The 576716-nt window shown below is 43.4% G+C and overlaps 1 protein-coding gene across 1 annotated transcript; it reads right to left on the minus strand.

The window, feature by feature from the left end:
* Nucleotides 1–4473: 4473 nt before the first annotated feature.
* On the minus strand, nt 4474–378762 carry slc24a3 (solute carrier family 24 member 3). The gene is made up of 17 exons (XM_041182903.1): nt 378508–378762; nt 344514–344645; nt 183682–183758; nt 131295–131369; nt 111347–111431; nt 106015–106118; nt 54943–55017; nt 42697–42722; nt 41956–42009; nt 34391–34527; nt 32232–32392; nt 29118–29391; nt 19651–19817; nt 15345–15459; nt 11015–11127; nt 8749–8814; nt 4474–5854 (listed from the first exon to the last, which is right to left on the minus strand). Exons 1-17 carry the CDS (start codon nt 378662–378664, stop codon nt 5705–5707), a joined length of 1968 nt encoding a protein of 655 aa, XP_041038837.1. The 5' UTR covers nt 378665–378762; the 3' UTR covers nt 4474–5704.
* Nucleotides 378763–576716: the final 197954 nt, after the last annotated feature.

Raw genomic sequence — 576716 nt, forward strand, 5'->3', positions numbered from 1 at the left:
ACCAACTGTGAATTTAATAATTCAATGCCTGAATAATAGATTGTAATAATATTGCTCTTTCCATATAAATCTAGACCTACATCAGAAACTGCTGCAAGGCATACTAGGAGTCATGCTGTATTCAACTTAATTAAATTTCAGAAAGCAAGTGAAATTAGCCAAGAATGTCTACTATTAAAATAATTGGAGTTATTTCAGACTGTTATATTGTTAAATTGTTACAGTAATTTGTAAAAATGTAGGAACTAATTGTTATGCAGTACAGAACTTGAGTATTGCTGAAAAAATACATTTTGTTGAAGTTTTTTGTCTTGCACTCATCAGGACAATTGCAAGAATATCAATGTCAGGGGGAGCAATAACTTTATTCTGTATGTGAAGTGCTGATTGGTTGGCAAGTGGAGTCTGAACTTGAGAATTGCTGAACCAGAGTCCACTTGCCAAACAATCAGCACTCTCTTCTCATACAGTATAAAGTTGTTGCTTCCCCTGACATGGGTATTCTTGCGATTGTCCTGATGAGTGCAAGATGAAAAGCTTCAACAAAATGCTTCTTTTCAGCAATAATTGTTAAGTGATACCAGGGTGCCATATTTCACTGCCACCTTGGTGGCATGTGCCAAGTGGCAATGCATCGGTGTATTGTCCATCAGCCACATGGAGAGCAGCAAGAAATATACTCGATGAAGCTCCAGCATTTTGAGTCTAAAGTGTCATTATTTCTAAATTATGGAAACCAGAAGACACATCACAGACTACACTTGATCAAGTATTATATGAGAGAATATTGTGTGTTTGTTTTCTTTTAAAATGCATCTCCATTGTTTTTTCACTTTCATTTATTGTCTTTGGCCCTAGATCCATGTGTTTTTGCACAAAACAGAACTGAAAGTCCACCTTATCCTTTGTTAAGCTGAAGAAACAGAATCTGCATAGTAAGCATAAATCCTGTTAAAAGTTCTTCTTTTCATAAGCTGTAAAAAGCCTCAATGAATATACTATTCAAAAATCTCCTCTTGGGTTCTTACAAATTTTTGGAACAAACGTTCTACATTCCTCTAAGACACACTGCAAGTTTCCACTGAACATCTTCATTTACGCTAAGTGATTTTAACATAGTTCTTTCTACAAGTCAATGTGAAATCTTATACATCTATACATATGGGATATCTGAAAGGAATGTTCCTTTTGCAGATCTTCATGGCTTGATAAATTTATCCCATCTATCTATCAGCAGTTGTGTGGCAGAAATTGCTTTAACGTTGATGTAGAAATCAATTCCATCTATCATGAAGGAAAATTTGACAGAATGAACAGATTTTTAATGCAATATTGCGTTATCCACAGCATAACTAAAGCCAGATACAGAAGTAACGATAAAGGTGTTTAACTTGTATGTTTTGGCTTCAATATCATGATAACACAAATCTCTAGAACAGTTCTTACAGTGTCATGCCCCCCAGATGGTTAATGATGAGCCACCTCACCGCTGTTCTCTGGGAATCAGTAGCACAGGTCAAAGTTCAACACTCATCGGCAACATAGTCATAGCAGAACTCTTGGAACTCCCTCCTAACAGCACTGTGGGTGTACCTACACCATATGGACTGCACTGGTTTGAGAAGGCAGCTCACCACCGCCTTCTTGAGGGCAATTAGGGATGAGCAATAAATACTGGCCTAGCCAGCAACGCCCACATCCCATGAATGAATAAAAAAAAGAACAGGTGTCATCTGCTGTGCATGATTTATATACAAAGGATTTTATTGTGGAATTCAAGCCATATTACGTAAAGGACAACAGGGGTTACTGTGCATGTATTAAGAAAGAAATCATTTACTTGCCAGAATATCTGAAGCCATTAAGTAATTCCTTGTTGTGGTTTAATCTGGGTCCTAGTGACAGTGTGTTCAACTTTTTGTTAATGGGCGTGTCAAAGGATTGATCCAGAGTAGGTGTGAATAGCAGAATTAAGATCAGCACTGTCTGAAAACAAAAACATGAGAACAAGATACAGATTGGCACTCGGGACAAAAACTCAAACTGGAGGGCAGCATTCATGATCTGAAGTTGTACTGAACATCGAGTCCAGAAAACCATAAAGTGCTTAATGGGAAGTTGCGCTGTTGTTCCTCCGGCTTGCATTGGGCTTCACTGGAAGATCTGGGCTTCACTGGAACATTGTAGCAGGCCGAGGACAGAAATATAAGCATAGGAACAAGATGGTGAATTGAAATAGCAAGCAACCAGAAGGCTGGCGTCATGTTTGCAAATGGAGTGAAGATGTTCCACAAAGCAGAAAACATTTTCACTCAGGAGGGAAGCACTGAGCTCATCTTCTTTAAACTTTGAAGCCGACCAACTCATTTGCAAAAGTCATTGCTGAATGCAGCAACAATTCTAAACAGAAAGCAGCAAACATATCTTGCAAGCAAAACTGAACAATATTACACCAACGGGCAGCTACTGTAATATAAATTCCATTGGATTCGATCTATGACTATTACTGCTTGGCATTAGTTGATGTGGGTGCATTTTCGCAATTTGGTGTTTTACAATGTGACAGCAAAGCTTAAATTGCAATGCTGGCTTTTCCAAGTGTTAATCAATGATTTAACTACATATTTTACTTCTTTCGTTGTTGGTTCGTGTGTTGAGATGGATAAACCTGAAGTGCAGGAAAATGGGGTGGTACAATGAATTGCTGAGCCAATGGAGTAGGCCACGGAGTGGCAAGGCCTGGGTTTGTGGGCCGGATTTTTGCTACCGAGGTGGTTTGCTCAAGTTGGGAAATTTCTCAACTCAGCAGATCTGCCTGGGCTTGAAGGGCTCTGTTACACTCAATTTTCAGTCCGGGGCGGTGGGATCGAATCGGTCTTGCTGACCCTGGAAGCAGATCACAGGTGGCCGTGGGGTGGCGGGTGAGTGCTGAGGTGGGCTGGTTAGAAGGCCCATCTCGGTTCTACGGTACTTTGGCCCAGTTGTTTTAGAAGCTGTTAGGCCCTCTAGGCCTCACTCCCCACCCTGCCCCCCCACCCACTCCGTGACCCCTCCATGCCAACTCATGCCCTGTCTACTCCCCATGCCCCTCATTCCCCCATACATGTCACCTCACACCCCAAGCCACCTCCATAGCGATTCACCCACTATCCACCAAAGGCAGACCTCAGGGGTCATGTGGAGATGCAAAAAAACTAACAATTTAACATTTAAAATCTTTGAAAGGGCCCAAATTCCTTCAAGTCCTTTTCACAAAAAGAGATCACCTTGCTTAACTAGTTTACTGGTAGAATTGAATGTTTAGTCAACTCAACTCAATGTGACAGTAATGCTGGGCAAAACAAGAGTAAGCCTCCAAGTAAAAAAAAACACTGCTGTTTAAGTGTCATAGTCAGTCATCCAAACAGATTATACCACACTGTGTTGATGTATTTTGCAAAAAGGGCGCCACTAAATATTGTACTCCAGCCAAACATTCAGGGGTGAAATTCTGGTTTCAGTTAACTAGCAAAAGTTGACATGAATATAAAGCGGCAGATGTTATTCCCAAGGCAAGCCTCTTGGATTTGGAAAACAATCTACAGCAATGATTAGTAGACGACAACTGTTGATAGTTAAACAAATTGATAGAGGTATGGTGCATTTAGCCTCCTATAGCGCAAGCCATCATAAGCACAAGCCCCCATGTTCAACAGTTCTGTCATCTTAATCTCCTGGCAAGCTAGCAATACAGCTTCACTTTAGGCTTTCCTTTTCTAAAGAGATTCTACACTAGGAGCAGATTATGGTACGGGGGAGGGTGAAGGGTGAAACCCCAATCAAAAAAACAGGGAAAACTGGGAAATAAGAATACTGGCCTGAAGTGGTCTTGTATACTTTAAAGTGGAACACTAGTAAAAACTGGGAAATGAGAGTACTGGTCCGAACTGTTTTTTACCTTCTGGAAAGGATATGAAGCATTAACTTATTCTTCCAATTCTGGTTTGAGGATTTGATGATGGAGTGAGAAAGAAAGAGATGGAGAGAGAGAGAGAGAAATACAGACATTAACACTGTAAAGATATCTACTGAAATCACAACACAGGGAGAAATGGCCTGAGCAACAATGATAATGCAAGTCCATGTAGCTGGTGAGTAATCCACACATATTATTTAGACTCACTTATGGCAATCCAACCCTGAAGCTTAATGTCTATAAAAAGTTTGAAGTGCATTAAATTTCTCATGTATTGCATCCTCAGAGCAAAAAACAAATCACGTTCTTATTGAAAATATGATTTAACACTGTCCTGTAGTAGTTGGTGTTGGCTTGTAAACTTTGGTGAGGTGTGATACATTGTATAACAATTCACCCCTTTCAGATCATAACTTGGGCATTCAGTGGTATCATTATATCATCACTTAAATTACAAAGGAACCAGTTATATTTAGATGGAGACAACTAACTACAATCAGTTTGGTGGAGCCATTTTGTAGCAAAGTCATCTACAAATTTATTAACTACAGCAACAGTTAAAGACAACAGTCTTCTTCATCACGGTCATTTCTTCTCTGCAGGAAGTAGCAAACAAGCTGAAGAAGACATTACACTAAGACCAGGGGTGTCAAGCATGCAGGCGTGCACGGAGCTTTCAAATATTCCTGTAAAAATGTGCTGTGAAACTGCAAAGTGGCCTCCTGTGCTGTTTTTATAAATATATAAATTAAACATGCTTTATTCTTAAAACTACCTGTACAGACAAAAACTAGAGCAACTTTGCTTCTTCAGCTGCAGCATTTGTACCTTCATCAATATTTCCAAATCTAAAACCGTGCAGCTGGGTAAAACTGTGATAATAATAATAATATCTTATATACTCTACCTTTTCGAAAAGAAAAAAATTCCCAATATATACATTTTTATACCATCAATATACACACATGTACCATTGACTATGCAACTGTTCCAAACACAAAATAAAAGTTTCGTGCAAATATACCTCCCGGAAAAATCAGTCTCATCAGGAAGCAGTAGTATCTGGGTACAAACTGCAGTGCAGTGACTGTAGAGATTTCAAATTTCACATCACAGACTGCTTGAAGGCTGTGGCTCAAAGCTTCAATTCCACTTTCCTTTAAGCAGTAGGAACAGCTGGTGAGCATAAAGATAAGGTGACTCTTGTCGATATGTACATTCTTGGTATTCAAGCTCTCTGGGAGAAGGGCAGGGGAGATGGAGAATGGGGATGGAAAGGGGAGAAAGTGAGAGGTAAAAATCACAGGGCATTATAATCCCTTGCTTCCAGACACACCTTATTTTCTTCAATAGCAATTACCATTAAACCTCTATCATCCCACTCTTCTGTCTCAGGGCAAAATATTTTTTCTGATATAACTGAGAATATACAAACGTGGCAGGTACATCTTCCAGCCTTACGTTAATTAGCAGCCAACGAAATCAGATAGTTTCGAGTGTGTGTGTGTCTGTGTGTGTGTGTGTGTGTGTGTGTGTGTGTGTCTCTATCATGACTCCACATAAATACATTAAAAATACGTTCACATCAATACAGGTGTTTTTTTTCTCTCAAAAATATGTCTTGTACCAAGTTCTCAGTAAGAGCAGTTCCATGTTGCCAACAATAAGCCATGGGACTTCAACTCTTTGTATTGTTTTTGTATTGCACTGATACCAAGGTGCTTGCTCCCAGGTCATCTTCACTGTACATCAGTGTTCCCGGCACATGGGAAGGTTCACAAAAGTGAATACGTTGAACTCTGTCATGATGGAGAAACACAAGAAAACGGCGTAGAGGAAGAGGGACACACACCCAAGCTTCTTATCTAGTTTCCATTTGTTCAAATGAACGCCAACGACCTATGGAGGAAACAACAAAAGCACCAACAACAGGTTTTAGGGTTTCGTTAAAAGCCATCTTCAATATCTCACATTTCTCTCATGTGCATGATTGTTTAGTGTCTTTACAAGGGCTCACAAACACAAAGACAAACCAGGTGATAGCACAAAGGAACATTAGGAGCAGGAAGAGGCCATTCAGCCTCTTGATCCTGTTCTGCATTCAATGTGATCATGGCTGATCTGCATTGCAACTCCATCTTCCCACCTTCCTCTGGTACCCTTAACCTAACAAAAACCTATTGATCTCAGTCCCAAAAGCTCCAATTATCCTCCAACATCCACAACCTTTAGGGACAGAGAGTTCCAGACTTAAGAGCATCAGAAATAGGAGCAGGAGTTTGCCATGCGGCCCCTCAATCCTGCTCTGCCATTCAGTAAGATCGGGGATGATCTCTGACCTCATCTCCACTTCCCTGCCCGCTCCCCCTATGTAGGAAACTGTTCGAAATACTACCCTTTGTATGAAGAAGTACTTCTGATTTCATGTTGGAATGGCCTAGCCCAAATTTTAAGATTATGCCCCCTTGTTAAACCTGTGACAATAAAAATCACTTCAGGAGACAATAAATCCATGTCGTTTTCCTTACTTATTGAGCTTTGCAAGATCCAGTAATATAAATCTTGTTGCGGTTTGTGTGCGTTGAGAGTTCAGCACGATACTACATTTGTTTGAAATTCACCCCCCACCCACCCCATTTGCTCTGCTCCTCATCTGAAGATGCTGACTTTTACTGGGGTGTCTTCTAATAGAAGGATGCTACTCAGTGCAGCTTCATGTCATGCCTGCCCGCTGGCACTTGACTGAGGGGTGAGTCGAGGCGAAGAATGTCAGAGCTGAGCCTAACCCTAAGCACGGCATGTATATTTTCAAGGTCAAATCCCGGAACAACAGATCTAGTGAGGTGATCATCATTCTACTCAGCAGTAGCAGAATACAGCCTGAACTGGCTGTAGTCGTATGTCAGATAGTGAACAACTTAGTAAGCTGTAAGTATACATACACGTACCCATGATGATGCCAAATTATAAGTGAGTGTTGGTTGGTGAGAGATCATTAATGGCCTAAAATCAGACAGGCAGATTTTTACAGGAAGCATGAAGAAATAAGCTTGCAATCCTTTAATTTTGGAACGACAGATATTAAAATGAGGTACCCAAAAGCAAATTCGACCCTGCATAAATTATCGGTACTTTTCCGTAACAGTTTTTGGTAACACCCAGTGAGGTCATGTCCAACTGCTCAACTGAAGAACAATCTCAGGTTCAAGAACAGGAATATTAATTTGCATAAAAAAATCAGTCAATAATTTTAAGTTGTATAATGTTAATATTACTAAAATGTTACGTGATTTTAGTTTCAAGTTTCATACGTGAGGGCAAAGACGTTCACATTGGTTTAAATCTTCCAGTGTCGCTAAGCAACCACGGCCAGGAACTTACCTATGTTGGGCAGGAGCGGGCGCAGAGCCAATCGCTGCCTGAGATCGGCTGCACGTCGCCATTTTATGCACGTCGCTGCCTCGGGGAGATTAGGTTGGTAATGGAAATCTTGAATAAAGGGTCTGAAAAATTATTCGAACATGTCCCCATGTCACATGAGCTGGGACATGTTTTTACAGTTTGCAAATTTTATTTAATTATTTTATTAAACCTTCAGGAAACTTCATCCAGCCCGTGGATGAGGTTTCCTGAAAAATGCGAAGGCTGCCTGCGCTCCTAGCCTGCGTTGGTAACAACTTTAGTTGGTTTTTTAATGGCCTGAATAGGCTGTTGACAGTTCAGCGGGTACGCAGCTGCCTCTGGCACATGCCCGCTGAACGAAATATCTAAATGACAGTTCGGCGGGCACACAGCTGCCTCTGGTGCGCTCCCACCAAATGAAATATCTAAATGATGCACAATGACGTTGGGACACTCGCCCGATGTCATCGCGCGTCATTTTGCATGTCGGGCCCGCCCCCGCACTCCAACAACAATATTCTGGCCCAAGTTTTGGCAATGGTGCTTTCCCTAACAAAATATACTTGATGTGGACCCCCTTACAATTAGGTGTGGTGTGAGGCTACACTATGGTAGTGTTCTTCCGCTGAAAAGAAATCTCACTAAAACACTGTAGGAAGCACACCGACTTTGGGGCTTGATACTGTCAAATTCCTTCAGTGCATCTGGGTACCACAGCGCAAAATAGTGCTGGAGCCAGATAATCAACCATGACAAACAGTACAGAAAGGGGTTTTTTTTCCTGCCCTTGCTGGCGACTTAACATCGTACTTTCTAGTCCTTGAGACAGAATTATCTGCAATAAAATGTAAGCCTGCAGACTTCTCACACACCAGCAATTGGATGAGGAAGAGCTTCGAAAGTTAACTGGTTAATTAGAATTTCTGGAATGTATTTAGATGGATTTTTTCAAATTCATGATGAGAATTTTGACTCAAGTTGGACAGATTGGTTGAAATAGTATCTTGGTTTAGCTGAAGTTCAAGTGTGAGCATGCCTGTCTGAGAGAAGGGAAGAAAGCAGATTATGCGGAAGAGAGACATGTAAAAGAGTTGGTGCTGTAAGCAGGTAAAATTTGAAGAATTTATGAGTGCAGAAAAGCATGTAGAAAAACAAACAGGTCCTCAGGAGAGAAAGTTTTAGGAAATTCAGAATAAATCCTTTGAATTGCCTCTTACAGAAAAGCAACAAAACCAGATGTTATGACATCAGTAGCATACACCCATGGAGCGAGTTATGGCAACATCATTGCACAAGCAACAACTGCAGTTCACCACTGGCTCAGCAGTGATATCAATCTCATAACACACTGGCAATGAGCTGGTCCAAACATGATGGGAGTGAATACTTACTGTTACGAAGACAGAAGCTAGCAGCAGTCCCACTGAATATATAAGCCCCCGACTGTTCAACGCTAACTAAATAAAGAGAAAGGAAATATTTTATGTTTCTTGCAGAAAGTTTCACAGTGGTCATACTAGACTTCTTTCTGCTGATTAGAGTGCGGTGTGAGATGTAAAAATTACACTTTAGTCTCCAGCTCACTGGCTAAACTTATTTATTCAGTTTCTTTTCCCACTGCTTTTTCCCTTCAAGCCTTGAAGATAATACGGCAGCTATTCCAATTCCTTCTAAGCATGTTATCAGAAAATCGTAAGTGAAAGTCACCGTAATCCCGGAGGACCATAGGCTGCTCTCTCATCAGATAGAGAGATGACTGGTGGTGAGTTTAACCTGAAGGTCACCACACCTCAGGTGGGCAGCGAGGTTGAGAAGGCGGGGCCTTCATGGGTACGGGAATTGAACCTGCGCTGTTGGCATCACTCTGCATCGCAAACCAGCCGCCCAGCCAACCCAGCTAACCAACAAGCCAATCACCTGGAACCAATTGCCCATGATTTTTCAATGAGCCTCCTCAGTGTCCAAAGTTTTTTCCCATGTATGAGGACTTGGAAAATCCATGCCAGTGACTCTCAGTTACACAGGGCCTGGCAGTCCCTGGATATCTGGCTCGGATGCATATTCTCCAAGTGTCAGCTTTGGCAGCACCTTCAGCATATTACTTGATATGGATGTGGGGAGAGGTTACACAAAGCTTCATACTGTCTTGTCCTAAAGTCATTGGTAACGAGCAGTGCTGAATTGGAAGGGATAATCAACTTTGCTGCATCTCAATATAAGAGTCATCCGGACTCGAAATGTTAACTCTGTTTCTCTCACCACAGATGCTGCCAGATCGGCTGGGTTTTTCCAGCATTTTCTGTTTTCTTTCAGATTTCCAGCATCTGCAGTATTTCGCTTTTATTTTGCTGCATCTCTATCCTTACAAACCAGCTTCTGTAGATGGGGACACACCCAGGTTTGACACTATATAAACCCCTTTTTTGCTTTGTTGTATATTTGTGACTCTGATAATGAAAGAACAGGTACTCCATCCTGGACCACAACAGGCAATTGCTGGACATCCCATTTCTACAGGGACCACCTCAATATTGTAACATTCGCAATGTTGATCACCCTGCAGTAAGTATCATGCCCCTTTTTCCACTGCAGATGGATAAATTGCTAATGCCTGTGTTTGCCTGAGTTATATTTTGGTGGTTCTGAAGCCCTGGAAATACTGCAGGCCCTCTAGAGTTTGGTTCATAACTTTATAGTCCTGGCCAAAGACTTGCCCAGATATTGTGGGAAAGTGTGTGCAAGTGAATTGCTGGTCCACAACTCAGCTGGCACGGAGAGGAAATGAGCGTTGAGTGGCAAGCCCTGGTTTTAGTGGCTATTCATCTTGCCCAATCATTTGTGGAGTCATATTCTGTCTCTGGGGGCAGGGGGAATGTACACTATCTTCAAACATTGTCTCCAAATGCACCACTGTAACCTAAATCAAATATAAAAGCCTCTGAATGGACTTGTTTGGTGAAAGGGCCTGATTTCCCTCTTCACCCACCTTTAATCATTTTGGGTTGTTAAATATTCATCACCATTGCACAGCCCCAATTGTTAAAAGTGAAGGAAGAGCTAAATGATTGGGTGGGGGTTCACATGGTGGGATAGTGGAATTTTGGTAGCGTTCTGATGTTAAGTAGTTATGGAAGGCGGGGGTGGGGAGGGTGGAGATGAAAATATGACCAAAATAAAAACAAAAAAACTGCGGATGCTGGATGCTGCCAGACCTGCTGAGTTTTTCCAGGTAATTCTGTTTTTGTTATGAAAATATGACTGGCTGTTTATCAAAAGAAGACCATGTAGGTTTGTAATGGGCACAAAATGATGGATGAAGAGACATAGGAATTTCTTTTATTATATTCTCATGGGTTTTGAGGGGATCGCTGACAAAACCAGCATTCGCTGCCCGTCCCTAGTTGCCCTGAAAATTGACAGGTAGGGTTACGGGCCGGGAAGGGAGGAGGACGGTAGGTTCGGCGGTGAACTCCTCCAGCATCAGATAGTCGAAGAAAAAATTACCTTGTTTTGTGGTGGGCTCTGTACATCACCTTAAAAAGTTGCATGATAAATAAACTCAGGCTAAAGGGGTAAAGACTGTGGCCTGGCAGTTTGCAAAATATGTCAGTACTGTAATATTTTTATACTCAATAACTGCACAGGATGAATACTTACATATGATCCGTAATTAACCGCAATTGTTTTTATAGTCCAGGGTAGGCCAAGTCCCATTAAGATGTCAAAGACATTGCTTCCTATAGAATTAGATACTGCCATATCTCCCATGCCTGTGAATATCAGAAGAGGTCATTTGTTATCCAACATCTTACTCAATTTTTTTTACTACTACCTCATACTTCTTGGATATATTGAGCGGTGAGTCAGCAAACACTTCCAATGTTTTGTTCACTTTCCCTTTGCCAAGCTCTATCCCATGGACAGAGGACAAAAAACTTTGGTTTTTACCGACAGTGTGCATTTCTTTGTACTGAATATGATTTACCAATGAGTAACCCAGGATTGTGCTCTCTTTGTAAGATTCTGGCCACCTCCTATAAGTCCACATTCTCTCCTGGATTGATGTCTTGTTCAAACCTAGCTAGTAAACCTGCACTTCCAGATCACTATGTGCAGTGGAAACAACAGGCATCTCAGCACAGATTCCTAGGCATCTCATTCAGTGACATTCCCTCCCAGCGTAACCCAACATCCTTTATAATAACCCCCTGTCTTCTTCCCTTTATCCAGTTATTAAGGCCCTTTTCAACTCTGGACTGTCCCATATCATCTCCTCCCTATCTTCTGTACTAGGGTACAGCTCTCCCAATCATTGCCATGCTGAATTCCCATTGTGTCTATTTGTGGCTGCTGATTTAAACTCAAACCCACTACTTTTATCTTGCATTTTATTTTCTTCTCTTGACATCTCTTGAACCTGTCCCTCCTCCATCCGCTCCCATTGGGCATAACCAGTGGGTCAACAATCACCGCATCTCCCTCCAGAATACCCATTTACTCACAAATAGAATTGTTGCCGTCGACAAGATTTTTGTGGACCATTACAATGATGCTGTGGATTTAACAGGAACTTGCCCACTGCATTCCCTCTTTTTTTCTTGCCTACAAGGCCAAACCTCCCCCAAGATTCCTCCCCGCCCTAGCCAAGAACCCGTGCCTTCATCTCCTATTTTCCCTCATGCTCTCTCCAAGCTCATCTTGTCCCAGAGACCTACCTCTTGCTTCCTTGACCCTCTTTCCACGAACCTGCTGACTGCCTAACTTCCATTTCTGGCCCCTGCTTTAGCCAACATTGTGAATGGTTCCTTCTCCTCAGACACTGTCCCCTCCATTTCAAAACCATCATCATTCCTCTCTCTTACAGAAAACATTACTGATTCCTCTGTCATTACAAACTACTGCCCCATCTCCAATCTTGATTTCTTCGCCAAAATCCATGAACATTTTGTGTTGTTGCTCCCAAATCTGTGTCAATCTCTCCCCCAATTCCATATTTGAATTTCTCCAATCAGGCTTCTGCCTCAGCAAAGTGACTGACAGAATTCTTATCAAAGTCACAGATGATATCCTCGATAACTGTGACCTTGGTGTACCATCCTTTTCAACCTTTCTATAGCCGTTGACATAGTCAATCAGACCATGCACCACCAACACCTCTTCTCCGTTCTCCATTCCAGTGGGACTACCCTTGTTTCATTCTATTCTTACTTATAAACTTGCAGCCAGAACATCTCCAGCAATGGCTTCTCTTCCTACCTCTGCACCATTACCTCTGGAGTCCTCTGAAGGATCTATCCTTGACCCCTCTTGATTTTCATCTGATGCTGCCCTCACTGACATTATCCATGGATATAATGACCAAATCCTTTTCTGAGGTGGCAGAAAACCCGCTGAAAATGGGGGTGGGTGGCGACCCTGCTTCGGCAGGACCTGGGGCCTCATTTTGTCAGCAGCTGCCAACTAAGTGTCTGCCACCACTAGCAAGGCCATGGCTGAGGCTGCAGCGCAGATGAAGGTGCCTCAATGACTGGGTGCCCTCGTAGAGGGTGTGGCAGTGGGGGGTAGCTAGAGCTTGGAAGGCAAGCCCTGGTGATTGCGGGGTTGCTGAAGGTAGGTGGTGCCGTTGCCATTATGGGAGGGGCGCCCTCTGCAACTAAAGGGGGGTCACTCCCACCCCAAATCCATTGGGAGCCACCAGCTTTCACTGGCTTGTCTCTCCACAAGCTGAACTTTGACTGTATATCCTCTCCATCAAAAAGACTGCCTACTTACACCTCCATGATGTTGCCAGTCTCCATTCCTGGCTCAGCCTGTCTGCTGATGAGACTCTCATCCATACTTTTTGTCACCGCTACACTTGATTACTTCTGGCCGTCCTCCAGCTTCCATATACTTTGGCTCATCCACACTATTCCATAACCAAGTCCTGCTCATTCATCACCTTTATACTCACTGACTTACATTGGCTCCTGTTTCAAATTTAAAATTCTCATTCCCCTGTTTAAATTCCTTCCTGGCCTCACACCTCCGAAGGTCTGTAACCTTTGCCAGTGCTCCAGAATCTCTGTGACCCTCCAACTTTGGCCTCTTGTCCATTCCCACTCATTTCGTACCACCACTGGTGCCTGTGCCTTCAGCCAACTTGAGCCTAAGTTGTAGAATTCCCTACTTCTTCATTTCCTCTCTCCCTTTAAGACCCCCTTAAAACCCTCTTTGACCGAGCATTCAGTCAGCACCGCTCACATCATCTGCTCTGGACTGGTCTTTTTCACTCCTGTGTAGTGTCTTCTGGCCTTTTTTTAAGATATGTTAAAGGTGCTATAAAAATGCAAGTTATGTATTGTTGGGGTCTTTTCTGGTTAAAAATTTTGTGATAAGTATTTATTTAGCAAATTAATTACCTCCCGGTTACTCTCATAAAATGAAGTTAATATATCTGTAGCTTTTCGGTTAGCTTCTGTTGTGCTTCTTCCCTTCTGACTTGCTCAAAGTGCTTTGCAAATCTCCTGTAAAAGTTTACAAAATTTGCGGGGAAGGGAGAGAGTGCCGAGTTGGGATAAGGTTGCACAGAAAGGTGAAAAAAGTGATTGGGTTGCCAAGAAAAAGCGGAAGATGGATGGTATGAAGTTTGCTTCAGGATATCCAGTGAGATAAGGTGGGGGGAGGGTTTGCAGTACCTAATGGTACGGATGCCTTTTGAATCACACATTGATGAGGGCAAAGCATTAAGTATACCTGAACTCCAAGGGTTTCCTTGACAATCCTTCTGATGTAACGTTGAAGCAATCTGCTGCTGCAACCCCTTATTTACTCTTGGCAGCCCGTTATCTTTTTATTTAGCCCTTCTATCTCAGTGGACCATTTAGGGGTCCACTGTGGTCATCAGTGGTCATCTCTAAAGTTTAGGTCAATGTTTCCATTAATATGCATATAACCTGCATACAGGTTATCGGGGGTAGATGGGAATGTGGAAATTGAAACACAAAATCATCAGCCATGATCTTATTGAATGGCGGAGCAGGCTCGAGGGGCTGAATGTTCTATTCCTGCTTCTATTTCTTATGTTCTCATCCTGGCTTGTGGATACAGACAGGTCTCGGTGCTTCGAGTTATAATTATCCAGCAACATGGCTAGAGCTCCAAGATCTTCCCTGTTGATAAACTTCTGGGTACACAAAATTCAAGCAGGATGGAGCAATGAGTAACAAATATAAACACAAGTAGAATTTAGTGGGCCACATTGCCATGACTCTTGGCCGTGAGTCAATAATTCAGTGAAAATTCACAGGAGCGTAGCAGTAGGTTGTCTTCTGAGTGTGGGATTAATGGGTTTTGTTGAGATGGAAAAGAGGGAGTTTGAGTTTGCATCAGACCCTCAACCATACTGTGCCTAGCCTGAGAGAGCTTGGGGCTGGCTGTGGGTGTTAGAAGTGTTCCATTCTCCCTCCTTGACATGCCTTATTTTGACGATCGAGCACAAATAAATTAATGCAAAATAAATCTATTGCAATGCACAAAAAGAACTGTACCTTGGATATGTGGATGGAGAATATACTGTGCAAATTATATATAAGATAAGCAGACTTGCTGAACCACAAACTGACTTCAGGCCTAAGCATTTAAATCATATTCCAATTGGCAAGGCGGCTTTATACATTTCTCTCAGGTATATAAATAGACTTTTGGTCATACAGAGCTTGACTATTGCTGAAAAAAAGAGACATGGCAAAGCTTTTCATCTTGCACTCATCAGGACAGCTATGCAAGATAATCCAACAGTAAAGGGAGCAACAATTTATGTTCATGAGAAGATAGTGCTGATTGGTTGGCAAGTAGACTCTGATTGCTGGAGGCATTGCCATGGAAAATGCAGCAGAGAACAGTTAACTGCCAAGCTTTTGTTTCAAATTCAAACCAGGAAACAATACATTACTCTCTTTTCTCAGCAATACATTGCTCTCAGTGTTGATATTTATGTAATGCTTACCTTGCCGGGCAACTATAAGGCTGGCCATGCAATCTGGTACGCTTGTTCCAGCTGCCAGGAAGGTGATTCCCATTATAACATCAGGAATTCCTAGTGTGTACCCAATTATTGTGACCTAGACAACAGCACATTACTTTTAGTAACCGAGCACAGGATTCCAAAAGCGTTTATTTTATGGCTTTCACACTAAGATAACCACCGATGAGCCATCACTGCAGATTACTACTGCACTGACCACAGTTGGGCATGCACTTCTACCTGAATTTATTTCCAAATGCATTTATTTTGGTCATTCACATCATGTGCATTTTGAGCACCTCTGCATTCATGTCTCCCAGTCTCCCTTCCAAATGTCTGAGCTACCAGCATTAACCCTGCGATAAAGAGCTGCAGCATGGTTTCCACTGTGCCTTATTTACAATCTGAATCACAGCTCCCAACTGGCATGCACAAAACAATTAGGTATAGAGTGGATTAGCAGCGAGTCCCTTCACATCTGCAGCTGGGGGACGAATCCAGCCCAAAATGCTGGTAATGGACATTTTGTTATGTCAGTTGCAAGAGCATTAACCTTCCAGTCTCAACCCAAATCCAAATGGGGTGAGGGCCCCACAGCAAAAAACTACCGTAAACTGTTAACCTCACCCCGTAGGACAACTGGTGTGTACAACAGAAAATGATGCATTGTTGCACCAGGGAGTTCTCTTCTGAGCTTGTACTGGACTGCAGATAAGGTCCTTCTCTGGATCCAACCTGTACTAAGCCAAGCCTGGGAACCCTTGATACTGATATAGGAAGAGCTCCCCTGCACTAACATCTGAGTGAACACAACAAGCTAACAGCTCATAACACTGCAAAAGGTTGACAATTTCTTTGTAAGCTAAGGACCATCCCCAATTCCAATGATGTTCACGTTTTCAACCCAGTATTTATGAATGATAAAATATTTCAAGTGAATTCTTAATCTCCAGTTCAAAAACATCCCAGGATCTACAATCCCAACTTGAAAGGAAAGTCAGTCTTCTATTGAAGGAAGAGTAGCTGTAAAATCTTTGGTGGTATTTTGTGATCTGAGAAATGACTACACAGTTTATCCTGCGGCAGAGCACAACCACTCGCACAGCTTTTCCCAACAGGAGAAGGGAGAAGATGGAATGTGAGCCCACAGCTGTGTCCAGTTTGTGTCATTGGTTCTGACCTCACAGAGAGTGCTCTTGTAGCAAAGTTAAGTTATGGACCACCCTACCATCACTCAGTGCATCTGACTGGAGAGTTTTGGATCCCATCCTATACTCCTTCCCGGTTTTTGCTCTTGGCTTGCGTTGTTTCCTTGACTTCCAGGACACCTGGTTCTTCTAACAGCTGTTAACAGAATCTCTCTCCCTCTCTCAGACGCACACACCCATATCTGCTTCTCTTCAAACACCTATTTTTTGAACTTTGGGGAACTTTGCTTGAATTCATTTTCAGGGGACACAAAGAAAAAAACAGAAAGTAAAACATTAAAAGGTATGGTCTTGTGATCCTGATTTCTCCCACCATCAAGACCCTGCAAGTCCTGGACTGAAATTGGCTGCATCATGGAGCTCCCATACGGAATGTTTCACAGCTCACGGGATAGGTTAGCCTCACTTAATACTCGCATTTTTTGATTATTTTAATGGTCATCCTCTGCACTTTCCCTCCATGTTCCTACTTTCCCGTGGTCAATCCCCCAGGGCACGATTCCTTAGTCCATCCATTCTCTGGCTGGAAAATCTTCTAGCTTCCCTCCTGCCCTTATAGAAACATAGAGCCATAGAACACAGGAGCAGGTTTAGGTCATTTGGCTCTTCGAGCCTGCTCCGCTGTTCAATATAATCATGGTTGATCCTCTATCTCAATGCCACACTCCTGCTCTCTCTCTCCATACCCCTAAATGCCTCTAGAAATCTACCTATCTCCTTAAATATATTCAGTAACTTCACCTCCACAGTCTTCTGTGGTAGAGAATTCCAAAGATTCACCACCCTCTGAGTGAAGAAATTTCTCCTCATCTCAGTCCTAAATGGCTGACCCCATATCCTGGGACTGTGACCCCTTGTTCTAGACACCCCAGCCAGAAGAAATATCATCCCTGCATCCAGCCTGTCCAGCCCTGTCAGAATTTTCTACGTTTCAGTGAGATCCCCTCTCATTCTTCTAAACTCCAGTGAATACTTAATAGGCGACCCAATCTCTTCGCAAAAGACAATCCTGCCAAGCTGGAGTCAGTCTGATGATCCTTCGCTGCACTCCCTCTATGGCAAGTATATCCTTTCTTAGGTAAGGAGACCAAACTGCACACAATACTCCAGGTGTGGTCTCACCAAGGCTCTGGATGGCTGCAGTAAGACATCCTTGCTCTTGTACTCAAGTACTCTCACAATGAAAGCCAACATGCCATTTGCCTCAACTCAAAGTGTTCCTCTCCACAGATGCTGCCAGACCTGCTGAGTTTTTCCAGTAATTTTTGTCTTTGTTATGCCATTTGCCTTCTTAACTGCTTGCTGCACCTGCATGTTTGCTTTCAGTGACTGGTGTACAAGGACACCCAGGTCCCTTTGTACAGCAACATTTCCCAGTCTATCACCATTTAAATAATAGCCTGCCATTCTGTTTTCCTACTGAAGCAGATAACTTCACATTTATCCATGTTATACTGCATCTGCCATGTATTTGCCCACTCACTCAACTTATCTAAATTGTCTTGAAGCCTAGTAACGCTCTCCTCACTGCTCACATTCCACCAAGTTTTGTGTCATCAGCAAGCTTGGAAATATTACATTTGGTTCCCTCATCCAAATCATTGATCTATATTGTGAATAGCTGGGGCCCAAGCTCCAGCAAGTTTGTCAAACATGATTTCCCTTTCATAAATCCATGTTGACTTTGTCTAATCCCGTTGATATTTTCTAAGTGTCCTGTCATCACATCCTTTATAATAGATTCTAACATTTTCCCTACTACTGATGTTAGGCTAACCGTCTGTAATTAAATTTTTTCAACTCTCATTGTGTTACCATTGAGTCCTTGCAATAAGTTTTTGGGAGCAGATTATCCCAATCTTTTCACTGTATGTCATATGATGGCCCTCAGTAAAAAAAAATAAGCAATTATTAAAATAACCAATTACAAATTTGCCAATGAAAGATACTGTTCTATCACAGCAATAAACACAATAAATACTTGAAAATATTATGCTTCCATAAAACAGGTTAGTGTGTGCACACAGGAACGTAACTTTGCCAAATACAAGTCTACCCTCATGCATAATGTCAAGGGATTGCAAAGTCCTAACTCTACAGGACTTCACTGGATGCAAGTACCCAACAAGGCTGCATATATTAAACTGGCTGCAATCTGGGAAATGTAAGGGATTCCTGGGAGAATTAGGGAATGTATACAGGCAGACTCAGATGATTCACCAATTGGAAAACAAGAAATGTTAATCCGTGACGCGCAATGTACACATGAAATGGGGAGAGTGTTCTCACAGCGAGGCAGTAAATGATGAGGTTTGCACGATAACAACAGTTCACTACTGGCCTGTGGCTGTGGTAAGTCTGGCCAAACTTGCTTGGAACTGAGTGGGTTCAAACAAAGGTCACAAGGAGCATGTTTATCCTCTTGACTATCAAAGGAACGGGAAGGATGTTATATGTTCTGCTGATGTAATCGGCCGAATGCTGCATTCTGATCAACTGAGTGAGTTGGATGGTGTCCAAATGTGAATTTATGTACAAAACAAACTGGTATAAGGGCTTTCTAACAATGCAGCTTGGATCATTTTTCTCTCCTCCACTCCTGAAGGCATTGGTAGGTATAGTTTTAACAGTTATAGACTGCCCTCTGGTACCACTCCTAGTATCTATTCTCAATGTGTGCACCTAGACAGTGGACATCGGCAGACTAATTAACTCTGAGACACCAAGCCTGGTCCCATCCTCATCCCCTGTATGGCAGATGCCATAGCAAAGTGATCGGGAGTTGGAGCCATGGCTGATTATTTTGGGACTGCAGTTGGGAGACATGGAAGCAGACTGACAGAGCCCATGTTACCCGAGGACACACGGCTCAGCACAGACCAGGAATTGAACCGGGAACCTTCACAGGAAGCGCTGTCGTCCCCTGATCCATCAGGGCAGCTGACAATGAGTGTCCACCTTGACCCCTCCATGAACTCTTAAAAAGAAGCTAGAAAGGTTCATGAAAACAGGAGTTGGTGGGGTGAGGTGGGGGTAGGGGCAGCCTATTTCTTCTAAACCTCAGTGAAGCTTGTACTTACCATCCACACCATCATGTATGAGAAAATTGCAATCCACAAGGTAGCTGAGACGAATGTGAACATGAAGTACTTCTCCCAACGAGGCTTGGCACAGTTTGGAATGGTGAAGTACATCAGGAAGCACAGCGGCCATGCAATCACCCACTTTATCACATCCCACATTCCCACTGCAGAGACAAAGAAGAGGAGGGGTTCAATCTCAAAACATGTGGACAGCTTTCCCAATAGGCGGGCTGGGGGGTGGGGTGGAAACACAGAAATAAGTTGAGGTGCTAAGGCCGGCATCACAAGCTCCAGCTGCCAGTGGACAGCCTGGCATGGCAGGGTTTATGTTATGATTGTCAATGGATGACTATTAGCTGGGACTCACTGCTAGCAGCAAGTATTGGGAAATCAGCCCAATTGTACAGATCATCAATATCGATCCCTCCATCATTTTCACATGGTCCATCTCTGACACTTCCCTTCCTTTCCTTGACCTCTCTGTCTCCATTTCTGATGATAGACTGTCCACCAATATTCATTACAAGCCTATCGACTCCCACAGCTACCTCGACTACAGCTCCTCACAGCCCGCTTCCTGTAAGGACTCCATCCCATTCTCTCAGTTCCTTCGCCTCTGTTGCATCTGTTCTGATGATGCCACTTTCAAAAACTGTTCCTCTGACATGTCCTCCTTCTTCCTTAACCGAGGTTTTCCAGCCACGGTGGTTGACAGGGTCCTCAACTGTGTCCGGCCCATCTCCCACGCATCCGCCCTCACACATTCCTCTCCCTCCCAGAAACATGATAGGGTCCCCCTTGTCCTCACTCATCACCGTACCAGCCTCCGCATTCAAAGGATCATCCTCCACCATTTACACCAACTCCAGCATGATGCCACCACCAAACACATCTTCCCTTCATCCCCCCTGGCGGCATTCCGCAGGGATCGTTCCCTCCGGGACACCCTGGTCCACTCCTCCATCACCCCCCTGCACCTCAACCCCCTCCCACGGCACCTTCCCATGTAACTGCAGAAGGTGCAACACCTGCCCCTTTACTTCTGCTCTCCTCACCGTCCAAGGGCCCAAACACTCCTTTCAAGTGAAGCAGCATTTCACTTGCACTTCCCTCAATTTAGTCTACTGCATTCGTTGCTCCCAATGTGGTTTCCTGAACATTGGAGAGACCAAACGCAGACTGGGTGACCACATTGCAGAACACCTTAGGTCTGTCTGCAAGCATGACCCAGGCCTCCGTGCCGCTTGCCATTTCAACACTCCACCCTGCTCTCATGCCCACATGTCTGTCCTTGGCTTGCTGCATTGTTCCAGTGAAGCTCAATGCAAACTGGAGGAACAGCACCTCATCTTCCGACTAGGCACTTTACAGCCTTCCGGACTGAATATTGAGTTCAACAATTTTAGATCATGAGCTCTCTCTTCCATCCCCACCCCCTTTCTGATTCCCCCCCTTTTTTCCAATAACTTATATAGATTTTTCTTTTCCCACCTACTTCCATTATTTTTAAATGTATTTCCATCCATTGTTTTATCTCTACCTTTTAGCCTTTTTCGATTCCTTCACCCCTCCCCACCCCCACTAGGGGCTATCTGTACCTTGCTCGTCCTGCTTTCTACCCTTAATTAGCACATTCCTTAGATAATATCACCACCTTCAACACCTCTTTGTCCTTTTGTCTGTGACATCCTTTGGCAATCTCCACCTATCACTGGCCCTCTATCCAGCTCTAACCACCCCCCTCCCCAGCCAGCTTATATTTCACCTCTTTTCTATTTTTACTTAGTTCTGTTGAAGAGTCATACGGACTCGAAATGTTAACTGTATTCCTCTTCACAGATGCTGCCAGACCTGCTGAGTTTTTCCAGGTATTTTTGTTTTTGGTTTGGATTTCCAGCATCTGCAGTTTTTTGCTTCGATCAGACCAATACTGTTCCAATTAGATAATCATTCTGATCTTCTTGTCCTCTCCTCTCTCATTTAAACATTTAAAACTCTCTCCCTCATATTCTTATTATCTTCCATTTTAACCAATATTGCTCTGGTCCTTACAAAGCATGGCCATATGCTACTCTAAACTTTTGTTCCATGCTCCCTCTAACTTCTACAGACGTGGAATCACAGAGTTATAGAATGGTTACAGAACAGGAGGCCATTCAGCCTGTCGTGTCTGCGCTGATGCTCTGAAGGAGTAATTGACCTTGTGCCACTCTCCCACCTTTTCCCTGTAGTCTTGCAATTTTTTCCTTTCCTGATAATGATGCAGTTCCCTTTTGAAAGCCTCTTTGAAAACCCAGTATCCATCACACTCTCAGGCAATGCATTCCAGATCCTAACCACTTGCTGCCTGAAAAAGTTTCTCCTCACGTCTCTGTTCCTTCTTTTGCCAATCACCTTAAATCTATGGCCTCTGGTGCTCAATCCTGCCATCCTTAGGGACAGTTTCTCTTTATTTACTTGGTCCAAATTATCAAATTTCCTCTCAACCTTCTCTTCGCCAAGTCCCAACAGTCCCAACTTCTCCAATCTTTCTACATAAGTGAAGTTCTTCATCCTTGGAACCATTCTCATGAACCTCTTCTGCAGCCCCCTCTAATGCCTTTGCATCCTTCCTAAAGTGTGGTGCTCAAAACTGGGCACAGTTTTCCAGTTGAGGCCGAGCCAGTGTTTTATGCAGAATTAACATCCATAATTCAACTGCTTCCCCCTCCTTGCTAGGTGGAGATGGTGGTGTAATGGCATTGCCACTGGACTGATAATCTAGAGACACAGAGTAATGCTCTGCAGCCTGAATTCAAATCCCACCACAGCAGATGGTAGAATTAAAAGTTTAGTGACGACTATTGTTGATTGTCAGAATCAATCACTGTTGATTGTTATCCTCACTTGGTCTGGCCTACATGTGAGTCCAGACCCACAGCAATGTGACTGACTCTTAACTGCCCTCTGAAATAGCCTAGAAAGCCACTCAGTTGTATCAAACTGCTAAAAAGTCTACAAAGGAATGAATTGACCTAGCATTGGAAACGACAACAGCAAACTCAGCCCTGCAAAGTCCTCCTTACTAACGTCTGGGGGCTAGTGCCAAAATTGCTTGCTTTGGCATGCAAGTAGCACTGTATTGTAGCTTCAGCAGGTAGACACCTCATTTTTAGGTATGCCTGGTGCTGCTCCTGGCATGCCCTCCTACACTCCTCATTGAACCAGGGTTGAATTGGGAGAACTGTCTCACAGACTAGTCAAGCAACAGCCTGATATAGTCATACTCATGGAATCATACCTTACAGATAATGTCCCAGACACCACCATCACCATCCCTGTGTATGTCCTGTCCCACCCGTAGGACAGACCTAGCAGAGGTGGCGGCACAGTGGTATACCATTGGGAGGGAGTTGCCCTGGGAGTCCTCAGTATTGACTCCGGCCCCCATGACGTCTCAGGTCAAACAGGAAACCTCCTGCTGATTACCATGTACCAACCCCCTCAGCTGATGAATCAGTGCTCCTCCATATTGAAGAACACTTGGAAGAAGCACTGAGGGTGGCAAGGGTGGAGAACGTACACTGGGTAGGGGACTTCAATGTCCATTACCAAGAGTGGTCAGTAGCACCAGTGCAGAATGAGTTGGCCTAAAAGACATAGCTGCTAGACTGGGTCTGCGGCAGGTGGTGAAGGAACATTCTTGACCTGATCCTCACCAACCTGCCTGTCGCAGATGCATCTGTCCATGACAGTGTCGGTAGGTGTCGGTAGGTGAAGACTTTGTCTTCACATTGAGGGTACCCGCTATCGTATTATGTGGCACTACCATCGTGCTAAACGGGATAGATTTCGAAAAAATCTGGAACTCAAGACTGGGCAACCATGAGGCGCTGTGGGCCATCATCAGCAGCAGAATTGGACACAACCACGATCTGTAACCTCTGGTCTGGCATATCCCCCACTCTACCATTACCACCAAGCCAGGGGATCAATCCAGGTTCAATGAAGAGTGTAGGGGGCATGCCAGGAGCAGCACCAGGCATACCTAAAAATGAGGTGTCTTCCTGCTGAAACTACAATACAGGACTACCTGTGTGCCAAACAGCATAAGCAGCAAGTGAGCTGAGCTAAACAATTTCACAACCAACGGATCAGATCTAAGCTCTGCAGTCCTGCCACATCCAGTCGTGAATGGTGGCGGTCAATTAAACAACTCACTGGAGGAGGAGGCTCCATAAATACCTCCATCCTCAATGATGGAGGAGCCCAGCATATCAGTGCAAAAAATAAGGCTGAAGCATTTGCAAAAATCTGCAGCCAGAAGTGCCGAGTGGCTGATCCATCTTGACCTCCTCTGGAGGTCCCCAGCAAGACAGGTGCCAGTCTTCAGCCAATTCGATTCACTCCACATGATATCAAGAAACAGCTGAAGGCACTGGATACTGCAACTGCTACGGGCTCTGACAATATGCTGGCTCCAGAACTTGCTGTGCCCCTAGCCGAGCTGTTCTAGTACAGCTACAACACTGGAATCTACCCGGCAATGTGGAAAATTGCCCAGGTATGCCCTGTACACAAAAAGCAGGACAAATCTACCCCATCAGTCTACTCTCCACCATCAGTAAATTGATGGAAGGGGTCACCAACAATGCTATCAAGTAGCACTTGCTTAACAATAACCTGTTCACGGATGTTCAGTTTGGGCTCCAACAGGGTCACTAAGCTCCTGACCTCATTACAGCCTTGGTTCAAACATGGACAAAAGAGCTGAACTCCAGAGGTGAGGCAAGAGTGACTGCCCTTGACATCAAGGCCGCATTTGACCGAGTGTGGCATCAAGGAGCCCTAGCATAACTGGAGTCAATGAGAATCAGGGGGAAAACTCCCTGCTGTTTGGAGTCATACCTAGCACAAAGGAAAATGGTTGTGGTTGTTGGAGGTTAATCATCGCAGTGAGGATGCTTGCTGATGATTACACAATGTTCAGCACCATTCGTGACTCCTCAGATACTGAAGCATCCGTGTCCAAATGCAGCAAGACCTGGACAATATCCAGGCTGGGGCTGATAAGTGGCAAGTAACATTCATGCCACACAAATGCCAAGCAATGACCATCTCCAGCAAGAGAGAATCTAATCATCCCCTCTTGACATTCAATGGTATTACCATCACTGAATTCCCCCACTATCAACATTCTGGGAGTTACCATTGACCATAAACTGAACTGGACTAGCCATATAAATACTGTGGCTAAAACAGCAGGTCAGAGGCTAGGAATCCTGTGGCGAGTAATTCATCTCCTGACTCCCCAAAGCCTGTCCACCATCTACAAGTCACAAGCCAGGAGTGTGATGGAATACTCTCCACTTACCTGGATGAGTGCAGCTCCCACAACACTCAAGAAGCTTGAAACCATTCAGGACAAAGCAACCCACTTGATTGGCACCACATCCACAAACATTCACTCCCTTCACCATTGACAGTGGCAACAGTGGGTACCAACTACAAGATGCACTGCAGAAACTCACCAAGGCTCCTTAGACAGCACCTTCCAAACCCACGACCGCTACCATCTAGAAGGACAAGGGCAGCAGAGACATGGGAACACCACCACCTGGAAGTTCCCCTCCAAGCCACATATCATCCTGACTTGGAAATATATCCCCATAAATTAATTTTTTATAAAAACTGTATTGGAACTCAAGGCCTTGAAGCTCGGATGCATCTATTTGTGGACGCAGGGTTGTGGGGAGGGGAGGAGGCTGCAGGCTATGATCCCTGTGTCTGGATGGTTAGGCCTGAGGTGCCCTTAGAAATTGAAAGGGTGGAGATCTCCTGAGCTGCTAACGCTGCTGCCAGACAATTCTCAGACAAGCTGGGAGAGATGGTAACCCTAATGTTTGACTGATGACTCACTCATCCTACATCTTAATCAAATGTCAATCAGAGCCAGTAAGCAAATTATTGTGGAATGCATTAAATTTTATTGAGTCGCAGTCTTCATAAAAGATGTTTTGCAATCTTTTTAAATGAATAACTGGGATGAAGAGGGCCAGCGGAACCCAGCATCAGTGTCCCAATGGAAAACACGGGATGACTTATTGCATCCTCCCTTTGTAAACAAGGACTTTCTTACCGTCTCCTTATAAGACATTTTCTCAATGTGCCAAAATACTTATTTATGGCGATCAAGGAAGAGTTTAGAAATTCATTCTTGGGATATGCTTGTTGCTGGCAAGGACGGCACCATCGACTGTTGCCCTCGAGAACGTGGCAGTGGACCTTCTTGAACTGCTGCGGTCAACATGCGACTCATGTTGTCGGGTAAGGAGTTCCAGGATTTTGAGCCAGCGACAATGAGAGGAAGATGATAAACAGTCAAGTCAGCTAAGTGACCGGGATGGGAATCTGGAAGTGATAGTCTTCCCATGCACTGGTTGCCCTTATCCTTCTCCTGTGGACACAACACACTGCAGTTCAGGAGACCCAGCTAGTCTGTCAGATACAACTCGATTTGCCTTCCTTGAATCTAATTGTCCCATGAATGTTCAGGCACTGTTTGTACAGTGACACTGCTCTCTGAGTCATATTATTTTCCTTTGCCGTTTGTTTTTTTGTTAAGCTCTGACTTTACAATGCAAATTGAGAAAAATTATCTGTGCACGCCTCACCTTTGTCCAGTAGAAGAGTACAAACATCTTCCAGCCACGTAATGACCAGGCAGCAATTAAACAGAGGACACTTTGCACAGCCACAGCATAGAAAACACCAACCATCAACTGTCCAGAGTTGGGGAGGGAGGAAAGAGGTGCTTGCTGCCAATTTGCAGCCAACATTTGAAACATTAACGATTTCCAACAAAGTTATAACAATTTTCCTCTAGTTTGTGTGGCGTGCGTCACTGGTTTTCTTCAGTTTTGCATTTCTGATTTAGGGGAAGATGTTTAACTTCCTGGTCGCCATAAATGCATTTGAATATTAACCTAGGGAGAAGGTTAACTTATTGTGAAGAGTGTGTGCTGAGAGTCACAGCACATGGATGGATTAATACATTTGGACGCACGTATGTATATCCATTATTTTAAAAAAGGTGTTCAATTGTTTGTGGGATCCTGCTGTGTACTACCTAGTTCTTGCTTTTTCCATGTTAGAACAGTGACTGCACCTTGAAAAGTACATCACTGATGGTACAGTGCTTTGGGACAAGCTGTGGTATTTAAAGGGGTTTATAGAAATGCAGTGCTTTCCTTAATCAGCAGCTTAAAATTCCCCAAGTATTTTAATAAACTTGTAATTACAGGCAGTCCTCAGACTTTGCACACAATTGGTTCCTGAAAACCATGTCGTAAGTTGAAATGTCGTAGGTCGGAATTAGTTTTCCCATCGGAACAACATTATAAATGGGGGATTGGTTCGTGAACCTGATACCCTATTCACTAGTTACCCTTTACTCTTTTCCAACTTAGTTTCAAGAGTTTACGTTTGACATTTTGGTTAATGGTTTCACACTTTTTAACCTGTTTTCGGGATTTTTATAGGGTGATAAAGGGTCTTTTTGGGATTAATCGCCGAAAGTTTTTATGAACAGCAATCCGCGTCCCCGACTTTGGGGAACATTCGGTAAATTCTGACCTCTCCTGGACGGCTGCCCAAGATGTGGCTGACTTGGCTTTGGCAGCTTTGGACGACACCTGAGCTCGGCCAGGGCCAGTGGGTTGCACGGAACCGGTCGGGTGTGGCGTTCCGGGAGGATTGACATCAGACCGGAGGCGCCGGAATCCCATTGTAATCAATGGGAAAGCTGCCAGCAGGACAAGGTCGCATCTTCACTGGCAAGTCGCGATCTCATTTCCCGCTGTTTTCAGATGTTCGTTCCCATGCATTCGAACCCCTGCCCGAAGCCCACTTGCTTTTGGGGCCGTTCAACGTCGGCCAAGCCCAGCTAGCACCCTCTGGTGTGCGGGAGTATTTGGAGGGAGGTTCCCCGTTTACCCGGGCTTGTTCGGGGTCAGCGACCCAATATATAATAAAAATATAAAAGGGCGGCGCAGAATGCAGATGTGCATGTATGAACGTTTGAACTTGTTCACTGGCAATGGCATCGTAAAGTCGAAAATGACATTGTGGAGTCGAAACAGGGTGTCAATTTATAAACATCCTATGTGCTGTTCGTTGTAACTCGAACATCATAAAGTCAAGGACTGCCTGTATATAGTTCCTTTAATGTAATGAAACATCCCCAGGCACTTCACAGCGGAATTATAAAACAGAATATGACATCGAGCCACATAAGCCACATGACCAAAAGCTTGGTCAAAACAGGTAGGTTTTGAGGAGTGTCTTCAAGGAGGGAAGTGAGGTAGAGAGACGGGAAGGCGTAGGGAGGGAAATCCAGAGCTTGGGGTCCAGGCAACTGAAATGAGGGAGCAATCACAATCAGGAATGCACAAGAGGCCAGAATTAGAGAAGCACGGATACTTCTGAGGGTTTTGGGACTGGAGGGATTACAGAGATCGGGAGGGGGCAAGGCCTTGGAGGGACTTGAAAACACGTATGAATTCAGAATCATATCCATATCCAATTTGTTTACATGTTCCAAGGCCACTATTGCACAGCCTGATTTCAACCCACATGGTATTAGCAGGCGAAAATCCACAGCACGCAACATAAATCCCAAACACTATAGCTATGGAATATCATGGTAGGGGGGAGTTCTGGAGCAGACTGCAGTCACCTTATCATGCAATCTCCCAGCAGAGGGAACTCGAGAGCAGATTCTGCTGGCACATTCGATATACAACATACACAGCACAAGGAAAACTGTATACCATCTCTCACTCGCTGAATCAGGCAGCATTAAAACAAACCATACAGCTTGCACATGTAACAGTGGAGGGTGCTTTAGAATAGACTCACACAGGCCACCTGAATATCTCTCTAAACACTTTTCCAAAACCCACCAGGACTTAAATCTCTTCTTAAAAGCAGCCCCCAACTCAAAAAAAAGTATGACTTGTATTTGTATAGAGTCTTTCACAACATCAGGGCACCCCAAAGCACTTTACAGCCAATGAAATACTTTTGAGGTGTAGTCATTGTTGTAGTGTTGGAAGTGCAGCAGCCAATTTGCGCACAGCAAGCTCCCATAAACAGCAATGTGATAATGAACCAATAATCTGTTTTGTGATGTTGATTGAAGGGTAAATATTGGCCAGGGCACCAGGGATTGATTCCTTGCTCTTCTATAAATAGTGCCATGGGGTCTTTTATGTCCACTTGAGAGGGCAGACGAGACGTCGGTTTAATGTCTCATCCAAAAGACGGCACCTCCGATAATGGAGCATTCTCTCAGTACTGCACTGGAGTGTCAGCCTAGATTTTTTTGCTCAAGTCCTGGAGTTGGCCTTGAACCTACAACCTTTCACCACTGTTCAGAGGTGAGAGCGCTATGAACTAAGCCAAGGCCGACACAGACAACTCACCTGGTAGGTGGAATGGCACATAGGGCCCTTCGCCTTCATCCTCCTCCTCTTCCTCTTCATCATTTTCATTGTTCTGGTTGTCCTCATTCTCGTTCTCATTCTCCCTTTCATTGCCGGCCTCAGTCCTGTCCTCTTCCCTCCTCTGTCCATTGACATTCCTCTCGGTGGAGTTGCTCGGCCCTGTTCCATTCTCGATGTTGTGTTTTGCCGGCATTTTAATGGAAACCTCGGGTTCTCCGTTGGAAACAGTCTTGCTGCTGATCAGCCTTTGTCTCTGAAAATGCAGAAAACAACAAAATGGACTGTGTTAGCACCAGTTAAGGCCCATAGGCTGGCTGGGGGTTAAAGGGCTCAGGTCTATGTTTTCATGAGGAGCTGATATAACTTGTGGCTTCAGGAAAGAGAACAGAAATATCAAGAAAAGCAACCATAAATCCACAGGGGCAAAAGGCACCAGCTCAACTATCAGCCTTTTTGGCTTAAACAAGATCAGGTCAACACAGACTTTGGAGCCTTCAGCATTCAACTATTTTAATGACATAGAGCTACCTTCAAATTGAATGCTGTCACCTCCTTGTAACATGGGGTCGGAGTTTCTTTTCTGGTACAGTGCCCACCGCTTACAGGGTCTCCACTTACCAAAGGCTGATATTGAGCAAATGGCACTAACTATTTGCCATTACCATCAGGTTTAAACACAACACATTAAACACGCTGGCTATTTTGAGCTGTATGGGAGATGGAAGCTTTGCCACCTTAAGCTGCTGCCAGCCCACCTTAATGCTATTGAATTGATTTCCTCTGTAACAAAGACATGCATCCCTTATTCAATACTTCCATGAGCTGCAGTGGCAAGTTGAGTCTGTAGCGGACCCAGGAGCATTAGGGAGAATTACAATAATCCAGGGATGGAGACCCGGGGAAAGTCTGTGCAGCAATTTTACTATCCACTCATTAGAGTGGACAAGTCGTGTTAACACCAACGCACCCGCTTTAAGTGGTGAGGACTGTATATAATTCTCATGCTCCTTGTCTGCTCTATGAGTTACAGTAAGCCATTGCCTGTCTGATACATGGCTGTACTGTATGGCCTGGCCACGTTATCACACCCGTTCCCAGGATAGCTGGCTGCCTCTTCAGCAAAAAGCAATGGAGGAATGGTAACTGGAAATGAATGGGAGTCACGGGGCAGCACCAGAAAGGCACTGAGCTGAGCCAAGGGGGTTCCCTAAAGAGTTAAGACTCCATGGGATCTGATAGTTTCTACGCTGCTAGGACCATGGAAAGGTTACCTATGGGAACGTCAAAGAGGTATGACAATAAGATTCACATCCAGGAACTATACTCAAGGGACAGTCAGAGAAATTTCACTGGACTTCCCCTCAGTAGATTGAGCAGATTGTCTCCAAGGCAAGGTGAATTATAATTAGTATGTGAGTAGAGTGAGCTTGATGGCCTGAATGGCCTTTTCTTATTTGGTGGTACAGAACTTGAGTATTGCTGAAAAAAGGGACATACAATCAAAGCTTTTCATCTTGCACTTGTCAGGATGGCTCACAAGAATTTTCCAATAGTAACAGGGGAACAGCAATTTATACTGCATGAGAAGAGAGTGCTGATTAATTGGCAAGTGGACTCGGACTGATGGAGGTGTTGCCATGGAGAAAGCAGCATGGAACAGTTAACTGCCCAGCTTTGTTCAAATTCAAACCGGGCGGGTCAACTCTGATTGGCCAAGGCATGTTCTTATGTTCTTACTGGGTTAGTTACCCCAGTCTGCAGTTGTGTGGTCTCCTCGTAGCTGATCAAAAATAATCTCAGGATCAAGAGACTCTCTGAGTTTTGGAGTTAAGGTGACGCTTGGCGCAAATGAAACACCAACAAATAAAATATAAACCCTATGATTTTTTTTTCATAAAACAGTATTATTTTCCATTCTTCCCCATATTAGTGGCAGCTTTCCTACTCATTTTTAACTTACGGTTTGTTTGCGTAACATTTACTTTAATTATAAACTCACTCTACCCTCCCCCGCTCATATTTCCCTTCTTGGTCATCTATGCAAGAAGCACCTTCTAATGCTATCAGGAGCCATCTGCTGGGAGTTTCACAGACCGGGGTCCAGGGACAATATTCTCTCCTATCCTGCGGCTCCTGGTTGGTGTCTCTCTCCTTCTCTATATTCCATGGTAAGGCAGCTGGGGAAAGCAGCAGGGTGAGATGGTTGAGAATATAAGTGAGGTCTTGGTCCAATGTCGTAATCTTGAAAATCAGATTGCAACAAAGTCGTAGGCTTGAATTTTATTGCAGGTGTTGGGACCCTGACATCGCGACGAAAAGTGGCTCGTGGGCCCAATGCGTGGGATGGGGTGCAAACTCTAGATACTGCTGGTCCAATCATAGGGCTGGCAGCTCTGAAGCCTCAGCAGCACCACTGGGAGAGGCGGTGACCTCTGAGGTAGGCAGCAGACCCCAGGAGCTTGGCCAGGTAAGTCCAAAAGAAAGTTTGGTGGCTGAGGAGGAAACCCTTCTGGGGTTGGCGGGGGGGGGGGTTTGTTGGGGCCTCCAGGGCTGCCTTCACTGCCTGTGGCCTCCTATTCGGGCCATCCAGCCCTCTGATGGCCCCTTGGGCTTCTGCAGGGATGCCACCTCCATTAAGCTGGCAGCCTCCACGTGTGGCAGCCCCTGTGAAATGCCCTCAATTGGGCCTTCGATTATGCTAATCATAAGTCCCAATGGCGGGATTGAGTGAGGGAGTTGTCCTGGTACAGCTCCTGCTGTTTTAATAGCCCCCAACCCTGTCTCTGCTCCCACTACTTGAATGGCCGGTAAAATTCAAGCTTTATTTTCAGTAAAACAGAAGTGGCAGATTAAAGGGCACGCTTCTCTAAAGGGGCAGAGATCACTGCATTGTTGGTCTTAAAGACTCAAAATAAAAATTTTTATGGTTAGGCCAGGGTTCAAACTCAGTGTGTAGGGGACGTGAATACCTTGAATTTGGGTCATTACACTGCCAGACATCGACGTTACATTCCTTTGACCCTTCAACAGGTGGGAAGCTCACACCTGAACCTTCACCCCTGACACCTGCTGCAGTTGATGGGAGTAAAATACCTCATTGATGAGCATGCGACTGGCCATGCTGAGCCTGGTTTTGGGTCCAAAGTGACTGGTTATCATGATCCTTAAGCTGGCTTCAGAGAAAGAGAGCTGGTGTGGATAAGCCGAGAGCAACTCATCTACCATGAGCACTGAGGAGTTGCGGCAGAAGTTGGCTGTGAAAAAATGATAACAGGATTAAGCCTTGTGACTAAAAACTCTCACCAGCCGCAGTCTCCCCATTCGGACTGCAGCTTTTCTTTAATTCCCCCAAAGCTGTTGCTATTTCCCCAAACCTGTGAGGCTTCTTAACTTTACACACTCTCCACTACTTAGGAAGCTGGCCTTCCGAGGTTGTCCCGTTGTTCGCAGTCGCCTGTCACTCATTTTGTTTTCTTGTCCAGAAATTTATAAACACGAAACAACTATACCTTCTTCAAAAAAAAAGTCAATTTGTTCCCCATTTGTGTTTGTGAATTGCGATGTGGGAACATCTATTGTTCTGCTTTTCAATGAATTTTCATCAACAGAACATGTCAGAAGTTACACAAGCTATAATATTCCCTCTTCCCGCCCCTATCCTGTTATTTGTCCAGTTTGGAATTGGTAAGTGGTGGCATCTCGAGGTTGGAAGCCTACCTGGGGGTGAATTAGAGCTACATATCTAATCATCTTCCCTCTGCAAAGTGCTGCACAATGACGGGGCATTCAGATTAGCTCCTCAGCTGGGAGTCAACAAAACTTAGCACAACCAAGATGGCTGACAGAAATGAGCACACTATTCGATTATGAAGTACCAGGGGTGAGACGCTATGTAAGAGATTAGAGACGCTGGGGTTGTTCTCTTTAGAGAAAAGCAGGTTAAGAGGTGGGGTGTGGGGACGGGGGGCAGTGGAGTGGGGGGGGGGTGAGGGTGATTCATAGAGGGGTTCACAATTGTGGGGGACTTTGGTAGAGTGGACAGGGAGGATCAGTAACAAGAGCACACAATTTAAGATACTTGGTCAGAAATCCAGGGGTAGATGAGGAGAATTTGTTTTGCTTAGGGAGTTGTTATGAATGCACTGCCTGAGAGGCTAATGGAAGCAGGTTCAATAGGAACTTCCAAAAGGGGAGGTGGATACATACTTGAAAGAAAAAAAACTGCAAGGCCAAGGGGAAAGAATGGGGAAGTGGGACTATAAATGGATAGCTCTTTCAAAGAGCCAGCACAGAAAAATGGGCCAAATGGCTTCCTTCTGTGATGTCTGATTCTAAGTACCCATTGCACCAATGGCTGGCCAGGCCTTAGGCTTTTTCTAGGCCTTTGTTTCCAATGTGGCTTCATAAGCTGAAAGTTACCTGCCCGTGTTCTTCAGCTCTCTTGTTTGCCAAGAGGAAATGCCAAGTGTAATGAACATCTTCCAAATTGATGGCTCTGTTGACAGAGTTCTGAGTTCAGATTTTCTGAAACTAAACTACCTATGAACTCCTCCATGGAGGCAATGATTTTTCTTTAAAAACAGGAAGCTTTTCATTTCCCACCCTTTAGAGAGCTGTGCACTATGAGCCAATACCTTGTACAAAGATCCATTGAACCTTGACTGTTGCCGTTGAGGCTATTTGGCCAAAGGGTGGAATCTCAGGCAGGCCTAAGCTTGTCCTCGCTCAACATCTTATTTTGCGCAGCTTCAGTGGCGGGAGGTGGAGGTGGGGGGTACTGGGGGGAGCAGGAGGCAGTCAAGGTCCAGGAGTGGTGAGTGGTAACCCTTCTTAATCACTGGGCCTTGTGTGGTTGGAGGAGGGTGGGGGGGGGGGGGGGGGGGGGGGGGGGGGGGGGGGCGCTGTGCCAGGGCTTTGTAGCAGTTTTTCTTAAAATAATAGTCGATGATTATGGTGCACATTAAGATAAGGGATGTTAGTGCTGTTGGATGAAAGACTTTGCATTTCAGGCTTCAAATTATATTCCTAGTACAAGTATACATCTGCTATAAATATAGAATAAACATCCCTCTATATTCTACATCAACAGAACACCTCAGCATCAACCTCAGCCTCAACCTCCTCTGGGTTCCATCACTTCTATGTCTCTCCTTGTAAAATGTGCCCTTTGTGTGAGGTGCATTGTGTGAATACTAGATACTGATGGACATGACTTTTATAGAACTGTTACCCACATGGAGCCCAGCCCTTACCTTTCTTCAGTAAGACCACCGTGGCATCACAGTTGCTGTTGTCATCCATTTCTGTATTATTTGCATTCCCATTAGCCATGTTCACAGAAGTCTTCTTCCACTTGCTTTCAAAGAAAATTTGCATCGTGCTGTTGAACCTGAAAGCCACAAGGACAGGCATTAGCAAAAATCAGAATTATTCTTAAATATAATTCTTTAAAGTCAGAAACGCATATTACAACACCTTCTCAAGGGCAATTAGGGATGGGCAATAAATGCTGGCCCAGCCAGCGATGCCCACATCCCATGAATGAATAAAAAGAAATAAATGAATTCATCTTTTGCACAACATTTGTGAAGAAGTATAATGCATGATTCATTGTTGTGAAGCTTGTGGAAAGTTTCAGAGACACGCAATGAGACATTATATAAACACAAGTCTTTCTTCAGAGGAAGTGTGCAGGTGTTGTTTCCATCTCTTGCAGGGCAGGTCACTACGCAGCATGTTTCCAAATCTGTGCTGCAGTCATTGCTACCCTTGTTCGAGTCCCAAGCTGCAACCCTATCCCTCACTCTGACATCCCCAGTGACTCAACCCTGCGCCACATCCCAATCCCTCAGCAGATAATATCAAAGCTGTGGCCCATCCCCTTATTGTGGGCCTCAGCTAGGTACAAACCGTGGTCTTCACGCTCGCAAAATGCAACCTTTCCTGCTGGCAAAGTTTGGAACAGTAGTGGAAGTTGCGTTTTACTATTTACTCTTTCATGGGGTGTGGGCGTCGCTGGCAAGGCCAGAATTTGTTGCCCATCCCTAATTGCTCTTGAACTGAGTGGCTTGCGAGGCCATTTCAGAAAGCAGTCAATAGTCATCCACATCGCTGTGGATCTGGAGTCGCATGTAAGACCAGACCAGGTAAGGACGGCAGATTTCCTTCCCTAAAGGACATTAGTGAACCAGGTAGGTTTTTACGACAATTGATAATAGTTTCATGGTCACCATTACTGAGATGAGCTTTATATTCCAGATTTTATTAATTGGACCTAAATTCTACCATCTACCATGGTGAGATTTGAATCCATGTCCCCAGAGCATTCTCCTTGGCCTCTGGATTACAGGTCCAGTGATATTGCCCACAATCTCCACTGAAGAGTTGAGTACAGAGATAAGTTGAAAGAGCCCAATAATAAGATTGGCAAATTGCCAGGTCATTTTCCTACACTTTGTGTTTTTAGGTTTTAGCCACTTAGGTTTTCAGGAGCTTTTTGTGGTAATCAGGCTGCCGCCTACATTTGACCCACCCAGCACGTCAGTTTCAACAATGTCATAATCGTTCTTCCTGTATCTATGCTTTCTGGAAGTGGAGAAGTGGGGAATATTATGTAGGTTTTGCTTGGTCAGAGCCACTCTGCACCCATAGCAGAAGTGGCCACACCTGCATTTGTCAGAGGAGCAGTGCCTGCTTTGGTTGCAGGTTATACACGAAGCCCAGACCGAGTTATACCGTATACTCGAAGCAGACCTGCAGGCAAATTGCCTAGGCATGGCACTTTCAATAGCTGTAAAGGTCACAAATGCCCTTAACATTTGCGCTTCAGGATTATTTTAAATTAGCATTAGGAACATCAACAGAGTCACTTAACTGGCCATAGATGTATAAAGCACATCTTCAACATCCTGGGGGTTACCATTGACCAGAAACTGAATAGAACCAGTCATATAAATACTGTGGCTACAAGACCAGGTCAGAGGCTGGAAAACCTGCAGCGAGTAATTCATCTCCTGACTTTCCAAAGTCTGTCCACCATCTACAAGGCACAAGTCAGGAGTGTGATGAAATACTCCGCACTTGCCTGGATGAGTGCAGCTCCAAGAAAGCTCAAGAAGCTTGATACCATCCAGGACAAAGCAGCCCGTTGATTGACACCCCTTCCACCAACTTAAACATTCGCTCCCTCCACCACCGACACACAGTAGTAGCAGTGTGTACCATCTACAAGATGCACTGCAGCAACTCACCAAGGCTCCTTCAACTGCACCTTCCAAACCCATGAGCTCTACCACCTAGAAGGACAAGGGCAGCAGATAGATGGGAACACCATCACCTGGAAGATCCCCTCCAAGCCACTCACCATCCTGACTTGGAAATATATCACTGTTCCTTCACTGTCGCTGGGTCAAAATCCTGGAATTCCCTTCCCAACAGCTCAGTGGGTGTACCTACACCACATGGACTGCAGCGGTTCAAGAGGCGGTTCACCACGACCTTCTCAAGGGATTAGGGATGGGCAATAAATGCCGGCCTAGTCAGCGACGCCCAAATCCCATGAAAGAATAAACTTTTTTAAAAATAGTTAATGCCTGGTTTGCTCAAGCAAACCATTTCATCTTTTACTTGAAGGATGACTGACAGCTATAATGGGCAGGATTCTCAAAAAGCTCCATGGGCTTATCAGATGTATTTATGTAACCCTAAGTACTCTATTCACATGGTCCCAGCCTCTGTGAATAGGGAAAGACACACTCTCTTTCAATGTTCAGCAGCAAAATATACTGGTTTCCTCAGCAGCTGTTATAAATTCTTCATGTTAAGGCAGCTTCCCACCCAACCAATACTCCACTTTGCAGAGATATGCTGGTGTGACCTCTTACTGACATGGGGTATTCTTTGGAGCCATTGCTTATGATGAGGTTCCAGAGTCCCAACTGAATAACAAGATGCGGCTATCCATTAGTAGCTCAGAAGGTACATTGAGGCAGTGCTTCTGATGCCTGGATAGATCTGGGGGCGTCCTCAAATGCATCCTGTTTGCGGCAAGCTGCCTGACCTTTCCTTTCAGCAGCACGGTATCAACGAGCCCTTAACGGTGGATGGTCCACAGTCGCATCAAGGAGATGAAAGAGCTGCAGAACTGTCTGGTTCTGGGTGTGACAGCAATTTGGCAAGGTCATACAGGATTATCATTTCTCTTAGATAAAAGCAAAAAACTGCGGTTGCTGGAAATCCAAAACAAAAACAAAAATACCTGGAAAAACTCAGCAGGTCTGGCAACAGGACTCGTCCCCCCCCACGTCCCACCCTTAAACCAGCTTATATTTCACCTCTGTTCTATTTTCACTTAGTTCTGTTGAAAGGTCATACGGACTCGAAACGTTAACTGTGTTCCTCGCCGCAGATGCTGCCAGAGCTGCTGAGTTTTTCCAGGTATTTTTGTTTTTGTTTTATCATTTCTCTTAGCTTGCAATCGTGCACCCCTGTTGACACCCTCCCACGCCCATCACAAACATGTCTTCATCTGTAATTGCCTTAAATGTTCTAGAAACACCATGAGCATCACATCTGGCACACTGACCTCTACCTCGCGGAAGCTGAGCGTCAACTCGCAGACACTTCCTCCTACCTCTCCCTGGACCATGACCCCACCACTGAACATCAAGCCATTGTTTCCAGAGCTGTCACTGACCTCATCTCCTCTGGGGATCTCCCTCCCACAGCTTCCAACCTGATAGTCGCCCAACCTCGGACGGCCCGCTTCTATCTCCTACCCAAAATCCACAAACAGAACTGCCCCGGTAGACCGATCGTCTCAGCTTGCTCCTGCCCCACAGAACTCATTTCTCGTTATCTTGATTCCCTTCTCTCTCCCCTTGTCCAGTCCCTTCCCACCTACATCCGTGATTCCTCTGACACCTTACGTCACATCAACATTTTCCAGTTCCCTGGCCCCAACCGCTTCCTCTTCACCATGGACGTCCAATCCCTCTACACCTCCATCCCCCACCAGGATGGTCTGAGCTTCTTCCTCGAACAGAGGCCCGAACAATCCCCATCCACCACTACTCTCCTCCGTCTGGCTGAACTTGTTCTCACGCTGAACAATTTCTCCTTCAACTCCTCTCACTTCCTCCAAATAAAAGGTGTGGCTATGGGTACCCGCATGGGCCCCAGCTATGCCTGTCTCTTTATGGGGTATGTGGAACATTTTCCTTGTTGCAGTCCTACTCCGGCCCCCTTCCACAACTCTTTCTCCGGTACATCGATGATTACTTCGGTGCCGCTTCATGCTCTCGTCGGGACTTGGAAAAATTTATTAATTTTGCTTCCAATCTCCACCCCTCCATCATTTTCACGTGGTCCATCTCTGACACTTCCCTTCCCTTCCTTGACCTCTCTGTCTCAATCTCTGGTGATAGACTGTCCACCAATATCCATTACAACCCACCAACTCCCACAGCTATCTCGACTACAGCTCCTCACACCCCGCTTCCTGTAAGGACTCCATCCCATTCTCTCAGTTCCTTCGCCTCCGTCGCATCTGTTCCGATGATGCTACATTCAAAAACAGTTCCTCTGACATGTCCTCCTTCTTCCTTAACCGAGGTTTTCCACCCACGGTCGTTGACAGGGCCCTCAACCGTGTCCGGCCCATCTCCCGCGCATCCGCCCTCACGCCTTCTCCTCCCTCCCAGAAACATGATAGGGTCCCCCTTGTCCTCACTTATCACCCCACCAGCCTCCGCATTCAAAGGATCATCCTCTGCCATTTCCGCCAACTCCAGCATGATGCCACCACCCAACACATCTTCCCTTCACCCCCCTTATCGGCATTCCGTAGGGATCGCTCCCTCCGGGACACCCTGGTCCACTCCTCCATCACCCCCTACTCCTCAACCCCCTCCTATGGCACCACCCCATGCCCACGCAAAAGATGCAACACCTGCCCCTTCACTTCCTCTCTCCCCACCGTCCAAGGACCCAAACACTCCTTTCAAGTGAAGCAGCATTTCACTTGCATTTCCCCCAACTTAGTCTACTGCATTCGTTGCTCCCAATGTGGTCTCCCCTACATTGGAGAGACCAAACGTAAACTGGGCGACCGCTTTGCAGAACACCTGCGGTCTGTCCGCAAGAATGACCCAAACCTCCCTGTCGCTTGCCATTTTAACACTCCACCCTGCTCTCTTGCCCACATGTCTGTCCTTGGCTTGCTGCATTGTTCCAGTGAAGCCCAACGCAAACTGGAGGAACAACACCTCATCTTTCGACTAGGGACTTTACAGCCTTCTGGACTGAATATTGAGTTCAACAACTTTAGGTCGTGAGCTCCCTACCCCATCCCCACCCCCTTTCTGTTTCCCCCTTCCTTCTTTTTCCAATAAATTATAAAGATTTTCCTTTTCCCACCTATTTCCATTATTTAAAAAAAATAAAAAATAAAAAAAAACCCCCACTAGAGCTATACCTTGAGTGCCCTACCATCCATTCTTAATTAGCACATTCGTTTAGATAATATCACCAACTTTAACTTTAACACCTATGTGTTCTTTTGTTTTATTGTTGTTGACATCTTTTGATGATCTGCTTCTATCACTGCTTGTTTGTCCCTACAACCACACACCCCCCCCACCTCTCTCTCTCTCTCTATCTCTCCGCCCCCCCCACACACACACCTTAAACTAGCTTATATTTCAACTCTTTCTTGGACTCGAACTCAAGTTCTGTCGAAGGGTCATGAGGACTCGAAACGTCAACTCTTTTCTTCTCCGCCGATGCTGCCAGACCTGCTGAGTTTTTCCAGGTAATTCTGTTTTTGTTATGAGCATCACATTCCTGCTGCCTGAAATGTGCTTACAGGTCTTTGAAAGAATGCTTTCTGCACACAGCGTTAATGCTGTTTATTGACCACAATGTCGTGTGTGAGTGTTTCCTTCCACAGCGTGTCCCCTTCGTGACAGTGGGCAGTATCTGGTTTTCTAACGCCAGTCTCATGTTTCTTCAAGGGGCCATCCCAGTGGCAGGAGTACAAGAGGTGGCTGTTACTGTGTGTGCACATAAACCTTTGGGATTGAGGGGACAGCTATCTCCTACAATCGGCCACCTACAGGTCGCACTAATTCTCTCACTGCCTTGCCAACCTGGGCCTGCATTTCTGGCCTTTGTACAATCATCGGACAGCAATGGTGAGACGGTCTATGTGTGTGAGGGATGCAAGAGACACAACCATCATCATTCAGTCACAGCACGAGTACTGGGCACTGCCTCACCATAATCCCAATCAGCATGACAGCAGACATAATGAAAATCCAAATGGTAAACCGTTTTGCTTTTATGTCAATGCTGAAGGTGTCAAAAATAGAAAAAAACTGGAAATACTCATCAGGTCAGGCAACATCTGTGGAGAGAGAAAAACACAGCTAATGTTTCAGCTCTGACACAAGGCCATCAAGCCGAAACGTTAACTCTGCTTTTCTCTCTCCACAGATGCTGCCTGACCTGCCAAGTATTTCCAGCATTTTCTGTTTTTGTTTCCGATTTTCAGCATCTGCAGCATTTCGCTTTGATAAATGAGATGTGCCAATGGTAGTGTCATTGAACGTCAAGGGGAGGTGGTTAGATTCTCTCTTGTTGGAGATGGTCAGATTCTCTCTTGTTGGAGATGGTCATTGCCTGGCACTTGTGTGGCGCGAATGTTACTTGTTACTTGTCAGCCCAAGCCTGGTTATTGTCCTGGCCTTGCTACATTTGGACATGGATTGCTTCAGTACCTGAGGAGTTGTGAATGGTGCTGAACATTGTGCAATCATTATTGAACCTCCCCATCTTATCGTGGAAGGAAGGCCATCAATGAAGCAGCTGGAGATGTTTAGGCCTTAGGACACTACCCTGAGGAACTTCTACAGTGATGTCCTGGAACTGAGATGATTGACCTCCAACAACCACAACCATCTTACTTTGTGCTAGGTATGACTCCAATTAGCGGAGAATTTTCCATCCGATTCCCACTGACTCCAGTTTTGCTAGGGGTCCCTGATGCCACACTTGATCAAATGCTGCCTTGATGTCAAGGGCCATTGGAACTCACCAAGCACAGTGCCTGCCATTCATTCCTCATTGGTCTATGGAACAGCCCTAATGGACTCTCCAATGTTGGCTGGCCTTACCACACTGCTGCACAGACAGAGCTGATGAATTCCCCAGTTCTTATATAAAATGAATGGCCCCTGACAAAGGCATGGCATATTACAACCTGACTGATATTAAGTAGGTGGCTACCTGAAATGACCCTTTGCCATAAAAATTGAGTTTGGCTGCGAACTCCACAACCCCAGGGAGAAGACAGGGGCCAGATGATCATGGCTGCACATCCTCATTGGAGTTGCTGGCAGAGTCCATTTCTATTTGGTGCAGGGAACCCTCCTTCTAAATACCTCCTCACTGATGACCATATAGGATCTGTGCTCACTCTAGACTCTATGGGCTTGGGTAAAATCTGGTGGGGTCCACACATTCCTGTGATGCTGCTACCTTGCCTTTCCTCCTCCACCATGATATTGGGATTCAAGGAGATGCCCCGCTCTATACAAAAGCCTTCAAAGGATCAAATGCTCCTGGTGGTTGGGAGCAAGTCCAGGTATGTGTCGGCAAATTGTGAAAAGAAATTACCCCAAAAATTCATCCAACAAGATATGAGGCCAAATGGAGAGTTCTTGAGAGTTTAAATGACCATGAAGGTCTATTCACCAGCTACCATTCCCTCCCCATCAATAAGCATAGGAGCACAAGATATGAACAAATCTGTACTCACTTCATGATCAGGATGTAGACTGCATACATTGATATCAACACCAGAGACTCCCACCTGAAAAGGAAAATGATACGAGTTCTAGGGTTGATCTTTGAATTGCAAAGACAAATTGTTTGAATGCTGCATGTGGCAAACTTCCAGATAAAGGGAAATTTCTAAAGGTCATCGATCCAACAAAAATACAAATAACTGTCAGTGTGGAGTGTAGATGGAGAGTGAGTGAATCTTCAGTGAGTGTGGAGTGTAGATGGAGAGTGAATGAATCTTCATTGAGGGTGGAGTGTAGATGGAGAGTGAGTGAACCTTCAGTGAGGTGGAGTGTCGATGTAGAGTGAGTGAACCTTCAGTGAGGTGGAGTGTCGATGGAGAGTGAGTGAACTGTCAGTGAGTGTAAAGAGTAGATGGTGAGTGAGTGAACGGTCAGTGAGGGTGGAGAGTAGATGGAGAGTGAACTGTCACTGAGTGTGCAGTGTTGAAAGGTTTGCCTAATTTGATGAATATTGTATGTGTGGATCAGGTTGCATTTGGAAAAGTAAACAGTGCTGTATGAGCTCAGGAAGAGATAAGATGGAGGGATAAGTAAATTCAGATTTAAAATTGTTTCCAAAATTAGCAATTTTTTTCCATATTTTTCTAAAAATATGATTTTTCATCCTTTTATGATGAATCGCTGGCAAAGGTTACATTAATACGGAACATCTAACGTCTAAGAAAAGCACAGATTGAATAAAAGGCACTCACCAAGACACCTTTTCATCATAAATAATCTAGAGAGAAAAAGGAGATATGGTGTGTACAAACATTGTTCCATATCAGCATTGTTTTGACATAAAGTATAGAAATTAAACACTCAACCTTCCTGACTAAAATAAGCAAGAATATAGGAACGTAAGTTAGCAAATAACGAAAGAGAAGAAACACATTTCATCCAGGTGACAAAGCCTTTTCAGTTCACTATTGGCATTAGATAATGTACATTAATGCCCTGTGCTTATTTGCATAGACTATGTCGGCCACTTGCATTTTAAACCCACCCCACCATCATGTAATCCCAGACATCAGTTCCCATCATCTGTGTTGCTAGGCAACGAATGCAGGGACTCTTTTCAATGCTGCACTCCTGTTAGGACATTAGGGCAAGCACATTTTATAACTCCACCAGCTCAGCTGAGCAGTGAGGAATCAGTGGGGCAGATCTCGATGGGCCATCTGCTGGAGTTAATAAATCCTGGTCTGGTGCGTGAAGGCTTCATTCTCAGTTCGGAAAACACAGGTTCGTTTTGAGATCCACCAGTCAATCTCGAGGATCTTGCCAAATAAGTGCTAATTTGTCATGTAGCTAGTCTCCTTCTCATCTGATGTTCGTGTACACCATAGGTCATAGGCTAGCCATCAGGAGGTAGCATCCTTGGCTCAGTGAGGAGCACTCTCACCTCTTAAGTCAAGAAGTTGTGGGTTTGAGCCCCACTCCAGAAACTTCAGCACGAGGTCGAGGCAGAATATCTTAATGCATTCCTAAGGGAGTGCTACACAGTCAGGGGTGCCATCTTTTACACAAGACATTAAAATGAGGACCAATCTGCCCTCTCAGATGCTCATAAAGATCCCACGTCACTCTTTTAAAGAAGACAAGGACTGTTCTCCCATGTGTACTGGACAATCTTTACCGCTCACACAGAAACACTGAAACAGATTGTCTGGACACTATGTCACTGCTCTTTGTGAGATCTTGCTGTGTTTTCCAACATTGCAAACAGTGATGGCACTTCGTTGGTTGTTAAATACTTTGGGACGCCCTGAGGTTGCAAAAGTCGCTATATAAATGAAGTTCCTTCTTTTGATTTGAGGATCTTTGCCCTTTGCAGATCAGAGGTGCTAACGCCTACAATGGTCTCTCCACAATCAACTCAACCTCAGGTCCACTAACAACACGGATTGGGGTCAAGCCAATGATTGGTATTTATCAGCTCCATAACCGACAGGAATTGTTTTCTCCCTTATCGGGTTTCTTTCTCTTTGTTTTACCTTTGCAGTTCGAGATTTGAAAACGTTCTTAGATAATTTAGAATTATCACTGATGGTCCTTCATTTCCCTAATTATATGATGTTCACAAGTGAGTTGCTAGCAATGTGTACTAAAGTCTGAATTATCCAAAGTCAATGGAAAAAATGTATTTTGCAAATGGCAACTTTTACATGCAGTACCAGTTACCGCTGCAGGAGGCGATGCACATTCTAGAGAGTGGAATTTTTTGCTTCGACTTTTGCTACTGAACCAAGCAACGTGTATTTATGCTCCTTACACTGGACGATCTTTTGGCTTCACTGTGAGATTGCCAAATTGTGCGTCAATTGGCGCCAAGTTATGGTCAGTTTGGCTCTTTGGTTTCGCTTGCACTATGATAGCTCTGGTCCTCGAGAGGAAGAATATTCTGACCTTCGGTACTTCGAATGAAACAGCATTGTAGCTTTCTTTTAAATACTGATGTCCAGAGAGACTGTACACGTACAGTAAGTTAGCATGCAAGTAATTACAGAGGTCAAATGGCAGGTTGGCCTTTATTACGAGGGAGTACAAGGATAAGGAAGTCTTGTGACACTGTACAGGGCGTTGTTGTGACCAAACCTGGAGAACTGTGTACACTTGTGGTCTCCATATAAGGAAGGATATAGTTACATTGGAGATGGGACAGCAAAGGTTCATCGGACTGGTCCCTGGAATGAGGGGGTTGTCCCATGATGAGGAGGTTGAGTCAGTTGGGTCTATATTCTCTGGAGTTTAAAAGAATGAGAAGCGATCTCATTGAAACATACAAGATTCTGAAGGCGTTTGACAAGGTAGACACTGAGAGGCTATTTTTCTCTGGCTGGGGAATCCAGAACACTTGGTGCACAGACTTAGGATAAGGGGCTGATCATTTAGGACTGAGGTGAGGAGAAATTTCTTCGCTCAGAAGGGAATCTTTGGAATTCTCTGTCCCCAAGGGTTATGCTCCACCATTGTGTATACTTAAGACAGAGATCGATAGATTTTTGACGTCCCAGGGAATCAAAGACTTGGGAGATATAGGATTTAGGAGAAGGAGTAGGCCATTCAGCCCTTTGAGCCTGCTCTATCATTTGATAAGAGTGGGCAGAAAACTGGAGTTGAGGCAGATGATTGGCTTTGATCATATCAAATGGCAGAGCGGGTTAGAGGGGCCAAATGGCGGAGCAAGTTAGAGGGGCCGAATGGCAGAGCAAGTTAGAGGGGCCGAATGGTGGAGCAAGTTAGAGGGGCTATGTGGTCTATTCCTGCTCCTATTTCTTAAGTTCTTAGGGCTGCACTTTCTGGTCGGCGAGTGGGGTTGGAGATTTTCAGTTCGGTGGGCACACAGCTGAGTCAGCTGTACACCCGCCGAACTGTCAATGGCCACTTGAGGCCTTTAAAAAAGTAATTAACCTAATTAATGGACCTGCCTGTCCAACCTTAAGGTTTGCCCGGCAGGCGAAGAGCCCAGGCGGCCTTCAGAAAAAACATGAAGCCTCATCCATGGGCGGGATAAGGTTTCATGAGGGATTTAAAATGTGTATAAAATTTTTAAATAGAAGTAATTGACATGTCCCAGCTCATGTGACAGTGTCGCACGAGGGGACATATCAGGAATGTTTTTTCCTCCCTTGAATAAAGTTTTCAAACCTGAGCCCAGCTCCCGGAGGCAGCACTTTGCCTCGGGCAGACCTGTGCGCTCTTCCACTCCCGGCTCAGGGAATCCCCTCCCCCACCTGCCCGCACAGGGAGCGCATGGCGCTTCCTGGCGGATGTCGAGCTGGGCGGGCCTTAATTGGGCCCGCCCACGTAAAATGGCAGCGCGCCACCGACTGAGGGCACCAATCGGGGATGGGGGGGGGGGGTTGTGGAAATGGTGCCCTTAAGTACAGGCAGAAGAACTGAATGCCATGAATTTAGAAGCATCTGCACTGTTGAAAGTAAAAAATTGAAGAGGAACAATACCTGGGCTTAGAGAGTTAAATTGTGAGGACAGGTTGCAGAAACGTGGCTCGCATTTCCTCAATCACAGAACATTGAGGGTTGATCTCATTAAGAGGTTTAAAATGTTAAAAGGATTTGATAGGGATGGAAAAACAAATTACTTCCTCAGGTCAGTGGTGGTGGGCGGGGGGGGGGGGAATCAAGAAAAAAAAACGTTGTTTAGAGTGAGGCCCCTTCAGGGGAAGAATCAAGAAGCACATTTTTGAAACAAGGCAGTGTGGAAATTTGGAACGACATGGGTAGGAAGATGTGAAATAAGAGCAGGAGTAGGCTATTCGGCCCCTCGAGTCTGCTCTGTCATTTGATAGGATTAAAATTCCCTCCCACAATAGGCTTGAAATTCTGGGGGACAGTTGGAGATTCAAGACAGAGATCAATAGATTTTTAAGTAACAACGTCAAAGGATATGAGACAAAAGGAGAGTCCAAGGAATTGATGTACAGATCAGCCAAAATGTAATTGAATTGTGGAGCTGCCCAAAGGAACTAAACAGCCTCCTTCTATTCTTATTTACTTTTACATGGACCTCGATTTATTTTTATTTGAAGTTGTTTAAGTGCTTATGATTTTCATTGTGTCCATCACTGAAAACTGGACTTTTCCCCCCTGCCCCCATTGTTGAAGACATTAATTTCCTAATTTTTCTTTCATGTCAGTTAGCTGTACAGTTCCATCTTTCATGCTGAAGGGGTGATTAAATAGGGGCATGTTCACAGATGGACATCTGCTCGTTAACTGTCAGTCATTCCTGTGTGGAGACAGATCTACAATAGCGCCGTCATGATTGAAACCTGACACAATCAACAACTTCCAGGCCAGAATATTCCGGACTGCCGGGTTTCCATTCTCGCTGTCCGAAGAGTCGGCGGTGAAAACTGTCCCCCCTGCCGCAGCCATTTCCTGCCCCCTCGCTCCAGAGCAAGTCCCGTCTTACAGACAGGCAACAGGAGCTGCAGTGGGCAGAAGAGGAAATGCATGAAGCTGACAGAGCCGATGTCCTGGGCCTGGATGGAAAGGTCAGTTTTTGGGGTCCCAGGCTGGGGATGGTAGGGAAGGTCCAGGGAGGTGGTGGGGGGGGGTGTTGGGGGGCAGAAAGTGAGTGATTGGGGTGCTGGGGGAAAGGTTTGGTGGGGGAGACGAGGTCCAGCAGTCATTGGACCATAAGGGAGGAAGAGGGGGGCACCCGAGGTTAAAAGTGGAGGGGGGGGGGGTTCTGATGGAGGTGTTTCCTCCTCCCACCCTGCTTCCCGCCCGAGGCCTCATTGAGGCTGGGAGGCCAATATTTGGCCACTTAAGGGCCTCAACCGGACAAAGGCAGGCCGAGGCCTTGCCCATCCCAGCGTAAAATTGCTGCGAAGTCAGGGCAGTGGGAGCCCAGGGGGAAACCTGCTCCTTCAATTTCACGCACCCCTCTCCGCCTAAAAACATGCCAGCAGAGATGGGTGAAATTCAGGCCCCAGTTTCCAGCAACAACCAGCTGATTTAACAAATAACACAGAAATAAAGAATAATGAGAATTACCACTAGATGGCAGTCAAATCCCAAACATATCAGGTACAACTATAAAGTTGAGGCTCTTAATCTTCTCAGCTTCTGGTTTATGTAGAGCTTCAGATCGCTTTAGCAGAAATATGTAACTGTGTTCGGTCATGGAAAATAATGATCTTCTGTGATATAGGTGCTTGAGAGAATAAAGCCTCTGTGCTCCCTTTTCCTGTGCTGCCTTTATTTAGCTGATCCCCTGCTGAAACCCTTATCCACACCTTTGTTACTTGACTCCCAGTGTTGACCTGCGGCATCCTACTCTGAATTCGAGCTCACTGGAAACTCTGCTGTCCGCATTATAACTCTCACGCACTCCTGTTTGCACATCACTCCCGTGCTCGCTACATTGGCTTCCAGTCTGGCAGCACCTTGCTTTTAAAATTCTCACCCTTGATTTCAAATTCCCCTCTGGCCTCACTCATCCCTACCTCTGTAATCTCCTCCAGTCCTACAACCCCCACAGATCTGTGTACTCTTCCCATTCTGGCCTCGTGCACATCCCTCACTTTAACTTCTCCACCATTGGCAGTTGTGCCTTCAGCTGCCTCGGTCCTAATCTCTGGAAATCCTTCCCTAAACACGGTGTCTACCTTTCTCTCCTCATTTAAGACATTCCTTAAAATCTACTCCTTTGATCAAGCTTTAGTGTTGTAAAATTCTCTGCATAGGAACATAGGGAGTGGGTAGGTAGGTAGTTTGCCTACCAACATCTTTGTATTCGCATCATGTAATAATATAATAATGTACAAACAATCTCGATCAATTGGTTTACAAGAGACTCAGAAATGATGCCAGGAAGACTTTTGGAAATCATAGGTCCAAACTCACCATTTTCCTCCAAAACACGTCAGAAATTATATAAAGTGTAAAAAGCAGTGTCAATCCCTCCATTGCCTCCGTCTGATTCTCCGCAATTTTCTCCATCTCTCTGTCCATCCTGTTGAACGCTCCATTGAACTGACTCTTGCCTCCTGTGCATTCCATCCCTCCCATCCTCCCAACCCCTCCCTCGGTCAAGTCTTCTCAAGGTGTTACTCTCTGGTGCTCCCTTCCAAGTCCTTCCACTTGTCCAAACCTCTTTAAATCCATTCATTTGACCAAGCTTTGGTCATCACCCTTGATTTGTTGCTTTGCTTGTAATGTTTCCTTGAGTCTGCGTGTGAATCACCTCAGGATGATACAGGCACTATATAATTGCAAGTTGCTATTGTTCTAGCTGGTGCAGCTGGATGAGTGGAATTAAAAGCCATTTTAACCCCTAGGTTAAATTAAAATGTTAAGACCATCAGAATATAGCATTGAGTTTGAGTTAAATATATAGAAAGACTTCAAATTATATATTTAACTCAAAGCTCAATGCACTATTCTGATGGTCTTAGCATTTTAATTTAGCCTAGGGGTCAAAATGGCTTTGCATTATGACCTCTTTGGATTACTGTGCTAACGTTGGCAGCACTACCGGTACAGTGGTGTTTCAGGGGGCTGTATTATTCACTCAGCCCAAACAATTAGTTGCGCTGGTGGGGGAATCTCGAACTAGGGGCCATAGTTACAGAATGAGGGGACACTCATTTAAAACTGAGATGAGAAGGAATTTCTTCTCTCAGAGGGTAGTGAATGTCTGGAATTCTCAACCCCAGAGGGTTGTGGAGGCCAGATCACTGAAAGTATTTAAAGAGGAGGTAGACAGATTTTTGGAATATTGGGGAGTTGAGGGCCATGAGGAGCTGGCATGAAAGAGGAGTCAAGACCTGGGGCAGATCAGCCATGATCCTATTGAATGGCGGGACAGGTTTGAGGGGCCGAATGGCCACCTCCTGCTCCTATTTCTTATAATGATATAGCATTGTGCTGCAAGGCAAAGCAATAAAGTAGCTCTTGTGGCACCAGTGAGCAGTTATCCAGATGTAACCGGACTGCAGATGTGACAGGAGGGAACTGTAGCACTTTTAAAAATTCTCTCATAGGATGAGGGTGTTGCTGGCAAGGCCAACATTTGTTACCCATTCCCAAGTGCCCTGTTCATCTCAGAGAGCAGCTAAGAGTCAACCACATTGCTGTGGGTCTGGAGTCACATGAAGGCCTGACCAGGTAAGGATGGAAGATTTCCTTTCCCTCAAAGGGCATTCTTAAACCAGATGGGTTTTTACAACAATTGATAGCTTCATGGTCATCATTACTGAGACTAGCTTTCAACTCCCGATTTATTTGTTGAATTTAAATTCCACCAGCTGCCATGGTGGGATCTAAACCCTCTGTCTCCAGAACATTAGCCTGGGTCTTTGGATTACTGGTCTGGTGATGTTACCACTAAGCCTGCATCTTCTCTATAATGGTAATGTTACTGGATTAATGACCCAGAGGCCTGGACAAATACTGTGAACAGGAGCTCAAATCCCACCACAACAGCTGGAGCAATTCAAGTTCAACTGACGAATAAATCTTGAATTAAAAAAATGCGAGTCTCATTAATAACGATCATGAAATTATCATTTTGTCATAAACACCAATCTGGTTCACTAATGTCCTTCAGTGGAAGAAATCTGCAGTCCTCAGGCGGTCTGGCCTACATGTGACTCCGGAGCCACACGCCAATGAGGCTGTCCTCTAAAACAGCCTAGCAAACCTTTCAGCTGAAGGTGGCTCACCGCCACCTGCTCAAGAGCAATTAGGGAGGGGGCAATAAATGCTGGAAATTCGTCAGATGGGTTTGTTGAAGAAGGCAGCTCAGGTAACCAGTCCCTCCTGGGGCATCGCCACCGAAGGCGTGAGCTAAATGTGCACATTCCAATCTGCCTGACTTCTTCCTGACTGTACAAGTGTGCACAACGTTTAAATGGCTGCAATCTGGAAATTAGCACTGGTGCCACTCTATGCAGTTTCATGTTAGTGAACTAAACACTTTATTTAGATCTGAATCTGAATATTTGGAGTAACGAGCTCAATCTCAGTGAATAATCTTGGTAAATCATCAGAGCTTTAGGGATCTCCATCAAGTACATAGCAGAAAATTAATGCTACTTATCAAAAAGTCTCTTTCGCTATGCTCTGCCACCAGAAAAATAAATACTACTTACTATAATTATTATTACCAAATTGGTGTTTATGACAAAATGATAATTTCATGATAGTTATTAATGAGACTCGCATTTTCTTAATTCAAGATTTATTCGTCAATCGAACTTGAATTCCTCCAGCTGTTGTGGTGGGATTTGAGCTCATGTCCAGGCCTCTGGGTCATTAATCCAGTAACGTTACCAATAGAGGGAAGATGGTGGCTTAGTGGTAACATCACCGGACCAGTAATCCGAAGACCCAGGCTAATGTTCTGGAGTCATGGCTTCCTAATCCCATATGCCTGCCCTGTTCCAATATCCTTATATCCTACTTTCTGTCAAACACAGATCTAACCTATTGTTAACTGCTGACATGGTCTTTGGTTCAGTAGCCAACAGCCTCACTATCCTTGATGTAAATAGGTTTATCCACACCAGCCCTCATCTGTGAATCCTATATCTATGTCCCTCCTGTGTAGACCACTGGGGACAATTGGTTTCTGCGTTAGATCATTCCATAACCTCCTCTATTCAAAGGAGAACTCCCTGTTCTTCCAATCTGAGAATCGGGTTCCCATGCCACGGGAGCCGGGGTGGGGGGGAACAGTAACATTCCCCACCCCACTCCAGGTCCACTTGCCCAAGGACAGGTATACGCCAGCGGTATTTTCCTGGAATAATTCAGGTACACCCAAACTCAAATCATGCACAGAATTAAAATGAAGACATAATACTCCAGCTCTGAAGCACTCAGCTGGAATCCACAGACAGCAACTGCAGTAGACTCAGGTTCAGTCTACTAGCACGTCCACAAAAATGGCTCTCGCCCATTGCTGCTTTTGAATGAGGTTCAGTTGCTCAAAGAGAGCCAAAAGTAGAACCCAAGCGCTAATTCAATTTACAGCACTTGGAACTTCAAGTGTGTGGAGACACACTGTATGATAGACTGGCAAAGATCTAAACATAATCTGAGTACGTTTGCCAGAACTGCTTTGAGCTATGTGGCTGTGCGTTAGTAATCATCCTGTAAGATGGAGAAGAGCTTTCTTAATACAATTCAATACCCAGGTCCTGAACTGGATGGCACCAGGTAAGAGAATATCAAACTACAGAACAAGGGGACAAAATGAAGCCCATTTACAATTTTCCAGGCAGATCTAATGGGCATCGAAGGTAATTTTCTGGGATTTTTCACGTCTACTTTGCAAAAGAATGACAAAAAACTCTTGACAGCAATATTTCAGTGCAAGGAGCAGGGGCAGTAAAATGGTTGGAACTTCAGGGGAATTAGTAGAGGTTAACAATGGGGATCATTTCTCTAGAAAATGATTAAACTCAGGGTTCATTCAGCAGAGAGAGAGAGAGAGAGGAAGCTGACGAGATTGGTTGCATCACCAGGGTCATAAGTATTGACCATCATGACCAATAACAGGATCAGATCTTGTGGTCATAAAGTAGAAAGAGGGTAAATGGGCTATATGAACATGGATTCAGGACTGGCTAACTAACAGGAAACGGAGTGGGAATAAATTGGTCATTTTCAGGATGGCAACCCACAATTAATGGAGTGCCACAGTGCTGGGTCCTCAACTATTTACAATCTACACGAATGACCTGGACCAACTGTATTGTAGCCAAATTTGCTGACGATAAGAAGATAGGGAGGAAATCAAGTTGTGAGAAGGATACAAAGAGTCTGCAATAGGTTAAGTGAGTGGGCAAAAATTTGGCAGATGGAGTTTAATGTGGGAAATGTGAGGTTGTCCACTTCGGCAGGAAGAATAGGAAAGCAGAATATTATTTAAGTGGAGAGAGACTGCAGAATACTGCAGTACAGAGGGATGTGGGTGTCCTTGTACATGAATCACAATAAGTCAGCATGCAGGTGAAGCAAGGAATTAGGAAGGCAAACAGGAATGTTGGCCTTAATTGCAAGTTGGACAGGGTATAAAAGTAGGGAAGTCTTGCTACAACTCTACAGTGAGTTGGTGAGATGGTACCTGAAGCACTGTTTACAGTTTAGGTGACCCTAGCTAAGGGGGGACATACTTGCATTGGAAGCAGTTCAGAGAACAATTCCAAAGGACCACAGAAAAGTTACAGCACAGAAAGAGGCCTTTCCGCCCATCATGTCTGTGTTGGCCAAAAAGATAAAAAGAAACTAGCCGCTCATTTTGATCCCACTTTCCAGCACCTGGTCTGTAGCTTTGCAGGTTACAGCACTTCAAGTGCAGATCCAGGTACCTTTTAAATGAGTTGAGCATTTCAGCCTCAACCACCACTGCAGGCAATGAATTCCAGATGCCCGCTACCCTCCAAGTGAAAGAGTTTTTCCTCATGTCCCCTTTAATCCTTCTAACAATCACCTTAAATCAATGCCCCCTGGTAATTAACCCCTCAGCTAAGGGAAACAAGTCTTTCCTGTCTACCCTATCTAGGCTCCTCATAATTATGTACACCTCAATTAGGTCACCCCTCAGCCTCTTCTGTTCTAAGGGAAACAACCCTAGCCTATCTAATCTTTCCTCATAGCTGCAATTTTCAAGACCTGGCAACATTTTTGTAAACCTCCTCTGTACTCTCTCCAGAGCAATTATGTACTTCCTGTAATGTGGTGACTAGAACCATACACAAAATTCCAGTTGTGGTCTAACCAGCATTTTATACAGTTCCAGCATTGCATCCTTGCTTTTGTATTCAATACCTCATCCAATAAAGGAAACAATCTCTATGCCGTCTTTATCACCTTATCCACCTGTTCTGCCACCTTCAGGGACCTGTGGACATGCACTCCAAAGTGTCTAACTTCCTCAATCCCTCAATATCCTCCCACTTGTGGAATATTCCCTTGCTTTGGTTGCTCTCTCCAAATGCATAATCTCACACTTTTTTGGATTCATTAGGTTGATTCCTGGGATGAAGGGGTTGTCTTGTGATGAAAGGTTGAGCAGGTTGGGTCTATACTCATTGGAGTTTCGAAGAATGAGAGGTGATCTTATCGAAACATAAGATTCTGAGGGCGCCGGCAGGGTAGGCAGGAGGATGTTTCCTCTCATGAAGGAATCTAGAACTAGGGGGGCACAGTTTCAAAATAATAGGTCTCCCATTTAAGTTGGAGATGAGATGAGGAATTTCTTCTCTCGGGTGGTCATTAGTCTTTAGAATTCTCTTCCCAAGCGAAGTGGCGGCCGGGTCATTGAATATATTCAAGGCTGAATTAGATTTCTGATTGACAAAGGAGCTAAGGGTTATGGGTGACAGGCAGGAAAGTGGAGTTAAGCCCACAATTAGATGAGCAATGATCTTATTGACTGGCGGAGCAGACTCGAGGAGCCGAATAGCCTACTCCTGCTTCTATTCCTTATGTTCTTATACAGTAGGCTACCTCATCACTGCTTCCATTTACCAGGTGCTGGCAATGATTCCACTGTTGTCACTGACAACTCTTCTAGACTCATCTTCTGTGTCGTTATTGTGTCATTACCACCCCACTTGCCTTGCACCATCATCCCTCTTGTCATTCAATCACTCCTACCCTCCATCCTATCGCAGGTCTTCCCTTTTATTCTCTTCTTCTTCGGGTTTCCCCAACACCGTCCCTGCTTTTAATGGAAATTCTTCCAGCTCTGATGAAAAACCATCAACCTGAACCGTTTCTCTGTCCAGGGATACTGCCCGACCTGCTGAGCAGCAGCAGACGGCTCACTCAGCTTCGCCACAGTCTGGATACCGCACACTATCCTGTCAGCTTCATTGTGACACTGGCCTGGGGTGTCCCGGCACGTTGGCCCCAAACACAGGCCAACAGTTGGTGCTCAAGGAGACTCCGCAGCTTGAACCCCTGGCCTGCTTTCGCTAAAGGTGTTAGCACATGGTCAGGAAAAGGCTTCCCCCCTAATGGTTGAATGGACACTTGGTGTGGAACTGATCTGTGCAAGAGCAGGGGCAGTGTTGGGACAGCTGCAGAGGTCATCTGAGAAAACCTTCCATTTATTTTTGAAGTAAAATAACCTGATATTAATTCTGAACTATTTGCCAAGGTCAGTCTTAAATCTATTTTAAATCAAATATCACTTCTGAGGTGAATTAGTCTTTTTGTGAATTCTGGTGAAGTCACTGGAGAATGAACCCTTCAATGTTCTGATTTTTAACCTCCAAAATAAACTTTCTTTGATCATTAGAAAATGGGTGTAATCATTGTGCATGGGCCAGGGTAAGGAAGCCATACGCCATCTAGTTTTTGGATATGGGTTATATTCTACTTCCCTAATTCCAACTCCTAGAATTGGCTCCTGACACCCTTCCCAATCTTTTACACATTAGAATTCCATTAGAATTCGATAACATTCTTACCAAGATGAGGGCCATCACTGATAATGTGTAGTAAGTGGAATCTCTGATCAATGACCACCACGTCAATGGCACAACCTGTAAGCAGACAGAGCAAAGAGGACACATTACTTGCAGTTCAAACAATTGCCAAGTCCCAACAGAGTAAAGCAAGGGTTCCATGAAATGGATAACGCAGTTTGGTTTTTCACGTGCAACAGCATCCATGTCTGAATATAATAGAACTGCTTGTAAGGTTGTACATAACTCCTCAAAGGGAGGAAATCTAAACACTCCTCCTGCTCCATACATGAATTACTCCTAAAGACAGCATTAGACAAGTCAACGCTCCAACATGTTTCCTACATATGACAGGAAATATGACGCATGTGGCATCACACAAAGTTGAAGAGGGCAGTAACTCTGGTCTACAGGCTAAATAACATCAGTTATGGGCACTTAGAGGAGTGAATTTTATGGGGGAAAGATTATCCACGCCCCCTAGGCTGGAAAGTCCACCAGCACCCTGCCAACCAGAAATCCAGTTGCCCTGTTGCGATGGAGGCAGCCTTCACTGATTTAGAGTGGGACCTCCACCCCTCAGGGACAGGAAGTTCCTGGAGTAATATCTGATTGAGGGCCTCTCTGGAGCCCCAGCAGTTCCAGGATCGAGTAGTGGCCACTGCTGGGACTGCAGGCAGTCCCCGAAGACAAAGTGGCATGGATCCTGGAACTCAGGTAAGTTTGGGGATTTTGGACAGGCCTGCCTGGCAGATCCCTGTGAGGGGAGGTGACTCTGATGGGCACAGGGGGGGATTTGCCCAAAGATGGTACCCACCGCCCCACCCCCCCAACTCCTTCCTGCCTGCCGGCAGCCCATGCAATGAAAGCTACTGGGCTGCTCGCCATGCCCCCATCTTTCCCTGAAGACTGAAAATTGAAGTGGTAGCGAATTGGCCACTTAAGGGTTTCAATACGCCTAAAGCTGGGCTGGCTTCCTGATGCTTTACCCACCCCTCTGTAAGATGGGAGACAGGGCGGGGGCGGGTGTGAAGGTGTTGGGTTGGCCACCCACTTTAAATTTCATGACCCTCTGACTTTAATTAAGTCGGTGGGGGTGGTGGCATAAAATTCACCCCCAAATATTTCTCCCCAACCTTGGGATTCTTTTATTAATATGCTCTTTGTCGAGAAGCCCTGAAACTATCCTTTCACGATCCATATCAGTCCGGAAAGCTTGCAAAAGTTAACTAAAAAAAAAATCAACACATCCCAAACAAAACCATGTTCATAAAGAGCCTGGGGTATTTTTTTTAAGAGCTTATGGCACACGAAAAGAAGGAAACATTCTGAAAGTGCAGCGGGACATTGATTTGCCATAATTTAAACTGCAGACTGACAGTATTTTTTATTCTTTCATGAGAGGTGCGAGTCATCAGCAAGCCCAGTATTAGTTGCCCACCCCTAATTGCCACTGAATGATTTAACATTCATCACTTTTACTGCACATGGGCAGAAGTGGATTTTTCAGCAGTGATGGTTTTAGAATTTACTGACGGAGGTGCAGGGGGAGGGTGGGGGTAGGGGGTGGCGGGGGGAGGTGTGAGAAACAGCAGCAGTAGATTTAATTTGCTGTGAGGCTGTGTCCTAGCCCGAAGCGACTGATTTTTGGTATCTGATTTGATGCGATTTTTTTGAAGACGATTGCAGTTCTAAGTTGTAACTTTTCCCCAGGTCCTGTTTAATTTCTAATTCTCTGTAGTTCTGCGAGTAGTTAACAGGATAATGCACTTAGACCAGGGAACATTCTTCTGATCGAAAGCAGCAACCCATCTCAAAGAAAATAAATTGTCCACAGAAACACAATAGGCAAGCATGTTCCATAAGGTGCCTGTGAGGAACACAACTTTTTTTTCAAATCTGGAGTTGAGCAGCTTATTTGGGAGACAAACGCTAAATAAACTACCTTTCAAAAACCCAATAGCTTATTTAAAAATTTGCCACCGCTAGTTCATCAACAATTGACAGGAGTAAATGAAGTCTCCTTGATTGATTCCAATGTGAGCCTCAAATGTTCTAACAGTCTTTATTTCTGTTCTTCAGCTATCATCTGAATGATTCCTGGAGCCTCCCAGCTCCACTGAAAACAATCTCATTGATTAATAGTGACAGCCTCCGCCTCCAGTGAAACAAGCGGACACACAGATTGAAACATTAGCACGGCTTACTTCAGCAGCTTATGAAGTGGATGCACGGGGATGCCAATCCATTCCCTCCACAGGAAGGGATCGCGCTTTCCGGTCCCATAGAAGAGACTGGGTTTTGCAGCTCTTTGCTGACTCTCTGCTGAGGACTTTAGAGACCAAAGCCACTAGCTTACAATGACTGAATTGCAAGAAGAATTTGCATTGCTATTACTACAGCCGATGAAATGCCTCTTGACGTGGAGTCACTCTTGTGATATAGGAGACGCGGCAGCCAATTTGCACACAGCCAGCTCCCACAAACAGCAATTGTATCATGACCAGATAATCTGTTTCGGTGATGTTGATGGAGGGATAAATATTGGTCAGGAAACATTAGCTTTGTTTCTCTCTGTATTGATGCTGCCAAACTTGCTAGGTATTTCCGGCATTTTCTTCTTAAGTTTCAGATTTCCAGTATTTGCAGTAGCAGTATTTTGGTTTCTTTTTGGAGAATTGGGTTGACTTGCTTGATGTAAATATATTGATCCCAACCCTGCCTCCCAAACCTCTGACCCTTTCCACCCATTGTGCAGAGTGGGGGGCAGGGGATTAAAATTGAGAGCATAGGTTTTTGCCTCAACCATTAACCCTCGACATTCATTCTGCAACTCTGTTTCTTCTGTCCTTTGTTCTAATGTTTAATGTTTGTTCTTGACCATTCTGTCTACCCTGTACCATCCTTTCTTCATTTTAAACACTTCTATTGTGTTGCCTTGCAATTTGTGTTATTCTAAAAAATAATGCTCAATTTTTCAGGTCTGTTTTCATATTTGTATTTCCTCTTGCCAGGCAGCATCCTAGTCAATCTGCAAAGGACCTACTTGAAGGCCTCTATCGCCATTCTACAGAATAGAGCCCAATATTGCATACAATACTCTAACTGAGATCTGATTAATGTAGTATTAGGGAGTTCAGGGTTTAAAGGGTTAATGTGTGGGGCTGGAGAAACAATACCACCCACATGGTGATGTAAGGGAGACACATGACACAAGAGTCGAGAGAGGGAAAAAGCTGATGGTTTACACTGTGGTCTTGTATATCATAAAAAATTACGTTCATCCAATAAATCAGTATTGTTCAGATGTATCAATGTCTCTGCAATCGTTCCTTAGCCAGTCACAACCAGCATACAATGTGGTCTCCGAGGAAAGATCTTACAACAATTAAAATTTTACTAGGCTTATTCTCCTCTTGGCTTTCATGTTCTACATTTCTTGCGAAAAATCTAGAATCCCTCGGCTTCTTTTTAGAATCTGATCAACCTAAGGTACTGCCATGAATGTGAACCCCCCAAATCCTTCTGTTCTTCCACAATGCTGAACCCACTTCATTCAAACTATAATTACTGCTGTAAACACTTTTAAACCAACATGTTTTGTCTCACTCTACTGGCATGGAACTCTATCCGACACTCCCCTCATTCTTATTAATGTCCCTTTCCAGTTTCTTTTGATCTTCCAAGTAATTGACTGTACCTCCTGTTTTGGAAAATAATTATAAGCTAAGAAAGGTTTCATAACAGGTCAGTGTACTCATGCTCCAACACATGGACTCGCAAGTCAATCTAGAAGGTGGCGATAAAACCTTACAAGATTAGCTAAAAGAACAATTTGGGATTTAGGGTTGTATAGAATTGTTTTGCCGCCTGGAATTTCAATGTTGAGGGGGAAAGGTTTTTTATTTAATAGTGGATAGAAGTCCTCCTTTTCTGTCTTCAATTAATCTCGCATACAAAAATTTTAATCATGAATATAGAGGAAAATCACTGGCTGGATTGTTCAGGATCAACATCAAGTTGGCTGATTGCACATTCGGGTCTGTCGGCTCGACAGAACATCCATAGCTGACACAACGTGAATGATCCTTAGTCAACTCTCATGTTACCTCCTTTGCCCTTGCCAGCCCCGTCAAGGTAGACTTGAGATAGCAGAGCTCCGAGTTTCAGAGGCATCTGGGTGTCTGAATGCAGGAATCACAAAAGCTTAGTGTGCAGGTAGAGCAAGTAATTGGGAAAGCTAATAGGATGTTATCATTTATTGCGAGGAGAATTGAATACAAAAGTAGGGAGATTTTGTTTCAGGGCACAGGTGAGACCACATCTGGAGTGTTGTGTACAGTTTTGGTCTCCTTATTTAAGGAGAGATGTAAATGTATTAACAATTCAGAGAAGGTTTACTAGGCTAATAACAGGAATGGGCGGGTTGTCTTATGAGGAAAGGTTGGACAGGTTAGGCTTGTATCTACTGGAGTTTCAAAGAGTAAGAGGTGTCTTGATTGAAACCTTTAAGATCCTGAGGGGTCTTGACAAAGTGGATGTGGAGAGGATGTCTCCTCCTGTGGGAGAATCTAGAACTAGGGGTCACATTTAAAAATAAGGAGTCACTCATTTAATACAGAGATGAGGAGAATTTTTTTCTGTGAGGGTTGAGAGTCTTTGGAACTCTTCCTCAAAAGGCAAAGTCTTTGAATATTTTTAAGGCAGAGCTAGATAGATTCTTGATTAAAAAGGGGGTGACAGGTTTTCAAGGGGTAAGCGGCAGGTTACAGTTTGATCAGCCATGATCTTATTGAATGGCGGAGCAGGCTTGAAGGGCCGAGAGTCCCACTCCTGCTCCTAGTTTGTATGTTCATATGTGTGGCTCAGGAGCTCCACTCTGCCATGGCGCTCCCTGCCACATTTGTTGCAGAGGAAGACATTGGGCTGGCAAGGTGCATGATTTCCTGGCCTCTGTTTTCTCTGGGCCCTCTTTCTGAGCAGCTGAGCTTCTCGTTTCTGCTCGCCTCTTCCAATGCCCTTCCAAACAGTCAGCCTCCAGAGGTCACAGCCGTCAGTGACAGTCTCCCGCTTGTCAGTGTCAATGTCTGTCATCTTCATATCTCACTTGTAGGTGCCCTTGTAGAGGAGGTATGGACACCCAGGAAGTGGTGACCCAGTGGCCAGTTCACTGTAGAGAAGGTCTTTGGGGTATACAGCCATCATTCACTTGAGGAACATAGCTGAGCCAGTGCAGACATCATTGGCTTAGCACTGAGTTATGCTGATGGAATTTGCATTCTCCAGAACCTCTGAGTTGGTGACCTTGACCTGCCAAGAAATGCTGAGGATATACGTCTGACACAGCCAAGATGGAAACTGTTCAGCCTTTTCTCCTACCTAGCTTATGTTGTCCAGGTCCCACCACTGTAGAGGGGCACTTGGTGGACTCACAGTTTGGTGCTCTCAGTCAAGTTGCTGTTGTTCCACATTCTCTTATTCAGCTTGGACATTATAGCTGCAGCTTCTGTGTCTTGATTTCAGCATCAAGTGACAAGTTGCTGGTGATTGTGGAGCCCAGATATGTGAAGATATCAACTACCTCCAGCATCACATTGTTAATGCTGATAGATGGCCTAGACCATGACATTGGTCTTCCTGATGATGATGGTCAAACCAAGCTCTTTACAGGCATGAGAGCGTCTGTCCATTTGCCACTGAAGGTGTTCCTCTGTAGGGAATGTTAATGCAGTATCATCAGTATAAAGCAATTCGCTGATGGGGACTTGCTGCACCTTTGTCTTGGATCTCATGTCAGCAAGGCTGAACAGCTTTCTGTCAGCTCTGGTATGTAAGTAGACACCCTCTGTAGATTACCTGAAGGTCTATAACAGCAGCAAAGAGGAGAATACGTCAAAGAGCATCAATGCCAGAACCAGATACTGTTTGACACCACTGTGCATCTCTAAGTGTTCTGATGTTGCCCCATCAGAGCTGACCTTAGCCATCATGTTGCCAGGGAAAGAGGAGATCACATTGAGCACCAATGGCAGGCAGCCAACTTTCTGCAGGTGCTTAAATAGACTGCCTTGGCTCACAGGATTGAATACCTTGGCAAACTCAGCCCTGTAAACTCTGCAAAGTCCTCCTTACTAACATCTGGAGGCTTCTACCAAAATTGGGATGGCTGTCTCACAGACTAGTCAAGCAACGGCCTGACATAGACATACTCATGGAATCATACCTTACAGATAATGTCCCAGACACCACCATCACCAACCCTGGGTATGGTCAAACAGGCAGGACAGACCCAGCAGAGGTGGCGGCACCGCGGTATACAGTTGGAGGGAGTTGCCCTGGGAGTCCTTGACATTGACTCCGAACCCCATGAAGTCTCTTGGCACCAGGTCAAATATGGGTGAGGAAACTCCTGCTGATTACCATGATTGCCACTCCGCTCAGCTGATAAATCAGTATGCCTCCATGTTGAACATCACTTGGAGGAAGCGCTGAGGGTGGCAAGGACGCAGTGTGCTCTGGGAGTGGCTCGGTAGCACCACTACAGACCATGCTGGCCGAGTCCTAAATGACATAGCTGTTAGACTGGGTCTGTGGCACGTGGTGAGGGAACCAACAAGAGGGAAAAACATACTTGATCTCATCCTCACCAACCTGCCTGCCGCAGATTCATCTGTCCATGACAGTTTCAGTAGGAGTGACCACCGCACAGTCCTTGTGGGGACGAAGACCCATCTTCACTTTGAGGAGACCCTCCATCGTGTTGTGTGGCACTACCATCATGCTAAATGGGATAGATTTTGAAAAAATCTAGCGACTAAAAACTGGGCAAACATGAAGCACTGTGGGCCATCAGCAGCAGCAGAATTGTACTTGATCAACCTCATGGCCCAGCATCTCCTCACTCTACCATTACTACCAAGCCAGGGGATCAACTCTGGTTCAATGGAGAGTGCAGGAGGGCATGCCAGGAGCAGCACCAGGCATACCTAAAAATGAGGTGTCAACCTGGTGAAGCTACAACACAGCACTACTTGCATGCCGAACAGCATAAGCGATAGACAGAGCTAAGCGATTTCACAACCAACAGATCAGATCGTAGCTCTGCAGTCCTGCCACATCCATGGTGGATGACAATTAAACAACTCACTGGAGGAGGAGGCTCCACAAATATCTCCATCCTCAATGGCGGGGGAGCCCAGCACATCAGTGCGAAAGATAAGCTGAAGCATTCGCTACAATCTTCAGCCAGAAATGCTGACTGGCTGATCCGTCTTGGCCTCCTCTGGAGGTCCCCAGTATCACAGGTGCCAGTCTTCAGCCAATTCGATTCACTCCACATGATATCAAGAACCAGCTGAAGGCACTGGATACTGCAAGGGCTATATGCCCTGACAATGTTCTGGCAATAGTACTGAAGACTTGTGCTCCAGAACTTGCTGTGCCCCTTGCCAAGCTGTTCCAGTACAGCTACAGCACTGGCATCTCCCCGGCTATGTGGAAAATTGCCCAGGTATGCTCTGTACACAATAAGAAGGACAAATCCAATCCAGCCAATTACCGCCCCGTCAGTCTACTCTTCATTAGTAAAGTAATGGAAGGGGTCATCAACAGTGCTATCAAGTGGCACCTGCTTAGCAATAACCTGCTTACTGGTGCCCAGTTTGGGTTCCGCCAGGGTCACTCCGCTCCTGACCTCTTTACAGCCTTGATTCAAGCATAGACAAAAGAGTTGAACTCCAGAGGTGAGGTGAGAGTGACTTCCTTTGACATTAAGGCAGCATTTGACTGAGTGTGGCATTAGGTAGCCCTAGCAAAATTGGAATCAATAGGAATCAGGGGAAAAACGCTCCATTGGTTGAAGTCATACCTAGCACTAAGGATGATGGTTGTGGTTGGCGGAGGTCAATCATCTCAGTTCCAGGACATCACTGCAGGAGTTCCTCAGGGTAGTGTCCTAGGCCCAGCCATCTTCAGCTGCTCCATCAATGACCTTCCTTCCCTTATAAGGTCAGAAGTGGGGATGTTCACACAATAGATAAAAACAAAAAAACTGCGGATGCTGGAAATCCAAAACAAAAACAAAAACAGAATTACCTGGAAAATTCGACAGAACTCTGTCGAAGGGTCATGAGGACTCGAAACGTCAACTCTTTTCTTCTCCGCCGATGCTGCCAGACCTGCTGAGTTTTTCCAGGTAATTCTGTTTTTGTTGATGTTCACACAATGTTCAGCACCATTCATGACTCTTCCAATTCTAAAGCAGTGCATGTCCAAATGCAACAAGACCTGGACAATATCCAGGCTTGGGCTGAGAAGTGGCAAGTACCATTTAAACCACACAAGTGCCAGGCATGACTATTTCCAACAAGAGAGAATCTAACATGCCCCATGACATTCAATGGCATTACCATTGCTGAATCCCCCACTATCAACATCCTGGGGTTACCACTGACCAGAAACTGAACTGGACTAGCCATATAAATATTGTGGCTACAAGAGGACGTCAGAGGCTGGGAATCCTGTGGTAACTCTCCTCCTGACTCCCCAAAGCCTGTTCGCCATCTACAAGGCACAGGTCAGCAGTGTGTTGAAATACTCTCCACTTGCCTGGATGAGTGCAGCTCCCATAACACTCAAGAAGCTTGATACCATCGAGGACAAAGCAGTCTGTTGATTGGCACTCCATCCACAAACATTCACACCCTCCACCACTGACAGTGGCAGCAGTGTGTACTATCTACAAGATGCACTGCAAGAACTCACCAAGGCTCCTTAGACAGACCTTCCAAACCTATGACCACTACCATCTAGGAAGGCCAAGGGCATCAGATAGATGGGAACACCAACACCTGGAAGTTCTCATTCAAGTCATTCACCATCCTGACTTGGGAATATATCGTCACTCCTTCACTGTTGCTGGATCAAAATCCTGGAACTCCCTCCCTAGCAGCACTGTGGGTGTACCTGGACCGCATGGCAGCTCACCCCACCTTCTCAAGGGCAACTACGGATAGGCAACAAATGTTGGCCTAGACAGTGATGTTCAGATCCCAGATCCCATGGACAAATAAAAGGCTTGAGGGCCCAAGTGGCCTACTGCTGCTCCTAATTCATAATGTTGGTATGTACTCCTCCACAGCCTGACTTTTGTGGTCCTCACCAAAAGATTCAGTACCGAGACGAAAACAACAGTGTGAACTTGCAGTACTTGCCCACTAGTTCTGCACTAAAACGGCAGACAAAGTTAATGCTGGTGAATTCAGGAGTGAGTTTGTAACAACATCTTACGTGATGATTATTGCTGAACAACCTCTCTGGTCCTGAAAAATTAATTTTACAAGTTTGGAATCTTATTCCATCAGAAAAAAATTAGTGTTGAAGATTTAATTTTTAAAAACTTTTTCTGCCTGATTCTCTCCTAATTGTCTCTTTATTTCCCAACCTTTGGGTAGTATTTAATGCAGGCAATGGGAGGCTTGCCAGCCATATGGAGGTCTGGTGAGTGCCCTGCATCACTTCTCTTGGGGATTTCCAGTTGGTATTAAGTACTTCTCTGGCCCTTAAGTGGCCAGCGATAGGTCTTACCCTGCATCAAGGACCCCCAGGGGCGGAAATCCCAACCTGAGTGCAGTTGGCCCCTGTAAGAGGCAGGCAGTGTCCATTGCAAACAGTGCCAGAGGGAGCAGTGCCAGTTTCTGGGACAGGCCTAAGATCACCGAGGGACACAGACACAAGTGAATCAAGGCAGGATAAGGGTAATGAGAAAAGGGTTTGGGAGGTTGGAGGCAAGGCAGGGGAGTGGCTCTCAGCAGGCCCCTCCTTCCCGATGCCGTGTCTTTCGATGAGGTGCCAAGTGCCTTTGAACGGGAGACCAGCCACTCCACAGGAAGCCTGCAAACAATCCCCACATGGTTTTGCTTTTCAGGTTCCATACATGGCGAGTCCCCTGTCCACTACTTAATGAGGCCCTGAAGTGGGCATTAATTGTTAAGTTAAGGACCTCAATTGCTGGCGGGGCGGGTAGGTCATCCACGAAACCTCCCACCCCGGACTTAATGGCAGAGGCAGGAACGCAGCGGGGTCCCCGCCTGGCACAGTCCCACCCCATTAAATGCCCCCCTCCCCTTCTCTAAACTCACCTTGGGGGTGGACATTAAATTCTGACCTTTATTTTGATTTCATGCATACCATTAAAGTCTCACTTACATTTCTTGCAAGCGTTCAGCTACAGTTTTCTTAATACATGCAGATATCTTGTCAGTATACCAGCCATTTCTGGAATTGCAGCTATGGTTCTCGCACACGTTATGGTCGCGAAAGTCAGCAAAATCTATACAAGAATCCGCTCAGGTGTTTAACCGACTGGGAACAGAATGCTTCTTCGTGGATAGCAGCCAGAATACCACTTCCACATTAAGAGCATAATCAGCATCAAGCAAGTTTAAAACTAAGAATTGAATGTTTTGTGTGATGTGCAGTGTAACAACGGAATGGAAAGCATTTAAAATTAGCCTAAGTGAAAAGAAACTTAAAAGTTGCGGTATAATATCCCTTTTAAGTTGAGATTTTGTAATTATTCACATGTGAACCAAAAATATACTTGTAATATTCAGTATTTTACTCTCTAGAAGTTCAATACAGGTTTAGTCATTTGTGATGATTGCTGAAACCTTTATTTGGCAATTGAGAAACAATCTATTTATTTCAAATATAAATGAACAAGCGATTATATATTGAAAAAGAGAACTTAACTGCAGGGTTGCAGGGTGACAGCAGGGGAATAGGACCATTCGGTTAGCTGTTTCAAATAGATGGCACACACACAATGGACCGAATGGCCTCCTTCTCTGCTGTCTGATGTTATGATTCTATTTTCTGAAGGAGGACATCTGGATGGATGAGGAACACTAAGCCTCAAGGTTATATACAGCCTGTGAGAGTCGACAAAATGGAATAACATTTCTTGGAAATGGTTGAACTGTGCTCCTGTGATCCCCCATGGGAGGTTTGTCTTATCTAGCTTCAACACTGCCTCATGCATTTTCCAAAAAGCTTCAAAGGCAGCTGAAATCGATAGAAAAGCTATTCCGGAAGCTGCTGCTTCATTCTCTGTCCCCAGTGGAACACATCACAGTCCTGGTTCCCTCCCCTCGACAAATTTTATTTTCAGCTTGCTATTCTCAGTCCTGAAACCCTTGGCCCTTTCCTGCATGTGAAAGTGGGCCGATGTTTTTGCTTCTGAATCTTACCTGCCAGCATCCTGAATTAAAATGCTTTGGGAATTTCCCTTCTCCCGCTCCCTAAAATCAGCTAGCCGTGCATGATCTTACCTGATCTTAAAGAAGTCAGGTAGTTCCTTCATAATGCCAAGAGACATGGGAAGGAGTAGAACACCATTAAAGCAGACAGTACAAAAGGACTCGAGAAGCAGTTGGGTGCAGATCCAGTTAAAGGATTGAGGATATGTGAGAGGTCACCTGAATGGGACTGTTGGAAAGTAACAAATTAATGTTGATTTGTAAAAGAAAGGCAGGATTACATTTATATAGCGTCTTTCACAACCACCCGGATGTCTCAAAGTGCCTTACAGCCAATAAAATCCTCTAAGTGTAGTCACTGTGGTAACGAAGGAAACACAGCAGCCAATATGTGCACAGCAAACTCCCTCAAACAGCAAGGTGATAATAACCAAACAATTCGCCTATCGTGACGTTGATTGAGGGATAAATATTGGCCTCCACACTGGGGTAACTCCCCTGCTTTTCTTCGAAATAGAGCCATGGGATCCTTTATATCTACCCAAACAGGCAGATGGCCTCTCACCTGAAAAATGATGACAGTACAGTTCCCCTTCAGTATTGCACTGGAGTTTCAGCCTTGATTTCTGTACTCAAGCCCTGAGCCTGAACTTGAACTCAGAAGCGAGAGTGCTAGCAACTAAGGCATGGCTGACACTGTAAAAGGTTACCTAATTGGAGCCGGAATCCAACCAGCCACTAAACTACTTATGCTCTTATTTTATGGGGGTCTCCGGGCATTGGGTGCGAGGTCACAGGAGATACTGTTTCACTGAGAACATTCTAGATGTCAATCTAAGAAACAGAGAACCAAACAGAAAAGAAAACAAAATTGATCATTAATATTTCTTGAAAACCTTAGAGAGACCTCTTCTCAACAGAGGGATCCTGCACCTCCAAACCAACAAACCAAGTTAGCTGCTAAAAAAGAAAGGTTGTTCAAGGAATAAAATGGTGAAAGAAATTTTCTTCTAAAATGACGAAAGTAATTCTAGGGGCACACCATGAATATTGAGTACTTTCTATTATCAACCCTGACTTGGTGTCAGGCAGACAAAGTCCATTTACATTAGCTGAGGTGACACTGCAGGATGATTTCCTGATCCCCCCTCGCTGGTGTTGGTGGGTTTCATTCATATTAAGGTGATCTTCAATATGTATTTCTTATCTCCAGGTGCTACTGGGTTTTTGCTATGAGGATCAGTAGAGGGGCCTGGAATCCTGACGTTCTAAGTTTTTTTTTAAAATGTAATTTATCTTAATCACTTTACATTCCACCTAAATGCTTTCCATGTGATTTCCAGAAATAATCACCTTCATGTTCTCATAGCAGAAAGCTATCATTCTCTGGTCTCCCATAATCAAGATTTTTAATAAAAGCTTTCTCCCCCCTGGGGTGACTTCCTGGCAAGATTCTCTGGACAGCATCCAAAATGGCTGAAATTAGCACGGAACCAAGGATACAATGGTGGATTGGTAATGTCATTGCATCAGTAATCTAGAGACCCAGGCTACTGCTCTGGGGACAGGGGTCCAAATCCCACCAAGACAGCTCATGGAATTTAAATTAAACTAATAAATCTGGAATTGAAAACTAGTCTCTGTACTGGTGATCATGAAACTATCATTGATTGTTGTAAAAACCCATCTGGTTCACTACTGACCTTTAAGAAAGGAAATCTGCCGTCCTTACCTGGTCTGGTCTAGATGTGACTCCAGACAAACAGCAGTGTGGTTGACTCTCAACTGCCCTCTGAAATGGCCCAGAAAGCCACTCAGTTCAAGGGCAATTAGGGATGGGCAACAAATGCTGGCCTTACCAGTGACACCTACATCCCATGAAAGAATAAAGGAAAAAGAAACCTCAAAAAGATTTTTGAGAAATTTGTGGCAGTTTCCTAAAATATTGATTAACTTTCTTTGAAACTTACAGCACAGGACACCATTCAGCCCATCGTGCCTGTGATGGGTCTTTGGAGGGGCAGTCGTGCCTAGTCCCCCATCACTGCTTTTTGCCCGTAACCCATGGAAATTCCTGATCCTCCAACTCTTTGTTAAAATTACTTCAGGAATCAGCTTCCACTAGCTTTTTAGATAGAACATTCCAGATCCCAACAGCTCGCTTAGTGGAAACATTCTCTTCATGTCTCTTCTACATATTTTGCTAATGATTTTTAATCAATGACCTCTAGCTATTGATCCATTTACCAAAGGGAATAACATTTCTCTCTCTACTCTGTCAAACCTTTCATCATCTTGAAAACCTCTATTAAATCACCTCTTCACCTTCAAAAGTTACATGTTCCATCTCAGAAACTGGAACACAAGTATCCCTATATAGGCTTCAATTGGTTGATCTTTCAATAAACCATACACACTCAGGTCAGGTCAGATTTCCTGAATCTTGACAATGGGTTATATATCTGTAGATATGAAATCTGCATACACCCATATTATGGTTCATGTTGCTTCAATGTGGATGCCCACTACCTGGCAGTTTTTAACCAACCCACCCACCACCCTTTGCCCTTAGACTTGCCATGGCAACTCACCCAGTATCCACCATGGGCAAACCTCAAAGGCCATGTTGAGATGAAATAAAATAGAGTTCCAAATACCTATTACAGTCTTCAATACAGTAAAAAAAAAAGCCTCCCATTCATGAAAGCCCATTCAAAACATTTAAACCCCCTCAAACACTTAAGCCCTTATAAAAACAAAGGCTTATATTTATAACCCTACATTAAAGACAACTAATCCTTTAATAATTTCTTTGAGCTGTCAGTCAAACTGTTAATTTAGGGTCCCCTACTAAGATAATGATAGGTTGTGGAAAGCAGCCAAGCATTAATCAGGACATAATGACAGATCATAGGGTAATGTCAACAAACAGATGTTGTATCTGTTACAACAGATTTTCTTTTCAAGTCTCACTGACACTTTAAGGCCCTTGCTACAGTGAAAATAGGGTATACTTGTACTCAGCACGGAGTTCAAATGGCCCTGCTGAGTTGGGTTTTCCTCATGTCTGAGTCATCCTCTTTCCTCTCTCAGCAAAAACAGGATCTTTTGGAAATGGGGCAGGACCTCCGGATCTGGGTCCCATCCACCTTTCTGGAGTCCAGAGTCGGCATGACTCTGTGAAAATCCAGGCCTCATCCTCACCTGCACAAAGTGATGTACTCAAATCATCCAGATCCTTGTCAAGCTCCATTGGTTTCTTGAACCCTAACATCCTTCTGCTTATATGTAAAGTCCTCCATAGCCTCAACTTATCCTATCTTTCCAAAGTCCCCCTAGTTATAAATTTCCTTCAGCACACTTTGTTCATCTAACTTTGGATGACTCATTTTACACTTCATTGGCTCAGTAAGAGGGCTATTCCTTTAATTGCTGTGTCTTTGTCATCTGGAAGTCCCTTCACACCACTACCTCCTGGACTTCAAATGTAAAACCTGAAGAAACAATTTTTAGTTGTGCTTGCATATCCAATCCTTATACTCTTAATTTTATCTCTCTATTTGGTCTTCACCTTCTTGGTCAGAGGTGCTGTGTGAGAAGTGCAATAAGATGCCAAGAAGTGTAAAGGAACAGAGGATGTTAACCGCATCAATTGAGGTTAAGTATATACAGGTCATGAGCATTAATTGGATGGTTTGAGCACAGATAGACACTTACTGACATTGGGTATGGGTTGAGTTAGGAGATATATATCTGTAACAAAACAAAAATACCTGGAAAAACTCAGCAGGTCTGACAGCATCTGCGGAGAGGAACACAGTTAACGTTTTGAGTCCTAATGACTCTTCGTCAGAACTAAGAAAAAATAGAAAAGAGCTGGAATATAAGCCGGTTTAAGTGGGGGGGTGGGGGGCAGGTAGAGCTGGATAGAGGATCAGTGATAGGTGGAGATTGCCAAAAGATGTCATAGACAAAAGGACAAAGAGATGTTGACGGTAGAGGTATATATCTGTAGTGTTTCACTCTGTGAGTAAATCTATTCCAAATAAAGACTGACTTTGGTTTCTTCCTTCATTGACTGGCTATCAGGATTATAACAGTGAGATCTTGGAGTGCACGTCCATAATTCCCCGAGGGCAGCTGGAAAGGTAAATGGTCAAGAAGGCTGATGGGAGACCTAACTGCAGTGTATAAAATTTACAAGAAGGGTCAAGATAGAGTGGATAGGAACGTCCTATTCCCTTTTGTTGAGAGGCCCAAAAACAGGGGACATAGGTTTTGGGTAAGTAGGAGAAGGTTGAGAAGGGATTTGAAGGGAAATAATTTCAACCAGAGGGTGGTGGGGATTTGGGACTCACTGCCTGAAAGGGCAGCAGAGGCAGAAACCCTCATATAATTTAAAAGGCACTCAGATATAAGTGCCTTAACCTACAGGGCTACAGGCCAAGAGCTGCAAAGCAGGATTAGGCTGCATGGCGATTTGTTGGCCGACACAGATGTGATTAGTCAAATGGCCTCCTTCTATTCTGTAAATTTCTATAATTCTATGAAGCGCTGCAGAAATGTGAAAAGTTAATGCTCTTGGATTTAAAAAAAATGAATAGCTTTAAATCTATAGAGCAGTCAGCTGTTTTAAAATGGATTGCAGCAGAAAAAGTCACGTTTGGCTTTTTACCATAATGCTTAGCCTCACTGCAGCCATCTCCTCTTCAGGGTGAAAGTAATTCCCCCTCTCCCCTTATAATAGTGAATACATGGAACAGATTGCCAACAAGATGAATGGAGGCTCATTTAATTCAATCCATCAAATGGAGCTGGCAAAGCCCTGGCCGGAATAGGAGGTGGTATGGACCGAGACAATCAAATGCGCCACTGGACAGACCAGGTCCTGTGTTGGTGAGAGAGGTGATCTAGCCTGTGGTGTTGTTGCGCAGGGATAGATATTCCGGCACTTTTGCCCTTTATCCTTGGAAATCAGGGTGCATTTGTATGGAACGTTTATTCAGGAGATAATAATAAGTGAGGTCGTATCCACAATAGGGTAGACTGTACGTGTAATGGTGTGTGCATGATAGGCTGAATGGTCATTTCTCATTCCATTCCCTTTTGAACCTTCACCTGAGAAAATCATTTACCTGTACAATTCCTGATCCGAGTGTGGAGATGGATATTACCTTTTTAAATATTTTTTGGAATACGGTAGTATTCTGTTAAAAGGCTGTATGTGTGTGTTTGTGTCCATGTGTAATTAAACTGGGGGAATGTTCAAAGAGACAGCTTGTCTATGGGAACTGAGAGGTGAAAGGTGAAGATGCTAGATGCATGCATTTGTAATACGAGGCGGAGGTGAAGTTGGAGATACAAGTATATAAGCTGGTTTTTAAAATTTGTAATAGATGATAGGTAAGGACTTGACTTTCAGCTGTTAAATTTTAAAGGTAGTTTAGAAATGACAAAGGACTTTTACAACTTACAAAGGTTTCGTAAGTAAACAAGGGGAGGTTATTAAATTTTATTTGACCCAAAAGTGGAGGCATTAGGAAGACATGAAAGATTTGTTATATTTTGGAAAAGTTGAATTCAAAGAGGAGGACAATGGAGTCTAAGATGAAAGGGAAAAAAAGATATCTAAGCAAAGTTGTTTAGCGGTGCAGTTCCCTTTAAGAAGGCTCTGAGATTGCAGAGTGTTACACTCACCAGGAAATAGGAAATATGACTAATTGTCTCCTGCAATTTTATTGTGTCTAAGATAGTAAGATCATTACTACAGGCAACAATAAGTCTGTTCTGATTTCCAAATTGAGCATGGACATATGTTTACTTCATATGTTTATGGGTAGATTTAAAAAGTCTTAAATTAAATATGTTAATTTTCTTTTTGAAGATGCAGCTGGAATGCCTCATTTCCTCTGCTGACATTTGGAAGGAACATGCATTACACTTGGCTTGCTATCTTTGCGATAGCAAAAGCCTTTACTGTTGAGAGTGAATTAATAATATTGGATGCTCTCTGCAGGATTGTTACACAGTACACAGCTGGATACAGTGCTTCATTTAACCTGCATGTAAACTGTAATTTCTACATTGTTTTAGTCTGAGAAAAACCTCAGGATGCCTCAGCTGAGGCTAAAATTAGAAACATGGATAGGGATGACCAGAGGTCAACAGCACTCAACCATTTAAATCTTAAACTAAATGCATGCCTCCATTCCCATGACTTTACCAATTTTATTCATGTATTATCAACACATTCGAAATTCAGTTCAGAATATGCCAAACTCTCTGATGTCTGTCAAATTGAACAGTCCCATTGTCGCCTTACTTTGTACATGCCAGCTACTCAAGTGGAACAGCTTTGAAAGTGCTCCACTGTTTTGTTATTTTGCTCTTTATCATCTCTTTGCTTTGGAAGGAGGCGACACATACAATGGTCCCTGTTGAGAAGCAAAGGCAGATGGACATGTGAAGAGCAGTCACTTGAATGAGGTATCAGGGCAGTTGTACCTTTAACATAAATTGCCAATTTCAGTGGAGGGGTAAATAGCTATTGGAGGTGGTGGGGGCAAGGGGGTGGGGGGGGGGGAGCACGGAGTGGGAAGGAGAGGATATCTGGGCCTCTGGAAAACCGAGGTCAGATAGTCTTGAGGCCCACTGATCATTCAGGGACTTCCGGGGGAAAGCAAAAACACCTGAACTCTATCTCCTTTATGTGCTCCAAGAACCTACACAGACTCTGATCCAAGGATAGTGTGGGCACAATCACCCCTCCCAGATACCTCCGACTAACCCTTTGATTAGGTTCTCCAGACGTATAGGGGAAAGGAAAGTGAGAGCCCTCCCATCTTCTGGCCAGTGCCCACGGTGGGTACAGACAGAGTTATGGTACAAGCTCTGGGATCGCTGTGGTAGCTTTGTAAATGTGACAATCTGGGGCAACAGCATTATGCCACCAACAGCATTATGCCACCTGTTCCTCCTCAATGCAGCCAAGAATCGAACATTTCCCAGGAATCACCACACGATGATGTCTTCCCCCGGGCCTTGTGGTAACCGTTGTATATTTTATATATCTCAGAGCAATGGAGAGATGACAGGTTTCGAAGTGTGCAACAGGTTCATTTACAAGAGCTTTAAAATATCTCTGCAATCTCAAAATGTCTGCACTCATGTCATAGAGTTATGCTTATGGCTCAACTTCCAGTAGCTTCTGCGGTGTCTATTTACTTTAAATCCACACCCAGGCTCAAGCACCATGAGCATAGAGGAGTTACCAGACTCTCATAATCAGAGGATAATCGAAGTCTACAGTAACCTTTAATCTGCTTCAATTTAATGACTTCGAAAGTCTTGCTCATCTAGACAGCATTGCATCACAATGTCAGCGAATTTGCTGATCAGAGGCTCACTGAAGACGCTGTTGGTTCACTTGTTTGATGTGACCTTTATTGGTTGAACATTCCTTATGAACTGACTGGTCTTCAGCTTCAGTGCTGCCCTCTTCTCCTGTCCCATTATTTACCAATCATTCACTGGAGGGAAGTTCACTGGAATGCCGCAGAGAAAGAATTTGCAAAATATTTTCCATCAAGAAAAATTAACTCAGGACTACTCAATTACTCAAACAATCATCCATATAAAGTGCAACGCCTCGGCAAAGTCAAGGTAGGCTCGGAGAAACCGTTCCTGTTGGTGGAAGGATCGAGAACCAGGAGACACTGATTTACAGCGCAAAGACGACATGAGGAAAACCGTTTTTGCACAGCGCGTGGGACCGGAATGCCTGCCTGAGAACGTGGTGGAGGCAGATTCAACAGAGGCTTCCAAAAGAGATTTGGATAATTACCCGAAGAGAAAAAAAGAAATTACAGGGCCACAGGGAAAAGGCGAGGTCATTGTTTAAAAAGGAGTCCCTGTTTAAGACAGAGATAGGGAGAATTTTTTTCTCTGAGGGTGGTGAGTCTTTGGAACTCTCTTCCTCAAAAGGCAGTGGAAGCAGAGTCTTTGAATATTTTTAAGACAGAGGTAGATAGATTCTTGATAAGCACAGGGGTGAAATGTGATCAGGGGTAGGTGGAAATGTGGAGCTGAAGTTACAATCAGATCAGCCATGATTTTATTGAATGGCAGAGCAGGTTCAAAGGGCCAAGTGGCCTACTCCTGCTCTTAATTCATATGTCCGTATGAATACAACTAGCTGAGTTGCTCCTGCAGGGAGCTGGTATGGCCCTCATGGGCCAAATGGTCTTCTGTGCTGTAACCATTCAACTATGTTTAGGGCACATGTCTGCCTTCTGTGGATGAGACTCAGTATATACTGGGGAACAAGCCAAGGGCCTTAGTCTATCTTCTGTTTGGCAATGCAATTCCCAGGATATCCACTCCTCTTACCTTCTCAGAACAGTGGAAAGTTTTAATGCTTCATCTCTCCATTTCTCATCTCGTTCCCCTGGAGAAGTGAGGGATACAGTGAGGGCATTGTCTAACATGACAAATTCACAGCAGCAAAATAACTCAAGAATGCCATCTGAGGCTTGTAGCTGAACTAGATCTCAAGAGGGAATATCTTTCTCCTTTGAAGTTGGGCTCAACCTCATAATGGAAGCACAAATCAATTTTTATTAAAGTGAATTGAAGAGCAGAAATTAATAACCTGATGTTGGTTCCTTCCAGGAGCAGCTTCAGGCATGTCTTGAGATTCCCATAGACTGGGGGCAAAGAGGACACAGGAAAGGATTGTAATATACTGCCCACTTCAATTCCAAGACAGTGTCAGAATCAGTAGATTTGAGAGTGTTCAAATGGAACTTGAAGCATTTTATAAATCTGGGTTCTTTGTGCTGCTTTATCTTAGTTGCAATCTTTTTTTTGCTCAAGGCAGTGAAAAGAAAAAGACAATTATTTACTTCACAGGCAAGGTCTCTGAAAGATAAATTTGTGTCGACAGAATGTAACCAGGTAATAGCATGACCCAGTTAATTCATTGCTCTGACTTGTGTTTAAATCCGGCCCAATCTAATGAAATAAAAGTTTCCACTCTCTCTACTGGTTTTATGTCAAGAGTGTTTGGGCTGGCTAATGGTGATTCTCACTCACTGCCACATCTGCTGCACCAGACTATGTTGGTAGCTTAACAGTCACAGTCACCCTCGGAGACTATGAGGTTAGAAGGTATTGCAAATGGAAATATTACATTGAGTATTGCTGAAAAGACACATGCTGTCCAAGCTTTTTGTCTTGCACTCATCAGGACGAATGCCAAATTTCAAAGGGAGCAACAATTTATACTGCATGAGAAAAGAGTGCTAATTGGTGGCAAGTCAACTCTGATTGGTCATGGCGAACGCACCAGGGAATTTATTGTCCGCTGCACTTTTGTTTAATTCAAAAAGGCACAATGCCTGGACATCGTCTTTTTGCCAGCAGAGGACAGGCCCCTGCTGTCCTTATGTATTACATATATTCATAAAGCAAATATTACATTACTACAGTAGGGACAATGCTTCCCTGAATTAGCAGACAAGGCATATTGGTGAGGTAGCACCAGTACAGTGCCTCCAACAATGAATGGGAGAGGTTACCATGCCACGGGGCTCACGTAAATCCTGAGTTAATTTATCAAGTAGCTTTCGACCTTGCATTGGAAATTTACCTATCTGGATATTACCAGAGATGCAGGGCTTCAGTTACATGGAGGGACAGGAGAGTCTGGGGTTGTTCTCCTTAGAGCAGAGACTTACTAGAGATGTTCAAAATTATGAGGGGTTTCAACTGAGCAAATAAGGAGAGGCTGTGTTTCCCATGTGTTTTGTTGACCAGAATGGACATAGGATTCATGGCTTGACCAGAGCACTATGTAGGCTGAACATGTTCTACTTTCATTTGTATTCCACTGTGTAGTTCAACATTCTGTTAGATTTGTTGACTGCTACTCAGCACTGGCTGGACACCCCAGGCAACAAGTCTACTATATTTCTTGATCTTGTTCATCCATAGCTATACCAACGTCACTCACGCAGTATATCTGTGCTCTCCATTGCATTAAATTTCATGACGTTTTAAAGTCATAAACCAGTCCCTGGTCTTTGCTTTTATTTTCTTCCCAGATCATGTTCAATATTAATCATTCTGGGGTCAGGTTGCTCCCCAACTTCCACAGTTTTGTATGTTAACTGGACCATTGATGAATATCAGGAATGAGGGGAAGCACTTCTCATGGCATCTCTGATGCTTTAGGTTAAGAAGCACTCATTACATCAGCCAAAGCTGAAGCCACACCATTTTCCTAATTTATTTTAGGAGTGACCAAAGCATACCCCTCCTATACCCTCATACAATAAACTGTCTTCCCCGGCTGGAAGTCCATTGAACATCTCCAGCATTAGTTTGGATTTTTTTTTCATGTTGGGATGATCTAGAATAGTTCACTTTGTGGTTTCCTACCTCCCTCTGCAACAACTAAATTCCAAATGTCTCTGACATATATGGCTACATCACTTCCATTTCTGCCTGCTTTATCTTTTCTGGGTATTGCATGTTCCTGCATTTTATAACCATTCCCATCAACTGGAGATGGCCATGTTCCGGACACCAAATCAGAACAACCTGCTCTCATCAAGGCTCCCACGCACAGCTTCTAGCATTTAAACATACTTCATAATATAGTTTTGCCTCCTTTATTGTCCTTCTTTTCTGGTCTCTGGTTGATGCTTACATTTGATTTACTGGCCTGGAAATTTCAAGAAGATTGTACAGTTTGGGGGAGCAGCAAATAAATAAGAAACAGTCAGTTAATACCCAGCTGGCTTGAATGGCTTTCCACTAGCTCTAAAGCGACATAAAGACAATAGGCGGAGTTTAATTTGTGTGACAGGTGCCCTGCCTATCAATTGGAGCCCAGCGTCGCTTCCCTCGGGAGGCCCAATGCTATTTCAGGGCAATCAAGCACTTAACTGGGCAGCATGGGACTCCTACTTGATCTAGGCCCCATTAGGACAGAAATCCCACCCCAAGAGCTGTTACCTGCAGCGCCATTGGGAGTGGTGGCTGCAGTTGGTAATGTATCGAGGCCTTCAGCCAGGGACAGTCGCTGGATCCTCGCAGAGAGGTAACTGTGTGTGGGATTGGGGATGCGGGGAGTGGGTCACCAGCAAGAGGATGACACAAATTCACACAGTCCACTCGGCAAATTATTCTCATTGAAGCAGACCAATGAGAAATTATATGGTTGGCTTACTCAACCATACTGAGATTTTATGTTCAGAGCCTCAAACTGATGACAGACTCAATAATTTTTCTCCAAAGGGATCAAACATCAGTCCAATTTCTATCCCTATGTGTTTTTAAAGCCAGTACTTTGGTTGAATCTCTGTTTCTTGAATTATGCTGGTCATGTAGGGACAAAGAGGCCAATGTCACTGGTGTCAAAACAGGCTATGTTAAACAGAAGAGAAGACTTCAGTGGTAAGATGTGTTCTGATGGCCTCTTGTGGCAGTCGCTGAAGTCCTCTTAGTGAAAGACATGTTGATACGCTCCTCCATGTTCTACCTCTAAGACCACTACAGTCACCTCCCAGGGATGTCCAACTCCAGTCTTTTTGGTTTGTATTTTGAGATTATCTGCCCCATGTGGAATTGATATTGTTGTCAGTGGATTGCCACCATTGGGTGTCTTCAATATGGTGAGGCTTTGGAGGGATTGGAAAACAAGGATGAGAACTTCAAAATCGGTTTGAAAGCGCTGGTTGACTGGGAGGCAATGCAGTTAAGTGAGCATAGGGGTGATGAGTGAAGGTAATTTAGTGTGAGTAAGGACATAGTTCAGAACTAGAGATAGTTTAAGAAAGATATATTTATATTTGTTGGTGTTAGGTATGAGTTTTAGCTTTAAGTTTAATTTTAGTTTGTGTTTCTCTATTGGTGTGTTAAGAAAGGGGGGAAAGGACTTGAGTTTTAGTTTAACTTTAAAAGATATCTGCATTCTAATGAGGTTTTACGACTCTTGAAGGGATGTTAAAACAAACACAAGGTAGGAAAAAATTCTTGTTGCCTAGCAACAGGGGTCCAGAGAGAGGGACCCAGAGAGACAAAGGAAAACAGAAAAGTAGTTTCAGTTCTGTTGAAAGGAGTTGCCAGAAAAAGCACCAAGAAGACCTACCAATCAAAGGAAAAGAACAGGAATCTGGAAAAGGCCTTGTTCAGTGTAAGTGAAAACAAGGAGCAGAGAGGAAGGCTCCAAGCTTAAAGGGAGAAAGCTGCAGGACATAGACTTAAAGCAAAATAGGCTTGTGAGAAGCCAGAAAATCCAAGGAGACAGCCAAAGGTCTGTAACTCTTCATAATGGGCACATGAAGCAGTGGTGTTCTGTTGGCATGGCTGAATTGCTGAGATGGAGTGCATGGAAGGCGAAGCTTGAATGCACGTGGCGATGCAGGGGAGAGAAACATTGGAAGGAGAGTTCAAAACCCTGGAAGTGAACCCTTGTGGAAGGCATGTGAGAGAAAGCATAATTTGGGAGAAGATTCCTGAGCGGGTTCTTCCAGAGTGGAGATTGGAAACCCTCGTGTGAAAGACGGAGCTCAGTGAGACCGGTTGGCTCATGGTGTGACAAGCGTCTGGGAGGAGTTATGAGAGATTCATAGCATCTGTTTGGGGTGGCATCTGTCACTTGGTTTCAGAGTATGGTGTGTCTGACCACAGGCCGCCTGTTGATTTACATGGACTGTGCACTTACTGTGAACATTAGAGTATAAGATAAGCTTATGTAACTTGTGTTATCCTTACGAATCTGTATATATCTGTGAAGGTATTGTTGTGGGCGAAGGAGTATTGTAATATAGTTCATCTTTACTAGTTTAATAAATGTTTTATTCTTTAGTTAAAAGTTCATCAGCTGACTCCTGTCACTCTGTTCAGTAGCCACTCTCCACGTTTCTAAACAAAAAGTTAGGATCTATTGAGCCGGGTTCCATCCTGGGATCTGGCTTGTCCAGTAGTAACATCAGCTGGGATCATAACAACATGGGCAGCAAAGTTTTGGATGTCATCCTGTCTGCAGAGGGTGGATGTGGAAAGCCGGCCAGGATTGTATTGGAATGGTCAAGTCTGGAGGTAACAAAAGCATGAGTGAGTGTTCCAGCAGTAGATAAACTGAGACGGGGTGAGATCTGTCCATATTATGGAAGTGGAAGTAGGTGGCCTCAGTGGTAGTGCGGATGTGTAGTTGAAAACTGAACTCGGGGCAGATATGACACTAAGGTTGTGAACAGCCTGGCTCTACCTCAGTTGCCAGGGAGAAGGATGAAGTTGGTAGCTAGGGACTGGAGTTTGTAGCAGGGACCCAAGATAATGGTTTCGGCCTTCCCAATACTTAAATGGAAGAAATTTCTGCTTATCCAATGTTGAATGTCAGACAAGCAGTCTGACAATTTAGAGACAGTGGAGGGGTTAACAGTGACGATGGTGAGTAGAGCTGGGCACTGTCAGTGTACATGTGAAAACTAACTCTGTTTTCAGCTATGGTGTGGTGTTTAGAAAGCAATTGCCCACTGGCGGGAGACGAGAGAGTAACTAAGAAACAATTTTCATCCAATTTGAAGTTTACCTAGACATATCATGTCATTAGATGACCTGACCAGCACTGTTTACTGAAACAGCTGGTCATTTTTGGACATAGCTTGACATCAAACTATTTCAATTGAAGATATTTTCACTTCAGTGTGGGGAATGAAATAGTGAAATACAGACTGTCACGAGGTGTGAACATATTGAGAAAAAAAGTCCTATAATGAACAATACCCATTGGAAAAAAAAGTCCTGTCATGAAATGATAGTTACTAGCATAGACTGACATTTCCAAGCATACACATCTCCTTATTAGATGCTGTGTATCAGCATCATAATGGATCAGGAAAGTATTTGCTGATTTTACTGAACAGGCGAGGAACTGATCTTTTCCAAACTTGAGGAAGAATGCAATGAGAAAAACTGGTTTTTCTGCAGACTATATCAAAGTGACTCAATATTCATTGACAGAATCACATGTAACACCTTTAAGAAAATACAGCTCTAAAGTTTCACCCTGTAAACATATCCCTCCATTAAAGGTGGAGCTCAAAATTACAACATATAATTCAATTCTCTTCAGCTGCAGACGGCATCCCTAATATCACTCTATCCATGGCAATATTTGACTTTCTATAAGTAGCCTTACACCAATAATAATGCTCATTGCTATGTTGGCACTCCAGTGCAGTACCATGGGAGTGCTGCATTGTTGCAGGTGCCATCTTTTGAATGAGAGGTTAAGTCGAAATGTCATCTGCCCTCTCAGAACCCATGGCACTATTTTGAAGAACAGCAGGAGAATTATCCTGACCAATATTCATCCCTCAGCCAGCATATAAAAAAATCAGATGTGATTGTCAGACTGTTGTTTGTGGGAGCTTGCTGTGCACAAATTGGCTGCCATGGTTACCACATTATAACAGTGACTATATTTCAAAATTACTAGGTTGGCCGTAAAGCACTTTGGGATGTCCTGAGGTCATCAAAGGCAATATATGAATAAAAGTCTTTTGACATTTTTCTTACTCTCAACCAGTTACTTATTCTGCTCTTTTAAAAGAATGCACAACACTGCACTATTTGCCAGGAGTCTATACATCCATGTCCCATCAGACAAAGAATCTGTCACCTTCCTGTGTATTTAACTGAGCTTAAATATCTGTGGGTCTATAATACAGAACAATGAGAACTTAATGCTTCCAGGCTAGGTTCAGCTGGCTGAAAGTTCTGCCTCATGAATCTAACCATACAATGTAAACTCTTTCCAGAGTTACTGAGGCAAATTACATTTTAGATTTGGGACTAATTTCAGTTCTCACAAAGAAAGTGGGCACTACCTCTCAAAGAAGGAAACATGCCTTGTAACTAACTGGTGTATCCAGGTGGTGTGTAAAATAGCTACTGCCCAAAAGCCTTTATTCACATATCACGACTTCAGAGCTCACAATGCTACAATGGACTAAGGTATTTATCTAAACATCAGGTATCTCTTGCAGATGTGCCGGTTACATAAACTGGCAGCAGGAATGTCCCATTATTTGTTCATGAAGAAAGACAGACTAGGGTCTAGCTAAATCAACAAACAAATTGCATTTATATAGCACTTTTAACGTAGTAAAAATGTCCTAACACACTTCTCAAGAGAGATCACTCAACAAAATTTAACACTGAGCCACAAAAGGAGATATTAGGAGAGGGGATCAAAAGTTTGGTCCAAGAGGTAGGTTTTAAGGAGCATGTCAAAGGCAGAAAGGGAGGTAGAGAGACAGAGGGATTGGGGGAGAAAACTCCAGAACTTAAGGTCAAGGTGCCTGAATAAATGACTGTCACTGGGGGGGAGGTGGGGGGGGGGGTAGCGGTGTGTGTGCGGTGGAGGTTGGTGGGGGGGGCGTGGTCAGGGGGAAGGAAATAGGAGATACACAAGAGGCCAAAATTGGAGGAGCACATAGATCTGGGAGGGCATAGTAGTGCTGGTGGAGATTAGAGAGTTTGGGAGGGGCATGGAGGGATTTGAACATAAAGTTGAGAATTTTAGAATTGAAATGTTCCTGGACTGGGAGCCAATCTAGAGGCAAGCACAGGGATGATTAGTGAATAGGATTTGGTGCGATTAGAGTGTGGGCAGCAGAGTTTTAGATAGGCTTAAGTTTATGGAGGGTAGAAGATGGGAGACTGGCCAGGAGACCTTTGGAATAGTCAAACCTGGAGGTAACAAAAGCATGGATGAGAGTTTTAGCAGATGGGCTGAGACCGAGGTGGATACAGGCAATATTATGGTGGTCTTGGGGATGGAGAGCATATGGGGTCATAGATTCAGTCCAGGGTCAAATGGGGCCATGCCAATAAAAACTATCACAATCCCTCAGCTCAAATATAACCTGAACTAACGAGTGAGAATTATATCTGACCTGGCTGAAAATAATTCCACTTTTTTTTTTAGCAAAGCAATAATGTGCTAACAAATGTATACTTCAGCTGTGAGCTTGGTCATAAATCAATGTGCTTCTCTGTTTAGAAAAACTCAGCTGGTCAAAAGTTCGATGCCAATGCTGCGGCTCAAGTTCAGTGACTCTGGCGGGATTGCAAAATCCGACTGGCAGGAGGAGCCATAACATTCTGCCCATTGTCTCTCATCTATCAGGTCAGCCCATGTCATGCACTTTCCAACACCTGGGAGGACCAGACAGGCAATTTACTCGGCCCTTCCCTCCCCCAACCACTAATGGCAACAGGGGTCCCTCCAGGGCAATCTCCCATTTAAGCATTCTTTCCACTTTTCAGGCGGAGATGGCCAGCCTACATGGAGCAAACCTCTTGTCCTCCCCACTAGTTGCCCCCCCACCCCCAACCTTCCTGACCCCTTCACAGCAATGAATCAGGGACTCAACAGAATCGAGTGTGGATCACTGGACTGGCCATGCATTAGCTAGTCCAAGGTGCAGAACCACAAGCTCACCCTTTGGCACCAGGTGCTTCAAGCTATGCTGCATATAACAGAACTCTAAATAAACTGTAAAATGCCACATAAAACTTGTCTCACTAAACCACAAATACCAGTTTGATTTATGAGCCACATTTAACGTGTGAATTTTTATGGCATAGCTGCAGAAAACAATTCCAGCCGTAAAAGATGCCATGCTTAGGAATGTAGGACAAACAGTGAAGTTCATTGCTTGTGAAAATATGCAATGCTGACAGCTGAATTTACTCCCAGCGTCACACCCCATCAAGTTCAAACATTAGCGCTGTTTGAGGGCCTTTATTTTGCAGTCTACTGTCGAGATGAAATGATAATCACAAATGTAAGGTGGTGTTTAAGTTAAACAAAAAACTCAGAATGTGTCACAAGGGGAAAGAGCACAACAAGGTGGTACATGAGAGGGGATCTGGACAAACCAACACGAGAGACTTTTAAGTGAAATATAAGGGCAGAGAGAGGAAACAAGACAAAATGACTGAAAGATCAAAGAGAGCAGAAGGTCTGGAGAAGAAGCAGTAATGCGGACAGAATCAATGGGAAGCGAGGGATGTCCATCGGCAACATGTGACAGAAAGTTGCTTGGATATGATGAATCAAGCCCTGATTCATCAGTGGAGGAATATGAAGATAAAGCAGAGGTTCTCCACATTATCTTCCTGGAGCACAGGAAACCAGTGCAGCTAGGCAAGAATGGTAGCGAAGGGCACGTGGGGCTTGTGAGAATGTCCACTTAGGCTGCACAATTATAGACTAGATGAAGGCTGGGCACAGGGATGCCAGTGAGGAGAATGGAGAACCCAATTCACCAGGTGATGAAGGAGTAAGCAATGGCAGTGAGATGAAGTCTGACATATCAGAGATAGAATAATGCAGTCTTGGTGATAAATTGAATGCAACGTTAAGAAGTTCAGGGAAGATTTGCAGAGAACATGGAGTTTCTGCAGCAGCCCAAGTGTAAACGAAGATTAAGAAGCAATACGAAGCAATCAACTGAACTAACACTTTATTACTGTATAATAGACAATTACTGTTTAAGACCGTAAAATTTCTTTTAAAAGCTCTTATTGTTTGGAACACTCAATAAACTCTTCAGATCCACCAATTTGCTTTTTTTGCAACTGGCTGGAGGGATCTTACAAAGTGTCACTCTGACTGCAGCCCTTTAAGAAGCAGCAACTTTGCTTTCTCAGGTCTGCTTGGAGAGAACCTCCGCAGAATTCCGGTAGCAGTTTTTACTTTGTGTATCCGCATGTGCTCTGGTAGTCACCTATCTGATTTCTTCAACTGCATTTCAAAAATGCACACCAGACATGGAACGTCTGTCATTTCAAAATCACAAGTCCATCTTTTCCACTTACTTCAGTCCCTTGTGACATGAAAGCTTTTAGATTTATACAGACAATACATTTTCTTCACAAGCAAAGGAAACCTCAGAGCTGCCACCACAATTTTGGTTCTGCCCTGCTTATTGTCCAATTTTGGTTTCGGCATAGAGTGCTCCCCTTGAGGGGTGGGAAGGGGCTGGCAGGGGAAAAGGAGATGAAGTCAGATTTTGTATGTGGCAATGTGTGTCCTTTTTAGGGATGATAATCGATCATTTTGATCCACCAATCTGACAAATTTTGATATATGCCATTCTGACAAGCGAATACAGCTTTCTGCACTTCAACAGTTTTACAATCTGTGATAATCGTGCCAATCAGAAATGCCAATAACTTATGTTTATATTTCACCTTTAATGTAATAAAACTCCACCAGGTGCTTCACAGGAGAATTTAACACAAAATATGACACTGAGCCACATAAGGAGTGATTAGATTAAATGACCAAAGGCTTGATCAAAGAAATGGATTTCAAGGAATATCATAAAGGAGGAAAGCAAGGTAGGGAGGTGGAGAGTTGTAGGGCTTGGAGCCCAGGCAACTGAATCACCAATAGGGGAGTGATTAAAATGGAGGTGCTCAGGAGGCCTCAAGTAGAGGATATCTCAGAAGTTGTGGGGCTGGAGGAGATTACAGAGATAGGGCGGGGTGACATCTAACCTAATATTGGTTCAATATTATCCGCTTTAAATAAAGGCAGCGAACTTGGCTGCGCAAAAGACCGAGCTTGGAATGAGCACCCTCGAGGTTCTGAAATCGTTTGAATGGAATAAAGATTTTCAAGGAACATTCAACAGTCAGATAGCATTATGACTATAATAAACCAGTTACAGTGTTATAAACAGATCCATCTGTTCCACTAATGTGAGAGGTTGTATCAACAACTCACTGAGGTGTTAGGAACATCTCTTGGAATCACTGTTTACACACAAGGAAGATGAAATACTGGCAGGAAGTCGGATTCAATTTCTCCTTGGTTTCTGCTGATTTTAATTTTCTTTGCAAGAAGAATTCATTAGTTAGAATTCCTAGTTAGAATAGTTAACTAGGATTAGTTAGAATTGACCTCTAAATTGTACTTGTCAATGAGGGTTGAGGGCCAGGTTTTGGTTACCGAGGCAGGTAGCTGGATCTGCCTCTGTGAAAAGTACCCCGAGATGCACAATTTTCACTTGAGGGGGGGGCGGCACAGCTGGGGGATAGAGTTAGGACTTCACCTCCTGCCTCCACAAAGTCTGTTGACCATCTACAAGGCACAAGTCAGGATGGAATACTCTCCACTTGCCTGGATGAGTGCAGTTCCAACTTTGTCCCAGTTGTTTCACAAGATGTTAGGCCCTTTAGCCCTCACCCATCACCCCCCCACCCCCATCACCCCTCATGCCCCTCCATGCCAACTCACAATTTCAACTCATGCCCCCTCATATGCCCAAGCCACTTCCATACCCACTCAGGCAGTATCCACCATGGGAAGTGCCTTAGGAGCCATGTGAAGATGAAAAAATAAACATCTAACAATCCTTTATAATTCTCATTCATACATACTTGATAATGAAAAAAAATCCCATTCATAAAACCCATTCAAAGCTTTTAAATCTCAAGTATTAATCTCTTAAGAAAACAAGCACTTTTATTCAGACCCCACATCGAAGGCAACTAATCCTTTAATAGCCTTTTAAACTGTCAACCAAACTGTGAACTCAGAACATCCTACTGAGATAATTGGAGTTTTTGAACCTTAGCCCAGCATTCATAATAACAGCCCATGGGAAATCTCAATAAAGAGCTCCACTGAAACTGAACAACCAGATGCTCCTTTTTTTTTCTAACCTGCACCAGATGGCCTGCCAATCAAATCAGTCCAACAGAGTTTCTTTTTTAACACTTATTGATGGCTGGCTGCACCCTGTTTTTTAAGGATTAAAGAGCAAATATTTAAAAGCTTCATATCACGACAGTTATACAGAACTTAGCCATTCTTCCGTAGCATTTATGTCTACTCTATCAATTTGTGACTCCAAAAATGTAGGGTTAAGGCCCTTACGACAGCCAAAATGGGGTCCGTTTGAGATCAGCAGAGTTCAAATTCTGGAATTCCTTCCCCAACAGCACTGTGGATATGGATGCGCCAGATGTACTGCAGATGTGGTTTGAGAAGGTGGCTCACCACCACCATCTCAAGGGCAAATAAGGACGTACGACAAATGCTGATTTTGCCAGCGACACTCACATTCCATGAACGCATAAAATAAAATTGTTTTAAAAAAATAGGAAATATAGCTCCCACTTGCATCACTAGGTCCAATATTACATCCTGCAGTAAAATATAATTATTTCTTATGGTGCTTTTTCTCTCTGTCATTCTCTGGAAGAAGTTCCCTTCTGACTAGGGTCACATGGGCACCAGTCATTTACACAATCCTCACCCAACTTGACCATGCATTGTGTATGAGGCTGGGCAGAGCGTGTTGGTGTCCTATTTGACCATAGACAGTATCAAAACCTAACCATATCCAACAACCACATCCAACAACCACAAGCCAAAACTTCCAGCAGGGATTAATGGGCATTGATCAGAAGTGGGAACAATGGCTGAATTCCCCGTTCCCAGCCCAGGGACATGATGCCAATTATACTGTTAACCAAGATGGAGATCAAGGTGATTTGGCATAGCCTGGTAATTTGATCCTGAAATCATCAGGTCCGTATAATTCCTTTCCTGTTGCCTTTTTCTTTTTCGCTTCCAGTCTAGAAACTATAATTTCCTCTTGCTTTCCAATCTACAGTCTATTAGGCCCCTTAGATTTAAAACTTGGAAGAGCAAGACAGCAAAGAGGATATGTTGGGAGTCACCAGAGCAGTCTACACAACAGTGTCAGTTTACAATCGTCAGGTGGTAAGAACAATGCAATCTCATGTGCAAGTCCATAGGCCTCGCAAAATTGTCACTGGGTCCTGATGTTCCTTCATACGAAAGCCCAGCATCACTATTGGTTTTCCTGAAGGGGGCAGTGTTGTGCAGGGCAGTACGTCTAACTACACTGTCTCTTATTGATTTTGTTCTGAAATATTTAATGTACTTAAGTTTGTTGGGAGTCAGAGGAAATAAATGAAAGTCAGCTTTGCTCTACCTGCTTTTGCCTCAATAGCCCTAGAGTCCCCCAAGGTTTGATCCTCAGCTTCCTCATCTATCCCAACTTGGCAAGATAATCTAAAGACATGGGGTCCAGTTCCATATGTATGCTAGTGACACCCAGCTCTATCTCACCACCACCTTTCTCGACTCTTCCACTGAATTTGTTGTCAGACAGCTTGGCCAAAGTCCAGTTGCGGATAAGTTGAACTTTCCTCTAGTTAAATCTATAACAAACTTCATGCCCTAGCTACTGATTCCATCCCATTCCCTGGCCACTGACTCAGTATGAACCAAAAGGCTTGCAAACTCGGTGATCTATTTGACCTTTGGCTGAGTTTCTGAGACCACAACCTCTCCATCACCAAGACCCCCTCCTCCCACTTCAATACATTGCCTGTCTCCAGTCCTGCCTCAGCCTGTCACAGAAACCCTCACTTTCTGACTCAATTATTAAACTATTATCCTTGACAGTCTCCCATTCTCCACTGTCCATAAATTTCACCCATCTTAAACTCTGCTGCCTGGTCCACTCAGTCAGGCTAAAAGTAATAGCCACAATTTATTTACAAAACATTTTATTACACAGATATTATAGTACAGATAATTTACAATACAATGTTTGACTTACAGATTATTTTAAATTGTTTCCAAAATCAAATTAATAGTGTCTGAAATCTTAGTATCATTTTCAGAGTCTTTTAACTGATTCTTTGAAGATGGTAACATAAGTGCACTTCTGCACACAGAACTCTGGCTCGCTAATATCACATGGAAACAAATGAATGAGGTTGGGGAATTGTTAAAACTTCCATTTCTCTTACACTAATCTTAGGGTTAAGCTTCTTTCCCACTTGCAGGTGATTATGCCTTCACCAATTTTTAAATTTGAATTGAAAAGCGTGAAGAGCAGACCCCGCAACATTATTGTAGTTTTTTTTAAATACTTCTTTCAACACCTGACCTACATAACAAATAGATTAGCTCCAACAATCACAAGCATTTGGAAGTTCTGCATTCTGTTAACATTTCAAGGACCCAAGATACTCGTCCAAGCCAAGCTGATTTGACCAGATTTTAATTCAAACAGCTGTATTAACTGAAGCAGATCGACCCTCTTGAAACTAACAGCTATCTCCAGGCTATCTTTGTGTGTGTTTTCTTGTTTCCCCTAGACAAACACAGAAGAACTCTTTGCAGATACTCCCATTTTAAATTCACAAATTTATCTAAAACATCAGATGAAAAGGATGCAGTTGAGGCTTTGAAGCAAATTGAAGCTCTGCTTCCATCACAATGGGCTCATGTATTTACCAGAATATCTTACTATGATTAAGCAATTGGTGACCTGTTAATCTGGCATGCGGTGCTGGACTTTGATGTCAAAATCATCAAGGTAGCTAGCGTATCGCAGACAACAAAAAGCAGGTCATTTAGCCTCTAAATTATAAAGACCAAGAACACAGAAATGATGTAATTGATCTGAACTGACTTCCTGATTTCTAGTTCCATTCATGATACAAAAGAGATTCATGTCCAAATCTCCACTGCTGATTTCAGTCAATCTCACATGTGGAGGAGCCTAATAGGGAGAAGCATCTCACCTGCCAGGCCATTGCTACATGCCTTCTACAAAAGCAACTCACCAAGCCTCCTTGGACAGCACCTTCCAAACCCATGACCTCTACTACTTAGAAGGACAAAGGCAGTAGATGCATGGGAATTCCTGCAAGATCCCTTCCAAGCCACACTCCATTCTGACTTGGAACTATATCGCCATTCCTTCACTGTCGCTGGGCAACGAACATGGAACTCCCATCCAGCACTGTGGTTCCTACACCATATGGATTGCAGCAGTTGAGCAAGGTGGCTCACCAGCACCTTGTCAAGGGCAATTAGAGATGGGCAATAAATGCTGGCTTTGCCAGTGAGGCTCACATCTCATGAATGATTACTCTGGAAGCAGGTTCAGCCACAAAGAGCAGTCAGGGACCAACATTGGGAAAGAATGGGGCAAAATAGAGGGTTTATATTCTGACTGGAAGGTAATGCACTTCTTTCAGAGAGATCTCCTCACTGCATTGCCACATGATCTAGAACTCTTTGATGGTGGCATAGAGGCAAAAAGCAAAATTTATTAAGTTCACAGCCCTTGACAATCACAAACATGTGAAATAAGAGGCATTTGTATTTTTAAAATAGCCTCATAAACTTTCAGCTATGTCCATTTAATTTCAATAAGCTCTTAAAAGAATAGAAGAAATAGGTGCAGGAGTAGGCCATTTGGCCCCTTGAGCCTGGGTCTGCCATTCATTAGGATTATGGCTGATCTTCTACATGAATCTATCTATCTTCTATCTTCTACCCTGAACCAGGATGGCGCCAACACCCTTGCGAGGAGGTTTGCTAGTGCTGTTGGGGCGGGTTTAAACTAACTTGGCAGGGGTATGGGATCCTGAGAGGAGGTTCAGCAGGGGGAGACACAAAGCCAAAATTAGGAGAGAGAGTGGTAATTTGTGTGTGGAGCTGGAAGATGTAGGTAGGGTTCTAAATGAATACTTTGTCGGTGTTCACAAGTGAAAGGGACGATGTGGGTATGGAAATCAGGCAGAAGGGCTGTGATATAATTAAAGAAATTAGCATAGAAAGGGAGGAGGTTCTAAGTGGTCTGGCAGGCTTAAAATTAGATAAATCTCCAGGACTGGATGAAATATATACCAGGCTGTTGAGTGAGGCAAAGAAGGGGATAGCAGGGGCGCTGGCAATAATTTTCAATATCTCTCTGGCCACAGGAGAGATGCCAGAGGACTGGAGGACAGCAAATGTGGTACTGCTTTTCAAGAAGGGAGGAAGGGATAAACTAGGAAACTACAGAATCACACAGCATCACAGTGCAGATGAGGCCCTTCGGCACATCAGGTCTGCACCGACACGTGACAAACACCTGACCTACCTACTTAATCTCATTTTCCAGCACTTGGCCCATAGCCTTGAATGTTATGATGTGCCAAGTGCTCATCCAGGTACTTTTTAAAGGATGTGAGGCAACCCGCCTCCACCACCCTCCCAGGCAATGCATTCCAGACCGTCACCACCCTCTGGATAAAAAGGTTTTCCTCACATCCCCCCTAAACCTCCTGCCCCTCACTTTGAACTTATGCCCCCTTGTGACTGACCCTTCAACTAAGGGGAACTGCTGCTCCCTATCCACCCTGTCCATGCCCCTCATAATCTTGTACATCTTGATCAGGTCACCCCTCAGTCTTCTCTGTTCCAACGAAAACAACCCAAGTCTATCCGATCTCTCTTCATAACTTAAATGTTTCATCCCAGGCAACATCCTGGTGAATCTCCTCTGCACCCTCTCCAGTGCAATTTCTATCCTTCCTATAATGTGGCGACCAGAACTGCACACAGTACTCCAGCTGTAGCCTCACCAAGGTTCAATACAACTCCAACATGACCTCCCTACTTTTGTAACCTATGCCTTGATTGATAAAGGCAAGTGTCCCATATGCCTTTTTCATCACCCCACTCACATGTCCCTCCGCCTTCAGAGATCTATGGACACACACGCCAAAGTCCCTTTGTTCGTCAGAACTTCCTAGTGCCATGCCATTCATTGAATACTTCCTTGTCAAATTACTCCTTCCAAAGTGTATCACTTCACACTTTTCAGGGTTAAATTCCATCTGCCTCTTATCTGCCCATTTGACCATCCCGTCTATATCTTTCTGTAGCCCAAGACATTCAACCTCACTGTTAACCACCCGGCCAATCTTTGTGTCATCCGCAAACTTACTAATCCTATCCCCCACATAGTCATCTATGTCATTTATATAAATGATAAATAATAGGAGACCCAGCACAGATCCCTGTGATACGCCACTGGACACTAGCTTCCAGTCACTAAAGCAGCCTTCTGTCATCACCCTCTGCCTCCTACAACTAAGCCAATTTACAGGCCAGTAAGTCTAACCTCAGTGATGGGGAAACTGTTGGAACCAATTCTGAGGGACAGAATTAATCTACACTTGGAGAGGCAGGGATTAATCAAGGACAGTCAATATGGCTTTGTTAAGGGGAGATCATGTCTGACCAATCTGATTGAATTTTTCGAAGAGATGACCAGGTGTGTAAATGAGGGCAATGCAGGTGAAGTAGTCTACTTGGACTTCAGCAAGGTTTTTGATAAGGTCCCACATGGGAGACTGATAACGAAGGTAAGAGCCCATGGGATCGAAGGCAATTTGGCAAATGGGATCCAGAATTGGCTGAGTGGCAGGAAGCAGAAGGTGATGGTCGAGGGGTGTTTTTGTGACTGGATGCCTGTGTCCAGTGGGGTTCCACAGGGATCGGTTTTGGGTCCCTTGCTGTTTGTGATATACATAAGCGATTTAGACTTGAATGTAGGAGGGTTAATCAGTAAGTCCACAGATGACAAGAAAATTGGTGGGGTGGTAAATAGTGAGGATAGCATTAGATTACAGGAGGATATAGACAGGCTGGTCACATGGGCTGATCAGTGGCAAATGGAATTTAATTCGGATAAGTGTGAGGTGATTGCACTTGGGCAGGACAAACAAGGCACAGGAATACACGATGAATGGTGGAACCCTGGGAAGTACTGAGGGTCAGAGGGACCTTGGTGTACACGTCCACCAGTCCCTTAAGGTAGCAGGACAGGTAGATAAGGTGGTTAAGAAGGCATATGGGATACTTGCCTTTATTAGCCGAGGCATAGAATATAATAACAGGGAAGTTATGCTGGAACTGTATAAAACACTGGTTAGGCCACAGCTAGAGTATTGCGCGCAGTTCTGGAATCTGCATTATAGGAAGGATGTGATTGCACTAGAGAGAGTGCAGAGGAGATTTACCAGGATGTTGCCTGGGCTGGAGAGTTTTAGTTATAAGGAGAGATTGGATAGACTGGGGTTATTTTCCCTGAAGCAGAGGAGATTGAGGGGGGGCATGATTGAGGTGTATAAAATTATGGGGGGTATTGATAGGGTAGACAGGAAGGAACTTTTCCCCTTGATGGAGGGATCAATAACCAGGGGGTATAGATTTAAGGTAAGGGGAAGGAGGTTTAGAGGGGATGTGAGGAAGAAATTTTTCACTCAGAGGGTGGTGGGAATCTGGAACTCACTGCTTGAAAGGGTGGTAGAGGCAGAAACCCTCATAACATTTAATGTGCATTTGGAATGCCATGGCATACAAGGCTATGGGCCTAGTGCTGGAAAATGGGATTAGAATAGTTAGGTAATTGTTTGACCGGCGCAGACTCGATGGGCTGAAGGGCCTTTTTCTGTCCTGTAGACCTCTATGACTCTATAACTCTTAAGTACACTTTCCTGCACCATCCTTTGATTCCTTTAATGTCCAAAAATCTGTTGACCTCCGATTTAACTATACTCAATGACTGAACATCCCCAGCCCTACGGGACAGAACATTCTCAAATTCTCCTCATCTCAGTCCTAAACGGCCAATGCCTTCTTCAGAGCTCGTGCTTTCTAATCTCTCAGCCAGGGAAAACAATCCTCCCAATATCTACCCTTTCAAGCCCCTTGAGAATTTTATATCAACCTAGGTATTTAATCCAACATGTAATTTATTTGTGAAGGATCACTGAAATTCTACAAAGATTATCCCACTGGCTCATGTCCAAATGTTAAAGGTCAAATTGTTGGTGAGCTGATTCATTGCTTAAAGATAAAACAATTTTCACTGGTACTCTTGCAATATCTAGTGAGGGCTAGAGGTTAGAAAGATGACTCGCAGATAGGCTACCCTGTCCCCTGGTGAATAATTCAGTCTGTGAGCTAAAGCAACATTTTGTTAAAAATGGAAACGTAAACTGTATTGGGCAAGTCAAAACAGGACATGTATTTTTGTGGGGTTCTTTTTTTACACTCACAAAATTGGGACTGTTGCATTTTTAAAGCTATTGCAGAATCCTGATATATCATCAGGAAAAGAGGGGCTGGGATTTTCCTTTCTCATGTGGGCGGGACCGGGAAATCCCAGCCAGGGGGCTCTATCTGGCACAAAGATGCAACCTGGCACTTGTCGATGTTCCGGGATCAGGACAGCTTCCAATTTCTAGGTGAGCTCCCTTGGCCTCTGCAGGGACAACTGGGCAAAGGGATTGGGGAATGAAGGAAGGCATAAGAACTTAAGGTACTGATTATTTGAAACAGCCAATTTAATCAGTTTTGTGATGCTTCAACTTGTAAATTCCTCTGCTGCTGCCTTTGTCACTCTGTCACAACTGAGAGTAAGTATCTGGATGATGCATCAATTACATACCATTCTCTCATTTAGTCTCATAAGTTAATAGCAATGTCACCTCTGAGTCTGAACATTATGGGTTCAAGTCCCAATCCAGGACTTGGGCACAAAATCTGGGTTGACGCTCTGGTGCAGAGCTGAGGGAATGAGGGAACATTGGAGGTGCTGTCTGTTGGATGAGATATTAAACCAAGGCCCCATTTGCCCTCATAGGTGGTTGGAAAAGATTCAATGGCATTATTTTGAAAAAGAACGGGGAACTTATCCCTGCTGTCCTGGCCAATATTTATCTCTCAATCAAGATCATAAAAAAAAACATGATTTGGTCATTATTACATTGTTGTTTGTGGGAGTTTGCTGTGCGCAAATTGGCTGCCATCTTTTCTACATTACAACAAGACAGCACTTCAAAAGTGCTTCATAGGCTGTAAACCACTTTGGGATGTTGTGAAAGGTGCTATATAAATGCAGTCTCTCTTTTACTGTATGTCATCTGCCACTTCCAGTCAAGAGCAAGAAGCGATCTAATAGATTATCTTCTGTCTCATTCCATTATAACTTGAGTGGAAGATCCACTGTCAAGATCAAATAGTCCCCTCAAATTATGTGGTACATATAGGCCAGAACCTTCGGGTTGGTGAGCAGTCAGCGCAAAATGACACGCGGTGATGTCGGGTGTGCGTCCTGATGTCACTCAGATCCTCAGTTCGGCGGGCACGCACTGGAGTCAGCTGCGTACCCGCTGAACCATCAAAGGCCTATTAAGGCCATTTAAGAACCAATTAAAATAATTAACTGAGCTGCCCGTCCAACCTTAAGGTTGGTGGGCAGGCGGAGAGCCCAGGCGGCCTTTGCATTTATCATGAAACCTCATCCATGGGCGGGGTGAGGTTTCATGAAGGTTTTAAAAGTTTAATAAAAATTTTTAATAGAATTCATTGACATGTCCCAGCTCAAGTGACACAGACCAGGGATTGAACCTGGGAACCTTCCTGATCTGTATGGCTCAGCTCTCTATTGAATAATCTCTCTGAGCTACCGCAGCAGCTTTGCCAGACAGTGGCAGCTCAAGTTATCCCAAGCTTTTTGGCGGAGCTGCCTTAATGTAAACTTTAAAAGAAACGAATACAGGCAAGGTCAGTAACACATAACATCAGATGGGGTGGTGATGGTGGAATGGTATTGTCACTGGCCTAGTAATCCAGAGACCCAGGGTAATGCTCTGAGGACCTGGGTTCGATTCCTGCCATGGCAGATGGTGGATTTTGAATTCAATAAAAAAAATCTGGAATTAGAAGTCTAATAATGACCATTGTCAATTTTTAAAAACCCATCTGGTTCACTAATGTCCTTTAGTGAAGGAAATCTGCTGTCCTACATGTGACTCTTAAATGCTGGCCTAGCCAGCAGCGCCCACATCCAATGAATGGCTTCTGAGTTAGAAGCATGGGTTCAAGTCCCACTCCAGAGATAGGAACTCACAATCTAGATTAAGGTTACCAACTGTGACTGAATGCATTCATTATGGTTTCATTACAAGCCGTGCTCCATTAGTCAGCCAACACATCCATCCTTGTGACACACAGCCTTCTTAAAGACTCATTATCCAATTGGATGATGTTTAACTGTCAGATCTAACAGCCTCCCTGCCTGCCACCTCCCCCCCCCCCCCACCCCCATTTTCAATGTTTTTATATCTGGTACAAAGAAATGTTCAAAGGAAATGACAAAAAACCCCACAACCTTTTATTATTGTCCTGATGATTTTTCTCCAGGTTTGCACACAGCAATACCCTAGAGATTGATTTTCAATTCGTGGAGACTCCAGGCCAATCCTGGAAGGTTGGCAACCCTAATCTAGACTTACTTGCCAGTACAGTACTGAAGGAGATACCATCTTTCAGACGAGACGTTAAACCAACGCTCTGATGGCCCTTTCTGTTGGACAGAAAAAAATCCTACAACACTATTCCAAGAAGAGCAGGCGCATTGTCACAGTGACCTGGATAACATTTATCCCTCAGCCAACATCAATAAAATAGAGATTATCTGGCTGTTATCACATTGCTGCATGAGGATCCTTGCAGTGCACAAATTAACTGTTATGTTTCCTAACATTACAACCATGGCTACACTTCAAAAGTACATTATTGGCTGCAAAGAGAATTGGGAGATTTGTTGCAGTCATGATAGGGGAGACAGGGAAGACTTGTTTCCCCTCGTGGACAGTCAATTACCAGGGGGCACAGCTGATTGGTAGAAAGATTGGAGGGGGTATTAGGAAAAGCTTTTTCACCCAGAGGGTAGTAGATGTCTGGAGTTCGCTGCCCGGATTGGTGGTTGAGGAAGAAACCTCTAGCTCATTTAAAATGTACCTGGTTCTGCACCTGAAAGACTAGAAGGTGGGATTAGAATGGGCAGCTGGTTTTTCAGCTGGCACAGACACGATGGGCTGAATGGCTTCTTTCTGTGCCACAACTTTTCCATCGTTCTATGTAAATCCACGTCCTTTCTTTCAGTGAGCTATGTCGTAAACCTTTGTCTACAAGGTGCTAACAGCAGGTTATCTCCACCACTACCACCCAGTACCACCCCCCCCACCCCATACCAGGATGTCAATGCCCTTTAAGCTAAGACTAGTAGCCTCCAAAAGTTAGAGAAAGAAATAAAAAGTGCTGTGCCAGCAACAGAACAAAACACGTATTATTACTGGGAAGAAAAGTAAATGAGATAATAGAACATATGCTGACTAGCAATAAGAACATCACAGCGTAAAACTCTAAATCTACGTTTCCTACCAATTAATTGCAAACCCGATTAGCCTAATCTAGATAATTAGTGTTATTATTAAATCAGTCCCTCAGGCACAACTTTCTACAGCTACTTCTGTCGAGCATCATGAACTTGAGGTAATCTGCTTGACAATTTATTTCAGACACACAATTTAAAGGAAACACAAATACCTTCACTGGCTGTTCAAATTGTTTCAATACTTAAGATTAGTAACGCAGCATTTGAACCACTCGAGATCCCATTTATCTACCTGGAACACAACCATTCCACTTTGCTTTCTGCTTGACAACGCAAGTTAATTTGCACAGAAAATCAATGAGTCAAGCCTTCATTCCAGAAAGTGTCTTATCATGTATTGTGTCAGTTATCAGCCACATCCAAGTAGAAACTAATTAACACTCCACCTCCATTCACTTTAATCGCTTACTATGCCTATGTTCAGCTTCCCAAAGCCAGCAAATAGCAGCTGTTTGCAGGCCCTGTGCTCCGATGCAGCAGCAAGTTCAATAGATAGAAAGTGGCAGACCAAGAGTCGACCCCAATTTTTAAAATAGCAACATGAATGATAGTAAGTGTGAAGTGTCGGTGAACTCAAGTGGTTCACAGACCTCTTATCGTCAATAAATGTGCCAACAGCCAGGATCTGAACCCTATGTTTCTGTGCAATCCCCATTGAGTCAAAGAAAAATCTCCTGTAAATTGATAATGGCAAATTAAAATAAACACAGCGCTACGGTTTTGCCTGAATCCATGTTGGTTTGAGGTCACACTTCCTATTAATATTTTCTCTTTTGAATTGTTCTTAAGTTTCATTGGATCATCTTTGAGTATTAGAGAGTGTTTATACAGAATCTTCCTTCACGAGATGAAGTGGATGCAGTCAAAAATATGAAAGGGTGGAATGTGCGTGTGATAGAATGAGTATATTTTCTTGAATCATACTTTGTTATAAAGTATTCACACTTATAGAGCTGTGGGGAAAGAGCACTATACAGCACTATAGAGAGTGCAACACAAGAAGAGGTCACTAGGCTATTCATACCTGAAGTAGCTCTGGAGTTACCTTTTCTAGTCCCATATCCCTGCCCATTATACTATTATATTCTTCTTTTTCAAACATTCAGCCAATTCCCTTTAAGACATTGCTATTGTTAATGCCTTAACAATCATTTGTGGCAAATCATTTAGTGTTCCAGTAACTCTTGGTGTGAAAAGCTTTCTCCCATCTTCCCCTTTTGTTCTTCTAGTGTTAATCCTGACTTTGTATCCGCTTGTTATTCATTCACCAAGCAGCATCACCAATCACTGTTCGCCCTCGAAAAATGTTCGCAATTGTGTTGGTTTTCTTGCTGCTTGTGGTTTATCAATGTCTCTCACATCAATTCAACATCACTTCTTTGCTCATGCATTCCATATTGATACGTATCTAAAATGCAGAACTCCACTGGGCTGCTTCATGGACTTTTCTACACACATGCCCAATTTTATGAGATCTTTGGCGTATTCATCTTCAAATCTCCGACAGGCAGATAATCTTGGGTAGTGTGTAGGCTTTTTTTCAAATGCACTTTCAGTACATAAGTTTCCCATGAAGCCAAATATTTCATTTTACACATCTGCATCCCAAGACCTATGTCTTTATTTACTCTAAGACCGACTGTACAGGGTATATTTTATTTCACCTCCTTTGCCCCCCAAAATATGCTCCTTCACATTTTGCTGAATTGAGTGCAAGTGCCTCCTGTCCGCCCTTTGCGCTAACCCCCTCCTCCTGCAAATCTTTCTTCACAGTTTGCCATGATTTATTGGGAATATAGGGACAGGAAGAGACCATTTAGCCCCTTGAGGGGTATCTTCCCCACCCCCTTACTTTGATGGCTCGGCAGCTGCAGCCATTTTAGATTTTTTAAAGTTAATGAAAGGGAGCCTCAAGATAGATTTGCCCTCTCTCTCCCTTACCTTCAATGGCAGGCTGCAGCTCCTTCAGTGCTGGATGGCCTCCAATTAGCCTTCCATCTTCGAGAATCCATCCACTGACTTTAATTGGGTGGCAACTATGCCCTGGTCACTACTTGGTCAACCAAGGGAAAATCTCTACCAGATGACCATCCCCCACTCAGTGTGGGGTCGGGACCCCCCATTTGACCCGGGGGGCCGGGGTCCCAACCCAAAACGCAAAATCCTACTCCTAAATTCATTCCTGAAAGGTCTGGCTGTAATAGGTATCAGAAAACATCAAAATATTTCCTTTTATGCTGATTCCTAAATTGGAACACTAAAAGTAAAACAAAATGCTGTGCAGGTCATGAGGCATGCCACTATCTTGCTCTCACTGACCACATTTGCCTCATAATTTTCTTTCTGGCCCTTGATCATCTCACTATCCATACAGCTATGTTCCCATTAATATCAGAAAAAAAGAGTATTGTATAATATAGCCAACAGGTTCCTGTTCCCAATGGCTATCATATAGGTTCTGCATGTTAGATGAGGACAATTTTGGGCTTTGCTCTGACGACCTCATAACAAAACAGCCTAAGTAAATATGCACACCAAAGTTGATCACCATGCCCTAACATAAACTGGTATCTTCAGAAAAGCAGGGAAGCAAGAGTGGGGAGGGGTTTCACTGAAATTTTAATGGAATCAATTTAATGGAGTCAAGATTCGAAGCTGCTATCTCTCCTTCCCAAGATTCTTTAAATGGTTTCTTGACAATGTTAATTATTTTATTTTCATGACTTTTGCTGACAATCAGTTGGAAGTTACAGGCAAACTGAATTGCCTGGGATTTTTTTCCATCAGATTAAATTCAGGATCTGCGCTTTTAGAGTCCATTTTCTGGTCACTTGCACTGCACCATTCCTCGCTGATTATTTAATTAATATTTTTAATGACCTAAAGTATAAGTTATCAGGAAGAGAACCTTATGGCACGTTATTTTATGATGTCTTCATTTACATAATCCGAAGGATTTCAAAGCTTGAAAGCGAATGAAACTGGAAGCCATTTTTGCAAATTATTAACATTATCAATTTTATGGTTTGAGTGAATGCTGCGGAATAATTAAATGAACAATCCATACCATTTCCTGTACTTTTTAAATGCCTCAGTATTAAAATTGAGAATTCATGGTTTAGGTTAATTGATTGTCTTTTAAATAGGAACACTGCTATAAGGGGATACTTCAAATTCAGGTGATTTCTCTATTCAAATTTCTGCTGTAACTGCTGAGAACATTTCATGAATGGTGGCTGCACTCTCATGGAATGATTCAAGCTGGGAAAAGAAAGGAAGAAAAACTTACATTTATATAGTGCCTTTTGTGGCCTCGGGGCACAGCGAAATGCTTTCCAGCCATTGTTGTGTTTTTTGAAGTATAGTCACTGTTGTAATGTAGGAAATGCAGCTGCCAGTTTGCACACAGCACATTGCCACCATTGATCCACCTCAACGGCATATAATGGACCCCTGCCATAGACTTTGTCAGCGAATGCTTCCATTCAGGAAGCGGGAATTGGCATTTTTATGTGGCTTGTGGGTGCTGATCCCCAGCTGCCAATCAACTGCTTCTTCAGAAAGGTCATGTACCACTCCTTTGACTGTCTGCTCTGGGTGGTCTGGTCTCCATCCAGGTTCAGGGGTCAACTGTTCAAACAAAGGGGATGACAGCAGGTCACAGACGTTTTCACCATCTTACCTACAAACCTTGAAAGGGGTTATTACTTTCATTGAAGGTCAAACAAATGTTGGAGTGCAACTAAAGACATTTGACTCCGAGCTTTTATAATTTCACTATTAATAACTCGATTTAAGTAACGTGGGACTTTTTTTTAATGCCAGTCACACAGTGTCGCACCACAGTGCTATGTACATACTAGTCACTTCACCAGGATAACAAGGTCCCTTTTACAGTATCATGTGCTAGTGTGTGAATGGAAGGACGCACTTTGCACCAGTGTCATCCTCACCATTCTTAAAAAAAGGTCACTGCTATTCCTGTCACTGCAGGAGTGACAACGACTCCATGGTGCTTACACAGCTTAAAATATCCTTTCATTTTCCAATTAATAGGTGGAAGCAGAGGGTAAAATGGCTGCCCAACTTGTTAAATTATAATTGTTAATTGAATTGGCTTGCGTGAATTTAGCACCTTATTGTTAGATATGAATTTTGGATTAATAGCAGTCCCTAAATTTCCCAATTATATTTACAGTCCAGAACTTGCGCCTGTAGGAAAGATCCGAGCAGGGCTGGAAGATACTAGATAGCAGCTTTCATTACCTTGTGTGATGCAGTCATTGCATACCATTTCAAAAGTATCTACTCATTCAGCGTTTAAAAGAATTTGAGCAAAAATTTGGGATTGTTTGCATCTTTTTTTCTCAGTTCTACACGTGCTCTAAAATGTTGTCCATGGCACATGTACCCAATATGTGGGGCCAATTGCACCAGATGCCATATTGGTGAGGGCATTAGTGTGCCCACTGTCCATGTCTACTGGTTTGAAGACAGTGGCACCAGTTTGGAGCTCAGCTTTCCAGCATTTGCCCTCTCTTAACCGTGCAGAGTTGAACATACATCGAGAAGTAGGAAGGACCCCCAAACCAGTGCTGTTTCAAGGGAACAATTACTTACAGGTTTGTTGCTGGTTGATTTTTTTCTGGATGTAACTATGATTCTACAAGTGTTTGGCACTTTCTATAGATGCTTCAAGTTGCAGAAGTCTACAGGGTGTGGTGTGGCAAGGGCTGATGGAAATTTTTGCCAACTTCAAGGTTGTGCACAAACCAGTTGCTCCCAGAAATGGGTGCACTATTAGCTATTCCCCTTGGAAAAAGAACAGAGCATGACTTGGAGAAAGAACAGAGGTGACACAGAGCAGGACAAGCTGCAGGAAGAGGGGGAGGGGGAGGAGGAGATTGGGGTCTCAGCAGGAGGCCCAGCTGCCCAGGGTGTTCAGGGGGCAATTCCCTTATCTGAACCTCAGTGAAGAACAATGTGTGCAATGTCTGCAGTTCAGTAAGAAAGTCCTCACTGAAATTTTCCACTTGTTGCAGCCACAATTGCAACCTCGGAGCAGAGTAAAGATCGCAATGCCAGTGCAGTGTCCAAAATCTTTGAGCTCACTTTCCACTATTGTGACACCCGTTAATGTTTCACAAGTCAGGGTCACTTGCTGCATGACTGCAAGCAATCTCTCCGGCCACAGTGATTCCCCTCCCCTTTAAGAGACGCAGGTTAGCTTTAAGTGGTGCTAATCACTCACAACATTGGTCTCCTGCTGATGTCTCAGCCAATTAATGGCACGGTTAGCACTGACTGGATGCTGAAATCATTGAAATGAGCAGGCAGGGTAAAATTGGCATGCTGCCTGCATTGCAATCAATAGGTGCGGGCTAATCCCCATGCCCGCTCCTGGGGGCTACTGAATTGAGCCTCCTTAATTTGTAAATCCGCTTACCCATATAAATCCCTGCATGTTCTTGCTAGATTGCACTTGGTCTTGAAATGAAATGTGGCAACTTGCAACACTGTGTAATCTAAACCTTTCATCTGATGCTGGTGGGGGAAAGAAAAAACTAATCCAGTGCAATCTTGTGTTATCGCCAAGTAATTCACATTGTTACTGGTGTTCTTCGAAGGACAACTATAGGACAGTGAAGTTAACAGGCTCGCTGCCATAAGTTTCACTTTAAGGATGCAGGGTTATTTTCATTTATTTTAAATTGAAGAAGCAAGGAGAAAGGCCAGGGCTCACTGTGCAGGCCCCGCCAATGTTGGAAGACAGTCAGCAAGAAAATGCGATGAATAGTTTTGTTCTTTAATCTTTACTGGCTAGATGTTACATGTCACCCGGGCAGAGGAAAACCAAGCGGGGCAGTCAGCATGTACCTTACAGAGCCCGATAGGTTTACTTTCCATTATTTTCAATTGAAGGAAAGTCCGATGGCTCCTGTCAATGATGTTCCAAATGCTCTGCTGGGTTTTCCCTTTCATGTGCTTGTCAGGGTGATGCTTATTGTTCAGGCAGTGAAAAAAAATATCCCGGCGTATGGGGCAAAATTGATGCAGGGGGTTGTGCAGGAAGGCGAGTTGGCAGCTTGGAGCAACAAAGAGGCAAATCCAAAGGATCACTGGCTCTGGCGGGAACAGAATTTAAGGGAGGAAAGAAGGGCTTGCTTTTATCTTTTCTCCTCAGGCATTCCCTTGGGACGGAGGCTGACTTTTCTCCACTCCGGGGCTGTGGGTCCTGAGGTGACTAAAAAGTCCAATGCTGGATCCGCTCACCGTGCCACAGGTGGGGCAGGTAGCTTCTGATGAGGCAGGTGGGTGGGAAGCTCGGATTTTGGTGAGCTCTCTCCGCTGTTTGCGCCTGGCCTCCACCTGGGTCTGCCACAGGTGCTCAGAATGGTTGGCACCTTTGCAGGTGCTCCTTCTCCAGTTTGGACATCTCAAGAAGGGGTTCCCACAGATCGGTGGGGATGTTGCATTTTTTCAGGGGGGCTTTGAGGACGTCTCTGAAACCTTTCCTCTGCCCTCCTGGTAACCGCTTGCAGTAGCGAAGCTTGGGGTAGGGAGCTTGTTTTGGGGGTCTTGAGTCAGGCATGCAGACAGCATGGCCCGCCCAACGTAGCTGATTAACCATAACCAGTGCCTCGATAGTGGGGATGCTGGCCTGAGAGAGGACACTGATATTGGAGGGCCTATCCTGCTACTGAATTTGCAGGAGTTTGTGGAGGTGATATTTTTCCAGAATGTTAAGGTATGGTGCCTATCATGACCGCAAGGAATGCTTCAATAAAATACTTCTGAAGTGTCATCATTGCAGGTGAATACAGCAGTCAAAATGGCAGACAGCAAGTCCCACAGACAGCCTAAAGGACGAGAGAACCCATTTCTTGAAATGTTGACCGAGGGATAAATAGTCCAATGGGATCTTTTATGTGCACCTAGGAAGGGACTCATTTCATCCAAAAGACAGGATCTAAGACCCACTGCAGCATCCCCTCAGTGTACTGGAGTACCAACCTAGATTATGTGCTCAAGCTTCTGCAATGGAGCTTAAAAACCACCTATCTGACTCAGCGTGTGCTGAAGGCTACGAGCAGAATTATTCCCACTGTCTCATTCCCACATTCTTTTATATTATTCCTTTTGAAATCTTTACCAATTCCCCTTTAACTGACATTATAGTCTCTGCCTTATGGTACAGTGTTCCACATTACTTTTCCACATCACTTCACAGTTTGCCATATCTCCTAATTTGACAGCAGCTAAATATATCATTGCTTTTATGTCTGTGTCCAAATCATTTCTATTAATCAGAAAGCAAAATCTAAGCGGCAGCCACTACCTACATTTTTAAAAATTCTTCCATGGGGTGTGGTGTCACTGACAAGGCCAGCATTTGTTGCCCTCTCTAATTGCCCTTGAACTGCATGGTTTCTTCAGAGGGCAATTAAGAGTTAATCACATTGCTGTGGGTCTGGAGTCACATGTAGGCCAGGCCAGGTAAGGATGGTAGATTTTCTTCCCTAAAGGACATTAGTGAACCAGATGGGTTTTTACAATAATCAATGATAGTTTCATGGTCACCATTACTGAGACGAGCTTTATAATCCAGGTTTATTATTTGGATTTAAATTCCACCAGCTGCTATAGTGGGATTTGAACACATGTCCCCAGAGCATTAGGCTGGGCCTCTGGATTAGTAGTTCAGCAACATTGCCACTACACCACCATCTCCTCCACCACACCAAGCCATTCAGCATTGATTTCAGTTCACTCACCATCTTTCTATCCATGCAATCACTTTAACATCACTTGTCTTAATCTTCAAAGCAACCCTTATATGGTAGTACCTTATTAAAACACCTTCTGAAAATTTGTCCACACAACATTCACTGAATTCCCTTTATACCTCTTCAGAAAACATAATAAGTCAAGCTTTTGCCGGGTTTTTGGCTTCGTTATTGTCATCGAGCTTTGCACTTCTAGGATTCTGAGCTCCAATCCCAACTCGGCTTTGTCCTCACTTGCTCTCATGGTGGTGTTTCTGAAATGTTCAGGTTGGTGGTGGGGGGCGTGGGGGCAGTGGGGTAAGGGAGGGAAAGGCCAGAAATATCCCGCAGAGATGTCACGCCTACAGTCCAGCAGAGTCAGCTTTAAGCACTCATGAACTCACGACTGTGAGGGTGGCAACTAGTCCTGATGCTAATTCACAAACGACAGATTAAAAATCACTGTCAATAATGGTGCAAATCTGGTTGGGTTTCTGTAGGAATTTATAGAAATGAGGAAAAACTGAAAATGAGGAATGCAGTGGACAATATAACAGAATATCGCAATCTTCCTCTCCACTATTTTTATCACAATATATAATGCCAATATGAGTAACTTAACAGTCAAGCAAGCAAAATAAGTAACACTAGAGCAATAGCCTCAACACTTTTACAACTATCCTAAATTACCATCCCAACCACTGCACTGTTCTCCCTCATGACACTGTTCAGCCAAGACAACTTCCATTTGTGTCGAGGATCAGTGCAAGTATACGTGTGTTGACATTATGTATATTTGATCAGTTTATTTCTATGGGAAATGGTATTGTCATTTTCAAAATGTCCAAAGAAATCGCTGCCAAATCCAGTCACATTCTTCAGGCTCACATTTGGAAATCATGTACTTGTACTTGTGTACATTGGCACATAAGAACATAAGAAGTAGGAATGGGAGTACAGCGTTTGACCCTCGAGCCTGCTCCGCCTTTCAATACAATTGGGGCTGATCTTCTACCTCAACCTCACTTTCCTGCCCACTCCCCATATTCTTTGACTCTGTGAAATCAAACATCTAATGATCCCCTTCTTGAATATACTCCACAATGGAGTATCCACAACCATCTCGGTAGACAAATCCAAAGATTTTCAACCCTCTGAGTGAAGAAATTTCTGCTCACCTTTGTCTTAAGCAACTGACCCCTTACCTTGATATTGTCCCCCTCCCCTGTGTTCGAGCCTCTTCAGAGTCTGGACCTTAGATGAATTGTTGGGTGAAGAATATCCCAACTAAGCTCAGGGCAGGTAGGGTAGAAGAAGCAATCAGCCTTGCTGGGAACTTCCAAAAATCTAACAGCAGAATCTGCAGCCCAGCATAATGTGGGAGTCTCCAAATCACATGAAACTAACTAGCAATTGGAAATAAATGAACATAAAGAAACCACTTGTCCCATCTAACATGGCACAAGTCCTGTCTGGTATCTGTTAGCTAACTTAATTTTGAAACCATTGGAATCCAATCAATCTTTAGATAACAGCTTTGATCTAGAGACCAGATTGTTTAAACATAGCCTGAACTCAATTGGAGAAACTGTGGTAGACTTTCATACTGTCTATTATCTCACTCTCTGTAAAGCACAGGCCCATTATTGATATCTTGCTTCTTCATACTCTATAAAGAAAGAGGTAAAAAAGGCTCTTACCTGTTTTCAGATGTTAAACACCAAACAGAACAAACTCACTTCCGCAGATTCCTGCTGCTTACTCTTTTATAGTGCATGATGCCAGGGCATGACCACACAAGGAACTAACCAAGAGCTCGGCTACTTTGATGTCTCATATTGACTACAGTGCTAACACTTTGTAGATGGCCACTGAAGGTTTGCTTACCAATCCTGAGAAAAGTCCGCACACTCCAATAATGCAGAGAATGTTGAACACTGCCGAACCCACGATGGTTCCAACCCCTACATCACCCTTTGTGATGAACACCCCTGAGAAATAGAAAGGGAACTGTAAGCAGGGATATGGACTTTTAAGAGCTGTGGTATCAGCAGAGTACCACCTGCACACAGAGAAAAAGACATATCAGCAGAAACATTAAACACAACAGGATAGATATTCAAAACACACAACCGTGATGAGGTAGCTATCAGGTCGTGAGTGTATACTGGAGACCCCAAGTTTATGATGCACACTTTCAGTGTTGGGGGCACCTTGGCACAATCAAAACTCCTAAATTACTATAATTCACTCTAATGGGCCTTCCTTTAAGTAATAGCATAGCACCTTGTGTTAGGAACTAGAGATAGTTTTAATTAAGTTATATTTGTATTTGTGAGTGGTAGGAATGAGTTTTGGCTTTAAGTTTAATTTGTATGCCCTGTACTTGTCTGTTAAGAAAGGGAGGAATTTGAGTTTTAGTTTCACTTTAAAAGATGTCTGCATTATGCTGAGATTGTATGGCTCTTGAAGCGGAATTAAAACAAACACAAGGTAGAAAAAAACTGGGTCATTGCCTAGCAACAGGAGATCCACACAGGGACAGGTAAACCAAAAGCAGTTTGAGTTCAGTTGGTGAGTATGCTTTAAGGCTGGAAGCAGCTGCCAGGAGAAGCTGGATATAGGAGAGGGAACTGCAGGAAGCAGGTCCCCAAAACCAGGGAGCAGAATGGAAAGGTCCCAATAGGACAGTTAAGTCAATGTGAGGGAACAGGAATCTGGAAAAGATGCTGTTAAGTGAAGTTAAGAATGAGGAGAGAGAAAGGCTCCAAGCTTAAAGAGAGAAAGCTGCAGGATGCAGACTTAAGACAAAATATGCTTGCAAGAAGCCAGAAAATCCAAGGAAACAGTCAAGGGTCTGTAACTCTTTACTATGGGCATCTGAAGCAGTGGTGTTCTGTTGGCATGGCTGAGTAAATGAGAGAGAGTGCATGGAAGAAAGCTTGAATGCACTTGGTGATCCGGGGAGAGGAACATTGGAAGGAGAGTTCGAAACCCTGGAAGTGAACTCTTGTGGAAGGCAACTGAGAGAAAGCATCATTTGGGAGAAGATTCCAAAGCGAGTTCTTCAAAAGTGAAGATTGGAAACCCATGTGTGAAAGATGGAGTTCAGTAAGACCGGTTGGCTCATGGTGTTACAAATGTCAGGGGCGTAGTGGGAGAGTTGTTGAAATATCCATAGCATCCGCTTGGGGTGGCATCTGTCACTTGGTTTCAGGTCGCCTATTGGTTTACATGGACTGTGTACTTACCATGAACATTAGAGTATAAAACAGCTTTTGTAACTTGTGTTGGAGCAGGCTCAAGGGGCTGAATGGCCTACTCCTGCTCCTTGTCTGTATGTTTTGTGTTATCCTTATGAATCTGTGTATATCTGTAAAGGTATAGTTGTGGGTGAAGGAGTATTGTAATATAGTTCATCTTTCTTGATTAATAAATGTTTTATTCTTTTGTTAAAAGTTCATCAGCTGACTCCTGTGACACTGGAGTCAGTAGCTGCCCTCCATGTATCGAAACAAAAAATAAAAGTTGGGATCTACCAAGCCGGGGTCCGCCCTAAGATCTGGCTTGTCCAGTAGTAACATCAGCTGGGATCATAACATTTGGCTTAACTTCTCCAAGATGTTTCAGAAAGCATCCGAGTAACAGGGCTATTTGTAGACATACTGTTTAACTAAAGAATCAACTCCGAGTGCCCAATTTTTCAAATGGCATACATGTTGACAACTCTTCAACAATATTTTTCCATCAGCGTAAAATTCTGCTTGAAAAGCTGACTAACAGAGTATGTCAAAAGACTGAAAACGTTGAATAAAAACAACTCAATTCCCTGTGGCATTGTACATGGGGAGCCAAGGTAAATGTAGTCTTCAGAGAAAGAGCAGTTATTAGGAATTAAATAACTGGATTAGGCTACACAGATGTGAGGTTTTATTAACCAAGCTATAAATTTAATATAAAATATTGAGTTTCAATTTTAAATTTGATCCTCAATCATAATTAACACTGTCAAACCAAAGTCCAACATAAAAACACAGGCAGAAGGTGTGACTTTAAAATTAGCAACTGGAAAGTCAGAGTTTGGGGAGGAGGTCTTGTGGCACAGCGGGTAGTGTCCCTGCCTCTGAGCCAGTGGCTCCGGGCTTGAGTCCCACTCCAGGACGTGATGGTCATGGAAGGTGCATCCATAATGTGGTCAAAGAGATTGACCGTCAGCCTGTAAATCCTTCCAATATGCTTATGGCAAGCACCAAAAGTGGGACTGTCCCTTAGTCAGGCATGCTTGATCTGGAGTATAGCATCCCTCAAGCTGTAGCCTCTGGCTTAAGGGTAGCAACCTGTTCCAGGAAAGAACAAGCTATGGAAAACAGATGTAAGCATGTGATTGCCTGCTTTATCTGTCTCTAGACAGGAAGTCTTCTAAGTCCAGAGCAGATTTGGAGCTTTCTCTGCAGTAGGTTCTCAGTGGATGGGTATATTTTGGAGAAAATCAGTCTCCTGTACAGGTGCCAGCCCCAGGAGGAACACAGGGCCAAGATGGCAGAGTGAGTGGGGAGGCCTCGAAGAAAGGCAGAGTGCAAGGGAGGGAAGCAAGCAAGGGCATGGGGGAGGGGCGGGAAGCAGGAAGCAACAAGTATCTGGCAATTGAAAGGCTGTCAGCTAGGCCCAGGCCTGCTAAAGGCCTGGCATCTCTTGATCAACTCCTCCTGAAGTAGTGTCCAAATTTCGTTTGGGGGGGGGAGTAGGTGTGTGAGAGACAGAGAGCGTGTGTGTGTGCACGTGTGAAAAAGAGAGACAGAGACTCTGTGTGTGTGTGTGTGTGACTGACAGAACAGGTGAATTTGTGAGGGACCGAGAATCCTGAGATTTGGAGTGAGCCAGAGACACACACCATGCCTTCCTCATCCTCCCTCCCCAAAAACCTGTCCACAATTAAGATCAGGAGAGGAGGAAAACCCAGGCTGAAAGGCAACCTGCTTTCAACCCCTGCTTTTGTATGAAACCTGCCGAGGCCAGCATGGAGTGTGAGCCACTAGAGCCGAATGCAAGGTCAGTGTTAGTTAAACCCAGCTCCTTAGATAAGGCCTGGCCCCCAGCCCTTCACTGGTGACCAGGGTTTGGGGCCTAGTCTGCCTCTCTCTAGCTCTGTTTCTTAACTGAAAAGGCAAAAAAAAAAACGGTTTTATTGGTGAACTCTGCTGCTGGGCAATTTTAATGGGCATTTTTATTAATGACTCTTTTTTGAAATTTATTACTTTGACGTTGATATTTTTGAAATTCATGTTTAATGTTGTGTGAAACTTTATCTCACTGAATTTGATCAAATTTGAGTGAGGAAAAATTGAAATGTGGCCTCCCCACCCAAAAAGGTTGGACAAGCCTGTGTTAACTGGTTGCAGCCAGAGTGGTGGATGAGGCACTACAACTGGTCCCATTGCCCCTTGGCTGGGTTATTTTCTGGGTTCCTGCTCCTAATTATTAGCCAGAGATTCGGGGTGGGTAGCTGTCTGCATCTGAATGTCAGGATTAGGCTCAGTGCTGATACCCTGCCGAGCCTCATATAAAGAATGGTCACTAGATGGGGTATCAGAAGGCTACCAGTACCCAATATTGAACAAGGTCCCAGCAAGAGTCAGCAGGTTGGAGAAAAGAGGAGAACATTCTGCCTATTCCGCGTGCAAACACCTCACGGTTGAATACTGAAGGAGCACACAGAGCAACTTGGAGGATCCTGCAACTTTTTCCAATGATGAATTGTGTGGATCTCTTTTCAGAGCACTCAAGAACATTTTGGCAATCAGTCATTCATTTGAATTAATTCTTCGCACAAAATGACCTCCACAAGTAAAAAAAAACATTTTAGTGTGACAGGATCAAAATATATATAAGGCCATAACTGTTTCAATGATACAAAACTCAGTACCGGTTGTAGCTATCAACAAGGAAATCTGCACTAGAACACCTAGGATAGAGCAAAGTTAACTCCATGGAATAACAGTGGCAGTCTGGTTACAAAGTTGGGTCAGTGAGCGGAAAGAGCAAGTAGCAACGAACGGCTGTTTGCCAGACTGAAAGGATGTTTACAGTGAGGTTCCCCAGGGGTCAGTACTAAACCATCTACTTTGCTTGATCTACATTCATGATCTAGACTTGGGTGTGCAGGACACAATTTCAAAATTTGCTGATGGTACAAAACCTTAAAGTATAGTCAACCGTGAGGAGGATAGCGTGGACTTAACAAGGTCACAGACATACTGGTGGAATGGGCAGGCATGTGGCAGATGAAATTTAATGCAGAGAAGTGTGAAGTGATATATTTTGATAGGAAGAATGAGAAGAGGCAACATGAAGTAAAGGGTATAGTTATAAAGGGCGTGCAGGAGCAGAGGGACCAAGGGGTTCAATTGTTCAAAGTGGCAGGGCAAGTTGGGAAAGTGGTTAATAAGGTGTCTGGGATCCTGGGTTTTATAAAAAGAGGAAGTTATAGTGAACCTTTATAAAACACTGGTTCAGCCTCAACTGGAGTATACTGTGTCCAATTCTGAGCATCGCACTTTAGGAATGATATTAAGGCACTGGAAAGGCTGCAGACAAGACTAATGGCAATGGTTCCAGACAGAAGGGATTCACTGGTGTGGATAGACAGATTGGAGGGTCCGGGGTTGTTGTCCTGAGAGAAGAGAAAGTGGAGAGGGGATTTGATAGAGGTGTTCAAAATCTTGAGGGATATGGAGAGATTAGACAGGGAGAAACTGTTCCCATTGGTGGAAGGGTTTGAGAACCAGTGGGAACTGATTTAAGACAAATATAGCTGGTGACATGAGGAAAAATGTTTCTTTTTTACACGGCAAATTGTTAGTAGGAAACAGATTCAATTGTGGCTCTTGCCGAGAGCCAGCATAGCAAGAGACCAAAAACTTCCTGCGCTGTAACCACGCTATGATTCTATAGAAATGAGTGACTCTTGGGCTTAAGGGGAGTGCTTTAAGAAGAGATGTGCCTAATTCTAGACCTCCCCTTATGGAACACGGAGGGAGAATACATTTTGATTAATGCTTCTCTTTAAAGTGAAGCCTCTGAAGGTACAAAACAATACCCATGCAAAAACTGATGTCAGACAATTTACTGGAGAAGTGGCTGATTAACAAGCTGGGGATGAACAAGTCAGGGTTAACGAAGTGCAGCTTTGCTTTCCTCATACGTGACTTCAGTGAGTTACCTATGATTGAGGTGAAGAGCTCAGGGGCTGAGCTTCCAGCTGCCATGAAAGTAGCTCCAGCTACATCTTCACTGAGGTGTAGACGCTACGGAAGAGAAAGCAGAGCAAGAAAATGTCATCAGTAAGTCATCACCACGGTGATTACAATAGCGTTTACTCATCCTGAACAGATGCTCATTATTCTGCTTTCTGATCTGTGAGTCAGTCTTCCCTGTTCACTCTCCTTCCCCAACAACACGTCTGAAACGTAGGGCCCCACGTTAAAAACTAGCATCTGGGTATCTGCCTCTTTGGAGTTTCTTTTTTGAGCTAAATGTAAATTATGGCAGCGTCTGGTTTTTGCTGTCGACTTGCATTCATTAGAAACGTCAAAGAAAATGCTTAAACTCGCTTCATTCAGGTCGCTCAAGGGGACAATACCATAGAAGGAAAACGCATCTGCCAAACATTCAGGAAGAATTGAAGAGGGCAGAAAAGCTTATTTAATGTTTATTCAACGTTATTGTGACGATATCACGTGGGGTTGATACAACTTAAATTGTGTGTCCAAGACAAGTCTTATTCAAAAAGATGATGCTGTTTTGAATGCCTAGCAGAAAGATAAAGAAGATTATCCTGACTATCAGCTGGGGACGAACCAAGTCATTAGGGGCAACAGTGCAGCACCAAGCAACCCAATGGCTTAGTTACCAGACAAATCCGACATCTTTCCATAATAATTCATCCAAATGGATTCTGGGAGCAATCGCAAACCTTCAGAAGAACGTTCACTGTGCTTTTCATAATGCAAGGGAACCCAAACAATTTTCTTATTGCTCCAGGATTTTTCAAATATGCAGATCAAGCAACTCTGCTCAGCAGGGGCAGCAATACCAGATTATGGTTACAAACCGTCTTGTTACTCAAAGGGTCCATATATTATGCTTGCAGAATAACTTACTGACCAAAACCAATTTTCTTGAAAATAATGGATTTAAATGTTTCACTGCGGTTTCTGACATTTTCCCCTCCCATTTGGTGGACTGGTTAGGGAGTGCAAGTTCATAAGCCATTCTAGAATTACTGACTTATAACAGCATCCCTATCGCCTATCCTAATCAGATTAGTAAAACCTTCGGTGGGATTTTCTGCACCCACCCACCGCTGGGATCTTCCGGTCCTGCCGCAGGTCAATGGGCTTCTGCCTGGGGTGCCACCTCACCCCCGGAGGGTCACCCCTGCAATGGGGCCCGAAAATCCTAGCCCTTATTTCCATACATTTCTCAGTAGCCAAGAACCATGGTCAAAGGATGGTCGCTATAGCTCTTGCCCAACATAAGCAAAGACCATTGCCTAATTTTTTTCACCAATCATGAATTGTAGCTTAAAAAACCATTCCCACCGACCATCATCTGCCCTTCCTGATCTATGGGGCTGAATCTTCTCTTTGGGGGGGGGGGCGGGCGGGGAGCGGTGAGGGGGAGGAAACAGGAGGTGGGACTATTTCCAGACTCACCCCCACCCCACCCCGGGAAAAAGTCACTCAAAGTTCTGACTGGGGCACCCATTAGTTGGCACGGAGACAGGTTCCCCATCGGGCGGCAAGCAGGCTCTTGAAGCAGCAGGACCAATCAAAGGCCTTCCAGTTTAAGAGGAGCACCCTGCTGCAGTGAAGGGTAAGTAACCGAGAGTGTGATTCAACATGGAGGCACCCTCTGTTTAACTTTAAAAAAATATAATTAATTAAAACAACACAGCTAAAGCAGCTAGGCTGCCACTGGGGGAAGACTAGGGGAGGAAGGTTGGGGGCAGGTGTGGAATCCCTCTACAGGGTGGTCTTTGACTGCACCCACACCCAGGCAGGCAGGCAGGGCCTTTAGGTCTGCCTGGAGCAGTGGTCCTCCGGCCTACGCTAGATAGGCCATTGATCTGCCCAGTCATGTCGGGAAACTGGAGGCCGCCTGAAAAATCCCACTTAACCTCCTTAGTTTACCTTTAACAAGGCTCTTAATCTACCTAATTGGTTGCGTGCCTCACGGGGGCTGGGTGGCCCTGCCCCAAGATGGCCGGCATCGGGAAACCAGCACGCTAGCTGGCGTCAGTGCTTTCACGCTCCGTTTGCCTCCATTCCCCACCTTAGTGGGGGCCTAAAGTCCTGCCCATTGTGTAAGAAATCAAGTTTGTGATCAGTTCAACCATAATTTGACAGAATTCGAAAAGTATAATTTCATGCCTGGTCTTCAAACACGGCTTACATTGGAATATGCTCTGTGTCGTGACATGGTGCTCAAATATATTTCTGCGTAAGACAAGAGGGATGGTACTGAGGCTCAGCTTAGGGAGAGGCCTTCAGTTTCACCTTTCCCCTTCCTTCTCAGCGCCAAGAATGTATAAGGTGACCTCCTCAAAAGATGCCAGGAGGTCAGCAGCATTGGGTACCGTTTTCCTGTCTGCCCTTTTCACTGTCTGAGCTTTTTCTCGTCCTGCCAATAATGTAGCAGTGATGGAAGTTTCTAGAGCTTGTACAGTGATGCCCAAATGCCAATTCTACATTGTGTATGTGCATCATACAGTTCGGTTAAGTGAGAAAGTCCCTTTGCATGTGAACTACTTTTGAAATGCCAATGTGGCAAGAGTTCTGGGTATCAGTTTCGGGTGGGCACCGCTGCAGTTAGGGGCATGCAGGGTGAATAATAAGAGTTGTGAGGTTGCTTAACGTTGTGCAGCCTCCCTTTGTGCTTGCATGCTTCAGCCATCTATTTGGTAGTCCCATTGGATAACTTCACCATGGCAGCTTCCTTCACGTGTGCCATCATCTTCCACATTTGTTTCCAGATCCTGGGAATAATCACCCCTCTCAAAGAAGAGCAGCAGAAGTATCCCAGCTAATATTTATCCTTCAATCAACACTACTGAAACTTATTATACTGCTGTTTGTGGGAGCTTGCTGTGCACAACTTGGCTACCACAGTTCCGATGGTACAACCGTGCCTCCTCCTCCTTCAGGCACCGTGCCCTTGTTGGCAACCATGGGCTTCTATTGGATTGGCCCATGATAATGCTTGGCAAAGTACTGCAGTGGTTTGCCATTGCCTTCAGCAGTAGGGCTGACCAGGAAACTCTCCTGCTCTTGCCACCAGCCATCAGGCACATTGGAAGGATTTACAGACTGATAATCAACCATGTTACAAATGCACCTTCTGTGGCCATCAAGTCCTGAAGTGGGACTTGAAGGTGGAGCTTTTGGCCCAGAGGCACAGAAATTACCACTGCGCTACAAGACACAATGGTGAATACACTTCAAAAATACTTCATTGGCTGCAAAGCGCTTTGGGACATCCTATGGCTGTAAAAGGTGCTACATAAATGGAAAGTCTTTCCTTCTATGTTATACTCAGCTTCCTGTAGTTTCTGTTGGATAATAATTTTTAAAAATTACCAATGAAATAATAATTTCACATCCGAGCCTAAGATTTCAGTGCAGCCGGTTTAAGGGAACTAGATGTGTGCTGTGGACAAAGCTTTGCTCAGGGCCTGAAGAATTGGAGGACAGGAGTCCGAATTAATAAAGGTAGATCCAGACAAGCCAATAGAACAGCCTCCACCTAGCAATATGTCAACAGCTGGCAGATTTTAGAATCCTGAGTCATAATTCCACTGGGAAAATTAGGATCCCATTGTTTAAACTAAATATGTGAACCGTATTGCTCCAGGTAGATGTCTATCTCTGTATATTCTAACGTATTACCCATAGGCAGGTTTGGGTGGTCACCTCTGGTGGGGCATATCCTTGGAGTAAGGGCCATCACATGACCTCCTGTCTCAATCATCTCCACTATCCACAATCCCCCATTGGTTGTCTAACACATCCAACCTCATGACAAAATGCATTCCTAACCAATTGGAAAGTGAATAGACCTTTCATTACCTGATTGGATGATTCTTGGCTGTCAGTCAAACAGCTAGTACTTGCATCTCAAATACTTTTATAAGTAATAATCAGATATGTTCAAAGGAAATTTATAAAGACGCACAATTTGTTTTAATTGCCCCAGTGATTTTTTTTCCAGGTTTGCTCAGGGCAGTGTCCCAGGGATTAATCTTTGACTCTTGGTGACTCCAAGGCCAACTCTAAGGCAAAGTATGTTCAAACATCACAAAAATCAAAAAATGAGCTTGGAAATGATGATAACTGTGCATCTTCTATCAAAGACTCACAGGGGTGGACTTTACAGGGGGATGGATTACCCACCCGACGTGAAACCCTGCTGCCCCACAGCAATATTACATGGGGGCAGCCTTAATTTGTGCAGAGTTAGACTTCTGCCCTTCAGGGACAGAAAGCACCTCCCCTACCCCCCAGAGAGCTGCCGGTCAATCTGTTTGGAGAATAATGTAGGAAAATGTGAGATGGATTATAATGTGGAAAAATGTAAAATTCTCCATTTTGGCAGGAAGAATAAAAGAGAAGCATGTTATCGAAATGGTGAGAGATTGCAGAGCTCTGGGGTGCAGAGGGATCTGGGTGTCCTAGTGCATGAATCACAAAAGGCTAGTATGCAGGTACAGCAGGTAATTAGGAAAGCTAATAGAATGTTATAATTTATTGCGGGGGGAATCGAATACAAAAGTAGAGAGGTTATGCTTCAGTTGTACAGGGCACTAGTGAGACCACATTTGGAGTACTGTGCACAGTACTAGTCTCCTTTTTTAAGGAAGGATGTAAATGCATTGGAAACAGTTCAGAGAAGATTTACCAGACTAATATCTGGAATGGGTGGGGTTTCTTATGAAGAAAGTTGGACAGACCAGGCTTGTATCTGGAGTTTAGAAGAGTAAGAGGTGACTTGATTGACACATTTAAGATCCTGAGGGGTCTTGAAGATGTGAAGAGGATGTTTCCTCTCGTGGAAAAATCTAGAACTAGGGGTGACTGTTTAAAAATAAGCAGTCGCCCATTTAAAACAGAGATGAAGAGAAATTTTTTCACTCAGAGGGTAGTGAGTCTTTGGAACTCTCTTCCTGAAAAGATGGTGGAAGCAGAGTCTTTGAATATTTTTAAGGCAGTGGATAGATTCTTGGTAAGAAAGGGGGTGATAGGTTATCGGCGGTAGGTGAGATGCAGATTTCAGGTTACTATCAGATCAGCCATGATCTTATTAAATGGCGGAGCAAGCTCGAGGGGCTGAATGGCCTGCTCCTGCTCCTTGTTTGCACGTTTGTATTACCAGCAGCACCAGGAGACAGTAGTGGCCATGGCTGGGACTACAACCAATCCCCACGAAGTAGTGAAGGTGTTCCCCAGACTCCAGGTAAGCTTGGGGATTTGAGGTGAGCATGGCTTAGAGACCCCAGCTGGTGGAGGGGGAGAGGGTGGTGGGGGTGGAGGGTTGGGTTAGAGAGGCCAGGAGTGGGGGGGGGGGGGTGCACCTGCTAGGCACAGTGGAACCCCCAAAGGAGGTGCCCTACTTCGTGCCTGTAGGCAGCCTGCGCTGTCAAAGCTGCCAGGCTGGTTGCATTCCTTCCATCTTCGCCAGCAAGCTAAAAAATTGTGGCGGAGGGGGAATGAAGCCCTTAGGTGGCAGTTAAATATCCACTTCAGGGTCACAATAGGCCTAAGAGCGGGTGGGCTGCCTTACTTGCCCACCGTAATATGGAGGACAGGGCGGGAGTGGTGGGGTGGAGAAGGAGGCAGGCTGCCCACCAGCTTTATTTGACGGTGGGGGGGTGGCAGTAAAATTCATGCCAGGAAGCTGCGCAGGATGTTTGTTTCAGCAAAGGACAAGTTTAATTTATTGTACTGAGGGAATGCTGCCCTCACAACCCCATCTGTCCAGGTCAATGTTGTGGGAGGGATGAAACGTTGCAGTGGGTGAGCCAAAGATGCACAAGGTTAGTGACCCTCAGCAACAGTGGAAAAGACGACATGCAAGAATTGGGGACTTGGGGCTTGGGCTGGTAAAGTTGATTGTTTTTAACCATTGGCAGAAGATGTTTTCTTAGCAGCGCCATACAACAGGAATTACAGATTAGCAAGTGAACATCCATTGTGGGTTGCCGAAGATCCAGCAAGTACAATTTGAAATCAGAGATATTGGGTGGAATTTTACGGCCCCTCCCGCTCGCGGGATTTTCCTGTCCTGCCAAAGTCAATGGACTTTTGAACGGTTCGCTGCATTTTACGGCCCCGCCCCCACTGCATTGGGGTTGCAAAATTCCACCACTTATTATACCTGTGTCAGCTGTGGCTCAGTTGGTAGCACTCTAGCCTCTGAGCCACAAGGTTCTGGGTTCAAGTCCCACTCCAAGACTTGAGTACAAAAATCAAGGCTGCTGCTCCAGCACAATGCTGAGGGAGTGCTGCACAGTTGGAGGTGCTGTCCTTTGAATGAGACGTTAAGCTGAGGCTCTACCTGCCTACTCGGTTGGATGTAAAAGATCCCACGGAATTAAAGAGCAGGGGAACTCTCCCCAGTGTCCTGGCCAACATTTCCTCTCAAACAACATCACAAAAAACAGACTATCTGGTCTCTGCTGCTTGCAGGATCTTGCTCTGCTCAAATTGGCTGCCATGTTCCTACATTTCATGGGTGACTACACTTCAAAAATATGTTGCTGGCTATAAAATCCTTTTAGATATCTGATGGTCATGAAAAGCGCTATATAAATAGAGGCTTTTCTTTATTATTGTGGAATTGGCAGTATTTCCCCCTGGAAACCTCAGCACTTGGTTATCAGTGTGTTAAGTGCATCTTTATCATTCAGTGTTATATTGTTTCTCCACAACCTGTACAAAACAAGCAGATTACTTTTACTAGAAGAATTATAGGAACAAAATTCCAAAACAGAAAAAGTCAATGGGAGTTATTGATTCACCAGATGCTCAATTCACATCATCGCTCAATTTAGAAAACGTCCAGCAATACCTGTCTTGTTTTAAACTCAGCTCCGTTTCCTGCAGCACTTCTCCTTCCCGTGATACTTGCAGCCATTTAATTCACTCGGTTCCCAAATTACTTCCCTCCTTCAGTGATGGGGACACGTTACATGAAAAGGCCGAATTCAAGGACCCAGCAGGGATGCCCAACACCTCATAGAGCATCTGGTGGTAGCGTTTTAGTTTATTCCTTATTCACTTTCCTCCCATTGCTTTGCTGTGTATCGGGTTAGTCCAACTCGAGCTGAGCTCCTTTCAGATCCAGGACTTTCCTCAGCCCCAGTGGTCAGATTTTGCACAACTCGACAAACTTGGCATTTTGTTTGAAGATGTTGTTTCCATTTCCACTGCTAAAACCACAATCAAACCCCAGTTAGCCCAGACAGTGCAGCCGCTGTCTGAAACAATTCTAATTCAAATTTCCAGGTGGAATACAATAGCGCACCGAGTTGGACGGTCTCAGTCAATGGAACTGTCGAGACCCTATAATTGACCTCAGGACCCCTCATGGTGGGAGGGGGACAAGGAAGGTAAGGCTCATACTCCTGGATGCATCCCAATCAGAGCTTCAATCTGAGCATTGAAGCTTGCTGGGGGGAGAGAAGGTAATGCTTAGAACTGTGGCAGAGATGGCTGAATCAAGTGGAAGGCCAAAGTAGATAACAACATAACCCAATAGGCACTACATCCTCAATCCTGATAGGTAGCTGCCAAGCACATACTTTGAACTAATTAGAAGAATCAATTAGAGTTTAGTTTTAGAGATGTGAGATGGAACGCCATGTTTGAATCCGTCCAATCAAATTTCTGCCCCTGTTACAGTATCGAAATGGCTCTTATCAAAGTTGCAAATGACATCCTGTGTGACTATGACAAAGATAAACTACCCCTCCTCATTCTTCTTGACCAATCTGTAGCCTTTGAGATGGTTGATCACACCCATCACCCCCTTCCAATGCCTCTCCAGCTGGATGTGACGGCTCTCACCTTCCTTATCTATCTAATCATAGGCAGAGAACCACGTGGTTTCCCTTCTTGCTCTCGTACTGTTACCTCTGGTGTTCCCTAACAATCTGATGACACCAAGCTCTTCTTCACCACCACCTCTTTCGACCTCGCCACTGTTTCTGTCAGACTGCTTACCCGACATCCAGTACTGAATAGGCAGACTTTTTTTTCCAATTTCTTCCATTGTCTTTGGTTCCCCGGCACAATTTTCCCCTTTGCCACTGACGCCATCCTTTTCCCTGACAACTATTCGAGGCTGAAGCAGACTGTTTTCAACCTCAGTATCAGATCTGACTCCAAGATGAGCTTTTAACTTTATATTCGCATTGTCACTAAGACGCCCTATTTCCACCTTGGTAACTTTGCCTGATTTCACCCCTCCCTCAGCTCTCCTGCTGCCGAAACCCTCAACCATGCCTTTGTTACCTCTGGTCGTGACTATTCCAATGCAATCCTGGCTGCCTTCCAACATTCAACCCCCCCATAAACTTGAGGTCATTCAAAATTCTGCTGTCTGTGGCCTACCTGAAACCAAATGTTGTTTATCCATTGTCCCATGTGCTTGCTCACCTACACTGGCTCCTGGTTAAGCAATGCCTTGATTTTAAAACGCCCATCCTTGTTTTCAAATCCCTTCATGGCCTTACCTCTCCCTTTTTCTGTAATCTCCTCCAGCCCCTCAACCCTCCGAGATATCTGTGCTGCTCTGATTCTGGCATCTTGAGCATTTCCAATTTTATTTATTCCATCATTGGCAGCTGTCTGGGCCCCAAAGCTCTGGAATTCCCTCACTACATCTCTCCACCTCTTTTCCTTGCTCTCCTCTTAAGATGTTCCTTAAAAACTACCTCCCCGGCCAAACCTCTGGCCTTCTGACCTAATACCTCCTTAAGTAGCTCAGTGTCATATTTTATTTCATAATGCATCTGTGAAGCTCCTTGGGAGCTTTCATTATGTTAAAGGTGCTATATAAATGCAAGTTGCTCTTGTAATCCTTCTAGCAGCAGCTGCTCGTTTAGATATGGATATTTAGTATAAAAGTAGGATGCTTCAGGTTTAATTTACTTGCTTCTAAATTAGCTTGCTGTTGAAATTATTTTCCTATTTATCTGGAGAGTGCTAATACTATAAAGTGGGAGTCGTGAAGTTTTGAGAGATGGAGCGAGGTAGCACCACGATCACAATGTTCACATATTTTATTCATAAATCATAACTTGTTTGGGTTAATAAGCATTTGAGTCCTTCAATTAAGATTGCCTAGATAAATTCCACGTATATTTAGAGCTGCTACAGAGAGCAGAGTGTGCCAACCTTTCACCTCCTCAGCTAAAGCTGGACTAAAGCCCAGAGGTGAAAGGAATGTTCAAACCCTTGACGTCTTCAAGTTTCCAAGTTCATTAATGCACAGTTAAGGTTAAAACAAACAATACCTTTCACTGCCATCAGGTGTGTTTCACAGATTTTTGCAATAGCTTCTGTGAAATAATCTTCATTTAGTGAATGGATGACATCTAGTGCCAGGAGGTAGAAAATGCTAAATTTATTTACATAGCACCTTTCACATCTTCAGGATGGCCCAAAGGGTTTCAGAGCTAATTAATTACTTTTGACATGTAAACTCTGCTCTTATCTAGGCAAACAGGGCAGCCAATATGCAATAGTATGGTTCTCTAAACATTAAATTGTATTTATATATTGCCCTTAACATAATAAGAACAGTCCAAAGTCCTTCACAGGACTGTTAGCAAACAAAACATTTCACACCAAGCCACATGAGGTGATATTGAGACAGGTGAGAAAAAGCTTGGTTGAAAAGGTAGGTTTTAAAGAGCATCTTAAAGGAGGAGAGGGGCGGAGAGGTATAAGGAGGGAATGCCTGAGCTTAGGGACAAGGCATCTGAAGATATGGCCACCAATGATGGGGCGACTAAAATCAGGGATGCTCCAAGAAACCAGGTTTGGAGGAGCACAAACTCTCAGAAGGTTGTGAGGCTTGAAGATTTACAGAGATAGGTAGGGGCAAGGTCATGTCGGGATTTGAAAACAAGGGTGAGAATTTTTAAACTGTAATGTAGGTCAGCGAGCACTGGGGTGACGGGCGAATGGGACTTGTGAGTTAGAACATAGGCAGCAGAGTTTTGGATGAGCTCAGATTTACAGAAGGTGTATGCAGGCCAGGAGATCAGCCAAGAGAGCATTGGAATAGTTGAGCCTAGAAGTAATAACGGTACGGATGAGGGTTTTATCAGCAGATATGCTGTGGCAGGGATGTAGACAGGTGGTGCTATGGAGTATAAGTAGATATTTGTGGTGATGCAGAGGAGATGGGGGTCAAACGGTTTGTGAAGAGTCTAGTTCAGCCAGACAGTTCTCAGGAAGAGGACTGCAGTCTGTGGCTAGCGAATGGAGTTTTTGGTGAGGAGAGTGATGAACGAGACAGATAACCATTGGTTGAGGGATAAATCTTGGCCAGGTCTGAGAGAACCCTGCTGCTCCTCTTTGAACAGCACTATGGGGTCGTTTACACCCACCTGAAAGAGCAGATGGGGCCTTGGTTGAACATCTCATTTGACAGTGCAGCAGTCCTTCAGTGTTGCACTGAAGTGTCAGACTCTGCTATGTGCTCAAGACTCTTGAACACAAAACCTTCTAACTCAGAGACAAGAATGCTACCACTGAGCCAAGAACCATAATACAAATGTCTAGGTATCTCTTTTAATAGTAATGTAACTCTGTTAAGAAAGAAATGAATCCTTATGATTGTATAAATGAACAGAAATGGGATATGAAGGTTCAAGTTATAGGGAATAATTTGCAGGGAAATGGGAAAAGGCCTGGGGAGTGGAATAAAATAGTTAACTCTTTTTAAAAAAAATTATTCCTGCACAGAATGGGGCATCACAGGCAAGACCAGCATTTATTGCCCATCCCTAATTGCCCTTGAGACAATCTGCATTGGTGCAAGGGGCAAAACATCTTCCTTTTGTGCTGTGCAATTCCACAGTCCTATGTGGATTCCCACCCATTATTTTCCTTTCCCAATCCCAGCCCTGTTGTCAGAGAGTGGAGCATCTCCGTAGGTTTCGGGGTGGCGGGGGGTGGGGGGGACCAGAGTTATTACGGTCTTATAAATCTTCTGTATGACTTGGTTACTGACGGCACTGACTAAGACACATGAAAAGTCCTTGGGCTATTGTTTGGTGAGAAAATTAGGGGGTGGGGGGGGGGGGGGGCGGGGGGAAGAAAGTATAACATAAAAGTAACATTGATTCAGTCTAAGATGCTCAGGGTACCACAGTTTGATTTTGATTTATTTCTAATACATTAAAGGTAAATCTCTAACCTAATAGACAACATTCTGAATTGTGTTAACTAATGATTCTTGAATTAAATCTTGAAAATTTCAGAGTTGCTCCTTGCTTTGGGAAAAGTCCAGGTCATTTAGCACCACAAACCTGATCTGCCATTCAATTAGATCATGGCTGATCTGTAGCTTAACTCCACCTACCCTCCTTTGTGCCGTAAAACCTTAATACCTTTGCCTAACATAAACTATTAATCCCAATTCTTGAATTTCCAGTTGACCTAGCCTCACCAGGTTATGATGCCAGAAATGAAGCAGTTAACATGAGCAACAGGCCAAGGCCTCACCTCAGTGACATCATTAGTTGGACAAATATTCAAAACAAAGGGGAGCAAGATGAATTATGGGTTGAGTTTAGAACTTAACAGGGGTTTAGAGACAGCAATACAGATGTTAGCTGATGAGAGCAATACAGGTACTGGGCACAAATGGCACCACTTTCTGAGACATGTATAAGGATTCAATTCAAATTTACTGTCAAGTAACTGGCCACGTATGTGAAAATAGGCTGAAAGATCAAGGATATGTTGATAGGGCTTAATGAAGAAGTGTGGGAGGGGACCCGTGTGGAGCATAAGTACCAGCACAGCCCAGTTGGGCTGAATGGTCTGTTTCTGTGCTGTACGTTCTAGGTAATTTTATGTAATCCCTACTCACTGCTTCCAGGACAACCTCCAGATCAGACCAAGAATGTGAATTCTCCCAGTAGCTGGCAAAGGGAGAAAGTGCTAGACGTATCGCACAAAGGATTTACCATCAACAAAGTCAAAACACGTCTTTAAGTAGCAGAGCTGGTCAGGCAACTCTGTACCTTTTAACTGCTATTAAAGCACAGTGGCTCACATTGTCATTAATTTACAGAATTTTTACAGGGCAGGAGGCCATTCGGCCTATCATGTCTGTGCCAGCTCTCCAAATGAACAATTCCTTTGGTGCCAATCTCCTGCCTTCTCCCCTTAACCCTGCACATTCTTCCCCTTCAAATAACAGTCCTATCCTTTCTGAATGTCTTGATTTAACCTGCCTCTCCACACACACTCAGGCAGTGCGTTCCGGAACTTATCAGCAATTAACGCAGTATACCCTTGATAGATGGTTGCTAATACTCATTGTAATACTTCACATCTAATTAACTGTATCCTTCATCTTTCCAACTGATTTGGTCCTCTTCTATCAGAGTTTGTGAGCCTCTCATATTGGCGCTGCCTCTCTAAAAGCTCCGTCCTAGAGATCACACCTCATATGTTTCCACGTTCATGCCCACACTTCTTATTTGCTTTGCCCTGCTCATACTCTTTCTCATTTTTATTTTCACCCTTCATTAGGTGCTGGCTCTGGAATTTATTTTTTTTTGCATGTGACTTTTAAAAAAAATACATATGAACTGCAGTGAGTTTGGGGGGGGGGGGGGGGGGGTTGGTGGTGGTGGTGGGAGGGGCAACATGGCATGAAGGTGCAGAGCTAAGCCAAAGATTCCTGTGCCGGCCAGCTCGCTTGCCTCATCACACATTCAATCGTTCTGAAGCAAGCAACAGCTGTGGCTTAGGTCTGCGGACTTATTGCCACAAATTGAGACAACCTGGGCTGGCAAATCTTAGCCGGAATGCTCCAATCTGACTGGGTGCCATGTGTCTACTTAGCTGGCGCATGGTTGCCTTTCAAGTTCATGTTTGTGCTCTTTTACATCACTGAATATTTCAAATCAATTCTCTTAAAATGTTTACTCAATACCATCTGTTCCATGTGGTTGTTATTAATCGAACTCCGGCCAGCTGTGAAATACTGTTATTCTGCGGGTTTGAGTGAGAATTCCGCTTCCCTGTGGCCAGGTAGTGGAAAATAAAAATGACAAACATGTGTGGGCGGTCATTTTACGTGGGGTAATCGAGGAGCAAGAGGCTTGGTGTGTTTTTCTATTAAAAGCGATGCCCAAAAGGAATGAGGCACATGTTTTCACTCAGTATCGCTTGGGCTAAAGATCGTCCAACATGTCGGTGAGTTTTGGGCACTGACTTAATGCTGCTGGATTACCTCAGGGTAACATCCGTCTTGATTTTCTTCTTGCTGCAGTTTTAACAGAGGTGTTAACCCATTTATCTCAGGCTGCTTTGAAGTGTTTGTCTGCTAGTACGGCAGGGCATCCTTTCAGGGCCAAAATTATCATTAAAAAATCATGACAAGTCAGAAAGACCTGCTGACTTAACCATGATGGTGGAAGGGCAAATGTTGCCTCTCAGCAAAATGTAAAGTTGGCTGCCTAATGGTTAACCTTTCTTTTTCACCCCACGTGCACTTTTCAAAGATTTTATTCAATGTGCCAGTAAGTCTCGGCACGATGCACAGAATGTCAAAGGATGAGGGAGTTTTAATCAAAACGGGAACATTATGTCATTTAACATACAATGTTTTGCTTTTCTGGTAAAGTGTAGGTGCATGTCCCTTTAAGGCAACAAAATCTCACTGACGTTGAAAACAGTGTTTGAATCTCATTCAAAAGGTCAATTGATATTTAGGCTGGAGCTCAGGATACTGGCTTTGTTTCTGTGAAGGTCAATTCAAAGCCTGAAGGCACTGGAGTCTCCTCTACTCTCCAATTTCTGACTTTGTTTCTTTATGCTATTTTCAAGAATGTCAAAAAAAAACTTTGAATTAGCACTGGGGCACCTGAAATGTGATGACAGGAGGTGTTGTGCATCAATGCTATTTATACTTCATTCTAAGGTCTTCCTTAAAATTTCCTATGAAGAATCTGAGTTTGATGTACACACTTGCAGTACTGCTTGGCTGTGACACTGCTAAGTGGTGCTGTGACAGGAGTTTCAATGCTAAATGTTGAGTTCAGCCTGTCACATTACATGGTAAATAGTCAGTGTTATTACGCAGGATGTTTTATATCTGAAGTACAGTAGTATGATTTTGTATTCTTTATAATTAAAATTTCTCCAGGTTTCCTCTCCTTTTAATAGATTTATTAAAAACTGTTGTTTGATGGTATAGAACATGAGTATTTCTGCAAAAAGAGACATGATGGCGAAGCTTTCCATCTTGCACCAGAGTCCATTTGCCAACTAATTAGCCCTCTCTTCTCATGCGGTATAAATTGTTATTCGATAGCATGTCTCTTTTATCAGCAAGATTTATAAAAGTTCTCTCCACATCTCTCTGGTGCTGTAAGATTTTCTAATGATTCTCTTGGCCAGGAGTTTGCCACTGTGGCCAGAAGAACATTTAATAGTAAGGAGATATTTACACCAATTTTTATGTTCCATGCAGTATCGGTGCAATTGGTGTCAATCCTGCTTGCCCGAGTCCCATTCCCCCTTTGAATGCCAATAGCTTTGAGCCAACCAAAGTTCTGGGGGAAACAAAAGAGATTGAAACCACTGCCCTATCTCCTTTGGTCCTCAGGAATCTGAAGCTGAAGCACAGGCAGGTTAAAAAAATAAACCCATCTGCTTCATCCATGCTATTTCAGCCTTTAAATTTTTTTTCCCAATTGTGGCAGAATTGGCGGCTTCTGTCGCTTTACACCCCAGCCCCTCCTTTAAGCTTGAATATCAGAGTTTCTGGTGCCACTGGTTCTAGTTGCTTCAGCCCTCCTCCCCCTTGGTGCTCCAATTTCATTTTATGTGCATTCTCCATAGGAACCTACTGCATCATGTAAGTGAACACAAGCTGTAATTATGCTGCCTTATTGTGAAGCAGAAGTTTAAATTTGTCCAATGGTGTCCCGTCCAGGAACACAGGAAGAAAAGTATATATATATCTCCACATCAGCCTGGCTGCTTAATAAAATTACTTTTTCTGTTTTTCAAAATGCTGTAGCTGGTCACATGCTGGTTTCTGGAAGATTCTAAGCTGTCCCAATGGGCAAAGGCTACCTCATCATCCTGGAATGTGGCTTGTATTGTATAAACATTCCATCCAAGCCAACACAAAGGACTCGTAGATGTTAAGTCTATACCAGCCAGCTACAGACAAAGGTAGAGCTATTTGTGACTCCTAATCTCCAATGTTGTGCTAATGGCCCCACTGTTACCTGCTCCAAAACACAATGGGTTTCAACCAGGCACCTCATTAGCTGAATAGCTTGACCTGAAACTGCCCTGTTACATGAATGAGGCTGGAGCTGTTTAAATTCCTTTAATCCTACAGCTTTTAAGTTTTATTCTCATTCCCTGTTTGTCCTGAGAAGAGAAGCAGGACTCCAGGCAAACAGCCTGCCTTTGTCTACCATTTTACCATTCAACAGGTAGCAGCAGAAAAAGCTCTAACCAGGTCAATGACCTGGCACTCATCTGCACTGTGAGCTACTGGAACAGTAGAACATCTGTAACTGTGCCTTCAAGACTAATTAATCTCTACGTGCCACCTTCCATCATGGAAGTCCTCACTTCTGGTAAGTCAGATTGCCCTGCAATAGTTCAGCCTGCAAACTTCGGAAGGAATACACCATTGGACTTTTGATTCTGGACCCTGGACTTACATGAAACCATAACTCTTATTTTTATCGTGGTCTTGCCCTGTACCCCATTCTTTCCCTTTTCCCTCTTTTATTGTATGGGGTGGACATTGCGAAACCCCTTTCCCACATTTTGTGCACGTGCAAAATAAACCAATCCTCTTATATTACCTGATCTCGAGTTTGCTGGGAGGTTATTGGTAGATGGTTAGATAACTCCCAAACTGAAGGGTTGGGGGAAACACGCCACCAATTATAAAGGGGGAAATCAAAAATCAAAAACACTTTTCTGTTTATGGAAGGGTAGTGAGAGGAGAAATCAGGGCTGTTTAAATTAATGCCCCTCCAGTCTTTAGCAATGCTTTTTCAAAAATATAATAGGATGTGCTTCAGTTTTCAATGTCAGGTAGGCAGCTTCAGGTGGTGCCAAAAGGGCATCCTTTGAATTCAAACCTCTTCTGGAAAAGTTCATAAGAACATAAGAAATAGGTGTAGGAGCAGGCCACTGGGCCCATCGAGCCTGCTCTGCCATTCACTATGATGATGGCTGATCCAATGTGGCCTTAACTTCACTTTCCTGTCTGCCTCCATAGCCTTTGACTCCCTTGTCAATGAAAAATCTGTCTAACTCAGCCTCGAATATATTCAATGGCCCAGCCCCCACTGCTCGCTGGGGGAAGAGCGTTCCAAATACTAACGACCCTGAGAGAAGGAATTCTTCATTTCTGTTTTAAATGGAAGATCCTTTATTTTGAAACTGAGCCCCCTAGTTCTAGATTCTGCTATGAGGGAAGACAACCTCTCAGCATCTACCCTGTCAAGCCCCCTCAGAATCAATAAGATCACCTCTCATTCTTCTAAACTCCAATGAGTACAGGCCCAACTTGCTCAACCTTTCTTTCTAAGACAAATCCCTCCATCCCAGGAATCAACCTAGGGAATCTTCTCTGGACTGCCTCCTAAGCAAGTTTGTCCCTCCTTAAATAAGGTGATTAAATAGTCGTTTGGTAATACAGAACTTGAGTATTAGTGAAAAAAGGAATATGCTGTCAAAGTCGACCTGCCTGGTTTGAATTTGACAAAAGCTTGGCAGTTAACTGTTCTCTGATGCATTCTCCATGACAACGCCTCTACAAATCAGTGTCCACTTGCCAACCAATCAATACTCTCTTCTCATGCAGTATAAATTGTTGTTTCCTTTACTATTGGTACCCTTGCAAATTGTCCTAAGGTGACCAGTTTCCTGCTCAACACTATCCTTCCTTTAGCCGTGGGAAATGCCTCCAAAGGGAAAACCAGCCTGTTCATCCCTTGTTGCCCCATTTCAAGTGTCCAGATTCCAGCTCTTAACTGTTACAATGGTGTGGACCCATTGTCTTTTGCCAGCCCCATTCTTTCTCCTACTTCAGCCTTGGTCCATCCTCTACATTTCTTGATGCCATTGGCCGCATCTGTAAATCAACCTGGTAGCTCCACGTCCTGCATCCCTGGCTAAGGTTTTGAGATGTCCCTGGGGTCCCCAGCTGCTTACCTGAATGGCATTAGTTTTTAAATGGCCCACATTCATCTGGACCCCTCCTGAGCCTTAATAATATTTGAATGCTTCCTCCAGGCCTGCACCTGTACATTATTTGTACATTGTTGAAAGGGTGCGACAAAAATATTTTCAATGGTACTCGACCCAATGAGCAATGCACTAGTATGTAACATTTTTGTACTAATGCAGGAAGGTTCTCCCATGGGGTTGTTCACAGTGAGTCAGAATCTATGCTGTTTTCTGATGTGATGTAGTGGTGTGTTACAGTTCATTCAGGGATCCAAGCTGCTTTGGCAACATGCAATTCTACATGTATGTTGTAGCCTGGAGCTATGGATAGTGATGGCAGAGGCTGCAATGTTCTTTCCACCACATGGCTGAATCTCAGAATCTCTCCCATTCTTACCACCTGCCATTGGCATGTGTTGGGGGGATTTGCAGATTTATAATCAATATTCTTGGCTGTGTTATGAATGCACTTTCCTTGGGCCATCAAGTCCTGAGGCGGGACTCGAACCCCAAGATTCTGGCTCAGAAAGAGGCAGAGACATTATGCACTGCACCACAAGACCTCCAATATGTGGTGTACAGCCAGTCCAATGGCAGGATAGTGTAGTAAAATGCTGGTGACATTTTAAGGCAGAATATCCATCATTATTTGCATTTCTGGGTGAAAATTGTACATCAGCTGCCTTGATTACTACTGAACGTCCATTTAACTCTGTTTAAAGCCCAGAATACAGGGGAGGCTAGCCAAGAAGATATTGTGGGGTGGGAGGTGGTAGCTCACCATAAGAAGCAGCAGGAAGCTGCAGGGAGAAGGCAAAGAGCTGGCAAATCAGGACAACAGCAGCCAAAAGTGTTAGGCAGGAAACTGGGGGAGATGAAGGATCAATGCCCAGAGCTCCCTACAAGTGCAGCTGAGGTTTTCTCAGCAGTGACTTGGAAAAAATTGCTAGAATTTAAATCAGCAGTCTCAACTTCAAACTCGTTGGTTGTGGGTTCAAGCCCAGCTCCAGCGATTGAGCGCATAACCCAGGCCGACACATCAATGCAGGACAGAGGGAGGGCTGCATTGTTGGAAGTGCTTTTATCCCTCAAGCAACATCACAAAAAACAAATGATTTGGTCATTTTCAAATGAATGAACAAACAAAAATTTATATAGAGCCTTTCACAACCTCAGAACATACCAAAGCATTTTACAACCAATGAAGTACTTTTGAAGTGTAGTCAGTTTTCACACTTTACACACATGGCAAGGTCCCGCAACCAGCAACGAGAAAATGACTAGGTGATTGTTCAACTGAAAGATCAGACAGAGCCTTGGTTTAGCATCTCACCTGAAAAAAAGGGCATCTCTGACAGTGCAGTATTCCCTTAACACTACACTGAAGTCTCGGCTTAGGTTGTGACTCAGGCTCTAGAGTAGAACTTGAATCCATGACCCTTTGATTTAAAGGTGAGAGTGTTACCACTGAAAAAAAGCTAAATCATCATTTAATGCCCAGCCAAGGGTGGCATCCTGCCACAGCCAGTATTAACCCAGCAGCGGGGGGTGGGGTGGGAGTAGGGGGAAGCTCATCAAGTGGGTATCATGACTAGCAAACCAGCACGGGGTTGCTTGTGATGGGCTGTGGTGGAGGAGGGGGGCTCTCACTCAAAGACACTCAGTGCCTGATTGAGGGACCCGGCATTGGGAAGGGGAAGGCCTGCTGAGAGCCACTCCTCTGCCCTTGCTGTTGGCCCCTTCTATCCTGCAATTCCCCGCCCGCCATCTCTCACCTGTGATCCAGCAATGAGACTAGGCCTTGGATGGGTGTTGTGCCGACAGCTGCCACCGCCTCCCTAGCGGCACTGATATTCAGTAGAGCTGCCAGCCTTTGATTGTCCAGCAATTCCCATTGGGCAGGACTTCCACCCCCAGGGGTATTGATCCTGTGGAGGGCCCACTGCTGTCCAGTTAAATGCCTGAGTGGCACCTGCTGCAGCAGGCCTTCCCTTAAAGGACTACCATTGGCTCTCCAACCAGCAGGCAAGACCCATCGCCTCCATTAAATTCTGCCCATTGCGTCATCTGTAGTGCCTCTACTGGGAGAAGGGTGTAATTACAATGTAACATGTTTACATGGCCATTTCCATTGTTAACATGGATTTATAATGGAAAACATTGCCAGAAGTACATGCAAGTGCAAAACTCTTTTATATCTTGATAGATAGGAGTAGATTGATGGGTACATTGGGAGCATGTGCAAGAGATGCTGCAAAACATTTTTAAGAAATGTTCAATCTCACAAAGACACAGGAAGAACAATCATTCCTTTGGATAGGTATTCCTGATTTCCTCTGCTGTCCAAACAAATATGGTTTCTGATGTCCTCGATGCCCTAAAACATCAGCCTCGGCTGATGAACTATTTCTTTTGAGGCCTTTGCTCAGCAGTGTAACGTTTCAGTTTTGCACATTATGGAAACGATTAGGCAGTCAGAGCATAACCATAGTTTTGTGATTATCTATTATCCAATTATCAAATAAAAGTTCAAATCACAGTGAAAATATTGCAATAAGTTATTATATTAATATAGGTCTGACAATAACTGTAAACCGGCTATCCACAACATTGCAATGTAGAGAATCAATCTACATAACAGGCAGCACATACCTCACAGATCTTGTCTAATGAAGGAACAAAGTAGTCATCGCAGACAATTGCCAGAGCGTAGAACATGTACATAGTCTATGGGAAAAAGGGAGAGATTGAAAGAGTAAATATGGTTTGAACAATCCCTATCTTCTGCTGAAATGACATTGTACAGATAGTTGTAAAATATTGCGAGCGTGATTCCAAACTGAACCCCTTCTGAGCAGAACTATTTGCTCCTTGAATTATTCTAAGCCGCTAACGAATAGCTGCTGACAGGATGTTATTAATTACTGTGTTTCCATTCAGTGAAAATGGAAAATTTTACTTAGAAATGTAAGTGGCAGCTGCAATGACTTCACTAGTTTGTACTTAGTTCGTAGAGAATAGGCTGGGGGCAGCTCTGGGAGTATTTATATTTGCTACGCTTACAGATGCTGACACAATTAAATGGCCTTACCTTAAACCACACCTTGGTTCCATAACTGTTAGTATTCTTGCCTAACAAAAATCTATCAATCTCAGTTCAGAAGGTTCCAATTGACCTCTGGCCTTAACAGGTTTCTGGGGATGAGTTCCAGATTTCCACTGCCCTTTGTGTGAAGCAGTGCTTCCTGACATCAACCCTGAAAAATGTCGCTCCAAGATAAACCTCTATTGTCAAAGTTCAACTGCTCAAACTCCCTATTTGATAATTCAATTCCATAATAAAATCATAAGCTAAAACAGGCAAAGTTTAGATTAAATATAGACCTAAGTCTCAGTTCCTGATGCTTTAAGTAAGCCTGGATTTTGGGCTATTCCTTTAACATTTTAATCGCTAAAATACTGTTGCTGCTTCTACACTTTCAGGTGTTTACATTCATTTTGACAGCATTATTGAGCAAGAATTTCCTAGGGATATGGAGCACTGTAGTGGGACACCTAGGATACATAGCAGAGGTGGTCTTGTGGCAGGGTGGGTAACGTCCCTGCCTCTGAGCCAGAAGCTCCGGTTTCAAGTGTGACTACAGGATTTGATGGTGTGTCCATAACTTGACCAAACAGGTGGATTACCAACCTGTAAACCCTTCCAACACACCTACGGCATGAGTGGGAGGGTCTCGGAGAGTCTCCTGTTTGGCCAGAACCGTGTGGTAGATTCAGAGTAACAGCCTTCCCACGTTAAGACTCCCCCTGCAGATTCCCACCACGGACTGTACTCCATGGCAAGCATCCTTCTCGCTTTGAGGAGAGGAGGAGGAGACATTATATGGCCTGTTTTACAGCGCGAGAGGGGAAATTATGGCACAAGTGACTTCCACCGTGGCAAAATTTCCAATGACTTTTGTGCCGCTCCACTAATAACCTCATGGGAAGATTGAAAAAAATAATCATGGTTCCACCCTCATTAAAATCAATGGTGATTACAAAATAATCAATAATACTCTGATCACTGATGCCTCGTAGGCTGAAGAATAATGGTGCTGGTGGCCCTTGGCAATCGGTGGTGATGTAATTTATGGAGATATATTAAGAAATCAATTGCCACCTGCCTCTTTGTAGGAGGAAGAAAGCAGAATTTTTAAAAATCCAGTTTCTCAATTTTTCATCAGTACATAAATAAGATCAACAAGGAAAGACAAGAGGATTTTCTTCTAAATGCATTGATTAACAAAATAGCTCAACTAAGGATCATCAGCTTTGATAATTGGGGAGGTCTGAAGAACTCCAACACAATAAGCAGTGACCAAGACTCTTTAAGATGCCCAATGTAATGGTCCAGATAAAAATCCAGTTCAAGCCTTGTTTGCCATTTAATCTTGGACATCTCCACGTCACGTTATACCTCTTTCCATCTGGAATTCAGGAAATTAGTTAATCACAAGGTTCTGGTTCTGTAGCCAGTGAAATATAGGTCAGGTTTTTAAAACAGCATTCCTGTTTTACTGTGATAAACTCAAATCAGATTTTTTTTTTAGCCTTTTTATGAGTCTAACTAACCTTTGCTACTGGGGGGCAGCATCACTTTAATGCAGTCCTATCCTGAATGAGATTGTTGACATATCAACACCCCATTCATTTGACCAAACGCATCATATCAAGGCGACAATGTTCATAACTAGTTAACTGTAGCTGCATAAGGGTTGATGCTAACCTGAATTTCAGTGGTCCTCACGCTAATTGAAATGTTTACATGTATGAATATTCAATATTCCTTGGGCGTGCATCACATGCACTTACATTTGATCTTTAAAAAGCTTTTTCCAAGAAAATTAATTATTCCATATTGAAACATAAAGGTGTAGTTAGCCTCATACAATGAGCATTATTTGCCTGGGATCGCTTGGTAAACCTAGAAATCCGAGAGTTTTTTTTAAATTTTGAAATGTAGTGGTATCCTATTATTAACTCCTCATACCCACTCACTTTATCGAATTCAGGGTCACGGGGAGTCAGAGCCTATTCAGACAGGCAATGGGCATTAGATGGGGTACACCCAGGACGGGACATCAGTCTCCCACAGGGCACACACACACTAAGGGCCAATCCACGTAACCTGCACGTCTTTGGACAGAAACCGGAGCCACCTGGAGGAAACCTACACAGACATGGGGAGAATGTGCAAACTCCACACAGACAGACACCCAAGATCAGGATCAAACCCGGGTCCCTGGAGCTGTAAGGCATCAGCGCCAACCACTGCGTTACCCATTATTAACTCCTTTATCGTCCAAAACAGTGACTAATCGTCTTTTCTTTGCAATTAAGTCTCAGTTACTTCCTATGTTGAGCATACTGTCCTGGACTTTACTATATGTAACAAACATTGGCCACTGGCAGCAGCGTTCTCTAAGTTGATGCTACACTTGCTGTGCCATATTCCAATTACAAATCCAGGAATTTTTTCATTGTAACCACGCTTTCAGTGCTGAGAATGGGGAAATTCATGGCTTTAAGTCATCAGCTGTGTTGTTGTAGGAAATTCTGCAACATTGTTCTGGATTCCGGCTTTGCTGATGCTGGTTAGAGGAGGTGTTACACAGACCAAATACATAGTGAACCTCAGTCGACTATATCCCAAAGAATTGTGTTGATTTCAATTGAGGAGTAGAACTCCTAACTTTCCCAGTGTGGGACTTGCATGTTCCCCACTCAAATCATCTTTGGAAGCACAGACTGCGACTGCTCACTTCTGGTGGCTAGTGGACAGTTTGTGATGTGGATTCACGGGCTGGAGATTTTTGGCAGGGTGAGGGAGGTGGAATGGAAACCGGCTGGTCTTCTCATTCCCACCCCCGCCGTCACAGCTCGTCCAATCAAGCGCCAGATGGCAATTAGTGGCGCTCCGACAGGAAGGCAGCCAATCATAGGTGCAAAGGGAGGGCTCCGAGGAGCAGGATGCAAGGAGGTTTCAAGAGGACTTGGACAGGCAAAGCGGATGGGTTAGAACATGGCAGATGGAATATAATGTGAATGTGAAGTTATTCACTTTGGTAGAAAAAAGCTGAAAGGCAGAATATTTCTTAAATGGTGAGAGGCTGGGAAGTGGGGTGTCCAAAGAGACCTGGGTCTCCTTGTTTATGAGTCATGAAAAGCTAGCATGCAGGTGCAGCAAGCTATTAGGAAGGACAATGGTATATGTTGGCCTTCATTGTGAGGAGATTTGAGTACATGAGTAAGGGCAACATGCTGCAGTTATATAATGCCTTGGTGAGACCTCGGCTGGAGTATTGTGTACAATTTTGGTCCCCTTATATAAGGAAGGACTTGCCATAGAGGGAGTGCAAGAGAGGTTCACCAGATTAGTCCCTGGGATGGTGGAATTGTCTAATGAGGAGAGAATGAGGAGACTGGGTCTGTATTCTCTAGAGTTTCGAAGAATGAAGGGTAACCTCATTGAAACTTACAAAATTCTTACAGAGCGATACGGGCTGGATGTAGATAAGATGTTTCCCCTGGTTGGTGAGTCTAAGACCAGGGGACATAATCTCAGGATAAGGGGTAGGTCATTTAAGACTGAGATGAGGAGGAATTTCTTCACTCAGGGGGTGGTAAATCTTTCGAATTCTCTACCCCAGAGAGTTGTGGAGCTCAATCATTGAGCTTGTTCAGGAGAGAAATCGATAGATTTCTGAAGATGAATGACACCATGGGATATGGAGATAGTGTGGGAAAGTGCCTTTGAGGTAGTTGATCAGCCATGATCTAATTGAATGGTGGAGCAGGCTCAACGGGCCAAATGGCCAGCTCCTGTTCCTATGTTCTGTGCCCAATCGGGACTGTAGAACGGGGCATCAGCCGGCTGAGGGGTAATGCCACTAACAAAATGTCAGTCACAGCTACGAGTTTAAAGGGCCCCTACTCTGTGAATGTCTCTTTCTTTTTTACTGAAGGCTCAAAAAGCCTCAAAAATTAATTTTAAAAAAACATGCCAGCACTGCCACCTTCACAGGCAGGATCTGCTGCTACATTGAGCCACGGTCCCAGCGGCAGGCCTTTCCTTCTGCCCTTGTGCCACCTCAGAGTGGCCATAAAATGCTCTCAAACATTTTCACGGATGACGGGTGGAAAAAAATGAAAATGCAGCGGCCAGCAAAACATTTCCATCGCTAACGAGGTCAAAATCTCATCAATTAGTCATTTCAAAATGGCGGGCCCCTGAGTCCCACGCACGCTCACCTTCTGTCATTTGGGAGCGCGCGATGAACTCACATCGCCGATCCAACATCGTCACGCCCTGTTTTACAGTCACGCGGTGCGCAGTGGAGTCGCCCTATTTGCAGATGTAAAATCCAGCCCCATGGTAACACAAAACTATCCAAACTGTGGAGGCTTTTATCCCATTCAGCCTGGAGTTGTAGAATCGCAAAGCAGTGCACCAACTCCAAACTCATGCAGCACCTCAGCGACAGAATTCTTCACTGATTATAACGTTCATTGCTTGGTGTAGTCTTGTGTCCAACACAATGTATAGTATCCCAGGATTAACCATTACCGATTACTGTTACTATTACTGTGGTAAACTACCACATTGAGAATCGTGCATATGTTCATTGGAAAGCGCTGCAATGCTGAATGAGAAAAGCGTATGTGATTGGAAGAAAGGAAGAAGCTTATTGAGTTGGATAAGATTGGAATTGGAATTTAAGGTATAAATATGACCAGCTGATGAATACATGGATTCCTATCGTGCTGAACCATGGAAATTGTGTGTGTGAACAGTGCTAACAAGGCACCAATCATGCAAGAGTGTACACTTAGGTCGGCGATTTCCATCCTTTTTGCTGTTTGGGTTTCAGGTAGAAATTGAATAAGAATGGTATATTATATGTTAAAATAGTTTACAGTCTATAGAAGCAGTAAGCTTCCGAGTGAGTGAATGAGTGAGTGTGTGTGCTGGTGTTGTATGCATGTGTATTGGTGTGCGTGTGTGTGTATGTATGTACTGGTGTGTGTAGGTGTTGGGACGAGTGTGTGTTGCTGTGCGTGTGAGTATGTGTGTGTATGTGTTGGTGTGCATGCATGTGTTGGTGCGTATGCGACTGTTGATGCGTGTGTGTTTGTGTCAGTGTGTGTGTGCGTATGTGTTGGTGTGCGTATGTGTTGGTGTGCATATGTGTTGGTGTGTGCGCGTGTTGGTGTGTGCATGTGTTAATGTGCTGGTGTCAGTTTGTGTGTGTATGTGTTGGTGTGCATGCATGTTGGTGTGTGTTGGTGCATGCGCATTTGTTGGCGCATGCGTGTGTGTTGGCGCGTGCGCGCGTGTTGGCATGTCTGTGTGTTGGTGTGTCTGTTGGTGTGTGTGCATGCGGGCATGTGTTGGTGTGTGCGCGCGCAGGCATTTGTTGGTGTGTGTGTGTACGTGTGTGTTGGTGTGTACACGTGTTGGTGTGTGTCTGTGTGTTGGTGTGTTGGTGTGTCTGTGTGTTGGTGTCTGTTGGTGTGTGCGCATGTGGGCATGTGTTGGTATGTGCGCGCGCGGGCATGTGTTGATGTGTGTGCACGCGGGCATGTGTTGGTGTGTGTGCACGCGGGCATGTGTTGGTGTGTGCGCGCGCGGGCATGTGTTGGTGTGTGCGCGCGCGGGCATGTGTTGGTGTGTGCGCGCGCGGGCATGTGTTGGTGTGTGTGTGCGCGGGCATGTGTTGGTGTGTGTGCACGCGGGCATGTGTTGGTGTGTGCGTGCGCGGGCATGTGTTGGTGTGTGCGTGCGCGGGCATGTGTTGGTGTGTGTGCGTGCGGGCATGTGTTGGTGTGTGTGTGTTGGTGTGTGTGTGTGTGTTGGCATGTTGGTGTACGTCTGTGTATGTGCTGGTGTGTTTGTGTGAGTGCGTGTGTGTTTGTGTGTGCATGTGTGTGTTGGTGTGCCGCGTGCGTACAGACCTGAATGACTGGATGAGGGCTGAATGCTTGACGTTGCATTTTTATTATTTTTCCTTGGGGGTTAGTGGTTTATAAATTTGCTCTTTGACTCAAGAAAGTCTTGTTTGATTCGCTCCTTATTGCTCACGGTTTAAAAAGTAAAATACATTCTGATTCGGAAAAGGCTTATCCTTGTGAAAAAGAAACTTGAACCTTTGTTGTGACCAAACGAGGAGACTGGATAGAGCGGAGCCAGTTCACTCCTTCTCACCTGGTTTTGGATAAGTTTTAATGTGATCATAAGATAAAGGGCTGAATAGTCTTTGTGCTAAAGTGCGACTTGTCTATTGGTGTAAAATCCGGTATGTGTGCTCACCTCACGTACAAAGGCATATTGTTCGAATACAAGTCATTTGAATGCCTTACACATTAGAGATACTGTAAGTTTGTCACCAAGGTAGCCATAGAGGTCTACTACCTATAGCCATATAGGTCTACTACCTATACATTTTGTGGCTGGACTGTTTTCTGAGTAGACAGCTTCATTTCAGTAAAATATTGCTCTTTGTAGAATGTTGTTATTTGTGTGGCCTCTGCATGGCATTGCAATATGATACAAAACTCAATCAATTTGTATAATCCAACAGCAGGAACAACACTCGAGGAGCTGGACAACTTCCAGGATAAATCGATCTACTCAGCCTGCCACTAAATTGAATATTCACCCCGCCTCTGCCTCCATTGTGACTGCAGGGTGCACCATCTACAGCAGGGGTTGTCCAAGATATGGCGCAAGGGCCACACTCCGGCCTGCCATGCTACTCTATCCGGCCCGCGGACTCGCTGTTCAAAGTACAAGTGGGAGTGATGGATCTGCAAGGAGCTGCTCCTCCAATCACAGGCCATTTCTCTTATCAGCGGCAAGTGCAGGTGAGAAACAGCCTGTGATTGGAGGATCAGCGAACAGTGTGATGGCTCACGTGCAGCCTCCTAAAGGAACACAGTGGTCAAGATGGTGGAATGGGCTTGGGGGGCGGGGGTGCACTAGGAACAGCAGTCACAGCAGCAGCACCCACCTGCCCTCTCCCAGGGCAGTTGGAGTCTCAGACAGGCGGTGTGAGGAAGCACGATTTGGCATCTTCACAGCAATCTCGAATTCTTCCCTGATGGTAAAATGTTCAAATCTCCCAGGCCCAGGTGGGTAGTGAGAATGAGTGAGTGAGAGTGAGTCGAGGCATAGATTACAAAAGTATGAAGGTCATGTTGGAGTTGTATAGAACCTTGGTGAGGCCACAGCTGGAGTAGTGTGTGCAGTTCTGGTTGCCACATTATAGGAAGGATGTGATTGCACTGGAGGGGGTGCAGAGGAGATTCACCAGGATGTTGCCTGGGATGAAACATTTAAGTTATGAAGAGAGGTTGGATAGACTTGAGTTGTTTTCACTGGAGCAGAGAAGACTGAGGGATGACCTGATCGAGCTGTACCAGATTATGAGGGGCATGGACAGGGTGGATAGGGAGCAGCTGTTCCCCTTAGTTGAAACGTCAGTCACAAGGGGGCATAAGTTCAAGGTGAGGGGCAGGAGGTTTAGGGGGGATGTGAAGAAAACAGTCTGGAATGCGCTGCCTGGGAGGGCAGTGGAGGCGGGTTGCCTCACATCCATTAAAAAGTACCTGGCTGAGCACTTGGTATGTCATAACATTCAAGGCTATGGGCCAAGTGCTGGTAAATGGGATTAGGTAAGTAGGTCAGGTGTTTCTCGTGTCGGTGCAGACTTGATGGGCCGAAGGGCCTCTTCTGCACTGTGTGATTCTGCAATTTGTGTGTGGGTGAGAGTGAGTTTGTGAGTGGGTGAGAGTGAGTCTGTGTGAGTGGGAGTAAGTCTGTGTGAGTAGAGTGAGTCTGTGTGTGTGAGTGGATGAGAGTGAGTGTTTGTGAGTGAATGTGTGTGTGAGTGAAAGTGTGTGAGTGAATGAGTCTGTGTAAGTCTGTGATGACTGAATGAGTGAATCTGTGTCTGTGTGAGTGAGAAAATGAGTTAGTCCGTGCATGAGTGAGTCTGTATGTGTGAGCAAGTGATTGAGTCTGTGTAAGTGAGAGTGATTGAGTCTGTGAGTGAGAGTGAGTCTGTGTGAGCGAGTGAGAGAGAGTGTGTGAGTTAGTGAGTCTGTGATGACTTAGTGTGAGAATCTGTGTCTGTGTGTGAGAGTAAATGAGTGAGTCTGTGTGTGTGTGAGCGAGTGATTGAGTTTGTGTAAATGAGTGAGTGATTGAGTCTGTGTGAGTGAAAGTCTCTATGAGTGAATGAGTGAGTCTGTGTGAATGTATGTGAATGAGTGAGTCTGTGTAAGTGTGTGTATCTATGTGAGTGAGAGTCTGATTGAGTAAGTGTGTACGTGTGAGTCTGTGTGTAGGAGTGAGTTTGCATGAGAGTGTGTGTGAGTGAGTCTGCATGAGTGTGTATGAGTCTGAGTGAGTGAGTGGATGTGTGTGAGTGTGTGTCTGAGTGAGTGAATCTGTGTGAGTGAGTGAATGAGCTTGTGTGTGTGTGTGTGTGAGTCTGCCTGAGTGTGTAAGAGTTTGCATGAGTGTTTTGTGTGCATTAATGTGAGTCTGTGAGAGTGGGTGAGTGAGTGTGTTTGAGTGAATGAGCCTGTGAGAGTTTGTGGTGAGTTAATGTGAGTGTGTGTGTGAGTGTGAGAGTCTGTGTGAGTAAATCTGTGAGCAAGTGATTCTATGGGCAGGATATTGAGGTCAGCGAGTGGGGGGGGGCGGGGCCCACTCGCCGAGCCCCCCCCTCGCCGATGTGTAAAATGATGCGGGATGACATCGGGCGGAACTCCTGACATCAGCCCGCGTCATTTCAATTTTCAGGCCGGTGGAGGCACAGCCGAATCAGCTGTGCACCTGCCAACCTGTCAACGGCCTACTGAGGCCATTTAAAAATAATTAGACTAGTTAATGGACCTGCCCGTCCAGCGTTAAGGTTGGTGGGCAGGCTGGGAGCCCTGGCCGGCTTCAGAAAAAGCATGAAACCTCATCCACGGGCGGGATGAGGTTTCATGTAGGTTTTTAAAAATTTAATAAAAGTTTACTTAAAAGTGATGGACATGTCCCAACTCATGTGACAGTGTCACATAAGGGGACATGTCAGGGAAATTTCATTTCTCATGTACCATTTTTAAATTTAGTGCCGATCTCCCCTGCAGCACTTAGCCCCAGGGAGATCTGTGCACTCTTTAGTGCTCATGTGTGAAAGAGCACACTCCCAAATTAGCGCTTCCTGGTAGATATCATGCTGGGGAGGCCTTAATTGGTGCCAATCGGAGGTGCGCCCGCACGTGCCTGCTCCTGAACACCCCCCGCCCCAATCAATGGGGGGAAAATTCTTCCCTATGTGTCTGTGAGAGTGAGTCAGTGTGCGTGAGAGAGAGAGTCAGTGTGAGAATCCTGAGGCTGGGAGTGACCTAGACTGCAAACACCCTTCCCCTCCTCTTCCTCCCTCCCCAAAGACCTATCCACAAAGCTGACCAGATGAGGAGGACAACCCAGGCTGAAAGGTATCTTGCTTCCGACCCCCACTTTTGCATGAGTTCTACAGAGGCCAGCTCTGAGTGTGTGACATCTGGGGTGAATGCAAGGTCAGTGTTAATTAAACCCAACAGCTTAGCTCAGCGCTGGTCACCACCCCTTCCCCGGTGACCAGGACTTGGGGCCTAGTCTGTCTCTTTCTAGCTCTACTTCCTCAGCAAAAAGGCAAAAAAAGGTTTTATTGGTTAGCTCTGCTGCTTGGCACTTTTTACTGGTCGTTTTTATTAATTACTCTTTTTTTAACTATCACTTTATCACTTTGACATTGATTATGTTAAATTCATGTTTAATGTGCCAAACCTTTCTGCAATTTGCTCATTGGCCCCTTCAGTGAGAAAAAACACGAAGAGGTTGGACACCCCTGGTCACCAGGATGCACAGAAGCAACTCACTGTGATGAATTCCAAACCCATGACCTCTACAACCTGGAAGGACAAGGGCAGCAGATAGATGGGAACACCACCATCTGCAAGTTCCCTCCAAGTCACTCACCATCCTGACTTGGAAATATATTGCCATTCCTTCACTGTTGCTGCGTCAAAATCCTGGAACTCCCTCCCTAACAGAATTGTGGGTGTACCGACACCACATGGACTGCAGCGGTTCAAGAAGGCAGCTCACCACCACCTTCTCAAGGGCAATTAAGGATGGGCAATTAATACTGGCCTAGCCGACGATGCCCACCACCCATTAAAAAGACTTAAAAAACTTCAACAACATCTCTCAGCTCAGCTACCTCTCTCACTGAGAAGGAAAGAGCAGCTAGTTTATGGGAACACCTTAACTCATAGGATAACACAGCAGGTCAGAGGCTGAGTATTCTACAGTGAGTAACTAACCTCCCAGCTCCCCAAAGCCTGTCCGCCATCTACAAGGCACAGATAAGGAGTGTGATGGAATATCCTCCACTTGCCTAGATGAGTGCAGCTTCAACAACATTCAAGAAACTCAACACAAAGCAGCCTGGTTGACCAGCATCCCATCCACCAATGCACTGTGTCAGACCATATGCAAGATGCATTACAGCACCTCACCAAGGTTCCTCTGACAGTACCTTCTTGGCAGGGTTTGCCTGGTAAAGCTCCTTTGACAGCCTGGCTTAAACCCGCAACCCTCACCGCTGAGAAGGACAAAGGCAGCTGACGCACAGGAACACCACCATCTGCAAGTTTCCACACGCCTGACATGAAACTATATATAAAAACAAAAAACTGCGGATGCTGGAAATCCAAAACAAAAACAGAATTACCTGGAAAAACTCAGCAGGTCTGGCAGCATCACCTGGAAAAACTCAGCAGATCTGGCACATCAGTTCTGTTGAAGGGTCATGAGGACTCGAAACGTCAACTCTTTTCTTCTCCGCCGATGCTGCCAGACCTGCTGAGTTTTTCCAGCTAATTCTGTTTTTGTTATGAAACTATATAGTCCATTTCTTCACTGCCGCTGGGTCAAAATCCTGGAGCTCCCTCCCTAACAGCACTGTGGGTGCACCTACACTGGACAGACTGCAGCGGTTCAGGAACATGGCTCACCACCACCTTCTCAAGGGCAATTAGGGATGGGCAATAAAGGCTGGCCTAGCCAGTGATGCCCACATCCCAGGAACAACTAAAATCAAAGCACAGAAGGAAACCTCTCAGCCCATCACGTCTACATCTGTTACTGGAAAGAACTATCCAATTATCCCCATTTCCATGCTCTTTCCACACAGCCCTGCAAATTTCTCCTTGTCAAGAATATATACAATTTCCTTTCAAAAGTACTGATTGAGTATGCCTCCACCACGCTTTCTGGCACCGCATTCAGGGTTATAACAACTCACTATGTAAAACTCTTCTCAATTCCTTCTCCCTCCACCCCCTCCCCCCCCCAACCCCCACCCCCGTCACACCCCATCATTCTTTTTGCCACTTATCTTAAATATTGGTCTTCTGCTTAATGAACCCCATGCCCGTGGAAGCCATTTTTCCCTGTCTACTCTGTCAAAACCTTTCAAAATTTGGACTACCTCTATAATTCTCTCCCTAACCTTGTTTTCTCTTAAGAGAGCCATCCCAACTTCTCCTCCAAGCTCCCTTGGTCATGCATTGCAATTCCATCAATGGGCCAAAAATCCTGGGGCAGAATTTTTCGTCCCACGGGTGGATGGGTGCGCCCTTGGCCCGATTGGGAGTACAATAGTGCGCAATCAAGTAGAACCTTTCGCTGCTCATCCGACCTTACAAGTTAGTGGGCAGGCAAACAGGCCGGGTGGCCTTGTTGCATTTTTAATGAAACCTCATCCACGGGTGGGATGAGGCTTCCAACAGCAAATAAATAAAAAGAGTAAAAGTTTTGTCAAATTGTTTTTAACACGTCCCTCTTCATGTGACTGAGTCACACGTGGGGACGTGTTTCTACCACCTGTAGAATCTTTATTTTTCATTTTACAAATCTCCAGCTCCCTAAGGTAGCTCTGAGCCTTCAGGGAGCTCTCATCCAGCACAACTGCATACATGCGCAAACTTCAGAGCTCACGCTCCTCCCCCGCCCCCACACCCTGGCAGCGCTGAGGCTCTTAGCGCGCATTTCACGCTGCGGCCGTTAATTAGTCAGCCAGCGTGAAATGGCGGTCGAGGCCCGATCGTGGGCAGTGGGTTGTTTCGCGGCCACTCCCAGGCCCGCCTGACAAGGGGAAAATCCTGTTCCTGGGATTGTTGACCTAACGCTGTTATGGGGGCACCATGTCCTCCTTAAGGACTGCAGCTGCTCAAGGAGCAGATCCACTGCCATCTGGACAGCTTGGGCCCCCTGATCAAGGCTGCTTTCCAAGCAACACCTCCACTTCATAAGGAACAGGTTAAAACTAATCAAGTATGGCCTCAAGAATAAACTTAGTGTCGCTAACAAGGAGACCAGCAACCAGTTGTGACTATACAAATATGAGAAGAAGGGTTCAAATAAATGCTTTACGCTATAATGGGCCCTTGAGAACATATCCAAATTTATTGAAAAACAAATAAAATGTGGGTACAAATGATACAACAAAATATAATACGATGGTTGAATAATAGGGAGCCAGACACACTGTATCTAAATCTAAATAAAGACTTGGCAAAGACACAGCTCCAGAAGAGATTGCATTGAGATATACCAATTCAATGTTTGGGTCACATTGGATAATTCAAATATCCCACCTTAATATATTTTTAAAAAAGTCACTTCCTCATCTGTGCCTGGTATTACCTTAGCCCCGGAAGCTGGGAATAGGACAATGGTTTATGACCAATGTAGAGAAGGGGAGATGGTGGTGGAATGGTAATGCCACTGGTCTATTCATCCAAAAGCCCGGGCTAATGCTCTGGGGACAGATGGCTTCAAATCCTGCCAATGGCAGCTGGAATATTAAGTCTGGAATATAAAGCTAAGCTCAGTCATGGTGACCATGACAACCATCAATTGTTGTAAAAATCCATCTGGTTCACTAATCCCCTTTAGGAGAGGAATTATGACATCTTTATGCAGTCTGGCCTAGCTATGACTCCAGGCCCACATCACTCTTAACTGCCCTCTGAAATGGCCTAGCAAGTTACTCAGTTCAGGGGAAGTTAGGGATGGGCAACAAACCCTATTAAAAAAAAATGTATAAGACAGTTGTGCCTTACACATCAGGTTGGATGCTGACTGTGTTCATGCAGTCAGGAATTCAAAAACAAACTATTCTACCATCATTGAAAGGCTGTTTAATTTATGTTTCATCCCTAATAAATAAACTGTTTTTAAGCAAAATATTGTTTCATCCGTAATAAATAAACTTGTTTTTAAAGTTAAATATTGAGAAGAAATTCTTAAAAACGCCCATTTTATTGGCACCCTTACATTGACCGGGCTGTCGTTTTCAAATCAACAATAGTTCCCCCATACCCTTAAACATAACCCTGCCATAGTGTCAATTTCAAAATAAACATAACTGAGTCTCAATGAAAAAGAGAGCATCCTTCTGTTGTAGAAATGTTAATGGAATATTACAGGCAGCTCATTTTAATTTAGCAAGATCTAATTAGGCAAAAAGAAGTGTAGCATATGATTCCTTAATTATGAATAATCTGCCAAGACAAACTCCTTTTTGGCAAGAGTTACTCATTCTGCTTTACAAAGTCGAACTCTGCCTTTCCTGGGCCAGAGACTTGTTTTCACCCTGCGTCAGGGCCAAGAGTGGAGGTGGCCGGGCACTGAAACTAGCACTGCCGGCACGTGTGCCAGCTTCCCAGCTCCAGCCCGCTGCTGGGCCATTGTTGAGAAGGTGGGAAAGGGGTGGGTGGGGGCACCGTGGTGAGGGGTTTCAGGGCTACCTGAGCGGTGCATACATGGCTTCTCCCACTGATACTGTTGTTGTGCGCCTGCTTGCGCACTGCCCTTCCCCTGAGCCGCTGCCAACCCCTCCTTGCCAACCTGCTTCCATCTGCTTGCTGGCCCTCTCCAGAGCCCTCAGCGCCCCTCTTCCCGATCCTTCGCAGCCCTGTTTGCCACCCGCATGCTGCCTCCCCCTCAAAGCTCTCCCCCCAACCTCCTCCTGCCTCACTCAAGCACGAGGCAACGGGGGCTTGGGGGGGAGGGGCATAGAAGGAGGCAGCAACTGGAGGCAGACAATGGGCACACGGCAATGATATCAGTGGTGGGAGAAACTGCGCATATGTGGACGGATGGGGTGGCTGCTGCATGGGCATGCGCGACTGTTTCAGTTTGGCAGCAGGAGCCACAGCGTAAATTTAAACAGGTTGGAGAGAAGGTACCTCCAAGCGCTCTCTCTCTCACTTACCATCCATTACAGACTGCTGTTCCTTTCTAAGAGGAAGGCCTGTGATTGGCCCTCCAGCTTCGAGGTCCTGTCTGCTGTCCTTAGTTGGACGCCAGCCCACTTTCTGGCCATTAATTGGCTGTCCAGTGAAAAAACACAATGAGTGACTGTTTGCTACACATACGGGTTTCTGACCCCCTTTTAAGCCAGACAGCGGGATCTTGAGGGGAACCCACAGGGAAAACCCTGCCCCAGAAAACCCTCCACCTCAAACTGTGGCGCATACGGAGACAGGCAAATTAGAGCTGCGGTATGGGGTAATACACTTGGCTTTCACTGTCCCTGTACTGTGGAAGAGATAGAAAAATAAAGAATCAATGTTTTATTTCCTCACATTCAGCGACCACCTCATCGAAAGGAGACAGGTTTGGATACCAGTGCAAAGCACAGTCCAACTCAGCTTTAATATCCCCTCCACTTTGGACAGCTTTCGTACATTCTTTGTCCAGCTGACACTCAAAAAAAAAAATACACACTTGGGAGAGCTGCTGAAAGGCTGCCAGCCAGACCTGGTACAGCTCTATCCCAGTACAAGGAGCCAGGAACGAAGAGCAGAGGAGGAACAATGTAACCCATTTTGATTTACGCTACTGTTAAAAATAAATGCAGCCACACATATTCGAATAGATTTTACTGTGTCACTCCCTGCGACCATGCACCTTATAGCTGACATTGCCTCAAGGTTAACAGCTCTGTTAACAGTGTGTTGAGAAACGCACAAATGGAATAGGTTGAAATAAAGGTCATTCCTCCGTCAACCTGCTGGAAGCCCAGCTGAATTAATGAATATATTACCGTTGTTCACAGATATGGGAGTAAAATGTTGCAATTCAGTTGGGGATGCTTCTAACAGGAGTTAATCACTGACCACTTGACACTGGGCTAAAAATTACCTCCTTCGTATCAATAGGATCCTCAATGAATCTTGCTCCAAGACCTCTTTATAGTTATTTAAATTGAAGGGAAGTGTGAGCATGCAATATTAACCGGTGTCTTTGCTGGCAGAAGAAAGCACTCATTTAATAGAGTGCTGTCATTTTAATCTACAACAAAATGTACTTTAACTCCTGCTGCCTTCACCTCCTTCCATGTGTGCCCTGTCCTTCACCCAAGTCTCAGGAGATGCTTTTGGCTCCTGTTTATTTGTGAACCAGTGATCTAATTAGCAGTTCTGGGAGTTGATTTATTGATAAATGGCAAATAAACACTCACAGTAAATGGGAACCCATTGCTCTCATCTCAGAATGATGAGCGTTTACATAAACCTAACCTTTCAGGCCGAATTTTAGATGGTTGCATCAAATGGCACCACAATTCCAGGCTGATATTGGAGATGATTGTACAATTCCCCCGTCAATCACTTTGTCGCACCTATTTTGTATCCTGTTACTATCCCCACTGACCGCATTTCACCGCAGCAAACGCCCTGCTTTTATCGGGAGAAGTTGTAGTTGCAGTCATGAGTTCTGATTGCTGCTGCAGTTGGTAGGATGTTTCAGTACTCTAATGGATATCTGGGTTCTCAGCCAAGAATGCATAATATGGCTGAGAGCCCAGAAATCCATTAGCCTGTTGAAACAGCTGCACCCCAGGAAGAACATTGCTTAATTGATAACTCTGGTTCTCTGATAACTCTGGCTCTCTGATCTCATAAGAGGTTTCAAGTGCTTGCAATTTTAGCTATTGATACTTTAAAAGGTCTGGATTATTGACACTTTTATTGGCCTGTAGTAAAAAGGAGTTTTTTATTTAAAGAACATGGAAAGTTATCAATGAATGACTTTTTATTATTATTTTTACATGTACTGTTGTCACCATAAGGTTCATTAGTTCGACTAACTGTATATTGGGTGAATGGGAATGTTAGTGCTACACCTTAGCATGGGGGGGCATGGGAAGGACATTTTAAACTTACTTTTCAAAAGGTTCCCCTGTGCAGACTCTGGTTCACGACGCCTCTGCGGTGCCATGAGCCACGACGCTTTGAAAATTGCGGAGGACTAGGGCATGTCTATCCCAGCAATGAAATTGGACAGGTTGGGAGTGCATGGTGTGGGCTTGTGACCCAAACCAGCCCGCACCATTAAAAAGGCACTCCTGGTAATTGGAAAATCCCAGGACTGGGGCCAGGTATCCCAGAATCGGGTTCCTGGCTGCCACATTCACCCCTGCATGGTGTCACCCCAACTCTAGCCCAGTAGTGTCAGTATACACTCTGACTGAGGGGCACTTAGATTTGAGATACTTAGACCTGCCTTGCTGTTGATGTCGGCAGAGGACAAAGCCTGTGTCACATTCACAATCAAACATCACTCTTCCCCACTATTGCTAAGGGAAGTGACATTTGATTCCAGAACTACTCTAACTTCAATAGAAAATGTCCCCCCCAATCACTTTAGTGTTGAATAGTAGATGCCTACTGCAGACGGATGGATTTTTGGTTGAAAACATCTTCTTAGTAGCAAGAATTGTTGACTTCATACACTGCAGACTCTACTTGTCTACAGAACAGCAGTCACTGCACTTTAAACTCATGTGGTTTTGCAGCACAGAGGCGATTATTCAGTCCACTGGGCCATGCTGGCTCTTTAAGTGAGCTTTCAGATAGTTCCACTCCCCAACTCTATCCCCATAGCCTTGCAAATGTTTCCTTTTCAAGTGTATTAAATTCCCATTTGAAAGCTAGAATTGAATCTGCTGCCAGGTAGTGCATTCCAGATCATAATGACTCTCAGGGTTTGAAAAAAAAATCTCCTCCTCTCTCCTTCGGATTCGTTTGCCAAATCTTTCATTGAACATCGAGTTCTGAGGGAGAGGTCTCTAAGAGATGTGATGAGGTGTCATATGAATGCGAATCGCTCCTCTTGTTTGTATCAGCAGTATGATTAACATTAGGTGGAAATACCACTACCCACCTGGCTTGCATTATCCATTTAATCCCATGATTTTGAAGGGTCAGGAGTCTCTTCCAGATGCTCCACTGAACACATAGTGAATGGGGTGGTGAGCTTTCCTCTTCAAATGAGTTGCAAAAACAAGCCCAGTTTATCTTTTATGTAAAACGTGCACCAAATTTGTTCAAGAATGTCAAGGATATGGAAAGACCCTTGAACGGATTGAAATGAATTTGGTGGGAGTTGCTGAATTAGGAAGCATGGCTGCAGGCAGAAACTTCGGGTGGCCCAATTTTCCAGATGGTTACAAGATAGATCCGCCCGTGATTTCCCAGCGCTGGGCCATTTTTGAACATGCTGGCTCTGATTGGGGGCGATGGGTGGGGGAAGGAGGGAGGCCAAGTGCCTTCAAACGGCGAATTGCCATCAGGCATCCTTAAGGATCTATTAAGGAGCTTCTGCTGCCTGGACTTCTCTAGTTGGCGAGCAGGCACTCCCACCCACCCCTTCAGCCTCATGAACCACTGGGCCACAGTCTTGTGGAGGGGGCTGGGCCTGACAACTGTGGCCCCTTTGAATATTGAAGATTTTTTTAAAAAAAAGTCTTCAAAACGAGGCATCCCCTTTTTCACCTACCTACATCAGCAGCTCCATCATTTCATTCATTGCACCAGGATTTTTGGCTCAGGGCATCAAGTTTTCATTTTGTCTTACAGCACTATCATACACAACTGAAAAATTCATCTTTTACTTCAGCTCAGTGCGTCTGGAGAAATTCAAGGGCAGTCCTTTCATACCATAACTAACAACTATCACTGTTACAACTTTAGGATCTGCCTTAGGTACAACACTGGGGCACAACAGTGCTGGTCACTCCTAGGCCACAATTTTACTGCCCCGCTGTGGCGTGTCTCCCCTCCAACCCCACCCCACACCTGCCCACCCCGCCCCCCAACACAACCCCACCCCACCCCGCTCCCCTCCGGTAGATACGACGAGCCATTTAAATCACCATCCAGTTCGGCAGACCCGTAATACCCCGGCAGGTGAGAGGGGCCATAAAATCCTGGTCCTCAAGCTTTCTGAGTATCTTGTGTGTCTGGGTTCGCCCATACTGCCCAATATCTAACGATGCAATAGTGTAATCAAATGTTCTGACAATAGGGCCCCATTTGTAATCTGAACCTGATATGAGGGTTAACTGTCAACTTTATCATTTAGACAGTAGCCTGGGCCAAGTGGACCGCCTGACCTCTGTAGAAGTCAACTGAGTTATGTTCCACTGATTTCAACGGGAATGAGAACCAGTAGATATTGACCTGCTCCCCCAGGTTCCTGCCCAAGCGGAGGGGCTGAGACTGATCCCCACCATGTTTTTCCCTTGTGCCCCTCGCATGAGCTTCTCTGATTGTTTTGGTCAGACAGAGGAACAATTGTTAAGACGAGGCCAGATCCAAATCGTTAGAGTGTTCTATTTCAGACAGCAAGCAAATACACAGAGTAACAGTCAATGAAAATGCCCTTTTCTTAGCTCACTCTCACCTCTCTGAGCTCTGGAGGGTGGAGAGGAAGGAGGTGAAAGGGAAGTTTGTTGTGCGTCATTCCCAGTGTCCTGAGTCCTGAACATTCTTTCTGAGTGAAAAGTACTTATTTCAGTTTGGTATACAGTATTCCTTGCTCTCTTCTATGTCAGGAAGACTGGATGATTACTTTGCTGAACACCTTCATTTAGTCCACAAGCACGACTTGGAGCTTCTGTTTACTTGCCATTTTAATTCTCCATCCCACTTCCATTCTGACCTCCAAGTCCTCGGCCTCCTACATGGTTTCAACAAAACTCAAGCAGCAGCATCTCACATTTCTATTGGGTGCTTCACAGCCTTCTGATCACTAACATTGAGCTTAATGACTTTAACTATCACACCATTTTCTCTGGGACAGAAGGGGCTGGCAATTAGGGATGGGTACACCAGAGCCACTGGCAGTGAAGGAGTTGTGAGCTGGTGTTTGGGGTGGAACTCCCCTATCATTACAGGGCTAGCCTGGTGCTCTGTACCTCTGGTATCCACCTGGTTTTATCCAGTTACATCCCCAGGCAATGAAGCCATTTCCTCTTTGCTACATATTATATGTTCCTCTTCACTCTGTTGTTCCACTGTAGCCACTTACAACCCCTGTAGACCCATCCTTTGCTTCCTTACTTGTCCCATTACCGCCCTTTTTATTGCTTCACACTATCACTGCCCTTTGTCATTCAATGACTCCAGCTCTCCACCCTATCACAGACCTTGCCTTTGTTCCTTCTCCCCACTTTCTCCTGGCTCTGTACGTGCTTTCAAACTATTAAATCTTCTGAGTGGTCTAGTTCAGGTCATAGGTGACTGCAAACTCTTCATCGTTCAAGTATGTCCAAGGCGTAAGAGACTTCATCAACGTCTGTAGGTCCTCTCATGACTGAAGAGTCTGAGATCAGGCCAGCCTGGGCATCTAGGGAACCTGGCAGTTCACGTTGCCCTTTTTTGGTGCTTGGGGAACTCGCCAACTCTGGATTTCCTCTGGGTGTGTTGGACATTGCGGGTTTGGCGTAGATGGTCCTTGAAGCATGCTGAACCAAGTTTCAGTGCTCACCTCCAAGTGGGCCAGTCAGCTGCAGCATTTTCCCAAAAGAGGCAGCCTGCAATACCGTCGTTTGTAAGGCTCTTTATCTTATGGGGCTTTGTACTGACCACCTTGATGTCATTTGCCCTGAGACTGTTCCCAATAGGTCCGCTTGGGAATTCTGTAATCATCAACATGGGATACATGGCCTGCTAACTAAGTTGAATTTTCTGGAGGATGATGAGCCCAATACAATGAACGACCTCGTTGTTTGTGTTTTCATTTTGCCATCAACTTCTCATGATGGGCCTCAGGTGTCTTTGGTGGAAGCATTCCAGAGCTTTGATGTGATGCCGATAGCAGACCCAGATTCTGCGCCAGTCAGCAGGGAGGTAAGGACAATGGCCTGGTAGAGTTTGATTTTAATCTTCAGCTTCATGCCATACTGCTTATAGACAGGATCGTGGAGTTGGCCATAGGCACAGCTTGCTTTCTGGATGTGTGCACAGATACCTTCATCAATATTGACATGTCCAAAGAGCACACTACCAAAGTATGAGAAAGTTTTCTACAGCTTTGAGATGAGTGCTATCATTGCTTGAGTCTGGTACTTCATAAAATGTACCCGGCGCTGGCTGAAACATAAATCAGTGTCTCCAAGGCCCAAGTTAAGATCAAAGATTTTGGCAGCACTCCAGAATTTGTTTGCCACAGTCGGTGCGTCTACCTAGCCGTGGACAGGGCTCAGTCACCTGCATACAGAAGCTCTCCGGTCACTGCTGCTGTAACCTGGTAGAAGCGCGTAGTCTGCAGTCATTGAAGTGCTTCCCTAAATGGTCATAGACTTGACAAAATCTGGGCTGCATTTTACAGTGTGTCCTGGTCCTGACCACCCCCTGCCCCCACACCCAGCTAAAATCTGGGGGCTGAAGGTTGGGGATAATTTGGGCAGGGGTGTGGGGGAGACTGCCCACAATCTTGGCGGCTGTCCTGTGACCATTTAACGCTGGGAGCAGTGTTAAATGTTTTAAGGCGGGGATTTACGTCCCCTATCTCGGTAAGAAGTCACACCTTAGAGAGCTGCTGACCAGTCGGGTGGCCGGCAGCTCCCTCAGCCCTCAGTACCAAGCCAAGAGCACTGGCCACCACCGCTGGGACTAAGGCAGCCCCCACCGTGCTGAGGAGTCCAGGTAACTCCGGCATCACAGTCTCATCAGGTGGGTTGAGGGGCTGGGTTCAAGAGTAGGGAGGTTTAAACTGTGGGGTGGGGGAGGGGAGGTGACCTTTGTGGGGGTGCCTCCAATGGGTTAGTGGTCCCACGAAAGGGGGATTCTCCATCCCCCCCACCAAATATCAGCCCATACAGCTAAAGCTGCTGGGCGTTCCCCCACATTGGTAAAATATCAGCAGTGGTGGGAGGAGGCCCTTAAATGGCCATTAATTGACAACTTAAGGACCCTAACAGGCCCAAGGGTGGGTGGGGTGCCCAACACTACCCGCTATCTGTAAAATTTCAGACAGGTGGGCGTCTGGGCAGCTGGGTGGCAAGAAGACTGGATTTTATGTGCCCCCCGCCCACCTTCATACCCACTGGCAGGGGAGAATAAATCCAGCCTTCTATTTCTGTCCCCTCGAATGCTGCCTGACCTGCTGAGCATTTCCAACACTTTCTGCTTTTATTTTTAACTATCACTTCGTATCGTCTTTATTCAACACTGGTTCACTTTTGCAGCTTTCAAAACATTCCTCATTATGGTTCTGTATGCCTCAAATATTAACATCTTTACAAGCAGTATCTTAATCCTGGACCAGATCTACATAAAGACAAATAAACTTGACCAACAAAAATGGGGCGGTGGTGTGTGTGTGTGTAAAAACCAGCATTGTATTCGACATATATGTCAACAAAGCATTTTGACATAGTAAAACTCAACATGCTGACTTATTCCGGAATTTTACAATATCTTATTGCACACATACTCTGGCAACTGCAGTAGAATCTGCTGCCGTGAATTGTCAACACCTTGTCAACTCAAAAGAACCAGATCTTAGTCGAGTGGAAGAGTTCAAAGCTAGAGGCTGTGAGTGTAGGATAGGCACTAATAAATCCAATATAGCTTTCAGGGGAAACCTCTGGACTTAGAGAGTGATGAAAATGTGGAACTCACTACCCCACAAGTCGTTGAGGTGAATAATGCAGATGCATTTCAGATGAAACAAGGTAAACACGAGGGAAACAGGAGTGGAAGGGCATGCCGGTAAGCGGGAATGCTCCTCCACAGACTTCTCTGAGCCATTTCCATTTCCCTCCCTCCTCCTACCCCGGCACTTGCTTAAGTGCTGTTGCTGGTGAGGCAAGTTGCCTGAATTTGATCCCTTTGAAAGTGGGTGAGCTACTTCAGGAGTTGGCACCTTGGCCAATTTCAGGAGGGAGGCAGTGGTTCTGGGAGCCTTGACCTGGTTTAATACTCTTGAGCAGAACAAAACAAAACTAAATAACGAAATAAATAATTAATTAAAAATAACCAACCCTTAATAGGGGCACTGTAACAAAAACAAAACGTCAACAGAAACTTAACAAATCAAACAAAAATGTCATTGTGGGGTGAGATAACACACTCCAGCCCCCGTGGTGCCCACCCATCACGGAAGGCCTCAAGCCTACCAGCGGACACCACACGCTCCCTCTCCAGGGACAGACACCCAGGTGCAAATGTAGCCGCAGAAGAGAGAGAGGCAGGTAATCGGGTCTAACGACCCCTCCACGGCCCACTGCCTGGACCTGTTAATGGCCACCTTGGCCAGGCCCAGGAGCAGATGCAGAAGGAAGTCCTCCAATTTGCCCTCCCCTCTCTGCACCAGGTGGCTGAAGATCAGAGGTGTGGGCACCAAGTGCAGCCAAAAACGGAGCAGTGGCCCTTTCAAATAATGAAAGAGCTGCAACCTCGCACAACCTACGTGAAGGTGGACCACAGACTTCTCAAGGCAGCAGCAATTACTGACGGCCTAGGAGCTCGTGAAGCGACTTAACCTAAGATTGAAAGGTGCTACTGCGTGCAACACCAACCACGCCAAATCCCTGATAGTAAAGGGGAGGAACTCCCACATAGAGAGCCCTCCAGATGGCAGGAAGGAACGCCACAGCATGTCCAGGCGGGTGAGGAAGTGAAGGTTGTATGTGCATCAGGGCAATTAACTGCCTGCCATTGGAGCTCCCCTCCCCTTAAGGGGTGAGATCTCGCCTCTGCCTCCAAGAATTGCCTGCCAATCAGGGAGCTGGCAGCTCTTCAGTCCCACAGGTGCTGCTGGGAAGCAACGAAGGAGGCAGCCCTGGAACCCAGGTAAGTGGGGTAGGGTTCATTCCTGAGGTGGGTGGTGAGTGTTTCCAAAGAGGTGGCCATTGCTGCTGGGGGATGGAGGCCTCTTTGGTGGGCCCTCTCCGCCCCCAAGCCCACCAGGGTGTATCTGGCAGTTTTCCCATGCAGTGGAGGCAGAACGGCTACGGAAAGAGGGCCTGAATGGGCTACTTAGGGGCTTCAATTGGCCTAAGGATTGGCAGACTGCCATCTTCCCCACCGCTGCTAAAATGCCAGTGACGGCAGAAAGGTGATGAGCAGACCAGCCCTCGCCATGCCACCCGTTGTTTTAGCCCCCTCGCTTCCCAACACATTCTCTAAGGCCCTGTAAAATCCAGTCCGTGAAAATAGGCCATAGCCAAACACTGCCCCAAATAAGTCTCAGCTCAGTAATACCTTGGAAACGCTGCTTGGAGAGCAGAATATGCACGGCCTACTTTCCCGACGGCCAAGTAATCACACATCACAAACACTCCTTTATAAAAAAAAATTCTGTGTGAAATTCTTCAAAGTCTTCATTCTATAATGAAGTTGTTTTCTCTTGCAATCCATTGCCAAGGGTTTTGCAGTTCACATCCTCTGTGAAACATTTTAGGAAGCTCGTTAGATGTCATCTCTTTGAAGCGGTTATGTTTGTGTTATCTTTTAATCTCTATCTTGAATTCCATGAGACAGAGGTTGCTCCCTTTCCTGTTTTCAGATGCATATAGAAGTGCCACTATTTTTCTGCCTTGCATCAGTTTGTGTCACTGAGTATTTGCGTCTGAATGTTTTTCTGGTGGCTGATTGATGTATTTAAAGAAAAGGGGAACAACAGATTCTTTAGAGACCTCTTAGCCAATGTCATTGTCTCAACAATATATCCTCAGGGTACTTTAAGTCTTGTTTCAAAGATGAAATGGGGTAAACACATTAAAATTAAGGCTGTGTTTGCTGCCAGTGCCGCACATGTGCAGTTATATGCGAGGCCACCACCTTTATTACAGCGCTGCAGAATCAAGTTAACACTTTTAACAATTCCCTCCATACACGGCTCACCCCAAACCTCACAGACAGGGGCTGGAAAGAGCAAGTGGCAAATGGGGCCCATGCCGGCTGCCCATCCTCAACCTTAACCCCCCCGCCACCCCCATTAAAATGACACATCACATTGGTGTCTTTTTAGAAATTTATTAAAAGATGAAATATTGGAAGAGACGGCTGGGGAGAGAGAAAACAGGAGAGACAGATATAGAGAAATGGCCGTGCCTGTCGTTGGGCTCAGGAAACGTGGAATTGCTTCAAATTTTAGACCAGCCATTTAATTAGTTCAGAGGGATGGTCAGAACTTCGCTGTCACCAGCAGTTTTAAGATAGTATCAGGTCACTGAATTCTACTAAATACTCCCCGTGTGGAAGGAGGAGAAACAGGAATTTCTTTGTGACTTGCTCCTTCTAACAACATGGTGCTCCGCCTAATAGAAATCTGGACAATGTTGTGTTGGCTCATAGGAGCTGGAACAATGGCAAGACTGCAGTGCAAACTGTGGGCCGTAAGTCAAATACATAGCTTGGAGTGGTCAGCTGCTGGGCTAGTACTTTGAGCTGCTTATCCGTGTTGGGTTCATAGGTATGTATCACTGGACCTTGTGGGCCCATCCATTCATATTCCCACTGTATATATCTCAAGCTGTGAGCAGCATTTCGATGTTCTGTCTCAGAATTTGACCATCAATGTCACTAGGCCCTTGAAATTCATAAGCATTGGAGTTCCTGCATCACCCATATTGCCAAAGCCTATGGCCTAACTGATCCACAGACAACATTTTAAGAAGCCCTATTCTAGGCATTCTCCTTTCTATAACAACCTCTTGCATTTAATGTTGAATATCATCAAATAGAATCTGTATCAACAAAGCAGGCTGAACAGTTGGCTTCATTATGAATGCTTGGCTGGACTCCTAGAATGGCTAACCTACTTAGATTTCAGAAAGCAATATTTATTAAGCTGTAGAAGGGAGGGAAAGCTTTGTTTGATTAACATCATTATTACCTTGGAATAACCTGTTGTTTCTCTGAAGAGTTTTTTTTCCACTGTGTGTGTTTATTTACACAAGGTTAAGAGGTCTAAAGTGGAGGAAAGCTCCTGACATTGATAACATGTATGGCTGTGATTGACAGTTTTACGAGAAGGTAAGAGGGCCAATGTTTTTTCTTGGTTCATGACTCGGGGCTGGCATTCCTCTGTGGTTCATGCCTCCTCTGGGAGGCCATGAACCACGTCTACTTACAGAAGGTACCTGACTCCCTCAAAATAACAGGGAAGCGTTTGAACAGCACACCCCCTGCAATGGAGCTAGCAAGGGCAAGAGTGCTGCAAGCGCATGCAACCACCCACACCCATAACCCATGCTGGTAAAAATTGCCAGAAGCAGGAATGGAGGTGGGCATCCCAGAATCAGGCCCCATCTGCAATATTTAATGGCCTCCTGAGTTGGCCCAACTTGGTGAAAATCCAGGCCAATGAGTCTGTAAGCATGGATAATGCCCAATTTTATCCATACCTCACCATTCTATTTTATATCTGCGTCTTTTTAATTACTGTTATCTTGCTTATCCCCAATTCTAATTACTCCATCATTGGTGGCTGTGCCTTCAGTTGCTTGGTCCCAACTCAGGAACCTCCTCCCTAACATCTCTCCACATCCCTGTTCTCCTTTAAGGCACCCCTTAAACATACCACTTTAAGCAAGTTTTTGGTTATCTGACCTAATATCTGTTTATATCTGTTCAGTGTCATACTTTGTTTCATATATGCTCCTGTGAGCACCTATGTTAAAGGTGCTATATAAATTTAAGTTGTTGTTGTTGAGGCTCTTGCTCTGGATCTGCCCCCAATTGTGGGGCTCAGGAATTGGAGCACCTTGTGGGTGTAAGGACCTGTGTTAAACATGATTCACATTGAGGTACTTTTAATGAAGACGGGGTCCAGTTCTGGATTGTCAGGGTCTCTTCCCAGCCTCTCTTTCCAGTATGTGGGGTAAGGTCTAAAATTGAAACATTTCAGCTCACCCAGTATGAATGCAGTAGCGGGTTTAAGATCATTTGCTACTAGCAGCGAGGTCAAGTAGTTTAAGAATAAAAGAAATTTCCAGCCCACATTTGTGTGGATGGGGGAAATGATGTTCATCTTGGCCTGAATGAGAAAAAATAGTGAAGTACTGAGCGAGTATTTTGCATCTCATAGTATCATTGAGCACTGGAGGAGGCCATTCAGCCCATCATGTGTATGTCAACTCTTTAAATGAGCTGTCCCAATTTAGGTTGACACCCCAGCTTTTTCTCCCGTAATCCTGTAACTTAGTTCTTTTTAAATACATGTCCAATTGCCTACTGGAAGTTCCAATGGAACTTGATTCAACCAGCCCTTCAGATAGTCCGATGTAGATCATAACAACCTTCAGCGTGAAACAATGTCTCCTCGTTTCTCCTCTAGTTCTTATGCCAGTTATTTTTAATCTATGACATCTGGTTACTGACCCACTCACCAGGGAAAACAGTTCCTGTCTTTCCAAAATAACAGAATGCTGCCAATGTCACAGTCACGGATGTGAGAGAGAAATTAGATAGGACAAAAATAGATACTTAAAAGGCTCGAAGTGCTCAAAATAGAAAAGTAGCCCGGTCTGAATGGGATGCACCCCAGGCCATTGAGGGAAGCAAAGGTGGAAATTGCAGAGACACCGACCACAATCTTCCAATCCACCTTAGACATGGGAGGGGTGCAAGACAGACATTCAGTAAACAAACCTTCTGTACATCACGCGCAAAAGAATAAGCTACCAACAATAATGAATTCCTTCCGGCCGCAAAGAATTTTGCTCTGGAGCAGCCTTGTGCTGTCCCTGATGTCTCATGTTAACTTTTGGCCTCTCCTTTCATCCCAAATCCCCATAGTCCCGCTCAAGTGCCAAGATCCCCAAGGTGGAATTATTTTTAACAGGAAGACAGAGGATAATTAATAGCAGATGTCAGCGCAACTCTGAGTTCCCCTGCTTTTTGTCTGACAGCTGTATCTGTATGGGGGATATAATTCCATGCACACATGAATTCAAAAATCAGGGCCTGTTGGCCTGGAGAGATTGGGAAGATGACATGTTGCTATTTAAATGTCACAGTTTAGGTATTCAAAGCACAGTTTAGCTCTCAGGGCTGCTCACTGCACTGTGTAGGTGAAAGAGGCAGTGATCCCAAGAAGAATGCCAGCACTGAGTACAGCCAACTGGAGCAATGTCATTCAGATAAACCTAACACGACATATATTGCCTCTGATGCAGCAGGGCTGGTTTTAACTCATAGCCAGTAAGAGGCGCAGACACTAAAATTGGAGTTTTGCACTCACCATGCCACCCCCACATCTGATAGTATCGTACAGCACAGCAGGAGGCCACTTGGCCTATGTCAGCTCTTTGAATGAGCTGCCCCAATTTTAATCCAATGCTTAGCTTCTTCCCAGTAATTCTGCAATTTAGCTCTATTCCAATACACGTCCAAGCTCGCCGGCTGTCATTTTGCCCAGGGCTTTTACAATGGGCAGCCCAGGCGTCCTGCTGAAATAGGCAGTGGTCTTACTACCTTGCATAGATCGGTGTTCCTTTCATGCTCACAACCCGCAGCCACCCCCCCCACCACCCTCACAAAGCAAGTTCTAAGGAAGAATGGGCAGAGCCTGGCGCCCAGTTTTGCCAGGCACACAAAACAACTCAGGACACATTTTGTTGCATTTTACTAGGGCCCAAGGGAGAACAGTCTCACTCCTCCTAGGCCCAGAATGAAAATCCAGTCTACTGATAATCCGGTCCCTCCCATCCTCTGGGCCCCCCATCTCAGAGCAGGAGCCGGCTCATTTCCCAACTTCCCAGAACCGACAAACTATAGCGGGAGCACCTGGTTGATGGAATAGTCATGAGGACCAGGCCTCTCAATGGCTCAGGCCTCCCTCTAGCAGGAATGGCTGGTGTGTGGGAGTATTGGCTCATCTGTTCGTTTTTCACCAGTAGTTAAAATTAGCCCTAGCAAGTCTCAAGAATGATAGTGTGGCTGTTGACCTAATATGCTACTGAACAAGAGTAGTTCAGCATCTATTAACCCTTCTACTTTCTCCCACCCATACCTAGCCCAGCTTCTGTGTGCCTAGACACTGAGGCAATAAGACTTAAGACATTGAGCATTGCTGAAAAGAAGATACATTTTCTGTTTACCTCAGATTATCCTAGAAGGGTAAGGTATCTCAAACATTTGAACAACAGGTGAAGCTAGCTGTTTCACACTGCTATTTGTTAGGATTCCAGCTAATGTTACTGCTGGACAGGCCAAATCCCAAGGGGGAACCTGGCTTGATAGTTCCTAACTTTTATTTTTTTGTTTGGAAATCTAGAGGGCGGCTACTAAACAGAGTGACAGGAGTCAGCTGATGAATTTTTAACTAAAGAATAAAACATTTATTGACCAAGAAAGGATGAACTATATTACAATACTCCTTCACCCACAACTATACCTTTACAGATATACACAGATTTGAAAGGATAACATAAGTGACCAAAAGCTATCTTATACTCTCATGTTCACAATAAATACAAAGTCCATGTAAACCAATAGGCGACCTGTGGTCAGACACACCACATTCTGAAACCAAGTGACAGTTGCTATCTCAAACAGATGCTATGGATCTCTCCTCAATTCCCCCCAGATGCTTGTCACACCATGATTCAACAGGTCCCATTGAACTTTGTCTTTCACCTGAGGGTTTCCAATCTCCACTCTCAAGGAACCCGCTTTGGAATCCTCTCCCAAATGACGCGTCCTCTCGGACACCTTCCACAAGGGTTCCTCCAGGGTTTCAAACTCTCCTTCCGATGTTCCTTTTCCCTGGATTGCCAAGTGCATTCAAGCTTTCTTCTATGTACTCTCTTTCAGATACTCAGCCATGCATACAGAACGCCACTGCTTCATGTGCCCATAGTAAGAAGTCACCAACCTTGACTGTCTCATCAGATTTTCTAGCTTCTTGCAAGCCTATTTTGCTTTAAGTCTGCATCCTGCAACTTTTCCCCTTTAAGCTTGGAGCTTTTCTCTGTTCCTCACTCTTAACTTCACTTAACAGATTCCTGTTCTTTTCCTTTGACTAGCAGGACTTCCTGCGGCTGCCCTCTTTTCCCTTTAGGACCTGCTCCTTGCAGTTAAACTGCTTCTTTCACCTTAGAGCACAATGACTAACTGAACTGAAACGACTTTTCTATTTTTCTCTGTATCTGTGGGTCCCTCTCTCTGGACCCCTGTTGCTAGGCAACAGCACAGTTTTTCTACATTGTGTTTGTTTTAACTTCCCTTCAAGAGTCATAAAATTTAATTAGATTGCTGGTATCTTTTTAAAGTGATACCAAAACTAAAGTTCCCTGTTTTCTTAACACACCAATACAGAAATGCAAATCAAACTTAAAGCTAAAATTCATTCCTAACAACAAATACAAATATAACTCACTTAAACTATCTCTAGTTCCTAACATACTATGCAGTAGCAACATGAATACTATTTGCCATTAACAGGATGCTGCCCTCAAACCAAAAAGACATTCTGCCAATAACACAAATGAGTAATGTGGTGTATGAATTTCAGTGCCAGTGTGATGCTAGGTATGTAGGCCGTACATCCCAAAGACTGGTGGATTGTATCAAACATTTCCCTTCCGCTGTTCGCAACAGACAATATACAAATCATTTCCAACCAGATCGTGCTTGAAAAGCTCAAAACAGTGTCCACCATTAGACGTGATTCCACCATTCGACAACATTTGATAAATAATCCTCAGTGTGCTAAGAATTACGCTGACAACCAATTTAAGCTCATCAGTCAGGTTTGCAGTGTGGCGCATTTATGTGTACTGGAAGTTACATACATTAATACACAGGGCCCTGTTCTTTGCAGACAGAAAGAACATGCACACACATTGCGCCTCATTCAGCTAAACAAAATAAGTCACAGCCATTTGCTGGTTCATCTCCCAAGGCAATGTCTTGACCGATCAGAGTCAAGATGCCTGGTTTAAATTTCAAACAATGCTTGGCAGTTAACTGTCAGTCACTATCAACTGACGCATTCTTCATGGCAATGCCTCTGCAAATCAGAGTTCACTTGCCAACCAATCAGCACTCTCTTCTCATACAGCACAAATCTGTTGCTACTTCCCCTGACATTGGTATTCCCTTGCGAATTGCCCCAATGAGTGCAAGACGAAAAGCTTCAACAAAACACGTCTCTTTTTTTCAGCAATACTCAAGTTCTGCACTATCAAACGGCTACTTGAGACATTGAAAATTGGCATCAATGCCGCACTCTTTCTGGGTTTGTCTCCAACTCAAAATAAGGGGATTAACTCTTTTCTCAGTTGACATCTGTGAAATTCATTTGGGCATTCTTGACCCACGTTCAAGCGGGTGCAGGGCCACAGCACAAGACAGCCCCTGAATTGCTGCTTTTTCACTAGTCTTCTCCAGAGAAGATTCACTTATGGCGAGTGAAGGGAAACAGAAGCAAATTAACACTGATAGACACTGGAAAACTAGAAAGAGCTGACAGATTGGTACAAAAAAACCGTCTTGAAGGAACTAAGACAACACGTGGACACATCCCAGAAAATTTCTTTGAGCAAATTTCAAGGTTTTACGACCGACATTTTTGCAGTTTGTTTGCTGCATCAAATTTTTTTGGATGACAGACACTAAATCAGTATTTCCATAGCTGTCACTCTCCGAAATCATAGAACCACAGAATGGTTACAGCCAAGGCGGCCATTAAGCCCGCTGTGTCTGTGCCAGCTCTCTGCGAGGGCAACTCACCTAGTCCCACTCACCCGCATTTTCCCCACAGCCCTGCAAATTATTTCCTTTCCTGCGAATTATCCTATTCTCTTTAGGAGGCTTCGAATGAATCTTCCTCCACCACATTCTCAGCAGTGGCCTTCCAGATTACTCACTGCGTAAAAAAACTTTTTCCTCATGTCACCATTGCTTCTGAGAGCTCCTTTGTGAATTTTTCTGACTCAAGTTTGGGTGCAAAAATGGGTTAAAATCAAGCCAGATTGAGTGCTTCCAACCCTGCCCTCCATTGACCTGATAGTCTGCAATCTCCAATCCAACCTATCAGTCACAGCTTCTAAGTGATACGATTTGTTCTGCCAGCCTCATGCCTGATTGGTTGATGGTAGCAGCTTCCCTTTTTCGTAATGTTGAGAACCTTCAAGATGAAAGGGAGTCTCTACAAAAGATGCAATCTGCTGGCTAGAAATAAACGGAAACTGGTGACTCCATTTAAAATATTTAATTACTGTAAACAATTGCATACCACAGAACGAACCTTTTCATCAGCACAATCATCTGCTTAAAAGTTTCCCAGATTTGTACCCAAAGCGCTCACAGTCAAACTGGTCCCAACATCAGCTTCTGCAGGGGAACTACCTCAAGTGAGGAGGGTGCAGTATCACTGTTGTAAGGATTTCTTTTTAAAGAGGCATCCCTCTGCCCATGCTCAGGGTTACAAACCATGGCCAATAGCGGAATTAGTGAATTTTTGGTGGTGATGGCGGAAGAGCTGGAACCTTGAAGGACAATGGCTGCTTACATGCAGAGGATCTTTTGGGAAGATGGCTCGAATTTTCCTTAAGCACATTTGAGGAAGATAACATGAAACTACCTCGTGTACATTTTCCCTAGCCATATTGCGCACTGAATTTGAAAACGAGGGACTCCTATGAACAACTGAAGAGGAAAGCGCAAGACCGCAAGGTGTGGAGAAACGAGCAGAGGACTTCCCCTTGGGCAGATCGCTATCTCCGTTCTGGAACCCTTTTGAGCTAAGTTTCTGGAGCAAGTTTGTCCTGAAAACCCAAAGGAAATAGCAGCTGTCTGGCTGAGGCAAAATGTTCCTGTCAGGCTGGACAAGCACATTCTTGAGCCAGTCACTAGGGAGAATGTAAGAGCAGCTCAGAGATAACTCGACTTCTAACATTTACTCCCAACTCTGGGAAAGGAATCTCTACAAGATAATGACTGAAATTGGGAGATCCATCATATAAACCAATATCTCACCGTCCAGGGCAGTGTATCCTTCACCTGTAAATTTCTTACTCATAAATTGAATCACTCCATTTTAAAAAAGACTGCTTTGCAATGCCAAACGTGAATGTGTGTTCCTTTGAATTTAAACCAGAAGCAATATCATGAAATTTAAAAAGAAAATGCTGGTAAAACTCAGCAGGCCGGCAGCATCTGTGGAGAGAGAAACAGAGTTAATGTTTCGAGTCATTCATTGAAAAAGAGTCATGTCGACTCGAAACGTTAACTCTGTTTCTCTCTCCACAGATGCTGCCGGCCTGCTGAGTTTTACCAGCATTTTCCGTTTTACTTCAGATTTCCAGCATCCGCAGTATTTTGCTTTTATCTTAGCAACATCATGAAACTCCTTTAGCACCCCTTCAATCATTAAGTACGTACAGTTTTGCACTCCTTTCATCTTTAAGCACTTTGTGCAAGAATCCATTGTGATGTTAACTCTATACTGTGTCTAGTTACAATAAATATATCACCCTCATGAAACGGAGATACCTGAACACTTATCTGTTTCCCTCTATCACCTATCTTATGCTTTAAACCTGAATGAGGCAATTAGGGGTCAACATTTTCTGCAGAGTTCATCATGAAATTCTAGCACGCGATATCACAAATTATGGGTGGCGTTTTCATCATATCTATCATTATATTTGGCTAGTCATATATCCTTGTGTACAGCTGCTAGTTGGTGAGTGTCACACTTAATTTCCATCAAGGTTTTCTGTTAGCTTACCTATTTGTGTTGTCTGCCTTTCATGCAGTATTCCAAACTGAGCCTCCAAGGTAGGTGGTGCTGTAGCATACTTACCATGGAGGGTTTTTAGCTCTGCTGCCAAGGTGGGTGGTGCTATTGCCCACAAAGCTACCCACCTTGGGGCTAGCACATGGCCCAATGGTGCCTGCCTGTGGCTGCATCTCTCCTTGGCCTAGGTTATAAACAAAAGAAAAATAAAACAAACCCTCCCATCCCAAGCAACCGCACCAAATTCCTCAGTGTTGCCAGGATTTAGCTTAAACTCCTTTTATTCCTTTGAATTCAATATCCACCTGATGCTGGCAGGGGATGGTGGAAAGAGGGTTTGTCTTGAAATAAAGGTATCCTGTAACTAACCCCAAATTTTAAAATTCATGGCACAGAAGGATCTTTAACCCAGTTCCTCATAACTGCTAGGATAGCAACTTTAGTCACTTAATTCAACTAGAGGAAAGAAACTCAAGACTAGACATCAAAGTCCATTTATGGCATGGAGTATTTCTTGCAGACTGCCCCATGGGAAAATCCTTTTTTATTTATGACAAAAACTCAGCAGTATCTATCAAAAACAATACAATACAGTTTACAATTCCAGATAAAATGAAGGGAATTAATTTTCTCTCCTGCAGCTCTAAGTGCTGTGCAATCCTCCTTCCTGGATCTTTCCTATTGTTGTATGATGAGTTCTTTAGATGTCTCAATTATGAGATCTTGAAACTTGTATTTTAAACATGAACCATTTATTGTTAGTCTTTAACTATTTACAGATCCCCATGCATGGTGCTGCTTACAATGCAGGTAGGCTGCTTCTAGAGTGTTCTCTCTAGACTGTTCTCTCAGTCTGTCACCACATGACTCTATACATCATACCATAGATGGTGCTATTCTCCAACCCAACGTTAACCCTTGCTCTGCTAAACACCTTTACATTACAATGGCATGCAGGGACACACAACATCCTATATCTACTGCCCCTAATCACTTTCTGCACCCTCGACCTGATACCTTCTCTTTGCTACTTTTGCTGCCTCTAGTCCCTCCACACCAATCAGGCATGTCTCTGCCATCACTTCCACTGCCAACCCCAGTGCCAGCCCTCCACAATTGCTCCCCACTGCCATCTGCCCAGGAAAATATCTATTACGATGCAGGTACCAGCAGCTGTGGATGTTCAGATGTTGAGTATAATCAGGAATGAGACTGATAAATTGGACACAAAGGCAGTCAAGGGATATGGGGATCAGGCAGGAAAGTGGAAGCTGAGGTAGAAGATTGGCAACGGTCTTACCGAATGGCAAGACAGTCTCGAGGGACTGAATGACCTATTCCTGTTCCTCCCAGCATTTTCACCTGCAGCAACAGACCTCCTTAATGCTGCCAACATGATCTCTGTGCAGCCATCCCCCTAATCTACCCTGCTGTCAATGCTGCTCCCAATAACTGATCCCTTTGCTCGTACATTCGGGGACTCTCTCCCATCCACACCCCAATACCTCAACATCCATTCGTACTCATGGTTCAGCTTATTACCTCTTCCCAGGGTTTACAAACCTCTGGACAACATTCTCCAATGCTGCTATTTACAGTTCCTATAACCTACCTATCTCTGTATCCTGGGCTTTAAAAAGATGAGAGACAAGTAGCTTTTTCCTATTCTTTCATAGAATGTCGGCATCACTGGCAAGGCCAGCATTTGTTGCCCATCCTCAATTGCCCTCAAACTGAGTGGCTATAGAAAAGGACAAAGCATAATCCAGAATAAGAATAATTAATTGTGGGGAGTTCAATGGGATAAGAACGGACCCAGTCGAAAAAATGGGAGTCAAAGGTCGGCAGGGAAAAACAACAGCTGAACAATGGGCTGCCTTCAAAGAAGAGATAGTTCGGGCACAGTCAAGGTAAAGTCAAGGATCCTGAAAAGGGAAAAGTGGGGCAAAGAAATCCAGAGTTCCCTAGATGACAAAAGAGATAGAAATTAAGGTAAAGAAGAAAAAGTGTGCTTATGACAAATGTCCGGTAGAAAAGACAATTGAGAACTAGGCTGGATAAAGAAGGTTCACAGGGGAGCTGAAAAAGCAAGAGAAGCAAAGAGGGAGTACGAAAACAGACTGGCAGCTAACAGAAAAAGGAATCCCAAAATCTTTTACAAGCATCTAAATAGCAAAAGAGTGGTAAAAAGAGGAATGTGGTCAATTAGTGAACAAAAGGGAGATTTACCATAGGACCAGAGGGCATAACTGGGGTATTAAATGAATACTTTGCATCTTTGTTTACCGAGGAAGAAGGTGCTACCCAGGCTGTGGTGAATGAGGAGGTAATTCAGACACCAGAAGGATTTAAAATTGATAAGGTGGTGGTATTGGACAAGTTGTCTATATTTAAAGTACACATCCCTAAAACCCTCTCCCACTGCCTGCACTGAAACGTCACATTCCCACTGCTGCCAACCCATCATCCTCGTGCCTGTATACCGGGACCTTGCGATCATCCTTCCAATTCTTCAAAACACTGCCAGGCCTAACAATCCCTCTGCTCCTTCTACACAACGCCAACCCCCAAAACTCCAAGGATTCCCAGGCTCCAATAGTTTGAAATATAGTGCTGATGGTCCATGACTTTTTCTTTTGGAATGGGAAGAGGCGTTTGTAAACTTATTAAATCTATTGGGATTTTATTTCTGTTGATGAATCAAGCATTTATTAGAGAGTAATAGATTTAAATGGCATGGCTCATCATTGTTATTACAACTGTTTTTCCAGCTCTAATATAATCAATAACAGTACTGAAAGTCTCTTTGGCTAGCTTGCTATATAGTCCTCTCCCTGTCCTTGACCCTGCTGTGTGCTTTAGAAGCTCCCCCATCTCAGGAGGCTCAGCTTCTGATGCTGTCTTCACCTTAGGAATCTCAATATGGTTTTCCGAGCCACAAATTTCTAGAGGGCACAGCAGAACACAATAATTCATGAGGCATACTAGAGGGAGCTCCCAAAACTATCTGAGCCATCTAGACCTTGCCATCAGCATGTCAATTGGCTGTTCAACTTCAATTTGCATGCAATGAGTGTGTTACCATTGAACCAATTTGTGATTCTCAGTTGGTAGTACTCTTGCTGCTTGAATCAGAAGGTTGTGAGTTCAAGTCCCACTCCAGAGATTTGGGCACATAATCTGGGCTGGCATTTCAATGTCGTGCTAAGAGAGCACTGCACTCTCCTTTGAATGGGCTGTTAAATCCAAAGCCCTGTGGATATAAAAGAACCTACAGTATTCTTCTTTGAAGAGCAGGGAAGGTAAGGGAGCTATCCCCAATGCCTTATTGATCCTTCAGCCTATGTCATGACAAACAATTATCTGGTCATTCATCTCATTGTTTGTGGGACTTGGCTGCACACAAATTGGCTGCTGTATCTGCCTACAAGGCAGCAGTGCCTACACTTCAAAACTATTTAGGAATATAGGAAATAGAAGCAGGAGCAGGCCATTTGACCCCTCGAGCCTGCTTTGCCATTCAATTAGATCTTGGTTGATCTTCTACCTCAATGCCATTTTCCCGCACTATTCCTTGATGTTTTTACTATCTAGAAATCTATCGGTCTCTGTCTTGAACATACTCAAGGATGGAGCCTCCACAACCCTCTGGGGCAGATAATTCCAAAGATTTACCAGTGAAAAAATTCCTCCTTATCTCAGACCTAAATGGTTCTTCATTCACAGTGAAGCACTTTGGGACATCCAACATCATGAAAAGGGCAACATAAGTGGATATCTTCCTTCCACTCAACCCTCAATATAATGACACAGTGAGACCAGCAGTTCACATATATATGTCCAGCTAAATCTTCCTCAGCTGCGACTCTAGGATATCCCTATTTTACAGTGGTTTGTTTTACATGGGCAGTGCCTAGGGTGGAAACAAGGACATTTCGAATGGATGACATTGTCCAGTCTCAACCCAGCATTTGCACTGTTGAATTCATTAGACTGGTTGCACCTTTTTCCCACCCTTACTTCTCCCAGAATTTATAGTGTGTCTTAAGTATGACTGAAAACGAGACATGGTGTCGAAACTTTTCGTCTTGCACTCATTAGGGCAAACTCAAGAATGCCAACTTTCAGAGGGGAACAACAATTTATACTGCATGAGAAAAGGGTGCTGGTTACTTGGCAAGCAGACTCTGATTTGCCAAGGCTTTGCCATGGAGAATGCAGCATGAAGCTGCTGTCCCCATGCTTTTGTTTAATTCAAAATGGCACAATGCCTGGACATGTTCTTTTTTGCCTTCATATGAATATATGTAGCGTCTAACAAGCATAAGTGAGCCACATTGCGGGCCTGACTGATAATCTTAAATTGGTTGTTAGTGTAATTCTTAGCACACTCGGGATTGTTCAGTAAGTGCTGTCCAATCACAGAATCACATCTAATGTTAAACATTAAGCGTGACTTAAATTGATTGGGAATGCAGCAGAACCAGGCTGTGTCCCCTCTTCACCCTGTAATAGATATGCCAGGCTGCCATTCTCGCAAACCATGGTTTATGGTCACAAGTCTTACAACATTCTTTCCAATTCCTTTCACTGGCGAGATGCACTCCTTCCCATTGTCCTAGCAGCCCTGGGGAACATTGGAACCTGGATCAGTAAGCAATGCCATGGGAGATCTACGTGGTTTACAAAAATGTTTTGAAGTTAGATGTACTGTTGGTCAGAGCAGAGCACAGAGGAAGTTCTGTTATTGAAGAAATAAAATCAGCCATTCCATTCTTGAGTGCTCTCATGGGCTCAAACCATGTGCTTATATTCAAAGTACTAACACACAAGTGATGATAAGCCAAGCCTCATTTAATTTGAAGGCAATGTACGTACCAAGGATAAGTGTGCGTTTAAATTTCTTGAAAGTACATTTCTCTATGAGTTGAACATGAGTTATACAATTATATAGAATCGTAGAATGGTCAGAGCACAGAAGGAGGCCATTTGGCCTGTTACATCCATGCTGGCTCTCTGCAAGAGCAACACACCTAGTCCCGCTCCCCTGCCTTTTCCCCGTAACCCTCCGGCCTTTTTTTTTCTTTGGGTAATTATCCAATTCCCTTTTGCAAGCCTTGATTGAATGTGCCTCCACCACACTCTCAAGCACTGCATTCCGGATCCTAACCACTCCCTGCATTAAATACAAAAGCTTTCCCTTGTGCTGCCAATGCTTCTTTTGCCATCCACCTTAAATTGGTAACCTCTGGTTCAGCTTTCACCAATGGGTACACTTTCTCCCTGCTCTGTCTAGCCCCCTCATGATTTTGAACACATCTACCAAATCTCCTCTTTGTGTTCTCCTCTCCAAGGAGGACAGCCCCATCTTCTCCAATCTGCCCTCGTAACTGGAGCTCCTCGTCCCTGGAACCATTCTCGTGAATCTTTTCTGCACCCTCTCTAATGCTGTCACACCCTTCCTAAAAGCACCATTAGGTTATTTGAAAGATGGATTCTATATCTAGCTGTAGTGTGTCCACTGCTGGGCGCTCCACAACACATCAGCTCAACTGCGTAGCTGGTTGTAAAGGTTGTAAAAGTTATAGGATCTGACTAAAGATCAAAAACTCTCTGGGCCACAGTGATTACTGTTAGGGCGACAGGAGATGAAATCTCGCCTGTCGAGTGTGACAGGCCAGGGACTGAAGTGTGCACGTTGAGTATTCTGGGATTTTGACTTATAACTGTTTGGGGACAGGAACAGTTTGTACAGAATATTCCATCAGAACATCAACAGGGCAGAGTTGTACATGATCACTGGAAGAAACACGCTTGATGGATTGAGTGGCATTTTCTCATTTCCCACTTACCATATTTCAAACAGTTGTTTGGTAGTACAGGACTTGAGTATTGCTGAATAAAAGACACTTTGTCAAAGCTTTTCATCTTGCACTCCTCAGGACAATCGCAAGAATACCAGTCAGGCTCACAGTGTGGGGCATTTGCGTGTATTGGAAGCTACATATATTAATACTCAGGACCCTATTCTTTGTAGAGAGTAAGGACATGTATACACATTGCGCCTGTTTCAGCCAAACAAAATAAGTGACAGCCATTCGCTGACTCATTCCTCAGGGCAATGCCTTGACCAGAGTCCAGTTGCCTGCTTTAAATTTCAAACAATGTTTGGCAGCTAACTGTCATTCGCCATTAACTGGTACATTCTCCATGGCAATGCCTTGACCAATCAGAGTCCACATGCCAACCACTCAGCACTCTCTTCTCATGCAGTATCAGTCCTTGCTTCCCCTGAAATTGGTATTCTTGTGATTGTCCTGATGAGTGCAAGATGAAAAGCTTCAACAAAATGTTTTTTCGGCAATACTCAAGTTCCCACGTACACTGAGGGCCAGATTTATGCAGAATCTGGAAAATCCCAGAGACTTTTAAAAAATAGCGGGTGGGACCGAGATGTGACATCCCGCCCCCATTTCCAGCTGGTACCATTTTGGCTGGCAGGGAGTTGGGGTGGGGGGGGGTGGTGAATCACATCGGCACGAAACATGAACTTGCTGGGCCATTTGAAAATAGGTGAGACACAGTTGCAATTTTTGCTGCTTAACCAACGCAGTGTGGAAGTCACAAATTCGTGGTGGAGGCATAACAACTTCTGAAAGCTTTGTGAAATGTTTGCACCCCTTGTGTAGAGCTTACTTCAGAGACCACGGTGGGGGGCGCGTGGGCAGTGGAGGGGGGGGGTCGTGGGGGTGGGGGTGCGGGGATTGTGAAAAAGGAACAGCAGATTTATGTGGGCCCTCAGGATTAGTCCTTGTTTCCAGTAGTCAAGTGGGTGACAGGGCAGATGGCTAGGCCCACTGGGCGAAGAGTGCATGGTGAAGGAAGTTGAAAATAAATTGGTACGGCCCCTTCTCAGATACGGTCGATAGCGGAAGGGCAGAGGCAACGTGTGGCCAGTGCCAGGGGGCCAGGAGTTGGCAGAGCCACCATAGAGAGCAGCAGGGAGGAGGAGAGGGTGATGTTACCCTGAGCAGAGGGTGCATTGTCTGTGAAGAAGTTATCTCGATAAGAGTGAGAGGCAGTGCAGGTGAAGGCCCCAAATTTCAAAGGAAATGGTTAGAGATATCTGTGCCATGGTGAAGGAAGACCTTGCGCCACGATCAACCAATCCCCGTGCCCTGCCTCTTGCCCTCAATTTCTATGTGGCCGGCATCTCTCAATCAGCCATCCACCGGTGCATCAGCACCCTCACCGATTCACTCTCCGCTCGGGTGGGGGGACACAGCAGTTTCCCCACAGGTGTGGCGTCACAAGCACAGAGGACAACTAGCTGTGTCTTCATAGCCAGCTTCTCACAAATTCAAGGAACGGTGCATTTTACCCACTTCACTGTAAGGTCACCAATGAAGCAGCTGGTGACATTAGAATGGTTTTCCGTTCATGATTTGGTCAACATGCAGGTTGTGTGCAACCACAATAAGGCCTTCCTGTACATTTGTGTGCCTTCCTAGCGGCCACAGCTCAGTTATTCCGAGGCACACACACCTGCCATGGATTTTCCAGCCCAGACCCTAGGTCCATGGTTAACTTCTGGGGGACAAAGGATACCCATTAAGGAGGTAGCTGCTGACTCTCTTCAGGCAACCGGTGATGGGACCCCAATGTTCTACAACAATAACCACTTGCAGTTGAGGACTGTCGTCAAGCAGGCTATTGGCCTGTTCAAGATGTGGTTCAGGTGTCCTTGACTGCTTGAGGAGCACTCCAGTACTTGCAAGGGTGTCAAAGATAGTGGATGTTTGCTGCATGCTCCATAATATGAAAGAGTGGAGGAGCATTCACATCAAGCACCAGAGGCTGGCGAAAGATCTATATCATCAGCAGCACTGGAGGAGGAGGGGGGCAGGGAGGTCCCCATGGACTCCAATGGAGATGCCACTGAGGGGGAGAGCAATGGAAGACATCCTGAGGGGCAGGCCCAGGTAGCGATGCCATGGTCTGACAGGATGCCATTGTCACCAGGCACCTCTTAAAAGATAAGTGATTCACCTAAGCAACCTTATAGATCTCACTGTACTTCCAGCAGCATGTCCCTGGTGAGCCATTGCCACGTAAGTGCCCATTAACATCGATGCTGCATATCTTCCAGGAGATGCCAACCCCAACAATAGAGAATGCCAACAGCAACCCCCATTGACATTCAATGTCATCTGCGTGACTGAAACCCGCACCCATCACCACGCCATTGTCCAGATTGACCTTGAGATGCCCTCTAAAAGCTGGGCCTTCAGTTGTACGTTAGAGGCTGGCAACTAACTGCTTCAACTCGTGTCCAGACAAAGCCTGCCCACCATTTCAGAAAGATTAGAAGCAGTGCGAGTTGAGACACAGGACCTGCAGATATGAGTGCATGGGCCAACAAAAATGCAGCGATTGGGTGCTATGCAGGACAAGGCCACACGTGTGCCCGCCACACCATCTGCCACTCACCAGCAGTGCACAGTGGCATCTATAACATGCAGTGCCGCAACTCACTGAGGCTCCTTGTCAATCCACAGCCTTTTACCACTGGGAGGTCCAACACAAGCAAGCTTCGCTGAAGGTAACATAACATCCTGACCTTGGAGGGGGCGGGCACACGTGTGGCCTTGTCCTGCAAAGCACCCAATCGCTGCATTTTTGTTGGCCGATGCACTCATATCTGCAGGTCCTGTGTCTCAACTCGCACTGCTTCTAAATGTAAAGTGGTTGTAACAACAGGCCCCACCATATGTCCATCCTCTGCACTGAACGTTATGTGAAATGCCTTACAGTAGGATGGAGATTCAGTTGTCAGTGAGGGTGGAAAGTGGCGCTAGTTTCAATTTACCTGCTAGTTCATGGGTGAGAGGCATTAACCCAATCTTGATGCATGGAATAAGCACCTTCTCTCAATTAACTGAGGAGAGGCAACGGCGTATTGGCACTGTCGCTGGACTAGTAATCCAGGGTAATGTGCTGGGGACCTGGGTTCAAATCCTGCCACAGCAAACGGTAGAGTTTGAATTCAATAAAAATCTGAAATTAAAAGTCTAAAGGAGTCATAGGTGTCTACAGCACAGAAAAAGGTCCAATCTCTCCTCATAACTAAAACTCTCCAGCCCAGGCAACATCCTAGTAACTCTCCTCTGCAATCTCTCTCGTGCAATCACATCCTTCCTATAATGCAGATTCCAGAACTGTATGCAATACTCAAGCTGTGGCCTACCAGTATTTTATACAGTTCCAGCATAACCTCCCTGCTCTTATATTCTACACCTCGGCTAATAAAGGTAAGTATCCCATATGCCTTCTTAACAAACTTATCTACCTGTCCCGCTACCTTAAGGGACCGGTGGACATGCAGACCAAGGTCCCTCTGATCCTTGGTGCTTCCCAGGGTCCTACCATTCATTGTGTATTCCCATGCCCTGTTTGTCCTGCCTAAGTGCATCACCTCACACTTATCTGGATTAAATACCATTTGCCATTGATCAGCCTATCTGACCAGCCCGTCTATATCCTCCTGTAATCTAAGGCTATCCTCCTCACTATCTACCACCCCACCAATTTTTGTGTCATCTGTGAGCTTACTGATCAACCCTTCTACATTCAAGTATAAATTGTTTATATATACAGAAACAGCAAGGGACCCAACACCAATCCTTGTGGAACCCCACTGGACACAGGCATCCAGTCACAAAAACACCCCTCAACCATCACCCTCTACTTCCTGCCACTCAGCCAATTCTGGATCCAATTTGCCAAATTGCCTTGGATCCCATGGGCTCTTACCTTTGTTATCAGTCTCCCATGTGTGACCTTATCAAAAGCCTTGCAAAGTCCAATGTCAAATTTTTTGCCCTCATCTACAGACATGGTCACCTCTTTAAAAAATTCAATCAAATTGGTCAGACATGACCTCCCCTTAACAAAACCATGCTGAATGTCCTTGATTAATCCTTGCCTCTCCAAGTGTAGATTAATTCTGTCCCTCAGAATTGCTTCCAATAGTTTCCCCACCATTGAGGTTAGACTGACTGGCCTGTAGTTCCCTGTTTTATCCCTTCCTCCCTTCCTGAATAACGGTACCATATTGGCTGTCCTCCAGTCCTCTGGCATCTCTCCTGTGGCCAGGGAGGGATTGAAAATTATTGCCAGCGCACCTGCTATCTCCCCCCTTGCCTCACTCAACAGCCTAGGATACATTTCATCCAGGCCTGGAGATTTAGCTGCTTTTAAGCCTGCCAGACCACTTAGAACCTCCTCCCTTTCTATGCTAATTTCTTTCATTATATCACAGTCCTTCTGCCTGATTTCCATACCCACATCGTCCCTCTCATTTGTGAACACTGACCTAAAGTATTCATTTAGAACCCTACCAACATCTTCCGGCTCCACACACAAATTACCACCATGGTCCTCAATGGGCCCTACTCTTCCCCTAGTTATCCTCTTACTCTTAATGTACTTGCAAAATAACTTTGGATTTTCCTTTATTTTACCTGCCAATGTTTTTTCATGCCCCCTTTTTGCTCTCCTAATTTTCTTTTTAAGTTCCCTCCAACACATTCTATACTCCTCTAGGGCTTCTGCTGTTTTGAGCCTTCGGTATCTGCCATAAACCTCCCTTTTTCTCTTTATCCAACCCTGTATATCCCTCGACATCCAGGGTTCCCTGGATTTGTTGGTCCCACCCTTTGTCTTTACTGGAATATGTTGGCCCTGTAGTCATCTTATTTCCTTCTTGAATGAGTCCCACTGCTCTGACGCAGATTTATCTAAAAGTAGCTGCTCCCAGTCCACTCTGGCCAAATCATATCTGATCTTATTAAAATTGGCCTTCCCTCGATTTAGAACTCTAGTTTCTGGCCCATCCTTGTTCTTTTCCATAACAACCTTGAATCTAACAGAGTTATGATCACTGTCTGCAAAATGCTCCCCCACTGATACCTCTACCACTTGCCCGGCTTCATTCCCTAAAATTAAATCCAGAACCATCCTCTCTCTTGTAGGACCTTCTACGTACTGGCTTAAAAAGCTCTCCTGGATGCATTTTAAGAATTCCGCTCCCTCTAAACCTATCACACTATGACTAACCCAGTTAATGTTGGGGAAGTTGAAATCCCGCACTATTATTTTTACACTTCTCTGAAATTTGCCTACATATCTGCTCTTCTATTTCTCTCCGACTGTTTGGGGGCCTATAGTACACTCCCAACAATGTGATTGCTCCTTTTTTGTTTTTCAGTTCTACCTATATGGCTTCATTTGAGGAGTCTTCTAAGATGTCATCCCTCCTTACTGCTGTAATTGATTCCTTGATCAATATTGCGATACCCCCTCCTCTTTTACCTCCTTCCCTGTCTTGCCTGAAGACCCTATATCCTGGAATATTGAGCTGCCAATCCTGCCCCTCTCTCAACCACGTCTCTGTGACAGCAATGACATCATACTTCCATGTGTTAATCTGTGCCCTCAACTCATCTGCCTTATTTGTTAGACTCCTTGCATTAAAATAAATAGCATCCAACCTTGCCAAACTCCCTTATGCCTTAGCTAGCCGATAATTTCTATGCCTTCCAGATTCACTTGCTCTCTCTTCTAATTTTGGCTGTGCATCTCCCCCTGCTGAACCATCTCTCAGGATCCCACCCCCCTGTCAAGTTAGTTTAAACCCTCCCTAACAGCACTGGCAAACTTCCCCGCAAGGATGTTGGTTTCGTTCTGGTTCAGATGCAACTCATCTACCTTGTACAGGTCCCACCGCCCCCAGAAACGGTCCCAATGTCCTATAGGTCTAAAACCCACCCCCCTGCATTATCTCTCCAGCCACACATTCATCTGGATTAACCTCCTATCTCTATACTCACTAGCGCATGGCACCGGAAGTAATCCAGAGATTACTACCTTTGAGGTCCTGTTTTTTAATCTGTTTCCTAGCTCCCCAAATTCTGCTTGCAGGACCCCCTCCCTCTTTCTACCTATGTTGTTGGTACCAATATATACCACGATCTCTGTCTGTTTTCCCTCCCCCTTTAGAATGCCCTGCAGTCATTCAGTGACAGCCTTGACGCTGGCACAAGGGAGGCAACATGCCATCCTGGAGTCAGGTCTAAGTGACAAGTAACTTGCCACACAAGTATCAGGCAATGACCAGCTCCAACGAGAGAGAACCTAACCATCCTCCCCTTGACATTGAATGGCATTACCATCACTAAATCCCCCACTATCAACATCCTAAGGGTTACCATTGACCAGCAGCTGTATTGGACTAGCCATGTAAACACTGTGGCTACAAGAGCAGGTCACAGGCTCGGAATCATGCAACAGGTAACTCACCTCCTGACTCCCCAAAGCCTGTCAACCATCTACAAGGTACAAGTCAGGAGTGTGATGGAATACTCCCCACTTGCCTGGATGAATGCAACTCCAACAACATTCAAGAAGCTCGACACTGTTCAGGACAAAGCAGCATTCTCTATTCACTCCCTCCACCACCGACGCACAGTAGCAGCAGTGTGTACCATCTGCAAGATGCAATACAGGAATTCACCAAGGCTCCTTCAACAGCACCTTCCAAACCCACAACCATTAACATCTAGAAGGACAAGGACAGCAGATACATGGGAATATCACCACATGGAAGTTCCCCTCCAAGCCACTCACCATCCTGACTTGGAAATAAATCGTTGTTCCTTCACTGTCGCTGGGTCAAAATCCTGGAACTCCCTCCCTAACAGCACTGAGGGTGTACCTACATCACATGGACTGCTGCAGTTCAAGAAGGCAGCTCATCACCACCTTCCCAAGGGCAACTAGGGATGGGCAATAAATGCTGGCCCAGCCACTTCCCGTGAATGAATTAAATTAAAAAATTGCTCTTATTACCTGGGTGTATATATGCACGAATCACTGAAGTCGGCAGAACAGGTTTAGAGACAGGTTAATAAAGCATAGGAATCCTGGGCTTTATAAATCGGCGAATAGTGCACAAAAGCAAGGAAGTTATGTTAAACTTGCATAAAACCCTGGTTTGGCCTTCGGTGAAGTGCTGCATCCAGTTCTGCACGGCACCATACCAAAGTTGTGATGGCATTAGAGAGGGTTCAGAAAAGATTCACAAGAATGGTTCCAGATATGTGGAACTTCAGTTATGTAGATAAATTGGAGAAACTGGGGGCTGTTTTCCTTACAGAAGCAAAGGTTGAGAGGAGATTTCGTGGAGCTGTTCAAAATCATGAGGTGTGTGGACAGATTCGATAGGGAGAAACTGTACCCACTGGGGGCAGGATCAAGAACCAGAGGGCACAGATCTAAAGTGACCAGAAAGAGAAGCAATGGCGACGTGAGGAAAAGTCCTTTTTACACAGCGGGTGGTTAGGGTCTGGAATGTACTGCCTGAGTGTGGGGAGGAAGCTGAGCCAATTGTGGCTTTCAAAAGGGAATTGGATCATTACCTGAAGAGAAAAAAAAATGCAGGGCTATGGGGAAAGTGGCAGTGGAGTGGGACTAGCTGAGTTGCTCTTGCAGAGGGCCGGCACAGATAAGATGGGCCAAATGGCCTCCTGCTGTGCTCAAACCATTCCATGGTTAAAGATAACGTCTCAATTGGGATGAAGACTGGAAATTTTCCTGGTTGAGACTTGTGAGGATGGTTGGAAATAGAGAACGCCAAGAATGTCGGAACTGTAGCCTGTGGACCACATGTGAGCCTGAGGCCCTGGTAAATCAGTCCTACTTGCACTTATTTTTTATTTGCTGGTTTGCTATGTTTGTCATCTGTGGATTTGGATCTTTGGCAGAGGTTGTACTTCTAATCTCAGTGAGGATAAATCCAAAATCAAAAAGTCAACATTTATCAGCTTCAGCATATTAGATTTAAACATAAGAGAGTCAATTTTAACTGCCCTTGCCATTGTGGAAATGGGGTGGGGAAGGGAGGGGGCAGAGGGATATTAAAATGAAGCAGCGGGTCATATACTCACTCTATCCCTGCTCCAATCTAGCTGACTGTAATCTTAAATTTCAGGCTGCAAAGATGCCCATCAGAACCAGCGAGGTCCTTCTCTAAATATGTAAATCGGGCTCCGATTACATCATCAGGGCCTGACCACTGTTTTTATCCGAGGCCTGAGCAAGGTAGCAGGGGCAGCCCTCCTAGACCAGGGCAAACTAGGGCCATCAACAGCCAGACCCTGAGGGCTTCTGAACCCCTCTAGCAAATGTGGCCCAGAAGACCTCACTGTGTGGGAAAGTGTCACTCAGCTGTGATTTTCCATGAATTGACCAATCAGTGGCCAGAGGGCTGGCTCACCACATAGGCTCTTGGAGCTGAAAGACCGATAAAGAGGCCCTCCAACTTGGCAGCAGCAGCAGGATGCAATGGAGGGTAAGTAAGGGAGAGGGGGCTTCAAAATGGAGGTGTCCTCTCTCGGCCACCTTTTCAAATTTAAAGTAAAAACAGCCTTTGCATCTGGGCCACTGCTGGTGATGGGGGTGGGGGGGAAATCGAACAACTCCACAGGGCAACTGCTGTTCCAGCCAGGCAGGCAGAGTCAGTCTCTAAGTCTGCCTGGAATACTGGCCCCTAGTCAGCTGTCGGGAGGCCACACCCAGGCAACGAAAATGTTCCCGCCTCCTCTGGGCACTTGGAGGCCAATAGGAAAATCAGTCGGCCTCCATTAACAGGCCTCAATACGCTTCTCACTGGATCAGTTGGCTACCTCATGCTTGCAGGTAAGCCCTGCCGCCCCTATCACCCCCCCCACCCCACCATACACTCATGCCGTCTCCAGGGAACTGGTCCAGGGGAGTGATGGTGCTGGGGAATGGGGATGCAGGCTGGCAACGTGACATTTTGCACCTGCTCCCACCTCCGTTCCCGGCCCCATGCATGGGGGCTAAATATCCAGCCCCAGACACTCGGACACCCACCGCCCCCCCACTCTTCTGGAGTTAGAACAGAAATGCACAGTTCGAGATGCTTTGCCTTGTACCATGGCCCATGGTAACTCTGAGCTGGGAATGTTTAATGCTGACTGCAAAAATGAGTGCTTCAAAAATGTATCATTATCTTTCACTTAAATAGGAGCCAAAAATCAGCAATCATCACATTTCGCCAGGATGCATGCAGATGGGCTTCCTGCAGCTATACACAATGAGCCTTAATTGTTTAATTTTACGCCTGATTGTGATGAAGCAGTTTCAACTCGATGCCATTGAGCAGCGCAGTTTAATTATTTTGAGTTGTAAACGAGGCAAAGTCTCTACTTCAGGTGGGAACGTAGAACATTTATAAATTTTAATCAATGGGTAAACAAGTGCAATCAGCGTTAAATAGGGGATTACTGCGTGGTAAAAAATGCGGAGTGCAAGGCAGAATTCCGAACAAACGTGCACGGCTCAGCCTAGGGCACAGGCCCCGCCCACCTAGAATTTGGCCGGAATTAACCACAAGGGCAACTGTACAACACCCGGAGCTATAAGGAGATGTATCACCAATAACGAAATGCTCTGAATTCACTTCCTCGTGGTTTATAAGAGTGCAAAGCAGAACAACATCAATTAAGTCACCTCCTGCAAACTTACTGGGCCAGATTTTCCCCAACAGTGGGGAATATTGAGGTGTCCGCCTCTATCGTGCTTTAGGAGCCTGAGGAAGTCCTGACACCTGCATACGTGCTGTAATCGCCTGGAAAGTTTAAACTTCTGATGGGCTGATTTACACTGCCCTGGGCCCTCTGAGAATGTCTCGTACACTGATCTCAGTGTCGGAGGCTTGGGTTAGATACACGCCACCTGGATACATCTCCTAGAACTGTTACATTACTTTATCTCTGGTATAACTCGATGAGTAACAGGGTAACTTATCGCACCAACCCCCATGTGCTGCCTTCACGAGCCTTGGACGAGTCATTTGGACTCGAAACGTTAACCGTGTTCCTCTCCGCAGATGCTGTCAGAGCTGCTGAGTTTTTCCAGCTATTTTTGTTTTTGTTTTGGATTTCCAGCATCTGCAGTATTTTGCTTTTATCTTGGATGAGACAATTGACCTTCACTGTCCCGGTTTGAAGTGAACCGTGAGTGGTGGCTTAACAACAATCCAGTTCATGTGGTGTGAATACACATCCTCAGTGTCCAGAAGGGAAAAAACAATAGTAAGAACTGGGAAATAAGAGTCCTGGTCCGATCTGGTCTTGTATACCTTAAAATGGAAGGCCAGTTCGGACCAGTACTCTTATTTCCCAGTTTTAACTCTTTTTTAATGCCCAAATCCACTAGGATGGCTTCACTAAAGTGAACACAACACTTCAGTTTAACTCATTCCCAAATCTTTTCCAAGAAGATGCAGAAAAAGATCAAAAAATCCTGACGTGTGACAGTGGGCCTGGAAGCTCAGGTTATTGTATGAGAGACATAAAGAAAGATAGTCACACAAACGAGAGCTCCAAACACTTGAACCAGAACAGCTATTAACCAATGACCTCCATTGTTGTTGTGGAAGTGTCAGTCATTCCTGTCTCATGGTTTGATGGAGAACATGTTGAGAAGTTAAACATTTTATTAGAACTGTACCTCCCACAAGTTGATCGCACACTGGTACGAATCACAGCCAAAATTCAGCCACCAACCTTTTAACCCACACCCAAGCTCCAGTTGCCTAATCACTCCGGCTCCTCACAGATCTATACCAGTTGCTAGCCTCCCAACACAAATGAATTTAAAATCCTCTCTTCAACTCTGAATCCCTCCACAGCCTTATCCGACCTCTCCCACTCCCTTCCACCTAATCCTTTCCTAATTCAGGCCCTTTCTTCATTCCTCCCACCCGTCACTTCATGATCGATGGAGTAACCTTTAGCTGCCACAGCCCTACTCCCCAGAAACTCTTTCCAGAAACCCATCTGTCTCTCTGCATCTCATTTCTACCTTGAAACATTTTCTTAAAGCACAGCTTTTTGGCAGAGCTTCCAATCGCCCTTCCCAACCCTCTCACCAATCCTTTGATTTGTTTAGTGACTTTCCTCCTCCCTTACGACGGTAGGTATCCTGCATTAAAGACACTGTCCGGATACAAGTAGCTGTTGGTGGGTGCACTGAATCAGTCTCGACAACAGTGAAGGGACAAATTAACCACGGTTCTCACTCTCGATTAGTACTTCTACTGGGAACTGTGCGCGCTTGGACTTTAACTGAGCCTAGGGATAGAATGACTGTGATGCTACTGCCAATGCTGAAATTGCCTCCTTTCATCACTGTCTAAGTTCACACTTTGGAATTGCCAATTGGATTAGTTATCAGAAGGTCAACAGCATCTGGGCACCAACATGAATGACTGGCCTCAGGGGAAGACAGGAGGGTAAAATAAATCTGAAAATATATGATTAGCTTCGTTGTCATACAATTCATTAATTTTTCCTCATCTTCAGGCTTAGTCCCTCTTTCAATCTGGTTGCCCAAAGATCTTAATAGTCTGTACTTTGTAAGAGAACATAAATAGTTCAAAAAAAAATTTCACGGTTAATCATAATTCTGAGTAGCAATCTGATTTTTGAAGGGCTCATTTTAGCCAGACTCTTTCTTGAACAGCATTTTAAATGACTTCCTAAGCAAAGCGGTTATATGAGATTAGAAGAGGATTTCTGCAAACTGCAGACTAGATTGTGTTATGCTAAGACATTTTATTTTTCGGTCCCTGCTCCAAATTCCATTCCTTAGCTACTGACTCCATCCCTCTCCCTGTTTGCAGCCTTTGTGGTCACATTTGATGCCAAAGTGAGCTTCCAACTTCATATTTGCGCCATCACCAAGACCACCTATTTTGACCTCTGTAACATCGCCTGACCTCTCCCATGTTTCAGCTCAATGACTGCTGAAACCTTCATCCTTGCCTTTGTCACCTCTAGACCCAAAGTCCTCCCCGCTGGTCTCCAACATTCTACCCTCCATAATCCTGAGGTCATCCAAATTTCATGTTCACCAAGTCTTGTTCTCCCATCACCTCTGTGCTTGCCGTCCTGAATTGGCTCTTGGTCAAACAATGCCTTGACCGTAAAATTCGCATCCTGGTTTTCAAATCACTCCATGGCTTCGCCCCTCCCTCTCTCTGTAATCTCCTCCAACCCCATAACTTTCTGAAATATCATCTAATTCTGGCCTCTTGCGCACCCCCAATTTTAATCGCTCCACCATTGGTAGCCATGCCTTCAGTTGCTTAGACCATAAGCTCGGGAATACCCTCCCTATACCTCTGCTTCTCTACCTCGCTTTCCTTCCTTAAGGCAAACCTTACAATCTACCTTTTTGACCAAGCTTTTAGTGTCTGTCCTAATCTTTACTTATATGGCTCAGTGTCATGCTTTGTTTTATAATGCCCGTGAAGTGCTTTGTGACATTTTACTGTGCCATAGAAATACAAGTTGTTGCTGCTGCTGAAGACTCAGAATTTTCATCTTTTCACAAGCTGCAATATTTTTTTTACACTAATTCGGCAAGTCATTGAATTTGACTCAAAGTCATCTAAATAACATCAGCAAAGGTTCTATTTAAGTAACTGCTGCTAGGGACTATTACTGAGAGAGAGAGAGAGAAGACCTTCAATATTTAGTTATCGCACCCCATATCATTGGTTCTGAAAGTCGCAGGAAGTAGGTTCGCTCGCAACGTGTCCAGTTTGGTTCCACCAGATCAAGTTGCCCAAAACAGAATCTTTTATTTTTGGCCCTTAGATGTCAATCTGCAGCTGTCAGTGGTTTGCAAAGGTGCTCCCATGCAAGCAGAGGAACATATAACCTGTCAGTATACTCCCTAAATATTTGCATTGGGCAAACTTGGCTTTTCACATTGGGATTGTGGTGTCTAAAAGAAGCCATGACTTACACAGAGCAGATGGAGAGCGATAGCTCCTTGTTTTCTTTCCTTGTTCGTAAAGATGTCATTTGGGAATTCACGAAGAGCTGGAAGAGAAAATCAGCAGGTGAGTTCATTTTACCCAAACGCCATTAAAACAAAAACCCATTAATTCACTGATTAAGTGTGCACGGCTTGGAGAGGGATAGAAAGGGAATGCAGGTTAGAGTTTCAAGGCCAAAGCTGTAGCTCCCTGAGCCACATCTCTGCCCGCTAGGTAGCGCAGGATTGAAGTAACTAACTTTTTATCTCTCCCTTCCTGCCCAGCCCCTATTCTGTCAAATAGGCCCCCTGTTAATTCACTCATTTAGCTAGGAAGGAGGCTCAGTGTTCTGACACGCCACAAAACCCACTTTCCACCGACACAAAAGCACAACTCGGGCGTGAAGGCCCGAACTGGCTCCCAAGCGAAGCAGCGCGAGTAAAACAGTGACCAAGCAATGCGCCATAAAATACTCCATATGTCTTAGCACACGAGCGTGAAATTTTCCATCGAGGTATAGCCATTCCTTGCAGCTCTTTTCAAGTGAGATTGCCAATTGTTGAATCGTGAATAATTTTCTGCCAAATCCTTATAAGGTTGCACCACTTGATTTAAGATTATTCCCCCCGATATTTGACAGAGGACTTGTACGGAGCCCCCAAGGAGGACTGATTTCAGCCTACGGCCCTCGGGTGAAAGGTCAACACACCTGTACATCTGCCAGCCAGGCCCTAACATTCTCTATATACACAGCAACCTATCAGCTTCCAGCATTGGAATTTAACATTGAAAGGGACCAGAGAAGCTAATTATTGAATATTGACCTTTCAGTAAGCAGGAAAGCACTGACCATAAGAAGTAGAATGAAAATGTACCTCAAGAAAATGGGCTCCCACCAGATCTCTGTACGGTTCCTCTCATACTCTTGTTAATGGTTATGACTCATTTACAAACCCCTGAATGTGACAATCAGTTGCACGGCAAACTTGTTCCCAATGGCTTTTAACATGGAATGGATAAAGATCAAGATGGCCACATGGATGCCAGTCAGGATCTGGCAAGCAGGTGCCTCAGCGATCAGTAAGCAAGGTAAATAAACTAAGGTTGCAGTCCAAAGCAGAACTCAATGTGGTAGCAGTGCTGCTCAATTTCTTGCCGAGGGTCAAAGAGCAAATGGTAAACTGGAGAATAAGAGCAAATGTCCCCAATGGAAAATGTTAATCTAAAAATAGAAAAGGAACTTGCGTTATTGAGCCCCTGATGGCCTCAGGACATCCCAAAGCACTTTGCAGCCAATTGAGCACTTACATTATTTGTTGGATTTATCTCAGCAGCCTATTCGTTAGAATTTAAGAGCAGGAAGTAACGTTAATAGAAAGAAGTGGCAATGGGGGTGGGGGAGGGGTGGTGGGGAAGGCGTGGGCCAGGAGACAATCCAGTCAACTAAAGTCAACTTCTGCCTTCTGTGCCTCCGGAATGGATGAGAGGCTGAAGTCTGCAGAACTGATTTTTTTCATGGTAGTAAAGCAGATAAATTTAAATAATTATGGTAAGATAAAAAGGAATGATTTTGCAATTTTTCCATTTGCCTCTCATAATAGTCGTAGGATGACTGATATTGTGTCCACTATTTAATTATAATGGGGGCCTATCATCAATCTCAGCAGCAGATCCAGATAGAGTTGCCAACTTCCCAGGATTGCCCTAAAGTCTCCATTTCCAAGGCACTGCTTTGATCAAACCTGGGAGGAACAATCATCCGGACATTCGGAAATGGAGCTTTGAAAAAAAAAATCCTTTCGTGTTTGTTGACTAGTTATAAAAATATTTGACATGGGAAACAAAGGCTGTTTGACTGCCAGTCAAGAATCATTGAGCACCAGTGGCACCGTTGCCGTGAGGGCGGCCATTGCTGACGGGGAGCCACCCACCCCCATTCCCACCCCCACCCCCATCTCCGGAAACCTCTGGGAGACACCAGGTTGTCTCCCCACATAGAAGCCGGCCCTCCCAATGCACAGGAGGTGGCCCTCAAGTGACCACTTAAGTGGCCACCATCTTTCCCACTGCTCGCAATATGGCACAGCAGCAAAAGACGTCGGACTCCCCTCATGACGCCTTTAACTCCTATTTTACCAGCCTGCCGCCTCCCAGCCCATGGGCCAGGAAAATTCAGCCTGAAGAGTCTATTCATGTTCCGATTGGCAGGCAAAGCAGTACATTACGATGTTTGATGAGGTGGGCAACTAGTGGAGCAAGTATGGGGGAGGGTTGGTTGGAGGTAGGTGGTCACATGCCGAAACCTCCAGGGTTATATCCAATCAGATTTGTCGACTCTAGATCTGTACCAACAACATACACCAGCAACTTAATACAACCCACACGTTTCACTTTCCCTAACCACGGGTGTTATCCCTAGAGACTGTTCCAAGTCATTTCCACCGACATTGGGAGCACAGCCACCAACTAGAAAAGACTTTAATCAAGAATTGAGACCCCCTCTAAATCCTGAAAGAAGTGGTGTTGCCCTTTAAGTGATGAGTCCATTGCGTCAAATACTGGTTAGATATCTGTTACCATTTCATTCAAAAGAAATGGCAATAGAAACAAAATGGGAAAGGAAAGGGGGGGGGGGCAAACGAAGGTCACTAGAGGTAAAGAGACTTAAGTGGCAACTATGTAATGGGAGAAAATTCTGATAGAGTACAGATTGGTGTTAAAAGAGGTGATTCCTGTGTATAGTGTACTGGAGTCAATATGGGAGGGTACACGAATTTCAGTCAGTATTTCTCCAGTTCTAACCAACAAAAATTAAGCTGAACAAACCAGTTTACCCCTGTATAGGTGTCAGCAGTTCATTGCCAATAAAAATAAAAACAGCTTCACTGTCCTTTGATTTATCTTTGCTCAATGTCCTTCAGAGAAGAAAATCTGCCGTCCTTACCTGGTCCGGCCTACATGTGGCTCCAGACCTACAGCAATGTGGTCGCCTCTTGACTGACCTCTGAAATGGCCAAGCAAGCCGCTCAGTTGTAGGATGCTGACCATTACCTGCTCAAGGGGAGTAAGGGATAGGCAATAAATGCTGGGGCCGGTGCCAGCGAAGCTCACATCCCAAGAACGAATGAAGAAATGGTTTGCCAGTCCTCAGGATTGCCCTGGGGAAATTGAAGATCAATCTCAGGACAAAACTTTGCAGGGCATTGAAAAATATCGGGCTGATCTGATCATGTGTACAATCGGCCGGGTGTCCAGACGCCATTGCTCATGCGCAAGGCTCGGAAACGTGCCCGCCGACAATTAAGAGGGCAACTAAGCCCATTAATGGAGCAATCGTCTCCAATCTTTCGTGGCCCATCCCAGCCTTATGGTTAGCGGCCGGGGTGAATCAACCGGGCGGCCTTTACATTTGTCATCAAACCTCATCCCAAGGGCAGGATGGAATTTCCGTTATGTGAAACAAATTAAAAATAAATATCTGCGGACAGCATTTTATCAGCTTTATTTTCAGGCGATTGATTGTGATGGATGGACTTTTTTTTTTGCAGCTTTTTAAACTTTATTTCAGCTTTTGCAGGTCTGCAGCTCCCCGTCTGCTGTCTGCCTTTCTCGCTGTGTCATCGCCCGCCCTCTTCCCGCTCCCACCTTCGCCCCGGCAGCACGCGTTTCACGCTGGCTGGCCGTTAACTGGCCAGCCAGCCTATAATCGTGTCCGGGGGCCGATCGGGGTCAGGACCTGTCCAGTCGCGTGCGTCTGCCAAAGGTAAAATTCAGGCCATAGTGATTTCTCTCTCAATTTCTTTGAATAGTTTTGAATTTTAGTTAGGAGGAACACTAGAGATGGGTTTAAAACGCTGAGAGTTAGGAATCGTTTGGAGCGTGGCCGTGGTGTTTGGGAGGGGGGGCGGGGACGGACAGTTGGAGGCAGGGAGGTCATATTTCAAAACTGCCAGGCACATATCCAACCAGAATTGGCAACCATATCCTTGCCACAGCTCAGGTTTTTTTATTGCAAGGATTTTTCTTCAAGTCTTAGTTTTTTTTTTATTAAAATAGAGATAGAAGCAATAAATCTTTCCAGCTGGTCATGGGTGCTGAAAGTACAAATCACTGCGATATTACCCAATGTAGAATGAACTCAGCATGATTTATAAGCACTGTGAAGGGTAGTGGAAGACTTAGTCACAGCAACATGTTGCCTCCTTAACTTTATTTACTTGAATCACCAACCCCTTGGAGGCAAAGGCCATATAAGAAGAAAAAGATTATGTCTATTCCTGCCGATTGGCAGATTCGAAACACTGCTTGTGTATAGGCCAAAGGAAATAGCATCTGTTTCATTAAAACTGTAGTCCTTTTCCACATAATATTCCCACTGGCTGTAGCTATCACTTACTCTTCTCCATGTTTCCTAAGTTCTATTTCAGGACACCTCACTGACATAGAAGAAGCAGCGACAGACTTGATAAGGTCTGTCTGCTGTGGTAATGAGACATCCAAACCAGGAAGGTTTGATCTCTGGCCAGCTGATCTCATCTTCGAAGCTTGTTGCAGAGCTACATGTTTGGGCTAGGAAAGAGGGGTGAAGAGATAAATCTCTTTGTGTCCCGCATCCGATCACAATTCAGCAGTCTCAATCTGCTAATAATGGATGGAGGCCATTATAAACTTGAAGGTCAAAAAATCCCCCACAAACGCTAACTCATCTAGTGTCACATCTTAACCTTCAATAGGTCACTGCCTTCAGAAGAGGATGAAAAGAACATCGGGAGAAAGGGAAAAAAAGAAAGCAAGGGAAGATTAAAAATAAACGAGAAACAAATATTAAAAAATATACAGAAAAACATCTCGGCAAAGAGCTATTCTTAAATCTCACTCTGTCCTTCCAGAGCACAGTTAGTACATAGAATCAGAATGGTTACAGGGTAGAAGGACGCTGTCCGGCCCATCATGTCCATGCTGGCTCTCTGCAAACTGCAACTCAGCTGTTCCCATCCCCCGCCTTTTCTCTGTAACCCTGACAAATCTGGTCTCTCCATGTAATTCTCCAATGTCCTTTCGAAGGCCTCGATTGACTCTGCCTCCACCACACTGTCAGGCAGACCATTCCTGATCTCAACCACTTGCTGGGTGAAAAAGCTCTTCCTCATGTCACCTCTGGTTCTTGTGCCAATCATTGGAAATCCCTGTGCTCTGGTTTGAGACCCACACACCAATGGGAACCCAGTTCTTCCCCATAAACTCTATCCAGACCTTTCATGATGCTGACCACCTCTATCAAATCTCCTTTCAACCTTCTCCTCGCTAAGCTTCTAGAAGAGGAAGAATGGTTCATTTTTAGGCGTGATCTTCCATCAGAATCACATTTCAGTTTGTGTTTTGTGGTGGTGTGACTTTATCGTTAGGTTTTAACAGTGATTGAGGGGTCGTCCCTAAATGTAAACCTTTCTGGTGGATGATGCTCCCCTTATGCTTTGGAGGGATGGGGCAAGATCTCCACAGTCGATCACAAGCACTATGAAGCTCTGTATGGAAAATAGCATGTTCAGAAATAAGGACATAGACAGCTCGTACCTATAAACTGGGTGAATATGAACTGTACTATAAAAAGTTAGGCCTTAAACATGTTGCCATATTTCTTATGTTTCCTTCCTAAATGGAAGATCTTGAACAGGCACAACAAGCAACATGTTCGCACTATCTAATCATTCCCAGGAATTTTCATTAAACAAACATAATTGAAGAATGTGTACTGGTAACTCTTTATAAGAATGGCTGTCTTAACTACGCACGCCTGGCTGGTCTCCCATATTCTACCCACCACAAACTGGAGGTCATCTCAATTCCTGTGGTCGCAAACCTACAGTGGCTTCTGGTCAAGCAACATTTTGATTTTTCCTCAACCTGGTTTTCAAATCCCTCCATGGCCTCGCCCTTCCCTAACTTTGTAATCCCCATCCAGCCCCACAACCCTCCAAGATATCTGCGGTCAATTCTGGCCTCTTGACCATCCCCAATTTTAACTGCTCCACCATATGTAGCCTTATTGCCCCCAGTTTTCTAGGCTCTGAGCTCTGGGATACCCTCCGTAAACCTCTCTGTCTCTGTTTCTCGCCTTCCTCCTGTAAGATATGCCTTAAAACGTCTCCCATTGACCAAGCTTTTTGTCACCTGATAATATCTCCTTACGTGACTCAGTGTCATATTTTGTTTTATAATGACATATAATACTTAATATTTAACAAGTTACTATTGTTTTATAATTTGTTTTCTGTGAAGCACCTTAGGATGTTTTATCACGTTAAAGGCAATATATAAGTACAAGTTGTTGTTTTGTTGGAAACTTATGCTCTTTATTGTTCTCTAACCGAATGTTTTCTTGAACTGAATAGAGTCTATGACAGGACTGACCTTAGGGTTGCTTAGTTGGATTACATTGATTCAAATTTTCCAAACAGTGCTTCAACTGAAAATCTGACCTGTTCCCATTATAGCATGTCGCAGAGATTGGTTAAGATGCACAAGATAAAATTCTTATTCCTTAGTACAAAAAAAAAGAATCGATTGTAGCGCTGCCCAACAAAAAGGTGCCTGGATAAAAATAGTTTTTCTTCTGTGCATCATTTGTGACTTAAAGGAGACCTAATAGCAAAAAGACCAGGAATGATTTTGAACCTGTAATACTAACTGCCACCATAGAGTTTACAAATGCAAACATCTCAGTTAAAGGGACCATGGCAATGCCTACATCGAACATTTCTTAGATGCGGGGAGGGTCCAATTTGTTCCCGTACTAGTTTAGCGACTACAATTTAAAAGAAGCAATGTAATAGGGTTGCAGTATTGCTGTGCAAAATGAATGATAAGAGAGCATATACTCAGAAACTTCGTAACAAAATGGCCAATATGGCACCGTGAGTGACGTACCAGGCCATTTTTTTTTCTTGTATTCCTGTCATTATTTTCCTGTATTTTTTTCTTAACTGCATTTTCAAATCGGATTTTAATTCTGTCACGCTGCTCTTCAGACTGGAATATACATTGTTCAATCGTGCAGGAACACGTTTAAATTCAGTCGGTCCAACGACATAACGTTGTGGGTTTGTGGGGACTTGGTCTATTCGGGGGAATCGAAACTCCTGCATTAGGTCCCAGTTTTGACAACAAATTTAAAATGGCCAGGGATTGAAGATGCCACCCAGCTAAATATTGGGCTGTACATTTGATTTCACAGTGAAAACTTTTGAAATAAGGCCTTTTGTGAATAAAAAGCCACAATACTCCACGGTGAGGTATTTTCCACACCTTGGTATAAAGGGACAAAACGAGCATAAACTTGTATTGAATTGTTAAAAATAGACTGTGAACATAACCGTTGCTGAAGGAGAGGCTGAAATGACTTAAAGGGACAACTGAGCTTAATTCCCCTTTCCTCTTTGCCATACAGTACAAACCCTCAGAACAGAGGCTCTGGGGCCCCACCATCGCTTCAGCTAAATGTGCACAGTGACAGTCCTGAGACATGAGCTGCCAGCTTCACCCAGCACAGTATCATTGCCCACCAGCTAGCTGATACTGAGCAGGCAGCAGCTTGGCAAGTGAGTAGCCAACAATCTGACAGCTGAATGCCTCAGCTACACAACTGCGTGCGTCAACCAACTAGAAACCAAATGAGGTTGCATTTACCAAATAAACAGGGGATATGTGAAGATTACAGCCACCTTCTCAGTTCTGGTATATTCCTTTATTCCTTCATGGTACGTGGGTGTCACTGGCAAGGCCAACGTTTGTTGCCCATCCCTGATTGTTCTTGAACTGAGTGACTTGCTGGGCCATTTCATTTACAGTTAAGAGTCAACCATATTGCTGTGGGCTGGAGTCACAGGGTAGGCCAGACCAGATGAGGGCAGCAGAGTTTCTTCCCCATATGAAGGTCATTATGTTCCACAAGGACTTCTTAGGTCAACATGTAGAGGGTCCAACAAGGAACAGCGCAGTGCAGGACCTAATTCTGAGGAATGAAGCCGGACAGGTGGCTGAGGTGGTGGTGGTGATAGGGACCACAACGTGGTACAATTTAAGCTTGTTATGGGCAAAGAAATCGACAAGTTGCAAAAAAAATTTTGGATTTTAGTAAAATAAGGCAGGATCTGGCCAAGGTAGACTGGGAACAGCTACTTGTGGGGAAATCTACAGAAGAGCAGTGGGGGGTGTTCAAAAAGGAAAAGGGGAGGGTACAGGCTCAACATGTTCCCTCTAGGGAGATAGGAAGGAGTAACAAGCCCAGAGAACCATGGATGACCAGAGATATTCAGGTTATGATGAGAAGGAAAACGGAGGCTTTTAACAGGGACAAGGGCAGCAAATCAGCAGAGGCATTAGTGGAGTACAGACAGTGCAGGATGGAGCTTAAGAAAGCAATTAGGAGAGCAAAGAGGGGATATGAGAAAGCTCTGGTTAGTAAAAGTAGGGAAAATCCCAAGATATTCTATAAATATATCACTGGGAAGAGGATAACCAGGGAAAGAGTAGGGCCCATTAGGGACCAAGGGGGCACTCTATGGGTGGAGCCAGAGGACAGCGGTAGAGTGTTGAACGAATACTTTCACATCCGTCTTCACCCAAGAGAATGAGGATGAAGGCATCGAACTCTGGGAGAGAGTCTGCGAGGTTCTTGAGCAAATTGATACAGGGAGTGACAAGGTGTTGGAGGTGTTGGCAGGCTTAAAAGTGGACAAATCTCTGGGTCCAGATGATTTATGTCCCAGACTGCTGAGGGAGGCAAGGGAGGAGATTGCAGGAGCTCTGACCCAAATTTTTAATTCCTCCCTGGCCATGGAGAAGGTGCTAGGGAACTGGAGAACGGCTAATGTGGTTCTGCTATTTAAAAAGGGTTGTAGAGATAAGCCAGGAAACTACAGACCACTGAGTCTCACGTCAGCGGTAGGGAAACTATTGGAGAAAATTCTGAAGAAGAGTATCTATATACTTGGAGAGGCAAGGCTTGATCAGGGATAGTCAGCATGGCTTTGTCAGAGGGAGGTCATGCCTAACAAATTTGATTGAATTTTTTGAGGAGGTGATCAAGTCTGTAGATGAGGGTTGTGCAGTTGATGTAGTTTATATGGATTTCAGCAAAGCCTTTGACAAGGTCCCACATGGGAGACTTATAAAGAAGGCAAATACACATGGGATACAGGGTAAGTTGATAAGGTGGATTCAAAACTGGCTTAGTTATAGGAGAGAGAGGGTGATGACAGAAGGCTGCTTTAGTGACTGGAAGCCAGTGTCCAGTGGCATACCACAGGGATCTGTGCTCAGTCCCCTATTATTTGTCATTTATATAAACGATATAGATGACTATGTGGGGGAAGGATTAGTAAGTTTGTGGATGACACAAAGATTGGCCGGGTGGTTAACAGTGAGAAAACAAAAACAGAATTACCTGGAAAAACTCAGCAGGTCTGGCAGCATCGGTGGAGAAGAAGAGTTGACGTTTCAAGTCCTCATGACCCTTCCACAGAACTGAGCGAATATAAGGAGGGATGAAATATAAGCTGGTTTAAGGTTGGCGGGGGGGTGGGGGGGGGGGGGGGGGGGGGGGGGGGGGGGGGGGGGGGGGGGGGGGGGGGGGGGGGGGGGGGGGGGGGGGGGGGCGGTGGTGGTGTGGTTGTGTGGTTGTAGGGACAAGCAAGCAGTGATAGGAGCAGATAATCAAAAGATGTCACAGACAAAAGAACAAAAGAACACAGAGGTGTTGAAGGTAGTGATATTACCTAAACGAATGTGCTAATTAAGAATGGATGGTAGGGCACTCAAGGTACTGCTCTAGTGGGGTTGGGGTGGAAAGACTAGCTGGGCATAAAAGTTTTAAAAATAATGGAAATAGGTGAGAAAAGAGAAATCTATATAAATTATTGGAAAAAACAAAAGGAAGGGGGAAGAAACAGAAAGGGGGTGAGGATGGAGGAGGGAGTTCAAGATCTAAAGTTGTTGAATTCAATATTCAGTCCGGAAGGCTGTAAAGTGCTGAGTCGGAAGATGAGGTGCTGTTCCTCCGGTTTGCTTTGGGCTTCACTAGAACAATGCAGCAAGCCAAGGACAGACATGTGGACAAGAGAGCAGGGTGGAGTGTTAAAATGGCAAGCGACAGGGAGGTTTGGGTTATTCTTGCGGACAGACTGCAGGTGTTCTGCAAAGCAGTCGCCCAGTTTATGTTTGGTCTCTCCAATGTAGAGGAGACCACATTGGGAGCAACTAATATAGTAGACTAAGTTGGGGGAAATGCAAGTGAAATGCTGCTTCACTTGAAAGGAGTGTTTGGGCCCTTGGACGGTGAGGAGAGAGGAAGTGAAGGGGCAGGTGTTACATCTTTTGCGTGGGCATGGGGAGGTGCCATAGGTGGGGGTTGAGGAGTAGGGGGTGATGGAGGAGTGGACCAGGGTATCCCAGAGGGAACGATCCCTGTGGAATGCCGCCGGGGGGGGTGAAGGGAAGATGTGTTTGGTGGTGGCATCATGCTGGAGTTGGCCGAAATGGCGGAGGATGATCCTTTGAATGCGGAGGCTGGTGGGGTGATAAGTGAGGACAAGGGGGACCCTTTCATGTTTCTGGGAGGAAGGAGAAGGCGTGAGGGCGGATGTGCAGGAGATGGGCCAGACACGGTTGAGGGCCCTATCAACAACCATGGGTGGAAAACCTTGGTTAAGGAAGAAGGAGGACATGTCAGAGGAACTGTTTTTGAAGGTAGCATCATCAGAACAGATGCGACGGAGGCGAAGGAACTGAGAGAATGGGATGGAGTCCTTAAAGGAAGCGGGGTGTGAGGAGCTGTAGTCGAGGTAGCTGTGGGAGTCGGTAGGCTTGTAATGGATGTTGGTGGACAGTCTATCACCAGAGATTGAGACAGAGAGGTCAAGGAAGGGAAGGGATGTGAAGAGAGGGGAAGTGAAGGGGCAGGTGGTGCATCTTTTGCGTGGGCATGGGGAGGTGCCATAGGTGGGGGTTGAGGAGTAGGGGGTGATGGAGGAGTGGACAGGGTGTCCCGGAGGGAACGATCCCTACGGAATGCCGCCAGGGGGGGTGAAGGGAAGATGTGTTTGGTGGTGGCATCATGCTGGAGTTGGCGGAAATGGCGGAGGATGATCCTTTGAATGCGGAGGCTGGTGGGGTGATAAGTGAGGACAAGAGGGACCCTATCATGTTTCTGGGAGGGAGGAGAAGGCGTGAGGGCGGATGTGTGGGAGATGGGCCAGACACGGCTGAGGGCCCTGTCAACGACCGTGGGTGGAAAACCTCGGTTAAGGTGAGGTTGAGTGTCTTGGGCTCCAGGAAGATATAAACCGGACGGTCAAATGGGCAGATAAGTGGCAGATGGAATTTAGCCCTGAAAAGTGTGAGGTGATACACTTTGGAAGGAATAATTTGACAAGGAAGTATTCAATGAACGGCATGACACCAGGAAGTTCTGAGGAACAAAAGGACCTTGGTGTGTGTATCCATAGATCTCTGACAGCGGAGTGGTATGTTAGTGGAGTGGTGAAAAAGGCATGTGGGACACTTGCCTTTATCAATCGAGACATAATTACAAAAGGAGGGAGGTCATGTTGGAGTTGTATAGAACCTTGGTGAGGCCACAGCTGAAGTACTGTGTGCAGTTCTGGTTGCCACATTATAGGAAGATGTGATAGCACTGGACGGGGGTGCAGAGGAGATTCACCAGGATGTTGCCTGGGATGAAACGTTTAAGTTATGAAGAGAGGTTGGATAGACTTGCGTTGTTTGTTTTCGTTGGAGCAGAGAAGACTGAGGGGCGACCTGATCGAGGTGTACAAGATTATGAGGGGCGTGGATAGGGAGCAGCTGTTCAGGAGGGGACACAAGTTCAAGGTGAGGGGCAGGAGGTTTAGGGGGGATGTGAGGAAAAATTTTTTTACCCAGAGGGTGGTGGTAGTCTGGAATGCGCTGCCTGGGAGGGTGGTGGAGGCAGGTTGCCTCACATCCTTTAAAACATACCTGGATGAGCACTTGACACATTATAACATTCAAGGCTATGGTTGCTGGTAAATGGGATTAGGTAGGTCAGGTGTTTCTCGGTGTAGACTTGATGGGCCGAAAGGGCTCTTCTGCACTGTGAGATTCTGTGAATCTGTGACATTAATGAACCAGATGGGTTTTTATGACAATCGGTGATAGCCTCACTAATGGGGACCATGAAACTAACTGTCAGTTCCAGATTTTAACAACTGAATTTAAATTTCACCAGCTGCCATGTGGAATTTAAACCCATTAGCCTGGTCTTCTGGATAACAGTGACAGTACCACTGCGCCATAGTCTCCCCTTGACACTGTGACTCTGAGAAGATAGCTCCAGAACTGTGTGTGTTGGCTGTCAAGCCCAATGCTATTGAAATGGGCTTACAACATGAACCAACATCCTAATTGTACTGGGTGATGCAGTTGGTTGGGACACTCTGTTTTCACCTGTGGTCCTGGACTGACTGCCTACTTACACTTCAGAAACATTTTTAAAAACTTCATTCATGGGATGTGGGCATTGCTGGCTCAGCCAGTGTTTGTTGCCCATCCTAAATTGCACTCCAGAAGGTGGTGGTGAGCCGCCTTCTTGAACTGCTGTAGTCCATGTGGTATATATACACCCACAGTGCTATTAAGAAGGGAGTTCCAGGTTTTGACACAGCATCAGTGAAGGAATGATGATATATTTCCAAGTCAGGATGGTGAATGGCTTGGAGGGGGAACTTCCAGGTGGTAGTGTTCCCATGTGTCTGCTGCCCTTGTGCATCTAGGTAGTTGTGGGTTTGGAAGGTGCTGACAAAGGAGCCTTGGCGAATTGATGCAGTGCATCTTGTGGATGGTATATTGTCTATCCTCGCTCCTGCCTAATCTATCTGCTGCTGAATAAAACCCTCATCCACTTACTTCCGTCAGCCCCAGACTTACTTCTTCAGGATGGCCTCCTTTCCTCCACCTTCTACTGTCTAAAACTCTGCAATACATATGCTACCCTGCACAAAGTTATACTTATCTATCACCTCTATCCTCAATGACCTAGATTATAGTGCCAGTCACCCAACATTTCAAATTTAACCTTGCTATCCTCGTGTTTAAATCCCTTATGGCTTCACCACTTGAGATCTCTTGAAGCTTCCTCCAGCACTACAATGGTGGTTCAAGTCAACCAGTCCTCCAATATCCCATCATGCCAGAGGAATGTTGTATTGTGAGAGATGGCAGGGCAGACAACATTATAATATGGGCCACTGATTCTGGTAGCAAAATTTTTGCTGGATTTTGCTAATGCTTTGCTGTCTTCTTCCAAAATGCAACTGTAATTTACCGGTACCATAGTGTAGTGGTTACTCTATTGGACTAACAATCCAAAGAATGGGAGTTCAAATCCCACTAGGGTGACTGGAGAGTTTTAATTCATTCTTTCAAAGTAATTATTAGTAAAGGTGACAATGAAGCTAACAAATTGTAAAAACCCAACTGGTTCAATTCTGTCCTTTGGGGAAGGAAATCTGCCATCCTTACCTGGTCTGGCCTACATGACTCCAATCTCACACTGTATCGGTTGACTCTTAACCAACTCAATCAAACTAGGGATGAGCAATAAATGTTGGTCTTAATGTGACTCTCACACTGAGAGTGAAAAAAAAATAAAATTAAAAATAAGTAATTAGTATCATGGGCTTACTGTCAACTAGGTCAATTAAATTCAGATTTTATTCAAGAGGTTATGTTTTTTTAAAAGCAGCAACATTTGGTGAGTCACATTCAATCTGTTATTTTCTATGAAAACAGCGAAACAGGTGATCTTGAATATAACATGTTGACATTTTTTGAACTGCACAACAGCTACTTTATGCAGGTTTTTGCCACTGGATGTACACTGTGACCGACAGTGTCCTCCTTGTTTCAAGGGACTACCAGAGAAAGAGAGACGTTGGTGTGGGGCTGGTATCTCATATAGAATCAGACCAGGTAAAGACAGGAGGTTTCCTCCCCAAAAGGAACATCAGTGATCATGTTGGGTTTTTACCCCAATCCAACATCTTCATGGTCAATTTTACTAATCCCAGGTTTTTAAAAATTGCTGTACGGGGTGATGAACTGTCACATTCCACTAAATTAACTCATGCTAGGATTATTAGTCCTGTAATATAACCACTACACTGCCATACCCTGCTGTGATATCCTCCACTTGGCTCATATTTTGACAGCTGGGTTGTATGGAGACCGGTTGAGACTTAATAAGCAGCAAGAGAACATTGCTGCATAATTGTTACTCCTCCACAGCAAATGATATATGAAAATCCGTCATTCTCGAGACATCCCAAGCTTTGTCTCTTGTTACCATGGTCCTTTGAAAATAAGTGCTGACACACCAATTAGCTCAGATTTCTTGTAGCTTTGTCAGATGCAGGTATCAGTTATCAGCCTTTACACATGTGAATGGCAATTTAAACTTAATCAGGGGCCAGTCACAACACGATAGAATCCTATTCTGAAGCTAAGAACTGCTTACCGTGTGCTGAATTGCTAATTACAACTGGCTTAGGTCTAAATATCATTAAAAGAACAACAATGAAGGGGAATATTCAGGATCTCGTGAGACGAATGATTTTAAAAGGAGAACAGTGGATCTGAACTTATTCAGCACAATCACATTGGAAAATGACTTGGGATGATTTTTGGAATCTGATAGGTGTGACTGCAAAGCGCTCTCATTTCTGGCACTTAAAACGTTAAGCTCACTTAAATTAATGGCGGATAAAGAAAGTTCAAAGGTGGGTCTATATTAAGGTTTAGATTTTGCTCAAGGCACTAATCTGAAATAGGGTCACCAAATTCAACTTGTGCATTTTTTTTTTTAAAATACAGCCAGGAAAAACAGGCCCTCATTTTTAAAACCAGGATAGCGGGACAATGGAAATGGGTGCGATGGTGTGGGAGGCAGTGTAATAGCTAGCTATTAATATTGTTTTCCGTTTCTCAAATGTCAACCAATCTAAAAGTCAATCACTCGCTGGTCTTAACTATGTTTTATTTTGGGAAGCAGGTCCCTTTCAGTCCCGGCTGGGATCCTGATACAAAATTCAAAAGTCAGCTCTGTGCTTCAAAAGAATCCAGGGGTTAACAGCAAGAAAGATACGTCATTCCTAATGATCCAAGCCCCACATTCTATTCTCAATGTATCTCATTACCCTTGGGATAGTGAAGGGAGGGAGGGAAATCAGTCAGGATTTCTCTCCAGGTTGTTATACAATAGCCTCCACCCAGTACGCGACCGAGGGGGGTTGGGGTGGCGGTGAAGTGAGGACAGCTTGTGATGGCATGCATGTTGGGACAGGCTGTCAATGTTGATTGTCTAGGCTGACTCATGAAGAATGGTCGCTTGGTATCCGAGGGTTGGCAGTGCCCATACAACTGGACCTGGCATGCACCAGCACTTCCGGGAAAGCAGGAATTGCGTCGGCAAGCGAAGGCCCACACCTGGACTTTCACCGGAAATTTCCATGAAGGGGTGGGCGGGGGGGTGTCTGTGTGTGTGTGTGTGTGTGTGTGTGTGTGTGTGTGTGTGTGTGGAGAGAGGTGGCTCTCACAATCAGCCATTGAAATTACACCAGAAACCCTTGAGAAACCATGTTGACGAGGCTGAATTTCCATCCTGAGGTGGAGGTGAGTCTGTGGATGAGTGTGCTGGTAATTTCTTGGCACTGGCCACCATGCCAGCACATTTCCACCTCCGGCCTATTTCTAGGGAGATGCTCACCCCTGTGGCATGCCATGGGACTGGTGGGCCAGAGGCGCATCCTGCAAAGCAGCCCAGAATAGATCCACACTGGGCTATGAAGGGTCATTAGAAATAAAACCATTTTAGTTTAGTGCCCTGAGCAAAACCTAAGCCTTCATACTTCATATATACTCACCTTTGAACTTTCTTTATCCTCCATTAATCTCAGCAAGCTTTTACATTTTATTAGGTTCAAAATAAAAAGTGTCAGTAATGAGAGATGGGTTACCTCTAAGTTGATGGCTTGGCAGCTGTGGCCAAAATATATTTTGTTTCATTAACCATGTCTTCAGAGGGTGCCTCCATCTTGAGGAACCCTCTCAGCCTCCCAACTGAGGGAATTGCCAGCGTTTCTACCTGCACCGTATTTACACCATAATTAAAGACTGACGGAGATTCAAATTGATTGAGCTCTGTGACAGATTATCGAAACGTATGGTTGTGGTAGTGACTGTACCTCGTCCATAACTTCGCACTTTAATTCCTGCTGAAGGAATTTTCGAGAGTTTTCTGCAGAGAAATGGAAGTCATTTTACCTAAAGAGATGGGAGCTACCAAGACATCAGCTGAATTTAGGAAAGTCTGGCTCATGGTACCAAATCAAATAAAATCCTATTGTATTCGTAGATTTTATGCCAAGCTTGCAATATTAATTAAACACACTCTCCGCCGTCAACTCTTTTCTTCTCTGCCGATGCTGCCAGACCTGCTGAGTTTTTCCAGGTAATTCTGTTTTTGTTTTTGTTTTGCAATATTAATTGGCTACTTGATGATTAGTGGTTCAGCATGAAATGCAGAGTAGGCCATTCTTCACTCATTTTCTCTCAGTCCCAAGTATGAGAGAGGATGAACAGTGAGTGTCAACAGGCTATCTGATCATGAAGAATATCACAGCCAAAAATATACTTATCCTCATCCGGCCTTGATACACACGCACTTATTAGTTGGAAGTTAACATCAAGGGAAAGCATGCGAGCCGAATCTCATTCTTTCACAAATCCAGAGGTGCTGACCTAATATCCCTCCACAGACAGGTGCAATCTGATAGAGACTTGGGAAGCATTGCATTGTAATTTAGTGACTGCGATCCAATAGTGAGCACTCGCCAAGGGAAACTCAGAAATGGTATGGAGTCAGGGGAGCTCGTCAGCTGTGAAAAACTGTCTGCATGATTTATTACCCAATTATTCCTGTGAATGAGCGGAACTCCAGGCACTAATATGACATAATCCTACAAGACCACAGCTCCGTCTTCCTGTGAAAGTCATTTTCACACCACTGTAAATTATTTGAACGTTGCCAGAAGGCATTTTCTTCTCTTCTTTTTTAAAAAAAAGCACAAAATCAATACCATAAGATTCATTTCTCATTCTCGTGACTTGGATTGGCTGTAAAACACACGGATGTGCAAAACAGTGAACTCTAGTATTTATAATTCATCACCATTTCTCAGTCAGGTTATGATTCCACAACACAACGTTCCCAATTCACCACCAATTTCAGACACTTTAAGGCCTGGCCCTGAGAAAATTATTATATCTTCTGGTACAGAGTTTTGAACAGAAAATCTAAAATGGCCTGAAAACAGCATCAGGATATTAAGATGTGCCATTTATAGTCTGAATGACAAACCCATGACAAGTATCAGAACATGGGGAGGGTGACGGTGGTTACCGAGTTGAGATGGAGGAGGCATGGAGGATGAGAGAGGCCATAGAGTGAGGGTTGAGGAGGGTGGGGGTGGTGAGAGGTAAGAGCTAGAGGACATAACTGCTTCTGAAACAACTGGGATGAAGTGCTGGAGAACTGAGTTGACCCTGCCCTAGCACTCGTCCACCCCCGTGGCTGCCTATATGCTTACCCAGCTTCCAGCGCCTGCCCCTCCCCAACCCTCAAGGTGTAGTCTAACCAGATCTTTGTATTGCTAAAGCATGGCTTCTACCCCCTTGTATTCTAATCCTCTAGACTTAAAGGCTAGCACTCGATTAGCTATTTTGATTATTTACATTACAGCAACATTGCAATGCCATACCAGGCATAGAGCACTTGAAAACAGGAAGCCCACGTAAATCACCTGGTTTCGATCACCTTACTGTCCCTGAGCCTTTTTCTCTGGTTTTCAGCTTGACTGGGAGATCACCGGGCTGCATGTCTGTGGGGTGTTGGGTGGTCGGTAGCCACCAGTAATATTTAGTGAGGATGCACCTGCCACCTTGTGTGGGGCAGCTGGTCTGTCCCTGCCCATCAATTTTGCATGTCTGAGTGGCATAGGATAGGCGCCACGTGAGGGCTGCAAGGAATGGGGATACTTAACACAGGGAGACTTTCCATAGGGATAATGTGCACTTGATACCAAAGCGGTCCCAGTATGGGTAGGGCAAGTGGGTCGCCAAAATGTTCAATACAGAGGTAGCTCACTCAAATTGCTTCCACTTGCTCAATGATTTGCTGTCCTGATGCTACCATTTTACATAGAAAGTTCCAGAAACAGCCAAAATGCCAGTTTGTGAGGAGACCCAAGAGATGAATTTAGGCAATATAGCAAGTGACCTACTCAGAATCACTGAGCAGCAGATGGCAAGTAAGCGCATTGGAAACAGGAGTCACCACACTTGGAACAACACAGAGGACATAAGAACTGGACCTCTCTTAGCCAATTTCCCCACCAGTCCTTTTCTTTCCTGTCTTCCAGCAAAGAGTAAACAGGCTGGGGCTCTTCTCTAGAGAAAAAAAAGAGAAGGACGAGTGGGTGACCTGATAGACGTTTTTAAGATTATGAAAGATTTGATGGGGTAAACAGAGAAGATGTTTCCACTCGTGGGAAAGACCAAACTAGGGGGTCATAAATATATTAATAAATCCAATAATGGGAATTCAGGAGAAACCTCTTTACTCCAACATTGATGAGGATGTGGAACTCACTACCACAAGTGGGGTTGAGGTGAATAGCGTATATGTATTTGAGGGGAAGCTGGATAAACAAAGGAAAAAAGGAATAGAGGGATATGAGGATAGGGTGAATGAAAGTGTGGGCAGAAGCTTGTTTGGAGCACAAATGCTGACCGACATTGACTTTTTGGGCCAAATGGCCTGTTTCTGTGCTGTATATCTTACGTAATTTTTGAATGAGTGTTACATAAAACAAATTTACAAATGGAAAAATAAGAAAAACGGAAACAGAATTTCATAAAGACTCATCAGTTTACCTCGATTGGCAGACAGTTGCCTTCTACGGGTCATGGTATAGTGATCTGCAGCAGGAATCCTAGCTGATTTCCCCCTCCTTTACCCAGGAGCATCACCACACTCTTACCTCTGCTCTGGCTGAGGTCAACAACTGGTCGTGCGATCAGTGACCTCCCGGTTTTATATAGTTCAGCTTGCTAGATAACTCAAGGGAATGAAAGTGAAAGACTGTTGCTTTTGCAAAAGTTAAATTGAGAGCTTTATCATCTCAAATTTTCAAGAATAAGGTCAGGGCAGAGTCAGATGGTACTATTTCTTTGAATTCTAAGTTCCTCCCCTCTTTTCCTGAAGTGATGCAGATGCTCACACATATTAACAATTTGGCATTCCTTATGTTCATGTGAGTGTGCTGCAGTCAAGTGTTCTTTTGTTCTCACTGGGCGACATCAATCACTTTCTAACAGGGGTCACGGCAGGGTCATTAGAATGATTTGGGACAATGCAAGCATTTGTCTTCAATCGTTGCTTCATTTGACTCCAGCTAACTCTACACTGAATAAAAATTATACCAGGGACCATCTAGTCTCTAGGAGTTGCTGACGGTCACATGATGCCTTTATACATGAGGTTATTGGCACAATTGAAAGTTGGAGCTTTTCTTTGAAGAGATGGAAAAATACAATTCAGATTAAGCCACTTGGTTAACATTGTCACTCTGCTTTGGCTCAGTGGCAGCACTTTGGTCTCTCATGTTAAGTTTAAGCCCCAGTCCAAAAACTTGAGAACAAAATTCAGGCGGCCCTTCACTGCAGTCCTGCATGGTTGAAGGTGTCATCTTTCAAAGGAGATGTTCAACCAAAGCCCCCTCAGATGGACATAAAGGATCCCATGCAGGTGTCTGAACAAGAGCATGGACTCTCCAAGTTTCCAATATTGATCCTTCACCCAATATCCATTGAACAGACTATCTGGCCATTTATCTCATTTACTGATTAAGGACCATTGCTGTGTGCAAATATTGACCGTTGCACTTCCTTGCATTACGACAGCAGCTACACTTCAAAAATATGCCATTGGCTGAAAAGTGCTTTTGGACATCCTAAAGTCATGAAAGGTGCTATATAAATGCAAGTTCTTTGTTTCTTCTTTGTTTTTGACAGTTTGGGAAGCTTGAACTGAGCTCTGGAGAATTTCACATGCATGTGATTGGAGACCCACACACAGGACAGGGTGTTTGATCAGCGCTGGGGTGGGACAGCTTGAAGGAGAGGCTGACTAGAATTTTCCAGTCAGCAGTTGGGCCCTTCTGAGGAGGTCAAATCCTGGCCAATGCACAGAGGTGCCTTCCCAGGGCAGACCAGGGAGGCAGTGCTACAAATAATTTTTTTAACCTCCCCCTGCTGCATTTGTTAACTGGCTATAGCTGCAGCCAGAGGCTGCCAAAGAGGAGGGGATCCCCCTCCCTTGTAGGAGGCTGGTAGATGTGGGCAGCATAAATCTCATCTTTATCAAAATGTCTTCAGAGGGTGCCTCCATCTTGAAGCAGCCTCTCTCTCGCCTACCTCTCTGACGGTGCTGCCGCCAGTCTCTCAGGGCTGGAGGGCCTCCTATTGACCCCTCCAGCCTCACGAGCCTGCTTGAAGGTGGCGAACGCACACCCTGGCCACCCCTTAAGAAATCACATTGGTGCCTCTGGGTTGGGCCTGAAAATTCTCCTCACGTTGGGGGACCCAACCCCAAAACAAAATCTGCCCACAGGGTTCAAAAACCCCAGGGAAGGTGACTTTAAATATGCATTAGGGACATTAACATTTCACATAAATCTATCTTTCTGATTGAATCCTTTCATATTAGTCCATTCAATCTGGTAGCCAAAGGTCACCCTGTGCAAAGAGTTTCATCAATGTGTAAAAGAGGCAGGATTTTCCAGCCCTGCCTAATCCCACCAAAGCCAATGGACTTTTAGCTATCTCACTGCATCTGCTGGGGCCAGACCCACTGCGCCGGAGCTGGAAAATCCTGGCCAAGGAATTATAAGAGAGTCCTGCAGGCACCTTAAAGACAGGAGAATCTCATTTGCTGCATGTTGCAAGGTTGTGATCAACAAAAATTACAGGGGCAGCCAAAGCAATAATTGTCATCCTCAACGAACTTGGGGATATTAAATTGGACCCCACTATATCTTTGGAATGATACACCAGCCTGTGCAATTTTATATGAAGTTATTCAGCACCAAGCGATTTGAATTGCATGCTCAAATGTTATGTCACTGCATGGTATAGGGGAGTAGCATTTCAACAAGCACTACTTGCATTTAAGCAATGCCTTTGGCATGAAAACATATCCGAAAGCACTTCACAGAGACGCAATTAAATCAAACGGGCAGTGAGTCAGAGAAAGCGAGGCGAGGAGTCACCAAATGCTTGGTCAGAAATGGTGTATGAAGGAGGATGTTAAAGAGAAGGGGTTGGTCGAGCAACACACATAATAAAGCTTTAATACACTCGAGGTTCCAATCATGTGGCACATCCCAAGTACTAAGTTTATGGCTACATTACAAAACCTCAAAAGCCTTGGTTAGCTCTAAACTACGTTGAGACATGCTAAGTTTATGAATGGCGGTATATAAATGAATAGAAGCTTTTCCTTATTTTTCTAGCACACTACCCGGTGTGTCATAAGGCACCGATATAGTGAGGGATAAGATGACATCATATGTCAAAGCAGGGAAGGAGCTGTAGCCATTTCAGCTGTGAAACGTTGCTACCTGGGAATGGGCTCCAGAGGCCTCAGAGCCAGTGTGCAACAGTTGACAGGCTCCCCTGATTGAACTGCACCTTTTCACAAAGCAGCTATATCAGAATATAGCTTTCTGAAATTTCATAGCTTTGTACTGAATCATCCAACATTCTTGAGTTCATTCAAGAGCTGAAGGCGCCACCAAATCCATCTCTAAAAGCAAATATAAATTGAAAATTTTTATTTTGATAATTGCTGTTTGACCCATCATTGCTGGTTTATCCTCAGTTACTGATGTGACCTAATTTTCCACAATCTCCAGATGTTCCCTTCCAACAGCATGAAGCTGGAAAACCTGCCCTATAGTATTGGCAGTGGCTGTGTTACGAGGAGATAGTACATGGAGCCTTATCCAATGTTTTCATTTTAAACTATAACAGGGTAGAAGGTTTCTATACAATAACAAGAATTAGTATTATATATATCCCTGAGCAATAAAATGTACCAAGGCACATCATACGAGCAATATCAAACAAAATTTGACTCAGGGCGACAGAGGGAGATATCAGGGGCAAATGACCAAAAGCTTGGTCAAAGAGGTAGATTTTAAAAAGAGTGTCCTAAAGGCAGAAAGAGAGACAGGAGTTTAGGGAAAGTATTCTAGAGCTTATAGGGCCTTGGAAACTGGCCATCAGTGGCAGGGTGATTAAAATCAGGGACGCACAAGTGGCCAGAATTAGGAGTGCGCAGATATTTCAGAGGACCATGGAGTTGGAGGAGGTTAAAGAGTTAGGAAGGGATGAGGCCATGGAAGGATTTGAAAACAAGAATGAGAATTGTAAAATCATGGTGTCACTTAACCGTGCAAGCCAATGTAGTCAGCAAGCACAGGGGTGATAGGTGAACAGGACTTGGCACAAGTTAGGATACAGGCAGCAATGCCTTCAATGAGCTCAAATTTATGGAATGTGGACCATGAATACAGAAAATAATACTGTATGTGCTGGGGATTGATGCTCATGTTTATCATATTATGACATTTGCACCAGTCCAATAATGAGCTATTACTTTGATTTGAAAAAAAAATCAAGCAGATCTCTCTGAGTGTCTCAGCGAGTAAGGACACAGCTTGATGTGACCTGAACTATATGGACTAGAAAGGTCCCAGTTTCTCATCCTGAACTGTGCCCAGGTTGGTTAAACATAACGAGGGTGGTGGCAGGATATGACAACTGGCTTACATACCCATGGGCTGGGGGAGGGGAAGAATAATAGCCAGGTTACTCCAGACCCTGTCAGTGACTAATTAACACATTCAGATGTTAAGTAAAGGGTAGGAGCATGCTCAGCTGAACTGAATAACTGAATGACACTGTGGGACAGGTTTCCCTCTAGAATTATGCCAATTTTCCAAGAGAGTCCAACATGCCATTTCCGTTAGCTGCCTTTAGCCCAACACTTCTGGATTTTTCCAGAATTCAAATGTCTCTGGCAAATTAAGGGCAGGCATATTCAAATGACAGGACAGGGAGAGGTCATAGATATAATTCCCACCAGTTGTGCCCGAGCAACGTTGGAGGCTAGAAAGGCCAGGAAGGGATTCGAAAAGGAGTTTTTCAAAAATTGTCCTCAGCTGCCCTGAGGCAGTCAGTCAGCCACAGGTAACCCGAAATTCATGGATACACGTATCAGGAAAAGGTTGACAGGCTGGGTCTCTTTTCTCTAGAGGTGACCTGATAGGAGTCATTAAAATTATGAATGGTTTTGATAGACTGGATACAGAGAGAATGTTTCTTCTTGTGGGCAGGCAAGGCCATTAAATATAACAGATAATCACCAAGAATAAGGAATTCAGAAGAAACTTCTTCACCCAAAGAGTGGTGAGAATGTGGAACTCGCTACCACAAGGAGTGGTTGAAGGAAACAGCAGGGGTGCATTTAAGAGGCAATTAGACTAGCCTGTGAGGGGGAAAGGACAGGGTAATGATGATAGGTTTAGATGAGGAAAAACGTGAGGAGGCTCAAGTGAAGCATAAACACCAGCATGGAGAGGATGGGCCGAATGGTTTGCTTCTGTGCTGTGGATCCCATATGTAATCCTATGCAGCCAAGGTCAGGAGCAGTGATGCCCCATCAGCAGGATGGCTTCTCTTTAGAGTTGCCAATACCTCAGGATTGGCCTGGGGTTTCCAGGAATCGACAATTAACCTCCAAGACACTGTTGTGGGTAACAAGGGAGAAATCTCATTAGGGCATTAAAAAGAGATTACCGTTTTTATATATATATATATATATATTTGCTTTAAGCTCTTTAGTTTTGAAATATATTGGAGATGGGAGTGAAAAAGAACACTGTTTGAATGAGAATGAACATTCATCCAACTGGGTAACAAAGGGCTGGATTTTTAGGCCTCAATAGTAGCGGGCATGGAGGTGGGTGTGGAATTTCATGCTGCCATGTGGTGTACCAGGTCCTTGGCTCTGTTTCACCCATGGGCCATTTTCCCGGAGGTGGGATGAGGATTGGTGGGTGGGGGGTTGCCCGCATGCGGTAGGTAGCCAGAGTGACCTTGGTGATCATCTAGGAGACATCAGGAGACAGTAGAGCTGCCCAGTGGGGAACTCCTAGTAGCAGACCCGGGGGCCAGTGCCTCAAACAGGCTTAGAGACCCTCCCTGCCTGCAATCAGATGCAGACTGCCCTGTAGAGGGGTTCCTCTCCACAATGGTGGGACCACTTTTTTTTTTAAAAGCGTGAAGCCCACGGGAAAATCCTGCCAAAGATTCTCCAATTGGCCAGAGAAAGGCCGATAAGGACTGACATGTTGAGAAACCAATGGTGGGAGTGTGGAGACAGCATGGCTAGAGGCAGGTGTTCATGTGAAGAAGCATGCTGGATTTTGTCCGAGCAGAGTAGACATCCCTAGCTCTCTTACTGACAGCACCGCCGCCTACAGCACCCCACCCCCACTACCCCCAAATTATTTATGTAAGGCTGACTTAACCTTCTGTATCAGGCTCATACATAACAACATATACCTTCCTTCCTGAGGCTCCATGCTATGCCGGGTACTTCCTTCACCCATTGAGTTACTGGGGCATCACATGATTTATTTTGATTTTAAGATGGGGAGATGGTGGTAATGTCACTGGACTAGTGATCCAGAGGCCCAGGCTAATGCGCTGGGGACAGGGGTTCAAATCCCACCGTGGTAACTGGGGAAATTTAAATTCAATTAATAAAAAATTAGGAATAGAAAGCTAGGCTCAGTACAGGTGACCATGACAGCTATCATCGATTGTTGTAAAAACCTGTCTGATCCACTAATGCCCTTTAGGGAAGGAAATCTGCCATCCTTATCTGGTCTGGCTTACATGTGACTCCAGATCCACAGCAACATGGTTAACTCTTAACTGGCCTCTGAAATGGCCCTTGCAAGCCACTCAGTTCAAGGGCAATTAGGGATGGGCAACAAATGCTGGCCTTGCCAGTGATGCCCCCATCCCATGAAAGAATAAAAAAAGATATCTAGAGTATTTGTGCTGTCAGACTTGCTAGTTGGAATAAATACATCACTGTTTTAATATTTAAAATTCTCATCCTCATTTTCAAATCCCTCCATGCCCTCAGCCCTCTTTATCCCTGTAACCTCATCCAGCCCTACAACACTCCCATATCTGCACTCCTCCAATTCCGGCCTCTTGTTCATACCCGATTTTAATCGCCCCACATCGCTGTGCCAATAGCTGCCAAAACTCTTAGTTCTGGAATACCCTCCCTAAACCTCTCCATCTCTCTACCTCTCTTTTCTCTTTTAAGTTGCTCCTTAAAATCTACCTCTAGGCACAAGGAACTAGATAAATGCAAGTTATTGTTACTTCTATCAAAAACACGTTTGTCAGACGATCCTTTTATACCCGGGTCTAAAGTTCCAATATGTGCCAGATACCCCAGCTTTCTATCTTATTTATAGATGCCACCACATGGTACATGTGCTCCTCGCTGCCCTGTTGGAGGTCTTTCAGATGAGGTGTTAAACCAAGGTCCTGTCCACCTGTTCAGGTGGATGGTAAAGATCCCATGGCACTATTTCGAAGAGATGCAGGGGAGTTATCCCAATGTCCTGGCCAATATTTTTCCCTCAATCAAAAATCACAAAAGACAGATTATCTGATCATCGATGCATTGTTGTTTGTGGGAGTTTGCTGTGCACAAATTAGTTGCCACGTTTCATATATTCCAACAGTGACTGTACTTCAAAAAGTACTTAATTGGTTATAAAGTGCTTTGAGATGGCTATTGGTTGTGTGAGGTGCTATATAAATGCAAGTCTTTCATTTTTCTTTTCTCACACTCCATCATGTTGTAGAAAAGCAGAACAGATCAGAGACTAACAGCACCAGTAGCAAAAATACAAATAATAGGTAGGAGAGTGACAAAGGGAATAAAGCTGTGAGACCAAAAAAAAATCAATCAACGTTTTTACTTCACCTTGAGTTTACTCAACTCCAACATCTTTCATGTCACAAGGCAATCACACCACGTGTTCCTAACATTTTCCATCAATAATATATTCATCGAAAACTGCTGGCAAACATTTGTTCATTTATAAAGGCTTTTAATGAAACATATCACATGCCAGCTGTACATGGTATTATCAGGACAGGGCACATCTCTCTATTCTTTATTCCACACTAAAATTGCCTCAAAGAGTTTTATGAAGATACCATTTTCTCTTTAATTTACTCTCAAATAAAACACACAAAAATGAAAAGAAAATTTATTGGACTGTTTTTATCTGACGTGGACATTGATTAACTAAGCGCTCCAGCAGGACAAGTACTGCACTCAGTAGATTAAGGCAAGGGCTCCTATAGAAATTATTTTTGCAATAATCAAGAGTAAATCTGTGCTCAGTTCTCTGAGGGCATGTGTTAACATAAGAACATAAGCAAAGGAAGAGTAGGACATTCGGCCCCTCGAGCCTGCTCCACCATTTAATAAGGTCATGGCTGACCTGATTGTGACCTCAACTCCACTTTCCTGCTTATCCCCCATAACCGTTGATTCTCTTTTGATCAAAAATCTGTTTAACTCAGACTTGCATATATTTAATGACCCAGCCTCCACTGCTCTCTGTAAGAAAATTCCAAAGTCTAAGGACCCTCAGAGAAAATATTCCTCCTCCATCTTAAATGGAAGACCCCCTATTTTTAAACTGTGCCCCCTGATTCTAGAGAAGGGGAAACATCTTCCCGGTATCCCTCTATCAAATCCCCTCAGGATTTTTATGTTTCGATAAGATCATCTCTCATTCTTCTAAACTCCAATGGATACAGGCCTAACCTGCTCAACCTTTCCTCATGAGCTAACCCCTTCATCCCAGGAATCAGCCAAGTGAACCTTCTCTGGGCTATTCCCAATTTCCCAATATATATATCCTTCCTTAAGTAAGGAGGCCATAACTCTATTCCAGATGTGGTCTCACTAAGTCCTTGTACAGCTGTATCAGGACTTCCCTGCTTTTATACTCCAGCCCCTTTTCAATAAAGGCCAACATTCCATTTGCCTTATTAAGCACTTACTGTACCTCCACCAGGGCACCCAAATTCATCAGTGCCAAGACTTCTGCAGTCTCTCTCAATTTATATAATATTCTGATTGGGGCCGAGTCATGTCCAGTGATACCTCCATCTTTTGCCATTCTGAATTTGAAGATGAACAACTATCAACAAATTTCCATTCTTAACTCTTGCATCGTTAACTGTTCTTGCGGTGGCATTGGGAAGGAACTCATTAAACTGAAAAGACACAGTACATAGAGACGTTGGGCAGTGCAGTAGGTTAAAATATTTCTTCACAAGATGGGATGATGACTATGAGGCTTTTAAGTTAAATGGGTTTGGCAGTCTCCATCTGGTTCCAACTGGGTACTAATCTGCAGGCACAATTTTGCTCTTAATTTGCGTTTTAGCAAAAGATGACTGTTTACCATCTGCTAATGATTCAATTGTCAGCTACTGCTCAAACAACTACACAGTGGTGAGGGATACAGATTCCACCAATACTGAGCTGTTTGCACCTTCAGAAGACCCAATGGCCTCTCCAACTCAAAGTAATGAATGATTATATCAAACATTCATCAATTTACAATCAGCTAAAAACAATTCAATAAAGGAGCCAACTGGCAAGGCTGACCACCATCTCAGCATGTTTTAGCTCTTTTTCAACAAATATCAAACACAAATCTTGAATGCGTAGAAAGAACCACTTTAAAAAAAAAATTGTTCTTAGCATATGGATAACACTGGCAAGGGATGCATTGATCGCCCACCTTTGTAGCTCTACGAAGTTGGCAGCTTCCTTTCATTCTTTGCAGTGAAGCTGTCCATAAGATAGTGTTAGGTTCAGTACAAAGCAGAGCAACACTATGTCGGATGCCTATTTAAAGCGAATGACAGAAGAAACGGTGGTGACGTGAGGAAAAGCCTTTTTTAACGCAGCGAATTGTTAGGATGCAGAATGCACTGCCCGAGAGCATGGAGGAGGCAGATTCAATCATGGCTTTCAAAAGAGAATGGGATCATTATCCTAAGAGTGAGAAGTTGCAGGGCTATGGGGAGAAAGGCAGGCGAGTAGGGCTAGGTGAGCTGTTCTTGCAGAGAGCCAGCACGGATATGATGGGCTAAATAGCCCTCTTCTATGCTGTAGCCATGTTAATGATTTTATCAACAAAACACCACAACTGGCTCCAGTTGATGCTGCAGTTGTGAGCTGCAGCATTAACCAAAGCAGTGAGATCAGGTATGAAAAGAACAGAGAAATCTTATCTGTATCACCAAGCCCCAGTATGAAAGCACCTTGTGATCTGCAACCTAATTCCAGGTAGAGCTGTATGAGTGAATGACAAGAATGTTGCAGGTAGTCAAACATCAGGCCTAGACCCAACTGCTGCCTCATTCCCCTACCACCATCACCCTGCCCCCATTTCCATCTCCGTCGCTTTTCTTGGAAAGGATCAAATAGTGTGTCACAGACCAAGTCTATGGGCTTATTAAGGCACAGCAGGAGTGTTTTCCACAACCCGGGCACGCATGATGCTGACACAGGACACCCAAAGCGGAAAGGTGTTCCTTTCACAACCACTGACATCCGTCACCAAGGTGATCACTTCAATTCTCAAACGTTGCACCGTTGCTTTTGATCAATTGCACACTGGACATTACTGTACAAACAAATTGAATTCCTCAGGCAAAACATCGCTAATTCATCACAATATTCTGCTGCACCTTCATATGAACTCAGTCAAAATGTCACTAAACTTGATGCATTTGTTGTTGTTATTCTGCAGACACATTGCCTACGGGGGATGGAGACTTTTGTTTCACTGATGCGAGGAGAACTTCAGAGTCTGAGGTTTGCAAGCGCAGCAATGTTTAAAGTCAATTTACATGGAAAGCCGTATGTCAACAGCTGCATCTCAAAGAGTCAATGAAAAATTAGAAAACACCGACAAAGGCCCTGTGGCACAAGCTTGGGAAAAATGAAGGATGCTTCGGAAATGTCCTAATCATTGAAAAGGGCATTAACATCCACAAGTAATTGAAAATACTTTGGCTTTTGAAATTGAAACAATTATTTCACAACACAGCATCGCGAGAATTATTTCATCGTTAAACTTTACATTTCTACAACTCTTTTTCTATGCAAGCAAATGACTGGCATGTTGGCAGAACCTTTATTTATCTGGGTTAAGGGAGTGTTGGGGGGTGCCATGTGGTGGGGAGTGTAGGTCAGAAAGTCATGTGGAACCATGACTCGCAACAAGTCCCATTTCCCCATCACCCCTATGCTCGCTGACCTACATAGAAACAGAAACTAGGAGCAGGAGTAGGCCATTCAGCCCTTTGATTATGATTATGGCTGATCATCCAACTCAATAGCCTGTGCCTGCTTTCACCCCATATCCTTTGATCCCTTTCGCCCCAAGAGCTATATCCAACTCTTTCTTGAAAACATACAATGTTTTGACCTCAACTATTTTCTGTGGTAGCAAATTCCACAGGCTCACCACTCTCTGGGTGAAGAAATTTCTCCTCATCTCAGTCCTAAATGGTCTACCCCATATCCTCAGACTGTGACCCCTGGTTCTCGACTCCCCCACCATCGGGAACATCCTTCCTGCATCTACCCTGTCTAGTCCTGTTAGAATTTTATAGGTTTCTATGAGATCCCCCCTCAGTCATCTGAACTCCAGCGAATATAACCCTAACTGACTCAATCTCTCTTCATATGTCAGTCCCGCCATCCCAGGAATCAGTCTGGTAAACCTTTGCTGCACTCCCTCTATAGCAAGTACATCCTTCCTCAGATAAGGAGACCAAAACTGCACACAATATTCCAGGTGTGGTCTCACCAAGGCCCTGTATAATTGCAGCAAGACATCCCTGTTCCTGTACTCGAATCCTCTGGCTATGCAGACCAACATACAATTTGCCTTCTTTACCGCCTGCTGCACCTGCATGCTTACCTTCAGAGACTGGTGTATGAGGACACCCAGGTCTCGTTGCCCATTCCCCTCTCTCAATTTATTGCCATTCAGGTAATAATCTGCCTTCCTGTTTTTGCTACCAAAGTGGATAACCTCACATTTATTCACATTATACTGCATCTGCCATGCATTTGCCCACTCACTCAGCTTATCCAAATCACACTGAACCATCTCTGTATCCTCCTCACAGCTCATCCTCCCACAAAGCTTGTGTCATCTACAAAGTTGGAGATATTACATTTAGTTCCTTCGTCTAAATCATTAATATTTATTGTGAATAGCTGGGGTCCCAGCACCGATCCCTGTGATACCCCGCTAGTCACTGCCTGCCATTTGGAAAAAGACCTGTTTATTCCTACTCTTTGTTTCCTGTCTGCCAACCAGTTTTCTATCTATCTCAATACGCTACCCCCCATCCCATGCGCTTTAATTTTACACGCTAATCTCTTATGTGGGACTTTGTCGAAAGCCTTCTGAAAGTCCAAATAAACCACATCCACTGGCTCCCCCTCATCAACTCTACTAGTTACATCCTCGAAAGATTCCAGTAGCTTTGTCAAGCATGATTTCCCTTTCGTAAATCCATGCTGACTCTGTCTGATTCTGCCACTGTTTTCCAAATGCTCAGCTATTAAATCTTTTATAACGGACTCTAGAATTTTCCCCACTACCGACGTCAGGCTGACTGGTCTATAATTCCCTGTTTTCTCTCCACCTTTTTTAAATAGTGGGGTTACATTAGCTACCCTCCAATCTGTAGGAACTGCTCCAGAGTCACTACAATGGCTCCCGGTCAAGCAACATCCTGATTTTAAAACTCTCATCCTTGTTTTCAAATATACCCATGCCATCACCCCTCCCTATCTCTATATTACTCCACCAGCCCCACAACTCTCCAACGTATCTGCGCTCTTCTAATTCTGGCCTCTTGTGCATTCCAGATTTTAATCACTCCATCATTGGTGGCTGTGCTCTCAGTTGCCTAGGCCCCAAGCTCTTCAATTCCCTCCCTACACCTCTCTCCCTCACTTTCCTCCTTTAAAACACTCTTAAAAACGTCAAGCTTTTGGTCATCTGACCTAATATCTCCTTATGTGACTTGGTGTCACAGTTTGTTTTATAATGTCCCTGTGAAGCACTATGGGATGTTTCATTAGGTTACAGAAGGTATTTACCTTGTTTTATACTGTACAGGGAAGGCCTGCAACATAAATTGCAGGAGGTATTATGTTTTCATCCTTTGTTTTTTGTATTCCTACGCACACCTCCAGCAGTTGTTAAATAAACTACAGGAGTATTCCATAAACTGCTGCAGGATAATTCCATTAAGTCAGTCTTTAAATACTAAGCAGTTTTTTCCTGTGCTATGCTTGGTGATGTATGTACTGTTAGGAATCAAGGATGTTCATGTGCCTACATCAGTTTTCCGTAAAATGAATCTGCTCAAATGTGTTTACAGTTTACATCCTCCACACAATCTTTTAACATACTACCTTGTTGTCACAGACCAGGAACTGGGAATAGCTGGGCTATGTTGGGAGTACTGACAGAGTGCTGCGCTGTAGTAGGAGCTGGTTTTCAAATGAGACATTAATTTGAGACCTTCTCTGCTCTCTCAGTAGCACTATTCAAAAGAGCAAGGGATTTCTTCCTGATATCATGAAAAATATTTATTCATCAACGAGCCCCCTAAATCAGATTATCCTGGAGCTTTTAGTGCACTCACTTGTGGTGAATTCACTTCAAAAGGATTTCATTGGCTGTGAAGCACTTCGTGAGAATCCTGTGGCTGTGGAAGTTGCTATACAAATGCAAGTCTTTCTTTCTGAGCACGCCAGCTCCTTAGACAACATCTTTAAAACCCATGACCACTACCATCTAGAAGGACAAGGGCTGCAGATACATGGGAACACCACCACCTGGAAGTTCCCCTCCAAGCCATTCACCATCCTGAAACTCCCTCCCTAACAGCACTTTGGGTGTACCTACACCACATGCACTGCAGCAGTTCAATAAGGCAGCTCACCACCACCTTCTCAAGGGAAGTTTTAAATCCTCAAGCTTGACATTATGTAAACATTGCTTAGGTTCAAAGTATCACGTCTCCTCTCCTACTCCGTTCAACCTTAGTGATCAACCTTGCGTTTTAGTCACTTATGACATGCAATTTAAACCAAATGTTGGAGATATCTAAGTATAAAATGTCCAAAAGTATCCCTACTTTATGAGGACGGTAGGAATATCAGAGGTGGCTCATAATAGTGGAGTCAAACTTTCCAGTTCTGAGGTAACGAAACCATATTAGCCATTCCCAAAAGAGATGGTGCTTTGTTACGATAAATGATAAGAGTATTCTTAGAACACTGTATTACTTTAAACAGGACAGATCTAATGTTATTTCCATTGCTTATAATCAATTAGCAGCACAGAATGTAATGTCTACTTCACACTGTATTACTCATCAGGTTATTGAAGTGTTTTATCAATACGCATACTTAATGCAGTGACTGACCCACAGGAGCTCACTTGTAAAGAATGAACTGTGGACAGCACCAATCAATGGTGACTATTCATGAGTGGTAGACCTTGTAGTACCCATATTTTTCTAATTGAATTTTGAAATTATATCCACTCGATAACAAAGCCAGCACCTTTTCTTTCCTGAGAAAAAGAGAATCCCCCAAATCTGAAAACAATAATAGAGAATGCTGTAAATGCATAATTTAAAAAAAGCAATACATGCTATTGACAAAGCATGAAAGTGAGGAATTACCATTAGATTTATCTCAGCATCTACCCCATCCTAGCAGATAGAAACCTCGACGAATAAATGTAAATAGGATATTAATCAAAGAATTATTACAAATGGCTCCTTGTAAATCGATATAGGAGTCACCAATTTCATCCAACTACAAAGAAGAATCTGACCAAAGTGTTAACCATTCTCTCTTTCACACGCTGATTAAACGACTGCGTGACTCGAATGTTCCTTTTCATGCCAGATTTTAGATTTATTCCTGTCAATAACGGCAGCATTCAATCGGAATCTTCTTTTTATTTGACATACTTCCGTTAATTATTTGATATATTTTAGTGAAGAGTATTACTGCTCTGGAAGAGCAGAACATTTCCACTTGATTCCTCCGATCCCCCCACTACAGTCCCCATCACCTACACCGAGCAAAGCCAGCTAAGGTGTACCATAGCCAGATGCAGAACAAAGTTGCCACAACCCTGCACTGCTCCAGTCATGTCAGTGTGGCTCAGGAGGTACTTAGAAGGTTGTGGGTTCAAGCTGGCACTCCTAAGGCTTGTGCACAAAATCTAGGCTGATGCTCCAGGGCAGTGCTGATGAAGTGCTGCACTGTCAGAGGTTTAAACTGAGTCTTCCCTCTCAGGTGGACTTAAAAGAGTCCGTGGCACTATTTTGAAGAGGAGGAGCATCAGAGTTCTCTGGTGTCCTGGACAATATTAAACCCTCAGCCAACTTCACTGAAACAGATTATCTGGTCATTTTCTCATGGCTGTAAGTGATAAATTTGCTGTGCCTTTCTTGGCTACCGTGCTTCCTACAACAACATTTGAAATGTGCTTCATTGGCTGTAATGTGCTTTGGACATGCTGCCTACCCACCCTCCGCCGATAACATTTGCCTCCCTTGTTAGACAAGAATCTATCTACCTCTGCCTTAAAAAGATCTCTCCGGGGAAGAGTGCCACAGACTCAAAAGCCTCAGAGTGAAAAAATTTCTCCTCCTCTCCATCCTAACTGGGAGATGCCTCATTTTTAAACAGCGTCTCCTACTTCTGGTCTCCCAGAAGGGAAACATCCTCTCAATGTCCACTCTGTCGGGTCCCCTCAGGACTTCGTATGTTTCAGACTCCCAACATTGCAAGGAGAACAATGTTATGCTGCACCCAGGTCCTGTTATGTCATCAGCCCTCAGAGTCAAAATCTGTGCCATTGCCAGGGCCCTCATCTCATGCCTTTTTCCTTTGTGCTGCCTGCAGCTTTATAACTGCAAGTCACGCACTCCAAACTAGTCTGAGCAGTGCCACTGTCCTATAGAAAGTCTATTTTTACCCTCCCATCCATGGAGCTGCCATTTTTTATACTGCCCAATCTATGGTAAATACACGTTGCATTTTACCAAAGTCTCATCTGTAACAAAAATGTGGGATACACAGCTTGAGTACTGCAGAAGGCCTAGGTGGGAGGAAGTTAGCAGGAATCTGGTTTCTAAACCCCCACTTTCTTCCCGGAAGGTGTTTGTATGTCTCCTGTTGGAGGGGTGGGGTTGATGTTGAGGGAAGGTGCTTCTGCTTGCCTGAGGGTTTTGGGGGGCCTCCATGGGCCACAGAATGTCTGATCTGGAGGCCCTCCCACCTTCCCTACCAGCCCACAGAGAGAGCACCGGATTTTACCAGGCAGTTTCTGACACAGCACAGGACCCACCAGCCTTTGGCAAAATAGCAGCAGGGAGGAGGCCCTTAAGGGCCTCAGTTGACCCGAGTGCAGGAAGGTTGTCTCCACCTGCCCAGCCACTAATAAAATTCCATGGTGTCGGGAAGGTGACAGACATTTCACCTTTCCACCCTCCCAACAGCATTTTACAGGCCTCCATCCAACCAGCCTCTAGAGGGCTGGTAAAGTTCAGCCCAAGATGTACCTCAAATGGGTCCCTTTATAATCTTCAGCTGATTAGGTTTGCCCGCAACCCAGCACTTCACAGCTAATCATTGTTCAACTACAAGAGAATCACAGAATGTACAGCACTGAAACAGGCCATTCAGCCTAACTGGTCTATGCCAGTGTTTATGTGCCACACGGGCCTTGACCTAACCCTATCAGGTTAAACTTTTATTCCCCTCATGTTTATTGAGCTTCCCCTTAAATACATCAAAGGAATTCACCTCAAACAACCCTTAATCAGATCCACATTCTAAACCCTCTCTGAGTAAAGAGGTTGCTCCCGAATTTCTTATTGGGTTTACTCATGACTCTCTTACATCAATCAAACTAGGGGCCAGAAAAAGGAATGAGGCAGCAATAAGAAATTTTTTAAAAAATCATCGTCCACATCACCCCGTGAGGTCAGAAGCAGGGAAAGATGGAAAGGGGAAGAAGTTAACAACAGACGCCCCACCACTCCAAAAATGTGGAATGAAGAGGTCCAATTCTGCAAGATTATCATTCTTTTGGGTTAAGATCCTTGATATCCCATTAACCAAGCCTAATTCCTAATATTATCAAATTATTTTCACCCCCTTGCACCCAACCCCACGCAAACTGTCCCTACAGTGAGATAGGGCCTAACTCTTTGACTTGATTGTTTTTACAGTAGTCATGACATAAAACAGAAAATAATTAGCCCACCCTGCCGTCAAATCAGCGACAGGAAGGAAAGGAATTGAGGAGAAAACCTCTCCAGATTCGCTCAACAATGCACTTTCATAGATCTTTACTGAGGTGGCAGAGGGAGAAGATCATTGAATGTAGCTTCCTGCCTTGGATCCCAACACTGTTCTTCAGAGGGGAAAGAGCTGTGTCCAACTCAAGTGTTCGTCCACATTAGCAAGAGTTTACACAAACCGCAACAGGTACAGCCTTGAATCAGTTACTCTGATTCAAAGCGGGGGGTGGGGGGGTGTGAAAGCGCTTGATCTGTTCTGAACTCTGTGGGGAGGCTCAGTTCGATAACGGTTTGTTCTGTCGGGGTAATTATTCCCATTTGTCATTACAATTCTGCTGCTTGCTGACTAACATCATAGAAGTTTTAAAATCAATGCCTACGACTGGTGCTAAGAAATAACTCTCTTGCAAGTTGTATCATGTAAATGCCTCCTACTCATAAACAGGCAGGGAAGGAGAGGTCAGCTCTGGCATTGTCATTCCCCCCGAGGCACACGCATTAGTCATGATGGTGTCAGCAGATGGTATTCAGGAGTGTGAACTCTGCTCTTCTTCCGCCTAGCTCAGGGCATTAGAAGCGCCCCCAACTGTTGCCCGGTTGCCAGTGGCCAACTCAGAGGAGTACTCAAATCCCTCGTAATCTTGGTAGCACACCATGCCGTGCACTGAGTCACCACAAGACCCTAAATCATTTTCTTAGACCACACCAAAAGAAAATCAAACTAAAGATAAACAAAGCCATAAAAAATCTTCCCTGGAGCCAAAGCAATACAGAAATATTTTAAAGTTATCTTTTACCTCCCTTCAGAATAACAGTGCCTATATATAGGAGTTCCCGAGTGAAAAATTCATGAGATACCAGCAACAATTCATCAAAGTGCAGGATACTTGCATGAAATAGGCAGACATCAAACATCAATAAGACAAAAACCTAGCTTATTAACATGTTGTAGAGAAAATTGCATTGATTATTTATTATTAGAGGCAGCTGGTGGCAGTCAGCCAGGTTTTAAATCTTTCCAGAACATTATATGAAATGTTCTGCACTGACCAGTCTGGTTCTTTGGATACTTGGGGACAGAAGAGCGGGGTGAAATTTGTATCTTCAACAGATGTTGCTAGGAAATTAAGCACTAGTAAAGGGCATCGGTGTTCCATCACTAACAGATGTTTTTCATTAAGGTGCACATTCATAAGTAGCGTTCATCATTCAAATTTAGTCAACTTCCTCTTACCTATTTTAATGATCTGGTCAATGACAGTCTAATGCATGTCCTAGCCAAATGCTCCATTACCATTGGCAACTGAAGCCAATAACTGAGCATAAGTCATATCCAAATCGAAAGAAGAATGTCTAAAAGCTAAATACAACGGGCTTGAGAGTAGGCAACTAATTATCACTTTATTGCAGAAAAGAATATTTTTTCCATTAGGACCCAGTGGGACCACATGCCTAATATGGTACAGTTCACATGGAGATCTAACTGTGTGTTTTGTAGAAAACACCAGATGCTTAAGGGTTGAAGTCATGCTCTGTGCTATCAGCATTGCACTATGTAACACTAATATTGTTCTCATCAAATTCATCCATCCCTTAATTTAACAAATGCATTTATCATCCATAGAGAAGTGGATTAGACAACTCTATTTCTTTGGCCCCAAAAGTCATATTTTTTGCATATGCACAGCATGTAAGTCAACCCCTCTTTTCAGCCACGGCTGCTATACTCACATTGGTAAGCCTCAAATGGTACTACCATGCCTACTGGTACGTTAAAACTGGCTGTAAGGGTTCAAGTGTGTGATATGGGCTTTGTTGTAAAGATGTGTGAGAGTTTAAGACACGCCCACACAGAGCACACCCCACATGGCAAACGGCAAAGATGGTGACCACCCACTTTTATGGTTCACTTTTACATTCGCTGTATAAGTGGACACCCATTTTTTGATTTTTTGGAGGCTTCAAAGGTCGACTTAGATGCTGACATATATGATAATTTTTGAATGGGCAAAATCGAAAGTTTCATTAAAACGCTGACAGGAATTTCATCCAAATGCTACTAATATCGAACAGATTGTCAATCCCTTACCTTAAAGTATTTATCTATCTGGATGATATTCTTGTTCATTGTGAAAAAAACAGGACCTTATGGAAACAGGATTTGGCTATTTGGCTGATCCCATCATATCCTTTCATTGTCACATTCTCCAGTAATATATCTAGTTACTCCTTAAAACCATAAGTACTGTCTTAATAGCTTTCTCTGGTAAAATTTCCAGTAAAATAGTTCTCCCTAAATTCCCCATTTTCTGCTGACCTATTTTTTAACTGATGTTGCCTAATTTTTGAATCCTATGTGTAACTGTTTGGGTGAATTTCATGTGTTATTGGAAAAGTCTATTAAATATCCTGAAGGTTCTGCATTTTCCACCTCAAGTCCCCCTTGCTCCAGCTTAACTATTGACATCTTACATATTCAGACCTCACTGGTGGCAAGTTCGCTAATGTGGATCAGAAACTCAAGTAACATTCACACCACACAAGTACCAGGCAATGACCATCTCCAACAACAGAGAATCCAACCATCTCCCCTTGTCATTCAATGGCGTTACCATTGCTGAATCCCCCACTAACAACACCCCGGGTGTTAACATTGATCAGAAACTGAACTGGACTAGTCATATAAATACTGTGGCTACAACAGCAGGTCAGAGGCAGGGAACTCTGCAGAGAGTAACTCACCTCCTGACTCCTCAAAGTCTGTCCACCATCTACAAGACAAGTCAGGAGTGTGACAGAATACATTCCACTTGCCTGGATGAGTGCGGCTCCCAACAACATTCAAGAAGCTCAACACTAAACAGGACAAAGTAGTTCATTTGACTGGCACCCCACCCAGCACCTCCAACAGCCATTGCTCCCACAGTGGCAGCAGTGTATACCATCTACAAGATGCACTGCAGCAACTCACCAATGCTCCTTTGACAGCACCTTCTGAATCTGTGACCTCTGCCACCTAGAAGGACAAGGGTAGCAGCTACATGGGAACACCACCACCTGCAATTTCCAGTCCAAGTCACTCACCATCCAGACTCGGAAATATATCACCGTTCTTTCACTGCTGATGGGTCAAAATCCTGGAACTACCTCCCTAACAGCACTGTGGGTGTACCTACACTACATGGACTGCAGCGGTTCAAGAAGGTGGCTCACCACCACCTACTTGAGGGCAATTAGGGATAGGAAATAAAAATGCTGGCCTAACCAGTGACGCCCACATCCCGCAAATGAATAAAAAAGGGTGAAGTACAGAGTTTCTAGTATGTACTTGCTGTGGCAAGATAGCCCAACACAGGTGGAGAGTTGAAGGATTTATTGTGAGGTTTTATTCAGGTTGCTGTGCAAGATACCCATCCTCTTGAAGCAATAATAACATCCCTGTAGTACAACATGCAGTCTTCCAGAGAGAATGCAACCAATTCCTCCTACTGTAACCTCCCGTTGGCTTCCTATTCTGTCTGCTAACACAATCCAATATTTTGTTCTAATAAAAGGCCATTGACCTGAAACATTAACTCCCTTTCTGTCTTCACAAATGCTGCCTGGCCTGCTGAGTGCATCAAGTGTTTTCCAGTTCTGTTCCAATATCGCCGTCACTTTTTTCAGTGTATCCATAAGCTAGGATGATGATTTCTATCTGTTTCACCCTTGACCATGCAGTACTGAGAGAGTGCTGCACTGTCCTAGGTGTCATCTTCCAGATGAGGCCCAGTCTACCATCTCAGGGGAGCATAAAATAACCTATGGCATTCTTCGAAGAATAGGAGAGTTACCCCCAGTGCTCTGGCCAATATTTATTCATCAAACAATATTAAAATGGTTGGGGACATCTTGTGGCTCAGTATGTAGCGTCCCTGCCTCTGAGCTAAAAGCTTTGGGTTCAAGTCCCACTCCAGGGGCTGGATTATACGGGGCGCTGCGTTCCCCAGAAGCCCGTCCACAAAAAAGCTGGTTGCCCTGTGCTGTTTTATGCTCGGCGGGGCGATAATTAGATTAGGGTGAAACTTCCGCCCCGCTCTGTAGTCCCAGCAGCACCAGGTTCGAGTGGTGGCCACTGCTGAGACTACAGCCAGTCTCAGAAGAGGTGGTGGTTATGGACACCGAACTGAAGATAAGTCTGGGGTATTGGCAGGGCCTGGCTGGGAGGCCCTGGCAAGGGAGGTGAGGAGGTGGGGTGGCCATATTTAAGAGGCCGGGGCGGGGTTAAAGGAGGAAGTGTAACCATGGGGGTAGGGGTGGGGCGGGTGCCTCCAATGGGCACAGGGGACCCCTAAAGTGGTTGTAGCACCCCCAACCTTGCCCAATACCAGCCCACCCAATAAAAGTTGCCGGGGTTCCCAAATAGCATATACTTGCCATAGCTAAAATAGAGGCAGGTGTGGGAAGAGGCACTTAAGTGACCATTAATTGGCCACTTTAGGGTCTCAATGGGTCCAAGGGTGGCAGGCTACCAGACACCTCCACCATCCCTGGTAAAACGGGAGACAGGTCAGTGGGATGGCACACATGCTGCATTTTACGAGCTCCGCCTGTCTTCAAAGCCACCGGCCAGGTGGGTAAGATCTGACCCCAGGACTTGTTAGCCATGGAAGGAGCATTCACGATGTGGTTCAACAGATTGATAATCACCCTGTTAATTCTCCCAATACTTCCCCACTGTTCTGCAAAGAGGAAAAAGTGTATGTGAAGATATAAAGTAAATAAATGAAAGCAGATTATCTAGCCGTTTATCTTGAGGCTCTTTGTGTAACCTACTCTGTGCAAATTGGCTATTGCGTTTCCCTACAGTGCCACAGTATTATGACACAGCCGATGGTAAAGGCTGAGCTGCTCAAATCCCAGAGGGAAACTTGAAACAACTGTCATAGCACATTTTTGCCATTTGTATGTTTCGAGATGCAGGCTTTAAATTCAGTCGTAATAAGACCACCAAGTCTCAAGAGGTTTTTTATAAAACTAAATTAAACATTTATTAGTACAAGAAAGATTGTAAACACATACATAAGTCTACAAAATTACTACTATAATAACTACAAAATCCCCTAATTAATCTGACTTTCAGCTACATTAAACATTAAGGCAACAGTGAAGCTCATAAATTTTAAAAGACCCTAGGCAAAGCACATTTGACCTTATGAATTCAAAATGAGGTTCCTCATAGACATAGTTAAAGGCATACAGGCTGGTTAGATCTTAAAATGCCTCTGCCTTACACACACAAACTTCTTTCTGTTTATACCTAGTTTTTCCTTTGAATGGGAAATTTCTCATTGTATCACTAGGTTTTTAATTTACATCTCCTAACAATAATATCCTTTCATTCCACCAAGCAATAAACACATTGCTTGGCGTCTTCTAGCTAGGTGTGAGATTTCACCCATTCTTTTGAATGCTTCATTTAAAAATGCAAATTGCCCCTTTGATACTTATGTTTCTAAATTTCCCCATGTTTATCTAATTACCATTTCAACCCTATTTCTTTCTATACATCAAAGCACCCAGACTAGCTGGTTTAAATCCAATTAATACACACACACACAGACAGATACCACTAAGCTCTATTTAAAAAAAATTCCAATTACATTATAAACATTAATCTCTTCATGACAAAAGTGACTCCACTCCCAAAGCACTTCACTGGCTGTAATATGTTTTGGAACTTCCTGAGGTCATGAGGGGAACTATAGAGGTACAAGTCTCTTTCTTTAACACTGATGCTAGTTCCACCTTGTGCAAATCTCAACTTGACCATCGTCATACAGCCCCTGATAACTACTTTGGGGCTTTATGTTCAGATGTAATTCTTTGCCCAGTGGTCCTTAAAGAGCACTAGCACTGATACAGCATACTCAAAGCTCCTAGAGAAAACCAGACTGTACATCAGCAATCCCTCATTTTGCAGGGCTGTACTCAGAACATTGACTGACCACCTATTCATCTTGCTGTGCAATGCAGAATTTTCTTCCCCAGTCTACAACGCTTTCTATACTGGATTGTTATTTTAAAACAAACAAGTGAATTAGTTACCTTACTGAACAATTAATTGCTTTGTTTTATATCATTAGCATCCATTATAATAGGGTATCAATAATAATGTGGTTACGTTCTGTATCTCACCTGCTGAGTTGCGGCTTGTGGATTAAATAAATAAAGGGAGCATCAGGTTGTGAAACGATGGACAGAATCTTCCATTGATAGAATATTTTCAGACGTTGGGACCATTTCTGGGTCCCAACCCCATGCGGGTCTCCACTGTGTTTTCCAGCACAATCTTCCTGGAGGCGGCCTCCTAACTGGCTTGGCCTCCGCCATCCAATGAGGAATAGTGGGCGGGTACCTGAGGCTGCAGGCTGAATCAGAAAGCTTGTAGCTGGGAGACATGGGCACTACTCTGATAGAAAGGCAGGTAGGAGCAAGGACATCTTAAAATGGAGGCACCCTCGAAAGATTGAATAAAATTCCAAGAATAAAAAGAGACCAGGTTGGGGCCATTGGGGTGGAGGAGAAACCTTTATGGAAGGTTTGTTTGGACTATGGGTGAGGCCTTTCATCCCCACAACACTGCCACTGGTATATGGAGCCTCTGGCTCTCCAGCCTGCCACCAGGAGGCCGCGGGCTATGGAGCTCCTGGGCTCCATACTCAGCGGGGATCTGCTCCTATGTCAGTGATATCCCAGCCCAGTCCTCAATGTTCCCCCATGCCCCTGTTAGGCATCTAACTGATCACTGGCACTTCCAGGCTAGGAGCCCCTAACGATGTTCACCTACCTCCAACGAGATTATTGCTCCTGTTTCCACCTTCAAACCTGCCTTCGCAGGTCTGGAAAGATTCTGCTCAATAACTCGAGAGAACATACATGCCCTCGTGCTTAATTTCCTTGATGACTTCCTTAAGCTCATTCAGTTACATGAGCTCTGCCCAAAGGCAGCTCCTTAGCTTATTGTCTGTTAATACATCAACCTGGGTGGTTTTACTTGACAGTTTTTTTTGTCAGTGGTGGTTTGCCATTGTCTTCAACTCCCAGACAGGGTGAGGAGGCAGGTCCCAAGTCTACCTTAGCCAGAACAGGGCTGAACCCACGCTGTTGGTGTTGACTCTGAGCCACACGCTAGCCATCGACCCAACTGAGCTAACCAGTGCCCTACCTTCCCCCTCTACCCATTCCTCAGCCATCCCTTAAGCTACCAAGGACTAATTTGTTTGGCCCTTGCTGTTGCTTTGTTTCTGGTTAATTTTTAAACCATAAGATGTAGGAGCAGAAGTAGTCCATTCGGCCCATTGAGTCTGCTTCACCATTCAATGAGCTCATGGCTGATCTGATAATCCTCAACTCCATTTTCCTGCCTTTTGCCATAACCCTTGATTCCCTTACTGATTAAAAATCTGTCTATCTCAGCCTTGAATACACTTAATGACCCAGCCTCTAAAGCCCTCTGTGGTAAAGAATTCCACAGATTCACTACCCTCAGAGAAGAAATTCCACCTCATCTTTCTTTTAAATGGGTGCCCCCTTACTCTGAGATTATGCCCTCTGGTTCTAACTCTCCCACAAGGGAAACAGCATCTCAGCATCTACTCTGTCAAGCCACCAAAGAATCTCATATGTTTCAGTAAGGTTGCCTCTCATTCTTCTAAACTCCAATGAGAACAAGTCCAACCTACAAAAGAAAACTCCTCCATCCCCGGGATCAACCTAGTGAACCTTCTCTGAACTGCCTCCAATGCCAGTATATCTTTCCTTAGATAGGGGGACCAAAACTGTTCACTGTATTCTAGGTGTGGTCTAACGAGTGCCTTGTATAATTTTAACAAGGCATCCCTATTTTTAGTTGGTAGTTGAATTTTAAACCAAACTTGTCACATTGCCTTTATACTCGCTTTAAAGGGCTGTAACCATCTCAAGCATCACTTGAGCCTCATGACTTCTTTGAGTTTCAGGATATCTAGCAGCTACGTAGAGCACTGCAAGGATCCAAATCATTCACTGTTGCAACACTTCCATAGTAACCAATGTCAAAACTCCCTCAAACAGGCCAATGCAGTGGAGGCTGCATTTATTCACATCACCAAAGACTTTGTTTACTTGAACAAACTCAGCAGGAGATCCCTTGCACAGTAAATTCAGATCAAGTTTCAATCCCATGTCTAAAGAATCAGACAACTTTACCACTAGTCATTGTAAAGCCTCAGGTAACGTTCCTGGCCCAAGTCTTTAAGTGGTTCATGATTAAAGTGAAACTTGTTACATGTGCCCAACACTGTGTTTTCATGTTCAGCACTACTCAGGGGAACGCTTCTCTGAAAAGTGATGTGCAGTTAAGCTTAAAGCTGGTCTGGTTATATCAATAATGTGGCAACTTGAGCAGGGGTCACGAGGCAAAGGATGGCCATCCCACCCCTTGAACAATTGAAGCCCTAAATGGCTGATTAAGAGTCACCTAAAGGCCTCAAGCCATAACCTTGGTATTCTACCAGTAGCTGGAGTGGAGTGGCACATGCCACTTGCACAGGCTGCCCAGTAAAAGCTCACAGACTGCCCGAGGGCTCAAAGTGGCCGAGGGGGAGATGGGTTGGGGGGCGGGTGGGGGTGGGTTGGGTAGCAGGGCCCTTTGTTTGGGTACCCTGTGCTCCACAGAGGGCCCCATCAGAGGCAAGGGCTGCCCTCACAGGAAGCCACCTGCCACTGCCCTTCGCACCGGCCTCACCCTCCCTGCCATTGACTGGGCCTGCCTGACTGACCCCAGCGTCACCCTGAAGGCCCTGGGAACCCCAGTGACAGGCAGCTAAGTACCTGATAAATGATTTAAACCCATCTGGGGCTCTTGGAAGTGGCATCGGCATGGCTGTCACCAGCTCTCCGGCAAGCAGGTGGGGCCAATGCCGCGACCAATAAGTTCAGTCCACTCAACAGCACATCTTGGCGGCAGGGTGTATCATCTATGGGATGCATAGCAGCAACTCACCAAGCTTAATTCAACAGCACCTCTCAGCCCCACAACCTCTACCATCATGTAGGACAAGAGCAACAAATGTTGAGGACATAATTTCCCTCACATATGTGGACATATATAATCCTGTTCTTTCATCATCACTGGGTCAATATACTGGAATTTCTGCCCTAAAATCATTGTGGGAGCACCATCAAGGATCACAGTGCTTCAAGCAGAAGACCCACCACCATCTTCTCAGAGCAATGAGAGATAGGCATTAAATGCAGCCCGTATCCAGAGAACAAGGAAAAACAATTCCTCTTCCCACTTCCATGTTCTACATGGGAAATTGGATTAACATCTCTTGCTGATTTCAAAACCGGTTAGGGAAAGGATTGTTCTTTGATTTCTGATATTTTCTCAGCTGTTAACATTCACAGAAAGCCTTAATCTAATGCCTCCACATCCTGATACATGCAACTAGGTAAAAATAGGGACTTCCTATTTAACAGAAAGACAGCTGGTGCCCAGTTTATATTATATAAATGTCTGCTTAATCCACTGGGGGAAAAAAAAAGATCTAAAATTGAGCAAGTGCCAACCCTAACGCAGAAGTGTAAGCCAAGTGTACCATGAGGATCTTTATGGTCACCTCCACAGCTGTTGCTATGGTGATTCCTCAAGGTTGTACTATGGGTCTGCCACACAATCAGTTTCTATTCAAGAATTTTAATGAGGAACGAAACTGCATGCAATTCCCACAATTGAAATATGAAGAATGCTTTACAAACAAAAACCTACTGTGAGTGACATGACAAGTAGTATTTTCTTAACTCTACCAGCTTTAGGTAAAGGGAAAAGTGATGACAACCTTTCCCCCTGCCTTTCAGAAGTCATGAATGTTACCACAGCTGTACAGATAACAAGTGAAATAGGCAACTGGATGAGGTGAAACTGCAAATGGAGGAGGGATACATATGGGATGGGGGAGTGGGAGCGAGAGGATGAGAAAGAGAGAGTAAGAATGAGAGTGGGGCGAGATCGGGTGGTCTTTAATGGTCGTCTCTGGTGTCTCGCCCGTGGCTGGAGAGCTGGCAAGAACTGTGCACGCCTCCTTCCAGGAAGGTCTGCCACATTATGTGCCAATCAGGCACTTAACTGGACAGTGGTGGGCCTTCCCCAGGATCAAGGGCCCAGGTAGGTGGAAATCCCACCCACTCCCGGCATTGCATTGCTTGACAGAGGCACTGGGGTATGGTGGTAGCTGCCATTAATGTACCCACTGAGACCCAGGGTCGCCAAGGGACACAGGCCACAAATGAATGATGACAGGATGGGGGTCTCTGGGTAGTAGATGGAGGGGGAGGCAAGGGCACGGGTGTGGTTCTCATCGGGTCCCCACCTTCAATTGGGTACCGAGTGCCATTGAACAAAGGACACCCCCGCTCCACCTCAGAAGCCCGCAGGTAACACCAACAGGGTTTATTTTTTGGTCTTAGTGCAAGGCGACTCCCCCGCTCCCTGTTGGGTGAGCTGTAGCAGCAGTAGGGTGATGCTTTTAAGTGGGCATTAAGTGTCCACTTAAGGGTCTCAATCGGGGGCGGGGCAGGAAGGCTGACCACAAGCCTTCCCACCCCAGACTCAAATCGGGGCAGAGGTGACCACCCCCACAACCCTCCCGCCACCAAACTCACATCAGAGGAGAATATTAAATTCTGTCCATAGTGTGTGAGGGGAAAGAATGAGATCAGGATTTTCACATAGACAGAAAACCTCTCTGTCTTAGCGAAAATGGCGGAGAAGGCCCGAATCGCGAAGTTCCACCCCTGAAGCCAGCCTCTGCCATTTTTGCAGGGGGTGAATGGGGCTGGGTTCTAATGTGCACATCCATGGTACATGGAGGCAACTGCAGGTGCCTCAGTCAGATCTTATTTTGGCTACAGGGATGTTCACTTGTGTACTTTAGATCTGGTAGAAGGTCTAAATTTGCCAGAGCTCTTTGGAGAGGTAGGGATATGGTCATGGGACACCTTTGGGAGAGGGTAAGGTGCCCTCTGGGATTGTTAAAAAGTAGACATGAATGTGTGCATAAAGTGCATAAGCTCATTGGAACAGTCAAGATAACTGTTAAGCTGTTAAAGAATTTAAATATCTTGCCCTTTAAATATTAGAAAAAACTGTCTGCTGTGTAAAAAAAACTGATTGCTATTTCACTTTGTGCAGCTTCCCTTTGTGAACTGTTTTCTGAGGCTGCCCCCGAGCTACCAGTTCAACAATAAAGCGGGGGCAAGCCGCTTGAGGACTTGTGGGGTTCAGGATCCCAGGCATTCTGTATATCATTCCGACCTCTGGTATTCCTGTTCTGGAAGAATACTCTTACACCGATCAGAAGGTCTATGCTGCCAGTCTTATGATCATGTAGCATTTTTCTTTATAGAGCTTCTTTCCTGGTGCTCTTGGACACCAATCCGAACACCTGGTTTAGCCTCGCATGACGCTCAGCAATCCACTCATCAGCATGGCCATCTCCAAAAGAATGCTTGATAAGCCCAGGGAGATGTTCCACAGGAAGGGCTGGGTCTCTTCCAAATATGAAATAGTGTGCAGGATAGCCCAGGGAGGAACGTCGGGTACTCCTATAAGCAGAGTCCAACTCCGGAAGGTACTCAGGCCACCTTTACCAACATTCAGAAAGTAAAGTACACGATTTGTCATGCAGATTATGGTTGAATCGTTCACACTGTCCATTACTCGCTGGGTGTTAGGGGGTCATGTGGCACTGGTCATACACATTGCAGAGCTCCTGCAGGATCTTACTCTCAAAATTGCACCTTTGTTCGCTGTGGATCCAACATGGGACACCGAAATGGATGAACTGATCACATTCTAACACTCTGGCTATAGTTGAGGCCCTTTAGTCACAGGTGGGAATAGCCCGTGTAAACTTGGTGAAGATATCCGTAAGTATGAGAGTGTGCCCGGTCCCATTACTACTGGAGCTGAGGACCAAAAAATCCATTGCAAGGACCTCCAGAGGCCTAGTGGAAACTAGGGATCCCATGTTGGGTTGAGGCTGCTTCCCAGCTTTGGCCAAAATACACCTTTCACAATTCTGACAGTCGTGGTCAATATTGGCAGTAGTCCTGGGCTAATAGCCACACTCCCAGGTCAGCACAGTTGTCTTTTCCAATGCTTGGTGCCCAGCCTGATCTTGGCGCTCGAGACCAGCAGGTAGGAAGAGTGGCTACATCCCTTTCCCATTCAGGAACCAGCCGATAGAGACAGCCAATCTCCTCTCTGGTCCTCTTCCAGCACATTAGCAATTTCCATGCCTGTTTAGATTCCTTCATCAGAAGGCACCAGGCTGGAGGAGGTTGGGCTTTCCAGCAGCGAGGGAGACAATTGATGTCTGCATTGACCAGCTGAAGGTGCCCGAGGTCCTCTTTTGAGATCAATGGCAAAGGTGGAACTGTACGTGGTTCTACCCCTCTGGATCAGTGTGGATCTCCCTCACAAGTACATCGGTGACACTTGGACAAACCCCGGCCCGGATTCTATGGGGAGTTGCAGTGTGAATGCGGCCATTGGCTTAAGGCACGGATGTGGCATCAGCTGTAATCCTCTCTAAACTGGCAAAGGCGGGTTCCCTTCCACGTTCAGTCTTCAGGCTGAGGGCCTCAGCGTTTCCATTACCTTTGCCAGGCCTCTATCTTCTCTGACGAGGGAGGAGAAATGGAGTTGCGCTGGACAGGGTTGCCAAACCTGACGTCTGTAGTTGCTGAAGGCAGAGATTTGAAGTGTCCAGCTCAGTCACAACTCCAGAACCTCTTTGGGGTATCGCTCTGGCGTGCTCGGCTCTGAGGCTTGCTGTGTGCAAGCGTTTAATTAGTGCAAGCTGTGCAACACATGTCTTTTCAGCCTGGGGTCTACATCCCCAAACACATCGACAGTTACCTCCCTAATGGTGGCCTCTTTCCTGGTCTGAGGAGCCCAGTCTTTCCCCAAGATCCCGATGATGTGATCCCATGCATTGAAGGAGAACAATTTAGGTTAGTCACTATTAAGCCTCCTCAGCTCCATCTGGATGTTTCTATCCCTCACCACTTCAGCTGGGCGATCCTTCAATTGCATGTCCAAGGGGGCAATTTGAGGGAGGGATCCAGGAGGACAATGCAGTCAACAACTTCACCAGCTCCAGGGATAGGGAGGCCAGTTCCTCTCCTTCAGCTTGCTTGTACTCATAAAACCTCTGTTGCAGCTGCGGCAGGCTACTGCTTCCCCCAAAAACCCATGCCAGGGCCTCAATGATCCCCCATGGACGTCTTTGAACATCTGTACCTCTCCTCAGTAATTCCCAACAAGCTTTCTCGCACAGACGCTCCATCACGAACACCGCCTCCCTCTCGATGAGGCCGCTGGAGGCCATGACCAGCTGCGCGTTCTCCATCCAGACCTCGGCCACCAGGTCCTTGGATATCTCCAACCTTCCCCCAAATCTGTGCAGCTTCCTATCTGTCGGCAGGTAGGATATCCAGTCCATCCCTGCGATGTTAAAGGAGGGCACACCGGATACCTCTTCCTGCTGTTCCTTGTCACTACTTCAACACTCAGTTTCATCATGTGAAGCCTCAGCCTCGGCTGCAGCTGCTTTGGCCTCCCTCGCTGATGGGGCCAGTTCCAGTTCTTTTACCATTCAATCCATCTTAGATAGGCGCCTTTCCAATTTGACCACCATGACACGATGCCTGACACCAAGATGGAACGTGAGATTCAAGCTGCACACAGACTGCACAAAGGTTATAAAACAGAGATCTTCATTCCACCGGCATCAAATCTTTATAAACATTAATAGAAAAGCTTAACTCAGAGAAGCGAGCTATGTACAATGCACATTCACAGCCAATGCTCCAGATCCACTAGGATGGTGTCGAAAGCTTAACTCCTGATCTCTAATCAGCAGAGGTAGCAATGTTCAGTTGGCGGAGCTTCTGTTGTTAACTTCCCATGACCATGTGACCCAGATTATCTGGTCTCCCAGACATGAAGGGTATCTTCCTCTCCTCAAGGCTCTCAAACTCAGGGCTGCTAACCAGGTAGCCCGCCTACATCTCCAGCAGCTGTTTTCCCGCTCCACTTCCTGGTTCTCTAGTCACCGTCACAAGCTTCAGTCTGCCCCATTCATGGCCTTGGGTCCTCGATACTGGGACTCACCCGTCTTGAACTACTTATCCTGCTCCTTGCGACTGTCCTGCTCTCTCCACTCTCTCTCAATGAAGCTTCTGGCTTCCCCTCCTTCTCCAGCCTGTGCTCTAGGCTTCACACTCTGCCCCTCCTAGCCTGCTCAGGCCATCACTTTATGTCCCGAGTGGGCCTCAAAGGACCGACCGAGTTCCCTGCCCAGCATCCTCCTGGGCGGACAACTTCTGCTGTCAAGACACAGAGATCCCACTTGATCTCCTCCACCTACATAAACATGGATAGTGACATCCAGCAACTCTCACAAAAAAAAAGAATTTATTAAATTTGCTGCAATCGCCCAGGGGAATTCTCCAGCTACATTAATTAATGCCTCACACTTCTTGATGTCAGAAGTACATAAGCGTAAAGCCTTATCTAATTGTGAAATCATTACACAGATGAACACTGTGCAATTGCGCCGATGTTTAATGGGCACAATGGGTAAATTAGGCTATGATGTGGTTAAGAAACCAGTTCAAGTTTCAGCCCCTCTGTGATTATTAAACTGCACAGATGGGGAATGCAATCTGGATTAATGGGGCCTTGTCCTGAAAAGCCTTTTTTTTTAAAATCTTCCTTCAAAAACATAACACAACAGACTGACTTGTGGCAGACATGTAATCAACTAGCCAGATCCACAACCTGTAAAACAGGAAGCTCACTGTAATGGGTCATGTTGGGACATGCGTTCATCCCAGTCGACCAGGGGTTGCTGAGAAACATTCTTAAACTAGCAAGTAAGGTGCCTGGGCATAAGCGAGGTTCGCTAATAGGAAGGTTGGAAACAAAGGCAACCTTATGTCGGGATGTTTTCTAACCTACACACAACCTGGCAGTCAGGAATGCCAGGACATGTACACAACCTCCTCATAGAGATGCTGGGACACGTTTGAAATCTGATAATCAGGAACGCAGGAACTCAAATAGCTTGCCAAAGGAACTGCAGCCTGTGGACGTTATCTGTATTAGAGAGAGGGATTGAGGAAATGGTAGATTTTGATAGCATGTCGGGTGGAGATGCTGAGATGCAGAGTGAGAGAGAAGACACCGAGCAAGAGCGAGAGAGAGAATGAGGAGGAGGAGGAGGGAAAAGAGTGAGAATGAATCATAGAAATGTAAACACTTACAGCATGGAAAGAGGCCATTTGGCCCATCAGGACTGTGCTGGTTCTTAGTCCCAAGCCTCAAGTTTGCTCATCCTCAAGTGTCTGTCCCATTATGAAAGTATAATAATTTTCATAACATTTTTCTGATTTATCGTAAAGTAGGTTTATGGGTGAGAGTATAGTTGGGTCTCTCCGTGATTTAATTACATTTGGAATCAGGTGGACTGCAAATTTGGAACTATCAAAAGAAGCTAGGTGTAGAAATGCACTTGAAATACTAAAGAGTAAACATGGATGCTGTCTTAGCATGTAAGGTGTGAAAATAATTTTCATTTTTAGATAAATTAAGGGATTGTTTGGATTTCAAAGAGATGTTAGTCTGTTTACAATGAGCCAAATAAGCAAGGCTAAGGAGTGTGCTTGTTTTTCCCAAAGGCTACTGACAATATTGGCAACATGAAAGATTTTTATATTATGAGAATGATATAGTTTCAAAGAGATATAGAAAAATAGAATTTACATATTAAAGAGAAAGAAACAGATATAAAGGAGAATGAAAGGCTATGTGAGGAGAAAGCCATGTAAGATCTAACAGCAGTGTGAGAAACAGCCTTCAAGAAGCTTCCAACCATTGTGCATAAGTCTGCTCTGTCCAGAAACTGAAGTCAGGGAAAGCCGTTTGGAATTCCACTGTCAAGTGGGTACTGTGTTAACTTGCTGGCTTTGTTTTAAATTTAAAATTTATTTTGGACTGTTGCTCAAAGTGGGTGTGTAACTGGGAGTCAGGCTAATTAGGAATTTTAGCAGTTGGTATAATATTAAGTAATTGTAGTCTTACGTATATGCTTGAAATCTTTTATTTTGTTAATAAATATTTTAAATTAACTTATAAAAATCTCTGAGGGCCTTAGTGGACTCATTGCTTCTGAATTCAGTGCACACATCTTCTCGTAATAAATGCAAATTGCAAAACCATTGTGATAGCATGGCCAAGTTTCCCTTGTGGATTTGGTCCATCTGGCACACATCACCTGCCACATCATATCAATCCATTAAGCTTATTTATGGAATTAACCTCCACTACCTTTTCAGGTCGAGCGTTCAGATCCTGCCAATTCTCAGAATGAAAACATTTCTCCTCATCTCCCCCTCTGGATCATTTGCCAATGTTTTTAAATTTATGACCCTATGGTTATTAAGCTACTCAACAGAGGCACAGTATTTCACTATCAACTCTCTCAAAATCTCTGATTACCTGGAAAACGTTTAGTAAACCACCTTTTAACCTTCTCTGCTCCAAGAAGAAAAACCCTAACTTTTCCATCCTTTGAGAGAGAGAGAGAGAGAGAGAAAGAAAGAAAGAGACAGAGAGAGAGAAAGAGAAAAAGAGAAAGAATGAGGGAAAGTAAACACACGACTGAGAAAAGAAATGAGCATAGTGAAGCAGAAACATCAAGTCCTCAAGACAGGCTGTTCTAGGATGCTATCAACATTGCTCATAATCAACTCCCTGCATTCTGTCCATCCCTGTGACCTCCTACAAGCCTCTGAGGTAACTGCACTCCTCTAATTCTGGTCTCTTGAGCTCCCTTGATTTTAACTACTCCAACATTGGTGGCTGTGTCTTCAGTTGCTGAGGCCCTAAGCTTTGGAATTTTCTCCCTAAACCTCTCCCTCTCTCCATCCCCCTTTAAGACGCACCTTAAAAACCTACCTCTTTGGCCAAACATCAGTCCACGCAAATCCTTATGTGACTCGGTGTCAACATTTTGCTTTACAATTCACCCGTGAAGTTCCTTGGGATGTTTTATTCCATCACAATTAAGGTGCTATAAAAATACAAGTTGTTGTTGCTTCAACAAAGCTCCAGTTTAAACATCCATTTGTAAAACCATTAGCATGAACAGCCACTGGCCACCAGCAGTAAATGGTTGGTAAGTGCCATGCACAGTGCATTTATTGCTGGTTTGAAATAAGCTTCTTAAAAGTTGGCACAATGAGACATCCTCTGAACTGGAGCAGAGTGCATGGCTTATAACACCAAGTGTACCAACCAGTGTCAACACTTGCTCCTTTATTGCAATCTATCTACAACATAATGACTTGACAAAGTATTATTTGAGAGGGATATTTTTAGTCCACAGTACCAACCATCGGCTGTTTCCCTCAACTCGTCTTTTTTAAACAGGTGACTGTTTGTACTGTTATTAGCAGCTATTTTTCCCTGTGATACTCTTTTTTCATTGAATCACTTACCCCTTAAAACCAGTGATCTCTCGTCATTCAGATAAACACAAATACAGTTCACTGATTCAAGCACACTTCAACTAAGCATTAATCTAATTTCTCAGTTAATGACCAGGTTATTGACAATGCTCCTGCTCATCTAATCGATTACCTGGATGTGTACATTAACATCTCAAAGGTGTTTTGCTTCTCAGCAACACACCCACCCACCTTCTTCTGCTGCCAGAGTGGACAATCTCACATTTTCCCACGTTACACTCCATCTGCCAAATTTTCGCCCACTCACTTTTTAAAAAAATACTCTTTCATGGGATGTGGGCATTGCTGACTAGGCCAGCATTTGTTGCCCATCCCTCACTGCACTCGAGTAGGTGGAGGTGAGCTGCCTTCTAGAACTGCTGCAGTCCATATGGTGTAGGTACATCCACAGTGCTGTTAGTGAGGGAGTTCCAGGATTTTGACCCAGCGGCAGTGAAGGGACAGCGATATAGCTCCAAGTCAGGATGGTGTGTGGCTTGGAGGGGAACTTGCAGATGGTGGTGTTCCCATGTGTCTGCTGCCCTTGTCCTTTTAGATGGCACAGGTTGCAGGTTTGGGCGGTGCTGTTGAAGGACCCTGGTGAGTTGCTGCAGTACATCTTATGTAAGGTACACACTGCTGCCACTGTGCATCGGTGGTGGATGGGGTGCCAATCAAGTGAGCTGCTTTCTCCTGGATGGCGTCGAGCTTCTCGAACGTTGTGGGAACTGCATTCATCCAGGCGACTGGAGAGTATTCCACCACACTCTTGACTTGCCCCAGCAGATGGTGGACAGGCTTTGGGGAGTCAGGAAGTGAGTTACTCACCTCAAAATTCCCAGCCTCTGACCTGCTCTTGTAGCTACAGTATTTATATGGCTAGTCCAGTTCAGCTTCTGGTCAATGGTAACCCCCAGGATGTTGATAGTGGGAGATTCAGCAATGGTAATGCCATTGAATGTCAAGGGGAGATGGTTAGATTCTCTCTTGTTGGAGATGATCATTGTCTGGCACTTGTGTGGCCTGAATGTTAATGCCACTTATCAGCCCAAGCCTGGATATTGTCCAGGTCTTGCTGCAAATGGACATGGACTGCTTCAGTATCTGAGGAGTCATGAATTGTGCTGAACATTGTGAAAACATCAGCAAACATCCCCACTTCTGACCTTCTGATTTAGGGTATGTCATTGATGAGGCAGCTGAAGATGGTTGAGCCTAGGACACTACCCTGAGGAACCCCTGCAGCGATGTCCTGGGATTGAGATAATTGACCACCGACAACCACAACTATCTTCCTTTGTGATAGATATGACTCCAGCCAGTGGAGAGTTTTCCTCATTTTCCCCATTTACTCCAGTTTTGCTGGAGCTTCTTAATATCACACTTGGTCAAATACTACCTTGATGCCAAGGGCAGTCACTCTCACCTACCCTCTTGATTTCAGCTCTTCTGTCCATGTTTGGAGCAAGGCTGTAATGAGGTCAGGAGCTGAGTGGCCCTGGCAGAACCCAAGCTGAGTGTCAGCAAGCAAGTTATTGCTGCGTAAGTGCTGCTGTCAACAACATCTTCCATCACTTTGCTGATGATTGAGAGTAGATTGATGTGGCAGTAACTGACCAGATTCGTCGTGTTTTTTGTGTACAGGACATACCTGGGCAATTTTCCACACTGCCCGGTAGATGCCAGTGTTGGAGCTGCACTGGAACAGCTTGGTTAAGGGTGAGGCTAGTTCGGGAGCACAAATCTTCAACACTGTTGCCAGAATGTTGTCAGGACCCATATCATTAACCAGCTATATTCCTTTGCAGACTCTTTGCATCCTCCTCACAGCTTGCTTTCCTGTCTATCTTTGTATCATCAGCAAATTTGGCTACAATACAGTCAGTCCCTTCATCCGAGTCATTATTATAGATTGTAAATAGTTGAGGTCAAAGCACTGATCCCTTTAGCACTTCACTCATTATGGTTTTCCAACCTGAAAATGACCCATTTATCCTCATTCTCTGGTTCCTATTAGTTAACTAATCCTCTATCCCTGCTGATAGATCACCCCAACACCACAAGCTCTTATTTTGCGCAGTAACCTTTTATGTGGAACTTTATCGAATGCCTTCTGCAGATCCAAATACATTACATCTGCTAGTGCCCTTTATTACTGGTAGCTGCATTATTTCCCTGTTAACAGTGGACGGTTTTGTACTGTGTTTGGTCACTATGCAACACGAGAAACAGCAATCAAAAACTAATTGTTATAATTCAAAACCCAGAAAGATTAGTTTGTCCAGCCTAGACATGTGTAGGTTTGAAATGGGTATACACATGTGATCTCACTCGTAAAAGTAGGCTGGCCAGGGCTCATCAGGGCAGGGGCTGTGTTCTTAATGAACTGTTAGGAGCAGAATGTGAGAAGTTTGTTGCTGACGTCATTTCACTGAGGAACCGCCCTAATAGGCTCCTCACAAAAAACATCAACCTTTTGCAAGGACTTGGCAGATTTTAAGCACCCAATGGGTCTTTTATAAAGCAGCATTCACCATCCCTGTGCACCTGCTTTGGTTGGTTTATGCATCTGAGGCATTACCACGAATAATCCGTTTTGATTTGGATTGAGCAGTCAGCAATTCCCACTAAGCAAAATTTCTCACATGTGCTCCTCTAGATCTAGATAGGGTAAGGTAAATTAGCCATAGGCTATGAGGAGCCGTAGGCATCTCCCTCTATGAGAGAGAGACAAGTAGTTATATAATTTGAGGGACACTCCTCCACATCAAGGCAAGGAGACAGGCCTCCATGAGCTCCCACAGCTGGTATGGGGATTGAACCCACGCCTCTGGCATCATTCTCTAACCAACTGGAGAGCCCATCAGCATATCATCTCTGTTTTAGACTGGTATCTATCACTGGACCATTACAACTTACAAACATTTACCCAAGGGATTTGGGACTATCATCTAACTACAGAGTTTGGTTTTATAACAATCGGTGCATTGAAATATTGTGCTACAAACTCACTGGTGGGGTTAAGAAAGAAGTTTTATCAGCCCTTAGGGACAGGCTGGGTTGCAGAAGGGCTGGGAAAATAGTGCAGGAGGACGTTGGGGACATGCCTGAAGTCTCCCTGCTACCATGCCATGTTACCAGCAGTGGGCAAGATGGCATGGGTCGCCTGCCTGGAATCCAATCTAGCCACTTAAGTGATCAATTATGAGCCACCTCCTGCCTCCGCAGGCAGCTTGGCAATCAGTGTATAACAAGGTCCCACAAACAGCAATGAGATAAATGACCCAGATAATCTGTGGGTTATAGCAACTCATGACATATTGTGTCCCCCCCAAATCTGCATGAACAACACATTACAAATAAGCTTTAATGAAACAAGAATACAAATGAATTATCAACACCAACTCACTTCACACTCCAGTGAAATCCATCTCACCTCTAGGTCATATTTACTCTCAACTTTTCATGAGTTCTGAGTAAAAAACTTTCCTCTCTCTCTCTAGGTTTTTCATATTATTTCTTTTTCTGCTGTTCTCCCCAACTAACTTTGGGTTGATACACTGTCACGGGATAATTATTTTTCTTTTGTGTAGTGCAAGAACTATTCCTGTGTCAAATCCCTCGACAGTGTTACCATCTCCTCATGGTCTCACCCCTCCCTCCCTCCATACCCCCTCCAATCTTGCAACTACCCCACCTCCGCCATTAGCCAGCAGAAATTTGCTTTCCTCTGTGATTTCTTCCACATCCTCCCCTTGCTATCAGCCCAACATTGGCGACTAGGCCTTCAAGTGTCTAGGCCTGATGTTCTGGAACTCCCTCCTTAACCCTCACTCTTTTCCATTAAAGTCTTCTGTAAATGCTAAAGATACACCTTGATCCAAGCTTTTGGATCTCCTATAAATGTCTCCTTCAGCTGTTGCTTATCATCATGCTCCTGTGAAGCAACTTGATTTTTTTCATCAAAGGTGATATCTTAAGCGAACAGACAAAAATCCAGGTAACTGGCTCATCAATATCTTTGCTACGTGCCCCTCACTCAATTAAAATGGGAGACAAACCTGCCTTAATGAGGCGAAAGACAAAACCAGAAGTTTCTCGTGTTCTTGCTGAATAGGGAGCACGCAGGCCAGCCAGCTCCTCAGCAATTAAGGATCAGTGCTCCCATCCCGGTAGCTATAATGAAAGGTAATTTGTTGAGTGCTCTGGTCCTATTGTGCCTACAAAGGTTGTACATCTGTTGTACGGACTGGTGAAGGGGAAGCCATATTTGCTCTCGAGTCTGCTGTTCAAGCTTACCTTTCACATGCTGCTCATTAGAGGCACTTGAGAAGGAAGATGACTCACAAATGCTGCAGTAAGCGCTGACAGCTAAATCCTGTGTTTTGAAGGAAGGAAGGGTTTGAAGTGACAGGCCATCACTCAGATGACGGCCCCTTCCATTCCAATTATTTTAGCACCCTGTCGAGCGCCATAAAGGATCATGCGCTGCGAGTGACCTGTGGCCCCTGAGCAGTCTCAGGCTTCTGCTCGTACGTCCATAAACCCAGCGAATCACTGGGCCAGGGCGCCTTCTATTTTTATTCATTCTCAGGATACGGGCACTGCTGGCAAGGCAGGCATTTGTTGCCAATCCCTAGATGCCATTGAGAAGATGGTAGCGGTGGACCACGTTCAATGAAAATTTAACTCTCTCGTGTTAAAGAAAATGTGATTTGGAAAATACAGGGGGTTTGCTTGCTGGTTATTAATTGCAGAATTGAACTGGATAGATAGTCATAAATGAAGTCACCACACGATGCAATGCAAGTGTGTTAGCACTGGCTCCTAATTGGTGCACAGTTTTGAATGAAGGATTCCTTTACCTTTTCATGTAACAATCCAACCTGGGTCTGATGCTGAGAAAGAGGATCATTGTGTACCATGTGGGGGGGTGGGGCAATTTCTATAAGTTGCACGTTATATCTGTCCAATGCACTCCCATCTCTGAGTGAGCATACTCGAAGCAAGTTCTCATTAGCATGAGCTGCCTGGCAGTGGCAGGTAACCAATTAGTGCCCACTTGGGGTCAAGTTGGTGATGCTGCTGGGATCTTCCTGAAGGCAAGTGGGGCCCTCCACTGAGGCTCAGACCCACCAGAAGATGACTTCCTGGTGGCAGGCCGCGTTGAGGCCTGCAAAGCCTCCTCTAAGTTAGCCCCCAGTCTCCCTCTGCCTGGAGTCAAGGCCAAAAGAGGGCCACAGCTGCAGCTGCAAGTCATCGTGTGGAGAGATTCCCCCTTCCATAATGATGGCCTGGCAGCTGTGGTCACACTTAATTTTGAAATATTCTGAAGGCTTCAAAGGATGGAGGTGCCCTCATGGGCACCCACACGGGCAGTACTAAATTCCCCTGGTGGGACTGCTGGCCACCAACAGCCTCACATGCTCTGATTGGCTTCTTATCCTGCACTGGGTCCGCCCGCCTAATTGGATGGGGGCTCCTGGAGGAGGAGACCTGTTGATTGGTGACCTCCGGGAAGGTTTCACAGCCAGGCAGGACCCAAACACCCTCAGGGTCGAGGCCTGGAAATGGGTCTGGCCTGTGTTCAAAAACAATGTTGGTTCGAATCCGCCCGAACGTCTGTTTGCAGTGAGCCTCCTCACGAGCAAAATTATGCCACTTCATCTGCTCCTTGGTGACTATTTGGCAACTCGCGGGCAAATGATCACCCAATGTTGGAAAGAAATGCACCTTCTTTTGCAAAGTCTAAATGAGAGGAGAGACCTTGGCATATGAGATATGAGTAAACAAATCCTTAAAGGTGACCAAGCAAGTTGAGAAGGTGGTTAAAAGGCACATTGATCACCTGAGTTTATAAATAGGAACAGAACATGAAAGCAGAGATCATGCTAGAACTTTATCAAGTGTTACTTAGGCCTTAGCTGAAGTATTGTGGATAACTCTGTGCACCATGCTTCTGGAAAGATGCAAAGGCCCAAGAAGAGATTCAGAGGACGTTTATCAGGATGTTACTAGGGACGACGGACTTCAAAAATGGAGATACTGGAAAAGTTTGGGCTGCTCTCCTTGAAACAGAGAAGGTTAAGAGATTAACTAAGAGGATTTCAAGATGATGAGAGATTTTGATAAGAGTAAAGAGAGAAAAAACTATTCCCCCTGGTGAGGGGGTTATCGATTTAAAATCATTGGCCGAAAGATCTTGAGCCAAAATGAAGAGAATTTTTTTTCCACTGAGGGTTGTCAGGGTCTGGAACATTCTCCTTGAAAGGGTGGCAGAAGCTGATTCCATAAGTAATTTTAAAACGGTGACAGGTAAGTCATTGAGAATTAGGAATTTATATGGCCATGGACAAATAGAGGGGTTGTGGGACTATGAACCACCAGTCTTTCAAAGAGATAACACAAGCACAATGGACTGAATGGCCTCCTTCTATGCTATAATTTTTTTTAATGATCCACCACAAGTGAATATTCCCTTGAGACATGCAAACTCATATAAGCCCAATGAATCTATGAACGTGTTTGCTACACAACATTTCTGGTTGATTTAACAATAAAAAACATTCTCTGTGAGACATGAGTTTGTTGCCCAAATATTCCCTTTGGTCCCCGAATGCCATAGGCACAAAGGAAAGATTATGCGTCCATTAACCAGTCCCAAAAACCATTAACCTTTCAATCGTTCATTCCCTCGCTATACTGTTCTCTTTAATTTTTTTTTCACACATTATCTGACTCTCCAGGCAGTCTTTACCACACATTCGCCTCTGCGTAAGGGAATACACAATCTGCAGCTTAAGTCCATCCACCTGCCTTGGCTCCATATCCTTTTGCAGCCTTGGCTAGCAAAAGTATATTAAAAATAACTGAGCTAGCATCTCCTGCTTTTTGTGGGCATGAGCTCCACATTTCTACCTTTTAAGACATGCTTCCTAACTTCTCTCCTAAATAGCTTGGCTCTGATCTTATGATGTGTCCCCTTGTCTGAGTAAAGTAGTTAAATTTAAACTGTTCACCTTCCCTTTTTAAAACAGTGGTTCGTGCCCTGTAGATGTTTCATATATAATCAGGGCTCTATTTATCCATTCCCTTACAGGTCTTCAACACTAAAGTCATGTCCCCCCTGAGCATTTTCTTCGCCAGAATTAACAATCCCAGGCTCTTTGAGCTCTTTGATGGTTCAGCTGCCTTAAACTAAGCATCAATTTGCTTGTTCTTTTCTTCATTCCTTCAAACATCTGGATATTCTTGTGGTATCCTGGCTAAAACTGCGAAGAGTGTTCCAGGTGTGGCTGCACCGTTAATTTGTACAAACTCACTAACACCTCCTGGTACTTGTATAACCAGAAGGAGAGAGCAAATCTCAAGATCTGGTTAGTTTTCCTTAAACTGCCAGATACTGTACTGTTACTGTATTGAGTTACATACCATTGCTGCCACAACCCTCCCCTGTGTCCTGTAGCCTAGATGCATTTAGTTTATATTTTTACTGCTCATTTCCCATCTTTATTGCTTTCAGCCTGCCTTCCCAACCCCTCCAAATGCTTTGTACTTTTCTGCTGCTTCCTTGTCATTTTTTGTGCACCCCTCAATTTGATGTCGTAAAGCCATTTTAAACAGCGACGTGGAATATTTTAGATGTTGATTTTAAATAAAGCACTCTGTTTAGATTTCTAGAGATGGATGAGACTTATTGATCACAATATCCTCCGTCCCAAAGCGTAGAGATTTTAGAGCTACTATGTGTCGGATTGACTGACATGATGGCACCTGAGTCACAACCAATGAGTAGTTACGTGGAGCTTGCTCTTCTACTCAAGGCATAAGGGTAGCCACTTTTGCACTTTGATATTACGGGCTGGATTTTTGCTAATGCGGCAGGCAGCTTGAGTTGGGAAATTTTCCAACTCGGCAGGCCCATCTCCATATAAATTGCCTCACACGCACTATTTTCGCTCCGAAGAGGTGAGGCCGGGATAGAGTCTCGAAGCGCTTCAGATGCAGCCACGGAGGCGGGCGAGCGCAGAGGTGGGCCTTCTAACCAGCCCATCTGGCAACTGTATTAACAGAAACAGATGGCCAGGCATCTGTTTCTCCAGGTGACCTTATTATGAATGCTTGGCTAAGCTCCAATTCTCACAAATGGAATTAACTCAGCAGGACTCTGTTTACCCACGATGAAGAGGGGTGTTGGCTTTGATTAATTGACATCATTACAAGGTTATACAAAGTTTTCCTTCTTTGATCTGTTTTTTTTCAATATCTGTATGTTCATTTGGACAGGATTAAGAGGTATGTAGTGGGGTAAAGCTCCTGTTATTAAAACTATGAATGGCCCTGCCTGATTGACGCTTTTATAGAGGTGTAAGAGCAGCAATTTTATTCAAAGCAGATTTCTGAATGGGTGTTTTTTTTCATGAGCATTTCAAGACTTGCTATTGTTATTATATGACATATTGGTTCTGTATTGGGGTAAGTGGACATGGAGGATGCAAGGGGCATGGAAGGAGCATGGAGGTGGCATGGGTAAGAGCTTTTACACTTACCCTTCAAAAAGGTTCCCAAATCCAGACTATGGTTCATGACTCCTCTGAGGGGCCGTGAACTACGAGTCCTCAAGTAGCTGGCCCGACTCCCAAGGATTTTTTTTTTGGCGGTGGAGGGGTATGAGATCCAGGCTCATTGCCCACACCCTTATCCCAATCCAGCAAAAACTTCCAGCACCAGGAATAGGGGTGGGAATCCTGAAAACAGGACACACCCTCCATTTTTAAAGGCCTCCAGAGCTGGCCTGACTCGGCTAAAATCTGGACCTACATTGGCATATGTCAAGCTTGCTCATATTGAATAAAATATAACCACTATTACCAAAAGCAGTTCTCACCTCGAATCACTTCAAAACTTGAGCATAAGGGGTTGATTCTGATACCCCAAATTCCAACACAGTGTAACATCAAGTTATCACACCGCCACACACTTACACGTACAACCTACAAAAGGCTGCATTGCCCAATTCCTTCAATGAGAGGTGGAGTCTACCAAATATAATCCTTACACCATTTGCTTTTGCTGCTCTCTGACTCCAGAGGGTACGTGGTATTCATCGAGCACAATCCGCATCCTCAAATTAAAACAGGGGTTCCATCTCAGACACAAATTCATTGGGATCTATCATTTTCTTGCTTTATTACTGCCATTTTGAGAACATTGCACAACAAGGAATGGGGCTTAAGGTAGGAGAAGTAACATATTCTGAGAAAGCAGCCTCTGGTTCTGGAAGTGTGATAATTCTCCCTTAAGAAATGGGGATGGTTATGGCTGCTCATAAATAAGAGTTTAATAATAATAAGGTTGAATAGATTTGACTAATAAGATTGAATAATAATATTGTTTTGTCGTGTTCTTGTGAGAGAAGGGGGTCATTCAACTCTGTCCAATTGCTCCGTCAACTAAATACTGTTTGCGTACTGAATCTGACAGTTCTCAGTAATTTCCTTCACCAACTCATGCTTATGCATCAGGCAACCTCTTGCTGAAATAGGACTCAGTCCAGAAACGCCTTGGAAATTGGTCCAGTCTTTAATGCTCCAGGTGCAGCCTATTCTCAACTTCAACTACACATTAACTTATTACGTCAAGTTTGACTCATCGCTCCATATCTCAATCTCAAGCTGCCTTTCCCTCTAACGAGTTTAGATTTAAGGGGGCAATCATACAGCTGAGTAATGCCAGTGGGGCTGCTCCACATTGCATTCACAGCAATGGAAGGCAAAAGAACCTCCAGGACTGACGTCAGGAAGCACTTCTTCTGATGAGAGGGACTCAGACCCGGAAACGGCTACTGGCGAGTGGGTGGAGACAAAGGGCAGAATATTCCCAGTCCCGTGGAGACTTAGAAGGTAGGGAGGGGTCTAGGAAAATCACACAGAAAAAAAAAGCATTGGACTGGCAGCCCCCCCCCCCCGCCCCCCGCACCACCCCCACCCACCCCCCCCCCCACCCCCCGCACCACCCCCCCCCCCCCCCCCCCCTAAAATGCTCCCGTCTCCTCTTGTTTTTCCTGGAAATGGGCACACAGCGGCAACCCACCCGGCAGCAGCCGGAACGCAATTAAGAAGTCACCTAATAGCAATTATTGTAGCAGCACAGCAATTTTGCCAGCGATGCATGGGGCCCCATGCTGTGTCCACAGCCCAGCAAGTGAAAGGTGAGGGCTGCACAACAGGAGGTCAAGGCTGATGAAGGTCTAAATGCTTAGGGCAGAATATGGCAAGGCTGCTATCTTCCCGTGCCCAGCCTTGCCATTGAGTATGGAATTCCTGGAGATGGATGTCTCTGATCGTCTTGGGCCTTATGGCATCTAAGCTGCTCCTCTGGTGCTGTGGGTGGCTCCAATGCTTCCCTGCCTGCCCTTCCTGCCTCCCTGCCATTTCTGGTGCTTGGGCCTCCTACTCATCACACTGTGAGGGCTGCCAGTCTCCCTTGCCGTGGGTCGTCCTGTCTGCAGTTCCCGCCTCTGGAACCTGCCTGCTGTCCCTAATTGGTCAGTGAACGTGGTGGCAATCTACTAATTGGCTGCTTCCTGTAAAATTTATTCAGTAGGCGCGTTGCCACCTCAATTGGGTTCATGACACTGAAATGGCCGTGATGTTGTGTTCCCAGGCTCGTGGAAAAATTCAGCCCAAAATTTCTAGAATCCTTCCAACAACAATTTATATAGTGCATTTAATGTAATAAAACACTCCAAAGTGCTTCACAAAGCCTTATAAAACAAATTGTGACACCAGGGCACATAAGAAAGTGTTAGGTCAGATGACCTAAAGCTTGGTCAAAGAAGTAGGTTTAAAGGATGTTCTTAAAGGAGGAAAGTGAAGGAGAGAGGCGGAGAGAAGTAGGGAGGGCCCAGGCCACTGGAAACACAGCTACTAATGGTGATTAAAATCAGGAATGCTCAAGAGGCCAGAATTAGAGGGTTGCAAATATCTCAAAGGGTTTTGGGGCTGGTGGAGATTACAGAGATGGGGAGAGGCCGAGGCAATTCCAGAAGCCATTAGGTAATATAGTTTGTAGGGGGAATCATAGGGTAGTATGGGAGCATGAGCCAGATGGGCTCAGTGGCCTCCCTATCCTTATCTCACTCCATAGCTCCTTCTTTGTCTTCTTCCCATTGTTCTTATCCTGACCACTAAGACAGTGCATGTTGTCTCACTAATCATTTATGGAGTTTGAATGTCACGTCAGGAAGGATTTTGTCTTCACCACCAGGGCAGTAATCTTTATTGAACCTGCCTGAACTTTCTTCTATTGATTTTTGTGATACAGCATGAAACACGCTCCCTTTTGGTCACAAGAATCTACCCTGATAATCTATGGATCGACATACACCAATCATTCAGTTTGGCTTGCAACTCATTCCTTTTTAAGGTGGAAGAAGAATTCCATTCTTTACGTGAAGAATGGGTTTCCTGGGCCCTTGGTTTATGGCGTGAGGGGTTAACTGCCTGACTTAACCAATCTTTTTGAGGACCACTTATATGCTGTTCAGCTACATAATTCTTCTTTTTCCCCAGCTAAACTTGGGAGAAATTGCAGGCCTGGACTCTCATCTGCTCCCCCACCTCAGCCGTTAGATTGACCGGCTTCCCTTCCCCTGTAAGTGTTATGTATGCAGAGCAGGCTCCAGGAAGCAGTTCCCCTAATAATTGGGAACCTGTAACTAGAACCATAGGACGATCCATAACTGCAACTCCTGAAAAAGCAAGGTCCAATTAATGGAGCCACACCCCTTAAATTGAGGCTTGTTTACTGTTAAGGCCTCCGAGTCACCTTTGGGGTACACTTCCTCAAGGGAGGGTCAGATACTCTACAAAAAGGGGGTAACTGAGGGCTTCTGCCACTGTTTCAGGCATCATTGCAACCTCTCTCCTCATGATCCCTGGGGCAGTGGAAACAATGATGGAAGGCAGGAAAATGGGGTGGCTGCTGGACCTATTCCCCACTGTACTTTGCATGCAGCAGTGGGCAGGCTTGGGAGAGTCCATAGCCATTCCAGTGAAGCGGGGAGTGGGGTGAGAACTAATGCCGGTTGTGATGAAGAGGCCCATTTTCCTCATCAAATCCACCAATAATCTGCTCGATTGAGGGCAGGATCACTTTGCAAAGTCCAGGCCATATTGTAGGTGCTGTTAAGTGCAGTTACCTTTTCATATCAGTGCTGCAAAGAAGGGTCTAGACCCTAGAGACTAACTTTTCTTTCGACAGATGCTAAATGATCTATGTCTTTCTAGCATCCTTTTTTCTTTTCAGAGATCCAGCATTTACAGTTTTGTTCTTCTTTCTAGTGAAGTATCTGCAGATCAGTTAAGCACCAGGTTTCTTTCGTCAAATCTCAATAGTCTTGCATTGCAAAGTCGAGTGCTTCTCGAAAGTCTATAGAAGGCAATGGGAAAATTAGATTTTCAAACATTGCTAATCTTGCAACCTTGGAGGTCTTGTGGCTCAGTCAGTAGTGCCCCTGCCTCGGTGTCCAAAGCTCCAGGTTCGAGTCCCACTTCAGGACTTGTTGCCCTTGGAAGGACCCAACCATTAGTGTGGGCAAGCCAGCATCTATCAGTGCTGGTGCCCAGCCCTAATAAGTGGGGAGGGTTAGTGGCAGAACGGGCCTGTCAAATCCAAAAACTGATGGTTTATGTGAAGGTGATCGACCAGCATTGTGGCGACCCCATGTAACATGGGGAAAGAGAGAGATAGAGAGCTAAGGTTACAGCCTCTTCCTCGCTTAACTCTTCACGAGTTCAGGACAAGCCACATCCTCATCCTACCATGGTTAACTCAGGAGAGCTGCACTGAAATCTTCTACAGAGTAGAAAAAAAACCTCATTTGCCTCCGCGTGATCTCATTTTTAATAAAGGTCACCTCATTGGAATCCAAAATGAATGTTTCTCCAAGAATAACAAGGAGCTTCTGCACAGCAAATGCAATTGCCCTAAAACGGTTAACTATCTCGTGCTGTGCTGACGTACCCCACAGTCTCTATGCAGCTACAAATTCTGAGAGCACAAACCACAGGAGCAATCAGCAGCAGCATCCACTCATCTCACGGGCCACTGAGAGGGCTGGATGGCTCTTTATAAACACGGATGACTGACTAAATATCCCATGTGTCTTGAATGCCATTAAACAATGTGCACCTTTGGGAATTGCTGCTTCATCTCTTCCTGTGTCACTGATGAAGATCTAATTTGCAGCAATGGAACCGGTAGCTGCAGCTGACGCTCAGACCAAATGCTATTCTGACTGACAGTCACATGATCAGAAGAGACTTTATTCACCCTCTCTCCAGGACATAACTTTGTGATGCCGATTTGGGAAGATGAAAAATGGTGTTTTGGTGAGTGTCCTGCCATAGAGGGGGCTGTTTCTTCTTTACCTGCCTGCCTGCCTCCCTCTCTGCCATAGGGAGTGAGTAGTGCAAGTGAAGTTGTCCCAGCAAGATTCCAAAACTAGGGGTGGGACACTTCGTCTGCATCGGCTTCTCCATGGTCACAACAGTTAGCACACACACTACTTCAGAAGGCATATAGGTTCAGTATCTCAGACAAACCCAGTCCATTACATTTGATCAGCTCTCTCCCTGCCCACAAGCCCCACCACTCCCAACGGAACTTACTCTTCTATGAATTAAATAAATCGTGATCACACTCTTGTCCTACTGCACACCCCAAACTGTTCCTTCCCATCCCCTCCCCAAGGTGCCTGGGAGCCTACCACTGATCACCCATCCATTGTGTAAAACATCCCACGACAAGATGGCAACATAACTGGTACCAACCTGGTACTAATAAAAGACCACATAGGCTCTTTGAATATTTTGTTGCTGAATTTCCTTTTGCTATTTTCTCACCTCCAGTGACTCTGGCAGTGGAAAGTTGGTAGCCAGTGATTTCTACTGCCAGAACTGTAGCCTGATCCATTATGCTAGTCTTACTTTCACTGTTCTAAGGTCACAGTGGTTGGAGCAATGAATCCAACACTGATATCCAGTAAACAAGAGACCACATACAAACTTGATGAATCTAATCTTCATTCAACCCATTAAGTGCTATTGGTTGGGATTTCACAATAACCGGGTAAGCCTTGACGTTGGGATCAAATTGGGGTCCAGAGTCAGCACAAGCGTGTGGCAGGACCAATATTTTTTCTGGAGGCAGTGTCCTAATTGGCTGCCTCCAGGCCCATCATTTAATTAAGGACAGGGGAAGGGAGCACCATGCCCTTAGCCCAGGGAGCCAGCAGCTCAGATACCTCATCTGTGTCACCGATAGGTGGCCATTGCTGAGGCACTAAGGATAATGGGAGGGTGCCTCCATCTTGAGGTGCCCTCACATGATTGGGGGGGGGGGGGTAGAAAAGCTCATATTTTTTGCCGAGCCCAAGAGTGGAAGCCCTGGAGTTGGGAGGGAGAATCCACCATCAGTGGCTGTGTTGGGGCTATTGGGATGGCCAGAGCTGCTTACGGTGCCCTCCTTGATCCATGGGGCCTCTTTCCCAAATGGCTCTCCTGCATTTGACCTGCAAGCATTTCTCCTGTTTCCCAGCCTGCCACCTAACTCACAAAGGATCTCACAAGTAGAATGAGTGCAGAGAACACTGCGTGTACAAATGCTTGGGGTTTAAACAGACTTGTATGTACATCATGTCTCATCACACTTCCCAGACCTGTCCCAAAACACTGCGCAAACAAACATTTTAATTGACTGCTCCTTCTTCCATAGGTAAATATGAGAATTATTTTATGTATAGCGAGTTCTTATGAACAACAATGGGATGAAACGTCAATTAACCTGTTTCATTGGTGTTGATCAAGAACGAGGGTCAGGGTATTGGGCAAACTCTGCCTTTTGAATAGCACCTCAGGGTCTTTTACACCCATCAGGTACAGGTAAACAGGACCTTGAGTTAACATTTCATCCTCCAACAAAACAATCCCCCTTCCTTCAGGACTGCATTGGAATGCCAGCCTGGATTTGAGACTTGAACTTACTTCTTTCTGACCCTACTGAGTTAAAGGGATAATTCTGGAGAATGTAAAAAAAAAGACAGGCAGGGGATGTGCCCAATGTCCTGATATTTATATTTTATTCCCTCCTTTGCCCAAAGTACCACTTCATGATAGATATAGTTTGATTGCACTATGCCCTCTCAGGAACTCATTTCAATTGCATTCTTAATGCAAGGCAGTGAATTTTTGGCTGGCTCTCCGATCATCAGGGCATCACAATCAAACCAAACTTTCTACTCAATCCTTGCACAGATGCCACTGCCCCCACCCCTACCCCCACTACCTCCAGCAGTAGTCGCTGGTCTGTGGCTCAGTAGCAATCAGATAGCACTGGATGGGCCACTTTGATGATGTCACTGTTAGATTGCATAGTTTTGCTATGTCCATAAGACACAAAAAGAAATCCAAAAACTAGATCGGAATTTTATTTTTTTTTTGCTATTTTTAAAATGGACTTTCTGCTGAACCAAAAAGATGGCTGCTACAAGTAACATGACCACAGGATTGGTCCTTTGTTCTGGAAGCTACCAACAGGAGTTACAAAAACAAAAGAACCCTCCTCGCATCATCGTGGAATCTCACACCCAATTACAAGGACATTATATTCACGAAAGCAGGGGACTCACAGATCAAAATTCATTATGTCTGCAGAGTTGTTAACAGACTCATCTCGCACCTGAGACTATCCAGATCCATTTCAAAGTGGGAACAGTGAGGGCCCATTGGACATCATTTGCATTTTGGTCAGCCTACCGCTCTAGCAGAGTCACAGGGTCTGCCTAGACAATGGCTTCCCGACACAAGACCCTCAATATGGATGGTAACTCTTTCAAAAGCCAATGGCTGGGACATTATCAGTCCTGAAACCAAAGCCAGTTCCAGGCAATAGATAAACATCCCGTTTGACATCACCATAGAGGAAGAAGGTCAAATGGCTCAAGTGACCATTTTAAAATCTCTATTCCTTTGAGAACTGAGAAACCCTCAGACTGCTATTTTAACATCAACTGGAAAGGGCCCCAGCAGCCCGGCTGAGCAAACAGCCAGTTACCATCTCTCAACTGCTTGAAGCTGGTTTGATTTTAGAAGTCTCTGATCAATGCCTGCCAAGCAGTCTAAAGGACAGAAAGCCCAGCATGTTGCAGAGTCCTTCTTTTCAAGGATTTTGTGTGTTGCTGTCACCAACCAGGAAATCATCTGGACTGAACTCTGCCATAAAGGAAACACCCTCTGGACTTTGATTCCTCAGACTCTGGAAGTCACGTAAACTAATATTCATTTCTGTGGGGTTTCTTTCACTGTTATTGCCCATTGTTGTAAATTTTCCTCTTTTTTACTCCTTCTTACCCATTATATATGTGTGATTGCGAATGCTCCCCTACCCTGGGATTGAACGTGAATAAAGTAACCTTCTGAGTTAATCATAATGTGCATTTGTTGCAAGGTGTTACTAAATTGGACCACACAAACTGAGGGTTTGGGGAAACACGCCACAGCCTACTTTAAAAATAATTCAAAAAGGCCTCTGCTGACAGACAGATGGGGACAGGATAAAGGAGTTCAGTTTCTCTCTCTCTCTCTCCGGTCCGCAACAGTTTTCGATTCCATCTGAAGGTGGAGGGGATGGCCCTCAAGTTTTGTTTCGAAAATGAAGACGCAGAGCTTTGCTGCACTCTGTGACCTTGATTTACGCAGTAAAATTAATGTTGTTATGACAGCAGATTTATTGAGTAGTAACCCACAGTTTGCCACTGGGTAATAACAGTCAGTATATATTATGTGGCATTAAACAGTCAGAGTAAATAATGAGTCAGTTCTTGTTTGGAGCACAGACCCAATTAAGCAGAAGATAACATAATTTAAGCTGACAACTCAGCATAATTCTGTGCCTCGAATTGAGTTTTCATGATATAATATTGAATTTCCATGTGTTAAGAGGAGTTCAATGTAAACGCTCCAACTTAACTCCTACTGTCACAATGCAAAGTTGGCATGCTACTTAAGTGATCCCAAAAAAATGTACAAGGCATGTCAAAGTCAACAATACATATACATGCAAGGATCAGGAAGGTTTAATAATCCTGTGAGCCAATCACCCCATAGCAGACTACATAAATGTGTTGGTTTGTGTGGTATCTAGCCATCCTAACTGGGAATGTCCTAGTTTGTTGACCAGAGTTGGCTGAAGGAGGTATGAGATTGGGGAAAGTCTCAGCTTTGCTTCAGTGGTGGTACTCACATGTCTGAATTAGAACATTATGTGTTCAAGACCCAGTCTAGAGAATTGGGCACATAATTCCCAATGCAGTATTGAGGGATTTGGTAGGTAAGTGCTTTTCATAGCCACCAGACATCTCAAAGCACTTTACAGCCAATGAAGTGCTTTTTGAGGTGTAGTCACTGTTGTACAATTGGCAGGCAATTTTGCAGAGGTGGAAATAAACAACCTTAGTAAATGCATAGATTGTGGAGTTTGGAGTTCAGTTTAGAGCTGGAAATGGGATTGAGGCAGGAAATCATCTCTGGAGGCAGGCTTGAGACAGCAACACAGGCTGGTGGATGGCAAGGCTGGCAGGTTAGAAGGCCCACCTCCGTTTACTGGAAAATCAGCCCAGTTGTAACCATGAATGTCCTTCCCTCACCCACCCCCATGCCTCTCCTTATCTCTCATGCCACCACCACCCACCCCCCCCACCCCACCACCCACCCACACCATGGCCCCCTCTCCCAGTATCCATTATCTATAGAGCTAATGAACCACTGGTAAGTCTGACAAGTGTTTGAAGTTCTTCTGAAGCTGATAGTTAGCAGAGGCTTTGAAAGCCTACTGTGAAAGAGCTGCTCAGTTTACAATCTCGGAAATGTGTCAAACAACACTAATTCATAATGATAATGTCTGATCTCCAAGAATGACTAATGCACCTAGCTTGTAGCAGCAATGGGGACACCACTGCAGTGGGGAATGCAAGTTTTCTTTGGCTGACATCTTCATTACCTTGCATTAAGTTATTCTTTCTTTGAAGAGTTTTCTCAATTTCTGTGTGTTCATTTACATTAGGTTAGGAGGTATGAAGTGGATAATAGCTTTTTGTCATTGATGCTATGCATGGCTGTGGTTGATTGATAGATTTATGAGAAGGTAAAAGGGGAAATGTTGTTCAAAGCAAATGCTGAATGGCTGGTTTTTTTTAGTTCCCAACTTGGAACTATGGACTCCCCATGGTTTACGATTCCTCAAAGAAGTTGTGAACCACGTCTACTATGAGAACAAGCCGGACTCCATAAACACTCTGGGTGGGTTTGAGATGGGCACCCTCACAATGGAGCTGAGAAGGTCAGGACTGCTGCGCGTGGGCTCGCTACTTGCGCCCTTATCCCATGCTGACTAAAATTGCCAGAAATGGAGAATGGGGGCAGGAATGCTGGAATCAGGTCCTGATCATTTTTAAAGCCCTCCCACCTCGGCCTGACTCTACGAAAATCAGGGCCAATATCCTAATATACACAAACCATCAGCCTCCCAATTTTTCCTCCTCATCCTTCAATCCTCCATTTTATTTTTACAAAGCAAGAACTTCCACTGCTTAGGACAAGAACTGGTAATCATGCTAATTAGGGCTCCCTTACTGAAAATCTAAATGGATTTGTGCAGTTTGCTTCCCAAGATCCAAATTAAAAATAAAAACCCTTGCACGGATTTGATTGGGTTAAAGGAGAAAGATGGTAATTGTGTGTGGGCTGTGCCAATTCAAAGCTTCACTCGCAAATCATTGTGAAGGAATGCTTCTTAAAGCACGGGTTAATCAAAATAACTGAAATCAGGCGACTTGAATGAGAACCTGAAGAATAGGCCCACCAACATCTGAGCATGTGCGGATTTCTGAGCCTCTTTGTATTTTGCGCCGAGAATGGCTTTAGTGTCACTGGCTCCTTGGACATGGGCCTCATCTGACCAGCAGCAACAGGTCTACCTGGCAACAGGCCTCAGGTGAACCCAGCAACTGCACTCCAGAGCTGGCACCTTGGGTTGCCAAACCTCCAGGATTGCCCAGGAGACTCCAATAATTAGAGGTGAGTTTCTCAGACACTTCTACCAGGCCAGAAAAATATGGGCATTAATTTTCTTTTTCTCCAGTTTCTTTGAATGTTATGATTTAATTTGAGAGAAAAATATTGGACTTGGTGGGAGGGGGGGGGGTAAGAAATGTTGCTTCAGTTGGGAAGGGAGGGGACCAGTTGAAAACAGGAGGGGATGTGATAAACTCCAGGAATACATCTACTCGTAGTTGGCACCCCTAGTTACACATCAAGAATCCCAACACACGCCAGCAGCAACATGAAAGGAACTGAGCCATGGAGGGGTAGGGCTGGATTTTCAATCAAGTGTCAGGAACCTGACAGCAGACTCATCTCTGGGTCCCAATCCCTCGTCATGGCTTTTAAAGTTGAACACCCTAATTTGCCTGGAGCCAAGTTTGGCATCCAGCAAGTTACGCTGGGTGCGAGCTTAGAGACAGGTCTCCGTGACCGAGAGTGGCTTTAAAAAGCAAACGGCAGCCATGACTGAGCTTGCTGTTGCCTTGCAGGATGAAGCAGGTTGGAGGGGCCGATGGTCAGCAGCCTCACGGTCCAAATGGAGTGCCCGACTGCTCACTTTAAGGGGATGCCGTCGTGTAGTAGTGCCGTCACTGGACGAGCTATCCAGAGGCCCAGGCTCTGGGGACTCAGGTTCAAACTCCACATAGGCAGCTGGTGGAATTTAAATTCGATTAATAAAAGTGCAATTGAAAGCAAGTCTCAGTAATGGTGACCATGAAACTATGATCAGTTGTTATAAAAACCCATCTGGTTCACTAATGCCCTTTAGGGAAGGAAATCTGCCGTCCTTACCTGGCCTGGTGTACATGTAAGCCAAAACCCACAGCAATGTGTTGACTCTTAAATGCCCTCTGAACAAGAGCAATTAGGGATGGGCAATAATGCTGGCCTAGCCAGTGACACCCACATCCCATGAGCAAAGAAAAAAAAAATCTGAAAGGCATCAGAAGACTGACATGCCATCGGAGCGAGGGAGTTTCAATACATGCTCGCACCTGGCCTTGCGCCCTCATGGGTGATTGAAATACAGCCCATAGAATCATTATGGTACAGGAGGAGGCCATTCGGCCCAACGAGTGCACAACACTTCTCTGTAGAGCAATCCAAATCAGTCCCGTCTCCCTGCTCCAGCCCTGTAAGTTTATTTTGCCAAGTGCCCATCAATTCCTTTCGAAATCATTATTCACCTCTGCTGACAGGATGTACAGGCATAGGGCAGGACACCCATGAGGTGAGCTTCATAAAAGAAATCTTACACGACCGTAAAGCTGTCCTGAATTTAATGATAAGCTGGAACAATTACACAGGGCGCCTGCATGATGTCTTTTTTTCCCAAAATCACTCCTCTGCATCCTGCTAGATTCTTGTATTCCATGGATTATAGTGGTTGATGAGGAACCATTCAGCACACATTAGGCTGGCACAGTGCAATGGAAAATTCAGATGAAAAAATCCTGGAAGTTGAAACGTACACAGAGGGGCCTTTGTGCCAAGGCCTCCAGATCTCATAGTTGTAACCTTGCCTCAGATTAGGCCAAGAAAAGTGGTATTATTTCGAGATGGAAAATGTTAGCAAGACAAATTTCACAGAGTGATTTATTTATTTATTTCTGGTCCCAACAAAGGTCCCGATTCACACTTGCTCTTGCTGAGTCGCAAAAATATTTTTCTGCAATTGTTCGAGAGGAATGAGGTCACTCTTGCTTCAATGCAAAGCACCACGCTGTCAGCAGGAGAGCACTCCGGGAATATCCGGACAAAGTCAGCAATCTGGCTAGGGAACGGCAAAAAGCTGCAATCAGAACAAACCAAAACTAAATGTGCTGCAAGTGCTCAGAGCAACAAGGATTGCAGTTTAGAGACTTTTTGGTTATCAGTGTGGGGTCTGGGGTGAGACAAACCCGGAGCAGTGCAAAATCACTTATTATCTGTAAGGAATGGACAGCTTCCAATTATTGAAGATTAAACACATATACCACCTAAGAGTAAGAAACTTGCTCCTTAGTGACCACATGGTTTCATGGATAATTTGGCATCAACTCCCATATTCATTAAGATGGGGAAAAACTAAAACATAATGATAGAAGGGATAGAAAAGATGATATAAAGAAAGAAGTTGCATTTATATAGCACCGTTCATGCCAATTATCTCAAATTTGTGTCCTTCAGTTACTGAACATACTCCCAGTGGATGCAGGTTCTTCCTATCTGCCTCATTCAGGACCTTGCCCTTGTTGGGTGCCTGTGACTGTGTGTATGTTTCAGCAGCTGCATCTGAAGACGGCTGAAAAGCCAGAGTCCAACACACTGCACCAGCCATCAAACACAGAGCACTTTCACACAAAGACACTTAATGAGTCTCTGGTCTACACACTTGCGTCAGATATTTCAATTTCAATGGGCATCAGTATACTAAATGAACTCGTTTATTGATGTTGCATTAATATTCTCCTTAAAAGACAAACGGCAGATGAAGTGCCCAATTAAAAATGCTTCGTGGAAAAGCACTTTCCTCTTATACTCGAGAGGCTTCAATATGAAAAGAAATCAATAGAACAAATTTAAAATTATTGGAAGCAAGGAGGGAATGATGTGAGCTGGTGCCCAGCACAGGCATTGCAAGGAGGCCAGCGGGTTGGTAACTTGAGTGTCAGCTATAGCTCAGTTGGTAGCACAAGGCCCTGGGTTCAAGTCCCACTCCAGGGCTTCAGTACAAAAATTAAGGCTGACACTCTAAGTGCTGCACTGTTGGAGGTACAAACAGTTAAACTAAGGCACCATCTGCCTGTTTGGGTGGATGTGAAAGATCCCACGGTATTATTTCAAAGGAACCCAAGGGAGTCCTATCCAATATTTATCCCACAATCAACATACAAAATGCAGATTAGCTAGTCATTATCACATTGGGTTAATGGGATCTTCTGTTTGTAAATTGGCTGCTGCCTTTCCCACAATACAAAAGTGACTACACTTCAAAAGTACTTCATTGGCTGTAAAGTCTTTGAGGTGTCCAGTAGTCATGAAAAGCACTATATAAATGCAAGTCTGTTTTTATTTTTAGTATTTAATGATGAGCGTACTTGGAGTGTTGGTGCATTGAAGATTAGCTATGTGTATGTCTTCATTACACAATACAAACGATCAGTTTAAACACTTGTGCTTGCAAGTATTCATTTTAACTTAAGGGAGGGAGAGAGATTCTCCACTATCACATAGGAAATTTTCTTCTGGAAAGAGCAGGGGTTGGTTTGGAAGAGGAGGAACTCTTTTATCACAAAGCTGAATGCTTCACGTGCTCAAAAGTCACCAGCAATGCCACAGGAATTATTCCTGCCTAAGCCAGAAATGTTAACAGGCCCATGCACAGGAGACGTGATAACTATTTAGAGTGCAAGATGGGCAACTTAGAACACTGCCCCTTCATAGGATGTGGTTGGACATATCTGCTACCAAACTAGGATCTGCCTGATCTCCAGTTTATACTTTTTATGGTTCAGTGGGATTCATTTGTGGGTGTAAGCATGCACTGTAACAGGTGAGCATTCATGGAAACAACACATAAAATTCTATAATCACTCAATGAATATAGATATAAAATATCATACCAGGAAAATTCATCTCTTAACAATGGAATCCACAGTACTAAATTTAAATGCAACATTTCCAATTATTATAGTTGAAGATGTGAGGCTGAAATGAAGTTAGTCAGGGTTACCAAGCTTCTATCTGTAAGGTCCTTTCGGTCAGTGGAAATAAGTTTTCTCCTAACTAAACCTTTAGAGCAAGGAGCCATAAATAAGCTTTCCCTTATAACTTCTCCGCTACTAAACACAGCTCAACAACTCATCTCTCAAGTAATATTTCTTTGTTAATTCACCTTGAATGGCTCATTTTTTTTTAAAGTGAGAAGAACTGTTGATTTTCAGATTAATTAACCAAAAAGTGACGTGCACCCAAGTTTCTCAGATGAGTTAGTGTCATTGATAATGGAACAAGTAATAATATTGACAAGGTTTTTTTCAAAACAAAAAAATCAGTCCTTCCCTTGTTCAGCCATTCTGGTTTATATTCCTGTGTTACGAATTCCTAATTGGATAAGAAATTACATGTTTCTGAACAGTTGAGCTCTTTCAGCTCCTACATCTGCTAATCAAGCACAGGACTGCTTCGAGAGTTAGCTCAGTTAAAGTTGAGCTTGTGGGTGCACTGCTGCTGGTGCTGTGGGACTGGAAAATTTCTGCAGCTTTTCATGACCTCAACCAAGTAATGGCCCCCTCCCACCACCTCAAGTCATAGGCCACCAACTGCTTGACCCTAAGATCTGCATTATGTCTACAGAACCTGCCAGTGCATTTTAAAATCAGCTGGACAAACCAACTACCTCTCTTTGTGTACATTATTCTCATTTGGTATTACCTTTCAGTGGGGCAGAAAGCCACACAGATCAAAGAAAAGGCCTAGTTGGCTTATCAAGTTTATTTCTTCTACGGAAGAATCTGTGGTGCAATTGTCTAACTAAAATTACCTAAAAACAAGTTGCTGTTGCATTTCTTCCTAAACTCCTAAATAATCTAGTAATGTGCTGCTATATCAAACTAACACTACAATCTACCCTGAATATGTATTGCATAGATGCAGGTGCATGCCCCAACAGTAGAGGAGCTATCATTTTTTATTACTAAATATTGGATCATCTACTTTTTTAAAAAATTTATTCTCATAGTGTCGTTTCTATTCTTGATCTGTTATTAATCCAAGCTTGTTAACCGTACGTTAGGTGCTTTTGATGATTAGCTCTGAAGTGGTGCATTCCTTGCATATAACTTAATGATGGATGTGCTGCAGAGCAGGCTCTGTGCCTGCTGACACCAGCTTTAAATAAATCAACATTAAACCCAGTGCCAGTTATGGGCAATTACCCCAAATTGAATAACTACGGGGCTCCTGCACTTTACAGAGCAACCCGGTGGGACCATCATTGGAGGTTCCGCTGGAGCCCATTGAGATTCACCGCAGCTTCCGATTGTTGGCGCAATTGCAATCACTGGAAGCTGAGGCGCTGTGTTCCAAATCTTAATAGTGGTGGCATCTCGGCGTTCACTGCTACTGTGACTGTAAAGTTCGGGCCATTTTTTTTGTAGCACTGCTGTAGAGTTGGAAGACAGATTGTTGTTGTTAGTGGCTGGATCAGCACTTTGTCTTTTGGTTGTGCTGATTCTGATTCATATCCTCGTAGCTGTGCGTTCTGCGACCATACTAGAGTACGGTGTGCAGTTTTGGTCACCTTACTTAAGGAACAACATACCTGCATTGGAAGCAGTTCAGGGAAGATTAACGCAGCTGATTCCTGGGATGAGGTGTTTGTCTTATGAGGAAAGGTTGAGCAGGTTGGGCCTGTACTCATTGGAGTTTAGAAGAATGGGACGTGATCTTATTGAAACATAAAAGATTCTGAGGGGGCTTGGCAGGGTAGATGCTGAGAGGAAGTTTCCCATCGTGGGGGAATCTAGAACTAGGTGGTGGGGGGGGGGGGGGGGGGGGGGGGGGGGGGGGCGTGGGAACAGTTTCAAAATAAGAGGTCTTCCATTTAAGATTGAGATGATGAGTGGTTTCTCCTCCGAGGGTCGCTAGTGTTAGAATTCTCTTTTCTAATAAGCAGTGGACGTTGGGTCATTGAATATAGTCAAGGCTGAGTTAGATAGATTGGGATTGACAAGAGAGTTAAGGGTTATAGGGTGGGGGAACAGGCTGGAAAGTGGAGTTGAGGCCACATTCAGATCAGCCATGATCTTATTGACTGCTGGAACAGACTCGAGGGGTGGACTGGCCTCCTCCTGCTCCTTTTTCTTATGTTATTTTTGCAATTAGAAAGGTAGGAAAATATCAAGTGAGCAATCAAAGGCAACACTGGCTCACTCAGTCATGAAAATGTCCCATTTTGCCACTGCATGAAAATCTGAGCCAGTTACTGTGTTGCTTTCTGCATGTGGCTGCTTCCTCCCCGTCATAGCCGCCCTAATGTCACCCACCCTCTGTGTCCGAGAGGGGGGAGGAAAGGGTCACTGCCCGTGCTCCAGCAATAGCACTCTGCTAGCATGTGCAGTGCGAGGGCTAATCTCCTTCAGGCTGCTTCCCTTTTCCCCCTCCCCCATCCAATCTCCTAGTGGCTGGTTCACCGCTGGGTGACACCTCCTTTGTAGAGGTGTCGTTGCAACCAGGCAATCGCTATGCATTGTTTCATGGCATGACCCTCGTGTCTACGATGCACACTACACCATCACCATCAGCGCTAGCTTTAATTAGTTGTTCAGGCAGACATCGCTAAGTGGGGCCCCTGTGCTCTCTCCTATTTACTGACCTCTGGGATGTTCAGCTTGTACATCTGCTAATAAAGCACAGGGCTTTGTACCCTAAACAGCGGATCTGTATGTTGTTAGCTGTCACTGACATCTGTGTAGCAGATGCATGAGCTGAAGGTGTCAGAAAACGAGAGGTGTAATCTGGAGTTTGCTTTTTAAGCAGCTTGTCAGAGGCGGTGACAGCATTTCCATCTCCCAATGGCCCCTTTGCATAGGACTTTGATAGGCATTTCAGTTCTTGAACCGATGGAACTTTTGGAGGATTATAGTAAGGGGCAGCACAAAAGTCCCAGGCAAACAATGGGAGAGGCACAAGTCACTTACTCCATAATTCCCGATTTTCCTTTGCGCTGTTCAAGGGTTCCTACACTGAGAGACACTGTTCCAATGGTGCAAGTTCCCCAGGAAGATCGGAAACAAATGTCACTCACAGGAAGTCTGCCTTGCAAGAGGCCGCATGGCTCATGTGCCTTCTGGTAAATGTTTCAGAAGGCAGCTGTCCCTGGCTTGCAACGAGCCTCCGACTGAGAAGTTATCTCCCTTTTAGAAGCTAGCCTTAGAATAGAGCATTTTACGTACCAGCCATAACAATCTCCCAGCATGTAAACCATACGGAAACAGTCCTCCTCTGCGTGACTCATTAGCTGGCATTTTACCACACGATTACAAACTGCGTGAGGCCTGCCCATGGCAACATTTAACCATGTCTGCAAATACACTGTTGTCATGGTTTCCTAGTCCAGAAGCAAGCGGGAATGGTTGGATGGGAATTGCAGAGGATGACGAGCTGATCTCCAAATCAAAGGGAACACAATCCTTGCTGTTCTGGATATTAGAGGAAGGGTTTGTTTCCACGATTTACTCCTCAAAAGGTTTTTATACATTGAATAGCATGTATTTCTGATTTATTAAAATGCACAGCACATGTTATCCTACTTAAACATACAATTAACAGATAATACAGCCAGACTTAATGATGGCTAGTTGGGGATACAAATGTGTGACTGTTAAATATCTGAAGAGAGATTAGTCTGTCCTTTGTTCAGTACCATTTTGTATCAGTGAACCCTGGTGTTTTCCTTTGTAGAACTAACTGTTTTGCCTGCACTTGCTATCAACTGATTAAAGTGATCTGAAATATGAAGATCAGTATGCACTGGCGTGTCTTTTAATTAAGGGGTGACCAAACTGGTCATTGTTTTAGGGTCAGCCCTGGATCAATATCCCACTGGTACTTTATATTGGCTTAAACTTTGCTGCTTAACAGGCAAGGGCTGAAGGTTACTGTTGCTACAATGTAAACAATAACAGTGTAACATTAGCCAACTTCAGGACAGTCTGATTAACCCTTTCCTTACAATGACCTGCCAAGTAGACAAGAATATGAAATGACTAAAAGAAGCACACCCCTTTTTCAGCTTGGGCCAGGCCCTGTTAGTGTGTCAACATTAGTGGAACAGGTCACGAGGTGATGTGTTCAGCATCACCATTCTGGGGCAATATCCAACGCAGCACCCTCACAACAAATTCACAGTCCAGTACCTACTTTTCATGAGACTGTGGGATAATGGTACAGCACGATAGAACCATTCACAAGGGGCTTATGGCTGAAGTTGGCAGTGTCGTTCCCCACCACCCCCCCCCCCCCCGGGCCACTGTGGAACCATCGCCAGTGTCAGTCCCTCAAAACGAGGATGACATCTGCCAGGCTTCATGATCTGTGTCCCCTCAGGTGACTCAATCCCCTATGGAACTAACCCAGGATAACAAACATGTCACCTACAGAAAATGGATATAAGTCACCTCACAAGACTGGTTGGAAAGAGTTTGGAAATGTTGGAACAGGAGTAGGCCTATTCAGCTCCTCGGGCCTGTTCCACCATTCAACTAGATCATGGCTGATCTGAATCTTAAACTCTACTTACTTGTCTTGACTCTGTAACTCTTCACACCCATTACTAACGCTGTCCAACAAGAAGAGGAGAGCTTCCTCATTTCCATTACATCCCTGAATATAAAGGCACAATTACAGGATTTGACAGGATACATAAAGGCACAAAACAAAAACAGAAATACCTGGACAAACTCAGCAGGTCTGGCAGCATCGGTGGAGTAGAACAAAGTTGACGTTTCGAGTCCTCATGATCCTTCAACAGAACTAAGTAAAAATAGGAGATGGGTGAAATATAAGCTGGTTTAAGGTTGGGGGTGGAGGGGAGAAGTGGTGGGGTGGGGGGGGTGTTGTAGGGACAAGCAAGCAGAGATTGGAGCAGATAATCAAAAGATGTCACAGAAAAAAAGAACAAAGAGGTGTTGAAGGTGGTGATATCATCTAAACGAATGTGCTAATTAAGAACGGATAGCAGGACACGCAAGGTACAGATAGCTCCAGTGGAGGTGGGGTGAAATAAGACTAAAAGGGCATAAAAAGGTATAGATTTAAAAGTAAAGGAAGTAGGTGGGAAAAAAAATCTACGTAAATTATTGGAAAAAAACAAAAGGAAGGGGGAAGAAACGGAAAGGGGGTGGGGATGGAGGAGGGAGCTCAAGATCTAAAATTGTTGAACTCAATATTCAGTCCAGAAGGCTGTAAAGTGCCTAGTCGGAAGATGAGGTGCTGTTCCTCCAGTTTGCGTTGAGCTTCACTGGAACAATGTAGCAAGCTAAGGACAGACATGTGGGCAAGAGAGCAGGGTGGAGTGTTAAAATGGCAAGCGAGAGGGAGGTCTGGGTCATTCTTGCGGACAGACCGAAGGTGTTCTGCAAAGCGGTCGCCCAGTCTGCGTTTGGTCTCTCCAATGTAGAGGAGACTGTATTGGGAACAACGAATGCAATAGACTGAGTTGGGGGAAATGCAAGTGAAATGCTGCTTCACTTGCATGGAGTTTTTTTTAGGGAAGATGTGTTTGGTGGTGGAGTTGGCGGAAATGGCACAGGATGATCCTTTGAATGCGAAGGCTGGTGATAAGTGAGGACAATGGGGACCCTATCATGTTTCTGGGAGGGAGGAGAAGGCATGAGGGCGGATGCGCGGGACATAAAGATACAATATTGGCTTTGAAATTCTCAATTGACCCCCGAGCCTCAACAGCTTTTCGGTGGCAGAACAGCCTCTCTCTAATTTTAAAGTTATGCCCTCTTATTCTGGACTCTCTCGCTAAGCGAACTAACTTCTCTTTATGTGCCCTATCAAATCCTGTAATCGGCCTTTATATTCAGTGATGTAATGGAAATGAGGAAGCTCTCCTCTTCTTGTTGGGCAAGTTGGACATCCCTTAACATGTAGAGCCAGTAGGGGATAGGCTGAGGGGGCAGGAAGGCTAGCAAGATGGGGCAGAAAGGCAGGAGGTGGTGTATCCATCGTCTTTCCACTGCCACAACATCTTGCCAGAGGCAGGAAGGGTCACAGACAGCCTACCCAGAGCTCAACTGAGCCACCTAAGTGGCCAATTAAATGCCTCTTCCCATCTTTGCTGGCATTTTACCAGTGCTTTGGGGGCCCTCTGCCATGTGGGGGGGCAAGTGCCCTCTCTTTTGGGCACATTTTGGCCCATGAAGGGGCCCAATGGTGGCAATGGTTGCCCCCTGTGGCAATGGCACTGCCTGCCCTCACCAACACCCACCACTCCTCCCCAGCCCTGGATATGCTTGACTACACCCCAGACACCATCCCTGAACTGAAGTTCAGGTGGAGACAATTTTCTTCCTTTTAATTCAGTGATCCATTTCCCAGGAATTGATGGGATTCTACGGAGGTTCTTTCCAATGGACAGTCACTATCTCTTGGGTCGGATTTTTATACTGTAAATATAGGGCTTTTCTTAATTGCAAGAGAGAGAGGGAGAGGGACAGACAGAGGGACAGAGAGAGAGACACACAGAGACACAGAGAGAGAGAGAGAGAGAGAGACAGACAAGAGACAGAGACACAGACAGACAGACAGACAGAGAGACAGACAGAGAGACAGAGATTTTCTTTACTGCACCCTTCTGCAGTTTTTCCAGATGACTTCTGTATCTGGCCTGGCAAAACCAGTTCTTAAAAATCTCCTGTCTGTATAATCCCAAAAAAGAATCTGAATAACATATCTTGCAGTCATTGTTGTAGAACAAGTAATCATTTTTTGATCTTTCATCTCAGAAACGTTTGACACATTTCAGGACAGTAGAAACTAACAGGTGATGGGGTTATTTCATCCTCCACCGGCAGGGTGAGTGTCTGTTGGATGTTTCTGGCTGGTTAGTAGTTCCCATTGTCTTTATTGTTGATTAAAATTCAGCACTTCCCATTTTTAATCTCTTCTTTAGTTAGAGTGTTGGGTTTTTGATGGCTGTAGGTTTCCTTTGAAATGTCTCTCTTCACACTTCCTTACGGAGGGGGTTCCTGTTTGCTTTCCTCACTTTCAGCTTGGAAGGTGGCCTTGCATTTTAAAGTTAAAAACAAAAAACTGCGGATGCTGGAAATCCAAAACAAAAACAGAATTACCTGGAAAAACAGCAAGTCTGGCAGCATCGGTGGAGAAGAAAAGAGTTGACGTTTCGAGTCATCATAACCCTTCAGCAGAACTGAGTGAATATTAGCTACCTCGACTACAGCTCCTCACACCCCGCTTCCTGTAAGGACTCCATCCCATTCTCTCAGTTCCTTCGCCTCCGTCGCATCTGTTCTGATGATGCTACCTTCAAAAACAGTTCCTCTGACATGTCCTCCTTCTTCCTTAACCGAGGTTTTCCACCCACAGTCATTGACAGGGCCCTCAACCGTGTCTGGCCCATCTCCCGCGCATCCGCCCTCACGCCTTCTCCTCCCTCCCAGAAACATGAAAGGGTCCCCCTTGTCCTCACTTATCACCCCACCAGCCTCCGCATTCAAAGGATCATCCTCCGCCATTTCCGCCAACTCCAGCATGATGCCACCACCAAACACATCTTCCCTTCACCCCCGCTGGCGGCATTCCGTAGGGATCATTCCCTCTGGGACACCCTGGTCCACTCCTCCATCACCCCCTACTCAACCCCTACCTATGGCACCTCCCCATGCCCACGCAAAAGATGCAACACCTGCCCCTTCACTTCCTCTCTCCTCACCGTCCAAGGGCCCAAACACTCCTTTCAAGTGAAGCAGCATTTCATTTGCATTTCCCCCAACTTAGTCTACTGCATTCGTTGCTCCCAATGTGGTCTCCTCTATATTGGAGAGGCCAAACGTAAACTGGGCGACCGCTTTGCAGAACACCTGCGGTCTGTCCACAAGAAAGACCCAAACCTCCCTGTTGCTTGCCATTTTAACACTCCACCCTGCTCTCTTGCCCACATGTCTGTCCTTGGCTGGCTGCATTGTTCCAGTGAAGCCCAACGCAAACTGGAGGAACAGCACCTCATCTTCTGACTAGGCACTTTACAGCCTTCCCGACTGAATATTGAATTCAACAACTTTAGATCTTGAACTTCCTCCTCCATCCCCACCCCCTTTCTGTTTCTTCCCCCTTCCTTTTGTTTTTTCCAATAATTTATATAGATTTTTCTTTTCCCACCTATTTCCATTATTTTTAAATCTTTTATGCCCTGCTAGTCTTTCCACTCCACCCCCACTAGAGCTGTACCTTGAGTGCCCTATTATCCATTCTTAATTAGCACATTCATTTAGATAATATCACCACCTTCAACACCTCTTTGTTCCTTTGTCTGTGACATCTTTTGATTATCTGCTCCTATCACTGCTTGCTTGTCCCTACAACCACACCCCCCCCACTTCTCTCCCACTATCCCCCAATCCCCCCCCCCCCACCACCACCACCACCACCACCACCTTAAACCAGCTTATAGTTTACCCCTCTCCTAATATTTACTCAGTTCTGTTGAAGGGTCTTTTCTTCTCTGTCGATGCTGCCAGACCTGCTGAGTTTTTCCAGATAATTCTGTTTTTGTTTTGCATTTTAAAGTGGTTGTTGCTGTCTCAGCTTTTAAAGTACCAAATTTCCAGTCAGTTGAAAGCTTTTTTAAGAAAAGTAATTTTCCAAAAATAAAGAGCCACTTTTGTGACAAAAAACATGAATTTCCTCTCCACAATAATCAACATTGTACAGCTTAAATTTTGCATGGTCTAAAATGCAGTGATCAGGCACTAAAAGCAATCTAAAAAAGCTAATGGCTTCTATCTATATTTATATTAGAGGGAAAGAAAAAAAAGGGGGAGAAAGTTTTGTTATAGCTGTATGAAGCCCTGCTTGGGCCACATCAGGAGCATTGCGTACAGTAATGTGCACAACTGTGCACTCACCGTCCTGACTTGGAAATATATTGCCATTCCTTCACTGCCGCTGGGTCGAAACCCTGGAACTCCCTCCCTAACAGCACTGTGGGTGTACCTACACCACATGGACTGCAGTGGCTCAAGCAGGCAGCTCACCACCATCTTCTTAAGGGCATTTAGGGATGGGCAAGCTATACCCACATACCATAACTGAATGAAAAAAAATCCTTAGAAAGGATATAATGGCCTTGAAAGAGATGCAACATAGATTCACCAGAATATTACCAGACCCCCATGAGTTAGATTATGAGGAGAAATAACATTAACCTTATACGTTTCAAGGAATTCAGCCTAGTATAAGTGGTGAGTTGATTGAGGTTTTTTAGGGTTTTGATAGGGTAGATGGAGAAAAACTTATTCTGCTGGTGGGACTTGCGAGTCAAGGGGACATAATCTCAGAACCAAAGCCAGGCCATTCAACAGGGAAGTTAGGAAATACTTCAACATGCAAAGAATTGTAGAAGTGTGAAACTCTCTTCCACAAAAAGCAATAGATGATAGCTCAATTAATTTCAAATCTGTGACTGACAGATTTTTTTACTAGCCAAGTATATCAGGAAGTCAAAGCGGGTGATGGAGTTAGGATGGTCTCATTATTTCAGGAATAGGCCCAAGGGGCTGAAGGGCCTCCTCCTGTTCTGATATTTCAACTGAGAGGGTGAAATGTTATAAAGATGTTGCCATGGCCGCAGTGAGATTATTGCGGCAGCATTTAAGAGAAATTCAACTTGCAGGTTCACGGTACAGGTTACACTACGTAGAATTAAATCCTAATAGGCCTCAAGGTGGAAGGCAAGTCTGATGGTGAGGTATGAAAGTATTTATATGCAAAATATTCTCAGATTTTGTGGGAACAGTCTCACCAATAGGTTCCCTTTATTAAAACAAAGAAAAAAAAGAGCGATCTTGTCAACTTGGAGACCCATGAGTAAAGTTTCAGTTCAATCTAGGCCATTCTGATGATATTAATTACTGGGAGGATCCTGGTACATCCAAAAGTGGCTCCATCTAAAACTGTGGGAAGCTGAACTTTACAGTGGCCCGAACACTGCCCAATCCCAGGAAACCAAACTGAGCACTGCAAATTTCCAAGCTCACTGCATTCTGCTCCTGATCTCACATTTCTACAATTGCTCCCTTGAGCTACCTACCATGTGAAAGCCTCTATAATGAGAGTCACTGTAATTTTTATTTTTAAAAAACTTGTCCCTTACATGATTTGGGAGATATTGGTAGGCAGCCATCTTAAAGCAATGGGTTTAGGGTTGTTTCTTGTATTCCATCTTAAGTATTGCTGGAAATGAGAGAGACATTTTCTGTCAGTCACCATCAACTGCCGCACTCTCCATGGCAACGCTTCTACCAATCAGTCCACTTGTCAGCTAATCAACACTCTCTTCTCATGCGATATAAACTGTTGTTCCCTTCACATTTGATATTCTTGTGAATTGCCCTGATGAGTGCAACACCAAAGCTTCGACAAAAAACGTCTCTTTCTTCAGCAACACTCAAGTTCTGTACCACCAAACGACTATTTGCATTCCATCTTGTGATAGATGTGGAGCCTTGTGCACTGCGCAGTGTTGCTTATTGAGTCACGGATGCTTTTATCACTCTCATGAGAGGATACAACACTACCCCATTGATCAGGTAAATTCACTCACTTCAGATAGGTAGCTCCCTGTCCTTAAATAACTTGGCTAAGTGCTCGTTATCGTATTACATTCACCGTCAAGCCTCGTACTTAGAAAGTGGATCAATTAGCACCTTCAAGACCGAGAGTGACAGATTCTTATATTAAATAAAGGTTATCACAGAACAATGCATAAAAGGCAGGTGAATGGAGCTGAGGTGCAGAGCAACAGAACCAGCTAAAGGGACTGAATGGCCTCCTCCAGTTCCTGTAGCATCAGACACGAAAAGCAACATATACAAATTGCAAGCTTTCTTTTCTGTTCCAGAGATAATGATAATGGCGGGGTGATGCAGAGCATTTCATTCGTTTCTTCAATTTTAAATATTGCTTGCCTATTGTGTTGAAAATCCCATACAACCTGAACAAGCAAAACACTAAAGACAGTTCCCCATCTTCCGCTCCTGATTTATTTATTTAACTGTGGGTGAACAGATTTATTTTACAGCCTGCAGAAGGCAACAAGAAAGCCACTTCTTTTCCAGGAGCTAATCAAAACTCACTCGCTCCACTGTCTTTGAGCAGAACTCTTCCGAATTTCTTTCCAAACCCTTTCAGTGGAGAGGTGTGCCCCTCCCACTCTCATGCACCACTTTATAATCATTCCTGTGAAGCACCTTAGGATGTTTTGCTGTGTTAAAGGCACTGTATAAAGGCAGGTGGTTGTTGCTGTTGTTGTAGTAAACATAAACGCTCTAAAATCTGTCCGTCACACCCACCCCACGTGCAAGTGTAAGAACCTAGTAAAGTCAGTCAATTCTCATTATGCCTTCTGACTTGGAGCCCAAGATTTACATGCAGTCTCCAATCCGCAAACCTCCTTCACCAGCAGAAATTAATTGGCATTAGGAAGGGCCCATTTAAGTAATCATTGAAACAAGTTACACAGTGTCCATTTCAGGGGCAGAGTCATTATACAAAATAAATATACTGTGAGTTACATGAGCCAACACTCCTCTCATTGTAAAACAACACCAGGGCAGAGCTACACCGAGAAGATAATAAAATCTTGCAGGAAACTATGATGAACCCATCTTATTAAGAAGCTTATGAAGTTGGATTTCTAGCTGAATTGGATGAATACTTGACTCCTGATTCTTATTAACATGCGTTCAAGTCCCAGGGTCGCCCGACAGCAAGATGTTTCCCTGTCCCAACATGATCAGTTGAGTCAATTCTCAGGAAAGCTGTAAGTTGATGGGGTGGGTGATGATTTATCACACCATTAGTTTTCTCTGCTGTTCCTGACTCTTAAGTTATATTCTTGTGTTTTGCAAGCAATTGCATCACTAACATGTTTCAACTACGCCCCTGGAATGAATACACTCCTTTCATACGGCTTTAGGTCATTTATGCTTTTCATCTCCTGGCCTCCACTTCTTTCATCTTTCTTTTGTAAGTCCTTTCATTGTTTCTTTTCACCCATTTGCATCTTAGTTTTCCAACTCCTCAGCAGCACTGTTTGTTTATTCTTGCTCTGCAGCCCACATGACACCAAGCTAACATTTACACAATAGGTTTGCTTACAGTAATGAGTCGTTACATCAAGATGGCACTGCGAGAACGTTGCATTGAACAATCCTGTCCTATACTGGCACAGTTCTATTTACTTGTGTACCATGCTCAGTTCTCCTCTCAATCAATATGCACAGCCACACACACACATATACACACCATGGCAATCTGGATTCCTGAATTCTAGATCTGGTTCTCAATAGTGACCCTAGTGATGTACCAAACTTCTACGTGGAGAACAACTGGCCAGCAATTAGGTTTAATCGCACTGGCTAATCCAAGGCTGATCTAATGCTGGTTCTAGATTTTTAACAGGGCTAATGTTACAGAATAAAGGGCTGAGGATCCAGCAAAAGTTGACTGGAAAACCCTGCAAGATAGGCAGCCAAATATTTATTTTCCTTCATTCATGGGATTTGGGCATCGCTGGCAAGGCCAACGTTTATTGCCCATCCCTAATTGCCCTTGAGAAGGTGGTGGTGAGCTGCCTTCTTGAACCACTGCAGTCCCTGTGGTGTAGGTACACCCTCAGTGCTGTTAGAGAGGGTGTTCCAGGATTTTGATTCAGTGACAGTGAAGGAAGAGCGATATATTTCCAAGTCAGGATGGTGAGTGATTTGGAGGGGAATTCCCAGGTGGTGGTGTTCCCATCTATCTGCAGCCCTTGTCCTTCTAGGTGGTAGTGGCCGTAGGTTTGGAAGGTGCTGCCTAAGAAGCCTTGGTGAATTCCTGCAGTGCATCTTGTAGATGGTACGCACTGCTGCTACTGTGCATCGGTGGTGAAGGGAGTGAGGACAAATGGGCCAACTTAAAACTATTCACAAACAGAATGCGGCAGTGCAAGTCCCAATGGTTAAAAGCAAATCACGCAAACAAAACCAAGTGAGGTTGATGAATAACGTACAGAAGTAAATTCATTTGAAAAAGATGACATTCTGGGACCTTAAAAGACTTAACTCACATGAGCTAAGGGAAAGAATTACATCCAAGACAAAAAAAGAAAGATTTATATGTGCATTTATATAGCACTATTCATGACCACTGTATATCTCAAACTATTTTACACCCAAATGAAGTATTTTTGAAGTGTAGACACTGTTGTATGAAAGGCGGGAGCCAAAATGCGCACAGCAAGCTCCCACGAACAGCAATATGATAATAAACCGATAATCTGTTTTTAAGATGTCGATTGAGGGATAAGTATTGGCCAAGGCATCGGGGTGACTCCCCTGCTTTTCTTCGAAATATGGGATCTTCTACATCGACCCAAGCAGGCAGATGGGGCTTCAGTTTAATGTCTCATCCGAGAGATGGCAGCTCCATCTGTCATGTTTTTATAATGATATAAAGCTACCAATCACTCATAAGGGATTGTGTAAACACGTTGTGGGTTCATTTATCTAGACTAGGCACTAAGAACATACATACACGGATAGAAAACTTGAAGACAACAGCAGCAGAGCTGTGTGTGCCGTGCTCTGCTCACAGGCCAAAGTGAAACTGAGACTGGGTCATATGGCACACTTCCCTGCTTGTGATGGCATGCTGCCATCTCTTAAAGGTATATTACAATGCCAACAGCGCAGCGCTTCCTCCGTGTTGCACTGGAGTGTCAGCCTTGATTTTTGTGCTCAAGCCCTGGAGTGGGACTTGAACCCAAAACCTTATGGCTCAGAGGCGAGAGTGTTACCAACTCAGCTCCAGTTGACACCTATGGCCATAACATTAGTTAAGGGATCTTTGGAAAAGAAGATGGTGCATGCGATTCTTTCTGTGGGTGACTGGGAACCTCATATCTCTTTTCAAAAGTTATCTGTCTCTAAGGTGTTTGTAGTAGCATCAATTCAATAAGAACTCTCAAAAGGCATTTGGACATATACTTGAAGAGGATAAATTTGCCAGGTTATGGGAAAAATTGAGGCCTGGAACTAAATTGGACATCTCTTGCAATGAACTGGCACAGCCATGGGCCAACTGACTTCCTTCTGTGCTTTAATATTCCATGAGATGTGTGAGATAGAGTAAGAGAGGGGAGGGGGGGAAAGAGAGAAAGAGAGGGGAGGGGGGAAAAGAGAGAAAGAGAGGGGAGGGGGGAAAAGAGAGAAAGAGAGGGAAGGGGGGAAGAGAGAGAAAGAGAGGGGAGAGGGAAGAGAGAGAAAAAGAGAGGGGAGGAGGGAAAAGAGAGAAAGAGAGGGAAGGGGGGAAAAGAGAGAAAGAGAGGGAAGGGGGGAAAAGAGAGAAAGAGAGGGGAGGGGGGAAGAGAGAGAAAGAGAGGGGAGGGGGGAAGAGAGAGAAAGAGAGGGGAGGGGGGAAGAGAGAGAAAGAGAGAGCAGTGGGGAAAAGAGAGGGGGGAAAAGAGAGAAAGAGAAATCTCTCAGCGTCCACTCTATCAAACCCCTTCAGAAGTCTGTAGGTTTCAATGAGATTGCCTCTCACTCTTCTAAAGTCCATAGAATATAGGCCCAGTTTACTGAGCCACTCATCACAGGACAAACCTCTCACCCCAGGGGCCAATTTAGTGAACCTTTGCCGTACCACCTCCAATGCAAATATATCCTTTCTTAAATGTGGAGACCAAAACTGCACAAAGTACTCCAAATGTGATCTCACGAAAACCCTGTGTAACTGTGGCAAGACTTTTTTATTCTTGTACAATGAAATCCCCTTGCAATAAAAGCCAACATGCCATTTTCCTTCCTAATTGCTTTCTGCACATGCATGCTAACTTTCTCTGCTCCTTGTAGGGATGTATCAAGCTATAATTAATTAAACTCTTGCAGACCCTGTATGTAGGAAAGGGCTGGTACAGCCTACTCACCACATAAAAGTAACTGACTATATTAAACACTGACTGGACTGCAGCCCAGGCTGGACTTGCATATTCATGTAATACTGGAGACCGGGAGACTTTACAGTATAGCCATCTGACGGCAGCTGCTATGGCAACCATGACCGTAGAGATCTTATAGGGAGCATCGGGAGTCATGGTACATGCCCAAGTGAGTTAAACTATTTTTGGCACCTTAATGCCACTGAACACCACAATCATGTCAATCGCTGCGTCATGGAACTCTATAGCTCTCTCCCGCATTATCTCAGTCAAGTTTGACACAATCTCCTTCAGCCCTTTATGACAAAAATGGATATTGCACCTCAAGCACAGCCAGGACAAAAGACAAATATTGGATTCAGTAAACTCACTACTGACAAAAAAAACTGTAAAGCAACTAATTGCTAAATGAATAATAGCAACTGATTGAATCCACTTTGTGTCAGGAAAATAAAACTACCAGCACAAAGCACAATGTGAAGCAATCAGCACTTGTATTCATTAGATGGAAATCATCACCAACCAAATCACTGGGAAAAGAATTCACAATAAGTTGATCAGAAAGTTACTTTCTGATGTGCTGCATTTTATCCTCATCGTGGCTCAGTTAGTAGCATTCTCACCTTCGGGTCACAAGGTCCTGTGTCTAAGTCCCACTCTAGAACTTGAGCACAAAAATCAAGGCTGAGGGAGTGCTGCACTGTCAGAGATGCCATCTTTCAGATGAGACGTTAAACCAAGGCCCTGGCTGCCAGCTCAGGTAGATGTAAAAAAAAATCTCATGGCACTATTTCAAAGAACAGGGGAGTCCTGGCCAATAATTATCCCTCAGCTAACATCACAAGAAACAGATTATCTGGGCATCATTACATTGCTGATTGTGGGAACTTGCTGTGCACAAATTGGCTGTCAAGTGACTACATTTCAAAAATCTTTCATTGGCTGTAAAGCTTTGAGACATCGTGATCATGAAAAGTGCTATATAAATGCAAGACTTTTTTTCTTTTTGCAATAAATACTCTTTAAAAAAATCATATCCTTACCAATCAACTTGGCTCTGATAACTTTAGCCCCTTATTCCAGGAATACTGCAGCATATGTTGATCTCTGGGTAAATATCATCCTTCCCACTACTTCACCAACTCTACCCAGCCAGCTCATTCCTCTCGTTCAAAGACCCCATGGTAAGGAACCCAATTACAAAGCAAACAAGTTGAGAATCGGCATCAACCATCCCCCAGTATGGGAGACGATGGGCCAAATTTTCATTGTGGCTACCTGGGTATGAAGGGCTGCCTGAGCAGCACACAGAGAAAAACTCGGGAGGCGGGTCATATTCCGCTTACCTTCAATGAAATGGAAGGGAAGTCACACGGATTGCCATGCTCCCCAATGGGTTTCCCTCTCTGCCTTTTGCCCATGCAAAACTTAAACGGCCAGATGAAAATCTACTCTTTGTAATTGCCAGTTTAAATGGCATTGTCACCAATCAAAATAAATCAAGAAAATGTCCCTTTTAAAGAGGCACAAACAATAAACTCCAAATTATAATGAAACCAAAAGGAACGTGCTTTTTTCCTTTATTCCTTCATGGGATGTGGGTGTCACTTATTGCCCATCCCTAATTGCCCTTGAACTGAGTGGATCTGGAGTACATGGGCAGAAATTTGCCCTTGGATGGCGGGCGGGCCCCACCGGCTTGGTGGTGGGCAGACAGGCAGCAGTCACCCGCCACTGAAACGGGGCCCGCCGCCATTTGGAGTGGGCGGGCCAATTAAGGTCCACCCAGCGGCATCCCCGACAGGAAGTGCAATGCACTTCCTGTTCCAGGGGCTGGGAGGGAATCCCCATCCGTCAATGTGCGCTCTTTCGCGCACTTCTCCCTGAGGCAAAGTCCTTTCTCAGGGAGAATACTGACAGTGGAAAAAATATTAAAAATAGAAACATTAAAAAATTATTAATATGCCCCCCTCATGTGACAATGTCACACGAAATGGGACATGTTAATAAAAAACACAAACTTAATTAATTTTTTACAATACGAACATGAAACTTCATCCCGCCAGTGGATGAAGTTTCATCAATAATCTGGAGCCTGCTGGGGCTCCTGGCCTGCCCGCCAGCCTTAAGGTTGGACGGGCAGGTCTTTAATTGCTTTAATTAGCCTGTCAATGGTCTCAATTGGCCATTGACAGGTCAGCGGGCGGACAGCTGATTTCGCTGTCCACCCACTTTCCTAAAAATTTAAAGGGACCAGGATGATGTTGGGGATTCCTCCCGACATTATCCTGCATCATTTTCCCGTCGGCGAGAGGGCCCCACCCCCAAATCACTGAGGAGAAAATTCTGGCCCATATGTAGGCCAGACCAGGTAAGGATGGCAGATTTGCCTCCCTAAAAGGACACTAGTCAACCAAATAGGTTTTACAACAATCGATGGTAGTTTCATGGTCACCATTACTGACAATAGCTTTCAATTCCAGATTTTTAAAAATCTATTAATTGAATTTAAATTCCACCAGCTGCCATGGTGGGGTTTAAATCCATGTCCCCAGGACCTTAGCTTGGGTCTACTGGATTACTAGTCTAGTGACGTTATTATTATGCCACCATCTCCCAATTAAATTGGAATATTATTCCGTGTTGACTATGTACCTAAGCCCCTCTGGTACCCAACCAGCATGGAAAGCCTAAAGCGTCCTGACAAATAGTGACGCATTGACTCGCCTGCCCCCAGTAAAATCACTGGCAGGTTGGGGGCGAGTGTGCAGGCAGCGGGAAGGACACTCGCAGAATTTTATGGCTCCCACACCCCACCTGCAAGCCGGCAGGTGGAGGAGGCTAAAATTCTGCCCTACAATTCAGGGTCAGGGCGTATTAGGGCCAGGAATAAAAGCAAAATGCTGCAGTTGTTGGAAATCTGAAACAAGAAACGGAAAATGCTGACAAAACTCAGCGAGTCTTTTGGCGTCTGTGGAGATGGAAACAGAGTTAACATTTCGAGTCTGTGGAGAAGTGGTGTTGACTAAAGGCCTTCTTTGAAGGAGTCATATTGGACTCGAAAAATTAACTCTGTTGCTTGTTCCACAGATGCTGCCAGACCTTTTCCAACACTTTGTTTTCATATTAAGGTAAGGAAACCTGTTGATATCAAATTCCAATGGGGATGGAAGAAGATGTCACTGAGGTGGGGCAGCCTGATCTCACTGACCTACATTTGGATTCATTTAAAGTGCCCGATAAGCAGCATTAACTAAAGATTCTTCAATCTTAGTTCAAACAATCCAAGGTCCCAATGCTCTGCAACATTTTAACAAAAATGTTCAAACATTATACATATTATCACTAATGAACCAACTAAAATAACCAGAAGCTGGTCTGTGGGACTGATGCCAAATGTTGCTATGGGAACTCATTTATAATGCCGTGTGAGAGCTGAATTGATGAGAGAGAGGATTGAAATGATTGGAAGTCCCATTTGGCAACTATCAAACTGCAGAGGTAAGGCAAACAGCACGGTTTGAAACCTGCCTCGCCAGCGGCCTTTGAAAAGTTGGCATCAACAGATACTACACTGACTTTGCTTTTCAACCGCTCTAAAATAAGGCCGCGTGAAGGCGAAGTTGAGGTGACTTCAAAACAGGCAACTGCTTCAAATTCTTTTCCTGGCCAGCCTTTCTGCTAATGAGGCAGCTTCCACACAAAAACCAGCACTGGCACAATGGGCCGAGTGGTCTCTCTCATTGCCGTGTTGTTCTATGATTCGAACCTGAACTTTTTTTTAATTTTATTTTTTTAAAAGAAAGGAGCCTTGTTTCCTCCCAAAATTCTTTTGATTTTAAACTGTGCCTGGGCTTAAATGCCGTGAGATTGTATTTTAACTTTAATTTGCAGTATCTTAAAAGTGGTCCGTGTTTAAGTTAATACGCATACTGCAGCCAAGCGGCAGCTGGGCTACGTTAAAAGTATTTTGATGGTGAATGGAGATTGGCGTGGGCAAAGTCAGTCGAGGGGGTGGCGGCCATGTTTCCTGAGGCTGACGTGACCATCCTGCCTCCTCCTGGTGAAGCCGCCACTATTAACAGGGGATGGTTTTTGCCTGCAGAAGGGAGGGAGGAACTTTGACTACCAAGAAATTCTCAGAAAAACAAGGCTACCAGACTCTCCAAAGCACTGGAGCTCAGTTAGGGCTGGATTGTCATCCCAACTGAATTGAATTGAATTGACTCCATATTGCCAATCACAAAGCCTTTAGGAACATTTCCCAGCAGTTGCAGTAGAAGTTGAGTTTGCGTTTGGGCTGCAGCATTCTTCCCCAGTCACTATTGACAGGTTCTACTCTTTCCCTCATACCCAATGCATTTGGGCCAGAGGTGTGAATCAGTGGGCAAATTTCTCTCAATACACGGTAATGCCATACGAGGGCAGGATAATGGGGACTGGGTTCGGGGCAGGGGAGGGAAGCTGAGTCTGTGAGTACATTAAAAAAAAATCACTGAATCTTTTCAGAACATCAGGGAGGTTCACTGAAGAACATCACTGAAGAATCAGAACATCACTAAAGAATACTGCATGCAGCCCTAACTTCCATTAACTCATCTGCTACTCTGCCCCAATGCTCTGCACAAAGAGCTGGCACTGTTTGAGGATATTCAGTTTTCGGCGCGGCCCCTTAAGTAGGTCCGGTTATGAGCTCAGAATTTACAGTATTAAAACACACTTCAAGCAATCCCATTTCCTTTCAGCGTATATGCTGAATACAGGCAATCATCAATATCACTGCCTATGTCCCAACTACTTTTTTGTTGCAGGGGATAATTGAACTAGAGATTTTCTTCAACCACTTGCATCCCCATGCTAGCAATGACAATATATTTAAATCCACTTTCTGTCCCTTCCGTGCTGTTCCTTCTGCTACAATCCATACGAAACCATTGTTGATTGTTGTAAAAACCCATCTGGTTCACTAATGTCCTTTAGGGAAGGAAATCTGCCATCTTTAGCTGGTCTGGCCTACATGTGACTTCAGACCTGCAACAATGTGGTTGACTCTTAAATGCCCTCTGAATTGGTGTAGCAAGCCACTCAATTGTATCAAACCGCTAATGCGGTGGTTCAAGGCAGCAGCTCACCACCATCTTCTAAAGGGCAATTAGGGATGGGCAATAAATGCTGGCCTAGCCAGCAACACCCACATCCCATGAGTAAGTTTTTTAAAAAGCCACTCAGCATACCTGTCGAGTGCTGGGCCAACAGCAACATCTAATCGGCTGATTCACATTACCATACTGTCAAGTTGCTTATCTGTTATACACCAGATCTCCTTCCTTTCTCCAATGTCTCTTGCACATGCAGGTAGGAGACAGCAACTCTCCAGTGGTTCCTTCACCTTGCACTCATCAAGACTAGAGGTGTCATGCCAGGAGAGTGGAACATTTCAGATTATTGTGCAGTCACTGTCACATTTGCCTACACCAGGTATTGTTTATCCAAACAGACGAGTCTGAATCCCTGCCTCTGGGACTCTTACCATAACGGAGTGGTATCTCGATCTCCCACACTGACCATCCAAGAGAGCCATTGGCAATTTGGTGTCAATTACTCAGAAATTTCAAATATATTGCACACAAACATGAAATGTGTTGCGACCACCCAAAGCTCTTTCATTTTTTAGGACCCTTAAAACTGACAGAGGGAAGGGACTCACTTACAACCCATCAGTACGTGGGCTTGATGCTGGCAGGCTAGAAATTGGGAGGCTGCACTCCCAGGGCAGAACTCAGACTACAGGGCTACTACCGTGTGCCTATTGCATTCTTGTATCTAGGGATGCTCCTTGAACCAGCAGTTTCTGTCTTACCTGGCTGCCCCAGTTTCTGACCTAAATTTCCCTTTTTTCCAGGACTGTCAACAAGAATTTTTAAACCAACCAACAAGAACAGTGCAGTCTTTTGGCGATTCATTCTTTCAAATCCTGCCAAGTGTCCTCTTTCCTTCCCTACTCTCGAACTGAACAGCTCCCTTGCTCTCATCAATAGGTTGGCCAGCGTTGTTGAGCCATACAGGGTTGGAAAAGTGAGGCCAGGCCATAGTAACAAAGGTGACAAGTTATTCTCAGGATCAGACAGATTTCATCTTGTTCCAATCTGATTCAAGCCAGCCAAGCCTAGAGGGAGAATCAAACTGCTGACAGTCTTCAGGGAGTTCAACAAAAGACACTTGGCTCATCACTCGGATTTCAGTCAAAAAAAGCATAAGTGACACCATTTTGGAGAGTGAGGAGTCCAATTTGTGACTGCAGCAAGCTGGTTCTGGCCTACTTTGAAATTAACCCATGATATACATGGCTGATCTGAAGTTTTTCCATTTCTGAAAGATAAGATTCAGCCTCCAAGGACCAGCTTTTCTTGGGGTCTTCCAGATTCCATAGGCAGGGCCCGGATGCAGAAGTTCCGACCTCCCCCCACCACCATTTCTGACAGGTCCCATTTTTGCCGGTAGTGGGAAAGAGGTGGGGAGTGATTCACGCAGGAGGGAAGCCCGAACTCAGCGGGGCCATTGGAACTCAGTGCCGAGTTCGAACAGGCCCCACTTTTGGCTGGTGCTGCCCCCTGAATGTGGGAGTAATGAATTGGAGTAGACATAAACGCTTTGGAAGGGAAGATGAGGACTGGATAACTGTCACGATCTGAAGAGTTTTGAAAATGTCTGGCTCTTCGGACTTAAAAATAAAATAAAATGTGAGGAGCAGTTCCCGAATCGAGTTACCGGTCTCAACAATGAAAATCCAGCCGCAAAGTCCCAAGGAATCATTATGAAACAACAGTCACAACCAGGCTCTAGCCTTTCAGAGATGTACCTCACTGCAGCGGAGTGAAAACCAAAGAGTGGTTAGTAGTTAGCCCAGACTGGTGATAAGAGATCCTTTGTACACATTTTAGCCACATTTTTGTGGTGCCCGACTCCTGTCCCTCTCTCATTAATTGTAATGGTGGCTTCTCAATTTTGCTTTGTAGGTTGAAAACCATTGAAATTTGTTTTGGCCAGGGTAGCGCGACAGACAAGGGCGTAGTTATGCAAACCACTGGCATTCGGTAATCTGGGGCACACATCCTGTGCTGTGCACTGGCTGCACGTTTGTTGTAATGAAATGCAGAGGGGAGGGCAATGACCAGATCTGTCAAGTAGTTTAAAGTAATCTGCATGGAAACCCATGTACCATAACCTCCTGTGGGAACTAGTGACACAGAAACATTAGCAACTGGAGGCAGCCATTTTAGACCATGCCTGATTCGTACCTCAGTTCTCTTCATCCGCCTTTGCTCTATGTCCCTTCACCCAATAAAAATCTACCAAATCAGTATTAAAAGTCTTATTTCTATCCAGCATCCACAGCTTCATTGGGGACCTTCCTGCATCCTGTGAGAAATCAATGAAAGGTGACGCCATGGAAAATGGCGTTCGACGGGGCCAGAGGCTAGAAGGTTCAGTCAGTAAGAAGCCACCAACGTTTTGTGGTCAACAAGCCCTCATCTAATCCTCACCAGCAACCCAAGAGTTCAAAGGTGAATGTAATCACCAGCGGCAACAGGTAACCAAGATGCCAGCGCCCTCCCTCCACCACCCGGGTTTCCAAAGCGTGTTGAAGTAAAGCTTCTCACAGTACAGCCCTTATAAACAGCTTAGAGAAAACAAAATTAAAAGAAATCAGTCCATAAAGCACAATTGAGTTACCCCATGTGAATTCCAGCTCTAGCCAGGATATAATGAAACTAATTAACTAAAAATAGTGCAATGGCAACAGATGTCCAGATGCAATAAAATGGTAATGAAAGTGAATTAAGTCCATCAATCAAGAAACAAACTGAGAAGCCAGAATATTTCCTGGATACAATCATTTTCTCCGTAAATGAAGGATCAAGAGTCTTTCAAATGCAACGGAGGCAAAGTGGGGGGAGGGAGGGGGGTGCAGGGGCAGTGTGGTGGGGGAAGCGCCAACCTTGACTCTGCTGCTAGCTATGTAAGGAGCAGACCTGGGACTTGATAATATGAACCAATGGAGATGAGACTGTGCCAGAGGCCTGTTTTAATCAGGATACTGGCACCTTAAACTATCTAGTTGGTGGATTCATGATACACATAGGAGGATGGGTGGTGGAAAGGGCCTGCTTTCCATAGTGAGACATGGAGGCACCGTTAACATCTCCTCCAGGATGGTGACTTTAAACAGGCGACCACACAAGATGTATTTCTACTTCGGAGTTATAGAGCTGATTTTCCAGGCAACTTTTCTTGGTGGAAACATGGAATTTTATTTAGAAGACAGCAACAGCAGCTACATGTGTGCATCTAACTCTATATCTAAAGATGAACTCTCCCCCTAGAGGTTCCCCATGCTGCAAACTCACTGGTTTACACAGATCACGTGATCTTATGACACAGGATTATTCTTAAAGCTGCAACCCTATGTTTATCAGAGCTATAACTGCCTCATTCTTCCTCTTTTAACTTGTATGTACATTTTGTATTTACAAAGCTATTTCTCTCATGACATTACGATATTTTCACAGTTCATGAAATTACCAACAAAAGCAGAAAATGCTGGAAAAATTCAGCAGGTCTAGCAGCATCTGCGAGAAACAAAGTTAACATTTCCAGTCCTTGTGACCCTTCTTCAGAGCTGAACAGAAGTGGAAATGTGATTAAATTTATACTGTTTAAGAGGAGTGGGGCAGGTGGAGCTGGATAGAAGGCCAGCGATAGGTGGGGACAAAGGAGGGATTGACAAAGATGTCATGAACTAACGGAAAAGGGAGTGTTAATGGTAGTGGTTAATGCTAAAAAAAAAGGTGCTGATAGTGGCATAAAGGTAAGAAAGCAGAATGTGATAATAGTAGAACAAGGGTAGCATTGTGTGAAAGAACAACATGGAACAAGTAATAGATGGCCTGGGGTGGGGTGGGTGGAGAGAGCAGTGGTGGGGGGCAAAAAAAGGATAGAAAATGGGATAGAAGATGGGGGGGATAAAGGGGATAAAACCACAGATAAATGAATAAGAATAAATATGGATAGAAAATTTAAAAAGGGGTTGAAAAAAAATGGTGAGAATGGAGGTGAGAGTTCATGGTCTGAAGTTGTTGAACTCAATGTTATGTCCAGCAGGCTGTAAAGTGCCTAGTCGGAAGATGAGGTGTTGTTCCTCCAGTTTGTGTTGAGCTTCACTGGAACAATGCAGCAAACTAAGGACGGATATGTGGGCCTGACAGCAGGGTGGAGTGTTAAAATGGCAAGCGACAGGGAGGTCTGGGTAATGCTTGCGGACAGACCGAAAGGTGTTCCGCAAAGCGGTCACCCAGTCTGCGTTTGATCTCTCCAATGTAGAGGAGACCGCATTGGGAGCAACGAATGTAGTAGATCAAATTGAAGGAAGTGCAAGTGAAGCACTGCTTCATCCGAAAGGAGTATTTGAGCTCTTGGACAGTAAGGAGGGAGGAGGTAAAGGGGCAGGCGTTGCACCTTCTGTGATTGCATGGGAAGGTGCAATGGAAAGGTGTTGGGGTGATAGAGGAGTGGACCAGGGTGTCCCAGAGGGAATGGTCCCTACGGAATGCTGACAGAGTGGGGGGGGGGGTGGGGGTTGAGGGGAAGATGTGTTTGGTGGTGGCATCATGCTGGAGTTGGAAGAAATGGCGGAGGATGATCCTTTGAATGCGGAGGCTGGTGGGGTGAAAAGTGAGGACAAGGGTATTATGGTTCTGGGGGCGGGGGCGGGGAGTGTGAGGGCAGAGGCACAGGAGTTGAGTCGGACACAGCTGAGGACCCTGTTAACCATAGTCGGGGGGAAACCTCAGTTAAGGAAGAAGGAAGACATGTCAGAAGCGCCGTTTTGGAAATTGGCATCATCGGTACAGATTCAACGGAGGCGAAGGAATGAGAGAATGGGATGGAGTCCTTACAGGAAGCGGGGTGTGAGGAGCTGTAGTCGAGGTAGCTGTGGGAGTCGGTAGGCTTGTAAAGAATATTGGTGGACAGACTATCACCAGAAATGGAGACAGAGAGGTCAAGGAAGGGAAGGGAAGTGTCGGAGATGGACCATGTGAAGGTGATAGAGGGGTGGAAATTGGAAGCAAAATTGATACATTTTTCCAGGTCCTGACGAGAATATGAATCGGCACCGAAACAGTCATCGATGTACTGAAAAAGGAGGTGTGGGAGGGGACCTGAGTAGGACTGGAACAAGGAATGTTCTACATACCCCACAAAGAGACAGGCATAACTGGGGCCCATGTGGGCACCCATAGCCACACCTTTTATTTGGAAGAAGTGAGGCAAGTTTAAGGAGAAATTATTCAGGGAGAGAACAAGTTCAGCCAGGCGGAGAAGAGTGGTGGTGGATGGTGAAGTTTGGGCCTCTGTTAAGGAAGAAGCGGAGAGCCCTCAGACCGTCTTGGTGAGGTATTATTGATCCATTTTTATTTTTATTCATTTATCCTTTTATCCCCCCTTCTATCCCATTTTCTATCCATTTATTCCCCCCCACCACTGCTCCCTCCACCCACCCCGTCCCAGGCCATCTGTTACTTATTCCATGTTGTTCTTTCACACAATGCTACCCTTGTTCTGCTATTATCACATTCTGCTTTCTTACCTTTATGCCACTATGAGCACCTCTTTTTTAAGCACTAACCACTACCATTAACATTCCCTTTGTCTGTTAGTTTATGACATCTTTGTCAATCCTTCCTTTGTCCCCACCTACCACTGGCCTTCTATCCAGCTCCACCTGCCCCACCCCCTTTTAACAATATAAATTTCATCACATTTCCACTTCTGTTCAGCTCTGAAGAAGGGTCATATGGACTCGAAACGTTAACTTTGTTTCTCTCTCCACAGATGCTGTTAGACCTGCTCAATTTTTCCAGCATTTTCTGTTTTTGTTTCAGATTTCCAGCATCCACAGCATTTTGCTTTTATCACAAAATTACAAGTTCAGTCTTTCAAGTGGTTTCCTGGTCCATGTGGAATGTCATAGCTCCACGATTTATGATTCTTTTGCAGGAAGCACATTATCAGGTACCTCATTAGGCACAGACAGTTCAGTGTCTTCCACTCCGATAGAGACATCGGGCATGTCTGTCCCTTGCTTGAGCAACTTCAACAGGAACCACAGGTTCAGAAATGGTTGCGGGTGGAACATCATTTTGTTGGGGTACCTCCCTTCTTCTTAAACAATCCACATGCTTACTGGTGATCCGGCCCTCCACTTGCACATCGTACAACAACGGTCCAATCACAGAGCTTACTTTACTAGGTAACCACTTCGGTCGTCCACCGAAATTCTTTACATATACTGCTTCTCCAACAGTAAATTGTCGCTCGCGATTATGCAAATCATGAGTCACTTTTTGATTCCCTTGACTTTTCTCCACCTTCCCCTCCAAATTGGGAAGTATCAGGCTTAGTCTTATTCGAGAATGGTGCCTCATCAGTAATTCCACATCCTCTTCCTACATGTCATCTTCTTTTTACCAGAGTTTAGTCTCAGCCTTCTTTTTGACTTCACTGTCAGCCAGATTTCTCTCAGGTGAAATCTCAACTTGTCTTAGTTCAGTAATTGAGCTACCCATGACTTCATTATCGACTCACATCTTGGAAAGTTCTACAACTTTTTCTTTCAAAGCCTCTTTAGCTTCATTCAGCTGATTCTTCAGCTCTTCTGTCTCCTTCTTGTATCTGTTGGCTTCCTCCTGGAAATTTGAATATTGCTGCATCTTCTCTGCCAACTGGTTCTTCAGTTTGTTCAGAGTGACGTTAAATTCTTCCTGTTTCTCTTTGCAATTTTCCAGAGGTACAAACTTTGACCTGAGGGATCCGTGTAGTGTGTGAAGGTCTTTCAACGGGTTCTCCTTTTCTTTGCGGAGCTCACTCATTTCATCTTGAATGCTGTAGTTCAGCAGAGTCGCTTTGAGTTTCTTCTGTTGTTCTTCAATGTTGTTGCTTAAGACAATTTTCATTTTTTCAAGTTGCTGAATGCTTACACATTCCTTTTTCATCCAGTTGTGGTCCTTGGACTCTCCAGGCTCTTTCTGTAGGACTTTGCCTTCTTCCTTTTCCAACTCAGGAACTCTTCCTGCTTCCTTTTGAAATTTCACTGGCCAATCAAGATTAATTTTCCACAACCAATTTTGACCTAGAAGACTTGGTCCTCTACCTTCTACCACCATCACTGGTAGTTGTGCTGTTTGGTGTCTATAATGACCAGTTACTCTGGTGATACCTGTTACCTGTATTTCTTCACTGGTGTCTGTTTTCAACTTGGCAGAGGTTTGTTCCAAATTTAATTGTTGATCACCTTTATTTAAATATCTGAAAGTGTGTTCTCCTTATTACAGTGGTAGAAGCACCCGTGTCTACTTCCATTTTTAATGATTTACCATTCATTTGCAATGTGACAGTAATTGGCTGTGTCTTCTCACCTTTCATGTTGAAAAAGGAATAAATGTCAGAACTGGTTGTTTCTGGCTCTTCCACACAGTATACTTCATTTGTTGCTTGGAAGCCTGTTTTCATCTTGCTTTGCAATGTTTCAATATGTGCCCACTTTTGTGACAAAAATAACACTCCATTTCTTTAAATTGCCAATCGTTAGGAGCGTGATTGTTTCCATGTCAATAAAAATTGGTTTTCGAATTCGCTGCTAAGCTGTTTCCTCTAAATGTTTGGGTAGCGGGGGCTGTTTCCCGCTTTGTGGAGGAGTCCCAGCTTTTCACACCACTATCAGCTGACCATTTCCACCCAACTAGGAAAATTATGCCATTTTGCACACCTTGAATTGCTTGTGAATCCCTTACAGCGCTTTCCATTGCAAGCGCTATTTCTAACGCCTCCTTAAAATCAAGATGCACTTCAGCCAGCGATCTTCACTGAGTAGCATCATCTTGCACACCACAAACCAAACGATCCCTATGCAGGTCATTCAGGGCTTCATCGAAATCACAATATTCTGCTTGTTGTTTTAATTTTGCCACATAGGTAGCAATGGTTCTCGCCCCCCACCACCCCAGGCTCTATTCCATGAATTGAACCTGAACCTCTGCATTGTGACTGAGGGCTTGGGCTGGAAATGTTGGTTTACTAATGAGGTTTACTAATTCACTGAAGGTCTTCAAACCAGGGGCACCGGGGGCCATCAAGCTTCGAATTAAACTATAGGCCTTACTCCCACAAATACTCAGGAGAATCACTCTACTCTTATCTTCCCCCATGATTTCATTGACTCAAAAGTAGAATGCAAGACATTCTATTTATTGAGACCAATCGGCTGTGGCTGGTTCAAAGGGATCGATTCTGCCAAACTGTGGCATCTCAGATGAGTACATCTTCCTTTCTTTTTAATTATCTTAGACACTCACAAATGCTGGGTGAGCGACAGCACTGGAACTGATCCCATCCTCATTACCAGTTTGTTATAGAGTTGATTTTCCAGGCAACCTTTTGTGGTGGAAACATTTATTTACAAGATAGCAGCAACAGCTACATGTGTGCATCTAACTCTATATTTAAAGATGAACTCTTCCCCTAGAGGTTGCCCGTGCTGCTAACTCATTGGCTTATACAGATCATGTGATCTTACAACACAGGATTATTCTTAAAGCTACAGTCCTACTTTTATCAGAATATAATTACTACACTTAGAGTCGCCACTTCCAATATCACTGCGATGATAACAACACATTCCTCCCTCCTTCCGTTTTTAATTGCTCTTCCCCTGAAGGTCCTGGTTTATGCTGGGAAATTGGCATTTGAGCTCACCAGAGTTGAGGAGTTGGGAAGGGCAGACAATAGCTATTGTCACTGTGCTTGCCAAGTCTCTCTTGACCGAGGGTAGACGCTGCCCACTCCCATGGTTAAACCCTCTTCACATATTTTATTTCACTTGTTAAAAGCCAACTGCACACCCTCTGAACAGAAACATTCATTGTCCACTAGGGGGTATAGCATACCCAAATATCGCACATGGATAGCATGACCTGAACATGGCACATACACCATGCGTGTGGGGAGGGGTTAGCAACAACAGCAACAACTTGCATTTATCTAATGCCTTTTAACATAGTAAAAAGGCCCAAGGTGCTTCACAGGAGAGCCAGCAAACAGAAGCTGACAAGGCACCACAAATTAGGTCAGATGACCAAACACTTAGTCAAAGAGGTAGCTTTTAAGGAGTGTCTTAAAATGGAAAGAGAGGTGGAGAGGCAGAGGGGTTTAGGGAGGGAATTCCAGAGGTTAGAACCTTAGCAAATGAATGCATGGCCACCAATGGCAGAGCGATTAAAATCAAGGATGTGCAAGAGGCCAGAATTAGAGGAGTGCAGGGATCTCCAAGGGTTGCAAGGCTGGAGGAGGTTAAAGAGTCAGGGAGGGGAGAGGCCATGTAGGGATTTGACAGGAAGGGTGAGAATTTTAAAATTGAGGCATCGTTTAACCTGGAGACAATGCAGGTTAATGACCACAGGGACGATGTGTGAATGGGACTTGGTGCAAGTTAGGGTATGGTCAGGGTTTTAGATGACCTAAAGTTTATGGATGGGCTATGGGACATTTCCTAAATTTATTCTTAAGACACGGGCACCACTGGCAAGTATTTGTTTCCCATCCCCATATTGGGTGTCTATCCACTGTCAGCACCAAGACCAGCTTTGAGCCTATAACATTCTTTTGACCCTGTCATAACATATTTCCTTTCATCTATTAGAAACAAAAAAGCAAATCAACAGAATAAAACAAGAGTGGACAAATAAAGTGGCCTGTAGGAACAGTTCCGGAGAGCTAAAGTGCGCCATACTGGGGCAAACCAGGTTGACTGGTTACCTCCAATCTGCAGTTGTCCATTTTATTACATTCTTGTCAATCCACACATTTCCCCGTGGATGTTACCCACTGATCCTTATTTTCTTTCCCACAAGTACAGCGTTCAGTTTAGCTGACCAGCAACCCCCTTTATCTGAAAAGGGCAGCTACAACCAACCTTGAAGGAAAAAAATTTCTCGGCACGGGAAGATCTCTGGAGAGAAAATATGTTTTAAAAGGTCATTTTGCAGAAACTCTCCAGGGCCACGGGGCCGCACGGAAGCATCTGGAACTATTAGTCTCTGAAACCAGTCAGGCTCATCTTAAAACTCCCCTGCCTCAAACGCGGCCAGAAGCAAAAATGTAATGATTGATTGGTTGTGACAACCGAACATCGCACCCTTCAACCAATCTAATGGATTCCCTCCAGCACAGGTATAATGGACATCACTCGCCTCATTCTATGCTTGAATTTCCAGCTGAAGTCCCAGTGTCACCGTCCAATTGATCTGTTTAATTGACACAGACAACCTACAATCCTAGTGGGGAAAAAGCAGGTTTTTCTTATGAAATGCTAACAAGTGAACACAGAGTTGAAATGCTGATGTCAACTTGACATCAATGAATGGATACTTTGGCACAGCCTGACCTTCTGCTGTAGCAGACCTGAACACGCAAACATCATTTTGAATGTGGCCAATGGTCTAATAGCTGTGGTTGCACATTACTCAATAGTAATCAGCAGAATGACGGATGCTTCCCTGGAAAAATGTGCTCCATAGCTTCTGGCTTCAAAAAAAAGGACTTGATTACAGCACCTTGACCTAAAGCAGTCATTGAGAATAAAACACTTCACCAACCTTTCAACAGTTACTGTTGGAGAGCCTGATGCTGATGATCTGCTATGGCAAACTCATGCAAAATTAGTAAAGCAAACAATAGTTGTACAAAAAAAATGCTTCTGACTGGCCAATTAGATCTATTTTGACATCAAGTGTGCAAAGGTGCGGGCTAAGGTCGGTCTCTCCCGTGTGTTCTGGAAGACAACATTCTTCAAGAGAAGTGAAAAGTTGTCAAGACAGATTTGGAAACACCTAGGCTCAAGATAGAACCTCCCAAAATCCAGTGCTTTATTCCACTGTTAAGATGAACAATTGATTGCTGGCAGCGAGTCACTAAAGCAATCCAACTGAATGATTCTGACAATATAAATGGCGACAGCGGATGCTAAGTGGTGTATGAACGCTAGCAGAGGTTGGGAGATTGAATTAATGTACTGCCTTAAGCACGCTGCCAAATATCTGTGCCAACTTGGCTCAGTTGGTATCACTTTCATCTCTAGGTCAGAACATCATGAGACCAATTCCATACTAAAGTTAGCAGAAGCCATTTAGGTTGACAGTCCAGCGCAGTACTGAGGGACTGCTACATTTCTGCAATGAGTTGCTGCACCAAGGACCTACCTGGTAAAGACAAAGGGCAGAATCTTGTGATCTTTAAAAAAATATATGGTTGTTTGGGACCAATTCGGGGTCCTGACCCTGCTCTGGCTGTCTGCGTGCCTGTCTGTCTGGGAGATCTTCCCAGAGGCAGCCAATTAAGAGGCCGTTTCTGGATCTGCTGTCCAATTAAAGACAGTGGGCAGGTCCCTGAAGGTCCAGTCGGAGGGCCTGCATCCTTGGAAGGATGGCAGTCCCACTGTCAGAGGTGGGCGGTGCCCACTGTTGAAGGGGGATCTTGAGGCACCCTCTAAAATGAGAATTTAAAATAAATGGTGACGGAACTTGCAAGGCCACCCCCATGAAGGGAAACCCCTCCTCAGAATGGCCAGCGGCTGCAGCTGTGGCCTGCTGATGGCTGCAGCTCTGGTGGAGGTGGCGGGGGGGGGGGGGTTATTGTTGGAGACCTTGCAGCAACACCCACTTCCTCCCCAACACACACCTCCAGGTCAGCCACCTCCAAGTACCCACTGGGGTTTAGCTCTCAGTGGGAGGTGGAAAGGTGGGAGTGTGAGAGGTGGGGAGGAGGGGTAGGGGGTTGCCATCTGCTGAAATGGGCAATTCATTATACAGATTGGCTACTGGGCCAGGCAGCCTCTGCTGGTGACAATCTGCTTCCGGGAAGATCGCTGGAAGATGGGAACGTGTCAGCCAACTTCTGAAATTCCTCCCGGGCCTGCCTTAAAGGACCCCCCTAACCCCACCCCTGACAAAAGCCCTGGGCCACTGTGTTCGAGGGCAGATTCTGGCCTACACGTGAGCGGGCCATGTAACAACAGATTAAAACTAACGCAGGAACATATAAAGTTCTAAAAAGCTGAAAAGTAAAAGGGAGATGTCCACATTCTGGAGGGAGTGAAGAAAAGAGTTACGAGACTGATCCCTGGCATCTGAATCAGAGTTATGGGGAAAGGCTGGAGAGACCTAGGCCTTACAACCTCAAAAGGAGAAGTCCAAGAGGTGACCTGATGGATTTTGTAAGATAGCAAGGGGTGTAGAAAAGAATAACCCATAGCACTGATTTAAGTTAAACTGTAGGAGCAGTGCAAGGAGGCAGAGATTCAAAAGTAGTGAAAGGTAGCTTTATGATCAATCTGGAAATTCTTCAGAGAGAAAGTGATCAACACTCAGAACGGACTTTCAGGTAGATTTACGGAGCAAAAATCCTGGAATCATTTAAGCAAAACTGGATACATTAATGATGGATGTGTTACTTCGTGGATGTATTAACTTGGGCCAAATGTCCTTCCTCATCCATAAAGTATTTTGTAATCTGGTGGTGATTGAGATGGTTGTTAAAAATTTCTAGCACTACTTTTAGAATAAGATAGAATAGTGCTGGTTACCGTTTAGATTCTACCCCCAATCTATACCATGAAGATAACCAATTCACCTTATTGTGTAAAAATGACTGCAGTTGTAAAATTAATAGTCACTAATACTTCAAAGTAATGCATTGTGCTTCAAGACAAAGTGTTATATGGGTTTTTTTTAGTTGGTGGGTGATCTGCAAAAGGGGAAGTCCTCTGCTCATTTCTCATGTCTCGCGGTCTTGCGCTTTCCTCTACAGGTGCTCATCGGAGCCGTTCACTTTCAATCAGAAATGAACGGTATGACTAGGAAAAAAAGGTTACGCAAGGTGGTTTTCTGTTGTCTTCCTCATGAGCGCTTAAGGGAAACACAAGTCCTCTTCCTCAAGGATCCTCTGTCTGTAAGCGGACATTGTCCCTCAAGGCTCTAGCTGTTGGCCATCACCACCGAAAATTTGCCATGGCTCATTGTTACTCACAATAAGCACTTGTGGTGGAAGAATAAGTCCAAAGCTAGTCTTCTTCCACAAGTTGGTTTATTCTTGAGACAGCTCTTCAGTATGAGAGACTTCTTAGTATCTCCCACACCAGAACGTTTCAGCTGTATCTGTATATACTCTTTTGATGGATGAACCAATGCCCATCACCTGTTTTAACTAGCAATTGTCTTTAACAATGTAATTGCTATGCAATGTAATTACTGATACATTGACACTCACAACCCTGAGTATGGGCCTGGGGCAACTCGCAAAAGGACATGGGCAGCCACCCCAAGGTCTGAAATGATGCTGCAACCCTAGTATTTGTTTACCATTTTTTTAAAAAAAAGGCATAATATGAATAGATTGTCAATGCCATTTTCCTGGGTAATCCAGAATCTAGACCTGATCTGAGGTTCACTATGATTGTTCTGTAACCCTATCAACGACAGCAGTTCACTCATTGCTGTAATAACGAAGCTTAGTGAAGTAATATTTGACTGAAATGTGGACAACATATTTCTGATTCTAAAAGACTGGACTTATGATTTAACTTCCATTAAACTTTCTTCAGAAAGAAGTTCTTTTCTTCCTAACACTTCTTATTCCCCATATTTACATTGTATCTTCACTTCACCTCCAGCAGTGAATCTGTAATGCTTGCTTAACTTGGACGTGCTTTGTTTGCTTGCTCCTCAGTCCTTAAAATCTAATTCCCCAATAATTTACATGACTATATAAGATGTGTTTTTCCCATCTGGAATCTGGAGGCCACTCTTGTGGCTCCAGTTATCAGCACTTGAACGGATAGTCATTTGCTACAGTCTAGAGTTTAGAAGAGTAAAAGGTGAAACATATAAGATCCTGAGGGGTCTTGACAGGGTGGATGTGGGAAGGATGTTTCCTCTTGTGGGAGAATCTAGAATTATGGGTCACTGTTTGAAAATAAGGGGGAGCCCAGTTAGGACACAGATGAGGAGAAATGTTTTCTCTCAGAGGGCCAAGAATCTTTGGAATGTTCTTCCTCAAAAGGTGGTGGGAGCAGAGGCCTATTTTTTAATAAAAAAAAATTTTAAGAAGTGTTTTTAAGGCAGAGGTAAATAGATCCTTGATAAGCAGGAAAGTGAAAGGTTACTGGGGCTAAGTGGGATTGTGAATTTGAGAATACAGTCAGATCAGCCATGATCTTATTGAATGGCAGAGCAGGCTCGAGGGGCCGAGTGGCCTCCTCCTGCTCCTAATTAATATGGCTAGACTTTCTGGACCTGGCTGTTGCTGACCAAATCCTGGTGCACTCTCCGAGGTTACCCTCAGACATCACACATCGATCCTTTCATCAGCATTCTCCACTCAGGTCTTAGTTTTTCTTATTTTACCGTGTGAACTTTGTTTGACAGTATTTTTAAAAACTGGCTTTTCCACCAGTACTCACATCTCTCAGCTGTTATCTGTGTTGTTTCTGTTTGTTCATCTGAGTGCAATAACTTTAGCTCCAGAGTAATAGGGTAAATGATATGTGTCCATCTATCTGTCAATTCCAAGCTCTCAATCAGAAACCTCTGAGAAGCAGTTCTACCATTTAATAACTGTTATCAGTGATACCACTCTCTCTTCGGAGTCAGGATTTTGTGGGTTCTGTTGTAATATGCTTTTAAGGGATAAAAGCATGTCATCACTAGAAGGGAAGCATGTCATATGGTCCAGTCTCAGTTTCACTTTGGCCTGTGAGCAGAACACAGCACACACAGCTCTTCTATGCAGTCACCACACTGCAATTTCACCACTTTCCAATGCTACGGCTTCGTTGCGGTCTGACCAAAACTTTGAGGATTGTCTCGTCATGTAGCATGATCTAAGGCTGTTCACCATGTTGTACCTGTACTTAATCTTGCTGCCATGCGGTTTGACCACCTCTGAACACTATGATAATGATATAAAGGCACCAATCAGTCATAAGAACAAACTGTGGGTTCATTTATCTAGACTAGGCACACAAGAACATGGATATATACATGGAAAGAAAACTTGAAGACACCAACAGCAGAGCTGTGTATGCCATGTTCTGCTTACAGGCCAAGGTGAAACAGAGACTGGATGACATACTTCCTTCTAATTATGGCCTGCTGCTATCCCTTAAAGGCATATTACAACAAGTTTGAGTCCCACTCCATGCAAAATTTAGGCGGACACTCCAGTAGAGCACTGAGGAAATATCGCACTGACAAAGATCCCTTCCTCTCGATAAGGCGTTAAACTGTCTGCCCCCTCAGCTGGATGTAAAGATCATATCCCACTTCTTTGAAGAAGAGTGGCAGAGTTATCCCCAAGTATCCCGGTCAATATTGAACCCTCCAACACCACCACTGAATCAGATTATCTGCTCTTTATCAACCTGCTGTTTGTGGGAGCTTACTGTGTGCATATTTGACTGCTACATTTCCTCCATTACAAGTGACCACTGTTCAAAAAGTAGGTCATTGGCTGTAAAATACTTGGGACATCCTGGGGCCTTTAAAGGAGCTATGAAAATGTTTTTTTTCTTTCTAGAACAGTGCAATTCTGTATGTTTATCACATTAGATTATTTACAATTACATCCAATGCAAAAACTAAAATGGGAGCTGACAGCAGAAGATATTATTTGCACAATTTAATTGTTCAGTGTTGTGGTATTTGCTGTGACATGAAGAGTGGAAGATGACAGATGAGGAATTTGATTATTCACTTTGCTGTACATTCCTCATTTCCCATTTTGGCTACTTTTGGTTCATTCATCTTCATCTGATCAATTTGACATTTGACTGGGAACGCAAAAAGCAACTGGTTACTTGAACTAAGTGTCATTTTTTTTTTGCCCCAATGGATTTGTGGCATTTTTGAGAATGCAATACCCAATTAGTTAGGATAGCCTTCAAAAAGATCTGGCACTGCAGCTGCATTGTAAACACACACCCCAGTGACACAAGCAAAAATCAGAGCATTTTTCAATGCTTGGTGAGCAACTGGTGCACCTTGAATTATTGATCGCTGGTTTGAGGAGCACAGTTTATTAGGTCCCCTGCTCCTGTAGCCCCAGTGGCAAACCCAGCAGAAGCCCCATTTCACCACAATACACCCACAGACCCCTTTCCCCGGACAAAGTGCAAGAGGTCGCTTCCAAGGCCTTTTCCCAGCAAGCATGTCTGCTGCAGAAGCCCAAGCTGTCTAAAGTTAGACTTCACAATATCATAGAAATTTACAGTACAGATTGAGGCCATTCGGCCCATCTGGTTTATGCCGGCTGAAAAAGAGCCCTGTAGGTTAAGGCACTTCAAGCACATGTCCAGGTACTTTTTAAAACGCGATGAGGGTTTTGACACCAACCACCCTTTCAGACACTGCGTTCCAGACCCCAACACCCTCTGGGTGTAAAATTGCTCCTCCCTTCCGCTCTCGTCCTTCTAAAAATTACTTTACATCTATGGGCAGAATTTTTACCTCAGCGGGCGGGCACATTGACGTTGGGCGAGCACAACCGACCTCAACGCACAGTCGTGCGACATTCCAGTTGGTGGGCGCGTGCAGGAATCAGCAGCGCACCCTCTGACTATTAAAAGGCCTATTAAGGCCTTTGCAAAGGTAATTAAGTTAAATTTTTCCCTGCCCATCCAACCAGTAGCCTTTGCACTTTTTAGGAAACCTCATCCACGGGCAGGAAGGGGTTTCCAACAGCAAATAAAAATAAAAACAAAACATTTTACATTTCATTTATAACATTTAAAAAAGTTTTTTTTTGGAAAACTGCTCATCTTCCTGAGGCTGCTCTGCGCCTGGGAGATTTTTAAGTGTGCACTCACGCGCCTGCATGAAATTCACACTTGCCCCCCCGCCGCCCCCCACACATGGGCAGCGCTGCCGCTCATGTTTCACACTGGGTGGGCCTTAATTGGCCTGCCAGCGTGAAATTGCGGTCTAGCCCCGATCACCAACTGCCTCCACCGAGCCCGCCCAAGTGCAAGATTCTGCCCTGTGTCTCTTATTTATCCAAGTGCAGCTGAGGCACCCTTTAACTATCACTGATGCAGCTTGCTTGCTATCTGTCAATGTCCAGGAATGCATAAATCCAGCCATCCCACAAACCAATTCCGCCAGATTCCTTCCATTTATTTTGATTGCCTCAGTGACCCGTTCATTGAATTTTTATTTATTCACTCATGGAGTATGGGATCATCGGCTGGGCCAGCATTTATTGCCCATCCCTAATTGCCCTTGAGAAGGTGGTGGTGAGCTGCTTTCTTGAACCACTGCAGTCCATGTGGTGTAGGTACACCCACAGTGTTGTTAGGGAGGGAGTTCCAGGATTTTGAACCAGCAACAGTGAAGGAACGGTGATATATTTCCAAGTCAGGATGGTGAGTGACTTGGAGGGGAACTTCCAGGTAGTGGTGTTCCCATGTGTCTGCTGCCCTTGTCCTTCTAGATGATAGCGGTCGTGGTTTTGGAAGGTGCTATGTAAGGGGCCTTGAATGCCCAAGATGAATAAAAGTCGACGAGACCAATATGCCGACTGTCGAATGTCTGGCAATATTTGGACATGGGCTACAGGTGCCCAAAATTCATCCCCACTACACTCATATTGTGCACCTAGAGCTTTGACCCAGTGACATTATCGTGCGCATGCCTGTTTAAAAGCTTTCAAATCAAGATTTCTGGTCTTGACTCATGGATGGGGTCGGAGCACAGCTTAATCTATTGCTATCTTTTAATTATTGTTTAATATTGGACATTTTAAGTACATTTATTGTCAGTTCCTCATGGACTGTTGTTTAGATTGAGCTACTTGGTGATATCACTGCCTGGCAACCAGAACATTGCTGGCTGAGAGGTATCATTCACACATTGCAGCACCCACAGTGCCAACACTTAGGGAAACTTCCCTCTTTAGTAGTTTACAGAATAAATACAGGCCTTTGAAATTCCAATGTCAAACAGGCAGTTAACAACCTGCCATCAAGGCTTCCGTGCCTTCAAGGTGGACAACCTGCCTCCAAGAGTTGCTGGCCACCCCACCCAACCCAGTCTCAGGGACGGGGTAATTAAATTCCTCCCCAAGTGTGTGATTTACTTTGTCTTCACCATATGATGTGTATTTTCGGGTTGACTGTCACTCTTATCTGTGTTATTCAATCACCTACACTATTCACAGATAGCAAAGGATGAACAAAAAAATGGAAGCTTGAATCAAAATATAACGGGCCGTTGAACTCCTCAAATCTGTACAAGCAAACTTCTCATCGATCGATGTGGTCTAATCCCAACTACCCTATTCAACAAGGGAGAAATTCATTAGCAACCTTCTTAGTCAGCACTGGGAACATATGTCCTAATTGTTCAAACCTCTCTCTCTCTCTCTCTCTATTACTGGACTGCCCTATCCTTCCCCCAAACCTGCACAATATTTTAACAAATCAATGTTGTACCTATTACTTTTAGATCTTTACTATCATAGGATGCCCAAAACGTTACAGCATTTTCCAGTACAGCCTAGCAGAAAAGCTCCTTGCTTTTCTATTCTCTCTAGATACAGAACCAAACAATTCTGTTGCCTCTCATTAACTCCTGTCACCTTTAATAATCTCTGCATACCAACTTCCCAACGCTTTTCTCATCCACATAAAGTCTTAACCATTTGACAGCACAGTAACAAACATAACTCAGGAACAACGTAACAGTGGCAAGTCAATGCAAACTACTTGTTGAGCACTCCACAGAATAGGTGTTAACATAATGGATAAAAGGATATAACGCCAACAACAACTTGCATTTATATTGTGACTTTAACATAACTCATAAGAGTGTTACGGTTCAAAACTAGACACTGAACCACAGTTGGTGATATCAGGACCCATAATAAGAGTTAGGTCAAAGAAGTAGTCTTTCAGGAGGATTTTAAAGAGGGACAGATAATGGGCTGGATTTTCGTGGTGTAGGGGAGACTCCATGGATGGGTAGAAATGGCGGCTGGGGCCGGATTCCGAGATTCCCGACCCCATTCCCGGGGTTTCTGATTTTCAGGATTGCTTTTTTAAGGGTGTGGATTGGTTCAAGTGGCGAACCCGCAACCTGCATTCCCGGCCTGGCCGGCTCCAATGCGAGGATAGGCATGTCCTAGCCATCTGCAATTTTCATGGACTCAGGCATGTCAGGAAGTGTACCCCAGACCCACCCCCATGGCTCAGGTGTTTTAGTACTCTAATGGATGTCTGGGCTCTCAGCCAGGAATGCATAAGGAGGCTTGGCTGAGAGCCCAAAAATCCATTAGACAGTTGAAACAGCTGTGCCCCAGGGAAAACATTGCTTGATTGACAGCTCCAGCTGTCTGATCTCTTCTGTCAATTGCACAGTATTTATTTGCACGAGACAAAGAAGTTTCAAGTGTTTTCAGTTTCTGCTGCTGATACTTTAAGCTATCTAGATGATTGACACTTTCATTAGCCTGTAGTAAAAAGGGATTATTTTTAAGTAAGTGAGAAGTTATCAATGAATGACATTTTTAAAAGTTTTTTTTTGCACATCCTATTGTTACTATTGGATTCATTGATTCTATAAAGAGTATAGTGAGTGAATATGCATGGAAGTGCAATAGCTTGGCATGGGAGGGAAATGAGGTGGCATTGATGGGGCTTGTGAGTGTATGAGGGGTGAGGGGCCTTACTTTTTTCATTAAAACTGGGACAAAGTCCCACTGCACTGAGGCTGGTGTTTTAAAGAGCCCACCCCAACACACTGCAGCCCTCGTGGATGTCTTTGAACATTTGCCAAGTTGGCTGGCCTGACTGCAATCTGCACCTGCACCTCCACCAACAATCTGAACCTCAGAAATGAAAGTCCCATCTTTCAGAATCACAGAATGGTTATGGCGCAGAAGGGGGTCATCATTCAGCCCATTATGTCTACGCCGGCTCTCTAAATGAGCATTATTCTCCTGCCTTTCCCCTGCACCCTTGCACATTATTTGAAGAGAAACAATCATCCAATGCCCTTTTGAATACCTTGGTTGAACCTGCCTCCACCACATTTTCAGACAGTGCATTCCAGACCCAAACCACTCGCTGTGTGAAAAAACTTTTTCTCACATCACATTTGCTTCTTTTGCAAATCACTTTAAATTTGTGCCCTCTTGTTCTTGATCCTTTAAAGAGCAGGGATAGTTTCTCTCCATCTACTCTATCCAGCCCCTTCATGATTTTGAACACCTCTATCAATTCTCCTCTAAGCCTTCTGCTCTCCAAGGAGAACAGTTCCAACTTCTCCAATCTATCTTCATGACTGAAGTTTTTCATCCCTGGAACAATTCTTGTAATCCTCTTCTGCACTCTCTTCAATGTGTTCACATCCTTCCTATAGTGTGGCGCCCAGAACTGTACACAATACACCCACTGAGATCTAACTAGTGTCTTATAAAAGCTCAGCACAACCTCCTTGCTCTTGTACTCTATGCCCCTATTAATAAAGGCCAGGATACTCTGTGCTTTATTAACTGCTCTCTTCACCTGGCCTGCCACCTTCAATGATCTATGCACATATACACCCAGGTCCCTCTGCTCCTGCACCCCCTTAAGAATTGTATTCCTTATTTTATATTATACCTCCATGTTCTTCCCCTCCGAGGTGGGCGGGCCGAGCCGGGAATTTTCCTAACTCCCTTTACCTGCCTCAAGAATGAAAATCCGGCCGAATAGTGGAGAGGCAGAGGGATTTAAGGAGGGAATTCCAGGGCCTCGGTGCCTAGATAACTGAACTGACCCTGAAGAGGGGACACACGGGCTCAAAACGTTAACTCTGTTTCTCTCTCCACTGATGCTGCCAGACCTGCTGAGCTTTCCCAGCATTTTCTGTTTTTATTGCTTGAGCTTCTTGTGACTCTTCAAGCTTCACACTGACAGTGTGCAATGTCACAGATTCCCCATCACAGCTGTTGCCTTGTGGGTCAATGCTTGCCATTTATTATCAGGTTTATTAAAGGGATGATTTGTGATCTGAACATTTTAACCTAGTGTAATTTATTAGATGTTAATGAACACTCAGGGGGTACTATAAAATACTTGCTCGCAAACCATGGAGGAGAGCAGATACACCGGCATTCATTATGATAGCTGGGTCACTGATTTGTGGTCAAAAGACTTTTATAGTCACTGACTGTGAATCTGCCGGAGAGAGAACACATGTGCCGATGTGTGCCCCTGGCCTTACGTTAGTAATATGCTGAGGGAGCAGGCATTAAGCTCTGCTTGTGTTTATAAAGTACGCAGGAGTTCCAAGGGGCCTCTGAGCACTTTTTAATTAGCAAGTTTTAAACTCGGCTTGGCGCTGGCCTGGTGTTAACATCCATCCAGTGCCAAGTCAAGGTGGAAACCCTTTCACAGTTTAGCAGAAGTGGCAGCATTCGTACATCCTTAAGTGTACTGGGCTGGCAGCAGGCCATGTCAGAGTCACAGACGCAAAGCTACTAAGAGCACTACTAATGGAGGAAAAGTACCATTGCACAGCCTGTTTGTACACTCTGCCCATTCAGAAGATAAATCGGTTCCAAAGCAAGGAAAGACAGATTTGTTTTTCTATAACACTATTTAAATTCAATTAATTAACTGAAAGCTAGTCTCAGTAATGGTGCCATGAAACTATCATCGATTGTCATAAAAAAAACTCCATCTGGTTCACTGATGTCCTTTAGGGAAGGAAATCTGCCATCCTCACCTGGTCTGGCTCACATGTGACTCCAAACCCACAGCATTGTGGTTAACTCCTAACAGCTGTCGAGGGCAATTAGGGATGAGCAACAAATGCCACCCTTGCCAGTGATGCCCACATCTCATGAACAAATAAAAAAGAATTCACCATCACCTGACCTCTCAAAGTACCAATGAGATACTTTTGAAGTATAATCGCTGTCATAATGCAGGAAACACCAGTCAATTTACACACAGCAAGCTCCAACAAACAACAATGCAATAACGACCAGATAGTCAACATCACAAAAAAATAAACAAGTTGAGGAATAAAAATTGACCAGAATTCCGGCATTAACTCCCCTGCTCTTCTTCAAGATAGTTTCATGAAATCTTTTACATCCCCTGAGATGAGAGATGGGGCCTGGGTTTAACTTCTCATCCAAAAGATAACACCTCTGACAGTGTAATGCTCCCTCAGTACTGCACTAGAGTGTCAACCTTGATTTTTGTGCTCAAGTCCTGGAGTGGGAAAATTCCACACAGTATGTTTATTGAGGGTTTGTGCTATTTTGATCTATGCAGCGAGAGAAACTGAACCAAACTTCAGCGTACACTTACATATTGCCACCACTTCCCCTGGCGGGGCAGTTCTGAAGGATATTCAGAAACTATATAAACTAAGGGCCAATGCATCAAATGCATGGGCAGATGGTGGGTGTGATGGTAACCTCACTAGCCTAGTGATCCAGAGGCTCAGGCTAATGCCCGGGGGACATGCGTTCAAATCTCACCACGGCAGCTGGTGGAATTTAAATTCAACTAATAAAAGGTAGAATTGAAAGCTAGTCTTGGTAATGGAGACCAGGGCAGCTATTGATTGTTGTAAAAACCCATCTAGTTCACAAATGTCCTTTAGGGAAGGAAATCTGCCACTCTTACCCGGTCCGGCCTACATGTGACTCCAGATCCACAGCAAAGTGATAGACTCTTAACTGCCCTCTGAAATGGCCTAGCAAGCTGCTCAATTTGGGATGCACAAAAAAATGTTGGTCTTGCTAGCGACACACACACTCCATGAAAGAATAAAGGAAAAAAAATCTTTAACAACATCCCCAATTATGTTGAACACATCATAATTCTTCTTCTTCCCCTGTGTTTACCCAATGTAGGATGTACCCCTCCTCATGCTTTTCTCATGAGGGGTTTCTTGCTGTCTGCCATGGGTATATTGGAAGGATTATCAGATTGAACATGTTATGAACGTGTCCCCACAGTGGGACCTGAACCCAAAGCTTCTGGCTGGGAGGCAGGGAAGCTAACCACTGAGCTAACCTTACAATTAATATGTTTGTAATTTTAAAAACCAAAGTGACGTTACGATTTTCAACAGGTTTATTTACCGAAAGATTTCTCAACAGTCATTCTCACATGTTGCCCCTTCTGACCGCTCCACTTCCCAAAGCATCCTGCCCTGTCCAACCCAGTTCTGAGCGACACTGCACCCTGTTCAACTTCCTTCTTTTTCATGGGAATACTTATTGTTCTAACCCTCCTTGTTCGTGCTGGCATTTGCTGCTCTCCTTTTTCAATTCAGCCACTCCAACTTAGTTAAGATGGTACTCTTTTGCCAATGCCCTCATTCAAGCTGGTGCTTTACCCTCATTATAAAGTTCATGTGCTTTACCTTCACTGCAGAGTTCATACTGGCACTCTTCCTCACCACTCTCTCTCAGGTACTGCCACTGTCTTCCTCACCCAAGCTGCCAGCCCTAATTTCTCCTCTATATCCCACACCAAAGTATTGCTGCCAGAAGGTCGTCAATCAGCCCATCGACCCCTTTCTACCACCTTCTACTTTCACTTTCAATGCCATCCATTATCCACTTCTCTCTGCCATTTATTTATCTCCTCCTCAATGTTTGTCCTTTGACTGCCGTCGACTCACATCTCTTACACGAACACCTATTCATCTACTTCTTCCATTACCCCTCGACTCTGTCCACCCGTTCCCTCTTGCCAGTTATCTGGCCCCCTTCTCCTTCACTGAGATTCATTCAGAGCCATCCCTTTCTCTTGTCAGGCATAAAATGCTGCCCCTTGCATTGACTTGTGCTTTTCAGAATCTGTTGGCTACTGTACCAGACAAACTACACACCTTGCCTTTCTGCGTCATCACCACTAAACTGGCTAACACCTCAGTAAACTGGAGAAGGGACCTTCCGTTCCTGTCAAAGTTCCCAACTTCAGTAGGCATATGCGCCAATTGGGCCCAGTTGCACTGGGGGCAAGGAAAGAGTAGTGGGGCATGTCCCATCATTAAATACTTGATTTGGGTAGCAGCGCAATATGGTGAGGAGTGTGGGAGTGGAGGTGGAAGGTAGGGGGAGACCCAACTGCACAGGTATGTGCTGCCAAATGCCAACACAATGACTAGGCCAACGCTGACACTAATGTGTGTGGAAAGGGAAATGTTCTATCTACTGGAGTGGATTGTGACTAACCACATAATGGAAATAATTATGACTGAGTGATGGTGGAAAATGGGCAATACCAATTCGGTGACTTCAGCGGAGGCAAAAATAGAGATGCCAATGGCTGCATATAAGTCGACCTTGAAGCCCTGAAAAATACCTCCAAAAGCAGGATGGACTCGTGATGCCGAGTAGAAAAGTGCGGGTGTGGGCAGTCGGCAGCTTTGTCTTTCGCCCACATGTGGCCTGCTCTGTGTGGGTGTGTCTGAAAACCCCGCACGTCTTCACAACACCAGCATGTATCCTCGGCTTGATCCCTAATGTACCGGTGCATGAACCATCTGGAGTGGAAAATTGAGGCTGACTACTGGTGCGCGTTTGGCATGTTTTGGCAGAGAAGGGTGTGGTTGGGGGGTGGGTGACTTATGCGTCAAGAACACATTAAAAACAAGAATTTTGGGGGCTGAAGAAAATGGGTTGTCTTAAATGCTGGGGCGGCTTATACGCTGCAATCTACGGTAGTCACAGAACAATCTGACACAGCTCATCTTACACAAACACCTCAAGTCAAAATGACCTCCAAAAATGGCAGCCCTCCACCAGGGTTAAACAAAGAGAAGAGAGATGTGAAAAAATATATATATTTCTCTGGTTCAGTGAAAGGGTCAGATGTTCATTCCTGCTGTTCTTAGGCAAGGAGTGGAAACATTTCGATAAGATGTTGCTGGCATTCTGTTGGCAGGCATCAAACAGACTGAAACACATTGCTTTCGACTTGGTTGCAACTTCCCAGTGATTTACCGGGCTCCAGGGCAGGCACTACTGTTACTGAAAATGAAAAGATATACAGGCACATTCCACGGAAAGTTATAGCTGCTCTTTGTTTTGATAACGATAACTGCAAATATTACAAACCCCGCACAACATGATGAATATCCCAGCATTCAGGGAGGACATCGGGAGACTGCCAAGGCCAGGGGTGGGGGAATGTTTATTCAGGGCAGCAGGCCAGAGCTGAGCAGTGGTGCAAGGAGAGGTGAAGATTCTAGAGCCTAGATTCTATGGCCTCGAAACGTTAACTTTGCTCCTCTCTCCACAAAACGCTGAATTTTTCCAGCATTTTCTAATTTTATTCGAGAAGTCTTGTTCAGGGTTGGAGGAATAGGTTTACAGAAATTTCCTTCAGGGGCTTAAGTGGGTAGGTTCTGAAATTCAGCAGGCGTTAACCCAATTACCTGCTATAACTTTGATGGAAGATTGGGGAACATCTAGAGAAAAGGTGTAAACAGCTCACAGCAGTCGGCCAATGCTGTGGAAATTACAGTGGAACATTGGATAAACTCCCATAGAATGTCAAGGCTATTAAGGTCCTGCTGATTTTACTTAGGCTGCAGAAGGCACAGGCCCAAATGGCCTTTTCTCATCCCAAGTTTTCTGATGAATGAACTCATCAACATTCAAGCCCCTTCACAAGTAGTCTTGAAAGAAAGTAGCTCTTTCAGTGCATATTTCCCAATGGCTAGCAATGAATTGAAGCTTAGATTGAGAACAGTTTCAGGGATGGGGAACTTCAGTCATCACGATGGATTGGAGAAGCTTTCCTTGGAAGAGGGAAGGCTGAGACGAGATTTGACAGAGGTATTTAAAATCGTGAGGGGTCTTGGACAGAGTAGATAGGGAGACACTGTTCCCACTGGTGGAAGAATTGAGAAATAAGGCGGATAAAAGCAAAAAAAAAACTGCAGATGCTGGAAATACAAAACAAAAACTAAAATACCTGGAAAAACTCAGCAGGCCTGGCAGCATCTGCGGAGAGGAAAACAGTTAACGGTTCGAGTCTGTATGACTCTTCAACAGAACTAAGGAAAAATAGAAAAGAGGTGAAATATAAGTTGGTTTAAAAAGGCGGCACAGATTTAAGGTAACGGGCAAAAGAAGCAATGGAGACATGAGGAAAAATGTTTTCATGCAGTGAGTGGTTAAAATCCGGAAATGTGCTGCATGAGAGTGTGGTGGAGGCAGATTTAATTGGGGCATTCAAAAAGGAATTAGATTGCTATCTGAAGAGGAAGAATGTGCAGGATTATGGGGAGGAGGCGGTGGGGGTGGGGAACGGCACTAGGCCTTGCTCATTCAGACAGCCAGCACAGACACAATGGCCCGAATGGTCGCCTTCCGTGCTGTAACAGTTGTGTCATGTGCGGCTAATTTTCAGTCACTGATTTCTTTCGACCTTTTTCTCCGATTTCTAACTTTTTTTCCTCCTCACGTGGAGTTTTCAATATTTCAGAAACCAGAAGGAAATTTATTTTGATAACTCTTGGGAAGAACTTTTTTTTTAAAAAACACAGTGACCTGGAATTCGCTGCCTACAATGATGGTGGAAGCAGAGTTGATTAATGATTTCAAAAGGAATTGGGAGGTGTACTAGAGAAAAGGAAACTTGCAGGGCTACTGGGATGGAGTAGGTAGAATGGGACTGACTGGACTGCCCTATAGAGAGCTGGCATGGACTCAATGGGCTCCTTCTGTGCAGCAATAGCTCTATGGCCTGAACTTTCCCTATGTCGGACGGGATTGGCGGGAGCTGTCGCGGAGCAGGCCGCGATTGACTCCACGCCGCCAATTTACGCAAAGGCCCACGCAGTGTAATATGAGAGCAGTAGCTACCTGTGCAGGGCGGGAGGGAGGAGGGAGAGTTGGGGCCAGCGGTCTTTCACGGCGCTTCAATCACCCCGAGGCACGGAGCTGCCTCAGAGTGATTGAAGTGCTTTTGAAATAAGTAAATAAATGGAAATAAAATTTAATGTCACATGAGGTGGGACATGTCTTAATATTTCAGAAAAAGTTTTTATTCAATTTGTTAAAGCTTATGGATGAGGTTTCCGAACAAAAACGTAAAGGTCGCTTGGCTTGTTCGCCTGCCCGCCAACCCGTTAGGTAGGACGGGCAGCGTAAATTTGAAATTAATTAGTCCCTTAATAGGCCTTGTAATTATCGGCGGGCGCGCAGCTGACTCCGGTGTGTGCCGGCCGAACAAAACATCGTGAGACAGCGTGATGACATCGGGACGCCCGCCCAATGTCATCACATGTTATTTTACGCACCAGCGTGTTAGGAATGGCCCCACAGGCCGACTTGAAAATCCTGGCCTATGACTCTAAACACTCTAAAGATTCCTGAACCAAAGCAACAACAAAACATGAAGCACACCCACAATTTCTCCCTTCAATGTTTTGTAGCCAAATATGTACCTTCCTTTCTCATTGAGCTCTCTGACAATCTGAAGAACGACATTTTTAAAAATTCTTTGATGGGATGTGGGCGTTGCTGGCGAGACCAGCATTTGTTGTCTGTCCCGACATGCCCTTGAACTGAATGACTTGCTCGGTCATTTCAGAGGATGATTAAGAGTCAACCACATTGCTGTGGATCTGGAGTCACAGGTTAGGCCAACCAGGTAACAACAGAAGACTTCCCTCCCCAAAGGACATTGGTGAACAAGATAGGTTTTTTTTTACAACAATCGGTCATAGTTTAATGTCACCATTACTGAGACTAGCTTTATAATCCAGGTTTATTAACTGAATTTAAATTCCACTAGCTACCATGTTGGGATTTAAACCTATGACCCAGGGCATTAGCCTGGGCCTCTGGATTACTAGTCCAGTGACATTACCGCAATGCTACATCTCACCCTACATGGCCTGAAGCAGACTACATTTTTACAAAAAAGTAACAGAAGGATGAGATGTCGGAAAGAAAACTTGCTTACCGTGTGGTGGCAGGGAGGGGAAATAATTAAACCAAGACGCAAATACCAACAAATGTTTAAAAAAATAAAATCGAAAGCAAATAGTCAGTTACCCTAGTACAACCCCAGTTGTGTTACAAAGAGTAGAAAATTCCCCGTTGAATTCAAGACAGCTTTGCAAAGGGAATGAAAGAGATATGAAACGAAGTTAACATCAAAACAATTCTACCTGCAGCATTGTACAATTAACAAGAACATTTCCGACTCTTAATAAGTCTGAAGCACTAGGGGACGCAGGAATATTAGATACCGTTCCTACTACACATTAATTCCCTTCTACTCATTAAGGTCCCAACATCAAAAGCACCACCTCATGCTGTTTCCTTGGCACTGATTAAATAATACAATGATATTAAATATTTGATGAAAACCAATGTTAAATATTGTCATTTTATAAATTTCAGTCAGTCATGTAAGTAGACCTTGTGTCCCCTTGGGGTTTACCTGTACTGCTCAATATCTTGTCACGCAATAGCATTACCTGGGGTTTCCCACACTGTGTGCACTGGATATTATAATATTGCAAATAACCCCACATATATTTCTCTGATCATGTAGAAAGCAGACTGATGAGCACTCCAGTAGGACTAAGCCAATTGTAAAATTAACAGATTGCTTATGTTATACACGTAATATATGAACAGATTTAATTTAGTGTGTGAATTCCAATCTATTTTGCAGTAATCCCCATAAGATACAAAAATAACAAAGGCTCTTTACTATCCCTGCTCACAAGCCAAATGCATGTTTTGGTCTAGAAATTCTTGGGAAATAATGGTAATAAGCTTAAGAAAGGACTTCTCATCCTTAATATCTGACTTCCATTCCAGATTAGCTATCGCTCTCAGGTGTAGTGTTCCCTGGCAGCTATTCCTTATGGATCCACATGAGTGAAGCCACAAATGACAAATGAGCCTGCTTGATCAGCACACCACCGCCATCTTAAATGTTCAGTCCCTCCACCACTGATGCACAGTGGCAGCAGTGCGTACCATATACTGCAGCAACTCACTAGGCTTCCTTTGGCAGTACCTTCCAAACCCGCGATCTCTACCACCTGGAAGAACAAAGGCAGTAGACGCATGGGAACACCACCACCTGCCAGTTCCCTGTCAAGCCACACACCATCCTAACTCAGAACTACATCACTGTTGCTTCACTGTCGCTGGGTCAAAATCCTGGAACTCCCTTCCAAATAGCACTGTGGGTGTACCTATAAGGCAGCTCACCACCAGCTTCTCTAGGGCAATTAGGGATGGGCAACAAATGCTGGCCTTGCTAGCGAGACCCACATTCCATGAAAGAATTTTTTAAAAACTGCAATATCTTGATTGAGTGTCTATTGGAAGGTCCTAACAAATCCCCATTGCCTCAAACAAAGGTGCTATGGAGACTGCAGCACTTCTCCAGGCAGTTCATCAGCATCCAAAATGCATTTCCCAAAAGGCTGTGTTCTGCACATTTAGTACTTCAACTTATTAGCAGCACGTTGATAAAAATTACCCCATGTATTCCTGTCATACATCCCGAAATATGATGCCACAATTATCATAACGGCAGCAAGACCCTGAGAAAATGTTCACACAAATTAAATAAAGTACCTAGCAGCTGCATGTAACTGGATTTATATTCTCTGGATGGTCAATTGGCCATATTTTTCTACCTAGAATGCATTGCACGTGTATCCCATGACCACTGATGCTCCCATTATACCAGAGAGCGGTTCTAACCGAGTTATTATAGTCAGCACCAATCTCTTGGTATGAACAGCCCAGTGTCATTATCATCAAAGGCCTTTCACTTTCTGCCTCTAGCTGAAGTAAATTAGGACTATTTTGTATTTGTGTGGCTGAGCCCTACAATGCTAATGTAGGCCAGTTACAGGGAACGAGGTGGAGCTGAATGCTGGAGCAGTTCATGATAGCATGAACTGCAAGTTTTCCACATCCTTTCCATCTGACTTATTAAGGCATGAATTGCTCTGAGCACAACGGTATCCATTAAAATCTTTTTAAAAAGTGATGATGACAGGCTTGTGCACGAGCTGACACCATTGAGTGTTGCCACGCTCATGTGCAGTGCATGCTATCCAAATGGGATAGTTATGATGGAGTGAGCAGAGAAAACGGAGCAGCAAGCTGTTGCAGAATGGAGTGAAGACATAGTTTGATGCTGACTTGACAATTAAGCTGTAAAATGTAATGGCAATTGGCCAAATGCAAGGAAATTAGTGTGAGATTACTGACTGAGGAGAAGTTGTCACATGAAGCAAACTGGATGCAAAATCTGCAGTATGATATCAGTCAGTATTCGAAATACAATGGGAATCAAGCTAGACTGAAAGAAATTTAATGCAGGATACAGCTGGAAAACCAGAGCCACTCTACATCTCATAATGCAGGAGTTCATTTACCCTCCCACCTTCCATAAGAAGCTGCAGCCAAATGAGGAAAGGTTTTTTTTAAAAATGATGGAAAAAGTCATGACAGAATGCAGGCGACTGAACTGGGTTTTACCACAGAAATTTTCCATACTGCTAGCCAGGGTCAATTGCCCATATTTGGACTACCCAAGACTAGCAGAAACAAATTGACTAAATCTTGGTTTAGGACAATGTACATGTTATTGTACCATAAAAATAAAACAAAGACCAATCTGCCAAGCGGATAGAACATCTGTAACCAGCAGCTCAACATGCCAACCCAACTTTAAATCAATGGATATCCAATTTTGAGCAACAAACAGATTCTCATACAGGACATGACAAAACAAATACTCCTCAATACATGTTCTTAAGTTCCTGAAAAATCCCTGATGAGCAATCGCAAGGTCATCACCGAGGGGTTGTTTGAGTGTCTCGATAATAATGGATTTAATGACGCATACCAGAGGAACAATTTTGTTGTATGTCAATGATTTTGCAAGTGAAATGTTGGACAGGGCAGTAGGCGTTAGTCAGTGCTTTCAAGCTAACTGCCCAGACGGCGTAGGGAAGCACTGTCATAAATTAACAGATGGAGTTGCTAATGATCAAGTGAATAGTTTTGACCATTTGACATTTATGGATAGACTAAACAGCCTGTGCAGACATTCATAACACAACCAAAGGAGCCCCAAGAAGGTCTTGAAGATTTACTAAATAAAACTGGATGTATGTTAGGTGGGTTGCAAGTTCATGCAGGATAAGATGAGCTGGATGGAATAACTTTAAGGCACATCATGTGTTTTCTCCAGCTGCTGAGGAGGAGAGTGCATGAGCCAACTCTGAGCATTTGAAAATGATAGGCAGCATTTTTTAAAATTGTGCTCACTTGTCAGAATTTGTTGACAAAAATCGTTTTGATTGAAGCTTCCTGCGCTCACCCCAGAACATCTTAGAAAGGTCATCAAAGCAGGCAAATCCCATCCTACCTTGAGATTGAGGCACGTAGGTAAAGCAGAACAAATTCGGAAAGTGTTTCATGTTTCCAGCCCCAAAGAAATGGGAGTGGATTGTTTTCCATACGGTCTGGTTTCTGAACATTGCCAGGGGCCTCTTTCTTTTGACAGGCCCATTCAACCTCCTCTTCCCTTATCCAACAGCTCATAATGGAATTGGGGAACACGTTTGTAAAGCTCACAGGTTGCAATGTGGAAATCTTAGCATATTTATCCCACCCAATAATCAGCTTTAATGAATGTATGAGTCTTATTAGTCTATGATGGAGGTACCACTGCTGGAAGCAGGACTCCAGCAAAACGGCACCCCTCTGCTTAATCTTTGGCTGCACCTTGTAATGTAACCCAACACAAAGGAAAGAAACTCTAGTTGGTCTTGGGGGAGTTTTCTTGTAGTGTGCTAAAATTCTATTGAAGTCCTCCTCATGTTTGAGCCTTTGCAAGAACCCAAGATTTCTTCCCATTGCCGATTTTCTACACTCCACCAGTTGCGATTGTGCCTTGAACTGCTTAGACCCTAAACTTTGGAATTCCCTCCCTAAACCTCTTCACTTCTTTCTCTTCCTACCTCTTTGACTTTTGCTCACCTGTCCCAATGCCACCTATGTGGCTCAATGCAAAATTGTGTTTGATAATCACTTTGAACAAGTATGTTGGGATCTTTTGTTAATAGTTTTGACTTCACCAGCTGACATGGACCCTAAGACATAGACTCTTTCCTTTCTGAGAGAATTTTATCGACTTTGCTCAACATCAACACTCCTCACACACACCCAGTGTCCCAGCTATCCCTCATTTATACATGTTCAAATACTCATCACCTGTTTCCCTTAAAAATGCAATTGACATTAACAAACCGTAACACTGTAATTGATTAAAATAGTAAAAGATGTCAATGTCTAAAGGTGTTACCTAAATGCAAGTTGTTGTTGTATATGTCAAAACTTGCTAAGTGCATAATGTTATATTATTTCAATGATTTTGTTAAAAGCAAGGCTATAACCCATGCCTCACTCATCAATGAAGCATTTATGCATAATATGCTTATTTCATTATACACACAGTGTTACTTTTTGATGATACAATGTTGTAACTATTTTGTTTTAATAATATTTATCACTCAAGCAATTCACCAAAACAGATTAACTGGTCATTATCACATTGCTGTTTGTGGGAATTTGCTGTGTGCAAATTGGCTGCCATCTTTCCTACATTACAACGGTGACTTCACTTCAAAGGCATTTAACTGGCTGGAAAAAGCTTTGAGATGTCCGCTGGTGGTGAAAAGTGCTAAGTAAATATAATTATTCCTTTCTTTTCTATTTAAAGTGTCTGTAACACATCCAGGTAATCGTACTTTTCACTTTAATAGACAAAAAATACAATTGATCCCAAAATGAAGGAGAATGCATTAAAAAGTAGCAAATTCACAATGTCATAAAATGGAGCACTGGCCCCACACCCTCCTCACACTCTATGGAAATAACTTAGTTTTCCACTTCTCCTTAATGTCTAAAATATGCCAGTGCAAAATGTGCTGCTGTGTATTTTTTGTTTTCCCAATAAATCACATGTGACATGCCTGCAGCTTAAGTTATAGCAAGTTCCTGGTTTCAGTTCACTCTTGTGCAAACATTTATCACATGACTTAAGTTTTTGATTTTCACAGAAAAATGATAATGAATTGCAGTATGTGATCCCCAGAATACTGGAATCTAAGCTTGATGTATTCATTCACGACAAAGCTGCCCCTTTGTTTATTTTTGGGTTGTGGGCGTTTTTGAAGCTGCTCGTCCATTTTTACTGTTGTTCTAAATTTGCGGGTTCGAAATTGGGAAGGGGAAATTATCCACATACTCACAAAGTCAATTGCTCAAAAGATTATAATCTCTTTACAATACAATGAAATGTCATTACCCTGAAACATTAACTCAGTTTTTCCTCCCTCTGTGTGTAAGGTCCTTTATGAATTGTCTTTTTGAGCTACTCTACCTGGAATATTGCGTCATTGGGTGCAAGGCCGGCAAATGCAGGCCCGGGACCCCCAGTTGGTCCTGATTTAGGGTCCCAAAGCTTGTGGGAAACTCCAGCGCCAGCCTCAATCTCACAGGTCGGTGGGACACCAGAGCTGAAAAGGTATATCGCTGTGACCAGTGATTGCAGACTTCCTGTGTAAGCTCCTTTAAATTCAGCTGCTTTGACAATGCAATTTGCTCTGTGGACAGGGGCAAACCATTTTTCAAATCTGTACCCTCGTGCTCACTGACCTACACTGACTCCCAGTAAAGCAATCCCTTGATTTTAAAATTCTCGCCCTTGTTTTCAAATCTCTCCCCCCCTCCCTCTCTGTAATCCTCCCCAACTCTACGGCCCTCCAAGATATCTAATGTGCTCATCTAATTCTGGCCTCTCGAGCATCCCCAATTTTAACTGCTCCACCGTTGGTGACCGTGCCTTCAGTTACCTCAGCCCTAAGCTATAAAAATTCCCTCCCTTCACATCTCTGCCTCTCTCCCCCTTTAATACACTCCTTAAAACTTACCTCTTTGGTCAAGCTTTTGGTCATCATCCCTGATACCTGTTTATGTGGCTTGTTGTCTGATTTTGCTTTATAATGTTCCTGTGAAGCACCATGGGCTGTTTTAGGTGCTCCATAAGTTTTGTCGTTGTTGACTCCTTCGAACATTCAGAGGTTTGCACACAGCGCATGCCAATCTCTCATGCAGCTGCCAACAGAGGAACAATGCAGAGATGGAAAATTGCTCCAGGTAGATTCAGAGGCTCATACAGTAACTTGTAAACAAAACTGTACAATGTATTTTGTCATATTTATTTTCCGAGCTTCAAAACCAGGCATTTGGTTTGGAATGATTTCATTGCATGGCCCAGTGATCCAGATAATTTTCCCCTCAGTGGCAATGCATTCCTGCACTTCAAGCTTTTCCACTACACCCTGAGCCAGCGAATATGCTTTTTTGGAAACTTTCCAACAGTGGGCAGGATCTGTAGCCAGTTCCACAGAGCAGTTTATGTGTCTTTGCACTGACTATACATGTGCAAGACTTAAATGATTATTGTAAAGTCACATTCACAACTTTGGAGTCACTTGGCATATAGGAAACCCACTAATGTACAGATCACCCAGTGTATCCAACCCCACCCATGGTATAAACATGGTAAATTCAAAATGACAGAAACACGCAGAATATATCCATTGGTAGTGCCCGTGACATGAAGGCACGTTACTGTGTCATTGGGCATGCGAGAAGAGACTTCAGGGTGATATTACCGCTTTCAAGATAACAAAGGAGATTAAAGTAATTTGTTCATGCAAATATCAGAGGATGCTAAATAAAATTACGAACATAAGAAATAGGATCAGTAGGCCATTTGGCCCCTCGAGGCATTCAATCTCATCATGGCAGATCTTCTGCCTCAATTCCATTTTCTCATGCTCCCCACATCCTTTGATTCCCTGAGAGATCAACAAGCTGTCTCTCCCAGCCTTGAATATGCTCATGGCCTGAGCACCACAACCCTCTGGAGTAGCGAATTCCTCAGATTCACAACCTTCCGAATGAAGAAATTTCTCCTCATCTTAATCCTAAATGACCTGCCCCTTACTCTGAGATCAAGCCCCCCGTGTTCTAGATTTCTCCAGCTAGGGGAAACAAACTCTTCAATGCCTCCGCTATCAAGCCCCTTCAGAGTCTTGTACGTTTCAATGAGATCACCACTCGCTCTTCTGAGCTCCAGGGAATATAGGCCCAATTTACTCAGCCTCTCGTCATAGGACAACCCCCTCATCCAAGGGACCAATCTATTGAGCCTTTGCTGTACCGCCTCCAAGTGAAGTATATGTTCCCTTCGATATGGAGACCACACTGCACACAGTACTCCAGGTGTGGTTGAGGCAAGTTGAGGTAAGTAAGGCAGGAAGTTTTAAAGGACAACAGACTTCTGGAATAACTATTACAAAGGGTTATAAGTTTACAAGGCAACCATATATATTTTAGGGAAGAAAATTGACATAAACAGTGAGAAGGAGGATACAAAGGTTTCAGGTTAAATCAAAAAGGCATGGGCTTTTAACATTTCAAACATCTAATATAAAGAGCACAGCAAACCTAGAATCAGTTAAATATGGAAATTTATGTCCATAACCATTTGCCTTTTCAGTTTGTTGCTTAATCTTTCCAAACATTACTCTAGAAGGTATTTTGGTATATTATTCCATTACTGGGCACGTATGTACACCATAACTTTCTTTGCAAGCTTGAATATTGAGTTATCTATGAGATGAGGCAGATCCAGAAGTTTGTGTCTCATCAGTTTGTGGCTCATCCTTTGCCCAGAGCCAGTAACTTGCCTACTGACTACTAGCTCCGGATTATGGGACAGACATAATAGTGACATACTGGACACCTGACCCTCTATATACACAGGTCAACACAGCTCACAGGGAAGATCAACACACCTCAAATGTACCAAACAACATGCATTTATAAAAACGCCTTTAACAAACAAAAACATCCCAAGGCACTTCACACGAGTGTCATCAGAGAAAAAAAGACACCAAACCAAAAAAGGAGGCTTTGGTCAATGAGGAAGCTTTAAAGAAGCACCTTAAAGGAGGAGACAGACATGGAGAAGGCCTAAAGAGCCAATGCAGATCACTTCAAGTTTAGCATTAAATTCAGCAATGCCCTCAGATTAAAAGGTAAATCATTTTTTATTAATTGTTTTTGTCTTTGCTGAGGTGAATTTGCGTAACACAGACATTCCCTGCAATGAACAATGTCATCTCTGGAATGGAGACATCCCAGATGGAAGGGGTGGACACACTTAACAATTAAACAACAGCTCAACAGGTCTAGATCTTAAGAGGAATCTATGTGCCAATGTTATTCTAAACCAGCATGCCACCCATGTGATTATGATCACAACTCTGGTCCATGACTGTGCAGTTTTTGGTCACACATGTGCGAACTACAGGCCAATCTCAGTTGCGCCAAGCAGTTTGGGACACACATTATACCACACGCACACAAACCCCGGTGCATGCATTCACATAAGAAAATTGCACGACATTCTGCAATAACCTTGGAAGATTGTCCAAGAAGGACTGGAAATGTTGATCTGTCTGCAAACGCCAACACAGCTGCCACGTCTACACCAGGCTAACAACAGTTTTATTCCATGTAGCTAGGGTAAGTCAACAGAAATACATTTGATAGAATTCGAGAACTGCCATTGATGGGAACATATTGTATGGGGATGCTTCGGCAGATAACCAGAGATAATCTCTGAACATACAACAAATACAGATCTAGGACGTTGAGTATTGTAATAACCCACATTTGCTACTGCAGCTAATTAGAAATGCATTACCAGTCAAGCATCATGTTATGACTGAGTTCACAGGTCAAGGGAATCCCATCAAGACCATTTCCGGGTCACTGCTAACAGATGGCACATCCCTCTCACAGTAAATTTAATAGCCTTAGACCTTCATCCAGTTTCATACTACTTGGCTCACCGTCATATCTATGCCTTAGATTCAATTAAGGCCTTCACAGACATACCAGCCCTGAAAGCCAGTTAACAGATTAGGACTTGGTGAGTTTGTACTGGCTTAGGGCAATGCACAATGTGAATCTTTCAGACTTATGCAGAGACAACAGAGTACGTGTAATGTGATGCCAGCCCCTCATGTAGTATAAGGGAATCAGGCATAGCAAGGGTTAATGTGGGACCGGAAAACAATACTGCCCACAGTGTGCTGTAATGAGACACATGATCTGAGAATAGGGTCAGTTGTGGACTGGACAGAGACTTGTGTAGAAGCAAGCATGGAGTTAGCTCATAGCTTGGGTTATACTCTTTATATATGAACATAGTTATGTGTTATCAATAAACAGTTAATATTCAATCATACAAGACTCAGAACCTCTATGTGAGGCCTATGGCTGGGATTGCCAATTCTAGTTGGACGCACATCCCTGGAGATGTCGTCACATGATCTGCTGCCTCCAAGAACCCCAAGCCCAGCTCCCTAGCCACTGCTCGTCCAACATAGCCGTTCTGAGAATGCACCACCTTCCTTACTAACCCAGTGACTGGCAGACTGAACAGCATTCCACCTGCCGCTCCCCGTGCCCCCACCCCAACCAAGTCCCAACATCTTTATCACTAACTGCTAACAAAAAAAGTGTCCAAAGAAAATTAAAAAGCTCAAAATTGTTTTCCTGCCCCTCTGATTTTTCTCCTGGATTAATCTTTAATTCCTGAAGACTCCAGGGAAAATCCTGGAGGATTTACGGCCCCCACCTCCCACCCGTAGAAGTTCAGCATTGTGTGGGCCGCTGGGTTCTACAGACCATTTCCCACCTTCATAGCGATTGACAAGCAACCAAGAGTTCTTCAGCATGACATCAAGACTCAACTTTATCTCAATCCAATTCACCAGGTGGAATAGCTCAGTAAACCTGGGCTGGTTACAGGCCTGCTGCGAACGCCAGAGACACTGCAAGGACCGAACTGGGAGAAACAGACCCATAAAAACATCAGATCCTTTTCTTTGAAAAGAAAGTATATTTTTAGAAGCGCCAGCTCGGTGGAAGTAGACACACATGTGGAATGTGGAGTGTTTGTGTTAGATTACCTTGGCTGATTGACCCACAAAAAGCTATGGTTCTGTCGGTTGACTGCTGGCAGATTTTTATCACATGGAATATTTTCGGATGCAATTTCCTCAGAGGAAGTGGCGATTTACATCGAAAGCTGCAAATGGCCAGCGTAAATTCAAACAAACCGCACAGGGCCTTCCCTGGGTTTCGGGACCCTGTCGGAAGAAGTCCTGCCCCCGGAGAACTGTCAGCCAATCGGAGGCCAGCAGCTGCTCATTGTCATCAGTGCCACCGCGGGAGCAGTGGTAGCTGCTGGCCATCTGAAAGGGCAAGGGCAGCAGGTGCATGGGAACATGACCACCTGCAAGTTCCCACTCACCATCCTGACTTGGAACTATCTCGCCGTTCCTCCACTATCGCTGGGTCAAAATCCTGGAACTCTCTCTCTCTAACAGGACTGTGGGTGTACCTACACCACATGGACTGCAGCAGTTCAAGAAGGCAGATCACCACCATCTTCTCAAGGGCAATTAGGTATGGGCAATAAATGCTGGCCTAGCCAGTGACTCCCACATCCCATGAAAGAATAAATAGTCCAGGATTGCACACAGCAGTGTCTGATCTTCAATTCCTGGAGACTCCAGGCCAATCCTGGAGCATTGGCAACCCTGCCTGCAGATGGTTTCTAGTACAGTTTTAAGTTCCCACTTATGCCTCAATGCTAATCAGAGTCTCTACTGATTGATTTCCTTTACCTATAGCCTCTCTTGCTAAAGTTGTTATTTAATCAATAAGGTTACCCTTTCTCTTTCAGTTTCTCTATCCTTTCTAAAGGATGTATAACTTGGAATATTTAACTCTCAATTATGACTAGTTTGCAGTGGTTAATTACAGAAGTCCCTCCCCGCCAAATGTTTTCGTCAATGGAAAACGTGTGCATCCAAAAAAAAAATTCTGAATTGTTCCAAACCTTATAAATTTGATCATGCTCTGTGATTACATTGAAACAATGTGAAAAGTGTTCGAAATTCATGCACCACAGAGTTGCAAGTTCTTTATCTGCGTCTCTATGGGCTACAGTGTACACAGTAGAACCTGATGTGCTAGTCAAACAGAAACACATATGAACTGCAAGGAATCCCCAGAACAAATGTGCTTCATAAATCCTGTTAACGGAGACAAGGCCATTGGGTTTTACACGAAAGAGTTATATAGCTGCACACGTGCTTACATTTAGAAACTTCAAGTTGTGCTTTGTGTTTGTGTAAAGTTGGTCATTCGCCAAAGTAAACCACAGGAGGATATATTCCATTAGCGTCATCAGAAACACACATTATTTAAAGAGTAATCATAACAAGCCATCTTTCACATACAAAGTTATTTGAACATACAAGGAGAAAAGTGGCAATTGAAGATGTGAACTATTACGTCTGACAGAGAATTAAACATGAAAAATATGCACAAGTGTATGGGGAATAAAGGGATTACAAGTAGATAGCTCTGATATAGCAGCAGCATTGGCACAATGCCTCCCTCTATCCTGAAATTCCCAGGAACCTAAGAAAACACCAATTATCATCACAACCAAAGGCTTTCAGCCGTTTCTAACTCCTTTGAATCTTAAAGTAATACATAGATAGATCCAACAGATGGCCCAGTGGCAGTAATGCAGCTTGTGCCTGAGCTACCCAGCATTAGGGTACAGAGGTAATGACAGGCAAGATGCTAGGGTTCTTGTCTTCAGCTGTGCTATTGTGAGGAAGGCAAACTCTTCCACTTAGGAAGGTTAAATAAAAGTGGTTTCACTCCCAGAGTAACCCAAGCACAGATCTGGATCCTGCTCCCCAAGCCCCTTCTTGCCCAGGGATTCTATTTGTCGGGAACTAGGAATAGGAATCGATAACATGCTGTGAAACAATCGTTCTGCAAACAGTGATGGTGGTGAGCTAAATGGACTGAAACTTTTCCAGTTCGTTTTTACTTGTAATCCCATGGTGATGTTGAATGGCACCCACTCTGTTCATGCTGGCAATGGTCATGCACTTTTTGAAGACCATGGTTCTGAGGGAGGATATTCAGCCCCCGCCAGGGCCGGGAATGGAGGTGGACAGATGCTAATTAGCACCGCAAGCCTTCCCTGGCTCCATCGTGCTCCTTGGCCATTTTTCCCAGAGGCGGGATGGAGGCGTGGCAAGGCTACCTGCCCCCAAGTGGTGGGTATAGCCAATTGAAGTAATTAAGGGCCTACTGAAGAAGGCCGACTGGGTTTTCCAGCCAGCCTCCAGGTCCCCGCAGGCTGTGGTGAACTGTGCAGCTGCCTGGAGGCCGCCTCCCAGCGGCAGAACGCGTGGCCAGTGCTCCAGGTTGGCTTCGAGACCCTCCCTTCCTGGGTTTAAAAGCAGCAGCAGGCAGCCCTTTGAAAATGTTCCCCTGTCCCTGGCAACAATGGCTGCAAAGGCCATTTTTTTTTTTAAGTTTCAGAAAGTTGGAGGGAAGGTGCCTCCATTTTGCAGCGGCCTCTCTCTCTCACTCACTCACTGGCCATGGTATCCAGCTGCTGCTTCCAAGCTGGAGAGCTTCCTATTGGCCTTCCATGTTTGAAAGCCTGCCAACCATTCATAATTGGATGGCGAGCCCACCCTCTGGTCATTCATTGGCTAAGTCTGAGCCTGATGGCAGGGTTCAGAACCCTGTGCGGAAAATCCTGCCCCAGAAGTATAATGGCCTGGACTTTCATGTGAGCAGTGAAGGGACAATGTTCACTGTTTACCTCACTGACTCATACCCACAATGTTTTGACTGGCTTTAGAGCGGAGACTTTAGAGATGTCACAGGACATCTGCTCTATATGAAATGTCACCTCCAGGGGATCTCAGGTGTCGTAGACAGGGCAAGAAATAGCAACCAATGAGATTAAAAAATTCTCAGAGATGTGCAGAGTCCAAACCAAGTAGTAAGAAACAGGGAATATAAATTACACACTTAAGTCATGCACAGTACCAAAATAAGGATTGGGCAATACAGATAGGATTAAGGGAAAGAGATAAAAGAGACAAGGAAAAAAAAGATTTTTTAAAAATCTGCAACATTAATTTTCTCCTGAGGGAATAAGACTCTACACTTTTAAAATTAATTTTTCAGAGCCAGATAAGTTGATCTGTAATTATTATGACTTGTTAAACTCTTAAAAACATACTTAATCTTAAATGCAACAGCCCTAATTTTTTTAGCCACTTGTAATATGGAACGAGCTGGTAAATACCCCAGTTTCATACCAGTAGAGTGATTTTGGTATTGAGTCTGAGAGTAGAATTTAACCAATGCGACAGGGCTCTTGACTGCTGACTGGAGAGCTGGCGGAAGCCCCACATCAGCAGCTTTGGGGGATGCCCACCATATCAAGTGCCAATCAGGTACTTAACTGGACAATGATGGGCCTTTCCCAGGATCAAAGACCTCAGGGGTGAACGAGTGTTCCCATCAGATGCCCACAAACAAACGGACATGATGAGCCCTCCACCTGTTGCTGGTTGAATACCAATGGTGGTGGGTTGAGGTGGGGCCCTTAAGTGGGCCATACGCAAGCCTTCCCGCCCTGGAATTGATGGGGGCAGAGGCGAGAAGATGGCAGGGTCTCCACCTGGGATCCTCCCCGCCACCAAACCTCTCTGGGGAGGGGATTTAATTTTGCCCTATTAGTGGTGGCTGTAACAGCGAACCCTGTGGAACCGTGGGACATCTCCAACAAGAGCCTCCCGATTTCTACCTTTAACTGGTGCAGGCGCCAGAAGTTGCTGTCAGATTCAGTGCCTTGCCAATATTATTACAGCAAAAGCCTGGCTATTATGTTTTAACAGTGACAGCTTTAATAGACAGAATGCTTCTGCTGAGGCTACAAAAGCTGCTCTACCAATGAGGAATTTCTTCCACATTCTGGACATATCCGAAAATCCGAATGCATTGAGCTTCACTCGTCACTTTGCAAACACACCATTCGTCCCTCCAAATATTTCCAACTCCATTACCTCAGCTCTTCGGGTTACAAGTTTCATCTGAAATACCCTTTGAACTCAACAAGATGTCCCCTTGCCTATGACCAACATTCTGGGCCATATCCAGTCCTGACTCTTCATTCCTTTCTCAACCATTCTTCTTCCTCCTCTCTCAAAAACAAATCCCTGCTGAGCTCACCTTCCATTTCACTAAACACTGCTTCTACCAACCCATTCACTGCTACGTCAACAATTTAAACTTTTTCCCCCCTCCCATCTCTATTTTCCAGGTGTACCATTCACGCTGTTCAATCATCATTCACTTGTCAGTTCCTCCTCCGTGAGAGGTTCCCAAGGCACCGAACACCCTTTCGATATGGGACAGTAACCCACACGTACCTCATTCAATTCACCCGCACTGTTTTTCCAACTCAAGGTGCAGTTAAGAGCGAGGAACATCAATCAAATGAACACCCTGCAAACATCTGGGGACTGGACAAAGAAGATAGGGAGAAACTCCCCACTGGTCAAAATCCAGAGGACATCGATTTAAGGTGATTGGCAAAAGAGCTAGGGCTATGAGGAAATTTATTTTAGTTAGTATCTGGAATGCACTGCCTGAGAGTGCGGTGAAGGCAGATTCAGTCATGGTTTCCAAAATAGAATAGGATAATTACCCGAAAAGAAACAAATTTGTAGAGCTACAGGGGAAGGCAGGAGAGCAGGTCAAACGGGGTAGCTCTTAGAGAGAGGGCTGGCATGGATGCAATGGCTCAAGTGGCTTCCTGAACTGCAACCATGACCAAAATTCACTGTTCCTTACCTTCTTTCATGACATTCTCCTGCACTCTGAAAAAGGACTTCAGCAACTTCAGATATTACCCTGAGCTCCAGAGGGGAGTTGAGAGTGACTGCCCTTGACATCAAGGCAGCATTTGATGCAAGGAGCCCTAGCAAAACTGGAGTCAGTGGAAATCAGGGGAAAGCTCTCTGCTGGTTGGAGTCATACCTAGCACAAAGGAAGACGGTTGTTGGAGGTCAGTCATCTCAGCTTCAGGACATCACTGTAGGAGTTCCTCAGGGCCAACCATCTTCAGCTGCTTCATCAATGACCTTCCTATCATAAGCTCAGAAGTGGGGATGTTCGCTGATGATTCCACAATGTTCAGCACCATTCGCGACTCCACAGATACTGAAGCAGCCCTTGTCCAAATGCAGCAAGACCTGGACAATATCCAGGCTTGGGCTGACAGGTGGCAAGTAACATTCGTACCACACAAGTACCAGATAATGATCATCGCCAACAAGAGAGAATCTAGACATCTCCCCTTGACATTCAATGGCATTACCATTGCTGTATCCTCCACTGTCAACACCCTGGGGGTTACCATTGACCAGAAACTGTACTGGGCCAGCCATATAAATACTGTGGCTACAAGAGCAGGTCAGAGGCTGGGAATTCTGGGGCAAGTAACTCATCTCCTGACTCCCCAAAGTCTGTCCGCCATCGACAAGGAACAAATCAGGAATACGCTCCACCTGCCTGGATCACTGCAGCTTTAACAACAGTCAAGAGGCTCAACACCATCTAGGACAAAGCAGCCTACTTGATTAGCACAGCATCCGCCACCTTAAACATTCAGTCCCCCACCACCGACACACAGTAGCAGAAATGTGTACCATACACAAGATGCACTGCAGGAACTCACCAAGGGTCCTTTGACAGCATCTTCCAAACCCACAACCTGTACCATCAGGAAGGACAAGGGCAGCAGATGCATGGGAAGACCATGATCTGCAAGATCCACTCCAAGCCACACACCATCCTGACTTGGAACTATATCGCTGTTCTTTCATTGACGCTGGGTCAAAATCCTGGAACTCCCTCCCTAACAGCACTGTGGGTGTACCTACACCACATGGATTGCAGCGTGCTCATCGCCACCTTCTCAAAGGCAAATTAGGGATGGGGAACAAATACTGGCCTAGCCAATAAGGCTCGGATCCCATGAAATAAAGAAAGTCCTCAATTCTCCAATCCATATTCCATTTTTTACCTTTCTTTCCCCGTTTTCAAACTGGTTTTATCCCACACCCAAATTATCTTTGCAATGTCATGTGACTGTTTGCTTCAGTTAGTACATCATCAACACCCTTTCACCTCTGGCTTTTTACAACGCATTATGAAAAAAAAACTTTTTCAAGCGGGTCAGTGTTTCTTTGTATTGGGATTTAACATGCACAATTCATGACCTCTATCCAACCCTTATTTCCTTCCATCTTTGCTTTGTTCAGTCCTACAGAGGGACTTAGAGGAGGGCTTGTGGTGCAGAGGGAAGCAATCCTGCTTCTCAGCCAGAAGCTTCAGGTTCAAGTTCCACTCCAGGACTTGATGGCCAAGGAAGGTGCATTCATAACATTGCCAAAAAGATTGAGAATGAACTCGTAAATCCTGCCTACATATGCCACTGGCAGGCGGTAAGAGTGGGAGAGATTCCTGGTCAACCACATGATGGAAGGAATATTGGAGCCTCTACCATCACTATCTATAGCTCCAGTCTATACATGCATGTAAAGTGCATGTTGCCACAGGAACTCAGCCTCCTGATGAACTTTAACACACTAGAGGGACTTAAACTTACAGTTTCCAACCAAAATATTTTACTATCTTTTCCCTTTGGGCTACTTTTTATTTCAAGAATTTTGTTTTTATTCCATTCTTGGAATACTTTGAACAGTGAATGAGTTCAAGATATTACTGAAGCTAACAAAATACAGGGCACCTCCTGGCCGCCTGCACTTCACAACTGGAGTGTAATGTTGAGTTTGGAGGTTAATACAGAATGAGTGATAGTGAATCAGCGGTCACCGGACATTAAAAATCAGGAGGCAAGATGGGCTGCTAATTCCCCATCACCCATATTAAGCTATCACTCAACATTCCATCCCTTCTCACTTCCAGCACTTAGATTCATAGGGCAGGATTTTCAGCTTCCACTGACGTCAAGAACAGAGGAGGACAGGGCCTGAAACTACAGGCACCGGCTGGCGTGCTGGTTTCTCAGTGCGGCCTACTTGTCCTTACGAGGCAGGCAGCCCATTAGGTTCATTAAGAGTCTTGTTAGTGGTAGGGAAATGAGGCAGACTGGGATTTTCCAGTCAACCTCCAGTTTCTCGACATGACGGGGGTGGTGGGGGTGGACAGGAAGAGTTTAACTAGGCTGGAGGGGCTAGCAGGCCCTCCCTGCCTACCCAGGTGCAGGTCCAAGCCAAAGGCCACCCCACCACCACAGCTGATTTTCCTCATTTTTTTTTAAATTCAATTTTCTTTTGAAGAGGTTGGCGAGAGGGTACCTCGATGTTAAAGCGTCCTCTCAGTTATTCAGTTACTGCAGCAGACCGATTAGAGAGAAGGCCTCTAATCAGCCTTCCAGCTTCAAGAGCTTTCCACCAACCTTGTTCAGACTGGGAACGCGTCTCCATGCCAATTAAGGCAGTGTCCCGGACAAAACTCTAAGGCGTGACTGTTTCCTCCTCCTCAAACCAGCCCCCCCCCCACCCACCCCAACCCCCGCCAGCTCAAGGATGGGTTCGGGACCCAGAAACAATCCTGATCCCTGTTTCCCGCCCCCAAAAGTGAAAAGTCAGCCCCTCCCATCATGTTAGTGCCAGCTCTTTGAAAGAGCTCTCTAATTAGAGACCCCTGCTCTTTTTCCCCATAACCCTGCAAATTTCTCCTCTTCAAGTGTTTATACAGTTCCCTTTTAAAAGTTAGTATCAAATCTGCTTCCACCACCCTTTCGAAGCAGTGCATTTCCAGATCACAGCTTGCTTTGTAAAAGCATTTCTTCCCCCTCATGTTGCCATTGGTTCTTCTGCTAATCAATGTAAACTTCATAGCACTTGACCTTGAGTCTCACCTCTCAAAGCCTGCATCTCGCTCCTTCCTCTTATCCTTCCTTCAATAGCACAGAAGCAATTGTCTTCAGTTTAGTGAACCTATCAAGAACTTATTCTCTGGCTATCAACCATCACAATCGCTCCAAGCACTATCTATTGACTGTAATTGGATAGATGATGTACGTTGCTGCAGTTTTCACTGTGTACCTGTCAGAGTTGCTCCTCATTTCATTTCCTTTATCCACAGCACATACAAGATATCCATTATCCCTTTGTGCATAATCACCAGCAGCACTTCGTGTATACAGAATTCCTAGCTCAAGGCTATTTCCCAGTAGTGGGTGTGTGGGCTAAGAGGATCTTTTAGATCTGGCATTGAGGGAATGGATTAATCTTGTAGTACCACAATTAAGTTAATCAGACTATCCTATCCAATTTCCTGGAAGCCATCAAACACAGAAGCACTGAAGAGACCGAAACTAAGATTCTTGCTGGGCAAGAATATTAAGGCTGCAGATCCCAAGCTGGTAAAGGGGAGACAGCGATATAGTGGTAATGTCACTTGACTAATAATCCAAAAACACAGACCATGGGATTTGGGGACAAGGGTTCAAATCCCACCACATCAGCTGATGGAATTTAAAGTCAATTGATAAAATCTGGAATTGAAAGCTAGTTTCCATAATGGTGACGATGAAACTATCAATTGTCCTAACAACCCATCCTGTTCACTGCCGATGTCAGAGTGACCGGGGCCCAGTTATTGCTCCGCTCCGCCGCTCAGCCAGTTTGCCACAATAGCGCTGAGTTACATGTCAGAGGAGAAGACCCGGTTCCAGCAGCTGGTGAACCTGCGCTGCCGGTAGCTGAAGGACCAGCAGCTGAGCACATGCGATCCCATCCTTCCGGCCGATAGCAGAGGGGCCGTGGGTCGGTTCTGGGAGGGATCCCTACACCGTGGAGCCTCTGGAGAGTTTATACCTATAAGACATGCAACGCAAGCTGGTGGACTTTGACTCGGTTGTTGATTCCTGCCTGGGTTGTCCATTACTACGTGAAGTGCCATGTTGAAGCTAAACCGTATGGCGTTGAGAGTATGAAACCAAAAATCTTCCCAGGTAACACAATATTGGAGACAGGAGAAGTTATTCCACCAATGCAGGAGGATGAGCAGAACGGGCACCACTAACCAGAGGACATTATGGATATCTAGTATCAATGGCTGTACAATTAAGTTCAGAGGAAAGGCACAGATACAGTTGCTCCTTTTGAAAGATTAATCTGTCATTAAATGCTGATTGACTAAGAAAAGAAAAAAAACTCCTTTAGGGAAGGAAGTCTGCCATGCTTACCCAGTCTGGCCTACAGGTGACTCCGGATCTACAGCAATGTGGTTGACTCTTTGCTGCCCTCTAAAATGGCCTAGCAAGCCATTCAGTTCAAGAGCTATTAGGGATGGGCAACAAATGCTGGCCTTGCCAGTGATGCCCACATCCCACGAAAGAATTTTTCAAAATGCAGTTAAGATCAGCCATGCTTTAACAGAATGGCGGAACAGGTGGGACTGAATGGCCAGCCTTTGTTCTAATGCCAAGAGACCAGGGAATAGGATAATTTTCATGGAAAATTGAAGGATGGAGGATTTTCCAAGGCACAGGTCTGCTGAACTCAGCTTTATTTCTATGCACGTTATCCAGTAGCTCTTGGAGATCTGTTGCACAGACCATCATGGAGGACATGACAACTCTAGTGACATCTGCAATGGAAGTTCCCATAGTGGAGGCTCCAGTGTCAGTGGTGGACATCTCAAGTGCTTGGGCTACTCCCATACAGACCTTGAGGTGTGAATCATCGATCTCGCTAGGGAACCTTTTCTAACCAAACTGAGGGGCTTCAACATTGTCACTGACAACCTGGGGTCAGACTGTCCCCTTAGGAACCAGGGCACCAACTGGCAATGGATGATGTTGATGTCTTTTGTTATGTTAAATTGACCACACCCCCAATCTCCTGCTAAGATCACAGCTATAGTAGCTTACATTTATAAAGCACCTTTAACATCACAAAACATCCCCAGGTGCTTCACACGAGCGTTAAAACACAATTTAACACTGAGCCAAAGAAGGGAGCATCAAGACAGGTGATCAAAGAGCTTTGTTTTAAAGAGTCAGAAAGGAGGAGAAGGAGATAAAGAAGTGTAGAGGATAACATGATCTCAGGGGATTCAACATCACTTCAAACCTTTAGAGACCGACAGCAGGCAGCCATCTCCAGCCGTGAGCCTAGATCATACGGCAGGACATACACACTGCACTGGGGTAGCACTCACCAGATTCAGACAGACAATAAAGACACTATATGGTGGCACTCCAGCAGCACTGTGCACAGTTTAATTTCTATAGCCTGGGAAAAATGGGCAGCTGGGAGCACTGATATGGCAAAAAACATTTTTAGCAAATAATAAAGCTGCAAGCTCCAAAAGGCTTTCAGTACTCAAAAAGGTTAATCTGCTCTGTTTCATTTTAGTGATGTGTGCCAGAGGCAAAACACTTGCTTTGGCTGTGTTTTTTCATTGCAGTTCAATGTTGTTGAGGCGAGTTTACTTTGAACATTCTCGCTGTTGACGCAAAGTGTGCTGCAGAGAAGATGATGCATACAAGCCTGTCAGAGCTTGCAAATTATACTGCATGATCCTTGCATTTTCAGCAACATCTGGTTAATGATATGCTCCAACTCCACACGCACTTCAAGGGTGCAAGTTTTCATGGAGGTGGTAACCCCGCCACCTGGCGAGCCCACCTCTGCATGACCGGGAAGGCTTGACCCGGTTTTACCGGCATCATTAACTGGCTCAGAGCGAGACTTCTGCCCCCATTTGGCAGGAAGTCCCGCCTCCATGGGCTGCCAGCCAATCAGATGGCCAGCAGCTCACCAGTCCCAGCAGCGCCACCAGGTGCAGTGGCCACTGCTGGGAGTGCAGGCAGTCGCCAAGGGACAATCACTGCTGAAGCTGGACACCAAGGTGAGTTGGGGGTGGGATTTCACCAGGGCAGGTCTGGCACACGCCAGCAAATGGGGTTGGTACTGGCATCAGAAGGGTGGTAGGGTTGGGGGGGGGGTGAAATGTGTGGGATCAGGTAGCACATGGTGCCTGAACATGAGTTCATGCCCTGCACCCAACAAGCTGCCAGGTCACCAAGGGGCGTGGGTCCCTCCACTGGTGATATTTCATTATTTTATAATTAATTGGCCCCTTAAGGGCCTCAACTGGCCCATGAGCAGGCACGCCACCCAATGCATGACTGGCAGAGGTGGGTAGGCAATGGGCACAATACCTCTGCCATGCCACCTGATTTTACATTCCTGCCCTCACCTCCACCCAGCAGCCTGCTCCCAGGGTGGGGCGTAAAGTTTCGGCTTAGGAACTGAAATGAGGCATCTCCTGATCTGCATTTTACACTGAGTGAGGTATTAGGACCATAGAAATAGTTATGGCACAGAAAAAGAGGCCATTCAGCCCATCGTGCCTGTGCCAGCTGAAAAAAGAAACTAGCCGCCCATAATAAAAGCTTCTCCCAATCAAGGGATTGAACCGCTGTCTTCCACACGAGAGGCAGGAATACTAACGAGAAATGTTGGTGAATGTGCGGCCTGGTGACAGTTTTGTGGATGACCACAATTTAGGCAGGGCTGCTGGGAGGGGTGGGGGGGTCATGCACAGAAGGAAGTGAGGGTTTCACAGCAGCTGCGCACACTCTCCATGTTTACAATAAAAATTCCAGTGCAGCTATTATTACTGACTAGGCTCAACAAACAGACCCCTGTTGTACAGCTCAGAACATGCCGACAGGCACATCAGGTAAAGGCACAAAGACATTTCCTGCTCCTGCCAAATTCTCTCTCTAGAGCACATCAAGTTTAAGCAAATACTCATACCTTGTCCTTCAGCACTTTTAGAATCAAATCATTTATGCACAAATCCAACAAAAAATCAACAAACAACAACAGGCCTTTCTTTGTGTTGTGCGCTGCAGACACCAAAGTTGTCGGTACCTGCACATTCGAAATTAAAGACTTTATGCCCAAAATGCATTCAGGGCTGACCCACCAGAACCACAATGAAGTGGCCCCAGTTCCCCCACGTCAACATTGCCAGATATCATCCCATGTTATAACAGTAAGTGGCACGTACCTTTGAACTCCAGAGGCGAGGGGAGAGTTACTCCCCTTGACAACAAGGCAGCATTTGACTGAGTGTGGCATCAAGGAACCCCAGCAAAACTGGAGTCAATGGGAATCAGGGGGAATACTCTCCGCTGGTTAGAGTCATATCTAGCACAAAGGAAGATGGTTGTGGTTGTTGGAGGCCAATCATCTCAGTTCCAGGACATCACTGCAGGAGTTCTTCAGGGTAGTGTCCTCGGTCCAACCATGCTCAGCTGCCTCATGAATGCCTTCCTTCCATCATAAGGTCAGAGTGGGGATGTTCACTGATGATTGCGCCATGTTCAGTACCATTCGCGCATCCTCGGATGCTGAAGTATCCAGGCTTGGGCTGACAAGTGGCAAGTAACATCCGTGCCACACAAGTGCCAGGCAATGACCATCTCCAACAAGAAAGAACCCTAATCATCGCCCATTGACGTTCAATGGTATTACCATCACTGAATCCCCAACGATCAACATCCTGGGGGTTACCATTGACCAGAAACTGAACTGGACTAGCCATATAAATACTGTGGCTACAAGAGCAGGTCAGAGGCTAGGAATCCTGCGGTGAGTAACTCACCTCATGACTCCCCAAAGCCACAAGTCAGGAGTGTGATGGAATACTCTCCACTTCCCTGGAGTATAGCTCCAAACACATAAACTCAACACCATCCAGGACAAAGCAGCCGTCTTGATCAGCACCCCATTCGCCACCTTAAACATTCACTCCCTCCATCACTGATGCACAGTGGCAGCAGTGTGTACACCATCTACAAGATGCACTATAGGAACTCACCAAGGCTCCTTAGATAGCACCTTCCAAACCCGCGATCTCTACCATCTAGAAGGACAAAGGCAGCAGATACATGGGAACCCCACCACCTGAAAATTCTCCTCCAAATCATTCATCATCCTAACTTGGAAATATATCGCCATTCCTTCACTGTCGCAGGGTCACGATCCTGGAACTCCCTCCCTAACAGCACTGTGGGTGTGGCTACACCACGTGGACTGCAGCAGTTCAAGGTAGCGGCTAATTACTTTCTCATGGGCAATTAGGTGTGGGCAACAAATGCTGGCCTTGCCGGCAGTGCCCGCTTCCCATGAAAAATTTTTGATAATACATAACAGGCAATGCCACCTCAGTTGTGCCCGCCTCCTATTTTTTATTCTTTCATCTTATTCTTCTTTTATTTCCTTATGTTAGCATCGCTGTCAAGGCCAGCATTTGTTGCTCGTTCCAAAATGACTATAATTTCTAACTGTCCTCAATGTATAAAAGGTTACCAAACCGACAATGCCCCATTTTACAATCACTACAAAAATTAAAAATGACCACCGACTGAGGTGTGTTAAATAAAGGCAAGTCATCACATCACCAAGCGGGCTAGTTTCCATTTCCAGTTAATGATTAAAAAGTCTCATGGTCTTCCCCTTCATGCACTGTCCCTTCGATTCTCATTTATTCTCAGAAATGAGGATAAATGCCAGCCTCTCAAATATTGGCACAAACTGCTTTTGCCCGTAATAACAATGGCAGCGGCAAAATATCAGCTTCAACACGTGTAGGAACATTTAAAACAACAAGTTCCATTGATATAGCACCTTTAATGAAGCAGAATCACCTACACTGCTTAACAAGGGCAACATATAAGAAAAACATTTTGAGTGACGAAGGACAAAGTGTAACTAAACTGTACTTGCAGGGCAAGGTAACATCAGGAGAATATCAGTGCAGTTTTTTCTTCAAAGCACGTAAAGTGCATCTAAGTGGGGGGTGCAAGTTCGGAATTGCAATGAGATCGCATTGTCCTTTCACTTGGTTTTAATCCGGTTCAGGCTGATGAGTTCAAAGTCTCTAATTGATTTGGTGTATGACCTTTGTAGCTTGCAGTGTCAACCCGGCTCTCAAAGGAATTGGAACGTAACAGAAAACTACCCCTTAACTGAGCGCAAACAGAGGTCTGTATTTTCACTGAGAAGGAAGGACTCCATCCCTTAGCCAATGTGGCACCGGAGCCGAGGATCTGGAAGTCCATTCCCCAAAACCCAGCACCCGCCAATTTCTGGGGTGGGGGGTGAGAACGGGGCAGGGACATTTTCACACATCCACAGTTCACAGAGGCAGCTGCACATTTCAAAGAAGCAATTTTGGGCATTAAAGTTTCAGAAAAACAGTTCGTGGGCTTTAGGCATATGGGAGAAAAGGTCCGAACCCACTGGAGTTCCTTGGAGAGGTAAGGTACCCTTTGGAAGAGGTCAGGTGCCTCTTTGGGATTGTTAAGAATAGACATGAATGTGGGTAAAAAGCAGATAAGCTCAGTGGAATTGTCAAGCTGCCAAGTCATTTATATCTCCTGCCCTTTAAACTCTGAAAAACAAAACAGCCAGCCTACGGTCTAAAAAACAATCATTGCTTGCAATTTCACTCGATGATTGTTGACAAAAGCCTGCCTATTATAATATCATTTCTACTTGACTGCATCCACAACCTATTATTATCACAGCTTGAGCCTGTAAATTCATAGTTTGATTGACAGTTCCAAGTGACTGTAAAGAGAATAGCTGTGGTCGATATGGGGCTATGAATACAAATGTTTTTATAAAGGATTAATTATTTGAAGGGATTTAAATGCATTGAATATGCTTTTATCAATGAAAGTGTTTTTTTAAATATAGTAAAAGATACTGAGAACTTCATTGTATTTCATTTCACCATGTCTCCTGGGGTCTGTTCATGGTGGATACTGGGTGAGTTGGCATGGAGGGTGTAAGAGCAAAGGGTGGTGGCTGTGGTGGTCATGGGTTGGCTCTAAATTGGCATAGGGGCTATAAAGGGCAATGGGGGTGATGGGGGGGGTTGGGAGAGATCATGGGCTGGCATGCATTGGCACTAATTTGGTATTGGGACTGTAACAGGCCATGGAGGAGGGTACAGGGGCATAGGTTGGCAAAAAAGCTATGAGGTGTCATGGGGTATGGGTGGGGAGCATGAGTTGATATGGGGCATGGCGAGTGTCTGCAGGGTTGGGGGGGGGGGTGCAAGGGGTGAAGGACTGAGGGCTGTATGTGGTTTTTACAACTGAGACCGAGACCAAGTCCCAGACTACCAAGGTGGGCCTTTTAACTGGCACCCGGCAGCCCATGGCTGCCTCCAAACTTGCGATGAACTGTGAAGTGACAGGAGATCTGGTCACAGGTACAGAGGAAGAGACACAGCTAGAGCGTTTGAAATCCTTGCTAATGGAAAATGAGGCAGGAATAAAAGGAGCTGTAATGTTTTGGAATAACCTCCACCCACCCCTGCCAGACGAGTGAGATAACTGCTTATTGGTAGAAAATTGCTGGTAGAACCCCAATAGTGGCTAAGGTTCAAAAGCAAGGCATTCGTAATCCTGAACACTAACAATTCTACCATTATCTGGCAAGGAAAACCAGTGTGGCTACAAGAGCAAGTCAGAGGCTGAGGCAAATAACTCATCCCCTGATCCTCCAAAGTCTGTCTGCCATCTACAAGGCATTAGTCAGGAATGCTCCCCACTTACCTAGATCAGTACAGCTCCAATAGCACTCAAGATGCTCAACATCGTCCAGGACAACGTAGTCCATTTGATTGGTAGCCCATCCACCAACTTAAACATTCACTCCCTACACCGACGCACAGTGGTAGCAGTGTGTACCATACACAAGATGCAGTGTTACAACTCACCAACCCTTCAACAGTACCTTCCAAATCCGCAACTTTTGCCATCTAGAAGGGCAAGGGTGGATGGGAAACACCATCTGAAAATTCCCCTCCAAGCCACACACCATCCTGACTTGGAAATACATCGCCATTCCTTCACTGTTGTGGGGCCAAAATCCTGGAACTCCCTTCCTAACAGCACTGTGGGTGTACCTACACCACACGGACTGCAGGGGTTTCAAGAAGGCAGCTCACCACCACCTTCTCAAGGGCAATTAGGGGTGGGCGAGAAATGCCAGCGACACACACACCCCAAAAAAGAAGAAAACAAAGTCCTTTGATAAGTCGGGGGCTACACTTTAGTTAGCAAAAATTACTGTGGAAACACACAGGCTAAGAATGCAGTTTACCTTGGGGTTAGAATTAAGGGAGGGAAGGAGATTGACGTCAACTTGAGTGAAGATTCTACTTTTTCTTTAATTTCACCTGACATAGACATCTCTCCAATAATGGTGGACCCCACAGCAGATTCACTCTAGTGCACTCAACCAGCTCGGGCTTCATTCCTCAAGGGTTGTGACATTTAAGTGGCAACTCTGCCTTCCGACTCACATCATTAGTCCCACTGCTGACTTAAAATTGGAGGCAGACCTGGTGGGATAAATGCCTTAAAATTCAGCATTGGAGAGGGTTGCCATGCTGCATGATTGGCAGTGGGCTGCGGTGGGCAAGTAGGGTTAAAATCACCCCCCACCCCCTCACTTACCCCCATCCCTCTGGTAGTTTCAGTGCTGCTGGAACACACAGAGCAAGGCAGGTGAGGGAAGTGAAGGCTCGCAGCTGAGAGCTGCTGAACATGTTGGGATCAACCTGCAGGTGCCAAGAGTACAGGTGCTCTTGGTTTCCAGTGAGGCAAGCCCCAGCACGAGTCAGGACAGGAGGATAGACGATTAGACAAACATCACCCTCAAAGCCCAAATCAAAGAAGAAACACTTCCTGAGTGAAAAAGCTCCTTATAAACTTGAGGTAACCTCAGCTTTCCAGCAGCACTTCAATTATTAGGTCTTAGCAGATCTTTATCACGTTGAAAACACAGTGAGATTGGCAAAGAGTCTTTTTTCAGAATAAATTCACATCACATACTGAGTAAAATGATACGGGTGTAGCAAGATAAGTATCCAGGATGCATATACATCCTGAAGAAGTAGGCCTCAGGAGGTAAACACATTGCTCATACAAATATAAACCTCAAAACCATCATCGGTTGCTGTTATAAATATTACAATCTCTTGCTAGTTGGCTAAGAGATTAACAGGAAACTGCATGTCAAGCTTTTCAAAGCTGGATAAGCTCCAACTATCAGAACTTGCAAATACTCCGTCCAGCATGAGAACACAAAGCCACCTGCTGTACATGTCAAATACAAAGAGATGGTTCCTTGAATGGCCAATCAAGTAAATCTACCACATCATGTACACACAGGCTAAGGGGTTCCCAGGTTGAATGATTAGTCTGGGGAAGTACTAAGGGTGATGCAATTTGCCACTTTGGGCTGAATTTTCACCGAGGCTGGATGACTCGGGAGTCCTTTGAAAATTGGGTGGGGTGGGGGGGGTCTCACTTCTGGGATTCCTGGCTCTATTCCCTGGCTGTCTGATTTTCAATAGTGTCTTTAAAGGGGGCGGGCTGGTTCCTGTCAGAAGCCCGGATCTGGCAGTCCCGAACTACCAGGGTTGAGGTGATAGGCATGTCTTACTCCTCCAATATGCATCCTGAATTTTCGTGGAGTCGGGTTAGATTTTTAAGGAGTCATGGTTCATGGGCCCTCAGAGAAGTCACGAACTTTAGTCTGCATGAGGGGACCTTTTAAAAGGTAAGTTAGAAAGGCCCTCCTCATGCCAACGTCCCCCTCCCAACAAACCTATGACCCCCTCATGCCCCCTATGCCAAGCTATGGCATTTCCATGCCCATTGGTTCTATATAGTGGGTCACTGAACCCTATAGTGAAAATAGGAGGTGTAAAAAAAAAGGTTTAAAATGATAATTCACTTATAACTTTCTACTATGTGAGAAAAAAAATCACTTCACTAGAAGGCGATGGAAGTGTCAATCCAGACTCTTCAAAGTATCAATAACAAAAAAACACAAGCCCTTGAAAGCTCCTAACCTTGTGTAAATAAACATTGTAAAATTGACAGCAGAGATTAGCGAGCCAGAGCTGTCAATCAAACAACATTTTCTCAGGGGTGCAGGTGTTCCAACAGGTCTAATGGATGTCTGGACTCTCAGGGTGGGTGGGGGGTGGTGGCACGAGGTGGCCTGGATAGGGCCTGGGAAATGAGGCGGTGTGAGGGGTGGGGGCTGAAGGGCCTGAATGCTTTAATTTTAACTGGGGCAAAGTCCCACGGCACTAAGGCTTTTTAAACGGCCAATTTCTGCAGCTGGCAGCCCCCACGACCGCCTCCAAACCTTCTCCTGGGTGGGCTGGCCCAACTCCAGCCTGCGCCCGCTCCGCGGTAATGCAGGTCCCAAACTTGCGGGCACTTTCTCCCGAGGCGGGCAGGCGAGCAAGCCGGGAATTTTCCCGGCTCCCACTGCCCACCTTGTGGATGAAAATTCAGGGCCATGTCTCTGAGATAAGGGGAGAGGAGACCAGGCACAGTTTTCACTCTAGTTATATCTGTACACCTGAGAATTCCAGGTGAGCATTCCAGGTGAGCATTCCAGGTGAGCATTCCAGGTGAGCATTCCAGGTGAGCATGGGATCAAACACGAGTTGAGAACTCATCAAGAGTCAAATATCATTCATTTTCAAACTCACATCAGGGAACAGACATGTGGATAAGGGTATTGGGGGTGGGCAGTGGCGTAGTGGTATTGTCACTGGATTAGTAATCCAGAGATCCAGGGTAACACTCCGGGTACCGGGGTTCAAATCCCATCTCACCGATGATGACATTTGAATTCAATTAAAATATCTGGAATTAAAAGTCTAATGATGACCGCAAAACCATTGCCGATTGTCGTAAAACCCATCTGGTTCACTGGTGCCCTTTAGGGAAGGAAATCTGCCATCCTTACCTGGTCTGGCTTACATGTGACTCCAGACCCACAGCAATGTGGTTGACTGTTAACTGCCCTCTGAAATGGCCTAGCAGGTCACTCAGTTCAAGGGCAATTAGGGATGGGCAATAAATTGAAAAGAAGGCAACAGAGGACTGTCTACATCCATGCAACCAACCCAGGATAAGTAAAGCTTACTGAATCAGGGTGGGTATGCTGCTTCCCCACAACTAAAGGCAATGCCTGTTAGGGACCTGAGCACAAAATCCAGGCTGACACTCCAGTACAATGCTGAGGGAGTGCTGTCTTTCTGACGAGGCATTAAACCTTATGCCTCCCAGGTACATGTAAGAGAGCCCAGGGCACTATGTCAAAGAGGAGCAGGGGAGTTTTCTCCCACCCTGATCAATAAAAGAATGAAAAAAAGAGAAGCAATTGCTGATTTGGGTGCGAAACTGCTGAGTTCTTAAAATTGCTTATTTTCAACTGCAATAAATAATGTCACAGTGAAATGAAAGGAACTGTCATCAAGAGCTAGTAATGTGCGAATTAAATGAGTACAAGGTGTTTGTCAGCCAATGCAGGAAAGTGTCCAGAGTTCCTGTGGACCACTCAAATCTAGTAGAGACACAGGGATGGTGTTGGACCTAAATCACAGCTGATAGGCCAGTGTCTACAGAGCCGTGCTACTGTTATCCTTGCCATGGTGTCAGCCATGGTTCAGTTGGTAGCACTCTCACCTCTGAGACAGAGACTTGCTCATTCAAATCCCATTCCGTGACTTGAGCACAATAATCAAGGTTGACACTCCAGCACGGTACTGAGGGGCTGCTGCCCTGTCATAGGTGCCATCTTTTGGATGAAACGCTTAACCCCGGCCAAATCTGCCCTCTTGAGTAGGATGCAAAAGATCTCATGAGCACTATTTCGAAGAAGAGCTGGCGTCCTGTCACTGGTATCCTGACCAATGCTTGTCCCCCCAATCACCATGACAAAGCCAGATTATCTTGTGATTATCACAGTGCTGTCTCAGGAGCTTGCGGTGTGCAGATTGGCTACCACGCTTCCAAAATTAGAACAGTGACTGCAATTCATTGGCTGTGAAGTGCTTTGAGATGCCCAGTGATTGTACTGGTGCTATATAAATGCAAGTCTTTCTTTCTTAAGTTGTTGATCTCAATTGGAGGATGGCTGAAATTGAAACTGAAAGGAAACTGTATGCAGATGGGCTAGTTCTTTTACTGTGGTTGCTTGCTGTGTGCAGAATTCATTCTGCAAACTCTACAAGGCCTAGAGGTGAGGAGAAATGGTCTGACGCTGCAATTTGTTGTGATCTGGAATGCGCTGCATGAAAGGGTGGTGGAAGCAGATTCAATAGTAACTTTCACTACAAAAATTTAATAAATACTCAAAAGGGGAAACGTTTGTCAGGCTATGGAGAAAGAGCAAGGGGGTGGGACCATTTGGATAGCACAGCCACAATGGGCTGAATAGCCTCCCTCTGTGCTGTATGATTCGACGATTCTATGTTTAATGCAAACACTGGGGAATCCAAAATATGAAAGTTCCTTCTTCAGGGTTCATATCACTCAAACGATGAGAGACAAAGGAACAAAACTAAACAAGAATAAGAGGAAGAAGATTTGCATTTTTATAGCACCTTTCCTGACATTAGCACCTTCCAAAGCATCGTTGAACCAAATGAAGTTCCTTTGAAGAGCAGACATTGTTGATGGAGTAGATGAATGCTTCGAGTTTTAGAAGTGAGCTGGCAGTAGCATTTCAGAAATGACTTGCGATTCAGCTAGTCCAAGAGCTATAAGAAGTGCTCTCTGTTTGACAACCACACCACTTTGCTCACCGCAGACAAACATTTCATTAAGAAACATTTTGAATCACATTTAACCCGGCAGTCCTGTAAGCGTCACCACTTGCACTTCCCATTTCAGTATTTGTTATGTTAATTTCAGCTTAAAACATCTACTTTTGCTTCTCATTCCGAGCACTAATTCGCAACACTTTGCTCTCACGCATAGTCTCCTAGGACAGCTGGTGTCTGTTGAACTACGGAAAGCATTGGCAACTGCTTTCAAAAGAACCGATTTAAGGGGATAATGGAGCAAGTACACTGTTATCCGGAACTGGAACACTATCTAGCCGGTAACCACTAATAAACAATACGTGATTAGAAGGAACTTGTAGTACCAGTTTCAAGAGCAGTTCTCTTGTTTTGAGGTCACACTTTTCCTAACCCAGATGAAAAGATCCAAAAATAAGAACGGCCAAAAAAAATGGGTAATACTTTGGAAGTTGTGTATATGGAATGTTAATTGCAATTGCTCATCAACATTATTCAATCCCCTTTTCCAAATGGGCCACCTTCCGGCTTCACAAATTGAGAGGGACTAGTACATTAGGGCTACACGTTCGCAGGGTCATTGCTAAAATAGCTAAGAAGAAAAATAAACAGCTGCTGATTCCAGCCAGATCAGACTACATTACATCTGACCGGCACTGCACCTTCCATGGTGGTGTCGCATGATCTACTGAATCCTGTCCAGCTCCTGCATACTGCAGATATGCAACATTATTTAATGGAGTCAGTGTCAGCAACATGGGACATGTTGCTTCCGCACAACATGGTGGCATATAATAAGCGTCCAAAGTAAGCTGAGCTCAGTTGGACTTAGGTTACATTTCACAACACACTTTGATACAATGCAATTATATTCCCCTATCCTTCCCCTCACTCACTTGCCCCATAATCATCCCTTTTGCAATAAATTGCAGGAGAAGGTTTTTTTATGCACTCCATTTTGGACACCACCTCAACAGCCCACTCAATCATTATAGGCCATAACTGCAATTCTGATCTTTCTCCCCTGGCATTCACATACACATATCTTCTACATTTAGGTTACTAAAGAGCAAGCAGGAACCCTGGCTAATTTCCCCTGACTCTCTCTCCCTCATAATGCAGGGATTCCAAGGCCAGTTGTATCATCTCAACTCTGACCCAGCTCAGACCAGCTAGCTCCGGGCTTTAATCCACTATATGACTGCTCCATCCTAGGCAGGATATTTGTCCAGGGAAGTGTTCAGAGATTTTTCTGAAAAATTAAGGTACTATCTAGGACTACAATGTTGTCCTTTCCCCCTTCAACCCTATTGTTTCAATAGGCAGCTTTATGGAGAGACATTAGTGGAGTGGTAATGTCGCTAGGGCAAGTAATCCAGAGACAGCGGTTCAAATCCCACCACGGTAGCTGATGGAATTTAAATTCAATTGATGAATAAAATCTGGAATTGAAAGCTAGTCTCAGTAATAGTGACCATGAAGCTACCACCTATTGTCATTTTTAAAAAAGCAACTGGTTCACTAGTGTCCTTTGGGGAAGGAAATCTGCCGTCCTTACCTGGTCTGACCTGCATGTGACTCCAGACCTCACAGCAATTTGGTGACTCTTAATTTCCCACTGAAATGGCTGAGCAAGCCACTCAGTTCAAGGGCAATTAGGGATGGGCAATAAATGCTGGCCACGTCAGCAACGCCCACATCCTATGGAAGAATATTAAAAAAATGTTTTGGAAATCTATTCACTCAGAAAGAATTTGGAAGAAGAGTTATGCTGAATGTTGGGTTTTTGCAAGCACATTATGTTTTAAATATGTTCAGTGAATATAATGTCTCTGAGAAAATAGGCAGTTAAGATGCTGAAGAGCCAGTACTGATATATTGTTTCCCAGGAGAATATAAACAATGAACAATTTGTCAAGATTGTCTTGGCAATTGAGAAACACCTCACACCCAGTGCGTTGGTTAGTCTTTAGTCCATTTGACTGTGAACAGACGCAGGCAAGATAGCAGTAGGAACAAATCATCAGGAAGATTTTGAGACAATGTTCTAAGGCTGTCATGATGCAAAAAAGGCTGGCCAATGGAAATGCTGGAGCGTGCAGTCAGAAATCAATCTCTCAAGTCATGTCTGATGGTCCACTGACGCAGCAAGTGTGGCATCTTTATTATTTTCCATCATTAGGTAAATGCAGGTTGTACCGATTGAACTCACTGAATCTGATAACTGGTTTTTCAGTATGTTTACAGGTGTTTTATCTCTCCACTTGCAAAGAGGTTGGAGGAGGACACTATGAAAGACACGAATATCCACTTCAAAACATAATGGGGTACGACTGTTACTCATGAATTACACTACAGTGCAAGTAAAATAGGTCAGGGTAAGTCACTTCCCACAAGTTAAGACATGCAGACCATATATGGGAGTAGTAATGCCATTGAACTATAGAAGATAAATATGGAAGACCAGAATTTATAAGACTGGTTTTGTCCTGGCTTCATTGTTTTCATGGGCAGATTTCTTGAGGCCTGGACATCCCTGTCGATTTTTATTTTATTCTTTCATGAGGTTCATGGGTATCAGTGACAAGGCCTCTGCAGTCCATGTGGATTATAGTTTCTTGTCATGGTTTTTGACACGACCTAGCAACTTGATAGAACATGTCAAAGGGCAGTTAAAGGTTAGGCAGTATGGGTCTGGAGTCACAAAAAGGACAAACTGGGTAAGAAGGGCAGATTTCTTTTCCTAATGTCCTAAAAGGACATTAATGAACCAGTTGGGTTATGATGAAAATGTCATGGTCATCATTAGCTGATATTAGCTAATTACATATCTGTTTAACTAACTGAATTTTAATTCCGCTGGTGGTATTTGAACTCACATCTCTGGATTCCTGGCCTCTGGATTGCTTGTCCAGTACCATAACCATTTTGCCACCGAACCCAAAATATGCTTGGAGTGCAATTATCTCAATGTATCACAAATACAGGCATGCATCTTTGGGACTTACAACTTTGATTCAATGTCAGGAACAATTTCACAACAGATTTATATATATTTCCAATTCCTATTATGGATTTTTTTTTGCAAGATGCATCTTAGCATGCGCTGAGTTCCACTTCAACTATCTGGTCCCTGAAATAGGATCTCAACGAATGGCACTAGTACAGTACACTGGGCGTTGAGCCTTAGGGTGGTGGAAGCATAGGATCTTACAGCACAGAAGGGAGCCACTTGGCCCATTGTGCCTGTGTTGGTTCTTTGAAAGAGTTATCCCAATTAGTCCCACTCCCCCACTCTATCCCCATAGCCCTGCAAATTTTTCCTTTTCAAGTACATATCCAATTCCTTTTGAATTTGAAGTTGCTTCCACCACCCTTTCAGGCAGCGCATTCCAGATCAAAATAACTTGTTGCGATAAAAAAAATTTGCATCTCCCCTCTGATTCTTTTTTTTTACTGTCTTAAACCTGCATCCTCTATTAACCAACACCACCTGCCAATTCCTCCTCATAAGCAACACCAATAATTTTGAATGCCTTCTACTATTCGCTCAACTTTCCCGGCTCTATGGAGAGCAACCCCAACTTCTCCAGTCTTGCAAATACTGAAGCTCCTCATCACTATGATCATTCTAGTAAACATTATGGATTTTTCTCCCAATTTCCTTTAGTCCATGTCCCCTGGTTACTGGTCCTCCTGCCAGTGGAAAAAAAAATCTCACTATTTACCCTAGCAAAACCCTTCATACTAGCTGCATGAGAAGCAATAACATCACCAGAAATATGCACAAATATAAAATAGTTGAACTTCCTCAAGAAAAGCCTAACTAATTGCTCCAAGATGTGAACCATTGTGGTTCTCACATTTTTTTTTGTAACAAGCTCCAGTGCAAAACTATATTCAACGCATTGTGACTGTTACCAGAGAGGTTTCAGATACAAGATGTTAAAAAAATAGACAAGACAAAAAGAGAAGAATGAAAGATAGAAAGGGGCTTCAAATGATCAGACTGCTTCTGTAACGACAGTAGAGTTGACCCTGAGGAGCTTTGTCTATTTATAATAAACAATTTAGCTTGTTTTTCTGCAGCTCATTCTCGGAAAACACACCCAGATAGGCCCGAGATCTCAGTTCCACCCAGCAGTCACAGAATCCTTCTTCTTAGAAAGCGACTCGTTAAGTATTGGTGCATGGGGGACAAAAATTGACTTTTCTGCCCATCCCTTTGCATTGAAAGTAGGTATTTGTAAGACAGTAAGAGCCAACCAAAGACGCAAAAGGGGGAAATTTGGAACATGTCTTGCCTGTTTTTCAGCTGTGAAACATGGCCAACGGTTTCAAATTTGCTGTGTTGTGTCCATGTATCTGGTACATTCTAGTACCATTTTGGCTTGGGCAATATCCAGGCATATCTGAAGTTCCACTTTAAATAGGCGTCAGGTCCTTTGAAGATGCTAATTAGGGGGCCAACACCTGTTTTAGAAACCTTTCGTGGAACGTTGTCAGTGTTGAGTGGAACATGCTCTCAGCTTTTCCTGTTCTTGCTAGGAATTAACCTGGTGGTGCTGAAAAGGATCAGTGGAAGTTGCCAGCACAAAGATTGGCTTTTTCTTTATAACAGATCACCACATGAAGCCAGGAGGCACAAGAGTGATTCACATGGCTCCACAATATTCCTGCGCTCACCCCACCCACTCACACTGACCTATATTTACTTGCACAAAAGTGTAATTCGTGAGTAACAATCAAAGCCCACCACTCCCATTACAATTTCAGCTGTAGGGGGCAGGACAAAGGTCTAAATAATGGTGCATCCTGCAAGATGCCCTGGTGCAGCGAGATCCAGCCCAATATCAACAAAAAAGAAAGAAACTAATGCGTCCATTAGAATAACAGACACAGGACTTTCAGAAAGTCACATTAATATCACAGCACAATGTTGTTTGACACAGTCAGCTCTAAGGATGAGCAGCTAAGATGAAGAAAAGATGATTTCAGACTCCCAATGAATATTTTATTCCTTAAGACATTGCTTCAACTAATGGGGCTCATTCAACTCTTGGGCATTTATTCTTTGCAGAAATAGCACTTTAGTTACTGTGGCAAGTCTGCATTTTACCTGATGCAGTACAAGCCTGTGGTTTCAGTTTTTCTCAATAAAACAATCCATTTACAACTACAAATATTGGTGACAATGAATTAACAAATTAATTCAACTTTCGTAGTAGCTTGAGACACTCAAATGACTGTATATTCCTTTACAGGAACACACAATGTCTTCTAGAACACCTTTAGCTACTCATCAATTCTAAACAATCTTAGATAATCTCTGAGAAGTTGAACGAGAGCATCAAATATACACACATGCATATATGTGTGCGCACATACATATATATATATATTTTAAGTGTTTGTTTGTCCATTCCCAAGACCAATAAGCAGGTAAACCACTAAATCTCTACCAATGTTACCCTGTAGCTGGCTTTGCAAAGAGCTACACAAGGGTGGTCCAGGATAACCCTCCAGAATTTCCATCCCTTTCAGAGGGTATATGGCCAATTATACTGAGCAATGGGGTGGCTAACAGTCATGGGTAACAGGCTGACCATATGTGGTACAAAAGGTATATATTGCCAGCAACTATGTCACTCTTCTACAAAAACAACCACATAACATTTCAATCTTTTCTGAAGAACTCTTCTTCCCGGAGAGCAAGTGTTTCTCTTACCAGGTTCAGTGCAGTTTTTGTACTGATGTGAGGTTGCCTTGGCGTCTGTGGTGTTCTCACTGCTGTGTTCCATCAGTCTCCGGCCTATCCACTTGTCATCCACCTCTGAAGTATAACTCACCATGTAGTAGCCTGGGAACAACAATATCAGGGGTTAAAATGGAAAATGCAAATACACATCCAACTTCTTAAAAGTTGTAACAATACAAGTACTTTTGTGGGGTTATTTTTAAAAGTTTAGTTTCTCCCTTTTCAAAGGGAGGTGCTGAATGACAGACTACTCCACACTTCCTTTGTATTTAATAAAGAAGATGCGAGAGGCCAGAGGAGGAGTAGCAAATTCCAATCTCTTCTTTTTGTGGGTAGGATTCTTTGCAGACACTATGAAGTCCATTCTAGCCCATCCCTCTATAGAATGAATGGTTCCTCCCCAAAGTCACAGCATCCATTTGATTCACTACATAGCATTTCCCAGCATAGAAACATGCCATTCAGCCCAAATGTTCAATGCTGATCTATGCTCTATAACACCAACATGAGCGATTATGCTTCACATGAGCCTTCTTCCACCTTACTTCAATATGTCCTTCCATTTTTGTCTCCTCTGTGTTTATCTATAGCATACCCTTAAATGCACCTATTTTACTCACCTCAACCACTCCTTGTGGGAGCAAATGCTACATTCTACCCACTCTCTGGTAAAGAAGCTTCTCTTAAATTCTTACTGGATATATTGGAGATGATCTTATACTTATGGGGACTAGTTTTGGACTCCCCTACAACTACAAACATTTTCTCTATGTCAAATGGTTCATGGTTCTGGGGTTACTCTCTCTACCACCCTACCCCGAGAATCATTTCATCATTCTTTGTATCAGGAAGTGCCTCCTGACATCAGAACCTGAGATTGTCTTTTACCAGTTGATACTTGCATGGCCTGCAATAGTGTTTTAACTTGAATTAATGCTCCAGTTCTACCTGTTTTTTTTAGTTCAGTCCCTTATACCATATCCCTCCAAGGTTGCTTCTAATTAACTAAGAATCAAAAGTTTTTCTAGTCCTCTAACTCTTGGAATCCCTTTCATGGTCCTTTCCTCAAAGGTTGGACATGTTCCTTGAGCCTTGGTGTCCAGACCGAACTCACTATTCAAGGTGTAGCCTACAATTTCAGTTACAGTTGTCTGGCATTTCAGTATTTCCATATTCTGCTACCCTTAATGATCACTATTCCATTGCATGACTGCTGTTAGTTTTAAGTTTATTGCCACTTCCAAAACATCTCATTCAACAGCATGCTTTCAGTAAGCATGCCTCGTGTTTTTTTTTGAACCATTGTGTAGTACCTTGCACTAAGACCAAACTGCATCGACCATAGTGCAGCCTATTTACAAACATTGTCTAGGTTTTTCTGTTGTGCCACAATTTGTCCATGTGACTTAGCTTCTTTTCCTAGCCTACATGCGAGTTTGACCAAATCGCATTTAACTTCTGCACCCCGAAGTAGGGGCAACAACACTAACCTCTGCGGACTCCACATCTCCCCAAACCTGACACCAGTCCACTAACTAGAGCTACTGCAAACTTGCTTTCAGCCAATCTCTGATCAAGGCTATAGAGAAGCACCCCTCCTTTCTATCTCCATCCAACATTGAGCTCATGGGCGGAATTTTCCCAGATTTGCGTGAGGTGTGGTAGTGAGTGGGTAAGAGGGTGTTTTACCCGCTGACCGTGATGGTGGGTTTCCAGGCCGTATCGTGCCAAACTCGTCTCATTATTTATGCATTTCTGGGAAACATGCTGTTCCCATGGCGGGCGGGCTTTCATCTGCCCTCCTGCCATCACCCCACTGTTGCATCACGTTGGCCATGTTTAAAAGGCAGCCGGCAGCACACCGCTCATCGTTCCCACCTCACCACCGCTGCCTGGGAAACATGGCCAGCAAAGCAAAAAAAGACCCACCTCCCCCACCCCCGGTTTAATGACGGGTCCCTTGAGCAACTGCTGGATGCTGTGGAGGCCCGCTGGGATATCTTGTACCCTTGCTCTGGCCGCAGAATGGGCAGCAACGTGACCAATCTGGCTTGGGAAGCGGTGGTAGTGGTGGTCAGCACCAACGCCCTTCAGAAGAGGACAGCTACCCAGTGCCGCAAAAGGATGAATGATCACCTCAGTTCCACCAGGTTAAGTCACTCTTTTCATCACTCTCATCTCACACATTCACAAACCCATCACACATCCACAGGGTCCTCATTTGCCACCAACCCAAGGGACATCACCATTCACATTCTCACACACAACTCCATTGTCCTCAGCCCATCCATGGGACCACTCACCACCCGCAGAGGCCAGGCACATTTATCATCTGGCCTAGCAGGCGTCCTGCTTACACCTTCTCCATCTCTATCCATGCAGGGCAAGCTGGCGCACAAGAGGGAGAGGTCGCAGATCGGAGGCAGAATGCCAGAAATCAAGCTCCTCATAGACTTTGAAGACAGAGCCATCCAGTTAGCCGGCAATGACCAGGACCGGTCCTGTGCTGATAGTGAGGTCAGCGCTGCGCTACTAAGGATGTAGCAGTGCATCATTCATCAGATAACCATGCCGTGAGTGATGTGTCCTGTTTCACAGGCCACTGCCATGCACTAGTTATCTCCTCTTGCTTTCACAGGCACATCTGCCAAACAGCCAACAGAGTCCATGACCCAAGGCCTCCAATCAAGCCCCGAAGAAACCTCCGAAGGGAAATCTGAAGGCCAGGGAGGGTGCCACTGCCACTCAGCAGACCGGGGCCCTCCAAGCCTCAGCCCTCCAAAGTCATCACAGACAGGGCTTCACAGTCAACAGGCTGCCTCTGCCTCTGTCTCTGCTGTGGATGTCTAAGGAGCACCAAGACGTAGTGGCAGGGTTAGGAAAGTTAAGGAGAATTAGTTGCACAGCCTGGGCATGGGTGTTAATCACTTGTACCTACTAATCACTACTGTCAATAAACTCCCAAGAATGTCTCCCTGCCTATGGCTCCTTGTTCTGATGATCAATGTTCTTGTCACTTAGATGTGAAACCTTTCTGCACAAGATAAAGGCAGGTGTCTCAGTCCAGGGCCTCTTCCCTGTCCTCTGTGCAGCCTTCAGACCAAAGTTATGGTCTGGCCTCACACTCCTTGGAAAATTTACTGATGCCTGCACCTCTGCAGTGCTTGTCATTGCTGCCAGAATGTCGTGGGCAGGCGTCACAGAGTTCCAGAGTTCTCTCTGTGTGCTCTCAGCACCTTTAAGAAGGGGCTGGACCCCAACTCTTCAGCATCTGTGATCACTGATGCTGTGCTCCAGCTCCTGAAGGGCTCAGGTGCTGAAGGCGGACAAAGGATCAGATGCTTCTAAAGTTTCTTGGCTGCGTCTCTATGATGTGACTCTGATCACAGAGCGCAAGCGAGCTGCCCTGGGCCATACAGGATTCAGAGATTCTCAGAGGCTATGTGAAGATTTATGGAGTGTCCTCACTGCATGTCATCATCATCCTCCTGCACCTCATGGATGTGTTTATGGGTGGTGACCCACAGAGGTCACCTGTGGAGCCCTGAAAGGAGCCACTGGCATAGAAACTGGGCACTGCAGTCACTTCCACAGCCATTGGCAATGGATGCCCTCCATGTCCCCTTGGCGCCAAGTCCTGCAGTAAGTGGCAGACGTGAGCCACCAGGTCCCTAGACATGCGCAGGCATTGGTGACACTGGCTCTTGGTCATCTGCAAGAATGACAGGCGGCGTCTATAGACCCTAGGTGTCAGTAGGCGCCGACCAGCCACGGCTCGCTGTCACTCCTGGGCAGCATGTGAGGGAGCCCCTGCTGCCCCTTCTCGCTCTTGCCTTTGCACAGCCAGGAGCCTCAGTCACTCTCTCCTCCATGTAGGCCGTCAGGCACCATGCTTCTGATGTGGTCCTCCTGCAGAATGAAAGAGAGAGAGAGAGACGAGGTTAGCATGGGTGCCCTTAGCATCTTTCCTGGCCCTGTGTGTTGACCCCTTAATGCTTCCCAGAGAATGCTGGCCACCCCTCGGATGGCCAGAGATGAGTGTGCTGCATGGTTGCCCTGTCAACCTGCGACATGGGGGAGACAGCTCCTAACTGGGATGCTGAGATTGCAAGGGGCTGTGAGCACCTCCAGCAGTGACTGCTACATGGCCAGTGTTTGCACTACGTGTGCAGTCCAACTGCTCCCCCGTCCAGTAAAGTGGTCACAGACTCGCAGTCTGTGCTGGGGGAGGGGGTGGGGAGTAATGTCTGGACCGCTTGGTGGCACTTTGGTGCCTGTGTGTGGGTAGGCAGGCTAGGAGCCCAACCCCAATCGTATCACCGTGGCTGCGTCTGAACTGTCTCAGTTGCAGAGGAATGGTCACTTTATACAGGTGTCCTGACTGCATGGCCACCTCCCTCATCTACCCTGACCCTCCTCCTCGATTTCCTGTGCACAGGGTCCAATGCCAGGACAGCAGTTTCCTCCCACCCAGCCCCGACAACAGCAACAGGCACCTCCGAGGCTGGGCAGCAGTTGCCCCTGGACACCACCCCCCCACAAGAAACAGTCACCTCCGAGTCAGGGCAGCGCCTCACCCAGGCCCCCGATCGCCCCTGAAGCCTGCAGAGCTGTGGAGAATGATGCTGCTCACTCACCTCAGTCCCCCCAAAGCGAAGGCCGCCAAACGCAGGTTGCTTGCGCGCTGCTGTGAAACACGTCGAGGTGCTTTCCCACAGACGTGGATGGACGATCCGGCGGGGGGTCTGGGAGCCTGGCGGGATGGCCTTTCAATGAGATGTTGATGTGTTACAAAGAGCTCCCTTACCACCGTTGGTGGGAAACGAGGCCCACCATCAGCGGGCTGAGCGGACGATTGCGACCTGCCTTCCCGCCATCGTGAAACCAATCGCGCCATATTGTCCGCGCACACCACCTATCACACCCGCCCCATATCTGTGACGACTACATTATCCACCCCCTCCTCCTTCAGGTACCCTGCCCTGAGAGGAAGTTGGCAACCACGGACTTCCACTGGACCGGCCCATGATTATGTTTTGGCAAAGTGCTGCTGTGGTTCGCAGTTGCCTTCTGCAATAATGGCTGACCAGGAACCTCCCCTGCTCTTACTGCCGGCCATCAGGCACATTGGAAGGATTTACCGGCTGATGATCAACCTGGCTGGTCACATAACGAATGCAACGTCCGTGGTCATCAAGTCCTGAAGTGGGACTTGAACCCAAAGCCTCTGGCCCGGAGGTAGGAATGCTACCCACTGTGCCACAAGGCCTCCTACATTCTCATCATACACTGTACCTAAAGGTGGCACACTGCAGATGGATGGAATCTGGCTGCAGCTATGCCATATACTACACTGCTTATCCAATAGGCTAAGAGCATTTAAGTCATTAGGAAAGCTACTGGCCTGTAACTGCAGCACAGTGAGGATTTTATACTTCATACCAAATAAGGAAAAGAAGAAGATGAGATGCTGAAGCCTCTTGTAGAAGTGCTACATCATTGTCCTTGGCTGGGATCAACTGACCCAGTGTAGGCCAACACATGACGTGTTTAGCCAACAAACCACTGGTGGATCCTTATGAGATGGTGAGATTACAGCTTCTTTCTGCAAGGGTTGGAGGGAAAATCAGATTCAAAGGAAGTGAAACTTAGTTTGGCCAAAATACTCAACTACCTTGATTAATTTGTTTATTTGATCTTTTGTTAATTTGTCCCCTTTATTTGTTAATTTGATGCTCAGTAGGGTATAAAGAGGTGGCGTCCAGGGATTGTGATTCTCACTGTGGGTCTTTCATCGAAAGAGCATGCGAGGAGTCCTGGATTCGAATGCCGGATGAACCCTCCTGCTTTCCTTCCTAAGCTTCAAGTCACCAATGAGGCCGTTAACAGGTCCAGGAAGCGGGCAGTTGAGGGGGTTGTCCACCCCGACTGTCAGCCCCTTGACCATAGCTATGTTCACGGCCGGGTGGCTCTGGTGAGGGAGCGCGGGGTGTCCAATGGTACACTAGAGACCTTCCGCGACCGATGGGCACCATGAGGGTGCTGGGGTGCATCACCCCCCACCCCGGAAATGAGATTTCGATTTGATTTTGCAAGCTTCCTTTGCCGTTTTGTTTTAGTCACAGTGCCGCATCAGGGGCTGTCATCCTCTCTGACTTACTGATTTTTTTTTTATTGATTGATTTTTGTTTTAATAAAAGATAAAAAAGAGAGTATAAAGAGGGCAGGGGTGTGCCTTGTTCATCCAGGTGTCTTTTTAGGGGCTTTCGCTTTAAAATTTAATTTGTTGATTGATTTTTCCGTGAGTTAATTTGTGTAAACCAAAAGAGTATGAAGGAGGGCGGAGGGGGGCGGGCAGGCAGGGAGGAGGACCTCCTTGTATGCCTGCTCCTGGCCAAGGTGGCCATTAACACGCCCAGGCAGCGGGTGGTCAAGAGGGTTGGCTGGCACAATTGCCTGTCCCTCTCTCACAGCTACAGCTCGCAGCCCAATGTCATTGGAGAGGGAGCACATTCTGGCCACTTGGTCCACAGACGGTGGGAACCATATGGGCTAGACTGCATCATTAGCCTGCCTAAACGATGTTTTGCTTTAGTTAGATAAGTTTCTTTTGAGGTTTTGTTTCCGTTACAGTGCCGCTTTACGGAGTTATCATTTTAATTTAGTTGGTTAATTTGCTCGTTTGTATAGTGTTGCTCAAAAGAGTATAAAGAGAAGCGGGGGCCCTTTGAGTGGCTATCACTAATTTAGTTTGTTAATTATTTTTTCTTTCATCAATTTGTGTAAACCTAAAGTGTTTAAAGGGGAGTGGCGGGGGTGGGGAGTGTGCGGGAGTTGGACAGGGAGGAGGGGCCTCCTCGTAAGCCTGGGCCTGGTGAAGGTGGCCTTTAGCAGGTCCAGACAATGGACCATGGAGGGGATTATTAGACCTGACTGTCTGCCCCTAATCCGCCAGCTTTATTCACGCCCGGGTGTCCCTGGAGAGGGAACATGTGGTGTCCACTGGCATGCGAGAGTCCTTCCGTGACTGGTGGACACCTCAATTGCATCAACAGCCTCGGGAGTGAAACTTCAGGTTAATTAGATAAGTTTCCTTTAAAGTTTTGTCCTTTATTACAGTGGCCCTTTAAAGGGCTGTCACCCATGTTAATTAGTTTATTTCATTGGTTTATTGTTTATTTAAAAGGGTATGAAGAGAAAATGGGGGAGACAGTGTTGTCGTGGTAATATCACTGGACTAGTAATCCAGAGGCCTAGGCTAATGCTCTGGGGACAGGAGCTCAAATCCCAACATGGCAGCTGGTGGAATTTAAACTCAATAAATCTGAAATTATAAAGCTAGTCTCAGTAATGGGGACCGTGGCGTTAATTGTTGTAAAAACCCACCTGGTTCATTCATGTCCTTTAGGGAAGGAAATCTGCTGTTCTTATCTGATCTGGCCTACACGTGACACTAATGTGGTTGACTTTTAACTGCCTTCAGCAAGCCACTCAGTTCAAGGGCATTTATGGCAACAAATGCTAGCCTTGCCATTGATGTCCACAGCCCCTGAATGAATAAAGAACTGTTACCTTTACAGAACAAAAACCGATAGAGGGAGAACACGAGGACAGTGGGTTGTTGGTAGGATGGAAGCAGACATGATATATCATGCTGCATTCTGTGAATAAATCTATTGCCAGGGAAAGTATCAGTATCTAGTTTCATACTTCACCAACTGGCTTGGGATAAAGATAATAACTAGCTGATCAACTGTATAAGTGATGTTAGTTCAGGGATAAATCTTGCCTGGGGCACTGAGGAGAACTTCCATGCCCTAAGTGTTGTGGGATCTTTTACATCCACCTGAGAGGGCAGGCCCAGCCTTGGTTTAAGGTCTCGCCAAAACAATGCACGTCTGACAATGCAACACTCCCTCTGTACTGCACCCGGAGTGTCAGCCTTAAGCTTTTTTGGAGTCAGGCTCAAACATACAACCTTCTGCCTCAGAGGTGAGGGTGCTACCAACTGAGCCACTGCTGGTACCAGGGAATCTTAAGCGGGGTTAATAAACTGGGTCCCAGATTTTCATTATTAATCTATATTCTATGACATGGAGCCATGGATTTACACTTAGAGGAGAAAAGATATACAGTGAAAAATTTCCTAATGCAGAAGATGGTATAATATGGGGAACAGCAGAATCAGGGCAACTAAAGGGGAATACATTTTTTATGAAGACCATTAGCGGAGGCTGAGTGAAATACAGTCCACAATTAACCTATTCATCTTTCACAATGCCGTAAAACACTAAAATCAGACAATATCTGGCTTTATAGGCAACCATCTGATAAAGCATGGAGTTTACGAATTGTCAACCAATTTGGGAACGAGTTGAGATTGCTGTCAACATTTTGAGACTGGACATCATGTCAGTCTGAAGTTGTATCTTATTCACAAAGGTTTGTGACTGAATGCAAGCTGACGTTTAACTAGGAGTAGGTCAGGTAGCCCACCTAACTAAGATAGTGGAAGACATTACGAAAATAGACCAAATATAGCACGTAGAATCAGCAAGAACCTATCACATGGCCTGTACATATAAACTCCGCAGAACATGGGTCAGAACCCAAGGCAGGGAGTTGTTTTTAAGAAGTAGGTTATTGAAACAAAATTCATTTAACTAGGGTAGAACATTCCACTTTAACATATCTAACATATTGAAGTAAATGCAAGTTCTTGCATTCTTCAGTAATATATATACTGTTAAATACCTGTCACTGAGAATTACATCACTGAAGGGACATGGCGTCAAACATCCTTGTGGAACCTCTTTGCCATAAAGACTAAGATCATCCACTCTGCTGCTTCTCTTCCTTCCCCTTGTCTATTAGACCAAACATCTTCTAAGGATTTGCACACCCCCATCACCCTAGCCCTTAACACATCTTTCTCTACTTTCTATTCTCTCTCTCCTGGATCCTCACTGAGCTCATCTTGTCCAAAAGACCCATCTCCTGCTACTTTCACCCTATTCCCACCAAATTGCTGACCAGCCCACTTCCTTTCCTGAGCCCCATTAGCCGATATTGCCAGCAGCCTCCTCTCCTCAAGTACTGTCCTCCTAATCTTCAAATCTCTGTCATCATCACCCTCTTCTCAAACCGAAGATAAACATACCTTTCACCCCTCCGGCCTTGCAAACTACTTCTCCCAAGTCCTCGTTGTCAACCCCGAAATCAATGTCCAAGTTTCCCAGAACTCCATGTTTGAATCCTCCCTATTGGGTACCTTCCCTGCCTCCCCAAAACACTCAAATACCTCTCAAGGCCACAAATTACATTGGCCCAGAGCTTCCAGACTCTGGATTTCTGGAGACCGGACATACGGCCCAAGGTGCGCGTTGGACCCTGCGCAAGTCCTGATGCACTGACCTCAGAGGGAGTTAGTTGGCAGGTTTGAAATTCCAATGGACAATTACCCTGCTCCTCAGAAACCTCTGCAAAAGTCTCCAGAGACTTCGGACAGTTCCGGTTTACTTACCTGGACAGTAACCCAGGAAATGTTAGACAAAAACATCCTAGTCTCACTCCTGGATAACTACAGAGCTGACCCCCGCACCCACCCCCAATCATTCACACTGATCCTGCCTACCCCACTGACTACCCCCTGCCCCCATCCAACTATCCCTCTCGACCAACCCCAAACCACCCAACTACCTTCCCCGATCTGAATTAACTAGCCCTCCTGACCTGCACACTCTCTGACCCGCCTCACCCACCTACCAGCCTACCCACATCCCCATTCACGCATTAATCCACTCCCCATTCACTAACATTCAAACTGGACATTTAAACGTACCTCCCAGAAGCTAGTGCCATAATAAAAGGGGCATATTCAGTCACCCCCACTCCGACGCTACAGGACTGCAATGGAGTTCTCTGATGGACAGTGCATTCCGCATTTCTGGAGAAGTTGGGCTCGGGAGACCAGGTCAGAAGTACGGAGCAGTGTCGGGCACAGTTAAGTACAGTCAGAGCAGCAACCCGACTGTGAGTGCTGCTGTGCGGAAGGCCCAGGCCTTTCTCAGTGACTGCAGCCACATTCATGATTCACCCTTGGCCTTTTCGACTTGGCTGCAGCCTTTTGATATGGGTCATCCACACCACCCTCCTCCATTGTACAGCTGGGTGGCACAACCCTTGACTGTTTCCATTCCTAGTTATCTCCCCGTAGCCAGAGGATCACCTGCAATGATTTCTCTTCTCACTCCTGCACCATTACATCGCGCATTTGCCAAGGATCTTTCCTTGTCCCCCTTTGCTCATCTACATGCTGCCTCTGAGCGACATCATCTAAAAACACAGCATCAGATTTCCACAATTCCACTGACAAAAACCAGGCCTACTTCATCACCACCTCTCTCAACCCTTCCACTGCCTCCAGTTTGCCATACTGCTTGTCCAACACCCAGAACTGGAAGAGCAGAACTTTTCTCCAACTTATATTGGGAAGATCCAAACCATCGTCTTCAGCCCCCGTCACAAATGCCATTCCTTAGCCGCTGCCTTGATTTCTCTCCCTGATAACTGTCCAAGGCTGAATCAGACTATTCGAAACCTTAGCATCCTATCTCACCCTGATCTGAACTTTGAACCACCATCCTCTCCATAACATTAAAGATTTCCTCCCTTCCCTCAGCTAATCTACTGCTGAAACTTCCATCCAGGCCTTTGTTACCTCTAGACTCCACATTCCAATGCACTCCTGAACCCTCTGTAAACTGCACACCAATATCCTAACTCACACCAAGTCCTGTTCAGCTTTCACTCCTATGCTTGCTGACCTATAATCGACATCCTGCTCAGACAACACTGCGATCTAAGAATTTGCATCCTTGTTATGACATCGCTCTATGGCCTATGCCTCCTATCTCCTCCAACACTACTACCTCTCAGATACCTGCCCTCATCCAATTCCAGCCTCTTGTGCATCTCCAATTTAGCTCAGTCCACCTCTCTCTCCTCCTTTAAGATGCTCTTTAAAACCTACCTCTTTGAATAAGTTTTTAGTCATTTGTCCTAATATCTTTCATGTGGCTTGACATCGTTCGATAACATTCCTATATAGTATCTTGGGATGTTTTACATATATTAATATACTATAAAAATGAAAATTGCTGCAGAGGAGGGGGGCAAAAAATACTTCACTTAACATAAACACTCCTTTAGAAATGAACATTTATCCTGAGGTGAACACCTTCGAAGGGACTGGGCCTAAAATGAGCACCCCCAGCGAGTCCATGCCGGCTCCACTGGATCTTCAGGGCCCTCCCACTTTGTGGGACATCACCTACAGTAGCTCAGTTTAAATACAATCACTGTTGGTAAATGAGGTGTGGCTCTGCAATCTCAACACACATGTTGTTTGTGCAAGCGTGTTAGAACAGATGAAAAACACACAACCCAAATAGTCTGTCTTTACTCATTATGGCTGGTCACCAAGCTGTCATCGATTTCAAAAAGTCTTCTGGCACAGCCCGGACTGTGTCCTACTGCACTTTCAGTGTAGTTACTTATGTGTCTACGTGTCACAGCTAAAGTTAGGGCAGTTAATTTTTATAGAGCATTTGCCCTTTCGTTGTTGGTTAACTTTATTTTTCACGTGTAAACAACTGTTTACATGAACAAGAGTGATCGAGATAACTCACTCCTGCCCCCACAATGGGTGGGATAGGGTTGGTGTTAAACATAAAATATCCCGTAACACAACCCCAACCCACCATGTATGCACATGCCACCATTGTTATAGCAGTGGGTTGTACGGTTGAGAGGCGGGAGCCCTCATTATAATATTTCAGACAGGCTCCCACAGCGTATTTGGGTGCCTGATTAAGTTCAACAGCTGCAAGCTGGGTTTTTCCAGGGCTTTGGAAACACAAAGGTGAAAGGGAAGTGGGAGCAGCTGGATCAAGCGGGTAAATGTCTTTGTTCTAGAGAACTGCTTGTGGGCCTAGTGGAGGAGGAGTGCTCCCCAGGCCCCTTAAGCAAATCCTACGCTACAATTGGCCAACTGAGATGCCCTCCAAAGCAGTGATACCAAGTCTGTCCACTTGAACCTCCAGTTGTCAGTTTGAACCCTCCCACCCTTCCCCCATGCAAATGCCCCCGGTTACCAGGAACCATCTCTGACAGGCTCAGTTGCAGCCTTCTCACCCAGCGGTTAAACAACCTGTCCATCTGGCTAGCTAGCCTGCAGGAAACAAAGTAAACAAAATGATCAGAAGGTCCCGTGGTTAAATTCACCAGGACGTCTTAGTTCCAGAAATTTCCTCTCACAAACATTCGCTCTTCTGCTCTTTCTCTTTAATATTGGGCCGAGGTATCGCAGGCACAGGCTAGTGGAATATTGGTAAACCTACCATAAAGAAAATGCCACTGTTGCTCCTCATTTTCTCCTCCCCTTTACCGAGTGTAAATGCTTACTTCATAGCACTTCAACTATCAAGAAGATACAGTTGCTGTCACTGCCTCCATCTACTACTGCTGGACCCAACCTGTGGCAGGCTGCTCAAAAGAGTGTTTCTGTACAGTTGTGCCTCAGGAAACCAATGGTCCTCACCCAGAAGCCTAACCGAGCCATTGACATATTGTGCCAATATGGTGAGGCCCAGCATTCATTGTACTGGGACTTGCTTCTTTTCAGGTTGAATGTGGGTTGTGTTCAGTGAAACCAAATTGAAAAGGAAAAGCAGCCATCGCCTTGGGAACAACAATTGGACTCTACCTTGTTGCCTGTATTTGAACTGTCTTCACAAGCAATATAGCTGAGAATGTATTCACAATCAGGTCAAAGACTTCTCACTCCACTGTTGGACACTTTGTCAGAAAGCACTGTATGTCAGTGTATGTCTTTCTTTATCTTGAATGAGCCATAAAGCTAACCCCTAGAGACTCTGCCGAGCCCCACTGAGATATTCACTGAAGTCAGAATGACCCAGATTGAAATTATGATCCCTCAAAGATTATCCTGGGGCCTCCTCCAATCCCCTTGAATTAATCTTCCCAAGAGATGGCTGCATGGCATTGTGGGCCTGGACTTTAACTTGGGAGGGGGAGGGAGTGGGTGGAAGCCTTTTTTGAGGTCGGAAAACCGAATGTATGGGTTTCCAGGAAAGCATTTCTGGCACTGATTGCCAGGAGTATTCCTCACTGGGAACACCTGATCACTTGGGAGGTGTTGTCTGACAATGGTTGTGAGGGGAGGGAGAGGTCGTTCAATGGTGAGAGACACTGAGTAGCCAAAACATGGGTGGAGAGTTTATTGGGTAGCTTGTTGGGCCTGGAGGAAGCACCATTGCTCCTCTTGGCCCACAAGCAGTGCTATAAACACATTTACCTCAGGAATTCAGCCCTTCTCACTTCCTGTCACCTGCCAGGTCTCCTGAGGCCAACATGAATTAAAAGTAGAATGACTGTTAAGTTGAAGGCAAGCTGCCTCATGGCGATATTTAAATAATCAACCCGCCTCCTGCGAGCAAACTGCTCGCCTGCGCCACGTCCCATCTCGGTCAAAATCGGAAGTTGTCAGATTCAAGGTGGGTTCAGTTTCTGTGTCAGATTTTTTGAACTTGTAACCTCTGACCCAACCCTGACCCATCCATTTTTGGGAGTTACGATTCAGGAGCCCATGGTTCTCAGCACATCTGTCATTAGATCCAAGATATCTGCGCTCCTCCAATTCTGACCTCTTGCAAGTCTCTGATTTTAATCGTTCCATCATTGGTGGCTTGCCATGAGCTGCCTAGGCCCCACGTTCTGGAATCCTCTCCCTAAACCCCTATTTCTTCCTTTAAAACATTCCTTAAAATCTACCTCTCTGAATAAAATTTTGCTCAGCTGTCCTAAGAGCTCCTTGATTACACTCCCATTGGGATGCTTTACTATGTTAAAGGTGCTATATAAATACAAGTTGCTGGAAGTACCAAGGAAAGGATAGAGAAGAGGAATTTCTTGTTGCCACCTCCCCAAACAACGCTCTACAGCATCTCCAAGAAGCTGACTTAAGACTGGTACTAAAGGGCTCTCCCAAATCACTTCAGGCATCACCCGGTGTAGTTCTTAATTATTTGGGTATGAAAGTCCAGATATAATTCAAGGTCTGTGTTGAAATCAGGAAGACTGAATCCTTTGTTTTCGGTGCCTGTTTCAAACTCTAGTTTCCTAGCAACAGACTTCAGCCCTCTTGCTGGTAGCAGTCTTGAGAGTAAATCAGGCCATTTGCAACCTTAGTGTCACAATCGATCCTGAGATGAGCTTCTGACCTCACATTCATGTTATCACTAAGACCGCCTATTTCCACCTCCATAACATTGTCCAACTTCGCCCCTGCCTCAGCTCATCTACTGCTGAAACCCTTGCTCATGGCTTTGTTACCGCTAGACCTGACTATTGCAACGCAATCCTGGGTGGTCTCCTGCATTCTGTCCTCCATAAACTTGAGCTCATCCAAAACTCTGCTCCCACTGTCTTAAGTTGCACCAAGTCGAGTTTGCCAATTTGGGCTCATTGATCTACATTGGCATTCAGTCAAGGAACCTCTCGATTTTAAGATTCTCATCCTCATTTTCAAATCCTTCCATGGCTTCGCACTCCGCCCCTCCACAACCTCCACCCTCATTCCTGCCATCTCTGTAATCTCTTCCAGCCCAAAACCCTCTAAGATATCTGTGCTCCGCTAATTCTGGCCTCTTGTGCATCCCAGATTTTAGTCGTTCCAGCATTGGTGCCGTGCCTTCGCGGTCCCCAATCTCTGGAATTCCCTCCGTATGCCTCTCCCCCTCACTTTCCTCCTTTAAGGCATCCCTTAAAAGCTATTATTTTGATCAAGTTTTTGTTCATCTGGTCTATTATCTTCTCAGTGGCTCGGTGTCATATTTTATTTTATAATGCTCCTGCGTAGCACCATGGGACATTTTATTATGTTAAAGGTGCTATATAAATACAAGTTATTGTTGCTTAGTTCTCAACTACAAGTACTTGGTTGTTATAACTGGACCAGCAACCCTGGATAAGGGACAGAAAAGACAAACAGACAGCACTCCTACTCAGCACCGCCACCCAACTATGTACTAGAGCATGCACGTTTGGGTTGGGTTAGGTCTTCTCTGCAGTCGTTGATATTCATTGTCTATATGAAGAATAGACACTTGTGGCAAAGCACTGAATGGCAGCCAACATCTGCAAAACCTCAGCCCGGCAGAAACCAAGGCCTCCGCGTGAGGACGAGAGAGAAATGGGAGTAAAGATAAAATTAAAAACCTGGGAGCATGTTGTCACTCTCGATTGTGAAATAATCTGGGCAATGGGAGGAGTTGGTGATGGGGCAGGGGTGGGGGCGGGGGAATGGTGTTGAGGGGGAAACTCTCAAGGAAGGGACTATCTAATAAAATTACCACAGCCTGAAGTCTAACTTCACCGACGGGAGACTTAAGTTACCCAATGTATATCTAAAACTCGGAGACAGGATGGAATTGCAACATAGAACGCTGGCCTTTCACTTCTGCCACATCAGTTAGAATTCCATGTCTGCTGTGCTGAAAGTCTCTTCATTCTGCTGGCTTGTTTAAAGTCATTGTCTCAACCTAGGCCCACTCTGCAAAAAGGCATCTTCACACTGGTGATTCTCTGAAACCACCCAGATTTACAGCATTCAGTCGAGTTCCCTTATCACAGCAGCAGAATTGCAGAACTAAGAACTGAGCCCATGATCCTGTCACCGAGATAAGGGAACAGGATTTGATTGTCAATCTCCCTGTTTCCAAAGGAAACAAATGCCATAATTCAACATATTAATTTTTTTGAAAAAAAAAGCGGTTACCATGGAGACTTCATCAAATTTGCGCAATGACACTATCGCCTGCTAGTCGGAAGATTCAGGGTTGAAGCCCAGGTCTGGACAATCTAGGCTAAAACTCAAGTGAAGTGCTGTATTGTCGAAAGTGCCATGTTTCAGATGAGGCACAAAGGTGCCTGTAAAAAGAGTCCACTGCAGAAGAATGCCCAGTTTCACAGCCAGCATTTACCACAAGCTGTGAAGTGCTTTGTAACTGCCAGAAGATGTGAAAGGTGACATTTAAATACAAGTACATTCTTTCTTTGTAGGAGACATATATTGGATCACTCATTCTAGCTTTCTAATCACTGCTTTCTACACACCCAACTTTTATTTCAGTAAATCATTTATTGGCATAAACTGAGTGTGGTAGGCCTTCGGTATTATATCTGCTGACTTGGATGGAAATAAAAATTGGGAGAGAAAGAGCACTGAGTCAGTATCTATTCCAGACAAACTCAGGATCTACCCCAATGTCAGGACTCACATTAACTTTCTCTGTAAACACAGATACACATTTATGTATTAAAAAATCCTTTCTGCTTATTCACCAATCAAACCAATTGTAACCCATTACTGCCATTTGTCTAATTGGCAATTATTTGTCCACAACATTCCTCAGGAAAATTTCCCGAATGCTTTTCAACTCAGCCATTATCTTTCTCACACACTCTCAGAGCTATCCATCCCACACTGTTGTTACAATCTTCATAGCTTGTGTTTTGTGATTGGGTAGAGTGATGTTAAAGCGAGCATTGTATAGTAAAGGGAAGAATGATGAATTGTTGAGTGTCTAGTTATACAGTATGCTGCATATACATTTGTTTTAGTCAAGTTGTCAGAATTATATTCACAGAGTTGCCAATAAAGCAGGATTGAGTTGCAGCACAGCCTCCGCTATCAAAGATTTTGCTCTGCTAAGGATTTTGCTTTGGCAAATGACAGAAAATACTCTAAGTTTCCAGATGTGGTGAATCAAGGTGTTTACACATTTGAGGGATCAGGCAAAGGGAGTGGATCAGAGACTGAGCAGGAACAGGGGTTTGAGCTGGAGCAGAGAGTTGCGGGTGGCTAAGGAGGGGGGCCATGGAGGTATTTTGAAACAAGGTTGAGGGTTTTGAAATCCATGCACTGGGGAGAACAGGAGGTGATGCTGAATGAGGTGATGAGACAGGACATAGGCAGTGGCGTCTGTTTTTAATTTTTGTGCTCATTGACGTGAGGGACATTAGTGATGGAGAATTTTTTTTCTCCATTTTAGGTACCCGCTGTCCACCCTCCCAGCTCAGGTATAGTAGAGTCAGGTGCAGAGTAAAGCTTTCGCTATAGTGTCAGAATTGCCTGAGTTGGTAGCACTCTTGACTCGGAGGAGAAGGCTTCAACCTTGCTGTGCACTTTACCACATAAATCTAGCCTGATGCTTCACTGCAGTACAGGGAGAGTGCTACATTGCCAGAGGTGTCATTTGGAAGAGATGCTCAGCTGTAGCCTCATCTACTTGCTTAGATGGATGTGAAACATTGCATGACTGTCAGAGAGGAAGAGGAGGTGGTTTTGCTTGGTGTTCTGACCAACATCTCACTTACAACCAGCATCACCAACAGCAGCAGGTTTAATGGTCATTCATTCACTTACTGATGGTGGGACTCACTGTGGGTAAACTGGCTGCCAGGTTAGATTGTATAACAATAACGACTGTGCATCACAGAGTGATACATCGGATTTGAAGATGAGCTAAGGCATGATAAATAGTTCATTCATTTTGACTACTCTGCCTCAACAAGACCTTCCCCCAGAGTGACAGCTTTTCAATTTCCCACAACAGTCATTCTGTGGTTACTGAGTGCAATTGCTGATCTGAACTAAATTCAAGAAAGCTTTTTCCCCTGTTAACCCGCAGCCACTAGCAATGGACCAAATCAGCCCTCACAAATCTCTCAAAGATTCCTTACAGCCTACAGACAAAGAGACTGTCGTTTTATTAATTTGGTTCCCAAAGGTAAAATGATTCCACCATATCTTTGGCACGTTTCGTTAAATGAATTTTAATTATTTTAAAAATAAAATAAATTATTTGTATCGATTCTAATCCGTCAACAATGGAACACCTCCATTGATCTGTTCCTCATAGGATTAACATGCTAACAACTGGGAGACTGTCACTGACGGCTGTGACCTCTGGAGGCTGACTGTTTGGAAGGGTGTTGGAAGAGGTGAGCAGAAATGAGACACTCAGCTGGCTGAGAAAAGGTCCCAGAAAAAACAGGGGCCAGCGAATGCTGCCCAATGTCTTCCTCTGCAACAAATGTGACAGAGGCTGCCACGCCAGAGTGGGGCTCCTGAGCCACAGCAGGCGATGCTTAGCACAGAAAATGCTGGAACAACTCGGCAGGTCTGGGAGCATCTGCGGAGAGAGAAACAGAGTTGACGCTTCGATTCTAATATGACTGTTCTTCAGAACATTCTGATGAAGTGTCATGAATGTTAACTCTTTCTTTCTTCACAGTTGCTGCCAGATCTGCTGAGTTTTTCCAGCATTTTCTGTTAGTATTTCAGATTTCCAGCATCTGCAGGGTTTTGCTTTTATTTAATGCTTAACACAGAATTGGCCACCGTGGCGCAAACTATGGTCTTGTGAGATGGAAGACAGTCAAGAAAGATTAACACAAAGTAATAGAGCACTTTCCAATGTGATTGGCAGATGTGTGTTGGTTAAGTGCATTACACTGATGTCATGCATAACGGGATCTAGGCAGACCGGGTAAGTATGAGCACCAATGTAAAACCAACCATATTATACATAAAGCATGACTAGGTGCCTTCAGCTTTTCATATTATGCAGTTCCATCAGTAGTGGGCTTCTGAGTGCTACTGAGGTGCCACTGGCAAAAGGGGAGGAAAGGCAACATAAAAATAAATATGAAGTGACTCAGCCCATTGCAGCGTTTTCAATTTATGAAGTATAGTAATTGGCTGTAAAATGGAGTAATAGAAAGGGAGATATAGGCTATTCCGAGAAGCTCAGCAGCACCCCAGCTACTGTTAGAAGCCACAGTCAACTGTGCATTGATGTTTGCGGTGGGCGCTCGTATTTTGTAACTAAATAGATACCATCAGATATCAAAGGACACCACCCCATGCCCCCACCACCCACCCTCAATAGCTGGTTTGCTTACAATGGGACTTCCAGGAAGTATATGGAACTGAAAAATGCCGATATCCTGGCTGTCAATTAAATCTTTGCCGCACTTGGGTCAACACTTTGGTTCCTTTGCAAATTGACATCGGACCTCAGTTAAATCCTTTTCAAGTTCCGGGCAGAGACCAAGCAAGCTAATGAGTTTCAGAGCTGCGACACCCTTCTAAGCATTTTGCTTTTAAAATCTTCCCTTTGCTCTATCTTTAATACACACTAACCATTCCGTTAGTGTTACGCATTTAGCCTGCCCAGTTTTTGTTGTGCTATGTGATGTAAGGGGTGTTATGACATAGTTCTTATGAGTGAGGGTTCAAAAGTCTTTGTAAATGAGCTCGATGTTACTATCAGCAATGCTATTGTACACATGCTTAGCACATTCGTATTAAATTCCTCTCTCTGCTGCATCAACAGAGGCGTTGACCAGCTGTACAATAACATCATAGTAATTGTTTCCGGGTTGTGTCTCAATGTGTTTCAGTGAAATTTATTTTTGTGCAAACATACTAGTAAGGCCAGGGTCGTACAATACATATTTTGCACTACATGCTTTTCAAGACTGCAAAAAAAAAAATCAGGAAATAGAACAGGAAGTGCAACTGAATGTGGGGCAAGCGCACAGCAGCGTTCAAGTGTAAAAAGCTACATACCATTGTAGTAAGAGAATTGGAAATAACAGCGGTAGGCCATACAGCCCATCGGTGGCTGCTCTCCTATTCAATACGACCATGGCTGATCTTCAGCTTCAACTCCATTTCCCTCCCGTTTCTCCTTGATTTCCCATAGTAATTCCAGCTGGAGTGTTATCCATTCTTACCGCCCACCTCAATGAGCACTGGCCTCACTATTCGGGAGCCTTCAGGTCACCCCTAGTAAGGCACAGGCTTCCCGTAAGAGGGTGATTATATCCTTGCCTTGAACTGTTCCCAGGGGTCACCACTTGGGGCCCAGGCAGTGCAGCCAAGCTTGAAAGATGTTTGGGTACATTCTGCCGCCAACTGTTCAGCTCCCATTTGCGACTCATGTTTGGCAACCACGATCCTATCAATCAACTTCCAAATTGATTAAGGCCCAGTGGTGCTGGCATGGGTTTCACTCTCCCACTGGCTGTCAACAGTCCCATGGCATGGATAGAAAACAATTGGAACGTGGCAGAGTGTGCTAAAAAAAACAAAAGCAATGTTTATGACATTTAGGTGGCTGATTATCAAGTGCATACTTATCAAATCACAGGAGGATGTTCAGTACTCTAAGAGTACTCAAGGTCATGTCATGTGCAGACTTGGAAATGGAACAGGATAAAATTTGCAGTAAGTTATAAGAAGTCGTAACTAACCCTTTGGGCACCAGACCCCATTTCCAGCTCTTAAAATTGCCAGTTGTACCATAATAAAGCTGTTAAAGCATAAACTCCACCAATCTCGAGTGATCGGAGGTGATCTGGTAGCAAACTTTGCCTTTTTTGATCATTTGCTCTTTGAGCTCTAACCCACTCCCTCCTACCCTACCCTCTACCATCTCTCCGCGTGGCAACACAGACATGGCGGGTGGAGAGGGGGGGATGGGAGGGATACAGTGAAAAGCAGGAGATGGAGGTCAAGCAGAAAACTACCCCTTCGTCATTAAGGCAATGCTTTATTAGTGACTATGCAATTCCAGTGTGGCTGCCACAATTTCAGGTGTAATCTTGGATTGTTCTTGGCTTCTGTGCTCAAAACAAAACCTGTAGGTTTCCCTTCTGTTCAAACAGATGCATTGGCCTCAAAAGTTTCTGGGAGGATAGGGGCAAGGCCAAAAGCATCCAAAAAACGCAGCAAGGACACAGGGCTCCTCTTGAACTTAATGGCAGGACCTCATCATTTCCTCTCTCTCTCTTCTCCCACCCCACCACCCCCCCGCCGATTCCCTCCCTCCAGCTGTTGGCCAGATTGGCAGACTGCCTGGTGGCCTGGAGGGAAAACCAGTGCCAGGAGGCATGGAACTGGGTCCCTGGCAATCCCGACTGGGGTAAGGGAGGGAAAGCCAGTGACTGAGCAAGGGGAGACGCAACAATCGACAGGGAATAGGCTGAGAACTTCTTTGACGAGCTAGGGGGAGCACTCTTGCTCTTCCTGACCTATAAGGAGTGACAGAAAAAGTCACCCTGTGGAGACAGCTGTTCCCACTTCCCTTTATTTGCCGAGGTTTCTGTCCCCTGGAAACATGCACAGCAGCAAATTTTAAATTAGGCTCCCAATTATACTCTGGGAGCTTGAATTAAACATGTTAGTAAATTGTCCCAGATCCCTACACTTAAATATCGGCTGCCATTAAAAAAAAGGTGATGGCCATGCAGTGTTCCCCACAAAATTTGCTGGGCCAGACTTTGCAGTAGAAATAATGGTGAGACTAACTGGCTCACTGTTATTAACATGTAACCAGCATGACAGCTTCCAGCAGGGGCTCATATGCATTTAATTGTGTGAATCAAGATGTTGCTGTCCAAGATGCACTGCTTCTCTAGAAGCTGCATTCAGATGGCATCTAACTGAGAGGCTCACCACTGAAATACATGGAATGGGGTAAAGTTGCTGCGTCTGCCTGATCGATACTACTACAAACTCAGCAAAGAGAGTTAGACCTTGTGCGTTTCAGTGTAAATACATTTTTAACCATGTGGTAAGTCTTAATTATAGTCAAACAAACTCTCTGGCCGTGAAATTAAGTGTGGAGTCTCATTTTTTCAGATTTCAATTGCTGTTGCAGCTTTCAAAAAATGATTTGTTTTACTTTTATCTTTTTCAACTCTCCCTCTGAATTTCTTTTCCCCTCTTTATTTGCCTTTTGGTATATGACTTGATGCTGAATTCATTATTCTAACTGACGCATCCTGATTCAGAATCTGTGCTGCTCATTAATGATTTTTCAATTAGTCAAGGGGATACAGAGTTGCTTGCCTTGTTAACATCAGTTCTCAGCTCTCAGATAGAGGCCATGGCAATTTTTGGCTCTCAAATTTACAGAGAAGTTCTGATGCTGGCATTGTTTGTATGCCACTAAGTGTAAGGCTAGACTGACTGTTCTTGCTATTCCATTGGCATTTAGCATGTGCTTTCTTACATGAAATTAATTTTATTGAATCCCGGGTTGACGGCGAGAGAATAACATATAAGGGACGTCACCACAAGCAAGGCTGTGCTCAGTTACAAATAATCACTGCAATTCTTATATCCTTAAAAAATTGGAGGCACTTCCTGTACAATTGCATGACTGCAGGACATCGCTTGGCACAGAATGCCTGCTGCTGTGAAACAGTAATTGAGCTTCCAAATGTAATTGACTGTGTGAAGCAGCTCGAGACATTTCAATGAAATTGAGTACCATGGGCGTGCAAGCTTTATTACTAGTACTATTACAATAGTCCCATAAGAAGTCAAATTCCAATAATAGTTTAAAGACTGCTTCAAAGCTTATGTAATGCAAATAACACATTGGACAAACTTTGATAACATACAATTTCCTACCCATTAAGATCTCCTAGCAATCTTGTATATTCACACAAAGCCACAAGCATCAGAAGCAATAAAAAATGCATTATATGCCCTTTGTAAAATTCCAAGGACAATGTATTACAATAGACAGATTATGGTAGATATTCTAGGGCTTAAAAACTCTGACAATATTTTTTACTACTCTCTCATTTACACCATGCAACTTACGCAATACACTCAGTGAAAAGAGGTTTTAAGACAAAAGAACTCTCAACTTCCTGCTTGTATTTTGTTGGACTGGAGTAAATGTCAATTCAGTGATCAGTTCCTTTTTAGCTCATGCTTTGTACACCTACTGGAGACGTTGACAAAAACAGGAGGAGGACCAAACAAAAGCCAGCACTCCAATCAACAAAATGCTTGTGAGTGAACTTGGATTACAACTTTGCCAATAATTTAGTCTAAAGTTTTGGCAATGTAACTAAACCCTGTGATAAATGTAAACCGGGCTGCTGACTTGCCAGCACCCACTTTACACTATTGCAAACATGTTAAGATCTAGCCCAATTCCTTTAAAGGCGAGTATGACAACACTGATTGATCAGGGAGTCAAACTTGAGTGCTTTAACAGTGCATTGTGAGGTACGAGGAGCATAACCTATTTAATATCCCAAGTTACTAGGTTATTTGTACCAGGAACATTGCTCACGTTAAAAAGGCGTATTACCCCAAATGCACTATTTGTGTGGGACAGAACCAAAAAGCAGGGAGAGCCCCGAGATCAAATGCTCATCTACACAGAGTTCAGCCAGTGCACTGTCCTGAGACTGGGTATTGGCTATGAAGAGGTGGAATTAGCTCAAGTTCCTCCTTATTACCAAATGACCCTATTGGAAAGTGGCATGTTTGACTATCAGCTGAGGACCATATCAGGTTTGGCTCCAATGGTTACTCTCACTGAATAACCTCATTGGGTGGACTTTCCACTATTGGTGTCTTCAGGTAACTCTTTCAAGTACAAACACATTTCCATCTGTTTCAGATGAAGTTACATTGTTTGCCATTGTGAGATTTGAACTCTTGGTCTTGGGGTTACAAACCCAGTACCATAACCACTTGGCTATTTAGGCCAAGCTCTTGGTGTCTTCAGGTAGTTGCACCTGAAATTGCACTTGTTAGATTACAAGTCAAGTATTCAATAAATTTCATCTGCATAATCACAAACATAAAATCTTCAATGATCCAGTGTAATTCGGTAGTGTATTAGCATGTAATTATTTCTTCTATTATTCTTTTGAGTAAAGGGTATTCCTAGATGTAATTAAGGGTGGTAACCTGCTGCAGTTTTATTAATGCAGCAGAAGGTGGATTTAATCATTTTCAAGCCTCCAAGCACAGCCATTAATATACTTTTTTTCTAGGGGCTGGTTGTTTATGTCAACTACTTGCTCAAATAGCTCTCTCTGTCCTCTACCTGCGAGGAACCTGACTTATGAATCCTGAAAATGACTTATAAAAACTATACCAAACATTTTAATTATTTATTGGTGCGCTCGCTAGTCACTTTCTTGTTAAGACTTTTTTTTGGGTCAGGAAAACTTGTAAGGTACCCCAACATGACAATGAGTGGAATTTGAAGAGATTTCCCCAACCAGTACAGCTGGCCAGTTTTCTAAATGGAGTCCGATTTGAACATATTGAATCTTGGAACCAACGTAAATGATTTCGGGAAGTGGTTTTGGGCAGAACGCGCATTTAAAATTGAAACCGAGAATGCTGGAAATGCTCAGCAGGTCTGGCAGCATCAGTGGAGAGAAGAACAAGGTTAACGTTTCAGGTCTGTGATCTTTCACCATTGATTCTCTCACCATTTCCAGCATTTTCACTTCCTATTTCAGGTTTCCGGCATCTGCGGTATTTTGCTTTTTACTTTCACATTTAAAACACTTTGATCTGCTGTGCATCTTCGATCGATTCTACCTCGCTTATGCTGATGCGGCCAGCAGGAACAAGTAGGCATTTGCCCCTGTATCTTTTTTCTGATTTATTCTTGGGATGTGGGCATGGATACAATGGAGTGGCTTGCACAGACCACATCAGAGGACAGTTAAGAGTCAACCGCATTGGTGTGGGACTGGAGTCACATAAAGGTCAGAGTATTTGAGGATGGCAGATTTCCTTCCAGTTGGGGTTTTATGACAATCCCACAGCCTCGTGGTTACTTTTTAAAATTTCCGGTCTTTAAAAGCCTAAATTCAAATTCTCACAGCGCCATTGATGGGATTTGAAATCATCTGTTCTGGATTACTAGTGCAGCAACTTAATGGCTACACTGCCTCCCATCAACAACCTGGGCTCGGACAAGAGAAGTGGTCATTGGAACTGTGCTACAGGATGAGACTCCTGCTTTCAGGAAGGAGAGAGTTAAAGAGAAAAAGCACCATGACATTCTGAAAGCTACGTTAAATTATTATCACTGACAATGAGGCATGTCAAAGCCTGTCAATCAAAACAAAACAAAAATTCATGTCAATCCTGAGTGTTCTAAGATGGAGAGAAAGAATGAAAAATAAGCGTTCTAAGAGTTATTTTAGATTATAAGTTGGGCTCACAGTGTGATGTACTTTCCCGTGCTTGACGTTACATATGTTAATACACAGGACCCTGTTATTTGCAGACAGGACATGTAAATATGTTGCACCTGTTTCGACTGAACAAAATAGGCAACAGCCATTCTCTGGTTCATTCCCCAGGGCAATTCCCCAGACCAGAGTCTGTTGTATGATGTTGTATGTGCCTGCATGCCATTGTGATGTAAAGGTGTTCAGCAGAGCAAGGGTTAATGTGGAACTGGAGAATAGCCCTGCCCACGGTATGATGCGTAGAGTCACATGGTAATATAACACTCTAGAAGTAGCCTACCTGCATTGCAGCAGCACCGCTATGCATGACAGTAACCTGGGGTCTGTACATAGTTAAAGATTAACAATAAACAGTTCATGTTTAAAATACAAGTTTCAAGATTTTGTCAGTGACAGACACCACAACTGGCATCATAACACAATATGTATCACAACACAAGATAACATAACAGTCAGCTTACCTGGTTTGAATTTAAACAAAGCTTGGTATTTAACTGTCAGTCATCAGTCAGCTGATGCATTCTCCAAGGCAACACCTCTACCAATCAGAACCCACTTGCCAACCAATTAACACTCTCTTCTCATGAAGTATAAATTGTTGTTCCTTTTACATTTGGTATTCTTGCGAATGTCCTGATGAGTGCAAGATGAAAAGCTTCAACATGTCTCTCTTCTTTCAGTGATACTCAAGTTCTACACTACCAAACAACTACTGTCCATTGCTTCAGTTTTACAAAGTTAATGCCCAGTTTAACCATTAGGTGTAACTGCACATTCAAACCAAGCCAGCAGGACAGCATTCGAGTTGAGGCAAGAGTGCAGTCATCAACAACGCTTAATCAATTATTGAACAAATGGATTGCACCAGGAAAGGAATATACTGTGGGTGTACCTATACCACATAGACTGCAGCAGTTTCAAGAAGGTGTCTCACCACCGCCTTCTCAAGGGCAATTAGGGATGAGAAATAAAAATTGCTGGCCTAATCAGCAATATCCACATCCAGTGAAAAGAATAATTTAAAAAATACAATGTCTTTGCTTTTACAGAAAAAATGTGAGCGGTCTCTGCCTTTGCTGATACCCTTCCACTGCAATCACTGAGCAAGGGACAAGTCTCGACACGAAAGGGTCTTTTTTTTTAAAACATAGTGCGTGCATTTGAGGAACGTATACTTGTGCCAGGATGTGTATTCACATGATGACATTAAAAGTAGTAATGTGAATCACCAGCACATTTTTAATTTGTTACTGATATTCAGAAACCAGTATGGGATGAAAGAAATATTTAAAATAGACGAGCACTCATTTTAGAGAACTTTTCTAACAGGTGATCAAGTGTTTTCGCTTTCCGTCTCTGCCAAGTCTATTGTACATTAACAAAATGATCAGTAATAACAAATTGATACATTTGTTCTTTCTTATATATCCATATAGTTCAGCATGGTTCGACTAAGCATTCAACCCATGTCAAACAGGGGTAAATTAACTATCTTTAAATAATTAATGATGTTACTAATTATTTTAAAATAATGACAAAATGTATAAATGGAGGAAATAAGGAACGAGGGGCTGGATTTTTGGGGCCTAAAAAGGGCTGAAATGGGGATGGGCAGCCTGCTTGCCAGTCTGCCAACATGGTTCCCAATAGTAGCAACATTCATGAGGGTGTGTGGGGTGGACGGGTTGGTTGGTAGACAGGACTGCAAACTTGCCCGCCTCGATCAAATGGCCAATTACGTTAAGGAGCTCATCTTCCGCGCTGTTGTAATTCTCACGAAGGTGGGGAGCCTCCAGTAGAACAGCTCAACGGAGGTGGGCACAGGGTCGGCTGCGAGCTTACGTTAGAAGACGCAGTTCAGAATGGCACTGAAGGGGCTGAGCATGACAGAGCACTCCTCTCCCATTACATAAAAATTCCTCAAGTAGAAAGAACTCGCCACCAGCCCACCCTGTCTCGTGTTCCAGGCCTCCGACTGCCCTCTGAGATGTGGGAAATGTTAACTTTGCCAACTTTTGTCCTGAAACATTAATGTGTAAATGGCAGCCACAGCAATAGCTGCCAAAGCAGTCATAACGTAGGCCGATGTTGCCCGCTGGTCACTAATCGGTCAGCCCAGTCGAACTGACAGGTCGCCTCTGCAAAAATCACAGAAAGCTTCATCTTTCCTTTGAAGGCAGGTCGACAACCTGGAATTAAACCCTCCCAAGTCCCACCTCCTTTGGGAAAATCCGGTATCTACAAGCCTGGCCGTTTAACAGGAAGCATCCACTCACACAAAGGGCAGTTGGAACCTGGAACTCGCATCCAAAGCTGAGGGCTTTGGGCCAGTTGAATTTTCCAGGCTGAGATCACTAGGTTTTTGTTGGGCACAGTTATCAAGGGGAACAATGGCAGCCACGTGGAGTTGAGGTACAGGTCAGCCATGATCTAATAATTGTTGGGTGGTTGAACAGCTTCAAGGCACTGAATGGCCTAATCCTGTTCCTACGCAAAACAGTCCAGGTTGATGAGTAGGGCAAGTAGGCAGATAAGGGAAGTTTGTTTTGGAGGAAATTCAAAAGCTTCGTGGTTCAAAGTGTAAGCAGATCAGGAAACTACACTGTGTGGAAGGAGTTTCTCAGTAGTATGTCATTCGATTGACCTTTCCTATCTGCAGCATTTGAGACCATTTTAGGAAAGCTGGTGCTGTAGAAGAGCTCTGTTTACCTTGCCTTTTAATATTTAGTTTATCTAGAAATCTGAATTCTGCAGATTCGTCACTTCCATCATTTAAAGGCAACTTCTGCTGTGACGGTCCATTAAAAACAGTTTCATATCGGAGTCCTGTCAATTATCAAGCAGCATAAGAACACCATTTGAAGAAGGGTTTATTAACACTTTGTGTGTCATCTTAACTAATGTGCTTGAAATAATTTGCTGTGCCTCACTGCATCTAAGACCCGTTTATAAATTAATGTATTACTTTATTACTCTATCATTTATTACTATTACTCTACACAGTCTTGCATGGTGGTTTTCATCTTCCAGAGAACATGGTGCACATCCCATCTGACCTGGTGCACTATAACATAACTATGGGCTCACTGTTAATCCCACAGTATGTGACTGTTTGCTGTACAGACAAAAACCGACATTCTAATCTGCTTCTGGAAATCTCCTTTTTTGCTGCAAATGCAAAACAAAAATGTGGAGAGAAACCCTGGGCTGTTAACAATTTGCTTTTGGTGACTATTGATGGGGCCTGAGTTGAAGGCCTTCAACTGCACCACTGAACTTGCACTTAAATAGCATTTCATCGCATCTCTCAAAATATGTTCCATTGCAGGGTACGTACAATTAGTTGCTGTGAAATGCACTGACTGTTAGACAGGCACAACGGGGAAGCGCATGGCAAGGTCCCACAAGTAATAAAATGAAAAGGTCAGACTGACCAAATTCCTCCCTCAACCAATGGTAACACAAATATGATGCATTTCCCAGCATGTAGTGTGGCATTGGAAGTCTAACTTTGTTCCGGTAGTGTTGGTTAATGGAGAACTATCAGCCAGAGCTCTAGGAGGATTTCTTGTGCTTTTTTTGGGACCTGAATCACCAACATTAGCTGATGCGCCTAGTGTTTAACATCAACATCCGGAAAAGCACACGTGACAGAAACAAATCATTCTCATATTTGGTGGACCATGTTATTCACTTCTTTTTTCTCTGTAATTGTACACAGGGGGTTAAAAGCCAGGTTCAATCACACAGCTTGTTTGGATACACATTATGCCCAGATGGAGACATTATGGGCAGAACTTGCTGGAAAAATGACAGCATGTGAACAATGCACTCAGTTATCAACATTCAAATCTTTCCCATTCTGTCTTCTTCTCTCTTTCTCCTTATCCAATTGCTGTTTCCCTTTCTTTGTCTCTTTCTGTACCTGATTTGACTTTAACTCTCTTCTTCTCTGTTGTTTCCCTGTTCCTTTGTTAATCCTCAAACTTCATCGGTTAAGGAGATTAACTGGCAGTCCCACCATTCCCTGCGGCCCCAGATGCCCTCTTGCTCTTGTTGTGCTGTTATCAGTTCACACTTGCAGCAAGCTACAGCGTGGAAACGTTTCAAGTTGAAAGATACAGGAAAAAGCCTAACTAAAGGCGTGCACCATGAGATGGCCCACTGGTCAAGCAGCTGAAACTGAGACATTCAACTCCTCTGCAACCGTGCTGCAGGTTTCACCCAATCAGATGTTTGATTAGCAATTCTATTCAAGTGACACATATTCAAATTTCCTTCCTCTAGGTCAAATTTTGAAAAGTAATTTTGCAGCAGGTCTTGTACTGAATCGAGTCGTCCACTTGGTACCATCAGCACAAGACCACAAATATGACAGAGGCACCCCCCACCATCCCCACCATGTAGAGTTAACCATAAAGGACCCCATGTCTGGTCCAGTTCTTTTTGCAGTTGAGTATGGCGGGTGTAAATGTGGTTATTTCCTAACATCTGAGGAGGAATTGTTAAGCTTACAGGACCATAAATCCAACATGCGATTGCTTCTCTTCGCATATCCACTTACTGCTTAAGTACATTTGACAGTTTACAACCTAAGCCATAGTCTAATGGCATGTTTATTCCATCACATTCAGAAGCCATAGGAAACCACGTGAAGGCACGTCATGTAAGCAGTAACCTGAAATCCAGGTCAAGACAGACTGTGATCCATGGGGAACAAGGAATCACAAACAGGAATGGTAAAGGATGCTAAGCCGAAGAGCGCATCAGAGACAAAGCCCCAAAGCATAACATGCATCTGCGGCACACAATCATTATAGCATGGCGTGTAGATTATGTGCTTGTTTCCTCGAGTCAGGTTGGAAGGGGTGGTTTAAACACAATCCTTTCTGACACAAGGACTAGAATGCTATCAGTTGAACCAAGCTGACACAGGAGCTCTGCCTAGAAGGGCAAAGGAAGGAGGAGAACCTCTCATTAGGTACCTGTGAGAAGGGTGGGTGGCTTCTTGTGATGTACTTGATCCAGCGCCCTGCAGTTCCCTTTGCTATGTATTGCAGAGGTTCGGTAGAAACCTGCACATACACTGGGAACTTGACTTAAGTCACTAATCTCATGGAATCATTGGAGGGGAGCACAGGGCACCTCCAAAATCTCCACCCAAACAAAATGCTGCCCAAAGTATACCTCAACTCACTCATGCTCAGAGTTCAATCTGATTGTCAGGTGAATGGAAATAGAAGTACAAGGGGTATTCTCATCCTACTTCCTGCCCTTCTCAATAATGGCTTTGGAGGCCGCTAGGGACACTTCTGGTCTCAGCATCACTCTAGATGCTGCCCTTGCCCACAATGCCTCTCGCTAGTGAAGCAAGGAAGCCCCACAACATGCAGACACAACCAGCTTTTGGCACTGGCTGTAGGAGGTGTATCAGCATTGATGGAACCTAACTACCCTCTAGTAGTGCCAAAATCAGTCAGAGGAACCGGTCCAGGAGCCCGTTGTTGTGCTGGGAATTCACTAGATCTGTGAGCCAGTGCCCCTCTCCCAGTGACCTAAATCCTCAACAGCCAATCAAGCGTTTCCCTGCCTCACATTGACAAACACGTTTATAACCTGCATGAGCACCAGCAACGTCAGATCCAGTGAACAAATTAATAAAAAAGAACTCAGCTAGGATGTACCCCATACATTCAAGCTGTTTATTTCATACATCAGCACTGCACTCCCAGCTCAGTGGGATCATTGCAATCCCCACTAACCAAGTTTTTTAAATGCAGCCTCCACACTAGTAGCTGTGTACTCTGTTGCAGTTTAAATGCTCTAAAGTGCAAACAGGGTAAAAGATTCAGGAGGGAATTTTCAAGAAGACCCAGCAAGTTGAGGAATGAGAAGATGGGAGTGGACTTGTCCAAGTTGGAGGAAACAAATCAAATTGGAACAACCATACACATTTTATCAGAGGGAAAATGCAGCAAGGGAATGGCTGAATCATTACTTGGCCAGCTAAGTTCCTGTGTCAATACATAATAGAGAGTTTAAAATAAGAATTGTATGGGATAAACAGCATCCTTGCTTGTAGGCAAGGCTTGAATAACCTAGGAGTGAGAGTCACTTATGAGAGGATTAGTTGATTACTCAGCTAATCAGTACTGAGATTTTTACGGAATGCAATTCCACTGTTTGACCATCAATTATCACTTTTAGCTGTAAAATGGCTCAAAAATTTCAATATTTCTCATACAATTGTAATCTGAATTAACAAATTGCTTCATTAACTATGGGTTTCCACAATATGTAGCATGCAATGCTTGCTTCTTAACCCTCAAGGTTCCCACCAGCACAGGTACTCACTATATCAATGAGGTGAGGGTTACATTATCAACAAACTGAATACCAATAAATGTTAGAAAATATACAGCATGTGAATTCAATGATTATAATATGCAGGAAACACCAAGTACCCCTCCAAGCCACATGCCAACCTGACTTGGAAATATATCGCCGTTCCTTGACTGTCGCTGGGTCAAAATCCTGGAACTCCCTTCCTAACAGCATTGTGGGTGTACCTGCACCACATGGACTGCAGAGGTTCAAGGAGGCAGCTCACCACCACCTTCTCAAGGGCAATTAAGGATGGGCAACAAATGCTGGCATTTCCAGTGACACCCACATCCCGTGAATGAATTTTTAAAAACTGAATTCCATTAGCAAGTGCCTTGTACATTCAGGCTGTACCTTTCATAAATCAATATTGCAATCCTAGCTCATTGGGATGAATCAACTTGATAAAGAGAGAGAGAGAGAGAGAGAGTGTGTGTGTGTCAGGTCTAAAGTCATTGCGATCACCACGAACCTGGTCTTTTAAGGACAAAGTGCAGCCTGTACAATGATAACTGTATATTCTGTTGCATAGCAGAATGAAAAGGAGCATAGGGCACAGCTTCATTTAAAAGAATCAGATGAGATATAAGGATTACCAGGGGGAGAAGCTGAACCCTGCAGGATGTGTTTTGTAAGAACATTCTAATCTTAACTAAAGGGACCTCTTGCCCGATGAGGTGCATAGTTCCAGGACTCCCACACCTATTAAAATGGTCCTGTCTCCAATCCATTGCTAAGAGTGCCCGTGCCCAATCATAATGAGGTACCTGGTCAAAAAAAAAATGCTTTATAGATCCCTTCTCTCGGCTTTGATAAACAATTCACAGGTCTACCCAACAGGAGATGGCCATCATCCTTATCAGCTGGAATATTCTGTTAAACCAGCACTGTACAGCTACAACATCAGTATTATATGCAAGTTATTTAGATAAGATCACTTCTTATCATTGTAAACATACGACTCTATTACGTGTATCATAGCTACAACCCCCAAAAGCTGCTTTCAACTGATTGCGTTCAGCACAAGTGAATGTGTGTGCTGGCAGAAGCCAATAGCTCAATATCCTACACAAAGAAAATTGAAGACAAATTTCACTTCCAAGCAGATATGGAGAAATGGAAGTGCAATAATGGATCCATAGGAAGGAGTCACAAGGTTGTAATTCAGCCAAGTATCTTGGAGTGAAAACAGAGTGCTCCATTTGTGCATTAGGTTACCGTCTGCATCACATGACCTCATGGTTTTAATTCTATCAAAGGGTAAAACCTCACGTGGGTTGCCCAGCAGTTAGGCCTGGTCTACCAAACAACTGCATTGTTAACACAGTCCTAAAAGTGGCCACCAGAACATATGCTAAAAAATCAGGGGCAGGAAAAGGCCATTTGGGCCATTAATGTTCTGATACTCCAATTCTGCCTCACTGTACCCCGAGCAACCAATGCTTTTGCTCAATTCTGCCTAGCAGGCCATCTGAAACAAGATAATGTCTTTTAATAATACTCCTGGTTCCATTTGACTTGCTTTGTCATTTCAATTTTAATCATATTATTAATTTTGCTGCTGATAATTATGGTCACACTCTGGTTCCCCGTGCAGTTTAAATTTATACGCACCATTATCCCATCCCTCAGGAATACCTGGAAGCATTTCACACACACAGGGAATCACCTTTTCCTTTGAAGTACTGTGATGGTTGTTCATGTGCAACGCGTAGAGAAAAATACAAATGTTTATCAAAGCCGAGAGAAGGGATCTATAAAGCATTTTTTTTTGACCAGATACCTCATTATGATTGGGCACGGGCACTCTTAGCAATGGATTGGAGGCAGGAACATGATCACAGTTGATGCCCCTCAGATGTTGCAGTCACACAACAGCTCATGTAGCTAACCTGGGAACATCAGCCCCAACAGTCAACGCTACAAGAGCTCCACTGTTCTCAATTTTGGGGGACGGTGGGGGATCTGATAATGCAGAAACCCTACAACCTGTAGTTCCTGTTAATGAGCTCCCTTGTCACAATGTTATTACTAAATAATGACAAAGATAAAAAAAAGTGTGCTTCATTTAGCTAATACTATAGTTTAAATACTACTGGAATATTTTCATGCAATCTCATAAGTAGCTTTTTAACTCATTAAGAGTTAGCAGTTTTATTTGGTGGTGGGGGGGGGGAGGGGGGTGGGTGCAGGTTATCTCGTTTCATGAAAGTTGCTTAATCTTGAATGGGCTTTAAAATGATTCCACTGCATCAACGACCCTCCGGCTCATTGATACTTGCTTTATAGAAAGGAACAAGGGAAGGGAGGGGGGCACTGCACTTACACCAACCCCATCAATGCTGACCTCAAACCCACTTCATTTCAACACTTGTCAACCCCACAGTCAGTCCCTTACCTGCCTTCTCGACCAGGCTGGAGATGCACAGCAGCACAAGCAACACTCCGCCCAGCCAGCAGACCTGCCACCAAAACAAATCCCGTCTTTTCCGGCGCCCTTTGGTGTTCCTGGGGTTCAGCATCAGCTGGAAGGGGCGATGTCGAGGAGTCTCCATCGCCTGCAAGCGCTGGCTGCGAGTGAGTCTGGCTCAGCCCGGGGACAAGCGCAACTTCAGCGGAGGAGCCGAGAGAGGGAGAGGGAGAGAGGAGAGGGGAGAGGGGAGGGGAGGAAGAATGGGGGTATGAGGGGAGGGGGTGGGAAGGGGGGGGGATTTTCCCCCCTTTCAGTCCATTAGACGCCCAGAGGAGAGGAGATGGGGGGGTAAACTGGAGACTCTGGCTGCTGCTGCTGCTGCTCTGTTCTGATCCATGAACAGGGAGGAGAGAGGGACAGAGAGAGAGGCGGAGAGTGTAAGCTTCAACTCACATACATACACACACATACACAAGTCTCCAGCTCCTGATGTCTGGAGCCCCAGAGCCGTGTTTGATGGCTTTAGACAAACTGGCGAAGGGGAGGGGACGGAGATTCAGGATTTGGGCATCCAGTGCGCCCTCTTCGGGCTCGAATCACCAATACAAGGCATTGCCTTGGGCAGCTTTCCTTTGCCCCATCTCTATGGGACTGGAGGGGGGAGGGGGGGAGCTTCGACTGGCTTTCCACAAAGTAGAAAACAACAGAATGAGCGCTGAAAAATAACGAAAGGCAAAACTGCTTCTTTGCTGGAAATGTAAAATTGGAAAAGGATAATTGCAGGAAGCGCTGAGCTGATCAGGCAACATCTTACAGGAGAGAGAGAAAAATGTGTTGGGCGGGGGTGCTATTTTAACCCAGCCCCATTTGGGCGGGAAATCCATGGGATTGTGTGGAATGCTGGTTTTACACTGCGCACAATGGCTGGAATTTAATGGGGTCCTCAGGAATAGGTTGGCAAGGTGGGGGAGAAAAACATGAGGAAAGACTGTTGGAATGCCCATCACCTTCCCGACATTGAGGGTTGCCAACTGAGATTGAATATATTCCTGGAGGTTTTGCCACATGACTTGCTCCAGCCATTAGTCGGCTAACACATCTCACTGCCTTCCTACACCAATTGGAAAGCAAAATGACTCATTGCGAACATACAATCATACGAATTAGGAGGAGAAGGCCACTCGGCCCTTCGAGCCTGCTCCACCATTGATCTGATCTGAAAGTAACCTCAACTCCACATTCCTGCCTACCCCCAATAACCTTTCACCCCACCCCCCCCCCACCCCATTAATCAAGAATCTATCTAAGAATCTGCCTTAAATATATTCAAAGACTCTGCTTCCATCGCCTTTCAAGGAAGAGTTCCAAAGACTCAAAACCCTCTGAGAAAAAAATTCACCTCATCTCTGTTTAAAAATAAGGGGTCACTTATTTAAGACAGTGACCCCTGGTTCTAGAATATTCCACAAGAGGAAACATCCTCTCCACATCCACCCTCAGGACCTTCACGGTTTCAATTAAGTCGCCTCTTAGTCTTCTAAATTCCAGTGGATACAAGCCTGACCTGTCCAGCTTTTCCTCATAAGACAACCTGCCCATTCCTGGTATTAGTCTAGTAAACCTCCTCTGAACTGCTTCTAATGCGTTTGTGTCTTTAAATAAGGAGACCAGTACTGTACACAGTACTCCAGATGTGGTCTCACCAAAGCCTTGTATATCTGATGCATAATCTCCTTACTTTTGTAATCAATTCCCCTCACAATAAATAATAACATTCTATTAGCTTTCCTAATTATTTGCTGTACCTGCATACTGACCTTTTGTGATTCATGCACTAGGACACCCAGATCTCTCTGAACTTCAGAGCTCTGCAATCTCTCACCATTTAGATAATATGCTTATTTTTTATTCTTCCCAGGCAAGGCTTAACACACAGCTGACCACAGTTGAGGTGGGGGTTGCCTGTGGCTTTACTGGCCACCACCACCCCAACAATATTCAGCCCAGAATTCATCTCCATTTGGATGACTATACACTTGCAGTGGGGTACATTGGAGGCTAAATTAAACAGTTTCCAAAAACAGGGTGGGGGTGGGGGTGGGGGTGGGGGGGAATTGCAATAGGGGCAGCTCACCAATTTTGTGCCGTCTCTTGATTTGAATGATCCAGCCAGCACTATCAGTACATTTGATTGGCTGGATGTATCAACTGGGCCAAATATTGTCAGTGAATTGCACCAGTTAAAGCTAACTTGCAGCTCTTAAAGGTGAGGTGCTTTGGTCCTGGACTAGGTGCTGGCAGTTGTGCAGGAAGAGAATCAGGCCTGGGAAACACTGAACAGCAGCACAGCATGGGAGAGAGGGTGTCCCAAAGTTCTCAGACTCTCCACTGGAGGCAGATGAGGGGAGAGATGTCCTGTATCCTCCAGACATACACACAAAGGACATTGGGAGCAGATAGCCAAAATGCCAGGAGTCGATCTGTAGGACCTGGATGTAGTGCCATAGGAAGTTCAATGACCTTACACGAGTGGTCAAGGTCAGTGTGTGCATTTCAAAGCCATATCCGACCAACTGCACTACTAGCCTCACACACTGCTCAATACATCACACCCCCATCACCCACCTAAAAACAATTAATCAGGACTCATGCCTGATATTTACATACTTCACACATTTAGTCCTGCAGCCAAGCCCCACATCCACACCTCACAGCTTGCACACACTGCCAGCTATTTGACCACGACAGCCACATCAGCCAAACAGACTGCACAACATTTACTGACACACTTCCCTCACTCTTGCAGGACAAGATACAGCACAACTGGAGGCAGTCGGTGATAGCCAGGGAGGAGAGACATTCCTGCGAGTTTCAATCCTCGTGGAGGAGATAGTGATGGCCATTGTTGGACATCCATTGCTGAGGCTATGGCCAGGAGTGGGACGGAAACCATCGAAGATGATGGGACCCTGCTATGATTCCAGCTGGTGTTATTCGTGGACAAGTCAGATCCGAGGGTGGGACCTGGCTGGATAGGTGCAAACTTTTATTTTTTTTATGAAACACGGAGGGTAGCTACTGAGCAGAGTCACAGGAGTCAGCTGATGAACTTTTAACAAAAGTATAAAACATTTATTAAACAAGGAAAGGTGAACTATATTACACTACTCGTTCATCCCAAATATACCTTTACAGATATATACAAATACCTAAAGATAATGCAAGTTACAAAACCTATCTTATACTCTAATGTTCACAGTAAGTATACAGTCCATGTAAACTAATAGGCGAATTGTGATCAGACACACCGTTGTCCAAAGCCAAGTTTCTATGGATTTCTCATCAACCCTCCAGAGACCTATCACACCATGAGCCAACCAGTCTCACTGAAACCCTGTATCCCACACGAGGGCTTCCAATCTCCACGTTTGAAGTACGTGCTTTGCAATTCTCTCCCAAATGATGCTTCCACTTGGACATCTCCAACAGGGATCCACCTCTAAGGTTTCAACCTCTCTTTCCCAGGTTCCTTTCTCCTGGATCTCTACATGCATTCAAGCTTCACCTTCCACACGCACACTCAGATATTTGGCTGTGCCAAACAACGCCACTGTTCCAAAAGCCCTTAGTAAGAAGTCACCAACCTTCAACTGTCTCCTCAGACCTTCTAGCTTCTTGCAAACCTACCTCATTCCACGTCTGCTCCCTGCAGCTCTGTCTCTTTAATTTGGAGCCTTTCCCTCTGCTCCTTACTTTCAATTCCACTGAACAGGACCTGTCTCCACTTTCTGTCCTTGTTCCTTGACTTAACCGTTGTCCTGGGACCCCTTTCTGTCCTACTCCTTGGTTTTGGGACCTTTTTTCCCTGGTTTGGGAAGTCTGCTCCCTGCAGCTCCCACTTTGTCTCTTCTGGCACTTTCTGAAGAATGGCACTCCTCTCTGGAGATGTAGAAGATCACTTGATTTTCTTTTAGCACCTGTTTCGCTTTCTTCCATTTCTCTTCGTTTGCACAAGCGCAGGCCTGGTTTTAAATCTAAAAAAAAAACAAAGATAAAGGACAAAATGTGAATGTGTGCAGGCACATTTAGCAGCCTGAAGATGTGAACATGCCCCAACTGTACAGCCAGTTGCCGGCCGGTTCACGTGCAGAAACCCCAAGGTTGCATAATGAACAACCTGTGCGTGTGTGGCCTTTTCAGGTTCACAGCTTCCCAAATCTCTTTAAAAACCATTACTTTTCTTTTCCTTAGGGTTCGTCACAACCCCCATACCTAATCCATCTTCTCGCATCTCATTTCCCCTCATCCCACACTTCCTTCTGGTTTACAAGCTTGAGGTGGTGTAAGCATGCAGCTCTTTCTTGCCCCGTCTCCCACCGCCACCCTCCCTGACCTTGTGCCCTTTTCCCCTTCAGAGACTCAAAGGGGCGAACATTGCCTGGCAGTGGAGGAACACCAAGAAGAAAGCGATGATGAGGACGCAGCTTCTTCATGTGATTTCACATTCTTCAGTTTTTTTTTTAGATTTAAAGCCAGGCCTGCGCTTGTGCAAAAGAAGAGAAATGGAAGAAAGCGAAACAGGTGCTAAAAGAAAATCAAGTGATCTTCTACATCTCCAGAGAGGAGTGCCATTCTTCAGAAAGTGCCAGAAGAGACAAAGTGGGAGCTGCAGGGAGCAGACTTCCCAAACCATTGCAATTCTTCAGCTACTGACGTTCAATGACAGCAGGCTGAGCTGCCTCTGCGGCACTCAAGAGATGTCTCAGGGGATAGATTAGAGTTGGGATCACACTGACACAGGGCACAAGTGGTCTGCAGCTGGGGCAAGGGGCCAAAGATGGCACAGGTGCCAGCTCGCTGGAGGGTGAGGTGGCACAGATTGTGCTTTAGAGGATTCAGATGAGGCTTACAGAAGAGCACAGATGCTTGACGTAGTAGGACGCCTGCCAAAGGTCCTGCAGCCGATGTCAAGGAGGCTGCAGGAATCCAGTGCGAACTTTGCACAAGGCTTTGTACAGAACTTGGAGCCCCTCCTTGGAGCATTGAAGTGGTGACCAACTCTTCACACCTGTATGGACCCAACTATAGTGCACATCCGATGGCCAATGTCCCAGCTTCCATTGCAGCACAAGCAGAAGCCCACCCAACCTCTCTGAGTGTTTCAGAGGATGATCAGGCAACTGCCATCGAAGGCTATGGGTTACAGTGTGTGATAGGGCTTACAGCAGTTCAGCAATTTGTACTCCCAGCAATTAACAGGATTACCTAGGGAGTGACAGCGGCTCTGTGGAGCATAAACCTGCTGTCCTCTCTTGTCCTCCCACCTCCGCCACTCAGGCAGTGCCCTTGCTGCTGTCGGTCAATCAGCCAGCCCAGACTGCTGCCGTCCATGTCTGGTGCAGTTCACAGCCGGGCCTTCTAGGCTCAGAGCTGCTCGAGGGTGCCCTGCAAGGCCACCTGCAGTTTCTTCCCCTAAAAGTCAGCAACTTTCCACCGATGCTACTGCAGCTACCGGGGTGACATGAGGACAGGAAAAGGCACACAGAAAGCAAACACTAAGGGAATTCACGAGGGTGATTTGTTGACATTTTTATTGCATGTCATGCCACGCATGGCATGATATAATTTAAAAATTTGGAATGGTTTAGAATGTTTATTTTATACTGGCTTTTCTTTTTGCATTTTGGCTAAGTGCAAGGGGAGACCCTGGCATTGTGGTAATGTTGCTGGACTAAGTAATCTAAAGACTGAGGCTAATACCCTGGGGGTATGGGTTCAAATCCCACCATGGCAGCTGGTGGAATTTAAATTCAATTAACAAATATGGAATTGAGAGCTAGCCTCAGTAATGGTGACTATGACAACTATCATCAATTGCCATAAAAACCCACTAATGCCCTTTAGGGAAGGAAATCTGCCATCCTTACCTGGTCTGACCTACACGTGACTCCAGACCTACAGCAATGTGATTGACTCTTAACAGCCCTCTGAAATGGCCAGACAAATCATTCAGCTCAAGGGCAATTAGGGATGGGCAACAAATGCTGGGGTGGGTGGGTGGGTGGGTGGGGGGGGGGTGATGTCCTTCCTGCTGCTGAACATGTGATCAGCTAGGGTTAGGAGAAGGCATGGCTTGACATTCATCTCCAAAGTGACATTGCTAGTATTATAATGGTGTTTCACATTGATCTGCCTGCCCTGCAGCCATTCACTGAACACTTGCTGATGCCCTAACCAATATGGCGTGTGGCAAGATTTGCCCCGAAAATTTGTGCGTGTGCCAGTTTGGAACTGTAAGGGCACTTGGAATGCTCAAAGAAACAGATGCTAATGAGCACAATTTTTCACGTAGTGATTTTTAACCTGCTTCTGCTGATACCATACCACTCAATGGGGTATAGAATCATAGAAGGAGAAGGAAACCATTTGTTGCAAAGTTGTTGTCTTGGTTAGCATATATTCTCAGTGCAAGATTCCCAGACCCCATCACCACCACCTTCTTCATGCTTCAAACACAGGTGTCTTCAACTGTGCATAAAACACTGAGGTGACCGGAAATCTGTACAAGTGCTAGCTTTGTAAAGCTTGTATGAAATTTCCATGATTTCTGCAAATCCTCTTCCAAATCTAGAAAGGCTTGTATAAATCTTTTCCTGAAAACAGGTCCTTCCACACCAGCATTGATGGGATTGACTTATTTGGTGTTCTTTGACTTCGAAATGATCCACAGTACACTGAGATCAGTGATGAATCGATCTTCAATTGATTGCATTGCGCTAAAATTAATGTTGATCATTGGAAAAGAGATTTGGAAAATTTAAATAAGTTCATTACGGAAGACTAGCGCTGGCTGTTTTGAAATGCTCCTTTGTGAGTGTTAATCAACAGTGACACAATCATAAGCTGTGTGTAACAGTGTTTGGGTTGGCAGCAAATGAAATACTTGTGTTATGTTCCCTTCATATGTTCCTATCATCCCAGATTCCTTTAAAAGCCACCTGCAGCTCAACTCCGTTTTCCATTTGAGTTCAGTAACAGCAGGATTGCTCCTCTTGTCGTTTGTAATCCAAAAACAACAACAATTTATATTACTAAATTGCCTGTAACATAATAAAATGTCCCAAGGAGCATTGAAAAAGCAAAAATATAACACTGAACACATAAGGACACATTAGGTCAGATGGTCAATAGTTTGGTGAAACAGCTAGGTTCTAAGGGGGAAAGGGAGTTAGAGAGGTGGAGAGGTTTAGGGAGGGTATTCATTCAAGCTTTGGGACCGAGGAACTGGAGGAGATTATGAAGATAGAGATTGGTAGGGGCAGGGTGGTGGTGGCGAGACCATGGAGGGATTTGAACACAAAGATGAGAATTTTTAAATCAAGATGTTGCTTGATCAGGAACCAAAGTTGGTCAGCGAGCACAGGGTTGGATAGATGAATGGGACGTGGTGCAAGTTAAGATATGACCAGCAGTGTTTGGGACTGCCTCAAATTTACAGATTGTGAAATGCAGGAGAGTAGCTAGGAATGCATTGGAACCTAGATCCGAGTCTAAATCCAGCACCATATACAATGAGCTTCAGAAGGTGAGACAGTTTATCACACCCATTCCTTTCCAAATATCCTCACTACTTTATTTGTGAGTGACAAATTTTCTTCCTAATATCCCGGTTATGCTGTACAATTTGTTTCAAGGTGAATTGGTTTCCACTTTGGATCAATACAAACTGTGTACTGTAATTCAGATGGGAAGTCATATGACTCACACCTGGACAAGGAGGGTAAAATTTCTTCAAGGAGATAACCTCACACCACTTTGATTTCAGTGTAACTGAAGCCTTACTGGTAATTATATAGTAGTGGTCATCTGCCTAAGAGTAAGTCCTCTGTCCATTTCTCCATGCCTTGCAATCTTGTGCTTTTCTCTCCAGTTGCTCAGAGGAACCTCTCCAATTTTAAGTTGTCTAACAACATCATTCTCTTTCTTTCTTTTAGTCTGCCTCCCTCTAATCTTCCTTCAATCACCTCCCTCAGCAAGTACTCATGCCTTAGAAATGAGCCAATCCAACCTTGTTGCCTTTTCTTGATGACATTCACCAACAATCGTTACCCCTCCATCCTCCTGTCTTCACCATGCTTGTGTTCTCACCTGCCCCATCCTTTTCCAGGACGGCATTTCACAACTTTCTAATCTTTGGACATCTGTGTTGTCAGGTGTTGGGTGTAGTATTAAGATATTTGTAGTCTTAGGTAGTTCAACAGTGAGTATTTATCAACTGCTAGAAACCAGTAAAGATCCAAGCCAGGAGCTGTCTTCTTGTTTGCTTCTACACACAGCTCTGTCCAACAGTATACTGATTCCTAGGTGTTGGTCATGTGTTCTCTTACATCACTGTGTGTGCAGTACTGTACTCAGTCCCATGTTAACCCCACCCTTATATTATATTCTGCTTTTCTCAAGGTCCATGTTTCAACCCGGTAGAACAAGACACACCAAATCACAATCCTGATCATTCTTCTCTTAAGATCACTACCCATTCCTATGCTGAGCCATTCTATAGGTTTGGAGAATGAATTCCTTGTCATTAGTTATTCGAGTTCCGATTTCTCTAGGGGCCATAACATAAACATCTGACAAAATGCTTCCCAGGTATTTATCATCTGTGATACCCATTCTAGCTGTTGACCATTTACCTTGATCTCTACTGTCCCGCCATTATTTCTTCCAATCTTTAATACTTTCGACTTAATGGCTAGAACGAATGAAGTGCTGAAGGCTCAGAGAATGATACTAATGGTAATTGTGACTGTTTAAGATTTAATGAAAGGCACCACTCGGTATCATTCAAGCTCCGGTCGTTGTAGAGAGATGAGAGTTGCAGCTTTACTAAACAACAGAAATGCACTTTAATGTGTTGAAATATCCCTTGATAGAAAAATCAGGGGACCAGACACTGAGGGCAGAATCTAGTGAATATCCCAGGAGCAGGAAATGAGGCTGGTTTCTAGCAGTTGATAAATACTCACTGTTGAACTACCTAAGACTACAAATATCTTAATACTACACCCAACACCTGACAACACAGATGTCCAAAGATTAGAAAGTTGTGAAATGCCGTCCTGGAAAAGGATGGGGCAGGTGAGAACACAAGCATGGTGAAGACAGGAGGATGGAGGGGTAACGATTGTTGGTGAATGTCATCAAGAAAAGGCAACAAGGTTGGATTGGCTCATTTCTAAGGCATGAGTACTTGCTGAGGGAGGTGATTGAAGGAAGATTAGAGGGAGTGTGGAAGTTGAAATGTCAACTTCCCGACGGCAGGATGAAAGTTGGGGAGTCAGATGGTGGCAAATTAAAGGCAGATCCTGCTGCCCAATGGCAAGCTGCAGAAATCTGTTTTTAATGCATTAGCATATCATGCAAACTCATTAAAACACATGGTCGCCTGATTAAATTGTACCTTTGCGATTAAATCAGCTGCAGATGAGAAACACGTGCCTTCAGATTCACAACTGGCGAAAGGTGACCTGCAGCAGGAGAGGTTGGCTTCCTGGTGGATTTGGAGAGAGTTGGAGCTGCTTTTCATGTATGGGGAGCTTTGTTGGATCGGGGGAGAGGAGGCTGAGCTGTTGCATTGAGCTCAGGGGGCAGCTGTCCAGGGAGGTCAGGACATGACTGTCTGAGGGAGGGAGGTAGGGTCGTGGCGGCCCTAACAAAGGTCGTGGGAGTCAGAGGGAGGGAGCTGCATGACAAAGGAAGGGTCAACCTCTATCAAAGGCTGCTTAAGAGAGGAGATCAAGGGTGGTTGACGGCGGGTCAATGGTGGTGTTGGGAGAGTCAGGTGTAACTGAGGGCAGGTCAAGAGTGATGGACAGTCAAGGATGATGTTTGGCAGGTCAAGGGTGAAAGCAAATAGGTTCAGGGTGCTGGGGGGCAGCTCCATAGTGACTGGGGTGGGGGGGTGGTGGGGGGGGCAGCTCCATGGTGACAGGGACAGACAGACAGCTGATCAAGAGTGATGGTGGGTGGCTCAAGGGTCAAAGAGGCAGGGCTCAGGTGATGGAGGGAGGGTCAAAAGGTTGGAGGGAAGATCAAAGGTGACTGGTGGAGGGTGCAGGGTGATGGCTGGCAGCTCAGTGTCAGAGTGGGAGCGTCCAGGGACATAACTGCAACAGCAGCAAGTGGTGGCTGGAGAACTGGTCAAAGAGGGAGTTAACCAAGGAGGGTGGGTAGAGACCAGGTCGATGCACAGCAAAGGGCCCACAGTCCTCAAGTCAGGAAGAAAGGCTGAATAGACTGTAGTGACCAGATCTTTGCCGGCCTCTGTCCGCAGTTCACTTCAAGCAGAGAGGATGCATACTGTGCACCCAGTGCCTTTTTGATGCTGCAGTGGAGGAGGAGAGGAACTGACAGAGGGTGACCAAGCACAGGAACAGCCAGAAGGACAAAACTGGTCACAGCAGAGGATCAGGCAATTCAGGATGTTGGTAACCAGGGGCCAAGTAATGGCACATAACTGAATATAGGGGATGCGGTAAGTGTCAGAGAGGCACTGTCAAAGGTGGCTGAGGATGTTACTGCAGTCACTCACTGGCCTATGTCAGCTCCAGCAGGAAGACCTATGGTGCAATGGAATGGGAGGCAATCCTACGCTAGTAGCCATCAAGGTCAACATTGTCTCGAATTTCTACGCTAATGGGCTGCTCCAGGGGTCCACAGGGCACAGGTGTGGCATCACGCAGTCAATCACACAGAGACGCAGAAGGGAGTTCACCAATGCCATGTTCAAAAGGGCTGATGATCTTGTGCCATTCACCACGGACCCTGAGAGCCAGGTGGCCAGAGCTGTTGGATTCGGCTTCATAGCTGGACTTACACAAGTGAAAGGGGCAATTGATTGCACACAAGTGGTCCTGAGAGCACCCTGGGAGCAGCTAGGCCAACAAGGGGTTTCATCCCATCAATGTGCATCTGCTCTGAGATTACTGAGAATGAATCCTGCAGGCTCGTGCTCACTTTCCAGGGAGATCTCATGACTCAGGCATTATCAGTCACTCAAAGGTGCCACAACTGTTTGCCCCCTCTCAGCAATTGGATCCTGGTCAACAGAGGCTGCCCAAAGAGGACCTGGCTCATAACACCTGTGTGGAACCCACAGAGCCCAGCAGAGGAGAGATACAACGCCACCCAGACCTTAACAAGGGTAACAAGAGAACAGACCATGAGGTTATGCTGCCTTGACTGCTCAGACAGACTGTTGTAGCACACGCCATATTGAGTCTCTCAGATCATTGTGGCTTGCTGCACCCTACACAACCTCATGCCACAAAGAGGTGAAGGACTGCCAAACATGGAGATGGTGGAGGATGAAGGGGATGAAACATAAGGTGATGCATGATGCTGCTAGAGTTGCAGATACCAGGGCAATGGAGTGACACACCAAACAGGCCTGTGACACCCTCATTGAATCCCGATTTCAGCCAGATTGAGGACCCTGCAAGATCTCGATTTCTGCCTCAAAAAACGTTCCTGTGGACATGCCACTAGATCTGGCACTTTCTTTGTACCAAGCTACAGGCCCATGACCTCTGACACCAAAAAGGGAAAGGCCTCAGGCCCTTGGCATGAACAAGTCCATTTGCATGGTCCCTGCAAAGCCTCCCATTTACTTCTGACTTGGAAGGAGGGCGTACAGGACTCAGTCACACACACTCCAATCCTGGCAAGGCCTGGTTAAGCTGCAAAATATGGACTGCCTCAGCTGCAGACAGTCCTGAGACAACAGCTTCTGAGGGGTGAGCGACATATGCTGGCTTGGCAGCGAGTTTCCACTCCCTTGACCTAACAAAGGTTGACAAACAGAGAAACCACCATATGTCAAGAATCTCAGCTTCATTGCTTTTATCTGAGATTAGCCATTACCTCCGAGGCTCCACAATCAATGGTGTGTCCGTAACCCCCAAATCAGCCATTGATTTTCAATGAAGCCCCAAGCTCTTAGAAATCCACGTCTAGATTCAAAAGGCTCAATAACATGACCACTCAACAGACATGAATAAAGTGTTCAAATTATATATTCATACACAAACTTACAGTGTCATCGAATGATTGGACACTCCTGTGCCACCTTCGAGCCATTAGAAGGTTTTACGCTTATATTTCCCAGCACTACACCTTGGAGTGACCCGCAACATGGCTGAGGTGGACCTCCCGCCATTCCTGGGCACAACCCGCAGGGGGGGCGGGCATCGCTAAACTGTGGGACCACTCATCCTCTACGCTGAGACATTACTTAAAAACAGCCGATGACTGGAACAGCAGTTCCAAGCGGAGGGGGAGGGGGGTGCAGTTGCAGCAACTGAACTCTCAAAACTTGCAGACCAATGCCGCTGGATCGCAGGAAGTGTATGCCTATCCAGGTGCCCTTCAAACATTGGTAGCTGGGACCTCCAGATCACCATGAGGTCACAGGGCAGGGATGCTGACCTCCTGGCTGGCTCTGCCGCATGATTGGCCGGGCCCCTCGACCCTGAGCACCTCATTGGTCTTCCGCCTGTGATTGCGCATGGCCCAGCTGTCTCGCCTCCCAGCTGAAGCCCCGCGCGGGCACTCCCAGTCCCGCTGCTGGGACATGAGGCGACTACAGTGCAAGAGTCAGTCCTGAGTGGCAGGAATAGTGAAGGTGGGGGTGGGGGATGAGCAACAGTGTGTTTTTTTTAAAAAAAGTTTGTTTTGAATAGGATTTTCAAAGGGGGAATAGTATAAGTTTTCAGTACACAGTGAATAAATTAATGATCTCTTCTGACCTTTGGTACATCTATCAACCAATCTCACAAACAACAGACAACTGTGTGTGTTTCAAGTCAGTACATCAAATAACCTCAATCTGATCTAAGTGTCTCCTTGTGCAGGTACTAAGTGAAAGGCCACTCGCTCAATGTTTTAAATGGAAGTCATTAGGTTGAATGAGTGGAAAATATAATAACCCTATATCTAAGGAAGATCACAGCAGGTAATTATGAACCCTTACTGACACTGAAAGTTGGGGACTTTACATTAACACTGCATGGTCAAACTGATTTAATTAAAATAGATATCATTCCCTGAGCTAATTATCTTATTCAGTAGGGGGCTAGTGCCTCCACTTAACAATATGTTAACAAACTAGATGCTCCTGCACTTACATCATGTACCATGGCTAGTCTGTTTGCTGCAAACATTTTATTCACTTATTGAGAGATCACAGTAAGATATTGATAAGAATTTCCATTACACAATAGCTTGCACGTTTAATTATTTGCATGTTATTTCTTATAGCTAATTGCTTTTGAGTCCTGCAATTCATTGTCAAACAGCCAAGAGGTACTGCAATGGGGTAGAAAGCACTGTCCCCACATCCTAATCATCACATAAGACAGTCTTGTGGCTCAGTAGTTAGTGTCTTTGTCTCTGAGCTCAATGCTCCAGGTTCAAGTCCCACTCCAGGACTTGTTGACCATAGAAGGAGTGTTTATGATGTAGTTCAAACAGATCAGTAATCGGCCTGTTAATTCTTCTGACACTTCCCCACTATTCCCTAAAGGAGGGAGAAATGGTGTGTGAAGATACAAACCATAGAATCTCAGAAGAATGAAAGGCTGAATGAACTTTCATGGCATTTAAACTCCCAGATTAATGGGACACTCAACTGATTAACCCACCTTGGTGAATAACAAGCTAGGTGAGTTTACAGTCATTTATGGAGAAGTGACTGATTGTGGAAGTACATTTTGTGCTCTAATATGTGTTTATTTTTGCCAACAAATAACGTTCAATAAACAGGAGTCTAGTGTGAAACAATTGTCCTAGTGAATCTATGTGATTTCTTCATTAAATGTAATTTCTACATCCAGGGTTACTCATTAAAGAGCTTAGATATATCTACTGATACTACCCCTCTCAATATGCCAAAAGGGAAAAATTAATATATATTTTTGTATGGGTCAGGACTTTGTAGATTTTTGGCTGATTTGGGATTAAAGAGATCTAAAATTAACTAGGTAGTGTTTGAATCTCAGCTAAAACAATTGTAAAATAAAGAACTAGTGGCAAACAGGTGAACTCTGAAAAAACCTCAGTTGGATTTGGTCATAACATTAGTGATAATATTGAGCTGGTTAAGCTGGATGCAAGATTTCAAATGCAGAGTACCATAAACCTTGGAAGATTACAGCAAAGAAGACCATTTAACTCATTGTATCTGTACAGTTCTATGCTCTACCCATCCAAATCTAATCTCTCTGTCCCTTAAACCCTGTATTATCATCTGGTTCAACTATTCATCCACTTTCTCTTCACAAGATGTTGTGTTCTTGGCTTCAACTAATCTCTGTTAAAAAGCATTCAGGCTCTAACATCCCTTGTGCAAAGCATTGTCTCCTAACTCTCCTTACATACTTTTACATTAATGACCTCTCATTACAGCCTCACAAGCTGAGAATATACCATAGTACTTTCCTATTCACCTTCTAGAATATATTCAGAATTTTGGGTTATTTTTAATTAAATCGCCTCTTATCCTTCTACACTCCAGTAGGAATAGTTCTAATATTTCAAATTATTTCTCATCACCTGTTGCTTTCCTGATGACTCTTTCTGTACATTTTCCCTGACTTTAAACTTGTATAACTGTCCTGTACCAATGATCTAACTCTTCACATATACTAAGGGAAACCTTAATCTTATACTATGCCCCTATTTAGGAATCCCAAAATGTTTTTGACCATTTTGATCATTTATCTACCTACATTTGCACTGGAGCCTCTAAGTCTTTCTATTCATCCCTTCAGCATCTTCCTATTTCATCACCACCTTTCTTGACCCCTCCACAGTCTCTAAATAGCCACACTGCTTGTCCAACATCCAGTACTGGCTGAGCAGAGATTTCTTCCAACTAAATGTTGGGAAGACCAAAACCATTGCCTTTGGTCCTTCCCATAAATTCCATTCTCTAACCAATGAATTCATCCCTCTTCCAGCCTGTTCTGAGGCTGAATCAGACTGTTCACAACCTTGGTATGATTTTGACCCTAAGATGAGCCTCCTACCACATACCTGTACCATTACGATGACTACCTCCGTAACATTGCCTGATGCCACCCCTGTCTCAGTTCATCTGCTGCTGAATCTCTCACCTGTGTCTTTGTTATAACTAAACTTGACTATTCTAATGCACCCATGGCAAAACTCGCATTTTCTATCTCCCGTAAACTTTTGCTCACCCAAACCCCTGCTGCTTGACTCCTAACTTGCATCAAGTCCCATTCACTCATCATTCTGTACTTTCTTGCATCAAGTCCCATTCACCAATCACCCCCTACTCTCTTGCATCAAGTCCCATTCACCCATCACCCCATACTCCCTGACAAAGACTGGCTCCTGATTAAGCAATGGCTTGATTTTAAAGCTCTCATCCTTGTTTTCAAATCCCTCCATGGCTTCACCCCCTCTGTCTCTTTGTAATCTCCTGCAACCCTACAACTCTGAGATATCTGCAATCCTCCAATTCAGGCCCCTTATGTATCCCTGATTCTAATTGCTCCACCATAAACGGCCTTGTCTTGAGCTGCTCAGGCCTTATAAGCCCTGGAATTCCCTTTCTAAATCTCTTTGCCTCTCTTCTCCACCTTCCTCCTTAAAACCTATCACTTTGACCAGGCTTTTGGTCATCTGCCCTAATATGTAGCTTGGTATTAAATTTTGTTTGATAATGCTCCTGGGAAACACATTGGAATGTTTCACTGTGTTAAAGGTCCTAAATAAATGCAAGTTGTTCATGGGATAGTGAGATGCTTTATCAAGCACCTTCTGAAAATCTATAAGCACTTCATATGCTGCATTCTCTTTAACTATCCAAAAATAACAATCCAAAAATGCCCTGTTAAACTAACTATTGCAGATGTAGTCTGGGCAACAACCATTGAATATGAAAACTGCGTGACAGAAATGATTGGATTAGAGCATAATTGAATAGTTTGGATGTTTACCAAGCATAACTTCTTGTGGTAAGCATTATATGTCGGTGGGGATATGGCGAGAGCTGATTGTTTTATCCATAGGCAGTTGCTGCAGGTATTCCCATTAAAAAGAGTAATCACACACATATGTTATTGATTTTAGTTATGGCGCTTTACTGCTAACCTCCTGGAGGACAACTTTTAAGTCAGAAAGCAGGACTTTCCCAGGAACTTTAAGGATATAATGTTCCCAAAGGAATAGAAATGGTCACATGTCTTTGTTATCCTCTTTATACAGAGACCTTTCTGGGTTTTTTTATTTATTGCCCATCCCTAATTGCCCTTGTTCAGAGGCCATTTGAAGAGTCAACCACATTGCTGTGGGTCTGGAGTCATATGTAGGCCAGACCAGTTAAGGGAGGTAGATTTCCTTCCCTGAAGGGCATCAGTGAACCAGATGGGTTTTTATGACACTCAGCAATGGTTTCACAGTCCTCAACAGACTTTTAATTCCAGATTTGTATTGAATTCAAATTTCACCATCTGCTGTGGTAGGATTTGAACCTGGGTCCCCAGACCTGGATCTCTGGAATGCTACTCCAGTAACAATACCACTATTCCACCATCTCTTCATCCACTCTTGGGACATGAATGTCATTCGCTAGGCCAGCATTTATTGCCCATCCTTAGTTGCCCTTAAGATGGTGGTGGTGATCCACCTTCTTGAACTGCTACAGTCACACATGGCATAGGTACACCCAAAATGCGGTTAGAGAGTTGGCAGAGGGGTTCCTGAATTTTGACCCAGTGACAATGAATAGGAATGGCAACATGAGGAAAATGCAAAACAAAAACAGAAACAGAAATACCTGGAAAAACTCAGCAGGTCTGGCAGCATCGGCGGAGAAGAGCACAGTTGATGTTTCGAGTCCTCATGACCCTTCAACAGAACTCAACAGAGGAAAATGCAGTTGTTTATTGGGCTCCATTTCCCTCCTGGCATATACATGCAGGAGGCAGGTAAGAGGTGATTGGCAGGACAGGCTTCTCATCTGGAGCAAAGGGGTGAAGGGGCGGTGTGGGTGGGGGGCAGGGGTTGGCCAGGGAGGAAACATAGCAGTAGAACTTGCTGTCCAATTTCCTTTCTGCCGCTATCCTGCTTCAATTTTAGGTTTGAATGGCAAAAGAAAATTCAGGCAGAGTATAATCTGATTGCATTGCAGAAGCAACGAGCCCCTGCAGAAATCAGTGAATAATATTTCGATTGATACTGATGATTAAAATAATACCTTTTTAGAAAGTGGTAACGAGAGAGGGAGGCTGGGATTTTCCGTGCCCACCAGCGTCTGGCGTGTTCAGTGGCGTGAGCGGACAATATGGCACCTTCGGTTTCACAAATGTGTGAAATGTCCACTCTGACTGTCAATGGCTGGTTGTGTTCTCCGTATGTTGGGAACCTCACTGTAATACATCAGCATATCATTATTCGGCCTGCCCGCCGGAATCGATCCCCCCTCCCCCCACGCTGGAACGTCCATCCACGTCAACAGAAAAACACACCGACATGTTTCACAATAGCACATAAGTGACGTGCACCCGGTGGGCTGCACTTTGCTTAGGACTTCAAGGTTTGTTTGCCTACCTTGCTTCAGTCAGCAGTCGCAGTCATCAGCACCAGGCTTCGCAGGCAGCACCACATCACTTTAGGGGGGCTCATGGCAGGTCTCCACCTACCAGATCAGCCACATGGCAGTGGCTTTTCAATGGCTGTAGGACTAAGGCTTGCTTGGGGAAGGGGGCAAGTGGCCTCAGGCAAGGGAAGAGGCTGCAGGACGAGGGCTGTACTGGGGAAGGAGGTTAACCCAGGTTGTGTGTGGGGACACATGTTGATCTGTGTAAGTGGCCTCAAGTTGGTGAGTGCTGAGGAGGCAGTCTCCTGAGGAGCTGAGGCCAGCTGGACATGTGAGAATGGATGATGATGTCCCTTGAGCTGGCAGTAAATGGTGATGGGCTTGAATGTGTGAGTTTAGATTGCTGAGATGGTTGCCATACCCTGGCTGCATGGATGAGATTATTCATCCTCTTTCTGCATTGGATGGCCAACCTCTTCTGTGCAGCATTGGCACTGATCACCACTGCCACCACCTCCCAAGCCTGGTCGGTCACGTTGCTGTCCATCCGGCAAGCCTCCACAGTATCCAAAAGGCGTTCCAGTGATGCATCACTAAACCTGGGGGCTACAGTCTTTTTGCCTTTCGTGGACATTTCCTTGCAGCAGTCGTGGGCTGGAAGCGCTGAGATGTGTGCGCGCGGCAGGACTTTAAATATGGTGCCCAGCGTGTTGAAGTGGTGAGGTGATAGCGTGGGTGAATATGAGCCCGCCCAGCATGGAAACGGCATGTTTCCTGGGAATATGTAACTAATGTGGTGGGTTTGGGACAATACGGCGTGTAAACTCTCCATTGTGGCCTGCAGGTACAACATTGTTCTACCCACCTGCTACCGCACTTAGTGCAAATCTGGGACAATTCCGCCCAGAGAATTTTGGATTTTTCAAACTGGCAAAGGCAATGACTAAATCTCTCTCAAGGACAGTTAAGTAGCAGTAATATTGAATCGTAAATGTGTGGGTTAGCTCTGTATATGAATGCATCAAGATTGATTTTAAAAATATTGTGTTCAACAAGTTGTGCTGGGAAACCAATTTCCCATTTCAATATCAGTATCATGTACATCCAAGTTAAGTAGAATACAGCCACATGCACAGTAAAGCTTCCTCTACTGTTCCTCTGCAACATATGTTTTCTATATATCATCGATAACTGTGCACCCAAGACTGCTCACAGTACTCCAACTGTGGACTAACCAATGTTTCATGTAAGTTCATTGTTACTTCTTTCCTTCTGTGTTGTATGCCTCAGTTTATAAAACTCAAAATTCTTTTCGATGGCCTTATAGGGCTATAAGAACAGGAGCATTCTGCCCCTTCAGTCTGCTTTGGCATTTACATATATCATGGCTGATCTGTATCTTAAATCCATTTACCTGCCCCAGCTCCATGTCCTTTGGTGCCTTTACCTAATAAAAAATGATTAATCTCAGTAATGAAGGGTCCATTTGTCCCCCAGCATTCACAGTCCATTGTGGGGAGGGAATTCCAGGTTCTTCCAAACCTTTGGGCTAGATTTTTTGGACCACCCTCAGGCAGGAAAGCAGATGGGTGGATCCATAAAATAGGGCACCGTGCCCAATTGAGGCCCTTAAGCTGGCAATTAAGGCCCACTTCAGGGCTTCATCCTGTTGTTCTGATTTAACAGGTGATGGGAGAGTGCCCGGTATGTACTCCAGAAATTTGACCCTGTGGCTGGTGGTCAGTTAAATGGAGGGAGGTGGCCTCCTTTCTGGGTCCCTGGTGACAATCGAAGGACCCCCCCCCCTCACTCCACAGCTTTTTCCCCTGTGTCCACCCTCTCCACCACCTCCCCACCTTGTATAGCATTCCCCCTCACAGGGGTCTGCTAGCCCGCCCAAGATCCTGCACAGAGCTGTAAGGGTCCACAAAGCTGAAAACCTCTTCCTTGGCCTAGCTGCAGTACAGGCAGTGGCCACTAGCTCCTGGTGGTGCTGCCGGTACTGCAAAGCTGCTGGCCTCTGATTCGCTGGCAGCTTTATGAGGCGGAGCGTCCTCCTGGAGATTGGTGGGGTGGGTGGCAGCGGAGTGGGGAATGTCTTGCCTCATAACAATTAAAGGTGTGTTGTCCAAAACCAGAATCAGGGCAAGCTGACCAAGTGGAGGTGGGTTTGCCCCTGACATTTACCCTGGGGTGTGGGGTGCCCACCCTCAGCATGTAATCCCGCCTTGTGTGTAAAGAATTGCTTCCTGCACTTATCCACCTAGCCTCACAATTACATGCAATTGTGTATTTGTACGACGAGATCTCTCTTCCTTTCATGCCATTCAATCAAGTGTAGGTGTCTTGTTTCCCCCCACCTCACACCTCCCTCCCCCAGATGTATTACCTCCCTTATATCCGCACAAAATTGCATCTATTACCTGTCTTCCCATTTTGTTAGCCTGTATATGTTGCCCTGAACTTTGATAATATTCCACACTGTTTACCAAATCTCCAGCCTTTGGTTTGGTTTTGGTACTTTGAAAAATGGCAGTAGGTGCTGAATTGTGATAATGATAGAAACACAACAAGAAATCAAATTCATAACATAGTTATAGACAATCATTAAAATAAAATAACAAAATAATTGCACAATTATGAATATTTATCCATACAAATGTGTGTAAACAAATTTCAGATCATGACCCATACAAAAATCCAAATTATATATCAAGAACAATGTGACCTTCTGAGGTACCCTGCCATCAAACTCTCTCCAGTCCAAGCAACCCCTGTACTTTTCACTAGACAACTCTCTATCCATGCTGCAATGTTTCCTCTTCCTTCCTGTTAAGATATCCTTGTTGGCCAATCTTGATTAACCCATGTATTCTGGCAGATATCATCCTTGTTTTGAGGGACTGATGACAGACGATGAAGATACACTTGAGCTAGCTAGTCTCAGTAATGGTGGCCTTGAAACTATTATTGATTGTCGTGAAAACACATTAGGTTCACTACTGACCTTTAGAGAAGGAAATCTGCCATCCAGAGCTGCTCTGGCCTACAAATGACTCCAGACCCAAAACAATATGGTTGATTCTTAATTGCCATCCGAAATGGCCTAGCAAGCTGCTCAGCTGAAGGGCAATTAGGGGTGGGCAACAAATGCTGGCCTTGCTAGCAACACCCACAACCCATGAAAGGTTAGAAAAAAAATGCTTTTCTCCAATTATGGATACCACAAATTTGATTATCACTAACATTAAACTCATCTGATTTATACTTTTCCCCTTACTTGAACAGGGAGTTACATCAATCACTCCCCAATCCCATGCACTATTCACATATTTAAGGATCAGTGAAATATTCTGGACAGGCCTCTGCTCTTTTCTCTGATTTCTTTCAACAACCCAAGTTTTTGCCACTACGGCTTAACAACTCATGCACATCAAGTTCTGCTAATCTCTTCAGAACCAATTCCTCTTCTACAATATTATCAATTGTTCCATACTTCCTCCAGTACACCCTGGTTCTTACTTCCACTGTCATTTGGAACAGAAGTCTCAAAATATTTTTTAATATCTCTAACGCATCTTCACCTTCCATGGTTAGACATCCTCCTTCATCCTTGAACAGTTGTATACTCTTTCTAATTATTCTGCCATTTTCTGTATGTTTATCAAAGCCCTTAATATTTCACTTTATATTATCTCCTATACTTTATTAATATTCCCTTTCAGCTCTTTCAATTTCCTTTTACACTTTCCCATTACACTTTTTAAATGGCTTATTAAGAGCCCTAATTTTATTATATACCTCCTCTTAAAAGTTTCAGTTCAGTTTCAATCATACATACATAAGAACATAAGAATTAGGAGCAGGAGTTGGCCACTCGGCCCCTCGAGCCTGCTCTGCCATTCAATAAGATCATGGCTGATCTGACTGTAACCTCAGCCCTGTACTCCTGCCTACCCCCAGTAACCTTTCACCCCCTTGTTAATCAAGAATCTATCTAGCTGTACCTTAAATATATTCAAAAACTCTGCTTCCACCGCCTTTTGAGGAAGAGAGTTCCAAAGACTCTCAACCCTCAGAGAAAAAAATTCTCCTCATCTCTGTCTTAAATGAGTGACCCCTTATTTTTAAAAAGTGACCCCTAGTTCTAGATTCCCCCATAAGAGGAAACATCCTCACATCCTCTCTACGTCCAAATTGTCAAGACCTCTTAGGGTTTTTTCAATTAATTTCAATTAAATTAAATTAAATAAACAGGAGTAGGCCATTCGGCCCCTCAAGCCTGCTCTGCCATTCAATAAGATCATGTCTGATCTTCTTGCGTTTCAATTTCCACGTTCCCATCTATCCCCCGGTAACCTTTGATTCCATTACTTAATGAGAATCTATCTACCTCTGCCTTAAAAATATTCAATGACCCCGCCTCTACCACCATCTGAGGCAGAGAGTTCCAAAGTCACACAGCCCCCTGAGAGAAAAAATTTCTCCTCATCTCTGTTCTAAAAGTGTGACCCCTAATTTTAAAACAGTGCCCCCTAGTTCTGGGCTCACCCACAAAAGGAAACATCCTTTCCCACATCCACCTTGTCAAGGCCGTTCAGGATCTTGTACACTTCAATCAAATCACCCCTCACTCTTCTATACTCCAGTGGAAACAAGCCCAGTCTGTCCAATCTTTCCGCATAAGACAACCCACTCATTCCAGATATCAATCTAGTAAACCTCCTTTAAACTGTCTCCAATGCATTTACATCGTTCCTTAAATAAGGAGATCAAAACTGTACACAGTATTCGAGGTGTGGCATAACTGAAGCACAACATCCTTACTTCTATGTTCAATCCCTCTCATAATAAAGGATAGCATTCCATTAGCCTTCTTAATTACTTGCTGTACCTGCATACTAACTTTTTGTGACTCATGTACTAGAACACCTAGATCCCTCCGCACCTCAGAATTATGCAGCTGTTCTCCATTTAAGTAATACTCTGCTTTTTTGTCCTTCTTGCCAAAGTGAACAACTTCACATTTTCCCACATTAAATTCCATTTGCCAGATCTTTGCCCTCTCACTCAACCTATCTATATCCATCTGCAACCTCCTCATGTCCTCTTCACAACATACTTTCTTACCTATCTTTGTGTCATATGCAAATTTAGCTACGATGTCTTCGTTCCGCTCATCCATGTCATTGGTGTAAATTGTAAAATGTTAAGGCCCCGGCACAGACCCCTGTGGGACTCCATTCGTCACATCCTGCCAATCCGATAAAGACCCATTTATGCATACTCTCTGCTTTCTGCCAGCCAGCAGTGCACTAGGACACCCGGATCCCTCTGAATCTCAGAACTCTGCAATCACTCACCATTTGGATAATAAGTTTCTTTTTTATTCTTCCTGCCAAAATGGACAAGTTCACATTTGCCCACATATTCGCGTTATAGTCCATTTGCCAGATCTTTGCCCACTCACTTAACCTACATATGTCCCTTTGTAGCATGCTTATGTCCTCTTCACAACTTACTTTCCTATCTATCTTTGTGTCATCGGCAAATTTAGCAACTATTCCTTCGATCCCTCCATCCAAGTCATTTATATAAATTGTAAAAAGCTGAGGCCCCAGCACTGATCCCTATGGCACACCACACATCACAATCTATCAACCAGAAAAAGACCCATTTGTGCCAACTCTCTACTTCCTGGTAGCTTAGCAATTTTCTATCCATGCCAAGATGTTACTCCCTACACCATGAGCTTTTATTTTCCGCATTAACCTTTGATGTTGCACCTTATCAAATGTCCTCTGGAAATCTAAGTACAGTACATCCACCAGTTCCCCTTTATCCACAGCACATGTGACTCATTCAAAGAACTCCACTAAATTGGTTAAACATGATTTCCCTTTTACAAAACCATGTTGACTCTGTCTGATTGCCTTGATTGATTTTTTTCTAAGTGCCTTGCTGTAACATTTTTAATAATATATTCGATCATTTTCCCTATGACAGATGTTAGGCTAACTGGCCTGTAGTTTCCTGCTTTCTGTCTCCTTCCCTTTTTGGAATAAAGGGGTTATTTTTGCTATTTTCCAATCTAATGGAACCTTCCCAGAATCTAGGGAATTTTGGAAAATTAAAACCAATGCATCAACCATCTCACTTGCCACTTCTTTCAAGACCTTAGGGTGAAGTCCATTTGGATTTGGGGATTTGTCAGTCAGCAGCCCCAACAATTTGCTCAATGGTCTCTGGTGATTGTAATTTTCCCGAACTCCACCCTCTCTTTCATTTCCTAATTTACATTTATTTCCAGGATGTTACTTATATCCTCTATGGTGAAGACTGATTTAAAATACCTGGTTAATTCATCTGCCATCTGCTTACTTTCCATTATCAATTCTCCAGACTCACTTTCTATAGGACCAACACACACTTTGTTAACTCTTATTTAAATAGCTATAGAACGCCTTACTATCCGCCTTTATATTTCTAGCTAGCTTTCTCTTGTACTCAAATCTTTCCCTCCTTATTAATCTTTTCATCATTCTTTGCTGTTCTTTATATTCTTTCCAATCTTCTGATCTGCCACCCGTCTTTGCTTAATTATATGCTTTTTCTTTAAGTTTGATACTGGTCTTTAATGTTTTTAATTAACCACAGATGGTGGGTCCTCCCCTTGGAATTTTTCTTTCTCATTGGAATGTATCTATTCTGTGTAGTCTGAAATATCCCTTTAAATGTCTGCCACTGACCCTCTATTGACCTGTCCCTTAACATCATTTGCCAGTTCACTTTAGCTAGCGCTCTTTCATGCACTCATAATTTCCCATTCTTAAGTTTAAAATACTAGTTTTGGACACACTTAGTTTTCCCTCAAATTTATTTGTAATTCACTCATATTATGCTCGCTGGGGGCCTTCACTATGAGGCTATCAATTAGTCCAATCTTGTTGCTCAATACCAGGTCTAGTATATCACTCTGGAATTGCACATAACTCATATCGCCTTATAGTAGTACTGCTTCTGTAATGTATCCTTCTCATATTTGAAGCTCCCCACTGCTGACCTGTTGACTTGCTTGCTGACTTTTCCGCTGTGTTAACTACAGTCAGGTGCATTTTTATCTTGCTGTACGTTTTGCAGCTTCGCAGTTGTTAATCATTGCGCTGCCTGGTTTCTTTAAGGCATTCTGGTACCCAGTTTTCCTTATTTTCGTCCACTTTGTCACCCAGTTTCTGGAAGTACCACCAGTAGTGCCTTTGCAAGATTCTCCAAATGCAGCGGCAAGAAAGGTGGCCCAACGGGGACATACTCTACCTAGCCACCATGCCCAGCATTGAGGCACTAACCACTCAAAACCAGTTCTGCCGGGTGGGGCATGTCATTCATATCCCTGACACCAGATTCCCAAAGCAGTTGCTCTACTCGGAACTTGGTCACAGCAGGAGACTCTCGGGAGGACAGTGGAAACACTTTAGGGATGTCCTCAAAGAACCCCTGAAGAGATGAAACATCCCCGCAGACTCGTGGAAGTCCTTGGCTTGTGATCGGCCAAAACGGAGAAGTTTATTTGGGAAGGCACCGGACACCTTAAGAGGTTTCGTTGGGCATGTGCACAGGCTAGGTCGAGGCGTCGGAGAGAATGCGCAAACCTCCAGGCAACATATCTACCCAACCCTTCAAGCACCACCTACCACATGAGGCTGCAGACCATGCATTGGACTTACCAGCCACCTCAGAATACATCGAGCCCGAGTGGAAGCAAGTCATTCTCAACCCCAAGGGGATCCTAAGATAAAGTAGTAATTTCTTGCTCAGTTGGGCTATTTTAATAAAACAGGGGGGGGGGGGTCCTGGGTTTTACATTATAATGCTGTCATTATTTATCACTTGAGTTGTATATTTGTGACTGAAGCCAGGACCTCTGGCAAATCCTGTTTCGTGTTCAGCAGGCCTGGGTAGCATGTGAGGAGTGACAAGCAGTTTGCTCGGTTTGCACTGTTTTTGAAATTGAAATACTTTTTCTTCTGAACTTTAAAAAAAAAATCAGGAGGTGCCTTTGGAGGTGAGGAGGAGAGTGATCCTTAAGGAGAAAACTCCATGACAGCAAACAGTCACGATACTGGAGAAAATCCAGTGAGAAAGGCTACTTTATGATGTCAGGGGAAAAAAAATGACTCACTTTTTGCAGCTTTGACAGCTGTCTTTGAGAAAGGAAAACAAATGTTTGAAACAGGAAGGGAAAAACGATCCCCAAGGAATCAACAAAACCCATCGGGATCTGAGGAAAGGCCATCGATCTGAAATGTTAACTCTGTTTCACCCTCCACAGGTGCCACCTGACCTGCTGAGTATTTCCTGTATTTTCCATTTTTAATTGAAGCCCATTGTTTGCCGGATAATTATGTTTTTTGTTTTGCTGTGAAGATTTCGGTTTGAAGATATTTCATTTTAGATTACTTGGAGCTCGCCCTTTCCAGCATGGAATTGGTGGACCTAACCATGTGCAGTGTATGAAGATCGAAACCTCAGCTTCAATTACAACAACTTTCACCTAAAGTCTGAGGGTTGCAATGGGAGCTCAGCCTGCAGTCACCATGGCTGTGGACACTGTAGTGTATTAAAAATTGCATTGTGCATTTTGTTCATACAAGGCTACCATATACACATATAGAGGGAGCCTAGAAGGAGAGTAAAAGAATCCATGTTTTACCAGCATGTGTAGTAGTTCTACTTCTTACAGAATTTTGCTAACTCTCACTGTTTTTTCCCCAAGAACTTCATAATGGGGACAAAATGGTGAGACATTGGAAACATGGCTTTCAAAAATGTAATGTTTGGAAGGCCTTCATTTACTTTCTGCAGATAGTATTTTAAGTTGGAGATTTAGGAGGGAACACGCAATGAGGCGGTAGCCTGTTGTTGGACACACAAGAGGCACTCCCGCTTGGGATTAGCAACAGGGAGACCTGCAGACTGGAGACACAGACACACTGATGTTGCAAAAAAACCATTCAAATGGAAAAAATATGTAACCTAGTATCATTACAGAGAGGTTTTGCTTTGTAAGGAACGTGATCCCAGGTTTTTGATTGCAAACTATTGCTGTACTGAAAATCAAGATGGTGTTGTCTATGTCCAATCTACCCATGCTTTGCTGTGCATTCATTATCTGTATTCTGACATTGGCAAAAGTGGCTACAACATTTCGAAGGTGCAATTGCAGGTTTTGCAATCACAGATAATAAAAGACAAAAAGGCCTTACTCCTCCATTATTTTCCAGTTCCTCACTATCATATTTTTGAGACATTTATGCCTGTGCAATATGAAAACAACTAAGACGCAGCAAAAATTGAACTCACAACCTACTTCATGCCAATGAAAAATACAATATGCGAAACAATTGTCTTTTGACGCACTAAGCAGGAAGCAAACAAGTCAATTGATCAATGTTGCGAGTGACTGAGGCAACTAGTAACCAAATGTGACTTTAATAATGTTGAACGTATAGAGCAGGAAATCAAAACACAAATAATCAAAGGTTGTCTCTAGTAACTACACCAAAAAGCACTCTAGAAAGGCAGAAAGCTGTCAGAGCTGCTGGGGTTAGCAAGATCGTTACTGCTTTCAGACTCCACAGCTACTGAAATTGAGGCTGCCAACAGTAACTACCACACTCCAAGTTCACCTCCTGTGACTCCTGTTCATTGCTCCCGTGCCAGCAAACTACCTGTGCAAAGCAACAACAGCTGTCTCACAAACAATAGTTGTGACTTCTCTAAAAGATGTGGTGCTTATCCACACCAGACAGTGTCCTGCTGCTAACAAACAGTGTAAAGACCTGTGGAAAACTAAACCACTGTGCTCGCATGTTTGTTCATCAGCAAACACAATGACAAAGGCCAATACCACTAGAAGGGGGCTACGCACCTGTACCACAATTAAAGGGTGAGAGACCGTAGCCAATGTAAAGGCAGGTGACTCTGAATACAAACTTGTGCTCTCTTTCGGGCAGAGCAACCAGCCACAGGTTACAGTCACCACTGGCTGCTCGAAAGTAGATGCTGTCATAGATACAGAAGCATCTTTCAGCGTCATGGGAGACAATGTGTTCAACACATTCCAGGATTTCTCCACTCTCTGCAAACCAGGGAATACAAAAAAGAAATTCCCTCACCACCGTGTCAAACCACCGCAGGTTCTTGGGGCTTTTGAAATGTAAGTCCCGTTCAAAGACAATAGAATGACTGCTATATTCGATGTCATTTCTGGAGAAAGAGACGCACTTCTCAGTTTGCAGCAGATCTGCACAGGATTGCAGTCACATATGTGATTCCTATTCACACAAACAACATTGCTGAATTATATGCTGATTGCTTCACTGGCTTTGGCAAACTGAAAGGTGTTACATGCAAGCTGCATGTGGATCCTAATGTGCCTGCAGTCAACAATCAATGACGACAAATACTGTCTCATGTCAGGAAGCAGACAGAGAGAGAATCTCAACGTCTACTTGACCTTGACATTGCTGAGAAAGTTGGGGATGAGCCGCCGCTTGGGTCTCACCCATACAAGTCGTCAAGAAACCCTAGAGAGAGAACCAGATTAGAATCTGCATTGATATGCAGTCCCCAACCCAAGTCACACAATAAGAAAAACACTTGACACTGACAATCAGTGATGTCGTAGAGAAAGTCCGTGATGCTAAACACTTTGTTAGACCTGACCTCAATACTGGATACCATCAAATCAAGCTTGCAGAAGAATCCAGGTATCTTACAGTATTCTCAACACACGAGGCTCAACTTTGGAGTCAGTTCAGCAGCTGAGGTATTTCAGCACAGCATTCCGTCTGCGTTTTCAATGACTTATTGAAGGTGCGCTGAACAACAGTGATGACATTCTCACCCGTGGTCGCATTGAAAGTGAACTCGAGACACATCTCAATGCACGCCTATAACATCTTGAGAATGTAACCTCATCTTGAACAAAGACAAGTGCCTGTTCAGTGAAAGCAAAATCGAATTTCTTGGCAATGTGTTCAGCAGTGAAGGGTAAATCAACTGATCCATGGAAAGTTGAAGCCATTGCAAATGCAGCGGATCCTACAAATATGCAGGAAGTCTGGAGTCTGCTAAGACTCATCACATACTTTAATTGCTTCGATGCTGACTGTGCTACATTGTCTGCCCCTCAAACAACATGGCAAACGAGGACATCAAGTGAGAGTGGACTGAATCACAAAAGCAGGCTATATGCCAGACCAAAAAATGGTTAGCAGCAAATTGCACAAATGTCTATTTTGACACTGAGAACACTGCCCAGCTAGTTGTGGATACAAGCCCAACTGGCTTGGGTAGAGTTCTCAAGCAGAAGGAGAAAGCAGGTAACCCATCAATTGTTGCAATGGCAAACAGATCACAAATGCCTGTAGAGCAACATTATTCACAAGTAGAGAGAGAAGCACTTTCAATCACATTGGGCATCTTACAGATTCGTCTCTATTTGTATTGAAGTGAGTTTAAAGTAGTAACTCAGACCACTTGTAAGCTTGTTCAACAATCCATAAAATCAAATAGAATGTTAGAAACTCAATCTACAAGTGCAGAAGTTCCACGTCGAGTACCAGCCAGGCAAGGTCAGCCCAGCAGATTATCTTTCACAACATCCGTTGCTGACAGTCAGTCCTAATTATGAAGAAACGATTGCCAAACAATGGTTATGTCTTAACCACATAAAGCTAAACATGGTGCCAAAGTCGCTAAAACCAGCTGACATCAAAGCAGCAGCAGAAACAGGGTCAGGTGTTGTAACTGTATGAAAGCTCTGGAATCACAACACTGGAAAGACATGATCAAGCGAACATCTACAAATGAAATAACTCACCCACCACAAGGTTTTCACAACGTTTGAAATGAGCTCACCATCACAACCACATCTGGCCTTGTGTTATGCAACAACTGTGTTGTCATTCTGTACTCTTTGAGGGAATGTGTTGTTGATATAACACATGAAAGACATCAGGGAACTGTCAAAGGCAAACAACTCCTTAGGGAATAGATATGGCTCCCACGAATTGACCGCATGGTAGAGTACAAAATCAATAATGTCAAGAAACCACAATGTCAAATCTTCATGATCCTCTCAAGATGTCTGAATTACCTCCAAAACCATGGATTGAAGTTAGTGTTGATTTCTCAGACTTACACATTGGTGAACACCTGCATGTTGCCATTGATGACTAGAGCAGGTTCCCAGTCATTGAAATAATTACGTCAAACTCAACAAATGCAGTCACCCCAAAGCTTGACCAGATTTTGTCTTCTTTGGAGTCCCTCAAATGGTGAGAAGAAACAATGGACCACATTCAACAGCGATGAGTTTAGAAAATTTACAAACTACCTGGGCTCCAGTCACTGAAAAATTACAATCTATTGGACAAGAGTTAATGGAGAAGTTGAGAGATTTATGCATACGTTGAATAAAGTGATACGTACAACCACAGCTGAGAGCAAGTCAAGCAAGAGTTGTATTGCTTTCTTGGCAATTAAAGAATGACTCCTCACTCAACTACTGGAAAGTCACCAGCTACACTCATCTTTGCACATCCTATGTGCACACGTCTTCCTGAGCTACCCCCTGGAGTTAATGATCAACATGTACATGAATGTGATCCAGAACAGAAGAAATGAATGAGAGTAACTACACAGCAAAACGTGAAACTTAGAGCTAAAGCCAGGAGATGAAGTACTTGTGAAATGTAGTAGCCATGTTGGAAAGCAAACAACCCCCTATGACAGCCAACCATTTGCTGTGATCAACTCAAAAGGATCAATGATCACTGCTAAGCGCATTTCGCAAATCACCACACAAAACACGTCACTCCTCAAAGCATGAAAATACCATTCCTAAGTATCAAATCTAATTTTGACATCCACATCTCAGATGAAGAAAGCGGTTTAAATGAGAATGCATCTGATGTCAGGCGATATCCTACTCATGAGACAAAACGTCCACCATACTGATGTTACTAAGTGAACTATTTTCAGCTGATGAAAAATGTTTCATCTCATTGTACAAGACTTTGTTAAATGAATAGAAAAAGGTAGAGTATGTTATCGTGTCACTGGTGAAGTTGAATGTTCATGTTATGCTTAAGTTTATTGTTTGCACTTTGGGGAACAAATAATTGAAACATGCTATTGCCTGTCATTTCCTAAGTGGCGGGGGGGGGGGGGGTGGTGGGGGGGCGTAATGTAGTGTATTGAAAATTGTATTGTGCATTTTGTCCACTTAAGACTATCATATACACATATAGCAGCAAAGGGAGTCTAGGAGAATAAAAGAATCCATGTTTTAACAGTACGTTCTGCTTTTTACTGAATCTTACTGTTTCCTCTTAAGAACGTCATAGGTACCAGTGTTCAAAGGGGCTTGTAGGATGTCACAACATACTGTGGTCCAATGGATTACCAGACCTGCTGAGGTGCTGTCTATGTGGAATAGCTCCATTGTATATGCAGCTGCTGTCCTCTCTCAGAATGACAGCATTCCAATGTTGCCACTCTGCCTGTGCCCTTGTTGTTGCCTGTCAACCAGCCAGCCCAGACTGATGCCACCCATGCCAAGATGATGCAGTCCACAGCCTGGCCTTCTAGGCCCAGAGCTACTCGAAGTTGTCCTCCGTGGCCATCTGCAGTCTCCTCTACTGAAAATCAGCAGTCTTCCACGAACCATGCTGTGGTCACTGGGGGAGCACTTCATTGGAGCAGTAGGACAGCAAAGGTACATGGAAAACAGGGGAAAGCACAAACGTAACATGGTTTAATTTATAAATTTGGTTTGGACTGTCACTTTTGCGTTGTCTTTTGCTTTTGCATTGTGGGCAAGAGGACAATGCGACAGTCAGTAACAGAAGGAAGGTAGGGAGTGTAGAACTGTTGAACGGGGATTTAGCGTTAAGGTTACTGATATCTCTAGTGAGTTAGACTTTTACAAATCATACAAAAAGCTACTGTCTAGGTCACAGCCTTCCTTCCTCTTTCCACCTCTTGCACTTTCCCCTCACCTTGTTGCTTGAGACTCTAGCCCGATATGCAGTGGAAAGGATTGCTCCTACATGATGGCAATGTTGTGCAACATGGAGCAGACCACCACAAATCTTGAGACTTTCTCGGCCAAGTGCTGCAGGGCAGCTCCAGAGCGACCCATGCAGCAGAATTGCTCTGACAGGTTCCTTGTGGCAACACGGCTCTTGTTGTAGGTGAGCTGCACAGGTGTGTGTGAGTTGCGAACTGAACTCATGAGCCATGTCATCAATGGATGCTCTTGTCACTCCGTAAACACTGTAGGCGAATTTACTTCTTCCTTAGATTCTGAGACTAGAATTACAATTGGCACAATCTCTCACTAAATCCAACACCTTTATTGAGAATTTTAAGCAAAACAGTTTCAACTAAATCATACAGTTACTCCTCAGGTGGTCAGTCTGAGATGACTGTAGGTCGCTAATGCATGATCTTTGACCGAGATCATCCTGCCTTTTTTTTATTCTTTCACAGGATGTGGGCATTGCTGGCTAGGCCACCATTATGAGTGCCCATCCCTACTTGCTCAAGCAGGTGGTGGTGAGCCGTTGTCCTGAACCGCTGCAGTCCATGTGGTGTAGGTATGCTCATAGTGCTGTTAGAGAGGGAGTTCCAGGATTTTGACCCAGTGACAGTGAAGGAACGGTGATATAGTTCCAAGTCAAGATTGTGCCTTGGAGGGGAACTTGTAGGTGGCGATGTTCTCATGCATTTGCTGCCCTTGTCCTTCCAGGTTGAAGGGGTGGCTTTGTTCAGCGGAACTCTCCATCGATAAGCACCTTCTGTCTTCTTTCTTTGTGTGCTGCCCATCAATACACATGTTCTGTCTGTCTGGAGCCCTGTGTGTGCAGGGTGACCAACTCTTGCAGTATAAATTAAGGGACACTTTGGCAACTGGGCAGGGGGGTGTGTTTGGGTGCTGGAAAACTTGATGGAGCGGGGCAGAGCAGGGAGTGCTCATTAGTCTGTGAGGGGCAGGCACCAGGGGGAGAGCTCAGTAAGTATGTGCATGTATGTACTATGCGTGCATGAAATTTGATTATTGAGAATACGGGACAAACAAAGTCCTGGGTAAGAATGATGCAGGATGAGTGCCTCAAATACAGGATGCTCCTGGAAAATCTGGGACGGTTAGTCAGCCTGACTGTGTGACCTTTTAGGGGTTTACATACAGAATACAGTTTGTGAAAGAGCTCATCCACAATCTTCTTCTAGATGTGGATTGGTTAGTTGGGTACATGATTGGCTGTTAGTTCGTTAGTATGTTTCCAAGTTGTGTTGCATTGGCTTAGTCCTATAAGGACTTCTTCCCATCCCACTGTGATTACCTCTCTTGTTTCCATCAGCCTCCACTGATTTCAACCAGTTTGCTGTGATTAACAGTTCAATTCAATTGAAATTATTGTATTCAATTCGGCACTACCACTGTAATTACCAAGTATTGATGTTATTAGCAAGTATTGCACCCATCCTGTTTTCACATAACAAACACTGCTCCAAACTCATAGCCAGACCATTAACCTTTTCTTACACACCCTTTGGTTTGCCATGATGGCTAAAATACAACTGGCACAGAGGACTGCATCATGACCGCTGCCAGGATACCAGTTGCATCTGCCTGTTGCATTACCTATGGTTACACGCCAGCTGGACTTTGAGGGACTGGAATCCCTTTTGGTTCAGGTACATGGCAGAGTTGACATGAGGTGCACAAAAGCAGTGTGCATGCTGTAAATAGCGTCCTGAGGCATGGGGAAGCCTGCAAGCCTTACAAACCCTTGTGCCCTCTCTGCCTGCTTCACTCAGGCCAGAGGGAATGAAATGAAGTTCTCTTTCTTTGCATTAAGCTATTTAGTTACCTCCCTTATGCAACAGTGGGCTGCAAAAATCAGTTCTGCAAAATGGGCAGGATTGATTGGAGCGTGGAATTCCAAAATGGCAGCGCTGGCATCCTGTCGGTGTTGCATGCTGGTTGACGTTGTGATTTGCTTGCTGTGTATACATCTGGCAAACATTAACTGCACATGCCATAACCTCCCGACCAAGATGGCACCTGACGTACCTCACGCCAAAGTATGCCCATGTGCTGAAGTTGCCATTATGCAACCCTAGCAGCACTCAAAAAACGGTGGTCCAAAGCCCGGTTTCACTCCCTGCCCCTGTCTGTATTTTGACAATGAGGAATTCCATGAGGTCCCTGTACTTGATGGCCTGTGAGCAAGCAAACTCTCTGAAGGGACAACAAAGTGGGGCAATGCTTGTTAATCCACCAGCAGAGTTCAAAGTGGCAATAGCAAGTGGGGCCAGAAGGAAAGCATTCATTTTTGTTATAGGGTGTTGGTTATCCTTTGGTAGGTCTCAGTGAAGTATTTTTAGTCTTCAGTAGGTTAATTGTATGCATTTATTAACTTCAAGGACTTTGTACATGTATACAGTAAAGGGTTCAAGCTGGGAGCTGTCTCCATGTTTGCATGTACACACGGCTCTGTCCAACACTAGACTGACCCCTAGGGGCAGGTCATGTGTTCTCTTACATCACTGTGTGAGTGGTACTGTACTCAGTCCCATGTTAACCTTATATATGCCAGACCCTTATACTGCAGTTTTTGTCTAAAGCATTTACAAAATTGAGGCCAGAATGAATGTAATCAATTTTTCTTTATTATGGAGCATTAGAAGGAATTATTATAAACTGTTCTCTAAACAATCAAAATCCACATTAAGAAAAAGAGATACTTTGCATTTTGGGCTTTATATCACTCATTGGTTTCACTGTACACACAAGGGTCATGGTATTGTGAACTCACTTAGGAGAGTATGGAGTAGCCACAGCATCTAGATTACAACAAAAATTCATCTTCTGAAAGACCTTGTGTGGCCTGTGACAATGTTTGGCTGTGACCATCAAGAAAAGTGATGAGGCTCAGAGAAGAGCTTTTGGAATGAAAGGACTCAGACGGATATTATGTGTGTTATGGATGGCCAAGCGGAGTGGGTGTTTCACTCACTTTGGGTGCGGATTTAAGTTTTAAAACCCTTATTTCACACTATAGCAATGTTATATGCCAGGAACTCATTAGATCCCTAACATCCTACAATGCCAACTCAGCAAAGGATGGGAGGTATGTAGTTAGGTTATATCCCCATCACTTGCAGATATTTCTTTTAACCCCGCTCAGAGTAGAGTAGGTGGCCTACGTCAGGAATTCACAAAGTTGGGGGGCAGGAGAAGGTTGAGGGACCTTGGCTGTTCCACTTCCTCCCTGCATGTCTTTGTCTGGAGTTACACAGGAGAGTGATAGCCCAGAGATGGTCCTTATCACAGGACTCCCAAATCCTAGGAGGTCTCCAGGACGCATTGATGCTTGGGCAGCCTGGTCCTATATCCTGACACCCACAGGGGTAGGCATCTGAAGGATGTTGGCTGGAAAAGTCATTTAAGGATCCAGTGGGAGGGAGGATGACATCATGAAGGTGAGCCCTAGCGACCACCTGTTCTGGGTACTTGGGTCCGACTGCCCATACATCAGTAAGGTGACAGAGCTGATCGTATAAGTTAAAACTTGGAGCCCCAGCCCTCTCATGTCTGCCTGTCTTGTCTTTCATCTGGCCTCATCCCGAGGGCTGGCCATACTATGGACAATCATTCTCCACTGAATCCTACTCTCCACTGCCCTCACTGCCTGTCCCGTAGAGAGGCCAGTCCACATTCTGATATTATCCATCCATGCCATCTTGGGTCTTCCCTTGTGCATGTTTTCCAGGTGTTTTGCCTTGCATTACCTCTTTTCTCAAACATTCCCCTTCTGTTCACATCACATGTGAGCTTCCCTGATATCACTGCCTCAAACAAATCCCTCTTAACACCAGCTTTCGCAAACACCCACTCCGCTTGGCCATCCATAACACACATAATATCCGTCTGAGTCCTTTCATTCCAAAAGCTCTTCTCTGAGCCTCATCACTTTTCTTGATGGTCACAGCCAAACATTGTCACAGGCCACACAAGGTCTTTCAGAAGATGAATTTTTGTTGTAATCTAGATGCTGTGGCTACTCCATACTCTCCTAAGTGAGTTCACAATACCATGACCCTTGTGTGTACAGTGAAACCAATGAGTGATATAAAGCCCAAAATGCAAAGTATCTCTTTTTCTTAATGTGGATTTTGATTGTTTAGAGAACAGTTTATAATAATTCCTTCTAATGCTCCATAATAAAGAAAAAATGAAAGACTTGTATTTATACAAGTATTAAACAAGTATTTATACAAGTATTTATACTTGTATTTATAAAGAAAAAATGAAAGACTTGTATTTATACAGTGCCTTCCATGACCTCAGGAAATCCCAAAATGCTTTACAGTCAATGAGATGCTTTTGAAATGTAGTCACTGCTGTAATGTAGGAAACATGGCAGCCAATTTGCACACAGCAAGCTCCCACAAACAGTAATGTGATAATGACTAGATAATCTCTTCCAGGTGTTGGTCGAAGGATAAACATTGGCCAGAGCACCAGGGTGAACTCCCCAGCTCTTCTTTCAATTGTGCCATGGAATCTTTTATATCCACCTAAGAGGGCAGACATCCCCTCAATATATTATTTCATCCAAAAGACACTAAATTCTTATAAGTATGTACATCTGTATATATTGCTCAGCCTCTCAGGGGGTACAATATATCTTCAAAAGATGCAAGTACATGATTTGTTCATTTATCTTCCCTCCTCAGAAGCTGCCTTCTTCCCTGATATATTTGCAAGATTAAAAAAATGTTTTGTTTCTCCTTGTATCCCATTATTCCCCAGCATTAATTTACGCCGAAATGTTATGCAGAGGCAATGGCCCTGCACCCCCACCACCCACCCCACAACCCCGTCACCCGGGTTGGAAAGTCCAGGCGTGCCCACCTCTGCTTGTCTGGATCCAACTGCAACAATTTTACACCTGTTAATGGCTCAGGCCCAAGACTTCCACCCCCATCTGGGAGGACACCCACCTCCAAGAACCACTGGCAGCTCTCTAGTCACAGCAGTACCACCGGGAGCAGTGGCTACTGCAGGCGGTCACCGAAGAGATGCCATGGACCTGGACTTAAAGGTAAGTCAGGGGTTTCACCGTGGCCAGGTTAGCTGGCCCCATCAAGGGTTGTGGGAACCCAGTTTGTCAGGGCGCTGAGGGAATGCAGGCAGTGGCGGGGCTGCCTTGAATGGGGCCTCCATGTAGCATAGGGAACCAGAACTAGAGGCACCCATCCCAGATGGGGACAACAAGACACAAGGCCTTGGCACCCTCCACTGCCGTAAAAATCCCAGCCAAGGCAGGGAGGCAACAGGCATGGTGGCACCGCCAAGGTATCCAATTTAATACCCCTGCCAACCGCCAACCCATCTCTGGTGGGGCAGCACAAAATTCCAGCCTTGGAGCTTGGACTTCCTCCTGAAGCTGTTATTGAGGTAGAACAGTCAATGGGTAGTTTTTTTCCCACTGTTGAGTCTCTATTGGTCATTTATCATATTCCAGGTCTGACCGACTATTTCACTTATAAAGCCTGAAGTCACTACTAAAACAACACAAAAAAATCACCCACGTCTTAAACACTGTTAATTCAGAATGTTTGAAAAGCTTTTTTTAAACAAGAAATTCTTCTAAGTTTCACGCCTCATGATTAATTGTAGGTTTTCTGCCTGGTCTGTCACAGTTTGCACTGAATAATGTAGCTACACAGGAATAGAGTAAAACTGATAATGCCCATTACGCATTGTGTTCGTTCACTCAGTCAGTCACAATGACTTGTATTTATATAGCGCTTTTAATGTCATAAAACATCCCAGGGCATTTAATTGGACTGTTAGAAAATAAAAATTAATACCAAACCACAAAAAGAGATATTAGGTCAGATCATCAAAGGCTTGGTCAAAGGAATAGGTTTTAAGAAGTGTCTAAAAGGAGGAGAGTGAGGGAGGGAGGTGGACAGGTGTCAGGAGGGAATTACTGAGCCTAAGGCCCAAGCAGCTGAACACATAGCCTCCAATGATGGGGTGATCGGTAAGGTGATGGCATAGTGGTATTATCACTAAACTAATATTCCAGAGACTGAGGATAATGCTTTAGGGGCCTGGGTTCAAATCCCACCATGTAGAGATGGTTAAAATTTTAATTCAATAAAAATCTGGAACTATATATCTAATGATGACCATGAAACCAATGCCCTTTAGGGAAGGAAATCTGCTGTCCTTACCTGGTCTGGCTTACATATTACTCTAGACCCACAGAAATGTGGTTAACCTTTAAATGCCCTTTGAGCAAGGACAATTAGGGATGGGCAATAAATGCTGGCCTAGCCAGTGACGCCCACATCCCATGAACAAATAAAAAGATTAAAATCAGGGATATTCAAGAGGCCAGAAATGGAGAAGAGCGGGTTTCTTGGAGCGGTGTTGGACTCAAGGAAGTTACAGAGAGAGGGAAGGGGTCATGGGGGGGATTTGAAAACAAGGGTGAGAATTTTAAAAATGCGATGTTCTTTAACCAGAAGCCAATGTAGATCAGTGAGCACCGAGGACTGGTCGAAAGGGACTGTGGTGTGAGTTAGGACATAGGTAGCAGAATTTTGGATGTCCACAAATTTAAGGAATTTGGGTAGAATGTGAGGGACCAGACAGGACTCGAGTCACTCACTTATTCGTTAAGATACACACAAGCTTTCCAGTTCTCTCTGCTTGGAATATGGCCTGGGTTGATTTGGCTCATTATAGATACTGTAATTTTTCAGCAGCAGAAATGCCCAGGATGCACTTTACATGAATGCATAGAGCATTTGTTCACAACAGGTGAATTTGTCAACTCAAGCCTATAGCTCTAAACAGAAGGGCAGACTTAACTCAAGTACTGTAAATTTCTTGTAGGCCTCTCTAACATTAATTAACAACATTCAACAAACCAATGCTTTTCCAGAATTCTCTAATTCTTCAGTGTTTGTTGTGTGATAAATGTAACATCCTTTGTTATATTCTCACATCAACAACGAAAAATGGGAGCCAAAAAAAAAGCCTGAAGAATTTATACGAGGTATTTAGTGATCAGTTTCCTGTTACTTGCTGCCTAGTGACAAATATTGACTTACTTGATTGCCCAGTTTTCTCCTGACTACTTATAGTTCCTCCGTGGACACTGACTGAATAAAATTGTTTTTGATTTACTCACATGTTGTCAGCTAGACATTTGATTGGTGACCTAAAAGATAAGTCCCGCTATTTAACCAATAAATTTTGGTTTAACCAGTAAATTTTGCCTTACAGGCATGTGCTTCCTCCACCATCCCCCGAAAGTGAGACAATGGAAGCAAATGCTGGATGAAAGATGTGGGTAGATATATGTTTATCTTCTGTGTACCTATTTCTGCTGATGAAAGTGGAAAGTAGTGGTGCTCGTAGCTGCCATCTTGGATGGATTGGATTTGGCCTATGGTTGGACAGCAAACCCAAGCAAAGTCCAGAATTACCTTTAATTTTTGTTCTAGGAAGTAATATTCAAAGTGCTGTGTGCAATAGAACTGTTCACATTGGGATCTTGATTCTACTTCCATCCCCATTGGAGAGGTACATATTATAGGACTCTTCAGGCTCTGAAGAGGACATTGTGCAGTCTAATTTGCACACAGCAAATTCCCACAAACAGCAATGTGATAATGACAGTGGAAGCTGTCTGGGTTGAGGCATAATATTGACCAGGACAGCAGAGAGAGCTCATTTGGTCTTCTTTGTAATAGTGCCATGGGTGGGGTTTTACACCTCCATGAGATTTAACCACCTCATCCGCAAAGCAACACCTCCGGCAGTGCAGCACTCTCTCAGTGCTGCACGGGAATGTCAGCCAAGATTTTAAGCTCCAGTCTCTGGTGTGGGATTTGAACCAACAACCTTCAGAGGCAAGATTACCACCCACTGAGTCAAGGTTGACCAATTGGAAGCCATTCATCAGCCATTCAATGGCAATCAGAGAAAGGAACCCTTTACTTCCTTTTGCTGGAGTATAGTTTAATATTGCCTTTCCAGGGCTGACAAGAGGTCATTAAACCAGCAGAATCTTGGCTTCTCTTGAAGCTACAATACCCTTCATGATCTTCAGCATCATCTTTTCTTAACCATTAGACCCTATGTAAAGCTCCCTTCACTGAGTGCAATTCAAGCTCTTGATTATGATCCAAGTGATTTTTAGGTTTTATTGACATTTTAAACTCTGAATAGGACAACATCTAAAAATATTACAACTGCTACCATGTTTCCCCAAGGTACTGTCAACAATAATCAAAATCAACAACATTCATTGAGCACAAAGACCTTTGTGATAAAACTAGCAGATGTTAATGTAAATTACATACAGATTCATATTTAGAATGTTTGTGAAGTAGAGCCTGATAGGACTAAAGAAAGAAAAAAAGAAAATTCAACTTTTTAACTGTTTGAGAATAGTCAATATTTAGAATATATAATTGTAATTCTACTCATATTACTGAACACACCAGACCTAAGACACAAGAATATTCTGCATGCAACAGGGGCTAGCTTGATTCAAGGATATGGAGCACAGGCCATTAAACCAAATTTGAAACAAAAACAAAAATACCTGGAAAAACCCAGCAGGTCCAACAGCATCTGTGGAGAGGAATACAGTTAACGTTTTGAGTCCGTATGACTCCTCAACAAAACTAAGGAAAAATAGAAAAGAGGTAAAATATAAGCTGGTTTAAGGGGGGGCGGGTGGGACAGGTAGAGCTGGATAGAGGGCCAGTGATAGGTGGAGATAACCAAAAGATGTCATAGACAAAAGGACAAAGAGGTGTTGAAGCTGGTGATATTATCTAAGGAATGTGATAATAAAGGTACAGATAGCCGTAGTGGGGGTGGGGTGGGGGGAAGGGATCAAAATAGGCTAAAAGGCAAAGATAAAACAATGGATGGAAATACATTTAAAAATAATGGAAATAGGTGGGAAAAGAAAAATCTATATAAATTATTGGAAAAAAGGGGGATCGGAAAGGGGGTGAGGATGGAGGAGAGAGTTCATGATCTAAAATTGTTGAACTTAATATTCAGTCAACCAAATTTGAATTGCCCTGAAATTAGCAGCAGATTAGCAGAACCCACCACTCCCCTCATCCCCCACAAAAATAGGGGCAACCCAGTTTACAGTGAGTCTCCAGCATTCCTGCAGCATCCACACACTGAGTGAGTTGGGAGGTGCTCGTCAAGAGTATACATGGGTCCCACCAGAAAATAAAAATGCCTCTTGCTTGCAGATTGTGCGGTGCTGGGACTGGGGGATGATGGCTGGCCAAATTATCCACCGTCTTGGGACAGGCAAATGGGGCTTCCAATCACCAGCCCTAGGCAGTTGAGGTTCCCTTGCATTAATCCACACAAACTCTGGTGGGAGTCAGTGATGAAGAGCACCAGCCAACACAATCCAACCACAACCGGAACTTGGTGACCAAAGACTTTTATGGAATAACTACCAATGGTTAAACAGTGATTAAAGTGGAATTTATGTGGAGAAAGGGCTATTTTCTTTTTGAATAGTGGTATTTTCCTGAAATAAATGTCCTTCACCTTTCACCCTTTTGTTTCCTCTCCCTATTGCAAAGGTCTTTTAACATCCCCTGTAACTGTGCACTATGCTTCCTTATTTTCTCAACCTCACTGAACACTTTAACAGTCAACTATACTATCCCCCTCCAATGTCAAGTTCAGTGGGTCTGCCCTTGCTTGGCTTCACTATTACTTATCCAATTATAGTCAGAGCACATCTGCAATCGCTTCTCTTTCCGTCCCACCAGATTCCTTCCCTCTGGCATACCACAAGGATCTATTCTTAATCCTTTCGCAAACAGGAGGAACAGCACCTCATCTTCCGACTAGGCACTTTACAGTCTTCCGGGCTTAATATTAAGTTCAACAATTTCAGATCATGAACTCTCTCTTCCATCCCCACCCTCTTTCCGGTCCCCCTTTTATAATTTTTTTACAAATATATTTTTCTTTTCTCTCCTCTTTTTAAATTAATTTTGATCTATTGTTTCATCTCTACCTTTTAGCCCATTTCGATCCCTTCCCCCCACCCCACCCCCTCTAGGGCCATCTGCCACTAGCTTGTCCTGCTTGCTTCCCTTAATGTCCCCATTAGCACATCCTTTAGATAATATCACCACTATCAACACCCCTTTGTCCTTTTGTCTATGACATTTTTGGCAGTCTCTTCTTGGCCTCCACCTATCACTGGCCCCCTATTGAGCTCTACCTGTCCCACCCTCCTCTACCAGCTTATATTTCATCTCATTTCTATATGTCTTAGTTCTGATGAAGGGTCATACAGACTCGAAACGTCAACTGTATCCCTCTCCACAGATGCTGTCAGACCTGCTGAGTTTTTCCAGGTATTTTTATTTTTGTTCTATCCTTAATCCCTTCCTCTTCCTCAGTTACATGTTGCCTCTCAATGACATCATTCAACAATACAACATCTAGTTCAACAAGTAAGCTGACAACAGACTCTCCTTTAAGACATCTTTTGATCCTATCAGCTGTTGCTCAGTAGCCAGCACACTCACCTCTGAGTCCAAAGGTTATAGGTTCAAGTCCCACTCCAGGACTTGGGTAGTAATATTAGGGCTGGTGCTCCAGTGTAATACTGAGCAGGAGTCTTTCAGGCGAGATATTAAACTGAGGTCCTATCTGCCATCTCAGGTAGGCACAAAAGGTCCCATGGCACTATTTTGCAGGAGCGTTATCCCTGGCCAATATTTATCCCTCAATCAAGATTACAAAAAAAAGCAGATTGGCTGGTCATTATTACATTGCTTTTGTGGGAGCTTGCTGTGTATAAATTGGTTGCTGCGTTTCCTACATTACAACAATGACTACACTTCAAAAGTACTTCATTAGCTGGAAAAACACTTTGGGATGCCCGGTATTCATGAATGTCGCTTATATAAATGCAAGTTCTTTTTTGAAGCACCTCAGTTGTACACTGCATACCTGACACCCATCCAGTTCTAGTGACCACAGTTCCCTATTGTTAAGCATTGGGAAAACCAAAGCTGTCTGCTTTGTTTTCGACCCCCATCCCTCCCCCTACCTCCCCCAACTAAATCTGTATCTTCATCATTAATCCCATACTGGCTCAGGTTGAACCAGAATGTTTGCCATTTCACTACTGACACTAAGCTCAACCCTATACCTTCTCCATTGCAAAAACCTTCTGTTTCTACCTCCATAACGTTGGCTACCTCTGCTTCTGCCTCAATCCCTGTGCTGTTGAAACACTCATCCTTTCCTATATCACCTCCAGACTTGATTATTTCTGTGCTCCCCTGGTCAGCCTCTCATCCCCCATCCTTCCTGAACTTAGTTCATTCAAAACTCTGCCATTTGGTGCCACACCAATCCCCACTCCACCAAAGCTTCAAATTTGAGATTCTCATTCCTGTGTTCAAATCCCTCAATGGACTTGCTTGTCCCTTTTCCGGTAATTGGCTCTTGCCCATCAAGCCTCGATGAACCCGTGGCGCCTTCAACTCTGGTCTCTTGTCCACCTTGCACTCCCTTCACCCCAGCATTGGAGACCATGGCTGGGATTTTCTGGCCCTGTTGCGGGTGGGACACACTGCGGGTGAGGCGGTGCCCCAGCCAGAAGCCCATTGACCTGCGGTGGGATCGGCGCCGCGTGGATGGATTTTCATGGAGTCAGGCCAACTCGGGGGCCCTTTTAAAATGGCCGGTGAGACCCAATTCCGGGATTCCTACTTCCGTTCTCGTTTCTAGCAACTGAGTGGCACGGGCCTAGTGTGTTCTTTCAGTCCTAATAGTTAAATGCTATGTTTGTAAGTTAGACGTGTTCTGTACTGCAGTGATTTATTATAGCACTCTGCCTTCAAAGGTAAGTTGATCATTACATTGATCAGCATTGTGTAATTGCTGAGATGTATTAGAGTACTTTCCCCACTCTTGCTGCCCCAGAATGAAAGTGTCATGATTGGGGGCCTTTTAGTCACCTCTCCTATTATTTCTTTCTTTGGTTTAGTGTTCCTTGTTTTCTGATTACACTTCTATGGAGTAGAGTGAGATACTTTTGAATGTTAATGATGATGTCTAAATGGAACTTTTTGGGTCTTCTTCAAGGCCCAGTGTCTCTTGCTGCCATTCAATTTCCTCCGCCTCTAGGTACCATGCTCTAAGAGGGCATTGGTGACTTCCATTGGATTGGGCCATCGTTGTGCTTGGCAAAGTACTGCAGTGGTTTACCGCTGCTTTCTCAGGTATAGGTGACCAGGAAATTCTCCTGCTCTTACCGCCTGCCATCAACTATTGGAAGGACGTACAGGATGATAATCAGCCTGTTTGGCCACGTTACAAACACAAATTCCATGGCCGTCAAACCCTGAGGTGGGTCTTGAACCCAGAGGATCTGGCCCTGTGGTAGGGCCACTGTCACAAGGCCTCCTTCCGTTCAATCTATACATTTTAAAAACAATTTTGACACTGTTATAGCAATGGATTTTCCTTTACATTGAGTGGAAAGGGAAAAGCAGGTAAGGTTTGCAACCAGTGGCTCTATATCTAGATCCTCTACATCCCCATTTTCTACAATCGCTGTCAGTTAAAATCAGCCAATCAGCCCCTTTCAGTGAAGGAAGTGAGGGTTAGCGGGGAGGTGGTGGGGTGTGGGAGGGGGTCAGAATTTTCCCTCTTTTGCAGCAGAAATGGTGGGAAAACGGAGTAGTGAGGCATGTCACCACCTCACTGTCCCAACTGAGATTTTTCTTCCCCCACTCCCACCCACTCTTCCCCAGAGCCTTGCCGAACTTTTCATCTTCCTGGACGTGCTACCATGGATTCAGGAGCTGGCATGAAGGTGGTGGCAGTGGCTCCCAGGAAGTGGTAGCAATTGCTCTGAGGTGCCTCCAGGGAGGGAGGGAGTGGAGTAGCAGCCCCCTCTCCCTCAATTCTATCCAAGTGATTTAGCTGTTGAAGACCCAGGCCCTTCCTTCGCTGGGGCTTTCAGTAAGTCTTCAATTCAGATCTTCAGGGAAACTTTACCCCTTTTAAGACCCTCATTGCATCTCCAACCACTGTGGTTATAGCCTGGACTCTTCGCCTTTGTGTGGGTGGGATCCCACTTGATGACATGAATCCTGTCGAAATCACATTGATGAGCCACAATTGATAAAATAGGTTGGGCTGGGGCGGATACAAATGGAAACCCTGTATGGATAAATCAGGGACTGTGCACATTAATTTATCACATTTTGAATACATTTCTGCAAAAACGTCAGTGTGCTATCCAAGATTTCAGGGCTGGGATGCATCCTCTGAAGAAAAGCTATTTATTGTAACTGTGCCTATATGATCCAAATTGGAACTATGGCTCAGCATCACATAATGCGGTACATTTATGAATTCCAAGGCTTGCTGCATTTGATCAGGTCTATTTTCAGTCAATTTACCTTCCATCAAACACAGAATGTGGGAAGTGCTGCTTAAACAGTTATAAAATCACCACCTCGCTACTGGCAAAATGTAGTCTGGTGACAGTGGCATCACATCTATAACAGTGATAATCCTCCTCAGCTTCTTGTCCCCATTATCAGCCAATTCCTTTAACCCCTCTCCCATAACCTTGTCTCCCTTACCTCTAACAAAGGAGCTCGAGGCTTCTTTCTCACTAAGATGAGACTGTCCTCACAGCTCCCTCGCTCTCTTTCTTTTGCCCACAAAACCTAATTGACCCCACCCCCAAGTTTGCCTCTCAGCTAACTTTCTAATTTCTCTCTCCCAGCCCCTGCATTGGTTTCTCTACCCCGCCCACCCCCAACCCCCACCCCCCACACTGCTACCATTGGAGTTTCCAAAGTAAATATTCTTGACCCCTCCTCTTCCTCATTTATTATGGAGTGAACATGTAGTACATATAACTAATGATAAAATCCCTAAGGCAGTCATGTATTCTCAACTTAAACTTGGACACTGCCTGTGGTGTAGGTCAAGATTAATGTTCAAGGACTCCTTGATAGTGAACCTCAGGAAACGTGGCATGACCACCATGGATTGGGAGAAAAATGAACAAGAAAGAACTGCCCAGGGAGCAATCTCAAGTAATCGCCTTGCTTCTTTCGAACAGCAAAAAATACAGACTGCTAAGAACATAAAGCAAGCTAGAAAGGCCAAGCAGTCGCACAAAATCAAACAATTCAGCCTTGCTTGCACTGTGGAAAGCCATGCAGGTCTGCAATTGGCCTCCACGGCCACATTAGAAAGTGCAGCAGATGGTTTCATGCCTGCAAGAAACGACCATCTTTGAGAAGCCAGTGGGAAACTAGCGACGATGAAGCATCTTTGGACAGTTTTCTGTATTGAAGGTGCCATGTGAATGCAATATGTTGTTTTTGCATTGACCTGCCCATGGCCATCAGAAGCAATGACTGACTGGAGCAGGGACAAAATTGGGCAACTGCAGGAGCCCAGGTAACGGAATTCCTTCCACTTTTCTGATCGGGTTTGACCTATTAATATCTGTATTTCACACAAACTCAATTGGTGACCCCCAGGCCCCAATTTCAGGAACTTGAGGATCACTTACTTAAAAAAAAAAGTTAGGATGCTGGCCTATACTGAATTGAAATATCCTGATAGTTTTCCGATCCCCGTAGGGGAACCAAAAGCCAAAATAGCCAAATTTACTGAATAACTCCTAAATGAAGGAATTACCAACAAGGTTTCCCATTTTACTTCAACAAGAATCTGAATCAGCATAAAATAAACATGAAATAACAAATGATACTTCAAATGAAAAGGTAAATTTTACTTTAAATAGTCGATGCAACAAAGATGTATCTTACATAACCACGAGTACTCACATCACTCCCTGTAGACATGTGGCACTATGTAGCTATATAGTTCCACAATATGCTGCTCTTCATTCATGAAGGGTAGGTCAGGAGTCCTACCTAACAACATATTCCATCTCCAAGTTTCATGGGTACGATTGACATCAGCAAGGCACAATTTTAAGAACACTCTCTCCCTTGGATCACAACCGTTCTGTTGCTTTCCAGAGTTCCAATGCAACTGGTCAGCCAAAATCACCCCTGTTCACAGTTTGGCTACTTCAGGTAAAACACCCAGCTCTTTTTTGTGTCCAGGCTATTTGTACAGCCTTCCAGGTTTTAAACCTTTTTAGCCAGCTCATACATTGCCTCCAGCAGCCGCTCTCTCTTTTTCTGCTAAACAGAAATCCTGAGAGAGATTTGCTTCTTCTCCTCACAAGAATTCTGTGTGTTCCTCTTTCTGTGTCTGTTTGCTCTTTTATCTGCATCTGTGTGCTGATCCCCTTTTGCCTTCAGCTCTCCTTTGTGTCTGGCCACATATGGCTTCTTAACATCCTTCCCAATGGTATTCCAGCTCAAGGGTCGCCAGGTCACATGTACCAGTATTTCTTGTCATCCAAGAAAATTAAAATTGACCCCTTTGATGCCATCTCTTAAAAGTCTTTACATTCCTAAACTACGGGCAGGATTTTTCAGTCGGAGTGCAGGGGCGGGCCTGACACGCTGATGCGTAAAATGACGCGCGATGACATCAGGTGTACATCCCAATGTCATCTTGTAGTCTCACGATTTGTTTTTTGGCGGGCACACACTGGAGCCAGCTGCACGCCCGTCGATATGTAAACGGCCTATTAAGACCATTAAGAAAATAATTCATGCCATTAGTAACGCTGCCCGTCCAACCTTATGGTTGGTGGGCAGGTGAAAAGGCCAAGCAGCCTTCATGTTTTTTTAAGAAACCTCATCCACGAGCGGGATGAGATTTCTTAAAGCTTTTATTAAATAAAAAAAATCCTGAAATATAAAAACATGTCCCATCTCATGTGACATGAGGGGACATGTTTAAATAACCTTTTAAATCCTTTATTTAATTATTGTAATATCGATTCAATCCCCCTGAGGCATGGAGCTGCCTCAGGGAGATTGAAGTGCTCTTTCATGCCCATGCACGAAAGAGCGCTGGCCCCCATTCTCCATCCTCCCCCTGCCCGCACAGGTAGCGCTGGGCGCTAAGGCATGCATATTACGTTAGGTGGGCCTTAACTGGCCCGCCTGCATAAAATGGAGGCGCAGAGCCAATTGCAGGTGGAGATTGGCTCTATGACTGCCCCCCATCGCTCTCGCCGAGCCCACCCACCATACAAAAAATCCTGCCCTATATAGCCACTACTTCCACCCCTATCCAGCCCTCAATCTCCTGCAAAACTCCGACCAGGGATGGTGAGCCTCTAGTCTGCAAGGAAGATCGTCCTCGGACATTTTGATTTGCAAACCGGACAAGATAATTATTACTTTGTATGACAATGGAAATTAGCCATGCTCAGAATTTTAAAAAGTTGTGACGTACAGGACCTGAGTGATTGTCAAGTTAAAAAACCAAATTGAACACTCCTGCTTGGGATAACAAATACCCCTTTGAGAAAAGAAGTTTTGAGTTTTGAGTTTGGACAATGGTGTTTCTGAAATTTCTCCCTTATGAAGCTAGTTTCCAGTTCTTGTGTGTCAGTCAACTGAAATCCCAGCCTTATATTCACATCCTCTGAAATGAATTGAAGAAAGTAAAAAAGGGTTCCATCAACATGAACATTAAACCACTCAAAAAAAAAAGCAGTTGACAGCAGATCGGCCCTACTCTATACTTTTGCGTTGACAGCGAATTCTGGTCTAATAATAATTATATAATAATAATAATTTTCTCTTTTTTAACTGTGCATTTTACTCTGTAGTGGAAATTTAACTCAATTAGCTTGTGCAGAATGGTTTCGCTACCAAACATATGTAGGAATGCAGTTCACGAATAATTTTACAATCTAGTTTGTCATTCCAGCATTTTGGAAATAATCACCAAACAAGCAGTTACATTTTGGCTCATGTTCATTGGAGTTCTTTGCCTATGCATCACAGTTTACATTTGATTAATTTGCAAAGACAGTGAAAACTAATAGTCCTCCATCTGTTGAACACAGCGAGATATAAGAATGAGTGTTATAGTAATGGATTTTAATGTTCAGGAACATGTGGGTTTGGCAGTGGGTGGAGGGTGGTGTTAAAACCGGTGAGACAGGCAGCGCATCGGGTAGCCTTATTAACCTGCCTCACAATGTCTAGTGATTGCTGCATTAATACTCCCAGATCCCTCTGTTCCTCTACCCCAATTATATTTATATTTTCTAAGTAGTATATGACCTCCTTATTTTTCCAACCAAAATATAACATCTCACAGTTGTCTATATTGGAATCCACTTGCCAATTATATTCACATTCTGGAAGTTTATTAATATTTCTTTTCATTTGTTACAGTCCTCCTCAGTGTTGACTATCTCTCCCAATTTGGTGCTGTCCACAAATTTAGAAATTATGTTTTTGTTCCCAAAGTCTAAATTGTTAATATAAATTGTGAACAACAGTGATCCTCAGCCTGACCCTACTACCCAATTTCTGCCACCCTGAATAGCCACCCTTTAGCCCTACTCTCTGTTCTTTGCCTTCCAGCCATTCTTTTACTTATCCCCTAACTATGCATGCTTTGACCTGATTCATTAATCTATTATGGGACGTCTTATTGCAGACCTTTTGGAAATCTTGATCCATTACATTTACTACATTGTTCTTGTTTATTCTCTCCGTTACCCCTTCAAAGAATTCAATGAAGTTGGTCAAGTAAGGCTTTTCCTTTTGAAACCAATGTTGACTATTCATTGTTATAATTGTGGGTACCGACTGCGAGGGTGGCAATGGATGAGAAGTGGAAGCATTTTGAAAGGAGTCCATCTTTCTGTGCCCCCTTTCACCATATCCCTTTTCACCCAGCTGAACCTCCCTGCTACCATTGGGCTGGAGAGCACTTTGCTGCATATCAGTGGGGTGCTCAAAGGCTAAAGTCTAGGGTATTGTACATCCTATGTAAGGTAACCTCTGAGGACCTTCGTGCACTCATTTGATTGCCTTGTTTGAAGCTTCACGGAGTTGACCATTCTGCCCAAGTGACAGCATTGCACTCAGGCTTGGGGCAGACTCCTCCAATCTCTCTGCATTTATGGGGAGTGTGCTTGGAACACCCAACAGTACATTGCACAATCTTTACTGCTGCTCAATGGTTAATGTCTTCTTCAGCAGCCCCCAGGATGCAGCGCCTGTGTCCAGCTGAGCAGAGCTTGTTGAAGCCTGTCACGCAGTGCTTGGACTCTCCCATCTCTCCAAATCCAACAGCTAGGCATGCCGAGACTCGACTGAACTTTAGCTCCTCCTTCTGTGTAGCACTGAGTTGCAAAATGGCTGGAGGGCCAACTCCAGGTTCTCTGCCTCTCCCTCATGATCAGTGCTATGTTTTCCTGCAAGGAGAGGCTTTTAAGTGAGGGTGTTTGGCTTGTGTTCACCTGATGGATGGAGAGCATTTGGTGAGGATGATTGTGAGGGAGAGGCATGACTTTGCGTAACAATGAGTGTCAGTGGTAGATGGACAGTTGGGGATGTGAGAAACTCTATGGCGAGAGAGGGATGGGTACATCTGCAGGGTAAGTTGGTGTAAGAAGTACATGCAGGAGTAGGCTTGAAAAAGCAGAGTGAAGGGTTTGGGGTGACAGACACATCAGGGTATAGTTGAATGTGCCACTGTATTTGCCTTTGGTCATTGGATTCAAGAGCATGGCGCCACACTCCTGCTGCTGACCTGTGCCACCTAGAACCACACCTCCGGGGTTTACCTGGCAGGTGTCTTCCTCAGGTTGCTGGGGAAAAGTATCTCCCTCCGGCTCCTCACAGCCCTCAGCAGCACATCTAGGGAGGCATTGGAAAATTTGAGCCATAACCTGTGATCATCTACTCTTCGTTGCAACATCTCCTTCTCTCTCCTTCCCAACTTCAACTTGCATGTTTGGAATGTCCCTTTAAGCAACAGAGTTGAGATCGTGCCACACGGATCATCACCCTGCCTGTGGCTTGTTGGCTGAATGGGAGACCTAGAGATGAAATGGTATTGAAGTGGCTGCATTCAAAAGCCACTGGCAGACACATTTAACATATTTCTGTTGATTTCCACAGGCTCCCGGCCTCCTACCATCCTGACTTATCTACACATTGAAATTCAGCCCAATCTTTCTGAATTTATAAAATTAAGCTGAATGATATCGAAGTCAAACCTTACCTCATCTTTACAGAATACAGTCATATCTTTACCTGGTCTTATTTTTGTTTTCCAATTGTCCTGCTTTTTCACATGTGGCCAAGTATCAGTTGCTTTGCCAGGGGCCCAGCCCTGTGAGAGGGGAGATTGAGTTGGTGTTCCACTCAGTCAATGAATCCAATGCTGCCAGTTCACATTTTGCAGTAATTATTTGGCAGTCGCCTCACTGCTAATTCAGTGCACACTTTTCTGTGTTGGGTATCACTGTTTAATATGTTTTAATTCGTTAAGTGCATCCTTTATTAAATCTGTATGTCTGGTACTCTGTAAAAATACATTTCAAAACTCTGATTGCTTTTGCCAATCTCACATGCAACTTCAAAGGGAGTCTTTGCCAAAAATTCTGGCTGCAGATTCACACCCGTTCTGAACCTACCTAAAAGCAGGAAATTTGCACGCTCTGTTCTTTTGGATGGTGGTGGGGGGCTGGACAATGCTGAAGAGCAGTACAGGGTCTGGGCCATGGTCTTGTTGAACCGACACAAAGCATTGAGGAATTTTGGATGTAGCTTAAGAATTTGTATCCCAATTTCCTTGATCTTTTGCCTGAGCAATTGATATTGTGCCATCATTACTCTTTTTTGCCCACAAGTTGACAAGATATTTGGGGTTATTTTAATGATGTCCTAAAATAGGGCTTGAACCCACAATCTTCCAACTCCAAGGTAAACTCATAGTGGACATTAACACCACTGCCGGCACTGCAACTTACCCTTCTGTGGCAGGTTGCAGCCCTTTAACTGCTGCTGCCAATGTCGGATGATCTGCTCACCCCAACCAATTGCGCCACAGGCCAGATTCTTTCATGAGCTGTGGACGTCACTGGTAAGGCCAGCATTTGTTGCCCATCCCTAATTACCCTAGAACTGAGTGGCTTGCTAGGCCATTTTACAGGGCAGTTCAGAGTCAACAACATTGCTGTGTGTCGGGAGGCCAGACCAGGTAAGGATGGCAGATTTCCCTCCCTAAAGGGCATTAAATGCCTTGCACTACAGGGCTTTAAACCCAAACTTCCAGCCATGAGGCGAGCATAGTGCTGAATGGTCTGTTGAATCTTCCTTAGTGAAAGGCGCGCTGAAAGGTTCAGTGTTACTGGGGTGGGGGGTGGGAGGAGGGCGAGCGCTGAAGTCAGCATGGGCGCAGGGGAGCGCAGAAGGAAAGCTCCCTGAGCAGACAAGCTTAAAATCAATAAAAAACAGAATGTAAAGTCCTGAAAAATGTCTACGTCTCACAATGAGTCACCTCAACATTCAGATGCCAGAAATTCTGTCCAAGCATTTTAATCTTTTTTTAAAATTAATCTCAGAAACCTCACCCCGCCCTTGGATGAGGTTTCCTCAAAAAGTCAAAGGCCGCCTGGCCGATTCACCCGCCCGCCAACCGTAAACGTTGGACGGGCAGTGAAAAATCGCCGTCAATTGCTACTTTAATGCCCTTAATAGGCCTATTAATTGTTGGCGGGCCCGCTGCTGACTCTCGCATGTGCCCGCCGACTGAAATATCGCGAGTGTACGTGCGCGATGACATCGGGGTGCTCGCCCTGCGCCATCGCGCGCTATTTCATGCTTGAATGTGTTGGGCACGTGCCCGCATGCCGAGTGGAAAATTCTCCCCCCCGGATTTAGTTGAACAAGCCATAGCATTCTCTCATCCAAACTTCATTACTTCCCCAGTACTGCTACTAGATAAACTCTGTAATATTTTACCCCAGCAGAGTCCTCCAAACTGATGCTGCTATATTAAACTCTAAAAGAACCAATTGTGCCATGGAGCTTCTTCATAAGACTGTTTACCAGAGAATCCACTCTACAATGAAGAGTGAATCCTCCAAAAGGAACTCGGCTCCTTCGAGATCTTATTTCTTTGACGCAGAAATTGAGCTCCTCTAATGTCAAATTACCAAATTTTTTTAAGAAGTGTTATTAATTTAATCAGTAGTTTTAATGTTCCCTTGGTATTTGAGTGCAAGACAGCAGAAGGATTAAACAAATGTGTTACAAATTAAACCAGGATGAATATGTGACTGCATTAGAATTTTCTATTTGAGGTGGAGAAGTTATGATTCACAGGACATTTCAGCATCTAATGCTTTTTCACCTATGATATTAATGTACAGTTAGATTAAATAATCATAAAACCAATCTATGAAACTGCTTCATATTTAAACACTAGCAGTATATCACCCACTTATTCTTGTGGCTCCTGGTTTATAAATACATAGACTATTTATGCATTGCACATATTTCTAAGGCACCACAGAGTCTTGTCCACTCAAACAAATGTTGTTGAATAATAATGTTGAATTAACTAATCATTTGAATTAAAAAGCATAATTAATGTCGTCAATATAGAAGTTAATGCTAAATTTGAGTTAACAAGGTAGGCTGGATACAACTTTTTTTTTAGTTGTAGCTTATTTAAAAGAAAAATATTGGGAGAGGAATTCAACTCACTGCCTGAGGAGCACCTGCTCCCAGGATGATGTCCTTCAGGCTATATAACAAATTGCCTCGCTCTAATTCTTTGTTTATTCGTTCATGGGGCTGTGGGCATTACTGGCAAGGCCAGCATCTCTTACCTAATCTCCCTTGAACAGAATGGCTTGCTTGGCCAGTGCAGAGGGCAGTTAAGAGTCAACCACATTGCTGTGGGTTCTGGAGTCACATGTAGGCCAGACCAGGTGAGGACAGGAGATTTTTTTCTCTAAAGGACATTAATGAACTAGATGGGTTCATTACTGAGACTAGCTTTATATTCCAGATTTATTAGTTAGATTAACAAATTCACAGATAGGCTTTGAACCCATGATCCCCAGAGCATTAGCTTGGGCCTCTGGGTTATTAGCCCAGTGACATTATCACTACACCACTGTCTCACCAATGGAGAGGGATGTTTGTGGTCCTTTGTGGACTAGTGACTATATGACTGATATATTCAATAACAAGCTGGGAGCCTCAATGCTGGACCCACATGTAGCCAGTTATATATTTCCATCATTGCAATGGCAAGAATGGCTCTTTTCTTCCTCTCATTTCAACTGGATTTTAATAATTTGCAGTGTGCACTTAAAATTTAATACACTATAAAGCAAATCATTCTTTATCAGTGTTTCAAGTCCTTTTCTGCCCTGAAGCCATTGATCATCTTAGGGATCAGGGCTCTGCTCCTTCATCTTGCTGTACTGAAATGAGATTTGATAACAGCAGTGTGAAATGACCCAACACGTCTTTACAGCTCTCCAAGGATTTTAAAAGTAATTTTCAGTAAGCAAACCATCAATTTGTGCCAATATTATGTCTGAAACAAATGTGCAGTGGCTGCTTGTTTTCCTTTCGAAGTGAACTGCATCGAAGAGTGAATTCAATTTAAGGCTCGTGAAGTGAATTTTCTCTCAGTGGGGAAGAAGTTAATCTGTCAGTAGTAAATTCGCAACTGACCAGTATTCATGGGTTTTATGCCGTGCCATTAACACAACAAGATGTAAACATTTCGGTAGCTATCAAGCATACTTTAAGCACCGCAGTCGCCATAATATTTGTTGGTAAACTGTGGTAGGAGACCCATCTGAATCATTTCTATTTTCTATCTCCACTCATCACTGTCAGTTAGAATTTAGGACACGTCATCACTGATATAACTGGAAGGGGTGTTTCCCATCTAACAGACCTTTAACTGCCCAAGCTCCAACTCTGCTATCTATAACCATAGTATGTAGAAACATCCATCACTAATTCTGCCAATATGCTTCCTTTGCAATGAATCCACCCTGTTATCATTCCTTTTTGATGGAGATTAAGTGACTATCTGATATATTATTTTACTAGAATTAAGTGGGAAATGATAATGTTACTCACAGTAATGGCCCTTCATGGTTACCGCAAATCCTTATGGTCACAGTACCAATTTATCATCTCTGTCAAGGGGTATGTTTATCATCTCTGTCAAGGGGGCAGGAGTGCATTCCCCAGCCGAGGTGCAGATTCAAATACTCTCACTGGTTTCATTTGGAGCATCTGAAGATATCTGGTCAAGGATGCGTAACATCAGAGGCAGAACGCCAAAGTTCCAACTTTCTGCCTCTGCAGTAATTTGTCAAATGCCAGTGATGGGTCTGACCCTATAGGGCACACAGGGCAGAATTTTCTGCATGGCAGGTGAGCGGCCCAATCTCTGGCGGGCGGGGAGCTGATCCCCGCTGGAGAAGTGGGTCCCGCCGCCATTTTACGTGGGCGGGCCAATGCGTTCCCTGTGCGGGTGGGGGGGATTCCCCAAAAGTGAGAGCACGCTCTTTCACGCATGCGCACAGAAGAGCGCACATCTCCCTGAGGCTAAGTGCTGCATCAGGGAGATCACTTCCACTTTTAAAAATATTAAAAATAAATAGAAAAAAATTCCCTAACATGTCCCCCTCATGTGACCATATCACATGAGATGGGACATGCTCATAACGTACATAATAACCTTATTCAACTTTTTAAAACCCTGCATGAAACCTCATCCCGCAGGTGGATGAGGGTTTCATGTTTTATCTATTAGTCACTGGGGCTCCTGGCCTGCCCGCCACCTTAAGGTTGGATGGGCAGGTCCTTTAATTGTTTAAATGACCCTGTCAATGGCCTGAATTGGCCATTGACAGGTTAGCGGGCACACAGCTGATTTTGCTGCAGCCCCGCCTTCCTGAAAATTTAAATGGGGCGGGATGACTTTGGGGGTTCCGCCTGCTTCATTTTACGCGTCGGCGAGCGGGCCCCGCCCCCAGCTCACCAACGGCAAAATTCTGTCCACAGTTTCACCATAGTTGGCTGCAGTCTCTTGCCAAAAATATTTAGCCTTTCCCATGGTGCCACTTGAATGGAAGATGGCATGTTGAGCAAGTTCCTATGGGGATGATTCACTAACTGCTGGAGATGCAAGTGGCTCTGTACACTATTATATCAACATAGATAATGTGTGAATAGATTTTGGTATAATGTGTGTAGAGTAGCTTCTACAGATTAATCCGGTCCATTTAGTCCAAGGGGAGATAAAGGATGATTTATTAATATTAGTATATCACAGTGGTGGAAATGTCACAGTCAAAAATATTGCTCATGTGTAGGTGTTGAATGGTAGGTAATGTTCTACTTACTTCAAGCAATCATAAGCAATATCATGATTTCTAATAGCTAGCTGATAATGAAGCTAATCAAACAGTGAGGTATGACAGACAGCATCACATAGAAGGAATTACATTGAACCCCATTTGGTCCTCAGCTTTCCTATCCCATGAAAGTTAGAAGGTTCCACCGTCGCTTTTTCTGGCCCTGTAGGAATCCTAAATTCCTGTGATGAACAGTGAGGCCTTGAGATTCAAACACGTATCCCCTGACCATCAGAGTGCAGATAGGTAAAGCTAGAAAGAAGCTACTTATGTTTATATTCAAAGTCAATGAGTTACACTTTGAAGCTTAGTCACTTGTTGCATTGTTGCGAAATGCTGCAGTCCATTTGTGTACATTAAGATCCCAGAAATAATGAGATAAATCTGTGTTGGCCGAGTGATAAATGTCCCCTGGGACACAAACAACTCCTCCGCTGTTCTTCTACTTACATGAGATGGATCCGCAGTTTAATGCCTCTTCCACATTGGAACCCCTCATATTTCGGGACCCCTTCAGTCATCCGCACAAAATGTCACCCCCTAGGCTGTCAGCTCAAATCTCTGGAGTGGGAATTTGACCCATGACTTTCTGACTTTGATAGGACGATGCTGGCACCACTGAAAAAAGAAGCCCAGCAGAACTTTGTATTTTAAGAATTAGATGATAGAGTACGTGGGTTAAAAAAGTAATAATGAATCCATAAACAAATGTTAGGCAGCTGATGGAGTACTGTATAGCATTTTGGGTACCCCAGTTGTAGAGAGAATACTAAAGATAACAAAGACTGTAGAAAGCAGATTCACCAGGACGGTGCCAGGGCTGAGATATTACAGTTACTTGGGATATTCAGATTATTTCCATGACAACAGAGTAGACTAAGAGGAGATCTAACAGCGTTTTTAGAAGTATGTAGAGTTTTTACAGGGTGAATTTGATTTAGTTGACTAAATGCCATTAAAAAAAATACCACGAACGAAGAAAGAGATAAGGGTAACATTGAAGCTTAAGAAAAAGAGAGACTACATACGTCGCCAATAAGGGAGAGGAAGACAAAGTAAATATGAAGATGTCGGGAAAGACGACAAAAAAGAATTAGGCAAGTCAAAGAAGAACCTCCTACATTAAATTACCAAGGGGTATAAAAACAAATAGTGAAGTATTCCACAGCCAAAAATAACAAAAGAAAAATCAGGATAGGGATAGGACCACCAAGGGATGACCATTTTCAGCAAGAGGGAATCCAACCATCTCCCCTTGAAGTTCAATGGCATTACCATCGCTGAATCCCCCATGATCAACATCCTGGGGGTTACCATTGACCAGAAACTGACTGGACTAGCCATATAAATACTGTGGCTGCAAGAGCAGGTCAGAGGCTGGGAATTCTGTGGCAAGTAACTCACCTCCTGAATTCCCGAAGCCTAAACACCACCTACAAGATACAAGTCAGGAGTGAGATGGAATACTCCTAACTTGCCTGGATGAGTGCAGCTCCAAGAACACTCAAAACGTTCGACACCATCTGGGACAAAGCAGCCCACTCGATTGGCACCCCCTTCAACATTTACTCCCTCCATCACCGACACACAATAGCAGCAATTTACAAGATGCACTGCAGGAACTCGCCTTGGCACCTTTAACAGCAATTTCCAAATCCATGACCTCTACCAGGACAAGGGCAAAGGATGTGTGGGAAAACCACTCCCTGCAAGTTCCCCTCCAAGTCACACACCATCTTGAATTGAAACTATATTGCCACTTCTTCACTGTCGCTGGGTCAAAATCCTAGAATTCCCTTCCTAACATCAGTGTGCGTGTACTTGCCCCACGTGGACTGCAGCGGTTCACAAATGCAGCTCACCACCACCTTCTCAAGGGTAATTAGGGATGGGAAACAAATGTCAACCTAGCCAGTGACCCACCAACCTGCCCCAGCAAAACAATGCCCCACAAGTTCGAACGTTTGGTCTGGAGGTGAAGGGGGGAGCAGGTGCAAATGGGAGTCATGGCGGGTGGTGCCGGAAACAGTTTGGAAGCTGGCGGCCGAAGAGGCATTATTGGTGAAAGGCTGGCTTTGTTGCTCCGGTATTTTATCAAAGATATGAGAAAATGAATAAAACAAAAGCAGCCCTCCAATCCTCACACCCCCTCACCTCCTGCACACTCCTTATGTCCCATCCACGCCCCCCCATTCACCCCATGGCCCCTCATGTTTGCCATGCCAATCCCACTCTCTCCCCATGGCTCTTTATATCTTCTATCAAATTGGTGCCAACTCATGCCCCCCACCCACCAGCCTTTGCCCTTGCATCCAATATGCCAAGTCACCCAATATTCACCATGGGCAGACCTCAGGGCCTATGCTGAGATTAAATAAAATTCTTAAGGGTCTATGGATGATTTAACCATTTCAAAACTAAAATACACTCTCACTTATAAAAACCCATTCACTACATTTAACTTACTTTAATCCCTTATAAAAACAACAAGTATTTGAATTCATGGTCCCGCTTTAAAGAGCTTATAACCACTTGAAGTTGTCAATCTGATCAGCACCTCACTGTCATAATGACAGGTTTGAAATCAGTTATGCTAACTCTCGTTAGCACCCACCCCACTGGAATGAAAGTTCACATATCTGTGGCATATTCTCCCAAGTCAGATTTCTGACTGGCGCTCCCAGCTCGAGAACGAAAATTTGGCCTCTGGTGTCTAAATGGGATAGAAGAATAGAGAGAGATCCAGTGGTATAGCAACATAAATCATTTAAAGTAGTGACACAGGTTAATGAGGCCATAAATAAAGCCAACAATGCACTGAAGTTCACTTCTAAAGGGATAGAACAAAAAGGCCGAATTTATGTTAAACTTGTATAGGACCTTGGTTAGACCACACTCAAAGCACAATGCACAATTCTGATTCCCCTATTACAAAAAGGTCTAGGAGTACTGGAAAAAATGCAAAAATATTTCCAGGGATGATAGCAGAACTGAGAGGTTAGGATCAATACTAACCAACCCCCCGGGGTGGCAGACGAGTGCACGGAATGAAGGGTAGGCATTAACAATTTAAAATTGCGAATGTAACCACCCATGTCCCCGACCCCCACCCCCAACCCCCACCCTCCCCACCCTCCCCACCCCCAGGATATGGGTGGAATCGTCCCAGATTTGCACTAAGTGCACTAGCGGGCATGGAAAAGGACATTTTACCCACTGGCCCTAATGGCAGATTTCTGCGTTGCATCATTCCTTTCCTGCTGCGTCCTGCCTCATTAATAATGCATTCACGGGGAATACACCGGGTCGCTGGTGGGCGGGCTTGGATTGGCCTGCCATGCCGTGACCTCAGCGCTTCCTCACTCCAGGCGCCATATTTAAAGTGCACCAGAGTGCAGCCTACTTCATTTCTACAGACCAGGACTGCCCCAAGTCACAGATGGCCCTAAAAGCAAACAAGACGGCAGTCCCAATATTTAGTAATGCCTCTCTGGGGCACGTGTTGGGCACAGTGAAAGGCTGCTGGGATGTCCTGTACCCCTGCTCTGCTGGCAGGAGGCCCACCCGTGTCCCCAATCTGGCCTGAGAGGCAGTGGCCGTGGTGGTCAGCGCCACCAGAGCACAGAAGAGGTCAGACACCCAGTGCAGGAAGAGGGTGAATGCTCTCATCCGTTCTTCCAACTACCTCATCACTCTCAATTCACAAACTCACAAACCCATCACACATCCACAGGGATCTCACATCTCAAGGGGCAACACCACTAACTCTCACACACACCCTCACATCTCCATCAGGCTCATATCCTATGGAGCTCACATTCTCATCCTGTCCATGGCTCCGCTCACCACACAAATACTCCACTCAGTGCCATGTGTCCTGCTCACACTCTCTCCATCTGTCTTCATGCAGGAGAAGCTGGATCACAACAGCAGGGAGAGGTCCCAGACCGGGGGGTGGAGTGGCCCATATTAGGTCCCTCACTCACTTTGAGGATCGTGCTATCGTGCTGACTGGTGAGGATGTGGACCCTGCCTGTGGTGACAGTGAGGTCGGTGGCAAACACCCACGTGAGGATCCTGCACCACATCATCCCTCTCTCAACGCTACTGTGAGTGCTCCCTCTCCTGCTTCTGACTCTGCTGCCATGCACTAATTATCTCTAACTTGGCTCACAGGGAGCTCTGCCAAGTGACTGACACCCTCAGCCAGCCATTCCCTCAGCTTCATCCAGGTCCTCACCTCCAGCCAAGAGGCATTTCTTCCATTGAAGAGCTGGAAATAAGCAGCCTGGAAGATCTGTCATAGTGCTTGTCCACACCCTGCACCAGCGCAGAGACACACACCTCAGTGAGACCTAGATCTAGAGCAGGCTCAGGTTCACAATCTGGTGGTCACCGCACGGACACGTGTCCGCAGCAGGAGGAGGCAGGTTCAGCCGAGCTCCCCGGCACTTGGAGGACTGCTGGAGAGGAGGAATCTGTGGGGTCTGAATCAGATGACAAGCCTCTGAATTCGGCCTTCCAACTCATCCAGGAGAGTCAGCAGAACTGTTAGAAACCTTCAACAGAAAAGCACCCGAGTCCAAGGGGTGTGTGTCCGCCTGCTCTCTGATGAAGTGATGCCCACATGTATGTGCATGGAGGTCTCCATGGGGAGGATGGCGGATGCCATGGAGACCTTGATCCAGCAGAACACGGAGATGTGCACAGACCTGCACTCCATCATGGCAGCCATGGATGAGTTCATGAGAGGGAAACAGGGCTTCTTGACATCCCTCCAGATGCTCCTTCCCATCAAGGGGTCAGGTTGGGGCCCTCGGGCACCTGAAGGAAACCTTCCCCCCTCCCAACACATTCCTCACCCCCCCCCCCACCCCACCCCCCCACCGTGGAGTGCCTCCCCCCCTCCCGGGCCCGACGGACACATTTCCTCCTTCAAACTCCCCCCTCCTCTCCAGTCCACTCCGTTCTCCCCCCCCCACCCTGCAGACAACTCCCCTCCCTACTCCCTCCTTCCCCTGAACACCTTTCCCCCTCCGAATATCCTCTCTTACACCTACCTACCCACTTGCAGCATTCTCCCCCATGACACCCTCCTCCCCCCCATACTCCCTTCTCCCAATCCCCTTCTCCCAATCTCACCCCACCCCTGGCCCTTCGTCCCCCCACTCAACCTCATCCAGCCCTGACACCTTCGTACCTCCCCTTCCAAGCTGAACAGCCCCTGACCCCGTTACACCTTCCCCTCCCACCCACACCTAAATATCCTTTCCCCCTGCGCATCCCTTCGCCGATCATCTGTCCCAGCCAATGATGAGGTTGGGGAGGTTCCGAAGCTTCAGTGGAGACCCTGGATGAAGCTGCGAGCCTATGGTGAGGCCTGCGAAGGCCCAAAGCCTCAGCGAAGTTGAAGCTGCAGCGCAGAGCCCTCCCACATTCTGAGAGCTACGGAGCCCATGTGCATGAGGATCCACCCAGCACGCGGTGTATGTGTCTCTCCAGGGTCTGGTAGCTATCAGATTCCAGCATCACTTTTTCCTCAGATGTCCGCAATGTGAGCAAGACCCTAATCGGAAATCCTGACTTCTGCACGTCACGTTTGTCCTGATGTCTTTTGGGGCCGGCATGTTTCCCTAACAGCGTAATGGTAAATCAGGCATGGGGGCTTGGTCGGGGGGGGGGCAGGGGGAGGGTGGGCAGCGATTCTGGTCGGGCCTCACTTTGCTTCCCATTAGCAGGATGCAAATTGGGTTCATGCCGGCCTCTGGCAGGGTCCATGATTCCACCATGGCGGACACCATTGGATGATCCCACCATGCTCTCTGTGATGTAACAGACTCCTGCCGCTCACGCCCAATTCTCTCCCTCCACCAGCACCCCACCCCCCTCCCCCGCCACCGCCTGGAAACTCTCACCCCCCACTGCCCGGAAAATCTTTTCACAAGGTGGTACATTTTATTGTAATATTGAAATCAGGCTGCTTTGCTCCTGTTCCTGTATTGCCCATTCTATATACTTCCATGTAAAACTGTGTAAAATTCTTTCCACAGGCAAGAGGATCAGTAACCAAAGGACACAGATTTAAGATAATTGGCAAAGAACCAGCGGGAAGAGGAGATTATTTTTTTCCCCCATGCAGGTCATTGCTTCCCAAAATTAGGTCAAACCTTTATAAAACACTGGTTCCATGTGAACTGGAGTTTGTGCCCTGTGCTGGATGGCACACTCTCAGAGGGATGTGAAGGTGCAGAAATAGTGCAGCAAAAGAGTCCTGAGGATGGCTCCAGGGGTGACGGGCTTCAGTTACATGGATAGATTAGAGAAGCTGAGCTTGTTCTCCTTGGAGAAGAGAGGGTTGAGAGGACGTTTGATCGAGGTGTCTAAAATCATGAAGGGTCTGGACAGAGTAGATAGGGAGAAACTGTTTCTATTGGCAGAAGGGTCAAGAACCCAAAGGGTACAGATTGAAGGTGACTGGCAAAAGAACCAAAGGCAACATGAAGAGAAGCTTTTATTTATTTATTTTTACACACAGTAAAGTCGACACAACCTGGAATGCATTGCCTGAAGACGTGGTAGAGGCAGATTCAATCAAAGCCTTCCAAAGGGAATAAGATAAGTAAATGAAGGGGAAAAAGGATGCAGGGCTATGGAGAAAGTGTATGGGGGGGAGAAGTTGAATTGGCTAAATTGCTCTTGCAGTGAGTTGGCACTGACTTTATAGGCTGAATGCCCTCCTCCTGTGCTGTAACTATTCTATGAATCTATGATTCAGTGTGTTCAGAATGCACTGTCTGAAAAGCTGGGGGAAAACAGATTCAATGGTAACTTTCACAAGAGAACTGTTGCAGCCCTGCCTCTGATCAATAAGCTCCAGATTGAAGTCCTGCTCCAGGACTTGGTGAGCATGGAAGAAACGTTCAAGACATGGTTTAACAGGTTGATAACCACCCTGCTAATTCCCCAAAGAGAGGAAAAGTGTCTGTGTGTGTGTGGGAAATGACTAATTGGATAGCTCTTTGAAAGAGGTATGATGGGCCAAATGTCCTCCTTCTCTCTCCTATGATTCTATGAACTGCAAGAAGAAAAATATTTAGCTGGGAAATATCGATAGTTAACAGGTTGGATTGGCTCATGCCAATATGCCGATTGGCATAAGCCATTGGCTTGTGTTGGAAGGATTTGCATGTTGATTCTCAACCTGTTTGGCCACGTTATGCATGCACTGTCCTTGGCTGTCAAGCCTTGAAGTGGCACTTGAACCCAGAACTTATGGCTTAGAGGTAGGGACACTACCCACTGTGCCACAAGACCTCGATTTTAATCATCTGAAACGCCTCAATTAGAACACTCCTTGTTCTTCCATACTGAATAGAATACAAGCCCAGTCAACGCCTCTTAGTTTAACACTTTTAGCTGCAGTCTAGTAAATCCTCCAAGACCATTAGGTACTGAGTACAGTACTCCATAGTAAAGTCCTGGCATTAGGATATGCCTCCCTTCAGAACCTGAGACCCAGGAAACTCAGGCAACCAGTGTCAAACCTGGATCAGAGAAAACAACCCGACATGCAGCTTCATTAAAATATTCAAATGAGTGACCCACTTCCTGGGAGCGGCTTGGTTGCCGACCACTCACCAATTCCCAACATGCCGCCTCCAATAAAACCAGATATGGATGGGTTAGAGGTGGATTAGGTTCAAGTTTGAGATTTTCTAGTGTGAACATGTTATTTTTCATCCAATCTAAACCCACCCTTTTTTGGGAGAGGGGTAGTGGCGGGGGGGGGGGGGGGCGGTAGCGGGGGGGGTGGTGTTAGAATTTCTTCTTATGGAGCAAGATGTCCAAAAAAGTGTCAGCGAATACCACTTAGATTTTAAAGAGCAATCTCATAAGGTCCATTGTGTACAGCTCCAAAAGTGTCAGCCATAAATTTATTCAAAATGCTTTTTATGCGATGTGCCACTCATATGACCATATTCAAAATTTATCACGTCCTCAATACAAAATGTATAAGCTACAAATCGTGCACATAGCAGATAAAATTCAATTAGATTTTCCTTAACTGCAAATACACCAAACCTTAAACCTCAGAGGTCCATGTGTCACGGCTTCCATTTCTGGCTTATAATGAAGCTAAGCCACAGAGCAAAGAGTGACAGGATGTAGCTCAGATTGCCTCCTGCCCCACTTTCTGATGTCACTCTTTGGAAGCGCCTCACTCTCTTACATGGCAATGTTACCATGATAACACAACACTCAACACTTCACCCAAGTGGCCATTCAACATGGGTAAACTTTGGAATCTTAGACAAGAGAAACAGTGTTCTACCGGCAGGATTGTTCAATATTCCCATTGCGTTGATGCACACATGCGTTCATTGTTTCACGGCAGCCTTCCAGTCTCTTCTTCACTACGAGCTCTGTTGGTTTCCATCGCCATGAGTTTATGTTCGTGCAGGATTTACCACGCAGGACTGAACCAAGATATAATATTGCAAAACAAGAGGTTAAAGCTATTGATCAAATATGAAAACACATCTACATATAAACAAAATTGAGCACGTGGTCATTGTATGTCAAACTCCATACCTCACAAAGTAAGAAACTAAAGGCATTCCCTTTTGTGCTTTCTGACCTCCAGAACTCACACCCACAGAAACCACCCGAGGCTGCCCATGAGGAAATATAACTAGAGAACAGTTAGCATTTTCTAAAAATCATTCATTGTGGCTGGAATCTTCAAATAGTATGTTCCCCTAAATGCCAAGGATTTGGAACATTCCATGAGTGTTTTGAGGACACTGTTTGATACTCCGGTTACAGTGTACACTTGGAACATACTCTGAACTATGCAGCGGTTTCTTGTGAACAGAAAGGTCACCCCATATTAACTGAGAGGGGCAAACTCAGACAGTAATACAGGGCAGAGTGACACATGGTACCTTCTAACACACCTAATGATTTAGTATTCTGAATGCTGTTTGCAAATGGAAGGTTTCGGTGTATCGCATAGTCGAGTCTGTAGCTTTAATCAATGTCTTAATGCGCACCTTGTGAAATCTTTGATAGCTACTGTACCTATGAGAGAGATACAATAAGTATCACACAATTAGCCTGATATAAATAGCAATGGAAATTTCCCTGTGTGGAAGCGCTATGGCAACAAGTGCTATATTTAACTCTTTAAAGTCTGGAGCGCTTTGAAATATTGCTCTTTACTCACCCATCTGAACTTTGTAAAATACTACAGTTACAAGCAAAGCACAGCACCAACCCATCTTTTAGATTAGCGCGTTTATGTCTTGTAAACATTTGAAAGATTAGGGTGGAACTGCAGTGAAACAGTTTTGTCCACCAACATGCTCTGAAGGCTATAGTTCCTCAACCCTCTCAAGAGCTCACACGCTAGTATTTCTCTCTCTGCACAAAGATATAAACAAGACACGTACAGCGCTGCTCTGCCTCCTGCATGCTTGGGCTGAATACTGGACTTCGCTCCCCTAGATACAATCAATGCTTGCAGTCAGCTTTAGTTTAGCAACTGGCAAAACTGGATTTCCCGCAGCCCAATCCAGAGAGTTGATTGTGTCTATTGATATTATGGGGAATGAGTGAGAGTGCGAAGGAGGGGGAGGGGGGTCTCTGACTGGATTTGAGCAGTTTAGAAAAATTCTTATTACTATGCACTGTGTCCTCAGCCCAGGCATGAAAATGAATTGCGGGCGGTCTGAATGGCCCCGCATGTCTATATTTATGTAACAACAACAACCTGGATTTAAATAACATCGTTAGCATAGAAAAACAACCCCCGCTGCTTCACAAGTGTAATTTTTAATAAATGGACTGCAAACCAAAGAAGACTACAATAGAACAGACGACCAAAGTCTTGGTCAAAGAGATGGGTCTCAGGGAATGCCTTTTAGGAAAGGTTGAGGGAAGGATTTCCAGCACCAGAACCTGGACACTTGAAGGCATGATGGACACTGGTGAACTGAAGGAAATCGGGTATGCACTAAATGACAGAATTGGAGGATTGGACAGTTCCAGGTGATGATAGGGCTGGAGGAGGCTACAGAGATAGAGAGGCAAGGTTGTGAAGGGACCAACCACAGGCTGACTGGGAATGATATCATTTGCAGTATTCCTATGCAAACAAATTGGGCAGGTGCTGATTGCTACTCCACTATCATCACTCCCTTCGTACTTCATTACCTATTACTTATTATTTATTACTCCTGATTTTCAATCATGCTTGAGAATGATCACTTGATAAAATGTGTTTTTTTTTCTTGTTTGAGAATGGACATTGGAGGAGGGAGGGGGTGGCGGGGAAGTATGTTGCCCAGTAACAACTCTGGAAAAAAATCTGTAATCACTGCATCAATTTGGTTCCCATTTGTAACTGGAATTTACATTTAGCTGGTGAATGCTGGCAGGGAGGAACAGTGAGTTGGTTGTCCTGCAATCATTTACACTCACTGGAGTGGGACAGTTAAGTGTGAAAATCTTTCTGTTGGCCCCAATCAAGGCAAGACACCAATGATCCAATGATAGTACCCAACGTTGCTAAAGTAATAATAATGGTAATTATCATATGTAACATCAATACTTTATTTGAATACACCAGCCTATATTTGGGAAGTGCTGGTGGCATCTAAAGGAAATGATAGCAAGATTGGTGTGGCTATAGAAATAGGCCGAGACCTGATTTTCTACCAGCATAACTTGGATGGAAAATCTTGTCTCAAGTGTCAAATCTAGCCACATTGCAACCAACTGATTAACTTGTGTCCTTAATCGCAGTAGTGTTAACGCTCGCAATATTGTTAACAGCGATTGAGTAAATGGAACATAGCACAGCAAGTAAACAGGAGTTATTGTAAGTCCTCAAACTGACATAGCAAGGTATAGAATCAATTGCAAATATTTTCAAACCATTCATTTTCCACAGGCCTTGCTTTGTTTGCTACACAAAGGTTTAACACGTGCGCACTGAACTACAGGTGACTTTAAAACCAGGCAGACTTTAAAGAACACATGCATGCATTGGGAAGTGATGGTTTACAGCAAATAAACCACCCAATGGCATAGGGCCATACAATTCATGTCTCATGTGTCTTCAATAATACCCAAGTGTCCTTACTGAACTGCCAATACTAGCTTATCTGGCTCTGGACATCAAAACACCTCTGTTTCAGAAATCAAAATAGCATCTTTCAGATGCCAGCTCTAGCATTTTTGGGTGGCCTGCGATATGGAGGTGGAGTGGTGAGTAACACTGCTGTTGCTGAGAAAAATAGATAATCCTGCATTTATAATGGTGTCTGGTTACACACCTCATCAAATCAACAGCGCAGTGACAGGCCCAATTCATCTCTGCTGATGTTTATACTCCATATTTGCGTGGTTTGTTAGGAACAATGTATAGCTTTAAGTTTAATTTGTATTTTGTTTTTGGTTGTTAAGAAAGGTGAAACTTTTAGTTTCATTTAGGGGTTTTTGTGAGCTGGGTACCAGGAAGTCTGGGGCCCTGTTTGTATTCATGCATTTTTAATGCAGTTTTATAACTTATAAAGTAAAGAGATGTGTTAGGATTAGTAGTTTAGTGAAGGATTAGTAGTTTAATGAAGTTAAAGAAAAACAAAGTAGAAAAAAAAACTTTGCTGTTGCCTAGTGACAGGGGTCCAGGGATACACGGAGAGACAGGGAAACACAGACAGTCAGTTAGTGTGTCTTTACCAGCGAGTGCAGGCAGAAGGTCTAAACTCTCTAATAAGAAACCCTGCAAGCCTGCTGGGGAACTGAGTTTAGGGAACTCATGTGTTTGCTCAGGAGTTGATATTATAGTGAGTTTAGATTGTGGTTTTGGGTGTTTCAGGGAGAGATACCAGCTGAAGAAAAGCATCTAGTGAATGCTCATCAGTCCGCTGGAAGAAAACTGTTTGAAACTTAACTAACCCAAGCAAGAAATCCTGACATTGAGACAGCAGTAAGTCTTCGCTGGGGAATCTGTAAGGGATACTGGGATAAAAGGAATAGCATGAGTTTGATTCACTTTCTGGTATCTGCATTGAAATCTTTCCACCTTTTTTGCCCAGTGTAATATAGGTCATTTTCTCTTGTTTAATAAAGGTTTTATTATGTGTTTTAAAAGTACACTGGCAGACTCTTGTTAATGTGTTCAGTAACTGACTTCCACAGTTTCTTAAAAAAACACAAAGTTAGGATCTACTAAGCCAGGTTTTACTCTGGGATCTGACTTGTCTAGTATTAACATTAGCTGGGGTCAAAACAAAATGGGGGCTCTTACAGGATCAAAAATCTTTGAATTTCAGCGAGATCTGTGAATTCTTAAAGAAAAGCGTATGTGGAGGTACTGGGTATAGGAACAGGATTTGCTATGAAGTATATTATATGGATTGTAATTTAAAAATGGCTTTGACTGTTGCTAAGACTTTTCTGGGAGTAGAAAATATAATTAGATTATTTGAAATCCTTAACGAAGGCTAAACTGAAAGAGTTAGCAGAAAAAATGAAGGTAGGTATAAAAGCAGGATCTCATAAGGATGATATGAACAAAGTAATTGTCCAGCATTTAGAATTAAAAGGAAAAAGACATGAAATTGCTAGAGGTAGCAAAAATTCGGTTGCAAATGAAGCAGCTTGAGATAGAAAAAGGAGATGAAAAACTTGAATTGTAGGAAAGAGAGAGGGAAAGAAATGAAAAAAAAATTGAATTGGAAAGAAAGAAGAAAGAAAAAGAATGGGCAAAGGAAATGGAAATGAAAAAAACTTGAGCTTGAGTTTCAAAGAGAGAAAGAGCTCGGACAACATGCCTTGGCCAAAGAAAAGCTTTGAATAAAGGACGAAAGAGGAGATGGTAGTTCAGAGGATGATCCTGATTCCACTGAGGAATTTGATTTAACCAGAAATCTCCGTTTAGTGCCTAAATTTACAGAGCATGGAGTTGAAAGTTATTTCACTTCATTTGAAAAGATAGCTGTGAAGTTGAAGTAATCAAAAGGATGCTTGGACCTTAACATTACAAACTGTCCTGTCAGGTTCAGCTATGAATGTATACACTAGTCTGTCAGAGGAACAGTCTGCAGACTATGAAACAGTTAAAAGGCAATGCTCAATGCTTATGAGCTTGTCCCTAAAGCTTATCAATTAAAGTTTAGGACCATGAGAAAGAAACCTAATCGGACATTTGTAGAAGTTGCAAGAGAAGAAGAAATGTTATGGGATCAGTGGTTTCAATCACTGAAATTAGAGAAAACTTTTAAGAATGTGAAGGAAATCATTATGGAAGAATTCCAAAATAGTATTCCAGTAACCACTAAGACATATTTAGATGAGTGTCAAGTATCAAACATCCAACAATGAGCAGTTTTGGCTGATATCTCACACAGACAGTTCCATGTGGGGAAGTGGTCATATGGGAATCAACAAAGAATCTGGAGGAATAGAAAATCTGGGGATGGAAAAGGTACTAGTTCTATGGAACAAACAGAAGGATGCCAGAATAATTAAGGAGGTAGGTTAGAACCTAAACGTAATGTAAAGAAAATAATATGCTTCCATTGTAGTAAGACTGGACATACTACAGCTAATTGCTGGGAATTAAAGGGAGACCCATTGCAGTGGTAGAAATGCTTAAGGAATTCTCAGGAAAGTTTGTACCAGGAAAGGTATTGGGTATTAAAGCCATAGCAGTGGTACAGGTGAAATGTGTACCCTCAGAACCTACTAGGAAGGAGGATATGGCTCAGGATAGTCGAGAAAATTCTTCCTCAATTACTGCTAAAGGGAGCCAGGCTACCAGAGGCTCTGGATGTTTTATTTTGAAAGGAGATTTGTTCCCTTACTCTGGGCCTAGCATGCAGTTGGTGCATGCACACAAAAGAGTGTTTCAATCTCCCTAAGGCAAGGAGCCTCAGGGAGATGGAAGCACTTTTTAAAAAAATTAATAAAGACTGTAAAAATTTTTAAAAAACATGTCCCCTTATGTGACTGTCACATGAGATGGGACATGTTTTTAATTCCAAAATAAAGTTTTTATTTAATGCTTACTTGCTTTAGGAAACCTCATCCCGCTCATGGATGAGGTTTCCTAAAGAATGTAAAGGCCGCTTGGCATTTTTGCCTGCCTGCCAATCGTAGCTGACTCCAATGTGTGCCAAGTGTGTGATGATGTCAGGATGCATGCCCGATGTCATCTCGGGTAACTTTACGCTCGGGCATGTCGGGCAAGCACCCGCACGCCAAGTGTAAAATTCTGCCCCCGAGAAGGAAAAATAAGGGCTATCTTAGATATCCCAGTGCCTAAGGCAAAACAAGAGACTCTGTGGTATACAGGCATGAGTGGATTTTGTCGGAAATTTGTTCCAAATTTCAGCACTACAGTGGCTCCCCTGACAAGCTTGTTAAAGAAAGGCAAGGAATTTGAGTGGACGAAGGAGTTTCAAAGTGCCTTTGACAGCTTGAAAGCTGTACTGACTACCAAACCCAGTTTTAGCAGCACCAAATTATGCTAAACCATTTAATCTGGCTGAAGGTGCCAGTGACCTCGGTGTTAGCGCAGTTTTATTACTGGGGGACGAGCTGAGGATCAAATGGCCAGTTACTTTTCTCGAAACTTAAATTCTTGACAGCAGAAATACTCAACTGTGGAAAAAGAGATTTTGAGTTTGGTGTTGGCTCCACAACATTTTGAAGTCTACATATCCAATAAGTCTGTAGAGACTGTTACTTATGTGGACCATAGTTCTTTAACCTTTTCAGCAAAGTTTCATACCAAGAATGAGACTATTTCATTGGTGTTTATTGCTACAACCATACAATTTGAAAATCATTCATGTAGCAGGAAGAGACAATATCATAGCAGATGCTTTATCAAGACCAAATATGGAGGGACCTGAATCTCGTGATGAAATGGACTTGTGTGGAATATGAATTATCTGGAAAAGTCCTTGTGTATTTGATATAAATACATTGTTACTGCTAGGGTAAAATCTGTATAAATAAAATTGAGATAGTAAGAGGAGATTGGAATAGAAAATAAAAATGCCTCTTAAAGATATCTTTTCATTTTATTCAGCAGGGAAGTGTTCAGGAAAAAATGTATAGCTTTAAGTTTAATTTGTATTTGGGTGTTAAGAAAGGTGAAACCAGGCTTTAGATTCATTTAGAAGTTTTTGTGAGCTGGGTGCCAGGACATCTGGGGCCCTGTTTGTAGACATGCATTTTTAATGAGGCTTTACAACTCTTGAAGTAAAAAGATGAGTTACCAAGGGGTTATTAGTTTAGTGAAGTTAAATAAAAGTAGGAAAAAACTCCTGTTACCTAGTGACAGGGGTCCAGAGGCACACAGAGAGACAGAGAAACACAGAAAGTCAGTTAGTGTGTGCATACCAGAGCGTGCAGGCAGGAGGTGTAAATTCTAGAAATCCTGCAAGCCTGCTGAGGAACTGAGTTTAGGGAACTTCAATATTTACTCTGAAGTTGAAGTAATAATGAGTTTAGATTGTGGTTTTGGGTGTCTCAGGGAGAGATACCAGCTGAAGAAAAGCATCTAGTGAATGCGCAGCAGTCTGCCGGAAGAAAACTGTTTGAAATGGAACTAACCCAATCAAGAAACCTTGGTGTTGAAACAGTGGTAAATCTTCGCTGGGGCTTTGTGTCCCAAGGGTTGCTGGGATAAAAGGAATAATAAGAGTTTGAATCATTTTCTGGTATCTGTATTGAAATTTTTCCAATCGTTTTGTGTAGTGTAATACAGTCCATTTTTTCTTGCTTAACACATGTTTTATCCTTTTTGTTAAAAGTATACAGGCAGATTCTTGTGAATGTGTCCAGTAACTGACCTCCATAGTTTCTAAAAAATAGTTAGGATCTATCAAGCCTGGTTTCGCTCTAGGATCTGACTTGTCCAGTATTAACATCAACTGGGATCATACCAAGTTATATAATCTATATGTACATTTAGCATTTTTATATAACTGTGGTATATGGATTCCCAAATTGCCACACAGAACAGTCCCTAAATTCGAGAAAGGAGCTAGGAGAACTGAGAGGGCCTAGGAACATTGAGGGGCAATGGGAACTGAGGCCACTCGGAGGGATGGTGGACACTGATGGTGTCGGGCTAAATGCAGACTAGGCACACTGTTCTGTAGTTTACACTTTGCCATGATGATGTGACTTGTGCATGAGTGATATTAATCTGTAATTTCACTGGCTGACCAAACATACACTGAACTGTTTAAAAAGAGCTTGGTAAAGATAAGAAGGCACTGACCAAAAATGACTACCACAAGTCACCTGATGCCTGGTATTGCAAGGTGATCAGATTTGGGAATGTTCCAATGGAAATTGCAATTCAGCCATGCCACAACATCCTTCTCTGGAATTTCATATCTGAGGATGTCAACACCACTTCAAAGGGGTTTACTGAAATGTACTGAATGTTGTATTTACATTTCTATAAGATCATCTCTCCAGCAGTGACAGAAAGTCTGCTAAACAATGGTTATGTGGAGACATGTCTTCCTATTTCATCAAGATGGATAAGACACATTCAGGCAGTTAACAGTTCGGACATCACAGAATCTAATCACCCCAGCCATGAAACAAAAGCATTCATTCAGACATCAGATAACCCCTTCTGAAATCAGAATGGGGAGGGAAAGGTCATGTGACTGAAGTAATCATTTTGAAATCTCTTTAATATAGCATGCAAGTTGCTAAGAAGTAGTGAGTAGTCTGGAAAAACTGCCAAAGAAGTAGTGAGGAGCTCCTCTCTCCTCTCCCAAGTTAAGACCCTATCTCTTACAAATTAAAAATCCAGCACAGAGATAGTAAATTTTCCATCGAAATGAACCTTAGTTGAAAAACTCATCGACTTCTGGAAGAGACAGATTATGGATTAAAAAGAAATCGTTTGTGGCAATTGCAGTTACATGGGCTTTAACTCAATACCTGGAATCTAAGGGAATTTAGATAAATTTCTGCTGCAGCCACAGTGATCAGCCAAGGACTCAAGCATTGCATTTTCAATATTACCTTTAGCATTGAAATTTAATTTGGCTAATAAAGTAACCAACTATAGTATAACTTGTAAAATGTGTGTGTCTGTGTCACAATAGGTTCAAAAAGCATCGGTTTACCTTTTTAAATATTTTGCTCTCTTTACCTGGTTGTATTTTTAACTCAGTAAAAACTAACTCCTGTCAGACTAATTTCTTGGCAATCGGTATGTAAATGGTTAAACACAGACATTGAGCAAAACTACTTAATCCTCTTTAAATTCACAACAAACCCTGTTATAGTCAGACTTGGATTGAAATGTTAGGGGAGCATCCCTCCTCATGTGGTCATTACAACTTGTCAATACAACTAGAGCCCAAAGCATAGGTTAAGGCTCTGGACTCTGGCTTGGCAATTTGCCAGACACGACAACAGCACACAATAGATAACCAAGGGCACAATGGTGGCCCAAAGTCAGGCCATTGGGCAAGAAGACACAGCGGAATAATTGATGGAATAAAGGGGTTTTCCAGGAGCCTCCAAGAATTAAAGATTAACCTGCAGGACATTGTTTCGAGAAACACCTGGGTTGGTTGGGGTGGGGTGGAAATCACAGGGAACATTAAAATAAATTGTGTTTTCAATTTTCTTTCAAAGTGATTGTTTATTAGTTACAAAAAATATTGGAAGTGGCGGGAAAGAGAATGTTTGACTGGGCGGGGGTTTAGGAAGGTCACGTTCAGGAATATGTCCAACCAGAGTTAACAATGAGAACACAAGAAATAGGAGCAGGAGTAGACCATTCGACCTTTCAAGCCTGCTTCACCATTCAATATGATCAGGGCTAGTCTTATTCCAGCTTCACTTCCCGCTCTATCCTTACATACCTTGATTTCTTAGGAATATAAAATCCATCAATCTCTGGCATGAGTACACTTGAAGGCAAAGCAGTTCGAAAGGTTCACAACTGTTTTGAATGAAGAAATCTCACCTCATCTCGGCCCTAAATGGTTGACTACTTCTACTGACACAGTGACCCCTTGTTCTAGATTCCCCAACCAGGGGAATAATCCTCCCAGCATTTACCCTGTCAAGCCCCTCAAGAATTTTATATGTTTCAATGTAATTCCCTCTCATTCTTCTAAATCCTGAGGAATTTAAACCTGATTTACTCCGTCTCTCCTTATAGGACAATTCCCTCATCCCAGGAATCAGCCTGATGAACATTTAAAAGCAGGTATATCCTATCTTTAGTCAGGAAACCAAAACTGTACAAAGTTGACAAATCCAATCGCTGCCTCTCTCGTCAGAACAAAATATTTTGACTCTAGAATTTTATTCCCACCTTCACTCAAAGACGATGTTGGTCCTTGGGAGGGTCCATCAGCACAGCCCAATCCACACAGCCTACTGAACAGGGAAAACTGCTGCAACTTGAAAGAACGTTAGGAAGACCCTCCACCCCAACAACAAACGACAGCTTCACTTTCAGCATGATGATAAGGAATGGTGTAGAGGAAGCAGGGTTTGCAGCAGGTTTAAAAGTTACAAAAGATGCTGGAGCGTTGGAAATGCATTTACTTCATTTTCAGAAGGGATCATAGAGCATATTCCCCTCTGCTCTTAGATACTTGACTATTTTTAAACCAGATTTTTTTTTTTTTACATTTTAATGATTGTGGCCTACTGTGACCGTCAATCCATATTTTCCTAAATGAGGCCAAACTCACAATTTCAGTAATGCTTCTCATTATTTCCAGACCCAGGATGTTCAGGCCCACATACCTTAATATACTACCCACTATGTTCAATCAACATTAATAGGCCACTAAATGCATTTACACCAAAGAGCATCCCACTCATCAGAAATAATCAACAGCAAACCACTCTTGAAGAAGGTAAACTTTCACTTAAGGCGTTTTTTTGAGGAAAGTTAAAAGTTTGGAAAATCTTCACTTGGGGACAAACATTAAAATAAGTCACTTATTATGACTCTCAGAAACCATCAGTATTTCTCAGGCATGACCAACAATGGGAAAAAGTAACAGCCAAGCAATCTAATTGGTTATAATAAGTTCCAGCTCCCCCACTATCAACGGTGGTTACCATTGACCAGAAATACTGTGGCTACAAGAGCAGGTCAGAGGCTGGGAACTGTGTGGCAAGTAACTCACCTCCTGAATCCTCAAAGCTTGTCCATCTACAAGGCACAAGTCAGGAGTGTAATGGAATACTCCCCACTTGCCTGGATGAGTGCAGTTCCAACAACGCTCAAGAAGCTCAACACCTGCTTGATGGCATCTCATCCACAAACATTCACTCCCTCCACCACAGATGCACAATGGCAGCAGTGTGTACCATCTGGAAGATGCACTGCAGCAACTCCCCAAGGCCCTTTTAACAGCACTTTCCAAACCTGCAACCTCTACCACCTAGAAGGGCAAGGGCAGCAGAATGAGTGGAAACACCACCACCTGCTAATTCCCCTCCAAGCCACACACCATCTTGACTTGGAACTATATCAGTGTTTCTTCACTGTCACTGGATCAAAATCCTGGAACTCCTTTGATGTAGCTACACCAGATGGACTGCAGCAGTTCAAAGAAAGTGGCTCACCCACAGTAGCTTCTCAAGGGCAATTAGGGATAAGCAACAAATGCTGGCCTATCCAACAACACTCCTTAAAAGCATATATATTTTAAAAACTTCCAGCCCTCCACCAAATGATCTAATTGATTATAATACCCTCCTACCCCCTCCACCAAATGATCTAATTGGTTATAATAACTTCCAGCTGTGTCCATCAAAGGATCCACTGGTTAGAATAACGTTCAGCCCTCCCTCCCAAGATAATCTAATACGCTACAATAATTTTCCGTTCGCCCTTCCAAACCACCTAATTGGCTCAAACTGGCTTCAGCCCTGCCCTCTATAACCAATGTAAATAAACATAACAGTTTCTAGTCTTGTCTCCTCAATGATCTGATTGATTGATATTGATAACCACCAGTCACCATGAAAAACATTGCACTCTCTCAGAGAATGCAGCCCATTGATGGATGGGTTGAATGTTGCTTTTCAGAATGCTTGAATTCAGCAGTTGTCAATTGTACTTTTCTTTCTGCTTCATTTTTCACTCTCGCTTTACTGCTTGATTGATTGTTTTCTCTTCACTTTTCGATTCTGTTTCTTCTGCTGCTTTATCCAGTGCTTTTTCTCACTCCCTGTCTCCACCTTCACTCATGCTTTCTTTCCATGAATTGGCAGAATGGGAAGAAGTTGGAGGCAGGCAGGTGAGTGGGTCAGCTGTATGGGAGGGCCAGCAGTTTTACAGGGGGGTGATTGATTGAGCCAGTTGTACAGGGGAGCTAGTGGGCCAGTTGTACAGGGTCGGGTGGTGAGTGTGTCAGTTGCACGGGGGTGGGGGGGGGGTGGGGGGGGGGGGGGGGGGGTGGGGGGGGTGGTGAGTGGGTCAGCTATAGACGGTGGTGAGTGGTCAGTTTTATGGAGGGGCTGGGGGTAGGTGAGTGGGTCTGGCTGTTGGAATTTGGCAGGTTGGTCTTGAGTCTTTTCTCTGGAGCTGTGCAGTTCCAGGATCTGTCCACTGGATGGTGTGTATCCTGACTGTGAGGCACACCTAGTGAGAGAAGTTTGAGTTAACTTTGAGCCCAAATAGAAACCCAGTTCGAGAAATTTTAAGCCACTCCTGGTGAATCTGGATGGAACCTATGATATACAGCTGGAAAATCCAGCAGGGAATGTTTATTGTTTTCCTCACTATACTAAACAGTATTGGCAGTGTACGAAAAAAAATACTGTTTAAAAATCGACGTGATTCCTTCCACAGTGCAACGACATTTCACCAGACTGATTCCTGGGATGCTGGGATTGTCCTTTGAGGAGAGATTGAGGAGACTGGGCCTGTATTCTCTAGCATTTAGAAGAATGAGAGGTAATCTCATTGAAACACAGAATTCTTACAGGGCTCGACAGGGTAGATGTAGGAAGGATGTTTTCCCCTGGCTGGGGGGGTGGGGGGGGGGGTCTAGAGCCATGGGACACAGTCTCAGAATAAGGGGTAAGCAATTTACAATTGAGATGAGGAGGAATTTCTTCACTCAAAGAGAGGTGAATCCTTGGAATTCTCTACCCCAGAGGACTGTGGAGGCTCAGTCATTGAGTATGTTCAAGACAGAGATAGATAGACTTCTAGACATTAAAGATATCAAGGGATATGGGAATAAAGCAGGAGAATGGTGTTGAGGTAGAAGGTGATCTAGCTGAATGGCAGAGCAGGCTCAAGGGGCCAAATGGCCTACTCCTGCTCCTATTTCCTATGTTCCCATTCCAGATCTTAACCACTTGCTGTGTGAAAAAGTTTTTTTTCATGTCTCCAATTGCCAAATTAACTTAAATCTGTGTCCTCTAGATCTCAATCCTTCCATCACAGGAACGGTTTTTCCTTATCTATTCTGCCCAGACACCTCATGATTTTGAATACCTCCATCGAATCTCCTCTCGACCTTCTCTTCTCCACTGAAAACAGTGCCAAATTCTCCAATCTGTCTACGTAACTGAAGTTCCTCATGCCTGGGACCATTCTTATGAATCTTTTCTTCTCGGTAAAATGAATGAAAGGACGTGAGGGTCCTAAAGAGAGGAGATTTACCTGAATGGTTCCAGGGATGAGGGGTTTTTGCTACAAGGTTAGGTTGGAGAAGCTGGGGTTGTTCTCCTTGGAGCAAAGGAGAGTGAGGGGAGATTTGATAGAGGTGTACAAGATTATGGCAGATTTAAATAAGGTCAAAAAGAAAAGCTGCTGGCTTGATGGTCCAAGGGCTAGCGTACACAGATGAAAGATTTCAAACAAGTGATACAGAGGGGCTGTTAGGAAGAACTTTTTTATGCAGCGAGTTGTAATGACCTGGAATTTGCTGCCCATGAAAGTAGTGCAAGCTGAGATAATGAACGATTTCAAAAGGAAGTGGGATAGCCACTTCAGGGAAATAAACTTGCAGAGCCACAGCAATAGAGTGGGCAATGGGACTGATCGGATTATTCTACAGACAGCCAGTGTGGATTCAATGGCACAAATGGCCTTGTTCTATGCCATAATGATTCTGACTCTACGGCCAAAAGTTTCAACCCGGAGATGTTGAGGTACATGATAATACAGACGACTGCAATAAGAGAGTTTGGTCAACTTGCAGCATCAGGTAACTGAACTCCAGTAACAGCTGGCAGAGGTAACAGGTGGTGTAGTGGTATTGTCACTGGGCTAGCATTCCATAAGTAATGCTCTTGGAGGACTGGGTTTAGATCCCAGCATGGTAGATGATGAAATTTGAATTCAATAAATGTCTGGAATTAAAAAATGTCTGGTGATCACCATGAAATCATTACCAATTGTGTATAAACTTGTCTGGTTCACTATGCCCTATAGGGAAGGAGTATGACATTTTTGAAAAATGTGATATGTCAAATGCATGCAAGTCTTTCAATTATGTTGAGGCTGGATTTTGGCAAACAGAGCATTACGTCTCAATTCCACTGCTTTTATCACATCATTGCAATGTCTCCAAGCACTTCATACACACTGAATTATTTTTGAGGTACTGTATTACGCAGCTAACACGCTGCAACAGCAAAGAGGTAATCACTGATGCTCACGGTGCCAGAAGAGCTACCCGGGTGTAGTTTGGACTTTCAATGTGTAAGACAAACAATTGCAGATCAGTTGCCTGTTAGACATGATTTTCATTCACGTTGTTATCAAGTGGCATCTCCTGCTTTACACTATGATGGGAAGTCAGAATGACCCTCTGTTCTTCTTCAGATATGCACCCAGCTCTTTATCATTTACCTGAAAGAGCAGGTGGGACATTAGCTTAAGATCTAATACGAAGCACAACGCAATCAATGATCACTCCCTCATTGCCACATGGCAGTGTCATTTTTGACTATGTCCCTAGGTCCTGATATGGGACTCAAATCCACAGCCAACTATAGTACTCCCAAATGAATCAAACTATGACACTCAGTACAATAGTGTCTTGAGCAACTCAATAAAATGAAACCAGAATGGAATTAGGCATCAAGGAAGGTGAAGGTTTAAAAATGGACGAGAATGAGTGTCAGATGCATTGAGGAGAAGGGCAAATGGATTGCAACCTGGACTGCAAGGGTGGGGGTGGGGTAGGTGGACCTAGTTCAGTGTCATTGAAAAACTGCAGGAGGAAAACCATAAACCACTATTTCAAAACTCAATGTTTGGCACATAATAATTGAAATTTACAAGAAGATGAATTGACCTCTGAAAATATTGGCCAGGATTTTACGATACATTCATTATCTACTTGCATCTTGGAAAGTTGTATGACTTTTTCTTTCAAAGCCTCTTCAGCTTCATTCAGCTGATTCTTTAGCTCTTCTGTCTCTTTCTTATATCTGTTGGCTTCCTCCCGAACCTTGAACATTGCTGCGTCTTCTCTACCAACTGGTTTGTTCAGTGACGTTAAATTCTTCCTGTTTCTCTTTGTAATTTTCCAGAGGTACAATCTTTGACCTGAGGGATCCGTGTAGTGTGTGAAGGTCTTTCGACGGGTTCTCCTTTTCTTTGCGAAGCTCACTCGCTTCATCTCGAATTCTGTAATTCAGCAGAGACTCCTTGGGGCTCTTCTGCTGTTCTTCCATGCCATTGTTTAAGACAGTCTTCATTTCAGCCATGACCTCATTGAATGGCGGAGCAGACTCGATGGGCTGAATGCCCTATTTCTGCTCCTATGTCTTATGGCCTTATGGTCAATTGCCTCTACTGTTATCCCCATTTTTGTCACCTCCAGCCTGGACTACTCCAATGCTCAACTCATTAGCCTCCTGAATTGCAACTCATCCAAAGTTTGCCCCTATCCTGTCCCACATTAAGCCCTGCTCATCACCAATTTTCGAGATTAGGGGCTTAGTTGACTACCCAAGTACACTTTGGGTAGACAAAAACAGAATTACCTGGAAAAACTCAGCTGGTCTGGCAGAATCGGCAGAGAAGAAAAGAGTTGATGTTTTGAGTCCTCATGACCCTTCAACAGAACTGGGTGAATCCAAGGAGAGAGGTGAAATATAAGCTGGTTTAAGGTGGGGGCAGTGGTGGGGGGCAGTGGAAGTGGGTGGTTGTGTGGGGGGAAAGAAGTGGAGGGGGGTGGTGTGGTTGTAGGGACAAACAAGCAGTGATAGGAGCAGATCATCAAAAGATGTCACAGACAAAAGAACAAAAGAACACAGAGGTGTTGAAGTTGGTGATATTATCTAAATGAATGTGCTAATTAAGAATGGATGGTAGGGCACTCAAGGTATAGCTCTAGTGGGGGTGGGGGGGGGGCATAAAAGATTTAAAAATAATGGAAATAGGTGGGAAAAGAAAAATCTATATAAATTATTGGAAAAAACAAAAGGAAGGGGGAAGAAACAGAAAGGGGGTGGGGATGGAGGAGGCAGGTCAAGATCTAAAGTTGTTGAATTCAATATTCAGTCCGGAAGGCTGTAAAGTGCTCAGTCGGAAGATGAGGTGCTGTTCCTCCAGTTTGAGTTGGGCTTCACTGGAAGAAGAGTTTAACGAAAGCGGAGGGGTGACGGTGGCCCTGGTGTGTGTGTGTGTGTGTGTGTGTATGTGAATTAACCAGGCCCATCAATGGAAATTCATGGCATCTAACTTGTTGCGGCTGGAATGAGTGTTAAAGTGAAAGAGAGAGAGAGAGAGACAGAGGGAGAGGCGCCATTTTGTTCTTGGACATTTCCCTACCCTATCCCAGCTCGCCATCTGCCCTGGGCAATTTGAAGAATCAGACGTTTTCCATTTTTTTAAACCATGCACAGACAGCAGGCAAACAATGGCTGCCGAGTTGGATCAGAATGTGGCCCCTCTTCCCTGGTGTCCTACCTCCATTCTCTCCCCACACCCACCCCCACCCCCACCACCCAGTGTGCCCCCCTCCCCTGCCCCCCCCCCGCTTCCCCCACCCAGCCACTAATTGGCCAGCACTCCTGACCCCTCACCAATTACCCCTCACCTCCACCAAAATTGGAAGCTTTGTCTGCTTCGAGCCAGGGGCAGGTTTGCAACCCTGAAACGACCCTGCCTCCCGAATTCCACCTCCCCAGCCAAAATCTGGCCCGAGTTCTGTGACGGAGCTTCTGCTGCTTTGGGCAAAGTGTGCAAACAGATCAAACTGCAATGCACATCTACAAGAAAAAGCATTCTTCGATCCTTTAATTCAGCCTTTCACAAGGGCTTTGATAACACACTACAGAGAACATCTAGACAAGTTCACTGCAAGATTATCTTTGGAAGGAGAGATAAAGTAAAACAGCTGCTGAAATCCTGAAATGAGAATAGTGAATGCTGGTTGTCATATATTGTTGTATTATCTGTAAAATCTGTAAAGAGCTAGGAACTAATTGGCTAGGAACTAATTGTTATGTGTAATTGTTCTGGGGGTCATATTTCATGGCTGCATTGGAGACTGATGCGATGTGAAACAGAGCCAGTTCAAACTGGTCAATCTTTCGAACAAGACAGCATAGCCAGTTAAAGATAAAGCGCTCTCATCTTTCCAGTCTCAAAGTGTGATTATTGGCAACATCAAGGATACAAAGGACAAGAAGAACAGATAGCACTGGTAACACATTAGGCAGGTCAATCAGCATTTGGACAGAGAAAGGGCGAGTCCCCATCTTCACCAGAGTTCTGACAAAGGATGTCTATCCAAAACTTTAAACTGCTTTTTTACAATGCATTTGTGGATGGCCCTGCTGCAATATAATCTGCATTTTTTTTTGGATTTTACGCTAGCACTACTTGGTTAATAAATGCAGCCGGTGGGAAACGTCGGCCTTAAGCTGCTTGTGGCTTGCAGCTGAGAGCTGCTTGTTTACAGATATCAGTCTGGTGTTGTGATGTTGATAATATCATCATGCTGTAATTTAGCATTACTGCTCAAAGCAGTCGGGCTCGTAACAACGAGAATAAAAGCCTGCCACAGGTATTAATGACAAGTGTATTTTTGATTGTCAGATGTTGGATGACCAACACACAGCACCACCAAACGCCAAAATGGCAGCACATGGCACTCTACAGTGACAGAATACCAACATATTTCATCTTGAACAGTAGTAAACATGGCACCATTTGATTATAAGACTATTAATAGATTGCACTGTGGAGCATAACATACCAGCAGCCTTTTGACCATCTCAATGGAAAAGTTTTAATTGATTTCTGGAGATGTCCGAGGGGCAGGAGGGTGTTGGACAGGTCAGAGGGCAGAGGTGCAGCAGGGTGACCCTCCCGCCTGCCCTACTATATCCATTTCAATGGTTCAGGGATAATTACAGATGCACAATGAGCTCTCGGGCGAGAACCTTGAAGGTGCAAGTTGTAGAATCCCAGCATTGCTGCAAAATGGAACACTGCTGCAGCACCGGAAGATCCAGTGAGGGGAGTTAAAGGGACAGAAGCTTCACAAAGACTAAAGGCAATTCTCCACTGAAGGCCTTGGTTTGGGCTTGGATCTTCAGGGACTATGCATCTGGGGCTGAAAGCAGGCTGCTACAATGCTCTCTTCCTCTATGTATTTGCAGCCTATGACCCAAAGGGCCATGTGTTGGTATACTTCATTTGCACAAAGACATGTGTTGGTATACTACATTTGCACAACGACTGTGTTGGTATCCAACATTTGTGCAAAGCCTTTGTTGCTATACCACATTTGCACAAAGCCTGTGTTGGTATACTACATTTGCACAAAGCCTGTGTTGGTATACTACATTTGCACAAAGCCTGTGTTGGTACCCTACATTTGCAGAAAGCCTGTGTTGGTATACTACATTTACACAAAGCATGTGTTGGTATACTACATTTGCACAAAGCCTGTGTTGGTATACTACATTTACAGAAAGCCTGTGTTGGTATACTACATTTACACAAAGCCTGTGCTGGTATTCTACATTTGCACAAAGCCTGTGTTGGTATCCTACATTTGTGCAAAGCCTTTGTTGGTATACTAGATTTGCACAAAGCCTATGTTGGTATCATACATTGGCACAAAGCCTGTGTTGGTATCCTACATTTGCACAATGCCTGTCTTGGTATCCTACGTTTGCACAAAGCCTGTGTTGGTATATTACATTTACACAAAGCCTGTGTTGGTATACTACACTTACACAAAGCCTGTGTTGGTATACTACATTTACACAAAGCCAGTGTTGATATACTACATTTACACAAAGCCGGTGTTGGTATACTACATTTGCACAAAGCCTGTGTTGGTATCTTACATTTGCACAAAACCTGTTTGGTATACTACTTTTACACAAAACCTGTGTTGGTATACTACATTTGCACAAAGTCATATGTTGGTATACTACATTTGCACAAAGCCTGTGTTGGTATCTTACATTTGCACAAAACCTGTTTGGTATACTAATTTTACACAAAGACTGTGTTGGTATACTACATTTGCAGAAAGCCTGTGTTGGTATCCTACATTTGCACAAAGCCTGTGTTGGTATGCTACATTGGCACAAAGCCTGTGTTGGTATACTACATTTATACAAAGCCTGTGTTGGTATCCTACATTTGCACAAAACCTGTTTGGTATAGTACATTTTCACAAAGACATGTGTTGGTATACTTAATTTGCAAAAAGTCATATGTTGGTATACTACATTTGCACAAAACCTTTGTTGGTATCCTACATTTACACAAAGACATGTGTTGGTATACAGCAATTGCACAAAGCCTGTGTTGGTACGCTACATTTACACAAAGCCTGTGTTGGTATGCTACATTTACAAAAAGCCTGTGTTGGTTTACTACATTTACACAAAGCATGTGTTGGTATACTACATTTGGACAAAGCCTGTGTTGGTATACTACATTTGCACAAAGCCTGTGTTGGTATCCTACATTTGTGCAAAGCCTGTGTTGGTAAACTGGATTTGCACAAAGCCTATGTTGGTATCCTATATTTGCACAAAGCCTGTGTTGGTATCCTACATTTGCACCAAGCCTGTTTTGGTATTCTACGTTTGCACAAAGCCTATGTTGGTATATTACATTTACACAAAGCCTGTTTTGGAATACTACATTTACACAAAGCCTGTGTTGGTATACTACATTTACACAAAGCCAGTGTTGGTAACTACATTTGCACAAAGCCGGTGTTGGTATACTACATTTGCACAAATCCTGTGTTGGTATCCTACATTTGCACAAAGCCTGTGTTGCTATGCTACATTGGCACAAAGCCTGTGTTGGTATACTACATTTACACAAAGCCTGTGTTGGTATCCCACATTTGCACAAAACCTGTTTGGTATACTACATTTTCACAAAGCCTGTTTTGGTACGCTACATTTACACAAAGCCTATGTTGGTATGCTACATTTACAAAAAGCCTGTGTTGGTTTAAAAACATTTACAGAAAGCATGTGTTGGTATACTACATTTGGACAAAGCCAGTGGTGGTATCGTACATTTGCACAAAACCTGTTTGGTATAGTACATTTATACAAAGCCTGTGCTGGTATACTACATTTGCAGAAAGCCTGTGGTAGTATCCTACATTTGCACAAAGCCTGTTTGGTATTCAACATTTGCACAAAGACATGTGTTGGTATACTAAATTTGCACAAAGTCATATGTTGGTATACTACATTTGCACAAAAGCATTTGTTGGTATCCTACATTTGCACAAAGACATGTGTTGGTATACTACATTTGCGCAAAGCCTGTGTTGGTACGCTACATTTACACAAAGCCTGTGTTGGTATGCTACATTTACAAAAAGCCTGTGTTGGTTTACTACATTTACAAAAAGCATGTGTTGGTATACTACATTTGGACAAAGCCTGTGTTGGTATACTACATTTGCACAAAGCCTGTGTTGGTATCCTACATTTACACAAAGCCTGTGCTGGCATACTACATTTGCACAAATTCTGTGTTGGTATCCTACATTTGTGCAAAGCCTTTGTTGGTAAACTAGTTTGCACAAAGCCCATGTTGGTATCCTACATTTGCACAAAGCCTGTGTTGGTATCCTACATTTGCACAAAGCCTGTCTTGGTATTCTACATTTGCACAAAGCCTATGTTGGTATATTACATTTACACAAAGCCTGTGTTGGTATACTACATTTACACAAAGCCTGTGTTGGTATGCTACATTTACACAAAGCTGGTGTTGGTATACTACATTTGCACAAATCCTGTGTTGGTATCCTACATTTGCACAAAGCCTGTGCTGGTATGCTACATTGGCACAAAGCCTCTGTTGGTATACTACATTTACACAAAGCCTGTGTTGGTATCCTACAGTTGCACAAAACCTGTTTGGTATACTGCATTTACACAAAACCTTTGTTGGTATACTACATTTGCAGAAAGCCTGTGTTAGTATCCTACATTTGCACAAAGCCTATTTGGTATTCAACATTTGCACAAAGACATGTGTTGGTATACTAAATTTGCACAAAGTCATATGTTGGTATACTACATTTGCACAAAGCATTTGTTGGTATCTGACATTTGCACAAAGACTTGTGTTGTTATACTTCATTTGCGCAAAGCCTTTGTTGGTACGCTGCATTTACACAAAGCCTGTGTTTGTATGCTACATTTACAAAAAGCCTGTGTTGGTTTACTACATTTACACAAAGCATTTGTTGGTATACTACATTTGGACAAAGCCTGTGTTTGTATACTACATTTACACAAAGCCAGTGTTGGTATACCACATTTGCACAAAGCCTGTGTTGGTATCCTACATTTGCACAAAGCCTGTGTTGGTATACTACATTTGGACAAAGCCTGTGTTGGTATACTACATTTGCACAAAGCCTGTGTTGGTATCCTACATTTGCGCAAAGCCTGTGTTGGTATACGACAATTACACAAAGGCTGTGCAGGCATACTACATTTGCACAAAGCCTGTGTTGGTAGCCTACATGGGTGCAAAACCTTTGTTGGTAAACTAGATTTGCACAAAGCCTATGTTGGTATCCTACATTTGCACAAGGCCTGTGCTGGTATCCTACATTTACACAAAGCCTGTGTTGGTATCCTACATTTACAAAGAGCCTGTGTTGGTATCCTACATTTACACAAAGCCTGTGTTGGTATCCTACATTTGCACAAAGCCAGTGTTGGTACGCTACATTTACACAAAGCCTGGGTTGGTATCCTTCATTTACAAAAAGCCTGTGCTGGTATCCAACATTTGCACAAAGCCGGTGTTGGTATCCTACATTTGCACAAAGCCTGTGTTGGTATACTAAATTTATACAAAACTTGTGCTGGTATACTAGATTTGCCAAAAGCCTAAGTTGGTATCCTACATTTGCACAAAGCCTGTGTTGGTCTCCTACATTGGCACAATGCCTGTCTTTGTATCCTACGTTTGCACAAAGACTGTGTTGGTATATTACATTTACCCAAAGCCTGTGTTGGTATACTACACTTACACAAAGCCTTTGTTGGTATACTACTTTTACACAAAGCCAGTGTTGGTATACTACGTTTACACAAAGCCGGTGTTGGTATACTACATTTGCACAAAGCCTGTGTTGGTATCCTACATTTGCACAAAGCCTGTGTTGGTATGCTAGATTTGCACAAAGCCTGTGTTGGTATACTAACTTTAAACCAAGCCTGTGTTGGTATCCTACATTTGCACAAATCCTGTTTGGTATACTACATTTACACAAAGCCTTTGTTGGTATCCTACATTTGCAAAGAGACATGTGTTGGTATAATACATTTGAACAAAGCCTGTGTTGGTATACTACATTTGCAGAAAGCCTGTGTTGGTATACTACATTTGCAGAAAGCCTGTGTTAGTATCCTACATTTGCACAAAGCCTCTTTGTTATTCAACATTCGCATAAAGACATGTGTTGGTATACTAAATTTGCACAAAGACATGTGTTGGTATAATACATTTGCGGAAAGCATGTGTTGGTATCCTACATTTGAACAAAGCCTGTGTTGGTAGGCTACATTTACACAAAGCCTGTGTTGGGATGCTACATTTACAAAAAGCCAGTGTTGGTTTACTACATTTACACAAAGCATGTGTTGGTATACTACATTTGCACAAAGCCTGTGTTGGTATATTACATTTACACAAAGCCAGTGTTGGTATACCACATTTGCACCAAGCCTGTGTTGGTATCCTACATTTGAACAAAGCCTATGTTGGTATACTACATTTGCAAAAAACCTGTGTTGGTATACTATATTTGCACAAAGCCTGTGTTGGTATCCTACATTTGTGCAAAGCCTTTGTTGGTAAACTAGATTTGCACAAAGCCTATGTTGGTATCATACTTTTGCACAAACCTGTGTTGGTATCCTACATTTGCACAAAGCCTGTCTTGGTATTCAACGTTTGCACAAAGCCTATGTTGGTATATTACATTAACACAAAGCCTGCGTTGGTATACTACATTTACACAAAGCCAGTGTTGGTATACTACATTTACACAAAGCCTGTGTTGGTATAGTACATTTGCACAAAGCCTGTCTTGGTATCCTACATTTGCACAAAACCTGTGTTGGTATATTACATTAACACAAAGCCTGCGTTGGTATACTACATTTACACAAAGCCAGTGTTGGTATACTACATTTACACAAAGCCTGTGTTGCTATACTACATTTGCAGAAAGCCTGTGTTAGTATCCTACATTTGCACAAAGCTTGTTTGGTATTCAACATTTGCACAAAGACATGTGTTGGTATACTAAATTTGCACAAAGTCATAGATTTGTATACTACATTTGCGTAAAGCCTCTGTTGGTATCCTACATTTGCACAGAGCCTTTGTTGGTATCCTACATTTGCACAAAGACATGTGTTGGTATACTAAATTTGCGCAAAGCCTGTGTTGGTATCCTACATTTGCACAAAGCTTTTGTTGGTATCCTACATTTGCGCAAAGACATGTGTTGGTATACTACATTTGCACAAACCCTGTGTTGTAAGGCTACATTTACACAAAGCCTGTGTTGGTATGCTACATTTACAAAAAGCCTGTGTCGTTAGGCTACATTTACACAAAGCCTGTGTTGGTATACTATATTTGGACAAAGCCTGTGTAGGTATACTACATTTACACAAAGCCTGTGTTGGTATCCTACATTTGCACAAAGCCTGTGTTGGTATCCTACATTTGCACAAAGCCTGTGTTGGAATACAACATTTGCAAAAAGCCTGTGTTGGTATACTACATTTGCACAAAGCCTGTTTTGGTATCCTACATTTGCGCAAAGCCTGTGTTGGTATACTACATTTCTGCAAACCCTTTGTTGGCAAACTAGATTTGCACAAAACAAAAACAGAATTACCTGGAAAAACTCAGCAGGTCTGGCAGCATCGGCGGAGAAGAAAAGAGTTGACGTTTCGAGTCCTCATGACCCTTCGACAGAACTTGAGTTCGAGTTCAGGAAAGAGCTGAAATATAAGCTGGTTTAAGGTGTGTGTGTGGGGGGCGGAGAGATAGAGAGACAGAGAGGTGGAGGGGGTTGGTGTGGTTGTAGCGACAAACAAGCAGTGATAGAAGCAGATCATCAAAAGATGTCAACAACAATAGTACAATAGAACACATAGGTGTTAAAGTTAAAGTTGGTGATATTATCTAAACGAATGTGCTAATTAAGAATGGATGGTAGGGCACTCAAGGTATAGCTCTAGTGGGTTTTTTTTTTATTTTATATAATGGAAATAGGTGGGAAAAGGAAAATCTTTATAATTTATTGGGAAAAAAAAGAAGGGGGAAACAGAAAGGGGGTGGGGATGGGGGAGGGGACTCACGACCTAAAGTTGTTGAATTCAATATTCAGTCCGGAAGGCTGTAAAGTCCCTAGTCGGAAGATGAGGTGTTGTTCCTCCAGTTTGCGTTGGGCTTCACTGGAACAATGCAGCAAGCCAAGGACAGACATGTGGGCAAGAGAGCAGGGTGGAGTGTTAAAATGGCAAGCGACAGGGAGGTTTGGGTCATTCTTGCGGACAGACCGCAGGTGTTCTGCAAAGCGGTCGCCCAGTTTACGTTTGGTCTCTCCAATGTAGAGGAGACCACATTGGGAGCAACGAATGCAGTAGACTAAGTTGAGGGAAATGCAAGTGAAATGCTGCTTCACTTGAAAGGAGTGTTTGGGTCCTTGGACGGTGAGGAGAGAGGAAGTGAAGGGGCAGGTGTTGCATCTTTTGCGTGGGCAAGGGGTTGTGCCATAGGAGGGGGTTGAGGAGTAGGGGGTGATGGAGGAGTGGACCAGGGTGTCCCGGAGGGAGCGATCCCTACGGAATGCCGATAAGAGGGGTGAAGGGAAGATGTGTTTGGTAGTGGCATCATGCTGGAGTTGGCGGAAATGGCGGAGGATGATCCTTTGAATGCGGAGGCTGGTGGGGTGATAAGTGAGGACAAGGGGGACCCTATCATGTTTCTGGGAGGGAGGAGAAGGAGTGAGGGCGGATGCGCGGGAGATGGGCCGGACACGGTTGAGGGCCCTGTCAACGACCGTGGGTGGAAAACCTCGGTTAAGGAAGAAGGAGGACATGTCAGAGGAACTGTTTTTGAATGTAGCATCATCAGAACAGATGCGACGGAGGCGAAGGAACTGAGAGAATGGGATGGAGTCCTTACAGGAAGTGGGGTGTGAGGAGCTGTAGTCGAGATAGCTGTGGTTGTCGGTGGGTTTGTAATGGATATTGGTGGACAGTCTATCACCAGAGATTGAGACAGAGAGGTCAAGGAAGGGAAGGGAAGTGTCAGAGATGGACCACGTGAAAATGATGGAGGGGTGGAGATTGGAAGCAAAATTAATAAATTTTTCCAAGTCCTGACGAGAGCATGAAGCAGCACCAAAGTAATCATCGATGTACCGGAGAAAGAGTTGTGGAAGGGGGCCGGAGTAGGACTGCAACAAGGAATGTTCCACATACCCCACCAGGATGGTCTGAGGGCCCTTAGCTTCTTCCTCGAACAGAGGCCCGAACAATCCCCATCCACCACTACTCTCCTCCGTCTGGCTGAACTTGTTCTCACGCTGAACAATTTCTCCTTCAACTCCTCTCACTTCCTCCAAATAAAAGGTGTGGCTATGGGTACCCGCATGGGCCCCAGCTATGCCTGTCTCTTTATGGGGTATGTGGAACATTCCTTGTTGCAGTCCTACTCCGGCCCCCTTCCACAACTCTTTCTCCGGTACATCGATGATTACTTTGGTGCTGCTTCATGCTCTCGTCAGGACTTGGAAAAATTTATTAATTTTGCTTCCAATCTCCACCCCTCCATCATTTTCACGTGGTCCATCTCTGACACTTCCCTTCCCTTCCTTGACCTCTCTGTCTCAATCTCTGGTGATAGACTGTCCACCAATATCCATTACAAACCCACCGACACCCACAGCTATCTCGACTACAGCTCCTCACACCCCACTTCCTGTAAGGACTCCATCCCATTCTCTCAGTTCCTTCGCCTCCGTCGCATCTGTTCCGATGATGCTACATTCAAAAACAGTTCCTCTGACATGTCCTCCTTCTTTCTTAACCGAGGTTTTCCACCCACGGTCGTTGACAGGGCCCTCAACCGTGTCCGGCCCATCTCCCGCGCATCCGCCCTCACTCCTTCTCCTCCCTCCCAGAAACATGATAGGGTCCCCCTTGTCCTCACTTATCACCCCACCAGCCTCCGCATTCAAAGGATCATCCTCCGCCATTTCCGCCAACTCCAGCATGATGCCACTACCAAACACATCTTCCCTTCACCCCCCTTATCGGCATTCCGTAGGGATCGCTCCCTCCGGGACACCCTGGTCCACTCCTCCATCACCCCCTACTCCTCAACCCCCTCCTATGGCACAACCCCTTGCCCACGCAAAAGATGCAACACCTGCCCCTTCACTTCCTCTCTCCTCACCGTCCAAGGACCCAAACACTCATTTCAAGTGAAGCAGCATTTCACTTGCATTTCCCCCAACTTAGTCTACTGCATTCGTTGCTCCCAATGTGGTCTCCTCTACATTGGAGAGACCAAACGTAAACTGGGCGACCGCTTTGCAGAACACCTGCGGTCTGTCCGCAAGAATGACCCAAACCTCCCTGTCGCTTGCCATTTTAACACTCCACCCTGCTCTCTTGCCCACATGTCTGTCCTTGGCTTGCTGCATTGTTCCAGTGAAGCCCAACGCAAACTGGAGGAACAACACCTCATCTTCCGACTAGGGACTTTACAGCCTTCCGGACTGAATATTGAATTCAACAACTTTAGGTCGTGAGTCCCCTCCCCCATCCCCACCCCCTTTCTGTTTCCCCCTTCTTTTTTTTCCCAATAAATTATAAAGATTTTCCTTTTCCCACCTATTTCCATTATATAAAATAAAAAAAAAACCCACTAGAGCTATACCTTGAGTGCCCTACCATCCATTCTTAATTAGCACATTCGTTTAGATAATATCACCAACTTTAACTTTAACACCTATGTGTTCTATTGTACTATTGTTGTTGACATCTTTTGATGATCTGCTTCTATCACTGCTTGTTTGTCGCTACAACCACACCAACCCCCTCCACCTCTCTGTCTCTCTATCTCTCCGCCCCCCACACACACACCTTAAACCAGCTTATATTTCAGCTTTTTCCTGGACTCGAACTCAAGTTCTGTCGAAGGGTCATGAGGACTCGAAACGTCAACTCTTTTCTTCTCCGCCGATGCTGCCAGACCTGCTGAGTTTTTCCAGGTAATTCTGTTTTTGTATACCAAAACATGTCTTTTTGCAAATGTAGGATACCAACACAGGCTTTGTGTAAATGTAGGGTAACAACACATGTCTTTGTGTAAATGTAGGATACCAACACTGGCTTTGTGCAAATGTAGTATAACAACAAATGCTTTGCACAAATGTAGGATACCAACACAGGCTTTTTGCATATGTAGTATACCAGCACAGGCTTTGTATAAATGTAGTATACCAACACAGGCTTTGTGCAAATGTAGGATACCAATACAGGCTTTATGTAAATGTAGCGTACCAACACTGGCTTTGTGCAAATGTAGGATACCAACACAGGCTTTGTGTAAATGTAGGATACCAACACAGGCTTTTTGTAAATGTAGGATACCAACACGGGCTTTGTGTAAATGTAGTATACCAACACAGCCTTTGTGCAAATGTAATATACCAACACAGGCTTTGTGCAGATGTAGGACACCAACATAGGCTTTGTGCAAATCAAGTTTGCCAACAAAGGTTTTGCACAAATGTAGTATACCAACACAGGCTTTGAGCAAATGTAGCATACCAACACAGGTTTGTTCAAGTGTAGTATACCAACACAGGCTTTTTGCAAATGTAGTATACCAACACAGGCTTTGTGCAAATGTAGGATACCAACACTGGCTTGGTGCAAATGTGGTATACCAACACTGGATTTGTGTAAATGTAGTATAACAACACAGGCTTTGTCCAAATGTAGTAAACCAACACATGATTTGTGTAAATGTAGTAAACCAACACAGGCTTTTTGTAAACGTAGCATACCAACACAGGCTTTGTGTAAATGTAGCCCACCAACACAGGCTTTGTGCAAATGTAGTATACCAACACATGTCTTTGCGCAAATGTAGGATACCGACAAAGGCTTTGTGCAAATGTAGGATACCAACACAGGCTTTGCGCAAATGTAGTATACCAACACGTGTCTTTGTGCAAATGTAGGATACCAACAAAGGCTTTGAGCAAATGTAGGATACCAACACAGGCTTTGTGCAAATGTAGTATACCAACACATGTCTTTGTGCAAATGTAGGATACCAACAAAGGCTTTGTGCAAATGTAGGATACCAACACAGGCTTTCCACAAATGAAGTATGCCAACACATGTCTTTGTGCTAATTTAGTAAACCAATACATGTCTTTGTGCAAATGTTGAATAACAAACAGGCTTTGTGCAAATGTAGGATACTAACACAGGTTTTCAGCAAATGTAGTATACCAACACAGGCTTTCTGCAAATGTAGTATACCAACACAGGCTTTGCGTAAATGTAGGATACCTACACAGGCTTTTTGTAAATGTAGGATACCAACACAAGCTTTGTGTAAATGTAGTATACCAACACAGGCTTTGTGCATATGTAAGATACCAACACAGGCATTGTGCAAATCTAGTTTACCAACAAAGGTTTTGCACAAATGTAGTATACCAACACAGGATTTGTGCAGATGTAGGACACGAGCACAGGCTTTGTGCAAATGTAGTATACCAACACAGGCTTTTTGCAAATGTAGTATACCAACACAGGCTTTGTGCAAATGTAGGATACCAACTCAGGCTTGGTGCAAATGTGGTATACCAACACTGGCTTTGTGTAAATGTGGTATACCAACACAGGCGTTGTCCAAATGTAGTATACCAACACATGCTTTGTGTAAATGTAGTAAACCAACACAGGCTTTTTGTAAATGTAGCATACCAACACAGGCTTTGTGTAAATGTAACCTACCAACACAGGCTTTGTGCAAATGTAGTATACCAACACATGTCTTTGCGCAAATGTAGGATACTGACAAAGGCTTTGTGCAAAAGTAGTATACCAACACAGGCTTTGTGTAAATGTAGTATACCAACACTGGCTTTGTGTAAATGTAGTATACCAACACAGGCTTTGTGTAAATGTAATATACCAACATAGGCTTTGTGCAAACGTAGAAAACCAAGACAGGCTTTGTACAAATGTCGGATACCAACACAGGATTTGTGCAAAGGTAGGACACCAACATAGGCTTTGTGCAAATCTAGTTTACCAACAAAGGCTTTGCACAAATGTAGGATACCAACAAAGGCATTGAGCAAATGTAGGATACCAACACAGGCTTTGCGCAAATGTAGTATAACAACGTATGACTATGTGCAAATTCAGTATACCAACACATGTCTTTGTGCAATTGTTGAATACCAAACAGGCTTTGTGCAAATGTAGGATACTAACACAGGCTTTCTGCAAATGTAGTATACCAACACAGGCTTTGTGTAAATGTAGTATACCAAACAGGTTTTGTGCAAATGTAGGATACCAACACAGGCTTTGTGCAAATGTAGTATACCAACACCGGCTTTGTGTAAATGTAGTATACCAAAACTGGCTTTGTGTAAATGTACTATACCAACACAGGCTTTGTGTAAATGTAGTATACCAACACAGGCTTTGTGTAAATGTAATATACCAACATAGGCTTTGTGCAAATGTAGAATACCAAGACAGGCTTTGTGCAAATGTAGGACACCAACATAGGCTTTGTGCAAATCTAGTTGACCAACAAAGGCTTTGCACAAATGTTGGATACCAACACAGGCTTTGTGCAAATGTAGTATACCAACACAGGCTTTGTGCAAATGTAGTATACGAACACATGCTTTGTGTAAATGTAGTAAACCAACACTGGCATTTTGTAAATGTAGCATCCCAATACAGGCTTTGTGTAAATGTAGCGTACCAACACAGGCTTTGTGCAAATGTAGTATACCAACACATGTCTTTGTGCAAATGGAGGATACCAACAAAGGCTTTGTGCAAATGTAGGATACCAACACAGGCTTTCCACAAATATATTATGCCAACACATGTCTTTGTGCTAATTTAGTAAACCAATCCATGTCTTTGTGCAAATGTTGAATAACAAACAGGCTTTGTGCAAACGTAGGATACTAACACAGGCTTTCAGCAAATGTAGGATACCAACACAGGCTTTCTGCAAATGGAGTATACCAACACAGGCTTTGCGTAAATGTAGGATACCAACACAGGCTTTTTGTAAATGTAGGATACCAACACAAGCTTTGAGTAAATGTAGTATACCAAAACAGGCTTTGTGCATATGTAAGATACCAACACAGGCTTTGTGCAAATCTAGTTTACCAACAAAGGTTTTGCACAAATGTAGTATACCAACACAGGATTTGCGCAAATGTAGGATACCAACACAGGCTTTGTGCAATTGTAGTATACCAACACAGGCTTTTTGCAAATGTAGTATACCAACACAGGCTTTGTGCAAATGTAGTATACTAACACAGGCTTTGTGCAAATGTAGGATACCAACACAGGCTTGGTGCAAATGTGGTATACCAACACTGGCTTTGTGAAAATGTGGTATACCAACACAGGCGTTGTCCAAATGTAGTATACCAACACATGCTTTGTGTAAATGTAGTAAACCAAAACAGGCTTTTTGTAAACGTAGCATACCAACACAGGCTTTATGTAAATGTAGCCTACCAACACAGGCTTTGTGCAAATGTAGTATACCAAACAGGCTTTGTGCAAATGCAGGATACTAACACAGGCTTTCTGCAAATGTAGTATACCAACACAGGCTTTGTGTAAATGTAGTTTTCCAAACAGGTTTTGTGCAAATGTAGGATACCAACACCGGCTTTGTGCAAATGCAGTATACCAATACCGCCTTTGTGTAAATGTAGTATACCAACACTGGCTTTGTGTAAATGTAGTATACCAACACAGGCTTCGTGTAAATGTAGTATACCAACACAGGCTTTGTGTAAATGTAATATACCAACATAGGCGTAGTGCAAACGTAGAATACCAAGACATGCTTTGTACAAATGTAGGATACCAACACAGGCTTTGTGCAAAATAGGACACCAACATAGGCTTTGTGCAAATCTAGTTTACCAACAAAGGCTTTGCACAAATGTAGGATACCAACAAAGGCTTTGAGCAAATGTAGGATACCAACACAGGCTTTGCGCAAATGTAGTATAGCAACGTATGACTATGTGCAAATTCAGAATACCAACACATGTCTTTGTGCAATTGTTGAATACCAAACAGGCTTTGTGCAAATGTAGGAGACTAACACAGGCTTTCCGCAAATGTAGTATACCAACACAGGCTTTGTGTCAATGTAGTATACCAAACAGGTTTTGTGCAAATGTAGGATACCAACACAGGCTTTGTGCAAATGTAGTATACCAACACCGGCTTTGTGTAAATGTAGTATACGTAAACTGGCTTTGTGTAAATGTAGTATACCAACACAGGCTTTGTGTAAATGTAGTATACCAACACAGGCTTTGTGTAAATGTAATATACCAACATAGGCTTTATGCAAACGTAGAATACCAAGACAGGCTTTGTGCAAATGTAGGACACCAACATAGGCTTTGTGCAAATCTAGTTTACCAACAAAGGCTTTGCACAAATGTTGGATACCAACAAAGGCTTGGTGCAAATGTGGTATACCAACACTGGCTTTGTGTAAATGTAGTATACCAACACAGGCGTTGTCCAAGTGTAGTATACCAACACATGCTTTGTGTAAATGTAGTAAACCACAACAGGCTTTTTGTAAACATAGCGTACCAACACCGGCTTTGTGTAAATGTAGGATACCAACACTGGCTTTGTGTAAATGTAGTATACCAACACAGGCTTTGTGTAAATGTAATATACCAACATAGGCTTTGTGCAAACGAAGAATACCAAGACAGGCTTTGTACAAATGTAGGATACCAACACAGGCTTTGTGCAAATGTAGGACACCAACATAGGCTTAGTGCAAATCTAGTTTACCAACAAAGGCTTTGCACAAATGTAGGATACCAACACAGGCTTTGTGTAAATGTAGGATACCAACACAGGCTTTTTGTAAATGTAGGATACCAACACAGGCTTTGTGTAAATGTAGTATACCAACACAGGTTTGTGCATATATAAGATACCAACACCGGCTTTGTGTAAAAGTAGTATACCAAAACTGGCTTTGTGCAAATGTAGTATACCAACACAGGCTTTGTGTAAATGTAATATACCAACATAGGCTTTGTGCAAACGTAGAATACCAACACAGGTTTTGTGCAAATGTAGGACACCAACAGAGGCTTTGTGCAAATCTTGTTTACCAACAAAGGCTTTGCACAAATGTTGGATACATACGCAGCCTTGGTGCAAATGTAGTATACCAACACAGGCTTTTTGCAAATGTAGTATACCAACACAGGCTTTGTGCAAATGTAGTATACGAACACATGCTTTGTGTAAATGTAGTAAACCAACGCTGGCATTTTGTAAATGTAGCATCCCAACACAGGCTTTGTGTAAATGTAGCGTACCAAAACAGGCTTTGTGCAAATGTAGTATACCAACACATGTCTTTGTGCAAATGTAGGATACCAACACAGGCTTTCCACATATGTTGTATACCAACACATGACTTTGTGCTAATTTAGTAAACCAATACATGTCTTTGTGCTAATGTTGAATACCAAAAAGGCTTTGTGCAAACGTAGGATACTAACACAGGCTTTCTGCAAATATAGTATACCAACACAGGCTTTCTGCAAATGTAGTATACCAACACAGGCTTTGTGCAAATGTAGTATAACAACACATGCTTTGTGTAAATGTAGGAAAATAACACTGGCTTTTTGTAAACGTAGCATACCAGCACAGGCTTGGTGTAAATGTAGCCTACCAACACAGGCTTTGTGCAAATGTAGTAAACCAACGCATGTCTTTGCGCAAAGGTAGGATACCGACAAAGGCTTGGTGCAAATGTAGGATACCAACACAGGCTTTGCGCAAATGTGGTATACCAACACATGTCTTTGTGCAAATGTAGGATACCAACAATGGCTTTGTGCAAACGTACGATACCAACACAGGCTTTCCGCAAATGTACTATACCAACACATGTCTTTGTGCAAATTTAGTAAACCAACACATGTCTTTGTGCAAATGTTGAATAACAAACAGGCTTTGTGCTAATGTAGGATACTAACACAGGCTTTCTGCAAATGTAGTATACCAACACAGGCTTTCTGCAAATGTAGTATACCAACACAGGCTTTGTGCAAATGTAGTATACCAAAACATGTCTTTTGCAAATGTAGGATACCAACACAGGCTTTGTGTAAATGTAGTATACCAAAGAGGCTTTGTGCTAATGTAGGATACCAACACAGGCTTGGTTTAAATGTAGTATACCAACCCTGGCTTTGTGTAAATGTAGTATACCAACACTGGCTTTTTGTCAATGTAGCATCCCAACACAGGCTTTGTGTAAATGTAGCGTACCAACACAGGCTTTGTGCAAATGTAGTATACCAACACATATCTTTGTGCAAATGTAGGATACCAACTAATGCTTTGTGCAAATGTAGGATACCAACACAGTCTTTCCGCAAATGTATTTTACCAACACATGTCTTTCTGTAAATTTAGTACACAAACTCATGTCTTTGTGCAAATGTTGAATAACAAACAGGCTTTGTGCAAATGTAGGATACTAACACAGGCTTTCTGCAAATGTACTATACCAACACCGGCTTTGTGTAAATGTAGTATACCAACACTGGCTTTGTGTAAATGTAATATAACAACACAGGCTTTGTGCAAATGTAGGATACCAAGACAGGCTTTGTGCAAATGTAGGATACCAACACATGTCTTTGTGTAAATGTAGGATACCAACACAGGCGTTGAGCAAATGTAGTATACCAACAAATGCTTTGCACAAATGTAGGATACCAACACAGGCTTTTTGCAGATGTAGTATACCAGCACAGGCTTTGTATAAATGTAGTATACCAACATAGGCTTTGTGCAAATGTAGGCTACCAACACAGGCTTTGTGCTAATGTAGGATGCCAACACAGGATTTTTGTAAATGAAGGATACCAACACAGGCTTTGTGTAAATGTAGGATACCAACACTGGCTTTGTGCAAATGTAGGATGCCAAGACAGGCTTTGTGTAAATGTAGGATACCAACACAGGCTTTTTGTAAATGTAGGATACCAACACAGGCTTTGTGTAAATGTAGTATACCAACACAGGCTTTGTGCAAATGTAAGATACCAACACAGGCTTTGTGCAAATGTAGGACACCAACATAGGCTTTCTGCAAATCTAGTTTACCAACAAAGGTTTTGCACAAATGTACTATAGCAACACAGGGTTTGCGCAAATGTAGGATACCAACAAAGGCTTTGTGCAAATGTAGTATACCAACACAGGATTATTGCAAATGTAGTATACCAACACAGGCTTTGTGCAAATGTAGGATACCAACACAGGCTTTGTGCAAATGTGGTATACCAACACTGGCTTTGTGTAAATGTAGTATACCAACACAGACTTTGTCCAAATGTAGTATACCAACACATGCTTTGTGTAAATGTAGTAAACCAACACAGGCTTTTTGTAAACGTAGCATACCAACACAGGCTTTGTGTAAATGTGGCCTACCAACACACTCTTTGTGCAAATGCAGTATACCAACACATGTCTTTGCGCAAATGTAGGATACCGACAAAGGCTTTGTGCAAATGTAGGATACCAACACAGGCTTTGCGCAAATGTAGTATACCAACACATGTCTTTGTGCAAATGTTGAATACCAAACAGACTTTGTGCAAATGTAGTATACCAACACAGGCTTTGTGTAAATGTAGTATACCACAAAGGTTTTGTGCAAATGTAGGATACCAACACAGGCTTTGTGCAAATGTAGTAAACCAACACCGGCTTTGTGTAAATGTAGTATACCCACACTGGCTTTGTGTAAATGTAGTATACCAACACAGGCTTTGTGTAAATGTAGTATACCAACACAGGCTTTGTGTAAATGAAATATACCAACATAGGCTTTGTGCAAACGTAGAATACCAAGACAGGCTTTGTACAAACGTAGGATACCAACATAGGCTTTGTGCAAATCTAGCTTACCAACAAAGGCTTTGCACAAATGTAGGATACCAACACAGGTTTTGTGCCAATGTAGGATACCAACACAGGCTTTGTGCAAATGTAGTATACCAACACATATCTTTGTGCAAATGTAGGATACCAACTAATGCTTTGTGCAAATGTAGGATACCAACACAGGCTTTCCACAAATGTATTTTACCAACACATGTCTTTCTGTAAATTTAGTATACAAACACATGTCTTTGTGCAAATGTTGAATAACAAACAGGCTTTGTGCAAATGTAGGATACTAACACAGGCTTTCTGCAAATGTACTATACCAACACCGGCTTTGTGTAAATGTAGTATACCAACACTGGCTTTGTGTAAATGTAATATAACAACACAGGCTTTGTGCAAATGTAGGATACCAAGACAGGCTTTGTGCAAATGTAGGATACCAACACATGTCTTTGTGTAAATGTAGGATACCAACACAGGCGTTGAGCAAATGTAGTATACCAACAAATGCTTTGCACAAATGTAGGATACCAACACAGGCTTTTTGCAGATGTAGTATACCAGCACAGGCTTTGTATAAATGTAGTATACCAACATAGGCTTTGTGCAAATGTAGGCTACCAACACAGGCTTTGTGCTAATGTAGGATGCCAACACAGGATTTTTGTAAATGAAGGATACCAACACAGGCTTTGTGTAAATGTAGGGTACCAACACTGGCTTTGTGCAAATGTAGGATGCCAAGACAGGCTTTGTGTAAATGTAGGATACCAACACAGGCTTTTTGTAAATGTAGGATACCAACACAGGCTTTGTGTAAATGTAGTATACCAACACAGGCTTTGTGCAAATGTAGGACACCAACATAGGCTTTCTGCAAATCTAGTTTACCAACAAAGGTTTTGCACAAATGTACTATAGCAACACAGGCTTTGCGCAAATGTAGGATACCAACAAAGGCTTTGTGCAAATGTAGTATACCAACACAGGATTATTGCAAATGTAGTATACAAACACAGGCTTTGTGCAAATGTAGGATACCAACACAGGCTTTGTGCAAATGTGGTATACCAACACTGGCTTTGTGTAAATGTAGTATACCAACACAGACTTTGTGCAAATGTAGTATACCAACACATGCTTTGTGTAAATGTAGTAAACCAACACAGGCTTTTTGTAAACGTAGCATACCAACACAGGCTTTGTGTAAATGTGGCCTACCAACACACTCTTTGTGCAAATGCAGTATACCAACACATGTCTTTGCGCAAATGTAGGATACCGACAAAGGCTTTGTGCAAATGTAGGATACCAACACAGGCTTTGCGCAAATGTAGTATACCAACACATGTCTTTGTGCAAATGTTGAATACCAAACAGACTTTGTGCAAATGTAGTATACCAACACAGGCTTTGTGTAAATGTAGTATACCACAAAGGTTTTGTGCAAATGTGGGATACCAACACAGGCTTTGTGCAAATGTAGTATACCAACACCGGCTTTGTGTAAATGTAGTATACCCACACTGGCTTTGTGTAAATGTAGTATACCAACACAGGCTTTGTGTAAATGTAGTATACCAACACAGGCTTTGTGTAAATGAAATATACCAACATAGGCTTTGTGCAAACGTAGAATACCAAGACAGGCTTTGTACAAACGTAGGATACCAACATAGGCTTTGTGCAAATCTAGCTTACCAACAAAGGCTTTGCACAAATGTAGGATACCAACACAGGCTTTGTGCAAATGTAGTATACCGACACAAGCTTTTTACAAATGTAGTATACCAACACAGGCTTTGTGCAAATGTCGAACACCAACACATGCTTTGTGTAAATGTAGTAAACCAACACTGGCTTTTTGTAAATGTAGCATCCCAATACAGGCTTTGTGTAAATGTAGCGTAACAAAAGAGGCTTTGTGCAAATGTAGTATACCAACACATGTCTTTGTGCAAATGTAGGATACCAACAAAGGCTTTGTGCAACTGTACGATACCAACACAGGCTTTCCGCAAATGTATTATATCAACATATGTCTTTGTGCAAATTTAGTAAACCAACACATGTCTTTGTGCAAATGTTGAATAACAAACAGGCTTTGTGCTAATGTAGGATACTAACACAGGCTTTCTGCAAATGTAGTATACCAACACAGGCTTGCTGCAAATGTTGTATACCAACACAGGCTTTGTGCAAATGTAGTATACCAAAACATGTCTTTTGCAAATGTAGGATACCAACACAGGCTTTGTGTAAATGTAGTATACCAAAGAGGCTTTGTGCAAATGTAGGATACCAACACAGGCTTGGTTTAAATGTAGCATACCAACACTGGCTTTGTGTAAATGTGGTATACCAACACAGGCTTTGTGCAAATGTAGTATACCAACACATGCTTTGTGTCAATGTAGTAAACCAACACTGGCTTTTTGTAAATGTAGCATCCCAACACAGGCTTTGTGTAAATGTAGCGTACCAACACAGGCTTTGTGCAAATGTAGCATTCCAACACAGGCTTTGTGCAAATGTCGGATACCAACACAGGCTTTCCGCAAATGTAGTATACCAACACATGTCTTTGTGCAAATTTAGTAAAACAACACATGTCTTTGTGCAAATGTTGAATAACAAACAGGCTTTGTGCTAATGTAGGATACTAACACAGGCTAACTGCAAATGTAGTATACCAACACAGGCTTGCTGCAAATATAGTATACCAACACAGGCTTTGTGCAAATGTGGTATACCAACACCGGCTTTGTGTAAATGTAGGATACCAACACTGGCTTTGTGTAAATGTAGTATACCAACACAGGCTTTGTGTAAATGTAATATACCAACATAGGCTTTGTGCAAACGAAGAATACCAAGACAGGCTTTGTACAAATGTAGGATACCAACACAGGCTTTGTGCAAATGTAGGACACCAACATAGGCTTAGTGCAAATCTAGTTTACCAACAAAGGCTTTGCACAAATGTAGGATACCAACACAGGCTTTGTGTAAATGTAGGATACCAACACAGGCTTTTTGTAAATGTAGGATACCAACACAGGCTTTGTGTAAATGTAGTATACCAACACAGGTTTGTGCATATGTAAGATACCAACACCGGCTTTGTGTCAAAGTAGTATACCAAAACTGGCTTTGTGCAAATGTAGTATACCAACACAGGCTTTGCGCAAATGTAGTATACCAACACATGTCTTTGTGCAAATGTTGAATACCAAACAGACTTTGTGCAAATGTAGTATACCAACACAGGCTTTGTGTAAATGTAGTATACCACAAAGGTTTTGTGCAAATGTAGGATACCAACACAGGCTTTGTGCAAATGTAGTAAACCAACACCGGCTTTGTGTAAATGTAGTATACCCACACTGGCTTTGTGTAAATGTAGTATACCAACACAGGCTTTGTGTAAATGTAGTATACCAACACAGGCTTTGTGTAAATGAAATATACCAACATAGGCTTTGTGCAAACGTAGAATACCAAGACAGGCTTTGTACAAACGTAGGATACCAACATAGGCTTTGTGCAAATCTAGCTTACCAACAAAGGCTTTGCACAAATGTAGGATACCAACACAGGTTTTGTGCCAATGTAGGATACCAACACAGGCTTTGTGCAAATGTAGTATACCAACACATATCTTTGTGCAAATGTAGGATACCAACTAATGCTTTGTGCAAATGTAGGATACCAACACAGGCTTTCCACAAATGTATTTTACCAACACATGTCTTTTTGTAAATTTAGTATACAAACACATGTCTTTGTGCAAATGTTGAATAACAAACAGGCTTTGTGCAAATGTAGGATACTAACACAGGCTTTCTGCAAATGTACTATACCAACACCGGCTTTGTGTAAATGTAGTATACCAACACTGGCTTTGTGTAAATGTAATATAACAACACAGGCTTTGTGCAAATGTAGGATACCAAGACAGGCTTTGTGCAAATGTAGGATACCAACACATGTCTTTGTGTAAATGTAGGATACCAACACAGGCGTTGAGCAAATGTAGTATACCAACAAATGCTTTGCACAAATGTAGGATACCAACACAGGCTTTTTGCAGATGTAGTATACCAGCACAGGCTTTGTATAAATGTAGTATACCAACATAGGCTTTGTGCAAATGTAGGCTACCAACACAGGCTTTGTGCTAATGTAGGATGCCAACACAGGATTTTTGTAAATGAAGGATACCAACACAGGCTTTGTGTAAATGTAGGATACCAACACTGGCTTTGTGCAAATGTAGGATGCCAAGACAGGCTTTGTGTAAATGTAGGATACCAACACAGGCTTTTTGTAAATGTAGGATACCAACACAGGCTTTGTGTAAATGTAGTATACCAACACAGGCTTTGTGCAAATGTAAGATACCAACACAGGCTTTGTGCAAATGTAGGACACCAACATAGGCTTTCTGCAAATCTAGTTTACCAACAAAGGTTTTGCACAAATGTACTATAGCAACACAGGCTTTGCGCAAATGTAGGATACCAACAAAGGCTTTGTGCAAATGTAGTATACCAACACAGGATTATTGCAAATGTAGTATACAAACACAGGCTTTGTGCAAATGTAGGATACCAACACAGGCTTTATGCAAATGTGGTATACCAACACTGGCTTTGTGTAAATGTAGTATACCAACACAGACTTTGTGCAAATGTAGTATACCAACACATGCTTTGTGTAAATGTAGTAAACCAACACAGGCTTTTTGTAAACGTAGCATACCAACACAGGCTTTGTGTAAATGTGGCCTACCAACACACTCTTTGTGCAAATGCAGTATACCAACACATGTCTTTGCGCAAATGTAGGATACCGACAAAGGCTTTGTGCAAATGTAGGATACCAACACAGGCTTTGCGCAAATGTAGTATACCAACACATGTCTTTGTGCAAATGTTGAATACCAAACAGACTTTGTGCAAATGTAGTATACCAACACAGGCTTTGTGTAAATGTAGTATACCACAAAGGTTTTGTGCAAATGTGGGATACCAACACAGGCTTTGTGCAAATGTAGTATACCAACACCGGCTTTGTGTAAATGTAGTATACCCACACTGGCTTTGTGTAAATGTAGTATACCAACACAGGCTTTGTGTAAATGTAGTATACCAACACAGGCTTTGTGTAAATGAAATATACCAACATAGGCTTTGTGCAAACGTAGAATACCAAGACAGGCTTTGTACAAACGTAGGATACCAACATAGGCTTTGTGCAAATCTAGCTTACCAACAAAGGCTTTGCACAAATGTAGGATACCAACACAGGCTTTGTGCAAATGTAGTATACCGACACAAGCTTTTTACAAATGTAGTATACCAACACAGGCTTTGTGCAAATGTCGAACACCAACACATGCTTTGTGTAAATGTAGTAAACCAACACTGGCTTTTTGTAAATGTAGCATCCCAACACAGGCTTTGTGTAAATGTACGATACCAACACAGGCTTTCCGCAAATGTACTATATCAACATATGTCTTTGTGCAAATTTAGTAAACCAACACATGTCTTTGTGCAAATGTTGAATAACAAACAGGCTTTGTGCTAATGTAGGATACTAACACAGGCTTTCTGCAAATGTAGTATACCAACACAGGCTTGCTGCAAATGTTGTATACCAACACAGGCTTTGTGCAAATGTAGTATACCAAAACATGTCTTTTGCAAATGTAGGATACCAACACAGGCTTTGTGTAAATGTAGTATACCAAAGAGGCTTTGTGCAAATGTAGGATACCAACACAGGCTTGGTTTAAATGTAGCATACCAACACTGGCTTTGTGTAAATGTGGTATACCAACACAGGCTTTGTGCAAATGTAGTATACCAACACATGCTTTGTGTCAATGTAGTAAACCAACACTGGCTTTTTGTAAATGTAGCATCCCAACACAGGCTTTGTGTAAATGTAGCGTACCAACACAGGCTTTGTGCAAATGTAGCATTCCAACACAGGCTTTGTGCAAATGTCGGATACCAACACAGGCTTTCCGCAAATGTAGTATACCAACACATGTCTTTGTGCAAATTTAGTAAAACAACACATGTCTTTGTGCAAATGTTGAATAACAAACAGGCTTTGTGCTAATGTAGGATACTAACACAGGCTAACTGCAAATGTAGTATACCAACACAGGCTTGCTGCAAATATAGTATACCAACACAGGCTTTGTGCAAATGTGGTATACCAACACCGGCTTTGTGTAAATGTAGGATACCAACACTGGCTTTGTGTAAATGTAGTATACCAACACAGGCTTTGTGTAAATGTAATATACCAACATAGGCTTTGTGCAAACGAAGAATACCAAGACAGGCTTTGTACAAATGTAGGATACCAACACAGGCTTTGTGCAAATGTAGGACACCAACATAGGCTTAGTGCAAATCTAGTTTACCAACAAAGGCTTTGCACAAATGTAGGATACCAACACAGGCTTTGTGTAAATGTAGGATACCAACACAGGCTTTTTGTAAATGTAGGATACCAACACAGGCTTTGTGTAAATGTAGTATACCAACACAGGTTTGTGCATATGTAAGATACCAACACCGGCTTTGTGTAAAAGTAGTATACCAAAACTGGCTTTGTGCAAATGTAGTATACCAACACAGGCTTTGTGTAAATGTAATATACCAACATAGGCTTTGTGCAAACGTAGAATACCAACACAGGTTTTGTGCAAATGTAGGACACCAACAGAGGCTTTGTGCAAATCCTGTTTACCAACAAAGGCTTTGCACAAATGTTGGATACATACGCAGCCTTGGTGCAAATGTAGTATACCAACACAGGCTTTTTGCAAATGTAGTATACCAACACAGGCTTTGTGCAAATGTAGTATACGAACACATGCTTTGTGTGAATGTAGTAAACCAACGCTGGCATTTTGTAAATGTAGCATCCCAACACAGGCTTTGTGTAAATGTAGCGTACCAAAACAGGCTTTGTGCAAATGTAGTGTACCAACACATGTCTTTGTGCAAATGTAGGATACCAACACAGGCTTTCCACATATGTTGTATACCAACACATGACTTTGTGCTAATTTAGTAAACCAATACATGTCTTTGTGCTAATGTTGAATACCAAAAAGGCTTTGTGCAAACGTAGGATACTAACACAGGCTTTCTGCAAATATAGTATACCAACACAGGCTTTCTGCAAATGTAGTATACCAACACAGGCTTTGTGCAAATGTAGTATAACAACACATGCTTTGTGTAAATGTAGGAAAATAACACTGGCTTTTTGTAAACGTAGCATACCAGCACAGGCTTGGTGTAAATGTAGCCTACCAACACAGGCTTTGTGCAAATGTAGTAAACCAACGCATGTCTTTGCGCAAAGGTAGGATACCGACAAAGGCTTGGTGCAAATGTAGGATACCAACACAGGCTTTGCGCAAATGTGGTATACCAACACATTTCTTTGTGCAAATGTAGGATACCAACAAAGGCTTTGTGCAAATGTCGGATACCAACACAGGCTTTCCGCAAATGTAGTATACCAACACATGTCTTTGTGCAAATTTAGTAAAACAACACATGTCTTTGTGCAAATGTTGAATAACAAACAGGCTTTGTGCTAATGTAGGATACTAACACAGGCTTTCTGCAAATGTAGTATACCAACACAGGCTTGCTGCAAATGTAGTATACCAACACAGGCTTTGTGCAAATGTAGTATACCAAAACATGTCTTTTGCAAATGTAGGATACCAACACAGGCTTTGTGTAAATGTAGTATACCAAAGAGGCTTTGTGCTAATGTAGGATACCAACACAGGCTTGGTTTAAATGTAGTATACCAACCCTGGCTTTGTGTAAATGTAGTATACAAACACTGGCTTTTTGTAAATGTAGCATCCCAACAAAGGCTTTGTGTAAATGTAGCGTACCAACACAGGCTTTGTGCAAATGTAGTATACCAACACATATCTTTGTGCAAATGTAGGATACCAACTAATGCTTTGTGCAAATGTAGGATACCAACACAGGCTTTCCGCAAATGTATTTTACCAACACATGTCTTTCTGTAAATTTAGTACACAAACACATGTCTTTGTGCAAATGTTGAATAACAAACAGGCTTTGTGCAAATGTAGGATACTAACACAGGCTTTCTGCAAATGTACTATACCAACACCGGCTTTGTGTAAATGTAGTATACCAACACTGGCTTTGTGTAAATGTAATATAACAACACAGGCTTTGTGCAAATGTAGGATACCAAGACAGGCTTTGTGCAAATGTAGGATACCAACACATGTCTTTGTGTAAATGTAGGATACCAACACAGGTGTTGAGCAAATGCAGTATACCAACAAATGCTTTGCACAAATGTAGGATACCAACACAGGCTTTTTGCAGATGTAGTATACCAGCACAGGCTTTGTATAAATGTAGTATACCAACATAGGCTTTGTGCAAATGTAGGCTACCAACACAGGCTTTGTGCTAATGTAGGATGCCAACACAGGATTTTTGTAAATGAAGGATACCAACACAGGCTTTGTGTAAATGTAGGATACCAACACTGGCTTTGTGCAAATGTAGGATGCCAAGACAGGCTTTGTGTAAATGTAGGATACCAACACAGGCTTTTTGTAAATGTAGGATACCAACACAGGCTTTGTGCAAAATTAGGACACCAACATAGGCTTTGTGCAAATCTAGTTTACCAACAAAGGTTTTGCACAAATGTAGTATAGCAACACAGGCTTAGTACAAACGTAGGATACCAACAAAGTCTTTGTGCAAATCTAGTTTCCCAACAAAGGCTGTGCACAAATGTAGGATACCAACACAGGCTTTGTGCAAATGTAGTATACCGACACAAGCTTTTTACAAATGTAGTATACCAACACAGGCTTTGTGCAAATGTCGAACACCAACACATGCTTTGTGTAAATGTAGTAAACCAACACTGGCTTTTTGTAAATGTAGCATCCCAACACAGGCTTTTTGTAAATGTAGCGTACCAAAAGAGGCTTTGTGCAAATGTAGTATACCAACACATGTCTTTGTGCAAATGTAGGATACCAACAAAGGCTTTGTGCAAATGTACGATACCAACACAGGCTTTCCGCAAATGTACTATATCAACATATGTCTTTGTGCAAATTTAGTAAACCAAAACATGTCTTTGTGCAAATGTTGAATAACAAACAGGCTTTGTGCTAACGTAGGATACTAACACAGGCTTTCTGAAAATGTAGTATACCAACACAGGCTTGCTGCAAATGTTGTATACCAACACAGGCTTTGTGCAAATGTAGTATACCAAAACATGTCTTTTGCAAATGTAGGATACCAACACAGGCTTTGTGTAAATGTAGTATACCAAAGAGGCTTTGTGCTAATGTAGGATACCAACACAGGCTTGGTTTAAATGTAGTATACCAACACTGGCTTTGTGGAAATGTAGTATACCAACACTGGCTTTTTGTAAAAGTAGCATCCCAACACAGCCTTTGTGTAAATGTAGCGTAGCAACACAGGCTTTGTGCAAATGTTGTATACCAACACATATCTTTGTGCAAATGTAGGATACCAACTAATGCTTTGTGCAAATGTAGGATACCAACACAGGCTTTCCGCAAATGTATTTTACCAACACATGTCTTTCTGTAAATTTAGTATACAAACACATGTCTTTGTGCAAATGTTGAATAACAAACAGGCTTTGTGCAAATGTAGGATACTAACACAGGCTTTCTGCAAATGTACTATACCAACACCGGCTTTGTGTAAATGTAGTATACCAACACTGGCTTTGTGTAAATGTAATATAACAACACAGGCTTTGTGCAAATGTAGGATACCAAGACAGGCTTTGTGCAAATGTAGGATACCAACACATGTCTTTGTGTAAATGTAGGATACCAACACAGGCGTTGAGCAAATGTAGTATACCAACAAATGCTTTGCACAAATGTAGGATACCAACACAGGCTTTTTGCAGATGTAGTATACCAGCACAGGCTTTGTATAAATGTAGTATACCAACATAGGCTTTGTGCAAATATAGGCTACCAACACAGGCTTTGTGCTAATGTAGGATGCCAACACAGGATTTTTGTAAATGAAGGATACCAACACAGGCTTTGTGTAAATGTAGGATACCAACACAGGCTTTTTGCAAAAGTAGTATACCCACACTGGATTTGTGTAAATGTAATATGCCAACACAGGCTTTGTGTAAATGTTGTATAACAACACAGGCTTTGTGTAAATATAGGATACCAACACATGTCTTTGTGCAAATGTAGGATACCAACAAAGCCTTTGTGCAAATGTCGGATACCAACACAGGCTTTGGGCAAATGTAGAATAACAACACACGACCTTGTGCAAATTCAGTATACCAACACATGTCTTTGTGCTAATGTTGAATACCAAACAGGCTTTTTGTAAATCTAGGATACCAGCACAGGCTTTGTGTAAATGTATCATACCAAAAAGGATTTTTGCCAATGAAGGATACGAACACAGGATTTGTGTAAATGCAGTATAGCAACACAGGCTTTGTGGAAATGCGATATACCAACAAAGGCTTTGTGCAAATGTAGGATACCAACACAGGCTTTCCACAAATGTATTTTACCAACACATGTCTTTCTGTAAATTTAGTATACAAACACATGTCTTTGTGCAAATGTTGAATAACAAACAGGCTTTGTGCAAATGTAGGATACTAACACAGGCTTTCTGCAAATGTACTATACCAACACCGGCTTTGTGTAAATGTAGTATACCAACACTGGCTTTGTGTAAATGTAATATAACAACACAGGCTTTGTGCAAATGTAGGATACCAAGACAGGCTTTGTGCAAATGTAGGATACCAACACATGTCTTTGTGTAAATGTAGGATACCAACACAGGCGTTGAGCAAATGTAGTATACCAACAAATGCTTTGCACAAATGTAGGATACCAACACAGGCTTTTTGCAGATGTAGTATACCAGCACAGGCTTTGTATAAATGTAGTATACCAACATAGGCTTTGTGCAAATGTAGGCTACCAACACAGGCTTTGTGCTAATGTAGGATGCCAACACAGGATTTTTGTAAATGAAGGATACCAACACAGGCTTTGTGTAAATGTAGGGTACCAACACTGGCTTTGTGCAAATGTAGGATGCCAAGACAGGCTTTGTGTAAATGTAGGATACCAACACAGGCTTTTTGTAAATGTAGGATACCAACACAGGCTTTGTGTAAATGTAGTATACCAACACAGGCTTTGTGCAAATGTAGGACACCAACATAGGCTTTCTGCAAATCTAGTTTACCAACAAAGGTTTTGCACAAATGTACTATAGCAACACAGGCTTTGCGCAAATGTAGGATACCAACAAAGGCTTTGTGCAAATGTAGTATACCAACACAGGATTATTGCAAATGTAGTATACAAACACAGGCTTTGTGCAAATGTAGGATACCAACACAGGCTTTGTGCAAATGTGGTATACCAACACTGGCTTTGTGTAAATGTAGTATACCAACACAGACTTTGTGCAAATGTAGTATACCAACACATGCTTTGTGTAAATGTAGTAAACCAACACAGGCTTTTTGTAAACGTAGCATACCAACACAGGCTTTGTGTAAATGTGGCCTACCAACACACTCTTTGTGCAAATGCAGTATACCAACACATGTCTTTGCGCAAATGTAGGATACCGACAAAGGCTTTGTGCAAATGTAGGATACCAACACAGGCTTTGCGCAAATGTAGTATACCAACACATGTCTTTGTGCAAATGTTGAATACCAAACAGACTTTGTGCAAATGTAGTATACCAACACAGGCTTTGTGTAAATGTAGTATACCACAAAGGTTTTGTGCAAATGTGGGATACCAACACAGGCTTTGTGCAAATGTAGTATACCAACACCGGCTTTGTGTAAATGTAGTATACCCACACTGGCTTTGTGTAAATGTAGTATACCAACACAGGCTTTGTGTAAATGTAGTATACCAACACAGGCTTTGTGTAAATGAAATATACCAACATAGGCTTTGTGCAAACGTAGAATACCAAGACAGGCTTTGTACAAACGTAGGATACCAACATAGGCTTTGTGCAAATCTAGCTTACCAACAAAGGCTTTGCACAAATGTAGGATACCAACACAGGCTTTGTGCAAATGTAGTATACCGACACAAGCTTTTTACAAATGTAGTATACCAACACAGGCTTTGTGCAAATGTCGAACACCAACACATGCTTTGTGTAAATGTAGTAAACCAACACTGGCTTTTTGTAAATGTAGCATCCCAATACAGGCTTTGTGTAAATGTAGCGTAACAAAAGAGGCTTTGTGCAAATGTAGTATACCAACACATGTCTTTGTGCAAATGTAGGATACCAACAAAGGCTTTGTGCAACTGTACGATACCAACACAGGCTTTCCGCAAATGTATTATATCAACATATGTCTTTGTGCAAATTTAGTAAACCAACACATGTCTTTGTGCAAATGTTGAATAACAAACAGGCTTTGTGCTAATGTAGGATACTAACACAGGCTTTCTGCAAATGTAGTATACCAACACAGGCTTGCTGCAAATGTTGTATACCAACACAGGCTTTGTGCAAATGTAGTATACCAAAACATGTCTTTTGCAAATGTAGGATACCAACACAGGCTTTGTGTAAATGTAGTATACCAAAGAGGCTTTGTGCAAATGTAGGATACCAACACAGGCTTGGTTTAAATGTAGCATACCAACACTGGCTTTGTGTAAATGTGGTATACCAACACAGGCTTTGTGCAAATGTAGTATACCAACACATGCTTTGTGTCAATGTAGTAAACCAACACTGGCTTTTTGTAAATGTAGCATCCCAACACAGGCTTTGTGTAAATGTAGCGTACCAACACAGGCTTTGTGCAAATGTAGCATTCCAACACAGGCTTTGTGCAAATGTCGGATACCAACACAGGCTTTCCGCAAATGTAGTATACCAACACATGTCTTTGTGCAAATTTAGTAAAACAACACATGTCTTTGTGCAAATGTTGAATAACAAACAGGCTTTGTGCTAATGTAGGATACTAACACAGGCTAACTGCAAATGTAGTATACCAACACAGGCTTGCTGCAAATATAGTATACCAACACAGGCTTTGTGCAAATGTGGTATACCAACACCGGCTTTGTGTAAATGTAGGATACCAACACTGGCTTTGTGTAAATGTAGTATACCAACACAGGCTTTGTGTAAATGTAATATACCAACATAGGCTTTGTGCAAACGAAGAATACCAAGACAGGCTTTGTACAAATGTAGGATACCAACACAGGCTTTGTGCAAATGTAGGACACCAACATAGGCTTAGTGCAAATCTAGTTTACCAACAAAGGCTTTGCACAAATGTAGGATACCAACACAGGCTTTGTGTAAATGTAGGATACCAACACAGGCTTTTTGTAAATGTAGGATACCAACACAGGCTTTGTGTAAATGTAGTATACCAACACAGGTTTGTGCATATGTAAGATACCAACACCGGCTTTGTGTCAAAGTAGTATACCAAAACTGGCTTTGTGCAAATGTAGTATACCAACACAGGCTTTGCGCAAATGTAGTATACCAACACATGTCTTTGTGCAAATGTTGAATACCAAACAGACTTTGTGCAAATGTAGTATACCAACACAGGCTTTGTGTAAATGTAGTATACCACAAAGGTTTTGTGCAAATGTAGGATACCAACACAGGCTTTGTGCAAATGTAGTAAACCAACACCGGCTTTGTGTAAATGTAGTATACCCACACTGGCTTTGTGTAAATGTAGTATACCAACACAGGCTTTGTGTAAATGTAGTATACCAACACAGGCTTTGTGTAAATGAAATATACCAACATAGGCTTTGTGCAAACGTAGAATACCAAGACAGGCTTTGTACAAACGTAGGATACCAACATAGGCTTTGTGCAAATCTAGCTTACCAACAAAGGCTTTGCACAAATGTAGGATACCAACACAGGTTTTGTGCCAATGTAGGATACCAACACAGGCTTTGTGCAAATGTAGTATACCAACACATATCTTTGTGCAAATGTAGGATACCAACTAATGCTTTGTGCAAATGTAGGATACCAACACAGGCTTTCCACAAATGTATTTTACCAACACATGTCTTTTTGTAAATTTAGTATACAAACACATGTCTTTGTGCAAATGTTGAATAACAAACAGGCTTTGTGCAAATGTAGGATACTAACACAGGCTTTCTGCAAATGTACTATACCAACACCGGCTTTGTGTAAATGTAGTATACCAACACTGGCTTTGTGTAAATGTAATATAACAACACAGGCTTTGTGCAAATGTAGGATACCAAGACAGGCTTTGTGCAAATGTAGGATACCAACACATGTCTTTGTGTAAATGTAGGATACCAACACAGGCGTTGAGCAAATGTAGTATACCAACAAATGCTTTGCACAAATGTAGGATACCAACACAGGCTTTTTGCAGATGTAGTATACCAGCACAGGCTTTGTATAAATGTAGTATACCAACATAGGCTTTGTGCAAATGTAGGCTACCAACACAGGCTTTGTGCTAATGTAGGATGCCAACACAGGATTTTTGTAAATGAAGGATACCAACACAGGCTTTGTGTAAATGTAGGATACCAACACTGGCTTTGTGCAAATGTAGGATGCCAAGACAGGCTTTGTGTAAATGTAGGATACCAACACAGGCTTTTTGTAAATGTAGGATACCAACACAGGCTTTGTGTAAATGTAGTATACCAACACAGGCTTTGTGCAAATGTAAGATACCAACACAGGCTTTGTGCAAATGTAGGACACCAACATAGGCTTTCTGCAAATCTAGTTTACCAACAAAGGTTTTGCACAAATGTACTATAGCAACACAGGCTTTGCGCAAATGTAGGATACCAACAAAGGCTTTGTGCAAATGTAGTATACCAACACAGGATTATTGCAAATGTAGTATACAAACACAGGCTTTGTGCAAATGTAGGATACCAACACAGGCTTTATGCAAATGTGGTATACCAACACTGGCTTTGTGTAAATGTAGTATACCAACACAGACTTTGTGCAAATGTAGTATACCAACACATGCTTTGTGTAAATGTAGTAAACCAACACAGGCTTTTTGTAAACGTAGCATACCAACACAGGCTTTGTGTAAATGTGGCCTACCAACACACTCTTTGTGCAAATGCAGTATACCAACACATGTCTTTGCGCAAATGTAGGATACCGACAAAGGCTTTGTGCAAATGTAGGATACCAACACAGGCTTTGCGCAAATGTAGTATACCAACACATGTCTTTGTGCAAATGTTGAATACCAAACAGACTTTGTGCAAATGTAGTATACCAACACAGGCTTTGTGTAAATGTAGTATACCACAAAGGTTTTGTGCAAATGTGGGATACCAACACAGGCTTTGTGCAAATGTAGTATACCAACACCGGCTTTGTGTAAATGTAGTATACCCACACTGGCTTTGTGTAAATGTAGTATACCAACACAGGCTTTGTGTAAATGTAGTATACCAACACAGGCTTTGTGTAAATGAAATATACCAACATAGGCTTTGTGCAAACGTAGAATACCAAGACAGGCTTTGTACAAACGTAGGATACCAACATAGGCTTTGTGCAAATCTAGCTTACCAACAAAGGCTTTGCACAAATGTAGGATACCAACACAGGCTTTGTGCAAATGTAGTATACCGACACAAGCTTTTTACAAATGTAGTATACCAACACAGGCTTTGTGCAAATGTCGAACACCAACACATGCTTTGTGTAAATGTAGTAAACCAACACTGGCTTTTTGTAAATGTAGCATCCCAACACAGGCTTTGTGTAAATGTACGATACCAACACAGGCTTTCCGCAAATGTACTATATCAACATATGTCTTTGTGCAAATTTAGTAAACCAACACATGTCTTTGTGCAAATGTTGAATAACAAACAGGCTTTGTGCTAATGTAGGATACTAACACAGGCTTTCTGCAAATGTAGTATACCAACACAGGCTTGCTGCAAATGTTGTATACCAACACAGGCTTTGTGCAAATGTAGTATACCAAAACATGTCTTTTGCAAATGTAGGATACCAACACAGGCTTTGTGTAAATGTAGTATACCAAAGAGGCTTTGTGCAAATGTAGGATACCAACACAGGCTTGGTTTAAATGTAGCATACCAACACTGGCTTTGTGTAAATGTGGTATACCAACACAGGCTTTGTGCAAATGTAGTATACCAACACATGCTTTGTGTCAATGTAGTAAACCAACACTGGCTTTTTGTAAATGTAGCATCCCAACACAGGCTTTGTGTAAATGTAGCGTACCAACACAGGCTTTGTGCAAATGTAGCATTCCAACACAGGCTTTGTGCAAATGTCGGATACCAACACAGGCTTTCCGCAAATGTAGTATACCAACACATGTCTTTGTGCAAATTTAGTAAAACAACACATGTCTTTGTGCAAATGTTGAATAACAAACAGGCTTTGTGCTAATGTAGGATACTAACACAGGCTAACTGCAAATGTAGTATACCAACACAGGCTTGCTGCAAATATAGTATACCAACACAGGCTTTGTGCAAATGTGGTATACCAACACCGGCTTTGTGTAAATGTAGGATACCAACACTGGCTTTGTGTAAATGTAGTATACCAACACAGGCTTTGTGTAAATGTAATATACCAACATAGGCTTTGTGCAAACGAAGAATACCAAGACAGGCTTTGTACAAATGTAGGATACCAACACAGGCTTTGTGCAAATGTAGGACACCAACATAGGCTTAGTGCAAATCTAGTTTACCAACAAAGGCTTTGCACAAATGTAGGATACCAACACAGGCTTTGTGTAAATGTAGGATACCAACACAGGCTTTTTGTAAATGTAGGATACCAACACAGGCTTTGTGTAAATGTAGTATACCAACACAGGTTTGTGCATATGTAAGATACCAACACCGGCTTTGTGTAAAAGTAGTATACCAAAACTGGCTTTGTGCAAATGTAGTATACCAACACAGGCTTTGTGTAAATGTAATATACCAACATAGGCTTTGTGCAAACGTAGAATACCAACACAGGTTTTGTGCAAATGTAGGACACCAACAGAGGCTTTGTGCAAATCCTGTTTACCAACAAAGGCTTTGCACAAATGTTGGATACATACGCAGCCTTGGTGCAAATGTAGTATACCAACACAGGCTTTTTGCAAATGTAGTATACCAACACAGGCTTTGTGCAAATGTAGTATACGAACACATGCTTTGTGTGAATGTAGTAAACCAACGCTGGCATTTTGTAAATGTAGCATCCCAACACAGGCTTTGTGTAAATGTAGCGTACCAAAACAGGCTTTGTGCAAATGTAGTGTACCAACACATGTCTTTGTGCAAATGTAGGATACCAACACAGGCTTTCCACATATGTTGTATACCAACACATGACTTTGTGCTAATTTAGTAAACCAATACATGTCTTTGTGCTAATGTTGAATACCAAAAAGGCTTTGTGCAAACGTAGGATACTAACACAGGCTTTCTGCAAATATAGTATACCAACACAGGCTTTCTGCAAATGTAGTATACCAACACAGGCTTTGTGCAAATGTAGTATAACAACACATGCTTTGTGTAAATGTAGGAAAATAACACTGGCTTTTTGTAAACGTAGCATACCAGCACAGGCTTGGTGTAAATGTAGCCTACCAACACAGGCTTTGTGCAAATGTAGTAAACCAACGCATGTCTTTGCGCAAAGGTAGGATACCGACAAAGGCTTGGTGCAAATGTAGGATACCAACACAGGCTTTGCGCAAATGTGGTATACCAACACATTTCTTTGTGCAAATGTAGGATACCAACAAAGGCTTTGTGCAAATGTCGGATACCAACACAGGCTTTCCGCAAATGTAGTATACCAACACATGTCTTTGTGCAAATTTAGTAAAACAACACATGTCTTTGTGCAAATGTTGAATAACAAACAGGCTTTGTGCTAATGTAGGATACTAACACAGGCTTTCTGCAAATGTAGTATACCAACACAGGCTTGCTGCAAATGTAGTATACCAACACAGGCTTTGTGCAAATGTAGTATACCAAAACATGTCTTTTGCAAATGTAGGATACCAACACAGGCTTTGTGTAAATGTAGTATACCAAAGAGGCTTTGTGCTAATGTAGGATACCAACACAGGCTTGGTTTAAATGTAGTATACCAACCCTGGCTTTGTGTAAATGTAGTATACAAACACTGGCTTTTTGTAAATGTAGCATCCCAACAAAGGCTTTGTGTAAATGTAGCGTACCAACACAGGCTTTGTGCAAATGTAGTATACCAACACATATCTTTGTGCAAATGTAGGATACCAACTAATGCTTTGTGCAAATGTAGGATACCAACACAGGCTTTCCGCAAATGTATTTTACCAACACATGTCTTTCTGTAAATTTAGTACACAAACACATGTCTTTGTGCAAATGTTGAATAACAAACAGGCTTTGTGCAAATGTAGGATACTAACACAGGCTTTCTGCAAATGTACTATACCAACACCGGCTTTGTGTAAATGTAGTATACCAACACTGGCTTTGTGTAAATGTAATATAACAACACAGGCTTTGTGCAAATGTAGGATACCAAGACAGGCTTTGTGCAAATGTAGGATACCAACACATGTCTTTGTGTAAATGTAGGATACCAACACAGGTGTTGAGCAAATGCAGTATACCAACAAATGCTTTGCACAAATGTAGGATACCAACACAGGCTTTTTGCAGATGTAGTATACCAGCACAGGCTTTGTATAAATGTAGTATACCAACATAGGCTTTGTGCAAATGTAGGCTACCAACACAGGCTTTGTGCTAATGTAGGATGCCAACACAGGATTTTTGTAAATGAAGGATACCAACACAGGCTTTGTGTAAATGTAGGATACCAACACTGGCTTTGTGCAAATGTAGGATGCCAAGACAGGCTTTGTGTAAATGTAGGATACCAACACAGGCTTTTTGTAAATGTAGGATACCAACACAGGCTTTGTGCAAAATTAGGACACCAACATAGGCTTTGTGCAAATCTAGTTTACCAACAAAGGTTTTGCACAAATGTAGTATAGCAACACAGGCTTAGTACAAACGTAGGATACCAACAAAGTCTTTGTGCAAATCTAGTTTCCCAACAAAGGCTGTGCACAAATGTAGGATACCAACACAGGCTTTGTGCAAATGTAGTATACCGACACAAGCTTTTTACAAATGTAGTATACCAACACAGGCTTTGTGCAAATGTCGAACACCAACACATGCTTTGTGTAAATGTAGTAAACCAACACTGGCTTTTTGTAAATGTAGCATCCCAACACAGGCTTTTTGTAAATGTAGCGTACCAAAAGAGGCTTTGTGCAAATGTAGTATACCAACACATGTCTTTGTGCAAATGTAGGATACCAACAAAGGCTTTGTGCAAATGTACGATACCAACACAGGCTTTCCGCAAATGTACTATATCAACATATGTCTTTGTGCAAATTTAGTAAACCAAAACATGTCTTTGTGCAAATGTTGAATAACAAACAGGCTTTGTGCTAACGTAGGATACTAACACAGGCTTTCTGAAAATGTAGTATACCAACACAGGCTTGCTGCAAATGTTGTATACCAACACAGGCTTTGTGCAAATGTAGTATACCAAAACATGTCTTTTGCAAATGTAGGATACCAACACAGGCTTTGTGTAAATGTAGTATACCAAAGAGGCTTTGTGCTAATGTAGGATACCAACACAGGCTTGGTTTAAATGTAGTATACCAACCCTGGCTTTGTGTAAATGTAGTATACCAACACTGGCTTTTTGTAAATGTAGCATCCCAACACAGGCTTTGTGTAAATGTAGCGTACCAACACAGGCTTTGTGCAAATGTAGTATACCAACACATATCTTTGTGCAAATGTAGGATACCAACTAATGCTTTGTGCAAATGTAGGATACCAACACAGGCTTTCCGCAAATGTATTTTCCCAACACATGTCTTTCTGTAAATTTAGTATACAAACACATGTCTTTGTGCAAATGTTGAATAACAAACAGGCTTTGTGCAAATGTAGGATACTAACACAGGCTTTCTGCAAATGTACTATACCAACACCGGCTTTGTGTAAATGTAGTATACCAACACTGGCTTTGTGTAAATGTAATATAACAACACAGGCTTTGTGCAAATGTAGGATACCAAGACAGGCTTTGTGCAAATGTAGGATACCAACACATGTCTTTGTGTAAATGTAGGATACCAACACAGGCGTTGAGCAAATGTAGTATACCAACAAATGCTTTGCACAAATGTAGGATACCAACACAGGCTTTTTGCAGATGTAGTATACCAGCACAGGCTTTGTATAAATGTAGTATACCAACATAGGCTTTGTGCAAATGTAGGCTACCAACACAGGCTTTGTGCTAATGTAGGATGCCAACACAGGATTTTTGTAAATGAAGGATACCAACACAGGCTTTGTGTAAATGTAGGATACCAACACAGGCTTTTTGCAAAAGTAGTATACCAACACTGGATTTGTGTAAATGTAATATGCCAACACAGGCTTTGTGTAAATGTTGTATAACAACACAGGCTTTGTGTAAACATAGGATACCAACACATGTCTTTGTGCAAATGTAGGATACCAACAAAGCCTTTGTGCAAATGTCGGATACCAACACAGGCTTTGGGCAAATGTAGAATAACAACACACGACCTTGTGCAAATTCAGTATACCAACACATGTCTTTGTGCTAATGTTGAATACCAAACAGGCTTTTTGTAAATCTAGGATACCAGCACAGGCTTTGTGTAAATGTATCATACCAAAAAGGATTTTTGCCAATGAAGGATACGAACACAGGATTTGTGTAAATGCAGTATAGCAACACAGGCTTTGTGGAAATGCGATATACCAACAAAGGCTTTGTGCAAATGTAGGATACCAACACAGGATTTGTGCAAATGTAGTATACCAACACAGGATTTGTGCAAATGTAGTATACCAACACAGGCTTTGTGAAAATGTAGGATACCAACACAGGCTTTGTGCAAATGTAGTATACCAACACAGGCTTTTTGTAAATGTAGTATACCAACACAGGCTTTGCGCAAATGTAGTATAACAACACTGGCTTTATGCAAATGTAGGAGACCAACACAAGCTTTGTGCAAATGTCGGATAACACCACAGGCTTTCTGTAAATGTATGATACCAACACAGGCTTTTTGTAAATGTAGTATACCAACACAGGCTTTGTTTAAATGAAGCGTACCAACACAGGCTTTGTCCAAATGTAGGATACCAACACAGGCTTTGTGTAAATGTTGGATAGCAACACAAGCTTTTTGTAAATGTAGGATACCAACACAGGCTTTGTGTAAATGTAGTATACCAACACATGTCTTTGTGCAAAAGTAGGATACCAACAAAGGCTTTGTGCAAATGTAGGATAACAACACAGGCTTTGTGTAAAAGTAGTATACCAACACAGGCTTTGTGCAAATGTACTATACCAACACATGCTTTGTGCAAATGTAGGATACCAACACAGGCTTTGTGTAAATGTAGTATACCAACAGACGCTTTGTGCAAATGTAATATATCAATACAGCCTTTGTGCAAATGTAGGATACCAACACAGGCTTTGTGCAAATATAGTATACCAACACTGGCTTTGTGTAAATGTAGTATACCAACACAGGCTTTGTGTAAATGTAGTATACCAACAGAGGCTTTGTGTAAATGTAATATACCATCACAGGCTTTGTGCAAATGTAGGATACCAACACAGGCTTCCTGTAAATGTAGTATACCATCATAGGCTTTGCGCAAATGTAGGATACCAAAACAGGCTTTTTGTAAATGTAGCATACCAATACAGGCTTTGTGTAAATGTTGCGTGCCAACACAGGCTTTGTGCAAATGTAGGATACCAACACAGGCTTTGTGTAAATTTAGGATACCAATGCAGGCTTTTTGTAAATTTAGGATTCCAACACAGGCTTTGTACAAATGCAGGATACCAACACAGGCTTTGTGCATATGTAGTATACCAACACATGTCTTTGTGCAAATGTAGGATACCAACAAAGCCTTTGTGCAAATGTAGGACACCAACACAGGCTTTGCGCAAATGTAATATAACAACGTATGATTATGTGCAAATTTAGTATACCAACAAATCTCATTGTGCAAATGTTGAATACCAAACCGGCTTTGTGCAAATGTATGATACTAATACAGGCTTTGTGTAAATGTAGTATACCAACACAGGCTTTGTGTAAATGTAGTATACCAAACAGGTTTTGTGCAAATGTAGGATACCAACACAGGCTTTGTGCAAATGTAGTATACCAACACCGGCTTTGTTTAAAAGTAGTATACCAACACTGGCTTTGTGTAAATGTAGTATACCAACACAGGCTTTGTGTAAATGTAGTATACCAACACAGGCTTTGTGTAAATGTAATGTACCAACATAGGCTTTGTGCAAACGTAGAATACCAAGACAGGCTTTGTGCAAATGTACGATACCAACACAGGCTTTGTGCAAATGTAGGACACCAACATAGGCTTTGTGCAAATCTAGTTTACCAACAAATGCTTTGCACAAATGTAGGATACCAACACAGGCTTTGTGCAAATGTAGTATACCAACACTGGCTTTGTGCAAACGTAGTATAGCAACACAGGCTTTGTGCAAATGTAGTATACCAACACCGGCTTTGTGTAAACGTAGTATACCAACACTGGCTTTGTGTAAATGTAGTATACCAACACAGGCTTTGTGTAAGTGTAGTATACCAACACAAGCTTTGTGTAAATGTAATATACCAACACAGGCTTTGTACAAACGTAGGATATAAAGAAAGGCATTGTGCAAATGTAGGATACCAACACAGGCTTTGCGCAAATGTAAGATAACAACGTATGATTATGTGCAAATTTAGTATACCAACAAATGTCTTTGTGCAAATGTTGAATACCAAACCGGCTTTGTGCAAATGTATGATACTAATACAGGCTTTGTGTAAATGTAGTATACCAACACAGGCTTTGTGTAAATGTAGTATACCAAACAGGTTTTGTGCAAATGTAGGATACCAACACAGGCTTTGTGCAAATGTAGTATACCAACACAGGCTTTGTGTAAATGTAGTATACCAACACAGGCTTTGTGTAAATGTAGTATACCAACACAGGCTTTGTGTAAATGTAATGTACCAACATAGGCTTTGTGCAAACGTAGAATACCAAGACAGGCTTTGTGCAAATGTACGATACCAACACAGGCTTTGTGCAAATGTAGGACACCAACATAGGCTTTGTGCAAATCTAGTTTACCAACAAATGCTTTGCACAAATGTAGGATACCAACACAGGCTTTGTGCAAATGTAGTATACCAACACAGGCTTTGTGCAAATGTAGTATACCAACACATGCTTTGTATAAATGTAGTAAACCAACACTGGCTTTTTGTAAATGTATCATCCCAACACAGGCTTTGTGCAAATGTAGTATAGCAACACAGGCTTTGTGCAAATGTAGTATACCAACACCGGCTTTGTGTAAACGTAGTATACCAACACTGGCTTTGTGTAAATGTAGGATACCAACACATGTTGTTGTGCAAATGTAGGATACCAACAAGGCCTTTGTGCAAATGTCGGATACAAACACAGGCTTTGGGCAAATGTAGTATAACAACACATGACCTTGTGCAAATTCAGTATACCCACACATGTCTTTGTGCAAATGTTGAATACCAAACAGGCTTTGTATAAATCTAGGATATCAGCACAGTCTTTGTGTAAATGTAGTATACCAAAAAGGATTTTTGCAAATGTAGGATACGAACACAGGCTTTGTGTAAATGTAGTATAGCAACACAGGCTTTGTAAAAATGTGATATACCAACACAGGCTTTGTGCAAATGTAGTATACCAACACAGGCTTTGTGCAAATGTAGGATAACAACACAGACTTTGTGTAAATGTAGGATAGCAACACAGGCTTTGTGCAAATGTAGTATACCAACAAAGGCTTTGTGCAAATGTAGGATAACAACACAGGCTTTGTGTAAAAGTAGTATACCAACACAGGCTTTGTGCAAATGTACTATAACAACACATGCTTTGTGCAAATGTAGGATACCAACGCAGGGTTTGTGTAAATGTAGTATACCAAACAGGCTTTTTGCAAATGTAGGATACCAACACAGGCTTTGTGTTAATGTAGTATACCAACAGAGGCTTTGTGCAAATGTAATATACAATACAGCCTTTGTGCAAATGTAGGATACCAACACAGGCTTTGTGCAAATGTAGTATACCAACACTGGCTTTGTATAAATGTAGTATACCAACACAGGCTTTGTGTAAATGTAGTATACCAACAGAGGCTTTGTGTAAATGTAATATACCATCACAGGCTTTGTGCAAACGTAGGATACCAACACAGGCTTTCTGCAAATGTAGGATACCAACACAGGCTTTGTGCAAATGTAGGATACCAACACAAGGTTTGTGCAAATGTAGTATACCAGAACAGGCTTCCTGTAAATGTAGTATACCATCATAGGCTTTGCGCAAATGTAGGATACCAACACAGGCTTTTTGTAAATGTAGCATACCAAGACAGGCTTTGTGTAAATGTTGCATGCCAACACAGGCTTTGTGCAAATGTAGGATACCAACACAGGCTTTGTGTAAATTTAGGATACCAACACAGGCTTTTTGTAAATTTAGGATTCCAACACAGGCTTTGTACAAATGCAGGATACCAACACAGGCTTTGTGCATATGTAGTATACCAACACATGTCTTTGTGCAAATGTAGGATACCAACAAAGCCTTTGTGCAAATGTAGGATACCAACACAGGCTTTGCGCAAATGTAGTATAACAACGTATGATTATGTGCAAATTTAGTATACCAACAAATGTCTTTGTGCAAATGTTGAATACCAAACCGGCTTTGTGCAAATGTATGATACTAATACAGGCATTGTGTAAATGTAGTATACCAACACAGGCTTTGTGTAAATGTAGTATACCAAACAGGTTTTGTGCAAATGTAGGATACCAACACAGGCTTTGTGCAAATGTAGTATACCAACACAGGCTTTGTGTAAATGTAGCATACCAACACAGGCTTTGTGTAAATGTAGTATACCAACACAGGCTTTGTGTAAATGTAATGTACCAACATAGGCTTTGTGCAAACGTAGAATACCAAGACAGGCTTTGTGCAAATGTACGATACCAACACAGGCTTTGTGCAAATGTAGGACACCAACATAGGCTTTGTGCAAATCTAGTTTACCAACAAATGCTTTGCACAAATGTAGGATACCAACACAGGCTTTGTGCAAATGTAGTATACCAACACTGGCTTTGTGTAAATGTAGTATACCAACACAGGCTTTGTGCAAATGTAGTATACCAACACATGCTTTGTATAAATGTAGTAAACCAACACTGGCTTTTTGTAAATGTAGCATCCCAACACCAGCTTTGTGTAAACGTAGTATACCAACACAGGCTTTGTGTAAATGTAGTATACCAACACAGGCTTTGTGTAAGTGTAGTATACCAACACAGGCTTTGTGTAAGTGTAGTATACCAACACAAGCTTTGTGTAAATGTAATATACCAACACAGGCTTTGTGCAAACGTAGGATATAAAGAAAGGCATTGTGCAAATGTAGGATACCAACACAGGCTCTGTGCAAATGTATGATATCGACTAGGGTGTGTGCAAATCTAGTATACCAACAAAGGCTTTGCACAAATGTAGGATACCAACACAGGCATTGTGCAAATGTAATATACCAGCACAGGCTTTGTGTAAATGTAGTATACCAGCACAGGCTTTGTGCAAATGTAGGATACCAACACAGGCTTTGTGCAAATGGAGGATACCAAAAGAGGCTTTGTGCAAATGTAGTATACCAACACTGGCTTTGTGTAAATGTAGTATACCACCACAGGCTTTTTGCAAAAGTATTATACCAACACTGGCTTTGTGTAAATGTAATATACCAACACAGGCTTTGTGTAAATGTTGTATACCAACACAGGCTTTGTGTAAATGTAGGATACCAACACATGTTGTTGTGCAAATGTAGGATACCAACAAAGCCTTTGTGCAAATGTCGGATACAAACACAGGCTTTGGGCAAATGTAGTATAACAACACATGACCTTGTGCAAATTCAGTATACCAACACATGTCTTTGTGCAAATGTTGAATACCAAACAGGCTTTGTGCAAATCTAGGATACCAGCACAGGCTTTGTGTAAATGTAGTATACCAAAAAGGATTTTTGCAAATGTAGGATACGAACACAGGCTTTGTGTAAATGTAGTATAGCAACACAGGCTTTGTACAAATGTGAAATACCAACACAGGCTTTGTGCAAATGTAGTATACCAACACAGGCTTTGTGCAAATGTAGGATAACAACACAGGCTTTGTGTAAATGTAGGATAGCAACACAGGCTTTTTGTAAATGTAGTATACCAACTGAGGCTTTGTGCAAATGTAATATATCAATACAGGCTTTGTGCAAATGTAGGATACCAGAACATGCTTCCTGTAAATGTAGTATACCAACATAGGCTTTGCGCAAATGTAGGATACCAACACAGGCTTTTTGTAAATGTAGCATACCAACACAGGCTTTGTGTAAATGTTGCATGCCAACACAGGCTTTGTGCAAATGTAGGATACCAGCACAGGCTTTGTGTAAATTTAGGATACCAATGCAGGCTTTTTGTAAATTTAGGATTCCAACACAGGCTTTGTACAAATGCAGGATACCAACACAGGCTTTGTGCATACATAGTATACCAACACATGTCTTTGTGCAAATGTAGGATACCAACAAAGCCTTTGTGCAAATGTCGGATACCAACACAGGCTTTGGGCAAATGTAGTATAACAACACATGACCTTGTGCAAATTCAGTATACCAACACATGTCTTTGTGCAAATGTTGAATACCAAACAGGCTTTGTGTAAATCTAGGATACCAGCACAGGCTTTGTGTAAATGTAGTATACCAAAAAGGATTTTTGCAAATGTAGGATACGAACACAGGCTTTGTATAAATGTAGTATAGCAACACAGGCTTTGTACAAATGTGATATACCAACACAGGCTTTGTGCAAATGTAGTATACCAACACAGGCTTTGTGCAAATGTAGGATAACAACACAGGCTTTGTGTAAATGTAGGATAGCAACACAAGCTTTTTGTAAATGTAGGATACCAACACAGGCTTTGTGTAAATGTAGTATACCAACACATGTCTTTGTGCAAAAGTAGGTACCAACAAAGGCTTTGTGCAAATGTTGGATAGCAACACAGGCTTTGTGTAAAAGTAGGATACCAACACAGGCTTTGTGCAAATGTAGTATACCAACACTGGCTTTGTGTAAATGCAGTATACCAACACAGGCTTTGTGTAAATGTAGTATACCAACAGAGGCTTTGTGTAAATGTAAGATACCATCACAGGCTTTGTGCAAACGTAGGATACCAACACAGGCTTTCTGCAAATGTAGCATACCAACACAGGCTTTGTGCAAATGTAGGATACCAACACAAGGTTTGTGCAAATGTGGTATACTAACAAAGGCTTTGCACAAATGTAGGATACCAACACAGGCTTTGTGCAAATGTAGTATACCAGAACAGGCTTCCTGTAAATGTAGTATACCAACATAGGCTTTGCGCAAATGTAGGATACCAACACAGGCTTTGTGTAAATGTAGTATACCAACAGAGGCTTTGTGTAAATGTAATATACCATCACAGGCTTTGTGCAAACGTAGGATACCAACACAGGCTTTCTGCAAATGTAGGATACCAACACAGGCTTTGTGCAAATGTAGGATACCAACACAAGGTTTGTGCAAATGTAGTATACCAGAACAGGCTTCCTGTAAATGTAGTATACCATCATAGGCTTTGCGCAAATGTAGGATACCAACACAGGCTTTTTGTAAATGTAGCATACCAAGACAGGCTTTGTGTAAATGTTGCATGCCAACACAGGCTTTGTGCAAATGTAGGATACCAACACAGGCTTTGTGTAAATTTAGGATACCAATGCAGGCTTTTTGTAAATTTAGGATTCCAACACAGGCTTTGTACAAATGCAGGATACCAACACAGGCTTTGTGCATATGTAGTATACCAACACATGTCTTTGTGCAAATGTAGGATACCAACAAAGCCTTTGTGCAAATGTAGGTTACCAACACAGGCTTTGCGCAAATGTAATATAACAACGTATGATTATGTGCAAATTTAGTATACCAACAAATGTCTTTGTGCAAATGTTGAATACCAAACCGGCTTTGTGCAAATGTATGATACTAATACAGGCTTTGTGTAAATGTAGTATACCAACACAGGCTTTGTGTAAATGTAGTATACCAAACAGGTTTTGTGCAAATGTAGGATACCAACACAGGCTTTGTGCAAATGTAGTATACCAACACAGGCTTTGTGTAAATGTAGCATACCAACACAGGCTTTGTGTAAATGTAGTATACCAACACAGGCTTTGTGTAAATGTAATGTACCAACATAGGCTTTGTGCAAACGTAGAATACCAAGACAGGCTTTGTGCAAATGTACGATACCAACACAGGCTTTGTGCAAATGTAGGACACCAACATAGGCTTTGTGCAAATCTAGTTTACCAACAAATGCTTTGCACAAATGTAGGATACCAACACAGGCTTTGTGCAAATGTAGTATACCAACACTGGCTTTGTGTAAATGTAGTATACCAACACAGGCTTTGTGCAAATGTAGTATACCAACACATGCTTTGTATAAATGTAGTAAACCAACACTGGCTTTTTGTAAATGTAGCATCCCAACACAGGCTTTGTGCAAATGTAGTATAGCAACACAGGCTTTGTGCAAATGTAGTATACCAACACCGGCTTTGTGTAAACGTAGTATACCAACACTGGCTTTGTGTAAGTGTAGTATACCAACACAAGCTTTGTGTAAATGTAATATACCAACACAGGCTTTGTGCAAACGTAGGATATAAAGAAAGGCATTGTGCAAATGTAGGATACCAACACAGGCTCTGTGCAAATGTATGATATCGACTAGGGTGTGTGCAAATCTAGTATACCAACAAAGGCTTTGCACAAATGTAGGATACCAACACAGGCATTGTGCAAATGTAATATACCAGCACAGGCTTTGTGTAAATGTAGTATACCAGCACAGGCTTTGTGCAAATGTAGGATACCAACACAGGCTTTGTGCAAATGGAGGATACCAAAAGAGGCTTTGTGCAAATGTAGTATACCAACACTGGCTTTGTGTAAATGTAGTATACCACCACAGGCTTTTTGCAAAAGTATTATACCAACACTGGCTTTGTGTATATGTAATATACCAACACAGGCTTTGTGTAAATGTTGTATACCAACACAGGCTTTGTGCAAATGTAGGATACCAACACATGTTGTTGTGCAAATGTAGGATACCAACAAAGCCTTTGTGCAAATGTCGGATACAAACACAGGCTTTGGGCAAATGTAGTATAACAACACATGACCTTGTGCAAATTCAGTATACCAACACATGTCTTTGTGCAAATGTTGAATACCAAACAGGCTTTGTATAAATCTAGGATACCAGCACAGGCTTTGTGTAAATGTAGTATACCAAAAAGGATTTTTGCAAATGTAGGATACGAACACAGGCTTTGTGTAAATGTAGTATAGCAACACAGGCTTTGTACAAATGTGAAATACCAACACAGGCTTTGTGCAAATGTAGTATACCAACACAGGCTTTGTGCAAATGTAGGATAACAACACAGGCTTTGTGTAAATGTAGGATAGCAACACATGTCTTTGTGCAAAAGTAGGTACCAACAAAGGCTTTGTGCAAATGTCGGATAACAACACAGGCTTTGTGTAAAAGTAGTATACCAACACAGGCCTTGTGCAAATGTAGTATACCAACACATGTCTTTGTGCAAATGTAGGATACCAACACAGGCTTTGTGTAAATTTAGTATACCAAACAGGGTTTTTGCAAATGTAGCATACCAACACAGGCTTTGTGTAAATGTAATACACCAACAGAGGCTTTGTGCAAATGTAATATATCAATACAGGCTTTGTGTAAATGTAGTATAACAACAGAGGCTTTGTGCAAATGTAATATATCAATACAGCCTTTGTGCAAATGTAGGATACCAACACAGGCTTTGTGCAAATGTAGTATACCAACACTGGCTTTGTGTAAATGTAGTATACCAACACAGGCTTTGTGTAAATGTAGTATACCAACACAGGCTTTGAGCAAATGTAGGATACCAACACAAGGTTTGTGCAAATGTGGTATACTAACAAAGGCTTTGCACAAATGTAGGATACCAACACAGGCTTTGTGCAAATGTAGTATACCAGCACAGGCTTCCTGTAAATGTAGTATACCATCATAGGCTTTGCGCAAATGTAGGATACCAACACTGGCTTTTTGTAAATGTAACATACCAACACAGGCTTTGTTTAAATGTTGCATGCCAACACAGGCTTTGTGCAAATGTAGGATACCAACACAGGCTTTGTGTAAATTTAGGATACCAATGCAGGCTTTTTGTAAATTTAGGATTCCAACACAGGCTTTGTACAAATGCAGGATACCAACACAGGCTTTGTGCAAATGTAGTATACCAACACATGTCTTTGTGTAAATGTAGTATACCAACACAGGCTTTGTGTAAATGTAGTATACCAACAGAGGCTTTGTGTAAATGTAAGATACCATCACAGGCTTTGTGCAAACGTAGGATACCAACACAGGCTTTCTGCAAATGTAGGATACCAACACAGGCTTTGTGCAAATGTAGGATACCAACACAAGGTTTGTGCAAATGTGGTATACTAACAAAGGCTTTGCACAAATGTAGGATACCAACACAGGCTTTGTGCAAATGTAGTATACCAGAACAGGCTTCCTGTAAATGTAGTATACCAACATAGGCTTTGCGCAAATGTAGGATACCAACACAGGCTTTTTGTAAATGTAGCATACCAACACAGGCTTTGTGTAAATGTTGCGTGCCAACACAGGCTTTGTGCAAATGTATAATACCAACACAGGCTTTGTGTAAAAGTAGTATACCAACCCAGGCTTTGTGCAAATGTAATATACCAACACATGTCTTTGTGCAAATGTAGGATACCAACACAGGCTTTGTGTAAATGTAGTATACCAACTGAGGCTTTGTGCAAATGTAATATATCAATAAAGGCTTTATGCAAAAGTAGGATACCAACAGAGGCTTTGTGTAAATGTAGTATACCAACTGAGGCTTTGTGCAAATGTAATATATCAATACAGGCTTTGTGCAAATGTAGGATACCAACACAGGCTTTGTGTAAATCTAGTATACCAACAGAGGCTTTGTGCAAATGTAATATATCAATACAGGCTTTGTGCAAATGTAGGATACCAACACAGGCTTTGTGTAAATGTAGTATACCAACTGAGGCTTTGTGCAAATGTAATATATCATTACAGGCTTTGTGCAAATGTAGGATACCAACACAGGCTTTGTGCAAATGTAGTATACCAACACATGTCTTTGTGTAAATGTAGTATACCAACACAGGCTTTGTGTAAATGTAGTATACCAATGCAGGCTTTTTGTAAATTTAGGATTCCAACACAGGCTTTGTACAAATGCAGGATACCAACACAGGCTTTGTGCAAATGTAGTATACCAACACATGTCTTTGTGTAAATGTAGTATACCAACACAGGCTTTGTGTAAATGTAGTATACCAACAGAGGCTTTGTGTAAATGTAAGATACCATCACAGGCTTTGTGCAAACGTAGGATACCAACACAGGCTTTCTGCAAATGTAGGATACCAACACAGGCTTTGTGCAAATGTAGGATACCAACACAAGGTTTGTGCAAATGTGGTATACTAACAAAGGCTTTGCACAAATGTAGGATACCAACACAGGCTTTGTGCAAATGTAGTATACCAGAACAGGCTTCCTGTAAATGTAGTATACCAACATAGGCTTTGCGCAAATGTAGGATACCAACACAGGCTTTTTGTAAATGTAGCATACCAACACAGGCTTTGTGTAAATGTTGCGTGCCAACACAGGCTTTGTGCAAATGTATAATACCAACACAGGCTTTGTGTAAAAGTAGTATACCAACCCAGGCTTTGTGCAAATGTAATATACCAACACATGTCTTTGTGCAAATGTAGGATACCAACACAGGCTTTGTGTAAATGTAGTATACCAACTGAGGCTTTGTGCAAATGTAATATATCAATAAAGGCTTTATGCAAAAGTAGGATACCAACAGAGGCTTTGTGTAAATGTAGTATACCAACTGAGGCTTTGTGCAAATGTAATATATCAATACAGGCTTTGTGCAAATGTAGGATACCAACACAGGCTTTGTGTAAATCTAGTATACCAACAGAGGCTTTGTGCAAATGTAATATATCAATACAGGCTTTGTGCAAATGTAGGATACCAACACAGGCTTTGTGTAAATGTAGTATACCAACTGAGGCTTTGTGCAAATGTAATATATCATTACAGGCTTTGTGCAAATGTAGGATACCAACACAGGCTTTGTGCAAATGTAGTATACCAACACTGGCTTTGTGTAAATGTAGTATACCAATACAGGCTTTGTGTAAATGTAGTATACCAACAGAGGCTTTGTGTAAATGTAAGATACCATCACAGGCTTTGTGCAAACGTAAGATACCAACACAGGCTTTCTGCAAATGTAGCATACCAACACAGGCTTTGTGCAAATGTAGGATACCAACACAAGGTTTGTGCAAATGTGGTATACTAACAAAGGCTTTGCACAAATGTAGGATACCAACACAGGCTTTGTGCAAATGTAGTATACCAGAACAGGCTTCCTGTAAATGTAGTATACCAACATAGGCTTTGCGCAAATGTAGGATACCAACACAGGCTTTTTGTAAATGTAGCATACCAACACAGGCTTTGTGTAAATGTTGCGTGCCAACACAGGCTTTGTGCAAATGTAGGATACCAACACAGGCCATGTGTAAATTTAGGATACCAACGGAGGCTTTTTGTGAATTTAGGATTCCAACACAGGCTTTGTACAAATGCAGGATACCAACACAGGCTTTGTGCATATGTAGTATACCAACACATGTCTTTGTGCAAATGTAGGATACCAACAAAGCCTTTGTGCAAATGTCGGATACCAACACAGGCTTTGGGCAAATGTAGTATAACAACACATGACCTTGTGCAAATTCAGTATACCAACACATGTCTTTGTGCAAATGTTGAATACCAAACAGGCTTTGTGTAAATCTAGGATACCAGTACAGGCTTTGTGTAAATGTAGTATACCAAAAAGGATTTTTGCAAATGTAGGATACGAACACAGGCTTTGTGTAAATGTAGTATAGCAACACAGGCTTTGTACAAATGTGATATACCAACACAGGCTTTGTGCAAATGTAGTATACCAACACAGGCTTTGTGCAAATGTAGGATAACAACACAGGCTTTGTGTAAATGTAGGATACCAACACAGGCTTTGTGTAAATGTAGTATACCAACATATGTCTTTGTGCAAAAGTAGGTACCAACAAAGGCTTTGTGCAAATGTAGGATAACAACACAGGCTTTGTGTAAAAGTAGTATACCAACCCAGGCTTTGTGCAAATGTAATATACCAACACATGTCTTTGTGCAAATGTAGGATACCAACACAGGCTTTGTGTAAATGTAGTATACCAACAGACGCTTTGTGCAAATGTAATATATCAATAAAGGCTTTATGCAAAAGTAGGATACCAACACAGGCTTTGTGTAAATGTAGTATACCAACTGAGGCTTTGTGCAAATGTAATATATCAATACAGGCTTTCTGCAAATGTAGGATACCAACACAGGCTTTGTGTAAATCTAGTATACCAACAGAGGCTTTGTGCAAATGTAATATATCAATACAGGCTTTGTGCAAATGTAGGATACCAACACAGGCTTTGTGTAAATGTAGTATACCAACTGAGGCTTGGTGCAAATGTAATATATCATTACAGGCTTTGTGCAAATGTAGGATACCAACACAGGCTTTGTGCAAATGTAGTATACCAACACTGGCTTTGTGTAAATGCAGTATACCAACACAGGCTTTGTGTAAATGTAGTATACCAACAGAGGCTTTGTGTAAATGTAAGATACCATCACAGGCTTTGTGCAAACGTAGGATACCAACACAGGCTTTCTGCAAATGTAGCATACCAACACAGGCTTTGTGCAAATGTAGGATACCAACACAAGGTTTGTGCAAATGTGGTATACTAACAAAGGCTTTGCACAAATGTAGGATACCAACACAGGCTTTGTGCAAATGTAGTATACCAGAACAGGCTTCCTGTAAATGTAGTATACAAACATAGGCTTTGCGCAAATGTAGGATACCAACACAGGCTTTTTGTAAATGTAGCATACCAACACAGGCTTTGTGTAAATGTTGCGTGCCAACACAGGCTTTGTGCAAATGTAGGATACCAACACAGGCCTTGTGTAAATTTAGGATACCAATGGAGGCTTTTTGTGAATTTAGGATTCCAACACAGGCTTTGTACAAATGCAGGATACCAAAACATGCTTTGTGCATATGTAGTATACCAACACATGTCTTTGTGCAAATGTAGGATACCAACAAAGCCTTTGTGCAAATGTCGGATACCAACACAGGCTTTGGGCAAATGTATTATAACAACACATGACCTTGTGCAAATTCAGTATACCAACACATGTCTTTGTGCAAATGTTGAATACCAAACAGGCTTTGTGTAAATCTAGGGTACCAGCACAGGCTTTGTGTAAATATAGTATACCAAAAAGGATTTTTGCAAATGTAGGATATGAACACAGGCTTTGTGTAAATGTAGTATAGCAACACAGGCTTTGTACAAATGTGATATACCAACACAGGCTTTGTGCAAATGTAGTATACCAACACAGGCTTTGTGCAAATGTAGGATAACAACACAGGCTTTGTGTAAATGTAGGATAGCAACACAAGCTTTTTGTAAATGTAGGATACCAACACAGGCTTTGTGTAAATGTAGTATACCAACACATGTCTTTGTGCAAAAGTAGGTACCAACAAAGGCTTTGTGCAAATGTAGGATAACAACACAGGCTTTGTGTAAAAGTAGTATACCAACCCAGGCTTTGTGCAAATGTAATATACCAACACATGTCTTTGTGCAAATGTAGGATACCAACACAGGGTTTGTGTAAATTTAGTATACCAAACAGGCTTTTTGCAAATGTAGGATACCAACACAGGCTTTGTGTAAATGTAGTATACCAACAGACGCTTTGTGCAAATGTAATATATCAATAAAGGCTTTATGCAAAAGTAGGATACCAACACAGGCTTTGTGTAAATGTAGTATACCAACTGAGGCTTTGTGCAAATGTAATATATCAATACAGGCTTTGTGCAAATGTAGGATACCAACACAGACTTTGTGTAAATGTAGTATACCAACTGAGGCTTTGTGTAAATGTAATATATCATTACAGGCTTTGTGCAAATGTAGGATACCAACACAGGCTTTGTGCAAATGTAGGATACCAACACTGGCTTTGTGTAAATGTAGTATACCAACACAGGCTTTGTGTAAATGTAGTATACCAACAGAGGCTTTGTGTAAATGTAATATACCATCACAGGCTTTGTGCAAACGTAGGATACCAACACAGGCTTTCTGCAAATGTAGGATACCAACACAGGCTTTGTGCAAATGTAGGATACCAACACAAGGTTTGCGCAAATGTGGTATACTAACAAAGGCTTTGCACAAGTGTAGGATACCAACACAGGCTTTGTGCAAATGTAGTATACCAGAACAGGCTTCCTGTAAATGTAGTATACCAACATAGGCTTTGCGCAAATGTAGGATACCAACACAGGCTTTTTGTAAATGTAGCATACCAACACAGGCTTTGTGTAAATGTTGCGTGCCAACACAGGCTTTTTGCAAATGTAGGATACCAACACTGGCTTTGTGTAAATTTAGGATACCAATGCAGGCTTTTTGTAAATTTAGGATTCCAACACAGGCTTTGTACAAATGCAGGATACCAACACAGGCTTTGTGCGTATGTAGTATACGAACACATGTCTTTGTGCAAATGTAGGATACCAACAAAGCCTTTGTGCAAATGTCGGATACCAACACAGGCTTTGGGCAAATGTATTATAACAACACATGTCCTTGTGCAAATTCAGTATACCAACACATGTCTTTGTGCAAATGTTGAATACCAAACAGGCTTTGTGTAAATCTAGGATACCAGCACAGGCTTTGTGTAAATGTAGTATACCAAAAAGGATTTTTGCAAATGTAGGATACGAACACAGGCTTTGTGCAAATGTAGGATAACAACACAGGCTTTGTGTAAATGTAGGATAGCAACACAAGCTTTTTGTAAATGTAGGATACCAACACAGGCTTTGTGTAAATGTAGTATACCAACACATGTCTTTGTGCAAAAGTAGGTACCAACAAAGGCTTTGTGCAAATGTAGGATAACAACACAGGCTTTGTGTAAAAGTAGTATACCAACACAGGCTTTGTGCAAATGTAGTATACCAACACCGGCTTTGTGTAAATGTAGGATACCAACACTGGCTTTGTGCAAATGTAGTATACCAACACAGGCTTTGTGCAAATGTAGGATACCAACACAGGGTTTGTGTAAATTTAGCATACCAAACAGGCTTTTTGCAAATGTAGGATACCAACACAGGCTTTGTGTAAATGTAGTATACCAACAGAGGCTTTGTGCAAATGTAATATATCAATACAGGCTTTGTGCAAATGTAGGATACCAACACAGGCTTTTTGTAAATGAATGATACCAACACAAGCTTTGCGTAAATGTAGCGTACCAACACTGGCTTTGTGCAAATGTGGTATACCAACACTGGCTTTGTGTAAATGTACTATACCAACACAGGCTTTGTGCAAATGTATTATACCAACACCGGCTTTGTGTAAATGTTTTTAAACCAACACAGGCTTTTTGTAAATGTAGCATACCAACACAGGCTTTGTGTAAATGTAGCGTACCAAAACAGGCTTTGCGCAAATGTAGTATACCAACACATGTCTTTGTGCAAATGTAGGATACCAACAAAGGCTTTGTGCAAATGTAGTATACCAACATATGACTTTTTGCAAATTTAGTATAACAACACATGTCTTTGTGCAAATGTTGAATACCAAACAGGCTTTGTGCAAATGTAAGATACTAACACAGGCTTTCTGCAAATGTAGTATACCAACACAGGCTTTGTATAAATGTACTATACCAAACAGGTTTTGTGCAAATTTACGATACCACCACTGGCTTTGTATAAATGTAGTATACCAACACAGGATTTGTGCCAATGTAGCATACCAACACAGGCATTGTGCAAGTGTAGGTTACCAACACAGGATTTCTGCAAATGTAGTATACCAACACCTGCTTTGTGTAAATGTAGTATAACAACACTGGCTTTGTGTAAATGTAGTATACCAACACAGGCTTTCTGTTAATGTAGTATACCAACACAGGCTTTGTGTAAATGTAATATACAAACATAGGCTTTGTACAAACGTAGAATAGCAAGACAGGCTTTGTGCAAATGTAGGATACCAACACAGGTTTTGTGCAAATCTAGTATACCAACAGAGGCTTTGTGCAAATGTAGGATACCAACACAGGCTTTGTGCTAATGTAGGATACCAACAAAGGATTTTTGTAAATGAAGGATACCAACACAGGCTTTGTGTAAATGTAGCGTACCAACACTGGCTTTGTGCAAATGTAGGATACCAACACAGGCTTTGTGTAAATGTAGGATACCAACACAGGCTTTTTGTAAATGTAGGATACCAATGCAGGCTTTCTGTAAATGTAGGATTCCAACACAGGCTTTGTACAAATGCAGGATACCAACACAGGCTTTGTGCATATGTAGTATACCAACACATGTCTTTGTGCAAATGTAGGATACCAACAAAGCCTTTGTGCAAATGTCGGATACCAACACAGGCTTTGGGCAAATGTAGTATAACAACACATGACCTTGTGCAAATTCAGTATACCAACACATGTCTTTGTGCAAATGTTGAATACCAAACAGGCTTTGTGTAAATCTAGGATACCAGCACAGGCTTTGTGTAAATGTAGTATAGCAACACAGGCTTTGTACAAATGTGATATACCAACACAGGCTTTGTGCAAATGTAATATATCAATACAGGCTTTGTGCAAATGTAGGATACCAACACAGGCTTTTTGTAAATGAATGATACCAACACAAGCTTTGCGTAAATGTAGCGTACCAACACTGGCTTTGTGCAAATGTGGTATACCAACACTGGCTTTGTGTAAATGTACTATACCAACACAGGCTTTGTGCAAATGTATTATACCAACACCGGCTTTGTGTAAATGTTTTTAAACCAACACAGGCTTTTTGTAAATGTAGCATACCAACACAGGCTTTGTGTAAATGTAGCGTACCAAAACAGGCTTTGCGCAAATGTAGTATACCAACACATGTCTTTGTGCAAATGTAGGATACCAACAAAGGCTTTGTGCAAATGTAGTATACCAACATATGACTTTTTGCAAATTTAGTATAACAACACATGTCTTTGTGCAAATGTTGAATACCAAACAGGCTTTGTGCAAATGTAAGATACTAACACAGGCTTTCTGCAAATGTAGTATACCAACACAGGCTTTGTATAAATGTACTATACCAAACAGGTTTTGTGCAAATTTACGATACCACCACTGGCTTTGTATAAATGTAGTATACCAACACAGGATTTGTGCCAATGTAGCATACCAACACAGGCATTGTGCAAGTGTAGGTTACCAACACAGGATTTCTGCAAATGTAGTATACCAACACCTGCTTTGTGTAAATGTAGTATAACAACACTGGCTTTGTGTAAATGTAGTATACCAACACAGGCTTTCTGTTAATGTAGTATACCAACACAGGCTTTGTGTAAATGTAATATACAAACATAGGCTTTGTACAAACGTAGAATAGCAAGACAGGCTTTGTGCAAATGTAGGATACCAACACAGGTTTTGTGCAAATCTAGTTTACCAACAAAGGCTTTGCATAAATGTAGGATACCAACACAGGCTTTGTGCAAATGTAGTATGCCAGCAGAGGCTTTGTGTAAATATAGGATACCAACACAGGCTTTGTGCAAATGAAGGATACCAACACAGGCTTTGTGCAAACGTGGTATACCAACACTGGCTTTGCGTAAATGTAGGATACCAACACAGGCTTTGTGCAAATGTGGTATACCAGAACAGGCTTCCTGTAAATGTAGTACACCAACATAGGCTTTGCGCAAATGTAGGATACCAACACAGGCTTTTTGTAAATGTAGCATACCAACACAGGCTTTGTGTAAATGTTGCGTGCCAACACAGGCTTTGTGCAAATGTAGGATACCAACACAGGCTTTGTGTAAATTTAGGATACCAGTGCAGGCTTTTTGTAAATTTGTAGGATACTAACACAGGCTTTCTGCAAATGTAGTATACCAACACAGGCTTTGTGCAAATGTAGTATACCAACACAGGCTTTGTGCAAATGTAGGATACCAACACAGGCTTTGTGTAAATTTAGGATACCAGTGCAGGCTTTTTGTAAATTTGTAGGATACTAACACAGGCTTTCTGCAAATGTAGTATACCAACACAGGCTTTGTGCAAATGTAGTATACCAACACAGGCTTTGTGCAAATGTAGGATAACAACACAGGCTTTGTGTAAAAGTAGTATACCAACACAGGCTTTGTGCAAATGTAGTATACCAACACATGTCTTTGTGCAAATGTAGGATACCAACACAGGGTTTGTGTAAATTTAGTATACCAAACAGGCTTTTTGCAAATGTAGGATACCAACACAGGCTTTGTGTAAACGTAGTATACCAACAGAGGCTTTGTGCAAATGTAATATATCAATACAGGCTTTGTGCAAATGTAGGATACCAACACAGGCTTTTTGTAAATGAATGATACCAACACAAGCTTTGCGTAAATGTAGCGTACCAACACTGGCTTTGTGCAAATGTGGTATACCAACACTGGCTTTGTGTAAATGTACTATACCAACACAGGCTTTGTGCAAATGTATTATACCAACACCGGCTTTGTGTAAATGTAGTAAACCAACAGAGGCTTTTTGTAAATATAGCATACCCACACAGGCTTTGTGTAAATGTAGCGTACCAAAACAGGCTTTGCGCAAATGTAGTATACCAACACATGTCTTTGTGCAAATGTAGGATACCAACAAAGGCTTTGTGCAAATGTAGTATACCAACATATGACTTTTTGCAAATTTAGTATACCAACACATGTCTTTGTGCAAATGTTGAATACCAAACAGGCTTTGTGCAAATGTAGGATACTAACACAGGCTTTCTGCAAATGTAGTATACCAGCACAGGCTTTGTATAAATGTACTATACCAAACAGGTTTTGTGCAAATGTACGATACCACCACTGGCTTTGTGCAAATGTAGTATACCAACACATGCTTTCTGTAAATGTTTTTAAACCAACACAGGCTTTTTGTAAATGTAGCATACCAACATAGGCTTTGTGTAAATGTAGCGTACCAAAACAGGCTTTGCGCAAATGTAGTATACCAACACATGTCTTTGTGCAAATGTAGGATACCAACAAAGGCTTTGTGCAAATGTAGTATACCAACATACGACTTTTTGCAAATTTAGTATACCAACACATGTCTTTGTGCAAATGTTGAATACCAAACAGGCTTTGTGCAAATATAGGATACTAACACAGGCTTTCTGCAAATTTAGTATACCAACACAGGCTTTGTATAAATGTACTATACCAAACAGGTTTTGTGCAAATGTACGATACCACCACTGGCTTTGTATAAATGTAGTATACCAACACAGGATTTGTGCCAATGTAGCATACCAACACAGGCATTGTGCAAATGTAGGTTACCAACACAGGCTTTCTGCAAATGTAGTATACCAACACCTGCTTTGTGTAAATGTAGTATACCAACACTGGCTTTGTGTAAATGCAGTATACCAACACAGGCTTTCTGTTAATGTAGTATACCAACACAGGCTTTGTGTAAATGTAATATACAAACATAGGCTTTGTACAAACGTAGAACAGCAAGACAGGCTTTGTGCAAATGTAGGATACCAACACAGGCTTTGTGCAAATCTAGTTTACCAACAAAGGCTATGCATAAATGTAGGATACCAACACAGGCTTTGTGCAAATGTAGTATGCCAGCAGAGGCTTTGTGTAAATATAGGATACCAACACAGGCTTTGTGCAAATGTAGGATACCAACACAGGCTTTGTGCAAATGTGGTATACCAACACTGGCTTTGTGTAAATGTAGTTTACCAATACAGGCTTTGTGCAAATGTATTATACCAACACCGGCTTTGTGTAAATGTAGTAAACCAACACAGGCTTTTTGTAAATGTATCATACCAACACAGTCTTTGTGTAAATGTAGCGTACCAACACAGGCTTTGTGCAAGTGTAGTATACCAACACATGTCTTTGTGCAAATGTAGGATACCAACAAAGGCTTTGTGCAAATTTAGTATACCAACACATGTCTTTGTGCAAATGTTGAATACCAAACAGGCTTTGTGCAAATGTAGGATACCAACACAGGCTTTGTGCAAATGTAGCATACCAACACAGGCTTTGTGCAAATGTTGTATACCAACACCTGTCTTTGTGCAGATGTAGGATACCAACACAGGCTTTGTGTAAATGTTGTATACCAACACAGGCTTTGTGTAAATGTAATATACTAACACAGGCTTTGTGCAAACGTCGGATACCAAGACAGGCTTTGTGCAAATGTTGGATACCAACAAAGGCTTTGCACAAATGTAGTATACCAACTCAGGCTTTGTACAAATGTAGGATACCAACACAGGCATTGTGCTAATGTAGGACACCAACACAGGCTTTTTGAAAATGACGGATACCAACACAGGCTTTGTGTAAATGTAGCGTACCAACACTGGCTTTGTGCAAATGTAGGACACCAACACAGGCTTTGTGTAAATGTAGGATACCAACACAGGCTTTGTGTAAATTTAGGATACCAATGCAGGCTTTTTGTAAATTTAGGATTCCAACACAGGCTTTGTACAAATGCAGGATACCAACACAGGCTTTGTGCATATGTAGTATACCAACACATGTCTTTGTGCAAATGTAGGATACCAACAAAGCCTTTGTGCAAATGTCGGATACCAACACAGGCTTTGGGCAAATGTAGTATAACAACACATGACCTTGTGCAAATTCAGTATACCAACACATGTCTTTGTGCAAATGTTGAATACCAAACAGGCTTTGTGTAAATCTAGGATACCAGCACAGGCTTTGTGTAAATGTAGTATAGCAACACAGGCTTTGTACAAATGTGATATACCAACACAGGCTTTGTGCAAATGTAGTATACCAACACAGGCTTTGTGCAAATGTAGGATAACAACACAGGCTTTGTGTAAATGTAGGATAGCAACACAAGCTTTTTGTAAATGTAGGATACCAACACATGTCTTTGTGTAAATGTAGTATACCAACACATGTCTTTGTGCAAAAGTAGGTACCAACAAAGGCTTTGTGCAAATGTAGGATAACAACACAGGCTTTGTGTAAAAGTAGTATACCAACACAGGCTTTGTGCAAATGTAGTATACCAACACATGTCTTTGTGCAAATGTAGGATACCAACACAGGGTTTGTGTAAATTTAGTATACCAAACAGGCTTTTTGCAAATGTAGGATACCAACACAGGCTTTGTGTAAATGTAGTATACCAACAGAGGCTTTGTGCAAATGTAATATATCAATACAGGCTTTGTGCAAATGTAGGATACCAACACAGGCTTTTTGTAAATGAATGATACCAACACAAGCTTTGCGTAAATGTAGCGTACCAACACTGGCTTTGTGCAAATGTGGTATACCAACACTGGCTTTGTGTAAATGTACTATACCAACACAGGCTTTGTGCAAATGTATTATACCAACACCGGCTTTGTGTAAATGTAGTAAACCAACAGAGGCTTTTTGTAAATGTAGCATACCCACACAGGCTTTGTGTAAATGTAGCGTACCAAAACAGGCTTTGCGCAAATGTAGTATACCAACACATGTCTTTGTGCAAATGTAGGATACCAACAAAGGCTTTGTGCAAATGTAGTATACCAACATATGACTTTTTGCAAATTTAGTATACCAACACATGTCTTTGTGCAAATGTTGAATACCAAACAGGCTTTGTGCAAATGTAGGATACTAACACAGGCTTTCTGCAAATGTAGTATACCAACACAGGCTTTGTGCAAATGTAGTATAGCAACACAGGCTTTGTGCAAATGTAGGATAACAACACAGGCTTTGTGTAAATGTAGGATAGCAACACAAGCTTTTTGTAAATGTAGGATACCAACACATGTCTTTGTGTAAATGTAGTATACCAACACATGTCTTTGTGCAAAAGTAGGTACCAACAAAGGCTTTGTGCAAATGTAGGATAACAACACAGGCTTTGTGTAAAAGTAGTATACCAACACAGGCTTTGTGCAAATGTACTATAACAACACATGCTTTGTGCAAACGTCGGATACCAAGACAGGCTTTGTGCAAATGTTGGATACCAACAAAGGCTTTGCACAAATGTAGTATACCAACTCAGGCTTTGTGCAAATGTAGGATACCAACACAGGCATTGTGCTAATGTAGGACACCAACACAGGCTTTTTGAAAATGACGGATACCAACACAGGCTTTGTGTAAATGTAGCGTACCAACACTGGCTTTGTGCAAATGTAGGACACCAACACAGGCTTTGTGTAAATGTAGGATACCAACACAGGCTTTTTGTAAATGAAGGATACCAACACAGGCTTTGTGTAAATGTAGGATACCAACACAGGCTTTGTGCAAATGTAAGATACCAACACAAAGACATGTGTTTGTATACTACATTTGCGCAAAGCCTGTGTTGGTATCCTACATTTGCACAAAGCCTTTGTCGGTATCCTACATTTGCGCAAAGACATGTGTTGGTATACTACATTTGCACAAAGCCTGTGTTGGTAGTCTACATTTACACAAAACCTGTGTTGGTATGCTACGTTTACAAAAAGCCTGTGTTGGTTTACAACATTTACACAAAGCATGTGTTGGTATACTACATTTGGACAAAGCCTGTGTTGGTATACTACATTTACACAAAGCCAGTGTTGGTATACCACATTTGCACCAAGCCTGTGTTGGTATCCTACATTTGCACAAAGCCTGTGTTGGTATACTACATTTGCACAAAGCCTGTGTTGGTATACTACATTTGCAAAAAGCCTGTGTTGGTATACTACAATTGCACAAAGCCTGTGTTGGTATCCTACATTTGCGCAAATCCTGTGTTGGTATACTACATTTGTGCAAAACCTTTGTTGGTAAACTAGATTTGCACAAAGCCTGTGTTGGTATCTTACATATGCACAAAGCCTGTTTTGGTATACTACATTTACTCAAAGCTTGTGTTGGTATCCTACATTTACAAAAAGCCTGTGTTGGTATCCTACATTTACGCAAAGCCTGTGTTGGTATACTCCATTTGCAGAAAGCCTGTGTTGGTATCCTACATTTGCTGAAAGCCTGTGTTAGTATCCTACGTTTGCACAAAGCCTGTTTGTTATTCAACATTTGCACAAAGACATGGATTGGTTTACTAAATTAGCACAAAGACATGTGTTGGCATAATATATTTGTGGAAAGCCTGTGTTGGTATCCTACATTTGCACAAAGCCTTTGTTGGTATCCTCCATTTGCACAAAGACATGTGTTGGTATACTACATTTGCACAAAGCCTGTGTTGGTACGCTACATTTACACAAAGCCTGTATTGGGATGCTACATTTACAAAATGCCAGTGTTGGTTTACTACATTTACACAAAGCATGTGTTCGTATACTACATTTGCACAAAGCCTGTGTTGGTATACTACATTTGCACAAAGCCTGTGTTGGTATCCAACATTTGTGCAAAGCCTTTGTTGGTCAACTAGATTTGCACAAAGCCTATGTTGGTGTCCTACATTTGCACAAAGCCTGTCTTGGTATTCTACATTTGCACAAAGCCTATGTTGGTATATTACATTTACACAAAGCCTGTGTTGGTATACTACATTTACACAAAGCCTGTGTTGGTATAGTACATTTACACAAAGCCAGTTTTGGTATACTACATTTACACAAAGCCGGTGTTGGTATACTACATTTGAACAAAGCCTGTGTTGGTATCCTACATTTGCACAAAACCTGTTTGGTATACTACATTTACACAAAGCCTGTGTTGGTATACTACATTTGCAGAAAGCCTGTGTTAGTATCCTACATTTGCACAAAGCCTGTTTGGTATTCAACAATTGCACAAAGACATGTGTTGGTATACTGAATTTGCACATAGTCATACGTTGTTATACTACATTTGCGCAAAGCCTGTGTTGGTATCCTACATTTGCTCAATGCCTTTGTTGGTATCCTACATTTGTGCAAAGCCTTTGTTGGTAAACTAGATTTGCACAAAGCCTATGTTGGTGTCCTACCTTTGCACAAATCCTGTGTTGGTATCCGACATTTGTACAAAGCCTGTCTTGGTTTTCTACGTTTGCACAAAGCCTATGTTGGTATATTACATTTACACAAAGCCTGTGTTGGTATACTACATTTACACAAAGCCAGTGTTGGTATACTACATTTACACAAAGGCGGTGTTGGTATACTACATTTGCACAAAGCCGGTGTTGGTATCCTACATTTGCACAAAACCTGTTTGGTATACTATATTTACACAAAGCCTGTGTTGGTATACTACATTTGCAGAAAGCCTGTGTTAGTATCCTGCATTTGCACAAAGCCTGTTTGGTATTCAACATTTCCACAAAGACATGTGTTGGCATACTAAATTTGCACATAGTTATACTTTGTTATACTACATATGCGCAAAGCCTGTGTTGGTATCCTACATTTGCTCAAAGCCTTTGTTGGTATCCTACGTTTGCACAAAGACATGTGTTGGTATACTACATTTGCACAAAGCCTGTGTTGGTATACTACATTTGCAGAAAGCCTGTGTTGGTATACTACATTTGCTGAAAGCCTGTGTTAGTATCCTACATTTGCACAAAGCCTGTTTGTTATTCAACATTTGCACAAAGACATGTATTGGTTTACTAAATTAGCACAAAGACATGTGTTGGTATACTACATTTGCGCAAAGCCTGTGTTGGTATACTACTTTTGCACAAAGCCTTTGTCAGTATCCTACATTTGCGCAAAGACATGTGTTGGTATACTACATTTGCACAAAGCCTGTGTTGGTAGGCTACATTTACACAAAGCCTGTGTTGGTATGCTACGTTTACAAAAAGCCTGTGTTGGTTTACTACATTTACACAAAGCATGTGTTGGTATACTACATTTGGACAACGCCTGTGTTGGTATACCACATTTACACAAAGCCAGTGTTGGTATACCACATTTGCACAAAGCCTGTGTTGGTATACTACATTTGCAAAAAGCCTGTGTTGGTATACTACATTTGCACAAAGCCTGTGCTCGTGTCCTACATCTGCACAAATCCTGTGTTGGTATACTACATTTGTGCAAAACCTTTGTTGGTAAACTAGATTTGCACAATGCCTGTGTTGGTATCTTACATATGCACAAAGCCTGTGTTGGTATACTACATTTACACAAAGCTTGTGTAGGTATCCTACATTTACGCAAAGCCTGTGTTGGTATACTACATTTGCAGAAAGCCTGTGTTGGTATACTACATTTGCTGAAAGCCTGTGTTAGTATCCTACGTTTGCACAAAGCCTGTTTGTTATTCAACATTTGCACAAAGACATGTATTGGTTTACTAAATTAGCACAAAGACATGTGTTGGCATACTTCATTTGTGGAAAGCCTGTGTTGGTATCCTACATTTGCACAAAGCCTTTGTTGGTATCCTACATTTGCACAAAGACATGTGTTGGTATACTACATTTGCACAAAGCCTGTGTTGGTACGCTACATTTACACAAAGCCTGTGTTGGGATGCTACATTTACAAAATGCCAGTGTTGGTTTACTACATTTACACAAAGCATGTGTTGGTATACTACATTTGCACAAAGCCTGTGTTGGTATACTACATTTGCAAAAAGCCTGTGTTGGTATACTACATTTGCACAAAGCCTGTGTTGGTATCCAACATTTGTGCAAAGCCTTTGTTGCTAAACTAGATTTGCACAAAGCCTATGTTGCTGTCCTACATTTGCACAAAGCCCTTCTTGGTATTCTACGTTTGCACAAAGCCAATGTTGGTATATTACATTTACACAAAGCCTGTGTTGGTATACTACATTTACACAAAGCCTGTGTTGGTATACTACATTTACACAAAGCCAGTTTTGGTATACTACATTTACACAAAGCCGGTGTTGGTATACTACATTTGCACAAAGCCTGTTTTGGTATCCTACATTTGCACAAAACCTGTTTGCTATATATACATTTACACAAAGCCTGTGTTGGTATACTACATTTGCAGAAAGCCTGTGTTAGTATCCTACATTTGCACAAAGCCTGTTTGGTATTCAACAATTGCACAAAGACATGTGTTGGTATACTGAATTTGCACATAGTCATATGTTGTTATACTACATTTGCGCAAAGCCTGTGTTGGTATCCTACATTTGCTCAAAGCCTTTGTTGGTATCCTACATTTGCACAAAGGCATGTGTTGGTATACTACATTTGCGCAAAGCCTGAGTTGGTATCCTACATTTGCACAAAGCCTTTGTCGGTATCCTACATTTGCGCAAAGACATGTGTTGGTATACTACATTTGCACAAAGCCTGTGTTGGTAGGCTACATTTACACAAAGCCTGTGTTGGTATGCTACGTTTACAAAAAGCCTGTGTTGGTTTACTACATTTACACAAATCATGTGTTGGTTTACTACATTTGGACAAAGCCTGTGTTGTTATACTACATTTACACAAATCCAGTGTTGGTATACCACATTTGCACCAAGCCATTGTTGGTATCCTACATTTGCACAAAGCCTGTGTTGGTATACTACATTTGCAAAAAGCCTGTGTTGGTATACTACACTTGAACAAACCTGTGTTGGTATGCTACATTTGCTCAAAGCCTGTGTTGGTATACTACATTTGTGCAAAACCTTTGTTGGCAAACTTGATTTGCACAAAGCCTATGTTGGTGTCCTACATCTGCACAAAGCCTGTGTTGGTATCTTACATTTGCACAAAGCCTGTGTTGGTATACTACATTTACACAAAGCCTGTGTTGGTATCCTACATTTACACAAAGCCTGTGTTGGTATCCTACATTTGCACAAAGCCAGTGTTGGTACGCTACATTTACACAAAGCCTGTATTGGTATCCAACATTTGTGCAAAGCCTTTGTTGGTAAACTAGATTTGCACAAAGCCTATGTTGGTGTCCTACATTTGCACAAAGCCTGTCTTGGTATTCTACGTTTGCACAAAGCCTATGTTGGTATATTACATTTACACAAAGCCTGTGTTGGTATACTACATTTACACAAAGCCTGTGTTGGTATACTACATTTACACAAAGCCAGTTTTGGTATACTACATTTACACAAAGCCGGTGTTGGTATACTACATTTGCACAAAGACTGTGTTGGTATCCTATATTTGCACAAAACCTGTTTGGTATACTACATTTACACAAAGCCTGTGTTGGTATACTACGTTTGCCGAAAGCCTGTGTTAGTATCCTACATTTGCACAAAGCCTGTTTGGTATTCAACAATTGCACAAAGACATGTGTTGGTATACTGAATTTGCACATAGTCATACGTTGTTATACTACATTTGCGCAAAGCCTGTGTTGGTATCCTACATTTGCTCAAAGCCTTTGTTGGTATCCTACATTTGTGCAAAGCCTTTGTTGGTAAACTAGATTTGCACAAAGCCTATGTTGGTGTCCTAACTTTGCACAAATCCTGTCTTGGTATCCTACATTTGTACAAAGCCTGTGTTGGTATACTACATTTACACAAAGGCGGTGTTGGTATACTACATTTGCACAAAGCTGGTGTTGGTATCCTACTTTTGCACAAAACCTGTTTGGTATACTACATTTACACAAAGCCTGTGTTGGTATACTACATTTGCAGAAAGCCTGTGTTAGTATCCTACATTTGCACAAAGCCTGTTTGGTATTCAACAATTGCACAAAGACATGTGTTGGTATACTGAATTTGCACATAGTCATACGTTGTTATACTACATTTGCGCAAAGCCTGTGTTGGTATCCTACATTTGCTCAAAGCCTTTGTTGGTATCCTACATTTGCACAAAGACATGTGTTGGTATACTACATTTGCGCAAAGCCTGAGTTGGTATCCTACATTTGCACAAAGCCTTTGTCGGTATCCTACATTTGCGCAAAGACATGTGTTGGTATACTACATTTGCACAAAGCCTGTGTTGGTAGGCTACATTTACACAAAGCCTGTGTTGGTATGCTACGTTTACAAAAAGCCTGTGTTGGTTTACTACATTTACACAAATCATGTGTTGGTTTACTACATTTGGACAAAGCCTGTGTTGTTATACTACATTTACACAAATCCAGTGTTGGTATACCACATTTGCACCAAGCCATTGTTGGTATCCTACATTTGCACAAAGCCTGTGTTGGTATACTACATTTGCAAAAAGCCTGTGTTGGTATACTACACTTGAACAAACCTGTGTTGGTATGCTACATTTGTGCATAACCTTTGTTTGTAAACTTGATTTGCACAAAGCCTATGTTGGTGTCCTACATCTGCACAAAGCCTGTGTTGTTATCTAACATTTGCACAAAGCCTGTGTTGGTATACTACATTTACACAAAGCCTGTGTTGGTATCCTACATTTACACAAAGCCTGTGTTGGTATCCTACATTTGCACAAAGCCAGTGTTGGTACGCTACATTTACACAAAGCCTGTATTGGTATCCAACATTTGTGCAAAGCCTTTGTTGGTAAACTAGATTTGCACAAAGCCTATGTTGGTGTCCTACATTTGCACAAAGCCTGTCTTGGTATTCTACGTTTGCACAAAGCCTATGTTGGTATATTACATTTACACAAAGCCTGTGTTGGTATACTACATTTACACAAAGCCTGTGTTGGTATACTACATTTACACAAAGCCAGTTTTGGTATACTACATTTACACAAAGCCGGTGTTGGTATACTACATTTGCACAAAGCCTGTGTTGGTATCCTACATTTGCACAAAACCTGTTTGGTATACTACATTTACACAAAGCCTGTGTTGGTATACTACATTTGCCGAAAGCCTGTGTTAGTATCCTACATTTGCACAAAGCCTGTTTGGTATTCAACAATTGCACAAAGACATGTGTTGGTATACTGAATTTGCACATAGTCATACGTTGTTATACTACGTTTGCGCAAAGCCTGTGTTGGTATCCTACATTTGCTCAAAGCCTTTGTTGGTATCCTACATTTGTGCAAAGCCTTTGTTAGTAAACTAGATTTGCACAAAGCCTATGTTGGTGTCCTACCTTTGCACAAATCCTGTCTTGGTATCCTACATTTGTACAAAGCCTGTGTTGGTATACTACATTTACACAAAGGCGGTGTTGGTATACTACATTTGCACAAAGCTGGTGTTGGTATCCTACTTTTGCACAAAACCTGTTTGGTTTACTACATTTACACAAAGCCTGTGTTGGTATACTACATTTGCAGAAAGCCTGTGTTAGTATCCTGCATTTGCACAAAGCCTGTTTGGTATTCAACATTTGCACAAAGACATGTGTTGGCATACTAAATTTGCACATAGTCATACGTTGTTATACTACATATGCGCAAAGCCTGTGTTGGTATCCTACATTTGCTCAAAGCCTTTGTTGGTATCCTACGTTTGCACAAAGACATGTGTTGGTATACTACATTTGCGCAAAGCCTGTGTTGGTATACTACATTTGCAGAAAGCCTGTGTTGGTATACTACATTTGCTGAAAGCCTGTGTTAGTATCCTACATTTGCACAAAGCCTGTTTGTTATTCAACATTTGCACAAAGACATGTATTGGTTTACTAAATTAGCACAAAGACATGTGTTGGTATACTACATTTCTGCAAAGCCTGTGTTGGTACACTACTTTTGCACAAAGCCTTTGTCAGTATCCTACACTTGCGCAAAGACATGTGTTGGTATACTACATTTGCACAAAGCCTGTGTTGGTAGGCTACATTTACACAAAGCCTGTTTTGGTATGCTACGTTTACAAAAAGCCTGTGTTGGTTTACTACATTTACATAAAGCCTGTGTTGGTATCCTACATTTGCACAAAGCCTGTGTTGGTATACTACATTTGCAAAAAGCCTGTGTTGGTATACTACATTTGCACAAAGCCTGTGCTCGTGTCCTACATCTGCACAAATCCTGTGTTGGTATACTACATTTGTGCAAAACCTTTGTTGGTAAACTAGATTTGCACAAAGCCTATGTTGGTGTCCTACATCTGCACAAAGCCTGTGTTGTTATCTTACATTTGCACAAAGCCTGTGTTGGTATACTACATTTACACAAAGCCTGTGTTGGTACTCTACATTTACACAAAGCCTGTATTGGTATCCAACATTTGTGCCAAGCCTTTGTTGGTAAACTAGATTTGCACAAAGCCTATGTTGGTGTCCTACATTTGCACAAAGCCTGTCTTGGTATTCTACGTTTGCACATAGCCTATGTTGGTATATTACATTTACACAAAGCCTGTGTTGGTATACTACATTTACGCAAAGCCTGTGTTGGTATACTACATTTACACAAAGCCAGTTTTGGTATACTACATTTGCACAAAGCCTGTGTTGGTATACTACATTTGCAAAAAGCTTGTGTCGGTATACTACATTTGCACAAAGCCTGTGTTGGTATCCTACATTTGTGCACAGCCTTTGTTGGTAAACTAGATTTGCACAAAGCCTATGTTGGTATCCTACGTTTGTACAAAGCCTGTCTTGGTATTCTACGTTTGCACAAAGCCTTTGTTGGTATATTTCATTTACACAAAGCCTGTGTTGGTATACTACATTTGCACAAAGCCTGTGTTGGTATCCTACATTTGCACAAAACCTGTTTGGTATACTACATTTACATAAAGCCTGTGTTGGTATACTACATTTGCAGAAAGCCTGTGTTAGTATCCTACATTTGCACAAAGCCTGTTTGGTATTCAACAATTTCACAAAGACATGTGTTGGTATACTGAATTTGCACATAGTCATACGTTGTTATACTACATTTGCGCAAAGCCTGTGTTGGTATCCTACATTTGCTCAAAGCCTTTGTTGGTATCCTACATTTGTGCAAAGGCTTTGTTGGTAAACTAGATTTGCACAAAGCCTATGTTGGTGTCCTACCTTTGCACAAATCCTGTCTTGGGATCCTACATTTGTACAAAGCCTGTTTGGTATACTACATTTACACAAAGCCTGTTTGGTATTCAACATTTGCACAAAGACATGTGTTGGCATACTAAATTTGCACATAGTCATACGTTGTTATACTACATATGCGCAAAGCCTGTGTTGGTATCCTACATTTGCTCAAAGCCTTTGTTGGTATCCTACGTTTGCCCAAAGACATGTGTTGGTATACTACATTTGCGCAAAGCCTGTGTTGGTATACTACATTTGCAGAAAGCCTGTGTTGGTATACTACATTTGCTGAAAGCCTGTGTTCGTATCCTTCATTTGCACAAAGCCTTTTTGTTATTCAACATTTGCACAAAGACATGTATTGGTTTACTAAATTAGCACAAAGACATGTGTTGGTATACTACATTTGTGCAAAGCCTGTGTTGGTATACTACTTTTGCACAAAGCCTTTGTCAGTATCCTACACTTGCGCAAAGACATGTGTTGGTATACTACATTTGCACAAAGCCTGTGTTGGTAGGCTACATTTACACAAAGCCTGTTTTGGTATGCTACGTTAACAAAAAGCCTGTGTTGGTTTACTACATTTACACAAAGCCTGTGTTGGTATCCTACATTTGCACAAAGCCTGTGTTGGTATACTACATTTGCAAAAAGCCTGTGTTGGTATACTACACTTGAACAAACCTGTGTTGGTATGCTACATTTGCTCAAAGCCTGTGTTGGTATACTACATTTGTGCATAACCTTTGTTGGTAAACTTGATTTGCACAAAGCCTATGTTGGTGTCCTACATCTGCACAAAGCCTGTGTTGTTATCTTACATTTGCACAAAGCCTGTGTTGGTATACTACATTTGCACAAAGCTGGTGTTGGTATCCTACTTTTGCACAAAACCTGTTTGGTATACTACATTTACACAAAGCCTGTGTTGGTATACTACATTTGCAGAAAGCCTGTGTTAGTATCCTACATTTGCACAAAGCCTGTTTGGTATTCAACAATTGCACAAAGACATGTGTTGGTATACTGAATTTGCACATAGTCATACGTTGTTATACTACATTTGCGCAAAGCCTGTGTTGGTATCCTACATTTGCTCAAAGCCTTTGTTGGTATCCTACATTTGCACAAAGACATGTGTTGGTATACTACATTTGCGCAAAGCCTGAGTTGGTATCCTACATTTGCACAAAGCCTTTGTTGGTATCCTACATTTGCACAAAGACATGTGTTGGTATACTACATTTGCGCAAAGCCTGAGTTGGTATCCTACATTTGCACAAAGCCTTTGTCGGTATCCTACATTTGCGCAAAGACATGTGTTGGTATACTACATTTGCACAAAGCCTGTGTTGGTAGGCTACATTTACACAAAGCTTGTGTTGGTATGCTACGTTTACAAAAAGCCTGTGTTGGTTTACTACATTTACACAAATCATGTGTTGGTTTACTACATTTGGACAAAGCCTGTGTTGTTATACTACATTTACACAAATCCAGTGTTGGTATACCACATTTGCACCAAGCCATTGTTGGTATCCTACATTTGCACAAAGCCTGTGTTGGTATACTACATTTGCAAAAAGCCTGTGTTGGTATACTACACTTGAACAAACCTGTGTTGGTATGCTACATTTGTGCATAACCTTTGTTGGTAAACTTGATTTGCACAAAGCCTATGTTGGTGTCCTACATCTGCACAAAGCCTGTGTTGTTATCTAACATTTGCACAAAGCCTGTGTTGGTATACTACATTTACACAAAGCCTGTGTTGGTATCCTACATTTACACAAAGCCTGTGTTGGTATCCTACATTTGCACAAAGCCAGTGTTGGTACGCTACATTTACACAAAGCCTGTATTGGTATCCAACATTTGTGCAAAGCCTTTGTTGGTAAACTAGATTTGCACAAAGCCTATGTTGGTGTCCTACATTTGCACAAAGCCTGTCTTGGTATTCTACGTTTGCACAAAGCCTATGTTGGTATATTACATTTACACAAAGCCTGTGTTGGTATACTACATTTACACAAAGCCTGTGTTGGTATACTACATTTACACAAAGCCAGTTTTGGTATACTACATTTACACAAAGCCGGTGTTGGTATACTACATTTGCACAAAGCCTGTGTTGGTATCCTACATTTGCACAAAACCTGTTTGGTATACTACATTTACACAAAGCCTGTGTTGGTATACTACATTTGCCGAAAGCCTGTGTTAGTATCCTACATTTGCACAAAGCCTGTTTGGTATTCAACAATTGCACAAAGACATGTGTTGGTATACTGAATTTGCACATAGTCATACGTTGTTATACTACATTTGCGCAAAGCCTGTGTTGGTATCCTACATTTGCTCAAAGCCTTTGTTGGTATCCTACATTTGTGCAAAGCCTTTGTTAGTAAACTAGATTTGCACAAAGCCTATGTTGGTGTCCTACCTTTGCACAAATCCTGTCTTGGTATCCTACATTTGTACAAAGCCTGTGTTGGTATACTACATTTACACAAAGGCGGTGTTGGTATACTACATTTGCACAAAGCTGGTGTTGGTATCCTACTTTTGCACAAAACCTGTTTGGTATACTACATTTACACAAAGCCTGTGTTGGTATACTACATTTGCAGAAAGCCTGTGTTAGTATCCTGCATTTGCACAAAGCCTGTTTGGTATTCAACATTTGCACAAAGACATGTGTTGGCATACTTAATTTGCACATAGTCATACGTTGTTATACTACATATGCGCAAAGCCTGTGTTGGTATCCTACATTTGCTCAAAGCCTTTGTTGGTATCCTACGTTTGCACAAAGACATGTGTTGGTATACTACATTTGCGCAAAGCCTGTGTTGGTATACTACATTTGCAGAAAGCCTGTGTTGGTATACTACATTTGCTGAAAGCCTGTGTTAGTATCCTACATTTGCACAAAGCCTGTTTGTTATTCAACATTTGCACAAAGACATGTATTGGTTTACTAAATTAGCACAAAGACATGTGTTGGTATACTACATTTCTGCAAAGCCTGTGTTGGTACACTACTTTTGCACAAAGCCTTTGTCAGTATCCTACACTTGCGCAAAGACATGTGTTGGTATACTACATTTGCCCAAAGCCTGTGTTGGTAGGCTACATTTACACAAAGCCTGTTTTGGTATGCTACGTTTACAAAAAGCCTGTGTTGGTTTACTACATTTACATAAAGCCTGTGTTGGTATCCTACATTTGCACAAAGCCTGTGTTGGTATACTACATTTGCAAAAAGCCTGTGTTGGTATACTACATTTGCACAAAGCCTGTGCTCGTGTCCTACATCTGCACAAATCCTGTGTTGGTATACTACATTTGTGCAAAACCTTTGTTGGTAAACTAGATTTGCACAAAGCCTATGTTGGTGTCCTACATCTGCACAAAGCCTGTGTTGTTATCTTACATTTGCACAAAGCCTGTGTTGGTATACTACATTTACACAAAGCCTGTGTTGGTGCGCTACATTTACACAAAGCCTGTATTGGTATCCAACATTTGTGCAAAGCCTTTGTTGGTAAACTAGATTTGCACAAAGCCTATGTTGGTGTCCTACATTTGCACAAAGCCTGTCTTGGTATTCTACGTTTGCACATAGCCTATGTTGGTATATTACATTTACACAAAGCCTGTGTTGGTATACTACATTTACGCAAAGCCTGTGTTGGTATACTACATTTACACAAAGCCAGTTTTGGTATGCTACATTTGCACAAAGCCTGTGTTGGTATACTACATTTGCAAAAAGCTTGTGTCGGTATACTACATTTGCACAAAGCCTGTGTTGGTATCCTACATTTGTGCACAGCCTTTGTTGGTAAACTAGATTTGCACAAAGCCTATGTTGGTATCCTACGTTTGTACAAAGCCTGTCTTGGTATTCTACGTTTGCACAAAGCCTTTGTTGGTATATTTCATTTACACAAAGCCTGTGTTGGTATACTACATTTGCACAAAGCCTGTGTTGGTATCCTACATTTGCACAAAACCTGTTTGGTATACTACATTTACATAAAGCCTGTGTTGGTATACTACATTTGCAGAAAGCCTGTGTTAGTATCCTACATTTGCACAAAGCCTGTTTGGTATTCAACAATTTCACAAAGACATGTGTTGGTATACTGAATTTGCACATAGTCATACGTTGTTATACTACATTTGCGCAAAGCCTGTGTTGGTATCCTACATTTGCTCAAAGCCTTTGATGGTATCCTACATTTGTGCAAAGGCTTTGTTGGTAAACTAGATTTGCACAAAGCCTATGTTGGTGTCCTACCTTTGCACAAATCCTGTCTTGGTATCCTACATTTGTACAAAGCCTGTTTGGTATACTACATTTACACAAAGCCTGTTTGGTATTCAACATTTGCACAAAGACATGTGTTGGCATACTAAATTTGCACATAGTCATACGTTGTTATACTACATATGCGCAAAGCCTGTGTTGGTATCCTACATTTGCTCAAAGCCTTTGTTGGTATCCTACGTTTGCCCAAAGACATGTGTTGGTATACTACATTTGCGCAAAGCCTGTGTTGATATACTACATTTGCAGAAAGCCTGTGTTGGTATACTACATTTGCTGAAAGCCTGTGTTCGTATCCTTCATTTGCACAAAGCCTTTTTGTTATTCAACATTTGCACAAAGACATGTATTGGTTTACTAAATTAGCACAAAGACATGTGTTGGTATACTACATTTGTACAAAGCCTGTGTTGGTATACTACTTTTGCACAAAGCCTTTGTCAGTATCCTACACTTGCGCAAAGACATGTGTTGGTATACTACATTTGCACAAAGCCTGTGTTGGTAGGCTACATTTACACAAAGCCTGTTTTGGTATGCTACGTTTACAAAAAGCCTGTGTTGGTTTACTACATTTACACAAAGCCTGTGTTGGTATCCTACATTTGCACAAAGCCTGTGTTGGTATACTACATTTGCAAAAAGCCTGTGTTGGTATACTACACTTGAACAAACCTGTGTTGGTATGCTACATTTGCTCAAAGCCTGTGTTGGTATACTACATTTGTGCATAACCTTTGTTGGTAAACTTGATTTGCACAAAGCCTATGTTGGTGTCCTACATCTGCACAAAGCCTGTGTTGTTATCTTACATTTGCACAAAGCCTGTGTTGGTATACTACATTTACACAAAGCCTGTGTTGGTATCCTACATTTACACAAAGCCTGTGTTGGTATCCTACATTTGCACAAAGCCAGTGTTGGTACGCTACATTTACACAAAGCCTGTATTGGTATCCAACATTTGTGCAAAGCCTATGTTGGTGTCCTACATTTGCACAAAGCCTGTCTTGGTATTCTACGTTTGCACAAAGCCTATGTTGGTATATTACATTTACACAAAGCCTGTGTTGGTATACTACATTTACACAAAGCCTGTGTTGGTATACTACATTTACACAAAGCCAGTTTTGGTATACTACATTTACACAAAGCCGGTGTTGGTATACTACATTTGCACAAAGCCTGTGTTGGTATCCTACATTTGCACAAAACCTGTTTGGTATACTACATTTACACAAAGCCTGTGTTGGTATACTACATTTGCCGAAAGCCTGTGTTAGTATCCTACATTTTCACAAAGCCTGTTTGCTATTCAACAATTGCACAAAGACATCTGTTGGTATACTGAATTTGCACATAGTCATACGTTGGTATCCTACATTTGCTCAAAGCCTTTGTTGGTATCCTACATTTGTGCAAAGCCTTTGTTGGTAAACTAGATTTGCACAAAGCCTATGTTGGTGTCCTACCTTTGCACAAATCCTCTGTTGGTATCCTACATTTGTACAAAGCCTGTCTTGGTATTCTACGTTTGCACAAAGCCTATGTTGGTATATTACATTTACACAAAGCCTGTGTTGGTATACTACATTTACACAAAGCCTGTGTTGGTATACTACATTTACACAAAGCCAGTGTTGGTATACTACATTTACACAAAGGCGGTGTTGGTATACTACATTTGCACAAAGCCGGTGTTGGTATCCTACATTTGCACAAAACCTGTTTGGTATACTACATTTACACAAAGCCTGTGTTGGTATACTACATTTGCGGAAAGCCTGTGTTAGTATCCTGCATTTGCACAAAGCCTGTTTGGTATTCAACATTTCCACAAAGACATGTGTTGGCATACTAAATTTGCACATAGTCATACGTTGTTATACTACATATGCGCAAAGCCTGTGTTGGTATCCTACATTTGCTCAAAGCCTTTGTTGGTATCCTACGTTTGCACAAAGACATGTGTTGGCATACTACATTTGCACAAAGCCTGTGTTGGTATACTACATTTGCAGAAAGCTTGTGTTGGTATACTACATTTGCTGAAAGCCTGTGTTAGTATCCTACATTTGCACAAAGCCTGTTTGTTATTCAACATTTGCACAAAGACATGTATTGGTTTACTAAATTAGCACAAAGACATGTGTTGGTATACTACATTTGCTTAAAGCCTGTGTTGGTATACTACTTTTGCACAAAGCCTTTGTCAGTATCCTACATTTGCGCAAAGACATGTGTTGGTATACTACATTTGCACAAAGCCTGTGTTGGTAGGCTACATTTACACAAAGCCTGTGTTGGTATGCTACGTTTACAAAAAGCCTGTGTTGGTTTACTACATTTACACAAAGCATGTGTTGGTATACTACATTTGGACAACGCCTGTGTTGGTATACCACATTTACACAAAGCCAGTGTTGGTATACCACATTTGCACCAAGCCTGTGTTGGTATCCTACATTTGCACAAAGCCTGTGTTGGTATACTACATTTGCAAAAAGCCTGTGTTGGTATACTACATTTGCACAAAGCCTGTGCTCGTGTCCTACATCTGCACAAATCCTGTGTTGGTATACTACATTTGTGCAAAAACTTTGTTGGTAAACTAGATTTGCACAATGCCTGTGTTGGTATCTTACATATGCACAAAGCCTGTGTTGGTATACTACATTTACACAAAGCTTGTGTTGGTATACTTCATTTACAAAAAGCCTGTGTAGGTATCCTACATTTATGCAAAGCCTGTGTTGGTATACTACATTTGCAGAAAGCCTGTGTTGGTATACTACATTTGCTGAAAGCCTGTGTTAGTATCCTACATTTGCACAAAGCCTGTTTGTTATTCAACATTTGCACAAAGACATGTATTGGTTTACTAAATTAGCTCAAAGACATGTGTTGGCATACTTCATTTGTGGAAAGCCTGTGTTGGTATCCTACATTTGCACAAAGCCTTTGTTGGTATCCTACATTTGCACAAAGACATGTGTTGGTATATTACATTTGCACAAAGCCTGTGTTGGTATCCTACATTTGCTCAAAGCCTTTGTTGGTATCCTACATTTGCACAAAGACATGTGTTGGTATACTACATTTGCGCAAAGCCTGTGTTGGTATACTACATTTGCACAAAGCCTGTGTTGGTAGGCTACATTTACACAAAGCCTGTGTTGGTATGCTACGTTTACAAAAAGCCTGTGTTGGTTTACTACATTTACACAAATCATGTGTTGGTTTACTACATTTGGACAAAGCCTGTGTTGTTATACTACATTTACACAAATCCAGTGTTGGTATACCACATTTGCACCAAGCCAGTGTTGGTATCCTACATTTGCACAAAGCCTGTGTTGGTATACTACATTTGCAAAAAGCCTGTGTTGGTATACTACACTTGAACAAACCTGTGTTGGTATGCTACATTTGCTCAAAGCCTGTGTTGGTATACTACATTTGTGCAAAACCTTTGTTGGCAAACTTGATTTGCACAAAGCCTATGTTGGTGTCCTACATCTGCACAAAGCCTGTGTTGTTATCTTACATTTGCACAAAGCCTGTGTTGGTATACTACATTTACACAAAGCCTGTGTTGGTATCCTACATTTACAAAAAGCCTGTGTTGGTATCCTACATTTACACAAAGCCTGTGTTGGTATCCTACATTTGCACAAAGCCAGTGTTGGTACGCTACATTTACATAAAGCCTGTATTGGTATCCTACATTTGCACAAAGCCTGTGTTGGTATACTACATTTATACAAAGCCTGTGCTGGTATACTACATATGCAAAAAGCCTGTGTTGGTATCCTACATTTGTGCAAAGCATTTGTTGTTATACTACATTTGCACAAAGCCAGTGTTGGTATCCTACATTTACACAAAGACATGTGTTGTTACCCTACATTTACACAAAGCCTGTGTTGGTATCCTACATTTGCAAAAAGACATGTTTTGGTATACTACATTTGCACAAAGCCTGTGTTTGTATACTACATTTGCAGAAAGCCTGTGTTGGTATACTACATTTACATAAAGCCAGTGTTGGTATATTACATTTGCACAAAGCCTATGTTGGTATACTACATTTGCACAAAGCCTGTGTTGGTATCCTACATTTGCACAAAGCCTGTGTTGGTATACTGCATTTGCACAAAACATGTGTTGGTATATTACATTTACACAAAGCCTGTGTTGGTATCCTACATTTGCAAAAAGACTGTTTGTAATACTACATTTACACAAAGCCTCTGTTGGTATCCTCCATCTGCACAAAGACAGGTGCTGGTATACAACATTTGCACAAAGCCTGTGTTGGTATGCTACATTTGCACAAAGCCTGTGTTGGTATCCTACATTTGCAAAAAGCCTGTTTGTTATACTACATTTACACAAAGCCTGTGTTGGTATCCTACATTTACTAAAAGCCTGTGTTGGTATCCTACATTTACGCAAAGCCTGTGTTGGTATACTACATTTGCTGAAAGCCTGTGTTGGTATACTACATTTGCTGAAAGCCTGTGTTAGTATCCTACGTTTGCACAAAGCCTGTTTGTTATTCAACATTTGCACAAAGACATGTATTGGTTTACTAAATTAGCACAAAGACATGTGTTGGCATACTACATTTGTGGAAAGCCTGTGTTGGTATACTACATTTGCACAAAGCCTGTGTTGGTATCCTACATTTGCACAAAACCTGTTTGGTATACTACATATGCACAAAGCCTGTGTTGGTATAGTACATTTGCCGAAAGCCTGTGTTAGTATCCTACATTTGCACAAAGCCTTTTTGGTATTCAACAATTGCACAAAGACATGTGTTGGTATACTGAATTTGCACATAGTCATACGTTGTTATACTGCATTTGCGCAAAGCCTGTGCTGGTATCCTACATTTGCTCAAAGCCTTTGTTGGTATCCTACATTTGTGCAAAGCCTTTGTTAGTAAACTAGATTTGCACAAAGCCTATGTTGGTGTCCTACCTTTGCACAAATCCTGTCTTGGTATCCTACATTTGTACAAAGCCTGTGTTGGTATACTACATTTACACAAAGGCGGTGTTGGTATACTACATTTGCACAAAGCTGGTGTTGGTATCCTACTTTTGCACAAAACCTGTTTGGTATACTACATTTACACAAAGCCTGTGTTGGTATACTACATTTGCAGAAAGCCTGTGTTAGTATCCTGCATTTGCACAAAGCCTGTTTGGTATTCAACATTTGCACAAAGACATGTGTTGGCATACTTAATTTGCACATAGTCATACGTTGTTATACTACATATGCGCAAAGCCTGTGTTGGTATCCTACATTTGCTCAAAGCCTTTGTTGGTATCCTACGTTTGCACAAAGACATGTGTTGGTATACTACATTTGCGCAAAGCCTGTGTTGGTATACTACATTTGCAGAAAGCCTGTGTTGGTATACTACATTTGCTGAAAGCCTGTGTTAGTATCCTACATTTGCACAAAGCCTGTTTGTTATTCAACATTTGCACAAAGACATGTATTGGTTTACTAAATTAGCACAAAGACATGTGTTGGTATACTACATTTGTGCAAAGCCTGTGTTGGTATACTACTTTTGCACAAAGCCCTTGTTAGTATCCTTCATTTGCACAAAGCCTGTTTGTTATTCAACATTTGCACAAAGACATGTATTGGTTTACTAAATTAGCACAAAGACATGTGTTGGTATACTACATTTGTGCAAAGCCTGTGTTGGTATACTACTTTTGCACAAAGCCTTTGTCAGTATCCTACACTTGCGCAAAGACATGTGTTGGTATACTACATTTGCACAAAGCCTGTGTTGGTAGGCTACATTTACACAAAGCCTGTTTTGGTATGCTACGTTTACAAAAAGCCTGTGTTGGTTTACTACATTTACACAAAGCCTGTGTTGGTATCCTACATTTGCACAAAGCCTGTGTTGGTATACTACATTTGCAAAAAGCCTGTGTTGGTATACTACATTTGCACAAAGCCTGTGCTCGTGTCCTACATCTGCACAAATCCTGTGTTGGTATACTACATTTGTGCAAAACCTTTGTTGGTAAACTAGATTTGCACAAAGCCTATGTTGGTGTCCTACATCTGCACAAAGCCTGTGTTGTTATCTTACATTTGCACAAAGCCTGTGTTGGTATACTACATTTACACAAAGCCTGTGTTGGTATCCTACATTTACACAAAGCCTGTGTTGGTATCCTACATTTGCACAAAGCCAGTGTTGGTACGCTACATTTACACAAAGCCTGTATTGGTATCCAACATTTGTGCCAAGCCTTTGTTGGTAAACTAGATTTGCACAAAGCCTATGTTGGTGTCCTACATTTGCACAGAGCCTGTGTTGGTGGGCTACATTTACACAAAGCCTGTGTTGGTATGCTACGTTTACAAAAAGCCTGTGTTGGTTTACTACATTTACACAAATCATGTGTTGGTTTACTACATTTGGACAAAGCCTGTGTTGTTATACTACATTTACACAAATCCAGTGTTGGTATACCACATTTGCACCAAGCCAGTGTTGGTATCCTACATTTGCACAAAGCCTGTGTTGGTATACTACATTTGCAAAAAGCCTGTGTTGGTATACTACACTTGAACAAACCTGTGTTGGTATGCTACATTTGCTCAAAGCCTGTGTTGGTATACTACATTTGTGCAAAACCTTTGTTGGCAAACTTGATTTGCACAAAGCCTATGTTGGTGTCCTACATCTGCACAAAGCCTGTGTTGGTATCCTACATTTGCACAAAGCCTGTGTTGGTATACTACATTTACACAAAGCCTGTGTTGGTATCCTACATTTACAAAAAGCCTGTGTTGGTATCCTACATTTACACAAAGCCTGTGTTGGTATCCTACATTTGCACAAAGCCAGTGTTGGTACGCTACATTTACATAAAGCCTGTATTGGTATCCTACATTTGCACAAAGCCTGTGTTGGTATACTACATTTATACAAAGCCTGTGCTGGTATATTACATATGCAAAAAGCCTGTGTTGGTATCCTACATTTGTGCAAAGCATTTGTTGTTATACTACATTTGCACAAAGCCAGTGTTGGTATCCTACATTTACACAAAGACATGTGTTGTTACCCTACATTTACACAAAGCCTGTGTTGGTATCCTACATTTGCAAAAAGACATGTTTGGGAATACTACATTTGCACAAAGCCTGTGTTTGTATACTACATTTGCAGAAAGCCTGTGTTGGTATACTACTTTTACATAAAGCCAGTGTTGGTATATTACATTTGCACAAAGCCTATGTTGGTATACTACATTTGCACAAAGCCTGTGTTGGTATCCTACATTTGCACAAAGCCTGTGTTGGTATACTGCATTTGCACAAAACATGTGTTGGTATATTACATTTACACAAAGCCTGTGTTGGTATCCTACATTTGCAAAAAGACTGTTTGTAATACTACATTTACACAAAGCCTCTGTTGGTATCCTCCATCTGCACAAAGACAGGTGCTGGTATACAACATTTGCACAAAGCCTGTGTTGGTATGCTACATTTGCACAAAGCCTGTGTTGGTATCCTACATTTGCAAAAAGCCTGTTTGTTATACTACATTTACACAAAGCCTGTGTTGGTATCCTACATTTACAAAAAGCCTGTGTTGGTATCCTACATTTACGCAAAGCCTGTGTTGGTATACTACATTTGCTGAAAGCCTGTGTTGGTATACTACATTTGCTGAAAGCCTGTGTTAGTAACCTACGTTTGCACAAAGCCTGTTTGTTATTCAACATTTGCACAAAGACATGTATTGGTTTACTAAATTAGCACAAAGACATGTGTTGGCATACTACATTTGTGGAAAGCCTGTGTTGGTATACTACATTTGCACAAAGCCTGTGTTGGTATCCTACATTTGCACAAAACCTGTTTGGTATACTACATATGCACAAAGCCTGTGTTGGTATAGTACATTTGCCGAAAGCCTGTGTTAGTATCCTACATTTGCACAAAGCCTGTTTGGTATTCAACAATTGCACAAAGACATGTGTTGGTATACTGAATTTGCACATAGTCATACGTTGTTATACTGCATTTGCGCAAAGCCTGTGTTGGTATCCTACATTTGCTCAAAGCCTTTGTTGGTATCCTACATTTGTGCAAAGCCTTTGTTAGTAAACTAGATTTGCACAAAGCCTATGTTGGTGTCCTACCTTTGCACAAATCCTGTCTTGGTATCCTACATTTGTACAAAGCCTGTGTTGGTATACTACATTTACACAAAGGCGGTGTTGGTATACTACATTTGCACAAAGCTGGTGTTGGTATCCTACTTTTGCACAAAACCTGTTTGGTATACTACATTTACACAAAGCCTGTGTTGGTATACTACATTTGCAGAAAGCCTGTGTTAGTATCCTGCATTTGCACAAAGCCTGTTTGGTATTCAACAATTGCACAAAGACATGTGTTGGCATACTAAATTTGCACATAGTCATACGTTGTTATACTACATATGCGCAAAGCCTGTGTTGGTATCCTACATTTGCTCAAAGCCTTTGTTGGTATCCTACGTTTGCACAAAGACATGTGTTGGTATACTACATTTGCGCAAAGCCTGTGTTGGTATACTACATTTGCAGAAAGCCTGTGTTGGTATACTACATTTGCTGAAAGCCTGTGTTAGTATCCTACATTTGCACAAAGCCTGTTTGTTATTCAACATTTGCACAAAGACATGTATTGGTTTACTAAATTAGCACAAAGACATGTGTTGGTATACTACATTTGTGCAAAGCCTGTGTTGGTATACTACTTTTGCACAAAGCCCTTGTTAGTATCCTTCATTTGCACAAAGCCTGTTTGTTATTCAACATTTGCACAAAGACATGTATTGGTTTACTAAATTAGCACAAAGACATGTGTTGGTATACTACATTTGTGCAAAGCCTGTGTTGGTATACTACTTTTGCACAAAGCCTTTGTCAGTATCCTACACTTGCGCAAAGACATGTGTTGGTATACTACATTTGCACAAAGCCTGTGTTGGTAGGCTACATTTACACAAAGCCTGTTTTGGTATGCTACGTTTACAAAAAGCCTGTGTTGGTTTACTACATTTACACAAAGCCTGTGTTGGTATCCTACATTTGCACAAAGCCTGTGTTGGTATACTACATTTGCAAAAAGCCTGTGTTGGTATACTACATTTGCACAAAGCCTGTGCTCGTGTCCTACATCTGCACAAATCCTGTGTTGGTATACTACATTTGTGCAAAACCTTTGTTGGTAAACTAGATTTGCACAAAGCCTATGTTGGTGTCCTACATCTGCACAAAGCCTGTGTTGTTATCTTACATTTGCACAAAGCCTGTGTTGGTATACTACATTTACACAAAGCCTGTGTTGGTATCCTACATTTACACAAAGCCTGTGTTGGTATCCTACATTTGCACAAAGCCAGTGTTGGTACGCTACATTTACACAAAGCCTGTATTGGTATCCAACATTTGTGCCAAGCCTTTGTTGGTAAACTAGATTTGCACAAAGCCTATGTTGGTGTCCTACATTTGCACAAAGCCTGTCTTGGTATTCTACGTTTGCACATAGCCTATGTTGGTATATTACATTTACACAAAGCCTGTGTTGGTATACTACATTTACGCAAAGCCTGTGTTGGTATACTACATTTACACAAAGCCAGTTTTGGTATACTACATTTGCACAAAGTCTGTGTTGGTATACTACATTTGCAAAAAGCTTGTGTCGGTATACTACATTTGCACAAAGCCTGTGTTGGTATCCTACATTTGTGCACAGCCTTTGTTGGTAAACTAGATTTGCACAAAGCCTATGTTGGTATCCTACGTTTGTACAAAGCCTGTCTTGGTATTCTACGTTTGCACAAAGCCTATGTTGGTATATTTCATTTACACAAAGCCTGTGTTGGTATACTACATTTGCACAAAGCCTGTGTTGGTATCCTACATTTGCACAAAACCTGTTTGGTATACTACATTTACATAAAGCCTGTGTTGGTATACTACATTTGCAGAAAGCCTGTGTTAGTATCCTACATTTGCACAAAGCCTGTTTGGTATTCAACAATTGCACAAAGACATGTGTTGGTATACTGAATTTGCACATAGTCATACGTTGTTATACTACATTTGCGCAAAGCCTGTGTTGGTATCCTACATTTGCTCAAAGCCTTTGTTGGTATCCTACATTTGTGCAAAGCCTTTGTTGGTAAACTAGATTTGCACAAAGCCTATGTTGGTGTCCTACCTTTGCACAAATCCTGTCTTGGTATCCTACATTTGTACAAAGCCTGTGTTGGTATACTACATTTACACAAAGGCGGTGTTGGTATACTACATTTGCACAAAGCTGGTGTTGGTATCCTACATTTGCACAAAACCTGCTTGGTATACTACATTTACACAAAGCCTGTTTGGTATTCAACATTTGCACAAAGACATGTGTTGGCATACTAAATTTGCACATAGTCATACGTTGTTATACTACATATGCGCAAAGCCTGTGTTGGTATCCTACATTTGCTCAAAGCCTTTGTTGGTATCCTACGTTTGCCCAAAGACATGTGATGGTATACTACATTTGCGCAAAGCCTGTGTTGGTATACTACATTTGCAGAAAGCCTGTGTTGGTATACTACATTTGCTGAAAGCCTGTGTTCGTATCCTTCATTTGCACAAAGCCTTTTTGTTATTCAACATTTGCACAAAGACATGTATTGGTTTACTAAATTAGCACAAAGACATGTGTTGGTATACTACATTTGTGCAAAGCCTGTGTTGGTATACTACTTTTGCACAAAGCCTTTGTCAGTATCCTACACTTGCGCAAAGACATGTGTTGGTATACTACATTTGCACAAAGCCTGTGTTGGTAGGCTACATTTACACAAAGCCTGTTTTGGTATGCTACGTTTACAAAAAGCCTGTGTTGGTTTACTACATTTACACAAAGCCTGTGTTGGTATCCTACATTTGCACAAAGCCTGTGTTGGTATACTACAGTTGAACAAACCTGTGTTGGTATGCTACATTTGCTCAAAGCCTGTGTTGGTATACTACATTTGTGCATAACCTTTGTTGGTAAACTTGATTTGCACAAAGCCTATGTTGGTGTCCTACATCTGCACAAAGCCTGTGTTGTTATCTTACATTTGCACAAAGCCTGTGTTGGTATACTACATTTACACAAAGCCTGTGTTGGTATCCTACATTTACACAAAGCCTGTGTTGGTATCCTACATTTGCACAAAGCCAGTGTTGGTACGCTACATTTACACAAAGCCTGTATTGGTATCCAACATTTGTGCAAAGCCTATGTTGGTGTCCTACATTTGCACAAAGCCTGTCTTGGTATTCTACGTTTGCACAAAGCCTATGTTGGTATATTACATTTACACAAAGCCTGTGTTGGTATACTACATTTACACAAAGCCTGTGTTGGTATACTACATTTACACAAAGCCAGTTTTGGTATACTACATTTACACAAAGCCGGTGTTGGTATACTACATTTGCACAAAGCCTGTGTTGGTATCCTACATTTGCACAAAACCTGTTTGGTATACTACATTTACACAAAGCCTGTGTTGGTATACTACATTTGCAGAAAGCCTGTGTTAGTATCCTACATTTGCACAAAGCCTGTTTGGTATTCAACAATTGCACAAAGACATGTGTTGGTATACTGAATTTGCACATAGTCATACGTTGTTATACTACATTTGCGCAAAGCCTGTGTTGGTATCCTACATTTGCTCAAAGCCTTTGTTGGTATCCTACATTTGTGCAAAGCCTTTGTTGGTAAACTAGATTTGCACAAAGCCTATGTTGGTGTCCCACTTTTGCACAAAGCCTGTGTTGGTATCCTACATTTGTACAAAGCCTGTCTTGGTATTCTACGTTTGCACAAAGCCTATGTTGGTATATTACATTTACACAAAGCCTGTGTTGGTATACTACATTTACACAAAGCCTGTGTTGGTATACTACATTTACACAAAGCCTGTGTTGGTATACTACATTTACACAAAGGCGGTGTTGGTATACTACATTTGCACAAAGCCGGTGTTGGTATCCTACATTTGCACAAAACCTGTTTGGTATACTACATTTACACAAAGCCTGTGTTGGTATACTACATTTGCAGAAAGCCTGTGTTAGTATCCTGCATTTGCACAAAGCCTGTTTGGTATTCAACATTTGCACAAAGACATGTGTTGGCATACTAAATTTGCACATAGTCATACGTTGTTATACTACATATGCGCAAAGCCTTTGTTGGTATCCTACATTTGCTCAAAGCCTTTGTTGGTATCCTACGTTTGCACAAAGACATGTGTTGGTATACTACATTTGCGCAAAGCCTGTGTTGGTATACTACATTTGCAGAAAGCCTGTGTTGGTATACTACATTTGCTGAAAGCCTGTGTTAGTATCCTACATTTGCACAAAGCCTGTTTGTTATTCAACATTTGCACAAAGACATGTATTGGTTTACTAAATTAGCACAAAGACATGTGTTGGTATACTACATTTGCGCAAAGCCTGTGTTGGTATACTACTTTTGCACAAAGCCTTTGTCAGTATCCTACATTTGCGCAAAGACATGTGTTGGTATACTACATTTGCACAAAGCCTGTGTTGGTAGGCTACATTTACACAAAGCCTGTGTTCGTATGCTACATTTACAAAAAGCCTGTGTTGCTTTACTACATTTACACAAAGCATGTGTTGGTATACTACATTTGGACAACGCCTGTGTTGGTATACCACATTTACACAAAGCCAGTGTTGGTATACCACATTTGCACCAAGCCTGTGTTGGTATCCTACATTTGCACAAAGCCTGTGTTGGTATACTACATTTGCAAAAAGCCTGTGTTGGTATACTACATTTGCACAAAGCCTGTGCTCGTGTCCTACATCTGCACAAATCCTGTGTTGGTATACTACATTTGTGCAAAAACTTTGTTGGTAAACTAGATTTGCACAATGCCTGTGTTGGTATCTTACATATGCACAAAGCCTGTGTTGGTATACTACATTTACACAAAGCTTGTGTTGGTATCCTACATTTACAAAAAGCCTGTGTAGGTATCCTACAATTACGCAAAGCCTGTGTTGGTATACTACATTTGCAGAAAGCCTGTGTTGGTATACTACATTTGCTGAAAACCTGTGTTAGTATCCTACATTTGTACAAAGCCTGTTTGTTATTCAACATTTGCACAAAGACATGTATTGGTTTACTAAATTAGCACAAAGACATGTGTTGGCATACTTCATTTGTGGAAAGCCTGTGTTGGTATCCTACATTTGCACAAAGCCTTTGTTGGTATCCTACATTTGCACAAAGACATGTGTTGGTATACTACATTTGCACAAAGCCTGTGTTGGTATCCTACATTTGCTCAAAGCCTTTGTTGGTATCCTACATTTGCACAAAGACATGTGTTGGTATACTACATTTGCGCAAAGCCTGTGTTGGTATCCTACATTTGCACAAAGCCTTTGTCGGTATCCTACATTTGCGCAAAGACATGTGTTGGTATACTACATTTGCACAAAGCCTGTGTTGGTAGGCTACATTTACACAAAGCCTGTGTTGGTATGCTACGTTTACAAAAAGCCTGTGTTGGTTTACTACATTTACACAAATCATGTGTTGGTTTACTACATTTGGACAAAGCCTGTGTTGTTATACTACATTTACACAAATCCAGTGTTGGTATACCACATTTGCACCAAGCCAGTGTTGGTATCCTACATTTGCACAAAGCCTGTGTTGGTATACTACATTTGCAAAAAGCCTGTGTTGGTATACTACACTTGAACAAACCTGTGTTGGTATGCTACATTTACTTAAAGCCTGTGTTGGTATACTACATTTGTGCAAAACCTTTGTTGGCAAACTTGATTTGCACAAAGCCTATGTTGGTGTCCTACATCTGCACAAAGCCTGTGTTGGTATCTTACATTTGCACAAAGCCTGTGTTGGTATACTACATTTACACAAAGCCTGTGTTGGTATCCTACATTTGCACAAAGCCTGTGTTGGTATCCTACATTTACACAAAGCCTGTGTTGGTATCCTACATTTGCAAAAAGACTGTTTGTAATACTACATTTACACAAAGCCTCTGTTGGTATCCTCCATCTGCACAAAGACAGGTGCTGGTATACAACATTTGCACAAAGCCTGTGTTGGTATGCTACATTTGCACAAAGCCTGTGTTGGTATCCTACATTTGCAAAAAGCCTGTTTGTTATACTACATTTACACAAAGCCTGTGTTGGTATCCTACATTTACAAAAAGCCTGTGTTGGTATACTACATTTACACAAAGCCTGTGTTGGTATACTACATTTGCACAAAGCCTGTGTTGGTATACTACATTTGCAGAAAGCCTGTGTTAGTATCCTACGTTTGCACAAAGCCTGTTTGTTATTCAACATTTGCACAAAGACATGTATTGGTTTACTAAATTTGCACAAAGACATGTGTTGGTATACTACATTTGCGGAAAGCCTGTGTTGGTATTGTACATTTGCACAAAGCCTTTGTTGGTATCCTGCATTTGCACAAAGACATGTGTTGGTATACTACATTTGCACAAAGCCTGTGTTGGGATGCTACATTTACACAAAGGCTGTGTTGGGATGCTACATTCACAAAATGCCAGTGTTGGTTTACTACATTAACAGAAAGCATGTGTTGGTATACTACATTTGCACAAAGCCTGTGTTGGTATCCAACATTTGTGCAAAGCCTTTGTTGGTAAACTAGATTTGCACAAAGCCTATGTTGGTGTCCTACATTTGCACAAAGCCTGTCTTGGTATTCTACGTTTGCGCCAAGCCTATGTTGGTATATTACATTTACACAAGCCTGTGTTGGTATACTACATTTACACAAAGCCTGTGTTGGTATAGTACATTTACACAAAGCCAGTTTTTGTATACTACATTTACACAAAGCCGGTGTTGGTGTACAACATTTGCACAAAGCCTGTGTTGGTATCCTACATTTGCACAAAACCTGTTTGGTATACTACATTTACTCAAAGCCTGTGTTGGTATACTACATTTGCTGAAAGCCTGTGTTGGTATACTACATTTGCTGAAAGCCTGTGTTAGTATCCTACGTTTGCACAAATCCTGTTTGTTATTCAACATTTGCACAAAGACATGTATTGGTTTACTAAATTAGCACAAAGACATGTGTTGGCATACTACATTTGTGGAAAGCCTGTGTTGGTATCCTACATTTGCACAAAGCCTTTGTTGGTATCCTCCATTTGCACAAAGACATGTGTTGGTATACTACATTTGCACAAAGCCTGTGTTGGTACACTACATTTACACAAAGCCTGTGTTGGGATGCTACATTTACAAAATGCCAGTGTTGGTTTACTACATTTACACAAAGCATGTGTTGGTATACTACATTTGCACAAAGCCTATGTTGGTATATTACATTTACACAAAGCCTGTGTTGGTATACTACATTTACACAAAGCCTGTGTTGGTATACTATATTTACACAAAGCCAGTTTTGGTATACTACATTTACACAAAGCCGGTGTTGGTGTACTACATTTGCACAAAACCTGTTTGGTATACTACATTTACTCAAAGCCTGTGTTGGTATACTACATTTACTCAAAGCCTGTGTTAGTATCCTACATTTGCACAAAGCCTGTTTGGTATTCAACAATTGCACAAAGACATGTGTTGGTATACTGAATTTGCACATAGTCATACGTTGTTATACTACATTTGCGCAAAGCCTGTGTTGGTATCCTACATTTGCTCAAAGCCTGTGTTGGTATCCTACATTTGTGTAAAGCCTTTGTTGGTAAACTAGATTTGCACAAAGCCTATGTTGGAGTCCTACCTTTGCACAAAGCCTGTGTTAGTATCCTACATTTGTACAAAGCCTGTCTTGATATTCTACGTTTGCACAAAGCCTATGTTGGTATATTACATTTACACAAAGCCTGTGTTGGTATACTACATTTACACAAAGCCTGTGTTGGTATACTACATTTACACAAAGGCGGTGTTGGTATACTACATTTGCACAAAGCCGGTGTTGGTATCCTACATTTGCACAAAACCTGTTTGGTATACTACATTTACACAAAGCCTGTGTTGGTATACTACATTTGCAGAAAGCCTGTGTTAGTATCCTGCATTTGCACAAAGCCTGTTTGGTATTCAACATTTGCACAAAGACATGTGTTGGCATACTAAATTTGCACATAGTCATACGTTGTTATACTACATATGCGCAAAGCCTGTGTTGGTATCCTACATTTGCTCAAAGCCTTTGTTGGTATCCTACGTTTGCACAAAGACATGTGTTGGTATACTACATTTGCGCAAAGCCTGTGTTGGTATACTACATTTGCAGAAAGCCTGTGTTGGTATACTACATTTGCTGAAAGCCTGTGTTAGTATCCTACATTTGCACAAAGCCTGTTTGTTATTCAACATTTGCACAAAGACATGTATTGGTTTACTAAATTAGCACAAAGACATGTGTTGGTATACTACATTTGCGCAAAGCCTGTGTTGGTATACTACTTTTGCACAAAGCCTTTGTCAGTATCCTACATTTGCGCAAAGACATGTGTTGGTATACTACATTTGCACAAAGCCTGTGTTGGTAGGCTACATTTACACAAAGCCTGTGTTCGTATGCTACATTTACAAAAAGCCTGTGTTGGTTTACTACATTTACACACAGCATGTGTTGGTATACTACATTTGGACAACGCCTGTGTTGGTATACCACATTTACACAAAGCCAGTGTTGGTATACCACATTTGCACCAAGCCTGTGTTGGTATCCTACATTTGCACAAAGCCTGTGTTGGTATACTACATTTGCAAAAAGCCTGTGTTGGTATACTACATTTGCACAAAGCCTGTGCTCGTGTCCTACATCTGCACAAATCCTGTGTTGGTATACTACATTTGTGCAAAACCTTTGTTGGTAAACTAGATTTGCACAATGCCTGTGTTGGTATCTTACATATGCACAAAGCCTGTGTTGGTATAATACATTTACACAAAGCTTGTGTTGGTATCCTACATTTACAAAAAGCCTGTGTAGGTATCCTACAATTACGCAAAGCCTGTGTTGGTATACTAAATTTGCAGAAAGCCTGTGTTGGTATACTACATTTGCTGAAAACCTGTGTTAGTATCCTACATTTGCACAAAGCCTGTTTGTTATTCAACATTTGCACAAAGACATGTATTGGTTTACTAAATTAGCACAAAGACATGTGTTGGCATACTTCATTTGTGGAAAGCCTGTGTTGGTATCCTACATTTGCACAAAGCCTTTGTTGGTATCCTACATTTGCACAAAGACATGTGTTGGTATCCTACATTTGCACAAAGCCTGTGTTGGTATCCTACATTTGCTCAAAGCCTTTGTTGGTATCCTACATTTGCACAAAGACATGTGTTGGTATACTACATTTGCGCAAAGCCTGTGTTGGTATCCTACATTTGCACAAAGCCTTTGTCGGTATCCTACATTTGCGCAAAGACATGTGTTGGTATACTACATTTGCACAAAGCCTGTGTTGGTGGGCTACATTTACACAAAGCCTGTGTTGGTATGCTACGTTTACAAAAAGCCTGTGTTGGTTTACTACATTTACACAAATCATGTGTTGGTTTACTACATTTGGACAAAGCCTGTGTTGTTATACTACATTTACACAAATCCAGTGTTGGTATACCACATTTGCACCAAGCCAGTGTTGGTATCCTACATTTGCACAAAGCCTGTGTTGGTATACTACATTTGCAAAAAGCCTGTGTTGGTATACTACACTTGAACAAACCTGTGTTGGTATGCTACATTTGCTCAAAGCCTGTGTTGGTATACTACATTTGTGCAAAACCTTTGTTGGCAAACTTGATTTGCACAAAGCCTATGTTGGTGTCCTACATCTGCACAAAGCCTGTGTTGGTATCTTACATTTGCACAAAGCCTGTGTTGGTATACTACATTTACACAAAGCCTGTGTTGGTATCCTACATTTACAAAAAGCCTGTGTTGGTATCCTACATTTACACAAAGCCTGTGTTGGTATCCTACATTTGCACAAAGCCAGTGTTGGTACGCTACATTTACATAAAGCCTGTATTGGTATCCTACATTTGCACAAAGCCTGTGTTGGTATACTACATTTATACAAAGCCTGTGCTGGTATACTACATATGCAAAAAGCCTGTGTTGGTATCCTACATTTGTGCAAAGCATTTGTTGTTATACTACATTTGCACAAAGCCAGTGTTGGTATCCTACATTTACACAAAGACATGTGTTGTTACCCTACATTTACACAAAGCCTGTGTTGGTATACTACATTTGCAAAAAGACATGTTTTGGTATACTACATTTGCACAAAGCCTATGTTGGTATACTACATTTGCACAAAGCCTGTGTTGGTATCCTACATTTGCACAAAGCCTGTGTTGGTATACTGCATTTGCACAAAACATGTGTTGGTATATTACATTTACACAAAGCCTGTGTTGGTATCCTACATTTGCAAAAAGACTGTTTGTAATACTACATTTACACAAAGCCTCTGTTGGTATCCTCCATCTGCACAAAGACAGGTGCTGGTATACAACATTTGCACAAAGCCTGTGTTGGTATGCTACATTTGCACAAAGCCTGTGTTGGTATCCTACATTTGCAAAAAGCCTGTTTGTTATACTACATTTACACAAAGCCTGTGTTGGTATCCTACATTTACAAAAAGCCTGTGTTGGTATCCTACATTTACGCAAAGCCTGTGTTGGTATACTACATTTGCTGAAAGCCTGTGTTGGTATACTACATTTGCTGAAAGCCTGTGTTAGTATCCTACGTTTGCACAAAGCCTGTTTGTTATTCAACATTTGCACAAAGACATGTATTGGTTTACTAAATTAGCACAAAGACATGTGTTGGCATACTACATTTGTGGAAAGCCTGTGTTGGTATACTACATTTGCACAAAGCCTTTGTTGGTATCCTCCATTTGCACAAAGACATGTGTTGGTATACTACATATGCACAAAGCCTGTGTTGGTACACTACATTTACACAAAGCCTGTGTTGGGATGCTACATTCACAAAATGCCAGTGTTGGTTTACTACATTTACACAAAGCATGTGTTGGTATACTACATTTGCACAAAGCCTGTGTTGGTATCCAACATTTGTGCAAAGCCTTTGTTGCTAAACTAGATTTGCACAAAGCCTATGTTGCTGTCCTACATTTGCACAAAGCCTGTCTTGGTATTCTACGTTTGCACAAAGCCAATGTTGGTATATTACATTTACACAAAGCCTGTGTTGGTATACTACATTTACACAAAGCCTGTGTTGGTATAGTACATTTACACAAAGCCAGTTTTTGTATACTACATTTACACAAAGCCGGTGTTGGTGTACAACATTTGCACAAAGCCTGTGTTGGTATCCTACATTTGCACAAAACCTGTTTGGTATACTACATTTACTCAAAGCCTGTGTTGGTATACTACATTTGCTGAAAGCCTGTGTTGGTATACTACATTTGCTGAAAGCCTGTGTTAGTATCCTACGTTTGCACAAATCCTGTTTGTTATTCAACATTTGCACAAAGACATGTATTGGTTTACTAAATTAGCACAAAGACATGTGTTGGCATACTACATTTGTGGAAAGCCTGTGTTGGTATCCTACATTTGCACAAAGCCTTTGTTGGTATCCTCCATTTGCACAAAGACATGTGTTGGTATACTACATTTGCACAAAGCCTGTGTTGGTACACTACATTTACACAAAGCCTGTGTTGGGATGCTACATTTACAAAATGCCAGTGTTGGTTTACTACATTTACACAAAGCATGTGTTGGTATACTACATTTGCACAAAGCCTATGTTGGTATATTACATTTACACAAAGCCTGTGTTGGTATACTACATTTACACAAAGCCTGTGTTGGTATACTATATTTACACAAAGCCAGTTTTGGTATACTACATTTACACAAAGCCGGTGTTGGTGTACTACATTTGCACAAAACCTGTTTGGTATACTACATTTACTCAAAGCCTGTGTTGGTATACTACATTTACTCAAAGCCTGTGTTAGTATCCTACATTTGCACAAAGCCTGTTTGGTATTCAACAATTGCACAAAGACATGTGTTGGTATACTGAATTTGCACATAGTCATACGTTGTTATACTACATTTGCGCAAAGCCTGTGTTGGTATCCTACATTTGCTCAAAGCCTGTGTTGGTATCCTACATTTGTGTAAAGCCTTTGTTGGTAAACTAGATTTGCACAAAGCCTATGTTGGAGTCCTACCTTTGCACAAAGCCTGTGTTGGTATCCTACATTTGTACAAAGCCTGTCTTGATATTCTACGTTTGCACAAAGCCTATGTTGGTATATTACATTTACACAAAGCCTGTGTTGGTATACTACATTTACACAAAGCCTGTGTTGGTATACTAAATTTACACAAAGCCAGTGTTGGTATACTACATTTACACAAAGGCAGTGTTGGTATACTACATTTGCACAAAGCCGGTGTTGGTATCCTATATTTGCACAAAACCTGTTTGGTATACTACATTTACACAAAGCCTGTGTTGGTATACTACATTTGCAGAAAGCCTGTGTTAGTATCCTGCATTTGCGCAAAGCCTGTGTTGGTATCCTACATTTGCACAAAGACATGTGTTGGCATAGTAAATTTGCGCAAAGACATGAGTTGGTATACTACATTTGCACAAAGCCTGTGTTGGTAGGCTACATTTACACAAAGCCTGTGTTGGTATGCTACGTTAAACAAAAAGCCTGTGTTGGTTTACTACATTTACACAAATCATGTGTTGGTATACTACATTTGGACAAAGCCTGTGTTGTTATACTACATTTACACAAAGCCTGTGTTGGTATCCTACGCTTGCGCAAAGCCTGTGTTGGTATACTACATTTTTGCAAACCTTTGTTGGTAAACAAGTTTTGCACAAAGCCTATGTTGGTGTCCTACATCTGCACAAAGCCTGTGTTGGTATGTTAAATTTGCACAAAGCCTGTGTTGGTATTCTTCATTTACACAAAACCTGTGTTGGTATCCTACATTTACATAAAGCCTGTGTTGGCATCCTACGTTTACACAAAGCCTGTGTTGGTATCCTACATTTGCACAAAGCCAGAGTTGGTACGCTACATTTACTCAAAGCCTGTGCTTGTCTGCTTCATTTACAAAAATCCTGTGTTGGTATCCTACATTAGCACAAAGCCTGTGTTGGTATCCTACATTTGCACAAAGCCTGTGTTGGTATACTACATTTATACAAAGCCTGTGCTGGTATACTACATATGCAAAAAGCCTGTGTTGGTATCCTACATTTGTGCAAAGCATTTGCTGTTATACTACATTTGCATAAAGCCTGTGTTGGTATCCTACATTTACACAAAGACATGTGTTTGTACCTTACATTTGCACAAAGCCTGTCTTGGTATCCTACATTTGCACAAAGCCTGTGTTGATATATTACATTTACACAAAGCCTGTACTGGTATGCAACATTTACACACAGCCTGTATTGGTATACTACATTTACATAAAGCCTGTGTTGGTATACTACATTTACACAAAGCCTGTGTTGGTATCCTACATTTGCACAAAGCCAGTGTTGGTATCCTACATTTACACAAAGCCTGTGTTGGTATCCTTCATTTACCAAAATCCTGTGTTGGTATCCTACATTAGCACAAAGCCTGTGTTGGTATACTACACTTTCACAAAGCCTGTGTTGGTATCCTACATTTGCGCAAAGCTTGTGTTGGTATACTACATTTGTGCATAACCTTTGCTGGTAAACTAGATTTGCACAAAGCCTATGTGGTTGTCCTACATCTGCACAAAGACTGTGTTGGTATCTTACATTTGCACAAAGCCTGTGTTGGTATACTACATTTACACAAAGCCTGTGTTGGTATCCTACATTTACAAAAACTCTGTGTTGGTATCCTACATTTAAACAAAGCCTGTGTTGGTACGCTACATTTACACAAAGCCTGTGTTGGTATCCTACATTTGCACAAAGCCTGTGTTGGTATACTACATTTATACAAAGCCTGTGCTGGTATAATACATATGCAAAAAGCCTGTGTTGGTATCCTACATTTGTGCAAAGCATTTGTTGGTATACTACATTTGCACAAAGCCTTTGTTGGTATCCTACATTTACACAAAGACATGTGTTGGTACCCTACATTTGCACAAAGCCTGTCTTGGTATCCTACTTTTGCACAAAGCCTGTGTTGATATATTACATTTACACAAAGCCTGTATTGGTATACAACATTTACACAAAGCCTGTATTGGTATGCTACATTTACATAAAGCCAGTGTTGGTATACTACATTTGCACAAAGCCTGTGTTGGTATACTATATTTGCACAAAGCCTGTGTTGGTATCCTACATTTGCACAAAGCCTGTGTTGGTATACTGCATTTGCACAAAGCATGTGTTGGTATATTACATTTACACAAAGCCTGTGTTGGTATCCAACATTTGCAAAAAAACTGTTTGTAATACTACATTTACACAAAGCCTGTGTTGGTATCCTACATTTGCAAAAAGACTGTTTGTAATACTACATTTACAGAAAGCCTGTGTTGGTATCCTACATCTGCACAAAGACAGGTGCTGGTATACAACATTTGCACAAAGCCTGTGTTGGTATGCTACATTTGCACAAAGCCTGTGTTGGTATCCTACATTTGCAAAAGCCTGTTTTTTATACAACATTTGCACAAAGCCTGTGTTGGTATACTACATTTACACAAAGCCAGTGTTGGTATACCACATTTGCACCAAGCCTGTGTTGGTATCCTACATTTGCACAAAGCCTGTGTTGGTATACTACATTTGCAAAAAGCCTGTGTTGGTATACTACATTTGCACAAAGCCTGTGTTGGTATCCTACATTTGCGCAAAGCCTGTGTTGGTATACAAAATTTGTGCAAAACCTTTGTTTGTAAACTAGATTTGCACAAAGCCTATGTTGGTGTCCTACATTTGCACAAAGCCTGTCTTGGTATTCTACGTTTGCACAAAGCCTATGTTGGTATATTACATTTACACAAAGCCTGTGTTGGTATACTACATTTACACAAAGCCTGTGTTGGTATAGTACATTTACACAAAGCCAGTTTTGGCATACTACATTTACACAAAGCCGGTGTTGGTGTACTACATTTGCACAAAGCCTGTGTTGGTATCCTACATTTGCGCAAAACCTGTTTGGTATACTACATTTACTCAAAGCCTGTGTTGGTATACTACATTTGCAGAAAGCCTGTGTTAGTATTCTACATTTGTACAAAGCCTGTTTGGTATTCAACAATTGCACAAAGACATGTGTTGGTATACTGAATTTGCACATAGTCATACGTTGTTATACTACATTTGCGCAAAGCCTGTGTTGGTATCCTACATTTGCTCAAAGCCTGTAGTGGTATCCTACGTTTACACAAAGCCTGTGTTGGTTTCCTACATTTGCACAAAGCCAGAGTTGGTACGCTACATTTACACAAAGCCTGTGCTTGTCTGCTTCATTTACAAAAATCCTGTGTTGGTATCCTACATTAGCACAAAGCCTGTGTTGGTATCCTACATTTGCACAAAGCCTGTGTTGGTATACTACATTTATACAAAGCCTGTGCTGGTATACTACATATGCAAAAAGCCTGTGTTGGTATCCTACATTTGTGCAAAGCATTTGCTGTTATACTACATTTGCATAAAGCCTGTGTTGGTATCCTACATTTACACAAAGACATGTGTTTGTACCTTACATTTGCACAAAGCCTGTCTTGGTATCCTACATTTGCACAAAGCCTGTGTTGATATATTACATTTACACAAAGCCTGTATTGGTATGCAACATTTACACACAGCCTGTATTGGTGTACTACATTTACATAAAGCCTGTGTTGGTATACTACATTTACACAAAGCCTGTGTTGGTATCCTACATTTGCACAAAGCCAGTGTTGGTATCCTACATTTACACAAAGCCTGTGTTGGTATCCTTCATTTACCAAAATCCTGTGTTGGTATCCTACATTAGCACAAAGCCTGTGTTGGTATACTACACTTTCACAAAGCCTGTGTTGGTATCCTACATTTGCGCAAAGCTTGTGTTGGTATACTACATTTGTGCATAACCTTTGCTGGTAAACTAGATTTGCACAAAGCCTATGTGGTTGTCCTACATCTGCACAAAGACTGTGTTGGTATCTTACATTTGCACAAAGCCTGTGTTGGTATACTACATTTACACAAAGCCTGTGTTGGTATCCTACATTTACAAAAACTCTGTGTTGGTATCCTACATTTAAACAAAGCCTGTGTTGGTACGCTACATTTACACAAAGCCTGTGTTGGTATCCTACATTTGCACAAAGCCTGTGTTGGTATACTACATTTATACAAAGCCTGTGCTGGTATAATACATATGCAAAAAGCCTGTGTTGGTATCCTACATTTGTGCAAAGCATTTGTTGGTATACTACATTTGCACAAAGCCTTTGTTGGTATCCTACATTTACACAAAGACATGTGTTGGTACCCTACATTTGCACAAAGCCTGTCTTGGTATCCTACTTTTGCACAAAGCCTGTGTTGATATATTACATTTACACAAAGCCTGTATTGGTATACAACATTTACACAAAGCCTGTATTGGTATGCTACATTTACATAAAGCCAGTGTTGGTATACTACATTTGCACAAAGCCTGTGTTGGTATACTATATTTGCACAAAGCCTGTGTTGGTATCCTACATTTGCACAAAGCCTGTGTTGGTATACTGCATTTGCACAAAGCATGTGTTGGTATATTACATTTACACAAAGCCTGTGTTGGTATCCAACATTTGCAAAAAAACTGTTTGTAATACTACATTTACACAAAGCCTGTGTTGGTATCCTACATTTGCAAAAAGACTGTTTGTAATACTACATTTACAGAAAGCCTGTGTTGGTATCCTACATCTGCACAAAGACAGGTGCTGGTATACAACATTTGCACAAAGCCTGTGTTGGTATGCTACATTTGCACAAAGCCTGTGTTGGTATCCTACATTTGCAAAAGCCTGTTTTTTATACAACATTTGCACAAAGCCTGTGTTGGTATACTACATTTACACAAAGCCAGTGTTGGTATACCACATTTGCACCAAGCCTGTGTTGGTATCCTACATTTGCACAAAGCCTGTGTTGGTATACTACATTTGCAAAAAGCCTGTGTTGGTATACTACATTTGCACAAAGCCTGTGTTGGTATCCTACATTTGCGCAAAGCCTGTGTTGGTATACAAAATTTGTGCAAAACCTTTGTTTGTAAACTAGATTTGCACAAAGCCTATGTTGGTGTCCTACATTTGCACAAAGCCTGTCTTGGTATTCTACGTTTGCACAAAGCCTATGTTGGTATATTACATTTACACAAAGCCTGTGTTGGTATACTACATTTACACAAAGCCTGTGTTGGTATAGTACATTTACACAAAGCCAGTTTTGGCATACTACATTTACACAAAGCCGGTGTTGGTGTACTACATTTGCACAAAGCCTGTGTTGGTATCCTACATTTGCGCAAAACCTGTTTGGTATACTACATTTACTCAAAGCCTGTGTTGGTATACTACATTTGCAGAAAGCCTGTGTTAGTATTCTACATTTGTACAAAGCCTGTTTGGTATTCAACAATTGCACAAAGACATGTGTTGGTATACTGAATTTGCACATAGTCATACGTTGTTATACTACATTTGCGCAAAGCCTGTGTTGGTATCCTACATTTGCTCAAAGCCTGTAGTGGTATCCTACGTTTACACAAAGCCTGTGTTGGTATCCTACATTTGCACAAAGCCAGAGTTGGTACGCTACATTTACACAAAGCCTGTGCTTGTCTGCTTCATTTACAAAAATCCTGTGTTGGTATCCTACATTAGCACAAAGCCTGTGTTGGTATCCTACATTTGCACAAAGCCTGTGTTGGTATACTACATTTATACAAAGCCTGTGCTGGTATACTACATATGCAAAAAGCCTGTGTTGGTATCCTACATTTGTGCAAAGCATTTGCTGTTATACTACATTTGCATAAAGCCTGTGTTGGTATCCTACATTTACACAAAGCCTGTGTTGGTATCCTTCATTTACCAAAATCCTGTGTTGGTATCCTACATTAGCACAAAGCCTGTGTTGGTATACTACACTTTCACAAAGCCTGTGTTGGTATCCTACATTTGGGCAAAGCCTGTGTTGGTATACTACATTTGTGCATAACCTTTGCTGGTAAACTCGATTTGCACAAAGCCTATGTGGTTGTCCTACATCTGCACAAAGACTGTGTTGGTATCTTACATTTGCACAAAGCCTGTGTTGGTATACTACATTTACACAAAGCCTGTGTTGGTATCCTACATTTACAAAAACTCTGTGTTGGAATCCTACATTTAAACAAAGCCTGTGTTGGTACGCTACATTTACACAAAGCCTGTGTTGGTATCCTACATTTGCACAAAGCCTGTGTTGGTATACTACATTTATACAAAGCCTGTGCTGGTATAATACATATGCAAAAAGCCTGTGTTGGTATCCTACATTTGTGCAAAGCATTTGTTGGTATACTACATTTGCACAAAGCCTTTGTTGGTATCCTACATTTACACAAAGACATGTGTTGGTACCCTACATTTGCACAAAGCCTGTCTTGGTATCCTACTTTTGCACAAAGCCTGTGTTGATATATTACATTTACACAAAGCCTGTATTGGTATACAACATTTACACAAAGCCTGTATTGGTATGCTACATTTACATAAAGCCAGTGTTGGTATACTACATTTGCACAAAGCCTGTGTTGGTATACTATATTTGCACAAAGCCTGTGTTGGTATCCTACATTTGCACAAAGCCTGTGTTGGTATACTGCATTTGCACAAAGCATGTGTTGGTATATTACATTTACACAAAGCCTGTGTTGGTATCCAACATTTGCAAAAAAACTGTTTGTAATACTACATTTACACAAAGCCTGTGTTGGTATCCTACATTTGCAAAAAGACTGTTTGTAATACTACATTTACAGAAAGCCTGTGTTGGTATCCTACATCTGCACAAAGACAGGTGCTGGTATACAACATTTGCACAAAGCCTGTGTTGGTATGCTACATTTGCACAAAGCCTGTGTTGGTATCCTACATTTGCAAAAGCCTGTTTTTTATACAACATTTGCACAAAGCCTGTGTTGGTATACTACATTTACACAAAGCCAGTGTTGGTATACCACATTTGCACCAAGCCTGTGTTGGTATCCTACATTTGCACAAAGCCTGTGTTGGTATACTACATTTGCAAAAAGCCTGTGTTGGTATACTACATTTGCACAAAGCCTGTGTTGGTATCCTACATTTGCGCAAAGCCTGTGTTGGTATACAAAATTTGTGCAAAACCTTTGTTTGTAAACTAGATTTGCACAAAGCCTATGTTGGTGTCCTACATTTGCACAAAGCCTGTCTTGGTATTCTACGTTTGCACAAAGCCTATGTTGGTATATTACATTTACACAAAGCCTGTGTTGGTATACTACATTTACACAAAGCCTGTGTTGGTATAGTACATTTACACAAAGCCAGTTTTGGCATACTACATTTACACAAAGCCGGTGTTGGTGTACTACATTTGCACAAAGCCTGTGTTGGTATCCTACATTTGCGCAAAACCTGTTTGGTATACTACATTTACTCAAAGCCTGTGTTGGTATACTACATTTGCAGAAAGCCTGTGTTAGTATTCTACATTTGTACAAAGCCTGTTTGGTATTCAACAATTGCACAAAGACATGTGTTGGTATACTGAATTTGCACATAGTCATACGTTGTTATACTACATTTGCGCAAAGCCTGTGTTGGTATCCTACATTTGCTCAAAGCCTGTGTTGGTATCCTACATTTGTGTAAAGCCTTTGTTGGTAAACTAGATTTGCACAAAGCCTATGTTGGAGTCCTACCTTTGCACAAAGCCTGTGTTGGTATCCTACATTTGTACAAAGCCTGTCTTGATATTCTACGTTTGCACAAAGCCTATGTTGGTATACTACATTTACACAAAGCCTGTGTTGGTATACTACATTTACACAAAGCCTGTGTTGGTATACTACATTTACACAAAGCCAGTGTTGGTATACTACATTTACACAAAGGCGGTGTTGGTATACTACATTTGCACAAAGCCGGTGTTGGTATCCTATATTTGCACAAAACCTGTTTGGTATACTACATTTACACAAAGCCTGTGTTGGTATACTACAATTACACAAAGCCAGTGTTGGTATACTACATTTACACAAAGGCGGTGTTGGTATACTACATTTGCACAAAGCCGGTGTTGGTATCCTATATTTGCACAAAACCTGTTTGGTATACTACATTTACACAAAGCCTGTGTTGGTATACTACATTTGCAGAAAGCCTGTGTTAGTATCCTGCATTTGCACAAAGCCTGTTTGGTATTCAACATTTGCACAAAGACATGTGTTGGCATACTAAATTTGCACATAGTCATACGTTGTTATACTACATTTGGACAAAGCCTGTGTTGGTATCCTACATTTGCGCAAAGACATGTGTTGGTATACTACATTTGCACAAAGCCTATGTTGGTAGGCTACATTTACACAAAGCCTGTGTTGGTATGCTACGTTAAACAAAAAGCCTGTGTTGGTTTACTACATTTACACAAATCATGTGTTGGTATACTACATTTGGACAAAGCCTGTGTTGTTATACTACATTTACACAAAGCCAATGTTGGTATACCACATTTGCACCAAGCCTGTGTTGGTATACTACAGTTGCACAAAGCCTGTGTTGGTATCCTACGCTTGCGCAAAGCCTGTGTTGGTATACTACATTTTTGCAAACCTTTGTTGGTAAACAAGTTTGGCACAAAGCCTATGTTGGTGTCCTACATCTGCACAAAGCCTGTGTTGGTATGTTAAATTTGCACAAAGCCTGTGTTGGTATTCTACATTTACACAAAACCTGTGTTGGTATCCCACATTTACGTAAAGCCTGTGTTGGCATCCTATGTTTACACAAAGCCAGTGTTGGTATCCTACATTTGCACAAAGCCAGAGTTGGTACGCTACATTTACACAAAGCCTGTGCTTGTCTGCTTCATTTACAAAAATCCTGTGTTGGTATCCTACATTAGCACAAAGCCTGTGTTGGTATCCTACATTTGCACAAAGCCTGTGTTGGTATACTACATTTATACAAAGCCTGTGCTGGTATACTACATATGCAAAAAGCCTGTGCTGGTATCCTACATTTGTGCAAAGCATTTGTTGGTATACTACATTTGCACAAAGCCTGTGTTGGTATCCTACATTTACACAAAGACATGTGTTGGTACCTTACATTTGCACAAAGCCTGTGTTGGTATCCTACATTTGCACAAAGCCTGTGTTGATATATTACATTTACACAAAGCCTGTATTGGTATGCAACATTTACACACAGCCTGTATTGGTATACTACATTTACATAAAGCCTGTGTTGGTATACTACATTTACACAAAGCCTGTGTTGGTATCCTACATTTGCACAAAGCCAGTGTTGGTATCCTACATTTACACAAAGCCTGTGTTGGTATCCTTCATTTACCAAAATCCTGTGTTGGTATCCTACATTAGCACAAAGCCTGTGTTGGTATACTACACTTGCACAAAGCCTGTGTTGGTATCCTACATTTGCGCAAAGCCTGTGTTGGTATGCTACATTTGTGCATAACCTTTGCTGGTAAACTAGATTTGCACAAAGCCTATGTGGTTGTCCTACATCTGCACAAAGACTGTGTTGGTATCTTACATTTGCACAAAGCCTGTGTTGGTATACTACATTTACACAAAACCTGTGTTGGTATCCTACATTTACAAAAAGCCTGTGTTGGTATCCTACATTTAAACAAAGCCTGTGTTGGTACGCTACATTTACACAAAGCCTGTGTTGGTATCCTACATTTGCACAAAGCCTGTGTTGGTATACTACATTTATACAAAGCCTGTGCTGGTATAATACATATGCAAAAAGCCTGTGTTGGTATCCTACATTTGTGCAAAGCATTTGTTGGTATACTACATTTGCACAAAGCCTTTGTTGGTATCCTACATTTACACAAAGACATGTGTTGGTACCCTACATTTGCACAAAGCCTGTCTTGGTATCCTACTTTTGCACAAAGCCTATGTTGATATATTACATTTACACAAAGCCTGTATTGGTATACAACATTTACACAAAGCCTGTATTGGTATGCTACATTTACATAAAGCCAGTGTTGGTATACTACATTTGCACAAAGCCTGTGTTGGTATACTACATTTGCACAAAGCCTGTGTTGGTATCGTACATTTGCACAAAGCCTGTGTTGGTATACTGCATTTGCACAAAGCATGTGTTGGTATCCTACATTTACAAAAAGCCTGTGTTGGTATCCTACATTTACACAAAGCCTGTGTTGGTATCCTACATTTGCACAAAGCCAGTGTTGGTACGCTACATTTACATAAAGCCTGTATTGGTATCCTACATTTGCACAAAGCCTGTGTTGGTATACTACATTTATACAAAGCCTGTGCTGGTATACTACATATGCAAAAAGCCTGTGTTGGTATCCTACATTTGTGCAAAGCATTTGTTGTTATACTACATTTGCACAAAGCCAGTGTTGGTATCCTACATTTACACAAAGACATGTGTTGTTACCCTACATTTACACAAAGCCTGTGTTGGTATCCTACATTTGCAAAAAGACATGTTTTGGTATACTACATTTGCACAAAGCCTGTGTTTGTATACTACATTTGCAGAAAGCCTGTGTTGGTATACTACATTTACATAAAGCCAGTGTTGGTATACTACATTTGCACAAAGCCTATGTTGGTATACTACATTTGCACAAAGCCTGTGTTGGTATCCTACATTTGTACAAAGCCTGTGTTGGTATCCTACATTTGCACAAAGCCTGTGTTGGTATCCTACATTTGCAAAAAGACTGTTTGTAATACTACATTTACACAAAGCCTCTGTTGGTATCCTACATCTGCACAAAGACAGGTGCTGGTATACAACATTTGCACAAAGCCTGTGTTGGTATGCTACATTTGCACAAAGCCTGTGTTGGTATCCTACATTTGCAAAAAGCCTGTTTGTTATACTACATTTACAAAAAGCCTGTGTTGGTATCCTACATTTACAAAAAGCCTGTGTTGGTATCCTACATTTATGCAAAGCCTGTGTTGGTATACTACATTTGCTGAAAGCCTGTGTTGGTATACTACATTTGCTGAAAGCCTGTGTTAGTATCCTACGTTTGCACAAAGCCTGTTTGTTATTCAACATTTGCTCAAAGACATGTATTGGTTTACTAAATTAGCACAAAGACATGTGTTGGCATACTACATTTGTGGAAAGCCTGTGTTGGTATACTACATTTGCACAAAGCCTTTGTTGGTATCCTCCATTTGCACAAAGACATGTGTTGGTATACTACATTTGCACAAAGCCTGTGTTGGTACACTACATTTACACAAAGCCTGTGTTGGGATGCTGCATTTACAAATTGCCAGTGTTGGTTTACTACATTTACACAAAGCATGTGTTGGTATACTACATTTGCACAAAGCCTGTGTTGGTATCCAACATTTGTGCAAAGCCTTTGTTGCTAAACTAGATTTGCACAAAGCCTATGTTGGTGTCCTACATTTGCACAAAGCCTGTCTTGGTATACTACATTTACACAAAACCAGTTTTAGTATACTACATTTACACAAAGCCGGTGTTGGTGTACTACATTTGCACAAAACCTGTTTGGTATACTACATTTACTCAAAGCCTGTGTTGGTATACTACATTTACTCAAAGCCTGTGTTAGTATCCTCATTTGCACAAAGCCTGTTTGGTATTCAACAATTGCACAAAGACATGTGTTGGTATACTGAATTTGCACATAGTCATACGTTGTTATACTACATTTGCGCAAAGACTGTGTTGGTATCCTACATTTGCTCAAAGCCTGTGTTGGTATCCTACATTTGTGTAAAGCCTTTGTTGGTAAACTAGATTTGCACAAAGCCTATGTTGGAGTCCTACCTTTGCACAAAGCCTGTGTTGGTATCCTACATTTGTACAAAGCCTGTCTTGATATTCTACGTTTGCACAAAGCCTATGTTGGTATATTACATTTACACAAAGCCTGTGTTGGTATACTACATTTACACAAAGCCTGTGTTGGTATACTACATTTACACAAAGCCAGTGTTGATATACTACATTTACACAAAGGCGGTGTTGGTATACTACATTTGCACAAAGCCGGTGTTGGTATTCTATATTTGCACAAAACCTGTTTGGTATACTACATTTACACAAAGCCTGTGTTGGTATACTACATTTGCAGAAAGCCTGTGTTAGTATCCTGCATTTGCGCAAAGCCTGTGTTGGTATCCTACATTTGCACAAAGCCTGTGTTGGTATGATACGTTAAACAAAAAGCCTGTGTTGGTTTACTACATTTACACAAATCATGTGTTGGTATACATCATTTGGACAAAGCCTGTGTTGTTATACTACATTTACACAAAGCCAATGTTGGTATACCACATTTGCACCAAGCCTGTGTTGGTATACTACATTTGCACAAAGCCTGTGTTGGTATCCTACGCTTGCGCAAAGCCTGTGTTGGTATACTACATTTTTGCAAACCTTTGTTGGTAAACAAGTTTTGCACAAAGCCTATGTTGGTGTCCTACATCTGCACAAAGCCTGTGTTGGTATGTTAAATTTGCACAAAGCCTGTGTTGGTATTCTACATTTACACAAAACCTGTGTTGGTATCCTACATTTACATAAAGCCTGTGTTGGCATCCTACGTTTGCACAAAGCCTGTGTTGGTATCCTACATTTGCACAAAGCCAGAGTTGGTACGCTACATTTACACAAAGCCCGTGCTTGTCTGGCTTCATTTACAAAAATCCTGTGTTGGTATCCTACATTAGCACAAAGCCTGTGTTGGTATCCTACATTTGCACAAAGCCTGTGTTGGTATACTACATTTATACAAAGCCTGTGCTGGTATACTACATATGCAAAAAGCCTGTGTTGGTATCCTACATTTGTGCAAAGCATTTGTTGTTATACTACATTTGCACAAAGCCTGTGTTGGTATCCTACATTTACACAAAGACATGTGTTTGTACCTTACATTTGCACAAAGCCTGTGTTGGTATCCTACATTTGCACAAAGCCTGTGTTGATATATTACATTTACACAAAGCCTGTATTGGTATGCAACATTTACACACAGCCTGTATTGGTATACTACATTTACATAGAGCCTGTGTTGGTATACTACATTTACACAAAGCCTGTGTTGGTATCCTACATTTGCACAAAGCCAGTGTTGGTATCCTATATTTACACAAAGCCTGTGTTGGTATCCTTCATTTACCAAAATCCTGTGTTGGTATCCTACATTAGCACAAAGCCTGTGTTGGTATACTACACTTGCACAAAGCCTGTGTTGGTATCCTACATTTGCGCAAAGCCTGTGTTGGTATACTACATTTGTGCAAAACCTTTGCTGGCAAACTAGATTTGCACAAAGCCTATGTGGTTGTCCTACATCTGCACAAAGACTGTGTTGGTATCTTACATTTGCACAAAGCCTGTGTTGGTATACTACATTTACACAAAGCCTGTGTTGGTATACTACATTTATACAAAGCCTGTGCTGGTATAATACATATGCAAAAAGCCTGTGTTGGTATCCTACATTTGTGCAAAGCATTTGTTGGTATACTACATTTGCACAAAGCCTTTGTTGGTATCCTACATTTACACAAAGACATGTGTTGGTAACCTACATTTGCACAAAGCCTGTCTTGGTATCCTACTTTTGCACAAAGCCTGTGTTGATATATTACATTTACACAAAGCCTGTATTGGTATACAACATTTACACAAAGCCTGTATTGGTATGCTACATTTACATAAAGCCAGTGTTGGTATACTACATTTGCACAAAGCCTGTGTTGGTATACTACATTTGCACAAAGCCTGTGTTGGTATCCTACATTTGCACAAAGCCTGTGTTGGTATACTGCATTTGCACAAAGCATGTGTTGGTATATTACATTTACACAAAGCCTGTGTTGGTATCCAACATTTGCAAAAAGACTGTTTGTAATACTACATTTACACAAAGCCTGTGTTGGTATCCTACATTTGCAAAAAGACTGTTTGTAATACTACATTTACACAAAGCCTGTGTTGGTATCCTACATCTGCACAAAGACAGGTGCTGGTATACAACATTTGCACAAAGCCTGTGTTGGTATGCTACATTTGCACAAAGCCTGTGTTGGTATCCTACATTTGCAAAAGCCTGTTTTTTATACAACATTTGCACAAAGCCTGTGTTGGTATACTACATTTACACAAAGCCAGTGTTGGTATACCACATCTGCACCAAGCCTGTGTTGGTATCCTACATTTGCACAAAGCCTGTGTTGGTATACTACATTTGCAAAAAGCCTGTGTTGGTATACTACATTTGCACAAAGCCTGTGTTGGTATCCTACATTTGCGCAAAGCCTGTGTTGGTATACAAAATTTGTGCAAAACCTTTGTTTGTAAACTAGATTTGCACAAAGCCTATGTTGGTGTCCTACATTTGCACAAAGCCTGTCTTGGTATTCTACGTTTGCACAAAGCCTATGTTGGTATATTACATTTACACAAAGCCTGTGTTGGTATACTACATTTACACAAAGCCTGTGTTGGTATAGTACATTTACACAAAGCCAGTTTTGGTATACTACATTTACACAAAGCCGGTGTTGGTGTACTACATTTGCACAAAGCCTGTGTTGGTATCCTACATTTGCGCAAAACCTGTTTGGTATCCTACATTTGCTCAAAGCCGGTGTTGGTATCCTACATTTGTGTAAAGCCTTTGTTGGTAAACTAGATTTGCACAAAGCCTATGTTGGAGTCCTACCTTTGCACAAAGCCTGTGTTGGTATCCTACATTTGTACAAAGCCTGTCTTGATATTCTACGTTTGCACAAAGCCTATGTTGGTATATTACATTTACACAAAGCCTGTGTTGGTATACTACATTTACACAAAGCCTGTGTTGGTATACTACATTTACACAAAGCCAGTGTTGGTATACTACATTTACACAAAGGCGGTGTTGGTATACTACATTTGCACAAAGCCGGTGTTGGTATCCTATATTTGCACAAAACCTGTTTGGTATACTACATTTACACAAAGCCTGTGTTGGTATACTACAATTACACAAAGCCAGTGTTGGTATACTACATTTACACAAAGGCAGTGTTGGTATACTACATTTGCACAAAGCCGGTGTTGGTATCCTATATTTGCACAAAACCTGTTTGGTATACTACATTTACACAAAGCCTGTGTTGGTATACTACATTTGCAGAAAGCCTGTGTTAGTATCCTGCATTTGCACAAAGCCTGTTTGGTATTCAACATTTGCACAAAGACATGTGTTGGCATACTAAATTTGCACATAGTCATACGTTGTCATACTACAATTGCGCAAAGCCTGTGTTGGTATCCTACATTTGCACAAGCCTTTGTCGGTATCCTACATTTGCGCAAAGACATGTGTTGGTATACTACATTTGCACAAAGCCTGTGTTGGTAGGCTACATTTACACAAAGCCTGTGTTGGTATGCTACGTTAAACAAAAAGCCTGTGTTGGTTTACTACATTTACACAAATCATGTGTTGGTATACTACATTTGGACAAAGCCTGTGTTGTTATACTACATTTGCACAAAGCCAATGTTGGTATACCACATTTGCACCAAGCCTGTGTTGGTATACTACAGTTGCACAAAGCCTGTGTTGGTATCCTACGCTTGCGCAAAGCCTGTGTTGCTATACTACATTTTTGCAAACCTTTGTTGGTAAACAAGTTTTGCACAAAGCCTATGTTGGTGTCCTACATCTGCACAAAGCCTGTGTTGGTATGTTAAATTTGCACAAAGCCTGTGTTGGTATTCTACATTTACACAAAACCTGTGTTGGTATCCTACATTTACATAAAGCCTGTGTTGGCATCCTACGTTTACACAAAGCCTGTGTTGGTATCCTACATTTGCACAAAGCCAGAGTTGGTACGCTACATTTACACAAAGCCTGTGCTTGTCTGCTTCATTTACAAAAATCCTGTGTTGGTATCCTACTTTAGCACAAAGACTGTGTTGGTATCCTACATTTGCACAAAGCCTGTGTTGGTATACTACATTTATACAAAGCCTGTGTTGTAATACTACATATGCAAAAAAGCTTGTGTTGGTATCCTACATTTGTGCAAAGCATTTGTTGGTATACTACATTTGCACAAAGTCTCTGTTGGTATCCTACATTTACACAAAGACATGTGTTGGTACCCTACATTTGCACAAAGCCTGTGTTGGTATATTACATTTACACAAAGCCTGTATTGGTATACCACATTTACATAAAGCCTGTGTTGGTATCCTTCATTTACGCAAAGCCTGTGTTGGTATCCTACATTTGCACAAAGCCAGTGTTGGTATCCTTCATTTACACAAAGCCTGTGTTGGTATTCGTCATTTACAAAAATCCTGTGTTGGTATCCTACCTTAGCACAAAGCCTATGTTGGTATCCTACATTTGCACAAAGCTTCTGTTGGTATACTACATTTATACAAAGCCATTGCTGGTATACTACATATGCAAAAAGCCTGTGTTGGTATCCTACATTTGTGCAAAGCATTTGTTGGTATACTACATTTGCACAACCCTGTGTTGGTATCCTATATTTCCACAAAGACATGTGTTGTTATCCTACATTTGCACAAAGCCTGTCATGGTATCCTACATTTGCACAAAGCCTGTGTTGGTATATTACATTTACACAAAGCCTGTGTTGGTGTACAACATTTACACAAAGCCAGTGTTTGTATCCTACATTTGCACAAAGCCTGTGTTGGTATACTGCATTTGCACAAAGCATGTGTTGGTATATTACATTTACACAAAGCCTGTGTTGGTATCCTACATTTGCAAAAAGACTGTTTGTTATACTACATTTACACAAAGCCTGTGTTGGTATCCTACATCTGCACAAAGACAGGTGTTGGTATACAACATTGCACAAAGCCTGTGTTGGTATGCTACATTTGCACAAAGCCTGTGTTGGTATCCTACATTTGCACAAAGCCTGTTTGGTATTCAACATTTTCTCAAAGACATGTGTTGGTATACTAAATTTGCACAAAGACAAGTGTTGGTAAACTACATTTGCGCAAAGCCTGTGTTGGTTTTCTACACATGCACAAAGCCTTTGTTGGTATCCTACATTTGTACAAAGACATGTGTTGGTATACTAAATTTGCACAAAGCCTGTGTTGGTTTCCTGCATTTGCACAAAGCCTGTGTTGGTATACTACATTTACACAATGCCTGTGTTGGTATCCTACATTTACAAAAAGCCTGTGTTGGTATCCTACATTTGCACAAAGCCTGTGTTGGTATACTACATTTGCAGAACACCTGTGTTGGTATCCTACATTTGTGCAAAGCCTTTGTTGGTATACTACATTTGCACAAAGCCTCTGTTGGTACGCTACATTTACACAAAGCCTGTGTCGGGATGCTACATTTACAAAAAGCCAGTGTTGGTTTACTACATTTACACAAAGCATGTGTTGGTATACTACATTTGCACAAAGCCTGTGTTGGTATACTACATTTGCAAAAAGCCTATGTTGGTATACTAAATTCGCACAAAGCCTGTGTTGGTATCCTACATTTGTGCAAAGACTTTGTTGGTAAACTAGATTTGCACAAAGCCTACGCTGGTGTCCTACTTTTGCACAAAGCCTGTTTGTTATACTACATTTACACAAACCTGTGTTGGTATACTACATTTACACAAAGCCAGTGTTGGTATACCACATTTGCACCAAGCCTGTGTTGGTATCCTACATTTGCACAAAGCCTGTGTTGGTATACTACATTTGCAAAAAGCCTGTGTTGGTATCCTACATTTGCACAAAGCCTGTGTTGGTATCCTACATTTGCGCAAAGCCTGTGTTGGTATACTAAATTTGTGCAAAAACTTTGTTTGTAAACTTTTTTTTGCCCAAAGCCAATGTTGGTGTCCTACATCTGCACAAAGCCTGTGTTGGCATCTTACATTTACACAAAGCCTGTGTTGGTATCCTACATTTACAAAAAGTCTGTGTTGGTATCCTACATTTACACAAAGCCTGTGTTGATATCCTACATTTGCACAAAGCCAGTGTTGGTACACTACATTTGCACAAATCCAGTGTTGGTATCCTACATTTGCACAAAGCCTGTGTTGGTATACTACATTTATGCAAAGCCTGTGCTGTAATATTACATATGCAAAAAAGCCTGTGTTGGTAGCCTACATTTGTGCAAAGCATTTGTTGGTATACTACATTTGCACAAAGTCTGTGTTGGTATCCTACATTTACACAAAGACATGTGTTGGTACCCTACATTTGCACAAAGCGTTTCTTGGTATCCTACATTTGCACAAAGCCTGTGTTGGTATATTACATTTACACAAAGCCTGTATTGGTATACAACATTTAAACAAAGCCTGTATTGGTATACCACATTTACATAAAGCCTGTGTTGGTATCCTTCATTTACGCAAAGCCTGTGTTGGTATCCTACATTTGCACAAAGCCAGTGTTGGTATCCTTCATTTACACAAAGCCTGTGTTGGTATTCGTCATTTACAAAAATCCTGTGTTGGTAACCTACATTAGCACAAAGCCTATGTTGGTATCCTACATTTGCACAAAGCCTGTGTTGGTATACTACATTGACACAAAGCCTGTGTTGGTATCCTACATTTACACAAAGACATTTGTTGGTACCCTACATTTGCACAAAGCCTGTCTTGGTATCCTACTTTTGCACAAAGCCTGTGTTGGTATACTACATTTATACAAAGCCTGTGCTGGTATAATACATATGCAAAAAGCCTGTGTTGGTATCCTACATTTGTGCAAAACATTTGTTGTTATACTACATTTGCACAAAGCCTGTGTTGGTATCCTACATTTACACAAAGACATGTGTTTGTACCTTACATTTGCACAAAGCCAGTGTTGGTATGCTACATTTGCACAAAGCCTGTGTTGGTATCCTACATTTGCACAAAGCCTGTTTTGGTATACTACATTTATGCAAAGCCTGTGCTGTAATATTACATATGCAAAAAAGCCTGTGTTGGTATCCTACGTTTGTGCAAAGCATTTGATGGTATACTACATTTGCACAAAGTCTGTGTTGGTATCCTACATTTACACAAAGACATGCGTTGGTACCCTACATTTGCACAAAGCGTTTCTTGGTATCCTACATTTGCACAAAGCCTGTGTTGGTATATTACATTTACACAAAGCCTGTATTGGTATACAACATTTACACAAAGCCTGTATTGGTATACCACATTTACATAAAGCCTGTGTTGGTATCCTTGATTTACGCAAAGCCTGTGTTGGTATCCTACATTTGCACAAAGCCAGTGTTGGTATCCTTCATTTACACAAGGCCTGTGTTGGTATTCGTCATTTACAAAAATCCTGTGTTGGTATCCTACATTAGCACAAACCCTATGTTGGTATCCTACATTTGCACAAAGCCTCTGTTGGTATACTACTTTTATACAAAGACTGTGCTGGTATACTACATATGCAAAAAGCCTGTGTTGGTATCCTACATTTGTGCAAAGCATTTGTTGGTGTACTACATTTGCACAACGCCTGTGTTGGTATCCTATATTTACACAAAGACATGTGTTGTTATCCTACATTTGCACAAAGCCTGTCATGGTATCCTACATTTGCACAAAGCCTGTGTTGTATATTACTTTTGCACAAAGCCTGTGTTGGTATCCTACATTTACAAAAAGCCTGTGTTGGTATCCTACATTTACACAAAGCCTGTGTTGGTATCCTACATTTGCACAAAGCCAGTGTTGGTACGCTACATTTGCACAAAGCCTGTGTTGGTATCCTACATTTGCACAAAGCCTGTGTTGGTATACTACATTTATGCAAAGCCTGTGCTGTAATACTACATGTGCAAAAAAGCCTGTGTTGGTATCCTACATTTGTGCAAAGCATTTGTTGGTATACTACATTTGCACAAAGTCTGTGTTGGTATCCTACATTTGCACAAAGCCTGTGTTGGTATACTACATTTGCAGAACACCTGTGTTGGTATCCTACATTTGTGCAAAGCCTTTGTTGGTATACTACATTTGCACAAAGCCTCTGTTGGTACGCTACATTTACACAAAGCCTGTGTTTGGATGCTACATTTACAAAAAGCCAGTGTTGGTTTACTACATTTACACAAAGCATGTGTTGGTATACTACATTTGCACAAAGCCTGTGTTGGTATACTACATTTGCAAAAAGCCTATATTGGTATACTAAATTTGCACAAAGCCTGTGTTGGTATCCTACATTTGTGCAAAGACTTTGTTGGTAAACTAGATTTGCACAAAGCCTACGTTGGTGTCGTACTTTTGCACAAAGCCTGTTTGTTATACTACATTTACAAAAACCTGTGTTGGTATACTACATTTGCACAAAGCATGTGTTGGTATGCTACATTTACACAAAGCCTGTGTTTGGATGCTACATTTACAAAAAGCCAGTGTTGGTTTACTACATTTACACAAAGCATGTGTTGGTATACTACATTTGCACAAAGTCTGTGTTGGTATCCTACATATGCACAAAGCCTGTGTTGGTATACTACATTTGCAGAACACCTGTGTTGGTATCCTACATTTGTGCAAAGCCTTTGTTGGTAT

This window comes from Carcharodon carcharias, chromosome 2 (assembly GCF_017639515.1).
Source record: "Carcharodon carcharias isolate sCarCar2 chromosome 2, sCarCar2.pri, whole genome shotgun sequence".
NCBI lineage: Eukaryota > Metazoa > Chordata > Chondrichthyes > Lamniformes > Lamnidae > Carcharodon > Carcharodon carcharias.

Excerpts from the sequence above, each read along its gene's own strand:
- slc24a3 (XM_041182903.1), bottom strand. The coding sequence starts at position 378,664 with ATGGAGACTCCTCGACATCGCCCCTTCCAGCTGATGCTGAACCCCAGG. Across the intron at positions 15,460-19,650 it reads CATACATGATGGTGTGGATG|GTCACAATAATTGGGTACAC; the intron begins GTAAGTACAAGC and ends GCTGTTGTCTAG. Across the intron at positions 5,855-8,748 it reads TAGCTTCTGTCTTCGTAACA|GTCGTTGGCGTTCATTTGAA; the intron begins GTAAGTATTCAC and ends TTTCCTCCATAG.